The sequence below is a fragment of the Panthera tigris genome, chromosome F2, assembly GCF_018350195.1.
Source record: "Panthera tigris isolate Pti1 chromosome F2, P.tigris_Pti1_mat1.1, whole genome shotgun sequence".
In the NCBI taxonomy this organism is placed as follows: domain Eukaryota; kingdom Metazoa; phylum Chordata; class Mammalia; order Carnivora; family Felidae; genus Panthera; species Panthera tigris.
The window spans coordinates 79,518,268-80,068,963 of record NC_056676.1 but is presented as its reverse complement, the minus strand read 5'-3'; the positions used below and the strand labels follow the sequence as shown (position 1 = coordinate 80,068,963).

General features: G+C 52.9%; 4 protein-coding genes and 1 long non-coding RNA gene across 34 annotated transcripts; 2 read left to right on the top strand and 3 right to left on the bottom strand.

The window, feature by feature from the left end:
• Positions 1-11,610: 11,610 nt before the first annotated feature.
• Positions 11,611-63,411, bottom strand: DENND3 (DENN domain containing 3). 5 transcript variants are annotated; one of them, XM_042973589.1, is made up of 23 exons: positions 63,181-63,411; positions 57,365-57,620; positions 56,363-56,478; positions 55,798-55,940; positions 52,815-52,926; positions 48,675-48,794; positions 48,247-48,465; positions 45,439-45,554; positions 42,267-42,422; positions 40,616-40,712; positions 38,479-38,582; positions 37,822-38,021; positions 35,559-36,080; positions 30,391-30,650; positions 29,589-29,759; positions 28,342-28,471; positions 25,183-25,290; positions 22,162-22,301; positions 19,408-19,562; positions 18,197-18,330; positions 13,686-13,804; positions 13,470-13,604; positions 11,611-13,302 (listed from the first exon to the last, which is right to left on the bottom strand). In XM_042973589.1, the coding sequence occupies exons 1-23, from the start codon at positions 63,280-63,282 to the stop codon at positions 13,102-13,104; spliced, it is 3,816 nt and encodes a 1,271-aa protein (XP_042829523.1). In that variant the 5' UTR covers positions 63,283-63,411; the 3' UTR covers positions 11,611-13,101. The 5 variants fall into 5 exon arrangements, with proteins under 5 accessions (XP_042829523.1, XP_042829522.1, XP_042829526.1 ...); XM_042973588.1 differs by having other exon boundaries at positions 13,470-13,607; positions 63,181-63,410; XM_042973592.1 differs by lacking the exons at positions 52,815-52,926; positions 56,363-56,478; positions 57,365-57,620; positions 63,181-63,411 and having other exon boundaries at positions 13,470-13,607; positions 55,798-55,870.
• Positions 63,412-135,715: 72,304 nt separating this feature from the next.
• On the bottom strand, positions 135,716-138,633 carry LOC122234971. The gene is made up of 3 exons (XR_006212986.1): positions 138,514-138,633; positions 137,051-137,255; positions 135,716-136,964 (listed from the first exon to the last, which is right to left on the bottom strand). It is a non-coding gene; the product is annotated as an uncharacterized LOC122234971 (long non-coding RNA).
• An 8,865-nt stretch (positions 138,634-147,498) lies between these two features.
• Positions 147,499-405,066, top strand: PTK2 (protein tyrosine kinase 2). Of its 16 annotated transcripts, none has more exons than XM_042973397.1 (35): positions 147,499-147,644; positions 173,583-173,679; positions 181,113-181,239; positions 237,373-237,599; positions 247,675-247,841; positions 259,818-259,905; positions 271,602-271,681; positions 273,665-273,727; positions 287,515-287,569; positions 298,815-298,955; positions 299,469-299,546; positions 307,358-307,465; positions 308,992-309,109; positions 314,277-314,307; positions 316,492-316,544; positions 334,347-334,403; positions 335,847-335,867; positions 336,967-337,064; positions 342,455-342,539; positions 343,714-343,814; positions 346,117-346,232; positions 347,099-347,199; positions 350,251-350,340; positions 352,978-353,182; positions 366,837-366,948; positions 374,657-374,743; positions 378,166-378,303; positions 379,086-379,226; positions 391,052-391,114; positions 394,455-394,494; positions 394,816-394,922; positions 397,973-397,981; positions 399,198-399,353; positions 400,449-400,529; positions 403,831-405,066. In XM_042973397.1, exons 4-35 carry the CDS (start codon positions 237,405-237,407, stop codon positions 404,041-404,043), a joined length of 3,198 nt encoding a protein of 1,065 aa, XP_042829331.1. In that variant the 5' UTR covers positions 147,499-147,644; positions 173,583-173,679; positions 181,113-181,239; positions 237,373-237,404; the 3' UTR covers positions 404,044-405,066. The 16 variants fall into 16 exon arrangements, with proteins under 16 accessions (XP_042829331.1, XP_042829328.1, XP_042829332.1 ...); XM_042973406.1 differs by lacking the exons at positions 147,499-147,644; positions 173,583-173,679; positions 181,113-181,239 and adding exons at positions 207,445-207,762; positions 327,242-327,325; positions 328,322-328,339; XM_042973394.1 differs by lacking the exon at positions 181,113-181,239.
• Positions 405,067-427,747: 22,681 nt separating this feature from the next.
• On the top strand, positions 427,748-537,325 carry AGO2 (argonaute RISC catalytic component 2). Of its 9 annotated transcripts, XR_006213124.1 has the most exons (20): positions 463,213-463,511; positions 476,852-477,047; positions 495,126-495,246; positions 502,808-502,989; positions 504,761-504,897; positions 505,703-505,837; positions 506,671-506,758; positions 507,430-507,577; positions 508,269-508,388; positions 508,521-508,643; positions 512,167-512,300; positions 514,039-514,223; positions 515,568-515,727; positions 519,286-519,376; positions 521,575-521,769; positions 523,674-523,808; positions 526,959-527,060; positions 527,617-527,816; positions 528,031-529,611; positions 534,992-537,325. XR_006213124.1 is itself a non-coding variant. In XM_042973411.1 (19 exons), the coding sequence occupies exons 1-19, from the start codon at positions 427,796-427,798 to the stop codon at positions 528,137-528,139; spliced, it is 2,583 nt and encodes an 860-aa protein (XP_042829345.1). In that variant the 5' UTR covers positions 427,748-427,795; the 3' UTR covers positions 528,140-537,325. The 9 variants fall into 9 exon arrangements, 8 of the variants coding, with proteins under 8 accessions (XP_042829345.1, XP_042829343.1, XP_042829348.1 ...); XM_042973411.1 differs by lacking the exon at positions 463,213-463,511 and adding an exon at positions 427,748-427,817 and having other exon boundaries at positions 528,031-537,325; XM_042973409.1 differs by lacking the exon at positions 463,213-463,511 and adding an exon at positions 455,274-455,399 and having other exon boundaries at positions 528,031-537,325.
• Positions 537,326-542,501: 5,176 nt separating this feature from the next.
• Positions 542,502-548,135, bottom strand: CHRAC1 (chromatin accessibility complex subunit 1). 3 transcript variants are annotated; one of them, XR_006213125.1, is made up of 4 exons: positions 547,781-547,999; positions 546,332-546,458; positions 545,240-545,640; positions 542,502-542,596 (listed from the first exon to the last, which is right to left on the bottom strand). XR_006213125.1 is itself a non-coding variant. In XM_042973417.1 (3 exons), exons 1-3 carry the CDS (start codon positions 547,925-547,927, stop codon positions 545,522-545,524), a joined length of 393 nt encoding a protein of 130 aa, XP_042829351.1. In that variant the 5' UTR covers positions 547,928-548,135; the 3' UTR covers positions 544,993-545,521. The 3 variants fall into 3 exon arrangements, 1 of the variants encoding a protein (XP_042829351.1); XR_006213126.1 differs by having other exon boundaries at positions 542,502-542,589; XM_042973417.1 differs by lacking the exon at positions 542,502-542,596 and having other exon boundaries at positions 544,993-545,640; positions 547,781-548,135.
• Between the last annotated feature and the right edge of the window lie 2,561 nt (positions 548,136-550,696).

Genomic DNA, 550,696 nt, shown 5'->3' with positions numbered 1-550,696 from the left:
CGGCAGGCGTTTGGTTTAGCTGCTTGCCGTGTAGTGTAGACGGGCTTGTTGCCTGTAGAAGTCAACTGAGGAAAGGATCTCTCCAGGAAATGACCCACACAACGTGCAGCTGAGGTCTTTACCCTCTGCTGGAGCGCCCCTCCGTCCCTGCTCCACGGGCAGAGGGCCTTTGTGACCTTCCGGGTGGCTGGAGGGCCGAGCGTGCCAGCCGCTGTCCGCTGCCCCTCAGACACCCGCCCTTGAAGGTCCTGGAGCCTCCGGGGGCCACGCTGGGGGAGTGCTGAGACCAGTGTTCCCTGAAGGTGGGCAGGCCAGACGGCCAGGCCCTCATCAGAGGCTCGGAGGCTGCAGGCAGTGCTCAGGTCCCTTTCTTAAAGGTACCAGGGGGTCTCCTGCCCCCAGATCCCCAAAGTGGAAGCTCTCGGAGGGGCCATACAAAGCAGGGCTCTCCCTCCAGCCTCCCCAGGTGACACAGGCCCCGCCTGGCAGCCTGTGATGCTCACGGGGCACGTTTGGAAAGTACTTCGCAAGGTACCAACTGTTCTGTGTCTAATGGTTCACGCAGCAGCTAGGACGGGTGACGCCTGTCACAGACCAAGTTTGTAAAACACACAGCAGGTCACCTTGGGAAAGACACACCCAGACGTCCCTTGCCCCAGGCCGCGGCTTCTCACCGAGCTCCCGTCCACCTTCAGTGAGGCGGGTGCCCTTGCGGCCGGTCCCCCCCCCCCCGTTCGGGAGGCCGCCGCTGTCTTCTTCGTGTTGTATCTGCAGGCGGCTGCTTCTGAGACAGGCCATCCATCTTCCTACCGGCTTCCGGGCTGGGAGGGGCTGCCCCGATGGCCCCCTCCCTGGGCGCTCCTGAGGGGCGGCCAGCGGGGTACTTGGCCCGGCACCCACTGGGAGCGGTCGGCTCGGCACAACCCTGGACACCCGTCACATTACCTCCTCAGGAAGCCAGCTGCCACCTTCCTGGCCCAAACCCCCAGCCTGGCGACGGGGACCTCCTGGAGAGCGGAGTGCCCAACTTGCCCCCCCCCCCCCCCCACCGTCTGCTGAATCCCCTCGCCCTCCATGTGCTGCGAACCGAGACTGTCTCTTGGTGGCGGAAGGACCTGCTTGTCGGAAATGCCTCTTGTTACCAGAGACACTCCCCAGGCATCTCGGAACAAAACTATTTAGTTCCATTGTGAACTGGCCACGGGACAACTTGTTTTTATCAACTTATTAAGTTGGAGCACTGTAACAGCTCTTGCTGATTTAGCAACGACGTCGTGTGTGTGTGTGTGTGTGTGTGTGTTAAACACGTGTTTTATGGGGAAAGGGGATCATAAAGCAGAGTGTAGTGTCGCACGTTAACCTTTCCATCCGGTGGCCAGAGTGGCCTGGTGTGTGTGTGTCTGTGCACAGAGCCTCTGGTTCTGTGCTTGTTTTCAGGTGTATACTCGGCTTGTGTGTTCATTTCTGTTGTGCACATGGTTCTGTTTGTGGAACGCTCTGCCTCCTCCTGGCCTGTGACCAGGGCCCCCCTGTGTCTGTTTTGCTGTCACTCTGTGGTTAAATCGTAATAAACTTTTCCCTACCAGGTGACCATGTGGGTGTGTCTGTGTCACTTACCCAGGGCCCCTCCCTGTGTCTGGGCTGGGGACCCGGGGCTGCCCCTGCCCACCCCCAGCCTGCGTGAGTCCGGTGGGGGGCGGGCAGAGAGCCCCAAGGCTTGCCAGTAAGTGTGGACTGAATATGGGACCCTGAAGTCTCTGGAATCCCAGCCCCCGAGTTCACAAGCCTGGGGGCCCACGTTGGAACCCCAGCAGGGGCCTCATTCAGCACCCCCCCCCCCCCCCGAAGTCCTGCTCCCTCTGCCAGAGCTGAGGAGGTCTCGGCTCTGCCCGCCTCTCCTGGTCCAGGTTGAGGGCTCTGGCCCAGCCTGCCTGGGAGGACGCCCACCCCGTGTGCTGCATGGCTGGTCACGCGTCACTGGCCCTGTCACGGCCCATCCAGTGCTAGGGTCCCCGTCCGGCGTGGCCGCAGGTATGGCAGGCACCTCCGGCCACACAGGTAAGCAGCCAGGCCGCGGGGCTGGGGTGCCTGCACCTCAGGCCGGGTGGGGCCCTGCTTTGCGGAAGCTGCTGCCACCCCTGCTCGGCCCCAGAGGAAATGGGGGGGCGGGGTGGGACTGGCCCAAAGCCGCCTCTGACCCGGGACCACAGGTTGGTTGGTTCAAAGGCTCCACGGCGGGGGCGGGGGCGCTGGGCGGGGCTGGGGGGAGAGGCGCGCAGGGCTCCTGCACGCCCGCAGCCACAGCGCCCCCTGCCGCCCAAAGGCCGCGCCTCCCCCTTCGCACCACCGCAGAATCGGCTGTGTCCACAAAAACGCAGGCACCGCAGGGTTTGCAGTCTGCGTGTTCTGTTTAGCGGGATATTTAATCATCTTGTTAGCACACGTAGGTCTGCGACTTTTATTTTTATTTTAGAGAGCGCGAGCAGGGGTGGGGCAGAGGGGGAGAGAGAATCCCAAGCAGGCTCCAAGCTCAGCGCGGTGCTGTTGCGGGGCTCGATCCCACAAAGCTGGGATCACGACCTGAGCCAAAATCAAGAATTGGATGCTCAACCGACTGAGCCACTCAGGTGCCCCAGCTAGGGGCACTACATCCTTCTAACAGGATAAACGGGGGGTGGGCGGGTGGGGGGGGGGGGGTGTTTGTGAGAAAGTGAAGTTTATCTGTTTACCTGTGTATATCACATCCGTCTTTCTAAAGACACAGCAGTAATGTAATTTTTCTGGGTGGCGCGCTTGAGGATTTTCCTGGGCAGAGTGGGACACCTCAAGTAGGGTGTATGTAGACAAGAACGGTTTGTGAAAAGAGCTCAATTATTCATGAGGTCGCACAGCTGGCTGTTAACTCAGTCTGGAGAACACATCAGCTGTAATTATCAGCTTTTTATTTGCTTCCATTTGCACGGCTCTTTTCATCATTATGGTACTTGGTTCTTCCAACAAATGGAGGGGAGGAGACCGTATTATAATTTTTAGGTCAGGAAACCGCTCTGGGAGATACCGAAAGGTGGACAGTGTCATATTCCAGGCTCTTAGAAGTGAAACGAAACATATACACACATACACTCAGACAAGGGCGGGAGTCCTGGAAGGATGGAAAGCAGACAGAATCCGACTGAACAAGGAGGCGCGATCTGAGGTGCTCGCGGTGCCACGCAGAGGTAGAGGATCCCTGAAGAGGCGGATCCGGAGGCAACGGACACACCCCACCCCGATCTACCTGTTGGAAGGCGGTCCTCCGGGAACAGGCACGGGAGACTCGGGACCTGGCTGGGTCTACACCGTACAGAGTGAGTAGAGATGTGGCGTCACCTTGTCCATGTGACAAGATTTGTGTGTGTGTGTGTGTTAAAAATTAGCTTTATTCAGGTATAATTTACATGCAATAAGATTGACCGGCTTGATTTTTATTTTAAAAAATCATTTTAAGAAATTAAAATTTTTTTAAATCTAGCGAGTGAGCATGCACGTGCAAGTGGTGGAGAGGGAGAGGGAGAGGGAATCCTAAGCAGGTTGTGTGCAGTGTCAGCGTGTGGCCCGACGTGGGGCTCACACTCACAAACTGTGGGATCATGACATGAGCCGAAATCAAGAGTCGGACGCTCGAGCGCCTGAGCCACCCAGGCGTCCCCAAGATTGACCAATACTAAATGCACAACTTGGTACGTTCGGACCAACATAATGGCATCCACCTCTGTAATCGTGATCGATAGTGACTCAAAAGCTTGCACATACGCACAGCTGTGGTACAACCCAGTAGTTTCGAACACGCCAAGGGGTGTGCCCCAGAGAACGTGCAAACACGCGTTCAGGCAAAAACCTCCACACACACGTTCACGGCAACACGTGTTCCCTGTTGTAGGCATGCCTCCTGCCACCTCTCACGTGTAACAACCACGGATCTGCTCTGCGTCACCACCATCGTTGCCTCGAGTTCGTGGACGTGGAATCACACGGCGGGGACGGCTTTTGTGCACAGTTTCTCTCGTTCGGTATAGAATTTTTGAGACCCACGTAATTTCAGTATCATTACCTTGATGAGGGCCCTGGTAAACGAGCATGCCACCCCGTGTGCTTATCCATTCAGCTCACGGACACGGAGACTGTTTGTACGTTGTGGTTATTACGACCGAAACCGCGGTGCACAGCTGAGCACTTTGGGTATTCCCTTCTCTTCCAGAAGTGCCTGAGAGGGATGGCTGGGTCCTGTGGGTGTGTAGATTTTAACTCTATGAAAAGCCGCCCGATGTTTTCCAGTGGGGCTCTGCACGCCCCTGGCAATGACCGAGGGTCCTAGGTGCTTCACCTCGTGGCCGGCTTCTGGCCAGTGCAGCTGAAACCGGCTCGTGTAACACGCGGTCTCGCTCTGGCTGTGGTGAGCACATCCTTGCACGTGAAGCCTCCTTCCCGTGTTTGCCATCTGTGCATCTTCCGGAGTGGAATGTCCAGCTGGACTTTTTGCCTCAGGTCCTTCATCTGGTAAATATTTTTCGAGTATTTTCTCCTAGTCTCCGAGGGAAAGAAGAGTGCCTTGTTCCTGAATCGAGAGGGAGAGGTGGAGTCTTTGGCCGTTAAGTGTAGTGTTTGCTGTGGGGCCGTTGTAGTGGCTCCTGATTGAGCCGACACTCTGTTCCCGGCTCGCAGAGAGCTTTCGTCGTGCGTGGACGCTGCATCATGTCACGTGTGCTTTCTGAGTCTGTTGAGATGAACAGGTGGTTTCTCTTTCTGAGTTTGTTAATAGGGTGAATCCATCAGCCGGTCTCGAATGTTACATACCAGGCTTGCATTCCTGGGATGAATTCCACTTGGTCGTAGGTATTGTCCTTGTTATTTATCGCCAGAATCGAATTTCTAAAATGTTATTAAAGATTTAAGGTTCATGAAACGAAATGGTTCTGTTTGTTCCCTTTGTAATGTCCTGTCTGGCTTTGGTAGCCAGGTAATACTGGGCTCATAATGAGACGGCAAAGTGTTCACTCTTCTTGTTTTTATGAAAAAAAAATTAGCATAGAATTTATATTTATTCCCCGTATGTTTGGGAGAGCTCATCGGCGAATTCTCTGTCAAGTTTTCTTCATGTGAAGGTTTTAAGGGATGGGTTCAATCTCTTGGTTCAATAGAGGGCTCCCCAGGTTCTCTGTTTCTTCTGGAATGAGCTTTGGTTGCTTGTGCCTTTCAAATACTGTTGTCGTTCCAGCCGAGTTGTCAAATTTATTGGCATCCAATTTGAAATATCCACGTATTATCTCTCCCAATAGCTTATAGGATCCATAGTGACTTTTTTTTGTTGTGGTTTTTAATTGAGGTGAACTTACAGCGACGGGCACAGAGGCGTGTGAGAGTGCGAGTTTTGACATATGCACACCCCAGAGTAACTAACGTAAAGTCTGCACAGGACATCCCTTTCACTCCAGAAGGTTCTCCTGATGCCTTCGAATTCAGTCCCACCCTACACTTAGACCGATGACATTAGACGTCAGGAACCACTGCCATGAAATTCAGTCACCGTGCATCGGTTTTGTCTGTTTTGGACTTCATATGAATGGAAACATACAGTTGGTAGCCCTTCTGTCTGGCTGCTTCCGCTCAGCACACTCCTTCGGAGAGTTGTCCACACTGCTGGGTGCGTAGCGGGTCAGTCCCCTTTCACTGATGTAGAGGAAGTATTCCACTGTGAGGACATGCCACATCCATTTTCTGGTTGATGGGGGTTTCCAGTTTAGGGCTGTTACAAATAAAGATGCTGCGGGGCGCCCGGGTGGCTCGGTCGGTTAAGCGTCCGACTTCAGCTCAGGTCGTGATCTTGTAGTCTGTGGGTTCGAGCCCCGTGTCGGGCTCTGTGCTGACAGCTCGGAGTCTGGGGCCTGCTTCCGATTCTGTGTCTCCCTTGCTCTCTGCCCCTCCCCCGCTCATGCTCTCTCTCACTCTCAGAAATGAATAAATGTTAAAAAACAAACAAAGATGCTGTGAATATAGTCTCAAGAGTCTCTTTGTACACCTAGGTTTTCATTCCTCTTGGGTAGGCGAGGTATGGAATTGTGGGCTTGTAGGGTAGGTATGTGCCCATAAGGAACTGGCAGGCAGTTCTCCCAAAGTGGTTATGCTATTTTTGTGCAGCAGTGAGTTACTACTGTTATACACGGTAAGTTCATTTGCTTCATACCCTAATCCATATTTGTGATTGTGCTCTTTAATATTAACCATTCTAATGAGTATCAGGTGGTATTTCACCGGGGTTTAATACGTCTTCTCTAATGACTCATGTTTTTTAAGCATCTTTTCAAATTGGCCATCCATATATCCTCATTGGTAAAGCGTCCTTTGCCCATTTTCAAATTGAGTAGTTTGACTTTTTATTGATTTGTAGAGGCTCTTTATATTTTATGGATCTACGTCTTTGGCAGATATAGCATTGTAAATATTTTCTGTCAGTCTGGTTTTTCTTTTAAATGGTTATTTATTTATTTTGAGAGAGAGACAGGCAGACAGTGAGCAGGGAAGGGGCAGAGAGAGAGAGGGAGAGAGAAACAACAGAATTCGAAGCAGCCTCCGGGCTGACATCACAGAGCCTGACGTGGGGCTTGAACTCATGAACTGCGAGCTCATGACCTGAGCCAAAGTCGGACGCCGAACCGACGGAGCCACCCAGGCGCCCCTTTTTGGGGAAGCTTTAAATCACATAGTGTGAGTCCTTCAGCTTTGATGTTTTTCAAGGTCATCTTGACTATCCACCTTTGCATTTCTGTGTGCACGTGTGTGTGTGCGCACGCTGAGTTGTCAATACATATTTTTAAAAATTGTGTTGGGATTTGGACTGGAATTAAATTGAATCCACTTGGTTTTCTTGGAGAGAACTAACATCTTTCAGTAGTTAGTCTTCTCAGCCATAAATACAGTATGTTTTTTCATTTCTTTAGGCCTTTTCAAACTTCTCAGCGGTGTTTTTGAGCTCTCGGTGTACAGGTCTCGCCCATCTTAAAGTTTATTCCTACTTGATGTGTTTTTTAAAGTAAGTCCTAGTTTTTACATTTTCCGACTTTTTGCTGTTAAAATACAGAAATGCAGTCATTCTGTATTGAATTTGTATCCGTGATCTTGCTAAATTTGCTTGCTCTCGTAGTTTCTTAAAAAATAGATTATGATTAATGTAACCAATAAGGCTGGCTATGAATAGATCGTTTTGTCTTTTTTTTTTTTTAATTTCTCCCAGAGAGAGTGTGTGCATGCATGCGTGTGAGTGGGTGAGGGGTCAGGGGGAGGGAGAGAGAATTCCTTTTTTTTTTTTTTTTTAATACAATTTATTGTCAAGTTGGCTAACATACAGTGCGTAAAGTGTGCTCTTGGTTTTGGGGTAGGTTCCCGTGGTTCATCACTTACATGTAACACCCAGGGCTCATCCTAACAAGCGCCCTCCTCAAAGCCCATCACCCACTCTCCCCTCTCCCCCGCCCCCCCCATCAACGCTCAGTCTGTTCTCTGGATTTAAGAGTCTCATCGTTTGTCTCCCTCCCTCTCTGTTTGTAACTATTTTCCCCCTCCTCCTCCCCATGGTCGTCTTTTCAGTTTCTCAGGATCCCCCTATGAGTGAAAACATGGTATCTGTCTTTCTCCAACTGACTTATTTCACTCAGCATAATACCCTCCGGTTCCATCCACGTTGCTACAAAAGGCCAGATTTCATTCTTTATCATGGCCAAGTAGTATTCCGCTGTGTATATAAACCACAGCTTCTGTATCCATCCGTCAGTTGATGGACATTTAGGCTCTTTCCATAATTTGGCTATTGTTGAAAGTGCTGCTACAAACATTGGGGTTCAAGTGCCCCTATGCATCAGTACTCCTGTATCCCACGGGTAAATTCCTAGCAGTGCTATTGGTGGGTTGTAGGGTAGTTCTTAATTTTTTTTTAATTTTTTGAGGAAGCTCCACAGTTTTCCAGAGCGGCTGCACCAGTTTGCATTCCCACCAGCAGTGCAAGAGGGTTCCCACTGACAGAGAGAATTCCAAGCAGGCTCCACACTGAACTCAGAGCCCAACTCGGGGCTCAATCCCATGACCCTGAGATCATGACCTGAGCAGAAATCAAGAGTCAGACACTCAACTGACTAAGCCCCCCAGGTGCCCTGATAGTTTTGTCCTTCTGGTCCAATCTTCTAATTATTTATTTTTGCCTTCATGCAGTTGGCCAGGACGTGACGTGCGGTGTCAAATGGGGGGTCGAAAGCGTGCGTCCTTATCCTGTCCTCCGTCTTAGAGGGGAGGGGAGTAGCCAGATGGCCCCCATCAGGCATGACGTCTGCGGCAGGTTCCCGAGGGCGCTATCGGTCTGAGGAAGTTCCCTTTCAGTTTGCCAGCATATTTATCGTGAATGGCTATTTTATTGTGTCCGTTTCTTCCGGCATCTGTGGAGATGACGGTTGTGGCTTTTCTCCTTTATTCTGCTAACATGTGGAATTTACAGATGATTTTCAAGTGTTAAATTAACGTTGCATCTCTGGATGCACTTGGTCATGCTGTATTATCCTTCTAAAATGTTGCCGGATTCAGTTCGCTAATATTTTGTTCACAAAGTTTGCATCCATGGTTGAGGGGAACTGATCTGTAATTTTCTTTTTGTCGGATTCTAGTACAGGGTCACACTGGTCTCGTAAGTGAATCAGGAAGTGCTCTCTATCCTGAGACATTTCTGTGGGTTTTCAATATTCCATCCTTAAGAGTTTGTTACATTCACTAACGAAATCCACAAGGCCTGGGGTTTTCTGAGTGGGAAGGATTCTGACTAGTCAATTTCCTTAGTAGATGTAGGACTGTAATTATTATTTCTAAAGGATTATTTTGAGAAAAAGTGCATGGCGGGGGGGCGGGGGGAGAGACAGAGAGAATGAATCCCAGGCAGGCTCCACAGTGTCAGTGCAGAGCTCTGAAAGAGGCTCCATCCCAAAGAACCAGGAGATCATGACCTGAGCTAAAATCGACACACGCAAGCAACTGTGCCCTCGGGGCTCCCAGGACTGTTTTCTATTTTTTTGCGCTGGTTTCATGAAGGTGTTTCTCAAGAAATGTGTATATTGAATCAACTTTATTGCCATAAAGTTGTTCATGGTACCGTTTTGGTGTCTATCAGTGAAATCATCCTTTCATGATGTTGATAATTTGCCCCTTTTTTCGTGGTTGGTTTTACTAGACTTTACCAATTACTTTACAGAACCAACTTTTGGCTTTGTTGATTGTGGTTTTCATTTCATTGATTTTGGTCTTATCTTTGTTATTTCCCTCCTTTACTTATTTTGGATTAAATATGGAGGTTTAATTTTAAACCTTTCTTCTAGTAGAGGCATTTGGGGGCGCCCGGGTGGCTCAGTCGGTTAAGCATCTGACCCTTGGTTTCGGCTCAGGTCGTGATCTCACAGTTCATGGGATCGAGCCCCACATGGGGCTCTGTGCTGAAAGCATGGATCCTGCTTGGGATTGTGCCTCCCTCTCTCTGGCCCTGCCTCGCTCACGTGCGCGCACACACTCTCTCAACGTGAATAAACAAGCTTTAAAGAAAAAGAATAAATGACAAAGCCCTTAAAAAAAAATAGAGGCATTTAAAGCTATAGCTTTTCTAAGCTTAGAACTGCTTTAACTGCACCCCACAAATTTAGTATTTTCTAATTTCCTTTGTGATACTATTGACCCATAGGTTATTTGGAAGTAATTTTTAATTTGCAATATAATTTCAATTTGGGGATTTTTAGGCAATTACTGCTGTTGATTTCCAGTCTAAGTTTTGGTATGGTCTGAGAACATATTCTGTAAGATTTAAATTTTTTCACTTATTTTATGGTCCAGCACATGGTCTAGCTTGAACACTCCATGTGCACCTGAAAAGAAGGGATATTCTGCTATTGTGAGGGGTAATGTGTAATGCCAGGTCTCGCTGGTGGACGGTGGGGAATGTTCTATGTGCTTGTTAATGTTCTGTCCACTGGTTCTGTCGCTTACCGAAGAGAAGGGTGTTAACGTCTCCCGACTACTGTGGACGTGACCATCTCCTCCTATGGTTCCTCCACGTTTCCCTCAAGGGTCTCGAATCTCCGTTAAGTGCTCTCAAGGATTATTACATTGTATGAATTAATAATGGCACCACTATGAACTGAGTCGCCTTTTCAGCACCACGCACACCGTGTCTGTACCTTGAGTTGGAGGCTGTTTTGTCGGACACGCAAAGCTGTGCGCGCCCCACCCCCGCCCACTGCCCCCGGGGCTCTTCTCCCGGGTGTTTGTATATTTAACGTGCGTCTCTTGTAGATGATGTGCCTGGTGGTCTCTTGTGTCTTCTCTTCTTCTGAGGACACCTGTCACTGTATTTAGGGCCCTCCCTAAGCCAGGATGACCTCATCTGGAGATCTCTAGGGCCACCCCCACAGCCTCTGGGGGCAGGGCCTCAGAAAGGGCCGCTGCTCAGCCTCCTTCAGCCACTGTTGCCTCTTTACAAGCTCTTTCTGAATATTTTCACAAGAGCCCGGCAAGCAGCCTGGGTGGATATTCCCTGGGCTGTTCTGGGCCCAGCAGCGGAATGCCCTTCACAGCCACCAAACCAACCCAGCATGAAGGAATGCCCTCCGCTTTATAGGCGGCCGGCCCCGTGGCCTCACCCAGGGCCTCGGGCCCCCGCTCTAGTCCAGGGCACAGAAACCCAGAGCTTTGGAGTCCCTGTGTGCGCTTGGGGTCACGTACAGCTGAGCGGCGGCTCACAGATGAGCCTCTCTGCCTCACCTCCTGGGGGCCCCGTGGCGTTGCTGTAAGAAATACAAACACTTCCAGGCACTGGAGACAGCAGGGCAACTCTGCCTGGCTTTCTATCCACACCCTCCTCAGCCGTGGGGAGAAAGCACCCCTTCGTCTTCCTAAGGAATCTTCTAGGAATGGACAGAAGTCATGCACTTTTAATTCAGACGTTACGATCACATCCGATACCAAGGCTGTCATTTGAGAGCAGCCGGTGAGTTCACATCTTCGGAGAACAAATCACCAAGACCAGTGATCATCTTTAACTTCAGCAGTAAGTTAAAGTGGGGCAAGATTTGGTCGGCGTTGTGGAGCCGTGCCAGCACCCAAAAGCAAGCTTTCTCTCCCGCTGTCTGAAATACAGCTGGAGAGCTGAAGCTGTAATAGATTGGCTTCTAGTACAAGATAAACACTTTTTTGGTACCAACTGAATTCAGGTTCCTGAAGCCAAGGCAAGGAGGGCGTTGTCTGCTGAATGAATTCCAGCTCATTTGGGGCTCTCCTACGACACCTCAGTCATCGTGGACCCTCTTCAGGTCACCGAGGAAATACCGAAGGCATAAAGCACCCTTTCCATTTCAACAAGCCCCACTGGCCACTCTATCACTGTCAAGTAAGATCTTGGAAATGATCACCAAGAATAAAGGAAATGAAACGCCTGCATTAGAACAACTTGACGGGCGCTCGGAATTAACAGCAAATCCAAAGGGGTCCTGTCTTATTTCACAGATCTCTCCCACCGGTTAATGTTGGATAAAGAACGAAAACAAGACCTCAGTCTTTAATAAAGGAATTTACTGTTGACAAGGTGAAAACGCCTGGTCACGTGTGGACGGACATTAAATAATTCATGTGTGTTTCTGACAGGATTTGACTGCAATCTTCCATGTGTTTGCAAAAGCAGAATTCAACCTCCCGCGCTTTGTTTATGGCCGAGTCCTCCTTCTGGAAGTTGGGAGCGCACCCCCTTTGTAAGCATAGTCATGGGGGCATGAGGCCACCTGGCTGTTCTCTGTACCACATTCCCAGAGCACCCCAAAATCTGGGTCAGTGGTCTGGACCTTGCAAAACGCTTAGGTCCTGTAGACCCAGCCCGGGTCCTGGTCAAAGCTTTCGTCTGGAGATCCTGTAGCTGCTACCAGAACTTGGCCAGAGACCCTCTGAGACCTCCCAGGGTGAGTGAGGTCCAGCGCCAGTGTCTGATTCCAAAAACCCAGGGCAGAGTCCAGCAGGCCCCTCCGTGGCTGAGCTCGTGGCGGGTCCACGGGGGACAGGCCACGGGCCCTCACACGGTGAGTCAGGCGGGTGCCCCCTCCACAGCCCAGAACCCTCCCTGCCGGACCCTGAGGGAATGAAATCTCCATGTTATAGTACAAACGTATAAAAAGGTCTTTTTCTGCAAATGTGTAGTTATTTAGAGCTAATGAGATCCTCTTCGGTTAAATAATCAAGCACCTCCTACGGACATGTCTGGCGTGCACTCCACAGGCAGACAGGTGAAACGTACGTTAAGGCAAATGACGGCAACTTCACCGGAAGATGAGGTTGTGTGTGCTATTTTAGACGGAAGTTTTCGTCTGTGATCTTTGGTAGAAAAGTTTCTCTAGGTTTCTTCGTTAAAAGAATTTCGCCTTAGTTAAATCCAGAGCCTGCCTGAGCGAGCCCAACCCCTGTGCACACACCCTTATCGCATTCTGTCCCCTCCCTGTCCCCTCTTGGGTCACCTGCTCTGATGGGGACAGCAAGGGCAGGCACAAATCCGTTCAACCACAAAGCAGTCATTTAAAAAACACCTCCTCTCGTGAACTTTTCTGGCCACAAGAAGCCAACCGAAGGCCGTAGGCCTCCTGTAAGCCTGATGCTTAAAATGTATTCATTGAATGAAGTAGAGAAGGCAGAACCAGAGAAATGAGGTCTGCAGGTCGTATGTGATCTGGCTAAATCCCTTCCGACTGGCTCCGGCACTCGCCCTTGGTCATGGGTTCTGGAACCTTCTAGACAACACTGGGTAACTTCACAGAGGTTATCAGCAAGTTGATGCATCCGCCTGCCTGAGAAGCACCCCAACCCGAAACACTGTTGGCACAGTTTAATCAGGAAAGTGCGAGAGAGAAAGTGCGTTATGCGTCGGGAGGCCGAGGAGCCAAACGGGCACGTGCAAGGGACACAGCGGTGCCCCCACCCCCAGCCACCACCTCCGGAGAGCGCCGGCGAGGGGCGGAAGGCACGCGGCCCTCAGAGCACAGCCCGGCTCGGCACGTTCACCCACGTTTACTCGACTTTCCAGATGGCGATCTTCCCCTCCCCGCTGCCCGACCCGCTCAGCACGTATCTGTCCTCTGCCGAGCACAGGGTCTTTACCGCGTCCGTGTGGGCCACCAGCTCCTTTTCCACCGTCTTCCTCTGGGCGTCGATCACATAGATTTTCCCTTTGTACTTCCCCTGTGACCGGCCTGTGCCGCCTACCCAGATCTGCCAAGGAGAGACGGAGGGGGCGTCGGCCACACGCCGCCGGGCCTGGGCAGGGAGACCCCTGCGCGCCCCCAAATCCAGTCCTCCCCGGACCGGCCTCGACGGCCGGGCAGGAGCCGGGGGCGGCGGGGCGGGGGTGCTCCGGGGAGGCGTGGCCCCGGCCGTACCTGCTTCTTCACCCTGATCATGCAGCTGACCTCGGCGCAGTCCTGCAGGTGGACCCGCTGAGGGGGCCGGGCCAGGTCCCTGAGGCTCCAGATGTAGACGCCGTCCAGCCCGGCACACGCCGCCCACAGCTGCTCCTGCTGAAACGGGAATCACAGTGTGGCGGGTGGCCGCGCCCGCTCCGCTGTGCCGCCGGAGGGCGCTGCCGGGACGGGTACCTCGGGGAGGAGCTGGAAACCCAGGAAGGAGGTGCTCGCGTCCTTAGAGTTCTCCTCCACCTTCAGTTCCTGACGAAGAGATCCACCCGTCGTCACGACCACGATGCCGCTACCTGTGCCTGCGGAGCAGAAGAGCCAGCGTGAGGGAAGGCGGGTGCCCCGGGGCCGCCGGGAAGGTCAAGCAGCTGCCGCCCGGTGCCGGCTCGGGCGCTGGCACGCTGCTCCCGGGACCCCGGTGACCGTCCGCCCCGCGGCCCCTCCTGAGGCTTTGCAAACGCGGACGTCCCGGGTCTCCCCTGTCACTAGAAGGCGCGGCCTGCCCTCACCCTGTCCCTGTCGGCGCTTAGAACTCCAGGGGACAGCGCCACAGGCCACTAAGTGCTTCCGTTTACGGCTCAAGGAAAAGGTCGTCTTGCAAGCCAAGCGTCTGCACGTCCCGAGAGCTACAGGGCACCAGGCTCCAGGCAGCGGGGAACGTGGAGACACCGGCTGCGGGGCAGCCCCGGACACAGGGACAGAAACACCGTGAAGCCCGTCCTTGTCTTCCGTGCTTCCTGCTTGGCCGCCCGCCCCTGGTGCCGCGGCCACCGGGCCAGCCTCGCACACATGGGGGCAGGAGGGCACAGCAGCCCGTGAGGTGAACGTGGGAGCGGCCCCGGGCTGTGCCACTCCGGCTTCCCGTCCCCTGCGAGCGGACCCCAGGACCCCCGGCACTCGGCCTCGACGCAGAGGACCCCTGCCGGCCGTGGCCACCCCAGGACTGGAAGCCCAGCTGAGTTTTCAGTCATGGAAAGTGCGAGGGGCCGTCACATCGCCTTCCTGCTTCTAGGCTCCGTTCGGTGTGGTTTTTCTGAGACCTGATAAGCAAAGCCTCATCCGTGGGGAGCCTGACAGCCAGAAACCCTTACCTACTTGGACTGAGCCGTGAGGCCCCAGGACACCTGCTGCTGGCTGGGAGCGCCTGGGCTCACCCTGTGGAGAGGCACTTCTGTCCCCCTCCCCAGAGCCCTCCTCAGTGCGCTGGACGCGTGGCCCCAGGAAGCGGCCCCGGCAGAATGAGCCCCAGTACGTGAAGCTGGCGTGGACAGAAGAGGCTGCCGTCACCAACGCTCAGCGCACCGAGGACCGTGGCTCTCGAAGGGGAGGGTGGGATTTCTATCTCACTTTTCTTTCCGAAGTTTATTTTATTTTGAGAGGCAGCAAGGGTGAGCACAAGTGGGGGCGGGGCAGAGAGAGAAGGAGAGAGAGACTCCCAGTCGGGCTCTGAGCTGTCAGCAATGAGCCCTTGCGGGGCTCGAACTCACAAATAGCAATCGTGACCTGAGCCGATATCAAGAGCCGAATACTCCACCAACTGAGCCCCCCAGGCACCCCCTCTAGCTCACTTTTCCAATGAAGACACACACTCCAAGAGCCCGTGAGGGACCTGCCCAAAGTGATCAGCTGCCCAGAGACCAAGCCTGGATTTGAACCCGGAAGTGCCTACCTGAAGGCCACGGCCTGAGCCACGGGTGCGCCAGCAACCTCAAGGTGCAGACGTCCACCTGCAGGTGTGGGACTGGGGTCTACTCCCCACCTAGGAGATGACCTGGGCACACGGCGTGGGCTGCTTCCCCTGCAGCCCCGGGGGTAGACACGAAGGTCTCACATGGTGCTACTGGGCTAGAACATTCCAGCCCCTCAGGCTCACAGTCTTCCAGGTTCCGCCTCAGTGCACACAGATGTCCCGAGTTGACACGGACCCGGGCCCGGCACGTGCACTGGTAACACGTGATAAGCGACCCAGATTTCTGCTTGTGACTCTCATTCGGGGACAACACTTTCTAGGCACGTGCTCTCTGTTGCCTCAAGAAAGTCTGCGTTTGTCTTGTACTTTTCTCGTCGTTGTTAAAAAGGAAAACTGCTTACCGCGTTCAGTTAACTTGGAAGGTAAAAGGGATTCTGTCCTTAGAGCAAAGCTATCGGTCCTCACTCTAATCTGTTACCTCCCTCCCTGCATTTAACAGGCACCTTTTAGCCCAAGGTCTGGTCAGCTCTGAGTCCAAAATGCATCCAGGGGTGGGTGGTACACGCGTGCGCACGCACGCGCGCGCGCACACACACACACACACACACACACACACACCAGCCCGTGGAGATCTGCGAGAGCTGAGGCCTACGATCCTCGAAAGAAAAGAAACGCCAGGTTTTCCCTAAAGGTACTTCCCGGTTCTTTGTGGGACGCCGAGGAAAGGCGTTCTGGCGTATGCTGCAGTCCGCCATGGCCGAGGGCACGGCTAGGCTGCCAGTGTGGCCGGAAAGACAGGGAACACCCCCAAATGAGGGAGCCCAAACATCTATGTAAAAATTCTTAGATCCTTGGCCTGGGAAGAGACCTACTTCAATGCTGTAGCTTATCTATCTGGGAAGGCCCAGTGTGTGTGCCTCGGAAATTTCCCTGAGACCCTCAAAGAGCCATGCGTATAAAATAAAGACTACACCAGGACGAAGCGTTATGTACTCTAGGAACAAGCTCAAAACTGCAATATATTGACCAAAGAAAAACCTAAAAGGAAGCCTCTACACAGGCTCAAGATGATCGGCCAGTCATTTAGTGACCTTCCAGGATAAAATAATGCTCTTTAAAGGCGGCTTTAACCCAGAGTCTCTTTGATGTGTCATCAACAACACCCAGGACACAACAAAGTCCCTTTACACCCCAAGCACGAAGGCAGCACTACAAGTCAGTAGAAAAGCCGTGAATGGAAGCAGGCCCACAGATGCCCTGGGACCCGGCAGAGAAGGACTTCTGACTACAAACAAATGTCATAACTTCCAGGAAAGGATAAAGAGGACGCATGGGCACAAAGAATGTAGAAGAGAAATGCAGGTTCTTTAAAAATGTAAAATACATGAACCTCTCGAACTGAAATGAAAAGTTGCCGGACAGGTTCAACAGCAGACAGGACAGAGGAAGCTTTAGGTCTTAACCAAACTAAAGCTGAGAAAAACATGAAAAAAGTACAGCCTGAAACAGGTGGGGTGTTACCGAATGGTCTAATATGTATATTAGAATATACGTCTTATATTCCAATATAATTCTAGAATGAATACACACATGCGTATGTATGTAAACAGAATCCCAGGGGCGCCTGGGTGGCTTATTGGTTAAGCATCCTACTTTGGCTCAGGTCATAATCTCGCGGTTTGTGAGTTTGAGCCCTGCCTCAGGATCTCTGCTGTCAGCCTGGAACCGGCTTTGCATCCTCTCTCTCTCTCTCTCTCTCTCTCTCTCTCTCTCAAAAATAAACATTAAAAAAAAAAAGCTAGGATCCCAGAAGACATGGAGAAAGAGAAGGGATAAAGGAGATACTCGAAGAGATAACGGTTCCAAGTCTCCCCCACTGAACGTAAAGAGCAAGCAAGACAGACACGAAGGGCTCCCGCCTGAGCACAGTGTAGCCCAACTCCCGAAAGCAAAGAGCGGCCCGCAAGCGGCCACAGGCAGGTCGTTTCGGCAGGAGAGCAGCAGCGACGGTGGACTTCTCATCAGGAACAGACAGGGCTACGCAGCACCCGAAAGAGACCGCTCAAGTGTGTGCAGAAGATCAGTCTGTTTACAGCCGACTGCGGCCACGAGAGACACTAAGGGAAATGATGCCAGAGGCAAACCAGGCACGAAGCTCCCCCGAAATGGTGACCGTACAGGCCAACACCGGGGGGTGCGTAAACAAAAACGTTAACGATATTTTCCGAGCTTTATCCCGACGGCGGCATTAAAATACTGCTTTTAGCAGCGACAGCCAAAGGGGCGGGAGGAGGTAAGTGGAACCGATCATACTCGTGTGAGCTGCGTACGTGATACGTGGGGGGGGTCCTGGTGGCTTCGGGCCGGCTGTGACAGGTAAGCCTGCGGGTTGCAATTCTTAGAGCAACCGCCAAAAGGTAAAGCAAAACGCAGAAAATGTGGCGCTAAAAAGAAAAACGGAATGTAAGAAGTTCTCGTTTCCCGCGTCCTTTTCGACGGAGCAACAAAGACGGAAGGGGCAAGCGGGGCACGGAAAGGCACGAAGACGACAGAAGCCTCGTGCGCAAGCCTGCCCACGGCACCGCAGGTGAGCAGACTGACGAGCCCACGTCTCTGCAGGGACGACACGCGTGGCAGACGAGCACGTGGCTGGGAGAGGCAGGCGGCCCCACGAGGGTGGTTACGGTACCAAACGCAACACGTTTTGTGGGGACGCGGAGGGATCACAACTGTCACACACCGCGGGCGGGGACATAACGTGGGGCGGCAGCTTCCGAGGGGAGTCTGACGCTTTCTCCGAGGGGTAAACGTGGGGTCAACCCGAGCCCGTGCGCTGACACACAATGACAGGGCCACAGAGGGCTCCCGGAAGCCGCAGACACGGGAGGGGGCAGGCGGCTGAAGACGCGCGAGGCAGAGCAAACCGGCCGCAGGCCGTCCTGGGGTTCCCTCCCCCCGGAGCAGGCCTCTGGGCCCCTCGTGGGGGCAGAGGCTGAGGACTTACAGCACCACAGACAGCCGTCGTGCAGGCGGATGGACGAAAGCCCGCCGCCCGGCAGCTGGAGCCTGCTGGTCACGCGCAGGGAGCTCACGTTCCAGGCCAGGACCGTCCCGTCCACGCTGCACGAATACACCTTGCTGGGGGTGCGAACACACGGGTGTAAAACACTTGACACGGAAGCCAACGAAGTTACCATTAGATAAAGGTCCACAGCGTGCACGGTGATTCTCGCCCAAGCGAACGCTGCCCGTGTCGCGGGAACGATTAGCAAGGGGCTAACCGATCCCGCAGAGAAGACGGTTTGCTGAGGAGGCCGGTCCTTGCCCGTCGGTGTTTGCTGCCGGCTCCGCAGAACCTAACGTGGCGGCGGAGTAAAATCTAGCCCCTTACGCAGAACGTGCCGTCCCGGCCCCCTCACCTCGTAGCGGCTGAGGTTCCGATTGGCACCTGCTACTCTCTGAGCTGGGCCTGAGGACAGAGGGCGCCCCTGAAACTAAGGGACAGGGCAGCGGGGGAGGGCGGCACGGAGGACGGCAGCAGACAAGCTTCAGGGCCGTGGGCCCCGGGCCCAGGTGGTGAAGCAGGTGACCGGAAATGAGGACCTACTGTGTGCCGGGCCCTGTTCTAGGCACAGGACACGCGGCAAAGAGCAGAACACGGGTGCCTGCCTTCGGGCTGACGTTCTTAGTACGGTAAAGACAGCGAACGAGTGAAGCAAAAATGTTAGGAGTCGGACTGCACCCCCCAACCAAGGGCCACCACGAACCCCCAGGGCCTCAGAACGCGGCACTACTTGAAAACAGGGCCTCTACGGGAGCATTCAAGTGACGGTTAACAGGATGGGCCCCGATCCGCTATGCCGGGCATCCTCATCAGGGAGATTTGGACTCGGAAAACACCGTGTGAAGACAGAGAAACGGGATGCTGTGTCCGCAAGCCAAAGACTTGGGGCAGACCGGCAGCCGCCGAGGACAGGCAAGGAAGTGGCCGCCTGAGCCCCACGCTCACCCCGGAGCTGGCCCACAGCAGAGACCCGCGCCTCTGTACTCAGGGCCCGACACAGACGAGAAGGTCACGCGACTCTGCTCAGGACAGGCCGGCCCGGCGCCGGGAGGCGGTCGCCACGGCGACCGCGGACCCTTCCCCCTAGGGACTCCCGGCCCGCCCCGCCCGGGAGCCAAGCGGCCCCTTCTCCCAGCAGGGCCCGGCCGTACCTGGGTGCCCCGCTCTGGACAGCCAAGCCCGTGACCCCGGAGCGGTGGTCCGTGAGCTGCTTGTTGCAGGACATGCTGTGGACGTTGATGATGTAGACGACGGAGTCCTCTGAGCCGACCCACACCTGGCTCTGCTCCACCATCGCCATGCAGTTCTGACAGCGGGCGGAGAACGCGTCACGGATGCCGGCCCCTCTCGTTACTCCCAGGAGCTCTGTCCTACCCACTCCCCGCAAGCCCCGAACGTCCGCTCCTGGGGGGGACCCGGGGTTCGGTTCCCGCGAGCCCTGGCCACGTTTCTGTCTGCTGATCAGTACGTAAACTTATGTGTTCAAAGTGCTTCTGTCTAAAGACATCTGATTTTTGGGGCGCCTGGGTGGCTCGGTCGGTTAAGCGGCGGACCTCGGCTCAGGCCATGATCTCGCGGTCCGTGAGTTCGAGTCCCGTGTCGGGCTCTGTGCTGACAGCTCAGAGCCTGGAGCCCGTTTCAGATTCTGTGTCTCCCTCTCTCTCTGACCTTCCCCCATTCATGCTCTGTCTCTCTCTGTCTCAAAAATGAATAAACGTTAAAAAAAAAAATTAAAAAAAAAAGACATCTGATTCTTTATCCGCTGCTGACTCATTAACACCGGACTCCTAGCCAAGTACGCTGCAACTCATGCTTGAGCACAGCTCACCTAGTGCCTGACTCTCTCACGAAGGCCCATCACGGCCACCTTGGGCTTAGGGACACCGGACAGCACCCCAGCTCTACACCGGGGGCCGTTTTAAGCAGCAGAAACCACCATTACGACACGAGAATGCAAAACCGTGGCACTAAATAGGCCGCAAAGAGGGCACCTGTGTCCAGCCGGGGCTGAAACAAGACACAGCGTCCGCCGGTTTGACCTCGGCTGGGAACGCGCACCAGCAGCTCCGCACGTGTGCGTCTGCGGATAACCGTGAAAACACTGTATTTGTTTCAGGGTTAAAATAAACTCTAGCAAGCGGGTGAATCTGCAAACATGGAATATGCAAATAATGAGGACTGACTACACTAATCACAAACACAACTGCCCACGGTTTTCCGTTCTGTAGAGAGACAGGGTTCTCTGGGTTTCCTTCCGGCCTAGAAAAGTCAACAACCAATGGTAATTTATAGATGTTTTTGTGTAACTTTGTTTTTTAAGTTTTTTTAAATTTAGTTTTGAGAGAGAGAGAGAGAGAGAGAGACGGTGCAAATGGGGGAGGGGCAGAGCGAGAGGGAGACACAGAACCCGAAGCAGGCTCCAGGCTCCGAGCTGTCAGCACAGAGCCCGACGCGGGGCTCGCACCTGTAAACCGTGAGATCACGACCTGAGCCGAAGTCAGACGCTTAACCGACTGAGCCACCCAGATGCCCCTGTATAACTTATTTAAAAAAATGCTCATTTCTTTTTGAGAGGGGAAGGAGCAGAGAGAGACGGGGACAGAGGATTTGAGAAGTGGGCTCTGTGCTGACAGCAGAGACCAATGTGGGGCTCAAACTCATGAACCTTGAGATCGTGACCTGAGCTGAAGTCGGACGCTGAACCCACCGGGCCACCCGGGTGCCCTGTTTTTGGAGACTTGGAAATTAGAAATTGAGGACCGACACACTGGAGAGATCCACGGGTCGCACAAACACGTGCAACAGAGCTGCGCTCATGCGAGCATCTCAGCCCATCCAACCACGTCACTGAAAGGCGTTCCTGACGCCTTCCTGACTTGCAGTTTCCCGAGCCGCTTCACTTTCCACTTGAGGACGGTCTCTCCTGTGTTCACCCGTGACACGTGCAACCCTCTCCTGGTAACCGAACGCAGACTTCCGAATACAAGTAGGCTTCCGAGTAAACCTGGCATCGTGGTGGGCGGGGTGAGACCAGATCTGATCCCAGGCACAGTGAGTGTGGGCGGTGGTTCACTGCTCCTCCTCTTGAAGTCCGAAGAAAGAGTTTCTAAAAAACTGCTAGCTTTGATTTTGCCAACAAATAGTCCCATAAATTAGAAAAGGAAGCCCGCTTACTAATTTCAGAAATAATCGCTTGGAAAAAGCCCTTTCTTTTGAGGCATCTCCCTGAGAACTGGTATGGCTTTAGTCAAATGTCTTTCTTTCGTGGCCCAAAGATACCTTAGGTGGCCTGCTCTGAACTGCAATGTCCAGAGGTGGGAGCACTTTCTTGAGATAATTACCCAAGTTTCTTTCTGTTCAACAGCAAGGAAAATCTCGGTGAGACGAGGACAGTGTTTTCACGTATGTAACTGGGAGAACTTACTGCTTTACTTGTTACCTGGCCTGACTGGGGACAGCAGAGGTGGCCTCACAAGGCGGCCTTTTGATTTGATTGTAACTAGGATTTTAAGTTATTCTATTCCTTAAAAAGTCTTTAAAACGCACATAACTAAGAATCACAATGAAAAAATTAAACTTAGAATAAAAACGGGGGTTCTCGGGACGCTCGGTTGTGTGTCTGACTCGATTTCGGCTCAGGTCATGATCCCAGGGTCGTGGGATCGAGCCCCGCCCTGGGCTCTGCTGAAGATCCTCTCTTTCTGTCTCCCTCCCTCTGCCCCATCCCCCACTCACACGTGCGTTGTCTCTCTCTCAAAAAAACCTAAAGACCTGCCATTGACAATATGGAGTGATGCTGTGGGATACCCTGTCCCACCTCCGGGCCCAGGTGGACTTCTCTGTCTTCGCAGACTCGCGGCTTCATCTGGCAGAGTGCCGCCCCGCACGGCGCCCTGCTTACTCACCAGCTTAGAAGTGCCCACTCGGAAGCAGTGCTGGTGGATCGTCCAGGAGGAAGCGTCAAACACGATCACTTTGCCCTCACTTAGAGCACACCATAATTTGGGGTGAGCGTCTTCAACTTTTTCTGCCGGGTCTAGGTGCCCTGAAGAAGTAAACAACCCAAAAACGTTTTCAAAGGGAAACCCTTGGATGCACGTGCACGTGACTGGTGCCATCACTCGGGCGCCGGCGCTGCCCGAGAACCTGCTGAGGGCCAGGCCCACGCCGGGTGCCCCGGACAGGAAGAGGGCACGAGCTTTGGAGCCTGAAGTCCCGGGAGGGAGCCGGCTCCGCCCGGGGAGCCGCAGTCGGCAGGGCCAGGGCGGGGCCGTCGCCGAAGAAGGGGGTCCCGGGCAGGGGGCAGAGGAGCAGCAGGGGTGCGCCAGGCGTGGAGAGCGGGAAGGGGGTGCGGCGTGGAGAGCCGGGACAGGAGCCGCTGCCTCCGGCCCCACATCCTCACCGGCACCCGCTGGGGCGGGCCCTCCGATGGCCGTTCCGAGGGCACGAAGCTTTTGGGTTTTTGACTGTCACGTCTTTGCATTTCCCTAACTGCTCACGAGGCTGCGGCCTTTAAGCGGCCACGTGGAGGCTGTCCTCCGTGGTGAGGTATTACCTCTCTCGCCCGTGTTGTAAAGATGTCTGAGAGCGAGGGAGTGAGCAAGCGTGCGTGTATGTAAGCGGGGGAAGGGCAGAGAGCGAGCAGAGCGAGAATCCCAAGCAGGCTTCTTGCTGTCAGAGCAGAGCCTGACGTGGGGCTCGATCCCACGGCCCTGGGATCGTGACCTGAGCTGAAGTCAAGCGTCGGACGCGCAACCGACGGAGCCCCCCCCCCCACCCCCGGCGCCCCAGGTCTTTTGCCTGTCTTTGAGCTGGGTTGTGCTCCTCTCCCGGATGTGCAGCCACTCTGTGCCCGCCCTTGACCCGAGCCCTTGCCGGCGCCCCTCCCACTCTGCGACCACCTGGTTCACTCCCTCCAAAGTGTCTGTTTACAATTCCATCGTCTCAGTAGCGAAATCCACCAGTCTCTTCCTTCACGGCTCGCGTGGACGTACAGTCTCCTTCTCTGCCCCAAGGTCACGAACACGCTCTCCTCTGTTCTCTGCTAGAAGCTGGGTGCTGTCTTCATTTATGTTCGCCAGTGGCTTTCGCGTGTAGGTTTCCATCCACCTGGAACCGACTGGGCGATCTGTGGTCAAGCTTCGTGTTTTCCACGTGATACACGACATCCCTGACGTCACATATGGTAAAAACAGTCCTTCCCTCAAACCCCTGCTCTGTCGTATCACCTCTGTCACATGTCAAGGAGACACGAACGTGTCAGTCTTCCTGGGGTATTCGTTCCACTGGCCCCCTTGGGGAGATACCACGCTACACTGTTCAGTCTCACCAGGGACCGGGATGCTTCGAGGCCGGAGGGCTGGCTCCTTAGCGCGTGGGTAACCGGAGGGGTCCGGAGCCACCGCTAAAGGGCTTACCAGTAGTCCCCTTCTCGACGGGTCCTGACCAGTTTTGTCCCTCCGGCCCCTCGGCACCGGCCACAGCTCTGCTCACTTCCTCGCTTCTGAGATGCCGCCTACAGAACTGCCAGTCGCTCCACAGGAAAAAGGGGCTCCGCCATTCTCCGTGGTCGTTTTGTGCTCTGGCCCTTCTAGATGTTCTGGGAGGGACGGCTGGTCTGAACCAGCTAGCCCATCGTGACAGGAAGCCCACAGTCCAGTCGGTTCTGATTTACAGGAAACCGACTTAACTCTAAAAACACTCATTTCTCCAGACACCACAATAAAAACTGTCTCGGGCGCCTGGGTGGCCCAGTCGGCTGAGCGTCTGACTCTGGCTCCGGTCATGATCTCACGGTTCGTGGGTCCTGCATCAGGCTCTGTGCCGACAGCTCAGAGCCTGGAGCCTGGTTCAGATGCTGTGTCTCCCTCTCTCTCAAAAGTAAAGGAACATTTAAAAAAAAAAAAACAAAAAAACCCGTCCCACTGGTCTGCAGTGTCACAGCCAACACGGAGCCTCGATCGGATGAACCTGGTAAGTCTCCAGGGCCCCGAGGTCCAACCGCGCTCTGTCCTCCTTCGCGCTCAGTGTGTCCCCTTGCTGGGTCTTCAGGACAACCGGTGACGAGATAAACTGTCCTCTCGTGCTGGGAAACTGCTTTGCCGCCGACCTGCCATCCGCCCTCGGGAACCGGGTGGGCCGGGAGACAGCTGTGAAGCCATAACCGCAAAGGGCGAAGGGGACAGGAGGGCACATCCGTGACGCTCCCTGTCGCTCAACTCACGCCCCGACGAGCTGAAGCAAAGCGCCAGACCACAGGTTCTTTTCTGCCCAGAACGAAGTCCTTTGCTCTCCAACACGTTGCGCCCTCAGAGCGGCCCGCCCCACAGCGCTTTCCAAGTCAGACTTAAGCCAAAGCATCTTTGACGGTTTTGCGCCTGTGACACGACGGCGGTCTGTGTTCAGGCTGAGGCCCCTCGCGGCGCTGATTCCCGTCCGTCCTCCGTTGCGCCTCGGCCGGGAGGTCTGCGCCGGACGCAGGGCCACAGCCTCGCCACGTGAAGGGGAACCGTGTTGTCAGGCATCCGGACGGGCAAGGGAAACGCGCCTGCAACCTCTAACGCGAGGTCCTGGGCGCAGTCCCTCGTCACAGTGGAAGCAGGCCCAGGTTAAACGCCCCCGAAAGAAAGGACGTGAGTGGAGGCGCTTTCTAAGCTGTAAAGTGCTGTGCCACGTGAGGCACGGCTAGGTGGGAGCGGAGTCTCCACGGGGCGCTCGCCCCGGTGGGGTCGCCGGGGCTCCCTACGCAGCCGCCCGGCTTCGCCTCGTCGCCCAGGGCCTCACCCGAACAACTAGCCAGACGCCCGCCTGGTCCCCGCTCGCCCTGTCGCGTCCCGTCCCCCCACTTCAGGGCTGACCCCAAACGCAAACCAGGCTCCCCAAAGTGCCGGACACAGAGCAGCCCCGAGCGAGGGCAGGCCTCCTACCGGGCGTGTACAGCAAGACGTCCACGGCGTGCGGCAGGGTCTCTCCCGCCGAAGGGTTTATCTTGTGCTTGAGGGTCTCCGAGGTCGTCTTGGGGACCGCCGTGGGCACTGAAACGCAAGCGCTCGGTTAGTGTCGCGACTCGGTGAGACCGCTGCCGTCCCACCGCCCAGACCCTCGGCGGTCTCTGGACGTCGGTTTGGGGGGAGGGCGTCGTAGGCGGGGAAACGGGCACTAGAGCCTCCGCCTCCGGGCGGCCCCTCGCTCTCGCTCTCGCGCTCATCTGTGTGCCCGCCAGGGGCGGGACGGTGACACAGCTCCCCTCCCAGCCAGGAGGCCGAGCGATCTGGCCTCTGCCCACCCTCAGCCACCACGAGTCACCCAGCAGAGACCAGACCGAAAACATGGCTCGGCGACTGAACGTTCCCAAGACAAAACCAAGCGGCCTCTGGGCCTGGGCGCCGTGGACATCTCGGGCCGCAGCCGTGGCTGCCGCGGGGACCGGCCCGCACACCGCGCGCTCCCCGGCAGCATCGCCGGCCTCACCGGGAGATGCCGGTAGCGCCCCCTCCCAGGGGTGGGGTGCAGGGCGTCGTGACGTGAAATTCCTAGACCCTCCGTCGTGAGGGGACTGCAGGCTCTTAACCAGAGCCCGGGATGGCTGCCTGCGCCTCATCGAGCTTTGCACAAGGGACCCCGAGCCCGGACAACCCGGTCACGGGGGACGGGCTGGCGCCGAGCGAGCTGGCACGTGCTGGGTGCCCCCGTGGCGACGGCGTGCCACCGTCTGTAAAGGAGTCAGAAGGCTTTTGCGGAAACTCTTGACGAAGACTAGGCACGAGGTTGGAGTGACATAAACACCTGAAGTGTAGGGTTTGATTTTGTTCCCAATGAAAAACCACAACGAGCGACCACATCTGCTTCCAGTCCTCCTGCGGCTCTTGTGGGGACCAGAGCACCCCGACTGCTCCCGGGAAAGGGGGTCCGGGTCGCTGAGGGGGTGGGGGCCGGGACACGAGGGGAGGGGGAGAGGGAGGAGGGGGGTTCCGGGACACAGGAGGGGAGGGAGAGGGGGGAGTTTCTGGGACATGAGGGGGGGTTCCGGGGACACAGGGGAGTTGTTTCTGGGACATGGGGGGATTGGGGAGAAGGGGGGACTTTCGGGGACAAGCAGGGGAGGAGAGGGGGGTTTCCAGGACACAAGAGGGGGGAAGAGGGGGTAGTTTCCGGGACACGGTGGGGAGAGGGGGATTTCCTGGGACACGGGGGTGGTTGGGTTGTTTCCGAGATGGAGGAGGGGGAAGGGGGGGCGGTTCTGGGACATGGAGAATTGGTTTCTGGAACCAGGAAGCATCAGAGATCTCACAGTGATGGACATGGCAGAATAAAAGGTGCCAAAGTGAGATCTGTTTTTCCCGGTTTTGCAACATTTAAAAGCAGTCTCGGGACGCCCGGGTGGCTCAGTCGGTTAAGCGTCAGACTCTGGGTTTCAGCTCAGGCCGTGACCTCACAGTTCTGAGACTGAGCCCCGCGTCAGGCTCTGTGCTGACAGCGTGGAGCCTGCTTGGGACCCTCTCTCCCCGTCTCCTCTGCTCAGGCTCTGCCTCTCTCTCTCTCTCTCGTGATAACTTAAACAAATTTTTAAAAAACAAACAAATCCAGAGTCTCCAGCTTGTACCCAGGGGATGGGACCACACGTGCAAACGAAACGTGTACGTGCATGTTCACGACAGCAGCATTTGTAAGAGCCCGATGGTGCAGAAAACCCAGTCGGCTTGATCGCAAATGAACACAGCGGTCCATCCACACAGTGGAATATTATTCGGCCACAAAAAGGAGGCAAGTACTGGCACCCGCTACGTGGATCCCCTCTGAAAACGCTGTGGTAAATGAGAGAAGCCACTCGTGAAAGGACACGTGTATGTGACGTGCCCAGGACAGGCAAATCCAGACAGAAGCACATCAGTGGTGGCCCAGGGGCTGGTGGCTGCTAAATGTTACGGGGCTTCCTTTTGGGGTGCCGAAGGCGTTCTAAAATTCACCGTGCCGATGCTGGACCGTGAATACCGTGAAACCAGAGATGTGCGCTTTAAGTGAGTAAGGTACATAAGGTGCAGGGGTGCCTGGGGGGCTCAGCTGATCGAGTGTCCGACTTTGGCTCCGGTCACGATCTCACGGCTCGTGAGTTCGAGCCTCGCGTCGGGCTCTGTGCTGATGGCACGGAGCCTGCTCGGGATTCTCTCTCCCTCTCTGTCTGCCTCTCCCCTGCTCACTCTCTGTCTCTCTCACCGTAAACTTAAAAACAAAAACAAAAACTGCACACAAACGGGACTAGAGATCATTTAAAAACATCCCTACTTTGTTCATCTGTTTTCATGAATTCTATGCTGTGGCTGACTTGGCCCGCGGCAACTATGCACGTAGTAAAGTGGTCAATTACAGTCTCTCCTTTATACAAATCACGAGACCGTTCTAGGTCATTTAAAAGTTGAAACAAAACAGAAGTAACTCAAACGACAGTCATTCTTACCCACCAGCTGTTTCCTAGACTTGAAAAATCTACTCCCCACCCGTGACCCCCCCAAAATAGTCCACCACCGCACCCTGTATGGCTTCCAGAAAGCGAGAGCCAGATTCACATCTACATACCGGTGATCGGAGACTTCCTGCCTGGAGAAACTCGCCAAATCAAGGGGACTTGGGGGAGCAGATCTGTACTCCTGGGGGCCTCCGGGCACCGGTCAGCAAAAGGGACCACGCGCCGGGGTGCCTACGGCTCCCCGGGGGCGTGTCCCCGACCACAGAGGATTCCGCCAGCCCCAGGAGCCCCTCGAGGGCCTCCTGCTCCGCTCCACCCCGCTCACCCGGCCGGCGCAACTAAGAACCGTGGCGATCCCCAGCCGGTGTCCAGCGGAACCCCGCTCGGGGAGCAAACTGGGAAGAGCCTCCGTGGGTCCCGCTAGGCAAGGAGCTCCCGGGTGAGCTGTTAAGCGACAGCGGGAAAGCAGGAGAACGTGTGGTGCTCAGAAGGAAACTCACAAGTTGCATGAGAGGACAGGGTGAGAAATTAGGGATCGGCCCTAATGTCAAGCAGGTAAGACTACTCAAGGCACGTTCAGGACCCCGGGACCCCAGGACCCCGTCGGACGCGCTAGTCTTACTTTCGTTCCTCATCTTATCGAAGTAAGATAACTTGGAGGCAGCGTAAATGGCACCAGGCGACTGCAGCGTGCCAACCACGGCGTCCATCAGCAAGACGTGGGTCAGCGCCTGCTGGATGTACTGAGGGTCCTGCAGAGAAACACGCTCACGTCAACGGTCACGGAAATCACCGACTTTGTGACGTTACACAAGACGACACTTTTGAAGACGCGTTGTTGTTTCAAGGCGACGGCAACAGTTCGGATTCGGGTCTGACGTCGCACCCCTTTCGGCCTCTCAGTTGCGACAGACACTGCTCGTTTACGCCGGGGGCCGGCAATCGCCTGCCGTGAAGGGCCCGGCCGCTGTGGGCCTTCCAGCCTCTGTCACAACCACTTGGCTCGGTCCTGCAGCTGGAAAGCAGCCACAGGCTGTCGTAAACGAGTGGGTGTGGACGTACGCCCATAAAACCTTCCTCACAGAGACAGCCATGGCCCACGGGCTCCGGTTTGTACTGGTCTGTGCCAAATAAACCAGTGGGCATAAAATCAGACGGCTGGTCCGAAAGTCAGAGTATTACAACCTCGGAACGGACCCGGCCCTCCTTCCTGCCGCAGACGGAAAGACTCCCTCCGTGTTCACGGTCTCGGCCCCCCACCCCCCGGTGCCTGGGAGCTTCTCTCACAGAGGGCAGCGCCCCCCTCGTGGACGGTCTGCTCTAGGGGGGGCGCCCGCAGTCCCCGTGACGACCGTGGGCTGTGCCGCCCCCTGCGGCCCCTCCACTGCCCCGTTCATCTCTGCCCGCTGCGTTGTGGTTTTCCTGTCCTTTCCTGCCATCTACACAGCACAGACCTCTTGTCCCCGTGTGTCCTCCGTCTGTGCCTCTGTCTGTGCTGTTCTTCGTGACCCTGAAGTCCTACCTCGGCGTGAGCAAAGCTACCAGTCTGGCCCAAAGTAAGTGAAAACACGAAACTCCCTGGGCTGTAAAGCTAAGTCTGCGGGGGTTGGGGGGGTTCCACGTGCCCCCTGCCAAGACCCTAGTCCTGAGAAGTGGCGGGGGGAGGGGGTCGTCAGGAGCAAGGCGTGCCCAGAAGACCCGACTCGGACCTACGTCCAGCCCCGGCCCCTCCACGGCGGCCCCTCCACACTGGCCAGTCGCCGGGTCACGCGAACCACAGCATCCGACCCCACCGGTGCTCCCGGGACCGCGCCGGAGCCCCTGGGCGTTAACACGGCCGTGCGCGGAGCAGGCGGCCCATCCACGGACCTTGTGGTCATCGGCCAGCTTCTTCCCGGCCCACATCTCCTTCACCATCAAGTGCCACACGTCACACTCCGTCTTAAGATTAGCTTCAAAGACTTCTTGCTTGGATGCCGTCTTAATCTTCAAAGTGGGTATTCGCAGAAGCAGAAAGGCTACTGTGGTACTTCTGACTTCCTAAGGAGGCAGAAAAAAGAAGAGGCTGGTCAGTGAGATGTCCCCTCCCAGGAACGCTGGGGTCAGGGAGGGGAGCCGGCGGAGCGGACATTACAGAGCGGCGTCCGGAAGGTCCCTGCTGTCCTGTCCCTGCGCTCAGGGCTGAGGGCACCTGCCGGGTGAAGGTCGGCCTGGGGGCGGGGAGGGGGGCAGAGCTGGGACAGGGCAGGAGCGGAGCGGGGAGGCCCTGAGGTGACCGGAGGCTGGCGTCTGAGAGCCCGCGAGCCACAGGCGTGACCTGTCAGCACATCACACGTGCACACGAAGGGACTCGTCTGCAGGTTCACCCGTGGTCCGTTCTGCCTCCCTACGAGCTTCTCATTCCCTGCCATTCCGGGAGGAAGTCTGTGGAGGCAGGCGGCGGCTGGAGGACAGACAGAGGCGGGCCCACGGCCAGCACCCACCACGGCTGCCTCTCCTGGCGCGGGACGGTTCGGGAGCGGGATCAACACGCGTCACGAGCTTCTCGAAAATACACGTGAGACCTCAGATGAGCGCCACTGAGCGTCCCCCGTGGGGGAGGCGACCACCTTTACGACCGAGGGGCACTCACAGCTAGCAAACAGCAGGGGCTGGCGGGCCACGCTCTCACCTCTATGTCCCTGAAGGTGGAGATCTCCACGTAGCCCGGCCTTCCTTCCGTGAGGAGGAACAGGCGCTTCTGGGTCATGGCGATCTTGCCCACGCCGCGATTTGTCTTGACCGAGCTCGACAGCTTGTAGACACACTCGTTCTTATCCAGGTGTTCCATCACCGACGAAGGCAGACTGACCTCCTGGGCCTCCGCCTCGGCCTCCTTCCAGCAGTTGTAGAAATCTTTGAATGTTTCCGGGTCAATCTGTTTCTGGTGACCTTTGGTAAAGAAAAGAGATCTCAGGGCCACTCCGCGAAGGGAAGGCGAGTGCGGCCAGGACTTTGACTTCCCCTTAAGAAGCCGTGCACTACCCGCACCGGGCAGCAGATGGCGCCGGCACGCAGGTCTCCGAGCCCCAGCGCCCTTGCTAAGGCGGCCCATCGCCCTCTCCGGCCCCCCAGCCCAGGGATGGGGCCTGCCAGGTGGTCACAGCAACTCTCGGGATGCCCTTCTTCGGGTGGCAAAGCCCCGGGTCACCACTAGAACTGGCGGCAGCTATCCCGGGGCCTGCGGGGAGCGGGTCCTCAGACGAAACGAACACAAAGAGACCCGGTCCTTGGTGATGCGCCCACACCACAGGATCGAGCCTGGCCTGAAGCCAGCCCCATCTCAGTCACGTGAGCAAATACATTTGATCATTCGTAACCAAGATGAACTCAAGTGACGCAGTAACCTTTCTAAATGTCCACCGTTCGCGGGCTCCGGAGGCAGAGAGAGACCCGAGTCTGGAGCCCAGCTCCGGGGGCTGGTGCCGTGACTCTAAGCTGTCAAAGGAGGGTGCTTGCTTCTCTGCAGGGTGGAAATGGGGCCCCCCACCCCCACCGCGCCCCGGCTGCTAAGAGGCCGGGTCCGTTCTCATCCTGAGGTGTTCCTGGGGCCGTTCCTGCCCCGCTGGGCTCGGCCCCGGCGCCGCATCCTGGACCTGCACGTTCCCCTCTGCCCTCGCGCCCTGCAGAGGCACGAGCTGCCCCCGGCCCTGCCTCCAGAGCTGCCCCCGGCCTCGCGGCCTGCTCCCTGGGCGCCCAGCACGCCCTACAGCGCGAGGAGCAGCTCCGTGCCTCTTGGTCAAACACCGCGGCGTTCCTCGCCTACGCCAGGCCCCAAGTTCCTCCGGGCTTGGGCCCCTCCTCCCCTTCCCGCCCCCACGTTCCCCCAGACAGGCCCTGTCTGCACACACTGCTCCAGGGTGCTCGGAACAGAAAACTCCTACGCGTGCTTCAAGACCCGGCTGAAACGCCTCACGCGCTCCCGTCCCCGAGAAGGCAGTCATTTGGCCGGGCAGCTGCCGGGCCGCACGCCCATCCCCCCACGGCAGGGCCGCGCTTAACGACACTTGCCGTGTCCCACCTCCCGTTTTATCCTTCCAGCCACCTCGGGAGGCAGGCACTGGTCTCGGGCCGTTCACAAATCGGGAAACTGAGGCGTGGGAGGAGAGCCCTGGCTGGCAGAGGTCAGCGTGGGGCCGGGACCCGTGGCCAGGCCGACGCCACCCGGCCTTGTGTGTTGGCCGGCGTGCCTCCTGCCGATGCCCCACTCGGGAGCGCAGGGAACGTGTCCTCCCTGGCCAGCCCCGCCGGGGGCCCGATCTGAAGTGGACAAAAGACGTGGGCAAGCACGAGAGCCCCCGCACAACCACGTCCCTCTCCGGCTCCGTAACAGCGTCAGGGTGACGGTCCCCGGGGAATCTGAGATCACGGTGGACGGGGCGGGGGAGGGGCGGTCCAGGTCCCGGCACACAGAACTGCTGATGTCACCGGAACCGAGACCCGGAACGTCAGACCCTCACGCCTCCGCGAGGTGCGGGCGCCGGAATATGCAGGAGACCAACGCTGCCGGGAGGCAGGGCTCTGCCGGGGCTGACTGTTCTTCCCTTTGCTCATTGCTATTTTCCCATCGGCCCACGAGGGTTGGGACCACTCACGTGTGTGTTCAAAATCTTATAGCCACTGGATCCAGACAACAAGACAGCAGGGATCTGTACGTGCTCGTGTAATTTTCAAAAAAGACATCACTGAAGCAAACGAACCACAAGGTACCCACGTGTCCCCAGGCGGCCGGGGGCCGGAGGTCTCTGCCTGGGCCGTGGCTGCCGACCACGCAAAACTGCCCACGGTCCTGCTTCCGCTGCAGGCTCAGCGCGGCCGCCTCTGGGACACATGGGTCTACACCGCCCGCTGCTTCTGAGCACCGTCATCAGACGCATTTGCTGTTCTCACCGCATGTCAGAAAACATTGAGGCCAAGCAGCTGAGCAAGGAACCCATTACTTTACGAAAGACTCCTGAACCTCGGGAGCCTGGGGCCAAGGGCCCTCTTCCTTCCATCACTCAGGACACATCCTCCTGCTGTCCGGGCCCCAGCCGAGTCGCTGGGCCACGCGGCACAAAGTGCGCGTCACCAGAACCCGGAACGGCTTCCCCTCGCGGACAGACGTGGCGCCAGGGCTCCACGACAGACTCCGGAACCCCGACCGCCGGAGGGCGGAGAGCCCAGGCGGCTCCAACGGGCCTTGGACACCACGCCCTCCAGGGCCGTGGCACCACTGGACGCTCACACCCTGGCTGCCGCGCCCATCTGTGAACTCCACGCGCACCCACCGTGCACACCCCGGCCGCCACGAGCTCCCGTGGCTACTGCACGCGCCCACGCAACAGATCACGCGTTCTCTGTCTGTCTCCAGGTCCGCACAGAAGTGCCTACTGCTCACTCCTGTGCCCTCACCCACACGCGTCTCCGGGTGGAGGCGGCCGCCGGAGCCCAAGCTCCCGCACAGCCGAGCTGAAGGCGGCACACCTCAGCCTCCCTGCCCCGGGCCCCTCAGGAGCAGCTGCCGCGGGGTGGAAGTTACTGGTCTTGCAGTACGAACACCACACTGGGAACGTCCACGAAAGTCGAACGAACGACAAAATAGTGACAATAACCTAAACAAAGTCTCAGATGTATCGTTACACTGCACGAGTTCATTCCAAGACAGCAACATCCAGCTCTGACTTAATAAAGCTTTTCTTTTTTTTTTTGACATTTATTATTTATTTATTTATTTATCTTTTAACGTTTATTTTTGAGACAGAGACAGAACATGAACAGGAGAAGGGCAGAGAGAGAGAGGGAGACACAGAATCGGAAGCAGGCTCCAGGCTCTGAGCCATCAGCCTAGAGCCCGACACGGGGCTCGAACTCACGGACCGCGAGATCGTGACCTGAGCTGAAGTCGGACACTTGCTTAACAGACTGAGCCACCCATGCGCCCCTAATGTTTATTTATTTTTGACAGAGAGAGAGAGAGACAGAGCATGAGCGGGGGAGGGGCAGAGAGAGAAGGAGACACAGAATCCGAAGCAGGCTCCAGGCCCTGAGCTGTCAGCACAGAGCCCGACGCGGGGCTTGAACTCACAGACTGCGAGATCATGACCTGAGCCGAAGTTGGACGCTCAACCGACTGAACCACCCAGGCGCCCCAATAAGCTTTTCTAACGCATGGGTCGTTAAGCAAAAATACACGCTTGGTGCTGCCCCACAGTCCCTCACACATCCCAGAACCAGGACCGTTAAACGGGCTGTTTTGCCACGTGAATGGAACCAAGGTGACAACAGGGCCACCGACACCCCCCATCGGCGTGGCCCACGTCTGCTGACACCCTCCCAGCTGTCCTCTGTATCCCTGCAGCATAAGTCTGGGAACACCGGACGCTGTCCACGCGTCCAGCCACAAAACCATGCTTCCCAGGCGGCTACGTGCAGGGACACGCTGCTGGCCAGAGGCGGTGACAGCTGGGGAGATGGACCCTCTTCCTCCCGCCGGGAGAACAGTGCTGCCCAGGCCATCGCTGTCACGTGCCGTGAAGCAACAAGGCCACGGGCGGCTGCTGCACGGTGACGTCGAGGAGCCGCCGGGCGCTCTGGACGCCTCGCTCCCCGAGAGAAAGAGCCCCCAGTGGCCGCGCGCCCCTGTGTTCAGGCCTGGCAGCTGACCGGGCTGGCCCTGGCGTCCTCGTGACAGCCCCGCAAAGGGAAGGGGCAGGGTGTCCCTGGAGAGGCGCTGAGTCACGGGGGCCCCCGAGCACTGCTGCTCAGGGCTCTCCGCGAGGACCTGTCTCCCCCGGTCACGGCTCACCGCCCCCCACCCCCCGGGCGGTCACCCCGCAGGTGTCTCCCGCGTGCCCAGCGAGATGGCTCCAACGTGCCTGCCCGCGGAGGCCCCCCCACGAGACCAGGAGGAGAAGCTGCCGGGCCTGCGTGGGGGGCGGGGGCCCGAGGTGCTCCCACACCGTGAGGGAACAAGGAGCGCCTGGTACGGAAACAGAGAGGGAGAAAGAAGGCACCGGGATGGCTCCCTAGCGAACGCTCATCTGAGTCTGACCCCGGTGCTGCCCGGGAGGTGGGCGGCGGGGGTCTCGGGGGGTGCGGCCCGGGCTTCTCCACACACCCTGGGGAGACCCGTCCACAGCCACATCGGGAACCAGGCACGGTGACGCTCACCATGTCCGCATTTGGAAAAGTAAAACGACTGGATGCCACCCGACGGCCAGACAGACGAGGGCCCCGCGCTCCATTCCTGCGACACGGCCGCCGGGCGCTCAAGTAACACGCGCACGCCAACACAGGAAAGTTCTGGAAAGACGCTGTGGAGGAGCAGAGTGACTGCAGACTGACACAGCAGGACACAAGTCACCTGTCCTTGAAAACCACACAAAGCCCAGGTCCCGCTTTCAGACACGCGTGTTCCCAGTAAACACGTAAGAACGTGGTCAGACAGGAAGGCTCCGGCTGGGGACAGGTCCCTCTAAGGAGGGAAAGACAGAACGGACAGCTGCGGTCAGCGTGGACAAGGCAGCGCTCCCGGAAGGGGGGACGATGCCACGTCGTCTGCGCCACCGGGCGTGCGTGCAGCGCAGGGTTCCCACTGACGGCAGAATCGCGCACGGTGAGCGGTTCCCCGGGACGGGGGGACCCTGCGGGGGCGGCCGGCTCTCCAGTCGCACTGCCCTACCCCCAAAGATCAGGGACAGGCCAGCCCCTCCTGGTCCTGTAGGTGCCCAGATGGGGAAGAGGCCTCACCCACGGGTCACAGCACTGTTAGCGGACCGTCCTGGCGTGTTTAAATCCAGGCCGCGGCCGTCCTCTTACCTACAGTCAACGCCTCGAACAACCGGTTTATGATGTTGGTGTCCTTCACGATGCCCGACTCCTGGACCCTCTTCACGAAGTCGTCCAGCTGCATGTGCTTCTTCGGCAGCTCGAAGTTTTTCACGCGGTCGTCCGGCTTGGGGGCCTCCCCGGGCTTGTCCACGACCTCGCTGATGAGGCGTCGCAGCTCGGGCACCCGCTCGGCCCGGGCGCGCTCGGGGCCCGACATGGACTCCACCGTCCTCCGGACGAGATCGGCCGGGAAGATCCTTATGTCTGTCTTGTACAGACTCTGGAAATCCAAGAGGGCGTCCAGCAGCTGCCCCTGCATCAGGTGGACGGCCCCCCGGAGGTAGAAGTACCTGGCCAGCAGCACGGAGTTGTCGGGGGCCAGCAGGCTCATGGCCTTGCTCAGCAGGCCCACGCAGTCGGAGTAGTAGGCCTGAACGCACTGGCTCACCAGCGGGAAGTGGATCTCCGGGACCTTGAAGGAACACGTCGCCTTGGGGGTCACGCTCGGAACTAGGGCGGAGAGAGAAGGAGCAGGTCATCAGCAGACCCCGAAACAGTCGTGTCCCTGCCATCCTGTCCGGGTCGTTCCTGGGCCTCGCGTACAACGTAAAGCAAGAACCCTCGTGCCTCTTCCAGAAAGCTCCACGTACCCCCGAGCCGAACGAGGGGCTCCCACTCTGCATCCACGGACCCTGGGAACACGGAACGCTTTCGTCCGCTGAGACTTTAGCGCTAAGTCAAAGCTTTGGTAGACAGTCTTTATCGGAGGGCCCGACTGACAACCTGAGCCAAGACGCACAGCCAGGCAGCACTAGGCCCCGTGCGACTGTTTCCTTTGCCTCGGTGGCAACTCTGTGCGATGGCCACCGTCATCGCCCCCGTCTTACAGACGTGTAAGCCGAGGCTCCCCTTGTTCCAGGCACACAGCTGCTCAACGCCAGAGCCAGGCCTAACCCAGCCGTGTCTCACACCAGTTGCTTCACCGATGTCACCTAAGGGCCTCACAGGTGGCACCGGGGCCACGGCAAGGCCAGTCCTGCAGGGAGGCCGCTCACCCCGGGGAGGTGGGGTCTCGGCCACGAAGCCTGCAGGACGGGGAGGAGCCAGGAAGGGTAGGGGGGCTCCAGGTGAAGGTTCAGAGGCCGGAACGCCTTCCCGCAGCGGAGGGAGCACGGCCAGGGGTGAGAAGCGTCACCGGGCTTTCCGCGGGAGGAACTACGGGGCCCAGAGGGGTGACGTACCCTGCCCGCGGTCGCACAGCCAGGAAGCCGCCGCGAGGGGACTCAGACCAGCAGGCGCCTCCGGAATGCTTCGCTGTCACTGAGGACTTTCCGCTTAAACACACGCCCCCGCCCCCCGACGCCAGCTGGATGTGCGGCACACGCATCGGGAGGGGCCGGCAGGGCCCCCGCGGCTCACGGCGCCTGGCCTCACCCAGCCTCTCCCGGAACCGCGTGGAGAGCGGCCCCGAGCGCGAAGAACCGAGGCGTACGTGGCACCTCCTTACACGGAGTAAGACACGGGCTCGCACACGTGGCCTAGGGCAGCTTACACCCCGCCGAAAGCCCAGCTGACGCCGGGGGCCGTGCACGGCCTGCCTCAGAGACGGAGCCGCGGCCTCTCTCAGCACCGACGGGCTCTCGCTGTCCCTCCGCCCGGAACACGTCACCGGGGCGGCCCGGCCTCGCCAGCCACTCCCGTCTCTGCTGGAACGTGGCTTCCGCACCCGGGCCCCCTTCCCGTCCCCGACGCTGCTCCCTTCGTGCCGTGACAGCACGCGCCCCGATGTTACGCGTTCATCTGTTTTCCCAGGAGCCCCGCGCCACGGGGGTGGGGGCGCCGGGTCCCTCGCGTCCCCCGGATCTAGAGGGGGCGTGGCGCTCACCGGGGCCCGACAGTCGTGACCGTCAGGCGCGCATATGTGTAAACGTGTATTCTGTACGCACACGCGTGTACGCGCGCAGACACGCAGGCGAGCACGTACGTGCAAGTCCCCAACCGTGTGGAACTGCCATGATAGCAGTGCAACTGGGGAGCGGAAGATACAGGCAAGAAACCATCTTCCAGAATGAGTGCGGTTTGCAAAACAAATATTTCCAACAAGTAAACTGCTAAAAAAAAAAAAAAAAACAAAAACCCACCCACAAAACCCATCCCCTGCCACGGGGACAGGCTCCAGCTGTGTGCACAGACCTGCCACATGAGCCCCAGGGACGGGGGACACGTCACCGCGCGCGGGCCGGGTCACCACCTGTGCTGCTGCTCCTGGAGCCCTCGGAGTCCATCTTCCGGAGCGACGAGTTCCGGGCGGGCAGCTCCGGCGCCGCGATGTCCCGCAGGTTGGGCATGCTGACCACCATGCGCCGGTGAGTGACGTGCAGGGACGGTGAGTTTCGGGAGGCCATCTTCTCGATGGTCGGTCTTCGGGGACTCGGCAGCATCCTGCTTAACCTGCGGTTGGGAAAAGCAACCACGCCTTACGGACACGAGCGCGTCCGAAGAGCGGGTCTCCACGCCCGCACATCTGCGGCGCGAGCGCGGCCCCGGCCCGGTATTCCCGCACGCACGTGGGAGGCGGTGGCAGCGTCGGAGTCTCCCCGGTGCAGCGAGAGGCGGGGGGGACGGACGGGACCCCCAGAGAGACACAACACACGCGGTGTCTGCGGGGGGCCAGGAACAGCGTGGGGCGGTGGCGACGCGGACCCCGAGGTGCACACGCGGAGCACACGCGCGTCAGCTGCGCTCGGCGTCCCCCCCCCCCCCAAACAGAAGCGCGTGGGGACGTGCCCTACGGAAGTTTCTAAGTGTGAGATTTTCCGGCCGAATTTATCGTTCATCCACCCAAGTAACTGCACGCTGCTGGAGCGTCGGGCTCCCCGGAGTCGCGCGCCCACACCAGAGACCGCACCTGTCCTCGTCCGACTGCGTGTCGAGGTCCATCTGGGCGAAGGCGTCCATCCTTCTGCTGAGCCGGGCTTTAAGGAAAGAGTGAAACATGTAGGTATCCAGAACCTGAAACAGACCACAGGGGGCCAGTCACCACCGCGATCGCGGCCCCCGCTGTGCCGCCGACGTGCTGGGGCGGCCTGCCCACCTCCCGCCCCCCCACCCCGGCTCCCTGGACACAAGCTCCTGAGCGGGTAGCTTTCTTCACTCGTCCCCACCTGCAAGGCTCACCCTCCAGATCCCCACCGGGCTGCCTGAAAGGGTCGCCACTCTTTATGTTTGAAAAATCACCAGAAGTTCAAAAACCCAACCATCTTCCTCTCACGACAGCCAGAGCCAGCGTCCTCTGGCCGTCGACTCCAGGTCTCCGGGGACCGGGCCCCCTCCCCACAGCAAGTGCACCGTCTGGCACCGGCCCGTGGCTCCCACCACCCGGCTGCTGGTCTCTCACCGGACAAGGTGACCCTCCAGCAGCCAGTCCCTGTCCCCACCCTGCCCCCTGCTGCGGGTGACCGGCCCGCAGGTGACGAGGCCCGGGCCCATCGGCCGCTGCCAGCCCGGCCCAGCAATAGGAGGGCCGCAGGCGCACAGGCCCGTGGGGAAGGTGCCGGAAACCCCACGTGCAAAAAGCCCGCAGGAGAGTGACGGCAGGGAGCGGGCGTGTGGAGGGATGGGAGGTGGCAGTGTGGCTCACGGGGACTCCTGCCGCCCTCTGGGAGCCGACAGGGCGAGGAGGCGATGGCAGAGCGCTGGGCCCGGGCGCCCTGTCACAGCTGTGACCGGCTTTGCTCTGGCCCCACGCGCGTCCCTGGCTTCTCCCTGTGCTCCTCTGTGGCGCCTTTCGCGAAGGAGTCTCATGCGGGCACCATCTTTTTTCTTTTAATTTTTTTTTAAAGTTTATTTAGAGAGACAGAGAGACTGAGAATCCCAAGTAGGCTCCGTGCTGTCACCGCGGAGCCCGACGCGGGGCTCGACCTCACGGTCCTGGACCGGGACCTGAACCGCGATCAAGAGTCAGAAGCTCCACCGACTGAACTGCCCAGGCGCCCCTCGCGTGGGCCGCGTCCTGTGGGCCCCTCAGGCCAGGCTCTGTGTCCCGGGGAGGGTGTGCAGAGGCTGCTGACAGCTGGGGCCCCCGCGGACGGGGGAGCACCGAGCGCGTCCGGCAATCGTCAGAGCAGACACGGAGGGCGCGGGCAGGGCCCAGAGAGAGGCAGAGGCCGCCAGCCGGCCGACGTGAATGGCTACCGCGTGGACCTCGGTCACGAGAAGAGCTGAGGCTCGGTAACCAGGCTCGGGCGTCCCCTCCCGCTGCCACAGGCTGGACGGCGAGCCGCTGAGAGAGGCAGCCTCGCTTCCCGCCTGGGGCTCAGGGCTGAGGCAGCTGGGAATCCCTACGGAGCCCGGAGTGGGGGGCAGCTCTGCAGAGACTTCTGGAAGCCTGCACAGGGGCCCGCCCTGGAGGGCAGAGCACGTGGAATTAGGCAAAGGAGGACCACGGAAGCTGAAGGGCCACGGGAGACCCGTGAGCCTGGAGCAGCCTGAGCGTGGGCCCCTCCGTGGCCAGGGCACCAGCACCTGGTGGGGGAGGGACACCAGCCCCGGGAGAAGGCCGCCCCCCCCCACCTGGAACGCGGGAGAACACCGAGGTCAGCAGCAGTTGTGCCCCCGGCCGCAACGAAGCCCCAGACACGACGCCGCACGATAGGCAAGAACGGAGGCGCCCCCAAAAGCTTAACAGGTGGGCAGAAAAGCCCGGCGCTGCCTCCCACCCCCCACCCCGGCTGCAGCGGCCCCTCGGATCGGAGCCGTCGGGTGACGGGAGAGGTCTTGATCCGGACCGAGGAAGCGGTGTCCAGGCACACGCGTCTGGCGGGATTTATCACCCTCTCTCTACACTTACGCGGGGTGCGTTTCACGACAGGTAAACTGCACTCTAAAAAGCGGATTAAGAGAGTAGGAGATGGCCACAGGGAAACCACGGCAAAGCAAGCTTCCTGTAAAAACTATTAATAAGATACTAACAGACGCTTTTGAGAAAACGTATTTTGAAAACGTTCTGAGTAGAGAGAGGCCCACGAGCCCCACGTGCTCCTCACCTGCTTGTAAAACTGCTGGTCCCCCGGAGCTCTGGTTTTGAGAAACTCCTCGCTGTTGAACACTCTGTGCTCATAATTTAAGTGATTCTTCACCTCCCTGAGAAAGAGAAGGTGGTCTGAGCGTGGAAACGCTTTTAAATGCATGAAAAAGTTATCACCGTTGGGGCGCCTGGGTGGCTCAGTCGCTTAAGCGCCTGACGTCAGCTCAGGTCACGATCTCGAGGTCTGTGAGTTCGAGCCCCACGTCCGGCTCTGTGCCGACGGCTCAGAGGCTGGAGACTCATTCGGATTCTGTGTCTCCCTCTCGCTCTCTGCCCCTCCCCCGCTCACGCTCTGCGTCTCTCTCAAAAATAAACATTAATAAAACTTTTTTTAGGTTATCCCTATGACACAACACACAAAATGACCAGAGATACGTCCTGTGCAAGCTCTGTCCTGTAGAAAGAGGGTCCTGGCCCCCAGAAGGGCCGGGTTTGGGTGTGCCCGCTCCTCCGGCTGCCCATCACTTCCAGCAGGGCTCCTCTCCGCCCGGAGGGACCCTCACTGTTCTCGCCCCCTTGGGGCCCCCTGTTCCCTGTGCAGACGGCACGGCCACCGGTACCTGCCGTGGACCCTGAGGGGGAGGCCCAAGGAGGGCGGGCAGACTCTCTGAGCACGAACACCCACGACCTTCCCCAGCTAAAGTAACCGCCTACACACGGGATCGATGCTCTCACGGGCCGTATTCCGTATGTAGGACACTCAATGTTCTCCTTCCGTTGTGAGGGAAAAGTCACGTAAGAGAAATAAAGTCTGACCGTCCGTATCCAAATTGTCTGTTTTATGAATCCATCAAGATTGTAAAGTGTCAAAAAAAAAAAAAAAAAAAAAAACCTCGCTCATGACATATTTCGTTTTAAAAGAACAAAAGGAGGGGCTCCTGGGGGGCTCAGTCGGTTAAGCATCTCACTTGAACTCAGGTCATAATCTCACAGTTTGTGGGTTCGAGCCCCACATCGGGCTCCGTGCCGACAGAGTGGAACCTGCTTGGGATTCTCTCTCCCTCTCTCTCTGCCCCTCCCTGACTTGTACTTTCTCTCTCAAAAAACTTAAAGAATTTTTTTTAAATCTAGAAAAAATATAAAAGAACAAAAGGAAAATCATGTATCTGTGTGCACACAAATTACACTGCTTTGAGCAGAGATAACACAACCTGTCTACAATACGCTGTCCCGTTTTTCCCTAATGAGTTCTGTGTCTTATGGAAATACACGCATTTGAAGAACACAACCATTAAATAACAATCACAGAGCGCAGTCAAGGCAGCAGGCTGTGGTCTAAACACCTCCCGGGTGGAGGGTCCATCCGGACGCCTCTGCTCCTGCAGGGCTGGGGACAGAGCTGGTGACAGATCCTGAGTGCCTGTGCCCGGGGGTGGGCTTCGTTCCTGCGGTGACCCAAGTGTCCCCACCCTGGGCTGGCCCCGAGCCCTCAGCCAGCACAATCCCGCACGGGCGCTCATGGTCCCCGGGGAAAAAACAGGCCCGCTGACCCTGCCGGGGTGTGATCACACGGCAGGGCCACCGGGCAGGGCCCCATCCTGATTCTGCCGCCTCCCACACGGAGGGAGAGCCGGCGGCGCCCCCCACAGACACGGGAGGGGTCCCACTACCTGAAGATGCTGACGAGCAGCTGCAGGGCCACCTGCTGCAGCTGGCAGTTGAGTCCCTGCTGCCAGGCCCGCCTGCGGGCTCGCCCCTCGTTCAGGTCTGTGCTGGCGCCCAGGTGAGCGAGGTCCAGCTCGTGGTGCAGCTGAAGGCTCTGGACCCTGGGAAGCAGCAGAGGGACGCTGAGCACAGCTCACACTCCTTATGGGCAGGGGTGGGGGGGCACTCAGGAAGGGGGTTTACCCTCCCCCCCAGGTGCATCAACACTCTTCGGATGCTCAGAAGAGCCGGCAGTAACTTCGGGGAGGGATCACTCACCTCTGCACACGAGCAGCTCGTCGTTCAGACCCCGCGGAAGCCCTGACTGTGCACACTGTTACCCGAGCCGGAGCCTCCCCTCCCCCGGCCCCGCCCGCCAGGGGCACCAGCTCCCCAGCCCCGCACCTTCCCCGCGCCCGGCCTGGGGGGATCGGTGCACCAGGGTCCTGGGTGTCACCGCTCTCGGCCCGTGGGCCGTCAGCACATTCACAACCCCGGCCTCCCCAGCACCGTCAAGGCCGCAGCGCTGGAAACCAGCGGGCAAATCTGCGGTTCGCACACAAAATGAACACGCCCAACACACATCCCCACCCCCCCACTTCCTTCCCGAGCGCCTCCTGCACGCCGGGCTGCGTGCTGACCACAGACAAAGCTCCAGGGTGGGGCTGGCATTCGAGTGGGAAGAAACAGAAAAACAGAAGAATGCGCCCCAGATATGAGGTCACGGGAGGTCAGGGAGGTGAGGAGAGGGATCAGGGAACGAAGGCTAGAAAACAGCCCGTTTGGTGGCTGGAGAAGAGCGCTCGAGGACCCCGGACCCGAAAGCTGAAAGGTGAAAAGCCAGACAGGCACGAGCGGCCCTGAACGGGTGGGGAGCACCCAACCCCTGGAGACCCCACGGGAGCCCGTGGGGCTGAGGCAGGGGCGGGGCGGGCTGAGACCAGGTCTGAGCGGTCGGTCAGCAGGGCCGGGGCGGGGCGGGGAGCACCCTGGGTCCGCCCCGAGAGCGATGAGAAGCCGCCGCTGGAGACAGACGTCCCGGCCCCGCAAACCCCGGCTGACCGGTCAGGTAACCACCACCTGGAAGGCGTCGGCACCTTCACACACGTGCCAGCGACCACACGCGACTCAGCCCCCGTTACGAGGCAGTCTCCCCTGGCTGGGGCCACAGGAGACACCGCACCCCACCACTGCGGGGTCTGGCCAAGCAGAAGGCCACCCGTTGCGTGTATTCTAGAATTCTGACACCACCACACGCCACACGGCCGAGGGCGAGAACCCCATCCCGCTGGGGGGTGCTCCACCCCAGCGCACACTGGAGACACGGCACCAGGCCCTGGCGCCCATCCCCGCTAAAATGTCCGACTTGGACGATCAGGCAAAAGTGAACGATTAGAAACGTTCATCAGCACACAAACCTGGCCCAGCGTGGGGCATCCCAGGGGTGCCGAATACCTATCTGCTGGGGGGGGGAGGGAGGGAGGGAGGGAGGGAGGGAAGGAGGGAGGAGGGAAGGAGGGAGGAGGGAAGGAGGGAAGGGAGGAGGAGGGGAGGAGGGAAAGGAGGAGGAGGGAAGGAGGGAAGGGAGGAGGAGGGGAGGAGGGAAAGGAGGAGGAGGGAAGGAGGGAAGGGAGGAGGGGAGGAGGGAAGGAGGGAAGGGAGGAGGGAAGGAGGGAAGGGAGGAGGGAAGGAGGAGGGAAGGGAGGAGGGAAGGAGGGAAGGGAGGAGGGGAGGAGGGAAGGGAGGAGGGGAGGAGGGAAGGGAGGAGGGAGGAGGGGAGGAGGGAGGAGGGGAGGAGGGAGGAGGAAGGAGGGAAGGGAGGAGGAGGGGAGGAGGGAAGGAGGGAAGGGAGGAGGGAAGGAGGGAAGGGAGGAGGGAAGGAGGGAGGAGGGAAGGAGGGAGGAGGAAGGAGGGAAGGAGGGAGGAGGAAGGAGGGAAGGGAGGAGGGAAGGGAGGAGGGGAGGAGGGGAGGGAGGAGGGAAGGAGGGAAGGGAGGAGGGAAGGAGGGAGGAGGAAGGAGGGAGGAGGGAAGGAGGGAGGAGGAAGGAGGGAAGGGAGGAGGAGGGAAGGAGGGAAGGAGGGAAGGGAGGAGGGAAGGAGGGAAGGGAGGAGGGAAGGAGGGAAGGGAGGAGGGAAGGAGGAGGGAAGGGAGGAGGGAAGGAGGGAAGGGAGGAGGGGAGGAGGGAAGGAGGGAAGGGAGGAGGGGAGGAGGGGAGGAGGGAAGGAGGGAAGGGAGGAGGGGAGGAGGGGAGGAGGGAAGGAGGGAAGGGAGGAGGAGGGGAGGAGGGAAGGAAGGAGGAGGGGAGGAGGGAAGGAGGGAAGGAAGGAGAGAAGGGAGGAGGGGAGGAGGGGAGGAGGGAAGGAGGGAAGGGAGGAGGAGGGGAGGAGGGAAGGAAGGAGGAGGGGAGGAGGGAAGGGAGGAGGGAAGGAGGGAAGGGAGGAGGAGGGGAGGAGGGAAGGGAGGAGGAGGGGAGGAGGGAAGGGAGGAGGAGGGGAGGAGGGAAGGAAGGAAGAGGGGAGGAGGGAAGGGAGGAGGAGGGGAGGAGGGAAGGGAGGAGGAGGGGAGGAGGGAAGGGAGGAGGGGAGGAGGGAAGGGAGGAGGAAAGGAGGGAAACAACCTCAAAGGTCACAGGCGCATGACTGGGGCACAGAGAGAGGGTGGGGAGGCTTCCTGGGGGGTGGGACCATCACCTGACTGTGGGGCCACTGGTATTCAGAAAAGATCTGAATAAGGACGAATGACTTCTGTTTTAAAACATTCACAAACAGGGGCATCTGGGCGGCTCAGTCAGTTAGGGTCCAACTCTCGATTCCGGCTCAGGTCATGATCTCATGGTTCATGAGTTTGACCCCCACCTCGCGCTCTGCTCCGAAAGCGCAGAACCTGCTTGGGAGTCTCTCCCTCCGCCCCTCCCCCACGCGTGCTCACTTGCACAGGTGCGCTCTCTCTCTCAAAACAAACAAACTTTAAAGGAAGGAAATAAATACATAGATAAGATATTCACAAACAATTTCCAAACTGTGACGACAAAAAAAACATCGATCTGTAACATAAGACGGAGAAGACACTCAGAACTGGCAAACACAGCTCTGGAACAAAGATGCTTCCAAGCACACGGCGGAAATTCCCACCTTTACCTCTGAATAAACGTCTGTGCCGCCAGGAGAGGGATGTCGGGAACATCGATGTCCTCGTCATTAGAGTAGGTGACGCTCCCGTTGTCGATATTTATCAGAATTAAACCGTCAGCTTCCTGTGAGTGTGTAAAAATTGATGTAAGAATCTGAACTTGTAGATACCTTCAGAAACACAAAAACACATTTGTGTTCACTAAGATAGTGAACTACTTAATTAAATTACCGTATTTAATACGTACACAGAGTCTTACGTCGTCTCCCCCAAAAATGTAGGCCGTGAGTTATGTTAACAAGCTAAATCTGATTAGACAGGCCGCAGTCTGAGTCAAGATTCCACACGTGTCGTTATCAGGCTTTCACCTGCCCTGGTGCAAACACTCTGCGGCCACTTCAGGAGCCTGCAGAGAACATTCCAGAACTCCACCCCTCGTAGGAATGGAGTGTGGGTGGGGTTCCGGGCTCCGTGACCACACACACTTGGACTTTCTGAAACATGTGTCTGAGTTCCTTGTAAAAGCCTCATCTGTGACAAGACTGTACAACCCTGAGTCACGCCCCAGGGTCCCGAATCCCCGAAAGGCGGTGCCGGAGTCTCCGAAGGCCCCGCTCCTCGGGTCGCGTCGGGGCCCAGCCTCCTGATGCCCATGTCGGTGACACGTGAGGCCCGAAGGAAGCTGTCCAGACACGGCCACAGTGCCCTCTGTGAGCATTAATGCAGGTCACAGCACAGATGTGTGACAGGACCGTCACGGGACCGCTTCCAAGACCCCAGCCCCACAGAGGAAAACGTCCAGACACAAGACACGCTCTTCAGGCAAGAGCTGCTGCTCGTCCCGAAACCTTCCAGAGCAAGTAAATGCCTGAATGGGCTTCCTTCACGAATGCTGACTGTGTTAGGTCAACGCGCCAACAAAGTTTCCCTCCGAAGGGTCTGAAACAAGATGGCTTCTCCCCTAATGACTAAAAAAAGAACACATTTCAAACTTCAGAGCGTGGATTTTTTTCTTCCGTCATTTGCAAGGCAGACTGGGTGACGTTTCCCCCCGTTCCTTCCACGAAGGTCCGAATGGTCTTCTCCCAAAGTGTGTTTGTGGCTTGGTGAGTCACTGGCTTTGGCAAGAACGTGGCGAGAACCCGGCTCCTCCCTGGGCTGAACACAGCGCCCACCACCTTCCTGGGATTCACTCCAGAACGTTCCAAGTAAAGCAGGGCAGCGGGGCCCCACCTGACGAGGGCTGGAGATGGGAAGGGACCCGTGGCGTCGCCCTGACCTTTCTCCGTGTCTGCGTACTTAGGAAGCCCCAAAACAGTCACAGGAAAGCAACCCTGAGCAGAGTGCCTGCAAGCACGCGAAAGGTGTGCACGTCATCAGTCACCGGGGAAACGCACGTCCCAGCCAGACGTCGCTTCACGCTCGCCAGGGTGGCTACAAGCACGGGCACGGGGACAGCGGCCGGTGAGGAGGGCGGAAAATCGGAGCCCCTACGTGGCCGCTGCGCACACAGCCTGGGCTCTTCTCGAACGGCCAGTTCGCGTGCGACCCCGCCTTCCCAGCCTACGCGGCGCGTACCCGAGCCGAGTGAGGCGCGCACAGCTGTGCACGGACGTTCACGACAGCCAAGAGGAGAAAGAACACGCGCATCAACCGACGGAGGGGTGAACGGGCTGTCGTGATGTTCACACGAGGGGCCCTGTCCTGCGGCAAGAATAACGTCCGGCTGCCGGCGACAGCGTGGACGAACCTGAAACCGCTGTGCCGGGCGAGGGGAGCCACGAACGGCCTCGTGCGGACATAAAACCAGGCGGAAGGGGACAGACGGCAGGTGGTGGCGGCCAGGGGCAGGCCGAGGACAGCACGGGGGGACGCTGAGGCATCCAGGGCTTCTCCACGGGGGATGAAAAGGTCCAAGATTAGCTGGCACGACTCCGCAAAGCTACTAAAAGCCACTGAATTGTACGCGGTCACCGGGTAAACCTCGTGGTGAATGAATTTTACCTGAATAAAGGCGTTTTACAAAACCGAACCCGCCCTTCCTGCTGACGATACCACGACGTTCATTCCAAACCCGTGAGGTCAGCTCACTTAACGTACGTTATTAAGCACCTGCTGTATGCTGAGTCCTGTTCTATTGACTCCTTTGACCCCGGCCGCAATAACGCGGCCGGCACGCTCAGTGTCGTTTACGACCAGGACACGAAAGGGCGCGACGCTCGGTCACGGCTCAGGTAGAGCGAGTGAACGGCCACAGGATCCAGCAAGGCCCGCCCGCCCGCCGCCGCCGCCGTGAACGACACGCTGCGTGTGCAGGCGTCCACGGCAGGGGGGTCCGCGGCACAACCAACGGGGGACACGGGGCAGTCACGCTGCCGGCTGTGCCGGGCGGGCGCGGGAGGGTCCCGGCTCACAGCCCCGCCCGGGAGGACGTGACCGCCTCAGAGGCGAGGAAACTGAGGTGCGGCAAAGGCTAGCACGTCACCGGATGCCGCAAAACCCAAAAGCGGCCACGGCCAGGCGGGTGCCCGCGCTCTCCTGGCTGGCCGGCGGGAAGCCATCGAGCCCCGGGGATTTAAGCGGCCTCACGAGGGACACGAGGTCCCAGCACCCAGGATACCACGGCCCCTAACGCACCCCGAGGCCCACGAGCGACAGCACGCCGTGCGTGTGGCGCCCAGGGCACACCCCGGGGACGGGGGGGACGGCCACCCCCCCCCGCCCCCGGGGCCGGTGTGTCCGGCCTGCCCCGGGGGCGCTCCCAGAGCCGCCTGTGTGTCCCCGCAGGGGCGACCGGCCGACGGTGGAGGCCTGACCTTGCTGACTTCTTGGAAGTGGTCCAGGTGGCAGCCCATGAGGAAGGACGTGGGCGCCATGACGAAGTCCAGCATCTGGCCCGACAGGATGGGCACGAAAGTGTGCTGCCACTGCAGGGGGTGCAGGTAGGCGAGGAAGCACTGGGCCACCAGGGCCAGCAGAGCCCAGCTGGACGAGAAGAACACGATGCGCTGCTCCGTCAGCAGGCACGTCAGGATCTGCGGGGACCGGCCGCACCGTGAGCACAGCCCCGCCGGGCGCCACGCGCCCCCCGCGACCGGGCCGAGTCGCTTTCCGGCCCCCCCGCCCCCCGGGGCCCCTCTAACTCCGCCCCGTCGGCTTGAAGCGAAAGGACGAGTCTTCCCAGGGCTCTGCGGGACGAGGCCCAAGCAGCGGGGGGGCGCCCTGGGTCCGGAGGGTCGCGTACCTGCAGCACCTGCTCGGGCCTGAAGCACAGCAAGGGCAGGTGAAGGTCCAGGTCGACGACCGGGCTCTCGGGGTCCGCCCGGGAGGGAAACACGATCTGCAGCGGCTTCATGTTGAACACCTGCGGCGACCACGTTCCCCGATTAGTCCAGCGGCCGCTCCCGGCGGAGGCCGAACCCCCCGAAACCCTCCGCTGCGGCTCCGGGCGTGCGCGTTAGGCTACGTTTTGGGGGGGGGGGGGTCACGCTGTCACCTCACGTGTCGCAGAACGACGGAGCCGTCCAGAGACACAGAGCTGCTGCTAAAGGCTCACGGGTGAAGCGAGTACTTGGCGTCTCTTTCAGCCAAGGTTCCCCGAGCGCTCCCGTTACCGAGCACCCCGCCCGTTGGCAGCGACGGGCCGACACCCAGATGGGCCCCCAATGACGGCCCCCCACTCGAGTTCTAAGTCAAGCATGTCCGGGTTAATCTTAGCTAGTACACGTTTTTCTTATCATTCGGGTCACTGCAGATTACAGATTCTCCCAGGATCTTCTATTTAGTTGTCAAAGCTCCTTGAAGACCTGTAATTCAAGAAACTGTTGAGAAAGACTCCATTTTTCCAAATGATACTGTCTTAAAATAACACCTCAGTTCAAATTCCCTACACGCAGACGCCCCTTCTATGTTAACAGGCGTGGTGGACGGAAGGGGAAAGTAGGGGCACCGTAGGGGCCCCTCCGCCAAGGGGCCTTCCTGCCCGAAGACACGTTCGTTCCTGACTGTGGGTGTCAGCCTCGAGGGCGGGTGTCTGGGAGACGCTGGGGCCACCCGTGCCCCCGCAGCCCCCCAAACGCACGGAGAGGCCAGAGTGCAAGCAGTGGTGGGAGGGAACACGGAGAGACGCAGCATCGAATCTGAGGACAGAGAAGCTCCGGCCAGGCCAAGCGTGGAAGGATGAGAAATGGAGCAACGCGGAAGACCAGGTGCGGAGAAGGTTCCAGAACAAATGTCCACAATCCACACCAAGTGAACGCTCGTGTGAGAAACCCGCAGGCGGTGCATCTGCTAGGGCCTCCTGACGACGCCGTCTTGTCACCCTGCCTGCCTTCCTGTCACCGACTGGTCCATGGAAGCCAAATGCGTGACTCGTGTGGACAGGAACACCCTCTTTATTTGAAACAAGTGAAAGCAGAGTTAAGTGCTCCAAGTCGTGGGGGCGCCTGGGTGGCTCAGCTGGTTGAGCATCCGACCCTTGGGTTTCAGCTGAGCTCCTGACCTCATGGTTTGGGGGTTCGAGCCCCACATCAGGCCCCACGCGGCCAGTGCAGAGCCTGCTTGGGACTCCCTCTCTCTCTCTCTCTCTCTCTGTACCTCCCGTCTTGCGCTCTCTCTCTCAAAATAAATAAATAAACTTATTTGTAAAAATGCTCTAAGTCACAATGAACTATTAATAATTGTAAAGTGTATGGGAAAAACCCCCTCAAATATTGCAAACAATAATTGTGTCAGCCAGCTTCCCAGCGACAGAGAACAACTAGATACGAACGCTGGGGATTCTACCAGAGACGTCGCTCAGCCCCCGGGACGTGTCCGCTGCCGTGCCAGTGACCTCACGGCACGTAAGACCCGCACCCGAGCAGCTGGGTGCTGTCACCCCACCCACCTCGCAGGTGAAGAAACAGAGGAAGGAAAGACATCTCAGGAAAAGGCTTGCCAAACTTCAGCGTGACTGGAGCCCCAGAGAAACACCAGGTTCCACGCACGAAGCGACACAGGGAGTGAGTCTGTCAAGTTCAGTGGGAGGAAAAGCCACATCTCACTGCACGTCCAGTAACGCCCGTGATCCGCGAGCCCGTAAAATCAGACCCGCTGGTGGGCGCAGAAGCGGCGGGGGGCCCAGGGACGCGGGGCTCCCGGGGGCCGGGCTGCGCTCGAGCCGGTGGTCCAGGTGCCGTCCGAGGGGGGCACGGACCAGACGTGCCCCAGCCCCAGAGTAACGGGAAACTGCACCGGGCGCCCACACACTCGGCTCAAAACGCAAGATCTACAGCTGAGCACGAGCTGCAGAGCCTCTAAATGGACCTCCGCTCGCAGTGGGTTCTGGAAAATACTGCCGAATCGGCTCCTGGCCTCCACGGACTGCTCGCATTTCCCCAGAACTAGGAACAGTCACGGTGCCTCAACACTCCCTAAGACGGATCAGGGCCACTGGGTCCATGGGAGCCCCAGAGCTATTAGGACTCTTAGGGGAGGGTCACGGCGGCGAGCCTGCCCCAAAGTCGGCTCGTCCCGACGAGTTCGTGAAAATCAAGACCAGATACGAACCCCTGAACCCCCGATGCTTCGCTCAACGGCTGTGGGAGAGGCAGATGCTGGGCGTGGCATCAGCCTTGCACACGCAGCCCCCGGCAGGGCCTCCGTCCTCGTGCAGCTTGGAGTCCAATGGCAGAGATGGACACTGGACAAAACGCACACGTGCACCAGCCCTAACCGCAGCCTGTGCTGAGCTCTGCAGGAAGGGGGCTGGGTGCTGAGAGCGAGACAGGGGTGGGAGGTTACCGAGGGGCTGTTCCGAAGAAACTGAGGGCTGAGCAGGAACTGGAAAACGGACAGCTGCACTTCCAGAAATAGCACGTGCAAGAGTCCTGGGGCAGCACCCGCGAGGGACGGAGGGAGCCCCAGTGTGGCTGGGGAACAGTGAGCAAGGGGGTGAGGACACATGACAGAGCTGGACAGGGACACAGGGGCCAAGATGGAAGGCTGGCTGAAGGCATATAGCAAGAAATCATCGTTGGGTTTTCAGCACAAAAGGAGAGTCCAGTTTACGGATTTTAACAATCTTTGCAGCCACTATGCAGAGGATGAACTTAACGAAGGGTCAGGAAGGGACGTGGCCAGACCGGTGGTTCCTCGAGTCACACGGGTGGAAGAAGCTGGTGGGCCAGAGTGGGGTGGTGGCAGCGGGCGTGGGTGCCTGGGAGCAAATGCCGGGTGCGGGCCGCTCAGGGGTGGATGATGGAGGGCACGCAGGGGTGAAGAGAAGAGACGTGAAGAACGACCCACCGTAAACGTTCTCACCGGGGCGGTAAAAGTGGAAAAACCAAATATGAGACAGCCCAAGATTCTGAGGCACAGAAATTGGTACGGGTACTATCTGTATGCTACTCGTGCTCAAAGGCAGAATACAGTAAGCACAGTTAACCCGCAAACGGTTCTGAACCCGGTTCTGTTCGCTACTTAGCAGGTCCTCAGCGAACACCTGTTGAGTTTATAGAGCAAGAACGTCAACTTCGATGACTTCACTGTCCAATAAAAAATACCAATTATCCACATAATAAAGATGAGTTCCTTGCACAACACAACCCAATAAATGTTCCCTGCAAAGGTTTCTGGGAGTGGAACCAAGGCATTTGGGCGACCGGCTTGGTCTCCAGGCCTGGAACGCATCTGGCGGGGTTCCCCGCCACCCCCCACCCTCTGCTGCCGACCACTGGGCTTAGGTCGATATTAAAAATGCACATTCTGAGTTCATAACCACATTTCCCTAAGTAAAACTGATTTCTCCACTGTGAATAATAATCAAAATGCAGAGAACCAAGATTTGTCTGCATAATCTTCCAGAAGGGACTGAGTGAAACGGAGTCAACATTTATGACCTGCTTCGAGATGCTAACCTGACAGGTGCCTGTTTGAAAACAAGAGGTGCCCTGTGGTTACGTCAGTCTGGAAAATGCTGAGCCAGGCAGGTGTCAGTCATCACGGCTCAGCAGTCTGGCCCATGACTCAGCAAAAGGGGAACGGGGGGGCTGCCTTTCTCCAACCATCCTTGACCTGAAACCCTCGTGTGATAAAACAGCGGACCTCTCAGAACGAGCGTGCCAGGGACCCCAGATCCCAGATCCACAGAGAAAAATGGAAAGTATAAAGCCAGGCACGTTCTTTAACCACTAAAGGGGTTCATCACCAGCTACACGCCCGCTTATCACGGGCCGCTGGGCAAACCACCTTTAGAAATAGCATAATAGAGAATTCTGTAAGAAGTTGAGAAACTGAATTTAAACACGGCGAAACGTAAGCAACAGTTTAAAACATTCAAACCATCTCCATGTTACTTCTTTTACTATTTGCAAAGAAAAGACGTAACTCCAGATTTCATTACCAAATGCAGCGGTCCAGGCGGTGGGCTAGGTATTAAAGATAGCTTTGCAGCAAAATCTTTTATGTGATTGTCAACTTCGAAATCTTTACAGAGCTTCAGATGAATCAATAAACTAAAATTAAAAAAAAAAAAAAATCAAATCACAAAGTGAGTCTGAGCATCCGATGGTCCTCCTTAGCATTTCTAATCCCAGCTGAAGCGTCTGCCAGGGCCGGCAGCTCAGAACTTTCCAGCAACAGGGAGACTAACCTGGATGTCACAGGGCAGGGAGCGGCTGCCCAGGATCCGGGCGTGCCTGGAAGGGGGCACAGGGGAGCTGGGGTGTTTGGGGGGTGGGGGGCTGCCCATGTTCCGTTTCCTGGTGTGGGTGCTGGCTACATGGGTGTGTTCCATGAGCGGAAAGTCACTGGAGTTCGTGCGTTTTTCTATGTGTCATACTTGAGCGGGGAACAAACATGCCAAGGGAAAGTACTTGACACAGCTGGTTTCCCAAATGCATTCTGGCTTTTGAAGTCCAGTACGCCCTTGAACCAGCACCCATCCCCCACGCAGTTGAAAACCCGCGTGTAACTTCTGACTCCCCAAAACTTGACTGCTGATAGCGCACTGCTGACCAGAAGCCTTACCGAGGACATGAATAACTGATTAACAGGTATTTTGTATGTTATGTGCCTTAGCTGCTGTATCCTTACAACAAAGCAAGCTGGAGAAAAAGAAAATGGTTTTAAGAAAACCACAAGGAAGAGAAAATACATTTACAGGACTGTACGGTATTTTTCGGAAAAAAACCCGTGCGTACGTGGACCCCCACGGTTCAAAGGCTCAGACGCATGTGATTTCAACGTAAAACGGACAAGCGGGTGCCGGGGGCAGAGGGGCTGGGAAGTGACCACAGGGCACGAGGGAGCCTTGGGGGGTGGTAAAAATGTTCTGTGTCTTAACTGTGGTGTCTACATCTGGCAAAATTCAGCCAAGGGCTCGGGCCACCCTGCCTCAGTCCCCTGGGGCGGACCCCAGCCCGGCCCACCGCCCGGGCCCACGCGTGCCCAGCAAGCCAAGCGCCACGCTCCTAAGTAACAATAACTCTTCCTGGGGTCCATAGGGGGATTTGGAGATAATTCAATATTCCTCTGGGGGCACTTGGGGGCTCAGTCAGTTAAACATCCAACTTCGGCTCAGGTCATGATCTCATGGCTCATGAGTTCGAGCCCCACACTGGGCTCTGTGCTGACAGCTTGGAGCCTGGAGCCTTCTTCGGATGCTGTGTCTCCCTCTCTCTCTGCCCCTGCCCCACACACTCTCTCTCTCTCTCAAAAATAAATAAAAACATTTAAAAAATTAAAAAAAAATACTCCTCTGTATTTATTGTAAAGAATAAATTAAAAAAAAACAAAACCACTTCCAGCAATGTAATTCCCCGAATACAACTGAGCCTTCTCTCCCAATTCTTGTCCCCACAGAGGCAATTTACATGGTCTCATTATAGCAGAAAAACAGGCTTTAAAAGTACATAAATCCGGGGCACGTGGGTGTCTCGGTCAGCTGAGCGTCCAACTTTGGCTCAGGTCGTGATCTCACGGTTCGTGAGTTCCAGGCCCGCGTCAGGCCCTGTGCTGGCAGCGAGGAGCCTCCTTCAGATCCTCTGACCCGGTCCCTCTCTGCCCCTCCCCAGCCCATTCTCTTTCTCTCTCTCAGCAAATACATTTTTAAAAAATACGTAAATGTGTGTTTAGAAACTGCCTTTCTGGTCCTGTCCTTTGTTTCTCCCTAGCTCTGTTTTCTAGTTGCGGCCGCTTAGCAACGGCCATTGAAAGAGACAGAAAACCCAAGACGCGAGGAAAATGGACACGCTTTTCAGCTTAAACGTCCGCTTCCGTTACTGTCAAGCAGGATGGTGTTTGTTGCCGGCGTGCCAGCTGAGGCGACAAGGGTCCGCCTTCCTTAGAAGGTGGCTGTGGTGTGGCCCTAGCCCGTCCACTCGAGACGGGGCGTGAATAACCCTCCCCGTCTCACCGAAGAGGTGACTGGGGACCAAGTGCTGAAGAAGATCCGTTAATGAATAAAAAGGGACCACGTCCTCATTTATTCTGTCCCTTCCCACGCCCAGGCAAACGTTCATTAATGCGCGTGCTTCCCCTCAAGTCACTCAGCCCTGAAATGAGACCAGGGAGTTCTCTGTTGTACAAGGTATTTTACGTGTGTGGCAATAAAACGCAGGCTAGACCCAAACTATGTCCAAAGACCAGCCACGTTTTCCAAAAAAAAAAAAAAAAAACAACAAAAAAAAAACACCCCCATGAAGGTGCTGGAATTTAAGTTACGAAGGCCGTTAGCTTGATCCAGATGGACTCCTGCTCAGCCCCTGGCCACGGTGTGAGAACCAGAGTCATGGCTTTCCCAGAAATGTGGGATCTGCCCGGGGTGGCTGGTGGGTGTGACGACGGGAGGGGGACCCTCTGTGGACCGCCTTCTGTCTTCAACCAAACCGCCGCCAACTCTAAGACTGTAACTTTGTGAGCGTGAACACGAAGCAGCTGGGGCGCACGTGGCCGGGGGGCGGGCCGTGTCTGTGCCACAGTCACGTGCCACGCGATGCTCTCTGGATTTTTCAAAAATTCTCTATATCCTCAGGCTTTCTCAGTATCGGCACTAAGACGGTTTAAGATTCCACCCCCAAAAAGGTAATTTTTAAAATGTCAGTGAACTCGGCAGAACTAATGGCAGCCTCCTGATTTTCTCAGAGAGCCAGGAACAGAGCTTTTCCTCGTGTACCTTTTTTAAAAAACCAAACATCAAATCCCACTAATTTTACTTCCAACAGCTTGGCTTTATCCTCCCTCATCTGGCAGACCTTCCCCACATGCCAGCATACCCAGAAGCATCTGGAAGCTTCTAGGTGCTCCCGGGGCCCAACTGGGGCCCACCCACCACCCACCAGCGCCAGGAGCGGCCTCACGGACAAGCAGGCGCCCAGGGGGCTCACCAAGACAGGCAGTCCTTAAGGGCGTTGTAATAGGGGAATCTGGAGACCACACACACGGCAAAGGGCACGAAGCAGCCAGCCGCACCCCCAGGTGGCCTGAACGGCTCCCAGTGCATCTTGCCGTTGTAGAAACAGGACTCGTCCTGGAGAGAAAGCCACAGGCACGTGTCACCCCTCGACCCAGCCGGTCCCGGCTTCTATCCTCAGCAGTGTCGGCGTCTGCGGACAGAAGCGAGAAGCTCCCGCGTGGCTGGACCCTGAAAACGACACAGTGAGTGAAAGCAGCCAGGCGCAAAGGCCGCGTGCAGGGCAAGTCCACGGACACGAGGTATCCACAACGGGCACGTCACGTCCCTGGAGGCAGAAAGCAGATGAGTGGTGGCCGGGGGCTGGAGGGGGGCTGGAGGGGGGCTGGGGAGTGACGTCCGGGGGGGTGGGGTGCACAGCACCACGGGCGCACTCGGTGCCACTGTTCCCTGCACGTGCTGCCACGCGCTGTGTGTCCCTGCACAGTAACAAACACTGGGACCCGACTTGGGGGGGGGGGTCCCCCGGAATCACGTACGTGCAGGGGTCGGTAGTACTGGGCAACCACGCCGTACGTCCTGTTCCCACAGACATCGGTCAGCACCAGAAAGTGGACGGAGTCCTCCTTCGGTTCGGAGGCCACACACACGCCCCCTGCGGATGGACAAGAGGAGATCTCATCACGGCTCAGAGCCGGGGCCGTCCGCCGCCTGCTTTCCGCCTCCGGGACTCGCCCCTCCACTATCGCTGTGGGGCTCTGATGCCAAGATGAGCTAACTCTGGGGGTCAGCCCCTCCACGCGCACCCCCTGCTCTGCCACCCTCTGTGCTCTGCAGAATTTAGCAAACAACACGGGGACGACCACAGACAAACACTTCAGGCTGTGCCTGCGGAGCTGACAGCTTTCTAAGCACGGCAGGGGCTGCGGGTGTCCCGGGCTGTAACCCCGGAGACAGCACCCATTTCTCGGTGGACACTCCCAGACGGGACACGGCGGCGCGTTCCTCGTCTGCCTTTTCTAAAACCCCTTGGGCGTTTCTCACCCACCACCGGAAAGAACAAAGGCCACCCACGACCGGGACCGCCAGTTTGGGGAAGGTGTGCAAGCCCGGGCCGCCAGCCCCAGGGGCACAGAAAACAGGCACAGCTGGGGAGCCCGGGGACATGCCGCAGGCCAACTGGAGGGCATTTTGACCAGCCTGCCGGACGTCTGGAAGACGGGACTGTAAGTCCAAGGTGAAAATCCTCGGAAAGCACATCTACAAACCGCGCCACCTGGCAATCCCAACAGCCCCTCTTCTGGGATTCAGTTTTCTAAGACCTGGGGGTGGCACTGGGTGGCCTGGGCACCCTCTATCCCCGAGACCCCTGCACTGAGTGGTCCGTGTATCCTTTAGCTCCGAAACCCCTGAGATTAAGAGAACCCAGTCCTGTGGCTCGACATCAAGGCTCAAGTGGTCACCAGCCCCCCTCTGTCACTCTCTAGAGGTGGCTTCTAGAAAGCACCATCGGTGCAGCTGGAAAGCACGGCAGGGGATACCTGGGAAGCAGAGCTGAGGCAGGGCGAGCAGGTCCACGCCATTGGGGACGCTGATGTCTTCCAGAGGGGGTCCCTTCCAGGGCTCTGTTTTGGGCTTCTCCCTCTTCTTTCTGAAGGAGCGCCTTCTGGTCTTGCTCAGAGCACAGCTGGTGCCAGCCAGCTGTGTGTCCTCCTTACTGACGAAAGGAGGCACAAAGATGGACAGGACCTCCGGGTCGAGAGCAGAGAGGCTGCTGGCCCCCTTCTTCTGGGCCACCTGAAGCGGGCAGAAATACGAACACGTGTGCGCTCTGTCGTGCACCTTCTGAGTGCCCACCGTTGGTTCTGTGCCCTCCACCCTCCACCGGGCACCGGCTCTGTCCCGCAGAGCATGTGCACAGCAAGGGCCGCACGGAAGCTGCTGTAGGGCCTCTCGGGCCACGCGTTCAGGCGAGTCACAGCACCCAGCAGGGCCTGGCTCTTCAGCGGCTACGAGGGGTGGTGACACAAGGTGTCCACTTCAGAGCCCGGTGCCGACAGGCAGACCCGAGATCGGATCCGGCTCTGCTAAGGCCACAGCCAAGCTTCCCTTTCAAGGGGGGGGTTGCAAGTCAAGTGCTCAACCCCCACGCCCCCACACCAGCGCCCCGCGCCCTCACGGGCCGGTGAGGAGGGCCCTGCACACTATCTGACCAGCACAAACGGGGTGCCGACACCGTGTCCCCTGCCAGCCGGGCCATTCCCCCAGCAGTCCCGTCACCATTGACCTGGGGACAGAGACTGAGGGGTGAGAAAACGGACCACTGGCGTCAGAGACAACACCTTCCTCCAGTGACCAAATGGCCCCCCGGGGTCTATACTGGGGGGGGGGGGGTCATCACCCAGCCCGAACACTTTCGAACTTTAACTTGGTACCAGATTTTTAAAAAACCTTCTGTCTTCTCATTCATCCCTGAAATGATATAAAGGCCACAGGCACTACCTTCGATCCCCATCCTGTCTGGCCGGGACGCCTGGCAGAGCTCCCAGAGAAGGCTGGCAGGCTGTGACAGGGCCGTAGGGGCTCAGCCCCCAGCTGGCACACAGAGAAGTCAAAGGCAGGACTCCCTGGGTAGCAAGGATGTGGAAAGGTGGGGGGCGGCTGGGGTGGAGGTGGGCAGTGTGTAATCAAAGGTCTTTGAGAGACCCAGGGCATCAGGAAGGACATCACTGTCACCAGGACACATGGGACTGTCGCGGGCAGGCAGTGTCACGCTTTTGGTAAGAATCGTGGGACCAAAGGGGAACTCTCACCCTTGAGAGGAATCCTACAAGGACAGCATTTGCCCCCAGGAAATACACTCTAAACTCGAAACGCTTATTTTTATGCTGTGTATAATTTAAATTCAGACAATAGTTGCTTTATACTTGGAAAAAAAGTTTAACACCAGTAGCAACAAAGACCAAACATGGGATATCCGTATGATTGGGGAATTTCAAAAGCTTTGTGTATCATGCGTGAAAGGAAGCCGTGTCTTGAGTTATACAAAACCTTTCTAAAACTTTCCTATCAAACTCTGGCAGTTCAGACCCACTTAACTATGAAAGTACGTGTGGTCACTTCTTCCTCCATGAACAGTTACGTCCATGAAGACTGGGCACACATCAGCGAGGGCCCCTTTCCTGCAACCTCTCTGGCCGCCTGCACTCTGCTCTTCTCCTCTGCCCCGACACTCCTGGGCGCTCCCCACCCCCCCCCCCCACACACACCCCCACGCCCCGCCCCACGGTGAGTCCTTGGCCCCAGTCCCTCCTCAAGTGCCTGGCCGGCAATCTCAACACTTACGCAGTGTCCTCACTTGGGGCCAGCGTGCAGGGTCCCGCTGCCAGCTCAGACCTCTTTCCAGGCTCAGACCACACCCAACTGTGCCCGACATACCTGGGTGGGTCCTTCAAACTTATAGTTTCAAAAATTAAGCTCGTGCTGATTTCCCTAAAACCCGAGCTTCCCCCCCATATGCTCCCCTGTGATAAAGACGGTGCCCCTCGGGTCTCCAGAGCTGGCGCTGCGGCCCCTGCCCCTCACTCCCCTCTGCGAACCCACATCATGGGGCCTCTGGCCTCAGAAACGTCTCTAAAAGCAGTCCCACTACGACCCCATGTGCACAGTCCCAAAACAAGCACCCACCCCGCCTGTGGCTCAGAGCAGGTACAGATTCTCCAACAAACGAATCCTGCGAGGTTTCTGCCAGGAGAATGAGGCCGCCTCCTCCCAGCCGGCCCAGGGCGCACCCCCCCCTCCCCCCCCCCCCCCCCGGCACCTCTGTCCGTGCTCACGAAGGGGGGCATCATCCCCTTTCGAAAGGGCACACGTGACACCTGCCCCAAGGGGCGGTGGCTCCTGCACCTGATGCCCACTTTTCACCCCTGCACACCCTTCAAAGGGCCCAAACCAGCCCCACAGACCATCTCCACCCTCTGTATCCATACATCACTGTCATCACCACGCACGTAATCCGTGGATGTATCACCCGTGTGCAGGTGTCACGGGCAGGATGACAACCGGGCTGCTTGTACACCTGAGTGCCGGCCAGCCTGCTTCCAAAGCCAGGGTGCCCCAAACCCGCGCACGACACAACCTCTCAATCCGCAGACACAGCGCCCGTGTCCCAAGGCTGTGCTCCCTGCAGTTATCTGTAGTCGCTTAGAGTGAAATGGCCAAAACCCAGCCAACGGGGCACTCAGTAGTTCATTAAACATCTGTTTTTCCTCTAGCCATATTTCCTTGCTGTCTTTTCCGACTGGATATGCAACAGTCTCATTTTTGTTTTTTTTTAATTTTTTTAATATTTATTTTTGAGAGAGATACAGAGCGCGAGCAGAGGAGGGGCAGAGAGAGAAGGAGACACAGAATCCGAAACAGGCTCCAGGCTCTGAGCTGTCGGCACGGAGCCCGACACGGGGCTCAAACCCACGAACCGCGAGATCATGACCTGAGCCGGAGTCGAACGCTTAGCCAACTAAGCCACCCAGATGCCCCTACAGTCTCATTTGTAAACACTGACAGCAATATAGGAAAAATAAAAGAAATGAGAATAGAAAGGAAGAGCTTTCCCCCTAAATCTGTGAAAGGGTGACTAATATCCTTTGCACAGCATGGAATGCATTCTTCCCACTTCTTACGTGTACATTGTGATTTTTCTCCCCTAGATATGATCATCCTCTTTAAACGGTTCCGTTAGCTTTCTTCCCCCCTTCAGCATACAGTGTGGCTGACTGCCCTGTTGCCACTGTAGAGTGCCACACGGGACGACCCAGTACATATTTGCCCAATCCCCCACTGAGGGACAGTTGGCATGCCCTCAGTTCGTCATGCTGCACCACCTGAGCAAAGGCAGCGGCGAATAATCTCTCCCATGCGTACTTACGCACGTCCAACTGTGTAATCAGAATAAATTCCTGAAGGCACCACCCTGGATCCCAGAGCGTCGTGACTGCCCCTCGCCTACGGGGAAGACAAGGTCCCACTCCCCAGACTTGTGACAGCCAGTTCCTGCTCTCCTCTCGCAGACACTGATTTCCTCACCCCTACCCAGTAACAACCATTTCAGTCCAAACGAGCAGAGCGGATTCAAAAGTAAAACACACAACACCCTAATTCATACCATCACAGATTTACTTCTGTGAGGTTATACCGCAGCACTGATCTTCATACAGGATTGGCCATCATTTGGGAAATAAAACAGAAGACAATAGATTTTTTTTTCTTAATGCTCTAGAACTGTTCTGTGCAACCGTTGCCAAGAGCTGTGTGGCTATTTAAATTGAAATTAATTAAAATGAAATGAGGGGCGCCTGGGTGGCTCAGTCGGTTAAGCGTCCGACTTCAGCTCAGGTCACAATCTCGCCGTCCATGAGTTCAAGCCCCTTGTCGGGCTCTGGGCTGACAGCTCGGAGCCTGGAGCCTGCTTCCGATTCTGTGTCTCCCTCTCTCTCTGCCCCTCCCCCATTCATGCTCTGTCTCTCTCTGTCTCAAAAATAAATAAACGTTAAAAAAATTTTTTTTAATTTAAAAAATTAAATAAATAAATGAAATGAAATGAAATGAAATTTAAAATCCAGTGCCTCAGTGGCACCAGCCACTCTTCAGGCACCCGGAAGCCATGTGTGGCTAGTAGCTGCCGGACTGGATGGCACAGATAAAGAACGCTGGTGTCACCGTTCAGCAAGTTCTGGGAGACAGCCAGGCTCTGTAAATTGAAAGCCAGGATGCTGGTCACTGAAAACTGTTACAATGTTGCCTTCACACCCAAGAATTATGTAAGTGACCTACACAATGGAAAGCGCCCCGCTGACCCGACCAAGTTGCTCCTGGACCCTTTGGAGCCTTTCATGCCCGACGCCTACTCTCCCCAGCAACCAGGGAGCCAAGGGAAATGTAGGCACAGAAACTCACAGGGGACTGAGCTGGATTCTTGGGAGTCTTCGTCACATCCTCACAAAACAAACACCACCCCAACCAAGAAAGGAAATTAAAAGTCAGGACACCTTGCTACCCTATGAGATGTTTCTCGTATCTCGGCTCCTGGGTGCACCTGTCACCAAGCAGCACCTGGCAGCCTCAGTCAGTAGAGCGGGCGACTCTTGATCTCGGGGTTGTGAGTTTGAGCCCCATGCTGGGTAGAGACGTTACTTAAAAATAAATATTTTTTAAAAATATGCAGAGTAGCAAACTGCCCGCTTGTCTGGGAAAGCGCCGCAGCCTGTTTGGGTCAGGAAAGCACCACGGTGCGTATTCCCGCTGATTCATCCTGCTCTCAAGACACGTCCCACATCGGGGCAACTAACAGATGTGTTGTAATCACCCAAGAAGCAACTGAAACCTGGTCATTTCCTACCAGAAGAAAAAGGAGGAAATGCCATTTGGCAATTAGAGGCGGGGACACAACTCCATCGATGAAGGTCAGGGGAGACAGAGATCAAAAGGGGGTGCACACATCATAGGGGCTTGCGGAGTAAGAAAGGAGGAGGGCAATGCAGAAACCACTGAAGCTGGCTCAGTATTAAAGTCACGGAAACTACCAAGACATTGACAGACGTTTGTCCGGTTAATTATAGCGACATCTAGCCTCGCCATGCAGCCCTTCAACTCTGCAGCCCTAAATCCTCAGGTGTCTTCCGGTGCCTCCCACTGATGTCGTCCAGGAGGAGGGGAGGGCCTGTCCAGGTATCTGGCCGGTCGAGCGCTCTGCGCATCACCGCCAGCCAGAGAAAACCGCCGAACACAGAGTCACACGGACATCCGGGGCCACGAGAAAAAGGCCACAGGCCGATGCCAAAGAAAGCCAGGGTTGCAGAATAACAAAAAGTGAGGACACAGGAAAAGACGCTCGGAGAACGAGAATGTCCGAAACTGCTGCCTTCCGAGAAAAGGGTTTGTCACTCGGGCTGCGAGGACACAGACAAGGAGTAAAGGGGGGCGGGGGTCAGCCTTTTCTGCAGGTGAGAACAGCTCGGCGTCCTCACAAAACGACTAAACAGAACGCTTCAAAGCGGCCCTTCCGTCGACGACCTAAAGCCTCACAACGCTGTGCGAGGAACGGCACCCACCGCCGGGGAGGCCCTAAGTCCCGCGATAATGAATGAAGTGCCTCCGCCGGGCTGTGAAACCCGGGCTCGCGGCCGCCCCGCCCCCCAGCCCGCCTTCCCCCGGCCCCGGCGTGCGTCCCGAAGGCGGCCCGGGCGACTCCTCCGCGCCCGGGAGGACAGCAGCCCAGCGCCCCGACCCCACGCCGCAGACCCCCGCCCGTCGCCGCCGCCCGGCAGCGCCCCGTCTCAGTTTCCCCGCCAGCCCTTACCAGCTCGGGGCCGCGGAGGCTGTCCCGGGAGGGCCCCAGCAGCGCGCACAGCTCCAGTAGCCCCGAGGGAAGCGCCAGGGGATGCGGCGTGGCCTCCGCCATGGCTGCTCGGCTGCCGCGGCCCTCTGGGCGCACCCCGCTCGGGCGCCTTGGGCCGCCGGCCTCGACCCCGGCCGCGCCACCGGGAACCGCAACCGCGCGTCCGACTCCTGCCGCCGGGTCCGCGCAGAGAGCCGTCCGCGGGAAGGGGCCTCGCGGGGGCGGGGCATCCAGGGGGCGGGGCCTCTCGGGGGCGGGGCTGGCCAAACTTGAATTGGGCCTCCGGGGGCGGGGCCTCCATGGGGGACGGGGCCGACTGCGCCGGAGGGAGGCCCGACGGGGCGGGACCTCACGGACTGGGAACCGGACCCGCGGCGCCTGAGCTGGGCCCGGCGGGGCGGGGCCTTCGTGGGGGCGGGGCCTCCCGGGTGGGGCGGGGGCAACCTCGGGGGCCAGCGCTTGGTAGTCATTTCCGAACCTGGTGCAGGTCCCGGCGCGTGCGCAGTGTCTGCGCTCAGCCCCCTCCGCCGGCGCCGCCCCGCCCATCCCGGCCGGCAGCCTAGTCCCCAGGGAACTCAGGCAGCGATAGGCGGGGTCCTCAGGTGCAGGCGATGGCGCCAGCACCCGGGGTCGATGGCGTGAAAGTCACCTGCTGCGTCGAGTCCCGTGCCCGCCCTAGAAGGCTTGGAGAGGCGAGGCCGGGCGCGACCCCAGCCCCACCGTCTCCTGGAAGCCCTCCTGCGGGCCAGGGCTGTGGAGTTGGCTGGGCGTGGACAGCAGAAAAGGCCGGCGGGGAAGGGGTGGAAAGAACCGCTCCCGGTTCATAACTCTGCCCGGTTAACCTTACTGGCCTTGTCCAGTAAGAGGTTGAGCAGTATTCAGCTCAGTATTCAGCAGTATTCAGCCGGAAACCCGGCTAGGTGATCCTGGAATGGATGGAGCCCGGGGGCGCAGAGCTGAAGAGGGTCTGACACCTGACAGGGCCCTTACCTGCCAGCTCCAGACCCAGCCTGATCCTGGACCAGCGACCTCCCCCAGCCACAGGCTGGGCCCAGGAGGCTGGCTTTGGTTCCGGGTGGTCGGACGCAGAAGCTGGAGGGGACCTGGGTCCCAGTCCCAGCTCTGCCTGCCGGCTGACCTTGGGCACATGCTTTCCCCTCCCTGGACCCCATCATATGCATCTATAAAACCAAGAGGAAAATGATTCCGAAGGAACTTCTCTAGCTCTAATAATCTATGATTCGTTTTTTTGAGACCTCAAATTCTTAATGGCAATGTCAAACATCAGTCATCAGCCTGAGAAGAAAAGGAACAAAGCAATGTCAAAATCAAAAAGGGGGTGGGCCTGGATCTGGAGACCAAAGGTACTCCTCCCTCCTTTGCAGCCTGCTGAGGCTCCCACTTCCCGCAACCTGCTTCATGGGATCTGCGTTTCACTTGCTAAGTTACCTATTATTGATCATGAGTCATAGCTGGTTCTCACTCACGTCTGGAGGTGCCCGGCATCCCTGGATCTCACTGGTGAGCCGTGACAAGTACTTACCATCACTGCCTTCAAAAAGAGGACAGATTTTGCTCATACTTGTCTGGCCTTCGTAGTGTTTTTCAATTCATTTTTGTGGCCTCGGCACGGGGCAGAGTGGAGTTATCTGTGAATCCCCAGTGCCCGGGAGAGAGGCTCACTGATACCGGTTGGAAGCATGAGTGAGCCACTCCAGGAAGGCGGCAAAGCCCAGGGCTTTCGGTGGCCCGGGCTGGAGTCTGGCTCCTGCGAGAGCTGTGGGACAGCCTCAACTTCCTGACTTCCTGTTTGTTCCAACACTGCTAGGCGTGGTCAGGATTCAGGGAGGTAAACACTTGGCAGCTGTTGCAAAGACCCCCTCGGCTCTGGCGGGAGCAGTGACCCTTTTCCTGCCGAAGGTGAAGGATGAGTTTCAGGAAGAGAAGTCCAGGCAGATAGGAAATGGGTCCAGGCCTGGCTGCGGTTCTGCCGCTCTCACCCTTACCACCCCAGAAGGGCCAGATCGTCCTCCGAGGGGCTCCTAGCTCCTTCCTCACTCTGTGCTTTTCCGGGAGTCCCCAGGCTCCTGCTGCGGAGGCTTGCACAGTGCCGACGGAAACCCTGGCCCCATCCCCGAGAAAGCACTGACGGGACTGGAAACGAAGTGCAGACAACCAGCAATCAAAGTCATAGGTGGAAAAGCCACATACGTAAGGGTCACCTAGAGGCAGACGGCGCAGGTAGGGGGACACAGACGAGAAGGGGGAGCACGTGGAGCCAGGCTAACGAGACCACCAGCACGGGACGCAGCACTGCCCACACTGGAGTCAGGGAAGGGGCAGCTCGGGGCCTCGCTGTGGGTGCCCCCCCTTTCTGATGAACAGCCTTGCTGCTCTGTCTCACTCTCAGGATTACTGTGGAGAGCAAGGGAGGAAATAGATATGAAAATCACTTCTGAGCCATAAGGGACTGAGGCAAAAATAGGGGGGAGCACAGCGCTGTGAATGTGCCAGTGCTAGCTTGTTGACCTCGAAAAGGTTAATTTCATGCTGTGAGATTTCACCTCAATACACTATTTTTTGATGGGGTTTATGAGGACTACAGTCTCCGTCCGCGGTACAGCGATACTCCCTGTGAGTCTCAGCAGTGGTTTAGGTGTTGAAATTCTTTTAAATATAGGGAATGAGGAGGAGGGCCCCATGACATTGGACTTGCCCACGATTCCTTGCATAGGACACAAAAAACACAGGCAATGGAAGAGAAAAATAGATAAACGGACTTCATCAAAATTAAAACCTTTTTGTGCATCAAAGGCCCCGATCAAGAGCGTGAAAAGGCAACCCACAGAGTGGGAGAAATATTTGCCTGTTTCCTTATCTGTAAAATGGGGATGGTGCCCACCTCACAGGCTGTTGAGAAAAGTGAATACACCAGTGGCCGTCGAAAAGCCTCGTTCAGAGAGCAGGGACAATCCAGTCTCTACAAGTCAGACCTCTGGGGCATAGGGGCCCTTCGAAGTCTGGCCCCAGTGGCTCCAGTCCCACCCCTCCCTGTGCCTCTCCTGCACCACCCAGACTGCCCCCAAATGCATGTGTTTTTCCGCCTCCCTGCAGGCTGCCCACGACACACTTCCCCTGCTCTGGCTACACCTGTCTTCTCCCACCTCCTCCCCCAGTGGGAAGGGGTATCTCCCTCTGAACACTACAGCTCTCGACTCTGGGTTACAGCCTCTCCATTCTCAATTGTCTGCTGCAGATCCCGATTCTAATATTTGCTAAGTATTTGACGTTGGGCAAGTTAGTTCATCTCTCTGGGCCTCGGTTTCTCATCAGGAAGATGGGACAATAGTACCTACTTCACAGGGTTATTCTGAGGGTCCAGAATCACATAGGCCATGGTGGATGGACAGGTGCAATCAGCGTTACCTTCGCTCTTGTGGCTTGTAGGAATTGTCTATGGGGCCTGTCCTCCGACGTAATGGTAAGTAGAGACCAGGTCATTTTGACACACGTAACCCTAGAGTACACAGCGTGACCGTGAAGGTGCGGTAGACTTGCAGTCCTACTGTGGGATGGGCTCAGCCATATTTGGATGCACTTTACCATGTTTCAACTGCTTGGTGTTGGGTTTTTTTTTTTTCCATAATAATTGCTGGTTTTATTCCTCTAAGAGATCCAGAGGTAATTTGAGGTTTACATTTTTTTAATATATTTATTTATTTATTTTGAGAGAGAGAGAGAGCATGAGCAAGGAAGGGGCAGAGAGAGAGAGAGAGAGAGAGAGAGAGAGAGAGAATCCCAAGTAGGTTTCTCACCGTCAGCACAGGTCCCGACCTGGGGCTCGAACTCATGAGCCACAAGATCACAACCTGAACCGAAATCAAGAGTCAGATGCTTAACTGACTGAGCCTCCCAGGCACCTCTACATTTGTTTTTATGATTCTTCCGTCAAGAGTTTAGGTGCCCTCACTGCCCTTATAAGCTTGTTGCAAATTATTTGACTCTTACTTATAAAACTTTTGGGTGTGTATGACATGTTCACAGAACACTACGATATAAGCAAAAAGAAAGAAACGCACACGACACAGAGATGAGCAGTGAAGTTTTTGATGTACGTATATGTGTCTGCACACATGCACACACACGTACACAGGCTGGGATTTAATCCTACATATGTGAGCTCGTACTGAATATACTGCTTTGTAACCTGTTATGTCTTACTTTACAACATAGAATGAATCTATTTTCATTCATATGTGGGAAGCCATCCAATTGGGAAACAGACCCGGAGACTGAGTCAAAATACAAAATCCAGCGAGATGCTGGTAACAAGAAAACTACCTAAAACAAAACTTCGCCAGATGATTAAAAGTAAAATGAAGACTGGGGCGCCTGGGTGGCCGAGTCGGTTGGGCGTCTGACCTCGGCTCCGGTTATGATCTCACGGTCCGTGGGTTCGAGCCCCGTGTCTGGCGGGCTCTGTACTGACAGCTCAGAGCCTGGAACTTGCTTCGGATTCTATGTCTCCCTCTCTCTCTGCCCCTCCCCCACTTGCTCTCTGTCTCTCTCTCTCAAAAATAAATAAAACATTTTTTAAAAAGTAAAATGAAGGTCAAGGAGACATCAGGAAATGCTAACAGAGAGAAGGCAGGGGCCAGATTTAACATCAGACAAAAAAAGAATTCAGGGCCCCGAGCGCACGGGATGAGGACGGCTGTGTGAATGTCTTTGCTTCCAATGCATCATCACAAACTTGTTTCTTCCTCTTCTTGAACCTCTCCCCTAAGCCTCTGTGGCTCACCTGCTCTTCTTATCAAGCACCCCGGGGGAAGTGTCCTGTCTAAACCCCTGGCCAGTTGCGTCAGCCCTCCTCCCGGGTTTCCTTCTGCTTCCTGGCTACCCCTTCAGAAGGCTGATGATGGCCTTCTGCCTCCTGTGCATCTTCTGAAGGCCTCCATCGTTGGGGTGTTCTGTGGTTCCTCATTTCCTTCACAAGACGTTTGCATAGAGAATTTTTTTTTAATGTTTATTTTTGAGAGAGACAGAGTATGAGCGGGGGAGGGGCAGAGAGTGAGGGAGACACAGAACCCAAAGCAGGCTCCAGGCTCCGAGCTGTCCGCACAGAGCCCGACGCGGGGCTCGAACCCACGAACCGTGAGATCGTGACCTGAGCTGAAGTCAGACGCTTGACCGACTGAGCCATCCAGGCGCCCTGAGTATTTTTCTGTTATTTCTTTTGAATAAATTAATCCTTCGGGGATTCAGGAGATTTTGCTCCCTCCTTCCTCACTCAATGTGTGTCACACCCGAAATACCGAGAGGCCGGAAAGGATGTGGGGCACTTTTCTCCTTCTCCAGCAGCATGCAGCTGCACTTACGGCTGGCTTTCAAACAGTTAAATTATTAATTTCCTCACGAAAATTCTGAGGTAGGGGCTAGCTGGTTTTCTGTGTGAAAATATAAGCCAAGCTTTGACTTTTCTTGGTGAAGTTTACATGTCTATAAATAAAGAAAACATGAGTCGGAATAAACAGTTTTCTCCAGGAAATAAGGGGACCAACATGTCACGAGAAAATGTTCACTGCATAGAAATCAGACACAAGAGGCGCCTGGGGGGCTCAGTCGGTTAAGCGTCTAAGTTCGGCTCAGGTCATGATCTCTCGGATCGTGGGTTCAAGACCCATGTTGGGCTCTGTGCTGACAGCTCGGAGCCTGAAGCCGGCTTCCGATTCTGTGTCTCCATCTCTCTGCCCCTCCCCTGCTCACACACTCTTTCTCTCTCTCTCAAAAATAAATGAACATTAAAAAAAATTAAAAGAAAAAAAGAAATCAGACATGAATGTTTCCAGATTCAAGCTGTCTGAAGTCACTAGCGAGGAAGTCACTTTACCTCCTGAGCCTCAGTTTCCTCATTTCTGTTGGGATGTTTATTGAGCACCTACTATACGTCTGGGCCCGCTGGGAACACAGAGAATGAAATACAAGACCTGACCTGCCCTACCCCAGGAGCTCCCGGAGCAGCGAATGTGTGCTCAGAGGAGAGAAGAAAGCAGAGGTCCTGTGCCATCAGAGACGTGTTCCAGCGGGAGGCTCAGGCGACAGGATGAACCCCTGCAACCCACCGGAGAGGATAAAGAGGCATTTTCCAGGGAGAAGAGGCCCGGAGGGCACGCAGGCTGGACACAGGGGACAGCACGGCGGGTGCAGAGCCCGACGGACAAGTCCTCGGGTCCTGCAGCCGTGGAGCTGCTGACAGATGTCTGTGCTGCCCACCGCTCTGGCCTGGCCCCGGAACAGGGCCCAGAGCGTAGCGGGGGGCTCCACACACACCTGGGGGAAGGATGAAGACCTCTGGAATTGGGGGCAGGGGCCAGATTGGGAAGGCTCAGGCGCCACGATCAGGAGACCCCATCTGTCCTGGGGATGGTGGCAAATGGCTGGAGACTTTGCCCAGGAAAGAAATGAGTCTAGTTAGGTATTTGAGAAGACTGACTCGGGCTGCAGAGCAGAGGGACGAAACCGGATATGAGTTCTGCGTTCATCAGGCAGGGGAGCGAGGGGTCTGAATGGGCCGTGGGTAGAGTGGGGGGGGGGGGGGGCGGGGGAGCACAGAGTGAGAAACACTCAGGAGGCAGGATTGCCAGGACAGGGAGGGAGCTGGGGGCAAGCGTGGGTCCAGGCTTCTCCTCTGTGGGCCCACAGATGACGGGCACCCATACCACCTCCTAGCATGGACACCACCGTCCTCTAGAGGTGTGTTGGTCCGTCGGCTCCCACGGCAGGGACTGTGGCTGACATGCCCACCACTCTATCCCCGGAGCGGGCACAGAGCCCAGCACAGAGTAGGCCCTCGCTCATAGGAAGATCTCAGGACCCAGGCAGGTGGGGCAGAGGAGACTTGGAGGGACAGGTGACCTTGACAGGCCTGTGGACATCTAAATGGGGCATCCTGCGGGCTGTGTGTGTGTGCACATGTGTGCCTTCATGTGTGTGTGTGTGTGTGTGTGTGTGTGTGTGCGTGAGCGTGAGTGGTTGGCAATGGTTCAGTCTGGGCCTTTTGCCTCCCTCCGCTATGGTGGGGGGGGGGGATGGGAGAACTCTAAGAGGGCCAGAGTTCGGTTCCAAGAGATCTGCAGCCGGCGAAGCCCGAGCCATCATCCAGAGCGATGGTGTCACCACGAAGGGCACAGGTGCTGCTGGACATCACGGAGGCCACGCCTCAAGAGGGCCCCCTTGCCCGGACAGCCTGCTCCTGCCCTAACCAGCTAGAACCCCATTGCCAAAGGCTGTTTTCTCTTTAGAATATTAATAAATAAGAGGAAACCAGGTGTTGGTAAATGCTAACGGCCCGTGTCGCTCGCAGAGCGTGCGATCTCTGTGCAATCTCTCCGGTATCTCCCCAGGAGTCTGAGGGATGCAGAGGTGGCCCTTCCCACCGGCCGCAGATCCAACAAGCGCCCCCCCTCCCCCGCCAGGCCCCACCCCTCGAGGTAGAGGACCAGGTGTCCAGCTGGGCCCGGGCCACTGTGGGCCTGAAGGGATCCTAGACGACTCTCGGGTACGTCCAGGCTTTGCAACCACGGGGTCAATGCTCTATTTTGTCGGTTGCAAAATGGAAGTGACAGTACTTTCTTCGTCTAGATAACGGCATTTCGTTCTGCTCAACAAATGTGTGTGGAGTGCCTACTGTGCCGGCCACCATCGCGCCTGACAGTCCCGGGGCACAGCGCGGCCGAACACATGTGGTTCAAGTGGAATCTGCTCCAAGCTGGACCCAGCCCGGCGCCAGCAGCCCGGGCGACCCCAGGCAGGCCCTCTGCGCTCTGTGCACCCGGTTCCCAGTGCCGAGCCCTATGCCTGGCACAAAGTAACAGGTGCACAGGGAGAATTTGATGAATAAAAGAGCAAGTCCCCCTGTCCATCGGTTAGGGCGCATCTGTGCAGCGGGGTGCCATTCAGCAGTGATTCGCAGGCCTCATATCGAGTAAAAGAGTAAAGTCACCGGAAAAGACACACAGCGGCACCGTTTAACAAAGTCCAGGGGCGCCAGGGTGGCTTAAGTCGGTTAAGTGTCCGACTTCGGCTCTGGGGTTCACGGGTTCGAGCCCTGCATCGGGCTCTGTGCGGACTGCTCCGAGCCTGAGGCTGCTTCGGATTCTGTGTCTCCCTCTCTGCCCCTCCCCCACTCGTTCTCTCTCTCTCTCTCTCTCTCTCTCTCTTAAAAATAAACAAACATTCAAAAAATTAAAGAGAAAAACAACAAAGTCCAAGCGTGGACAGAACGCATGTTGGTAAGAATAGCGGAAGGCAGAGGAACGGTGCTGATGCTGAGCTCAGGACGGGAGCGGTGGCATCTGAGTTTTCAGCAGGGGGTGAGGGGGGCAGGCGTGTCCGTGTTACGATGGTGAGACATGTTCTTTATAAAAATGAAACACTTGGTCCAAAAAAAAGAGAAAGTCAACCGTCTCGTCTATTTCTGGAGCACCATTGTATTTAAATCAACACGATTGTTTTGAAGGTACTTCCCCAACTTCAAATACCATGCACCTGTCCCGCCCCCGTCCCCCCAGACTGCGGGCAGGCCCAGCGAGAATGGATGAGAGGTGACTTCCACAGGAAAGCGGGAAGCCAGCCCCCCCCCCACCACGGGCTGCGCTGGGCCGGCCCTTGACGCCCTGCGGTCCCTGAGAGAGTCCCAGGCAGGGAAGGACAGTAGGAGGGGGAGGGGGCCGGGAGACCCTGGGATCCTTCGGGCCTGACGGCAGGAGCAGCCCCTGTGGGAGCGGCCGGGGAGGCGCCCCGACGAGGCGTGCCAGGGTGGCCACACTCATCCTCCCAGACAGGAAGCTGCGGTCGGCGGCTGGTGCTGTGTGCTCAGGCAAGAGGAGGGGACAGATGTGAGAACTGTCTTAGCCCATCCAGACCAGGAATCAGGATGAATAAAAATAGGCAGCTGACAGTAAATGTATGGGAAAGGGGAAGTCAGGCCCTAACCTGCCCTTGAGGGCCCCGGAGAGAGGCCCAAGGTGACTCAAGGTTATTTTCTCCTGCACCTGCTGTTCCCGGTGCCCTAGAATGCCCTTTCCCGTTTACTCCCTGACAACTCTGGCTCGGATGCCACCTCCTCCAGGAAGCCCCCCGCACCTGCCTCCTTGCTTCCCCCACTCAGGTGGAGGTGACTCCCTGCACCTCGACACGCCTCTCACGTCCTCATCGTGTCCCTCTGACCGCGAGGCCCGTGTCCTCTGTGCCTGCCCTTGAGTTGCCAACCTAGTAGCCAGCCTGACTCTGCACTTTTTCCTGGCTCCAGAGCCTCGGCTCAGCCCCTCTCACACGGCACTTTTCAGTTTCAGAAGACGGGGCGCTGGCAGCTCAGAGGGCGCCAGCGTTGGAGGCGGAAAGGCCCCCTGCAAGCCTGAGCTCCGCCCCTCACCAGCTGCAAGGGGGAGGATGGCCGCGCAGACCCCACGAGGCTGGTGCGAGGGTGAAGGCCAGGGCAGACAGAGGTGAGGGGCTGGCCGTGGTCATGACGTCATGTCTGCTGTCGCTCGTCTGATCCGCACTCAGTGCTTTATGTACACGCAGGCATTCTCTTATGGGTCGTCTCTACAAGGCTGTGACAATGTACCACCCCGTTTGGTAGATGGGGGCCTGAGGCTGAGCCGGGTAAGCCACTTACCCAAGAGCACACAGTGGCCCGTGTGCGGAGGAACACGTGGGTGGGTCTGCCTCCAAAGCCCGGCCCCGGCCCCAAGCGGACCTGCTTCTCTGCATGTGGCCACAGCCTTCCCTGGCTGGGACAGGCCCACCCCACGGGCCCTACAGCCTCACCAAGCCCCACCGCCCCTCTGCCGGGGGGTCAACACTTGCCGGGCGGTCGACAACAGCTCCCTCACTGGAATATTATATTAGAAGGGATTTTCAGACCATTTGGCCAAAGTCGGTCAAGTCTGCACTCCTGCGACTGCTTCCGCAGGCTCGTCTCATGGCGCTTTGTAAATTCAGGTCGGGGCCTGTCTCTGCACACGTAGTACATGTTGGCATAGATGCCGGGGTGGGCTGGTGGCCTCTCTGTCTCCCCATCACCCAGGCCAGGGGTTTCCAGCTGGGTCCCGAACACAGCTCAGACAGGACAGAGCGGGGTCTCAGGGACTCAGAGGGGCGGACGCCTCCAAGGCCAGACTGGAAATGCCACCTTCCCATGGTGAAAACATTCCTGAGAGAGAGGGGGTTAATCCTCTCGAGGCTCTTAAAGGAGCCTGCGGAGGCCAGTCCCAGCAGCCCGGGGAGGGGGTTGGTCCTGCTCCGGCCCACAGAGAAGGGCTCAGAAGGGCTCCCCAGCTGGGAGGTGGGGCTGGGGGCCCGGCCACAACCTGGTCCCTTGGGGCGGCTCAGGTCAGAGCTGCAGCTGGGCTCTCCTGTCCCTCCTCTGTCCCTCTCCACCGGCAAACCCAAAGCGGGCTGACCCCGGGGCCAAGGAGGGGCGGAGGCCCGGAGGCCCCACCGCTGCCCAGCCCCCCGGCTCCTCTCCCAGCTGGCCCCCGACACTTCCAGGCGTGTGCTCATCCGTGAGTTTTCCTGTGCACGTGAGTGAGTGTCTGGGGAAGAGGGAGACTGCGAGCTCTCCGGTGGGCAGTGGCCTGGGGCGGCCCCTGGGACCTGGGTCACCCCCCCATTCACCCCTGACCCCCTGAGGTGTCCTTTTCAAGCACTGGAGCCCTTTCAGGAACTGCACACGCAAGGAAGGAGCCCCTCCCACTTCCCCGAAACGTCTAGGGACACCTCCAGGGAGGGTGGAGGCCACAGGTGCTGAGCAGGGGGCTCTGTGGGAGACAGGTCCCACCCTGCGTGGGAGGGATGGGGACGCTGATGTCAGCCTTAGATGAACCCGGTCGAATGTTCTGGAAGGGCCTGGCAGGGAGCGTCAGCCCTGTGAGTGGGTTCAGGGCGGCTCGGTTTCATGAGCTCTTTCCTGCCGGGAAAGTCCCACTGGGGAGTCTGGCCCTGGACAACGGAGGCAGCCCTCCCCTGCCCAGACTGGGGTCCTCTCCGCTGCCGGGCAGGGGGCTGCAGGCGGGGGGGTGTGTGTGTGTATCTGCCCCCCCTTTCAGACCTTCTTTTGTTGCCCTGACCCCCCAGGATGGGGGACGTGGGAATCCAGGGGTACCCTTGCAACTCACCACCCCCCCCCAGAATCAGCCTTCAGCTAGGGCATTTCAGACCGGCTCTCACCATTCCCCTGCTCCTCTTCTGGCCACGAGTCCCACTGGGCTGGCCACTCCTGGTGCTGACCTGGGCCTTGGTGCCCGACCTCGGGTCAGTGCCACCACCGCGTTCCTCAGACAGGAGAACCGGCTTCCGCCCTCCCAGGCAGCTCCCAGGGCATATGGCATGCGCTCAGGGCCCCCTCTGCCTCATGCCGCCCCTCACCCTGGCACCAGACTGGGGACTGATGAGTCGGGGGCCAGCCCAGCCTCCTGCATGAGCCCTGGGCCCCAGGACATGTCCTCAAGCGCTCTCAGCACCCGGGCCGGCTGCCTCTCCTTCATCCAAACCTGCCCTCACGGAGCAGCCCCCCCAGCCCCCGCCAGAAGCGGCACCCAGTCCTGGGCCTGTGGGTGCCCCTCCTGGACGCCACTCACCTGGCCCACCCACGACGACCCCCAGCCTCTCGTCCCACAGGTCCGTGTGTGCCTCAGCCCCTGAGAAGCAACCCTCGGCCAGGATGACACAGTCAGGACTGCATCGGGGGACAACTGTGAGATAATGTAGGGAAGAGACTCTGAGCCGGACCCTAAAGGGTCCCTCAGAATTCACGTGCCCTGAGCCTCGGAAGGTGACCTTACCTGGCAAGAGCATCTTTGCGGATGTTAAGCTAAGATGAGGTCATCCTGGATTAGGGCACGCGAGGACAGGGGCAGAGATTGGGGTGATGAGGCCACAAGGCAAGGAGCAGTAAGGGTGGTCACCAGCCCGCAGGGACTACGAGAGTCAAGGCGGTGATCTCCCCCAGAGCCTTCGGAGGGAACGCGGCCCTGCCCGTACCTCGATCTCGACTCGCTCCCTTGGTGTGCCCCGCCCTGTGACGGGGGCTCGGCACGCAGTCTGTGCTTCGGTGACGGCACGATGCGTGAATGGACGGAGGAAACAGTGTCATTACTGTGGGAGCAACCGAGTCAGCCAGCAGCGGCAGGGCCCCTGGGGCGGGCCCTGCGCCAGGCCCTGCGACGCAGACGTGAGCAGCCAGGCCCCGGGGAGGGGGCAGGTCCAGGTGCCGGGCCCCACTCGGCCGCGTGTCATCGGGGCTGCAGGCGCGAGAGACGCCTCCTGGTGGTCCCGCAGCCGGGTGCTTCTCTGTCACCTCACGTCCCTCACTCCTCTGTCCCTCTGACCCGCAAGGAGCTACGCCCCCTGTCCTAATGCTGCACCCACACGCTGCCCACCGCCCCCCAGGGCGCCGGCCAGTGGTCCTCCCGCAAAGGAGCAAGGTGTCCCCTCTGCCTTCCTCTTGTCCCCATTCTCCCGGGCCAGCTGCCTGCACACAGGGAGACTGCAGCCTGGTCCCTCGGCCACATTGCAAACACAGCACTTCAGCGCCCCCCGTGCTGGATACTCCCTGAGGACTCCAGCCCCACGTGGCTGCTGGCACTGGACATGGGACGGGACCGATGGGGGCCCTGCCGGGGAGAAAGACTAAAGTATCTCCTTACTGATCTGTACGTTGATTACATGTTGGCATGATCATTTCTCAGGCATACGGATTAAAGAAATGTATCGTTAAGATTACTTCCTCCCGTTTCTTCCCATTTTCTTTGATACGGCTGCCCGTTCTATTTCCCTGGCACCTTGTTGGCCGGTAATCAACGAGTCTCTGAAAAGGGGATCTAAGGACAGATCCTCAGAGGTACCTACAATGACATGAAGTGAGCACCTACCGTGTGTCAGGGATGCAGAGACAAGTCAGCTGGACCCCTGCCCTCCAGGTCCTCCCCAGAGTGTCAGGGCCCTGCTCCAGGCCACGCTCCAGGGTGGTGGGGGGCCAGGACTCGGGCCGGGGTCTGGGGACCCTGCTCTGCATGCTGGTCCCCAAGCGTGCCTCGTGTCGGTCTTTCCTTCCCAGAGAAAAGCTGTCCCGCCGTGTCGGGTGCAGAGGGGCGTAGAGCTTGGAGCACAGGGCCTGGCCCCGGCCACGTCTCTTCTCGCCTGAATGGCCATCTCATGCCACTGCCGCGGGGTGGTCTCCCAGGGTCGACAAGGGGGACCCCAGCTCCATGGCACCCTGTCCCCGACATAGAAACAGAAGGAGGACTATGGGTAGTATATACGGGGGGGCAGGGGGGCGCTGTGGGAGGGTTTCCTACAACCATTCTGAACTTGTCTTGATTAAACCCTTTTTAAAGAGCCATAAAGGAAAGTGCCAAGTCAACCTGTCATTCTGCTCTTTCTTCCGTCGAAAGTTCGTTTATGTAGGGGCGCCTGGGTGGCTCAGTCGGCTGAGCGTCAGGCTCCGGCTGGGGTCATCATCTCGCGGTTTGTGAGTTCGAGCCCCGCGTCGGGCTCCGTGCTGACAGCTCGGAGCCTGGAGCCTGAATCAGATTCTGTCTCCCTCTCTCTCTGCCCCTCCCCGACTTGGACTCTGTCTCTCTCTCAAAAAATAAATAACCACTTAAAAAAATGTTTAAAGCTGCTTTACAAATAAAGGACGGAGCGCTGCTGGGGGGGTCATTCCTGCCACACGCGCCCCTCCCGACAGAGGCAGCACTTAACTGGACCCTGTCCCTGGACTCCCCTCTCGGTACGGCAGCCCCGTGTGGTTCTGGGAAGGTGAAGGCGGCCCTCTGGCCCAGAACTGCGGTGGCGCCCACCCCACCTCCTCTCTGACCTCCCCACCGCCCCCCCTCCCCGGCCCCTCACTCCCCTGCCCCAGCCACCCCGGCCTCAGGCTCTTCCTCGAGCCCACCAGGCGAGCTCCCACCTTGGGACTTTGCACATGCTGTTCCCTGTGCCTAGAACCTGCAAGCCTCCCTCCCTCTCCTCCTCTGTCTTTATTCAAAGTCACCTGCTCAGTGGGGTCCTGCAGGGCCACCCAATCTAAAATTTCAACCTCCTCAGTCACACACAGTTCATCTGCCCCTTCCCGGCCCTGGTTTTCGTCCCCTGCCCTGGAGCTCCCCGGCCACCATCTCATATCTTGTTTGTGGCCTGGCTCCCTGTCCAGAAGCTCCCAGGGCAGGATTCGGGTCCTGTTCACAGCTGGGTCCCCGGCACCCCAGCGCGGGGACCGCACTCCTCCCTCAGGGAGAGTTTTCAGGACGGTGGCTGAAGGCGTCTCCTTGAATCTCAAACTGCCCCGGGGCTGCCCCAGGCGTGTGCCCGGCAGCTGACCGAACCGGGTGCACCAGGACTGAAACGCAGACTTGCTTTGGCCAGAGAAAGTCCTCCGGCAGGGAGACGGTGTGGCGGGGGTGGGGGACCATAGTTGTCGAGGAGACGTGGGCAGGCACGAGACGTCCCCGCCACGTCGTGGCTTCTGCAGAACAGACGAGAGCCGTGCCGGCTGTCACAGCGCGGCCACCTTTGCTCTGCCGCTTTTGACTCCAGGCCACCTGCAGGGGATCGGTCAGGGGCTTTATTCTTCATGGTGCAAAATGTATGCATTTAGAATCAGCCGGTTGGACTCAGTTTCCATGACTCTAATTTTGGCAACATCCAAAGCATCGCAGGCTGGAGCCAGTCGAACACAGGCCTCTCTCTCTCCGTCAGGGCGCCGGCCTTGGCCCTGTGACGTCGCAGGGCATCCTCCCAGCCCGGGCACCCCGACAGGACAGGGCGTGCTCTTCTCTCTTCTTCCCGCGCCCTCCGCGGCCGGGGGGAAAGCAGTGAGGACACAGCGCTCAAGCTCGCTGCTCCTGGGGCTCCCTCCCAAGCACGTCCGGGATGCCGCAGGTGGGTGACACACAGCAGGTGTCTGTGACGCCCTCAGCACCGCCTTCCGGACTTCCCGGCATGTGCTTTGGCGTGGGGGGCAGTGTGGTCCCATCTTGGTGAAAAGAGCGTCATTTAAAAAAATCTATTTGTTTCTGATCGTCAGTTCCTTGTATTTGATTACGGATTACAGTTAATAGAGCACCTTATCAACCATGAGGTTGAAGAGGGTACGTAGGAGACTGCTGGTCTCCCAATATCCATCAACCCCTTCTTCCTTATTAACAGAACCGTCACATTGCTGGGGATGGCGATGCATCCAGCTGAAAAAACGATATTTCCCAGCCTTCCTTGGAAAGAGGAGTGAACGAGGAGCCACGTGTGAGCCTTCTAGGAAAGTCTGAATGCACGACCCTCCTCCTTATTTCTCCTTCCTGTTCCCCGGAGCTAGGATGTGATGGCTGGATCTCTAGCAGCCACTTTATACAAGGTGATAGGAAGGCAGAGAAGAAGATGAGCAGAAAGATCAAACCGTGTAGTTCCAGATTTTTGTAACATGAGAGAGAAACAAATTTTTATCTTGCGTAAACTGCTGTCATTAGAGGTTTTCGGTCATCCGTCGCCTAGTCTTAGTGGCTCTACAGGTATAATCCTAACCTTCATTACATAGAAAGCAGCACTGAGCACCTACCACGGGCTGGTCCCCAAGTTGGGACTTCTACATACACTGCCTCGGGAGTTCTCACGGTGGCTCTGTGAGGCAGGTGTCATTGCCCCTTGCGTCGGGGAGGAGACTGAGATCAGAGAGAGAAAATGACTTGCCAAAATGGATAGCCAAGGCAGAACGGAAGCCGTCCTGACCATGGTGTCCCTCCTGTTCCAGCCTAAACACTTAATGGCGGAGTTGGAGGCATCTGGAAACAATAGTGAGAAAGCTATTTGGGGGTGAGCAGAGTTTCCTGACCCCTCCCTCCCCAACCACTGTATTGAGGGCTTCTCTGTTCACAGTGGTCAGTCATCTGAACCATCGGGGACTGAGTTTCCTCGCCCTTGAGGTGGGCGGGGTAGGGTGGGGCTGGGCTCAGCAATCAAAACCCCTCCCCACTCTCCCCTGTCGGACTTGGACCCGTTTTGTCTGTTTTTGACCCTCCCCGTCCCACAAAGGGGGCAACCCCAGAAGAGCTAACTGAGCCCCTGTCCAGGCTGGGAGGGAACCTTTCCTGTAGTTTGAGAACCTTCCGAATCAGGCGCGAGGGCCGTGGAAGCGAAAGAGGAAGTCCGTCTGTTTACCTCCCTCTGGTGACCTCATGCTTCCTTGCTTTGTGCAGAACTGGGTGTCGGGCGGCCCGCCCATCCCCTGGGAGCTCCTCACTCAGCCCTGCTCAGGAAGGGGCACATCCCGGCCCCCGGCCAGCCCTCCTGCAGACAGGAAACGCTTGTGTGGGGCTGGTCCCTTCAGAGGGTTCTCTTTGCTCTGTAAAGGCGATCTGGCCGCCGCTGGGGAGGACTCGCTCCTTGAGGTCCGTCAGGTCCTGTTGATCCGCGTATCCCAGGGTGGACCTCAGGGCAGTGGGAGGAGCCGGGCTGGAGGGAACCGCAGGTGAGTCTGGGAGGCCCCTCAGGGCTCAGGAACCCCAGAAGGGACAGGTTCTAGCCCCAGCTTCGCACTGAGAAGCCGAATGACCCAGGGCAAGCCACCTGCTTCTAGGAGCTGCGTTTCTCATCAGGAAGGTGGGAATCAGATGGCCCCTGGGCCCTATGTTGGTCCCGGGGCACCACTGGCCGACGACACAGCTTGGAGCAGCTCAAGGCCTTGGTTTCTCCATCTATCAAACGAACAGGTGGAAACGGCTTGGACCGGAGAGAAAACTGGGCAGCACGGACTTCAAGTTCCCGCTAAAACCGAGAGCGTGCTTGCCGAGTCCGTGATAAATAACTACACGTCCACACAGTAGGCGCGAGTCGACGCAGGCATGCCAGGCCACTTTGCAGGGGACACAGCAGCGGAGACGCTAGGCGCCGAGTCGGGCACTCACAGCCTCACCCGCCCACCTCACTACGTGCCAGGCCCGGGCAGGGGCCGGAGTTACGGCCACCAACGAGAGGGGCGCACCCTCCTCTCTTTTGGACCTTGCATTCCGGCAGGTGGAGGCCAAACCTAAAACAAAGGCATCAATGAAATCATCTCAGTTTGCGTCAAAGGCTGGGATGCGGGGGGAAGCGGCCAAGGGAGCTGATTAGAGGGGCGGATTAGCGAAGATCTGGGGAGGGCACTGTGGGAGGACAGACTGCTGGGGCAGAGCCCCTGATGGGACCCGTCGGTCGTGTCCAGTGTGACTGGAGAGTGCGCGGAGCAGGAAGAGAGGAGGCTGTGGGCAGGGCCAGATGAGGCAAGGCCTTCCTCGTCAGGGCGGAGAGGCTGACTTCACTCTGAGTGTAGTCGGCAAAAATGGGAGGTTTCCAACCAGGGAGCAACGTGGGTTGGGACACGGCCTCTGCTGTTCACTAGCTCTGCACCAGGCTCTCCTTACCGTCTCTGTGCCTCAGTGTCCCCTTCTGGAGGACGGGACCCCTACTACTACCTACTTCCCCTGGTTTTGGCGAGCGTCTCCAGGGACGAGGCTGGTTGTACGTTCACACAGTACCAAGCAGGGTACGTGCTCAGGAAATGTCACCGTGAGGGTTTTTCTTTTCTGTTTTGTTTTGTTTTAAGTTTATTTCTTTATTTTTGAGAGAGCAAGCAAGCAGGGGAGGAGCAGAGAGAGAGAGAGAGAGAGAGAGAGAGAGAGAATCCTAAGCAGGCTCCACGTTGCCCATACAGAATCCGCCGCAGGAGCTCGAACCCACGAACCCTGAGATCATGACCAGAGCCAAAAGCAGAAGCTTAACTGACTGAGCCACCCGGGCGCCCCCAACATGGTGGTTTTTATTTATGTATTTATTTTATTTTTTAAGGATTTAAAAAAAATTTTTTTTTAAGGTTTATTTATTTTTCACAGACAGAGAGAGACAGAGCATGAGCAGGGGAGGGTCAGAGACAGAGGGAGACACAGAATCCAAAGCAGGCTCCGGGCTCCGAGCTGTCAGCACAGAGCCCGACGCGGGGCTCGAACTCACGGACCGCGAGATCGTGACCTGAGCCGAAGTCGGACGCCCAACCGACTGAGCCACCCAGGCGCCCCCAACATGGTGGTTTTTAAACATGACTTAAAAGCTTTGACACTCATCCCACAAGAGCAGGGGTCTGTGTCCTGTCCCCGCGAGTCTGTTTGGTGAGTGGGTGACTGTGCAGCAGAGGCCTTGGGGGCTGGGTCACAAAAGCCCGAGTACCTTCTGTCTGGTGCCCGAATAGGGCTGCTCTCCAGATGCTTCCCCCTGGCACGCTCCCTCCCGAAATGTGGGCGCCGTGTGGCGAGGAAGCGAGGTCCCTGGTGAGGCCAGACGACAGACTCCCGTGGCCAGTCTCAGCTGAGCCCCCGCTGGCAGTCGCTCTGGCGTGTGAGTGAAGAAGCCCGCGGGCGACTCCAGCCTCCAGCTGCTGAACTGGCCCCGTCAGGCGAGTCCCCCCAGCTGAGGCCGCAGCTGAGGCCGGAGACAAGCTGAACCCTCCCAGCCCCGTCCAGAGTCTACAAGCACAGCAGCGTGTTGGCAAGTTCTGGGGGTTGGCACACAGCCACAGATAATGGGGACAGTCTGCCACCGTTGTGACGGCGGCCATGCCCACCGCCCTTCTCCTGGTCTACACTGTCCTCACATCTCAGGACACCCTGGGGACTTGTCTTATCTCCAGCATCCAATTTGGGTCTTTAACCGTAGATAATATAGATTTGTGGCTGGAGAACTTGTTTTTTTTTATTTTTTATTTTTATTATCTCTAAAAAATATTTATCTATGTCTTTATTTTTAAAGTTTATTTATTCTGAGAGAGACAGAGCCAGAGCGAGTGGAGGAGGGGGCAGGGAGAGGGAGAGAGAAAGGATCCCGGTCAGGCTCCTTACTGCCAGCGCAGAGCCCCACATGGGGCTCGAACTCGTGAAACTCGTGCAATCGTGACCTGAGCCGAAGCCAAGAGTCGGATGCTTAACCGACTGAACCACCCAGGTGCCCCGAGAACCTGCTTTTTATTTTATTTTATTAATTTTTTTTTTAATTTTTAAAATTTTTTCATGTTTATTTTTGAGAGAGACAGAGACAGAATGCGAGTGGGTTAGGGGCAGAGAGAGAGGGAGACACAGAATCGGAAGCAGGCTCCAGGCTCTGAGCTGTCGGCACAGAGCCCGACGCGGGGCTCGAACTCATGAGCTGTGAGATCATGACCTGAGCTGAAGTCGGACGCTCAACCGACTGAGCCAGCAAGGTGCCCCAATGTTTATTTATTTTTGAGAGAGAGAGACAGAGCGTGAGCAGGGGAGGGGCAGAGAGAGAGGGAGACACAGAATCCGAAGCAGGCTCCAAGCTCTAAGTTGTCAGCACACAGCCTGACATGGGGCTCGAACTCACAGACGGTGAGATCATGACCTGAGCCGAAGTCGGACGCTCAACCGACTGAGCCACCCAGGCGCCCCAGAACCTGCTTTTTAAAAAGGAGAATTCTTTGCTTCAAATGAAAGCTTAGGCAAATGGAAGTGGAATGAGGGTGATGAGCCCAGAGTGACCCTCCCCTGCGGCCCCCCACCTCCTGCCACGGCGGCCCCCGGGGCAGTCCGGGAACTAATGACCAACCAAAGGACTTTCGTGGGACGTAGTAGGGGCATAACAATGATTCAGCAGTCTCATCCTCCGCAGGAATCAGGACACGTGAGCGCTGGTCTGGCTCTGTCCGCCTGGTATACCTCAGTTTCCCCACCAGGGACATGAGGGGCCTGAGCTCGGCGCTCTGAGGCTGCGCAGGCGGGACCTGCTGGAGGTGTGGCGGCCAGGGTCAGGGATGCTACTCTGGCCGGCCTCTGCTTGAGGGTGGAGTCACATGCTCTGACACCAGGGGGGCGTCTGTGACCATCCTGCCTCCTGCCTCTGGCCACAGCCAGGGTCATGGGGCGCCCAGCCACGACTCTGGGCAGGCCTGGAGGAGGAGGAGGAGGAGGGCCCAAGGTCGGGCCGGAAACAGATTCCTGCCGGGTCCGGACCAGTGGCCACTCTGGTCTCTCACAGGCCCAACATCCAAAGAAAGGAGAGGAGGACCTACGAGTAGGGCAATTCTGGGTTTTTATTCATTTCTATTTTGTTATGGTTCTCTAAACCAGTGGTTCCCAACTGGGGAAGTTTTGTCCCCACGGGATATTTGGTAATTTCTGGAAACGTTCTGATGTCACAGCTGCAGAAGGCAGTGCCACCACGGGTGCTGCTGAGGTCCTGACACGTACAGACCAGTCCCCACAACGAAGGATCCTCCACCCCAAATCTCGATAGTGTCAAGGTTGAGAAGCCTCGGTCTTCGCCAAATCCTGTCCACCCCCCACATCTCACCTCCTCCAGGAAGCCTTCCTTGGTCTGCTGTCCTTAATTATTCCTATTGGCCTTTAATCAGGTTTTCCAATGTTCTCAGTAGTAGCAATAGCGACACAACTTTCCCATAAGGGGAACGGCGTCCACCATCTGAAAAATCACCTTTTATTTGTTCACTTTTGTATTGTAAGGTAAAACACACCTACAGAGAAACACACATAGCGTACGCACAGCTCAGTGAAGTGTCATAAACCGAACCCCCTTTGACTATCCTCCAGGCCAAGAAAGAAAACTTTGTTGCCCCTGGAGCCTCTCCAGTTGGCTCGTGACAGTCACGGTCCTACCTGCCCTTCGTCAACCACTGTCCTCTATGGAAACGTCTTCACTGTGGGTTTTGTTTTATAGCTTGGTCTCCCATTAGCCGTCTCTAGACAGGATTGTTTTAAACTTTATTTATTTATCTTGAGAGAGGGAGAGAGAGCGTGAGCAGGGGAGGGGCAGAGACACAGAGAGAGAGCGCGAGAGCGAGAGAGGCAGAGAGAGAATCGATCTCAAGCAGGCTCCACCCTGCCAGGGTGGAGCTCAACACAGGGCTTGAACTCACGAGCCGTGAGATCGCGACCTGAGCCGAGATTAAGAGTCGGACGCTTAACCGACTAGGCGCCCTGGACAAGAGAGTTGGGAGACAGTGAATTGGCCTGAACGTCCCCCTCCACAGGTGACCAATCAGGGGTTTGTTTAATCGCTGCGAACCACGGATGTGGACGTGGTTAAAAGTTTCAATCTGTTGTAAGTACTGTCCTTGTTCAAGCTGGAGTTGCCCACCTCTGGCCAGTGGACAGCTCTGCAAGTTGGATCCAGAGAACTTTCGACGTGACCCTGGTCTGTGACAGCTTTCTTGCCCTCTGGTGGGTCAAGGTATTCCAAGCCCACTGGGTATACTTCCCACCCCAGACCTGGAATCAGCTATTTCTCAGAAAGTCCTGGTTTATTTTGGTAGGAAATTGTATTTCAAGACCACACTGTGGACTCCAGGGATGCTCCTTTCTTTATTTTTCTTTCTTTCTTTCTTTCTTTCTTTCTTTCTTTCTTTCTTTCTTTCTTTTTCTTTCTTTCTTTCTTTTTCTTTCTTTCTTTCTTTTTCTTTCTTTATTTATTTCTTTTTCTTTCTTTCTTTCTTTCTCTTTCTTTCTTTCCTTCTTTCTTTCCTTCTTTCTTTTGATGTTTATTTTTGAGAGAGAGAGAGAGAGAGCATGAGCAGGGGAGGGGCAGAGAGCGAGGGAGACACAGAATCTGAAGCGGGCTCCAGGCTCTGAGCCGTCAGCCCAGAGCCCAATGGGGGACTTGAACTCATGAACCACAAGATCATCAGCTGAGCTGAAGTCAGATGCTAAACCGACTGAGCCCCCCAGGCGCCCCAATACACCAGTATTTCTTAACTATGAAGTGCTTCACGAGTTCAAACTGATACTTCCAATCCCAAATCCAAGCCTACAGTATTTTGACTTTAAAGTCTTGTCTTACACCTGCTACCCCTTTTCTCCCACATCCAGAATTCAGGCTGCAAGGATCCAGGGGATAATAAAATCACAGCATCTCGTGTTACTGCCACAGGCGTGGCCACGGAGACAACCCGCTGTCTCAGGCTCTCTCCCTCTTCGCTCCCGTGTCCGAGTTTCACCTGTGCCTGCTGTCCTTGGTCCTCACAGGCTTCCCTTGCTTAGCCTTGATTCTAGAGCTGACCTTCCTTCATGACTTTGCCTGGTTGCCTGCAGCTCTTTCTCTAGACAATTCTTCGGAACCCTCAGACCCCAGGAGTAACAGTCCCTGACTGCGGCTGGCATGTGCGTCTCCTGCTGGACAGTCTGTTCTGCCGGAGGCTCGGCATTCGGCTCACATCTGCTTCGTCGAGTCACTTAAATGTGCTTCCCCACTTTTCTTCTGCAGAACGCGTTGCCACAGAAAAGTCTGAAGACAATCGAATTATTCCTGTAGGTCCCTTGCTCTTTTTACCTAAATTCCTGGAGGATTTTTTCTTTTTTCTTTTTTTTTTAAAGATTGATGATTTTACTAGAATGTGTCTTAGTGTTGGTTATTCTGGGTCAGTATTCTCAAGGGGCCCCTGGGTGGCTCAGTCGGTTAACCGTCTGACTCTTGATTTCGGCTCAGGTCACGATCCCGAGGTTCGTGAGTTCGAGCCCCGTGCTGGGCTCTGCACCCATGTCACGGAACCTGCTTGGGATTCTCTCTCTGCCCTTCCCCTGCTCGTGCTCTCTTCTCAAATAACCACTAAAAAATACGTATTTTCAAACACATGGTGCTCTCTCTTGACCCCCTTCTTGCAGGGGTGCCTTGTACTCACATGTTGTGTCTTCTCTGTCAGCTGACCTTGGGGCGGTGAGGGTTTAGCCTTCTCTGGTTCTCTGGAACGCTTTTTACCTGTGTCTTTGTTCCTTTTTGATTTTAAGAACGTTCCTCCCGTTCGCCGTTTTATTTCTCATAAGGCTTTATCCGCTGTGCTCTTTCTAGTTTAGACTTTATTTCTGAAATTGCTGTTTTCCTTCGTTTTAAATCTTTCCTGAGTGTTGTCTCCTTGGCTTTCCTATTTCTGCTTGACACTGCTCTGTTCCTGGCTTTTACTGTGTCTTTAACAGCTCACTCTGCGACGAACGGTAGGTTATCTTTGTTCGTTTTCGCTTCCTGTGGGTCACTTCCGGGTCCTGAACACTGGTAGGTCACAACTTGGATCTGGTTTGTGGTTTGTCTTCCTAGAAGGCTTTCATTGTCTACCTGGGGTGTTAGTCTGCCTTTTATTCTCTCTTTTTAAATAATACCTCCGCATGGAATTTTATGTCAGTGTTTTCCTGTTGCTCCTATTTGGGCGCAATGAGTTGGTTTCTGAGCTTTTAGGTGTCGTGGTCCCGGGCGGCTTCTCTAATTCTCCTGGAGCCAGAGATGCACCTGGCTTTTGGATGGCGAGACCCCGCAGGGCCGAGGCTGTGCGTGCTGCCCAGTGCGTTCCTGCGGCCACTTGAGGGCCGTCCTGTTCTCGGGTCCCTCAGCTGCCCGGCTGCACCTTCCTTTCCGCCCCCGTAGGTGTAGACACCTGACGTGCAGGTCTAGGGTCCTTTGGAAAGGCCCGGCCGGCCTGCGCACCTCCGGGCCGAGCCCCACCCTGCAGGTGGGGTGAAGTGATGACCTCCAGGGGGGTTTAGGTAAAACGAGACCAGAGGGGCCTGAGCCCCCTTTCCCGGGTAAAACCTGAAAACGCTAAATGTATCCCCGCCTGCTTCTATGTTGGGGTTCGTGGAGACATCTTTAGCTGGGTCTTGTCGCCAATGCTGTTCTTTGGTTTTGCCCTCTACTTGTTCTGTTTGTAACGTGGGGATCCGGAGATATTTAAAATTAGCTACCCCGAAACTTTACAAGTCCTTCTGTTTCTCTGCCTGTTTCATCGGTTCCTCCCAGTAACCCAGATGCAGGGAGCAGCATCCCACGTGACAGGCCAGAGGGTGAAGCAGCCTGCCCTCCGCCCTCACCTGGCAGGTGGCTGGAGATGACATCATGGGCCATGAGAGCACCTGGCACTGCACCTGACGCCTAGTGAGCCATCAGGCTTCCCTCACTCGCTGAGTACCTACTATGTGCCAGGCTCCTCGTGAGGATGGGGTGGGCACCTCATTCTCTGAGCATCTCGGGCTGGACCCCCCCCCCGCCCCGCACCTGCTGATTCTGCACCCAGACACCTGGCTGACCAGCCACGGCCCCAGGTGGGGCCACACCGCCACTCCCTGGTCGACAAAATATGGTGTGGTCTCTACCTTCTCCCACACCCATCCAATGTCCATACAGCTAGAGCCCTCTGCACGCCTGACAGGACCTGGGCCAGGACGAGCCCCCGATGGGACATTCTGGAGCCTCTGGCCCTTCTTCATCTCTGTCTCTCTGGCCATATCAGAGCAGTTCTGTGTGTGGGCTGATGTTCATGAGATAGTAACCACTTTGGGTTTCCCCTAGACTTCCTGCCACCTGCGGCACGTCCCGGATCCAGCCACAGCCTGGGCGAGTGTTCAGAGCTCCTGGCCCCGGGGACGGGTGATGGAGCGATTCACAGAGCAGGCTCCACACGCCTCCGTGCTCTGCAGGAACACATGGACGGGACGCACCTGCCCGCCACCCCCCAAGTCGGCCTCTAACAGAGGGAGGGCCAGCCCACTTCTGTCCCCAGCTGAGTCCCCTGTGACGGTGGGGTGGGGATGATGAAACCCCAGAAAGTTCAGGGGGAACTGAAGCTCTTTCCTACACCTTGGCTCCAGGCCTGAGGCAGCTCAGAGTGTGACAGAGCAAGGTCTCCGCGGGCACGGCCGTGGGCGGACCCACGGGGCACTCAGCTGTTCTCTGTAGGGACCAACGCCCAGGGTGACAGAAATGAGGTCAGTTCAGCAGTGTCAGGGCGGATCGATGACAGCTCCGAGGGGTAGAGAGCCCACGCCCATTCCCCACAGCCTGGAGCCCGGCACAGAGGGGCAGCCATAGGGGACCAGGCCTAAGGCCAACCCCTGGGAACCAACTGGCCACAAACCACGCTGCATGGAGCCCCGGATCATGTGCAGCGCCTGGCCCTTAGCAGGAGCCGATCCCATTTGTGGAGCCGGAAATCCCGCGGAAACTAACAAGATACTCTGTCTGACAGATCAAGAAGCAGGGTATCGTGGTCCGGTCACCCAGCAAGACTGTGGTGATGCCGGGGTCTGACCTGGGGTTCTCTGAGCCTGGACCCAGACTGCTACCTTTTCTCACGTGCCCCCGAGTGGGCCTCCAGCGCCAGCTCTCAGCTGGTCCAGATGTGGCAACATGGCCTGGACAGGCCACAGGGGCCTCGCGGCCAAGAGAAGGCGCTCCCAGGGAGGCCTGGGCCCTTGCTGGGGCAGGGAGGGGAAGCGAGTCCCAGGTGGGTGCCGCGTGGCTCAGCAACGCAGAGTGTTCTGGAGGGAAGGACCTCCCACCCCGTCCCTGTCCCCCTCTCCCTCATCCCTGTCCCTGGAAGGCCCCTGCCCCTCCACCCCCAACCCGCCCCTGGAAGAGGAAAAGCCTCACAAACCGGTTCCCCAGGGTCTGGCCTGGCCCTGGGCCCCAGCCGTCCCCCTGCCTGGGTTGGGTCTGACTTCCTGATGGTGGGGGTGGGGCTACCTGGGCCCCTCCCACTCTCAATTCAAGCCCCCGCAGACCGCCAGGGGCTGCTCGTTGGTTCACCAAATCCTGACTGTGCACCTGCAAGGCGCAGGCTCTGGTCCGGGTGGGGGTGCGTGTAGGGAGCTGAGGCGCACCCCTGCCTTTGTGGGGCTGAGGTCCGGGGCGGAGACGGCAACGGGCAAGATGAGGCACTAACAGCCGCAGCTGAGTGGCAGGTGCTGTTCGAAGCGGTCTGTTTATTACAAGGCAGGTGACGGGCAGGTGCTCCTGATGTAGGCACATTATTGTCTCTGCAGATGAGTGTCTGAGGCCCGGAAAAGTGTCATAGCTTCCCAGGGTCTCACGGCCAGGACGTGGCTGCCGTGGACCGCATGCTTGTGTCATCCCCAAACCCCCAAACCGTGGCGACACCGTGACCCCCAGGGGGGTCGTGTAAGGAGGTGGGGCGTTGGCAGGTCATCGGGTCACGAGGGCGGAGCATAGAGAGGAGCCTGTGGACCAGGAAGAGGGCCCTCGGCCAGAACCCCACCCTGCTCTCAGACTCCCCGCCTCCAGACCGAGGACAAATGTCTGGTTTAAGTCCCCTCCCGCGGCCCCCCTCTGTCGGTGGCGCTCATTACAGCAGCCCAAGCTGGCCGAGCAGGGGCCTCCCGAACCCCAAGTCCGTGGCAAATACAGAAAATAAATAGTATGTTGGGTGATGGTAAGTGCAGAGCAGAAGAGTCAGCGTCGGTGTGTGCGCGTGTTCCTATCTCTGTGCACGGGGACGTGTATCGCTGTGTGTGTGCGTGTGCACACGCGTGTGGGCCCCAGCGTGTCTGTGTGTGCATGCGTGCGTGTGCGTCTTTGTACCTCAGGGTGCGGGTGTGAGTGTGTCCCCGTGTGCCCTGCGCACGCCCGGGTCTGGGCATGTTGGGGGAGGTTGGCGCCCGTCTCGCGGCCGGCACCGGCCCTCCGTGGAAGCTCCCTCTTGACCCGGCTTGCGCCGCAGCCTTTCCCAGGCACGCGAGGCCACCTCTGTCTCCTCTGTCTTCGCTCCCCTTTCTGTGCCCGGGGCCCGGCTCAGGGCCTCAGCTGGGGAGTCCGGCCCTGGCAGTGAGGAAAGTGGTGAGGAGGAGGCCAGCAGTGGGACTCCCGCTGGGCGCCGTGCCAGGGCCTTCGGGGCACCTCCCCCAATCCTCCCGAACCAGGAAACCTCCTTGTGCCCACGTGACAGACCAGGGGTCTGAGGCCAACGGAAGCAGAGTTACAGGACCAGGGTCCCAGAGAACAGCTTCCCTGCACCCGTGTCCCCTGCCACCAGACCTGGGGGTGGCTTGCCCCAGGGCACACGGACCTGGAAGCCAGTCTCCTCTCTGCTGCAGTGCAGGCAGATGGGCCCATTCGTTCGTTCACCATGCATTCATTCTCTAGATGAGGTGGCAGGTGGTGCCCTGAGCCCAGAGGAGTGGCAACCCCGGGGGCAGGGGCTGCACTTCGCTCCCGGTCTGCTCCTGCACTGAGGGAGGGACAAGAACACCCCCCTTGACAGGGGGCCGTGAGATTAGGGCCAGCCCCTCCGCCTTGAGCACATGCTGCCTCCTTAGATGCCCCTATCCTCCCGCCCTCCATGTCCCCTGGTCTGCAGGGCCAGCCCTCCCCACCCCCACCTGTGGGAGGATGAGGCCACCTGAGCAAGCAGACGGACATCGTCGCTGGAAGACCCCAGGGGTGGAGCCAGGGCCCAATCACCCACACGGCGGACTCACCCTGGCAGCTGGGCCGTGGCTCCCACCAGACGGGGTTGCACCTGGGTGGGCTTGGCAGGGAAATCTGCGATGTGGGAGGCCCTCCCTGCTCGTGTAAATGGCACGCATGGGGAGGTGCCCGGAAGCCTAACGTTTGGAGATACCCCGGTGTAGACAGGCGCGCCATGACTGGCTGTCGGGGCGGGTGAGTAGATGAGAGGTGCTTGGGTACTGAGCCCCTCTACACGCTCACGTGTTTGTGCTGTTCCCGCCCTTGGCACATAGTAGCTGCTCTGTAAGGATATACTAAGCGAGTAAGTAACAAAGGATTTGTTCTGCTTGGTGGCACTGGGATTTCAGGGGTTTCTTCTTTCTTTTACGCCTATGAAAAATTTCTTTTTTGCAACAATTACACAGAATTTTCAACGTGAGAAAAAAAAACCCACAGTGATTTCAAAACTTTGTCGCTGTACATCTGGCCACAGGGACGGGAAGGGGCTTTTGGGCAAAAGCAGCTTGCAAGTCCCGTAGGGTCACAATGACCAATGTGACATCTGCATGTGGCTGAGCTGTGGATCAGCCTGGAAAGAACCGCGCCGTGGGGAGCCGGGAGAGCAGTCCTTCCTTTGCTCGTGTCCGAAGACAGGGCTGTGGGGTGCGAGAGACGTAGGGCTCCAGAGCAGCTCCCTTCACTCCCGGGGCCTCAGTTTTCCCACCCGTGAAATGGGCTGATGGCAGAGCCCTCTGTCTGTGATGAGAAGGGACGGTTGCCATCCCCCCCCCCCCCCCCCCGGCCTGGCCCCTCCCCCTCCCCCGCCCCCGCCGTGTGCTCAGGGTGGTCTCATTTCCTTCCCTTTTCCTGCCCTGCTGCTCAGGCTTCAGCAACACTTTGCTGACACTTATTCCTTTCTGCAAGGTCACAAGCTGTGGCACAGGCACCCAGTTCCCACATCACTGAAGCTGCCCAAGGAGGGGGACAGGGCGGGGAGGGTCCTCGACCGGGAGCAGGGCTGACCCTCAGCCCAGGGCTGGGTCTCCACTCTGCCCCTAGCAGTGGGCACCGCACCCCTCTGTAACGGGCTCTCGAGACGGCTCACTCTTCCCATGGGTGGCTGTGCCCAGGGGACCCTCGAGCCCCGGCCCAACCATGACCGCAGCTCTGCCCACAGCCCCTGTCCCCGCAGCCTGCCCTTCTCCTGCAGGCCCAGCTGGCCCTGAGCAAAGCCAAAGCCCAAGGAAGGAGCTCGGGTCCGGCAGTGGCTGCTTCTCTTCCTTGTTGTTTGGGAGGAAGAGACGCATGTAAGGAGTAACTTAGGAGGCCTGGGGCCCATCTCTGTGTTCACCTCCTACTCTGCCCGTCCTGCTCCTCGTGGCCTGGCCCGTGCGCCTGCGGTGTCCACGGTGAGGCCTGAGCGCCGCGGACCACTGTGTGTGGGGGTTCGGCGGGACTCCAGGGAGCACCAGGGAAGCTGCCCGCTTCTGTGGGCACTGGGGACGGGCACCTGCCCAGGGGGACGCAGCAACCGCGGTCGGTTTGTGCAGTGCTCCGCTCTGCTGGCCGGAACAAAACGCATTTGCATGCACCACGCACGCAATACAAATTGTACAATTCGGGTGAGTCCGCACAGAAGCCGAATACTCGCATTTAAGTTCCACGATAAAAAATGCATGACAAAATTCGACATTTTATCTTATTAGCATTATTAATTTTATCAGTACTCAGTCACCAAATCAATGATGTAAAATTTCAATTTTTAATTTTTTGCTACCGACAATGACATCAGCTAGCAAATTAAAAACACCAGGACAAGTCAGGGGGGTTGAAAGGGACGCGATGCCACCAGGTGCCTCTGGGAGCCCCCCACCCTGACTTCAGGCACCCCCGGGGCGGGGGCAGGTGACCCCGTTCCTGACATCACCCGTTCAGACCATGGCGTCTGTGCTTCCTCCTTCGCAGCTCGTTCATTCACTCAGCAGCAAGCAGGTCCTAGGATGGGGCTGGGAGGAGACAAGGTGGAGGTCAAGGGGGAGGTCGGGGCCACGGAGGGCACTTCGGGAGGCCAGCAGCTGGGAAGGTGTGTGACAAGAGTTTCCGGGCGCTAGCGGGCGGCGCACACCCCTTCCCGTCCCCGTGCCTCAGTTTCCTCACGTGCAAACCAAGTGCGTCCCGCTGCTCTGACAATCCAGGCTCCAGGCGGCACCTTCCGCAAACCGGAAGCCCCGAGCCCTCCCTGCCCTTCCTACCGCGTGGTGTGTGCGCCCCCCAGCGGGAACCGGAACAAAGGGGGCCAGGCCTCCTCTCGGGAGAGCGAAACCGGCTCTGCCCCTTTGTCCCTTCCAGCTTCCCTGGGGCCTTAGCGATCGCAGCCTCCACGGGGGCCACACAGCACCGCTCACGGTACCAAACGCACTACCCTTCGGCCCCGCCACTCGACGTCTAGGAGTTTTCTCTCAACACGTCTACGCACGCGTGTTGGAGGCGGCGAGTTGATCTATGTACCAGGCTCTCCGTGGAATAAATACATGGTGTCAGATAAATACAACGGAAATAACAAATGTGCCGTCACAGGAAGTGGGCACGGTTGCCGGGCGCCTGGGGGGCTCAGTCAGTTAAGCCTCAGACTCTTGGTTTTGGCTCAGGTCATGATCTGGAAGTCTGTGAGTTCGAGTCCCACAACAGGCTCTGTGGTGCGTGTGTGGAGCCTGCTTGGGATTCTCTCTCTCTCCCTCTCTCTCTCTGCTCCTTCCCCACACACGCTGTCTGTCTCTCTCAAACAAATAAATAAACTTACGCAAAAAGAGAAAAGATGTGGGGCACCTGGGTGGCTCAGGTAAGAGGTTAAGTCAGCTCAGGTCATGATCTCACGGTCTGTGGGTTCGAGCCCCGCGTCGGGCTCTGTGCTGACAGCTCGGAGCCTGGAGCCTGCTTCGGATCCCGTCCTCCTCGCTCTCTGCCCCTCCCCCGCTCACGCTCGCTCTCGCTCGCTCTCTCTCTCTCAAAAATAAATGAAAGGGAGTGCGCATGAATTCTCCCAGGAGCCACCGGTCTTCCTCTTCCCATAAGTGGCCTGAGGCGATCTCTGAAAATGGTTCGCTATTCACTTGACCCGGAAAATCCGACAAAATCACGCAAGTCATCAGGGCCAAATCTTCGTGTTCACTTTAAGAACACGCGGGAAACTGCCCAGGCCATCAAGGGTATGCATATCCGAAAAGCCACCAAGTATCTGAACGATGTCACTTTGCAGAAGCAACGTGTGCCATTCCAACACTGCAATGGTGGCGTTGGTAGGTGGGCCCAGGCCAAACAGTGGGGCTGGACATGGGGTCGGTGGGCCAAAAAGAATGCCAAATTTTTCCTGCACGTGCTTAAAAATGCAGAGAGCAATGCTGCACTTAAGGGTTTAGATGTAGATTCTCTGGTCACTGAGCACATCCAGGTGAACAGAGCCCCCAAAACGCGGCGTAGAACTTACAGGGCTCACGGTCGGATTAGCCCATGCAGAGCTCTCCCTGCCACTTTGAGACGATCCCCACGGAAAAAGAACAGGTTGTTCCTAAACCAGAAGAGGAAGTTGCACAGAAGAAAAAGATATCCCAGAAGAAACTGGAGAAGCAAAAACTTAGGTCCCGGGAGTAAATTCTGCATAACATACGTGCAAATAAAAATAAAAACGGAGAAATAAATAAAAAATAAATAAAACATTTACAAACAAAAAAAGTGAGCACGTTCTTCATGAACCCACACGGAGCGAAGGCGCTGAGCTGCCACCTTGTTTGGGTCCCCAGCTGTGCTCCCTAGATGAGGGTGCCAGCAAGAGGGGTGGGTGCTGACCCTGCAGGGCCTCTGGAGGATCAGTTGCATTCCAGCCGTGCCAGGAGAGGGAAGGGAGGCCAGAGCATTCGTTCTCCTGGGACCGCTCTGGGGAGAGGAGGCTCCCCAGCCGCTTCTGAGTCTCTGCGTGTGTAGACGAAACGGACTCTGGTAGCCCAAGGTCAGTCCTTCAGATAAGGACTGCCCACCCTTGGGAGGGAAAGCCCCCCCAAGCCAAACTGAAAGAGGGGTGCCTGCGCACACTCACGAAGTCTGAGGAGCTGTGGGCACAGGAGGGCACCGCGCCGATGCCACCTGCTGTGATCATTAAGGAAAAAAGCAAGGGCAGAGCAGTGTGCACCCACCCTCAATGTGGGCACAGGTCGCAATGGCTGTGCTGAGCGACTGTCACACTGAGCGACAGTGGCAGCTGCCTCTGCGGAGGCTCGCAGAAGCGGGGGGGATACGGCAGATGACTTACTTTTCCTTGTCACCCTTCTGTACTTTTAAAAGAAAATTTTGCACCACGTACAATTTCTACCTGCTCAAAAAATAAAATGATATTAGAAACCAAACTCGCCACGTTGATGACTCAGAACACTTAACATTGTTAAGACAGCAGCACTCTCCAGGTTTGTGTATAAACACTACACAAGCTCTATCAAAATCTTAGACCACATTAGACCTTCGCTTCCTGGAAACTGCTTTGTCTATATGTGCGGGGAGCCAGAAGTAGCTTAGGGACTCGCATCTCCCTAGAGTTACCTTCTGTGTAGAAATGGACAGGCTGACCCCAAAAGTCACATGGAAATTGAAGGGACCCAGAAAAAACCGAAACAATCTTGAAAAAAAAAAAACAACAAAGTTGGAAAACTCACACTCTTCGTTTCAAAAGTTACATGAATTATGGTCATCGGAGGCTGTGTGGCACTAGAATCAGTGGGTGAATCGGTTGATGGAACAGAATTGAAGGTCCAGAAATAAGCCCTCACATTTATGGTCAATTGATGTTTGGTAAGGCTGGAAAGAATAATTGTTTTCAGCAAACGGTACTGGGACAACTGGATGTCCAGATGCAAATGAACGAAATTGGACCCCTACCTCACACCATCCACAAGAAATAGCTCAAAATGAATTGAATATCTAAATGTAAGGGCAAAACTCCGAAATTCCTAGAAGAAAACACAGGGGCTAATCTTCATGATTTTGGATTAGGCAATGGCTTCTTAAACATGACCCCAAAAGCCCAGACAACAGAAGAAAATAACAGGCAAACTGGATTTCATTAAAAGTAAAAACTTTTGGGGACACCCGGGTGGCTCAGTTGGTCAAGTGCCTGACTTTGGCTCAGGTCATGATTTCACAGCTCGTGGGTTTGAGTCCCGCATTGGGCTCTATGCTGACAGCTTGGAGCCTGGAGCCTATTTCAGAGTCTGTGTCTCCCCCTCTCTCTGCCCCTCCCCTGCTGTCTCTCTCTCTCTCTCTCTCTCAAAAATAAACAGTAAAAAAAAAGGTAAAAAAAAAGTAAAAACTTTTGTTCTTCAAAGGACACCATCAAGAAAGTGAAAAGACAATCCTGATAAAGGACTTATATCAAGAACATATGAAGAACCCTTAAACTCAAAAATAAAAAGACAAACAATCCAATTTAACAACAGGCAAAGGTTCTTCAAAGAAACTGTACAAATGGCAACTAGCACATGAAAAGATGCTGAACATCATTAGCCATCAGAGAAGGGCAAGTCAAAACCAAAATGAGACACAACTTGTATCGGTCAGCTCAGCTGCCTAACAAATACCCAGACCGGGGTGGGGGAGCCTAAACAGAAACTTATTTCGCACAGACCTGGAAGCTGGAAGTTCAAGATCAAGACGCTAATAGGGCTGGTTTCTGGTGAACCTTCTCGTCCTGGCGTGGAGATAGCCACTTTCTCACTGTGTCCTCACGTGGCCCTCCCCGTGTGTGTGCACCCACATGTGCCCGCACACATGCACACGCACACAGGTCTGCTCTCTCTCCTCTTATAGGGACATTGCTCCTATGGGGTTAGGGCCCACACTTGTGACCTCGTTTAAACTTAATTACCTCCCTATCTCCAAACACAATTGCACCGGGAGATAGGGCTTCGACATATGAACTTGGGGGGACACAGTTCAGTCCATAACCCCACTCACTCTGGCTTATTCAAAAAGACAGATGATACCAAGTGTTGTAGAACATGTGGAGGGGTGGCTCCATCACTTAAGTGTCCAACTCTTAATTTTGGCTCAAGTCATGATCTCAAGGTCCTGAGATAGAACCCCCGCGTCAGGCTCCATGCTGAGTGCAAAAGCGGCTTAACATTCTCTCTGTCTCTCTCTCTCTCTCTCTCTCTCTCTCTGCCTCTGCCCCTCCCCCCACTCATGCTCTTGCACGCTGTCTCTCAAAAATCAAAATAAAAATTTTTAATGGGGAGGGTTCAGAACCTACGTGCTGCCGGTGTGAGTGCCTCGCTTTGCAGTTGTATGCCTCAGGAAAAGTCAGCATGAGATGAATTTTTGAGGGGCGCCTGGGTGGCTTCGGTTAAGTGTCCGACTTCAGCTCGGGCCACGATCTCTCGGTTCTTGAGTTCAAGTCCCATGTTGGACTTCCTGCTGACAGGTCAGAGCCCGGAGCCTGCTTCGGATTCTGTCTCCATCTCTCTCTCTCTCTCTCTGCCCTTCCCCTGCTCATGCTCTGTCTCTTCCACTTTCTCGAAAATAAATAAACATTAAAAAAATTTTTTTAAAGAGATGAATTTTTGAAAACCGAGGATTCTTTTTTTCTTTACCATTATTGTGATAAAACACACATGACATGAAATTGACTATTTTAGCCATTTTTAAGCACATGGGTTCAACAACGTGACGTAAATTCAAACTGATGTGCAACCGTCAGCACCGTGCACCCCCAGAACTTTTCCATCTCCCCAAACCAGCACTCAGTCCCACGGATACAAATTCCGCCCCGCACTCCCCCCACCCCCACCCCCACCCCCTCCCACACGGGCTCAGCTGCTTGGCGGTCGCCTGTGGAGACCTGGTTCTAACCTCAGCTCAGCACCCGCGCACCCTGAGCCAATGGCATTGCCTTCATGAGCGTTTCCCGTCTGTGACCCGGAGCTGATGACAGCACCCACCGGGGGAGGGGCCGTCCCAAGGGTCAAATCAGATGATGCAAGGGTTGCTAAGCAAGAAGCCTGCGCCTGCGTTGGACCCCAACCCTGGGGCTGCTATGATCCCGCAAGATCTCTCCAGCCTCCCGGCTGCCCCCCTTCGCCCCTGACTCTGACCCCAGGGCGCCCACGCCCCTCTGCATCACCCCACTTACATCGCCAGCATCTTCACTCAACGGCTCTCTCTCCTTGGGCTCCCCCCAGATGGAGCCCCCCTCCCCGCTTCCCAAATGTGAACGAGTCAACTTTACTTGATGTTGTGGGTTGAATCGTGTCCCCCCAAAAGATATGTTCAAGCCCTAATCCCTGGTACCCGTGAATGCAAACTTGTCTGGATATAGGATCTTTGCAGATGGAAGCGAGTTCAGATGACGTCAGACTGGAATGTGGTGGGTCCTAATCCAATGACGGCTGTCCTTACAAGAGGGAGGTTTGGACCCAGACACACAGGAGGAGAATATGTGACCATGGGGGCGAGTTTGGAGGGACGTCCACGAGCCAAGGGGCACCAGCGAGTGCTGGAAACCACCGGAGGCCGGGAAGAGGCGAGAAGGACCCCCTCCCAGAGTCTTCTGAGCCTTCAGACCTCTGGCCTCCAGAAGGGTGGGACGACACATTCCCTTTGTTCCAAGCCGCTACTTTGTGGCACTTTGTTACACGGCCTGAGGTGACTAATACACTCACCCTGTCCCTCCATAGCATCACTCCCCTTTAACATCTCCCCTGGCCCAATGCTCTCCCACCCTTCCAGGTTAGCCTCAAAAGCCTCCTTTTCCTCCAGGAAGCCTTCCCTGAGCATCATTTCCTCCCCGCCCTTTCCTCCCCCGTTGCTTCTGCAAGTATGGGCCCCCATCCCCCAAATCTCATAGCGCTTCGTACCCGTCTGAACACGTACCGCGTTCTGCCCTAAAGTAAATGTGGAAAAGGAAGATGCTTTCTGGAAGAGGTGACCCTGAACAGGGTTTGGAGGATGAGTAACTACGATGTGGCAACTTCGTACCAGTCACTGAGTGCATTACTGAGCCATGTGTTCATCCAACAAGCGCTTATGAAGGGACTCTTGCACTCACTCGTTCCCCAGAATGTGGCCCCAGAGCCAGGACAGCACCTTTTTCTTCTCTGGCTGGGCCCCTCTACTCCCAGGACCTCCTAGCAGCCCTGGGCCAGGCTCAGTTTGAGTTTATGCCCAGGCAAGGTTTGTGACTCGAGGGCATTTTCCACGTGTGGATGGAGCCTTGGGGACGGGAGCGTTTGGCAGAAAGGAGGACAGAAGGCTGCAGAGCCTCCCGGGTTAGTGAAAATAGGACCGCTCTGGGTTAGAAGCACACGGGCTAGGGAGACGGTCCTGGTCCCAAATCCCGGCCCTGCTACTTTCCAGCGGGGTGACCCGGAAACGCTGAGGCTCTGGGTCTTTACCCGTTAAGTGGGGGTACGAGTGCCTGCGGGGTTCAGGGGGGCACCTGCTGGGCTGCGAGCAGCGACGCTGCCTCCTGCAGTAACCAGAACAGGCCAGCAGGGGTCTCCAGAGCGACTCGAAAAGCGGGGCTCTGGCGACCACGCTGGGTGTGCGGAGGCCGGAGGGCCGGCGGGCTGAGGTTCTGTTCACCTTGCGCCCTGCCTACAGGTCCCCCAGCAGATGGGTCCCCCAGCAGAGCTGCGGGGCACAGCGGACAAGCTGGGCTGGGACACTGGGTACTGAGAGGGCCTCAGATTGGGTCCCGGGGACGGAGCTAGGTGAGGCCGGTTTCTACCTCCGGGGGCGTCTCACCGGACCACGAGCGATGCCAGCCCAGGCCATGGGGGGGCGCCACAGGGCTCTGATGGTGGTAAGACCTCGTGCTCGGTGCAGCTGCTTGTGCCCAGACACAGTTAACTCCTGTGATCCTTCCTGCAACCCGTGCTACACAGGAGGAAGGCCAGACACGGAGGGGCTCAGGAGCCTGCCTGAGGTCACACAGCAGGCAAGTGGCAGAGCTGGGACGAGAACCCAGCTGGTGTGGTAACACTCACACTCTGACCGCCCTATGCCCGGTGGAAGCTGCCCCGTTTCCCTCATTAGGTGGGGATGATGGACAAGGACAAATTAACAGAGGAAAAAAAGAGGAAAGGTGTTCCCGCAGAGGGAACTGCATGAACGGAGGCCCAGAGGCAGGAGAGAACAGGCAGAGGGGCAAGTCGTTCAGAGGGGCGTCACAAGAGCAGGGCACAGAAGGACTGCTGTGGAGCCGAGTGCAGGGCATTGGCGAGGTCAGGTGGAGCCTCCCCTGTGGCCGTGGGGTGACGCAGGGCTGGGGGGCCGGTGGGAAAGGCAGCGAAGAGGCCAGCGTCGTCTCCAGGAGGAAGCTGTGGCATGTTTGGGCGTCTCCGTCAGGCCTCTCCTGGTGACCGGAGACAGAAATCATCGGCAAAGGGTGATTTAGCAAGAGGCTCTAGGAGCCCCTCCTCCACGGGCAGCCAGGAGTCGGCCCCTGAAACTGAAGTCAGGGCACGGAAGGCCATCAGGACCCTGTCTGTCTGTCCTGCCTGCTTCTCTCTGCCCCCTGGCTTCCTCCCTCCCTCTCTCCTGCACCTGTTCTTCACGTGGCAGTGAACGTGGCCCCTTCAACTCCCAGTGCAGGCATGAAGTCCTACAGAAGGAAACCACTGGCCCAACACGGGGCAGATGCCCGCCTCAGACAGTTCTGCTGTGGCCGGCGACAGGGTTGTGTGCAAGTGTGGCCGGTCCCTGGGAGCCACGTGGATGAAGCTGGGAGAACTGGAAGGGTGGGAGCACGCCACACCCCTGGGGACAGCAGACCCCTGTCCTGGCCGGTGCTTGGAGATACCTGCTCTCAGAGTCTAAGTCCTTTAGCTTGGGTAAATGTTGTGAGATGGCCCCGCCAGCCGGACGGGTCAGTCCTGGGCACGGCTGCACCAGCGTGAGCACACCTGTCTCCCGGCGTCTCTGTGCCGGAGGGCTGGAAGGCATCAGGAAGATCCAGGTTCAAATCCTGGTGCAGTCACCACAGTGGGTGAACAATGGCCACAAATTCTCTGACATCCTTTCTTTGAGAGGCAGGCCCACAACTGCTTGACCAGCAGGATACGGTGCATCGGACGTGGTTCTTATTTCTGGCTCCGGGCTTCTAGAGGGAGGCGGGTTCTTGTCTCTTGGAGCACTGGCACTTGTCTCTAGGAACCGGGCTCTCAAACTGCAGGGGAGCCCCCGCGACAGACCCTGGGCAGAGCTGGCCCCAGCTTGGTGGCCGGGAGTGCGCCGTCCAAGAGGCAGACCCCCATCCAGCGGCCCTGGCTGACGCCACGGAGCACGGGCCAGCCTTCCTCGCCGAGTCCTGCCCAAATGCAGACCGGGGAACCAGATAACACGGTTGCGAAACCCCGCTGAGTTTCGGGGTGGCTTCTTACCCGGCAACAGATCACTCGAAGTAACCCATCACCTGTGTGGCCTCTGAAACCTGTTTTCCCGTCTGAAGAAGGGAGACAGAGTGTTCGTCGCAGGGTTGGGGGGTTGGGTGAAAACTGAGCATCCAGAACACGGGGTCCGTGCTGCCCTGCTCGCTGCGGTGGCCCAACTCCCAACACGGCGCCGAGGGAGTGACTCCCATCTCACAGGCACGAGTGCTGAGGGCACTTGCCCAAGGTCACGTGCCAGGAGCCGAAGAAGGAGGACTCAACCCAGGTGGGGGGAACGGCGCAGCCCCAGAACTTTCCAGAGACAGCGTTGCCTCTGCAAAGCACACGATCCCAGATGGCCTTCTGGTCCTGCTGAGTTTTCTTCTTTTTCCGGAAACCTCCTTCTTCCTTTTCGAGGAATCCCATTTTCCCAAGAACGACTCAAGCAATGCTCCTGCCCTCAAGTTGAAGGGCGAATGGGCAGATCCTCTGGGCCCAATTCTCTCTCTTTTTTAATGTTTGTTTATTTATTTTGAGAGAGAGAGAGAGAGAGCGGGAGCGAGGAAGGGGCGGAGAGGGGGAGAGAAGCCCACACAGGCTCTACCCTTGGGAGTACAGAGCCTGAAGCGGGGCTCAAACCCATGACCTGAGCCAAGACCAAGATTGGGACGCTCAACCGACCGAGCCGCCCAGGCACCCCAACAGGCGGACCCAGCTGAATTCCAGGCCTCATCGGCACTATTACTAACCCCTTGTACTGATGGAGAAACTGAGGCAATTTGACCAGGGAGCCAGAGGCGGACCCGAGATCTGAACCCGGGTGATGGGGCTTCCCAGGAGAGCTTTCAACTCAGGCTGCGTGGGCCTCAGCGGGGATGAGACAGCATCTAGGACCCGGGCCCTCCCCTGGGTCCCACCCCAGGCCCCGCCTCCCGCCCTCCTGCCCTCACCCTCCTGCCCTTGGGGGCTGGCAGCTACAAGACAAGCCATCCCCTTCCTCCCCTTTCCTGCCAATTTGCAGGCCAGTTGCCCCCCACATAAGGGTGTCCCCTGCCGGGCCCCTGCCCCCAGCCTCACCCCCAGCTCAGCTCAGCCCTGCATGCCCGCAGCTGCAAGTATTTCTGTACTCTGTGGCTGCACTTGACTGTGAACTCCCTCCGGGCAGGGACAGCCCCCGTTTATTTCAGTGACCCCAGCACACAGAGCTCAGACAGGAGACTTGCAAAGATCCCTTTGCATCGGTCCCTTTGGGTCCCCCCACTTCTGATCCCCTCCCATGCCCATCCTCACGCTGGGGGTCCTGGGCCACCGGCTGCCCACTGTCACAACCTGCCCACCTGCGTCTGTCCACTCTGTCCCTGATGGTCGCGCTGCTGCCCGCAGAGCCCCCCCAGGAGCTGATGTCCGCTCTCCCAGGGGTTCGAATGCCCACCAGGCACCTGCACCCCTGTGTCTAACGCACCTCCCACCTGCCTGTCCCTCCCAGACCGGCTTGAGGACCCCAGCTGCAGGCAGAACTTGGGAGGCCGGTGACAAGGTGGGGCTCAGGGCTCGACAAGGTGCCTAAGGCTGTAGGGGAGCCCTGGGGGTGCCGTGCAGGAGCAGGGGCCTCCAGGGGACGAGGGAAGAGGTGTAGAGGGGGGTGTCGGGAGCCGGGTCAGTCAGGACCTGGCTGAAGGTCTACTTCTCATCCAGTTAATGCAGAAAGTCAGTTGGGCGGTTTGCAGACCCTGAATCGATGTTCTTTGCAAGGTCAAAAAAAAGAAAAGTCTGCAAGGAAGGCAGGCGCGCAGAAGCAAAGAATAAATAATGATGCTTCGTATTCTGAGCCATAGACGGGGAGAGAAGGCCCCCCAATACAGCCTGACCCCACCAAGGTCACCAGCCAGGAGGGTTGGGATGCCAGATCCAGATGCCAGATGCCGGAGTAAGGAGATCCCCTTGCTGGGCCCAGGCCGCGGTGGCCCGCTGTGACCTGTTAGTCGTTAGGACAGGGACACAGTGCATTGTAACGGGACCGTGCTCTTTCCGTGGCTATGGCAGGGTCATACACACGGCTGGCAGGGGGCCAGGCAGGCGGCGGGAGGGCAGGGGGCACATTGGTGCCACGGCAGGGCCCCGTCTGTGCTGAGAGCAAGCAGCCACAGGGTGACAGGTCACTTACCCAAAGGTCACTGGGCAGGGACACACGGACCACGGGCAGGGGCAGGTTCCATTTCCAGCTCTGCCCCTTTTCTGCTGTGCGCCCTCGAGGAAGTCACTCACCCTCTCTGTGCTGAGTGGCCTCACCCTTAAAATGGGCCATGACTGCTCCTCACAGGAGTGTGGGGTGATTGTGTGCTCCCTGGTCACCCACCGCCTCACCGTCCTCCCTCTGAGCCCTGCAGGGACTCCTCCAGTGTCTTCTGGACGGGGCCACTGCTCTCTGCGTCTCCTCCCTAAACGGCACCATCGCTGTCCCAGCAGGATGCTCTCCTCACAGCACACGGAGTCCGAGCTGACGTTCCCGCCCCTCGTCGGACACTGAAGCGGTGAGCTGAGACTCCGTGCGCCAAAGGCCTTTCTGGGGGGCCGAGTGCCCACCTGGCCTCTGCACCCCTGGGCCTAACGGCCTCCCCTGGGGGCTGCGGTGAGGAGCACGCCAGGTGGGTGGCCAGGGGCGGCTGTTCATGGTGACGGGCCGGGCGGACACAGCCCAGGGAATACTCAATAGTCGCAGCTGGAGTGAAGGAGCCTGTCCTTCCTGGGGGAAGGGAGACAAGAGAGAAGGCCAGAGGTGGCCCAAGGCGGGGGATGGGGGGGGGGGGGGAGCAGGGATGGTGGGAGTGTCCCTTCCCCGGGGCTGTTGCAACACATTAGTGCACACTTAGGGCCTAAACGCCCGTGGCTGTTCTCTCGCGGTTCCGGAGGCCACGAGTCCGAACTCAGATCCGCTGACCAAAATCAAGGTGTTCCCCGGGCGTGCGCATCAGCGACTCTGAACAGAGTCCCTTCCCTGCCTTTCCAGCTTCTGGAGCTGCCTCCGGGGGCCTCGGGGCCCAGCCTCCAAGTTCAACGCCAGCAGGTAGCACCGCGCCTCCGGTCAGCATCGCCTCTGTCCGCGTCAACGCTCTCGTGAGGGACACTTGGCGATTGCATTCAGGGCCCATCCAGACAATCCAGGGCAGTGCTCCGACTTCAAGATCCTTAATTTAATCACATCGGCAAAGTCTCTTTTGCAAAGAAGGTAGCGTTCACAGGGTTCAGGGATTGGGACCTGGCTGTTCTCGGAGACCTTTATCCAGCCGACCACAGTGCGTTAATGGCTGTGGGGCCACCACGCCCTGTCCGTGGCTGTCGTTTATGATGGGCTTTGCCCACGGAGCCGGCATGAAGCCTCAGAAGCCTTCTTAACCCAGCCCTCAGGCCACCATTACCAAGAGGCTAGGGTTGGTTCACAAGGTGTAACTTAGGTGCCTTCCCACGGTAGGCATTTGAAATCATTTGGTTAACCTGAACCATGAGAGAATTTGCTGGGCAATTTCCCCCCAGTGTTCTCTTTACCATAAGAAATGTTTTAGTATATGGGGCGCCTGGGTGGCGCAGTCGGTTAAGCGTCCGACTTCAGCCAGGTCACTATCTCGCGGTCCGTGAGTTCGAGCCCCGCATCAGGCTCTGGGCTGATGGCTCAGAGCCTGGAGCCTGTTTCCGATTCTGTGTCTCCCTCTCTCTCTGCCCCTCCCCCGCTCATGCTCTGTCTCTCTCTGTCCCAAAAATAAATTAAAAACGTTGAAAGAAATGTTTTAGTATATTCTTTCAGCAAAGAGTTGTGTGAAGAACGCATATCCTTCCAACTCCTGTGAGGAGAATGATCAAACCTGTGTGTCTTAGGGTGATTTGCCAGAACCTGTTCCATAGCAGGGTGGGCGTGGGGGGCTGCGGGCTGCTGGATCAAACTGGTCCTGATGCCAACTCACATCTCCTCTGCCTCACCCGACCCTGGCCACACCGGGATGGCCAGCTCCGTGCAGGCGCCCACTCAGAGGTGGCATCTGCTGGGCCCACCCGGATACCCCCTGCCTCCTCCCCAAGGCTTCTCCCAGGGTGGGAGGCCCTGGGGGCAGCCCCCCAGCCAGCACGCTGGGGCAGACGCTCAGGGGAGTCATGCCTGTGCAGCCACCCCTGACTGCTCGGCCAGGACAGAAGCCAAAGGTTGGATGCTGCCCCTGGCAGACGTCCTGGGGTCACTTCACAAGCTCCTTAGTGGCTGCCGCAGGATAGAACCCGGGTGCCCGCGGCAGTGGCCAACCTGAGACCCGGGCCTCGGTTCCTCCTCCGACCCTGCTCCCTGAGAGCGGCCATCCCTGAACCGGTCCCTCCTGGTTCCTGGGCCTGGAGCCGTCATACTGACCCCTTGGAAATCAGAATGCAGGATGATAGCAGTTCCCCCTTGGGGGCGTCTGCAGGGGGTGGGCCTCACCCTGGAACACTGGTCAGGAACGGCTTTCTCGGAACCAGTGGACCATGGAAGGAAACGGCGTGATCAGAAATGCGTGTGTGTTAGCCGGCTATTGCTCTGTAACAAATTCCCCGACAGCAGCCATTTCTCTCTTGGGTCTGAGGGCCTGGGGTCCGGGAGTGACGTGGCTGGCTGTTTCTGGCCCAGGGTCTCTCACGCCGATGCAGCCCAGGGGGTCAGCTCGGGCCACACCGTCTGAAGGCTTGAGCGGGCCGAGGGACCCTCTGCAGGGCTGTCCTCACCACGCGGGACTCTCCAGGACGCGGGGTCCCTGCAGGTCACCGTGGAGGCCGGCTACTAGCACGTAACGGTGACACTTGCACGACCCGGGTGTCTGAATCAGACAGAGCAGGCTGATTTGTGTGCAACGTTGCATTTTCCTGTTCAGCCACCAGAGCCGAGGCACCTTGGCTTCCTTCCTTCACCTCCTGGTCTGCTGCTTCTCCATCAACATCCCTGGGGAGCCCCCCGGGGCAAGGGGCGAGCGTGTCCAGGATCGACCTCGTGTTCGCTGTCCCCTGGGCTCCCACTGCCTGTCCTCCTCTTGGAAACTCGGTGCATCCTGGAGAGAAAGCCCTGACCGAGAGCAGAGCGGGGTGGGGGTGGGGGTGGGGGTGGGGGTCTCCCGGGGAATATTTTCCTGCTTTGCTTCTGTAAGAACCAGGTAAGTGCAAAATCACTTACTTGTTTCGAAGCCTCATTACTAAACGCTAAATATCATTATTTATGAAATGCTCGTGGTTCATTCTATTTTTAAAAGTGAACATCGGATGTGTGAAGCCTTATGTGTAAGGAACGGAGCTGGACTGGAGTGGAGAGTGGGCGATGGGACAGTACCTTCTGGAGTCTGTGCATACTTTGTCAGAGAGGCACGGTGGCCCTGTGGTCACTCGGACTCAGGCACGTGGTCAGGAAGAGGGGGAGTGGACGTTTGGACTAGGTTGGCCAGAGCCCAAGCCCTTGGCTGGCCCCCACGTCCCCTGGGCCACAGCTGCCCAGGAGGGGGACAATCTGCAAACAATATTGCCTCTGGGTCCCACCCCACATGTTCCACGTGTTGTAGGGCCCCACGCCCCAGCCTCCGGCCACTAAGACTTTTGGGGCCCCTTCCGCCCCCATCCCACTGGGCCTGGGGCTCACGCTCTGCTGGGCTTTGCAGCCTGGCTCTGAGCCACATGCTGTGACCTGGTTTGTCCTTCCCAGAGACTCCGGCCCAGCCCCGGCCATTTGGCCTGAACCAGACGGTCCCCTCCACACGATGGAGTCTGGAGACAGCCTTTGGCCCCACTAGGGCCGGACCCCTCCGGTCTCTAAGCCCTCAGCCCTGTTCCCGACAGGTCCTATTTCTTCACTGAGTGCCTACTCAGATGCTGTGCTGGGTCCTGTGACAAGGGACGCCTCGTTCCTGCTCTCAGTGAGGCTACGGGGACATGCAGAAAAACCCAGTAAGTGGCCGAATACGTTGGGCACATGGTCACGAGTGCCTCCTGGCAGGTCACTGAATTCTGTGAGGGGGCTACGGGAGTGGGGGGGGGGAAGGGCTTTCCAAAGAAGTGACATTTAGGCTGAGATGAGAGGGAAACCCAGGAGTCGGCGAGGCACATAGCAAGGGGAACAGAGCACCAGCGTAGGGAACAGCAGTGCACAGGCCCTGAGGTTGAAAGAGTCGGCACAGTGGGAGGACTGGGAGAGGCCAGCCAGCTGGCTCCTGGACCCCGACCTCACCTCTGAGACCCCAACCCGCCCAGGGTAAACCAGAAGTAACAAACCTGGTGCTCGCAGTGGAGGCGCCCTCTCTAAGAACTCAGAGCCCCGTGTGCTCAGTGACTAGCACCAGTATTAACAACAGTGTAGACAGGCGGTGGGGGCAGCAGGTGCGGTGCCTAAGCGGGAGGCCAGGCGTGGGTCCTGAGGCCGACCCTTCCTTGGCCCGAGACTTGGGGCGAGGCAGGCCCCCCCCCCCGGTTCTGGTTTCCGGGTGTCAGATGAGGCGGTGCACTGGGGAACAACGCCCCCCCCCCCGCCCTGGGCCGAGTGTCTATTTTGTGCCAAGCACGGGCTAAGTATGATGCACACACAGTCCCCGTGTGCCAGGAGAGTGGGGCTCAGGGGTGGGTGCAGGAGCGACCCTGGGTCTGGGCTTCCACACGCCGTTCTCACCCAGGCCACCCCTTGCTGCACAGGAGCAAAGGACCCAGAGGGCGTGCCACCAACACGCAGGACGGTGGGGGGGGGGGCCTGGAGGCTGAATGGAAGACGCTGGTGGGGTGCTGCTGTCCCATGGTCACTGGAGGGGAACGGGGGCCCTGGACCGGGGGTGGGAGGCCTCTGCACAGGAGGAGATGGGTGCCGGGGGGGGGGGGGCGGGTAGGGACACCTGCTTAGAACCTGGGGTTCTCCCCAGTCTCCCTAAATGAACTCGGCCCAGGAAAGGTCTGGAGGTCAAGAGCTGGACACTTGAGGCCCTACTGTGTGCCGGCCTGTGTCTCTGCCCAGCTCCACGCTCAGCTCCGTGGGGCCTCCTTCCTGTTTCCAACTTGGCCTCCTTCTCCTGGTTTCCAAAACTTCCAGGAAAGGGCAGGAGGAGGGAAGCGGTGGGGTGGGTCGGGAACTGCCTGTTCTCCCGAGTTCCACTGGGACAGCCCAGAAACTGGGGCAGGGAGGCCCAGACTGAGAGGGAGAGAAGAGAGGGAGGCATCAGGAGGGGAAGGGAGGGGAAGGAAGGAGAGGGAAGGGGAGATTGCGGGGAGCAGGGGGAGGGACAAGGAGGGGGAGAAGGAGGGGAGGAGGGAGAGGCCTGATGGGAGGGAAGAGGAGGAGGGGAGGGAGGGGAAGGGGGTAAGGAGAGGAGGGAGGGGGAGGGGAGACCTGGGATCCCGGCAAGGCACACTTGCTGGGGGGAGGGTCTGGCGTGAATGGCTGCAAGGAGGGATCTGTGCGTGTGTGTAGCTGCGTGTGTATGAAGAAGTGTGTGCTTGTGAGAGAGGGTGAGCGACGGTGCAGGTGTGAGGGTGCAGGTAGTGACGGCTGGCAGAGACCCACCCAGAGGATGACCTCAACGCAAACCCAGGCTTCCCCAAGGGGCGGGACCCTCGGGGGAGGCCCCTCATCCGGCTCCCCTCTCCTGCCTCATCCCCGTTCCTCCTGGGAAGGCCCAGGGTCACTGGGCAGGACTTTCTGCAGGAGGCTTGGGGGGCAGCAGGACCCCTGGGCCATGGCAGGCAAAACCAGGGGAAATGACCTTGCCCTGCACACATGTGAGAGAGTGTGTGTGTGTGTGTGTGTGTGTGTGTGTGTGTGAGTGTGTGTGGCTGGGTGGGGAGGTGGGGAGGTGGGGAACGGGCACACGGATCTCCTGGCTCAGTCCCACCTTCCTTCTGCTGGTTGTCCCCTAGCACTGACCCACTGTCACCTGAAGCCACACCCCCAGCACACCCTCCGGGACCCTGATCACCACAGGAATGCTCCTTCCCGGGACCCAGGTTTCACACTGGCCAGCTCCCCACCCAGGCGGCCCAAACAGGTTGTAGTGGGTTGACGTGTCCCCCCAAAATCCATGATGACCCAGAATCTCAGAATGTGACCTTATTTGGGAAAAACGTCTTTGCAGATGTCATTAGTTAGGATGAGGTCATGCTGGAGCAGGGCGGTCCCTGTATCCACTGAGATGTCCCTATGTCCTTGTAAGAAGGGGGGGGGGACTTACAGAGACACGGGAAGAGGCCACATGCAGACTGAGGCACAGACTGAGTGATGAGGCCACAAGCCAGGGAGGACTGGGGCCCTCAAAGCTGGGAGAGGCAGGAAACGTCCTCCCCCAGAGCCTTGGAGGGAGCCCGGCCTTGTCAACACCTTGATTTCAAAGGCCGGCCTCCAGACGGTGGGAGGGTGTTTCCTGTTGTTTAAGCCAGTTTGTGGTCATTTGGTGCAGCACCCCAAAGGGCACAGACACAAGGCTGTCCCCTCCCTCCCCCCACCCGCCCCCAGTACTTTGGCAGGGGAGGGTGTGTGCAGTGGGGCGGCCGCAAGACCTCCACTCAGAACTCCAGCTACACGTGGCTGTCCAGGGCCCTGGCTCCCTGCTCAGGGTACAGCCGGGTATCCCCTGGGTGCTCCCAGGCCGTCACTGGGCGAGGGGAGGTGCACCGCCTCTGATGGGGGCTCAGGACTCCCCCGGCCTTGCCAAGCTTCCAGGATGTTCCCCAGCTCCCTCCCTAACCTCACAGACTTCCCCCTGCCAACCCTGCCTGGACACCTGCTCCCCTCGGGGGCCTGGGCTGCTGGGGCAGGGAAGCAACACTGAATCACTCTCCCCACGCTGCAGATGCCAAAACTGAGGCTCAGAGCAGAGAGGCCTCTCCCTGGGCGGGCGGGCCCTGAGTGGGAGCCAGAGGTCTGTGCCCCAGCCCACTCCCTCAGCTAAGCGGCTAGCTCGCTCTCTCTCTCCCTCTCTCTCTCTCTCCCTCCCTCTCAGGCAGCTCCCCCCAGCTGCAGGCCTGGTTGCCATGGTGTTGGAGGAGGAGAATGAGGAGTGGATTCCTGAGCCGAATCCAAAAATACACACACACACCACTCGCCCCTCCTTCCTCACTCCCTTTCTCCAACGTCAAAGCCTCCCTTTGTGCAGCTGAGGCCAGTGCTGCTTTCATGCAGACGGCCCGGAGCAAAGGAGGTCAAAGAGGCACAGGGTCCAGGAAGTGAGTCAGGGGACCCCAGCCCAGCCGGCCGACCTCCTAAACCAAGATGCTCCAGACCCTGCCTCCCCACAATGAGGGTCTGCCAGCGGTTCCCAGGCAGGTGCTTCCTGCCACTGTGCCTTCCCAGGCGCCGTTCCCTCCACCTGGAAAGCCCTTCCTCATCCTTCACGTCCAGCCCTCCTGGGAAACCTCCCCTGAGTCTCTCGAGGGTCCCCCTGCATTCTGCACCTGCCCCCACCACCGCCATTTTCTTGTTGTGTTCTTGTGGGAGGTCTTGGGACGGGAACTTCCTGCTACCTGGTGTCCCCAGTGCCTCATATGGGCACTTGCTCAGTAAATGCAGATGAAGGAAGAAAGGAAGGTGGGAGGAAGGAGGGAGGGAGGGAAAGGGGGAGGGAAGGAAGGAGGAAAGAAGGGTGGGAGGGAGGGAAGGAGGGAGGGAGGGGAGGAGGAAGGAAGGAAGAAGGGAGGGAGGGAGTGGGGGAGAAAAGGAGGGAAGGAGGAAGGACCGAAGGAAGGACGGATGGAAGGAAGGACGGACGGAGGGAGGAACAGCCCCCCTGGCTGGGTTCCTGATGGCCTATAGAAGTGCACACCCGTCACACCCTCCGGGCCGGGGCTCTGTCAGCAGTGCTCCTAAGCCAGTCCCGGGGAGGAGGCAGAGGGAACGAAGGATGCGAGTGTCAAGGTCTCAGGCAGCCCCCAGGACCGCGCGGGCAGCTAGGTGGGGGGTTGCAGGTGAAGAGATGGTCAGGGGGGTGCGCTCACCGGCCGCAGGCAGACTGTGGGGCGTGGAGCCAGCAGGACGGGCACCGGCCGCCCGGAGCGGGTCTCACTCAGAAGCCCTCGGGTGTGGGGCCGGCTGACGACACCGGAGGGATCCAGCCGCGTGTCCCCTTGAGGGAGCCCCCGCAAGCTGGGCCCCAGGTCAGGGTGGGAAGAAACCAGGCAGCCCCCTCCCCGGGCGCCCAGACTTCCCACTGGAAAGAAGTACCCTGGCAGGTCTCGTCTCTGCCGCGCTGGGTAGGGAGGACCGCTGTGCCAACGGCTTACTGTGTACAATACCGTGTATTTTTTACCAAGAGCGTATATTATACACATATTAAGAAATTTTTTTAATGTCTGTTTTTCAGAGAGACAGAGACAGAGCGTGAGCGGGGGAGGGGCAGAGAGAGAGGGAGACACAGAATCCGAAGCAGGCTCCAGGCTCCGAGCTGTCGGCACAGAGCCCGACGCGGGGCTCGAACCGCAAAGATCATGACCTGAACCAAAGTGGAACGCTTAACCGACTGAGCTACCCAGGTGCCCCTATAAACATATTTTTTTAATGAAAAGAAAATGAATATCCGATGGCCCCAAGGTCCCTGACTTCCCTAGAACCTTCTACACCGCTGGGCAGTTGTGACAAAGCCCAGAAACTCTGTCTTCCACCAGCCCTCAACCCACCTTGGGAGGTGTCTCACAAGCTAGGCCTCTACCCAGAGGTGGCCTAATCTGCTCATTCATTCTTCACACTCTGTGTCAGGTCTGTGCCCCCAGGAAGCTGCCAGTCTAATAGGGAGACAGGCACGCCCACCATACCACCGAGGAAGAACGTGGTGTAGAGGTGTGGCTGTGGGAGCAGTCAGGGAGGGCTTCACAGAGGAGGTGACCTTCGAATGGGGCCTTGGAGAGCGAGTAGGAGTTTGTTGGAAGGAAAGTGGGTAAAGGCAGATGGTTCTGGGCAGCGGGAAGAAGGTGAGCCCCAATGTGGATGTGACCCAGATGCCAGGAGGGGTCTGGGGTGAATGAAATATGGGTGGGGCTGGGGGGTTAGCAAGAGATCAGGCTGGATGGGGGTGGAGACCCAAATCACCCAGTGGCTGGAAGCTGGGCAAGCAGCTTGCAGGTTTTCCTTTGGGCCGATGACTTTGGACTCGCTCACCGAGGGCACAGCTTTGGGCTCTTGGTTCTGATCCACAGGCCCAGGGTTGGAAAGTTCCCAGCTGGTTCTGACGGACCACGGTATTCACGGCTACAGCTGGAGGTCATTGAAGATATGAGAGTGACGGGGTCCGGCTGAGCCCAGTGTCAAGGGAAGGGGTGGACGATGAGGGCAATTCGCTGCGGGAGGACGGTGATGGGCCTGAGGCCACAGGGCTTAAGGGCAGAGCCGGGTCTCCAACCCAGGTCACTGTGACTTCAAGACCACCCCTGCCCTGTGGCCTCTGTTAGCATGGGTTGGGGGCCCCAGTCCCTGGCCCTGCTGCACTCAGGGACACGGAGGCTCTGAGTCACGTTTCGGGGGGTTCGTCTCCAAACGGTAGCGCGAAGGTGTACGCTGAGCCCCCGGCACCCAGGACCCTCCTGGGGCGCCTCCTGACTTTCTTTTCCTGTCCGCACAGGATGGGGTGTCCTGAGAGGCTAGGCGGAAAGAGCGAGGACTTTGAGACCTGAGTTCACGTGCAGGCGGCACCCACCGACTTGCAGGAGGGTCTCAGGCCAGCACGTGCTCCTCCAAGCCTCAGTTCCCTCATCTGTAAGGCGGGGCTGCGAAGAGAAACCACCGTCGCGGGATCGGGGAAGATTCTGGGCATGAGAGCCTGGGCACAGGGCCGGGTGCGGAGCCGAGCCTGAGCAGAGCTCGCTCCCTTCCTGCCGCCCCGGGGAGCCTGGTCTCATCCCATCTGGAGCCACTCACGGGGGAGTTGCCACACGGAAGGGCTGTGCCTGCTGCCCGTTAGGGTGCAAGGGAATTACACGCGGGGGGCAGCCGTGTTCTTGGACTGCTTAGTGACCACGCGAGCTCAGACAGAGCGGCCTCCGTTCTCGGAGGCTGCGGACGCCGAAGCTGCGAGGGCCTGGGCCCTGAGCCTGGGCAGGGCTTTCAACCCCCTTGGATGCGGAACTCTTCCTGGAGGCGGCCCGGGATGCGCAAGATAAAAGTTGAGCTCCTCCGCTTGAAGCAGGGGTGTTGAAGGCGGTCCGGAGAAGAGTCCAGAGTCCCATTTGCCCTGTGGCCCTGGCTCCTGGGGAGACGGAGGTCGGGGTGGGTCCTGGCGGCAGAATCAGGGGGAGCAGGACACAGGGAGAGGGCCGTGGACGGGGTCCAGCAGCCGATGCGGACCGGCTGGTACGGGAGGACTTCCATACGCTCAAAGCTGCCCGTTCACGCCAGTGTGATCGGGCCAATTAACTCATGTTTCCCAGCAAGAAGTCAGTCTGTACGACAGAAATGACACTATGTCTTTGGAAAAAATCGTGACGACTTCAACCTTTTAATGCCCCCATGATTTCTTTTCTTAAACCTGGAGGGATATTTTATTTTATTTTATTTTTAAATGTTTATTTATTTATTTATTTATTTATTTAAATGTTTATTTATTTCTAAGAGAGACAGAGAGACAGAGCATGAGCGGGGAGGGGCAGAGAGAGAGAGGGAGACACAGAATCCGAAGCAGCTCCAGGCTCAGCTGTCAGCACAGAGCCCGACGTGGGGCTGAATCCCACAAACTGCGAGATCCTGACCTGAGCAGAAGTCAGATGCTTAATGGATGGAACCACCCGGGTGCCCCTTAAATGTTTATTTTTGAGAGAGAGAGAGAGAGAGAGAGAGAGAGAGAGAGAGAGACAGAGGATCTGAAGCGACACCGGGCTCAAACTCACAAACTGTGAGATAATGACCTGAGCCAAAGTCAGATGCTTAACCGATCAAGCCCCCCAGACGCCCCTGAAGGGATATTTTACTGAAAGTATCTCCTGTATAGAAGAAATATTTATATGAATTCAGCAACTCCATTAGCTTCCCTTTCTTTTTCTTTTGTTAAATTCAAGTAAAATTAAATCAAATATAGTGTCCAAAATAGGATTCTTCTGGTTTTATAAAAGCCTTTCCACCCACCTGTTCCTCACCCATCCTTCTGTTTGTGTATTTGCATTGAAGTCGCCCAAAATGGTGCTCACCTGATGCTAATGGTTATTTCTGGCTGCTGAGATTGGGGTTGTTTCTTTACTTCCATCTTGGAGATTTTCAGCATGTTTTTTGAATTCTTTATAATGAGTCGGTATCCATTTTTTTCATGTGATTTTTTTTTCTTAAAAAGTAAGATGGAAAGAAAGCATTAAGGTTGTTAACCAGAATTAATTCTGGAACCTGAGTACTGAAGCCACAGATGACTACTATTTTTCTTTCTCATTTCTTTCTTTCTCTTTTTTTTTTGAGAGAGAGAGAGCATGAATGGGGGAAGAGCAGAGAGGGAGACACAGAATCCAAAGCAGGCTCCAGGCTCCAAGCTGTCGGCACAGAGCCCGGCATGGGGCTCGAACTCACGAACTGTGAGATCATGACCTGAACCAAAGTCAGACGCTTAACTGACTGAGCCACCCAGTGCCCCTCTTTCTAATTTCTAAAAGTAAGGGAAAAAGGGGAAATAATTTTACTTTTAAGATGAAGGGAGGGGTGGTGAGTGGCTTAGTTAAGCTCCGACTCTTGATTTCAGCTCAGGTCATGATCTCACAGTTTGTGGGTTAGACCCCTATATGGGGCTCTGTGCTGACAGTGCAGAACCTGCTTGGGATTCTCTCTCCCTCTCTCTCTCTCCGCCCCTCCCCTGCTTGTGCATGTTTACACTCTCTGTCCAAAATAAATAAATAGAGGCACCTGGGTGGCTCATTTGGTTAAGCGTCTGACTCTGGCTCATGTCATGATCACACGGTTCATGGGTTCGAGCCCTGCGCTGGGCTCTGTGCTGACAGCTCAGAGCCTGGAGCTGCTTCAGATTCTGTGTCTCCCTCTTTTTCTGCCCCTCCCTGCTCATGCTCTGTCTTTCTCTGTCTCTCAAAAATGAATAAGCATTAGAAAAATTATTTTAATAAAGTAAATACATAAACATTAAAACAATAAAATGAAGGGAAAAAGAAATCATGGAGGTTGTGAATCAAAAGCAGCTGACAGAACAGCTCAACAAATATTTCTTCAGCAACTTGAGGCCAGGGTCCAATGTTTACTGTCATCTTATATCGTTAGGTTTTCAGTCACTACATTTTCTCTTACACTGTCCCTGTAATTGTTATATACTGCCACTAGGTGGCAGTAGACACACCAGTATTCTGGGCTGGGCACACTCTGCCCAAGTCTGAGATAAGACCGGTTCAAGCCACCCATTACAGATTTGTAAGTTCTCATTAACGACATTTTTTGTTATATATATCTATACGCATATATCTTTATATACGTGTATATATTCATCTGTATCTATATCTAGATAGATAGTATGTATGTATGAGTGTGTATGTTCACATATATATGCATTTTAGGATTGGCACTATTACAATCAAGGGTCTCTATTATTTGTCTTCCTCAAATAAAAACTTCAGACACAAGTCAAAGAAGAGCCTAAAGCAAACCAGCGTATCATGACTCTGCACATGAGACAGGGTGGCCTAGAGGCAAAGTACCCCAGCTTTGGAAGCAAACAGATATGATTCCAAATCCTGGATTCATCACTCATTTGCTTCATCATCTTAAATACTTGAGTTTTTTTTGGCCTTAGTATCCTTTCCTATATGGTGGAGATCTAATGGAATATGAATCAGGATTGTTGTAAGAATTGAGTGAAATGGGGTAAAGAAATGAGGATATAGCAATTATTCTTGCTGCTGCCATTTCTACCTAGAAAAATCCTACTCATCCCTGAAGACCCAGATCAAAGGTCTCCTCTTCAGTGAGACCCCTGCTAACTTTCTAGCAGCAATTAGTTGCTTGCTCCTCTGTCCTATATTCTAGTCCTTAACCCATTAGGTGGCCAAGTTTTGCTTTATAGCTTTTGAGGCTGTTTTCCAGTGAAGGAAAATTTAGGATATCATATCTCACTGTTGGAATGACTCTTTTATTATTTTGAAATGTCCCTTTTTAACTCCTAAGGCCAATATTAATAACATAATGAAGGCTGCTCCACTTTTTGTCTGATATTAGCTTAACTGCGCCACCTTTGTTCCTTCCTTTTTTCTGTGTTGTGTTTGTTTTAATGCCCTGTTTTTTCTATCCTTTTACTTCCAGTCTTGCTGTGTCTTTAAATTTACAATGTGTCTCTTAAAAATAGCGTATAGTTGTTGTGTTTTTTTTTTTCAATCCAATCTGGCAATTGTCTTTTCATTGGAGTATTTAATCCATTTACATTTAGTGCAACTACTGATCTATTTGAGTTTAAATTTACCATATTACTGTTTATTTTCTATTTGTCCTATCTGTTCTTTGTTCTCTTTTTCTCCTTTCTTGCCTTTTGACTTGATTATACAAATATCTTAACTATTTCCCTTTCCTTCTTATAGGTTGTTAATTATGCATTCTATTATTTATCTTTTAATAGTTACTCCAGGAATTACAGCATGCATCCTTGACTTTTTAGACTTACCATACTTTTTCACTTGTCACTTCCTGGATCTTTTTTTTTTTTATTTTTTAAATGTTTCTTTTTTTTTAATGTTTATTTATTTTTGAGAGGGAGAGAAAGAGCGTGAAAGAGAGGGAGGGTCAGAGAGAGGAGGACAGAAGATCCAAACTGAGCTCTGTGCTGACAGCAGACAGCCTGATGCAGGGCTCAAAATCACGAGCTGTGAGATCAAGACCTGAGCTGAAGTCGGACACTCAACTGACTGAACCACCCAGGCACTCTGGATCTTATATTTTTTTTTTAATTTTTTTTTAACGTTTATTTATTTTTGAGACAGAGAGAGACAGAGCATGAATGGGAGAGGGTCAGAGAGAGGGAGACACAGAATCCGAAACAGGCTCCAGGCTCCGAGCTGTCAGCACAGAGCCCGACGCGGGGCTCGAACTCATGGACCGCGAGATCATGACCTGAGCCGAAGTCGGCCGCCCAACTGACTGAGCCACCTAGGCGCCCCCTCCAGTGTTTTTTTAATGTGGGTCTGTTGGCGACAAATTCTGACAGCTTTTATTGACCTGAAAACATCTCTATTTCCTGTTCATTTTTGGAGTTTATTTAGCCTACTATGATAAGATTTTCTCTTTGAGTTTGTTTTTTGCTACTTGGACAATGATGGGCCCAGATGTGATCTTCTTTTCATGCTTCTTGATTGGGATTCTTAGAGTTTCTGATCTGTGGCTTGATGTCTTTTGTCAATTTGGAAATACTCAGCTATTGTCTCAAGTGTTCCTTCTGGCTTATCCTGCACTCTCACTCTCTCCCTTCATCCGGCTCCCTGCTATACCCCCACCACTCATCACCTGCTGGCTGGGGGGACGCAGACTGCTCAACGCCCTCTCCACAGCCTCCCTCCCCTCTGCCCATGTGTTGTCCCAGGAGGCTGTCAGGTTCTCTCTGGGAAGTGCTGACTCTGTTAACCTGCTTTGTGATCTTCATCCTCCCTTTCTTCCTTCCTGGTCTGCAAGCCCAAAGCCTAGAGACGGAGCCACCCTGTAAAGGTGGTAAAGCAGGAAGCTAGAAGGTGCCTCTTTCGGGACCACCTTCCCAAGTGGCTGCTGTAGCCCTGGGCCGGCTCCCCCAGGCTTCTTGTTTTGTGAGAAAGATTCCCCCCCCACCACCCCCGGTTAAGCCACTGTGGTTGGTTGCTGGTACATATAGTGACAGAAATCCTAATCAGCACAAACAGCAGTTCAAGGGACACCTCCTCCAGCAAGCCTGCCTGGATTCCCCTGGCAGATGCAGTCCCGGGCTCTGTGTGCTCACACGGGTCAGGCTTTCACACACACCGCGCGTATACCCACAGGCACCCACACACTCGGAGGCATGAAGGTTTGTCTCCAGCCGAAGCAACTCGCGCTTCCCCTGGAAGCCACCCAAACCAACCTTAACCACAAGACAGCTCATGCGGGATGACCGTGGTGCTGATTTGGGAACTAGCCGGGCTCCTCTGGGTGGTTGCCTTTGGCTCAAACATGGTGTCATCACATTATATATTAGCCTGTGGATCCCTGCTTCCTCCCCTGAGGCACAGGGGAGGCCTTCCTGGGGCCTAACGAGCAAGGGAGCTGGGGACCGGAGGGCCCCCCGGACCAGGCTGACTGACACAGGCTCTGGGGAAGGACATGCCTGCCCCCCGCCCGCAGCCCAGGGCAGGCAGGCGACCGTCCTCCATGTCTCAGATGGTCTCAGCCGACAGGCAGTCTGTCTGTCTCTCCCGTCTCTCTGTGTCCCCACCCGCCTTGTCTCTCTCTGTCTCTCTGTCTCCCCACCCACCTTGTCTCTTCATCTCTCTGTCTCCCCACCTGACTCGTGTCTCCGTCTGTCTCCCCATGCGCTTCATCTCTCCGTCTCTCTGTCTCCCCACGTGCCTCATCTCTCTCTTTCTGTCTCCCCACCCGCCTCTGTCTCTCCCCATCTCTCTGTGCCTCCCTACCTGCCTCATCGCTCCCTGTCTGTTTGTCTCCCCTCTGTCCGCCTCATGTCTGTTTCTCTTTGCGTGTGTGTGTGTCTGTCTGTCTCCCTGTCTCTGTGACTCACTGGGTCGGCTTCTGTCTCTCCACTTCTCTGCACCTTTGCCTCTGTGTCTGTGTCTCCCTCTCATCCGGCAGTGGCCCTTCTGGGTATTTACTCTGAAGAACTGAAAGCGGGGTCTGGAAGAGACAAGTTCACACCCGTGTTCGCGGCAGGAGGAAGGAGCAGCGCCCGGGCATCTGCAGACAGACCGAGGTTCAAGAGCGGCTCGTCGGTACGGTAGGCTATCCCTCAGCCCTAACGAGGAAGGAAGTTCTGGCCCCTGCTAACATGCGGACGAGCCTCGGGGCGCCGGGTGGCTTCGTCGGTCGAGCATCCGACTCGGATTTTGGCTCGGGTCGTGATCTCACGCTTCGTGGGACGCGGCCCCGCGTCCGGCTCTGTGCTGACAACGTGGAGGCTGCTTGGGATGCTCTCTCTCCCTCTCTCTCTGCCCCGCCCCCTGGTGCACAGTGCTCCCTCCAAATAAATAAATAAACTTAAACGCAAACATGGATGAGCCTCGGGGACACTGTGCCAGTGAGGTGGCCCGTCACAGAAGGAACACGACTGCCGGACCGCACTCCCACGAGGGCCCCGGAGTCCTCGCGCTCAGAGGGACGGAGCGGGCCGTGGGGCCGGCGGCGGGGAGAGGGGCGTCCCTGTGTCGTGGGGCAGAGTGTCAGTTTGGGGAGAGGAGAAAGTTCGGGAGGCGGGCGGAGGTGATGGTGGCACAACACAGAATGTGCTCCGTGCGTGGGGCCGCGGGCCGGGAAGGGGTTAGGACGGGACGTTGTACGCTGTTTGTATTCAATCACGATGAAAACAAGAGCTACCGTGTTATTATCTTTCGGTCTCTGTGGGTGTGGAGTTCAGGGAGGGCTGGCTGGATGGTTCCGGGTGGTTCTCAGGGGTCTGGCCTGGGGTCTCTCGTCACACCCTTATCTCCTTGAGGGCAGGAACCCAGTCATAGTTATCTCGGGGCCCCCAGCAGATGTTTGTTGACTGACTAACTGCCAGCTGCTTCCTCAACGCAGTCCCAGCCCAGGGCCCCTGGGAGACACGGGACCCTGGGCAGCCGGGCATGCCGAAGGAAGGCCAGGAACCCGGAGCGGCTCTGGGGCCTCGGCCCAATGCCAAGAAGGAAGTGCCAAACAATAGCCCCTGAGACGCTGTCCCTCTCACAGCCAGATTTGCATTTCCGTGGGCAAAGGAGGTTTCCTCTGCAGGAAGCGATACCTGAGGGAGGGCTTCCTGCAGAGCAAGCGGGAGAGGGGCTGGGGAGGATGAGGAGAGAGGGAGGCCGCCCTGCACCACCCCTGCCCCTGGGGACCCAAGGCCACTGCAGGTGGCCACCTCCCCGCCTCTAAGGACTCACTTTCCTGCACGAAGCACTGACTCCCCCTGAGGCCAGCTCCCCGTTTACTGCTCTGTGACCCTGAGTTCCTGCCACAGGCTTCCCTCTCTGTAAAAGAGGGACATACGAGATTCAGACCACTGTGCACGTCATTGCAAATGACCCTGACCCGGAACTGTCCTCACTGCCTCCTTGCTGTCCAGGGGAAAACAAACAGAAGTGAATATACAAGAGTGACCGTGTGGGGAGTTCAGGACGGTGCGGAATCTTGCCCCTCTCCCCCAGCGTAAGAAGCCGAGAGGAGGCAGCTGAGGACCAAACACCGGCTCCATTGCTGGAAAGTAGAAACGAGAGAATGATGGAGAAGCTCTGAGGCAGAAACAGATGGGCCCTCGTTCCTCCTGCCACTTTCAGTGTAACCACCCCAGGAAGGAGAGAACTGGCCTGGGAGCCAGCCAGCAGGAGCCACGGGCAGGCTAGGTCAGAAGGTATCAGGGAGTGCAGGGGGACAGGGAGGGGAGGAGAGAATGTGGAGGGGAAAGGGAGCCTAAGATTGCAAGGGACTCGTCCCGGGGGAGGGGGGGGGAGGCAGAGAGGAGAGCAGGAAGCAGAGTGGAGGAGTGGCCCGAGTTCCTGCACATCTGCTATGTGGGGGCGCTGAGCTGGGCTCAAGACGCAGCCCCGAGCTTGTGCTGCGTAGACAGAAGAAAGGGGAGGCAGGGAGCTCTCTGGGGGCAGGCAGTCGGTGGGCCCCCTGGGCGGGTGCCCCTTGTGGGGGCTGCTGCTATGGGGACCCCGGGGCCCCCTGCCCCCAGCCCCTCTGCTTCACTCTCTTGCTTCTTCTCGGCCACGCTGGGTCCCCACGTGCGGTGGGCAGCACGCTGTCCCCAAGAAGGCACGTGCAAGTCCCAACCCCAGGTCCTGTGACTGTGACCTTATTTGGAAAAATTCTTGGCAGAGGTAAGTGAAGGATCTTGAGATGAGGTCATCATATTCGGGTTCAGACTTACATCCAATGGCAGGTGTCCCTATGAGAAGAGTGAGGACACAGGGAAGGGCCACACGGCGACGGAGGCCGAGCCTGGAGGGGTGCAGCCACACGCCAAGGACCGCCAGGAGCCCCCAGACTCTGGGAGACAGGAAAGATCCTCCCCCAGCGCCTCTGGAGGAAACCCTGTCCGCACCTTGACGTTGGATGTCTGGCCCCCAGGACCATGGGAGAATACGTTCCTGCTGTCTCAAGCCGCCCAACTGGTGGCCCTTGTTCCTCCGGGACAGCAAGGCCCGCTCCACAGTCCGGACAGACAAGCCGTCAAGGGACCGAGTCGCTCGGTCTCCCTGCCTCCTTCCCTCCACGTGTCGCTGCCTCTGGAGAAGTCACCGGAGCCTGGGAGCCAGGGAGCAGGGTTTGGGAGGTACAGAGGAGGCGACCAGCAGAAGCCCAACACTGCGCTAGGCCTGGCGAACCAGGGCTCTTCTGGGCCACCGCCTTCCGACCTGCTGTCTCAAGGGGAAGCAATCTCTGTGAAAGTGCGGTCTGCGGTCAGCGGTCAGCGCAGGGAGGAAGTGGGGAAGCACGGCAGCCGCCAAGCGCCTGTGACCCGGGGCGCCGGTGCCCTCTGGGGCGTGCCCCTTTGCACCTAAGCCACAACTCACAGCCATGATGTCACTGCAGCCTCGGGGTCCCCTCGCTCCACGGCACAGGCCGCTTCTAAAGCCCCGCACCTGTCTTTGTACTCCTTTTCTTACAGGGGATCCCTTCCCAAATCATAAAGGCGTCGGGGTCCCACGAGGCCTGGAGCCCTCCCAGCTAACACCGGGGTGGGGCACAGAGCACGCGGCTCACGTACAGCCAGTTGTGTCGAAGTTGCCCTGGGTTTCCTGTCAACTGACCAGCTGACCGGCCAGCTGTCCACGCATTTAACCACCCGACATCGCTGTGTCCCGGCCACGGGCTGTAATCCTTGCTCTCAATGCTCATGCTTAGCAGTGGGGGAGCAGGATACATGGAAAGACAGGAAGCACTCATACCAGCGGGAGCAAGAGGAATGGGCAGACACAGCGCGGAGAATGGCTGACCCCAGAGACAGCCCTGACTCACAGTGGCTCAAGTTACGACGGTTCGACTTTATGACGGCGTGAAAGCTGTATACGTTTGGTAGAAACGGTACTTGGAGTTTTGAACCTGAGTCTTTTCCAGGGCTAGGGGCGTGGGGTATGGTCCTCTCCCCGATCCTATCCGGTGACGCCGAGTAGTGGTCATGGCCGGGGCCCTATCAGCCAGCGATCATGAGGGCCCACAACCAACCCACCAGCAGCCGTTGTGCCCCCACACAGCCTTTCTGTCACTTTCAACACAGTATTCGATGAATTCCGTAAGACAGTCAACACTCAATATCAAACAGGCTTTGCGTCGGATGGTTTTGCCCACCGGTAGGCTCACAGGAGTGTTGTGAGCACGTGTAAGGCGGGCTCAGCTGTGGTGGGCGGTGGGTTGGGTGTGTTACATGCGTTTTTGACTCACGATGGTTTCGCCTTAGGTGAGTTTATCGGGACATAACCCTCTCGTGAGCTGAGGAAGGTCTGTGCCTGGAAATCAGCACAGCCCCACCGAGGAGATGACTTCTGGTCTGGGTTTTCTAAGGACGAGCAGGAGGTTGCCAGCGGACAAGGGGAGGGGAGCTTAGGCAGAGGGAACAGCATGGGCGTAGGTGTTGGACAGTCAGGTCACCTGGCCACTCACAGGTGACGGCCCGCCTGGCCTGCAGGGCTGCTGGGCGAGAAGAGAGAGGGAAGGGCCTGGCCCGGGCGATGGGGAGGGGTGGGCACGGGAGGAAACAGGTGTATGGACCCTCCGGGGGTGTGTCAGCTTCCCGGGGCCGACATAACAAAGCACCGTGAACCTGGAGGCTTCGAACAGCAGGAATGTATTGCCTCACAGTTTTGGAGGCCAGGAGTCTGAAAAGCAGGTGTGGGCAGGGTCACGCTGCCTCGAAAGGCTCTGGACAACAGTACCTCCTGGCCTCCTCCAGCGTCTGGCTGGGGTGGTGATACTCGGGGCCCGTTGGCGTGCAGCTGCGTGTCCCAGTCTCTGCCCCGATGCCTCATGGAGCTCTCCTGTGTGTCAGCGTCCCTTCTCCCCCTCTTCTAAGCACTCCAAGAGTACTAGATGAGGGTCCACCCAGATGAAATAACCTGGCAACACCTGCAGACACTATTTCCAAGTAAGGTCTCATCCACAGGTAGCTGGGGTCAGGGTTTCAACAAACCTTTCTGGGGGCACCATTCACACGCCAGGACTCGCCACTGATTCGATGGGTGACACAGACTGAATCCTTCTCCAAATTCATACATTGAAATCCTAACCCCTGCCATGGGACTGTGTTGGAGACAGAGCCCTTAAGGAGGTCGTAAGGGTCCTGACCCCATAGAAACAGATGTCCTTATGGGGTGCCTGGGTGGCTCAGTCGGCTAAGCGTCCGACTTTGGCTCAGGTCATGATCTCACGGTTCGTGGGTTTGAGACTTGCGTCGGGCTCTGTGCGGATAATGCAGAGCCTGGAGCCTGCTTTGGATTCTCTTTCTCCCTCTCTCTTTGCCCCTCCCCTGCTGGTGCGCGCTCTCTCTCTCTCTCTCTCTCTGTTTCTCTCTCTCTCAAAAATAAATAAACGTTAAACAAAAAAATTAAAAAAAAAGAAAAAAGGAACATGTGTCCTTACAAGGAGAGGAAGAGACACCAGAGCTCTCTCTCTCTCTCTCCCACATGAGGACACGGCAGGAAGGTAGCTCTCTGCAAGCCAGAAAAAGGCTCCCATCGGTCCTGAACACCATCAGCCTTGGTCTTGGATTTTCCAGCCTCCAGAACTGAGAAATGAATTTCTGCTGTTTAAGACAATGGGGCTGGGGCTGGGTAAACAGGAAGCAGGGAGGAGCTGAGGACCCTCCGGGTCTGGAGGAAATAGAGGTAATGCTAACCCACACGTGCTGTGGCTGAATGGCCTGGCCAGAGACCGAGGTTCCAGAGACGTACTGGGCACAGCTCAGGGCCTCCAGGAGCTTGGGGTCAGGCAGGGAGGCAGGAAGGAGCCCCAGGCCGGCCGGGTAGTCATGAGCATGTCTTGGAGACGTGGAGCTAGGACTAGGAAGCTGCTGGAAGGGGCAGGGCTGGCCGCCAAGCTATGCCCTTGCAACAGAGCAAGAACGCCTGTTATCACCTGACCGGCAGCCCCCAGCTGTGCTCCCCCAGCCAGACCTCTCTCCCGAGCTCCCGGCCCCCGCAAAGGGCCAGGAGTCAGTCCCCTCTGCCACCCCCTAACTACACATTCTCAGCCAGATTCACTAGGCTCGTTCTCCAAACAGCTCTTCCTGCCCCGTCCCTGGCTCTTCTAACAGTCCCTGTCCTCCCCCTGTCCCCTTTTAGAGCAGCCTCCCATCACCTCGTCCTGAGACGATCTTTCCCTTGCTCCCAGGGTCCTCTCAAAGCCTGGGTGGGTTTAGGCAGCAGGTGAAAGAAAATTCATCTCCCTCCCTCCCACCTCCAGAAGCTCTATGATTCCTACACGTCCTGACCCCTGGGTTTCACCTTGGCCTCGGTTTCCTCGCGGTTCTGGCTCGCTGCCCTGCCCACTCTTGGCGCCCAAGAGTGGTCCCCACTGGACTCTCTTCTGGCTCCACACCTCTCCTGACCCTCGCCCCAGGCCCTGGTCAGATTCTGGGTAGGGAGGGGTGGCCTAGGTGGGGTACTCAGATGCTTCCGGGCCTTTGGGGTGATTCTCATTTCCCTGCTCCAAAACTCAATGTCCCATCAGCTTCCAGGAACTGTTGATTGGTCCTCGAACATGCTCCTTACATTTGGGTCTTTCCTACTCTGGGGGGGCCCCTTTCCCCGTGGGTGGGATCACAGTGCATTCGGTGGGAATGTGGCTGCCTCACTGATGGTCTCTCACAGACGACGCAAACTGGTCCCCGGAGCCTGCACCTTCCTTCCACCCTCGTCTCCTCTCACTCTGGCAGCTGGTGGCAGGGCTCGGGCTTGGAGAAAGGCGAAGGGAGAGGCCCCTGCACGGGATCCTACACCCGGCCCTGGGCCAAGGGCTCTGGCAGCGCTGTGTGCGAAACGGCAGGCGGGCACAGGAGCTGGAGGCACCGTGTTGGAGCAGACGGCCGCTGCTGTGAATTATGCCATCACCGCGTCCCCACCGGCGCTCACGCACAGCACACCTGCTCTAGCCCATTACAGCGTGTGCCACGGCCCTGTGGTCAGCGAGGCTGGACTTCAGCCCTCTAAGACTGCCGGAGCCCGTCCACGGTGCCTGGTGCGAGGGCTCCTCGGGACTCATGCCAAACAGCCAGTGTTTGAACCATTGCATCGGTCGGGCTGCCCTGACTCCTTAGTGGAGGTCGAGAGTTCATGCTCTGACCCCCTAGTGGGCCCCCTGCTCTGGAGCAGGACTGACGTGTTTCAGTTCCCTCTTTCTCCGCCTAGTAGTGGGGTGACCCCGGGCACTGAACATCTCTTGGCATCTTCTCTCAGCCTTGTAGAGGATAATTGTGGTGCCTTCTGGGGTTGCTGCAGGGTGAGGGAGATAAAATGCAGGGAGGGCTCAGCATGGCCACCAGCTGCTGTTAGGTCCCAGTAGGAAGCCATTGCTGTCACCATCACAAGCTCCAAAGGCTCAAATCCATTGGGGCCTTTGACTCAAACGTACACAGACGTTTGCCTCTGCGGAAAGTGGCCTTTCTCACAGATTGAGGGGCTTGGAAGTGGCATCACGGGCGGAAACCAGCCCTAGGGGGAATCCCTCTGCTCACTGATGGCCTGAATTTCCCATCCCTGAGTCTACCTTGCCGGCTCGCTCGAGCCCGTCTCTCTTGCCTCCTGCTCTCAGTCACTTTGCACAGGAAAATGCACACATTAAAGGGACCTCGTGTGCTCCCACTGTCGATTCGTACTCTGCTCAAACGTCACCTCTGCTCTGTGCAAAGCTGGGCGGAGACGAGCACCTCGAGAAGGTGACATTTGGAGGGTTTGGCCCCGCAGATGGTTGGCTCTCTGGGCTGGCAAGCTCCAGTCCGCCTTCCGTGGCTCTTGTCGTGCAGCTGCGGTTGCCATGGCGTTTGTGTGCGCGGGGACCAGGCTCATGCGTCTCCTCGGCATCGGAAGCTCATCCGGAGCCTGGGAGTCAGGTGGTGGGAAGACGGCCTGGGAAGGATGGAGGAGGCTGCAGGACGTGGGAGGCACTCAATCTGGCTAATGGAGGCCGGGGGAGGGGCCGTTGCCCGGGCTGCGTCTAAACCGGGACACGTGGATTGAGGCACAGGGGGGATTTGGGCAGGGGTGGCCGCGCCGTGCCGAGACCTCAGCAGCCCCGGCCAGTGGAGCCGGGAGTCGGACAGAGAGCCTCGCACCCGGCCTGCAGGCTCACGCCTGCACCTCCCATCAGCCAGCCCCCCAGACAGCAGTCCAGGTTGTATTTTTATTTTTATTTATTTTTTATTTATTTTTTTTACATTTATTTATTTTTGATAGAGAGAGACGGAGCACAAGTGGGGGAGGGGCCGAGAGAGAGGGAGACACAGAATCCGAAGCAGGCTCTAGGCTCCAAGCTGTCAGCACAGAGCCCAACGCGGGGCTCGAACCCACGAACCGCGAGATCATGACCTGAGCCGAAGTCGGACATCTTCGCTTAACTGACTGAGCCACCCAGGTGCCCCATAGGTTGTATTTTTAAAACAGAAATGGCATGACGTACGTCCTCCATTCAGTGACCTCTTTGGTGGCCTCCGGTTACCTTCAAAATAGAATCCACACTCCCTCCCACGGCCACAGACAGCAGGCGAGGCTTATAAATGCAGCATCTGCAAAACTATGACCTGCACAATCCTGTCCCAGCACTGTGGCATGGCCAGAAAGCCGGGGTCCAGCATTCGAGGGCAGTTCCAATCCCATAAAGCCCTTTACCTGTAACCGTCATGTACCAGAAAGGTGACACGGAGATCGTGGACGTGCTTCCAGAAACCCCTGTTTCCCCCTCATTCCCTGTCCTCACCCTCAGCAGCTGCCACAGCACCTGTGCTCAGCCTCCCCCCATGCATCCCTGCTTCTCCCCTTCCTGCCTGCTTTCACCTGACTCTGGAAAGCCTTAGAGAATCCATCTGGTCAGAGGAGGCCTGACTCAAAGGGTGGGGAAGAAGAACAGAGAACGGCCTGGGAGCCTTCTCCTCAGAGGGTAGAGGGCCACTGGCTAGGAGCCCTCAGCCGTCAGTGAGTTTGGTCCTGCTGCTCGTACCTTATAGGTGACCCCACAGTGTGAACATTCTCCAGCCGCTTCCTGCAACTGTCCCGAGGTCAATGCAGGTTTAACTGCTGCTGATTTAACACCGTGCCTTTAATGAATAAGCGAGTGTATATTTAACGGCCTGCCCGCGTTGCTGTCTTCACAGGGTTGTACACGCCTGGCTCATTCTCATCCTTCTGGTTTTTGCCCCAAAGCTGTCTTTTCAGAGAGGCCTTTCCTGGCCCCTGTCTTTCCCAGCAGAGTTCCTGGGCACCACACGGCCCTATTCTGTAGGGTCTGGAACGATCCGCATTAAGCTCCAGCCGTCCTGGTCTAGCGTGTGTGTCTTGCTGTTCAGGTCATTGCAGGCACTGGTAATACTGGGCAAATCAACTGGGGAGGTGGTATGTTCTTAAATGACGGAAGGGCTTCAGAGCACGTCAGCCGGAGAGAGATTTGTCCACTGCTGTGTGACGGTGCTTGGAGTCCTGGGCTGTAAACTGGTAGGTACCCATGCAAGGCGGCCCTGAAGCGTCCACGGAGGCCGCCGGACAGAACTCACCCAGACGTTCCTGCTTACTGGGGAAAGCCGGTCAGCGGGGTCCCTGCGAGGCTCGACTCTGGGGCCACCGCTGACAGTTCCCGGGGCGGAGGAGGGTCTGGAGCCAGAGGGGCGGGCCAAGAGATTGTAAGGGTCATGGGACGCAGCTGGGGAGGAATCGGGGCTGGGACGTGAGCTGTCCTCTTCCTGGCCTGCCCTCCCTCTGCGGCTCTGCTTAGTGGGTCCTCAGGTTGCCAGGACCAGGATCTTCCTCTGGCCTCCCCAGGGACCGGGGCCAGGCTGGGAAGCAGGGGGCCAGGAGACTCAGGGAGGGGCGGAAACCATGGAGAGCCTTGGGGCCTGGCTTGTCCGGAGCCGTCTCCCCTCACGGGCTGCAGGCCTTCAACCGTCACCCGCCTCGAGGGCACTCGGCGTCTGCTGTCTCCTCTCAGGGCTCCTGCGGCCACCGGCAGCTCCAGGGATCTCTCTGGATGAGCTGTGCAGCCTGCCCTGCTCTCACCGGCTGGGGCACCTGTGACGGGGTCCCGGGAAGGGAAGGGTGTGGAGACACCATGACGGACGTGCCTGTACATCTCCTCTACTTGCCTGACGCTCCAGCCACACCCCCCCCCCCAACACCTCTGCTTGTGCTGCCTTCTGCCTGTGATGCCCCCCCGCCTGCCTGCTGTCTCAGCTCAAACACCACCTCCTCGATGGGGTCCTCCCAGGTCACCACAGCCAAAGGTCACCTCTCTGTTTCTGCACCACTAAATCCCGTTGTCCCGCTTTGATACTTTGACTTTTTATAATTATGAGTGTGCTGGACAGAATAATGGGGCCACATCCTAATCTCTGGGCCCTGTGAACATGTGACCTTACATGGCAAAAGGGATTTTGCTGATGTGGTGATGTAAAGGACGCTGAGAGGGGCAGATCTTCCTGGATTACCTCGTGGGCCCAGTGTAATCACAAGGGTGCTTCTAAGAGGGGGCAAGAGGGTCCGGGTCAGGAAAGGAGATGTGACAACCGAGATACATTTGAAACCGGAAGTGGGGCCACAGGCCAAGGAGTGTGGGGGCCTCTAGCTGCTGAAAAGCCAAAGACACAGTGTTTCCTGGAGCCTCCAGAAGGGACCAGCTCTGCCTGCTGGTTTCGGCCCACGGGATCCACATAAGGCTTCAGACAGCCAGACCTGTAAGAGAATAAGTTTGCATCGTTTCGGGCCACAAGGTTCATGGCAGCCCCGGGAAACTAACACAGTCGGCCCATGTGGGATGGTTCCTTGGCTACCATAGGAGATTTTTAGGGGTGGACTGTACCTTGCACAGCTTTGCACATCTGCGTACATATTTTAAAACATCTTTTTATGACTGCACTGCTGTTATCAGGGTTTTTTTTTTAATTTTTTAATGTTTATTTATTTTTGAGAGGGAGAGAGAGACAGAGCGTGAGCAGTGGAGGGGCAGAGAGGGAGGGAAACACGCAATCCGAAGCAGGCTCCAGGCTCCGAGCTGACAGCACAGAGCCCGACATGGGGCTCGAACTCATGAACCGGGAGATCATGACCTGAGCCAAAGTCGGACGCGTAACCAGCTGGGCCCCCAGATGCCCCTGATCTATCCGTTCTTTAGTGAGCAATCAATCATATGTCAGCCTCCCTCAACCTCCTCTGAGCTTTTGCCCCTGGACCAGCCCTGGGAGGACGTATTTCCTGGAGAAAAGGAGGATTTTTTCTCCCTGGAATAGGAATTGCACCTCTCAATGGATGTCTTCTGTGATATTTTCATAAAATGATTCTCTTATGCAACACCATTCACATGTATTGTAAGGAAAAGATATGAAACTTGCAGGAAATGTCTTGTTTCGGTAAAGCCACTTTGGCCTCTACCGCCGGCCACTGGTACAGTTTGGAAACTGGCCCACAAGGTAGAATTCACATTTCTGTGGCTCTCATTCAAGGCCACCTGGTCCGGCCTGTCCTCCTCCAGCCCTTACCGAGCGCCATGCCTCCAACCTGGGCCTGCACGATGCCGGGTTCCCTGAACATCAGGACGGTTCCAAGTTTCTGACTCTTAACAATGGTTTGCTCCCCCAGCCTGGAGCGCCCTGCCCCGTCGGACCCAGCCCTGCTCTTCCCAGAAGAGTCAACTCAATTGCCATGCCCTCTAGAGAATGCCCTTCTGCACGTGGAGATCAGGGGACTGAAGTTCCAATCAGAGGCTGAGAATTTTGTGGGATGAGTCATGTGGTCTCCACGCCAGGCAGTTGCCCTGAGGGGAGGCAAAGCGTCCTGGGGGAGATGTCCCCTCTTGCTGGAACTTTGAAGCTCACGGTTTCTCTGTGTTGCCTCAGCCACAAAGGCCAGCTATATGATTTGTGAGCCCGGTGCAGAATGAAAACGTGGCCACTCTGGCCAGAGGCAGGAAGTCTGTCTCCCCTTCCAGTAGGCCATCACCTCAACCATACTGGAGAACAACCCCCAAAGGATGCATCTGTGGTACCACCAGCCAAGGGTGGGGGTAGCCACTCCTGTGCCCCACACCAGCAGCCCTGGGGTGGGTGTGGGAAGGGTGAGGCTGGACGGGACTGAGGATCCAGGAGGCATAGAGGCCGGGAGGTGACGGGGGTAGGGCCAAGCGTGAGCCAAGGCTCCAAGCCCCCCACCCAGACCGCTTCATTGTCTCTGGACTTTACCTACAAAACTCAAAGGTAGAATTATTAAGAATTTCAAGATGGTAACAGCAGGGCATCGAACCCCAATCATAGGACCCCCCTCCGAGCACAGGGCCCTCTGTGCCTCACTGGTCACCTACCCAGGAAGTCGGCTATCCAGCCGGTCTCCTGCCCGGACAGGGTGAGCCTGGGCGTGGCCGCCTGCCTCCTGTGACTGTGGTCCTGCCCATCCATCAGGGCGGCAGCTGTAGGCCGGGGGCCGGTCACCAGAGGTGCACACAGCAGTCTCTGTGACGACTTGTCCAGCACATTGAGTGGCCACACTGGCCGCAGGAGGACACTGGGGAACCCACGGCCTTGAAGGAAATATTTCTCCTGTCCCCGCCCCAGGCTGACCGGATTCCATTCCAGCCAACCCGCTGGCTCCTATGGGCTGTACCCCACGTGCCCAAAGGAACAGCTTGTGGCCACAATGGCAGCCAATCTTTAACATTTTTTTAATGTTTTTTTTTTTTAATTTATTGTTGAAGGAGAGAGAGAGACAGAGCATGAGCAGGGGAGGAGCAGAGAGAGGGAGACACGGAATCCAAAGCAGGCTCTGGGCTCCGAGCTGTCAGCACAGAGCCCGACGCGGGGCTCGAACTCACGAACCGTGAGATCATGACCTGAGCCGAAGCCGGACGCTCAACCGGCTGAGCCACCCAGGCGCCCCAATGACAGCCAGTCTCGACGAGGGCCCCTTCAGCAGGCCCTTCGCCCCAGAGGGAGAAATTGGGGTTTGGAGGTTCGGGGCCACACGCTGGTGAGAGATGAAGCTGGGCCAGCCCTGACCCTGCAGACCCGCAAAGCTGCGCCCCCACCAGCACCCTCGGGGCCTCCCCGCTGGGCGCACAGCCTTCTTCCTGCTGTGCTCCCCTTGCCATATGCACCGCTCGCTAAACTTAATTAATCATTCAAGAGAAAAGGAGCATGTGCTTCTGAATAGCTCATCTGTTTCCGGGTGCGGGAGGACTTCCACATGCGCTTTCCTTCCAGGCAGCCGCGGCCCCCGGGTCCCGCTGGCTTGGACTTGCCTGCCTGTCCTTGGTCTGTAGCGACCTCTTTCCCCCCTTTCCTCTTTCCGTATGTGTCCACGCGTTTATTAAATGCGCTCACGGGGCTGGCGTGTTTTGATATCCGGTTAGTCATTTCTGCCTGCAGGCACGCAGGGAAGGGAAGCCACCGCCACCCGCTCCGCTGACCCCTCGGGGGCCTTGCCGGGCTACAGCTCGGTCACCCTGCTCCGCGCCGATGGGAGGGTCTGCGGGACCCACGGCTCCAGGAAGCACAAATTCCTTATCTATTTCCTCCCAGCCACCGCTTTGTCTTAAAATAGGACTCCAAGCCTGACATATTTTGCAGGCCACGATGCTTTGTGGATTGAATGAAAGTACAGGGTCACCGGCAGAGGTTACCGACACCCCCCGGCATTCAGAGCAGGGTCTCGGGGGGCGGGCCGGCCTGAGCTCAAACCCTCCCCCCCCCCCCACTCAGCCTCTCATTAGCTGCGGGCTGTGGGCCAATGTCTCTGCGGAGCTCGGGGTCACCTGTGACATGGGGTGCGTGGTACTAACGACCTCCTAGAGCTGTTACGAGGTTTAAATGGGTCGAGATGGGTGAAGCTCTTAGAATCAGGCCTGGCACGTGAGTGCCGTTTGAATATTTGCTACATAAATGACACTTCCCTCTTTCCCTCCTGAGTCCTAGACCAAGGAGAAGGACCCCAGAGACCCAGGTGGCAGCTTTGTCATGGGTGAGACTGAACTTGCCCAACTTGCCCAAGTTAGAGTGCAACCTGCCTCTGCTCCTGGCCTGCCAGGGCCTGTCCTCCGAGCTCCCTGTGTCCTGAGGCTGCGGCCAGAGGGCAGGACAGGCCAGCCAGGGAGGGAAGGAGGGGCGGAACCGGGCCCAGGCTCCCCACGCCCCAGTCAGACGGGAGAGGTGCAGAGAGGCCGGGGCCGTCCTGCCCCTTCCTTCAAACACCCGCACGGAGGGCGGGGGGACAACTCATGTGACATCTCATGTGTGTTAGCTCGCTCCCTCCTCACAACTGTCTGACAAGGAAGTATCACTGTCACTCCTTTCTCAGGCAAAGCAACCGGGGCTCGAAAACGTTAGGGGAGTTGTCCAGGGGTCACCGGGCTAGAAAGCCGCCAAGCTGCGATGAGAAGCCCAGCTATTTGGGGTTCTGGGCTCGTGTCCTTTCTCCTTCACGGTCCGGCTGTGGTTCCACCGGACCAACTGGGAAGAGCTGGCTAGCCGTGGCTCTGGGAAGAGTCGGCTGAGTTTGCTAACGGGTAGCCATCCTTTTCTTTGCCTTTCTTTTTTTTTTACTTTCTTTTTTTTTTTTTTACTTTCTTTTTTTTTGAAAGAGAGAGAGACCGCGCACACGCAGGTACACACGCCCAAGCAAGCAGGGGAGGGGCAGAGGGAGACGGAGACAGACAGAATCTGTCTGCCAGCACAGAGCCCGAGGCAGGGCTCGAACCCACGAATCGTGAGACTGTGAGCTGAGCTGAAACCAAGAGCCGGGTGCTCAGACCACTGAGCCCCCCCAGGCGCCCCTCCAGCCCTTTTCTTTGGAAGGGAACACGCTTCGGCGCCGACGCTTGGTCAAGGATCCAGACACGATGGGTTCAGATGACAGCGTGTACCTGCCGCCTCCTGTCTTAGGCGTGTCGGGGTCCAGGCTGGGGAGGGGCGTCCTTGCAAGGCCCTGCCACTTGTGTCCCTGAGGAAAGCAGCCAGGAGCTGAGGGAGGCAGTGCCCACCACTGAGCCCACTGGGCCCAGACCTGGACACAGCGTGACTGTCACTGTCTTGAGGGGAGTTGACAGAAGAGTGGGGACAAACCGTAGGACAGCTCTGTGCTGACAGCTCGGAGCCCGGAGCCTGCTTTGGATTCTGGGTCTGCCTCTCTCTCTTTTTTTCCCCTCCCCCGCTCACGCTCTGCTCTCTCTCTCTCTCTCTTTCAAAAATAAATAACTATTAAAAATTTTTTTTAATTAAAAAAAAAGAAATGGACTTTGGCACAAAAGAAATGTATTGAATGGATATAGATTAGCCCTCACAGTCTGGGGAAGACACAGTGACCCAGGCCTGGGCAAGCTAGGAATCGGGGCAGCCCTGGGGGTCCAGGTGGGCGCCCCAGAGGGATGGGAACAACAGGACGGATTAGAAAAGACCTGGCCTGCGAAAGCAGCAGAAAGCGGTAACGGGTTGGGTGGACGGGACAGGGCAGCCAGGGAGGGGGCGAGGAGGAGGCTATGAAGAGTCCCCGGGCTCCAGGAGCAAGGACAGCCTGCTGGGAGGGGACCGCTTCCATCTGGGGAACAGTGAGTTCAATGTGCCTGTTGGGCCCCAGGCTCTAGCTCTGGGCAGAGGCCTGGCCCGAGGTCCAGATTTGGGGACCATCGGCTCACGGTACTTGTGAAAGGGCGAAGGTCTGCCGGGACAGCAGGGGCCACGCCACGAGGGGAGAGGAGCCCAGGAGCAGCCCCCTCCACCCTCTCCGCCCTTCCTCTCCCCGGGGGGCACACCCGCAGTCTGCACGGGCCTCGGCTCCGCGGGCGCCTGCTAATGTTCTGCGGGCAGTCAGATCCCGGGCCACTTCCGCCGGTCTGCCCCGCCATGGCACAGGCCTGGTGCCTCCCACACAATAGGCACCCCGTGAATACTTGTAGCTTGATTTATCGATTGGAAGGAGACAGCTGGATGCAGAAGGTGACCCCATGTGTCAGGCCTCAAGGACGGGGGTCAATTCTAAGTCCCAGTTTCTACCTCCTGACCCTTGAAGGCAAACAACCGTGTCCATCTGCACATGAGTCCTCGACTCGGCGTATCAGCGGAGAGAAAAGAAACACAGGGTGACACATCTCTCCCGCTCCCAAATGCTATGTTCTCCAGAGAAATACAGACAAATCCACACATTTAAATACAGGCCACCCACTTGCATCGAAAGGAGTGGATTCCAGGGTGACAGGTACAGTCTTTTCCCCAAATCTCTCTCGCGCGGACACCCTGTCCTGCCACCGTCCTAACTCGGCACCTTTGTTCTGACGCCCTTGTCCCCTCGACGTCTGCACGCAGACTCGGGGCTCTGCTCTGCTCCACACAAACCCTCAGCTGGTTCGTAACACCAAGGGCCTCGTGATTCGTTTGTCCTCGGAATCTGGCTGCTGCCACACGTCAGTCTGTCGGAGGTGGGGGATCTTTCCTCCAGTATGGTTTTAAAGCAGGAAAAATGATTTATTTATTGAGCATGCACTGCTGGCTTTGCAATTTGTGTGAGAGCAAGGCTTCGTCCTTGCCCTCCGAGAGCTCCTGGTGGGGACTGCCGATGGCCTGTCACAGACGAAATGTCACCCTTTTGTGAATTCACAGGACTTCAGAGCTCAAGGGGCTACCTGGGAGCTCACCTAAGGGCCACGAGGCTGTGCGGGACCGAGTGACAGACGAGGCGGCTTTTGGTCCCCAGCTGTGTGGTCTTTCCTGAGAGGCAAGTGAGAGGCCACACCGGGTTCCCCCCCCCCCCCCCGGGAACCGGACAGCAGCCTCCCTTCGGAGCTGGCCAAGGTCCCAGCTCCTTTCCTGTCCCTGCGGCACTGGTGGCATTTCCACCCAGCTGAGTCACGGGGTTTTTTCCAGGTGGAGACGGTAATTACCAAACAGAGTTCCTTCGTGGCTCATGGAGGCGGCTCTGGGCTGCCAATTTAGGAACGAGCCTCTCTACATAGATACGTGTCCTCGAAGCCCATTTATAGAACACGCAGGGTCCTGGCCACTCTACGTGACACATGAGATGAGTTACAAACTACAAACATCGGAGGGGTGGGGGGAGGGTGGGCGGGGCTCAGTCGGTTGAGCGGCTGACTCTGGATTTCAGCTCAGGTCGTGATCCCAGGGTTGTGGGATCGAGCCCCACGTCGGGCTCTGCACTGAGTGTGGAGCCTGCTTGGGACTCTCTCTCTCTCCCTCTGCCCCTCTCCCCTGCTCACGCGCTCCCTCTCTAAAATAAAACCAGCAACAACAAAACAAACTACAGACGTATACTAAGAATGGTGGCCGCTCCTGTACCTGATGGACGGGCACACTCAGTGCCCCCATGAGATGAGCATCTGTGGGAGACACACACCATGAACGAGACGCCAGCTCTTTCCTATGCAGGTGCTGCTCGTTGCTCGTAACAGCCCTGTGAGGCTGTGACGGTGATCCCGATTTTAAAGACGAAGGAACTCGACTTTAGGGAGCTCGAGATACTTTCCTCCGTATCCTAAGGAGTTTACCATGCAGGAACGTCAAGAAAATATAAAACAAAGCCAGAAAGTCAAAGCTAACACACCGTACATAAGCACGGAGAGTACTGAGTACTTAGAGAAACCTTCACTCAGTCACTCAAGAAACACTGGCTTTCGCGTGAGGTCATCCCCGCTCCTGGTTGGGTTCTTCCCGGAACTCCTGTGTCCAACACGCCTCTGGCGCTAATTTGCTGATGCCCTGGGTGAGTCACTTCCTTGCCAGGGCTCCGTTTCCCCCTCAGGGAGACCACACTGGCTGCCCACGCACACTGTTGACGAGGATGCTGGAGAAGAAGATGCCAGCTGTGGGGTGCGGGTTCCCAGGGGAGGGGGTGCAGGCCTTTCCCCCTGCAATTTATCTCTAGCCCTTGTGCTGGCAAACGCGTCCTGTTCCTGCTGCTGAAGTGTGTGCAATGCCTGTGTGTTGTCACACGCATTAATTATCCGGTGAAGGTTATAAACTAGCACTTGCCTGGGCTAGGTAACTGTAAAGAAAAGGGCTTTATCACCGTCACGGCTAAATGCGATGGCATAAAGCTGGAGAGGACGGAAAGGAAAATAGCTCGAGCCAAAGAATAAATGACATTTCAGAAAAAGCAGAAGTGGATGAGAAGATCGCTTGCAATTTAAAGTCACAACACATCCGATGACGTCATTGCTGGCATCTGGGTTATTTCAGGCTGGAAAGGGGCAGGTACACCCTGAGCCAGACAAGAGGCCCTGTGGCAGGGAGCAAAAGGTTTGATCCTGGGCAGTCTCTCAACCCTTCTGTGCCTCAGTTTTCTCATTCGTGAAATGGGACCATAATCACATTTCACTTGAAAGTGGCAGTAACAGAAGATGAATTCATATGCCTGGCTTCTAACGGAGGCTCAAAAAATCATAGCTACATCATTAAGGGTCACAGCGGGGGAAGCGAAACGTGGGTACGGAATTAATAGGTGCTTAGAATTAATTTCACTTTCTTGGACTAACATGAAGCTCTGTTTTACATGTCCCCGTCTCGTTTGTTTCCGGACTCTATGTCATCGCCTCGTGCAGCACGTAGACAGACCGTGTTCTGCTGGTAAATATACCAGGTTCCTGGGGCGGGGGAGAGCCCTGGTTGGTGGCGCTTGCCAGTTTCCATGGTGCGCGTGTTCCCACCACGGCCGATTTCAAGCTGCCAACGTGATGTCACCGAATGCAGGTCAGGAAGAGATGTCAGCGGCTCCTCAGTTCCTTTCCGTGGATTTCCGCTGCAAGGACACAACAGACAAGAGCCCAGATGATGGCAGTATGTGGTAGAGCCCTCAGAGAATGATGAGTTTGGGATCCTTACTACCTTTGTTTTTGACGTAATTTCATTTTCATCGATGGCTGCGTTTGACCATCGGCTCGCACAATCCTAACACTTCACCTCTGGCAGAGCATCTGGCGTTGAGTCTCGTGTTCAGTAAGCGCTCAATATGTGGTCATCTCTTCTCTCCAGCTCTGACGTTGTCTTGTTAACGATTCCCGCCTCAGTGGAAGTGAGAGTATGGAAAAGTCTAGAAAGGGAAGAAGAAAGAGGTGGCAGAAGAGAACGCAGGAGAAGCTAATGGAAGACGGAGCATTGGCTGGACCTGGAGGCTCTGGCCCTTCTGAGATGGGGAGCTTCTCCAGGAGGAATCAAAGTGTGGGTCCACGGGGCTGTCTTCTGTGGCTGTGCCAACCACCCCCCTCCCCACAGCACGAGGCTCCCAGCCAGTGGCCCGGACGACTCCTACCACCAGAGGAAATGGTGATTCCCCTCCTCCCCACTGGCAGAGCTCAGTCACGTGATGCACACTGGCCCTCTGGATGCACCTGTCTGGGAGTGTGAATCTTGAGCAAGCGGTGGGGAGATAAGATCGCCGTAAGACAGATTTCTGGTGGTGAACGGCAGAGTAGCACCGTCCTTCCTGGTCACTTCTCCTGCCTGGTTCCAGAAAGCCCCTGCCCCCTGCCCAGTGTTTATCCTGCCTCTCTAGATTTGCTTTGGCTCACTGAGCCCCCTGGTATGTTTTCGTGGCAGATTCTCTGGGTGACCTCCTCAATTTTTTTTTTTTTAGACTTGTAATTTGCTGGCTAAATGATATCATTTCTCAGCCTCTCTCCAAGCTGGTGTGGCCATGAGTGGGTCCCTGCCAGGGGATGGATGCACAAGTATTGGGTGGGACTTCCAGGACAGGGTGCCATTTGGTCCTCCCTCCCTTTTCTTTCCTGTTGCTTGGCACGTGGAAGCAATGGCTGGAGTTCTAGCAGCCATTCTAGGCCATGGGATAATCTGAGAATGGAAGTCATAGACAGTGGAGCGGAAACAGAAAGCCTGGGCCTCTGATGAATTCAGGGGGTCTCCACATCAGCTCTCTTTCTCTTTTGTTTACGTGACAGAACAAGGTCTGTAGGTTACTGCTATTGCGGTAGGGTCTCCGCTAAACACAGCTGAAACTATTCCTCCAAGTATCCCTTCCAGTAAAACTCCTTTGGCTGGCGACCCACCAGGGTTAGTTTCTATTATGGTAGCTTCACAGCAGAGTCCTGACTCACGGCCCATTTGTCCTCCCTCCCACAATCTCAAACCCCACATTCTGGCCCCCAAAGCTTGTCTGCCTTGTCAGTGACCCAGCAGAGCCTGGTTCCTTCCCAAGGGACGGGTCCTCTTACACTCTGCCCATACTGTGCCTTCCCCAAGGATGTCCTTCCCTGACCTTGACTGCTTTTAAGATCCAGCACAAACACCACCTCTGTGACAGCATCGCTTGGATGGCTCTGAGTCATAATTACCTGTTTACCTGTCTGTTCCCAGCAGACCACAGCAACCTGGTGTTTAGCAAGCTGTGTGGTACGTCCCGGGGGCTCAGCACCAGTGGTCTGAATGAGGGAATGGACATCACAGACATGGGAGGTGGGTCACAGCTTTATCACAAGACCCATCAACCTCTTCCCACACGCCTGCTGGCTACCTGGCTCTGTTCATGCACGGAGATTTCCGTGTGTCATCTGCGCTGATTTCCTGCAGCTCTGACCCATGCCAAACACGAGCCTGATTTTGAATGGATGATGTCAGGCGTGAAGGTATTTTGGATGTTAACAACATCCCCGGGAACAACAAAATAAATAAAGTGGTAGTGGCTTATTATAGCCCGAAGTAAAAAAATAAATATCCACATGTCCTTACTGATATCAATGATTGAATAAATTAACAAATGGGGGAGAAGAGACAAATCTCCCAAGAGAAGAACTCCAAATAATTTATGCAGACCCTCTGCCTTCAAGGAGGGTGAGCGTAACTCCCTGCTCTTTAGGCGTGGGCTATACACACTGAGTTTCTTCCAAAGCGTGCAGCCTGGAAGGGAGGGTGAGGAGAGTAGCTTTCCAGGGAAGAAGGCTGACAGACCTCAGCCAGGTGGTCAAGGCCAGGACCAACAGTCCTACATCACGTTGATGGTATGAGCTCTGGATGTGAGGACAATGGCTCTCTACCTCTGGGGTCTTCCTCCCAATAAATCACAGCCCCGTTCTAATCAGGAGAAAGACATCAGACAAATTCCAGTGGTGGCTCCTCCGAATAAATACCCACCCAGCACTGCTCAAAACTGTCCAAGTCAGCAAACACGAGGAAAGTCTGAGAAACAGTCATGGCCACAGCGGAACCCCAGGAGACACGAACTAAAGGCAACGTGAAGTCCTGGATGGGGTCCTGGGGTAGAAGAGGGAGGTGAGGTTAAAACAAAGGAGGTCTGGGGGCGCCTGGGTGGCTCAGTCGGTTGAGTGACAAAATCAAGAATACTTGGTTTGGGCTCGTGATCTCACAGTTCATGAGCTTGAGCCCCGTGTCGGGCTCTGTGTGGAGTGCGGAGCCTGCTTGGGATTCTCTCTCTCCCCATCTCTCTGCCCCTTCCTCGCTTGTGCACACACACACTCTCTCTTTCCCTCCAAATATCTAAACTTTAAAAAAAATTTTTAAAAAAAACACACAAAGGAAAGCTGAATGAACTATGGACCTCAGTAACAGGGCATCGGTATTGGTTAATTCATTGTAACAAATGTATCATGCTAATGTAAGACGCTAATAATAATTTCAAAAATTGGGTGCAGGGTACATGGGAACTCTATACTATTGTCTCCATTTTCCGTCAATGTAAAACTGTTCTAAAAATTAAGTCCTACTAAAAAGAAAGATCATGTTCCCAAGACTTGGGGAGACAATAATACTGTGTAGTATTCACTGATATTATTATGTGTCCATATGTCCCCTGCTCGCCCTGGCTGACTTGGGGGAAGCCGGGATGGGGAGGGCGCAGCCCGGCCCCGGGGAACTGACAGAACGGCAGCCAGGTCAGTCCTGAATGTCCTCTGACGGGGAGCCACGTGCTCTCCTGTCGCACCAGCCCGGCTCTGACCGCTGCTTCTCTCTGTGATGCTGCATTAGCGCTGGGACCTGGCCAACTGCCCGGGGAGGTGGGCACCCCGGGGCCCCAAGAAACGCGTGCAGGGGGAGAAGGGCGTCCTGGGACAGAGGAAGGGGAGGCGGGCGCATCTGGTATTCTGGCTCTCCACCCCCACCCCTCCCTTCGCACCAGCACATGCTCTCTCTGCCCCGGTGTGTTTGGATGAGGCTGGGTCGGCCCCCTGGTGCCTGGCAGGCGGGGGGCCTAAGCTTGGCTGGCCAGAGCCAGGAGACTGTGGACACTCGGAAAACGGGAAGCGGCTCCCCAGGGGCTGTCGAGGGGAGGGGATGGGGCCCCTTCGCCATCACAGGCAGAGACCGGTGTGAGACTGGACTCCGGCGAGCGTTCTCCGGAGATAGGCTCAGCCAGCCCGACTCGAGGTGCCGGGAGTCGAGTCCTTGTTTTTTTTTTTTAATAAAAAAGTACAATTCCATGATTTTTAGGATTTTCAGAGCTAGCGCAGCCATCGCGGTGACCTTGGTCAGCGTGGCGTTCAGAGTAATTACACGTGGCAGGTGGAGAGTATTTTGGGACACGCGGTCCCAGCGACCCTGCTGCCTGTGTGCACACGTGCAGAGGCTGTGCACGACGTTCGCGTGGAGAAGCACCCACGTGAACGGCGACGCATACTGGCGACTGCAAGAATACTGGCTACTAGGGGCACCTGGCGGGCTCCGTCGGTAAAGCCCGTGAGTTTTGATCTCGGGGTGGGGAGTTCGAGCCCCAGGTTGGGTGTAGAGATTACTTAAAACTAAAATCTAAAAAGAACAAAGAATACAAGAATGCATGTATTTGTCATACCATTGTGATGCGTTAATGACAACTTTAGGACATGACGTTAAAAACAGTTCAGGGGCGCCTGGGTGGCTCAGTCGGTTAAGCGGCCGACTTCGGCTCAGGTCATGATCTCGCGGTCCGTGAGTTCAAGCCCCGCGTGGGGCTCTGGGCTGATAGCTCAGAGCCTGGAGCCTGTTTCAGATTCTGTGTCTCCCTCTCTCTGACCCTCCCCTGTTCATGCTCTGTCTCTCCCTGTCTCAAAAATAAATAAAACGTTAAAAAAAAAAATTAAAAAAAAAAAAAACAGTTCAGGGGCTCCCGGGTGGCTCAGTTGGTTGAACGCCACATTCTGGCTCAAGTCATAATGTTGTGGTTCAGGAGTTTGGGCCCCGCATCGGGCTCACGGCTGTCAGCGCAGAGCCCGCTTCAGATTCTCCGTGTCCCCCCCACCCCCCGCTAGTGCTCTCTCCCTCAAAAATAAAAACAAAATAAATAACATTAGAAAATATTTGAATCTTATTTTTGATATAAAGTTTTGATCTTCATTAATTAACTTTCCATTCGGTTCAACATTTGAGATAGAGGTCCCACAACAAAGTGTTACATAAATATATGAAAATGTTATTAGTTTTTTATTGTTTGCATTGCCTCTAACGTGTACTTTGGTGAAAGCACATTCAAATGTGTGACTTTGGATGCAGTCACATCTTATTTCTAACCTCCTTCCACCCTGTGCTGCTGATGGTGGTGCTAGTCTGTGCACCTGTTACTGGTCCACGGGGAGATAGGCCAGGGAATTAAGAGTCTAGAAACTTTTGCAGCAATTTGACGGCTGCTTTATGTCCTTTAAATCTAAAGACAACAAAATCAGGGCTTGTATTTTGTACGTCTCTGCCTTTTTAAAAATCTCATTTATTTCTGAAAGTTAATTTTTATTGCATTTTACCAAGGTATTAGTCCAGGATGGAAGTGGAAGAAAAAAGAGTAGGTCCGTCACTTTATGCAGTTGGGGAACCCTGCCCTAGGTCACTGAGAATTGCTACAAGCTAAGGTCGTGATGGACACAGAAGCTTTGAAATTGCAACTTGGGAGAGAAAAAACAAAGGTGAGAAGATGAGAGAAACGGGAAAACTTCAAGGGCCGTCTGCTTACCCTGCAGACGCTGGAAAGCAGGCAGCCCTCTGTGCTGAGCATGATTCCCACAGAATTTGCAGGGAAGTGTGTGTGGGGCCCAGACCTGGGAGCAGTACCCCTGGGAGAGTCCCATCTGTGAGGTCCTGTGTCTGCTGCTATGGGCACACAGCCCCCAGGGCTGAGCCTCTGGAAGGGCCCGGAAGAGGTTCAACAAATTCTCCCTGTATCAGAGACACCTGGCATGTCACGGTGGGGCAGGGAGCGGGGACATCTGTGTGAGCGGCTGTGGCTGGGGCACCCCAACACCAGCTGAGGGTGTACGCACACCTGGGGTAAATCGTTCACACCCCTGGGGGCATGACCCTTCCTCCCCACCCTCAGAGGTGTTGATAGTCCCACATTCCTACATCCCTGCATTAAACTCCCATAGAAAGTGAAATCTCTTTCTCTCGTCCTTTTTAAACGTTTATGTATTAACTTTTGAGACAGAGAGAGAGAGAACGCACACACATGCGTGTAGGTGCACAAGCGGGGTGAGGGGCAGAGAGAGGGGGAGACACAGAATCCGAAGCGGGCTCCAGGCTCTGAGCCGTCAGCACAGAGCCCCACTAGGGGCTCGAACTCACGGACTGTGAGATCGTGATCTGAGCCAAAGTCGGATGCTCAACCGACTAAGCCACCCAGGCACCCTGGAATGTGAAATTTCAAACATACAGTAAAACCTGCATAAACGTCCTAGTCATCCTGTAAGTCCAGAATGTTCTCTCCTGGGCAAGGTACACGTGGTGGTTGTGGCCCACCTCACCTTGACTTTACCTACACATGTTAAAGGAGGGAATCTGGCTTCCGGTCCCACACACTGTTCTTCCTCTGCCCTGCTTCCCCTTTGAGCATCTTCCCTAGGGACACCCCATACCCCCTTCCCTTCTGCTCTTGCAGTCTGCCCCCTCCCTCTCCCGATTTTACAGATGAGGAAGTGGAGGTCAGAGAGGTGGAGTGGCTGTCATGTGGCGGACTGGGGTTTGAACCAGGTCTGTTGGACTCCTTTCTCTGTTCTGCTGCTGTGTGTCCCTCCTCCTGACCGGTCTCCTGATCCTTAACACCCGAGGGCCAGCGGCACACCCGTGTCTCCCAGGGTCACATCTTACTGGATCTACAAGTGTCCCGGACACCAGTCTCCTGGGTCCCACTTATTCTCATCCCAGTTTCTCCATGCGGACCAGCAGGCTGGTCAGTGCCATGATGTGGGAGATAACTTGGGCTTTAGTGTCTTCTTGGTGACATCAGCTTCTTACTGTGCCTCCTCCTTACTGCCTCTACCCCCAGCCTTAAAGTGTATTTCTGCTTCCACTCTGAGCAAGTCCCTGCTAGGGACAAGCCCTCACCAGACCAGGGAGGTGGGGGGTTGCTTTTCAAGGGGGAAGTGCTCCCAGGGTCCCTGAAGCTGCTTTGCCAATGCACAGGAAGCCCTTCCTGAATGCTTCTCACATAAGGTCAGTGCCTAGCCTGTCTGGCACAGTGCAGGAAGGGGAGAAGCTACGTGGTCTGTGCGTTTCGTTTTTTGTATGGAGTGTGAGTGCAGCAGGGGCTTCGCAAAGCTGTGGCTTTGAGTTCCAGCCCCGCTGTCTGTCCCATTGCTTCCTTTCTCGTCATGGTTTTCACATCAGTAAAATGAGGGTGGTGTTAATCGTGTTTGTGATGCAGGATTGCTGTGAGGTTTGGAGACCGTGGACACAGCATCTGACCCACAGAGCCGAGTAAAATCAGCTTTTCCAGTGCTCATCCCAACAAGTGCCCTCCTCAATGTCCATCACCCATTTAGCCCATCCACCGCCCCCCCATCAACCCTCAGTTTGTTCTCAGTATTTAAGAGTCTCTTATGGTTTGCCTCCCTCCCTCTCTGTAACTTTCTTTTTTCCCGTTCCCCTCCCCCATAGTCTTCTGTTAAGTTTCTCAAGATCCACGAATGAGTGAAAACCTATGGTATCTTTCTCTGCCTGACTTATTTCACTCAGCATAATACCCTCCAGTTCCATCCACGTTGGTACAAATGGCCAGGTTTCATTCTTTCTCATTGCCAAGTAGTATTCCATCGTATATATAAACCACATCTTCTGTATCCATTCATCAGTTGATGGACATCTAGGCTCTTTCCATAATTTGGCTATCGTCGAAAGTGCTGCTGTAAACATTGGGGTACAAGTGCCCCTATGCATCAGCACTCCTGTATCCCTTGGGTAAATTCCTAGCAGTGCTGTTGCTGAGTCATAGGGTAGTTCTATTTTTAATGAAATCAGCTTTTGTTAACATTATACTCTGGGTGGTCTTTTGAACCCCCCCCCCCTCAAAGACCATCAAGATTCATAGTGACCTGTACAGAAATGCTATTGCAATCAATAACACTCATTGAGGGTCTATTATGCCAAGCGCTCTGCTGGCCATTTTACAAGAAGGGTTCATTTTCTCCCCACGACAACCTGACGTATGGAGTTTTCTCCATAAACTCCACTGACAGATAAGGAATGATGTCATGTGGACAGCCCAGCATCAGATGCTGGCACACAGTTGAACTTGAGCCTGAGTCTGCTCCATTGTTCTTGAACTCCTGAACCTGAGCTCTCAGGCGCCACAGAGTGTGCTCAGGGGGTAAGGAGGGTCTGCTGGGCTACCTGCTGCTCCTTTTCTGTCTACTTTTTCTCCTCTTTGTACCTGTTTGCACCCCCTTTTCCTCTTTTATTAAGTAGAAGAGTAATCAACGCTGCCCTTCAAGAGCGTCAGTTTCAAGTGCTCCAGGATAACCTTGAGGAAACTGAACGCATCAGTTACCTATGGCCGTGGGACTATGCCCAAGTCTAGAGGCATAAAACCACAGGTATTTTATTTGCTCACGGTCCTCTGGTTGGCCAGGGTGGGCTGGGTGAGTCCACGGTTCTGCTGGCCTCTCTGGGTCTCCGGTGGCTGCAGCTGGCTGAATGCTTGACTAGAGCCGGGTGGTCGGCTTCCACATGGCCTCCTCCCTCCCTGCCAGACCCTCTGACTGGTTTAGAAGGTGAAAAGCAAGCCACACCACCTCCTGCAGCTTTGGCTCAGAAGTCACACAATATCACTTGTGACACATCTTGGTCAAGCAAGTCGGGAGATCCATCCAGAGTCAAGGAGGGAACGACCAGGTTCTATGTCTTGTTGGGAACAGTTGTCAACAAGTCGGTGTCCATTGAAGCCGCAACCCCTCCGGCCCGCTCTGCACCCCGCAAAGATATCCTTGCAAAGATATCCTTGCTGTAATCCACTGTGTCCCTCCACTCCCCTCCCTGACTCCCACTTTCTTCTACTTTTCGTTTTAAAGCTTATTTATTTATTTTGAGAGAGAAAGGGGGGAGGGGCAGAGAGAGATAGAGAGAGGGGGGAGGGGCATAGAGAGAGGGAGAGAAAGAATCTCAAGCAGGTTCTGCACTGTCAGCACAGAGCCTGATGCGGGGCCCGAACTCACAAACTGTGAGATCATAACCTAAGCTGAAACCAAAAGCCGGACACTTAACCAACTGAGCCACATAGGTGTCCTTTGTCTTGTACGTTTTAATTTTAAAAAATGTTTATTTTTGAGAGAGAGAGGAGAGAGAGAGAGGGAGTGAGAGCAGGGGAGGGACAGAGAGAGGGAAACACAGAATCTGAAGCAGGCTCCAGGCTCTGAGCTGGCTACACGGAGCCTGAGGCAGGGCTTCGAACCCATAAACTGCGAGACTATGACCGGAGTTGAAGTCCGATGCTTAACTGACCGAGCCGTCCAGGCGCCCCTCTTACACTTTTAATAACAGATTCTCACTTCCCGTCACCCAAAGCTGCAGTCACTCCACAAGTGTCTCATTATGTGCCAGGGACCCATAAGTGAACAAAGTCCTTGCTTTAATGAATCTAATGCTCTGGGACAGGGACATACAATCAAGAAATAAACAACTACACAGTGTAGGGCTGTGGAGGACAATAGATGCTTTGGAGAACAACAGAGCTGAGTCAGGGGGCTGTGTGTGTGTGTGAGAAACCATGGAGGGTAGTGGGTGGTTCCTATTATACACAGAGTGGTCAGTTGGCATCTAATGAGGTGACATGTAAGCCTGAGAAAGTGAGGGAGGAAGAAGTTCCAAGCAGAGGGAAGAGAATTCCAGGTGGACCAAACACCGGGTATAAAAGCCCCGGGGCTGACACACTTCCTTGCAATCTTTAATGTAGGTTAAAAAAAAAAAAACACACACCAAAGAAACCGTAATACATTTCATTAAAGAACAGTAAACATATTTAAACGCAGTAAAGCTCTTTGTAAGCAAAATTGCTTTATTTCACCTGCTTCTGTTGTAACCAGAGTCGAATCGTTGCCGAGAGCAGAATGGGGGGTTACCTTTCTCAGCTTCAGGGAGTTCACCTTTAAAACGAGTAAGTGTCTAACTTGCCTCCTGGCTTGTGGATCAAAGTGACACGGTAAAAATGAAAGTTGCTCTGCTTCTGGTTTCATTTCCTACCGCAAGGTTGTCATCTTTTTTTTTTTTAAAGAACACAAATCAGATATTACTTCCTGCTTAAAACCCTCCAAAGGCTCCCTGCTGCCTAGAGAATAAAGATGCCTTAAGAAGCCCCTGGAAGGCTGCATTTTTACCCCCCCGCCCAGGCTCCAGTCATTGGTAATCAGCTCCCCTCGGACATGGCTCTCTTCTCAGCTGCCCTCTGCCTGGTGACTCCCAAGTGCCGGGGGTCCTACTCCTCTTTCTCGAGGTTCAAGACCTGGGAGACCAGCGCCCAGGCCGCAGATCGGGGCTCAGCGGGCGCTTGAGTGGAGATCCAGTCTTGGCAGGGCCCAGCATTAGCGGTGATGCCAGTCAACACATCCCTGAGCCTCACTCACTTTGCCTCTGTGCAGAGGGGCCCAGGATACCCAACTCGTCTCGGTAGGCGCGCCCCGCGGGGGTGTGGGCCCTGGGGTCGGGCTGCAGGGCGGCCGGTGATGAAGGCCCCGCGGAGGGGCCGCGTCCGGGCCTTGCGGGCGGGCAGGGGGCAGAGGGCTTCCCCGAAGTCGGTCCCCTCCCCGCCCGCCCAGAGTGCTATCGGGGGAGAGGGGGACCCCGGCTCTGCCGGCCTCCCGCGTCTCCCCCAACCCCCGCGGCCACGCCCGCGCGCAGCCCCTGGCCGTCCCGAAGGCCCGGCGCGGCTCTCCGGCGCGATCTCGGGAACGGAGCCTCGTCGCGTGCTGGGCATGCGCGGGCCGCGGGACGCATGCCCGGTCCTCCCGGGAGGCGGAAGCTCGGCGCGGGGACGCGGCCGGGCGCGCGCAGTGGCGGGGTCGCGCGCCTCAGCCGGTCGCCGCGCACGCGCGGCCCGCGCCGACGCAGCACGGCCCCGAGGGCGCAAGCCCGCCGCCGCCGCCGCCGCCACCGCCACCGCCGCTGCCGGGCCGGGACCGCTGTGCGCCCGCGGCGTGAGGCGTGGGAGGGAGCGCGGTCCCGGCGTTCGCGGCGCCGCCTGGCAGTCGTCTGCCCTCGCCTCCCGGCGCCCAGCGCCGCCCGAGTGAGTGCGGGGCCGGGGCGGGGGCCGGGGCGCGGGCGGGCGGGCGGGCCGACTCCCGGAGCTGGGGCTTGGCAGGGCCGCGGCCCGCGGGCGGAGGGCCGCGAGGGGCGAGCAGCCGGTCCGGGCGGCGGATGCGGCCGAGACGGGCCCCTCCCGCGCGCGGCTCGGAGGCCGGGGATGTGGGGAGGACGAGGGAGGGGCCCCGGGAGGACGACGCTGTGGGGAGGCTCGAGATGTGGGGCGGACGGGGGGTTCCGGGGGGCTCGGAGAGGCCAGGGACCGGGGAGGACGAGGGGGCGGGTTCTGGGAGGACGGCGATGGGTGGAGGACGGAGATGTGGGGAGGCCAGGAAACGTGGGGAGGCCGACGGGCTCGGGCAGGCCGGGGGGCTCGGGTAGACGGGGGGGGGGCGTTTGAGGGAACTGAGAAGGCCGGGGGGCTCCTGGAAGGTGGGGAGGGAGGTGCATTCGGGGGCCTCGGAGAGGCGGAGGGTCTGGAGGCCGGGGTGGGGGGGTGGTGGGCGGCTTGGGGAGGCCAGCCGCCGGGCTCCTTGGGAGCGGGCCGATTGCCTCAAAAACAAAAGGGGGGAGAGAGGAAGGAGGAGGAAGAGGGAAATCCTTGGGGACCCTGGGGGCATCACCCGGACCCGGAATGCAGACTCCCTGGCCCTCGGGCAGGGAAGGGCGGGCCTCGAACCCGGATCGCGGTCGGCTCCTTCCCCGCTGCTGGCGCTCAACTTGCCGAGGCCCTGTGGTTTTCTGGGCGATAGCCCTGGACCTCTTGATTCATTGTGCCTCCAAGTTTCCTCCTCTGCCCACCCCAGCCCCCAGCTCTGCTGCCGGGGTAGGTGGAAGAACGACTCGCTGTTTCTCCCTGGCTTCCTTTTCTTTCTCAGGAGGAGGCTGTGTGTGTGTGTGTGTGTGTGTGTGTGTGTGTGTGTGTGTGTGGTTCCTTGGTTTTATTAATTGCAGGATTTAGCTTAACGCACTAAGAGTAAAAAGAAATTTTTCTTGAGTCATTTCAACAGTGTCTCATTCTTGCATAGTTAGCCTGCAGCTGGGTTTTTGGCAGTGAGACTAAGATAATAGTAATATTGTAGTAATTATGGGAATTGGTTGAAATACGTTCAAGCTGAAGGCGGTGTAAGAGTTTGGAGATCTGTGCTTAAGACGACCGTGGTTGGGATTCTTAGGTAGAATGTAAACATTTTCGTGGTTGGAAAAATAGGCCGTCGCTATTTGAAATGAAATACCAGAGCCTCACCCCTAATATTTTATTTGTATAATGGGTAAAGAAAATAGTCTTGTCCTGCAAATGGCACAGCCGAGAACGCTGGTCGGTTGTTTGATCTCTGAAAATCTGAAAAGCATGGATGAAGTGATTGGAAGATACATGGTGAATTAGCATTCACCTTTTGTTGAGGTACAGTCTAGGCAATATTTTCAGGCAGCTGCACTTTCTAGATAACTTTTGACACCTCGCAATATTTAGACACATGAAACTTTTAAAGGAAGTTTGTGTTTCAGCGTCTTTAGACGTATATTGTTTTATATTTGTGTCTGTCCTTGGAGGGGGAGTACCACCTGAGCTGCCAGTAGTCTTCTGAATACTTTTGTGGCACTAAATGTTGAAGAAGCAGCAAGATCAAGTAGTTTAGGCGGTTATGAAATAATCCAATTCAACATTGAAAACCGGGAAAAGATTGTTTAAAATACATGAGTGTCTTTAAAACATTCCAATCAGTGGAAGACGTTAGGTTATGCACTGAATAGAGAGACCTACACATTATTCAGAGGTGATGCATCAAAAAGCAAGTCCTCGGTTGGGGCGCCTGGGTGGCGGTGGCTCAGTCAGTGAAGTGTCTGACTTCAGCTCAGGTCACGATCTCACGGTTCGGTTCGTGTGTTCGAGCCCTTTGTTGGGCTTTGTGCTGACAGCTCAGAGCCCAGAGGCTGTTTCTGATTGTGTCTCCCTCTCTTTGCCCCTCCCCTCCTCACGCTCTGTTTCTCTCCGTCTCTCAACAATAAATAAATGTAAAAAAAATTAAAAAAAAATAAAAAAAAAAAAAGCAAGTCCTTGGATAAATAAAGACATTGAATCCAAAACCTAGTATTTAAGGTTTGGGGCAAAGAATACTGGAGCAGAGGCCTAGAGGACGCATGACTTGAGCCTCTTTTCAGGCGGGCAGTGCACTGAAGGTGAATTGTGTCAGGTTAGGGGTGAGGTTCCGTGAGGGAAGCGGCAAAGCGGCGTCTGGGGAAGCTGGAAGTTGGGAGCCGCAGTGAGTACTTTCTAACTAAAGGAGTTTCTCTAACACTCCATGCTCATTGTTGGAAATTACAGAACTTAATGTCCTAGTTCTTCAAATTGGGTTCTTCAGCAAGTCAGATAACTTTTCTTGCCAGGAAGTTGGAGAAGTTGTCTAAATAACAAAATTGTATTGTTAAAAATAGCCCCTTTAAAAAATGCGGATTTGGGGCGCCTGGGTGGCTCAGTCGGTTCAGCGTCCAACTTCGGCTCAGGTCATGATCTCGCAGTTTGTGAGTTCGAGCCCCGTGTCGGGCTCTGTGCTGACAGCTCGGAGCCTGGAGCCTGCTTCGGATTCTGTGTCTCTCTCTCTCTCTGCCCCTCCCCTGCTCACACTCTGTCTCTCTCAAGAATGAATAATTAAAAATGGTCTTAAAAGTAGCACAACAAAAGATGAGATTCAGAGTCTTAATTCAATATATAAATCTTGTACCTCTAAAATTAAACATTTTCAGTTTAGACAGAGTTTTAGCTAAAATCTTATTTTAAATCTCAATATAATTAAAAGTTCTATTATTTTTGTCATTTGTGAATGAGGGATTTTTTTGCTTGTAAATCAGTAAAGTTTAGTTTCTGTAGTAATTTACTTTGCCTTAAAGCTCTAGCTTAAGAACTTATTTTCATTACTGTATCTTCCCTTATTAAAATCCCTTAAATAGCAAAAAATTGCTATGTGGGTCTTTGAGAATTTTTACTGATATGTATATAAATTATTTAAAATGCAAATTTTAAAAACTTGGGCAAAGTAAATGACCTTATTTGAGTCGATAGTAATAACTCCAGGAAGTTTGTGAATGCAGTAAGCACTCAAACATGAAGCTGCTTCTCTGTCCTTAGAAGGGTCCTCGGTGGGACAGGATGAGGGCAGTTCCAGGTCGTCTTTGGCTGTACCTGTGTGTCACTGCCTCAACCAGCTACATTAAGAAGTTGTTTTTTTACTTCCCTTCTGTAAAGCATGTGTAGTAATGGATTATTTGAACCCTTGATGTCTTTTTCTCTGTACTAACATTTTGGCAAAGTTTTTTTTTTTTTTTTTTTTTCCTTTTTCTTCCATGTCATGACTCCCAAAAGGCAGCCTGGTGCAGGAGAAATGAAATTCCTGTCTGCCACTTTCTGGCATTAATTTCTAGGAATTGTGCCAAATCTTACCATTCAGAACCGCATAAATGTGTTTCTGATTATAAAGTAGCAGAAGAAGGCTCTCTGTTCCTATCTATAACAATTGCATTGTTTTTCCTTTTTTTTTTTTTTTTTGCTAGGCTCTGTGATGGAAATAAAATTCAGATAAGCATATGTAATTCAACTTTCAGTTTAGATGGAATTTTTAGCACATGTTGTTAATTATAGTCTGATTTGCGTAAGCACTAATGAAATGGTTTTTAGATGAAAGTATGAAATAAATATTTTCACCTGGTTGGCACTATTCCCACTTTTAAGCAATTGAAAGCCTTTGAGAAGAAAACTAGTAGTATCCTCACAAAGCTTACCTGTTTTCAGGACATGAAGGCGTTCACTTAGAAGCTTTGTATTTAAAATAATCCTGCCTAGATCTTACTGATATACGTTGCCATTTACTGTTAACTCATTTTTGAGAACAAGAAAAGTGACAAAAGTCATCCATTTCAATATTAGCCCCTGACAGGAGAGGACACGTAATGTTGCTGGGCACCCGTGTGGGTACAGTGTGGTATTGTAGGGGTCACTACCCTTTTGCAGAGGAATCAACTCTGGGAGATGGGACCTGAGCCGATTGCTTTTGTGCTGTATCTCCTGCTCATTTTACAGACGAAACACTGGAAGTCTGGAGGCAGAGTAGCCTGCCGTGGGTCTCTTGGCCCACAGGTGGCAGATCCTGGCTGGCGAGGCCTGCTGGCCTTTCTGTGCAGCCTCTGACTAGTAAGGAGCACTGGTCTTACAGATCCCAATCCAGCCTTCTGAAGTGGGAGTGAACAGTGTGCAAGGGCACAGGAAAGTTTAAGTAGTTACATTTCCTGTTTCAATCTGACCGTTTCATATGGTGAAGTTATGATCTGGCCAACATAGTGTAGGTAAACGTTTTAACGCACATACCAACATTGTTTAATTATGTTAAATTAATTTAGAGTTTGTTAAATGAAAATGTGTAACGTATGGTGCAGTGATTGATGCTTCTTATTTGTTAAAGGATATGCTTTCGTAATTTCCACATTTATACAGTTTTTTCATCAGTGACTTTTTCGGGGGGTGTCAGTGACTTTTTCCGGGGGGGTTGTTTATGAATATGGTTTTGTGGGAAGCAAGGAGTAACGTAAGGGAAAAGTAAATGGCACGTTTCTCGTGCAGGTTTAATCCCCTTGGAGTAAATCCTAGCATTTATAATCTCTAACACACTGGTGCTCTAGAAATGTTTCTGCAATGAATGTGCTCATTCTCACCGATTTAGAATTTTCCATCCTGCTTTTAACAGTTGACTTACTCTGTACTCCTTTATTTGGGGCCAGTGGACTAAAACCAAGCTCAGAAGAATCTGGAAAGTTGTATCTTCGGGCTTTCTGTGCCTAGGATCTCCCTTCTGCCTCCATACTCTACCTTAAAAGTTCTGCCATTTGGTGCTTTCGATTCTGTGAGTGGTAGGTGCTTGTTGGGTCTACTTGTGACCAAAGCACCATGTGTTTGTCTTTGAGGGACCGAAGGCAGACTGGTGTGGTTTTATACCTTCTGTATTTGTAGTGCCTTGTGTGTCTTACAGAATTTAAGCCCCAAGAGGGCAGAAACTTTGTTTCCTACACTATGGCATGCCCAACGTCCGGCACAATAATACTTGTTGAAGGAGAGAACTCGTACTGTGTCAGCTGTCCACTGTGTTGTTTGCCTTGGTAAAGAACCTTACCTAAGAACCAAGTAGGACTTGATATGAGGGGACATCGTGGATTATCCGTGTTTCTGCTTTTGTCTGCCTTATTCTAGATTATATATATTATTAAACTTGAGCCAGGAGAAAGACAGTTCTCTGTCCTTTTACAATTTTCAAGTGTATTTTTTTTCCTAGAAAAAATGATTTTGTTGGAATTGATCATAGGTTCCTTGGGACTCATTCTATGTTCTGAAGACAGAAAATTGCTCAAGGTGACACGAAATGAATGGGGTTTAGAAAAGATCCTTGATTCCCGGTCTCTAGAAGCTCTGATGTATCTTTTGCTAATCGGTTGGACCCATCAGATACTTCACAAGGGTTTACATTATGCCCTGAAACCATTTTAAAAGAGGGGTTTCACCTTCCTAACGCTGTAACGCGAGTTCTGCACTCCAGCTCTCCCTTGACCTGACGAGTCTTTTATGCTGTTATTCAGAGAAAACATTTTGAGTGACGGGTCACCTGCCTCCACTCAGGTAAGGAAAGTCAATATTTGGGTAAAAAGAGTAGCTTGTTCTTCCTCAGCAGGTTCCTCCTAGTCTTGCTGTGTTGCGTGGGGAAGTGCGCGTGCGCATGGTCTCCAGCAAACTCTAGGTTGTTGGCAGAGGCTCTCCCGGTGTGGCCGCCTCGCCTCGCTGTCCCCGGGACCTGGATAGAAATGCGCACGCTCCTGCCCCACCTCTGACCTCCTGAATCAGACTGGGGGTGGGGCCAGCCGACTGCTTTAACACTGGGTCCAGGAGCTTTTGTTTCCTGCTGATGTCAGTGAACCTCTACTTGAGAGTGTTTTAAAAGAGATGCAGCTCACAGCAGGCAGAATCTGTGGTCAAGAGCAGGGTTGGGTGTATCCCCTGCCCACTTAGGCTGGCCAGGGAGATTGCCTGCCCCTCGGGACTCTGAGATCTGTTTCTCAGGATTTTCAGGGTCTTGGGAAGACCTCACGACTAATTTTGTTCAGGGATATTGAATGTTTTATGCTGAGATCATTTAAGTCTTCTGAATCTTGGTTTGGATTTTAAATGAATAATTTTGCATTAGGATAGCAGTTTAGATGGCCCCTGGGCTTGTGGCTTTTGGCAAATAGCAGGAGAGTGTGTACATGTGGGTGCGTAGGGTGCACGTTCCCCTGGACGTTTTGTTTTGGTGCTGAGAAATTGGCTCACTTATGCTAGCGTCAGGAGGGTCTCCAAGTCCTGGGGCGACTCCTAAGCAGCTTTGTGCGAATGGACTCTGTGCCTAGCGTCAAAGTCCTATCCAAACTTAATACATTTTGTTTTCCTTTTGTCTCTATTTCCTAAGAAAAGGGCTAGATAAAAGTTAGTATACAAACATAGGAGTGGTGATGTGCCTCCTGTCGGTCGTGTCCTATGCAGAGTTAGACGCACCTGTTGGCAAATACAATATCGTTAAGCTCAGGGACGAGGACTCGGTATTATCCTGTACGTGTCTGTGGGTCCTTCACAGCTTGCTCGGACTGCTGTAGTAGGTTGGCCCTCGGTAGTTTGTTTAATGATGGAAGAAGAGTCTGTCCTCCTGCTGGGGGGACCTCGTGGTCTTTAAGTATGTGAAAGTTGTCACAAAGGTGGACAAGACAAATTAGGGATAGACAGGTAGAGTTAAGTGTACTGTAATCTCAAAACGAAGTACAAAGGATGTTTCCACATACCTCCTCTGGCCCCCATCAAACTTTGGTGGTACAGCTTTGTGACAGAGAAAATAAATGAGCTGGTGGGAAGACACAGTCTGGAACAATTGCTTTCTCCTTAAATTGGTCAAGTGAAGTTGAAGTTCTAGTTCACGGTCAGTTGTAGACCCTGACCCCCTTAAAGGTACTTCTGCACACCTGGCCCACAGCAGCTTCTCGGTATACGGAACGGAGGCTCCATCCATTGTCCGTCTTCTCTCTGATTACTCCTTCAGCCCCTCTCTCTGGTCTCCCTGCCGTCTCCCCTCCCTGCCCCTTCTGGTGGTTTCTGGTGTGTTGCCGCCTTGTGGTTTTAAATAACCTTTTCCTGGTTGCAGTGAGGTTGCATATCCTTTTATGTGTTTACTGGCCGTTCGGATTCACTGTTTTGCAAAGTGCCCATTTTTTCTATTAGGTTAGTTTTAAATTGATTTGTAGACTTTATACGTTCAAGACACATTCTTTGTTGGGTGCGTATTTTGCCACTGTCTCTTCCCACTTAGTCATACGCAGTTTCACTAATTCTGTGGTTTTGTTTTGTTTTGTTTTTGATGAATAGAAGTTCTTAAATTTAGTTAGTGCCATTTATGTCTTTTCCTTTGTAGTTGATGCTTTTTGTTTCCCTACCCTGAGGTCACGAACTAATTCCCCTTTACTTTCTAAATGCCTTTTTGTACTTTCGCTTTTACCCTTTAACTTTATAATCTCGTGGAACTGGTTTTGGTGTATAGTGTGAAGAAGGGACGCAACTTCATCAGTATGGGGACATTTAGTTGTCCTAACTCCATTTACCAAAAAGATGGTCTTTAGGGGCACGTGGGTGACTTAGTCGGTTAAGCATCCAACTCTTGATTCGGCTCCAATTGTGATCTTGTGGTTTGTGCGTTTGAGCCCCATGCTGGGCTCCACAGTGACAGCACGGAACCTGTTTGGGATTCTCTCTCTCCCTCTCTTTCTGCCCCTCTCTCTTGCACTGAAAATAATAAATAAACATTAAAGAAAAAAAAAGGTCATCTTCTCCCCAGTGCTCTTCAGTGCCACCACTGTTGTAAATGAAAGGTCCATGTGTATGTGCCTCAGTTTCTGGACTCTCTGATTCCATTGGTACAGCCCACTTTAAGCTGTCTGAATCTCTGCAGGTCTGTAACAAGTCTTATCGTGGAGCTCTTCCCACCTGGGTTCCTCTTCAGGCTTACCTTGGCCATCCTTGACCCCTTGTAGATCTGTATCTGTTTTAGAATCACTTCTTAACTTCCAAAAAAATTTCTCCCTGACGTTGCTTGGGATGGTATTGAATATGGTCAATGTGTAGAGAGTTGTTTCTAGTTTTGAGTTGTTACAGATAAAGCCTATGAATAATTTTGTCCAAGTCTTCATGTGGACATAGGCTTTCATTTCTCCTGGAATGGCTGGCTCTAGGACTGTCATGGCTGGACCATATGGTAGGTGTATGCTTGACTTTTTAAGAAGGTGCCACACTCTGTTCTGGATGGATGGGCCATTTTCCATTCCTCCCAGCCTTGTGGGAGAGTTCCAGTTGCTCTGGATTGTTGGGGCAACACTCGGTGTGGCCAGTCTTCTAGCTTTGGCCATTCCGATAGGTGTGTCATGGTCTTTTTTTGTGGGTTCCCTTGTTTCCCAAATGCCTAATGATGTTGAGTATCTTTTCGTAGGTTTTTTGCCACTCATATACCTTCTTTGGTATTCAAATCTTTTGCCTATTGATTTTTTTTCTTATTGGTGGGTTCTTTATATATTCTGGACATAAGTCTTTATTAGATCATGCTGTGCCTGTCTCTCATGCTGCAGCTTGTTTTTACACTCTCTTAACAGGGTCCTGAGGACAGAAGGTATGAATTTTGATGATGTCTCGTGTATCAACTTGTTGCTTTATGGACTGTGCTTTTCTAGTGTCATAGTTATGAAATTGTTGCCTAATCCTGGGTCACAAAAGTTTTCTCCTGTGTCCTCCCCTCCCCCCTCCCCTCTAGAAGAGTTTCGGGTTTTACATTTAAGTCTGTGATTCATTTTGAGATCCTTTTTATTTATGGTGTGGGATATTACTTGTAGGATTCTTCATGTAATCCTCATTATTTGTAGGACTCTTTTGAGGCATAGAATAAAGATGTAGCCCCTCGAGAGAGTATATTATTTTCTTTTTTGCTTCAGCCAGTTTGGGATCACCTTAAAGCAAGTGCGGACCTGGACCACCTGATGCTGGAGTTTTCCTGGACAGATGATTCACTGCTGGTTTCTCTTACTTTGAGCTGTTAGCCTTTAGGGTCATGCTCATGGAGGTAGGGGTTTTGGTAGACATGTTGGGGGATCTGGCCTTTAATTCCTGTTTCCCTGTTGTAAAAATGAAGGTTGAAAACGTTCAGAATTGGCAGGTGACTTCAGGGCAAAGGTGGTTTCTGTGCTCGTTTATCTCTTTGGGTTCCTGAGTTCAGTTTAATTTTGGCCCGGTATTTCCTTGTTGTCAGTTTCCGGTTGCTTTTAAGATTTTTAAAGTATTCTCTCCATGTTTTTTATAGTCTTTTTCAGGGTAAGGGTTGGAGCCAGTAACCTGGCCTGTAGCTGAGGAGCCAAGGAAAATTCTTTATCATTTTCCTGCAGTGTTTGCAGTCTATCCTTGGATCTGTGTCGCCTGCTGTGGTTGCTAGCCACGTGTGGCTATTTAAATTAAAATCAAGTAAAAGTTCTGTTTCACAGTCACACTAGCCCCAGTTCGAGTGCTCGGCATCCACATGTGGCTAGTGGCTACCCCACTGGACACTGCTGAGTTGGAACATTTTCATCATCATGGGACATTCTCTTCGACGGTGCCGGCCGGGCTCTTGAGAACCTCATCAGGGATTTGCAATGGTACGTGGGTCTGCCCTGGAGAACCTCCGATACGGGTATCCTTGCTGCTGCAAGGTTGACTTTTTCTGGAATCTGTCTGCAGCTACAAGAGCTGGACAGATGGTCGAGCCCCTTTCAAAGGCTTGTCATGGAGCCTTTCCGTAGGTGCACTTTGGGTTCTCGGGGTGGTGGAGGTGGGATAACGGGAAGATGTGGTGCGTTGAGTAGGAAACCATGAAGTACTGATACTTACACATATCTGCCTTGTGGTTACTGTGGGCATCTGATTCAGTTTTGTTTATAAAAAGTAGCATTAACTTGAAAATTATCAAAATTAACTAATGGGTCGAAATTACCTTTTATCCCTCCCCTCAAGTCTCCGGTATTAGTGAGTGAACATTCTAGGTGTTGTAGTTTGTGTAAGGAGGCAGGTCTCCTTAATGGAAAGAGCGTTTTATTTAGGAAACAGAAGGTCTGGGTTCACACGTTGGGGCTTTGCCTTTAGTCATGTGACTTCTGACACTGTCCTTATCTATAAAGTCTAGTGTCTGTAATCTCAGCCTTTGAGGCTCTGCGTGCAGTTACTGTGTAAAATGCTGTACAGATGTGACGTGCTGGCCCAGCTGACCCTTGTACAGTGCAGGGGTTTAGGGCACCGACACCCGTATAATGAAAATTCGCAGTTAGCGTGTATTGTGTTAATTTTTTAAATGTTTATTTTTGAGAGAGAGAGAGGGACAGTGCAAGCAGGGTAGGAGCAGAGAGAGAGGGAGACACAGAATCCGAAGCAGGCTCCAGGCTCCGAGCTGTCAGCACAGAGCCCTACACGCGGGGCTCGAACCCATAAACCACAGGATCATGACCTGAGCCGAAGTCGGACACTTAACTGACTGAGACACCCAGGCGCCCTTTCTTAAAAAAACCATTTTTTTTAATGTTTGACGAATATTTTGTGTGTGTGTGATATGCTATATTCTCATAATAAAGGAAGCTAGAGAAAAGAGGATGTGAAGAAAATTATAAGAAAATACATTTATTGTGTAGTATTTATTGAAAACAATCTGTGCAGGGGCGCCTGGGTGGCTCAGTCGGTTGGGCATCCGACTTCAGCTCAGGTCATGATCTTGCGGTCCGTGAGTTTGAGCTCCGCGTCGGGCTCTGTGCTGACAGCTCAGAGCCTGGAGCCTGTTTCAGATTCTGTGTCTCCCTCTCTCTCTGACCTTCCCCCATTCATGCTGTGTCTCTCTCTGTCTCAAAAATGAATAAACGTTAAAAAAAAAAATTAAAAAAAAAAAAAAAGAAAATCTGTGCAAAAGTGGACCCAGTGGTTCAAGAGTCAACAGTGTTAAGGGCCTGTCTTGTGCATGGTGTAGTGCCCGTGGGGGCACAGACAGCAGGGCAGAAGGGGAACGATACAGTCCACATGGAGCGGGACACCCACAGTGGGAGTGCCATAGTGGAGTGCTCTGCGGACCTGGAGGGCAGGTCCCCAGTCATGGTCAAGCTCAGAGGCCGGCAAACTTTCTCTCTTTAAGGCCAGACCGTAAATGTTTCAGGCTTTGTGGGCTACATTGGGCCTGTCACAGATCTGTGTGTGTGTGTGTGTGTGTGTGTGTGTGTGTGTGTGTGTGTGAACAACCCGTTAAAAAGGTAAAAATCTTTCTTAGTCAAGAAACCACACAAAATCTGGCTGTGGGCCAAATGCTGTGACCTCCGCAGGTCTGGCTGTCTGCGGGAGTCATAGAAATACCGAGGACAGGACGATGGGAAGCAGGTGGGGCCTCCCGGAGGACACACCCCGTGGAAGGGTGCGGAAGTGGGAGGATGGGGTTTGTGGAACCGAATGCTGGCGCTGGTGTTTGGGCGTACAGGGTGGGCTGGGTAGAGGAGGAGGTGAGGTTGATACTGTCTGCAGGATCAAAGCAGTGTGCGCCTGACTCTGACGGGAGCCGACTTCTACAGCAGGAGGATGGTTGCACCGAGGACAAGGGTCGGGCAGGGAGGTGTCGCCAGGGTGCACTTCAGAAGGCAGAGGGGCCAGACCCTTGTCATTAAGGAAGTGGCTGCCTGGTGTCGCTCAGCTAGTAAAGTGATGGGCAAAGTTCAGATGGTCTGATTTAACAGCCTGTGTTCTTTTAATTATACAATTACGTTGTACACACAAGTGAAGAAGGCCTTAATTAAGGGCACGACTGAGGAACTGTAGAGAGGGCTGATTTGAAGCCTGTTTCTGAGTCTGTCTCCCAGGCTCTGACCAGGGAAATGCGGAGGTAGGGCCGAGAGAGGGGGTGTCCAGGGCAGTTCCAGGATGGCTCTCGGATTTCTCGCTCGGTAAAAAGTCTACAGAGACCTTTTTGCTTTTATGTGCCGCCTGGTCGGACTCTTGCTTGAAGAGACAGTGCTCTCTCCTAGGTCCGTGAACCGCAGGGACGGAAATCAGAAGTGTGTGTGCACACACACCAGTTGTTGTCCCTGGGAGGGTTCGCCCGGGCTTTTGTCAGAGTATCAACAGCGAGCCCCGCCCCAAGGGGGGACCCCTCCTGTTGTTAGGTTGTAGGCCTCTGACAGCCTCTGTGCAGGTGTGAGGCTGTAAGGGAAGGCTCAGCATCCGGATCCCAGGACTCTTACCTTAAATGTCGTACATCCCGGACTGCTGCATAAAACACAAGCACAAGCAGCTGTCTCCTGAGCCGAACCGGCAATTAAGACTTTTCCCCTGGCCTCCCCTCCCCCCTCCAAAAGAGGAAACAAGGCACAGTTTTGGTCCACAGAAGGCCAGCCGGGTGTTTGGCACTTTGATTGCCATGGATGTTTCGACATGCTGCCGTGTGTTAGGTAAAGCTGAAGTTTATAAACTGTTAGGCATATCTTAATAGTCACATGGCTATGAGAGCTGGACCAGTGTCACTTTTAGTGGGCTCTGTTAACTCCAAAACGAGTGAGTTTTTCCATCCACTGAGAAGTGTGTTAATAGTTAATGGTTGTAAGACAGTCCTGAACTCATGTTGTTATGGTTAGCTCTTAACGTCACCGGAATGCAGGAGGAGCTGGGAAGCTGGTGGTTAATGTTTGAAATAGCACCAGGTGGGTTAATCTGGTGTCCTGGGGTCTAAACTGGATTGGTTCACATCTGATGTCAACATTATTATATGCAGTTTAGAATTACAGATTTCAGATTATGGTAATCCCTACAGAGATTTGCTGTATTGGGTGATATACGGCTGCTCTATAGGAGATGAATCTTAGAGGGGAGAGTTTGCAAATGGGTGTACGTCTGGGAAAGTTTCCCTTTTCCTATTAAGAAAAATTGTGACCTCCATTAAGGGCCAAGTGTCCTGAATGGCAGAGATGTAAGACATGCTGGAATTTGGTGATGGTGTAGAAGTTAAAAGTGAAAAACCTTAGGCTCTTTAAGGTATCACCCTTAAGAGTTCATGCTGGGGATCACTGTGATTCCAGTGTAGGCAGAACATTGGAATCTCCTTGGCTGTGTCATGGCAAAAAAAAAAAAAAAGCTTGCTTTCTGCTCTGGACAAAATACACGAGTTGTATCCCAAGGTGTTGCCATGATAGAACAGGTGGCAGGAGTAACTGAGTTTAAGTGCCAGTTGTCTACGGAAGCGTTAGTTTGACAGGTCACGACTGAGTGTTTGGTGGGGGAAGACTTGATGTTTGATTTTCATCCATCCTTTGAATCTGTCCTTTCAGCCATTTCATTGGAAATTGTAAACTTTTCCATGGGGTGTCTGCCCCCTGTTTTATATAGTCTAGGATTTTAGAAGTGGATCTAAATTTAGGGATCATCTAGTCCAGAGTTCTCACTTGAGAGTTGAAGAAATAACCCAGAGAGGGTACCTGGCTCTTTGATGTGAAGGAGGGGACTCTCGAGAGACTCTTAGCTCTCTTGACTTTCAGCTCACTGGTGATGTTTTCAGTGGGTGAGGAGGGTGTGAAGGCAGCTTATGAAACTCAAGTTTCCTGTTAATTGTCAGGAGATTGAAAAAAAATGGATGTAATTGACAGGTGCGTAAGAAGTGGAGATCATTGGATCTGTCGCCCAAACTGTGTCCAAGTGGTGTGTGGTTTGCATCCACATGATCTTGGATATCGGAGCAATGACAAAACAAGTCTTACACGTTCGTATGTTCTGGGTTGTAAAGGCTAATAGTGCCCATTCTTCTCACTCATCTATTGAAACGTTTTCACGAGGCACTCTTGAGCATCTGCCCTGATGGGGATTCGTTCAAAAGAAGAGTCTTGGGCGCCTGGCTGGCTCGGTGCGTAGAGCATGTGGCTCTTGATCTCAGAGTCGTCGGTTCGAGCCCCCCGTTGGGTGTAGAGATTACTTCAATAAGTAAATTTAAGAAAAAAGAAAGAAAGAAAACAGTCACTGCCTGAACGTAGTGTGCTTAAGAATCACTGAGGAGGGGCGCCTGGGTGGCGCAGTTGGTTAAGCGTCCGACTTCAGCCAGGTCACGATCTCGCGGTCCGTGAGTTCGAGCCCCGCGTCGGGCTCTGGGCTGATGGCTCGGAGCCTGGAGCCTGTTTCTGATTCTGTGTCTCCCTCTCTCTCTGCCCCTCCCCCGTTCATGCTCTGTCTCTCTCTGTCCCAAAAATAAATAAAAACGTTGGAAAAAAAAAAAAAAAAAAAAAAAAAAGAATCACTGAGGAGAGTGGGTTAGAAATGCAGATGCCTGGTGTTGTCCCCCGGAGGTGTTGAGTTATCACTCCTGACGTGCAAGCTGGTCACGTGCATTTTAAACTAGCATCCCCACATGCGGAGAAACACTGCTGTAGTGTTGGTGAAAATACACCGTAAATCATCAAGATCTGGAGTTTGGGAGGCCCTAAGACTGCCTGCAGGTTCCATGGTTCACTAGAAGGACTGACAGAACCCAGAAAAGCCATTGTACAGTTTGTTACGGTGGTTTATTACGGTGCAGGGACTCAGGCAACAGTCAGCAAAGGAAAGGTGCACGGGGCCGAGTCCAGGGAGGACCACGCGTGAGCTTCTGGGTGTGCTTCTCCCTGGGCAGCCGTGCCGATTTCTCTTGGCACCCGTGCTGCCAACCGGGGAAGCTCACCTGAGCTCGGTGTCCAGGGTATTTCTTGGCGGTCAGTCGCATAGGCACTGCCCTGCGTGGTTGAGTTTTACCCTCCAGTCGCTCCAGAGATCGAGCTGGTGTTGTGTGTCCCAAGCCTCACTGGAAATCACATTGTTAGCGTAGACTAACCTTGGGTGTGACCCAAGGCCCCCAGCTAAGCAAAGACAGCCTAGTCAGACAGGAGGTTCAGAGGGCTTACAGGTGACGTCCCGGGAACTGGGCAACGGCCGAATCTTTCTTCGGGCAAGGTTAATCTTTTATCGTATGAAGCCTAAGAAAGTGCATTATTATTTATTTCTGTCATTACCGGAGAGTTCAAGAAATTACTGCTTTTAGGCGGAAGATATGTTACAACCACATGTGTATCATTTAGCGCACAACTAAAATACCAGAATTTCTGCACACGGGTGAAGATGTCTCCAGAAGCGTGTTCTACTTGACGCCTGTCGTAATGTTTTCATCAGGAATTCGAATACAGATCAGGAGGTAATGCTGGGAGACTGTTCATTTTTAGAGTCGGGATTTTAAAATATTTCGACAGGTTGCAACGGAGTGCTGAAATCAACGAGGTAAAACGTATCAGGAATAAAAGTAAGATGGCAGACCTACGTTGAAAAGAAAAACCAGCCGAGAAGCTAAAGATATGCGAACCATGCCTTAGCTGTACCTGTGCGCAGAAGATATGGGGAAGCTGGCTGAAAGGGATTGGCAGGCTTCTCTGTAAAGGGGCAGATGGTAGGCATTTTAGGTTTTGCAGACTAATAGGCAAAATGAAGGATATTATGTAAGGACTTATGTAACAAGAGAACACAAATTTCTACAACATTTTTACTGACAGGATTCCAAATAATAATTGAGTGTGTGCGTGTGTGTGTATGTATATGTATGTATTTTATAATACAGGCCTACTAAGAAGAATGGAATTCTTTTTCAGGGGGAGGGTTGGATAATACTTTTCTTAATTGCAGTTCAAACTTAGTGTTCCCTATCATCAGAATCAGTTACAAATGTTCATGTCTTAATGCTGATCTGCAAGGGAACTTTTAGACACTTCATCTTTAAAAATGTCTTCACACTGATAGGTGTGCTCAGATACTGATATCAGGTTGGAAGTATATCATTTTAATTCAGCATATTCGTTGTTTGGCAGACACAGAATTCCATTGGATTCTTTTTGATATTTGGCTTTTAGCGTGTCATTACGTTGCAGATTAATCTCTTCTAACTGACGGTTAGATGGAAGGACCTCAGTTCCATAGTGAATGAAGAGGGTTTGGAAATACGTAAATTTTCATTGTATTTGCATCAGGGCTTGAAAAATGCTGCTGGAACTGTAGTTTGAATTCAGAGAATCTATCTGCTGCAAATCTGTGTGGGGTTGGAAATCCTGCCTCTCTTTTTAGCTTTTTTTTTTTTTAAGATTTGATTTTTAAGGAATCTCTATACCCAATGTGGAACTTGAACTCACTACCCCGAGATCGAGGGTCGTGTTGACTTCAGACTCAGCCAGCCAGGCACCTGTCTCTTTTTAACTTTTGATGGCATGGGAAGTGTGTTATTCCATGGGACGTTACTTGTGATTGAGATGTTTGTGGTCGCTGAAATGACTTCACTATGGAAGTCCCTTGTGTAAGCGCTGTTGTGCCTTGTAAATTTAGGTTGAGTTCATTGAGAAATGTTAACAAGTGTGAGCAAAAGCTGATTTCCAAAGCTGTGGTAATAACTGAAGGAGGGTCTTTTTGTTCAGAAAGATTGCATCTTGGCTCTGACGTAAGTAAAGCTCTCCCACAAATCATCGAACTGCTGTCTGTAGGACACGTCAGGATATTGTGATGAAGTTTGCTATTGATACTACTGGTTCAGCGACACGTGGTAGATGAAAATACTTTCCACAAAGCACCTGCTGGTGAATAATACATTGAAGAACGATAGTTTAAGTAAGCGTGTTTAAATGCTTTAAGCAACTTATGTTTTCATACTCTTTGTAGATTTTCCAGGTAAACCTTTTGTTCTACATGGATTTTTACCATCATCACTTGTAACACATCTTGGCAGATTCCTCTTCAGGTTGTATGAAATTGGTGTTTTCTCAATCTCTCTGAAAATATTCTCACCAGCAGCTCCACACAGACTATTCTTAGAGGCCAATTCTTCAGTCACGTTGACTCCTTGAATGAACAGCCGGGCAATATGGGTAACACCTGTTGACTCAGCAGCGACCAAGGGAATCAGCTCAGTCATGTGCCTCGTTCCTTAACTGTCCGTGTTACTCTGATGTCCTCATGTCTGAGCAACTGTTGTTCTGGAAGGCTAGTAGTTGTAAACAAGTTTACTTTTCCTCAACACATTTCCTCCACTGTTCAGCCAAACGTGATTTAACGAACTCCTTGTCATCCATGTAAACAGAGAGACCGTTTAGGGTTTTGAGCAGGGAAGTGACGCCATCTGAGTTAGATTTGGAATCGGCCCGCCGCGTTGAGCGTATGCACTAGGGTGGCAAAGTGGGGAGCAAGGAGGCCTGTCCTGTGGTGCTGTAGTCGTTGGAGTGGGTGATGATGGTGGCTCACGTCTGAATGGTGTTGGTGAGCCTGATGGCAAGGGGACAGTGTCCGGGCCAGTTTTGTGGGAAGAGCCAGCATGATTTGCTGAGCAGACTGGATGCCGAATGTGGGAGGAAGAGAAGAGATGGGGATGACATCCTTTGTTTGCAGCCTCAGCAGTTGGAAGGAGGGCGTTGTGAACAGAGAAGACTGTGTAAGAAGGTTTGTAGAGGGGGAAGGTCAGTCAGCACCTGAGCTTTGGGGTGTTGGACGTTCTATTCAGTTCTCTCTGGTGGTGTTCCGCTTCTCCAAGTGACCTAGAAGCTGGTCCCAGCATAGGCTGTACCTGCAGGGTTTGGTCACGAAAACACAAGCCACTCTAGATGTTTCTTTTTCTTTTCTTTCTTTCTTTCTTTCACATTTATTTATTTTGAGAGAGAGAGAGAGAGAGCAAGTGAGTGGGGAAGGGGCAGAGAGAGAGAGAGAGAGAGAGAGAGAGAATCTCAAGCAGGCTCCGCACTGCCAGCGCAGAGCCTGATGTGGGGCTTGATCTCACAACTGTGAGATCATGACCAGAGCCGAAATCAAGAGTTGGGCGCTCCACTGACTCAGCCACCCAGGCACCCTGCTAGATATTTCTCAATACAGGGAATCGGAATCCATCACTACTGGTGGGAGTGCTGGCAGAGAGTAAATTTTTTTTTTCATTTTGCCAATCTTGCCTCTTACTATTTAACTCCGACCCTGAGTTGTATCAGGCAGGGGTTTAGGGAAATGTAGCTCTGCCCTCTCCTCACTGATGCACAGAAGGCAGAGGTGGTGTCCATGATGTGGTGTTGGCAACAGTCGGTCCAGCACAACAGTGGGACAGCTGGTCTGAGCTAGAGATACAAGTTTTAAGGTTGTTAGCATAGAAACAGCATTTGAAATGAGCTTACCAGGGAGGTAAGCATGGCTAAGAGGAGAAAGGACGGAGCCTTGGGACAGTCTGGAATCACCTGGTTTGAAGATGAGGGGAGAGCATCTGTGAGGTAAGAGGAAAATCACGAGACGGGGAGTGGGAGATCAGTTCTTGCCAGTTGCTGCCGAAAGGTCGAGACCTGAATAGTAGTGATTGGGTTGAGCAGTGCAGTGGTTATTGGTAGTCTCGGACGGAGAACTTTCCATGGAGTGGTGGGGGCCAAAGTCAGTGGGTTTAAGAGATAGAAGGAAAAGAAGATTTTGTGATTTTGTGATATCATGTATGTTATGTGTGCTTGTTTGTAGACTTATTGGTACAGTAGCTGTTTTCAAGTCCTTATGGGCTATTCTGACATTTGTTTCATCGTGGTATTGGCTTGTCTTGATTTTCTTTTCCCATGGGAATTGTTTTCCTGGCTCTTTGGGGTGTGTCCTCCACATTTAGGGTATCCTGTTAGGAGACTCTACGTCATATTTAAATCTGCTGGTTTGAGTTCCAGCCTAGCCTGCCTTCCTGCTACAGTTCACTTTTCAGAGTCATCAGGTGGTTTCTCCAGTTACTCTGTCCAGGGTTTCTGGTTGCTCCCTCGCTCTTCCTTCCCTAGATCTGGGACCCTTTGCTTTGCAGACCGTTCCCATCACACAGGTAACGATCTCCAGTTTCAGCTGGATTCTGTCAGATGCCCAGAGGACTGCCTCTCGTGATCAGCCACCACTCCCAGGCCCTGCAGCAGATTTCCTTCTAAGTACTTCTTGAATTTGGCTCACGGTCCGTAGCTGTTGGTTCTTGTGAGTATGAAGGGTTGCCTTGTTTTGAATATATTAACTGTGCCTGTTAATTAATTTGAGTAGAATGGTGATTTCTTTTCATATGTTTAAGCTTTTGTACAGTAGGATTTCTGGGGACATCACGTGTAGTGTAGACTAGAAGGCTGGTTAAGAATGGGTGCTGGACAGGTGTTCTTTGAATTTCAGGTTGGGTGCTCGTTTCCTGCGTGTTCACCCAGTTACTCAAGCCCTGAATCTCTTTGTTAGGTAGAGATTATCGTAACTCTTTTATAAATGTGATGTACCGTGGCTCTTGGTATCTGGCCAGTCCTAGTAATAATCGCTTTTTAGGGAAGAATCAGCCCAAGGTTCAGCAAATACCGTTCCTAACAATGTAGCTGTTTCTGCTGTGGGAATTTAAAAGCCGATCTTAATCGTTCCCTCCTGAGTTTGTCCAGCGTGTCTAAGAAGCGGAAGCAGTTTCTATTCAGCGTTTACTCTGCGTGTACGACAGGCAGTGGTTGTTGCTCTGGCTAATACTGGCTTTTCAGAAAGGAGTAACCTTGCCTCTTCTCTTCCCTTAACGTATTCGCGTTGTCAGTAGCTTACGACCTCTTGGATGGCAGACCCCGTCCCACGCACTGGCACAGAGATGAAGGGGATGTGGTGACCTATGACCTATGACCTTTGAGCTGCTCCACAGTCTCGTAGTAGAATGTGTTTGGCTAGAAAATTATTTTGAGGCAAAAAGAAGCTTTTGTCTGCCCTGATCATTCTCATAATCGTGTTCACGTTCTTTATAGGTCTTTGGTTTTCCAGAAAGTTACTTCTGACCTGTGTCCTTTCAGAACACAGGTTACAGCTTGTCAGAGTGCAGAAGCTGTCGCTAGACTGAACTTAGAGGAAGGGACACCTGTGTGAAGTGGTTGTATAGCTTGTAAGTTAGAGACCTTCACAAATGATTTAAATTGTTAGGATGTTACACATTAAGAAATAGTGGACTTGGGCTTTATTTGGCAGCTAGCATCACAGACCATTCCTTTGCCAGGGGCTCAGCCTACATGCTTGCTTTAAACCAGATATCTAATAATTTGTCAATAGGCCATGTTGAATGTTACTCAACTTTACTTTACAACTTTCCTGTCGTGTTTGGTTTGGAAAGCCCAAACCGCGTCCAGTGATAATAACAGTGATAATATCTGGTTAACTTGGGAAGCCAGAGCAGCATCAAGATTTTTTTGGGGGGGAGTGGAGAGCAAGTGGGGAAGGGGCAGTGGGGGTAGGGAGGAGAGAGAGAATCTTAAGAGAGAGAGAATCTGACATGGCGCTCTGTCCCATGACCATGAGATCATGACCTAAGCCGAAATCAAGAGTCGGATGCTTAACCAGCTGACCACCCCCCCCACCTCGTCCCTAGCATCATGGTCCTAAGAGTGCTAATAAGCAGGTATTTGAATGCCTGGTCTCTCCCTTGTTTGCTGTGTGACCTTGGAAAACTTCTTAACTTTTTTTGGAGTTTGTTTTCTCGTACGTAAAATGGGAAAAGAGTAGTAACCCGTGAGGGCCGTGAGGATCAAGGAGCTGGTGCTTATGGGGCGCCTGGGTGGCTCAGTCGGTTGAGCATCAGATTTTAGCTCGGGTCATGATCTCACGGTTTGTGGGTTTGAGCCCCGCGTCGGGCTCTGTGCGGACAGCTCAGAGCCTGGAGCCTGCTTCCGATTCTGTGTCTCCCTCTCTCTGCCCCTCCCTTGCTTGCACTCGGTCTCTCTCTCAAAAATAAATAAACGTTAAAAAATAAAGAAAGGAGCTGGTGCTTGTGAAGCACTTGGCAGAGAGCCGTGACCCCACCCGCTCCACAGACGCCGCCGTCCCTGTTGTCAGGGCGAGTGAGAGGCGGCCTCAGGGACTGTCCAGGTTGGACTGCGCACCGAAATGAAAGCACTGTAAGCGGGTGTCGATGGGAAGTCTGATACGTGCTAAGGAAGCGCAGAGTCAGAGTGTGCTGCGGCTGGTGGGAATCTTAGTTTGCATGTTAGAAGGGAAGAGAGTTCAGACCAGCCCAGGCATCTCTGAGCAATCCGGGCGCCCCCCAGGCATCTCTGTAGAGGTATCTTAAATGTACCCACTCAGGCCAAAAAGGTAGAGACTATCCATCTTAGAAATATCATCAAGGAGCTGACAATATGTTTCATTGTATAATGAGCCAAGTTTAATTTTTCTGTGCCTGGGGCAAGAGAATTTAAGCATTTTAAGTATACTAGTTTGGGAAATATCTAGTTTTCTGCCCTGTCGGAACAATTTCACGTTTTTATGCTTATGTTTTATCAGTTCCGTAGTTAAAAAGCATAGATGCAAATTCTCAACAAAGACCAAGTTGTGCAGTACGTAGGAGTGCTGGATGTGGCCCTGCCGTCAGGTCCCGCCCGCTGCGCAGGTAGCAGGCAGGCAGGAGGCCGAGTGCTGATGAAGTGCAGTGTGGCTGTTTGCTTGAATTCTCCTAAAATACAACAGGAAGCAAAAGGCAACTAGAAGGCACTGCAAGCCAGCGTATATGTCCAGTTATTCATCATTAGGCCTTCGTGCATCAAGTATATGTTTACTGCTTCTGCAGACACGATTGGGTGTTTGGTCCAGTCTACGCTGTTACTTGTACGGGAGGATGTGGGAGGAATCGGGCCGTCCTGCCTTTGTACTTAGCAAGGAGAAGAAAGCCAGCTCCAGCTGACTTGCAAGATTTCCGTGAATGACATTTTTAGGATTATAGTCCTAACAGCAAAGAGGCCCCCCCCCCCCAAAAAAAAGAAAAAGGCAATAAAAAAAGGGCTTTAGTCTAAAAAGCGAATGTTACTTAACCTGCTGCAGCCACTGGGGCTTTCTTGACCCTCACTTTGCTGTATTTAATAGTGCTTAAATTATTTATCTGAGATGCATGTCCTCAGGCTGCAGAGCTAAAAAAGGCTGTCATCGTGCCCAGAATCTTGCTGTTTGGGTGGAGGAAGACTCTGACAGGTGAGATTTAACATCCGCTCTACTGTGTTGAACAGGAAGCTGCACCACGGGAGTCCTTCGAGGCAGGGTCGTGTCTCTTGTGCATTGCCATGTCACCCAGCACTCGGTGTAGTGTGTGACATGTGTCAGTCACTCCGCAGATGCCCGTGTCCCACGAAGGAGTGCTGAGGGGGTGCAGGAGAGAGGCATCTCACCTGGGGGCGGGGCACGGCTTGGGCCAGGGTGAGCCAGGGGAGGAGGATCGGGTAGAGGGGGGTGAAGGGGCCCGGTGGAAGTGTGAGAGAGGCCACAGGTGGTTCTGTAAATTGCGAATGGCTTAACTTTATGGGATTCATGGGAGATCAAGTGAGAGACTGGGCTTGATCAGTCAGGGACCGACAGGTCATATCAAGGAGTTGGGATTTTCCCTTGTTTAAAAAGTAAGAATTCTAAAGTTCCAGAAACCAGGTGTCCTAATGTCTGGGCTGGCACTGTTTTCACATCACACGGCGCATGTAATGTCAGAAAAGTACCCTCGGGTCTTGGGTTCCATTGGGGATAGCTGGACTGTTAAGTTCATTCAGGGCTTACAAAACTTTTTCATCTTTTGGGAAGAATGCAGGTATAGGATAAATGTTTGTTTTCTCGGGGGGCAGGGCGGAGTTGAAACTCTAAAGGTTAGCAAAGGCCGTATGTCTTTGATTTCTAGAGCTAGAAATCAAAGAAATCTCTAGAAGGGTAGCAGGTATGCATGGAAGACGCTCAGTATGTGATAAGTGCTGTTGTGTGTACTCTTACAGCAGGCATCGTGTTGGGCTCTGAAAAGCAACAGCCAGATGAGAAGTGGTCCTCTCCGGAAGGTCTTTCCAGCCGAGGGAGGGGAGACAAGTCAGTCGGTGCTGGTGGTACCGTGGGTCAGCCCCGTCTGTGACAGAGGTGTGCGCGGGGTGGTATGGTGCCCGTCTGTCTTTGTTCAGCTGCCCACATTCTTAAGCCTTTGATGCCCTGTTGCTTATTTTCCCCATACTTCCCAGTAGCTTCTTAGTAGTGTTTCCACATTGTCCTATAGACCCAGATTTTGTTCACGTCTTATTTCTGGGAGACGACGTCCTAGAGAGCTCGCTCTCTTCTCTTCTGAGCTGGTTTCTCCTTAGGCCTTTTCTTGTGTTGTCCCTGGTTCCTTTGTTCTCATCTTTAGGCTTTTCTCCAAACTTGGATTTTATGTTTGTGGCAACTGTTGCTTTGTCCTTCTTCACTGACTTCCTCATTTGGGTAGAGTATGTCATCTAGGAGTCAACCACTTGATGTATTTATTTTTTAGTTTATTTATTTTGAGAGAGAGAGACAGCATGAGCAGGGGAGAGGTAGAAACAGAGGGGGAGAGAGAGAGAGAGAGAGAGAGAGAATGAATGAATGAATCCCAAGCAGGCTCCGCACATCAGCCCAGAGCCTGATGTGGGTGGGGCTCGAACTCATGAAACCATGAGATCTTGACCCCAGCTGAAATCGAGAGTCAGACATTTAACTGACTGAGCCACCCAGGCACCCGTAGGTGTTAATCACTTTAAAAAGATGGTACCGTTGGGGCAACTGGGTGGCTCAGTCGGTTAAGTGTCTGACTTCGGCTCAGGTCGTGGTCTTGCGGTTCATGGGTTTGAGCCCCACGTTGGGCTGTGTGCTGACAGCTTGGAGCCTGGAGCTGCTTCGGATTCTGTGTCTCCCTCTCTCTCTGCTCTTTCCCCACTTGCACTCTGTCTCTCTCTCTCCAAAATAAATGAACGTTACAAAAAATTACATGTAAAAAGATGGTGCAGTGTCCTTGGGCAAGGTGAAGACAGCCTTCAGCGTTCCCTCCTTTTGAGCAGCACTATACCAACCTGGACTTGCTTCCCCCTCTCCCTCACCATTCTGGAATCTCCCCTCATCGTCATCCTGGGGGCTCCCTTTCCCCTTCTTCATGGAAGCTCATGCCCTCCTCACTTTTTGTTGAAGCTCCCATTTTGCTGGAAGACTGTCTTCAGTGGCTTTCTGACACAGGATGCTTAGGAGATCGACTGTGTGGGACCTTGTGTGATTGAAACTTGACTGAGAGTCTGGCTGGGTGTAGAGTTCTGTAGTGGCGTTCATTTTTGCTCATAAATTCAAAGATTGCCCCCTTGCCTTCTTGTTTCCATGTTACTGTTTTTGAATTCAGAAGCTGTTCTCATTTATTCTTTGTATGTAATGTTTTTCCCCTCCCATCTTTAGAAGCTCGTAGGAGTTTTAAAATTTGTCCAAGTGTTTTGAAATGTCATGATGGTATACTTTGTGTGGGTCCGTTTTCATCTACTGTTCTGCATATTCAGCGAGTCCCTTCATTCTGGCAACTGGTATTCAGTTCTGGGAAGACTTTTTGGCATTATTGTGCTGAGGTTTTCCTCCCTTTTGTTTTCTTATTTTGTCTTTCTGGAAGTCTTATTATCCAGAAGTTGGCTCTTCTGGACAAAGGTTGTGATTTTCTTAATACCTTTTTCTCATTATTTATTTCCTTCCTTTGCTTCTCCTCTCTCTCTTTCTCTCTCTGTCTTTTTACTCTCTTTTTAGGGAGATGATTTCAATTTGACTTAACCTTTTTTTTAGTTTATTATTTCTGGTTTCAGAAAGATTCCTTAGATTTCCAAGGGCTCTTTTCCTGTTCTTTTAAAAGAGCATCCCGTTTTTGTTTATTGATTGCAGTGTCGTCTTACCCCTAGATTGTTGATAGTTCGTGTAGTCTCTGTTTCTTTCAGTTGTTTCCTTCCCTCTCCTGTCTGACAAGGGACAAAGGTGGGGCCCTTTGACTTCAGGATATTGCTGAAGTGGGCCATTTGTTAGGGGTCCCCAGTGGTAGTATCTTCAGACCTATCTTCTCGGGCTGATCAGATTCCACAGAAATCTTCTCCAGTGTCTTTCTTGCGGAATTCTCACTTGGGAATCTGGGAGCCAAGTGTGAGCCTGCACGTGCGTGCTGTGGCAGGGCAGCCGGAGAAGTCACCACTGACTGTGCGCGTGCGCCGCGATTAACTCCACCTCTGTTTAGTGCAGCCGCGCAGGGTGACTTCGGTCCACGGACGCCCTGCTTTTTCCAGGGAATGACCCCCGTCTTCTGTCGGAGGGAGAGCCACGTGGTGCCTGGCGTCGAGATTGCAGCTTCAGCGGCCTTCCGCGAGTCCTCTGCGTTTGGGGCCGTGCCTTCTTCCTTCCCCCCGCTCTGCCCGCGCTGGTGCTGCTAGGCCCGAGTTCTAGGCTCCTGCTGTGTAGAGGGACTCGGTTCTCCCTGTGTCCGCTGCTGAAGGAGGATCTGGCTCCCTCGGGCCTGCTGGCGCATTTACCACACTTCTCGTCTTTTATAGTTTCTGTTTCTTCCAGGTTTCTTCTTTATTCTGTTTTTTGGGTCTCGGGCTTCCATGTTAGAAGATTTTCTCAGAGCCTCCAATAGTTCGGCCTCTTTCTCCTTTTAGTTCTCCCCGTGCTGTGGAAAACATTTTTAAAAGTATGTTTTCAGTACGATTTTAGTAGGAGGGGTGAAATGGATGTGTATGCTGTCGTTATACCCTCTGCACTCACCAGCTAACTGTACACGCTGTTAATTTATGGTTTTGACACGTATTAGCAATTTTCAGCTGCTTCGCGTGTGTTTCCTTAACTAGAAGGTAGGTTTGGAGACAGGGACCTGGTGCCGTTTTTACCCCTCGTGCCAGGCCTCGCCCGGTGCAGGGTGGGGGGGCTAGGGGGTGGTGTGGGGAACTGGCTGGGCTGGTGAGCTCAGCGGAGCTTTGAAAAAGTGAAAGAAGGGTGGTTTTCTATACGTGTGTTGTCTCTCCTTGTCAGGTTCTCTGACGACTATGGAAAGAGGAAGGAGAAACTAGGAGATTTTCTTTAAATCGCTGATTGACTTCTTCACAGACTTACCGTGGCCTTCAGAACTGTGAGTATAATTCTCTTGTTGGGTCTTGGTTTTTTGTCCTGATTTTTCTTCCACCTGTCTCAGGGTTTCTTTGGCATACACTAGAAACAAATAAAAGCGAGTTGATTTTGCAGAGTGTGTGACGTGAGGGAAGAAGTGGAAGTTGTTCTGTGCTGTTCTGTGCGGAGAGAGGCAGGCAGGGCCGCCGTGCTGTCAGCGGTGATGGGAACGACAGTAGCAACGGCCGAGACGCTCTGAGCTCCACCTACTGAGCGGGTCTCCCCACAGCCCCGTGAGCGAGGCCACCCGTCGCCCCTGTTTCACGTTTGCCTAACCGGAACAGGTCAGGGGTTACTTTAGTAAACCAGCAAGGCCGGGAGGCGGACTCGGCCCGACTTCGGAGCACGTGCTGTTCAGTCGCGTCTTATTCTCATGGGCTCTGGGTTCCTGCCGACTCTTGGCTAAGCACCGAGACCCAGCTTTCTTGTCTCCGCTCACTCTTCCTGACTGCCTGCACCTTGCTCTCGCCGACAAAGGGACCTCTCTCCCGGGGTTGTGGCAGACACGCTGTAAGAAATGTGTAATGTGCTCCGCAGTCACACATGTCAGCGATTCATATTTATTTGGTGGTGTTTCCCCCGCAGGAGTGAGAGGAAAACAGCCCCAGAAATTGGGCTGTTTGTCATTTGTAGCCTTGGTGCTTGTTGTGCGCTCTGTCCGTAGTTGGGAAGTTGCAGGGTTGAGATTCTGTCCCCGTTTGTCTTATGTTCTGGTCGGTCCAGTGGTGGAGCGAGGACAGACAGGTGGTAAAGAGTCGTAAATCTCTCATGAGCATTTTGTTTTACTGACATGTTGCCTTGGTAAAAGCCTCCTGAACGCAGACTTCACGGATTCAGAATCCATGATGATTTCTAACTATGTTGAACTTGACTTTGGACAGTATCTTTGTCTTCGATGGTTCAGGGCCGGGCCCTGGATCATTTTTCCATTTCCTCCTGGGGGTCAGTTCGCTTTCCTTCTTTGTTCCCGTTTCTCCTCCAGACTCACTTTTGTCTCTGGGAGGATTAGGTGTTTCGGGAGGGAAATGAGGTCATGCAGTTTCAGTTTCCAAGTAAGGCCTTCCTACCCTTTTTTCTTGGCTGCGAGAGGTGCTTGCTCTGTGTGCCGGTGCCCTTAGGGGACAGTGTGGGGAGGGCCACGCCCGGCTCCTTACATCTGCCGTTGGCCCCCCAGCCCCCTCCATAGTCTGTGTTTCTTCCTATGACGGTGCGTTTATATTTATTTGGGTGCGAGTCTGTGTTTCTGAGTCTTTAAGGGCAAAGATTTTGTTATTTCATCTGGCATCTTTTCTGCTTAACAACCCACACATGGTTTTCACTAAATGCTGGATGAAGGAATATTTAATGCTTGCCACATAATAAGTTCGCTTTTCCTACTAGATTTAAGTAAGAGAGAGAATATCAGGTTCATTAGCTGTTAAAAATATTTCGTTGTGGGGGCGCCTGGGTGGCGCAGTCGGTTAAGCCTCCGACTTCAGCCAGGTCACGATCTCGCGGTCCGTGAGTTCGAGCCCCGCGTCGGGCTCTGGGCTGATGGCTCAGAGCCTGGAGCCTGTTTCCGATTCTGTGTCTCCCTCTCTCTCTGCCCCTCCCCCTTTCATGCTCTGTCTCTCTCTGTCCCAAAAATAAATAAAAAACATTGAAAAAAAAAAAAAATATTTCGTTGTGGTAGAGCACGGGACCGTTTCATGGGGAGGCACTATTTTGGACAAACGACACGAAACTTCGCTCCTTAATGTGATGTGCAGTGACAGGGGAGGGGGAGGCAACGAACCAGGAGCCAGTTCATGGCTCACTGGACCTTGGGCCTCAGGACGTAATCTGCTGCTTCTGGTTTGGTGCTCTCCTCCCCCTGTTTGAAAATATGCAAATCCGGGAAAATTACCTTCTAACCAGTCTTCCTATAGTTGTTTCCCCCAATTCTGGACAAATGGTGAGGCCGCACGAGTAAGCCTGGCTTTGCACGGCGTAAACTTCACGATGTGCTGAGATGCGGGTCCCTCGATTTACCTGAGTGCCGTGGTCCCCTGGAGCCCCTGTAGGATGGATCGGGTTCTCGGTTCTTGCGTCGTTGTCGGCTGTTGTGTTAGGAGGCACACACTTGGGTTGGAGGTGTTTTCCAATCGGAACTCTAGGAAAGCCAGGACAGGTTTTCAGAGGAGTGGAATTGCCGGTTGTGTGTATGGACGTTATGTTCAGGGTTAATGGGGTGTGGGGAGGCGGTTGATGGAAAGGAAGGCCGCCCAGAGAGCACAGACCCATTCTGCAAACCCCCATTCTGTGAATAAAGACAGCTCTTGTAGCATCAGGACAGCTGAGAACAATCGACACAGATTGAACCCTGAGGTTCTGTGGCCGTTTATCCAACAGAGCGTCCGTAGCATCAGGCAGTGCCGGTGGTGGGCTGTGGAGGGCAGCTGTCAGTCGGTGTGCAGCCTGGAGATGCGACCGAGGTTTGAAAAGCCGGCGTGTTGGGAGTAGACACGGGGAGGCGGGGTGGGGGGGCCGAGCCGAGGAGAGCCAGAGGCTGTGGAGGGAACCGGGTGCGGAGGCTTGGACCGGGGTAGGGAGACCGGGGGTGGTGAGAAGCAGTCGGGCCCCGGGTGGATCTTGAAGGTAGAACCGGCAGGATCTGCCGACAGATTGGATGAGGGGTGTGAGGAGCGAGGGAGGAGTTGAGTCGGCTCCAAGGCTCTGGGCCGCCACGGGCGGAACTCGGTTTAGAGGGGCAGAGGCGGACCGGCTCGTGGGCACTCTGGGTTTGCGGCCCGCAGGGATCCCGGGAGGGCTGTCACGGGGGCAGTTGTGAGTGGGCATCCGAGCCGGGAGTGGCGCTCTGGTCGCGGAGCGGGTGAGCACAGGGAGGAGGGGGCGGCGGGAGGGCTGAGCCCAGGACCGGGGGGAGCCGTGGTGGGCTCCGAGCGGGTGTCAGGAAAACCGGAAGCGCTGGCGCCGTGGGAAGAGGGGAAGCGAACGTTCCGGGACAGGATGTGATCACCTCTGTGAAGTGTCGGGAAAGGTCCAGATGAGGGTTGGGGCTTGACCTTTGGGTTTGGTGACTTGGGGGCTCTCCGGCGGCGCCCAGAGCGGTTAGGGGGAGTGGTGAGACGGAATGCCTGCCAGGATGGTGGTTTGAAGCTGGAGAGAGTAGCGAGACGGATTGCGTGCGGGTGACTGAGGTCCAGGGTGCACGGTCACCCTCACGCTTACCCACCTGTCTGGGTGCCGAGCAGCCCAGCCCGGACACGTCCTCGAGGGACGTGGTGGTGTTCTCAGGTCAGGTGCAGAGCTGACAGCAGCTTTCTCCACGCTTGTGGCCGGTGGGCGTGGCGCCAGGTGTCAGGCCACGTGCGCCGCCCTCGCCGCCCTGCCTCTTGGGGGCGTGGGGACCGGCACTCGCAGTGTCCCAAGAGACTGTTCAAGGGGGAACAGAGTAGTGGTTTAAAAGTTCTAGGAAAACACTTGTCCTGCCTGAAATGCTTCCATTAGAGATTGTTTCCTTTCCTTAACTAGAAATTCCGCTTTGTCCAAGGGTGGCACGTGCGTGTGTCCAGAGCAGTGTTGAAGGTGAACGCAGACCCCAGGGCCCTGCCCCGCCCTCCACGTCCGCCTCCCACGGGTGCGTGTAATTGTGCCTCGCTGCTGCTTCGGGTGTTTACACCCCCGATCCTCAGCCTCGTGTGTGCAGGTCAGGCGCCACCGTGCGTCGGCTTTAGAAAAACTTACATTTTGGACTCCTTTCTTCCTTCCCCTCAGAGTTCTGTCACAATGTTTGTTTAGATCCACATTTTGGTTAATTGTTTTGACTTTGTTAATGTTGCTCACTACTGAGCCAATTAATGTAACATGATTCCATTTCCTTTTTGTTCGGCTTTGGTTTTCCGTTTTCTTGAACTTAGAGTTGCCACTTTTTTTTTTTCCTGTTTGCTTGACATTCTTAAGAGTTCTCACTCTGACAGCTTTATAAGGAAGCCAGAGCTCTTAATAACATTTTCCATGTACTCAAGCATATTACTTCTGTCTTCACCCCCAGGGACATCTGCTTCCTTCCGTGAGGGACAGGTCACTCTCTTGGCCTGCTAGAAATGGTACCAGGGTTGAGGACACAGGGCAGATCTGGCAGGAATGGATGCGACCGGGTAGAAAATGGTGATTCGGGGGCGCCTGGGTGGCTCAGTTGTTTAAGCGTCCAACTCTTTTTTTTTTTCTTTAACATTTATTTATTTTTGAGAGACAGAGATGGAGTGCAGGTGGGGAGGGGCAGAGAGAGAGGGAGACACAGAATCTGATGCAGGCTCCGAGCTGTCAGCACAGAGCCCGACACAGGGCTCAGACCCACAAACCGTGAGATCGTGACCTGAGCCGAAGTCAGACGCTCAACCAGCTGAGCCACCCAGGTGCCCTAAGCTCTGATGCTTGATCTTAGCTCAGGTCATGATCTCACAGTTCGTGGGTTCAAGCCCTGCTGTCAGCTCAGAGCCTGCTCGGAATTGTCTCTCCCTCTCCCTCCTCTCCCTCCTCTCCCTCCTCTCCCTCCTCTCTCTCCTCTCCCTCCTCTCCCTCCTCTCCCTCCTCTCCCTCCTCTCCCTCCTCTCCCTCTCCGTCTCCGTCTCCCTGCCTCTACCACACTTGTGCTTTCTCTCCTTCTCTCAAAATAAATAAATAAACTTAAAGAAATTTAAAAAAATAAGAAAATGCTAATTGGGAAGACAGTGATGGGAAGCCGGGAGGGAGGGCACCATGTCTTCCTGAGGGAGCAGGGGTGAGAAGGGTTGGCAGTAGTTGGGGAAGGACATTCTTGGTGGAGAGAGTGGGAATAAGCAGAGCTGGATGAGATTTGTTAACTTAAAAAGCCTGTGTTGTGGCGCCTTGCTAGGTCAGTTGTATTATAGACTCTTCCTCGAAGAATTTTAAAGAGGTTTTCTTGGGAAATGGGACATTCAGATTGTTCAGCATCTGTCATGAATGTTTCATTTCTTATTTTTTTTTTAAAGATTATATTTTTTGAGTAGTTTCTACACCCAGTGTGGGGCTCAAACTCACAACCCCAAGATCAAGAGTCATGTGCTCCAGCAACCAAGCCAGCCAGGTGCTCCTGTCATAAATTTTCTTTTTTATTTAAAAAAAGGTTTTTTTAATTAAAAATTTTTTAACATTTATTTATTTTTTGAGAGACAGAGACAGAGCATGAGCAGGGGAGGGGCAGAGAGAGAGGGAGACACAGAATCTGAAGCAGGCTCCAGGCACCGAGCTGTCAGCACAGATCCTGATGCGGAGCTCAGACCCACAAACCATGAGATCATGACCCGAGCTGAAGTTGGACGCTTAACCGACTGAGCCACCCAGGTGCCCCTAAAAAAAAAAAAAAAATTTTTTTTTAACATTTATTTATTTTTGAGAGAGAGAGTGTGAGCAGGGGAAGGGCAGAGGGAGAGGGAGTCACAGAATCCGAAGTAGGCGGTAGGCTCTGAGCCGTCAGCACACAGCCCGATCAGGGGCTCGAACTCAAAGACTGTGAGATCATGACCTGAGCCGAAGTCATATGCTTAACCGACAGAGCCACCCATGTGCCCCTCCTGTCATAAATTTTTAATGTCTTAAAACCTGAGTGTAGGATATAGCAGGACACTTGAATCCAAGAGATAGTCTCTTTTTTTTAGTGTTTATTTATTTTTGAGAGAGAGAGCATGCAAGCTGGCGAGGGGCTGAGAGAGAGGGAGACAAGATATGAAGCAGCCTCCAGGCTCCGAGCTGTCAGCACAGAGCCTAATGTGGGGCTCAGACCCACAAACCACGAGATCATGACCTGAGCCAAAGTTGGATGCTTAACCAACTGAGCCACCCAAGGGCCCCCAAGAGATAACCTTAAACTGTTGATTTCATGAAATGGTTCATGGAAAATTGTTTATTGAATATCTGTCACAAAGGCAGCCAGCCACTGGTCATGCAGGACTGAATACTATGCGAGCAGGATGAGTGACCACAGGACATTGAAGGGGTGGCCGCTGTGTGTCTAGCTGGACTGGTGGGAGGGTTGGGAGGTATCCTTGAGACGTGCCAGCACAGCCCTCACTGTTTGGCGTAGTTCTGGAAGCCTGTGGGGAAATGAGCCATCGGCAGTGAGATAGTGCAGGACCAAGAGTGATTGGATTGGCTTCGTTTGAAAAGAAGCGTCGCTCAGTTTGCAATGCTGAGGCAGAATTGTAAGGAAGAAAGTCCGTAAATACCTTTCATGACTGTCATCTCCAGGGCACCTTTTATGTAAATGTGCTACCACACCTTTTCTGTCGATGCCTGGCCGGCTCACGGATGGTCAGGACCCTGCGTGTGCAGTGGGTCTGCCGTGTCTCAAGTTCAGCCTTTTACCCAGAGCTTTGTGAAGTGCATCCTTCATCTTGCCAGTCTGGGTACGTTTCTGATTCAGGAATTATACGTCATAGTCGTGATATTTACCATTTATGTGTCAGTTATTGTGTGTTTGAATCGTATTTAGTTTTTTTTTAAAATTTTTTTAACATTTATTTATTTTTAAGAGATAGAGAGCATGAGCAGGGGAGGGGCAGAAAGAGAGGGAGACACAGAATCCGAAGCAGGCTCCAGGCTCCAAGCTATCAGCGCAGAGCCTGATGTGGGGCTCGAACTCACAAACCGTGAGATCATGACCTGAGCTGAAGTCGGGTGCTTTAACCGGCTGGGCCACCCAGGTGCCCCATGAATCCTATTCAGTTTTTTGTAGTAACTTGGCAAGGTAGTGATTTCTGTCCCGGTGTCCTAGAGCAGAGGCTGGAGCTAGCTTCTGAGGAGTCCGCCCCAGGCTCCACACGGTGGCGGCAGGCTCTCCCGGTCCCTTACAGTCCTGTGTGCGGGCCCTGGATGTAAGAGTGGGGAGTGCTGCCCCCTACTGAATGGCCCGCAGACTGTCCTCAGGAGCGGACTTCCTTTTTGTCGTGCGTCAACCACATATCCATGTGGGAATGCATTGGCGTTGTCTCTGCAGACCATGGCACGTGGTCCTCATTCATCGGTGTTCCTGGCTCACACTGAGGAAACGATGTGCTTTCATCACACACTTGTGAAAATAGGGACACAGGCAACTTTTCCAGGGATTTGTACATCCTGAGTAAGGGACAGAGGGGATGTTTTTTTCTTTCTACCTGCCTTAGCATATCATAGACATTTGGAGGGGCACAGGTAGGGTATTGGGAGTGGGGATGGCAAGAAAGCAGTTTAGATTCTTGTCTACTAATGAATTCTAAGTGACTTAACAAAATAGACAAACTTTCCTGCATTTCTTCTTTGATAAACTGTCTACTAAAAAGGTAGGTGTTTTAGCAAAAAATTCACTTGAAAAAATGGCCAAAAGATTTGAGTAGACATTTCGTCCCTTTTCTGTAGGTCACAATAAGCACAGAAGATGCTCACCATCGTTAGTCATCAGGGACGCGCACACGACAGCCACAGCGAGGTAGCATTGCAGTCCCGCTAGAATGCCTCACATTTGCACGAAACAAGACAATAAAAGGTGACAGTGCCCGCTTGCAAGGATGTGGAATAGCTACAACTGTATCATGCTTTGCTGGTGGGAGAGCAGAGGGTTGTAACTATAACGCTTTGGAAAAGAGCTTGGCAGTTTCTTATAAAATTGAACGTCCGCTTCTCATACAACCCAGGAATTCTACCCCGAGGTCTTTACCCAAGAGAAATGAAAATTGGTGTCTGCGCAAAGGCCTGTATATGAACGTGTGTAGCAGCTCTATTCATACTTGCTTAAAATGGAAAACAGCTCAGATGTCCATCAAGTGGTAAATGGTTGGGGTTCACCCACACAGTGGAATCCTGGTCAGCAACAGAAAGGTGCTAAAGTACTGACATCTTCAAGACAAAGGGTGAGAATCTGCACAGCATCTATGACGTGAAGGCACAGAGCTCTATGCAACTGTGATTCCACCCTGATAACGTTTGGGGAAAGCCAAAACCATGAGACCGCATCAGATCACTGGCTGCTTTGGGCTGAGACAAGGGGAAGAGAGGATTGAGCACAAAAGGGCATGAGGGCACTTGGTAGGTGATGGAAATAGGCCATAGCTTCCCTTCCGGGGGCGGTTATACCCCGAATGTGTTAGTCAGAACCCATCTAACTGAATGTTTTACTGCATGTACATTTTTCCTCAGTAAGCCAAGCTTAAAGAAAAAATAGGTGACTTATGTATATACACACGTAGATCTTATACACACACACACACACACACACACAGGCGTACTCACCTATACACACACTTGAGCTCGCTTTTTCTTTCCAGTGGATTAAATTTTATTTTTCTGGATTAGGTATCCTAGAAGTTTAAGTAAAATAGATTTTAGCACAGACACTGTTTCTGAAAACGTATAATCTTGGAGTCTTTGATTGATTTTTATATTTTTTCATGACCTAAAGGGTTTATAACGTGGTTTTTGTGTAAGACGATTATATATTATAGATATAAATAAAAACATAAGAGACTTTTTAAAGTTTAATTATTTTAGGATTCCTTCCATAGCGTTCAAGCTCTTGTAGCTTTGGAGAAAAATAGTTTTACCAGCTTTAAAAATTAATAAAAGATGTTTTCTCTGATTCACGACAAACTTAATTATATAGTCTTCAGCTCTGTCTTTAGTCAGCTCTAATTGTAGGGTACAATTATATTTTAAACTGCTAGAAATAAGAATGTACACAGAAGATAATTCAGGGTGGCTTCACTAAACTTAAGGCTTCCTTGTGATTGTAAGTCAAGTCTCTTCACAGTTTGCAAGAGGATTGCTCATTATTCCTTACTATGTGGTGCTTTTTGATGTCCTGCAGAGCCGTTATTTAGCATTTTTTCCTAATAAACCCTTTTTAGGCAAGCCGCAACAGTGGGCAGGCAGGGGGATTAAAGTGGAAAACTGTGTGTATGTTTAATTGTCATTTAAAAATCAAAATTTGTTTGACTTCAGAGCATAAGAAGGCCATTAATTCAAATGTTGAGGTCTTCATATGATTTTACGATCAGAGGGTGGGTATTGGAGTGTTTGCTAATAATAGAATCAGTGGTTGTAAGAGTTGTGATAGGACCTTCCTGAGCTGCTTTTTTGTTTCTTTATTGCGTGTGCTGTCTGTGTTCTTGAGGCTCGCCGTGCTGTCTCTGGTGACGTAAGTGTGCCCGGTGACATCGGTGTGCCCAGACGTGTTCGTTGCAGCCTCTGCATGGTGCCCTTTAGACGGTGATTGCACAGCAAATACGTAGCCTCCTTGACAGTCGCATTTGGGAACAGGGGAGAGAGAATCGTTCTCCCTCACGTGTTTTATTGTCTGACTCCGTCCCCGGGTTTTGCTGCGGGAATCTCTGCGCTAACAACCCTCGTTTTTTTTTTTTTTTTTTTTTTCAAATTTTTTTTTTCAACGTTTTTTATTTATTTTTGGGACAGAGAGAGACAGAGCATGAACGGGGGAGGGGCAGAGAGAGAGGGAGACACAGAATCGGAAACAGGCTCCAGGCTCCGAGCCATCAGCCCAGAGCCCGACGCGGGGCTCGAACTCACAGACCGCGAGATCGTGACCTGGCTGAAGTCGGATGCTTAACCGACTGCGCCACCCAGGCGCCCCACAACCCTCGTTTTGAAGGGTTGGACCTGTGCTGGAACACTTCTTACGGCTGGTGACATTTCCAGCTGCTGCCAGCCAGGTGGCAGCCCTGGTGCAGGTGTCACGGCGTAGCCGCAGGGACGTGGGATGGCACTTCGTGCCGTGTCGGTTCCAGCGCGAACGGTCTGCCGCCGCCATACCACGCACGGTGTCCGCGCCACACAGAATGCCTCCTGGTAGGTTACAGCGTGACTCACTGGTCGTGTGAAAAGTGGTACGTGCAGAAGAGAACCAAAATAGGTGTGGAGCGTGAAGGTTTAAGAATACTCAGCCACGCTCGTTTTCTTGTGTGTTCCGAAAGGGCACTTAATCCAAAAGGGTCTTCGTGAGCGAAATGTACTGAAAGACGTGAAAGTCCGTTTCAGCTTCTCTAGATGACTGGGGAGCGTCAGTGTGAGCGCCTGTCATTCCCCGTGTGCCGTGGCACCACTTCCGCCTTCGTGCTCAGCGTCGGGCTGTGTGGGTGGCTGCCTCTGGAGGCCCTCCCACCACCACCTTTTCTGTTTTGCTGTTCCTTGGCTTTTTGTTCACTGAAACCTTGTTTTCTTCTAGGGGGAAGTCGTGAGAAGTGGTGTAGTCCGCTTTCAAATACCCTTCACCTAGATCCACCAGTGCCCCCCTCCCTCCTTCCTCCTCTCTGTCTCTGGATAGGTACAGACGCACAGGGGTGAGCACACGCACGCGCGCACACACACACACACACACACACACACACACACACACATTTAGTTTTTACTGAACCCTTTGAGAGTAAGTTGCAGACATAATGCCCTTTCACCCTTACGTACTTGAGTATTTACTAAGAACAAGGACTTTTTACATAACCACAGTATAATCAGTATAACATTTAATGTTGCCATTTTATCTCCTGTACAATCCATGTTCACGGTTTTCCAGTTGCTCTGTTGTTTCTAGCAGTTTTCACCCCGACAGAGGATCCAGTCTAGAATTACAGGTATGATTTGTTTATTTAAAAACTTTTTAAAGTTTATTTATTTTGAGAGAGAGAATGTGCAGGAAGGGCAGAGAGAGTGAGAGAGAGACAGAGAATCCCGAGCAGGCTCTGCACCATCAATGCAGAGCCTGATGCAGGGCTGGATCTCACAAATTGTGAGATCGTGACCTGGGCGGAAATCAAGACTTGGATGCTCAACCGAGCAAGCCACCCAGGCGTCCACGTGTCTTAGTTACTGATGTCTTTGTAGTCCTTTTAGTCTGGGTATGGTTTTATGACATTGACAGTTTTAAAGAATGTAAACTAATTGTTTCGTAGGGTTCCTTTTGAGTTCCTTTGATGTCTTCTCATATTAAATTCAGATTATGCATTTTGGGGGTCAGACTGTTGTGGAAAGTGATGTTGTCCCTTTCTCAGGGCCATATCCTCTCTCATAGCCATCATGTCCATCTCAGAATGGCACATGGTGCCAGTTCGTTCTGTGATTGGTGACGTTAACGCCCAGCAATTTGTTAGGCCTGATGAGTCTTGGACGCTGCTCCTGACCTGCTGAGTCAGAAACTTAGGGTCTGAGGCTGTGTTTTCAACAAACCCTGAAAATGATTTTGATGTATTCTGAAACTTGAGAATTACCGATCTTAGGCGATTGGGTGAGGATTGCATCTGCCTACTGTCTCTACTCTAAAATGAGCATTTATCCTCTGTGGTTAATGAGTAATCTGTAGGGACATATTTGAGGCTGTGGGACCTTTCGAACTTTCAAACCGATAGTTCGGTCACCCACTGGTGGTTCTTGCTTGAAACAGTTCTTGCGAGCTGGTTGTGCAGCCGTGGTTCTCTCACGCCGCTGCCCCTTCTTGTTTATCAGCTGGTGTCCAGCTGCCAGGACGAGTTTCCTCTCCTCTGTTCGCTCACTCACTCATGTCATCCGTCAGAACTTCACGGATGCTCGTTTGACTCAGTGGCTTATAATCCTTGACTCATTATTCATTTCGATGCTAGACTTCTCCCTGGTTTGGCCTTCTCCAGGATCATCTCCTGTATTTTTTGACACGTCCCTATTAATTTTTGAGCTTTTTCTTCCTTTTGGTACAATGGCATTTCTTGTAGTTTCTCTGTCGCGTCATGGAATCAGCCGTTTCTCCAAGTATCCCTGGTTCCTTTTAGTGGGAAATGGGATTTAGAGGTGAAGGTCTACGTGACAGGCATGTTCACGTGCTACCAGGTGGTACTGCTTCCCAGCGCTGTCTGTGTATGCTCGCACGCATGCACACCTGTGCTCAGGGTGCAGAAGGCTTGCTTGTTTTATTCTGATGAGCTGATGAGGTCTCTGATCACTTTTATTGGCTTCCAGTGCGTTCATTGCTTGCTTTCTTGCTTCTCCCCTCCCCTCCCCTCCCCTCCCCATTCCTCCCCTCCCCTCCCCTCCCCATTCCTCCCCTCCCCTCCCCTCCCCATTCCTCCCCTCCCCTCCCCTCCCCATTCCTCCCCTCCCCTCCCCTCCCCATTCCTCCCCTCCCCTCCCCTCCCCATTCCTCCCCTCCCCTCCCCTCCCCATTCCTCCCCTCCCCTCCCCTCCCCATTCCTCCCCTCCCCTCCCCTCCCCATTCCTCCCCTCCCCTCCCCTCCCCTCCCCTCCCCTCCCCTCCCCTCCCCTCCCCTCCCCCCTTCTCTTTTTTTTTTTTTTTTTTTAATTTTTTTTTAACGTTTATTTATTTTTGAGACAGAGACAGAGAATGAACGGAGGAGGGTCAGAGAGAGAAGGAGACACAGAGACTGAAACAAGCTCCAGGCTCTGAGCGATCAGCACAGAGCCCAATGCGGGGCTCGAACTCACGGACAGTGAGATCATGACCTGAGCCGAAGTCAGACACTTAACCGACTGAGCCACCCAGGCGCCCCCCCCCCTTCTCTTTTCTATTAAGTTTGGGCCTCTGTGTGTGTTGGGGGGGGGGTCTCACATGTACCTTTATATTTTGGTGGTCAGTCAAAGGTTGGGGTAGAATTTATTCTCAGATTTGGGGTTTTATCTTGGGGTTCCCTTGCTTCCAGCATCCGTCCTCTAAATTTCCATTGGTCCACCAGCCCCCATTTCTTCTGAGACCTCATGCCAGGAAGACTTTTCTTTCTGCCACCAGAGCTCGCCCTGGGTTGGGAGACACATTTAGTCAGAGGAGCAGCAGGCTGGCTCTGGTGCGTGCCTCTGGGCCTCCTGGGTTCTCCTGCGCGTGCCTGCCTAGTCCCACTGTCTGCCGGGGCTTTGGGCAGTGTTTATTTATATTCACATTTGGAGCTCAGCATTTTGCAGCCTTCCCGTTTCCAAAATTTCCCCCTTAGATTTACAGCCACCGTCCTGCTACATTGTCATGGTACAGTAAGGCTGCAGTCCTGTCCTGCCAGAGCTGGGGCTCACGGGCTTACCAGGCAGGAAAGTCGCAAACACTCAGTTTGGACCAGAGGCAGGCGCAGTTTTGAGAGTAATTTCTTCTCCTGTTGTTGCCTGCGTGGTCATCTTCTGGTCCCTTCAGAGAGTTGTTCTGGATGAATTTGTCTGTTTTTTATAACTGTCTGCGCCCCATCATCTTCACGTAACCGTATGGGAGGCCCATGCTCCCTTTCGTCTTTTATTTTTTCCCTCTGAAATCTAGATTAATCTTTATTTTTGTATACAACATTTCATTATGATAATTTTCAAACAAACGACAAAGTTGCAGGAATTTATAGCTAGCACCCGTCTACTCATAGACCCCCTAGATTCTACCTGTAATGTGTTGCTGTTCTTGCTTTATCACATAAGTCACCAGTTATCCATCCCTCGATACAGTAACCCGTTTTATTTTCTAGGGTGCATTTCCGAGTGAACTGCAGATACCAACTGCAGATACTTCACCCTGTGTATTTCAGCATGCGTATTGTTTACTAGAGTTCATTTTTCATTCAGGGGATTTTTCTTTTAGTGTAAAATTGATACGCCAGCGGCATATAACTCAGGTGCACATTCACCGAGTTGTCACAAATGCACCTTTGCATGCAATGTCATCTTGGCAACCCCACCACTTATCAAAATCTAGACCACTGTAATTTTCCCCTAAGGTTCCCTCACACCCATCTGTGCTCACATTCCTGCCCTAGTCCCTGCTGCCGTCCTCACCCCGACCCCTGACAACTGCTGTTTTATTTTCCTACTTCGGATCGGTCTTGCCTGTCCTGGGATTTCCTGTCAACAGAATCATATTGTATGCATGGTTGTGTAAGGCTTTTTTTTTTTTTTTTTTTTTTTTTTTAGCACATTATTGTTGAGATTCACCCATGTTATGCATGTCTCTAATCTGTTCCTTGTAATTGCTGAGTTGTATTTCGTTGTATGAGGCTATCACGTCTTGATTATCTGTTCTTTTCTTGATAAGCATCTTTAATTTTGAAAGAAACTTTTGCTGGGTGTGTAGATTTTTAGGTTGACAGTTGTTTCTTTCAGCAGGCTAAACGTGCGTTTCCATATCTTCTGGTCTTTGTGCAGGTTTCTGAAACTCGTTTTCTATAACTTTCCACCTCTGATTCTCTGCCTTGCAAATTTCAGCCGCTCCGCTTCCCCAGACTGGAAATTTCCTCTCCTCAGCCGAGGTTGCGGTCCTCTACTTGGATTCCCTTCCCGCGCTGTGGGCCGTGGTTGCTCCCAGCTGGACAGAGCGGGGTGCTGAGGCTCGCGGGCCTGCACTGCACATTGTCTCAAGATCTGAAGAAAGTGTTTTCACGGATTTTGTCCACTCTTCTGTTTGTTTACCATGGAGGGCTGTTTTCCGTTCTAGTTCCTCCCTCATGGCTGAAGTGGATGTCCCGAAGTCCATGCAGTTCATATACTGTATTTCTCGGTTTTCCGGAAAATGAAATGGCAGAAATTGACTTGTTTCGATACTAGTTTAGCCACTGATTTTACTATCTGGAAAATCGCAAGTAATTTCCATTTGACAGAGGGCAATCTATATTTCGGCAAAGCTTTCATTTTAGTTATTTTGTTATTAAACTGGCCTAAGATAAGTGGTGCATTCGGCTGCATTATAGTTACCGGAAAGTAGCATTGCTTGCCTAGGCTACCAGGTGCTGGGCTGTTGGTCACCAACAAAACGCTCAGTCCCACCTCCAGGCAGAGGCTTATTTGTTCCAGGGCCTTACCCGCCCCCACCCTGCTGGTGCTGCCTTAGCGGATGTGAGCGGGAAGCCTAGCCAGGCCCGGTTATGCGTGAACGTGAATAGGAGGAAATGTGGGAGGATTTGTTCATTCATTGAGCACATAGTTGAGTTCCTGCAGTGACCCAGGCTCTGTACTGTTCATTTTTTCCTCTGTGATCTTTTCAAACGATTGGACAGAGATTTGGAATTGTTTCTGGCTCTTCTAGTTTTTGACATAAATTTTAGTAACTAAATCTGTCCCTTTCAAAATACCTTTGTTAACTTGCGAATTTGAGATTATCATCGATAGCTAATGCTAGGACAGTACACGCATTGCTCAAAATAAATGAGTGTGTACGTACTGCATAGTTTTTATCTACTGGTGATGGCTGCTTTGAAATAAAAAGCCCAGGAGAATAATGGTGTTTGGGTATGTGTATGACATTTGTTCATAACCTTGGTACGACCTAGGTTAGGACATACTCTAGAGTGAGGGGCTGCCTGGGATTTCTGGGCCCTATGGCTAGATTGGTACTTAAAACTTAATGGGGGAGGGGTGCCTGGGTGGCTCAGTCGGTTAAGCGTCCGACTTCAGCTCAGGTCACGATCTCGCGGTCCGTGAGTTCGAGCCCCGCGTCGGGCTCTGGGCTGCCGGCTCGGAGCCTGGAGCCTGTTTCAGATTCTATGTCTCCCTCTCTCTCTGCCCCTCCCCCATTCATGCTCTGTCTCTCTCTGTCTCAAAAATAAATAAACGTTAAAAAAAAAATTAAAAAAAATAATAAAACTTAACGGGGGAGGATTCGGGCACCCTCTTCTTGACCTGCGGTGTTGGCGGAGGCTACCTGTTGCATTTATGTGGAAACTCTTGATCCTGAGTTTACCGTCTTTGGTGGACTGAGGGCAGATGAGACTTGATCAGGCCTCGAGTTGAACTTTACATATGTCAGCAGCAGTTAGGTATTCGGGCAAACCTTAATCACACTTGTGTGCTTCCTTTTGTCGTGAATTCTGTTACAAGTTTCTTGAAAATTTTGAATTAGTGAATATATAAGATGTTTTAATAAAAATTCATTGGCGTTTTTGAATTTGACTTTTAATCTGTAGTGTAAATCTTTAGCTTTGAAGATTAGGATATACTTTTATTTATTAGGCAGTAAAGATCATTTTCTGTTAGTGTGTACATCTGGAAGATTGTTCAGACAGTTGAAGAAAACGTATCCTCCTTTCTAGGTTTGCCCTTAACCCCTCCCCTCCCCCTCGCCTTTTTCTCCACCTTACTTTTATTCAGGTAGTTATTCAGGGAAGGCAATGTGTTCCTTTTTATGGAAAAAAAAAAAAAAAAAAAAGGACTTAGTTCCCAAGTGGGTTTTGTCAAGAAGAGGGTGAAAAGCACGGTGAGATTTTTGCATGGTGTCAACACAGCAATCACGATGGGATGGCTCTTTTCCTCTTGGGACGTCCTGCCGCTGCTGCCAGGAGGTCACCCAGATGGCAGGGCAGAGCTGTTTCCTGGCTGCAGTTTGTGGACTTGGTGACCAGTGGCCTCTGTTTGCAATGTGTGTATGGGGAGATTGCGATAGATGTGCACGGGGCGGGGGGGGGGGGGGGGGGGGGGGCGGGGGGAGAGTGTGTTGTCTTCGGTAACTAGCCAGATGAGGTTGAGGTCAGCCAGGTTTAAGGATAGAAGAATGAGATTGCACGGAGTATAGTTTGCAGCCGCGGGAGACATTTCTGTCAACTGCTGCATGGAAAGGTTATGTTGTACTAAGTGTGGATTGTACCTTCGAGGTCACATGCAAACAGCTGTCTCAGTGTTCTTCATAGGTTTTGGGGCTAGGAATGTGTAGTTACGTTTTACAGTTATTTTTGTGTTCTCTTACTCTTGTTAGATTAATTCACATTTCTGTTATTTACTTAAAGATAGTATTTGATTTCCATAAAAGCTTGGGAAATATGTATTGGGAAATTCCTGTACTCAAAGGTGGTTCCTGTACTCAAAGGTGGTTCACGATGCCAAGGAAAGGAGTGTGCGTTAAGCCCCCTGTAAACATAGTCAGATTTCGTATGTACTGGGAGTAAAAAACAGAAATAATTTAAATGCACTTTATGTAGAAAAATTCATTCATAGCTTTATTTTTAGCAAAATGAGGTGTGGAAATACTTAAAACCATAGCGAAACTAAATGACAGTTTCTGCAGGAAGTAAATACAGAAGTGTGCAATAATGATTATAAGAAGGAGATTTAAATACTTCTAAAATATTTTTGCAGTTCCTTGGCTTTTCTTCTCCCTTCCAGTCGCTTAATGGGAAATAAAATAGATTTTTTTAAATGTACAAGTTAGGTGTATATATGTTTGTAAGTAACTCCTGTGTCCTAGGAGATCCGCGTTCCTCTGTGTTATAATTAGGTCTTCTGGATCCCCCAGGGTCAGAATTTGAATGTGTTCCGTTGTTGCTGTTAATTATCTTTCCATCTGTTTCTGATGTTTAGTTTTCCTGTCTTTAATGAACAATCTTATTTTTTATAAGATGCCTGGAAAGAGTGCATCCCAGAAGAGTAGTAGTCTGTATTATAATGGCTTTATTTAATTAACTGAAAGTTTTTTTTCCTAAAAGATTATCTTTCTAGGAAGTTAAAAAAAAAATGCTCTCCAGAATACCGTCTATAGTGGAGTAAAGGCTGCAGGTACAGGTGATGTTTTAGATTTCAACTTTTTGTGGGACTTAAGTTGAAAATGTTATGTATAATGTTTTGACATAATTTTGTCTACTTAAAAATTTTTTTTATTAAAAAAAATTTTTTTAATGTTTATTTTTGAGAGAGAGAGAGAGCATGAGCGGGGGAGAGGCAGAGAGAGAGGGAGAGACACAGAATTCAAAGCAGGCTCCAGGCTCTGAGCTGTCAGCACAGAGCCCGACGTGGGGCTCGAACCCACGAACCACAAGATCATGACCCGAGCCGAAGTCGGGCAGGACCAGCTGAGCCACACAGGTGTGTGGTAGTGTACTCCTTTTAAAATGTAGAACACTAAAGGGCGTGGACTGTGGGACTGACCTGTTTTTTTGTTTTGTTTTGTTTTTCTATGTTTATTTATTTTAGTGGGGGGAGGGATAGAGAGAGAGAGGGAGAGAATCCCAAGCAGGCTCCGTGCGGTTAGGGCAGAGCCTCACATGGGGCTGGAACTGTGGGATCATGACCTGAGCCCAAATCAAGAGTTGGATGCTTAACTGACTGAGCCCCCTGGGTGCTCCAAAGGACGGATAAACTTTGAGTTGCTCGTTTACATTTGCTCTTGGAGGTGTGCAGAGACTAAGCAGCTTCAGTTTGGGGATTAGGTACAGACAGGCTTTGAGGCGAATCAAGCTTTGATGTGTTCCTCAGGTCAGTTGAGGTCCCTGGAATGTGACAACAGGCAGGGGTCCCCACAGTTGGCATTGCAGCCGAAATGGGTGCCAACCAATTGCCCCTTTGTCTTGTTGGGGCGTCTTTCACAGTGGGGCTCCCTCTACACTCCCCAGGCTTACCTTTTAGCCATTTGTAGACTTTGTGACTGCTCTGTGCACTTATCTGTAAATGTTAATTTATCTGTACGAGTCTTCTGTTGATCTCTTCAGGGGATTTGGATTCGTAAAAATTAGAATGTCCATTGCTTCTCCTCCCGGTTAGCCCGCAGTTGATTGTACAAAAAGACGCGTTTAGGGGCACCTGGGTGGGGTGGCTCAGTCGGTTAAGCGTCCGACTCTTGGTTTCTGCTCAGGTCATGATCTTGTGGTTCACGGGATCAAGCCCTGCATTGGCCCCGTACTGGCCGCGCAGAGCCTGCTTGGGATTCTCTGTCTCTCTGCCCCTCCCCGCTATGTGCGTGCACGAGCACACACTCTCTCTAAATAAATAGACTTAAAAAAAAAAAAAAGACTTGAATTCAAAAAGGTTTTGGCCTCCTCTTGAAGGAGAAGGACACACTGAGAATTAAGATTACATTGATGGTCAGCGTGTTGAAAACAACATAATTCCCCTTTTTTGGTTTCAAATAATAGAGTGAATCTGAGATACGGCTTCAGAAGCCAGTTGAGGACTGGATCTTGGCTTTGACTCCCTGGCTGTCAGCCCTGACTCCAGTATGAGATAACCCTGTTTATAAGCAGGTGAGGTGACTTTCTTCTGGGAGGACTTATCCAGTCAGTGGAGCCTGCAGCCAGAGTGTCACAGATGCATTTGAACCTGCGTGTTATTAACGCTAAGAATCCACTAGGATAAATTTTGATGGGACATGTATGCTGTACCTTTGGCGAACTGTAATATTGATTCTGGGTCCCTCCTTGAGTAGTTAATGTGAACATTTTTTTCCTGTTTTCCAGTGTAGCCTGTGCTATAATGTATATAATAAGGCAATCTCCTGGAACACTGCACGGGTGGGAAATGTTGGTGTTTTTTTCCCCATTTTGATTCTCTCAGTTGTGGTTGGCTTGTCTAAGATACACAGTAAACATGTATATACTGCTTATGTTGTTCTGGCTTCCCCTTTCCTGATTTAAAACTCTTGGTTCGAATTGGCTCTACATGTTGAACATACTATCTTCTGAGTGTGGACTTGAGGTATGTGTTAGAACGTTGTATTTACAGTGCTGCTTCACTTGGCTGTTAGTGAGTCTGTGTGGTAGGTTTCCTTTAGTTCTTTTTTTTTTTTTAATTTTTTTAATTTTTTTTTCTTTTAATTTATTATTAAGAGACAGAGACAGAGCATGAGCATGGGAGGGGCAGAGAGAGGGAGAGACATAGAATGTGAAACAGGCTCCAGGCTCTGAGCTGTCAGCACAGAGCCTGACGTGGGGCTTGAACCCACGGACCGTGAGATCATGACCTGAGCCGAAGTCGGATGCTCAACCGACTGAGCCACCCAGGTGCCCCCTTTCTTCAGTTCTTTTTAAAAACTTTTTATTTTAGAAAATTTGAAGTATACATAAAAGTAGAATTGGATAATGAACCCTGTGTCACCATTGTGGCCTTATTTATCCTGTTTCCTCTTCCCCAGACTTTTTTTTTTTTTTTTTTTTTTTTTTGCTGGAGTATTTTAGAGCTAATCCCAGGCATCATAGGCATCATATAATAATGAAGTTTCACCCATAAAAGTTCAGTATGTGTCCCTAACAGGTATGAAATATAACCATAATACCTTTACCATGTCTCACATAATTAAAAGTAATTTAAAATCTTTAAGGGATACCTGGGTGGCTCAGTCGGTTAAGCGTCGGACTTTGGCACAGGTCTTGATCTCCTGGTTCGTGGGTCGGAGCCCCGCGTCGGGCTCTGTGCTGACAGCTCAGAGCCTGGAGCCTGCTTCGGATTCTGGGTCTCCCTCTCTCTCTGCCCCTCCCCTGCTTGCACCCTATCTCTCAAAAATGAATAAATGTTTAAAAAAATAAAATAAAATCTTTAATAAAGCTGGGTAATGTTTGATTTTCTCAGTTTTTTTTTTAAGCCTTTTACCTGTTGGTTGGCAGATCTCTAACGCTTGCTTTACGCTATTTCAGTTTTGTTTTTGAATTACAGCTTTTGTTGATGCTCTTGAAGAAATTGTTATTTCTCTTATAGAATTTCCCACATTCTGAATTTGGCTGATCGTATCACGTGATGTCATTTAATTTGTAAGTTTTGAAACTAGTTGCTAGAAGTCAGCTAGACTGAGGTTCAACTTTGGGGGCAAGAATACTTGCTGTTGGTATGTCCTCCCCCCTAAGGGACAGCCACATTCATCATTTGTCCAAATGCTGTGGCGATCCTTCCATCTAGTGGCTTTTGCAGGCATTGATGGTGGCTGCCTGGGGATTTTGTATCAGAGCTGCAGAAACTGTGTTCTGATGTTGTCATGCCTTGTGCGCTTGTTTGCTGGAGGGTTTTTGTTGGCCTTTTTTTTTTTTTAAAACTGTTTAGGTATCCTGGAATGTAGCCCATACAGAAAAGGTAGGATACATGCATAATCTTTTATTTACTAGTTTCAGAATGAGTTTGTTGGTGTCCTCGCAGTATCCAATGGTGACTGATTCAAGTGAGAATTATTTTTAGTATCCTAAATGCATACATTTTAAGATGACCTCTCTGTTTATATATGTACACATAGGTGTATGTTAATTTACCATAGTCATTCTTTTGGATGGTCAGATTGCTGTTTGTAGATGTCTCTTCTGTGTCCTTAGGAAGTGACTCCACTGACTTTTTTTGTAGTTTTCTGTTCACAGGCACTACAAAGCGTTCCAGGCTCAATTCGTACCTTTCTTGCCTCAGACTTGAAATCAGCCACCTCTCTAAGGAGCCTTGATTCCTTTAGTGGGAAATGGTATTTAAGGACTATAGTGTGGATACTATGGTAGTTAATTATGGGATGTTACTGCTTCTGGGCTTTCTTAGAGAACAGAGGTAGGACGTGTGTATTTTTTAGAAAGAGAAAAATAAGTCATGAGTTTATCCTGAAACTTCCAACTTAAATTTAAGACAAAAATGGTTTCCTGCTTTGATTTTGTTTGTATCTCCTTTCTCTTTTGCTTAAAATCTTGCGGGTTTTTTTTTTAAGATTTTATCTTTAATCTCTGCACACAATGTGGGGCTCGAATATACAACCCTGAGATCAAGAGTTGCACGCTCCACTGAGCCAGCCAGGCGCCCCAAAATCTTGGTGCTTAACACTAGCACGCTTATGTAGTTGCTTCATTATTCGTGCATATGAAACTTGTGTGCCATTTCAGAATCACAGTGCCACTGTCACCACTAACGACCTCTGGATGCATCTGAACGCGCCTTTGCTCCTTCATCTTGTTTTCATTTGTATTCTTGTTAAAACAGCATTAGCTTCCCTTACAGCTCTCGTACTCTGCAGGACGTGTCACACCTGGGGTGTGCAGTGAGACGACAGCCCCTCTCTGCAACTGCACCAGCACCTCGGAAGTTAGGCTTGTTTGTTTCACGTTTGCTTCTGACGGTTGGGGGCAGTGGGGACCCTCACACACGAGAACGACGGGAGGGCCACTTTGTTCGTCCGCTTCGGACCGTCGTTTGGTAGCGCTGACTCCGCTGGAGCGTGCACCTTGACCTGGTGGTTCCGTTCCGGGTGGGCACACAGCAGAAATGCGTGCACGCGTGTGCCAAGAAACCTGTACAAGACCGGCCGTCACAGAGTAATCGTAATAGCCCCAAACAGGAATTAGCCCACTGTTGGTCAAGGGTGGACTGGGTAAAGAATTGCGGTACATTCACACAGTGAAGTACTATCCAGAAGTGGCTGTGAGGCTCCGTGCCCCAAAGAGTACATACTGTGTGATTTTCTTGTAAATTGGAAAAAAAAAAAGTATGTTTTTGAATCTCCGTATTCTAATGCATATGCGTGTGTATCTCGCCGTGTGGCTCACCTTGACCACTTCATTTGATGCTGGAACCTGCGTTGTTCCCTTATGTGCACACTTCCTCTGCCTCATACCCTGCTGCACTTAGTAATTTTTAAAATAACACTAATCACTTGATAGCATACTGCACAATTTAGTTATTTATGATGTTACTGTTGTCTGTCTCCTCTAACAGAACGTAAACTCCACGAGGGCAGAAGAAGTGTGTGGGGGGAGGGGGGACGGAGAGACGGTTGACACCACATTGGTAGCTCAAGACCAGATATGGTGGATGTATTTATGCCGCAGAAATCTGCCAGCGCCACAGATCGGGGCTTCTCCCCCGGCCTCTTCACAGAGCCCGTTGTTAAGCGCCCAGCAGCACATCCCGGTGTGTATCTCTATCCTTGCACACACTGAGGCATTCGTGGCATCTGAGCAGTGCCTGGTGTGCAGTAGGTGCTCGCTAAACTCTTGGATGAGTGAATGGAAAGCTGGACCCTTTTAGGATGGGTTAGGACTCAGGTTTATGAATTTTATTATTGGAAAAATTTTGAGGTGCAAATGGCAGAAACCTATCTGATACTAGCTAAAGTGAAAAAAAAAAAGGAATATATCCTGTGATCTAATTTGGAACGGTTGGTATCCAATGGAATGGTTGGAAATAAGTGTCTAGAAAGCCAAGAAAAAAAAGTACCAATAAACCCTAAAGGAACTGTAACTACTTTGGAAAATAAATGATGAGTCTAATACTTCCTTGATCCAGCCTTGTTTAAAATGACAAGAAATTAAAAATAAGCCCCTAGTCCTCCCCACCCCCCTTCCAAACCTCACACCATCACCTCATCCCTCTTCACCCCCAGCCCTAGGCAACCACATCTTTCCAACGGACAGACTTGACTATTCTGGACGTTTTATATCATTGGAATCATACATACAGTAGGTGGTCCTTTATGTCCAGCTTCTCACTCAGCATGTTTTTTTTAAGTTTATTTATTTATTTGACAGAGACCGCGTGAGCGAGCGGGGAAGGGACAGAGAGAGAGGGAGACAGAATCCCAAGCAGATGCGGTGTTTGAACTCACGAAACCTGGAGATCATGACCTGAGCCGAAACCCAAGAGTCAGACGCCTAACCGACTGAGCCCCCAGGCGCCCCCGGCATAATGATTTTAGTGCGGCAGCTGCCGGTGCCATCGCTGTTCGGTGCTGAGCGACGTCCGGCAGTCACCACGCCGTGCTTGCTTCTCGGTGTCCAGCCCGCCAGAGCCGGGCCTGGTGCTCCGGCCGGTCGTGGCAGTTCTGTGTGTGCAGAGCCTCCCCTTGTTCCCCAAGGCGACCGATAAATACAGAGGTGAAAGCCGTGGCCCGTGGGCCTGGCTTCCTGCCCTTCGCCCCCTGAAGGTCTCCCAGCCTCGGCGGGCGGCTCGCCGACCGGGGCGTTTTCTGCACTTTTCACGTTGTCCTGCTGCCGGCTGTTGCACCGTCTCGAATTGAGAAATCTCGAGTGGACGTTTGTCGTTACAGTTTTCATTACAGTTGATTTAAAAGGAGGAAGGAGGAATCTTGTAACAAGTCAGCCATTTACAGACTCTCTTTTGTGCCTCTCTTGCCCTGCGAGGTTCAGTGTGGCTTGTGGATTTGAGGCGCTGCTGCTGTTAGGCCCTTTGCACAGAGTCAGAAGGAAAGAATTTCTGATTTCCGCCACATCGTAGTAGGCGTGGCCATCTGTAATCAAAGACTGATGTCGCTAACAGATTTTTAGGGCCTGCCTCCTGTATTTAAATTCAGGCATTTATAAACGGAGGAGTTTGCTGGCCCAGAGTAAAACATTCGCTACCGTTGCAAGTCAGGCAGATAAGGCTTTGACAGTTGAGTTACTGTGGTTCTGGTCCTTGAAGAAGAAGCGTTAAATACCCTTTTTGTTCTCACAAGAGAACTTTTAAAATGCAGTGATTGTATTTAACATGCTCTGGGTAGAAATGTTTCTAGTTTTGCAAACCCCTTAGGTGATAAGGGCCGGGTGTGGGGCTGTGGGCGTAGGTGTGTAGGGTTGTGTGGGTGGCGAGAACGGGACTCAAAGGGCATCAGTGGGGCCGATGAAAACCTCAGGAATCAAGATAAGTAAACGTTTAATGCAGGGTTATAAAAAGATAAACATTAACACAAAACATCCATGAGGGACAAGATGCCAAAATTTTAAAAATAGGATCAGTATTCCTCATTTCTCCTTTTGCCCCATGTGCTAATAATGTACAGCACTGTTACTTACTCTATATTTCAATTTAGAGTTTAATTTGCTCTTAGTTCTCAAGGTAAAAACATAGACAATTGATGTTTTTACCTTTTAAATGTAAGCACTTGAAGTTCTAAATGCCCTTGTAAATACTCTTAACTGCGTTCTTAAGATTTTGATGTTGTGTTTTTATTATCACACTGTTCTGAACATTTTCTGATTTTTTCTTTCTTTCTTTCTTTCGATATTTGACCCATGTATTACTTAGAAAGGATTACTTTCTTGGGAAATATTGAGGACCTCACTAGAGATTTTTTCTTTAAAATAGTTTCTATGTTCACTTGTTATTTTGAACAGAAATACACATGGCACAAAATTCAAATGGGTAGGCAGGAAATGCTAAATCTCTGCCTCTTTGACGCGATTTTCCTTCTGCCGAATCCTCTGGAAGAGTCAGTCTTTCTAAGTTGCAAATGTCTCTAGGTGGGTCTGTGATACACGAGGAAGCAAATGTGTGCATGTGTCTTTTTCCTTTACAATGAAATAACCACAGCCGACATATTCTTCTGTATCTTTTTTATTACTTGAAGTCCGTGTCTTTAAAATCTTTGCATCTTAAGACTGTGCGTATTGCGCTACTCTTTTTATGCGGTGTGGACTTTTTGCATTCACGGGTGTTTCCAGTGTCAGTGAAACATTTTCCGCAAATACCTTTTTCAAACTGTTATTTACTCATTTCTGTCGCCATGCAGGCTGTTCCTAGTTTTTCGGTATTGCACACAAACTTACGAATCATTTAAGCCTCAACTGCCTTAAACCTCAAAGGGGTTATTGGAGGTTTCTCAGCCCGATCCACCAGGAGCGACCGAGTGCCTGCCTTCTCTTGGGCTGTGACCTCTGTCCCGATCATTTTGGGGTCCCTAGTGCTTAATTCACTGAATCAACACGGAAGATGCAGAAGAGCGTCCTGGTAGTGATGCACTTTCATTACTGTTTCTGTTTGTAATACTTAATTCTCCTGACAGTTATGGGAAGTAGGTGCTGCTTTTTAACTTAACTGATGAGAAAACCACATTCTAGAGAGAAGTTGTTTAAAAGGTGCCCAAAGTCCTGTATGTGGTATGGCACCAGGTTGGGATTCAGGGAGGACTTGACATAAGCCGAAGGGACAGCGGTGGGCTTGCAGGTTGAGGCTGGTAGAAAGCGGAAACGACCTGGGCCTCGGAGTCTCATGCGGCTCTGACTTTACAGAGTCTGATCTCACCCCAAGACCTTTACCTCTTTCAGCCTCAGCTCTCTCTTGAAAATGGTCTTACTAACCTCACAGATAAAACTGCGGGTCATTCCATTAGCAGAGATGGGTTTATTTGGGAAGAGCAGGGACCTGCAAACCCAGGCAGGCAAGCTGGGGTAGGACTGCGGGCAGAAGGGAGGTGAGGACCGTTCTTTTGTAGGGGAAGGCGGGGAGGTTGGGAGGGAGGAGGTGCCGCTCTGCAGCAGGGATGGCGTCCACCCGCGAGGTGCCTCTCTCCTGGCCAGACCTGCCATCAGGGAGGGGCGATCGGGGGTGAGAGCAGCCCGTGCTGGCCTCCCAGCTCCGTTCCAAGCGACCTTTCCTTTTAGTAATCTTCCCAGTGGGTGTCGGTAATTATCTCAGAGTCGATTATGGGGCTAACTCATTACGGGGGGCACGCGAAGCTCCCTTGTAGTGTTGGATTAGTATCATGTCCTCCCTCAAGGACTGCTGATCGTCTCTCCCTTGTCCTGCCTCTTGGGCTTTGGGCATGTTCCTGCCATCTCAGGGCTTTTCCCCTCACCCGCAAAGGTGGACGTAATCGTATTCGCCACTTTGTTGTAAAGTAAACACGAGACACTCCTCTAAAGTGGTTTTCACACTCTGATAAGCTTTTTTTGGCTGATCACATCTTGGCGTCCTCACCATTTTTAACTGTACAGTTCCGTACTGTTAAAACGTTCACGTTGCGGGGAAACGGATCTCCAGAACTTTCCATCTCGCACATCTGAAACTCTGTCCCCTTGGTCTTCTGAGGCGCTGGCACCGTGGCTCACACCGTTCCGTGTCCCCACCAGTGGCGCACAGGGCGGCCGCTGCTTCACATCCTGGCCAACGCATGTTGTTTCCTGTTTCCCAGTGTTTAGAAATAGTAGTCATCCGAATAGGTGTGAAGGTGGTTTTAACTTTTCTTAATTGTGAAAATTTTAGGGAGCATTGGAAAAATGGCTGTAAATTTCTTGCTGAATTGGAATAGTGTCTGTTGGTATCGATGTGACAAAAGCAAAAGCATGGAGGAGGGCCGTTGACCGAGGAATCCACCAGCCACTGGGTAGCCGCGTTTGGGAAGAGAAGCCACCTTCGTCCCGGCTCCACTTAGGATACCGCTGGGGGAAGGCTGGGGGGAGGAACGGAGCGTCCCGTAGATGCTGCCACCGCTGCTTCCTGACAACCGGGGTGTAGGTGGCGGAAGAGGTTCACGCTCACCGCCAGGGGGCCTTTCTTTCTGCACAGCCCCATCTCCCATGGGCGGCCCCGCAGGGGGTCTCATATGCAGACTGCCTTTTTTTTTTTTTTTTATAAAAAGTTTATTTATTTATTTTGAAGGAAAGAGACAGAGTATGAGCTGGGGAGGGAAAGCGAGAGAATCCTAAGCAGACTGTGCATTGTCAGCGTGGAGCCGATGCAGGGCTTGAACTGACAAACCGTGAGAACATGACCTGAGCCGAAACCGAGTCGCACGCTTAACTGACTGAGCCACCCGAGGCGCCCCGCCCCTCAGCTGCATGCTTGAAACGGGGCACTTTGCTGTCCGCTCAGTAAGGTGACTGATCACCCTCTGGGTAAATCGGATTTACAGGGTAAAAAACATACGGTGGGGACATGATTGAGTTGGCCGTGTGGAGGCATGTTCAGTAAAAGCTTCAAGGTTCATTTGGAGGGCGTTAACGTTAAAATAAATAACTACTTGATTATCCTTTGATATTTGTTACTTGGCCAATATAAGCAAAAACCCCCACTGTGTTTTATAATGTAGATCATTAGGTTGACCATTTTGGTGAGTTGCTTGTCCTGTTCTGTGTTAGCTGGCCTCCACTAGCATATTTGAAAAACTAAAGTGGCATCTTCTTATAGATTTCAGGAGCCTTTTTTTTCTCTGTTTTTATTTTAACCTTGATGACAAAGGGGTGCTTGAGTGACTCAGTTGGTTAAGTGTCTGATTTCGGCTCAGGTCATGTTCTCAGGGTTGTGGGATTGAGCCCCAAGTCAAGCTCTGTGCTGAGCGTAGAGCCAGCTTGGGATTCATTCTCTCTCTCTCTCTCTCTCTCTCTCTCTCTCTCTCTCTCTCTCTTTCTCTCTGCCACTCTCCCATGCTCTCCTGTGTGTGTGCTCTCCCTCTCTCTCTCTCTCTCTCTCAAAATAAATAAATAAACTTACAAAAAAAAGCCACCTGATAACGAGTAACCTCCCCACAGGTCTAAATCTAGAATTTGCTTTCATCTCCTTAAGAAATGGCCATTAGTGTCTGGGAAGATATTCTAGTTCACTATTGTCTGAATTTGTAGTAAGTTTAGAATGTTCTGCCTCATGAGGAATGGCAGTCGTCCTCCCATTTCATAGATCTTCGGTCGCCTAATTCATTGTGATGTTATTTCCTGGTGATTTTGAGGTCTGTCTCGGGTAACAGCTACACGTGCAGCATGTACCGTGATGGCGTTCATCTGCAATCGGGGCGGGATTGCTGACTCCGGGGGACTGTCACAGGAGCCGCGGAATTTGGTGAATTGGAGTGTGGCCTAGGGATGGGAGCAGTTTGTGTCTCATATTCTTTCTGTGGGCACATTTCTTCTCTTCCTCTCTTTGTCCCTGTGGCCCTCACAGTCGTTCATTCATCCTTTGTGGGCCTAGCGGGGCCTGTTTTCCTGAGTCTCTGGAAAGCTTTGCAGCCTCCGGAGGTGCAAGTGTGCATGCTGGCAGGCGTCCGAGTGCGGGTACGTGTGTACGCAGACCGGCGGGCTGTGATGTCAGGTCATGTCACTTGATGTCTCTGTTCCTCAGTTTGTTTACATGTCACAACGTGGCTTGTTAACATCCTCTGTCTTGCTGGTTGTTGGAATCATTAATTGAAACAAATAGGTGAAGTTCCGCCACAGAGGAGTGAGGAGCACAGACTGGATGGAGCCTGACTGCCTGAGTGTGATTTCCAGCCTTGCTACTGAGGAGTTCTGTGACCTTGAACAAGCAACCTATCTCTGCGTGCCTCGGTTTTGTCATCTGTTAAATGGGGGTGATAGAACCTCTCTCCTGAAGGTGGTTATTAATAACTGGGGCAGTAGTTTAAAAGTGTTTAGAATGGGGTTTGGCACAGGGTAAGCATTAACTTGGGCTCCCCATTGTGCCGTTCTCGTTACATTTTTGTTGTTGGTCTTGCTATTGTGCTGTTTTGTGACTAGCACACGGTCACTGCTCAGGCGATAGGTGTTGTCATTGTCCTTGTTTTACGGATGAACAAACTGAAGTTTCAGACAGTGAAATGAGTCTTCCTTTGCCTCACGGATAGAACTGGGGCTCCTTTGTGTCTCCCAGTTGCAAATGCAGTGCCTCCCTCAGCGTCCCCAGAGTTCTTCGGAGGAGCAGAAGGGAGGAGGTATAGTAATTGTTAGAAAGTTTGCAAGGACAGCGAATGACACCATCACCTTTTGGACTATGTTATGTTTTGACACCTATTTACCTATTTATCTTCAGAACGTGATTATATCCTTTCTTAGGACTAGATTTGTTTAGTCAGTATCAAGTCTTAATTTTTGTTGATTAAAATTATTTCTGTTTTGTGGTGGAGACATTGAGGCACAATGACATAGAAGTTTTAATTCTGTGAGTCTTAATAGAATTAAGTTTAGGATAGGATAGCCAACTTTCAAGAGTTAGGGTGTGTTGTAATGATCAGCTTCTAATTGGAGGTACTCAGTTATAATAGTAACTGTGACAGTAAATCTGTAACTCTTGATAATGCAAACATAGAAGAAGTAAGAGAGATTTTGAATTATGTGTGTATAATATAGATTACCGTTCTTCCACATTCCTTTTATTAGCTGACTTGAAAGTGTTTACCACGACTACTCTTGTAAGAAATACTGACCTGAAGTATTACATAAGGCCAGCAAATAAAACCATGTAAGTACAGGAGTGTGTGAGAGTCAGACTTGGCATTTGTGTGATTTGCTTTTGGTGACATTTATAAGCAGCTTGCTTTTATTCATTCATTCATTCATTCATTCATTCATTCAAGGGGGTTGGGCAGAGAGAGAGAGAGAGAGAGAGAGAGAATCCCAAGCAGGCTCCACACTGGGGTTTGAACCCATGAACTGTGCGATCATGACTTGAGCCAAAATCAAGAGCCGGACGCTTAACCGACTGAGCTACCAGGTGCCCCAAGCAGCGTCTTTCTTAATAGCTCTTTCTAGTACTTTCTCACTTAAGGTTTCTGTAGGGAAGCCATGTGGAACAGCACTGCACAGTATATGCAAGGGTTTAGAACTCCCTTCTTTGCTTCCTGATCTTGCTATCTAATCTCACACACTATTTTCATTTTTGTTCTACTGCAAGTTGCAATGAAGTTCTCATAGGAGTATCGGAGTACTACAGTTGTGTGACTTATTTTTAATGTGGGGTGGGGAGAGGCAGTCCGCCCGGTTTTCCTAGGTTTTATGTCAGTTTTGCTTTTTTCCACTTTTTTTATATTCTTGAAAGAGCAATGTTTTTCTATTGTTTACTTTGCTTATTCAGTGACTACTTCTCAAGCCCCTGAGCTGAGAGAGGTCTCGGAGGCAAAGCTGTGCCCAGGGTCAAGGCAGTCCGTGCCATTACTGAGCTTGGTGTCGGGTCTTGACGTGTAGAATATCTCGATATGGTTTCTGTGGACATGGCCTCTGAAAGAGAATAGCAGGTCCCTCTGCCATCTCCTCGTTACCTGTCGGTGATAGAAGGATGTGTGGGGTGTGGCCTGTGCCTCTTACCGTTTCAGTAGCAAGGCCCGGAAGACGGTATGTGCGGAACAGACAGAATTCCTTCCTGCCGTGGAGACCGGGTCGTCGTGAGGGCAGCCGGACAATAAACGTACCGTAGAATTGTGTGGAATCAGTTGCGTGATATTTGAGAAGGGGACGGGGCTGTGGGAAAGTGAAGCAGGCCGAGCGCATGGCACAGGCGGTGTAAAGGCGGGCACATACCTGGTATGGGCACAGGACGGCGAGGAGGTCGGGGTGTTGAAGCCCGGGAAGTGGGAGCCAAGAGACGGCGAGCCAGAGGGTGTGGGTGGGAGGGGGCCTCGCGGACCACGCTGAGTGCGCAAGCACCCGTGCCGGCAGACTCGGGCAAGCGTTGGTGAGTTTTAGCGGAGGAGGGAAACGGTGCGACGGCCGATCGGAGGGGTTTGGTGCGGTCGCGGGCTGGGAGCTGAGTGTGGGGCGGAGAGCTGCGGCGGGGGCCCGGGCGCGCAGACGCCGTTTGGATTCGTTTGAGAGGCCAGGTATTGGGCTTTGCCGATGGGTTGCTTTGAGGAAGGAGACCGGAGTCCGGGATGCCTAGGGTCTGCGGCGCGACCGAATACTAGTGTCTTTCGTACAGATTTTAATGAAATGTTTACCTGTCAAGTAGGACCTACCAGAGTTGCTTTTAACTGTACTGGTACTACAAAGGCTTTTTTAAAAGAAATTACAGAACTTTTTAATGACCGATGGCCTTTACGTTAGTATGTGGAATTTCCTAAATCAGAGAGCATAAAGGGACTGCTCACTTTTTTCACTCCTGTTACCATTAACTGTGGGCCTTTCTCGTTCTTTCCAAGCTGTCACTGGATTGGAGATCTAAAAGCATAACTTGTCTTTAATATTTAGCAAGGGGAACGTAGGAGTGATGCTCTCACAGAGTAGCAGGTCCTCATGTAATTTTTCAGCCCTTTGGCCTTCAGCCAGTGCCGCAGCCTCCAGACCCACAGCGTCCTCTTCTGTAAACACTGGGAGTGAGCCGCTCTGTGAGTTGTGTGACGGGTGAGACCCCGCGGCGTTCCGTGCGGGCGTCTCGAGCAGGGCCGCTTCTCTGTGCGCCCGGGCGCCTTCCTCCGTGCTCGCCCTCACCACCTGTCTGCTCTTCTCGGCGACCCCGTGACTTCCAGCTCTTTCCCCGCTGGGCTCTGTTTGCTGGCCTGGAGGGATCCTTGCTTCTTTGGTCTTGTCGTCTTTTGTGCCCCTGGGACTTTGCTCCCCAGCAGGTACTGCTTGGATATCGAGATGAGATACACATTAGCTTGGTGGGCGGAGAGAAAGCTGCCAGGCTCTGGTTACCGTGCAGCCAGAGACTCCGCTTCTCCTCTCCCTCGCTGCCCACACTCGACTTTCTTTGTCCTCGAGAGCTCCCGGGTCTGTGCTCTTGTCTCCTCCTCTGCGCTGTGCAGGCTCCGGCTGCCACCACCACCTGCACCGACCCCTCTCTTTTCCCTGTGGCTGGTGCTGTGGGGTCTCTTCAGTCTGGCTCAGAAACTCCTTCTGGGGTGTGTGTGTGTGTGTGTGTGTGTGTGTGAGAGAGAGAGAGAGAGAGAGAGAGACAGAGAGACAGAGAGACAGACAGAGAGAGACAGAGAGAGAGATGGGGAGGAAAGACCCCTGGCTTCTTGGATGACAGGTGGGCCCAGTGAAGCTGTGTCTTTCCATAGCTGGAGGGCTCCATCTTTGCTCATCTTTAAAGGATGTGACAGCCCTGATTTTGCTTGGGAGTTGTGAAAATTGGGTGTGATTGGTATTTGGTGTGTAGGATATCTTTGGCAGCTAGTAAAGGTAGCTTTTATTTTTTAACTTTTGAGTCATAAGTTGCAAGAGAGACTCAGTTTGCTTGAGTTGTTGGTACAGTCTGTTACTTGATGGTTGAGATTAAACCCCTGGCCGCTCTCAGGGGTCTGAGCCAGCTACCAGACGTGCTCCTGGGTGTGCTTAGATCCTTCCTATGAAGGCAGCAGGCCTTTAATGTCCCGAGCTGTCCTCAGTGATCTGTGTGCTTGTTTCTTCCGTTCTTTTCCTGGCTTGCCTGCCTGTGTTTTTCTGAAACCCCTTTTCTTCCCAGTGTTGCCTGGGGTCAGAGTTCACTCTGGTGAGTGATCTGTTTTCACTGGGGCATCCGAGAGGTCATTTGAGCTCTGACTGCTATTAGGAGGCGGAGGGTATGGCCTGGAGACAAAGCCATCATCAAGAGGAGTGTGTTAGGAATGCAGCTAGCTGTCCTGGGACATCCCTGGACACAGGCCTCTTGTTCTCCTGAGCCTTTTTCAGCTCTTGTTTTCACAAGTTAGTGAATTTGTAAAGCCTCGGTCCTGTTCACAGTTAAGCAGAAGACTCGATTTTGTCCTAGTTTATGGGATTTACTAGTGACAGAACTACCCTTGTGCTAGGAGAGCTACCCCGTGTAGCGCCTGAGTGTGTGGTACGGGTGCTCAGACCAGACAACAAAGCCTCCAGGAGCCCAGTTACGTATTGTCTTACTGCTAAAGCGGAATGTGTTTAAGGAGCTGAATTTTAGAGACGACCGGACTGTCTCCCAGTTTGAATGGAAATAGCGTAAGTAGTTTGCATTTTTTAAGAAATGTTACTAGTACAGATTGTCACTTTTCTGTCCTCTTTCTCCAGTATGGGTTTAGTACTCACTTACATTTTGAAATTAAGAAAAGAAATCAGATCATGCCTCTTGGATTCCTCAGTATTCCCTCAGCTAATTTTAAAAGAATCTATTCACTTCAAATTCTGGTTTCTATGTGTTTTCTAAGTGCAGTTTTGTAAATTTGCTAACTTACTGTGAAAGTGTCAATCAGAAAAAAGACTTTTCCTCAGAAATATCTGGGTTCCTATAGACATATGCTTTACAGACTTGTTTTTAATGTTGAACAAGATTTTTCCCCCTGGTATTATTCTTTTTTCATCAAGATAAGTATCTTAAGTCTTAAGGTCAGAATTAGGCATGACTTTGAAAACAGAAATAGTTGCAGGAGCCATCTACAGACACGATCTGGGTCACTCTTGATTTGCAGCTTCCTCAAGTTTAGGATCGCCTGTTGGTTTTGTGAGCAGAAGTCTGCCAGATGAATTGAACCGAAGGGTGGGATTAGCATATTAATCAGGCCCTGGCTGCCGGCCGCCCTTTCCTCCTCCCTCTGCCCCCCCCTCCCTCTCTCCTTCCCTGAATGAATCTCGGAACCCAGGCCCGAGGTGGGGTCACATTACTAGCCGGTTTCTTTCTGCTCAGGAGCTTAATCTGGCCAGGATGGTCTGTGTTTCAGATTGCGGAAGCGGGAGAAGATTCTGTAACTGAGAGGCATTCTTCAAGCTGCTGGAAAATATTACAGAAGGAACACCTCCCAAATGTTGCCTCAAGCTCTGAGAAAAGGAGCACCCGGGGGAAACTTAGTGTGGCTGTGCATCGAAGCGAACCCTGTGGGAGCCATGAACGGGGACTTGGTGCGCGGACGCCTGGCCTGATCTTGAGAGGCCTGAGTTTATGTTGGTGGAACTGGCGGGCCGAGAGGCCCTGAGACCAGCAGGTGCCGTCTGTATGGAGAAGAGCGGCTGTGGTCCATTTCCAATGTGTTGGGCTAAAGGTATACGTAACTTAAAAATCTGTTTGGTTTAAATTTAATTCGGATTCATGCTTTTGCACTAAAAAGGTGGATGAGAGGTTTTCAGAATTTATTTCAAATAGATTTACAATTAAATTTAAGGAAAAATGGAAATTGATGTGGTATAAGTTTGCAGCTCTTGCCATAAGACCAGCTGGATAGTTTTTAAAATAGTAAATAAAAATATTTCTATGGAAGTGCATTTTCAGTAAGTTATCTTTCTGGTGCTTGTCCTGTGTCTCTTATAGTTGCATGTTTTATTGTGTGTGTGTGTGTGTGTGTGTGTGTAAGTTTTTATTTATTCATTTAAGTGATCTCTACACCCAACATGGGGCTTGAGCTCAGGACCCCGAGATCAAGAGCCATAGGCTCTTCCAACCGAGCCCGCCCGGTGCCCCTATTTTGTGTTTTAATTAAGACACCCATGTCCGTTCTATGATGTGGAAGTTTCTAAAGAGTAAAGAGACTGATTTTAACTTAAATAGGACTGGAGGAAAAAAGAGAGACATGGTTTTTCTTATTTCAAAAATTGGTTATCTTTACTCACTGTAAAGATTGTGTATTTGGAACTCCATATTATCATAAGGTGGGCTTATCACTAAGGGTCAGTAATACTGTGAGTTAACATTTTCCAGTTTAATGTTGTTAAGGTTTTTATTTGTATAAAAATAAAAATGTAAAAGCATCTTCATTGTAAACATTCAAGACAGTATTTGGAAGCATGTTGAGAAGTTAAAAATGCCAGGTAATCCATGTATGAATAAGACCAAAACATTCTGCTGCTTCTCTTAACATACTAGTGAATATTAACCCTGGGAGATGAGGTCCTGAACAAGGAATTTAAGAAAAATCTTTATTATTATTTTAAAGAATATATTCAAGTATCATGTTCATGTCCTCAGGAAAGACTTTTAAAAGGAAGAAACCTGGGCTGGGAAGGGACCTGCAGACTGATTCAATTTAGTGTTTAGCTTAAAACTTTCAGCGTCACCAGGATGTTGATGTGCTAATGCCAGACCATAGCTTTGCTGTTAGATTGCTTTTCATTTACCGCGTTGTCAGCACCATCCGAAATTCTTATCTAGCCTTCTTAACATTTTTCTTCCTTTTTTTTCTCTTCTCTTCTCCTTTCTTCTCTTTTTTCTTTTCTTTTCCTTTTCCTTTTCTTTCAAAGATTTTATTCTTAGGTAATCTCTACACCCAGCGTGGGGCTCAAACTCGCAACCCTGAGATCCAGCCAGGCGTGACTTTTAAACATTTCTAAAACGTGGTATTAGGACTCTTTTAATGTGATGCTCTCTGAACAAAGCACCTGCCACCAATTATTGCCAAATTAGGTATTTCGAGTAAAGATTTTGCGGAGTTAACTTCAAACTTTGAATTTTAAAGGGTGTTGGGTATGGGAACTTTTTAAAAGCTATGGTTTCCACCTCAGGATTACATAGTATAATTGAGCATGACCAGTGACCAGTGCACAGAAGTAGAGAGTTCTGTACTGTGCTTGTAGAAGGTTTTGGTCTTTCTCGGACTTGCTGGGACCCGTATGCACAATGCCACGTCCATGGTGTGCCAGCCCGTGGTTAGCACCGAGCCTTAGCAATAAGTCTCTGATTTCAGTAGTCTAGGCTAAATTAAAGTCTGTGAATCCAGTACCAATGGGACATTCAATAATTGGTGACTTGGTTTTTAAGAAATTCAAAGTGACTTTAGAAATATGAACTTGGGAAGAGAAAAAAGACTGGGTGGTCTTTTTTTTTTTTTTGGCCCATCTCATCCCAAAGCAATTGATGGAGGCATCTTACTTTCCCATTACATTTGCTGACGGGCAGAGCAGATGAATAGAGGCGTCTGTAACTGAAGTAGCATTCTGATAGAGGTCATGGTTGGGTAGGAGAGCAGAACCACAGGTGTGGAAGAGGGGGGAGAGGGAGGGATGGCATCAGAGTCCGAATCAGTCTGTTTATAGGGTTGAAGCAGGCCATCACCTCTGAGGAATGGTTTTCCTTCTGGATCGTTCAGGAGGAAGTTTCTGATGACACTAAGGAGCTTGTCACCCTGTCCCCTTCTCAGGGCTGAGCTCACGGCCTGCCCCAGGAGCACACCGTGTGCGGGCTTCTCTGTACACTTCTCTGGACCAGGCCAGGGAGGCAGGAAACCTTAGGTTTTATTCCGGTTAGTTTTTGCTTTGTGATAAAGACAAAGATGTTGGTGTGTAGGAATTGGCTGAATCGGTTATTTTCAAGTATAAAAGTTACTACTTTTAGATAAAGACAAAATAAAAAGCTCAAGTCCAAAGACTACAAATCTCTGTTTGCAGTCAGACATTCGAAACCTCACATTTGATTTTATCGGTCACATTAACCTCAAAAAACATCGGTGTCCCAATTTAAGAAGACACAAAATACTTAGTAGAACAGGCTAAAAATACTAGAACAGAGCTATATTTGTATAGTTTGAACTGAAACCTTGAAGGTACCCTCAACGACGGCCTGTGGTTGTCTCTGTAATGTGGCTCGGTGAGGTGGCTGTGAAGAAGCCGCCCGAGATCCCTCCCACAGAGGAGAATATTTGAACAGATTTGAGAGGGCTTTGGTATACCACGTGTTCAACCCTGTCATGATGTCCTAGGCTTAGGGGCCGTTGGAATCCAGCGTGTCGACGTCCAGCGGGTTCGCAGTGCCGTGTTGGGTTGCACGGTCACTGAATGCGGAAAGGTCCGCTGGGAAGGCTGTTGGATGGCATTAGCCCGCGTTTGATCTGCTTCATGTCTCTAGGAGACTGGGAAGGATTGAAGAGGTGGCAGGGGCTGCGGTTGTCAGGGATGAGCGTGCGTGCTGACTTTTTCCAAACTCTTTCAGTGGCAGGTTGAGCTCGAGTATAGTAGCAATATTTCACTTGTGTGATTCTGGATCCTGTGATTGAAGTCATGCTTTTTCTGGATCAGTATTTTATTTTCATTTTCTTATGATTATTAAAAAAAATTTTTTTTAATGTTTGTTTATTTTTGAGAGACAGAGAGAGACAGAGCATGAGTGGGGGAGGGGCGGAGAGAGACACAGACTCCGAAGCAGGCTCCAGGCTCCGAGCTGTCAGCACAGAGCCCGACGCGGGGCTCGAACTCACAAGCCGTGAGATGGTGACCTGAGCCGAAGTCGGATGCCCAACCGACTGAGCCACCCAGGTGCCCCCGTAATAATTTTTTTACAGTTTAGTTATTTTGAGAGAGAGACAGAACGAGTGTGCAGGAGGGGCAGAGAGAGAGGGGGAGAGAGAGAATCCCAAGCAGGCTCTGCACTGAGCACAGAGCCCCACGCGGGGCTCGATCCCACGAACCGTGAGATCACAGCCTGAGCCGAAATCGAGTCACACGCTCAACTGACTGAGCCCCCCGGCGCCCCCCGTATCAGTGTTTAGACTCCCTCTTTCCTTCCCTCCACCCACGTGTCCACCCACGTGTCCAGCCACGTGGCTCTGTGTGCGGTGCGTCTTCTGTGTCTCACCTGCCGGCGGTCAACGGCCTCTTGTGATCCTCGTCCACGTTTGTTTTCTTCATAAACTTCTGATACTTAGGAGCCTCTTAGCTGTTGCCCTGAAATCTGTTCCTCCACACGTCCCCGCAGTCTTCGCGAACGCGCCAGACCCCCTTGCACTTAGTGCTCCTGCCGCAGACCCGGACGCCTCTCTGACACGCCTGCCGTGTGCGGCAAGCTCCTCCTCTTACCTTCGTTCTGTCTCCAGAACGTGTTTTGAGCTCCTCACCCTTTCTCCCTTTCGGCGGCATCCCCTCTGCACCGTGCGACCCTCATCCCTCCCTGGGCTGTGGGAGCTGCTTCCTGTTGGATCTTCCTGTTTCCCCACACGTTCGTCCTTCACACGGTGGCCAGAGTGAGTTTATAAAAACGAACGCCCAATGTTATCGTCCCTAAAGCTCTCCGGTGGCTTCCTACCGGATAAGCCGCAGATCCGTCGCGTGGCCTGCGTGGCCTCCCCTGACCTGGCTCCCCCACAGTCTCCAGCTTTGGGCCCTTGGTCTCTTGCCCACCAGTGCTGCCGTTTTGACCTGGGAGCACCTCACACACCCACAGCTCTTCCCTGTCAGGCCGTTGGCCCTGTGCTCGCCCCTCCATCCTCTGCCTTCCCTGCTCCTCCCGACCCCTCGGGTCTGAGCCCGAAGGACCTCTCAGCCCGGTCAGCCTAACCACCTTCTGCCTGATGCTCCCTCCCCGAGCCTCGTCTTATGGTCTCGCACAGCACTTCCCGTGACGGATCATCACACCTGTACTGGCTTGCGTTGTGTCTTGCTTGCTAGAAAGAAACCTCGACGCAGGGATTGGGTCAGGCTTTCTTCTGCTTGTCAAGGTATTGGCACAAAGGAAGATTACCCTAATGAATGAGTAAATTCTTCATAGGCTTAGCTAATCCACGTGCCTTAAAAACAGTTTGGTGAGAGGAGTAGATTGGTGTTTGAGTTTCTTCCTGGAGCACACACGCTGCGTTCTAGTCCTCTCAACAGATGGGCCTTGGTCGGCTCCCAGGGCCTGAGAGCTTCCCTGGGGATTGTCTCCCTGGGCCTCTGCCTCTCCTCTGGGATTCTGGCCATCCGGTCTGACAGCTTGAGTTGCTAATTGACTCGTGGGGAAGACAGATTAAAAATATATGTACTATATATGATTACATTTATGTAAATATGTAGACCTCTATACATTTACATTAAAAGGTGCTAAACGCTTTCCAGAAGAGTGACTAAGTTGTATGCGTGCCCAGCATGAGGGAACAACGTGCAGTGCCTGGCACGTAGTAGGCCCTCAGTAGGAAGGAATGCTGAGCTGAGTTCCAGTCTATTCTCTGCTCACCCTGATGCCAGCGATGTTACGGGAGACTGCGCCCTCTCCACTGGCCTCGCCCTCCGGCTCTGCCTCGGCAGACTCTCGCCATCGCACTGCCTGGGCTTAGTTTTCAGACAGGACCCTGCCTGGGTGTGGCCCCTTGTGCCTCCGTGTGCTTGCACGGCTCCTTCTGCTTGGAACATTTGTTCTTTCTAAACAGGAAACTTTCAGGGCCCTGCCCTAGGGCATGGCCCTGTGTGTGTGTGTGTGTGTGTGTGTGTGTGTGTGTGTGTGTCTGTCTCTCACCCACCTGAACCACCGGGCTGGGCTCTGGTGCCTGCCTTAGCTCGGCACACATAGGCGCACCTGGTGACTCATTCAGCTGTTTATTTGCTGGTCTCCTGTTCCTTGGCTGGAAACTTCTTGTGGGCCGGGTTCACATCTACCTACTTTCTGAATCCATCTGGCCTGATGTATTATCAGCACTCGGTAATTGTTGAGTGAAAAAAAAACCCCTGAATTGGCCAGATGCAGGGCATTTTTCTAAAGGAGGTGCTGTTTGATGCCGGTGGGGAAGGTACTGCATGCTGTAGGAGTTCCAGGGAAGGCACTGAGAAAGAACTTGTTCGGAGTGTTTAGGGAACCCCGGGCCTTTCTCCTGGCCACAGCTGGAGGCTGCATTAAGGCTCCTGGAGAGAGGGCAGTAGGGAAGGCGTGTGCCGCCACCCCGTTTCTCTGAGGGGTGCGAGCGGGGCTCTTGAACGTCTTCACCCTGCCTGCTGGCTGGCGCTGTTCTCTCTTTCCCCGGGAGCCTCTGCCCGCCACCGGGCTTCACACACCTCGTCTGCCTCTGTGCCTTGCTGCTCGGCCGCCGGTGCCGTCCCTCCACCTCGGGGCCCCCTGGAAGCCGCCAGGCCATTCTAGCGTAGATCCCTTGATCATTTTCTCTCATGGCGCTCGTCTCCTGCTTGGTTTCGGCGCAGTGCTGTTGAGTGTTCGTGAGATGTGGGACGTGTTCGCGTCCCCAGCACGTGGGAGCTGTAGGAGCAGGTGAGCGCGGGATGCGCGGGCATCTCTGGCGCCACCTAGAGGGAAGAGGGGGAGGGAACCGGCACCTGGTGCAGGGGTGAAGAACAGCGAGCGGCCAGGCGGTGCTTGAACAGAGACCCGGGAGAGCAGCTGGCAGTGTGTTCTCTGTGCAGGGCCCACCCGTGCTTCTGAAGTCCTAACCCGGAGAACACAGCCCCTCCTTGGGTATTGTCACCGTCCCCGCCCTGGCTCACAGAGCTAATACTGTGGGTGTGGTCGCTTCTTTGTCTCTGATTCTTTCACCTTCCTCGTTGTATTTGGGCAAGAGGCACCTGCTGTCCCAGCTTCCCCTTGTGGGCGCGCTCAGACCTTTCACCTTGCGGGAAGGCGCGTGCGCCAGTCGTGGCCCTGCCCCGCCTGCCCCTGCTGGAGTCATGGAGGGTCCTTTTTGACTGCCTTCCTGCCGGCACCGCTGTCCCCACCTGTCCCTGGCGCCCGCTCCTGCCCGCCCTGCTCACCGGCCGCCATTCCCGGGGGGCTTGCCGTCCTGCGGGGAGACGCCCCTGGAGGCACCCCTGACCTCACTCCTACCAGACCCCAGGAGCGATGAAGTCAGTCATCTGGTCTGCTTGCAGCGACAGGGGTCCACATCCCTAGAGGCACATGAGAAGGGCAATGGAGGTTTTTGTGACAATTTAAAAACTTCTGGTGTCTCAGTGGTTAGTGACACTGGTTATTTTATTTATTTATTTTTTAAATTTTTTTTTTAATGTTTATTTATTTTTGAGACAGGGAGAGACAGAGCATGAACAGGGGAGGGTCAGAGAGAGGGAGACACAGAATATGAAGCAGGCTCCAGGCTCCGAGCTGTCAGCACAGAGCCCGACGCGGGGCTAGAACTCACGGACCGTGAGATCATGACCTGAGCCGAAGTCGGCCGCCTAACCGACTGAGCCACCCAGGCGCCCCTATTTTATTTTTTTAAATGTTTATTTAGTTAGAGTGCAAGCGCACAGGGCAGGGGCAGAGAGAGGGAGAGAATCCCAAGCAGGCTCTGCACTGTCAGTGCGTAGCCTGATGCGGGGCTTGAACTCACAGACTGTGAGATCGTGACCTGAGCTGAAATCAAGAGTCCCGCGCTTAACTGACTGAGCCACCCAGACGCCCTGACACAGATTTTTTAAAAATAGTGTTCACAGATCTTTGATTTCAGATTCACCAGTAATTGTTCACACTATTAGGAATTTATTGTAAATCCAACAGTTTTCTGTATTTTGTAATTTTATCAGTTTTCAGCTAAAGAGAAAAATGTAACTTTTTTAAAACAATTAGCACGGAGTAGTTTTGTTTTGCCTGTAGGTGACGTTTGTGTAAGTTTTACAGTGTTGTTGACTTGAGCTCACAGAACGCGGGTTTCTGCTCACGTGTCTAGTGCCTAACCGCTTCAGATGATCTGTTTGCATCTTTATACCTTTCCTCCTGAAAAGTTGTACAGAGTGAGTCCTGTTGTGCATTTCGGCGTTTGAGGTCGAAAACAGACCAGCGGTGGTATTTCTTCTCTGAGTAGGAGGACAAGCACACCGTCGGCCCCGTGCTGTGCCCGGACGCTCTGGTGTGCGTGCTTTCGTCCTGCCCGTGGTGCGTGGACTTCAGCGGAGCGTGCAGGCTCGCACGGGGGTGCCGCGCCCCTTACGTTACAGCGGCTTCCGGAGCTGCCAGACTCGTGGTCCCTTCGGTTTGGACTGGGGCTGTGTGGAATCTGCGCATCGGTTTGGGAGAACCGGCCCGTGAACGGTGCTGTGACTTTGGGTAGGCCTGTCCGGCTAGCTAGGCGCGCCGGCTCTCTTGGCCTCACGCAGTAGATCTTTGCGTGGGGACTCCATGCTTTTTTGATGCTATTGTAAAGGACAGTTTTTGGCTTTTAGGTTTAATTGTCCAGTTCTTGGCTTAGTATGTAGAGTAGATTATCTCGTTAGTTTATCTTGTGCCTTTACTATAAATTCACTTATTGGATAGAAGTCTATAGTCATGTAGTCTGAAAACAAACCCTTTTTCTCTCCAGTCTTCATGTCTTTTATTTCTCTGTCTTGCCCTGTTGCCATGGCTGGCACCTTCACTACAGTGTTCTTGTCATGTTCTGTGAAGTAGGATTTAGTTCTAGTTTGTCTTGTTTTTGAAGATACCCTCTTTCGAATAAAATTCTCCTTGTAACCCCTGGTTTTCTGAGAGTTGCTTTTTCTTTTTCCTTTCTTCTTCTTTTTTTTTTTTTTAATTTTTTTTTTAACGTTTATTTTTTTTTATTTTTGAGACAGAGAGAGAGACAGAGCATGAACGGGGGAGGGGCAGAGAGAGAGGGAGACACAGAATCGGAAGCAGGCTCCAGGCTCCGAGCCATCAGCCCAGAGCCCGACGCGGGGCTCGAACTCATGGACCATGAGATCGTGACCTGAGCTGAAGTCAGACGCTTAACCGACTGAGCCACCCAGGCGCCCCTCTTCTTCTTTTTTAATCATGAGAGGATGTTGAATTTTGTCAGGTGCTTTTTCTGTCTTTATTAATCATAGAAACTTTCTGTTTTTTAAAATAATGGATGAATTACGTTTTGATTGTTGAATCAACCTTGCATTCCTGAGGTAAATCCTACTTGATCACGATGTATTATCTGGTTTATATATTGTTAGATTCGATGTGCAGTATGTTGCTTAGGAGATCTGTGTCTTTTGTATAGGGAGGTATCAATCTGTAATTTTTTCTCCTTTTGTGACACTTTGATATCAAGTAGTGTCGTCCTAGTGAAACAAGTTGGGAGCTGTCCCCTTGATATTTCCACCTACGCGACCGGTGTATGTAAAGTTAGGAGACACTAGTCTCTAGTGGCAGTGCTGGAAGTCACAGTCCCATACGATGGGGAGCTGCTGGTGGAAGTGTGTTCTGTTCTTTGTGAGTTGTAGTCCCAACACGTGTGTGTGTGCGTGTGCGTGTGTGCGCGTGGTTATATAGAAAGCCTAGAAAGCCACGGAACTGTTCACTCCAGATTGCTGCGTCTCACGTTAGGCTTCAGAGTCCAGAACTAGCAGAATCGGGCTGTGAACACACCTCCCACACGTGGCAGTTCTGGAAGCCTGGTATTGTTCTGTACGGAGAGGGAGGGTCCTGCACATGAACACAGTACCTTAAACCAGGCTGCTGACACCTTACAGCCCAGGAAGAAGACTCTATGTAAATAAAATACAAGACGTAGGACTTCAGATGCTTAAAATACCGTTTTTTGATTACCAGACAGTATGGTTAACAGTTGTTTGTAGGTGGAAAACGTGCGCTCTGTTCCCTAATATTACATGTATAATGGAGCAGTACCGAGTTAAAGGAATTAGTTAGAAAAAATGCAGATCAAAACTTATATCAAAAAAGACGACAGTTTCCTACAGCCAAGTGGAGAGGAGAGTTGAGGCCTGAACACTGAGGAAGGAGGCTGGGAGTGCCGGAGCAGAGGGTTTGGTGATGAAGGGCAGTGCGTGCGGAGTCGCAGTGGAGAAGTCCCGCGTGGGCACGGTCCTTTTGTGTGGCTCTGCCTCCAGGAGGGTCTGATGGGGTTCCCTCGGTGGCTGATGCTTCAGGTGGAAACATTTCAAACTGGAGCTTTGTTCACACCCCCATTGCTTATGTTCTTTTTGGTTTTTTAATGTTTACTTTTATTGTTGAGAGAGAGAGAGAGAGGGAGGGAGGGAGGGAGGATGAGTGGGGGAGGGGCAGAGAGAGGTAGAGAGAGAATCCCAAGCAGGCTCCGCGTTGTCAGCACAGAGCCCAAGGTGGGCCTTGATCCCACGAACCGTGAGATGACCTGAGCCGAAATCAAGAGTGAAATGCTTAACTACCTGAGGCCCCTGGTGCCCCTCTGTTGCTTATATTCTAAATGTCTGTGTGGTGTGGTGTGTAAGAAGTGTCACAGGGCTCATGGAGGAGAGACCTCTGTCGTGGTCTCTTCCACAGATAGGGTTCCTCTGATTTTCACACACCTTGCTTTCCAGACTTACAGGTGATCTCAGTGTCCTACAGACTTTATTTGGATTGCAGCTTGAGACTTTTTCATACATACATATGTTTAATGTTATGAATTGAGTTTAGGGGATGCGAATATAAATTTTCCTTATAATTACATTGGCCAGAAAATGTTATATTGAAAGGTGTGTGTGTGTGTGTGTGTGTGTGTGTGTGTGTGTGTGTGTCTTATATTAAAAACAAACGAGGAAAAAACTCAGGACTTTGTTAACCAGGATGAGGCCAGTATGTTGTATCTCTCCCAAGGTCTATTTTGTTAACTTAAAAATTTTTTTTAAGAAAAACAAAATACTTCTAGAATATCATATATTAATATTAATACTACTATTTTTTTTTTTTACTGTGAAAATCTTAGCCATTTTGTGAAGTTGACGGAATCATTGAGGCGGTAACAATCCCACACCGTCAGGTTTTCTTTTTGTTTTAACTTTTATGTAAGGTCGTGATGGAACGCTATACTGCTGGGATATTTGCGGTTTAGAAAAATGCATATTGTTTTTTTTATAGGGCAACGTTTAGGGGAAGTTCTCAGAAACACTTGTGCTTCATTTGGTCGTTGGATTTCCTTACCTATTCCAAACCTACCACATGCTATCATAGTAGGAATGATGGTCTGTTGTTTCCTTTTTTGACAAGGATTCATAAAGCTCTGAAGTGTGACTTGTTAGGGCTATGATAGCACTGATGAAGTACAGTTAAATGTTGGGGGGTCTTCAAGGATTTCCATGTAGAGAACAATCTTAGAACTCTTAGCATTCCCCTTTAATCCGCCTGGAGAATTCAGGTTACCTGTCTTGACTACTGCTGTCACCTAGCGGATGTCAACTTTGTTTCTAATCTGTCTTGCTAATAAGCACTTCACATTTACGATCTCAGCTAACAGAGTAGGTATTACTGCTACTTCTTTATAGACACGAAAGCTCTAGTAACTTAAGGGTCACACAGCTACGAGTGGGGGAGGCCAGCACAGTTTTCAACATTATTAGGCAATATGCACTGCTTCTCAATCAAGGCCTCGCTCAGAAGTCATTGCCTGTGAAGTCTTTGCCGAGACATGTCTTCTGTAGACTCTCCAGCCTTCTTCACTTAGAGGTTCAGGGTTGTATTGGGCTCGTTCTTTCAGAAGTTTATTTGTGTGATTTAGGTGAAGTTTTAGCTGTCCTGTAATCTCTAGGGTGTCTTGCCTGTAGAAAGAAAATGAATGGCTCAAGCAGAGGTAATTTCGTCTTGGTTTTCTGAGGGATGTGCCTAACCCGTGAAAGTCTTCAAAGCCGTAACAGTTGAAATTCTCTTGCAATAAATTATTGTCCCCATTGTGGGTTGTCTGCATATATAGTTTTAGCAACTTTACTACGGACATCGCATTCTTGCACTCAGAATTGCGATTAAGAAGTTAGGCATGCTTTCTTTCTCTTTGGTTCCTAGAGTCCTGTCAGGAGGCTTTCGCCCAACCCTGGCAGGAGATGGAAACATTCTTTTCTAAGGAGACTGGTCCAAGAGAAAAGACAGATTCTAACATTCTAACACTCTAGCCAAGTGGCTGACTCTGCCATGGGTCATCGGGTCACCCGCGTGTACAGGGCCCCTTGTCACCCGCGTGTACAGGGCTCCTTGACGACCAGGTGTTTAAAGACAGCCCCTGCAACAAAGCAGAAACAGGCCAGTGGGACTCCATCAAACTAAACAGCTTCCGCACAGCAAAGGACGCCATCGACCAAACAAAAGGGCAACCTGTGGAATGGGAGAACATATTTGCAAATCATATTTCTGATAAAGGGCTAATATTGAAAATCTGTAAACATCTCATACAACTCAATACCAAAAGAAAAAAAAATCTCGTGAAAAGAAGGGCAGAGGATCTGAGTAGACATTTTCCCAAAGAAGACATCCAGATGCCCCACAGGCACATGAAAATGTGGTCACCGTCACTCATCATCAGGGAAATGCTAGTCAAACCACAGTGAGCTATCACCTCACACCTCCTGTCAGACTGACTGTTCTCGAAAAGACAGGAAATAACAAGTGTTACTGAGGACGTGGAGGAAAGGGAACCCTCATGTACTGTCGGTGGGAATGTGAATGGTACAGCCGCTGTGGAAAACAGTGTAGCGGTGCCTCAGAAAATGAAAAGTAGAATTAACCATACGACCCAGCAATTTCACTACTAGATATTTATCCAAAGAAAGCAAGAACACTCATTTGAAAAGATACATGTATACTGTAGCATTCTTTCCAATAGCCAAGATGTGGAAACAACCTAAGTGTCCATTAACTAACGAATTGATGGACAAGATGCGGTGTGTGTGTATGTGTCTGTATAATATACACATACACACCCGTGTACATACGTACGTTGGAATATTCTTTGGCCACAAAAGTGAAATCTTTCCGTTTGCAGCAACGTGAATGGATCCTGAGGGTATTATGCTATGTGAAGGAGTTCAGAGGAAGACAGATACTGTATGGTCTCACTTATGTGTGGAACCTAAAAAACAAACAAATGGACAAGACAAAACTAGGTCAAAGAGCAGGATGGTGGTTGCTAGAGGGGAGGGGGTACGGGGTGGGGGAAGGGGCTCAGGAGTCACAGTATCCCAGTTATAAGTAAGTTGCGGGGCTGTCATGTACAGCATTGTTACTATGGTCCATAATAACATGGTACTGAACACCTGCAAGTTGCCAAGAGAGTAAATCCTGAAAGTTCTCATCACGGGAAAAAAATGGTTTTATAACTTGGTGTGGTGACGGTTGGTGACTAGACTTAGTGTGGCGATCATTTCCGTAGTGTGCACAAATATCGGATCGTTACATTGTACTCCCAACACTGCTATGTTATGTGCCAATTATATTTCAATAAAAAAATCAACAAAGACAGGCTTTGCTTTCAAAATGTGAAGCCCAAACACAGAGAGAGAGAAGAGGTTTGAGCTCAAAGATGAAACAACAAGCAGAAGGAAAGAACAAGATAAAACATTTAAATCTCAGTAGAGGATCTCCAGAGAGCTAAGGGAAGATACTGTATTCATGACAGATCAGCAGAATTCTTTTTTTTTTTTTTTTTGAGACAGAGATTGACAGTGCGAGTGGGACAGGAGCAGAGAGAGAGGGAGATTCCCAAGCAGGCTCTGTGCTGACAGCACGGAGCCCGATGTGAAGCTTGAACTCTCCAACCGTGAGATCGTGACCTGGGCCGAAGTTGGACGCTCAACCAACTGAGCCACCCAGGCGCCCCCAGAATTCTTTTTAAAAGTACATTCAAAGTCAGAAAAATTATAAGTACCAAAGCAGACAGAAACTCCATAAAAGCAGTGGTAAATAATGTGGAAGATATCTTGCAGAACATGTATGGGAAAGAAAAATGAGGGCGAAAAGAAAGAAAGTAGAATGATGAACTCTGAAGGTCCAATATCCAAGTAACAAGAGTTGTAGAAAGAGACAAGAGGATTAAACCACCAGAGACATGATGCAAGGACATTTTCTGGAGGCAAAGGGTAAGAGTTTCCAGATTGCAGGTTCCCAGACCCTGAGGCCCCACGCTGCCTCTCGGGCCTCTCCTCCTCCCTCCTCCCTCCTTCTTGCAGCCCTGCGGCACCTGTGCAGCCGTGATGTGGTAACGGAAGGAGTGAGGGCTCCTCCTTTACAACTCTCACTACTGTTGCCACGTTTTCATAGTACTTACTACAGTTGTAAGTAAGTGATCACGTGTGTGCGTATCTCTCTTAACCGGGCTGGAAGCTCTCCGGGCAGGGATTGTACGCATATGCACACCTCTGTCCCAGTGCCGAGCCTCGTATGTGGTGAAATCCGTAGTTTCAGACTGAATTAACCTAAGGGCGGTGTGACACGTCCATTTGCCTGCGGGGACAGGCACGAGTGAATGAGGCCATGAAGCAGCGAGCCCGTGGAAAAGCATGCGGTAGCGATCACCAGTCCGGCTGGCCCTTCGCCGATGGCGGCGGGGTGTGGTAACAACACGACGGGCCGGTACCGTGCTGCCACCCTGCTGTATGTCGCCGTGAGAGAGTGAGGCCCGATAGCGACAGGGTTTTCACGTGAAGTTGCACGCCCAGCAGACCCAGCAGCAGCAGGGTTTGGTGAGCAAGTTCACGGTCTCGAGGTAGACTGGCTTTGAGTCTTTGCACTGGGCCTTGTGGCTTTGGGCAGGTCACGTGTCTCTGTCCCCCATCTGGAAAGTGGGGACAAATAAGGTGAAAGTGAGGATTAAATTATTTCATTTTTAAGTGCTTAGAACAGTCCTGGCGTGGTAAGTGCTGCATAAATAATTACTTAACTCTGGAAGCGCCGCCCCTCCCCCCCCCCCCCCCCCATACAGACCTTCCTGTCTCAGGAGCAGCTTTTACCTTAACAAAGTCCAAATCAGTCTCTGCACATGAGGGAAGTCACTCTTTTATCATGCGCAGCACTTTGACTCCATGGCAGTGGGGGGGGGGGTGCGGGGGCTTTGCCACTATGCTGTTTTGCTTTGGCAGAGTGCTCCCCAGAGAGAGTACCCGTGGAAACTTTTTCCCAGAGGTAAATTTGTGTCTCTTTCTCAGTTACAAAGAGTCGGTTATGGCTATGAAATGATAGGGTTTTTAAAAAGACTTCAGAGAGTCCCAGCCAGAATATCAGCTGCTTCCCCCCACCCAAGCCTGAGAGCGGATGGGGCCCGCCAAGCTTTACTCGCCTTCCCGGAGTAGTCTCCCAGACGCCCAGCCCCCTCCTCCCCCGTCCTGACCTCCAGGCACCACGCAGCTCCACTCCCATGAGTTCAGGCGTTTAGGCCTGCGTTGTACCCAGTATCACATACCAGACTGAATTAACGGTTCTATTTCTTGCTCATCCCCCTTCGTCAGACAAGCGGTATCTGCCCCTCTTGTGTTCTGTATCTCCACAGGCTGGTGGCTCTTTGCTGCTCAGTGATCTGAGCAAGAAAAATGGTTGCTGACTTTCCTTTAATCTTCTTTTTTTTTTTATTTTTAAAATATTTATTGATTTTTGAGAGAGAAAGGATTGTGAGCGGGGGAGAGAGAGAGAGAGAGGGAGACACAGAATCCGAAGCAGGCTCCAGACTCTGAGCTCTCAGCACAGAGCCCAATGCGGGGCTCAAACCCATGAACCGCAAGATCATGACCTGAGCCCCCCGGGCGCCCCTGCCTTTCCTTTAATCTTATGCATGCAAGTTAGTCCAACCCCTACGCTTTTGACTTTTCTGCGGCTCTCAAATGTTTCCACTTCTCGGGCCATAGTTAATGTTGCCCGGGTTGTAACAAAAGCTTTCTGATTGGTCTGCACGGACTTACTTGCTGCCCGGGTGCATATCCTGACACCAGCCAGGCTCCCACCTGCCTCTGGAGCTGGCCTTGTCCGAATTCCCTTCCGTTTGAATTAAAGCCACGTTAGCCTTTGCATTGACCCCCTGGGTCGTTGACCTCTCCCGGCAGACACGTCTTCTGTTGGGTTTGACGTACCTATTCTCCAGATCCCAGCTTGGGCCGAGTCCTATTCTGTAGGAACTTGACCATGCCCCGAGTCTGGGTGATGCTGTTTTCCCAGCATCTCCCTCAGCACCATGTTCTTCGCGTATTTGTCTGCGATGGTCTTTCTAATGAGGGCCGTGGGGGCAGGGACTGCGTGCTGTGTACTGTTCTGTCCTGGTGGTCGGTCTGTCTCTCTGTTCTGTCCTGATGTCCAGGAAAGCACCTTATACGTAGTCTGCTGTAATACTTTGGTCGGGGGTGGGGATGAACTGGTAAATCATAATGTAACTTGACAGTTTTGATACACGTGTCCCGGTGCTGTGTTTCCCAGACAAAACTTGCACAGGGGTCACGTGGTGATTTTGAAGCCCAGATCCTTGCGAAGTAGGTTTGCGGTGGGACTCTTACCAACTCTGGATGCTGCCTGTGCTGCCAGTCCGTGGACCGGGCTCGGAGGAGCAAGTGTCTGGTGTGGAGACGAGAGCAGGCTGTGGTGCCGGCACGCGTAGCCGTGTGATGCTGGGCCCGTCGCTTAGCCTCTCGGAGCCTCGGGGTCCGGGCTCACAGTCGGAGCTACCGTACGGGGCGGGCGTGTGGATCAGACGGACCAAGTGAATTACCAGAGCGGCCCTGCCGCGTGGTGGCTGGTGTGCAGGTGTTTGCTGCTGAATTGTTGGCATCATCTTCCTCGTCATACACACGACGCACTCTGGGTCGCGTAGACTTTGTCCATGTGTTTCTATTTAATCCTTGTGACGTCCTGTGAAATCAGTGCCGTCGCCACACTGCAGTTCAAAAAATAGGTCAAATGACCTGTTGACATACTAACAGTGTGTATTTGTGGAGCAGGACTTAAAGCCAACCCGGAGTCCTAGCTCAGCATCGTGATGCCTTAGCTACTCCTAACGTAACTTGTCACGCAAAGTTCTGAATGAGATAATACACACGACAAAACTGCTTAGGTACCTGACGCATTGGCAATCTTCAGTAAAAGGCTTCTTGTGTTTTTACCTTGTAATACTGGACTCAGTTTTGTCTTTTTTTTTTTTTTTTTTCTTTAAGTAAGCTCTACTCCCAGCGTGGTCCTTGAACTCACAACCCTGAGATCGAGTCACATGCTCTACTGACTGAGCCCGCCAGGCGCTGCAGTTTTGTCTTACTGAATAGAGGCTTAGCGTATACTGTTTTCGAGGAAAGTGGGGTTTTCGTTAAGTAGTTGCTGAACATCTGCCAGGTCGCCTGGCCTGGTTTCCAGTCAGCGTGTTTGTTGTGTGGCCTTCACGTGCCACCCGGCGGGGCCGGCAGGAGCACCCCGCATTCTCTTCAGGTGGGCCCCCACGTCTTTGTCCCCCTGGCAGCAGAATGCCGAGAGTTCCTTACGTTTCCTGCGCGCACCTCCTTTCTTCACACGCTCTCCGGATGCTCTCACCAGGCCGTTCTCCCCCCGTCACCACATCGCCGGCTCAGGGCGCAGCGGCTCTTCCTTTGACCGGCTTCCTTGACTTGGTCTCTAAGCCGTGCCTCTAGGATTCCCTCCCAGCCCACCGGCTGCAGCGTCTTCATTTCCTCTGCTAGGTACTCTTTCTTCTGTCTCTAAACATCACAGACACGACGCTTCACTGTCTGTGACGCTCTCAGGGCTCAGGGACCCAGTACAGGGCACAGCGCCTAGCAGGGCTCATTGCAGGGGACCGAAGAGCCAACTTTGAAGGGACACTAAGAACAGGAGGTACCAAGGAAGTGTGGGGAGCGTGGCAGCTCGGTTAAGTCAGACTGCCGAAGGAGACGGGCGCTTGAAGCCGGTGCATGCCGTGTGCTCACGTGTACAGAGAAGAGGTTCATTTCTTCTCGGCTGGATTGGTAACTGTGGCTCAGGCAACAATTTTGGCCAGTGCTCTTTAGTATCGCACGTTGCTTTGGGTCAGTTATTGCAGAAGAGCCTTCTGGCAGAACCTTTTGTTCTCATTTTGTAAATAAAGGCGTATAATCGAAGTAAAGCACACGTACTATGAAGCGACTCACGTATGTATCCTGGTGATAGATTTTACTGGTCCCTCCCCTGTCAGTGTTTACGGCGTTACCAGCCCCCACAGCCTGGCTCCTTTCAGTCGGTGCCCCTGGGAAGCTAGCCGACATCGATTTCTACCACCGTGACGCAGTTTTGCCAATTTTTGGAGTTTATATTCTCTTTGTCCAGTCGTAACATCTGGGAGATGGATCCGCGTTGCCGTGTGTAGCACTCACTCGTCTCTCGTTGCCGTGTGGCCTTCCGTTTAAGAGCACAGCACAGTTTGTTTTATTCTTGATGGATGTTTGGGTGGTTCCCGGTCTTGAACTGCATGCGTGGTGCTGCTCTGAATGCTGCGTGTGTCTTCTGGTGAACACGTGCCTGTGTTTCTCTCTGGCACACGCTTGAGGGAGAGACGGCCGGCCAGGGTGTGTGGAGCTCTTCGGCTAGCGCGGAAACCGTGTCCCACACGCCTGTGTCACATTGCGGCCCGGCCGGCGGGCTGTGAAAGCTCTGGCTGCTCCGCGCCTTTGCCGTACTTGGCGTTGTCGGTTTTTAAAGTTTTGGAGCGATAGAAAAATTATACTTAAAAAACATTTTTTTTAATTGAGGTAAAATTTACGTAACAGTTTCACATAACATGACACTGTCCTTTTTGGAGTGTACCATTCCGTGGTTTTAAGTACACACACAAGCTTGTACATCCGGCACCACCGTCCAGCTCCGTTGCCGGTCGACCCCCAACCCCCCCAGGCCTCTGGCGAGCGCTCATCTGCCGTTGGTCTCTCTGGACTTTCCTGTCCCGGAACTTTCGTATAAATGGACCATGCAGTGTATGGCCTTTTCTCTGGCTTCTTTTATTTGCCAGGATGTTGTCAAGGTTTGTCCACGTCGTAGAGGTGTCGGTACTTCATTCCTCTTTATGGCTGAACACTCTGCTGCTCCGCCGTAGGCTAGGCCAGTTCGTTCATCCACTCGTGTTCCTAAACGTCACCGTTCTGTTAGAGTAGAGAAGATGGAGATTATGAAGCAGCACCTTTACATTTGTGTCCTTGAAATTTTTTTTTAATGTTTATTTATTCTTGAGAGAGAGAGAGAGAGGGAGAGACAGAGCATGAGTGGGGGATGGGACAGAGGGAGAGGGAGACACAGAATCGGAAGTAGCTCCAGGCTCTGAGCTGTCCACACAGAGCCTGACGTGGGGCTCAAACTCGCAAACTGTGAGATCATGACCCGAGCCTAAGTCGGACACTTAACCGACTGAGCCACTCGGGAGCCCCTATATTTGTGTGTCGAAAAGACCTCTGGTTGACTGGCTGCAGTTATCGAAGTTGGCCTTGAGCACGTGGATGGCCGTCTGGGAAGACAGCTTCAGTTACTTGGAGGTGCTCCTGGAGGTGCTCCTAGAAATGGTGGAGTGTGTGTGACATGTTTGTCTGTTGTGTGACTGGCTGGTGCCCTCTTGGAAGCCCCTCTTCTTTAGGCCACTTCTGGGCCATTTTCCTCATCATGGTTTCCCCAAACTCCCTTTTTGTCCATTTCAGTCCCTTGTGTTGCTCTAGTTTTAATTGGATCTTACTTAGCTCAGCACAGTGCCTTTGTTATAATATTTAAATACCTAGCTCTCCACCAGCAGAGGAAGTTGGTAACACAACAGTTGCAAGAAACTGTGAGGTTGAAGAAACAGCCTTGTTACGGCTGGTTTTCTAGTTGGCTTAGGCCTGAGAGAAAAAGTCCCTTGGAACACGTTGGTCCCTCTTGGATTCCAAAGTGGACCTTTTTGGGGGGTGATCCCTCCGTTATTTCACTTTTCCTAAATTATTTGGCCAGGATCCCTATCGTAGCGTTCCACCTTGGCATCCAGTAAATAGTCGAGAGGAACTAGAACATCTAAGACTATGAGTCAGTGAACTTCTTGCCGGCGAGTTGAGCCTTTAGAGCGCACACTGGTTTGGTTGGTACGTGTGCCATAGCTACCTGTGACGTATGGATCCCGCGCTCTAGATTGGGAACTCCCAGCCAGCATAGAGATCCTCATACGTACATACTGGTGACCCTTCCCAGCAAAATTTCACACCGGACTATTAATAGAATGCAAGTAACTGGAGAGTTCATTTTGATCTGGTATGCAAGGGACGTTCCTCTGACTTCACAGAGAGTCGTTAATTCTGTGGTTCCGTTTTGAGGGGATACAAATACATTGCACGTGATGACTGGTTTTTAACAATTAGTCTGTACTTAAGTTGGTCTGGGTGGGGAATACAAACACCCTGAGAGAAATAAAGAGATCATGTACTGGTGTCTGTGGCTCTGTGAGGAGGGATGGTTGGCCCAGACTGCTGATCTCTAGGCTCATAGTTTTTCCTGTTCCTCATGTTCCCTGAGCTCTCTTGGGGCTCAAGGAGCTATCAGTATCATTGGCTAGTTATGGGGCCCAGAGCCTAGTTAGGTGTCTTGGGGTTAATAATATTCTGGTACTGCGGATAAAAGGAGATGTGATTCTCAGTTTTGGGGTGAAATGCAGCACCATTTGGGTTCATAGGTTTAGTTCAAAGGTTCTTGCCAGAAAGTTTTAGAGATAGGGGTGTCTGGGGGGCTCAGACGGTTAAATGTCCACTTCTTGATTTCGGCTCAGGTCATGATCTCAGTGTTCGAGGCTGACAGCTCAGAGCCTGCTTGGGATTCTCTCTCTGCCCCTCCTCCCCCGCTTGTTCGTTTTTTTTCTTTCTCTCTCTCCTTCCCTACCCCCCATCTTCTTTCTCTCTCTCTTTCCTCAAAATAAGTAAATAAACATTTAAAACAGAAAAAGAAAGCTTTAGGGAGAGAGAATCAAATAGGCAGTTGGACAGATTGTTGGCTAATGTGCCTGTTCTGGAAAAACAGGGAACGGGAAAGTTAGGAGGGCAGAGAGGACTGGAGCGGCTGTTGAACGGTTGAGTAGACTGAACCAACAAGAGAAAGATGTCTACTGTCATTCGCTTTTGTTGGGGCCAGTTGGGTTATCTGATTTAAGTCCTTCTGGATTCATTAAGTCGAGCTGGGCAGCGGTCTTCATGAGACGGGAAATACTAGAAGCCGTAGTATGGCCTCCGGGATGCTCCGTTTACCCTCACGGGTGTTAGTGTAGGCTTCACACATAATCGGTGTGGTTGAAGACACTGTCTCAAGTCATTATTTCCTGTCCCATTTTTAATTAGAGGTGTCTTCAGAGAAAACCCCTTTGTTTTCATTGCATGCCAAAATCGTAAACAACCTTGAAGGCCTATCTCCCCTTGCTGTCGATTTTTAACTTTTAAGCCTTCAATGGGAGGGCAGGTGCCCATAGGGGCCGTCAGCACGGCCACCTGAGCACACGGAGGTGGCTTCTACAGCAGAGCAGTCAGCTTAGGAAATCCAGCACAGAGTGTACCTTGATCACTTTTAACATTGTAACATTTGCTTTAGGAGTTGAGCTACTTAGATATATGGAAAAGATTTTTTCCAATTATTTCTAGGTTTTCCTCCTTTTATAAGATAAGGGAAGAGATCATGGTTGTTGTCCAGTGGCTCCAGTGGCCGTTTGACTGCCACGGGCTAGCTGGTGTGGATCAGGTCCTTTGAACTTACTTTTCTTTCTAGCATTCATAACCTTTCCTTGTTTAGTAATTTTAATATACCTCTATCTTTCTGAGTTTAAATATGAGCAAGGAGGTTATGATGCACTTAACACGTTTAACTTTCAGTTTAAAACCTATTCATCTTACCAGCACTTGTTAAGTGGGCTTTATGAATAACAGATATGTTTATTTACTTATTAAATGTTTATTGATTTGAGAGAGGGAGAAAGAACAAGCAAGCAGGAAAGAGACAGAGAGGGAGGGAGGGAGGGAGGGAGAGAGGGAGAGAGAGAGAGAGAGAGAGAGAGAGAGAGAGAGAGAGAGAGAATATCTTAAGCAGGCTCCACGCTGGCAGCACAGAACCTGGGAGGCTCAATTCCACGAACCCTGAGATCGTGACCTGAGCCGAAATCAAGAGTCAGGTGCTCAACCAACGGGGCCATGCAGGTGCCCCAGTAACAGATATGTTTAAATAGGTAAAATGTAAGTAAGACTGTATGTAACTCAGCACAAATGGTATTCTTTGTATTTTGCCATTCCTCATTTCCTTAGGATTTTTTTTTAAGTCTCCAAAAATCATTCACCAATTACTTTCCAGGTCTCAATATTAATGATCTTAGAGATTAATTTAAAGTTTATATGAAAAATGAATGTCGAGTATTATCAGAAATATAGTAAAATTTTTACAGTGATACCTCAAATAAAGTAAATGATGTATTTAGTTTGCCATATTATCTGAAATTCAGAAAACAATCTTTAAGTTTATTTATTTTGAGAGAGAGAGAGAAAGCGAGTTTGAGTGGAGGAGGGGTTGAGAGAGAGAGAGAGAGAGAGAGAGAGAGAGAGAGAGAGAATCCCAAGCAGGCTCCGCACTGTGAGTGAGAAGCCTGATGTAGGGTGTGAACTCACGAATCGTGAGATCATGACCTGAGCTGAAATCAAGAGTTGGACGCTTAACCGACCCAGCCACCCAAGAGCCCCCCCAAAACAATTTTTTAAATAAAGACATTAGTTGAATTATACAGGCAGCCCATGCTTGGCATGGTTCTAGAATGCACAAATATCCATTTCTGTGGCTTAGTTAAATGATACTAATCCTCAATAGAACGGTTCAAATCCAGTTTAACACATATATCGACTGTGAGTAAATGTGTAAAGTACAAACTCAGTCTGCAGATCACTACGTACATAAGAGATGTGAATTGTGATCAGTGGCCAGTCACGCTACCTCTGTCACAGTCTGTTCGTGACTGGCCACTGTGCATCTGCTGCTCAGTTTATACACAGCGAAGTGTGTGGTTGCGTTGCCTTCTTCTTCGCCAGTGACGAACCCCTGTGACATTTTATAAAAATGGATCATCAAAGGGAGGAATTGACCGACAAAGATGAAATGAAGAATTGAAACAAGAAGTGGTAACACCGGAAGAGATGTTGTGCTTACATGTGAAGGTGAAGGGCCCCTGGGTGGCTCAGTCGGTTGAGCGTCCGACTTCAGCTCAGGTCACGATCTCATGGTTCGTGAGTTCGAGCCCCGCGTCGGGCTCCATGCTGACAGCTCAGAGCCTGGAGCCTGCTTCAGAGTCCGTGTCTCCCTCTCTCTCTCCGCCCCTCCCCTACTCACGCTCTGTCTCTGTCTCTCAAAACTGAATAAACGTTAACAATTTTTTTTTAAAAAGAAAGAAGATGTGAAATTGGTGACTGTGTAGTAAGAATGGGAGAGGCCTTGTTTTGCATGAAGCCGCCACAGGGACCCGTAGACACAGTTTCATTAACTTGGCCAGTGGATCAGGGAGTTATTTCAACTTTTAAAGCCTGTGTGGGGAGTTTGGACAGGCTGTAATGCGACAAGTGGAGATCGTGCCGATGCAGGAACCCGGCAGCTGGCGGGAAGTGAAGACTAGCGGGTGTGCAGGTGCAGTGGGGCAGATACACCGTGCAGACAGCTTTGCAGGGTCCCAGCTGAAACCGAATTACAGAAAAAAAATAGCAGACTGTAGGAACGTTGACTTTGCTGTTGATTCAGACTGTCTAGTTAATGTGGTCACATGGGCTTGGAAAATAAAGGGGGACTTGCTGACATAAATAAACAGTTGTGACAAAAAAGAGCATGCCCCCGAGGGCTTCACCGTAGAGGGGTTTTCAGGGATGCACTGAGCGTACCAGGGACGAGATGTTAGATGCTGGCCCAAAACTTAGAAAGGAGTGTGACAGTTTGCCGAGGCAACGGAAAGACTCTTGCTCTGTACCTTCTGTTCTAGAACGAGGTGAAGGAGAGGCAGCTGTGGTTTAGACCACTTCTGTCAGGTCATCTGACGGTTCTGCGCCCCTGTGCACAGCGAGAAACCACCTGTACTTACTGTAGTTCGAATCCATGTTCTGTCAGTTACCTGTTGCTGATCATAAGTCATCCCAACACTTAATGTCCTGAAATGACAAGAATTACTTACTTTGTTCTGACCTGCAGTCTGGGCAGGGCTCAACAGGGACAGCTTGTCTCTTTCCCCCAGGCGGTCGCGAGGCTGGCCCAGCTGGGGGTTCACTGTCAGGGGGTCCACTGTCAGGGTGGCGCTGCCTCGCGGCCGGGAAGTTGATGTTGGCTGTCAGCCCGACGCTCAACTCAGGCTTTGGTTCACGGAGCTCCGTTCTTGGGCCGCTTGCGCTTCTGGATAGCATGGCGGTCCCGTTTCATGAACGAGCATCCCAAGAGAACCAAGGGGACCTGGTTTGCCTCTTAATACCTAGCATAGGATGTTTCTTAGCCTAGTCAGAGGCTCCCCCAGATTTGAGGGGAAGGAAGGAACAGAGACTCCACCTGTTGAAGAGAGATCCAGAGTCACCTTGGAAGAACAGGGTTGGGCATGGGAGGTATCGGTACAGCTACCCTTGGAAAATAGAAGCTGCCACTTACTGATATATATATTTAAGCAACATTAGCTTCTCTGTTAAGTAAAATCAGTGTAGGAAATTTAGGGTGTTCAGGTTAGGTTTTTTATGAGCAAAGAAACCCAGATCTTGTGTGAAAGAACAAAATTTGGGAGAAGAAAGTTTTTATACCACTCTAGTTTGTTTAAGGGTTTACTTTAACTAGGATCACCACCAACTTCTTAAAAATTCTCCAGACTTGTTTATGTCTTAACTTTTTTTTAATTTAGTTGTATCGGTTTGCATTCTTTGCAGCTTCTCTCAAGTTCTGGCAAGCTTCTCAAGTTTTATTGAAGGGCCAGCATATTTCAGGTGTAATCAGTTTGCTGTCTTGGTGGGGTCTCACCATGCAAGTTCCCGGGTGAATTCCCGAGTGAGTACCATCTCAGGAACTCTTGTTCTCTCTCTTTTGCATGTGCTGTTTTATGGGACGTTTGTATCAGACCGTGGGGGTGGAGGTGGTGCTCAGAGCGAACTCCAGCATTTCCCAATACCTTGTTTCCTGACACCCTGACTTGGGATTGTCCTTATTCCTCCAAGAGAAGAAAAAGGTAGGCCCCAGGACTTCTTGGGGTGTCTCCTGTGTTAAAGAGAGCGCTGAGGCTCTGCTGGTCAGCAGCGAGGTCAACACTCCCTTTACAGGAGGCCCTGGACCCCCATGCGGTGTGCCAAGTCAGAGCCCTCTGATGCCTCAGTGGGGGCGCAGCAAAGCGTGCACGGCAGGCTGGCCTCAGTGCTGGAATTTCACCATTTACGACAAAATTGGGGTAGAACTTGGTGTAACCATCTGGCTAGAAACTTTCATAGTGATTTGGGAGTAATTTTATGTTAAAAAATTTTTTTAACGTTTATTTATTATTGAAAGACAGAGAGAGACAGAGCGTGAGCAGGGGAGGGGCAGCGGGAGAGGGAGACACAGAATCTGAGGCAGGCTCCAGGCTCCGAGCTGTCTGCACAGAGCCCGACCTGGGGCTCGAACCCACAAACCACGAGATCATGACCCGAGCCGAAGTCGGATGCTCAACTGACTGAGCCACCCAGGCGCCCCAGTAATTTTATGTTAAGTGACGCTGATGATAGAAATTTTGTGCTTTTGTCTTTTATTTTTAAATTTCATTTTCCTAGAAGTTCCTTCTCATTGCATCTTACGTAAGTATTGATCTGTGACAGGCTGGAAATCGGAACTGGTCCTTTGCCACAGGTGGTCCGAGACCCTTTCACGTGGGTCTGTGCCGTGGGCAGCTCGTCTCAGTTTGTACAGTTTTTTCATTTCCTCTTCTTTGACAGGTGTTTGGAAAAGATCATTGGTAGCGTGTACAGGGAGCAGCAGATGCCTGTGACCGATTGATTAGCCTTGAAAAGTTCTAGAAGATAGAACTGGCCACAGTTCACAGAGGGCTGTGGTTGCCGAACCCCGCAGGGTGTGCGTCTCTGTGCTGACTTGGTGAGGGCTTTTTTCATTTAGAGACGCAGAGACCGGCAGCCCCGGCTGTACAGCTTTAGCCGCGGGTGAGAAACAAAACAGATACGGGAGCACAGACAACACAGGGAATTGTCAGTTGTGGGAAACAGAATAGTCAGTGTCGCCAAAAGCCTCTCTTGGGACTTCTCATTCCACGGTGGAGACCATCCCTCACGCTGACTAAACCAAAGTCTTGTGACTTTTTGTGGTTTTGTGACCGCCAGAGAGGTGGCCTCGATGCCAAGATCTCAGAATCCTCAAGACCCACAAAAAGACAAACATGAATGCCACCAGTAGGGGAGGTGGGTGGTGGTTCACACAGTCTGATACAGAACTGTCTAGAAGAGTCATGGAAGGCTCGATGGTGGAAGTATTGCCAATTTGAGACTTTACAGCACAAATAGGATTTTTGACAAACAGATGAAAGAACTAAACTGTAAAACAAAATCACATTGTCATGAAGTGCTTTGCTCAGGTCATAGAGCAATGGTTTCTCTTTTTAAAAATGTTTTGGCCGACTCCTTAAGGACTTATGAAGGATTTTGCTATTGATTTGGGGCCATAGGAGTATATTTGTGTAGTGTTTTTGGTGTGGCTTCTTCTCCCTTGACACACTGAGTATTAGGAGTAGTGATTTTCATCGCTAGAATGTCAGCTCTTCTGAGCACTCTGGAGATGTAGTGTTTCCTCCCAGGAATCAGTTGGTACTGTGTTTAGTCATCCTTACTGTCTAGTTTGGGGAGCAAAAGACATTGCTCTAGCAATCCGAAGTGTAGTTGATTTTGTTGGATTGTCCAGCAACCTTGCTGTATTCATTCATTAATTCCAGTAGTTTCTCTGTATGTTCTTACAGATTTTTTTTCATACATAATCATGCAGTCTGTGAATAGTGATACTTTTATTCCTTGCTTCTCACCCGGTGTTTAACTTCCCTTTTTGCCCATGGAACCTGGCTAATAGGACTTCCAGAATGATGTCAGTCAGAAGCGGTGTGGTGGGCGGCCGTGGCCTTACTCTATTTGTGGAGGCCCGGTAGGGGGCTCTTTCCCGCCAGTATTTCATTTTTTAATGCAGATACTCTCCATCAGATCAAGGAAGTTTCTTTCTTTTCTTACTTTGCTAAGAGTTTTTATCACGAGTGGTTTTTATCATGAGTAAACTTTCCAGATGTTTTTTTCTGCATATGTTAAGACAACTATGGTTCTTCTCATTTCTGAAATATGATGAATTAATTGATTGCCTTTTTAAAAAATTAAGACCGTTTTTTAAGAGGAGTTTTAGGTCTGCGACAGAGTCGAGGGGAAGGTACAGAGAGTTCCCGTGTGCCCCTTGCCCTGGTACGTGCATAGCTTCCCACGTTACCACCATCCCCCCCCCCCCACCCCCAGAGTGGTACATGTGTTACAGTGGACAAGCCTACACGGACGCATCAGGATCACCCAGAGTCCATAATTTACCTTAGGGTTTCCTCTTGGTGGCGTAATGATGTGAGTTTGGACAGGTGTGTCATGACAAGTATCGGTCAGTATACAGTCATACTCTTCTCCCTGCCCTGAAAATTGTCTGTGTTCTGCCTGTTCATCCCTGTCCCCCCCCAGCTCTGCATCCACTGACCATTTTACTGTCTCTGTGGTTGGCATGTAGTTGGAATCGTACAGTATGATCGGCTTCTGTCACTGGTAATATGCATTTAAGGTCCCTCCAAGTCTTTTCATGGTTTGGTAGCTCACTTCTCTTTAGCCCTGAATAACACTCCATTGTCTGGCTGGACCACAGATTGTCTGTCCGCTTCCAGCTTTTGCTGTTGTTAACAATGAATATTAAACCACCTTTGTATCCCTTTAATGAATCCCTTTGGGTCATAATATGCTATGTTTAAATATGGAATGCTTAAATTTGCTAATATTTTGTTAAGATTTTTGCACCTGTGTTTATAAGTGAGACTGAGTTGTGCCCTTTCCCTTATTGTCCTTGTCTGGTTTTCTATCACTGTTTTGCTGGTCTCATAAAATAGCTTGGGATATGTTCCCTATTTGTTCAGTGGAAGAAGTTGTGTAAGATTAATATTCTTCTTCCTTAACTTGTTGGAAGAATTCAAGTATTCCTTTGTGGGAAGAATTTTAATCACAGGTTGACCATTTTTAACGGAATAGGTCTATTTAGACTTTGTATTTCTGTTTTGGGGTTTGTACCGCAGCCCTTTCTACGGCTTGAGCTGCACTTTGCAAAGAGCTGTGCGTGCGTCTCGACTCTCGTATTCCATGGCATGAAGTCGTTCACGGTACTCTCTTCCTAATACCTCGTACTGTGTTATTACCTCTTACTCTCGACCTCCTCCTTCTGTTGTGCTTCATCATCAGTATTGTTAGTTTTCTCCTTCTCTCCTTCCCTTGATCAGGCTTGTTGGATGCTGTCAGTTGCGTTATTTATTTATTTATTTTCAAAACAACCTTGATTTTGTTTGACTTCTAAATTGTATTGTGAGATATGGATTTAAGTACTTAATTTCCAGTCTTCATTTCTGATATATGCATTTAAAAGTATAGGTTTTAGGGGTGCCTGAGTGGCTCAATTGGTAGAGCATATGACTCTTGATCTCAGGGTTGTGAGTTCAAGCCCCATATTGGGTGTAGAGATTACTGAAAAATAAAACTCTTAAAAAGAAAAAGAAAAAGTGTAGATTTTAATCTAAGCACAGCTCTGTCCACACGTAGTGTTGATCTTTCTTTTAATTGTAGCCTCGAATTCAAAATACTTTGATTCCTCTTTGGCTAATGGGTTACTTGAAATACATTGCTTCATTTCCAGTCAATCGGGGATTTTATAGTTATTTTGTTGTTGTCGAGCTTAATGCTAGCCACGGAATATACTCTGAATAATTTAGTCCTTTGGTATTTCTTGAACCTTACTCTTTCACCTGGCATGGGGTCAGTTTTAGCGCATGCCTCACGTGCGTATTTAGTGGGTACTCCCCGTGCAGAGGTGAGCTGTGCTGGGGCGTAGTGCTTTCTGCTGGTTAGACTGACGTTACTGGTCACGCTGGTCATGTCCTCTGTACCGGACCGAGGTTGGGAGGGGATAACTGGGTAGACTCCTGGCCCCTGCTGCCGACCTTCAGCTTCGCTCAGCTGCTGCCAGCTCCCTCTGGGCTTAGTTTCGGGACTGGTGACTGTCTTAGGGGACAACTAGCAAAGTGTGTGACTCAGTTCTCCACTCTGTCCTGCTCACCAGAGTCCTGGGGGCCCCGTGCTCATAACTGGGTCTCTCACTGTCAAAAGCCCGGCTGGTTTCTCCCATCCGTGGCTCTTTGTTGATCTTCACGCTCTTGAAGGCCCAGAATTGGCATATGCCCTTTGATAAAAGTCATCTCTTCATGTCTCCATCTGTGTCCCCTGCTGTCCTGGTTGCCTCACAGTGTCTCAGACTCCCAGCTATTGTTTGGGCTGGTTTTTAATGTGACTTATCTGAGTTTTCTCAGTGGGAGTGTTAGTCTTGGCCAAGCTATTCCCTCACATTCAAATGGAAGTCCTCCTGTCACACCAGCAGACGTTTATTTGTTTACTTTCTGGTTTAGTTTTGTTCTCAGTTGTGACCTGTCTGACTCTCCTGCTGCGGGACTGGCTAACACGGGACAACCTGGCTTTGCCCGAGGGGTTTTCATCACCAGTGCCTAGTACATGTAGTGACTTCTTGTTGAATTTTTATCGTATGAAGAAAGAACTTGTATCTCACGTAAAAGATTTCAAAAGTAGGCAGTAAAATTAACATATTTGGCTTTCTTATGAGATTTTCCCACAGATTTAAAGGCTGTGATTTAAAAAGATGATACATTTACAAATGTGTTATCTGTAAGCAGGGTAACTTAACCGTTATAGGTAGAAACTTAACCTGTTTATAGATAACACAGTGAATTTTTGACAGAGCTGAACTAGGACCCCTGGCCTTTTAATCTGTTAATACAAATTTAACAGATATTTGTTCTGCCACTGTGAATTAGGTAGTGCCCTGGGTGTGGGCGAATACAGTGATTATTTTGGTAGACCAGGCCTCCGTTCTCCTGACGCTCACCTCGGGCATATAACACACCACAGGGGAAGAACGGAGAACGGTGTTGTTAACGTAAGGATCAGCATATCACGTTTTCATTGATTGTAACCACATTTTACTAGGTCTCAAGAATTGTACGCTGATGATTCTTTTTCTCTTGCAGATTATGACAGATACATAGCACCAGGCAAAATAATGGCAGCTGCTTACCTTGACCCAAACTTGAATCACACCCCGAATTCGAGTACCAAGACCCATCTGGGTACCGGAGTGGAACGTTCCCCCGGGGCAATGGAGCGAGTGTTGAAGGTCTTTCATTATTTTGAGAACAGCAGTGAGCCAGCCACTTGGGCCAGTATTATCAGGCACGGAGATGCTACTGATGTCAGGGTAAGTGCGTCTTCCTAGAACACATCCTCCGTGTAAATGGCAGGTTAGATAGGCACAGGCGTTAACGGCACATACCAAAAAAAAAGATAAAAAATTTTTTTCTCACATTACAGAGATGTTACCTTTTTCTTTATAATATTTATGCAGTTAATATGTGACCAGAGTTTTAATTGTAAAATTTCGTAGGAACGTAATAACTGAACCATATATTATTCATATAATGCCATTGACGTGGCATTTTTCTCTATTTTTTTTTTTCTTAACTCGTCAGGATATAAGAGAACAAAGCAATGAAAATAAACTCTAATACTTAGGAAATAAATTATTTCCTAGAAGGTGAATCTTGAAGGTATCTGCATGACTCAAAATAGGATAGACTCTTTGAAAACTGATAGGTTCTACAGACTGGACCCTTGTCACAGCTCTGGGATCGAAAGGGCCCCTGCTTTTACAGCTTACATCCTACTGGGGAGACACCCACGGCCTCGGTTGCTGTCCCGTGTGGGGTGCACTTCCCAGGGCCCCTAGGGCGAGGAAGCCTGTGTGTAGCTGAGCGTAGGAGGTAGCGTGGGCGTCAGTGAGCAGAGCACCGTGGGCGAGAACAGGGAGAGGCGCCTTCAGAGGCAAAGGGTGCCGACAGGGAGGACCGAGAGGGTAGCACTGTGATTGCAGAACACTGAGTCCAGGACGTCGATTTTCAGGAAGTGCTCGCTTGGGCCAAGTGTTACAGAACCCTTCTCCTCCTTCCTTCCCCTCAACTCTACTCCCTGTCCGTCGTTAAGGGGGACGGTGTCCAGGGCCAGGATGAACAGATAGACCTTTTTTCTCCCCTATCTTTTCGTAATAATGAAGCCAATTAATTTTCTACTCTTTAACTTACATGCATGAACTATTTTTAAGCAAGTTAAAGGAATTGGTAGAATTTAGATTTAAGGGTATAGTACTACATTTGAATTCTATGTAATTTTCTGTTACCTCTGTAACATTGCAATACTGACTATTCAAATGGACTAATTATTCAGAGGAGAAGAATTCGTTCAGTATTTAAATATGTATTAACATCTATTCATGTGCGATAATTGAACTAAAATAGTCTCTTGTTAACAAACTTCTTATGAAGCTTGATGGCTTTTTCTAGTTTTCCTATAGTTTTGTTTTACATTTAAGCTTGTAAACGCAGTCACTTGGTAGGAAGTCTGGCAGCCAGTGTTCTACCTTAATAGCACTATTCATACTGGAGAGAAAGCACACAAATGTAACTTTTATGAGAAGGCTCTTAGTAGGCGTTCTAGTCTTTGTGAATTTCAGTTATGGTGAATGAGGACGTTTCTTAAAGCATTCCATCAGCCTTATTAGTAAACTTCACAGCATTTGTACAGGAGGGGAGCCTTTCAGAGATGTGAATTTGACCAGACATTTAGCAAATGTTCAAGATGGGTTATATCTGAAAATGTACCTTGGAAGGGCTCCATGACAGAGGTATTTTAGTATCAAATGTACTGCACACAAGAGGATTAAGATCAAGGAGAGAACCAGTGATCACTGGGCACATGTCAAGCCTTTAGCCAATGTTACAAATTTACCAGAAATCAAAACGTTTATATTGTGAAGAAAAATTTAAACCAGAGTCACATACCTAAGTTATGAGAACATATTTGTTGAACTTTTATGAAGATCAGTGCAGGCAAATCCATGTGGCTGAAAACCAGGTTGTTTTATTTCTTAGTAGGTGATAAATGTTTTGAAATTTAATGAGGCGAAGAAATCTCAACTGGCATTGGTTCACTGCAGCTTTTCCTGTGATGGAAGGTGGCTATTATTCATAACCCACTTTTATTTAAGGCTGTAACGTTTGAAAATGCAGAGCTATTAGTTGATTGGTGGATTTGCACAAGCGAAGAACATAGTGCTGCGGAACGTGCCTATGGCATCTTTCTCCCCGAGAAGCACCAGACGGAGGACCGTTATAAAGGGACCGGCATATATTGCTAGGCAGGAGTGCAGTGGAAGGAACGTGGCAGCATTTGAAGCCTGATGACCGACAACAGAAATGCGGTGGGGGAGTGAGTTAGGAGTGGAAGTGTAGGCACTTGGCAGAAGCCAAGAGACCATTTAGTGATGGTAGCAAAGAGGAAGCCAGACCATCCATTTTCTGAAAAGACAGCTCACTGTGGTCCGAAGTAACCGAATAATTAGCTTCAGACCCTCTGTTGCTGCACTGCCTGATACACTAGACGTCTACGGCAATCGAACACTTGAATGTAGCTAGTCTGAGCTGGTGTTCTGGAAGTAGAAACTGCAAGATTGCAAAGATTTAGTATGAAAAAAGAATGTAAAGTATCTCATCAGTAATCTGTTATGACTGCCTGTTGAAAGGATAATGTTCTTGACCCAGTAGGTTCAATAAAATACAAATAGTAAAATTGCAACAACCCATCTCTTTTACCTTTTTTTTTAAACATTGAAAAATAACTTAGGGAGCTTGCATTGTATTTCTGCTAGACGGTTGTGCTCTGTAGGAAGTGATTATCAGACAGACTGCTTGACTCAGAAGAACACCACCTTTGGAGGAGTTGAAAGATTTATTTTTACCAGGAAAATCCTGGATTCTTATCAAAAGTCATTATTTCTCATGCTGCAGTTAATACATTTTACTCCTTTTACATGTATGTGCTAATTACACTTTAATTAGTTTACATGTTTGGTTGTTGACAGGACCCGTAGGAGCCCATCAAGTTATAGGCAGAGTACAGAGCAGCAACAGTAGAGGCTCCTTTTTGGAGGCACTTGCAGGCCTCGGGGGCAGGCCTCGGGGCCTGAGACACAACCAGGCCGTCCCCAGCCCCTGTGGCAGCACCTGAGTGTGAGGAGGCCAGAGCCTCCTTGTGGGGAGTCTGTGAGACGGGCATGTGGGCGCGCTCTGTCTGCATCATCAGCCTCAGGCACCACCAAAGTCAAGTGCCAGTCATAGCCCAGTCATGGTCACTGAACGGTGGTGCTGGCAGGCTGATGCATCCCGCCCCCGCATAACCAGCAGCCCACGGGTGCAGACGTCGCTTACCTTGGCCGTAGTTTGGGCTCTGTGCCAAGAGCATGTTCCAGGCGACTCTGGAGCTCAGTGTGGGGTCAGCCCAGAAGAGTCAAGGTTAATCCATGCTGGCCTGTATTGAATAAGATTGGTCATCTAGAAACATTGTAGTGGTATGTCAGGATGATAAGGGTGTGTAGAAAATTCCATATCCTACCAGAGGAGTCCCCTACTTGGAGAAAAGAATGACACTTAACAGCAGACTTTTCATCAGCAATGCTGGGTGCAGGACGGCACTGGAACAGCATCTTCTGAGGGCGCAGGGAGGGGACTCGTACCTCGGAAGTTTTCCGGACGAAGCACCGATCGTGAAGACGTGGAATGAAGGGAGCGTTGATACCACAGGCTGTCTTTGAGGAGACAGTCAGGAGACATAACGGGGCATGAAGACCCGTGAGCCCGGGAAAAAGTGCTGCAGGGACGTGGGCGGCGGCCTGCACGCCGCCCCCTTGCTCCTCCCCTGCGTTTTCATGGTCTCTTCAGGCCTTGACCAGGGTTTAACCAGCTCTGCCTTTCCCACCCCCATGCCCCGTTCTGACTGCTCTCCCTCTGACCTTAGGACCTGAGTGCCACCCGGCTGCGTGTGCCCCTGTCCTCCATCTTCATGCTTCTGACGCCAAGAGAACCATCCATGAGTCCGTCTAGGGGCTCCCCTTCCTTCAGTGACTTGGGTCCCTTGGAATCATCTGTTATTCCTCCTTTGCTTACACCTGACGTCCAGAATGTTAGCTACTTCTGTCCACACGTTTTCCCAAAGACACCCAGGATCCGCCCAGTTCCTATGGCGTCTACTGCACGTCTTCTTAGAGCCACCACTGTTTCCATGTGTGTCGCCACGTGGCCTCCCGACACCCCGCCGTCCCCTGGGGCCCCCTCAGTCTGTTCATGAGCCAGCAGCCAGGTGATCCCATTGAAATGAAAGCCAGAGCACGTCAGTCCTGCACGGAACCTTCCCTGGGCTTCCTGTCTCATTTAGGGTGAACGTTCAGGTCCTTTAAAAGCCTCTGACTCTTCCCTCTCCCTGTTCTGCCCCATGGCCTTCTGTCCTCCAGCTCATTCCCTTTGACTTTCTGCTTCCTGGACTGTTTCTCTAACAGGCCTGTCTTCTAATCAGTAATTTGCTCAAAACCTCCAGCAGCTCCCCATTTCTCTCAGAGGAAGGCCAGATTCCTTCAGTGTAGGCCATACAAGGGCCTACGGGATCTGGCTCCTTGTTACCCGTTCTTACCTTACTTCCAGTGACTGTCCTCACTCTGTCTCCCAGCTCAAGAAGCTCCCTCTCCTCCACCTTTTCCATTGCCCGTCACCTGTTTTGTTGTTTTCTTCACATGCTTTCTCCTTACTGAGATTGTCTTGTTTCTTGATTTGTTTGCTCTCTTATTCTCTGTTTTCTTCCCCTAGACTGTAAGCCCGGGGTCTTACTGCTCCGTGGTCTCATCACCTGTGTCTTCAGCAGGGCCTAGTGGGCACACAGCAGGTACTTGATGGATTCCTTTTTGAATGACTACATGAAACCCTAGGTGAAATGGGTACTTCTGACAGAAATAAAGTTAGGAAAACTGGTGGCAGGAGTAGAAAGTAGTGGACCAGTAACCATGAAAGAAACTGAGAGATTACACCCATCCAAAACCATACCTCGCCTTACTGATACCTCTAGCAGACCTTCATTCCTACCTTATTACTATTTTCTTTAAATCACAGGGCCTGCAACAATGCATTTTGTACCCAGACACCAAATCTAGGCAAGTACAGATTAAGTAGCGGCTGAGTTGTTGGACAATATTGTTGTTATGTGCAGAGTGTCTTAAAGTTGACTAAAGGGCTCAGTGCACTTTTCTAGCTACCTAGCACACTCTGAGGTCCCAGTACTCGTCCTGAGCCACTCAGTTACCTGAGTCTGCAAGAGTAAACAAACGCAATAAACTCAGTCCTGTACTTTGCTAAATGCGGAATATCCTTGGTCGGAGTAGGACTAATTATTGTAACCACACTGGTAGTGGGAAGAATAACGGTAGAAAGAAATATTCTGATCAGTTTTTTTTAACGCTTATTTATTTTTGAGAGAGAGAAAGAGAGAGACAGAGCCTGAGTGGGGGAGGGGCAGAGAGAGAAGGAGACACAGAATCAGAAGCAGGCTCCAGGCTCCGAGCCATCAGCACAGAGCCCGACGCGGGGCTTGAACCCACGAACCGCGAGATCGTGACCTGAGCCGAAGTTGGATGCTCGACCGACTGAGCCACCCAGGCGCCCCCATTCTGATCAATTTAAAATCAGCTTTCTGATCGGAGTGGAAAGCACAGGGACGGTTTGGGATTCTGTGAGTCGGCAGCAGTTACGAGCTCTGTGAGCCACTGCGCTGTGCTCAGAACTCCAGCGGCTGTGGGGAAGGCGCCCTGTAGGCCGTCTTCCCTGAGCTCAGGCACAGATGGTTGCCGGAAGGGCTCTGTGTGCAGTAGTCTTGTGGTCTCCAGTGTTTATTGTCAAGTGTCGTCACTGATGCTTCGTGTGTGTCTCAAATGTCAACTTTCTCTGATAGAGGATCAGGTGAATATGTATTTAAAACGTGAACATTTCTTTAATGGAATAGTATCATCTAGGAAGAAACTAGAAAGAAAAACCATAAGAAAGAAACAGAGTCAGAAGCAACGTAAAGAAGAGTATGAGACGGCAAGAGCACGAGAAAGAATTCTCTGTCACGGAACCTTAGAGATGGTGATTGTGGTGGGCAGAATAATAGCCCCAAAAGGTATCCATGTCCTAATCCCCAGAACCTGGGCATATGGGACCTTCCATGGCAGAATGGACTTGGAAGATGTGACCCACACTAAGGACCTTGAGATGCGGAGATTATGAGCTGCAGACCTTTTTTGGCTGTGGTCAGAGGGAGGGGGCTGCAGTAAAAGGGTTGGACGCAACGCTGCTGGCTTTGAACATGCACAGAGGGGCCTCTAGCAGCTGGACGAGGCCAGCCTGGAGCTTCCAGAAAGCAGTGCATCCCTGCTGACACCTTGATTTTAGCCCAGGGATTCCCATTTCGGACTTAGGATTTTACAGGACTGAGAAGCTAGCATTTGTGCTATCTTAAGCTCGGAAGTTTGTGGTTGTTGTTATGGCAGTAGTAGGGAACAGATGGGCACAGGTGTGCTTTGTCTCGGGGGACTTTGGGGCCGACTTCTGGGTGAGCGCTGAACCGACAGGAGGAAGGCAGTGCTGTTGGAGAGCAGGATTCGGATCTCCGCACCTTGTTTGCGGTAACTGAGTGACAGTGAGGCTCCTCCCGTGCGGGTGGGATCAGAGGACAGAGCACAGCGAACAGTTGGTTTCCTTGAGGTAAAGAGCGTCTGAAAGAGAGACACAGAAAAATAACTGCATTGTAACAAACAAATCAGCAGTGATGGTTGCACTTGGTGACTCCTGGCAGGAAGTGAAGAGAAGTGTGCTGTTAAGAACAGTGTGTGTGGCTTTAGATCTCTCCTCTCGTGATAGAGGCCTTGCAAGTGACAGTGGGGAGACAGCTAGACACATAGACAGTTCCCCGCACACTGGACAGGCCACTCTCACGCGTGTGTCCGGCACCTCCCTCCTAGACTACGGCTCTGGAGGCAAGGGTTCTGTCGTATCCATCGTTGTAGTGCTGCTGCCACGCGGACTAGGTGCACATGCTCACTGACCCAGGGAGGGAACGAACATTCATGAGCGAATGAACACGAAGGAAAGGTCTGCAGGACTTCTTTCGACCAGTGGAAAGGTCATTGCTTCTTTCCAGAACACTGTCCAAAAGATAGGTAGGTGACCAAGTTGAACCCGGCAAAATCGTAAAAAGAACTTTTAGAAACGAAACCACAGACTCATCTCACTAGTGTGTAATCAAGGACAACAGTGAAATGTCCCCCACCTCTTGTGGTCCATCACACTGATAAACACTCAAGATTGATTTCATCCAGCATTGGCATGAGGTGAAGGACAGTCTCTAATGTCATGTGCCAATTGATATAGTTTCACTGGTTGACGGTTTGGCCGTACTTACCAGATGTCACACGTTTCGTAGCTTTTGACCCAGGGCGTCTGTTTCTGGGCGTTGTTTCTGCACGTGTGTGATGCCAGCTTCAAGCACGTTCACAGCAGTATTGTTTGCATGTCCAGTCCCCCTGGCCCCCCAGAGCTGGGGAACCGACAAGAACTACCCACCAGGAGTAGGATGGCTCTGTCTGCTGAGTGCTGTATGTTCCTGATAAGATAGAAACACAATACAGACACTGGCTTCTTTTATTTTCATCCTTAAGAAGAATTCTTTTCCTGTGAATATCTAATGTGAGAATTAATCAGGAACATTACGTATTTCCAAGTTCTGGGATAGGATACCGATGAGCCAACGGCCTTTTCAAAGTAGTGAAGTGTGGATAGGATTGTCGTGGGACATCAAAGTCAGGATGAGGAATTTAAATTTAATTCAGCTGCCGTTAGGGGTATATTATAAATCCTTGTCCTGTTTTCTCCCTTGAGACAGTCACTTTTCTAAATACACGTTTTCCAGAAATAATATATGCCTACATTTCCATATGGTAGCAGGGTAGGTTTTTCTGACTGTGCATTCCTTACTAAATGCTTAGTTCTAAAAGTTGTTTTTCAGTTATCCAGAACCAGATGTTTGGTTCTCAAAATTATCTAAGTTACTGAGTGTAGGTACTGAGCATCAAATGTGTAAGTCCTTTTATATTCCTAACCTTGGCTGCCATTCAGACTGAGTCCGCAATGAGATTTACAGGAGTTCTAGAGAAATAGGATAGAATACAATATGGGAGCATAATAAAAAAGCAAAACATGAAATAGAAGTGTCTGTGTGTTTATTGCTTTTAATTTTCTTAGTGGAAAGTGAAGGCTACAACTTGTTTAGGGTGGGAGCTCCCTACGGGATGGGAGCTCCTCGTTACACAGAAGCAAACCGGAAGTCATTCTGGGTGTCTTCAGGTAGTGTGATCGAGTGAATGGGCTGAAATTGCGTCTGTGCCGTAAAACTCCAGATTGGGAGCCGGCTTGTGCCCTGGGCTCCACGGTTCTGGACTAGGTGTGTCCACGCTGGCCTCTCTGCAGGTGGGTGCCTGGGTGCCCTGTTCCCTGATAAGTCGCCAGGGTAACCTTTGCTGGGGCTCATCAGGGAAGGCACCCAGGGAGGGCGGGATCTCTCCCCGGGGTTGATGGCACAAACAGCGGTAGGAACCGGCGTGTGTCTGGAGGGGAAGGATAGACCTGCCAAGACAGATGGTTGGGAACAGAGAGGGACCTGCACCAGGGCCCTGACAGGAGAGCAGTGGCTCTGGAATCTGGTAGCAGCGAGCTGCCGCGGACTAACGAGAGGACGTGCTAAACCTGAGCCTTAGAGGAGGGCAGCTGGTGTCGCTGTGCCCTTGGTAGCAGATGGGCAGAGTCGGGACCGGGGCACAGAGCACCTTTGTGGGAATTTGAAAGAGGCGCCAGCTCCCGTCCTGTGCAGCAGGGACTTGCGTGTCGGCAAGGGGAAGCTGAAGAAGTTGCCTCTGAGAGAACTACTGGAAGCCGATGTCCCACCCCTGAGCGCAAGATGTGCCGACTAGAGGGCCGGCTGGATTTCGGCTCCTGCTGCCCCCTTGGCTGGGCGCCCCTGGCAGCACAGGCGGCAGCGTCCTTCACGGTGGCCCCATCACAAACCCCAGGCCTTGAATCCGAAAGCCAAGAAGGACATTTATGCCCCTTGCAGTTTTGCCCAGAGTTCTTTAGGCTGCACCCGGTCTTCCTGTCCCCAGAGAGCGTGTCTTCTTTATGGAGCGACCTCCAGCCCAGGCCTCTGTCCATGCTTTCTCCCCGATGACACGTTTCCTCCTCCCTACCATTCTCCCGTGCCTGATACACAACCTTCTCCCGGGAGCCTGGCCACGGACAGGTGCCACCTGTTGCCTTTAGTGTGGACGCACTGCGTCCTTGATGGGTTTTGCATATAGTGTGTGTTAATTGTCTTCTCGTGAGTAGGGATAGGAACATCCTTATTTGTATTGTCAACAGCATCGTGCTTTAATATAGAAACGCTTAGTGTGTGTAGGAACTTTGAAGATGTGTCTCATGTTGTAAGTAATGTGATACCTTCCGTTAATTGCTAGTCTTTAAAAACCATGCTGATTTTCTCGACCGGTGATTTTCACGTTAATGTCAGCATCATTCAACATTAACTGTGAGTGGCCTGGAGCACTGAGAGGATTGCAATGGGCTGTGATTAGCACACCCTCGTGTGGGGGCAGCACATGGCCTCTGTTACGTTCCCACGCGTGCCGTCCGTGTTCAAACGTGTACACGTGGACTTCCACACTGTGCGGGTACAGGGCAAGACTCGGGCTGCCCCCTCCCTTTCCCTAGTTTAGGATAAGCTTCATCTTTGGGCAGCCTTCCTGTCTGAAGTCATGGAGTGTTAGGTTTCAGGGGCTCTTTGAGAGGTTGGTAGCAGATTGGGTAGGCCCAATTTTGAATAACTTCACAGATATCATCGGTATTGTCAGAACTGTGGCCTTCATCATATGTCCTTAAATGTGTTTCTTAAGAAATGACATTAGGTTGCATCAGGTCTAGAGCAGTATGCCGTCCTGGGCTCAGAAAGTGGAACCCGTCCTCGGGCCTAGTTATCAGCAGTCACACCCAGAGGGTGGCTGGGACACATTGTCAGGTTTGGGGGCGGGGGGGCAGAGCTAGAGCTGCAGAAATGTATTTTAAGTTTCCATGCCTTGTTTATCACTGAAGAAAACGGAAGAGTCTCTTTTTGTGTTTTTTCAAAACTTTCCTTGTTCATAAAAATACTATTTGAGAAACAAGATTCCTAAGAAAAATTAAATGACTTATTTAACTTGATACTCTTTTACCAAAGATTTCTGATAACTAACTAAAACAAATGAACATTGCATTAATTTTTAGCCTACAGTTTTTTTTTTGTTTATAACAGTCGTTTTTGTGGGGGGTATGTTTTAGGGCATCATTCAGAAGATAGTGGACAGTCACAAAGTAAAGCACGTGGCCTGCTATGGATTTCGCCTCAGTCACCTGCGGTCAGAGGAGGTTCACTGGCTCCATTTGGATATGGGTGTCTCCAATGTGAGGGAGAAGTATGAACTTGCACACCCACCAGAGGAGTGGAAGTAAGATCGCGTCCCTACTTTGGTGTGACTCACGCTTGATTTGTTTTGCATATTAAATCACACACGAGAGGGTGAATGTCTTTGCTTAATTTTCATACTGCTTGTAATCACGACTCCTGTCGAAATAAAACTGGCTGGTAATAATTAACCAGCGACCTCTCCTAGATCTCTGTTCAGTCTGTCTTTGTGGCACTATGGACTTTGGGCTCTGTGGGGACGGCCTGGGGCCGGTCACGCTTCTCCCGTCGGGGACTGTTTTGGGTCGGCCTCAGCTCTGAGAACTCCGCCCCCTGTTCTTTTCCTTTCCGTCCTGTCCGCATCCTCTCGTACAGCAGGACTTCGTGTGCACCTGATCACCTCCCTGGTGGGCGGCACGGCTTGCTCCACGGGGCCCGGTAACCCACAAGCTCCCCCAAAAAGAGTGGGTGCACGTTTGATGTTCGTGACTCGGACGGACCTGAGCGAAACGGACGTGATTCAAAGTGAATTAAAGAGTTCTCTGTGTTCTCTCCTAGTAATTTTTTCCACTGTTACGCAAAGCAGCTTGTTAGTAGGACATTGTACATGTAATACACTTTATTTGAGAGAAGTATAACTTGCAAAGATGGGCTCCTTCCACAGGCGCCTTCGTTTTGTGGATGCTGCTGTGGGAGTAAAGGCGGTTATGGATCGGGGGGTGGGGGAAGGGGGGAGCTTCAGGGCCGGTCACTTTCAGTCCGACAACCTGAGTTGTTTGGAGGAGACGTTTTAAACGAAAAACAAATATGTTTAGGTTAATAATCTCTAGTCGAAAAAATCTAATCCTAGCTACAGTTTACCAAAGAAATATCCTTGTGTTTTCATGTTTTTCAAATAGCCGGAACCGACCGAGCTAACAAGATACCCCACGATAATGCAGTTTGATGGGGTTACATCGATGGCTAGCAAAGATCTGACCTCCATTATTCAGCCAGTCAGTCCAATAAGTGTGTAAAAGCTATGAATACCTAAAAGTTAGGTATCCCTGCAGGTATTTTTATTGAACATAATTCCGTCGCCTTCCTGTACCAACACGTCGGAGGCGTACTTCATCATCATGATGTCCCTAGTGCTCGGTCAAATGTTGTGTCGAATGCAAGCATCTGAATTGACAAGCTCTGTTTCTGTTCTTTTAAGCCAGTTTACTTGGCCTAATTTCAAGTAAAGTTGAGTGGGCACTACTCTGTTCCGTGGAGCCTGAACCCTCAAAGACTGGGCGAGGTAGAACTTCACCGAACACAGTGAGTGCTGAACCTGATGCTGATGGGAGTGGCTGCCGCAGCCTGGCACCGGGCCCACCGTGTGCTCTTTATAGTCTGTACATTTGCAGTTCGTAAAATGTTTATTTCTCATAGCTCTCCACAGACCTTAGGAGGTAAAGACAGGGGAGATAGGTAACAGACTCGATTTAAGTTCCACCTGCAGAGAGAGCTCCGGATACAGCTTTGAGTTGAATTTAGCTGACTTCCCAGTGCAGGCTTTTAAAGTGAACCTAGCCTTAACTGTAACCTTAACTCTGAGTGGTAGCGAGGCCACTAAGATCGGTGAAGGTGCGTGGACGGCGGCGGGGAGGAGAGGAGACAAGGAGATGGGTTGGAGGCACAGGTGATGCCTGTGGGTGTGTCGGGAGAGCCAGGCTTCCTGCCGCCTGTCGGTGCTCACGTCAGAGGAGGCAGGACTTAGGGCGTCAGTAAGGAACGGGAGCCTATTACGGAGAACCAAGTAGATTTGAAAAAGAACCAAACTCGAGTTCTGGAAACCACTGGATGGTTTAAATAGCAAGGTAGATGTAGGTGAAAAATTGGTCAACAGAAACACGGATCTGAGAAAATCTGCCCAAAAGATAGCACGGGGAGATGCACAGGTAGAGAATATGAAAGGAAATGGCACGGCACGAAAACTGAGGAGGCAGACCCATTTCTGACAGGGGCTCCAGGAGGAGATAAAAAGACTGAGGAGGAGGAAATACTCCCAAAGAGATTATGGCTGAGAATTTTCTGGAATTGGCAAATAACATGAGTCCTCAGAACCAGGATTAATGCAAAACCCCAAACACGGTTAAAAAAAATAGATCTACACTTTGGTGGATTATAGTCAAGTCGTGTACAAAGGAAAACAAAGAGATATGCTAAAGCAACCAGGGACACATTCACAGTTCTCCACAGCAGTGATCTGTGCAAAGTGGGGAGAAGAAGTCACCGGCAACCTGTATTTTTTGTCAGATTCAGTGACCATTCAAGAGCAGGATGACAGCGATGTTTTCCACGGAGACTATACCAGCAAAGGAACCTCCTATAAATACACTCGGGAGAAAGGAAAATGGTCTCTGAAGGAGGGTTTCGGTTGGAAGAAGGAGTGCTAGGAAAAAAATCGGGTAGATACAGATAAGCATTGGCTCTGAAAACACATGAAGTGGTAAAAGCTGATTTTTTATATGAAAAAAGTAAAACCCAGATAGTCAAACCCAGTATGTCAGAAGAGAGGTGATCGGAATTAAGGCTCTGTCAGCCGGGTTTTAAAATTATATATAAAAATGTTAAAAATAAAATTGTATATTAGGGCAACCATAAAACATTAGAAGTAGATTGTGTAACGTAACAGGTAGGTGGGTGAGTAGGTATTGAGAAACTCCATAATCGAAAGGAGGCAAGAAAAGGGGAGGAAGAAAGGGAAGTAGGGTGAAGGGAAATCACAGACTAGACTTCAGAAGGTCAAGTAGACTAGGAGTGAGTGGTCAGAACCTGTTAGGGTGTGATTACAAATACAGTCCAGCTCTCTGCTCTTTATGACACACCTAACACAGTGACATTCAAGACATTTTCATGGGACTTACAGGAAGAAACATTTTACCTTAAGATGCAGCACAAACACGTGTGTGTGTCTCAGAACCACGTACATGTAGGTCTACGTACGTGCTTCACAAAATCATACCCGACCTCACTAGTACGCCGAGGTCTCAGATTTTCATCCAGTGCCGTTCTGTTCTCTTCAACCTCATTTAGATGGATGGGTGGGTGGGTGGGTGGGTGGATGGGTAGAAAAGAAGAGAAGAGAAGAAAAGAGAAGAGAAGAGAAGAGAAGAGAAAAGAAAAGAATTTCCCTTCCTGCTAACTAGGTGGGAGAAGGGGGGCAAGGGGATTGGTATTGTTTTATTAATATCCTATGAAAAAAGTTTGAAGACAGAAAAGCATTAATAGGGATGTGGAGGGCAACTACATAATAATAAAAGGCTTGTTCTACAAGAATCACTACAGAAACAGATGGGCCCCTGAAGATACTTCTCAGAATGTGTAAAGCAAAAACAGTCTGTCCTCTGCCCAGCATTTAAATTTTGGACTGCTCCAGTGACCTCTTTTCCTCTTCCTTCTCTCTGTAGACCTGCCTTTGGCATCAAATTCACACGTTAATAGGAGAGACACAGGGAACCCATAAGCCGGTTATTGCCGTAGCCCAGGCAAAAATCCTAAAAGCAGGTGGCCTGGGGGAGTAGTGATGGAGTGAGAAGCGGTTGTAGGGCGATTTTTTTTAAGGTAGAGCTTACGGGGTTTGCTCAAGAGTCTTTAAAAACACAAGCATCCAGTGGAGTATGAAACTCACTCCCGCAGAAGCTTCCAGTAGCACCTCGTCACACCTGGAGCCAACTCCACAGTTCCCGATCATCTCTCAGCCCCATCTCCTCTCGCTCTCGTTCCCTTCGTCCGCTCAAGCGGCCGCACGTTTCAGTGTCGTCTCTTCCTCGCTGCCTGGTCGGGGTCTCATTGGATCCTCTCTGCCGCCAGCTTCCTGGCCTGCTGAATAGCACCGGCCTCGGCCCACCTTTCCTTTGTCTTGGAGAACTTTCCGCTCGCTCTGCCGCAGCCCCACGGCTCCTTCTGGTTCTCGAATGAGACTTTGTGCTTCGTGTGACTCTGCTGAACGTGCTCCCCTGTCGTTTCCGTCACCGCGTGGGCCTCCCATCGTTCAGACCGGTGTCCACTGTCCGCTCTCGGCCTGTGTCTTCCCCGACCGTTCTGTCTTTAGGGCCTGCCCACCTGATGACCTTTCTCTCCCTCAGGGACTTTGTCTCACCTGCTGCTCTATTCCTAGTTTCTAGTTGGTCGTGCCTGGTATATAGGAGGCGCCTCATAAACACTTCAAGTGAGAATGGAATTAGTGGTAGTGGAAATGTAAAATAAACCTAGAGGCAGAGCACTTTGATGGGACAGTAAGTTGTGTTCATCTAGGGATGAACAGTTGTAGGTTGTGTGAATAACCGTGTTTTCACAGTAACACACATTGCTTACAATGTGGTGGACATTGTGCTAAGCGCCTGGCTTACTTTCCCCAAGTTCGTTCTTCCTATGGTAGTCTTTTCAGGTGGGTACTCACCTTTTGCCATGTTACTGGTGAGACAGCTGTGGTTCAGAGAGGCTGAAAAAACTTCCTTGAGATCATACGGCAGAGTAGGCAATTGAGTCCGTGTGCTCAGCTCTTTCTTCTCTGCTCCTGTTAAGGTATGTAAGCACCAGAGACAGAACATTTTTGATCACCTTTCCCCCTTGCCAGCAGGGACCTTCTCTCAGTTCGTAGGTGGCTTTGTGAGGACAGCTGCACTCCTGGCTTTAGTTCTGAGAAGGAAGATGTTCTTCGAATGAAAGTGCTAGGACTCCCCGGAATAATTGGGCGTCAGTTTCCATTCTTGGGAAGTTTTTGAACATCGATTTGTTTTCATGCTATCTGCCGTAGGATCTGTTCCTCCTGTTCAGTAACCCTGAGACACAAGCTTGCTCACCCGGGTCCTGAGGTCTTTCAACACAAGCCAGCTTGTGGCACGCTGTGTGGGTGTAGCTGTGTCAGGCAGGGGGACCTTCCAGTGGTGCCGTGGCTGGCCGCTGGGGACAGGAAGGGCTGGTGGGATACGTGGCTGTCCTGGTGGGAAGAATAACCACAAAATAGATCCTGCCTCAAGCAACACACAGGGACCCACTGAAGACGGACCAGGGGAGAAAAAAGCTTAATGAAAAATACGAATGTACTGCTGGTCCTGGAGGAGGAAGATTTAATAACCCCAAAGACGTTCTCTGGAAAAGGAAAGAGTAGCAAATTTAACTTCGTTGAGATGAAGAGCCTCTGTGTATTAAAAGGTGTATTTGTAAAAGTGCAGAAGCAAGTTGCAGCTGAGAGGAGGTATTTGTCACGTTTGTAATTTACAAAGGATGATGCTCTTCTGATTAGTATGAGAGTTGCAGGCAACTCAGTCCACGGGCAAGGGACGTGAAGGCGTTGTCGTAAAGGAGAAAACAAGTTTGGCCAGTGATCGGGGGGTGGCGATCAGGGGGGTGGGGACCTAGCCCACAAGGTCCACACTGGTTGGCAGAAAGTGAGTTGTGGACAGTGTCAGTAGCGGGAGAGGTGGTGGCTCCAACAGGGTGTTTGCCTGTGCTGCTGGTGAGAGAAGGTAAACGGGTAAATCCGTTTGGGCCGCAGCTGGAAGACGGGCAGCACACACTCTGCAGGGCTGCAGTTCCCCTGCAGATTTTGTCCCTGAGAGACTCCAGGTTTCCGTGCTGGGCCGCAGACGTAGGATGTCACGCAGGTCAAAATGAATGAACTGTAGGGACGTGTAGCCTTGTGGGTGAATCTTAGCCGTGTAGCCTCGTGTGGCAGAGTCGAGTCTCCCGTGACACTGTTGTGAGTGCACTAAGTGCCACTGAACTGTATGCGTTAAAAAGGTTAATTTTTTTGTCATGTGTATTTTACCTCAATTAAAAAAAAAAAAAAAGGAAGTCCCAGAAAATGACATAACAGCCTGATAATTATAATGTGAAAAGAAAAGAAAACCCTAAAGGAATATCGTTGGGGATCTCATCGGTTGGGTAAGATAAAGGACCAGAGGGCAATAGTGCAGAGCCTCCCCGAGGGGAGTGTCCTGCCCCCCTCCCCCCGGTCTCCTGAAGGCCCCATCGGGACTCGTGCTGACCCATCGGGTTCTGAGGCAGGGCTCGAAAAGTCAGCCCCTTAGAAGACTCGGGTTCCTACCTGCCTTGCTTCCTGCCCAGTCTGTCCAGGAGGAAGCAGGAGCTGGCTCCCCTGTCCCTAGGAGGCCTGGAGGTCCCTGTCGAGGGAGGTCCCAGTGGAGCAGGTAATATCTGTTAGGATCTGGAGTCTGCCAAAAAAAACGCTTCCGTGGCGGTTGTCGTACTAGCATATACTGTGGCAAACGGTGTCCTGCAGTTTTGAGAGATTTCAGCTTGAAAGTTCTGTCCCTAGATCATTCTAGTTAATCACATTTTGGTAACTAAACTTCACTTATCTGGAGCCACCTGTGTAGGGTGGCTGTTGGGCATCCGAGTGGGCTAATCGGATACAAATAGCCTGTCAGGGCACCCGGGGGGGTGGGGAACAGCCCAATCCTTCTGATGTTGAATCCAAGTCTAAGAGACGGCCCGCTTGGCATTTGAGGAAGTATTTGGGGCTTTGTCAAGTGAGTGAGGAGGAACATTCTCGTCATTGTTAGTGAGCCGAGGTTGCTGCCCTCCTGCTTAGCAGCCTGCTTAGCGCTGTCCTGTTCGCTGCTGCGCAAGCCACTCACTCTGCAGGAGAGAGGAGAGGCATCATTTTCCAAAGAAGACCAATGAAAATGAATAATGATAGTTTAGGAAGCTTTAGATTGTATTCGGTAGTTTTCTATGTTGTCTTGAAATAACACCGCCCCTGCATACGCCTTCTTTTAAGAAGCCAGTCTTTCGTTGTAATCCTGCATTCAGCAAGAGTTCTTAGGAGGGTTTAAAGCAGAAAGACAGTAAGTACAGGAGCACTCTGACAGGTTTGGAAGTGACACCTTTAAAACACGGATGCGCTTCCAATTTGCTGCTCTGTTAATTAGACACTTACCGGATGCTTCTGCACCGAACACGGGCAGCTGGAAGATAGTTTCCAGTGGGTCTGCGGCTGCCGGCTGACACTGGCCAGGCTGCTTGGAGAGAGGTTCTGGTGGGTTATCGCCGTGGTTACGGAACAGTTAGTCTGCGCCTGTGGAATTTCTTTTATTCTCCATACGTATCCAAAGTTGCAAGAATAGTTAAGGCCTGTGTGCCTTCACCTAGCTTCCCTAAATGTCGGAACTTTCGTGAACATAGTACAGTAGTTGACATTGAAGCCAGGAAATAAACATTGATAGAATCTTACTAACGAATCTACACATGTCACCCAAATTTCGCGGTTGTCCCACATAACATCCCTTTTCTGGTCCAGGAACCACGTTGCTGTTCTGACTCCTCGAGTCTCCTCTAATCTGGGACAGTTCCTCAGTCTCTCTATGTCCTTCCTGACCCTGACACTTTTGAAGAATCCTGGCTGGTTATTTGTACCGTGTCCTTCAATTGAGGTTCATCTAGGGCTTTTTTCATGGTTGTATTGAGGTTATGTGTTTTGGGCCAGAATTCTAAGCTTTTGTACCCGTCCCACTGCATCCTGTCAGGATGTGACTGCTTTTTACAGGTGCTTTTAACTGGGATCATTTGGTTTAAGGTAGTGGCCAGGTTTCCCCACTGTAAAGTTGCTGTTTTTTCCTCTGAAATTAAGAAATACTCTTCTGGGGAGATAGATTGAGACTGTGTGGATACTGTTTCTCATTGTATTTTTACCCTGTATTCTCGATATCGTTGATGATTCTTTCTCACAGCTATTACTGCTATAATTTTTGTCTAAGGATGAATTTCTGTTCCTGTCCTTCCTTTGAGAATTTTTTTAAGCATTGTTTTTAATGTTTATTTATTTTTGAGAGAGAGAGAGAGAGAGAGAGAGAGAGAGCACAAGTGGAAGAGGGGAGGGAGAGAGGGACACCCAGAATCTGAAGCAGGCTCCAGGCTCTGAGCTGTCAGCACAGAGCCCGACGCGGGGCTCAAACTTGTCAATTGCAAGATCATGACCTGAGCCAAAGTCAGACGCTCAACCGACCGAGCCACCCACGTGCCCCTCCTTTGAGGATTTTTAAATTGGAAGTGTGTTGTAAGAAAGAGCTTACGATATCTGTGTTGTTTCTGGAAATTGTACTTTGTGTCACTACGCACAGACAGGCTAACCTTTCTCAGTATCAAGCTTAACAGATTCTTTCTCCAAACACTTCCCACTCCTCCTCACCATTACTTGGTTAGCTTGTGGGTATCTTGGTGCTCATTGTTGGTGGTAAGACTGAGGGGAGGTTAGTGTCAGTGGCCTTCATAGGAAATTATTACTTAGGAGAAGCGGAAAAAAGATGATTTTATTTGGGGCGTGTTATATTTAGCTGCTCTTCAGAAGTCCATGGAGTGGCACATAGCAGAATAATGGACATGCGTCTCGGGATGCAGCCAGTCTCTTAAAATAGTGGCAGAAGGTTCGAGAAAGAGGTGAGTTTCACAGAAGAGATGGGAGTAGGGATGTCCGAACTCGTGGGCCAGTCGGCTGTGGGTGTTGGGCCCTGTGGTTTAAGGACAGAGGCGGAGTGAAGGGATGCCATTACATCAGGAGACCTCGGGCAGTCTCAGCAGGGCCGTGGGGCAGGTGTGCTGGCCTGCGTGTAGTCAGGGCCGTGGGGCAGGTGTGCTGGGCTGCACGTAGTCAGGACCCTGGGCTAGGTGTGCTGGGCTGTGCGTCGTCAGCAGGGCCGTGGGGCGGGTGTGCTGGGTGGGCGCAGTAAAGCAGTGGTCAGAATCCGCTTGACAACCTGATGAGCTTGCTGGCCTCCGCAGAGTAAGAGCAGTGGGCGTCTCTGTGGTTTCGGAGCCGCGAGTGCCTTCTATCAGTTTCGTTCTGCTTTGGGGCATTCCTGCATGGACTGCTGTACAGGGATCCCCGTCTGCTTCTTCATAGCCCTGGGACCTCGGCCCGTTACCCGAGTCCCTGAAACTCTTTCCCCACCGGTGAAAACAGAAGGCCCTTCCTTTTCAGCCAGAGTGCTGCACTCGCCTCCGGGCCTCCTGCTTCTTCCCCCGGGTCCCCTGGCCGGTCCTACACACTGTCTGTCGCCTGTCTGGTCAGAGAAATAGACGTCCTGTGACTCAACTGCTGTGCTCACAGTGCTCCGAGCCCCACAAGCACGACGTGCAGGGTCCTCTGTGATCTGCCACCTCCCGGTCCTGCTCTTCTACTCACTGCTTGCGCCCAGCGGGCCCAGCTGTGTCTGCCTTCCCACACATCCTCCAGCCTCAGGGCCTTCGTGCACCCCCTTGCATCGTATTAGAACTCCTGTCCCTGCACGTGATTGCATGACTCCCTTCCTCCCTTCAGATCTTCATTAAGATGTCTCTGGATCTGAGTGTCCTTTGCTGGTCACCCTTTGCAAAATAATACTTTATCACGTGTCATTCCCCTCACCGTGCCTATTTGTCTGTGTCACTTTTACTGCCATCTTGTAGATACCTGTGTATTTGCTGTCTGAATTTGAGCATATATTGCATATAAACTTTCTGAGGGCTGGTGAGGACACCGAGGTGTGGGAGGGCCGTGGCGGTCAGCAGTGGGCCACGGAGCCAGACGCCCAGCCCAGGCAGCCCCAGTGCAGAGCCCACGTTCTCTGCTCCTCTCAGGGCTGGTGCTGACTGAAAGAAGCCTGTGGGTCAAATGCTTATCGCAATTTCTGTCAGATCCTGAGTGGCCCTTGTCCGTTAGACATCGTCAGCATCAGCATCGGGATGCTGGACGTTAACAGCATGAATATGCAGCCAGGCTGCCCAGCGTTTGACCTGGGGTCCGTTTCCTCTCTGTTAGAATGGGAGGCACTAACAGCAGAAGCCTCCGGTGTCGGAGCCTGTTGCTTCCTCCCACGGAGCGTCACCTGCCTAGATCATGACACTTCTGTTCTCCGAATGTCGTGTGCATTAAGAGAAATAGCGCATGTAAAGCACCTGCTAAGTCCTGAGTTAAAAATAAATGGAATCTGTTGCGTTTCCACGAACAGTTGCCCCTTATAGAATATCTGTAGTAAATGATTGACCTCTTTCCGAGAGTAGAAGTCGACGTGAACCTGATCGTTTGGCGATTGTGTATTTTAATAAGATGGACACTTAAAACTTTTAGCAGAACTTGTGTATGTGTATCATGCATTTTTTCCACCCTTAACTGAACCAAAATCATCGTATTTATTACTTTGTGTGTTTTCCTTGTGAGCCTGTTACATTTTTTAAAGATCGATTACTAAAACTTTAGGGAAAAAGCCCCAGATCTTTCTATAACCTTTGGGTAGGCAAATATCTTATAAACAAAACACTTAAAGAATTTACTAAAAAGGAAAAGAATAAATAGGGCTGCATAAAAATTATGAACTTTGTTCCTCAAAAGATAGCATTAAAATGAAAACATTTTAAAAATAATTTTTAGGTGTGCCTGGGTGGCTCAGTCGGTTAAGCGTTGACTCTTGATTTTGGCTCAGGTCATGATCTCACGGTTCCTGAGATCAGGCCCCACCCGCGTTGGGCTCTGCACTGATGGCACAGATCCTGCTTGGGATTCATTCTCTCTCTCTCTCTCTCTCTCTCTCTCTCTCTCTCTCTCTCTCTCCCCCCCTCTCTCTCTCCCCCTCTCTCTCTCCCCCCCCCACTCCCTCTCTCTTTGCCTGTCCCCTACGTGCATGCTTTCTCAAAATAAATAAATATCAAAAAGGTAATTTTTAAAAGATAACCGTCAGGAGAGTGAAAGGCAGCTGTGGAGTGGCAGAACATACTGGGCGGTCTAACGGTGGTCTCCCACTCTGAATACCTGAAGAATGCCCACAGGTCAGCTGGGGGTCAGGGAGGGGAGGCCCACAACCCTTTAGACAAAACAGACGTTTCACAAAAGGTCTCCAGAATGGCCCGTCATCGGATGAGGGTGTGCCCCATCTCATCATCCATCGGGATGTGCCGGTCCGGTCCACACTGTACCTCCCTCCCGCAGAAGGTGTCCCGGACTAAAATGCAGGTACCAGGCAGAGGTGAGGGTGTGGGGAAACAGAGTGCCCATGCTGCTGGTAGGACGGTGTGGCTTCTTCAGCTCCCTGACGGGCGGCATCTGTGGACACAGATGTGTGTGTGTTGTGATCGAGGGGCTCTGCTCCTGGTCCCCCCCCCCCCTTTCCCAGCAGAGGTGTGTCCGTATGTTCACCAGAAGACACGAGTGAGAGAGCATTCTGGTGAAGTTCGTTTGTTTCGACCATTCTTGAAGCTTGGCTTCCTGAGCGACTAAATCATTTTATGTTTAATTTTTTTTAATGTTTATTTATTATTGAGAGAGAGAGAGAGAGACAGAGCATGAATGGGGGAGGGGCAGAGAGAGAGGGAGACACAGAATCTGAAGCAGGCTCCAGGCTCTGAGCTGTCAGCACAGAGCCCGACGTGGGGCTCGAACTCATGGACTGCGAGATCATGACCTGAGTTGAAGTCGGACGCTTAACCGACTGAGCCACCCAGGTGCCCCATCATTTTATGTTTAGAGGAGGAAAAAAAAGAGTGTTTATAGCAGTTTCCTCATCATGGCCACAAAGTAGGAATAACTCTGATGGCCTTTTGCGGTGATACGGGCTGTCACACAGGGCAGCAGTGACCGGCCCTCAGCTGCTAGCTAGGCTCCACATCACAAGCATTTGCCGCGAGTGAGAAAAAACCAGGCATAGAAGAATGCATTCTGTGTGAGTCCGTGCACACCAGGGCAGCCGTCGAGAGGAGGTGTGAGGGGGTGCCGCCCGGCCCAGTGGGGGACAGTGACTGCTGGCCCTGTGCCTTCTGGATGTCTTTCCTGTCCTGTCTCCTTGTGGGATCACTGAGCTTCAGACACAGACGTGCATGTTCTTGTGCTGAAAGGTTTAAAACCGTATGCTTAAAAACTGATTGTTTTTTACCTTATTTTAAAAATAATACTTCGAGTAATTGGTTATGTCATACTCACAATAATACTGTAATTACAGACTATGAGTTGAGAAAATTACTTCTTTCTAATTGTTCTATTTTCTGAATTATTTTTTAGATATGAATTGAGAATTCGTTATTTGCCAAAAGGATTTCTAAACCAGTTTACTGAAGACAAGCCAACTCTGAATTTCTTCTATCAACAGGTATAGGAGGGTACTTTAATACACCTTTTTCTTTGTTTCTTTGAATCCTACGTACTACATGGTTTTATCTTAGAATTAGATTAAATCTAATGTTTGGGAAAATAATAAATTTGGCACAGTATGGCAGTGAGAGTCTTTTAACCAGTGGGAAATTTTGAATTTTTGACACTTTGTGAATTCTTGTATGCTTAGGCAAGTCTTAAAAGACACTTCTTTTATGTGGAGACTGTAAGTCCTAAGTGACTCAACCACTGGCTTGTCTTTGTTTCAAGTATAATGGTCATGCCTGAATATCAACAGATTTGTCGGGTGTAGAATTTATTGTCAGAGCCAGCTACATTGACACAATCTCAAGAACAATTTGCACAGTAAAGCCAGAATGGACTTTTTTTACATTGAGTAACTTGCTTTTTACCCCTTAAAATATTAGGCAATAAATACCTGTGGCATAAATGAACCAACACAATTTTATGACCAAATACTTGTTAGTTTTAGTGATGAGCATGGGGGGAAAAAAGGTCTGAATAATATCCCAACATTTGCACACCATTTTGCAGGTAAATGCACTTGGTAATGTTTTGTTTTAATAAAAATATGTATTAAATGTCTGCTGTGGGTCAAGAACACAGATGAAATAAGTGAATTGCACATTAAATTCGATTGAAGGTGCAGTGGGTGAGGATCTCCTGTACACGGTACTTTGCGTTCAGTCCTCTACTGTTGGTGGTCACGGGCCACGTGGCCGTACACAGGAGGGTCTGCTAACCCAGTGGGTGGAGTCCAGGGGGTCTGGAAAGTGTCACTGAGTCCCCAGCTTTGTAGATGAGGAAGAGCTGTACTTTAGGAAACCTGGTGCATTTAAAGCCGAGCTCAGAAGTTCTGAGAAGTGGGTGAGGGAGATACAGCCCACATCATAAAAAGGGAAGGTTCTAGGTTTCCTCCTGCAGAATAAAGGGAGCTATTTAAAGAATTTAAGTAGTGAGTGGCTTGACGAGAATTTTCGTTGTTAAATAAGATCACACTGATGTGATGGCAGCGTCCGTCGTGCATTGGATGGGTCTTAAGGCTGCAGGCAAGTTAGGAGGCTCTTCGGCCATTTAGGCAAGAAATGGGGGAGAGAAAGGTCTAGCTGTGAGTGTAGGCAACTTTAGTGGATGGATTTGATAGGACCGGGAGGATGCTCCAAATGGAGCACGAAAGTAAAGAAGAAAGAGGTTGATTGTGTCCGTCCAGGTGCCTGGTGTCAGGAAAGAGGCAAGGTTCAGTTACATTCAGAAGTAAGGTGGTAGGACGGTAGGGTGATGTACTTCCCAATGTGAGAAAACTGGGTGTCCCGCCTTCTCAGATCTAGGCTGTGAGAACAGGAGGCTGAGGTCGCTGTTTCTCGGTATTGGGTCTGTTTTCCTGTCCGTGGGGTGGAAGTGCCATTGGAAATGGCCAGTGAAATGCCAGTGGAAATGTGGGGTACCAGACTTGACGGGAGCCTGGGAAGGTTTACCACGATACGGAGATGCACGGGAAGAGCGAGTTTGCGTTTGGCGAAGAGGAAAGAGCGAAGCCCTCTTTAGATTCCACCTGAGGTTGCTGGAGGCCCGTTTGTACTGCAAAAATGATTTCTAGATCACAAACCGCTCCTCGTCTGTGTTTCCACAGCTCACCCTTAGCAATCTGGTGAGCTTTGAGTCGAAGTGAAGGAGGTGACAGGAGAGCTTAGTTAGCTGATAGGTTTGCATCGTGTGTTTCTCTCTTGTAGATGATATTTATCACTGTTGGCATAATTTCCTTGAAAAAACCCACCCCCTGAGGAAATCTGTGACTACTTCAGGGACATGGATTTCTGGAATTCATCAAACAGGCCTCATTAGCTCACGGCCGCTACAGGCCGACCTCGCAGTTGGTGGCGTTCTTGTTCCTTCCACACTATTGCTAGGTGTCCCAGTTGTTCCCCGTAGGAGGCCTCGCTTGTATCTCTGATGACAAGCACTTCACATGCTGGTGTGGCCCCAGTTTTCTCTTACTCATAGGACGTGTCTCGCAGCGGCCTGCGTTGTTCGGTTGAACGGCCTTTATGAAAAAACCCAGGAGGTAGTGAGCGTGCACACGGTAGTGGCCCACTGTGCGTTTAACGGCTCCGTGAGTCTCCGCGTGCTTACCTGTCTCACCCGCTCAAATACCGATGAGGTGAGGTAGGATTGTCTGCCACACAAGTGCCCAGTCATGGTTTGAATGGCAGTCCACAGGCGGCGCCAGACCTCTGAGCACTTGGCATTTACCATTTACCTGTCCCGACGCGAGTGGGGCTGCACGTTCCGGGATGGCGCGTGTCTCTTGCCTTCCTGTGTGCTCTCCACATGAGCTCCCGGCCCCTTCACCCCCGCTCTGCTTCCTCCTGTTCCTACACTTTCTCTTCTTCAGCCTGCCCTCTTTTTAACCTTCTGCACTTAGTTATACAGTTTTAGACAGTCCCGAAAATATTCTAAAGCATCACTTAAAGTATCTCTCCCCTAATAATTACTTTCATTTCGCATATAATTTTGTAATATTCTCCCAAGTACCTGTATTTTAAAAGAAATACAAGTGTAGCTGTAATCCCACCCCTTCCCCGTGTCGATGGCTCATCCAAGCCGGTGTCTTCAGGCCTAAGTGACAGGAAACAGAGGGAGGTAAAGGCGGCACTCAGACTACAGGGGAGGAGGACAGAGGGGCGGAGGAGAATGCTGTTAGTTGTCACAGCTCCTGATCGGCAGGTACGGGAGGGGCCACGAGCATGGCCCTGTCCTTCCGGTTGGGATGTGGCACCGCTGGCAGCTTTATAAGTAAAAACAGTCGAATACTGGCAATTTGATATTCAAACCAATAATTCTCCTTCCAGGGGCTTATTCTAAAGAGGTGAGATTCACACACGTGTAGGTACAGGACGCTCCTTGGAGCGTGGCAGTAACAAGACGGAAAGTGGAACCGTGGCAGAGGTCTGTCGGGAAAAGCTTGGTTAATACACTCCTCCGGGTTTCCAATGTTCGCATCCACCCTGAGGAGGGAAGCACAGCTCTGCTCACGGAGGGGGAGGCTCGCCTGTCAAATGCTGGCGCGTAGCGCAGGCTGTGCGTAAAATACGTAAAACATGTAATGTTATCCACTTATGGGAAAAAATGGATGTATTTGTACTTCCATTTGTTTTGGAAATAGTATGATTTTTGCCCTGCTGCTTCAGTAAGTACTTGTCTATTCATTTGACTTCCTGTGGTCACTTCGAGTGCAGCATCTGTCCTGTTGCGCGTGTGGACATTCCGGGGCTGTTCCAGGTAATCCGCGTGTTCTCCTGCGCGGGCAGCACCCACCTTGGGAGCAGCCTTCGTTGCGCTGTTGCAAAATCAGTTAGGAATTCAGAACGTTCTCCTGCTTAATCGTGCACGCGCCTGCACACACACAGTGAATGCAATCTTGGCCCTTCAGCTATTTATAGCCAAGGTCTATTCAACTGAGAATGGAATTGAAATATTTTGTAAGAACTTGAGTGTGGAAATTGTCACTGAGTTCTGAGATAAATTATCTTATACAGGCCTCAGAGCCATATGACACCCATTCTGTAATTTCTAAAATCTTTAATACTTGATTCAAATAAATAAGATGTATACATATGTGCATACTTATATTTTCACTGAGTTCCAAGCTAAATGAGTCCATTTTAAGGACCCATTTAAGGGGTTCAGAATTTGATAACATTGATTCTTTTTTTTTTTAATTTTTAAAAATGTTTGTTTGTTTTTGAGAGAGAGAGAGAGGGAGGGAGCGAGGGAGGGGAAGAGAGAGGGAGACAGAGAATTGAAAGCAGGCTCCAGGCCCCGAGATGTCAGCACAGAGCCTGTCACAGGGCTTGAACTCATGAACTGTGAGATCATGACTTGATCACTGAATTTGGATGCTCAACCAACTGAGCCATCCAGGCGCCCTGATTCTTTCTTTTTTTTTAAATGTTTATTTATTTTGAGAGAGAGTGCGAGCAGAGAGAAGGGGAGAGAGAATCCCCAGCAGGCTGCACGCTCAGTGCAGAGCCCAACGTGGGACTCGATCTCACAAACCGCAAGATCATGACCTGAGTTGAAATCAAGTGTAAGATGCTCAACCGACTGAGCCCCCCCCAGGTGCCCCGATTCTTTTTAATTGTTTAGCTCGGTAACATCTGATACATGTATCCTTTGTAAGTTATGATGCTTAGTAAAAAAAATGAGTACCTGTGATCCTACTCCCCAAGAGAAAAGAGCACAGCTGATGTTTCCCGGTCTGTGTCCCTGTCACATCCCCCCACCCCTGCTCCTCTACTCCATGCAGGTAACTGTGGTCCTGGGTGTCCATTGTCCTTTGGCTTGCTTTTCTTTGCTGGTTGTGACACTGTACAGTGTGTGTGTGTGTGTGTGTGTGTGTGTGTGTGTGTGTGTGTGTGTGGTTCCGGCCTAGGGTGTAACAGCTGACCTGACATCTCCCTGCCCTCTCTGCATCCCAGCATCGGCCGGACCAGGACTTTGGTGTGGTTTTGTTTGTTTGTCACCCAGCCATAGAAGCCTTCCAGAAGATGTTTAAAAAATGTTTTATTCAGCATTTTTAGTTGTTTTCAGTGAGCAGACTGTTGGAAACATTCGGTCCACTGTCTTGGTAGAAATATATATGATCATAAGGCGATTTAAAAATGTATTCCATTTGGTTCATTTCTCAAATAATTCTGAATTGTGGTTGGAGGGTTCATTTGATACTAGTTGTCTAGTCGTTCAGACTCTGTTTTGACTTGTTTCATCACCCGGCACAGGCTGAGATTTTGTCAAGATTCCGGTTTTGCTTGAGGAGAATGCCTCTTGGATTGTTGAGCACCGAGTGTGATGAAAACCCATGAATTCAAGGTTGTTAACAGTGTCGTTCAGACCTCCTGTGTGGCTCATAGTCTTTTTCTTGCTTGAACAGACGTGTTGCTGGGTACAGGGCAGGGCAGGAAGTGCTCTCTCACAGAGCTTTGATGTTTATTACTGCTGTTGAGAGGTTGACTCTCATCCTGTCTTTCTTTGAATGTGATCTGTCCTTTCTCTCTGGGCAGCTTTGAGACCTTTTCTCTGTCTTCTGTGTTTCGCAGTTTTATTACGGACTAGGTGTGGATTTCCAGTCATTTTTTTCCTGCTTGATCTGTGATGTGCACCCTCTACCTGTGGGCTCGTGTCTTTTTATCAGTTCTTGAAATGCCTTTTGATAACCACTCAGACCTTGCCTTTTCTCCCTTCTTTGTTACTCCGCCTGCGTTCTCCCTGCGGGACTATGTTAGAACCTCTCAGGCTACACTCCCTGTGCAGCCACTTCCTTCTCCCGTTTCGGCTCTTTGCCCCCCGGGAATCTGTGATTCGGATCAATCTGTCAGAACACCAGCTCTTCTCCCCCGCAAACACTGGGATGTGTAATGCATTTGCTGAGTTTTTATTAAAGTTTTGTGTTCCTTCCCCCGTAAGAAAATCTGCCAGGCCATCCACTATGGCCCTTACTATTTTCTGATTTTTCTGCCTTTTATTTCTTTTTTATTTCACGTAGAGTTAATGTCTCTTCTGAATCTGAACTTCTTGGGCTTTGCATCTGTTCTGTCGGTGGTGGCTGACACTGACTCTTACTCAGTGATACGTTTCCTTGTGTGTTTCTTATGAGCTATTATTTTGCTGAATTTCCCATGTGGGAATCTGTAGGATCTAGCTTGGGGATTAGTGAACACTTCTGAGTGTTACCTGTTGTTATTTCTATTGTAGAAGAATAAGTATTTTTATTATTTTGGCCCTTTTATCAAGGTAGATACAAAAGTATTATGTTCAGTTCCTCTCTACCACCATTTCAATTCCATGAAAGAGAGAACACTTATAATAATCTATTTTAATTTAATTTAACTCCTTATTTTGAAATTCCATCTATGCCCAACTGTTCTCTATACCCCTTATTTTGCATGGTGTCATGAAGGAAGCATGTCGGTGCACTGTGCTGAGTGTTGGGTTACTAGTCGGGGATTATTTTGCAGATGCCGTTTTGTTTAAAGATGTCCTAAACGTGACTACCACCCTGAGATACTACAAGTGATTCACTTAAGTGTTTTTGACCTATTTTAGAATAGTTTGAAAGCTATTAATCAGCACACTCTAGAAATAAACTAGAATCTTGTTATAACCCTATTCACTGTAGAGCAGAAGTTTATGAAAGTAAGTTTTGATGCGAAAGCTAACGTCTCATTATAAACCAAGGGAAGTGTGTCTTACCCTGATACAAATTTGTCCTTTGCCATATAACCTTTTATTCTTTATCACTCTGAAATTTCATTTGTTAAAGGTGTATTTGATTGGCACCGTTTTGCAGATAGTAGTGGCTATTAGTTGAAAGAACCATGTCCATGTTTAGTCAAGAAATTGTCATATTGACTAAATCTGTATTGATGCAGAACTTGTATAGAAATCGTTTGGCACTGGTGAAATTTTTGGCACTGGTGAGATTTTCAGTGCTTAAGATGCATCGGTCAGACATGGGGCTGTCATTTTTTTCTCTTAAAGATAGCTTAAGATTAAAACGAGTACAGGGGTGCCTGGGTGGTTCAGCCGGTTGAGCATCTGGCTTCACCTCAGGTCATGATCTCATGGCTCATGAGTTCGAGCCCCGCATCGGTCTCTGTGCCGACAGCTCAGAGCCTGGAGCCTGCTTCGGATTCTGTGTCTCCCTCTCTCTCTGCCCCTAACCCACTCGCATTCTGTCTCTGTCTCTCTCAAAAATAAACAAACATTAAAAAAAAAACGAGTACAGTTGACCCTTGAACAAGGCAGAGGTGAGGGGCGCTGACCCCCTGCACAGTCGTAAATGCATGTACAACTTCTGACTCCCCCATAACTTAACTATTAGTAGCCTAGTGTTGATCAGAATGAAGCTTTACAGATAATAGGAACAGTTAACGTGTATTTTGTACGTTCTATTTGTATTATATACGATGTTCTTACAGAAAAGTAAGCTAAGTTAGAGACAAAAAGTGATATTCAGAAAATAAGAGAAAATATATTTACAGTACTTAATGTATTTACCCAAAAATCCACATGTAGGTGGATCTGGGTGGTTCAAACACGTGTTCCTGTGTCAACTGTATATCCATCCATTTTGTCCTAAAAACACTGTGACATAATGGTGACTTCTGTGGCAAAAGGAGCACCAGCAGGAACCTGAGAGAAGATCCAAAGGGCAGGGCTGTAACTGAACTCCGTGGCACAGAGTCTGGACTTGGCTGTGGAGACACGTGAGGCTCAGCCTGCCTGTTCCTTGTACTCCCATTTTGTTTTTACTACTTTTTATTCAGATAATTGTGTTATCACAAACTGATTTCTCTATCTGTATTTTCTTGGCTGTAAAGCTTTCTGTAAGTTAAACATCTGGAGATAGCAGCTCCAAGAGGGAGATTCTAGTTTAATACCTGACATTTTCAACTCGAGAATGATCAGCTGTCCTTTTCCAGAAAGAAGGCAAAATAAATGTAAGTCTAACGTGACTTATTGGACGGTATATTTTCTGTACTTATTTAATAGATTTAGTAATGTACATTCCTCCCTTTGTCCACTCCCATATGTTTTTATTGATTCAAGAAGCACTCATGTTATTGAGGGCGTAGGTAAACCTGCATATTTATACTGGTCAGCCCACATTCTTGATCACCCTTCTGTATGAAAGACTTTAGAAGTGCGAGGGCACTGGAAATTTGCCTTCAGTCCACCGTGGGGCCTTTGACAGACCCCACATTGGTAGGAAGACCCTGGTCGTGGAGTCCCCAAAACGACCCTCAAGCTCAGTCACTCGCTAGGACGATGTACAGAACTTGGGTTGTTTGAAAAAACTCACGGCTATAAATATGGTTCTTGCCACAGAAGGAAGTCCAAATGCACCCTATCTCTTGAAGCAGGAAATTGACATTGTCATGTACACAGATTAATTTAAAAAGCCAAACACCAGTTTTCAGGGGTCTTTTCTTTGAAGACTCTTGCGGATGTGCTGGACTTGAGATCAGCACGACGACAGTGGTCAGGAGAAGCAGGCGGTATGTGGGAAGCCGCTACATAGGCCCCTGCAGGCAACAGGCTGACGGGGTGGGGCTGTGTTCCCCACCTGCCCCTGGTCTCCTTCCCCGTGACAGAGCTCAGAGACGGTGTGTGCACACGCTGAAGCCTGACTTACAGGGGTTGGCAGGTCTGGTGTGTGAGTCCTCACTCTTAGAACACTTGCTGTGTGACCTTGGGTAAATTAAGTTTTCTGACCTTTATGTGTAAAGTGGGACTATTGACCTTGAAGAGTTACCATAAAGATTGTAAGTGACATGTGATGGGTGCCTGGGTGGCTGTCGGTTAAGCATCTGACTCTTGGTTTCAGCTCAGGTCACAATCCTACGGTTCCTGGGTTCGAGCCCTGTGTTGGGCTCTGCGCTGACAGTGCGGAGCCTGCTTGGGATTATCTCTCTCCCTCTTTCTCCCTCTTTCTCTGCCCCTCCCTTGAGTGCACGCGTGCTCTCTCTGTCTCTCTCAAAATAAATAAACATTAAAAAAAAACACAAGAAGAAACGTGTGGAGCACCTGGCTCGGTACCTGGGCCCTGGTAAGTGTCCCTCGAATCATAGGGAGCTCTGCTGTTACCACCTTTCTTGTTAGGCTCGTGCCGAGACTTCGCACGGGGCGATGGTGGTGCCCCACTCACGATGATGCTACCACAAGGGTGTCGTAAGGCATCACACAGAAGTCGGCCTGCCAGCGTGCGCCGTGCATTTACTGGAAGCAAGTTTGTACTCATACACACACCTACGTGCTCAGTAAAGGACATCCGTATCACAAACGAAAGCCATGAATTCCACTGGGAGTTAGTAGGAGGTGAAAGGTAGTTAGGAAATGTCTTAGAAATGAACACTGAGTGTATATAACCCAGAGTCCAGAAGTAAAATCAGGATGCGAGCATGCTCGGTGGTTCCAGAGGACACCATGTCTGGAGGGACCCTCAGGGAACGTTAGTGGGCTCTCTGTCAGTGCTCCTACAGAGGGAGGCGGCCACAGGGCTTGTGGTAAGGCTGCGGGGAGCTGAGGGTCTGTTGCGATGGCCTGTTCACGCGGGTCACTCTGCAGGACACATCAGTCACCCCAGGCCAGGGGCACACAGCTCCGAGAGCCAAGGGCAGTAGACTGTGTCTCGAGGAAAACAGCTCTCAGAGCTTTTAAGTCACGTTCAGAGAGGGATCTTCTACAGAGATTGTTCAATTAGGATTTTCCCTTTTTGCGTTTCTGCAACTAACGTGAATTTGGTTTTGATGAATGAAATAAAGCACGTGTTGTATTTTTCCACCTGTGAAAACTGTTTAGAAATTGTTAAGCTTTAAGATAAGTTTGTTATGACGACTTTTACTCCTCATGTTACCGATGCTCTGCTGTGGTTTCTTTGAAGTCCACACCAGACCATAAACCGAGATCAACAGTTTCAGTCAGAACAACCGTGCTATTTCTCTCACTCCTGTAAACACATGTCTGGATTTATCTCTTGTGCCTTTATTTCTTGTTCAATGATAAACCTACTTCTGACGCAAAAAGTTAGTTTTTAAATTTGGGTTTTGTTTTTTTTTTTTTTTTTTATGTAGGAGAAAGGACCAATTGAAGTAGAAACAAAGTGATTGTAGAATTAAAACTTTTTACTTCATTTCGTGGACTGAGTAGATCAGTCCCACTGACTCAGTCTTCAGCGCCCACCACTGCCAACTATAGAAGTTACTGTCGCTTCCTTACATGGAAAATAGTATTTACACACGGAGGTACCCAAACCCCACCTTGAGCCCTTTATTAATTGATTCATTTGCCCGCTCACTCGTCAGGAGATATTATTGACCAGCTCGCTCTAGGTGCTAGTGCAGAACATGAGGCAGAGGTTTTGAGAGGAAACGGTGTTCAGATCAGAAGTGCCAGATGGCTGGCCACTGCTGGGCGAGTGGCCGTCGCTCCTCCCCTGCGAGAGAGGAGTGAGTAGGTGAGCACCGTTCACACCGGGTTCTAGAGTCTCAGTACGCTGACGAGGATGTTCCCGTCCGAAGACTCTTCTCTTCCCTGTAAGAAAGACTGTGGCGAATCGGCTGGAGGAAGTGGGAATCCGTGTGTCAACGCACTTCCTAGGCAGACGCTGCCGAGCTCCCGGGCAGTCTCCGCTCCCCGTGCGAGGTTCGCCGTCCTGGACTGAGGCCGAGCGTACGCTGTCGTGTGGTTTCTCCTGTTGGTCAGCAGTAGGCACGGACAAGGACGCGGTGGTTGGTTCCTACGTGTCGGTTTTGCCAGGCAGGCAGAATAAAGGGTTGATGACAGACCGAGAAGTTGAGGTTCTTTGTGAGGGAAAGTCGTGATGACAAAATCTCTAATGCAGAGGAGACAGAGTGACGAACCGGGGCGTAGAAATCCTTTGAGCGGGTGAACCGACAGGCTAGGAGGTAATAGTTGAAGAGCAGGATCTTTGGAATCTGTTTCAAGGGCCAAGGTCAACACACTTTTTCTGTAGAGGGCCCAAGTGTAAATATTTTAGCGTTGAGCCAAGAGGCAAAACCAAGGCTTTTGGAAATACTTCTCTAATAAGACACGAGATGGATTTCCACAGAAGTCTGCCTGGGCCAAGTTCATAATAATCGAGTGCAGTTTTTTGTAATACAGGCCTGCTAATGAGAATAATGCAGTTCCTTTTAGGGGCGTGGTAACACCTCACTAACCGAGGCTCAGAATAGTGCTCCCCATCACCGAGTCGGTTGCAGGTGTCGATCTCTTAATGCTAATCTATGAGGAGATTTTACATATTTTGTCTTGGGAGGTGTCTTCACACTGACAGGTGCTCTCAGAGCTGCCGTCAGTCCCTCAGTTACTTTAGTTGAGCGTAATCATTACGCAGAAGATGCCTGTGGAATTGTTTTTAGATTCTGCTCCTTGTCGTAGATTTTCCACACGTTAAGACTTTGTGGATTAGTCACTTACACATGGTAGCGAGGTGGAGGCCTGTCAGTCGCGGGGCTAAATGGATTTTGAAACATGTGCATTTTCTGGGGCACCTGGGTGGCTCAGTCGGTTGAGCGTCCGACTTCGGCTCAGGTCATGATCTCACGGCTTGTGGGTTCGAGCCCCGTGTCGGGCTCTGTGCTGACAGCTTGGAGCCTGGAGCCTCTTCAGATTCTGTGTCTCCCTCCCTCTCTGCCCCTCCCCTGCTCAGGCTCTGTCAAAAATAAACAAACGTTAAAAAAAAAAAAAAAAAAGAAATATGTGAATTTTTTGTCCTTGCCATTTGGGTCCAAAGAATGCTGCTGGGACCGTAGTTTGAGTTCAGGAAATACATCCACTGCAAGTTTGCGGGGAAATGGAGATCCCTTCTGGTTTTCGTTCAAATGATGTGAGTTGCTTCTTAAGTTGAAGTGCTCGTGGAGTATATGGGTTCTTAGTAAGAGCCCGTTTTATTTCTTTAACCACTTTTTGGCATTACTCATTTTCATATCCAGCCTCTACCGTGATTATTGACACAGTGGGTGTAAAGGACCTAAAAGGCACTCTAAAAGACAGATCACGGATCTACAAGATCTAAAAGACAGTCACGGAGCGAGTACCTCTGCGGCGTGCTCTTTAAAACGGCCTTGTTTCCCCGATCCCTTCCCACTGCAGGTGAAAAGTGACTACATGTCGGAGATAGCTGACCGGGTGGACCAGGACATCGCTTTGAAGCTGGGCTGCCTAGAAATACGGTAAGGTGGCAACTGTGCATGGAGGGCTTTGCTCATCATCTTCGTTAGTTTTGGAAATTATCCAGCTATCTCCATTTTTCTCATAAAGATTATTAATCAAATACTGACTAAAATCTGAGATTTTGAATTAGGTTGTCTGCTTATTTCAGGAATCTTCGGGTCTTTTAAAGAGATGTTTCATTGTAATTAGAATGGCGTGATTCGTACCATTGCACACGGGTGAGCAGGTGTGAGAGCGCACCGCAGTGATTTCCTGTGGTGACAGGTGTGCGATGTCCCAGTTGCCAGCCGCTAGCCAGTGGGTGCTGAGTGGTGCCGTGTGCGAGTGCACATCACGTAAATTGAGACATAAAGAGCCACATATGGCCAGTGGCCACCGTGTTGCAGGTTTAAGGGAAGCGGAAATCTGAGAATATGTTTCTTATTTCTGAGAACGTGTGTCACCATTTGTCATACGTTATCTCCTATGCTACCATTTTAAGATTTGAAAAAAAGAATATTTTACGGTTTTCAGGTATGCTTTCAATTAAAATTTCCTCTGGGCTGCTAGTTTAAGATGAGTTGGTTAAACTAGCCACAATTTAATCACATGTCCCCAAAACAGTGATAATTCCCCCTCCCATCACCATTTTTTATATTGCGTAAGGCTGTTAGATAACATTTTCTACGAGGACCCCAAGATGGTTAAGCGTGGCTCTCAACTCCTCCTGAAAATGTGTCTTCGACTGTAACCGTATATCCGAGTGACAGAGGCCGTCCGTCACTAGTGTCCACGCTCCTGCTCCACTCCCGGCCCTTCCCGGTGTTACTTAGAGGTGTCCTTGGGCACGCTTTTCTTACTACACGGTCGTGCCGTGTGTTGTCTGCAGCAGGGCTCAGGAGGCGTCAGCTTGCACGTGAGCGGTCCAGGTACTGCTCCGGCTTCTACACAGCTCTCTCCCTCCCTCCCACTCTGGCCTCCCACTCTGGCCTCCCACGGCACGTTCATCCGTCTCCTCTGCGTCCTGCTCGGTACCAGTGGCTTTATTATGAAATACGATGCTGAAGAAAAAGCTTGACAAATTAGCCACTCCACTAACCACCCTTCCTTCAACCCCCCCTCCCCACCCCCCGCCATGGACAGAAAGCAAGAGAACAAATTATGTGACCCAGTTGGGGCCCTTTTTAATTTTTCGTCTCAATCTAGTACTTTCCATCTTAAATAGGCCAAAGAGAAGCCAATTTAAAAAACAAAGCCAGTATTTCTATTATTACAGACAGGTTTGAAACAGAGTCTTGTTCTATGAAATTACTTGAGGGGATGTGCAGTGTCCATGTCTCCCAAAGCGTCTCCCACAGCAGCTCCAGCCGGGGCTTATGCTTTTGTGTCGAGGGAACCCCCCCGCCCCCCAACTCAGGGCAGGTTTTGTAGAGACAGGACTTGGTTCCAGCAAGACCCGAAACTGCTTGAACGTGCAGTTTGGGGTAAGAAGATAGAATTCAGACTGTGAACATTCAGAGTGGTGGACGGCACTTACCCAAGAGGAGCCCGGCCCCTCTGTCCCGCCAGAGTATCTGTCCCGTTACTGCCCGTGCGGTTGGCCTTCGTGGCCCACGTGCGTCTGCAGCAGCGGGCGTGACGCTCGCCTGGCCGCAGCAGGAGTCCACTGTCCCTTAGCTGTCTTGCTCGTAGGTGCAGTCTCTGGAGAAGGGACGAGGACAGCAGGCAGCGGACCTGGACTCTCGTGTCTCCTCTTTACCAAGAGTCCAACCTGCTTCATGTCAGAAGAGAAAGTCAGATTGTCCAATAGGGACGAAGTCTGTGTTAACTGACCTCGGCCTCACTGGGGCACGGGAATGATGCTGGAGGTCAGATCCGGTCTCTATCACATAGTTTATCCGGGCGTTTGCGGCTGAGCCACAAAGTGGTTACTGTTTAGCAACATGGAGATTCCTCGTAGTAATTCCTCATTTGTGTGTAAATGTGTGTCTTCCCCATTTTAGGCGCTCGTATTGGGAGATGCGAGGCAACGCGCTAGAGAAGAAGTCCAACTATGAGGTGTTAGAGTGAGTACCCCGTGCCGCGAGCACCTTCAGACCCCGGGCTTGCTGTTTACTTCAAGTTCACTTCAGAACCTGAAATACTACTGCTTCTAAAACCATTAGATCTGGAAGAAGGAAAGTTTTTCTAAGGAAAGCATTCTTCATAACAGCAATTGTGTGAACTGACAGTTTAATTTTTTGACAGATGTCGTCAGGCCATTGTATCTCTGTAGATTGAATCACACTGGGGTGAAGTTTCACTTGTAGTTCGCTTCGAATTCAGAATTACCGATTCAGCCTTTATTTATGTTCTCCAGATACATTTACAAAGGGATTTTTCCAAAACAGTGAGATGTGTGAGTTCCTTTTTGCTCATGTATCAGAATATTTAGAATAACTGGAAAATTTTCTGATAATGGAGTTAACTTATGTCTTAGACTGTTGTATTAGTTTGTATTAAATGCATGTGAGCCATGCTGGAGCCTGTGTCTGGGGAGGCTGGAATTCTGTTCTTCATCTTTTTGATAATTAGTGCGGCAAAAGAGAGTTGATGTTTATTATGTCCCGGTAAAGGCCGCTGTTAGCTTGATTAGCAGTGGTGCCACGTGTGGCCAACACTAACTTTTTCTGGCTCTGTTATTACTGAACTAACTCCTTGTGGTATTTGGGAGACGTGGCAAAATAAAGTAAAAGGTTGTCCGTCACTACCCTGCTGTGATAGCAACTTGAACTGACTCCGCATGTTGCTTGGACTCTCTTGGAGCCCGACCCCTGCCACACAGGGGAGGACCCCTGCCATTTTGACAGCAAGATTTTGCAGGGGAGGTGGTCATTTACATATAAAAGTAGAAAATAAACATTTTTGGGACTTAGTTACAGAGCAGGTACAACCATTTGAGGTAATAACTGGTTGTAGTAGATGCGATGGTTATTTTTTATAATTAACATGAGCCTCCTTTCTGCCAGGCTGTGAGGGCTGAATGAGTACCACCTGGGCCGTCTGTCCTGTTTGAGGCTCTGAGAGCCAGTTCACGGCCTGATTTCTGAATGCGGTGTGTCCGCCTGGGGTCCGTGACCGTGTGCAGCACAGAGGACACTTCCCAAGTGCTCTGCCTGTGTTTATCTGAACACCATCTATACATATGTTGTGCCCCTTAACCGACAGGGTAGGGTGAACAGCAGTTGGTTGGAGATGAGTGAAAGAGTTGAGATCAGCTAGGATGTCTTAGCAGGCAGAATTATTTTAGGTAGAATTTTTCCTGACGTTTAGTAGACGGCGTAGAAGCCGTGATGCCATTAATAACCTAAAAAGAGAGCAACTAACATTCACTATGGTTTCGATTTTTGTTTACAATTGCCACATTCTTCAGCCTTCCAGACTCTTGGTGCTTAAAATACAGGTGACCAGAATCGGAGGAATCACTGAGGATCTTGTCTTAGACGATACTGGGCTTGTCCTCAATTCGAGTGGAGGTTCAGGAAAAGCAGGAATAGTTTTACCTATTTGGTTATTTGATTATTTGGTTGGTTGTTCCTTTGTCCGTTTAGCTTTTACTCGTTAGTTCACTTAACAGACGTCACCAGGCACCTGCCGAGCCATTGGCCGCCGAGTGCTGGAGACTCAGAGATGAATCATGCAAACTGTCTGCCCTCAGGAGGCTCGCGGCTAGAGGCTGGGCTCCGACAAGTAAGCAGGATCGTGGAGTAGTGTGCTAGAAGCCGAACTAGCAGTACTTGGAGGACGCGTGGGGGGCCTGGTACTTGATGTCTGACGTGGTGTCACAGCAGGTGTGGTCACCCCGTCTCGGAGAAGGAATGTGGGCAGGTGCGATGAGCCTTTGTGAAGGCGCACAAACAGGAACAATCAGACAGCAGCTAGAAAACCCTCAGTTCACTGTGAGGGGGCGGGTCCTTCTTCACAAGGGCTTGGTCCTTGACATCGGCGGCCGGCTGCTGAGCCCTCTTAGGCGGGACAGTGGTTCGAGGAGGTTTGTGATTCAGAGCTCTGTATTTGCGGGATTGGAATTTTATTAATGAAAATTAAAAATAGAAGCAAAGAACCAAGACACCTCGCATCCCCCCTGTCCACTTGAGAAGGAGCGAGGCTGTGTCGTGGGCGTAGCGGCCCCAGCAGTCAGGAGGGCGGTGGCCAGAGCTGGAGTCTGTGTGCCTGGCTGGCTGGTCGACTTGGGTAAGGAGCCTAAGGAGGGATCCCAGGGCTCTCCTGGTTTCTGTCCTGGGCCACCAGGGATACTGGTCACAGGAAGAGGTTCTGTTTGTGGAGGACCTAGTTCTGAGGGAACCTGCATGCTTTTTAATGTTTTTAATGTTTATTTATTTTTGAGATAAAGAGACAGAGCGTGAGCAGGGGAGGGGCAGAGAGAGGGAGACACAGAATCCGAAGCAGGCTCTGAGCTTTTCAGACACAGTGTCCGACGCGGGGCTCAAACTCACGAACCGCGAGATCGTGACCTGAGCCGAAGTTGGATGCTTAACCAGCTGAGCCACCCAGGCGCTCCAGGAAACATGCAGGTTTTTTAAATGAAAAGGAAAGAGAAATGTGGGCTTAGGGCTAGAGGGGTGAAAAGCCAGCGGGTAGGTAGATATGACGATCTGAAGAGGTCTGGCCCATGGTGGATAGTGCCATGAAGTCTGAGAAGGTCCCGGATTATAAATCACCTGGCCGTTAGTGACAGGGTACAGAAGCCACCTGTGCACGTCCTTGGGGTCACCACGGAAGCCCGTCTTGTTGCAGTGACTGGGAACAGATGGTGTGAGCCGTATCCGCCCTGTGTCTGCGAGGCCACAGCAGGAACTGTGATGTCACAGGATGAAGGGAGCCAGGCATACTGTAAAAGGGACACGGAGCACAGGACATCAGGGGCCCAAGTGAAACCTCCACGGACTGGGCATTGACGCATCTGTAGCAGCGAGGACAGATAGTTGGAAGAAGGAAAATGAAGAAGCAGGTATCCGTCAAGGCGGGCTGGTGGCTGCTCTTATTTGCAGACAGGAGTTTTCAGTTCAAGGTCTGTTTGAAATGGAAGTCAAAGATCGCACTAGAGTTGGAAAAAGTTGGCTTATTTGTAAAGATGACAGAAATTGAGGTGACAGGAGCAGAGGGCCCGGGTGGGGCCCCGATGGGTGGGCCCGGGAAGTGGGGACTGTGGGGCACTTACTGTCCAGGCAGGGGCCTGTGCTCCTGTTACGGGAGAAATGGGCACAGCACGGTTTCGGGATCACGCGCCTTGTTAGAGCGTGTGGGGGAAAAGCGGAGTCAGCCGTTACGACGAGGGGAATGTTGCGTGCTCTTACGCAGGTCTGCTGTTTACGTAGAGCAGACACGCTAGGTAAGGAAGAGCGGGGCGGATGTGGGGGCTGGAGTTCGGGGTGTGACCGTGCTGCTCCCTGCGTTGCTGTGGTCAGCCTCCCTCTGGTGGGCCCGCGAAGTCGTGTCACTTGTGTGGCCGCCCTCTCTCTGGGCGACGGGCCGGCCGAGACGCTCCTGCGGCCGAGTATCTGGGCCCAGGTCCCGCTTGCACACGGACTGTCCTCACTGTGTGCTCCGGGGTCCTCGTGCGGACTTGTGCCGGCCCCGACTTCATGTATGCCCGTCCTTCCCGCTCCGGGATCACGGTCCGGCCGGAGCTCGCCAGGCGGCATGAACACCATACTGTGTACGGTCACTGCAGAGTTTTAGTAAGAAGAAAGCACATAAAGGAATTTCAGGGTGCATCTGTTAACTTAGCTTTGAGCCTTTGGAAGTAAATAGTTTTTACGTGTGTACAGAGATAGTAATACATTCCAGCCGGAGAACATCGGAACCACCCCGTCACCTAACGTAAAAGTGTGAGGATCCCAGCAGTTAGTGTCAGCCACCTTCGCGGTCTCAGTCTTCACGAATATTCTTAGCGCATGCAGCACGTGGTTTAACAGACGAGCAGCCTGGAGACACGTTTTCAGTGACTGCACATCAGCGCCTCCGTCCACCAGACGGGTGAGGCGCACGAGGCGATGTTCGTTTGGCCTGTTGGACAACAAATAATAGCTTGTTTTATGTACTTCAGGCCGATTACTGTTGAACACCTTCCCATACGTGGGCCACTTCATATTCCTTTTTTTTTTAATTGGCTGTATTTCTTACCAGTTTTTCCAGTATATTTATGTTTTTTTCTTAAGAGGTTTTTGTCATATTAACTGTGTTTATAGTATTCTGTATGTTCTTCCCAAATTGTCTTTGTCCGTCAACTGCGATCAGACGGCTTTCATCACACAGGACTTGTTCTTATTTTGTGTTTTATTTTTTGTGGGTTTTTTTGAGAGAGAGAGAGAGAGAGAGAGAGAGAGAGAGAGCGCGCACATGTGCCAGGGAGAGGGGCAGACAGAGAATCTCAGGCTCCAGGCTCCGCAAGGAGCCCAATACAGGGCTTGATCCCATGACCCTGGAGTCATGACCTGAGCTGAAATCAGGAGTCATTGACTCCACTAACTGAGCCATCCAGTTGCCCCTTTTTTTCTTTGTTTTTTTTAGTGTAGTAAAATGTGCCAGCATTTTCATTTCGGTTTTGAATTTCAAGACTTGATGTTTATTCTGGTTTGTCTTAATTTTTTCTTAATGTTTGTTTATTTTTGAGAGACAGAGAGAGACAGAGCACGAGCAGGGGAGGGGCAGAGAGAGGGAGACACAGAATCCTAAGGAGGTTCCAGGCTCTGAGTTGTCCGCACAGAGCCCGACGTGGGGCTTGAACCCACGGACCTGAGATCATGACCTGAGCCGAAGTCGGACGCTTAACCAACTGGGCCACCCAGGCGCCCTAGACCTGATGTTTATTCTAAAACTTTTGTGGATTTATTTCGATCTTCACATTTGCAAATGTGCAGCTAATTTTTTTAAGGAGTTCTTTTTAAGGGTCTGTGTGGTAACAGCTTCTTTGACTTTTGTAGAGACTGTCTTTGTAGGCTGGTGTAAGGTCATTTCCTTCCAGTCACTTACTACGAAAAAATTCAGACACACAGCAAGTTGAAAGGCCTGAGCAGCATGCACATGCCTGTCCGCCGCCCAGACTCTACTGTTAACCTTCTGCTGTATGTGTACAGCACAGGATGTTGTAGTGTGCTTTTAAAAATGCATTTTCTGTTCAAGCTTGTGAGTGTCTGTCTTTCCTGGTATTTTGTCTGCCGACCTGTCGGCGACTGAGAAGGCGTGTTTCTCTGTGTGACGGGAGCTCTGCCGATTTCAGTCCATGTTTGCTTTATGTTTGTGCTTTTTTATTGGAACACACAGAGTGTTTATCTTCCCGAATCTCGTGTCCTTGTTCAGTTGCTCTTGGTGTGCCTAATCGTGCTTTCTTGTTCCGGGGGGCTTTCCCCCTAAAGTCTGTTTGGTCTTCTTTAGGTTAGCACTGGCCTGGTTTCCATTTCCTTTTCTTATATATTACTGCCCACTTTTTCACATCCTTATACTTTCAGGCATGTCTCTTGTAAGCTTCATAGAGCGGGATTTCTCAAATCCAGTTTGCTAATTAATAAATCTTTTCTTTTAACTGATGGGTTTAATATATTTGTGTTTATTAGTATGACTGATGCATTTGGACTGGCTTGTGTTGTCTTTATTTCTGTTGTCTTTATTTTTTTTTTAACTTTGTCTTTTGTGGAGGGGATTTGTGTGTGTACATGTAAGTGTGTGGCTTTTTCTTTTTGATGTCTATTTCTTAATTGGTTTTCTTATTCCAAACTTTCGTCTCTAATGATTCGGAAATTTATAAACCATTTCTGTTCTTTCATTAGTTACCCTTAGGTTTTAGCCTTCTATGTTAACTTAACCACATCTAGATTTAAAATTATCTTGGGTGCCCGGGTGGCTCAGTCGGTTGAGTATCTGACTTCAGCTCCGGTCATGATCTCACAGCTTGTGAGTTCGAGCCCCACGTCAGGCTGTGTGCTCACAGCTCAGAGCCTGGGGTCTGCTCTGGATTCTGTGTCTCCCTCTCTCTCTGCCCTTCCCCTTCTTGCACACACTTTCTCTCTCTTAAAAATAAACATAAAAAATTATAAGTAAATAAAATTATCTTAATCCTCTCTTCTGGAGCACAAGGACCTTGGGACATCCTGACTCTCTGTGGCTCCTTCCAGCTCGCGCGCCGCTTCCCTTATGTTAGTTCTGCCTCTGCTGAAAGCCCACGTGTTAGATGTTATGATTTCAGGCGGATGTTGTTGACTTGGCTGCATGCTTCCCACTGTGTCTCTTAAACGTTCTTGTGTTTACCTCGGCCCACTCTTCCGGTGTCCCCCTTGACGCGTGTTCCTTGTCCACGCTCAAGGGGTGACAGTCCAGGATGGCTGCTGACACGTCTGCCGCCATTTCTCTCTGGCTGCTCCTCCAGCCTCGCCCCTGCCTTGAGCTTGCGTTCGTCTCCTCGCCCAGCTGGGAATGGGACCGACTGCTTGGCTCTGTGGATTTGCATCTCTCATCCGGGAGGTGATGCCGTGAGCTCTGGAACTGTCAGCTGGGACATTTGGACCTTGGCAGCTCTGAACCATTTCCCATCTCTGTTTCTGTCTGTGTCATGAGTGTGTCCCGTCCTCGGATCTGTCCTTGGGAAGCCATCCGTCTTTCTGTCATACCTCGTCAGCTCATGTTTCGTTTCCCCGTTGATACTTTTCAGTTCTAGAAGTTCTTTCCTTGGGATGCGATCTGCTCTTTGTCCAGGAACCTCTTGCTGCACGTGCGTGCATATGATGGTGCCAGGACTGTGTCAGTCCTCTGTGACTCTGACTCACTCAAGCCTCCTAGTGCCTTGAATCAGAGCCCGGTGGTCCGAGCTTGGGCAGGCGGGGCTCCAGGGGGCTTCTTGGAGAGCCAGGCATGACAGGCTCAGCTGCACCGCCCTCGGGTCCGGGCCCCACACGGGTGCACGCGGCCGGCGGTCCCGGCACTCCTCACCCCTGGCACGGAGGGCCTGCCGGGCGAGGTCTGTGCACCCACCTGCCTGTACGCTCTCTGCTCTAGCTCAGCCGGCCTTCTGGCGTCGGTTTCCCTTTTTCGTAAAGTATATTATTTAGAAAATCTTTTACATGTATCTTTGGTGGTAAAGTTCTGTTTCTGTCATCTTGAAAGGTGAATAATTCTAGGTACTTTCTCAATACTTTAAAAATGTGTACGGCGGTCCCCTCCGTTGTCTTCCCGCACAGCTGCCGGGAAGGCTGGGGCCAGGGCTTTAGGTGCAGTGCCGGCTGAGGGTGGCCCGGCTCTGAGCAGACTCTGGCCGTCCTGCCCCAGGGACCTGGCCACCCCAGGCCTGCAGGGCCTTGGCTTTTCTCTTTCCTCCTGAGTGCTGCTGGAACCACTTAGGAAGGTGTATGTTTTGTCAAAGAGAACGCAGAATATCACATTTCCTATTAGTCTGTTTAAGGGTCCTCTCTTTCCTTGCCAGTAAGGAGAAAAATTGTGCAATCGTCCACATGTTGCTTAGTTTCTGTCAGGAGATTTAAAGACAATCTCCTTTGTTCACAGCCTAGTGGAGAAGCCCCCTCCAACTTTACCGCCCTTCTAAATAGCTGTGTTGGATCGCACTGAAGGCCACTGGCCGGTTTCTAGCACTTTGTAGGGACTTCTCTGGTTTTCCTTCAAACAACCAAAGAGTAAGTCTTTCTTTCCAGGCCTTTGCAACCTTGGCAGAACCAGAGTGCCCTGTCTGCAGGCAAAGGAGAGACATGTGGCAGTGACCCTCCTGGCCTGGGATCGTGCCCTCCTGCAGACGCACGCTTTCAGGGCACGGGGCGTGTGCAGGGATGAGACTCCATTTACGCCTTTATGAGCACAGGTGGGGGCGGGAGAGGAAGGCGCTGCCACGGGAGGTCAGAGCGGAGATTTGAAGAAACATGTTTTGTTCTCAAGGTTAACAACTGCATCATGACAATGACAGATTAACCAGAATAAGCTAATACAACTGGGTTTAAATTACCTTTCTGACTGTGATATTGTTGAAGAAATAATTTTACATACCAGGGATTCTTGTCAAAAACTACAGAATTGCGAAAAAATTATCTTAAATGAACTATTTAGCTTCTCACTTCTGCTCATTTCCTTCTTAAGTGGTTTGCCTTTTTAAGAAATGTGTTCTCAGTCGTCTTTGCATGTAATGTATCTCTCTGCAATTGTGGGTGTCCTTGTCTCTGTCCTCTGCTAATTGTCAGCTGCATGGATGGGGGCCCTCCTGCCGCCCCAGCACCTAGCGGTGTCTGACGTTTATAGGTGTTCCATCCATTGGCATTTCTTTTTTTTTTTTTTTAATTATTTTAAGTTTGTTTATTTTTAGAGAGAGAGTATGCGCATGCACAAGTAGGGGAGGGGCAGAGAGAAGGAGAGACCGAATCCCAAGCAGGCGCTGTGCCATCAGTACAGAGCCCGACTAGGGGCTCGAACTCGCGAACAGTGAGATAATGACCTGAGCCGAGATCAAGAGTCGGATGCCTAACTGACTACACCACCCAGGTGCCCCCCAGTATTTCTTGAATGAAAACAAATTCATGATTTAAAATTAACTGAAGCAAATTATAATTTTGCACTGTTTTCGTTGTCTTTTTTCTTAATAGCAATCTAGTGCTTTTTTAGCTGCCTATGTAATCAGAGAAGAAGCCGCTGACAGATTTGGCATGAATCGACAGTTCTTGACTAAGACAGAAGGTCATCTCTCTTTCATACAGAACAGGCCTAGGTGGTCAGCGCTCGTCACCAGGGTGCCAGGCCTCTTTAATCTGGCCATCCCAGCATCCGTGGCCTACCACCCCGTGACCCAGTCACATTTGTACTTCAGCCCCACAGAGGAGGAAGAGGCGGGCATTCTCTCTGTCTCCCTTCCCTGCAAGGACACGGGTATGTACAGAGTACTGTCCCTTGGAGGGACGGCGGCTGAGTCTCAGTCACATGGCCACACCTGGCTGCAAGGGAGGAGCACAGTACTGGACCCGGCCAAAAGACAGCCGTCTCTACTGCAATTAGAGAATTTTTGTATTTATCAGTTTTTAAGAGGCCTAAGGTATTTTAGAGGTTAGATATCTCAGTAGTATTTTTATATTAAAGATACTCAGTTCTGAGAGTTTTGGGGCAAGGATGAAAGAGATACTATATGAAAATGCACACTTTAGTTATATTTTTAACATCAGTTTTGGTTGCTTTTTTTTCCCGGGCTTTACATCTTTGAGGAATTATGTCCACAGAGTATTAGTTAACCAAGGTCTCAGTGTTCTCAGAAGTAGTGCCAAAGGGGAAATAAATTCATCTTTGACGGAAGAACTTCTTGAGAGTGAAGCTAATTCTGTACTCAGGTCTCCAAAAGCCTGCTGTGTTGTGGGTCTGGAGACTTGGAGACACGTGTGCAGGTCAGGGCCGCTGGCTGGGAGTGTCTAGGCAGGACCCGGTGCGCCCTGGAGAGTTCTTCTTGGTGCGTGGTAGACCCAGGGGTCAAGAAGGCGCTGAGGGAGGGGAGGACTGCTGGAGCAGGTGCCTCTGCACCTGCCGGAGGGAGGGGTGTGGGCAGCACTGGGACGCAGGTCGTTGGCCCTGAGACGTGGGAAGGCACAGCTTTGTTTGAAGTTGAGCAAAAGGGAAGGAGAAGGAAGTCCTGTCCATCAGTAGTGGTTTAAGTATTTCCTGTGAAGGACAGAGGTAAATTCAACATTCATCAAGAGGATTCTGGTTTAAAATTCATCACAAATACAGTTTTGAGTCCCAGGAACCCTAAATCTCAACCAGTATATTTACTGGTTTGGGAACCTTGCTGTCTGACGGCACCTTCCGTGCGGTTGGCTGTTTACACTGGGTCTCACTTGGGAAGAGGGAGCGTGTGGTTCTTCTGCCCGTTATCTGATGTGGCGCCCGGTATGAGCAAGAAAACGAGCACAGCCTTGGTTTCCTGGAAGCTTCAGGGAAAAAGAATTTGCATCTTAGAGACTAAATGGCTAGAAAGCTGCCATTCCTGAGAGCAAAGTGGGAAGAACATGGCTCACGTGGACAGGCGGTCCCAGCTCCCTCCCGGAAGAGCTGCGGGGCACCCTGCTCCTTGTTTCAGGGCTTCGGGAGGTTCGAGCCCCGCGTGGATGTCCCACAGTGGCCATGCGGCTGTACCCGGCATCACCCCTGCCCTTCCTGAGGAGACCTCGGCCCGCGGCCCCGGGCCCAGGACGGTCAGGGTGCCTCCAGTCCTGGACCCAGCGCAGCGGCCTACGGTGGTGGAAGTGTCTGTGTGCCCAGCCGGCCCCGTGAGGCCACCGAGCCCCTGAGATGTCACCCCAGCGACAGGGAACTAGATTTTTATTTTGTTGGTTTACTTGTATTTAAGTTTTAGTTAGTTAATATATAACTTCAGGAGTAGAATTCAGTTGAGTCCTCACTTCTGCCCACCACCCAGGGCTCATCAAGACAGGTGCCCTCCTTGGTCCCCATCGCCCGGCTAGCCCATGCCCCACCCCCTCCCGCCATCAACCCTGTTTGTCCTCTGTTGTTGAGAGTCTCTTGTGGTTTGGGAAACTGGATTTTTAGATTAATTTTAACTCATTTAAATTGCTTCACATGGCTACTGTAGTGAACAGTATGGCTCTCACCGAATGTTACTATCTTGTCAGCTGTCTGTAGGTTAGGAAGGTTCCTTTGAACTCGTGTGGAAATTGAAAACCTTGTGCCTGAGTTTGGGAATTGGGGTTTGGCAGGAATCTAAAAGGTCCTTGTAGATAATTTTTTGTCAAATGAATTTATGTGAATTTAGGATCCGCCCTTTGACAATCATTTATGTAGTAAGGAACTACCTCACAACAAAGGTCTTATAACCAAGTTGTATTGTGTTTAAGATGTAGAAGTAGGATCTGTTCGATTCACGTCGTCCGACAGTTGTGGAGCTTGGGTTCCGGTGAGTTCTACGGCGCCAGAAGCCAAGCTCGAGCCTGCAGATGAGCGGGCACGTCGTGACCAGAGCCGGGCGCATGGCTTGCAGAGGCGGCCTCGTATTGAAAGTGGGACAGGCTGCCTGTTCCTGCGGGGGGTCCTAAGAGAGGGTCTAAATTTAGATGTCTGTAATAGGCCCTCCCTCAAACCTAGAACGCCTGAGGCGCTGCTGGGGTTTCTGGCGTCCCCACCACGAAGCCCAAAGCAGACTGGCTTCCTGATTACATGAATGGAAATGTGTTGTTGAATTTTTTCACTGGCTTTGCTTACTTGAGCCTCATTTTTATTTTCTCCTTGCCAGGTGTCACATTTAAAAGACCTCTAGCACGTGGACGAAAGTTACAGAGCCATTGCTCGAAGTAGTTGGAAAAGCTATACTTGTTAGCATTAGTTGGTCTTAGCTTCGCACCCCCCCTCCCCCGAGATGGAGTTGTCTTCATCTTGGAAGTAAAAGTAATGCCTAGGAATCGCCTTCATTTTCACAAAGTATCCCTCTCTCATTTTTCACAAAACATACGGCCCTCTTGGTCCCTGTTTAATGTTCCCATCTGTGACAGAAACGAGTATGATAAATCCTTTGCTCTCCACTTGACTCCACGAAAAGTGGATGCATCACGCGGTTGAGTTGTGGCAGTTCTGGTCTCACAGTCGGGAGGAGGACAGTCCCGCCCTGGGCCTCCCCTCACCCCAGCACTTTGGTGGCCTACTGCCTCCTCGAAACCCCCACCAGGAGGTACACCTTGCTTGCACCCGCCGTGTCTGAAACAGACCTGCCCCCCGCCCCCCCTTCTCGGGGCGAGGGGTCCTCTCACATGTGTCCAGTCATTGGGCACTAACAGCCTTGTGTCCGGAAGACCCGAATCTCTTCGCCTGTCACTTCCTCTGCTGCCCACCCCACCCCAGCCCCTTCCCTGGGCACCTGCCGGCCTTCCTCCCACCTGCTCTTCCGGCTGTCCTCCCCCTCCCCCACCGTGTGTTCTGCTTATGGCAGAAAAGGGTCACACCTTGCTCTGCTCAGACAACAGGGAGTCAGGCATGTGGGCCGAACTCTGACCAGACAGGAGGGGCATCGGTGGTCTTTCTGGAGGAAAGGAAAGTGCCCCCTTGGAGTCATAGGGACTTGACACGTTCCTGCTGCATTCTCGGCACCACTGTTTGCCGCAGGAAGCAGCGTTCCCATTTTACGAACAGGTAACCTTGGGTTTCTAGGTGTTTAGTAACAGCCACATCTGTCCTGTGGCGAGGCGAGGATTCCCGTCCAGATCTCTCTGTATGGAAAGTGCTTTCTATGAGGGAGCAGTTGCCCTGAAAGGAGAATAGGGGAGGAAACGCTGGGGAATAGTGCCTCGGGACTCTAGGCTGCTTCTCTCTATGTGCTTGTCCTGCTACTTCCCTGGTGATTAGCACCCAAGCCCTTAATGCAAAATTCCTGTCTGTTTGTGCAGCGAGGAAGGGAAGGCCCTGGGGGGGGACACTGTCCCTCTTTTACAGCCTCTCAGCACAGATTTCAGCGGAGCTGAAAGGATCAGCCAGGGGAGTTACAAAGGGAGGTGGTTAGAAAAATAAATGGAAAGTATAGTAAATGAAAAATGTAATAAAAGATAGTAAATGAATACATGAAAAATATAATAAGTGAAAATATAATAAAAACAAGTGGGTTGTATGAATTAACTGAGTAAGTGGAACCAGGAAACGGTATGTTGAGAGAGAGTTTTTATTAGGATGCAGTGAACGTAATAACAGTAACAGTGAAAAGAATGGGGACCGAAGCCAGTTTTGGGTTTAGCAAGGAGTTTGTTGGTTTAGGTGCTAAGTAGTAGTCAGATTATAGAATAGGGGATTGAAATGTTTGGATAGGGGATCAGCCACGTAAATGCTGCATGATTCTGTAGTTTTGTTGATAATGACAGCTAACTTAAAATTACGGAGAAAGAAGTCACCCCTTTCGTATCATCTTTTAATATTTTCCATTTAGCTTTCCTTATGTAATTCTGAAAAGATACCACCGTGCCAGTGTTTTCCTTCTTGATCCTTTTATACCCTCTACCTGTCTCCCGACAGGCAGTAAGGTCTGCAGAGGCGCGATTTTGTGTGGCACATGAGGGCCATCTAGTGGCCAAAGATCCCGGTGCCCTTGGCACCAAAGGGACTGTGGAAACGGAGAGTGATCAAGTCTTTCTGGTCTGTTTTCTCGGCCAGAGCGCTTTGAGGCTCTCGATAGGCGATAGTAATGACCAGTTCTGCAGCCTGATCTACAGAAAGTCACGGGGCCTTCTAGCATTTCCACACATTTAGCCTTCTGACATTCGACAGATCCCCTGATTTCTTGAGTTCGGTTTCCTGTGTGGAACACAGGTGATAAAATGTGGTTAGCCAAACGAGTCCCTTCATCAGAAATGGTTTACTTAAACAAACTAGTCGCCTTTTAGGATTACTTCAAGAAATGTTTTTTAAACTTCCATGGTTTATCCCAGACCTTTTCCTACTCTGGCCAGTCGGCTTTCTCTGCAACTCTGTCCCCCAGTTGAAACTGGCGTTTGCGAGGCTGACCCTTCCGGCGGCGTGTTCCTACACCGTGCTCGCCGAGAGGCGCTGTGTGTACAAGGCTCGTCAGCAGTGAGGGGTAAAAGGGAAAGAGACGTTCTGCTGAAACCAACTTGTACTGGTATTTTCTACTCACGTCCAGAGAATGATTTGTCCCACCCCTTCCATGACTGTGCTGGTAAATGGGAGCTTTGTTCTATTTCCTTCCTTCTTGAATGCTATATGGAAGGACAAAGAATTTAAATTGCTTTTATGTTCTTGCAACAATGTCATTATATTAATTGATTTGGTGGTGTTGTTTGTTAATACGCTTCTTTTTATATTTCAGAAAAGATGTTGGTTTGAAGCGATTTTTTCCTAGGAGTTTACTGGATTCTGTCAAGGTAATTGGAATCTGTTTTATTGTAATCGGATGACCATGTTATATAAATACCTCCCCCGTGGTGTATGGTTTTCTCCCCTGGGTGTAAAAGTTACAACGTAAAAAAGCTAATCGGTATTTTGCTTATATTAATGGCAAGTAGATTTTTGTAGGCACAGCTTTCTCCCACAAAGCCACTGTTTCACTTCTTGATTATGTGTGACACTCAGCTAAGTACAAGACTAAGAAAGATGCACGCACGGTAGGCTTTGTCACCTCGGCCTGTGTGGTCTCGGGTGCCATGGCACACGAGAGCCAAGAAGCGGTGTGTAGAAGAACCACAGCGGTAGCTGAATGCTGTGTGTCTGCGCACGCCGTGCCCACGTAAGTGCCCTGTGGAGCCCCGTCCTCTCTTGTTTTGACCCCGTGGACACCCCTCCTCATTAGTAACTTCTGCACAGCGCCACCTTCTCTCCCTCCCTGCTGTGGGAACGTCAGGGGAGGGACACCTGGGGCCCGTGAGGTGTGGTTTCCCGCCAATCCAGAGCGTGTGCCGGGCCGGTCAAGTGCGGGGGCCGGACTTTGGGTCAGAACAGAGTCCCGCCTGTGGGAGCTGTGCCATTTACAAGGCCCGTGGTCTTGGGCCTGTTTCTTATTTCCTCGATGAAGAAAATAGTCTTTTGGGGGGGGTGTGTGAATATGTAATAGGTTCATGTATGGATGTTACCACCGTACCCGTAACGAGGCCGTGTATCAAGGTGGCTGTTCGTGCTCTTTCTATCACAGAGGTGGTGTTCTGTACCAGAATAGTCACGCGGAAGACCACACGAGCAGGATAAGACGTGTGCTATAGGAGAAGGTAGCACACTGGTCCAGAAACCTGGCTGTGCAGCCAAACTGCCCTGGTGAAAATTCTGACTTCATCACCGTGAATTGCACGGGATGTTGGCCACGTTACTTAACCTTACTGTGTTTCCGTTTCCACATCTATAAAGTGGGGACCAAACCACTTTCTAACACATGGGCTTCGTACGAGGATGAATGGATTCATAAGTATAAAGTCTGAGAACAGTGAACACAGAGCTCACTAGGTGTTCTCTGGTGTGAGGAGGGAAGGAGCACGGAGCCTCTCACTCATGCCGATAAAATGCCGAGTCAGCAGTCTATTGCATTAATCGTTTCTGCCCAAGGGTTTCTTGGCCCTTGTGCTGTTACTGTCTGTTCTTTATATATAGTCGACCATGTCCCGTTGCCTGTCATTGGGTCATGGTGTTGGTGCAATTTACCAAATGCAGTCTGTGACGAAGGCCCTGTGTCCAGGCATCCAGGTTCTGCTTGTTCTTGGTCTCATCGAGAACAGGACTACAGGCACTAGTTCTCGGTCTCCCTGAGTCTGTCTGCTCAGCCTCACGTGGGAGGTGGTCATGTCCCCCCCCACCCCGCCATCACACAGCTTCTGGAGAATCTTACGGGAAGCAGATACAGAGGTGTTATTTTTAAAGTATAAGGTACTTGATACGAATGTAACGAGACACAGTTGAGAGGGGGAAGTATACTCTTCTGTAACGTCTCAGCCTCTCTGGTTTCTAGTGTTGCCGTCCTGCTCTTTCATTTGCATTCCCATTTCCTGATCTACTCCCCACACGCTGGAGTGAATTGTCGGGGTACCAGCTCTCTCAGCATACTCCGAGCAGGTGATAAGGGCCAGGTACAGAGATGGGCGGGACAGGCAGCTCGCAGACCTGGCATGAGCTAGGTGGCTGTTGTGGGGAGGGGTGCGGTCCGAGACGAAGAGCTTTAAGGAAGTCCGGCATAGTGGGAGGGGTTGGAGGCGAGATCCGGGGTGTTTGGAGGTACCCGAGAGCGACAGGGTTGTGTCCTTCTGGAGGGTTTTGAGGTGCGGGCCGTCCGTACTCCTGGGGTTGCGGGACGGTGTGACCTGGAGAGTCACGCCGTGGCTCCAAGAAGGCCTTGGACGATCGAGTGGAAGGGATGCCTCTGTGCGTGGATCTGCAGTTTGTGGGTGGGGTGGGGAGGAGGCGTTCACACGAGTAAAAGGCACGATTCTGTAGTGAGTTCACGTCACTGAACGGACAAGCATAGTAGCCACTGTGAATGGAAAAGCAGGAAAATATGTGAAAGTAGCTGGACCGCGGCCACGGTGTCCTGAGTGGCGCTCAGGTGTGAGCCCCGTGGCGGCCTCAGAGTCACTGCAGTCTTTTCCGTGCTTCGTCACGAGAGGTATGACTGCTGTTGTGTGGGAATCCAAGAAGGTACCCTGGGGCAAGCGTAGCCGAGTGGACCCGTGGTGCCCCCTGCCCCCTCCCCCGCCCCGGCCCCGCGGCCGGCTCTCCCAGACCGGGCCTTCTGCGCCCTGTCGTGGTCTCCTCGCACCACAGGTACAGGCCGGGGACCGCTCTCCTCTCTCAGGACCCTGCTCAGCACCCTGGTCTTTACTTTCTCAGGCCCACATTCACGGGGATTTCCTTGTCCACGTTGGGTCGGCCTGCCTCCGCTGTATTTCAGATCCACCAGGGCATGGATAGCGCCTGCTGCGTCCCCAGCGCTGTGTTTGCAGTCGTGCCCGGCGATCGGTGACGTAGATGACGCCGTGGACAGCATCAAGAGCGGCTGACGGGGGGAGAGTTAGCGGGGAGCCCTCTGGAGGGGGCACCGTGGAAGGAAGGCATGTGGCTGGGGGTCAGGCCTGCTCAGGAGAGCAGCCCCGGGAGCCCGCTCCCCTGACAGCACTCGCCCCTCCAGGCCTCTTCCAGGTCGTCCCCCGGGTCCGTGCCGACCGGCCTCCCTGTCCTGACACTGCTGCCGACTCGGGTGGGCTTTTCTGGCCACCCCGAGCTCCCCCAGATGGCAAGCGGCCACCTGTGTGGGGCGGGGTGGGGCGCAGCAGCTTTCGGGGGGCTGCGGGCTTGATGGCTGTGCAGAGTGCAGAATGGGAGCCCGGACAACAGGGTGGAAGCAGGCAGAGGTGGGGCGGGTGAGGGCCTGCCACGCGAGCAGAAAGGGAGGCACTGACCTTGGGGAACACGAGAAAACCTTCCCTGGGCAGCTGTGATTTGAGAAGCTCAGTTGCTGCTGCTTTTACTGCAAGTAGGGGACAATAGGATTTGTACCTACTGCTTGGTGTCAGTGTAGATTCATCTAGAGGGTCTCCCCTGAGTTCTAGTGAGAGAACCGAAGTACTTTTGTAAAACAGGTAAAGTCTGTTTGGTTTCTTAAGTAGCTAAATCGGTAGTTCATTCCCATAGGCCAGCACTTCTTTACCCCGTGCGTGAGTCTGTCCAGCCGTGCCCTGCTTGCTGCCCGAGTCCGCGGAGCCACTCTCGGCACAGGCCTGGGTGGCGGTGACAGCTGTAGGACAGAGCGCGCTGTGTTCAGACCGTTCCTCCTTCAAAACCGTTGCCAGTGAAACTTCGGCTAACGAGAGACTCATAGCCGCTTCTCGCTTCTCCCAGAACGGCCCTGCGGAAGGGCCGGGTTCGTTCATGCTTGCTTCCTGGAAGTAGGCTAGGTCAGTCCATTTGCTTCTCCGAAGGCCGTTGCAGAGGCTGGTGTGCAAGGGCGGAGAGGCTGCCTTGTTGGGTTTGGTGGAGCTTAAATGAGCTGTGACAGGAGAGAGGAGGGGAGGTCTGCGCCTCGGTTCCCAAGAATAATTGACAAGGTACTGTAAGTCTCGGTCTCTTCGATCCTAGTCGTGCCAGAGACACGTCTCTAAAAACACTGCACCGGGAAAATGAACAGGCAAACGCAGCCTGAGGAACGGTCTGCCAGGGTCTGATGATTACCCTTCAGAAGTGGCGAGAAGCTGTCACGGCTGGGGGACACTGAGGAGACACGAGTAAACGCAGTGTGAGGCTCAGGAACAGTGAGAGGCTGTTGGCGGGCAGCCCGGTGAGATCCAGGCAGGGTCTGAGGTTGAGAAAGTGGTGCCGGTGGGTGTCGTGTGACACGTCGACCCCGGGGGGCCGGGGGCCGTCTTTGCAGCCCTCGTGTAGATCTGAAATCCGGTAGCAGGTAGAATAGCCAAGTTCTGTTGATTTGCATACAACCCCCAGTAGAAATCTCATTTCAGAAGGAGAAGAGCTGAGAGGCCAGTAGTTCAGTCCTCCGAAGCAGCTGTATGCTTCCCGAGGGATCAAGAGCTTTCTGGGGTACTGTCAGCAACACGGAGCTTCATCCTGAGCGAAAATGGTCCTTGCCCGCATTCCTGCGATTAGCAGGTGGCCACTGCAGGCTTAGCACCTTTGTGAATCGCGGGAATGCCCAGCTTGGCGGTCATTCGGCTGTCATTCCTGGCGCCCGCAGGTCAGAAGGGGCAGGCGCACCGGGGAGAGCAGACTGACGGACGGGCGGACGGCCAAGACATGGCATATCACCCAGCCATAAGAAAGAAGGGAAGCTTGCCGTTCGCAACAACACGGATGGACTTCAGGGCATCACGCCACGTGAAATAAGTCAGAAAATGACAAACACTGTCTGATTTCACTTACGTGTGGAATCTAGAGGCAAACAAAACACTGAGCCCGTAGATCCAGAGGGCACATCGATGGCTGCCAGGGGAGGGGTGAAGGGGGTCAAAGACACGGCCTCCTGCTTATAAATAAGCTGTGGGGGTGTCGTGCACAGGTCACCATGGTTAACAGTACCGTAGCGCACGCGTGGAAGTTGCCAAGAGCGTGAGTCTTAAAGGTTCTCATCACAAGAGAGCAAAATTGGGAATTGTGTGAGGAGACGGGCGTTCGCTAGACTTACTGAGACGATCCTCTCACGGTGTGAACGAACACCAGATCACGGTGTTGTGCACCTGAGACCAACAGGGTGTTGTATGTCAGTTATCTCTCACTTTAAAAATATGCTCTGTGCACCGTGAGTACATCTGTATTTAGCACTTGGCCGGTGGATGGATGAGATTATTCCTCAGTCAGTGTATTTTCCGCCTGTTATTCTTTTATTGCAAGACTTCTGTAGCATCATGTTACGACCTTTCCATCGGGGATGCCCTGCAGGTTCATTGCCGCTAGCAGCACCTGATAACTAGTAGGCTGACGGAAGTAAGATTGCTTTGGTAGTTCACAGCGGCTGAATAGCAGTGGTTTCTGACCATCCGACCTAATAATACTGCTGCATCCTGAGGAAGTATCACCTTCTGGGTACTTTTCTCTCTGGAGATGGACAGACAGACGCCTCGTTTCCTAAATCCAGGCAAACACGGGGGGGGGGGGTTGGGGTTTGGAACTCTAAGTGGGTTTATGGAACGTGGTGCCCAACAGTCTTGCTTGTTCGACCGGTTCCGGAAGTGTCTTAACACCAGGAGAGTCCGGGAAGTGAGACCTGGTGGAGCTGTTTCCTTGCTGAAAAGTGGGAAAGCAGTGGTGCTTGCTGTGAGGTCCTTCTCCTCAAAATGGATCTGGGGCTCCTCTCGGACAGCACGGTTTTCTGGTTCTTTCCGGCACCGGACACCGTAGGTTCCGAGCAGCGCGGACTGTGGGGAAGCGTGGGCACCCCCCTCCCGGCCAGGCGTCCCAAGTGGATGCCGCCGTCTGCTTGCTGCTGCAGCTGCTGTCCTCCCCTGACTTCCGCTTCCGAGTGTGAGGCCTCTGATGCGTTTCCGCAGGTTCAGATGCAGGGAGGGGGAAACCTGTGACTCAGGCTGCCCTCTGCATAGTTAGAACTCGCTGGTGTCTTCCCAGGCCCATGGCTGAGTGTTGGGGATGGAGCAGGAGCACAGGGCTGGTGGCTTCAGTCCCCTCGCAGAAGAGCACGTGCTCATCAGGACACACGTCATCCTCCGTCATCGTCATTGTCATTGTCATCTGGGGGGGGGGGTTGCTGAGTGCAAGGTCAGAAGGCAGGGCTGTGTGCCTGATGTGGAAGGACGGAGAAGGGACAGGGCCCGGCCTTGCTTCTCCTCCTCCCTGATGCTGGCGGTCGAGGGACAAGCAGGATTGGGAGGGCTTGTATCAGGGGATCAGTGAGACACTCAGGATCCACAGCGGCTGGGATTTGCCTGTTACATGCGGATTACTTTTTTATGACCAGCTTTGTGATGTTAAACAAACAAAAAAGGCTGCAAACCAGAGGGGTTGGGTTTGCTGGGACAGCCAGCCACACTGAGGCTCGTGAGCACCCGTGTCCTCCCCTCCCCCCAGCTTTTCAGTCTCTCTTCTGCCAAAGCTTTTGCCTGCAATTCTCAGTGCTGCATAGAAACTGAAGGATAACAGGATGGGACGGTGTCCTCATGCTTTCTTGCACCTGCCCGTCCCTTTAAAACACCTGTTGGGCACCCAGCATGTGCCGCATGCCGCGTACTGACTCTTGCTTTCCCGGCAGCGTGCAGAGGCCGGGGCGGCCGCGGGTCCCACCCAGAGCCCTGTCCTCGCGCCCCCACCCCCGCTGCCCGGCCCGGACGGCCTCTGCGAGGGGCGGCGACGTCCTCAACGGGACGCACTCGTGCCAGGCTGCCTGGGCTTCAGCCCTGGCTCTGCCGTGCAGCTCTTTGTTGCGTCTGTGCCTCCGTTTCCTCATTTGTAAGATGAGGGCGCTGCAGAGACACAGGGAGGCTCGACCCCAGAGAGCAGCTGCGTCCCCCCTGAGCCTCCCTGAGTGGCCCCTGGTGACACGACCCCCGACGGCCGCCGCCCCGCGAGCTGAACCTGCTCTGCCCGCCCACTGTGCTCTTCCCCTCGGACCCCTGGGCCGAGAGGCCTTGCAGCCTCCGTACTTGCGTGGTTCGATGATGCAGCGTCCTGGAGGCCCCAGGGTTGAAGGTGCAGCGTGAGGTAATCCAGTCCGTGTTTTCAAAAGAGCGCGTGGCGATGTGTGTAGGTGCCCACGGGAGGCGAGAGTGGGGCTCCTGTGCCGGAGAGGATTAGAGAACTCGATACGGTTTCCAGAAAAGCGCTGTGGGACTTGGGGGTGTAGTGGATTTGAGGGGTTAGGGAAAAGAGGTCACGGCTGCCACCTAGGGCTTTGTCTCGAAGCATCTGGGAGACCGGCCTGGGGTGCAGTAAGGTCCTGAGTTCTCTTAGTGGCCGTCAGCTTGCAGGTGTCTGGGACGTCCAGCGGGGGCCTCGGGTGGGCCGGGGGTGTGGGTGAGTCTGATGCTCAGGAGGAGACTTCGGTGGCTGGTTTTTTTCTTTTTCTTTTTCTTTTTGTTTTTCTTTTGTATTTTTCTTAGAGTGGATGTGTGCAAGTAGGGGAGGGTCAGAGAGAGAATCTTAAGCAGGCGCTCAGCACAGAGCCTGACGCAGGGCTTGATCTCACAACTCTGAGGTCATGATCTGAACAGAAATTAAGGCTCCGAGGCTCAACCGAGTGAACCACCGAGGCTCCAGCATTTGCTCGCTTTAAAGAGCGACTTCTGTGTCTGCTGCTTCAGAGAGGGACACCATTTGGGTGATGCGTTTTTGAAAGCATCACACGAATGACCAGGTGGAAACGTAGAGTGTCGTCCGTCGTTTATAAACTCGTGGTTTGTTGGGAACTGCCTACAAGGCACGGAAATGCCCTCTTTTCCGGGCCTCTTTGACGCGGTTTTAGTCACCGCACGTCATTACTTGTCTGAGTGCAAGTATTCCTCTTAGAGGTGCGAATGACTAGATCGGCTTTTTGTTAATGTTAATAAAAATGAGTTGTCCCTGCTTGTGGTCCCCATGCTCTTTGGACAGCCGTCCTTTGCAGCAGCCACCGTGTCCTAGATTGGCGTGCACTTGCGGGAAGAGTTGGGAAGCTTTCTGGGGCTTTCTGTGCACTGGTTTCCTCCTTCGACGGGCACATGGACGCACTGAAGCAGCCCGCCCTCCCCAGGCCGTTGAAATCTCCCGCTTACGTGCCGGGGAGTGAAGTGTCCTCAGTTTACGAGACAGACCAGAATTGATTTCTGTCTCATCTGTGTGAGGGTTGTGACGCCAGAGTCGTGCCCTCACTCGTTCTGAGGCACATAATTGGGTTTCGCTGTGGGCCGCACTCCTTCCTCCATACTCTTCGAGAATGACGAGGCCACTCGGGCCCGCTTCTCGCTCACGAAGATCTTACCCAATTCCCACGTTTGAAAGTAAATTCAAAGTGAGGTGGGACCCAGTGCACATGGTGCTGGCTCCTCCCTGCTGCCGCCTCGTGGTGTCTCCGAGGACGAGGTGCGTGAGCCCGCCTCACAGCCCCATCCACCTCCACCGTGTCACCTGCCTGACTTCCCTCACCTCCAGAGAGTAGCTGCTTGGCAGGGCCACCGGGCAGACTCGGGGTCCGTTTGCACGGCCAGGTCTGGTACCATTTCTGTTGACCGGCACCTGACAGCCCTGTGCCCCTAGCACCCCACTCGTGCTGGCGTGGATGGAGATCAGAACGCTTTTCTTCTCCCGCTGAACGCCGAGTTTCTCGAGGGCAAGGCATCCGTGCCAACTCTTCAGTGCTTCCCAAGTGCCAAGCACAGAATAGAATTTACTTAGTGGATTCGTTCTGGGTCCAGAGCAGAGCGGACCTCCTTGTCAGGGACTGGCTTGCTTTCAGGAAACTCGCAGGACGCTGTGTTGCTCATTTATAACGAGGAAAATGCCTTGCGAGTGGGTGCAGACAGTACCCAGGTCTCCTTGGCCAGTGTACTCGCTCCTGGGGGACAGTTGGACCTAATAGACCACGAGAACGTTTGCAAAGCCTGAGTCAGAACAACTATTAAATGCTATCTTAGCCCATGATAAGAGTGGCCTTTTCAGCCCCTTGGCCCGCGGCCGGTACTTAGATGGGCGTTCCCAAAGACGCGCTTCCCAGACCCCTCTCGACCAAGCACCCGAGGCTAACCGGTCGGTCATTTTCTGTGTGAACACCTGATGGCCCGTTTTACTTCTCTCGAGTTTAGATTATGTGATCTAAGTTACAGTCAGCTGTTGGCCCACCCTGGCTGCAGCCTCCGCTCGGTCTGTGGGAGCCGCCCGTACATACGTCAGCTGGAGACTCTGACCGTGCTGTCCCCAGCCCTGCCCTCTCCTGAGCGCCAAATCTGTATCCAGCTGTCTGCTTGATGGTTCTGGTCCAAAGACTGAAGGATCACACACACGTCCCGAATTGGCGTGACTTTATTTTCACCACACCTGCCCCTTCTGCTTGTCCATCTGTCCCGTCCACAAACCTTGTCATGCTCGATTGCCTGTCCCTCCCGGCCCACCGAGGTCGTCCGAGCGTCCCAAAGGTGCCCCACCCTCTCCTTTAGCACCACCTCAGGGTCTGTGTCACTGGTGTTTCTGGGGTGGCCTGTTCCGGGAACCTGGCTGGTCTTTCTGCTTCTCACAGCCTCCCCCAAGCCTCCTGTGCCAGAGCTGAGCGAGCCTTTACAATGAAGGCCATGTGCCATAGGTCATCGTCCAGCACCCGCTCCTCTGGTTCTCGGCACCTGTCCTCTGCCTGCCTGGGTCTCCCACGCTGCCGTCTTCATCCCGTAACCTCAGCCGCTGTGACTGTGTCTTACTCTTTGACCGCAGCTGTCACTGTCCCCTCGCTCTCTGCAGGTGCAGTAACCCTTTGAGCACACGGGGACCTTCAAGCCGCTGCAGGCAGGCTGTCACCTGTGTGTGTCACTCCCTGGCGGTCCACCTCCTAGCAGCCCCCGACGTGCTGAGGGGGGGACACGCTGAAGTCTGCGGCCCTTCACTCCCCTCCGCCCCCGCCCCGGCCTTCTCCGCCTGCTGGCTCTGCTTCCTGTCTGAGCGCGGCTTTCGGCTGGGCTCCTGCTCCCCTCCCAGACCCCCACCTGCCAGCCTGCTTCTCCCACAGGCTCACCGTCTCAGTTCGTGGGAACTCTTGTCTCTTAGTGCACCTTGTTGGTTCCGATTTTCGGGATAAATCTACTTCACCCCCTTCCTGCTGCCGCCCTTGTGTCCACTCTGCCAGCCTCTTGCCTAGATGGCTTGGAGCATCCTGCCTCGTCTCTCCTGCTTCTTCCTTCGTGCTGTTCACAGCACAGCAGCACCTGCGTCAGATCACATCGGTCTGCTTGGCGCGTCCAAGGACCCTGTCTGTCCCCACGGTGAAAGCCGAGCACTCGCCGTGGCGGTCTTCTCCTAGCCGTCGTCCTCAGACCTTACCGTGTCTCCTTTGCCCACTGGCCTCCCCGGGCTTCCTCCGACACCACGGACGGTGGGCTTGCTGCCCGGAGGGCCCTTCCTGCCATTGTCCAGCTGCTCATGGTGCATAAGTAGAAGAGTGAGATGTGCGAAGTCTCAAAGGTCAGCTGTGGTCCCGCCACACAGAGAAGGGCGTATGTGGTCTGTCTTCTCTGTGCTGGTATGTGTGCGCCTGTGCTCACACATGACTGCGTCCCATCCCCAATGCTCCCCTTTAAAAGGCCTCTGTCCCTGACATACAGATCATTTTGCCATATTATCTCGTGTAACACCGTGATACGGATTTTAACATCAGTAAATTAGTTTTGCACAATAGTCTTTTTTTTTTTTTTTTTAATGTTTGTTTTTGAGAGAAGAGAGACAGAGCATGAGCAGGAGAGGGACAGAGAGAGAATTCGAAGCAGGCTCCAGGCTCTGAGCCGTCAGCACAGAACTCGACACGGGGCTTAAACTTGCTGACCACGAGATCTTGACCTGAGGTGAAGTTGGACACTTAACCAGCTGAGCCACCCAGGCGCCCCTGCACAACAGCCCTCAGGGCTGCATACAGCGTGGACAGACACGTGCAGACACGTGTAACCCACCTGTTACTAGGCACACTTGCGCACCGAGCTTTCTTGTTGCTGAATCTTTGTGTAGTTCTTGAATCGTTTCTTAAGAGCCGTGCCTTGGAATTTTAATTTCTGGATCCGGAGTTGGGTGTCTTTTTTTAAGGTATTTGTGCTGCGAAATTGCCCTTCACCAGCCTTGTATCGACATACCCTCCTAACAGTGGGGCGTGTGAGTCCTTTATACCTAATCCTTGGCCAGCTTCCTTCCCTTCGTGTACGTAGATAGTATGCACCTATCCTGCCTAACTTTTTACCACATGTTCTAGTAAGCAAATTATCGCTTTACAGATTTCTGTTGAAGAAATAAGACTTGGAACCCCTGAACCGTGTGCTTAAAAAGGGTTAGGATGCTATATCCTACACGACCTGTACTTTATTGCAGCTAGTTAAAAAAAAATGAAGCTTTGACAAGTGATGATGTCTCCTAGTAATGCGAACACAGGTGGTCGTGGGTGGTGGGAGGAAAGATCTGTGCTGTTAGTTCTTACTGCTCTAAGATGATTCTTGTAATTGTATCATACAGGCCAAAACACTAAGAAAACTGATCCAGCAGACATTTAGACAGTTCGCCAACCTGAACAGAGAAGAGAGCATTCTGAAATTCTTTGAGATCCTCTCCCCAGTGTACCGATTTGATAAAGAGTGCTTCAAGTGTGCCCTCGGTGTGAGTATGGGGACGTGGGGGGTGTGAGTGCGGGGCAGAGGATAGTGGACGAGGTGTGGGTTCTCCTGCTGTTTCTTATCCACGGGCATCTAAATTTCTGATTGAAATCTGAAATGTCACATTTTTTACACCACGAGAATATTTGTCATTTTCAGTGAGAAAAATGCAAAAAGAAAATATATCAATGTAAAAATGAAATCCTCTTTTTAAAAAGCGTGCCTGTGTTGATAATTAGAATTTTTTATTCCAGCCCAGGGATTGGTTAACTGTTGTCTAGAGGCGAGTTTACTATTCAAATAATCTTTCCAAAGAAACCAGTAGCTTCCCCCGCATCTGACGCTGGGTTGGGGAAGTTACAGACGTTTTGTACTGCCTGGTTGGACAGACGAATCACAAGCTGAGGTGCTCCCCACAGCCCCCGCTTTGGTCCTTTTAATGTGTCCACAGCCTTTCATCTGAAATCTCTCTTTTTTCTTCTGGTACCTTTGTCACCACCGGTTTCGCCTCCAAAAGTCAAGCTGGATTATTTCAGTGGAACTGGCGATCGGCCCAGAAGAAGGAATCAGTTACCTCACGGACAAGGGCTGCAGTGTAAGTCTGGGCTGGCGCGTCCTGGCATGCCGTGTGCACGCACGCACTGCTCGCGTGGGACCTCACTGAGCTCTCTGCTCCCACACCCCCAGAGGGGCCTCTGTCCTGAGTTCTGCCTCAGTGGTTAAGTATTCAGTAAGTGCTGCTGGGTCAGCCAGATACTCACAGACAAAAAGCAGTGAACTCTGACCCCTGTCGGCACACCATAGCAAAACCCATTCCGGATGGAGTATGGATCTACACGTGGAAGAGAAACGATAAAAATATTAGAAGAAAACATTGGGAATTTCTGTAAACCTGGGGTAGGCAGAGTTCCTTAAACAGGACTTAAAAAGTGCTAACTCTAAAAGACAATTTTCATAAAATAGACATCGAAATCAAGAACTTCTTTTCATCAAAAGATAGTAGAAAGGCAAGCCAAACATTAGCGTTAATACATTTGGCCATGGACCCTTAAATCCAAGGGAATGGTTGACAGTAAATCATTAAGTAAAGGGCAGATGACCCAAGAGGACACCCCCGTGGTCAGGGGATTAAATGGAAAGGTGTTGAGCCTTCTGGTCATCACGTCCATGCATGTGGGACCACAGGTCTCTTCTAGGGTGGCTCACATGAGGAAGAGCCATAATCACAAGTGTTGACAAAGTGTGGGCCCCTGGAGCTTTCCCACGCTGATAGCAATTGACGGATGGCAGGAGCACATTGGTGTGGCCCCTTCAGGATGGTCTGTGGCATTATCCGTTGGGGTTTTTTTAATGTTTATTTATTTTTGAGAGAGAGACAGACCCATAGAATTCAAAGCAGGCTCCAGACTCCGAGCTATCAGCACAGAGCCCGATGCAGGGTGAGAACCCACAAACTGTGAGATCACGACCTGAGCTGAAGTCAGACACTTAACTGAGCCATACATGTGCCCCAGCATTATCTGTTTTTATTACTCACGGATTGTTTTAGTTGTAGCCTTTAGATTTGACTGGTGGTCTCCTGTGTTTTCTTGACTATTTTCTTTGTCCTTTTTACATGTAAGTCTTCCTGTGGAATCCACAGGCGAGGTCACAGGTGGGGCCCCTAGTGTGGTCAAGGGGGCAGGCTGTGGAGGACATGGCCACGGTCCCCACGTTGACTCGCTCTCACGCCAGCCTCGTGGCTTTGGGGTCCTGCGCCATCGACTTGTGTCTCCTTGGTAGTAAAATGGCCATAATCATTTCAACCGCATAATAGGGTCAGCAAGAGAATTAAATACTTACATGGATTTGGAGTGTTTAGGTCATGGCCTCGTACCGCGAAATCCCTTAGAAATTTGGGTGTTGTCACTGGCAGGTGGCTGGTTATTGCTGGCCCTGGTGCAGGCAGCAGCTGGCGGTGTCCTTGCGGTTTATCGGGTCGTGTCATCTGGTACCTCTTGCAGTGCCCCCCGGGCACCTCCGTCCCGCACCACTGGTCAGTCGTCTCCTTCTGGATTGACTCCACACGGTTCCAGGTGCCCCAGCCCAGGGTTTCCTTTTTCCCCCACATCTTCTCTGTGTGTCACTCCTCGCTTGTACATTTGTCTGGCTCTTCCTGGTTACTTAGTCTTTCAAAACCAAATCTATAAAATTCACAGAAAGTGCTGTTGGGATTCCAGCTTGTATGTTAATTTTGTGAAATTTTGTGGAAGTAGATATTTTTTGATACGAATTTTCTGTCCAAGAATATGGCATGTCTTTGTATCTGGTCAGGATTGCTTTATATCCTTCAGGAGGATTTTGTAGTCTTTTTCACATGCGTCTTTCCTGCTAAACCAGTTCATGAGTATTTTACTGGTTTTGGCCTATTTTTGAATGGGTTTTTATGGACTATTTCTAATTCAAAATGCATACTGCAAGCATAGCCGAATATGCTCGATTGTTGTTTATGATGATGCTGTATTCAACAAGCTTATCATTCATTTACTAAGTCATTTTCATTAGAATCTTACCCTCTGTAGGTATATAATCATCTAATTGGCAAAACAAGAATTTTTCTCCCTTCTTCCCTAGTCTGTACAGTTTTTTCCTTTCCTTGTATTCCAAGGCTCCTTCAAGGTCATGTTTAATGATGGGTGGCAGAAGAGATCCCCGGGTCATTCTGGATTGTATCAATTGAAAGTGTGTCTTTATTTGGGGTAATGCTTGTTGTTAGGTTTCAGTAATGCGTGTCTTTGGTGTTCTTGTTTATTTATGTATTTAAATTATGCCCTTTTGTGCTTAGAATTTTTATCAGGAGGGCTGCTATATGTAATTAAAGGTCTTTTCAGCCTTTACTGATATGATCTTGGTTTTTCTCCCTTAATTTATTGTTTTATATTGTATTGATGGTGTGTCGGTATTGAGCTGTTCAGTGACTCCTACTTGGTTGTGCTGTATTGTTGTTTTGAAATCTTGATTTATTATATTTGCTGATATGTGGAATTTTTGCAACTATTCATAAGTGAGATTAATGAAAATTTTCCTTGTTTTGAATGTTTATTTTTGAGAGAGAGAGAGAGCGAGCATGAGTAGAGGCGGGGCAGAGAGTGAGGGGGACACAGCGTCTGAAGCAGACTCCAGGCTCTGAGCCATCAGCACAGAGCCTGACACAGGGCTCGAGCTCAGGAACTAGGAACAGTGAGATCGTGACCTGAGCTGAAGTTGGATGCTTAAATGACTGAGCCACCCAGGCACCCCCATTCTAATCTTTTTTATATTAGCTTTATAAGGGCATGATGTTAAAAATTACACTAAGTTCATCAGGTAAATTGGGGTCTTTCTATGATTTTATGGCCTGAAGTATTTTAAGCCAGAATTGGAATTGCGATTTTGTACAGGTGAGGTAGGTTTGGTCTGTGTGACCCCTGCCATCCTCCCGGGGACAGGTGTGTGAGTGCCTCTCTGGCTCCTTCTACACCAGCACAGCTGGTCAGGTTGTGCACTTCTGGCGTTGGCTTTGGTAACTTACATTTTGTTAGTATGTGCTCTGCTTCCCCACAGGTTCAGGCAGTTGCCATGGAGCTGTGCCTCGTGACTTCCAGTAACTTCAGGCCTGTGTCTGGTCTCACGCCCAAGCTGTCTGCGGAGGCTGGCCCTTGGGGCCTGTGGAGGGCTCGTCTGTTGTAGGTGTCTTTCCAGGACAGGCTCAGAGATCAGGGTCTCAGCATTTCCATTCATTTTCAGTAATGGCAGCGTTTACCTTTAGGCAGATCCCCTTTCCTGGTCTTGTTTGATTGTTTTTATCGTTTTTTTCCTGCTGTTCCCTTTGGATATTTCTCTAAAACTTATTCTCACTTCCTTTTTCCGATACCGCTTTTACTGTCTGACCAGGTTTGGTGTGTGATCGTCTTCCTTTGCAGTTTGAACTTTCAGTTTTGTTTCTCTTATTGTAGCATTATTTAAGGGGATGGTAGTTTTCAAGTAGCTCAGGGGGTTTGGGTCTCACCTTTATTATTTCTAATGCTCCTGGCTGACGAGCAGAGCACATGTTGTTTACATGCTAGTTATTTTGAATGTGTTCCAGTCTTCATTGTAGCCAGGCACGTGGTTGATTTTTATAAATGTTCTACGGAAGAAACATACGTTTTCTCTTTGGTGCTACAAGGATCAGTGTGCTCGGAAGTGTGAGTGACTGGTTACATAAAGAAGGAGGAGTGGGCCGGGGCAGTCAGGATAGAGCCCCGCGAGTTCCTGTGGAAGCTGCCGTGCTGCGTTTCCACCTGCCACACTGCCCTCCCCCGTCCCGTGCCTTCCACGGTGAGCCCCCACGCTTCTGGAAGGCCGCCTCTGGCCGTGTAACGGCCCCTCTGTCTCCTCTGCTCTCGCTCCTGCACCAGTAAATGCCTCCGCTGTCTGGGCCCTTCTTGTTAGTGTAGAAAATGTGTAGTTTCTCTCTTCCTGAAACCCGGATCCCTTGCCCTCTCCCTCCCAGGCACCTCACGTGTTTCCTCTTTCCTTTATTGCAAAAGTTCTTGGCGCGTGTGGCCGTCGAGAGCCTGGCGATGCGTGGCTGCCCCGGGCCGGGCTGGCCTGAGCACGTCGCCTGTCTTGGGCCCGCTGCACTCGGGCTGCCCTGCCTCCCCTGCCGCCCCAGCACCCGCCCAGCCGCCTCGGCCGGGGGCGCCAGTGACCCTCGTGCAGCTAAGCCCCCTCCGTCCTTCTGAGTCCTCATCTACTTCACTGGACTCCTGGGTCACCGCGTTCTCCGGCACCATTCGATACAAGTATGATACCAGCAGCAGATAGAATTTTAAGTGTTGTAGTAACCACATCTTAAAAGGTAAAAAGGAATCGTGTCTTACCCCAGAATATCCAAGACACCATCATTTCAAGGGATCACCCATATAAAAGTTCTGGAGATGTCTTCTCTGCTTTTTATCATGCTGAGTCTTTGAAGTCGGCACGCTTCCCGCGCTCCCGTCACGCCTCTGTTTGGACGAGCCGCACACCGCCAGGTGCTCCCCAGCCGCGTGTGGCTTCCCGCTACCGTACGGGACGGGGCGGCTCCTGGTCTCCTCTGCACCCCCTTTCCCTCCCTTTGGGCTGCCGGTGACTCCTGCTGGGCCTCGTCTGAATGGCGGATCGGCCGGCTTGCACGTGTGTCTGTGTGGCCGCTCGGAGCCGGCGCCCAGCGCAGAGTGAGGTCCGCACGGTCCCGCCTTCACGGAGCCCAAGTGCCATTCTCGTTCCCAGCGAGACTCGTTCCGAGACCCTCGCCTTTCCGCCTGCCCCTCGCCCCCAAACAGACGCGGTAGTTTTGTGCGGTGCCCTCGGTTGCTTTGTTGCGGTCCTTCTCACAGTTGTGACCAGATGCTGACTCGGGCGATGGCTTATGCCCGGAGTCACGTCAGCCTTGTTCGCTGCTGTACTCCTGGTGCCTGGAACGGAGCCCCGCACCCCGTAAGTCTTCCGAGTCCGTTCCTTCACCCCCTCACACACCAAGCGCGGCCCTCCTTCCCTGCGGTGCAGCGGCGGGCGGGACGGGCCTCCACCCCTCTGTCACCCTCACGGGCCGTTCGGTCCGGCTGTGGGATCGGGTAGGAGAAAGAAGACCAGCAACGAAAAAACAAACATAATCCGATTGTGAAAGAGGTGGCGTGAGCGTGTGTGTGTCCGGTTGAGAGAGGGCGGTCAGCGTCGGCCCCTCCCACCCTGCCTCCTTGACAACAGATCTTGCTTAGGAGCCTCTTCTAACCTGAAGTAAACCGCGGAGCGTGCTGCACACATGTAACCTCAACCACTCTCCTTCAGTGTGTCGGCGCACAGCCAAACGATTGGCAGACGTAACAGAATATTCCGATACTTAGTAATGAACGTTTTCATCTGAGGGAGGGTGACCAGAAGCCCTCCCTTACAAGTAGTACAGGAGAGCGATGAGGGAGTTTTGTGGCCGACCCTGGGGGATAATGTCAGAATGAGGGAGGAAAACAGTAGGTTAACAAGAAAAGGAATCTAATTTTCATGACTTAAATTTCTCATTGTGCTTTAGAGAAAACTTTTTCATTATGAGTACTTTTATGTAATCACTTAGTGAAACTAGTTGAGATGTCCCTCGTTTCATGTGTCAGCACCAGCTTAATGACATTGGATTCCTGCTCTGTTGGAAGGAGCCTCATCTCCTCCTTTACGGATGTGTGTGTGCGGGGCCAGCAGGTCAGATACCAAACAAAATTTCTCCCCATAATGTCATTTTCCCAAATGGTGAGCACTCATAATACAGTTCCAAAGATAGCAAAGTACAGTATTTTCTAAATTACACATAAATTGTATTCCTAGAAAATTCACTGTGGAGCATACTTTGTGTTTTAAAATAGACTTGGGTTCAGGGTGCCTGGGTGGCTCAGTCGATTAAGCAGCCGACTGTTGATTTCAGCTCAGGTTGTGATCTCACGGTCCGTGAGATCAAGCCTCACGTCGGGCTCTGTGCTGACGGTGCAGAGCCTGCTTGGGATTCTCCGCCTGCCTCTCTGTCTCTCTCTCTCTCTCTCTCAAAATAAATAAACATTAAACAATTTTTTTTTAATAGACTTGGGTTCTAGAGTCCGATTTTTCACCAACATGAACATGCCACCAGGACACTTGAAAGCCATTAAGGACACAGGACAGTCTTCATCGTGAGGGAATTTCCTATGCATTGTATGACGTCCCACAGCCCCAGTCCCCATTTGTAGCCCGCATTCTTAGCCAACCAAAACCAACTCTCTGGGACACGGTTCTGCCCCAGTAAGACTAGAGTGCGGCCGGCGACGGTGAGCTCGTGATGAGAAGTTAGGTCCAAGAGGCAGGCGGAGGGCAGACCGGGTGGGCGTCCGCTTCCTGTTGCTGGCGTTGTACCTGTTTGAGCCTGACTTACACTTCGAAGTACCTCCCTGGCTTCCGGGTGGGGTGGTCCGTGAGGGGCCAGGCACAGACCAGGGGAACAGCCGTGGGGCTGATGCTCTAAGCACGATACCGAACGGTGACTGCACTAGAGTGGCAGCCGGGAGGGCGGAAGGAAAACGCGGGGGCTCCAGGCGTGCAGCTCGGCCGGGTGTGGGTGAGGGAAGGAGGAGCCAGTGAGGAGCGGCAGGAGGAGCCCGCTGGTTGGCTCTGGAGCAGGGTTGAGCGGTGATGCTTGTTGCCATGCCGGGGAGGACTGGAGGAGAAGCAGGTGTTGAGCACGGATCCCGTGGCCGTGCTGTTCACAGTCGGTCCCCTGCATCCGTGTGGGGGTGCGAGGCGGCCGGACACGCGTCCCGGTTCGGGGCTGGAGGGGGTACTCGCACCACGGGGCCGGCTGGGGCTGCTGGGGCGCCACAGCTCCGGGGCCCTCGATGGTTTACAGAAGGAGCAGAGGAGAAGCGGGAAGGCCGAGGAGGGGGGCGGGGTCCCCCGAGGGCAGGCGGCAGGAGGCTGGGAGAAGAGAGCTGCCCGCTGCCCTGCTCGAGGCCTGGAATGGGAGACCAGGAGGGCCGCCCCGGCCCGGTCCGTCGGGAGGCCTCACGGAGCACACCCCGGCCTTCACAGCAATGCTGTGAAGATGTTCTGCCGTGAAGGGAGCTCACTCCAAGTCACTGCTGGGCCGTAATCCCAACTCAGTCCCAGGGGCAGAATTTGGGCCAAGGGGGGCGCTTGGTGGCAGGGGCCAATCCCCACGCACTCCAAGAGAAGGAGGCTGGAATCAGGCTAGTTGCTGTAAATGAATGTGCAGGGATCGTCACGGCAACATGGGCATTGTCAAGAAATGCTAGAAGCGGCAGACGGGCATTTGTTTTGTCTTAAGAAGAAAAGGGTTTGTTCTGTTTGGAAAAATGAAGTCTCTTTGGGCTCGTCTTCCTGGAAAGGGTCTTTGGACCCCTGCCATGTGTCTAGCACCATTACAGTCAGAGACTTGTAGCTGAGGGTGCGCTCGGGGGGGGGGGGGTGCACAGGCCCCTCCCTCTCTGGGAAGGGAAGGGAGTTTCACACGTGGTTCCCCCACCCTACACCTCTACACCTGGGCCGGCGAGTGAGTCAAGTCAGGGACTTTCTCCTTCCTTCTCTGGTAGCTGTGATTCAGTCTCCCAGCTCTGGGAGAGGGAGCGCTCCTGGTCGGCGTTCGGGAGCACGGGGCACAGGCACATCCCTCACCTTGAGGTGCAAAGACGGTTCCCAGAGGTTCTAGGACTGCTCCTCGGGAGGAGAAAACCCCACTGGGGGCCGCATGCGCGAGCGGCCTCTCCCCAGACGCAGTCTTCGGGAGGAGGTCCCGGGGAGAGTGGGATGGGGTGGGGACCGTGACAGTGTCACAGAACACCTGCCAGCAGTCCTTACCTGGGGTCCAAAGTGTTTGCCTTTTCTCCCAAGCCCACACATCTGGCCGACTTCAATCAAGTGCAGACCATTCAGTATTCCAACAGCGAAGACAAGGACAGGAAAGGAACGCTGCAGCTGAAAATCGCAGGCGCCCCCGAGGTAAGGGCAGAGTTCTTGCGGACCGCCAGACTCCCAGCTTTCTCCTGTGTGGGGGGGTGTTCCTTCCCAAGTAGTGACGAGGACGGCAGGTGACAGCTGGCAGAGTCAGGAGCAGCGTTGTCGGGATGGCTGAAGGTTACCGTGAACTACCAAGGAAATCGGCTTCTTAGGATTACATACAAATACCTTGGTCGAGCGGCATCATTTCCCAGACCGTGTATGTGACGCTCTCTGCCGGGGTCACCGAGACCGCGCAGCAGCCGCTCTCCTGCCGGGGGCGGGGGTTGGGGGGGACCCCACTGCCCTGACGCTTAGCCCAGAAGCCAGGAGCGACCCGGGTCGTTCTCAGACCTTAGCGAGAGAAGCGGTTTGGGATACTTTGTCCCCGTTTCCACGGCTGAGGAAGCCGAGCACGGGCGGCGGAGCTGGGGTTCGTCCCGGAGCCCCTGGTCTTAGCCCGCGTGCCGCGTGGCGCAGTGGAGACGGGTGTCGTTCGGCAAACGCGGCATCAGGTGGCCCCCGGACGAGCGAGAACGCTCGCGTATGAAGGAGTCTGGGCGACCGTTGGCACAGACAGCTGTGCTTGTGCACACAGCCCGGCCTGGACCTGTGTCGTCTGCTCCGTGCGGCTCCCGGGCCCCTTGGGCGGCGGCAGCCTTTTCTCACACGGGTTTCTTGGCCACGCTCCTCGCTTGTGCTTCCTGCCTGGGATCGGTGGCATTTCTGGGGCTCTAGGAAATGCCTTTATTCTCAGACATAAACCGATGAGACCCTAAGATCTCGAGGCTTTATTACAGATTGAAGTTTCCTGACGGTAGCTCGGTAGTGTCATTTGTCGGCACTGTTTTCAGACCTCCCCCCACCCCCACCCACCCATGACATTCAGCTGAGCGTAGGGAAGGTCTGCGGCCCCCGGGGCAGCTGGTGACAAATGCCCGGGTCAGGGCATCCTCCGAGCTCTGACCGTCTCCTGGACGATCTTTAATGGCAGGTCTTCAGGAGGTTTGGCAAAATTGCAGGTTTGGTACTGAAAAGAGTGATTTCTAACCTCAGGCAGAATGTGCTGTGCGTGCTAGAGATAGTGACATTTTTCTAGTTTTCATAAGTATTAGAAAAATTATGATGGATAATTGATAACAATCGACTCCACGTTAGTTTAGTTCCTAAAATAAGCCATACTTGAAATACGCTGATTCTCTAAATCCTTCCCTTAGTTACTCTGCGCCAGAGGGGCCAGACATTCTGAGGGAAATTTTTTTTTTTTTTGCCTCCTTTAGTTCTAGAAAGTGAATCGCAGTTTAAGTGACTTTTCTCTTTTTGTCTGGGTGGCCTTCCGTCACATATTCTAGGAATAACGTCCCTAAATATCAAACTTCCTTTTTCACGCCAACCTTACGACAAATCTGTGCTGCTGTCACTCTTCTCTGTTTCCAAGCGCATCTAGGGGTGTGATGTCATAGCACAGCTGCCCCTTTGGTTACTGGGAAGAACAATAACCCCTCTTTCCTGGTCTTTTCCCCTTTGAGCCTCTGACAGTGACAGCACCGTCCCTGACCATCGCCGAGAATATGGCTGACCTGATAGATGGGTACTGCCGGCTGGTGAACGGAGCCACGCAGTCCTTTATCATCAGGCCCCAGAAAGGTGAGGTCCCGCTTCCGCTTGAGCGTCCCCTGAGCTGCTGGCAGGCTCACCCCAGCAGCCTGCGCTCCTTCTCGTGGATCAGCCTGTGCGTGTGACGAGAACACAGGGACTCAGCCCAGCGAATCGTATGCCGCTTTTTCTGGGGAAGGAGGGCGACGCACAGCCTGGGTTTGAACGGAGCTCCGGGGAGACAGCGTTGGCGTTCAGGCTGTTGGGTTCGAGCAACACACTGGAGCGCTTTCTAGGCCACTGTCGGTGTAAAGACACTTGTAGGATCATGTTCCGGGTCTGTTTGCTTTCAGGGATCCTTTGTAACGCGTGTTAAATAAAGCATCTTTCCCGTTTTTTCTCATAGAGCTCAAAAGCTTAGAGAAAAGAACAAAATCCATTCTCAGTCATGATGTATAAAGTCGATGATTGGAATGAATAACTGGCCTGGAAACAAGGCTCTCTCACCTCAAAAGCGATGTGGGGTTTTTACAAGGCAGTGATAATGGCTGTTTGAGAAGATTTGGATTTCTGAAATAATCAAACGAAATGTTCCCAGCAGGATAATAGCATAGTGGTAGCAAGACAAATTTGGGCTGTAGAATTCTATCAACTTGTGGGTTCGAATCACGAGTCCTCTGTGCTGCCGTCTGTAAATTGCCTAACCTCTCTGTGCCTCGGTGCTCTTGCTGTAAAATACAAGACACAGAGTGGCACCTGTCTTTTATGGTTTAGGGAGGATTAATGACCTCATAAAAGGCTGGGAGCCGTGTCCACCACATACTGTGGCACGTAAGTCTTAGGATTGTTCCCATCACACTGCTAGCTGCAGTGGGACCCTGACACATTGTGGGAACCTTGACTTTGACCGTCCTCACGGCGTGGTAGGTGGGTCCACAGTGGTGCCCACAGAGCAGCCAGCACTGTGGCAGGTGGCGCGGGGCCCTTGCAGCTCTCACCTCCCTGACCAGGATGGTCACAGAGAAGGAGTCCCGCAGGGCTGCGTGCCCTGTACGGGGGGAGACAGGAAAGCACCAGGAAGGCAGATGGGGAAGGTCCGAACTCCCGTCGAGCCGCAGCAGAAAGCCCAGCCCGCCCGGCAGCCGAGTACCCCGTGTTGACAGCAGTTAGAGGGAGCAGTGGGGGCATGTGAGGCAGGGGAATCATTGGAACCTTTGTGTAAAAGTTAGTGTCCTCATGTGCTCTGGAAACAATAGCGAAAGCCACAGCCAGGAAGCCACAGCCAGGAAGCCACAGCCAGAAAGCCACAGCCAGAAAGCCGGTAAGGACACAGCTAATCAGCAAAAATGTTTGTGACACCATGATCAGACCAAGAAAACCTAGTCATTGTTCTTTTTTCTGAAATATAGTATATGTTCATAGTAGCTTTCTTTGTATGAAACACAGTTGCTTTTAGGAATGTCTAAAGGCCACTGTTTGTCAGAACTCGTGCAGACACAGACTCTTGGCTTTACATTTCGTGCTTTATTTAAGCAGGGATATGTACCTTGCAAATATGATTTAAATGTTTTAGGGAAATTCCTTTCCGTGAAATTAGTATTTTATGAAAGTATTCAGTGTGACATATTGCCTGTCTCCTTTTTAGTGAATAATTTAAAAAATTTTATGCTGATTTCCCTAATATTCTTTATCAGTTTGTCGGTACACACAGAAATAACATTCAGACGTTAAGTATTAAATAAGCCGGCCATTCCATGTTTGAAACGTCAGCATCTTCCTGTGTTGGTGTTTCATTGGCTTTTTTTTCTCCTTGGGGTAAACGTTTTGATATCAGATCTTGTGAGCTGTGATGCATTAAGTTCCTCATGTGTATGACAAGAGCATAAGTGAAAATATTTCTCATAAAAACCTAGTAGGACACTGGCTGTTAGCAATTTTATGTTGTCTTTACAGAGTGAGATGTTAGACTTGGTAACTTACTCACCTGATTCTCAATCCCAGCATATTCATTTATTACACAGCTGTTTTATAATAGATGCCTAAAGTGAAGATACATTGCCTAACGGAAATAACTGTAAATCAAACATTTAAAAAAGTTTTTTTTAATGTTTATTCATTTTTTGAGAGACAGAGAGAGAGCGTGAGTGGGGGAGGAGCAGAGAGAAAGAGGGACCGACTAAGCCCCGTGAGCGCCCCAAAAGAAACATTTCTAAAGCTGCGATATGGGGAGGAAGATGTCTGTGACACAGACACCAGAGCATTAAAATCTCTTCTTTCTCACACGTTCTCCCAGCTCACGAAGACAAGCCAGGATGGAAATAGGCTCTTCACAGAAGGGGGACACACAAATGTCCAGTAAGCACTGGACACAAACGAGCCAGATCGCATTTTGTGTTACTAGTTTGGTAAAGTGAGGCATCGTGGAAGATGTGCCCTTGCACTTTGTTGGCCAGCTGTTGGGGCTCGTTGTCCACCTCCTGGAAATCCTCCTGCAAAGTTAGACACGGGATGTTCCCTCTGCGCTGTTCGTAATCACTCAAAACCGGAAACAGCGTGAGCGTCCACACTGTGGGAATTAACCGCTGGATGAGGGAGCACACGCCCCCGATGCAGCTCCATAGCTGCAAACAGTGATGAGATGGTGCTGATTTTGTGCTAAAAGCCTACAGCACGTGAGTGAGTGTGCGAGTGTGTGTGTGTGTGTGTGTGTGTGTAGTGAAACCTTTGTGTGTTTATTTACAAGAATAAAGGAGTCCGGATATCTGGACGAGCTAAGTGACCGACTGTGGACAGTCAGCACTCCCGGGGAGGGGGCAGGGGCAGGTGTGTGTGAAGCAAAGGGGGTGGGGCTACTGCCTTTCCACGTTACGTACCTTTATGATTTAGATTTGCTACGGTGTGTCTGTACTGTTTAACTTTAAAAAACAGCTAAAAACTTTTATTCGAGAATTAAAAGTCACATGTAGGTTCATAGGAAGATCCATCCTTCTTCCTAAAGAATTTATTCAGACAAATAACATACCCCCCCCCCCCCCCACGAACGACTCGAGAAGTCCTACGTGTGCGTTCAGCTTTGTGAATTTAAAGGAATGTCCGAAATTAACCCCTGGAACCGGGTGTTTCAGGCGGTGAGTTCTGAGTGTTGAGAATGCTGCCGCCGATGTTGTGTGTTGCCGCTTTTCTCAGAGGTCTGTTACTTTCAGATCGTTTCCTTCCGGAAGGTGCTCTGTTAAGACCCTCCACTCGTCAGTCGGCTCATTTACAGCCTGCCTTCTGCTCCTGCCCGCCTGCTTAGGAAGCGTCTGTGTGCCACGTGTTTATTAACTGGTCTCTTTCTCTCTCCAAGGAAGCAGGCGTTCCAACAGGGGGTGCAGACGGCTAGAGGCCACGCTGACGAGTCACTTGGAAGGCCGTTATTAACGGGCGGTGGTGGATGTGGGCGACATGCGCTGGTAGCAGCCACGGGTGTTCTGATAGGAAGTTCCAGGAAGTCCACTTGGGCCTCCATGCTGTAACTTGGTTATGTTGCTTGAAACTTGAGGCCAGGAAGTCGGAGTGAGGAAGCTTGCGTGGAATCGCCGTAGCGCCCCGGGCGCCACGCAGAAGCCGCGTGCGCTCTGTGTCACTCATGCCGCACAAGCGTCCGTGCGAGTTGGTCTGGTTTCTGTTTTCTCGGTAAATAGACAGTTGTTCAGGAGGAGTCACTCGGGGCCCGAGGCTGATTCAGTTCTTGGTTAACCGAGTGGTGGTCTGAGAGCCGTCTGAGCACAGGGTACCCTGCTGAGTGTCCCGAGACACCCGTGGGCAGGTTCGGTGTAACCTTCAAGCGGTTCTGATGCGTGGGAAGTGCCCTGTAATGAGGCCAAAGCCCCAGCACGGCCGCCCGAAGCCGCCTGGGGTGTTGCAGGAAGGGCTCCTTTGAGCTCAGATCGCACTCGGGTTGAGCTTCAAGAAATTGAGGAATTTGGTGTTTCTACCAAATGAGGAATTCTTGGTATCTCTACCAAGAAGGAAGAGCTTCTTCCGAGGGTTGGAGTGTGTGAAGGCAGCACGCTGTGTTCAGGGAGATACGATATGCAGCCACAGAGAGCAGGGAACAGCGGAGAATGGAACAGGAGAGGCGGGCGACGGAGCTGCTGGGGCTGGCTTGTAGGGCAAGTGCAAGGGCAGCGAGTGCTAGAGGGGCCCTGGGAAGGCGGCAGAGAGATGGGGCATAGGTGGGCGGACACCCCAGAGAGGGAGACAGGGAGGTGTTGTGTGTCCCAGCAGAAAAAACAGTGCTTCGTGGGACACGCAGATGTGCTTAAGTTTCATCTTAAAAGCCATCGAGAGGGGTGCCCAACGGGCTCAGTCAGCAGAGTGTAGCTCTCGATCTCGGGGTCGGGAGTTCGAACCCCACGTTGCATGTAGAGATTGCTTAAAAATTAAATCGTAAAAAAACCCCAAAAACGAGACACTACAGTTTTAAGCAGAGGAATGACTTGATGAGTTTGTACTTAGGGAAGATTATTGTGGTAGCGACTTAGGTCAGGGATGGAGTAGGAGACAGGATTAGTTCAGTGCCTGTCAGATTTGTCCACATAAAAGACGTTAAACTGGGGACTGCGTGTGCTTCCTACTTCACAGAAGGAGGGTGAGGGGAGAGGGTCTCCCCCAGCCACCAGACGTAGCCCTTTGCCTCGCTGTGATGACCACCAGGAACGAGTCACAGTGCCTGGAGCCGCGAGGCTCCAGGCATTGATGGGAGGTGACCCCCAGTAGAGGGCCCAGGTCGGGGGCTCAGGTTCCTGGGCTCTGGTGCATCAGCCCCTCTGCCTCTGCACAGCCCGAGGATTTGTCTTCCTTTTATTTGTGCTTCCCGTACAGATTTTGGTGTTGCGACTGGTGAGCGTTTTTATCGAAGTACAAAATGTCCTTTGGTGTAAGTCACATTGACTTTGACCGGAAGACTGTCTTCATCTTTTAGAGCTTCCTGGGAGGGATGTCTTTCCACCTCTGCTTTGTTTTGATTAGGCGGTACCTTTTAAACCATATGCACCCCCGGTTGGTTTGTGTGTGTTATAAATATTGAAAATAGACCATGAAAACAGCATAATGACCTCCTTAATAAAGGGTTATTGCTAAATTCTGGAGGAAGACTTCTTCTCTGATTTCTGCACATAGTCTTTTCAAAAGAAATAGAAGGAACCTCATCTCTCTCTCTCTTTTTTTTCTCCAGAAGGTGAACGGGCTTTGCCATCAATACCAAAGTAAGTGCCCTTTGTGCATTTTGTCACTTAGTCGTGTTAGAGACCGTGTGGGTTCCATGCTTGATTTTCCATTTGCCTGAATAACCACATTTCTAGGTGTGCGACTAGGGAAGTAGAAAACCAGTATTTCCAGAAAGAAGTCAAATCAGCTGTCAGTCTTGCTTACAAGGGATGTGTCCTTGGGCCGGCGAGCGGGACCCTGACCGCTCTCTTCTGCCGGCCACGCTAGGCTTGCTTCACCACTGCCCACACTGTTCTAAAGCTGTGTTGAAGTTTTCTTAGTTACTGGAGTAGACTGTCCTCTCTCTACCTCTAGGCCATCGTAAGTGCTCTTCTCCCTCATGGTCCACTCTCCCTCCAGCCTCCTTGACCCCGCTCCACCCCTGCTCATCTTTCCGGGCTCATCCTGCATCGCTCTCTCTAGAAACCCCCCACGATCCCCCAGTCCTGGAGAGCGTCCCCGTGTGCGTGCCCATAACACTTTCTGCCTTGCTGTAGTACTTATCCCACTTTAAACATACTATCTTTTTGCTTATCCACGCCCCGTGGTCTTGTGGACGGCCAGGGTCACGTGGCCTTGTAGACCTGGCCCTGGAAAGTATGTGGCACGCAGGAGCCACGCAGGAGCCGTGCGGGTGAGTGGGGGGATGGCCGAGAGCAGCTTTGGGCTTCCAGGCAGTGTCTTCACAAACTCAGTGATATTTAACAGATACACACTGATGCCCCACATTAAGCCACAAACCAGTGCCCGGAATATCTTCAGACGTGGAAAGTCTGTTGAGATGACTTTGAGGGTTAAGATATGCAGAATCGTAAACGTAGATATAAAAGCGGGTGAAGAAGGTAGTAGGTCAGAAGTGGTAACAGATGCTGTAGACACCAAACAAATAAAGCAAACCTGGGAAGAGCGGAATCGCCACGAGTCACAGAGCAGCAGACGCTGTGACTGCTGGTGCTCCGGGGGCGGCGGAATCCGTGCACTTGTGGCAAAGCTGATTCGCGGCAGCACCCGGAAACGCGGCGTGGCCGAGGAAGCCCCCACCCCCCCCCTCCCGCTGCTTTGGCAACAGCACGTGGAGGCCGACAGTGAACCTGCTCTCGGGAGCACACGCACCCTTCCCTGCCGGGCGTGGGGTTCAGAGAGGGTTTTCCTGAGTCACGTAGCTGCAGTGGAAGAGAAACGGCTGATGTGTTGCACAGAAACTCTGATTCCACTTAGAGGATCGTTAGGTCTCAGCTACGTCGAGCATTCAGTCAAAGGAGCCCAGTCCCGTGGCTTTAGGCTATGATTGCTGATCATAGAGGCCACACAGCTGCCTGCGGGACCTTTCCCGTTCCCCAAAGGGATCGCCTCAGTCCCCATGCTTCCTAGTGTAGATTCTACGTACAAGACGCGTCTTCTGTTCAGTGCTTCTGTACCGCACGCTTGCGTATCTGGAGAAAGTCGTCTTCTGGAAAAACAGCAGTTACTTTGGCATCTGAAGAGTCTGGGTTCCTTTTCTTTCTCTGTGCTTTGTGTTTTCCAAAATTTTTAAATGACCTACCCTTGTATTTTTTAAGTGTTGCTAAAACGTGTGGCCAAAATTTTATTTTATGTGTGTAAACATGCAAAACGCAAGTGTTGGTGAGCCATTTCACGAAACAAGCAAGCAGATGTTAAGCTTCCTTTTTTTTTCAGGCTGTACATAAAAATATATATTCATGTACTATCTGCTTTCTTACACGCACTAAATTTAAGAAGGACCAGTTATACTCCAGTTTTTCAGATGACGTTTAGGAGTGCAGATTTCTTTCCCAGGTGTTTTTTCTCCTGGAGAAACCCTATAAATGTGGGGCGGTCCCTTGCAGTCTGGCATTTAAGCGTGAAATTTTACGCAGCCTGCTAACCACTGGCCAGCGAACGGTGGTGGTGTGCCAAAGCCACCGTCGGGAGTGGCTTTCTCAGCGCGGCTCAGCGTTCCTTCAGTTGTCGATCTTAATTCCTGCCTTGTAGACCAGTAAAGCAGTCTGACTCCTTTAAATGCCTCAGGTAGTGCAATTTAATCTTCTAAAAATCAGCCTTGAAATGTCTGGTCTCCATGGGAAGCGGCAGCGTCCTTATTACAGGCGCTCCCTGTCTGTCGGCTCGGCGGGGGCTCGGCCTGGAGGGCGCGGCACTCACGGCTTTGCACCTCTCTGTTACAGGCTGGCCAACAGCGAGAAGCAAGGCGTGCGGACACACGCGGTCTCCGTGTCAGGTGAGAGGCTCCACCCGGAAAGCCCCAGACAGCGGCTGCCCCACAGAGCCTTGTGCAGACGTAGGAGCAGCCTCGTCTTCACTGCGGTCGGTCTTGCTAGAGCAGCTTAGAAAACCGAACGGTCTGACTACCCAGAGCTCCGTAACTTTACCATCATTGAGTAGGTTTAAATGTGGCTCGCAAGTTTTCTTCCGATGAGACGCTTATGGATAATGTCAGATTACTTCCAAGACTGTATAGAATTCCAGGTTATTCTTCAGTTGTGATGTCGTGTTCGTTGTGTTTAGAGTGAATATTTTTAATTTTGAACTTGCCGTTATAATTTTTCTTTGCAATTCAGAATGTAACAGAATATACTTTGTGTATTTATTGTTTTTTTGAGTTCAGGAAACGTGAAGTGTTTTTAAGTGGTTTTTGTCTTTCACAGTTAACATAAAGTGGTGTTTGAATATTGCTTTTCTGAAAGATATAGTTAAGATACTGGCACAATCAGTATGTTAACTATTTGCTGGTGTCATGAGTATGGTGTGCTTTCCTTGGTATGTTTTCTAAACATATGTGCCTTTTTTCCCCATTTAAAAATGTGGAAAAGAGAGGAAAGTGAGGGCAGGAAGCATCTCCTGTGGACCCACGTTTGCTGTCTTAAAATACATACACGATGGATACATACATCTGTGTGCACGTACGTGTACACGTGCCTGGGCACACATCTAGTCCGTTCTTGGCTCTGCGTTACATCTCTAAAATGGTAGCTTCCTAATAACTCCGGTGTCTGATGATCTGATTTAGAAGAAACTTAATTCCTATTAGTTTACTTTCCCTTGGGTTAATCTTCCTGAAATTTAGTTTTGTGCTTTTGCCCAGTCGATGACTGTATTCTTTTTTTCATGTTCCAGCTTACAAATACAATTGCTTACTTTTGATCGTGCACAAACACCCCACAAGCCCTCTGTCAAGAAGCGTTTGTGCCCCCGCCTTTATACACTTGGCCAAGATCCTCTAGTGATGAGCTGTGCAACAGATGTGTGTCAGAGCTCTGCTGTTTAAGAAATCACGGACCGCTTCCCGACGAGGGGGAGGGCGTTTTGAGTATAGAGCTTGTACCCCGGGCCTGCGTCAGAAGCTGGTGGGCTGCAGGGCTGCCGGAATGTTCTAACACCGCAGCCGAGTGTGCTTGCATGCTGCCTTCCCCGGTGCTCTCTCCTGGCCTGGCAGTGGCGCTGGGGCGCTCAGGGGTGCTCAGCATTTGCACCTGTGGGCCCATCCTCGTCCAGGCCGTGGTGGGCGGCAGAGAGGGGGCAGACGTAAACCAGGCCCTCAGGGAGTCTGTACTCTGGTCGGAGGGACAAAAGCCCGCCCGGTGCAAGGTGGTGAGCGTGGCGAAGCAGTCCGTCTGTGAGCAGCCCTGGATCCGGGAGAGCCAGCGAGCCGGGCGGCCCCGGATGTCGTGCAGGGTGTTGTGTGGAGCAGGTGAGGGCGGGCGGGGCGGGCCCTGTGTGCCTCAGCGCCACCCTCCGTCATCCTGCCGGCCCACGGCCCTTCCCGCTGAAGGCAGAGCAGAGGTGCCCCGTTAGGCGCGTCAGGACTGCACAGCCCAAGTGACATAAAGTAGGGCCTCGCAGAACCTCCACGTCTTCTTTCACGTCTTGTTCCTTCTCCTGTTTTCCTGACCCCTTTTAATCAGGGTCCTCACTTGAGGCTTTGAACCTCGGTTGTTAGTGGCTGATCATCCTCGAACGCCCGGGTCTTACCTCCCCCTGCCCCCCGCCCTTGATCGTTCTGCCTTCACACTTCCCTGTAGCTGTCCCGCGGCCCCGGGTCTGGCCCGGGTCTTCACGGTTCCCTCCTAGCTGTCCCACGGGCTTGGGTCTCTACCTCAGTCTCTTCTCCATGTTGATTGATTGCACTGCTGTCACATGTGTTTCATTGAAATTGGCAGCTCGCCGCTCAGGAACTTGAGTTGTAATTTACAGTCAGTCAGAGTTTAGACTCGTTAGCTCAGCCCTCAGTGGCCTCCCCCCCCCCCACCCGACATGTTGTTTTCCAGAAAGTGGGGGCCTGCGCCCCTCCCTACCTCCTCACGGCTGTTTTCAGCCCACCTGTGCGGTCCCCTGGCCCGGACACTGTTTTCATCGTCCCGTGTCAGTCTTTCTGGTCCTCAGAGTCGGTGGTCCTGTTTCCTACGTGGCTGTCACTTTGGGCATTTATAGCTACAGGTGAAGAACAGTCCTCGCTGTCCAGGGATATTTAGCGACAGCACCGATGGCTTCGGGTTTCTGTTGACCCTCGGTCATTCCTCCTGCTGCTCGCCCACGTCGGTGGGATTGGCGTGTTCGTATCTTCCACAGAGGCCGAGGGGCCTGCCTCACACTTAATCCAGAAGCTGTTTCTCCGATACCTAGAAAACCAGTACTGTTTGTCCACCCCGAGGGTGCTTCTTTCCCTGGCAGCCTGGAAGCCCTACGGCACCCGAGGGAGAGATCCAGCCGCCCCGGCTCCTGCACAGGCCTGCGCCTGCTGCCCCCACGGCGAGCCCGCTCTGCCTCCAGGCTCCCGGGTGAGGCTGCGGTCCAGCAGAATGCCAGCCATGGCACGTGCTTTTGTGTCCTGCCGTATCTCATTTAACCCGTGGCACACCCTGGCAGATGGGTGTTGTTCCGGTCGTACATTTCCCACTTACGGTAATTTAGTCAGCGAATAGTTCCAGACGCTGGGGTCTGATGGTGAAAACGAGGCCAGCCCTCTTCCCTTATGAGTTGACGGTCTACGGAGGAGACAGGCCAGACATGCTGGATTGAAATCAAGCAGTTAAACCGAGAGCAGTGAGGGAGAGGCTATTTAAAATTCTGGCCGAGGGGCTCCTGGCAGGGTCAGTGAGAGGAGTGGGCAACTCTTGATCTCACGGTTGTGAGTTTGAGCCCCATGTTGGGTATAGAGATTACTTAAATGAAAAACATTTTTAAAAAATAATAAAACCGGTAAAGAAAAGTATCTCTGAGCAGGTGATGCGTGGGCAGGTAACTGAATGAAGGGAGAGACAGAGCCGTGCAGACAGGGAGACGCGGTGCACTGGGCCCCGGAGCAGGAGTGTGGAGCACAGAGAACAGGGGAGGGCCAGATGATGCTGCAGGTGCCCAGACTCGGGAGCTTGGCCAAGGTCACACATGGCCAGCAGGCGACAGGACTCTCTTTACCAAACGTTCACTATAGTCTGCACGGCATTAAACCTTCACGTGCCTTATTGTTCAACCCCTGCGACAGCTTTACGGGGTCTTGTTCATCCCCCCATTTCACAGATACAAGGAAGGAACAGTGAGAAAGTAAACAAACTTGTTCAGGGTCACGCTGCTTGAAATTGGTGGACCTGGGATTGGAACTCGGGTCGTCACTGCCCTCGAGGCCGTACTGCCTTTCAGTGCTCGTTTAGGGGAGTTTCCCTGCTAGATGATCTTCGTTAAGATCACAGTTGTAATCGATGTTGAGTATATGGAGAATTCATCTTTGAAATTTGGACAAAATTTCCTTATGAAAATGAACTTAATGTCGCCAAATGTGAAGATTAACCAGATTCTGAGGGCCTGAAGTAATTTTTTAGCCCAGTTATTAAGTTTTTAGGAAACACGTGCATGTTATAGAGCTGAGTTAGGACTCAGACCTGAGAGGCCCGTCCGTGCACGAAGGGGTCTGCGAGTACCGCAGGGAGGGGTGCGGCCTGCATCTGTGACAGGGCTTGAGCTGTGTGCGTGTGTGTGCAGATTCTCCAGGAATACAGATATTTCCAAGGAAGGGCAGTGAATACAGCTGATTTTGAAATGTGTTTGAAGGCATAAACTCTGGTTTTCTTTGGATGGTTTTTATATTTTAGGGGCGGTTTGTTTTTTAATAACCAAGCCCTTCATCAAGCCATAAAACCTTATATGACCAGAAGTAGAGGGTCACATGTGGTGATGATGCCACCACATTATGAACAGGCTCCCGTTGGATGTTTAGATTACTTATAATTGGACCAGAGATTGTAAAACAATTTTTCTCTTTTGTATCTCTGCCATGAAAACCAATGTGTAGTGACCCTTTTTCTGTCTGTGGAAATGTTCGGTGTCATTGTTTCTGCTGAGACCTATGTGATGATATTTTTTTCAGTATTTATTGCAACTTAAAAAAATTTTTTAATGTTTTATTTATTTTGAGAGAGAGACAGCACAAATGGGGGAGGGGCAGAGAGGAGCGGGACACAGACTCCCAAGCAGGCTCCAGGCTCTGAGCTGTCAGCACAGAGCCTGACAGGGGGCTCGAACTCATGAACCATGAAATCTGACCTGACCTGAGCTGAAGTCGGACACTTAACCGGCTGAGCCACCCAGGCGCCCCTTATTGCAATTTTTAAAAATTTTGACTTTGTAACAGGTTCTTTTAGTTTAGTTGTTAATCATGCATCAACGTTTCCTTTATTACTTTTAGGGTTTTCGAGTCTGTGACTAAAAGTTACTCTAAACTAAAATATATTTAACAAGTAGATGTTGTTTGCTTTCAGCTGCTTCCTTATAGATTCTACAATCCATTTTATAAAATATGCAAAAGTAGCTTGTAAACTGTAAAGTTGTATAAATTGTGAGGTGGTGTGTATATAATCCGTAATAATTATCGTACTTTCTCTTTTCCTGTGGTCTCTGAAATACTAGGTCTGTCATTTATTCGTTGCTCTGTTCCAGCTCCGTAAATAGTACTTATTTATATACGAATGAGGCCCAGAGATGATGCCTGGTGCATCTGCGTGCATTATCTCATTGAAACCTCAGGGCCATGTTCCTCGTGCTGTCTCCACCTTACGGAGGGGACATTGAGACTCAGGGCTGAGGTGGCTTGGCCTGGTTCACACAGTAAGCAACAGCCTGATTGAAGCCCACGTCTTGGACCCCAAAACCCATTGTCTTCACATGAGATCACACTGAATCACTCAGAACTTAGTCATTTTCGTCTGTGGAAGGGACGGCTGTTTTGGGAGAGTTTGAGTGCAATTGCGTTTTAGCCTGTCCCCGCCCCCCCCCCCCCCCGCCACCTCCTTTGGCAACAGTAGTGTGGTGCTGACCCCTCCCTGACACTCTTCTGTTAAAGTTCACACCTGCCCTGTCTTCAAGTTTGAAAGCATTTCTTTTGTCTGGTTTACACGCTAACTCCTATGCTGATAATGCCGTGCTTTACGGGTAGTCTCTGTCTATCGCTGAACCTTGACTTTTAACACTAGCTTTTAGGCATTTTTAAAAAGTGCCCTAATTTAAGAGTCTTAGTGCCTAGTACACACAGAGTTAATTTTTGTACCTTAAATGCTCTGTGACATAATCTGATCCAACTGATGCTCCCGATTACTTTTATGTGCACAAAGCGGTTAAGTGTTGGATGGTATACCTGGCTTACTGGAAATTCTTGAGGTTTCAGCGGTCCTGAGTAAGGATCTATGATCAGTGTCGTGTTAGGAGAGACTTTTAGCCACTGAGAGGTTCACAGCTGTGTCTCCCTGGGGTGGTCGGGACGGCTGATGGTGCCGTACGTGGATGATCGAAACACCCCACTGCGCTGGCTTCCCTGCACCACCACCATGAGGTCACTTGAACTCCCTTTGCCTCTGCTGAGATTGGGGCTGCTAGATCACCTGGCTGTCCTTTCTGTCTTCTAACGGAATTGAGAAAAATACTCTGGAGTCACACAGGTACGGAAACATCCACGATACACATAAGAAGTAGTATCCAGAGCCAAACTGGCTTCCCAGTCCTGACCCTTGAGTTGGCCTTGACCCCTGGCTATAGGCATGTAGAGGGACATGTGTAGGCTCCCTGGAGGCAGCAGCCTGACATGCTTCAAATTGCAAACAAGCCCGCATGAAAGGCAGAGCAATAATGACTATGGCAACAGTTTAAACGGCATATTCACAGGGCGCCTGGGTGGCTCCGTCACATAAGCCTCCAACTTCAGCTCAGGTCATGATGTCACAGTCCGTGAGATTGAGCCCCGTGTCGGGCTCTGTGCTGTCAGTTCAGAGCCTGGAGCCTGCTTCAGATTCTGTGTCTCTCCCTCTCTTTGCCCCTCCCTCACTCACACTGTCTCTCAAGAGTAGTGTAGGTAGGTAGGTAGGTAGGTAGGTACGTAGAAAGAGAAAGAAAGAAAAGAAAAGAAGAGAAAAGAAAAGAGAGAAGAGAAAAGAAAAGAAAAGAAGCAGGATATTCACTTTTCCACACTCTTTGCAGGCCACACACATCTGTTCCCTTAGCCCTGTGTACTTGATTCCAAAATGGAGAGTGTGCCTGCCTTGTCCCTAGTCACCTCCACATAATAAGGGGTCTGCAGTACCTCATGAGAGACTTTGAATGAGAGTGTTTATACTACCGTTTGCTTCGCAGTTTGGCCGTGTTTGAGTGTAGCTGGTTCCTGAACCTTCTTAAATCTTCTGGGTGGGCTTATTAACATAATAATTAAAAATCTTTAATCTTAAAAAAAATCATTACTAAAATGCAAGAATCCCATGTATCATCTTGCCAAATAGAAAAACAAATACTGCTAATGTCCAAAGGCCCTGTTATATTTTTTCTTCACAGAGAAACATTTTAAAAGAAGGCTTGAAACTTTTAAAATATAAATTCTATAACTTGACCTCCAAGCTTTCCCTCTGAGTTTTTAGCATGATGTAGCTGCATAATAATTGTGGAACTTGTTAAAACCCAACCACGTGGTTCGGGACAACACATTTGAACACATTTGGTTCCTACTAGAAAGGCCAGAAAACTGCCTTCTTCTTTCCCTTTATTTTCCAGTTTGTGAAACAAGGACTCTTGCCTTCCAAGTCAGATCCTGTTCTGTGTTTTCTTTTTGGAGCCTCATTACGAATCTGTGGATCTTTAGCATCGTCAGGGGTAGGGGGCCCCCGTGACCGCCCAGGTTGGATGGTCGCCGGAGTTTGCCCACCCACTCTATCTGCCCTCAAGGTCCGGCCGCTTTCCCTGTGCCAGCCCCTCGAGAAGCCCCATGTCGCCCACATCCCCATCACACACGCCCGTGGTGTGCCCTCTCCCGCTCTTCTCTGCACCTCTGGTCACCCTCCCTGACCTGCGTGACCCTGTCCTGTGGGCGCCGCTGCCCTGCTGCCCTCCTAGCCACAGCCACGGTCTTCTCTCCGAGCTGTTGCTGCACGGGGACTGGAGGGGAGCTCAGTGTCTGAATCCTGGCTCACCGCCCCCCGGCGCCCCCTCCAAGCCCCCGGGTGATTTCTGTGTTGGTGCTAGGCAATTCTTCCAACCCCTGGCCCCTCTGTGTGGGGCTCCGGCCCTCCTCTCGCCTCCCCCACCCCCTGCGACAGAGCTCGGCACGGGAGGTGCTGCCGTTCCCCCAGATGCTTCTGGAAATCATCCTCCCCTGACTCCCCTCCTGCCTGCCTCACCACTGCCACCCCACCCTCCACGCTTGAGGACCCCGGCTCCCTGTCTTGGGGCCTCTTCTCTGCCGCCAGAGTTGCCACCTCCGGGATCTTACTGTATTTCATGCCTTCGTTATGCTGGTTACTCCCGAAGTGCCATCCCAACCCCGGAAGCTTCCCTGAGCCCTGGACTCTTGGGCCGACTGCTCTCTGGGGCCTCATGAGCCTCTTGTACTTCATGTGCTCAGAAGGGAGCCCTGACCTCCCCACTGAGCATACACCTCTCAGCCTCCCCTTAGTGGCAGCTCCTTCTGGCTGACTGGACCAGTCTTTGGGGTGCTTTGGGGTGCTTTGCTTCTTTCTCCTTTATAATCGGTCAAGTGGCACATCCTAACTGGCTCAGCGCTCAGAGTGTATCCAGTTCAGCTTTCTGTGCAGCTGCCCTTGTTCACATGCACCCACTCTGTGCCTGGATGGTTGCGGTAGCCTGGCAGTTATCGCACCCTTTGAAAGCTTCGCGGGAAGTCTTTGACAGTGAAGGCCGATCACCTCACTTCCTTTCTTACAGGCATCTACCCTGACGTCACTCACAGCGCAGCCAGAGCCCTGACGTGGGCTTCTAGGTCTGTGCCATCACTGGGAGCATTGGCCACCTCTCCCTCACCCCTCACTCTTTTGTCACCCTGCCCAACCTCATTGCTCCTCGGTAAGTGGCCCAGGCTCACCTCTGCAGAGCCGGGCCTGCCCTGCTGCTGTTTGCTCTGTCCACATGTGTATACGACCCTTTCCCTCTGCTCCCGAAGGCTTTTTGCAAATGGCTCCTTCCGTGTTTAAAGTTGCAGCCTCACTAGAAAGTAAGTACGCCCAGCCCCCTTCTGTTCTGTTTGTCCCTGTAGCACGTATGTGTTGACATACCAGGTAATTTACCTTTTTGGTTTTTGTCTTTTCCCCGAATGAGAACACAAGTTAAGTAAGGTAGGAGTTGGGAGGCTAGCGTCTACATGGTGGGCCCAGCGCATGGCAGGTGTTTAACAAATGTAACTATCTTGAATAACATAATGTATCTCAAATAAAGTAATTAGAAGGGTCCTAACGATATTTTTTTTTAGTTTGTTGTATTTATTTTTTTGAGAGAGAATGTGAGCAGGCCAGGGCAGAGAGAGGGGGACAGAGGATCCGAAGCAGGCTCTGTGCTGACAGCAGAGAGCCTGACACGGGGCTCGAACCCGCGAACCATCAGATCGTGACCTGAGCTGAAGTCGGACGCTTAACCGACTGAGCCACCCAGGAGCCCCAACATTTTTAATGATGTGGGATGATCTTGGTATCACTGAAGAAAAGGTATACAGTAAAACCTTGGTTTGCATGCATAATTCGTTCCAGAAACATGCTTGTAACCCAGAGCGCTTGTATATCAGAGCAAATTTCAAGAACCATTGGCTCAGTTGTGATCATGTGATGTACGACTCGTATTTCAAGACACCGCTTGTTTATCAAGTTAAAATTTATTAGAAATGTTTGCTCGTCTTGTGGAACACTCGTGGAACAAGTTACTTACAATCCAAGGTTTTCCTGTGCTTCCATTTTTAAAAAGCTACTTGCCTTTTAAGTCAATGTAAAGAATTCTCAGCTCAGTTTAGAAACAAGCAATGGAAACATGGGAACAGCTAGCACTTCCATGGTGGCGGCCTCGTGCGTGTGGCCTGGGGAGTCCCCCGGGACCCTCTCCACAGCTCTTCCCTGGGAGAAGCCTCTGCTCCTGCCTCGTTTCACAAATAAAACACAAACAAGTTTGGTAAGATTTTCAAGGTCAAGGAGTGAATAGTGGGGCCAGCATCTCAGTTCACATACACGTTCTTTGTATTTTCTATGTTTCCATAATTTCACACTTGGAGAATGGTTGTGTAAGAGCAGTAAAATGAAGTCTCGTCTATTCCTTATTCAAATTCACTGTGTTTGTACTTTGGCCCACTTTATCCTTCACCCAGTTTTCTTCCTTTGAACCATTTGAAAGCCCTTGTGGACAGGGTGTGTCTTTCTGCCTATAAACTTTCCAACGTGTGTTTCCTAAGACCAAGGACATCATCTTAAACAATCACAGCGTAACTATCAAAATCAGAAAACCTAATAGTGATAGACTGCTGTTACCTTATCCACAGCCCGTGTTCCTGTCTCACCGGGTACCATCCCATAGAGCTCTTAGGCCGGCCCCTTCTCCTCACCCCCGGGCCCGAGCTCCCGCCCGCCTGACAGAGGGCACTCAGGCTTCACACTGGGCCCCGTTCTTCACCGAGACACCGCGGGGAGCGGCACTCACGCTGCCGGGGGTGGGAGGTGAGATGCTTGGTAATGAGGTTGGGGTCGCAGGGTACCCCATCCGGTCTGGAATATCATATCATATGTTTCAGTTCCTCTCACTTGTATCCGCTAACACGGTGACGCTGTCTGCAAGCTGTTGGCCATCAGTTGGTCCCCTGGCCTTTCTTGAGGGGCCCCTGTGGCTGTGCAGTTAAGTTTTACATGTCTCCTTTGTCTTTTCTGTCACGCGTTATCACCGCTGCATCTCAGAGACCGTATGTCCTTTGTTTTGACCTTCGCTTTGACAGAAGCCCGCTGGTTCTCCGCTCTCCTGTGCTGTGTGCTCCTGGAGGGCTAGGATGGGTGACGTGGGCCCAGCCGGTGTCTGGTGCAGAGAGGACGGTCACACGAGTTTAAAGTACATGAAAGAGGCAGGCAGTCCCTAGGTAGGCGCTTTGCAGCCCGTGTGTCCAAACCTCCTTGCTGGTTTTTACGTTAAGGCAGTTTATTCACAGTGTGCACTTAAGGTCTGTGAGTCTGTGTCTTTGCTGAGGATTTGGGAAAAATCGCTCATAAAACTCTCACAAATCCGGATCTCCTAGTTTCTGGCAGTTTTTCTGTATGGCTGAATGTCCACAAGGTTCTTGAATTGTTTATCCGTCTGTTTTTTGTCTAGTCTCATTTTGTTTTAGTTTTGTTATTTGTACAAATATCTATACCTTCACCTGGCTGGCTCGGCAGAGCTGGGAGACTCCTATGTCTGTCCAAAAGTTTCTGTATCTGGTAGTAATCTTTGCTAAAAGACGAACTTGCACTTTAAAATGTTAATACGTTTTTTAAAACTCAAGCATAGTTAAAGTGTGCCAGTAGTGAAATAAAAGCGTTGCCATTTTGTTTCTGCTTTTATACATCTGCCTTAAAATGTAACCGAAGTTTCCTTTTGTACTGAATAATGTGTTTCTGTTTTTCTCTTCCTTCCTCTCGCCTCTTTGTAAAGGAGTCAGTCCCCGCCAGCCTAAAGTTAAGAAAGCTAGGCGCTTTCTCCCTTTGGTCTTCTGTTCCCACGAGCCTTCTCCTACGGGTACTGCACTAGCTTGCGCCAGCTCCCACTCGCCCGTGCCGGCAGCGGACCTAACCCCACGCTCGTAGACCGTCCCGAGCAGAGTGGCCTGTGCTGGGTGTCCGTGCTCGGTAGCCGTATGGGGGGGCGACGGTTCGCGGTGACCGTCTCTGGGCTGCTGTCCAAGAGAAGACTTTTTGTTTGCCTGTTTGCCGGGTTTCCCACGCATGACAGGGCGAGGCGTAGCTTCCTGGTTTCCTTACGGGGCTTGGTGTTCTGCCTCGGGGGCCGTGCGCTGCGGGCCAACTGAGTTAGCGAAGTAGAGCGGTGGGGCTGAGCCCCGGACGTCTGCTCCTGCTTTGCTGGCAGGCGCTCTGGGGTGCCGCGGGGCAGAGGCAGCCAGGCCACTTGGATAGTGTTCTGGAAAGCAGAGATCGTTTGTTGTAAGTAGAACAGGAATTTCTCCAAACAACACTGCATAAATTTAAATGGAAACTGGACATGTGGTACAGCTTATGTGCTGGGCCTGGCCTGTGGCCCCCCCGTGTCCTGGGACCCCCATGGCTCGCTGGGGGAGGCCCTCCTGGAGGAGGCGTGCTGAGGGCTGGGCCCCTGGCTAGCCTTTACCAGACTCATTAATGACTGGTTATTTTCACTTTTATCTGAGCGGATGCACATTCCCTTTGAGGGAGGTAAAGGCCATTTTTAGCATTTAACTGCGAGAGCGTATAGGATTAATTTTGCTCAGTGTGGTAGAAAGCAGCTTTGCTGAACCGCTGTGTAACTTTGTGTAATGTGTTGACAGCTTCAAACTCGCCATAATGTCCTTAAACGGAGTAAACACACTTTCTGCTGCAGTCGCTCTTTTATCTTTCGAATGAGACCTGGGGGGTGAGTTTTTGTTTTCCTTGCACTTTGATTTACTTGTCATGTTAATAGTGTGTCTCCCTCTCTCCCCTCTCCCCTGCCCCTCTCCTCCCCACCCTCCCTTTCTTTGCATGCTACCTGGATCTACAGATGAAATTAGTGGGGACGGTAATATTTATTTTCACATTTGTGTTCCTAATATCAGAATTATTTATTCGTAAATATGGTTCAGTATTTAATGAAAGGCAGAATGTGGTTTTGACTCAGCAAAACAAGTGTGAAAAAATGATGCTGTGAACAAATGATCTCCTAAAAATCGTTGAGGGCTTTGCACTTTCTCTGTCACGTGTCAGTGGTAAATTGGAGTTGTATATACACACAGTGAATTCTCTAGGTTTCCTTGTTAACTTTGGGTTTCAAGAAAGATGGTCACGATGGTACCACTCACGAGATTAGTCTCAGTGGAAAACTGTAAATGATAGAGATCCCCACGGGATTTCCCAAATACAGCGTATACACATAACGATTTCAGTCTGGGAGTGGGTAGCAGAAAGGAAGGAGCAAAGCGAGATCTTTAAGAACCACACAAACTAGCGAGAGAGATACCAGCAACAGCGTCACGATTGTTCTTCAAGCAGTTGAGGGTAACACTTAATGAGCGGGAAGTTTGAAAGTCACATTTCGTGACTCAGGTTCCCCACTTCCTGTCTGCCTACATGAACCTTTAACTCTTCACATGAAATTCAAATCAGGGGGGAATGGCATTTTTCCTCGTGATGGAATGAGAGAATGCTTTCCCTGAAGGTTTCGTCTGGGTCATTTTCATGGCGGGATGGAGCACTTGAGCGGTGAAAGGTCTTAACCACGTGACTCTGGGAAAGTGCGTCTGCTCCGTGGGGCTGACAGCATGGAGGGCCCCTCCTCGGTAGAAGCAGTCATCAGTGGCCGCTGCTGGCGTGGGGCCCCGTGTGCAGGTGCTAGACTGCGCGGCTCTGGGTGGGGTGTCGGGTGTTGTCGTGGCCGTGAGCCCGAGGGGGACCCCCGAGGCCACGGCTGCCGCAGGATGCGTGGCAGGAAGGAGGCTCCAGCCTCACGCTTCCCCCCACCCCCCACCCCATCCTGTCACCAGCGGCCTCCCTCAACGGGCCTGCGCAGATTGCTTTACGTCTTCATCCACAAAGGTCTCAGTGGTTGTTGTGGGAATTACTGTGCAAACGTGAAAATTTGACCACGTGTTCATGAACACGTGGTTTTTCCCACATCGTCTATGTAAAGAACCCGTTCCCCCCCACACTTGACCTTCCCAGTGCTGTGGGCCAGACGGGGCAAGTGTTACTGTTCCCGTCCTGCAGACGAACAAGCCGGGCCTTGAGGCTTTCGTCACTTGGGGGCGCACGCGCTGAGGCCCGTGTGGCCCAAACCCAGCCCACCTCTTGTTCTTCCCCGGAGCTGAGGATGATTATTACTGTTTTTACTGAGTGGGGAAAAAACAATAGTATTTGTGGCATCAGAACCACGTCAAATTCCCATCTCAGCGACCGCAAGTAAGAGCTTCTTAGAGCACGGCCGCCCCCATCTGCTCCCGCGGCTGCCGACGGTCACTTAACAGCGGGGTCGAGCAGTTGCAGCAGAGTCTAAAATGCACACCGTCCAACCCTTCCCGGAAAAGAGCTGCCGAGCCTGGCCTGGGCCATGCAGCTGGTTGATATTAAGGAGCACGGTTGGGCCCTTCCTGGCTTCCTAGAAAAGAACTCTTCCCCTGCTCCCCAGTGCCTCTCGGCTAATGGCACGTCTCCGTCCCCCGGGTCAGATAAAAAGCTGTGACACTGCTCAGTCCCACCGAATGGCCCAAGTAATCTTGTCCCCATCAAGGCGTTGCTCTGTGGGGCTGATGCCATGTTCCAGCTCCCTGAGGGCAGGACGGAAACCAGTCAGGGGAACAGGCTGTCAGAATTGCAGGGGTCCAAGCCAAGGCACGAGCGCCACAGGGGAACAGGGGACACCGCTGTTGGCCAGGCCGGTAGAGGAGGTCTGCCCCTCCCCCATCAGAGGTTGAGCAGGTTGCCCGCGTTTGAGAAGTTCGTGAGCCTGAGGGCTTCTGTGCGGCTTCTTTTATTGACAGCCACAGGGTGGTAGCCGTTGTCCACTGACACGCGCTCCCCCGATTCCAGGCGGAGCCCCCTTCGCAGCGACCCCAGAGGCGTCAGGCTCTCTCGGTGACAGAGCACGAGACATCGTGCAGCCGTATCGTTTTCGACAGCAGCCTCACCTCTTGGTACCCTGCTCTAAGATGAGGAATTGGTTCTTTTCTCTCCTGATTGCTGAGCTGTCAGTTTCTGTCCCTTTAACGTGTCTCCCTGTCACTTTTATTTTACCACCTACCATGATACCCAACCTTTCAGATTATAATGTACCAGGTTTGGGAGTCTCCATTTTTAAAAAGGTTTATTTTGAAACATTTAATTCAGGGCCAGGTACCCTGAGACCGTCTCCCCAAAACACAGGTCCCATTCTTGTGAACATCTGAACAGAGCTGTGCCGGTGTTGGGGTGGGGGGGGGGTAGGTGGGAGTGTCCCTAAATGTCCCTAGAGGAGTAGTCCATAGTTTTGGAGCCTAAAGTCCCCAGGGACACTCGGCTGGCTCAGTCAGTGGGACATGCGACTCTTGATCTCAGGGCTGTGAGTTCGAGTCCCACGATTTAAAAATAAAATCTTTAAAAAAGCAACCAAAGTGCCCGTAAGCATTGTGGAAGATCCTAGTGAGGTGGGCACTCTGCCCGAGTGCCGCTCCGCATACCAGCCCACCACTGATTGGCACCGGGACCCGGGGGACCCTCACGTGCCCTGGGGGGTCTCAGGTTCCTGTCTGCGGAGGGGGGGGCGATGGTCGCAGTACTGCCTGGCCGGATAAGCGGAACAGTTTCTGTCCGTGTCGGCCACGGGCTGCCAGCATCGTCCGTAAGTGAGGAATGTGGATCTGGCTTCCCTGATCTGTGCCCAGATCTTGAACCTGCTTCCCGTTTTTGTGTTTGTTCTCCTTGTATCATGCCATTGTTTTTGGGGGGAGGGGGGGCGCGGACAGTTTCAAGCTGGCCTGCAGTTTCTCAGGGGCCCTTGAGTGTGTAAAAATACCTCTCATATCGGTATCATATCATCCCATAATCTTAAGACCAGAAACGAAACAGAGAGCAGAATCCAGGTCAAGCGTTCCTGGAGAAGTATGCCCGGCGTCACAGCTGAAGGCTGCTGTGTGGACGGCCACAAGCAGAGTCTTGTAGGCCTGTGCGCCTTCAACGGCGTCGACTCTGCTCCACAGGAACCACCTCATGGAGGACACAGACACTGCAGTAAAGTCTGTTCCCTTACACCACAGGGCACAGGTGCCGTCCTGAGTGATGCCCAGATCGCTCTGATAGCCCCCGGGTTTCACATAGAATCCACAGAGCATCGAGAGGAAAAAATTACAGGCTCTTACTTGTGGTTTTGTGAATTCATTAAAGGATCTGCAACTTGATTTTTCCCAGATCAGTTTTGTACACTGGCATTTTATTTTTATGGCCTCCAGTGAGACTTTTATAAAAAGAGGCAGTCCCAGAAGCCACTATAGTCCCACCGGGAAGGCCGACCGGGAGTCTCAGCAGGCAGGCCCCCCTCAGCTGCCAGACCCCTTCCACAGAGCCCTCAGAAGAAGTACCCCAAGGGGCTCCCATTTTGTGACACGCCTCTACGTGGCTCATTCTCCTGACGACCCTGCCGGTGGACGTGTCCCCACCCTACACGCGAGGGCACAGCTAGGGCACAGCCAGGCGAGCTGCCCCTGCAGGATCGGCAGGCCGAGCACCAGCGCCACCCCCCACGGTCTGCAGCCTTGCACCGGCCACATAGCTCCTTTGCCCCAGCTTTGCGGGGTGTGTGGTCCCTTCACCACCTGAGGCCCCCTCACCACCCCTCTCTGCCTGGCCTGTATATGCCTGGCCCCTTCTCCGTGCCGGGCACCGTGCCAGATGCCGAAAATACAGCGGTCAAACACACACCTGGGCTCCGCTCCCCTGGGCTCTCCGTCTGGAGGGGGACAGACAGTTGACGGGGGACCAGAGGACTGCCGGATCGTTGATCCTGATAGATGCCGAGGGAAGTAAACCAGGCAGCATGGTTAAGAGTGAGGGGGGTAGAGGGCAGGTTCGTTTGAGGCAGGGTCTCTGGCTTGGTGACACTTGGGCCGAAGCCAGAATCGGCCGAGCCAACACGAGCCCCAGCCCCGTGCTGAGTGCCGGGTCGGAGGCCTGCTGTGACGTCACCGCGCGCCATGCCCTTCTCCATCAGGCAGGCGGTGTCCCCACAGCCACATAAGGACTCAGTGCCCGTGGTGGTGATTGATCCATGACGTCCCCCCGTGGAGCTCAGAGCCAAGTGCAAGGACCGCCGAAGCGCTCTGGTGACAGGGCGGCGGAGGAAGGCGTGTGGAGGCCGGGCGCCCGGCAGCTGTCCCCGCCAGGATCCTGCTGCCCCAGGGTCACCTCTAAAGGCGTGTGCTTCGTAGAGAAGAGGAGTAAGGGTAGCGCCTGTTTGTGGAAATTCTGCCTCAGCTTCCTGAGGGGAGGGCGTACAGTCGAGCTGGGCAAATTTTGGAGTAAAGGGAAAAGACGGATCCACAAATGGCATGCGTGTGACGTGTTGCCTCAGCTGTCCTAGCTGTTAGTGCAGAGTCCCCCTCCGCTCGGTCCTTTTTCTTAAAGTGCCCTAGTCACTCCCTTCTGTGCCCAGAGAGCATCTCAGCGTCCTTCATTAAGCCCGCTCACACAAAAGCAAAGCTGTGGGCCGAGGACATGCCAGTCACCGAGAACAGGGTAAGAGGGAGAGGCAGAGAAATTAGAGAACGTGAGGTTTGGGTAGAGTAATCCGCAAGTGGTGTTACTTATGACACGTAAGAGTGATACAGATCACCCACCTTCCTTTCACACAGGACTTAGCAGTGGTTGACATTTACTAGATGGCTCAAGGAGAACTGATCCGTTGACTTTGTTCTGCCAGTTCAGCCAAGAAATGAATTCTTCCAGGTACTCTTAGCGTTGGGCTCCGTCATTACCATGGCAACGTGGAACAATTGACGTCCCAAAGAATGTAGACTATATATATTCTCTCTTTCCTGTAATTTTAGTGTCTGAGTGAAGTAGTAATGGCATGAAGGAAAGAGCTTTCAGCTCGTAGTTTCTCTGGGGCCAGAGGTGGTGCCTGGTCAGGTCTTCTCCCGGAAGAGCTCCCTTAAGACGACCAGCGAGGAAGCACAGCCCTCCTTTCCTGGCCCAGCAGCGGCAGTCCTTCTGCCTGGAGCGGCTAAAGGTTTCCCTCTTGACAGAAGGAGAAAACAGACAAGGCTTAAGTCCGCGTACGTGTCACTCAGGTGAGGGTTTTCTCCAAATGAGCTTCCCCCCATTGACGTGGCATCGGATTTCTAAGTCACCGTATTACCAAAAGGAGTGAGTGGAAGCACGGGAACGCCTTGACATCGCCTCAGAAAAGAACTCATTTTAAGACGCTCTTTCTTCTCATTTCATTCTTCCTCTTAGATCTTTTACCCTTTTGACGTTAATGCGTAGTCTTCAAATATCTGAGTGAAAAGCGACAAGAGAGAAATCCCTGCGTTTCTTCCACCCTGAACAGATGAAATGCATGACCCGTGTCCTCAAACGTCAGGCCGCCACTTTTGCCTTCTAAAGGAGAGCATTGAGCTCATGCTGTAGAGTCTAATTATGAATGATGTCAGGTTCCCTGTTTTTGAGATACTCGTCTTGTTTGGAGAAATCCCGGGAGACAGCAGTGGGGCCCAAACGTGCCTTTGCTGTAGATGAGAGAGAGTTGTGCAGTCAGTGCAGATGGGCGGCCTCAGATCGTGCGCATAGTTGCCCCGCATCTTTCTGTCATTCGCAAGGGCTCTCTGTGCGAGCTCTGTTTGCTCCCTGAGAAACAAGTCTGTGTGTTATAACAGATTGCACCATGACGTCACTTTTATTTCCATAAATGACTCATGTGTGAGCAAAAATTGAGTAATCGTGTTTTAGGAATGTGTCGGCATAACAGGGGACTTAGGCAGATCGTTTTGCCTTTTCAAATTATGTTAAAGGCCGGGAGGTCAAATAGTTCACATCTTCCAACGTGTCTGTTTCCTTCCCTGCAGAAACCGACGACTATGCTGAGATTATAGACGAAGAAGATACCTACACCATGCCCTCAAGTAAGTAGGCTTTGGATTTTGTTCTTGTTCAGATCTGACAGATACTTAACTTTTAGGTATCTTCCGTTCAAAAGTTGTAGATATTTATTGGTTTCTTTTAGAACTGTCTTTAATACCTCACATTGAGTGTGCATAACAGAAATATTCTTTTCAGTCTTTAGAAACCTGTTTTGTATTTGACCAGTCTGAGGTCAGGAGCCTAAAGCTCAAATATCTATAGTAAGTCAGCTTAGTTACAGGCTTTTTGGAATCTCATCTCGTGGCTCTATCATAATACAGCCTTTATTGATTATAGAATCTCCTCTCTGTGGACTATTATATTATTTAAAGTTACTTGTCTATACACGTTTCTATATTCAGTTTTTTCAACTTGCATATTCAGTTAATTGCATTTCCCCTTTGAAACTCTGTTGCTTGCTGCCCTTGACTGACCAGGTACAAAGAGCTTCCCTCATCCGTTGCTTCCAGTCCGCACAGCTTGGGCGGGGCGGGGGGGGGGGGGGGCGGGGAGGGGCTTCAGTTACGACTTTCCTGCAGCCTAGAAACACCAGCTTCTTCTCTCTGTTTTGTGCTGCTTCTTGATTGAAGAGAATCCGGAAGCCCCAGGTCTCGTGTTGGAAGATAGAGTCCCAGACCTTGAATTGGAGACACACTTGAAATTTCCTTCACATAAAAAAAAAAAAAGTTTACTGGCTCAGTCAGTAGAAGATGCAACTCTTGATGTTAGTCACGGGTTCGAGCCCCACGTGTGGCACAGAGTTTACTTAAAAAAAATTTTTTTTAATTTAAAAAATTCAGCATCGGATGTCCTGATTTCCATAGAGCCACACGTATTTGTAAAATAAGTGTTTCAGGCACTTTATTTACCCTGTTGTGTAACTATTGTAAAAGATGCTCTCATTTCCATGAACTCTACACATGCAAGAGGCATTACCAGCGTCAGGCCTGCATTGTCCTGGGTGCCCCCCAAATCCCTCACAAGGGTTCCTTGTGTTAGAGAGTGGTCCAAAACAGAGGGAAGAGCGGAAGCTTACTTGTGTGCATTCTGACTTGTGTGCGCCGGCACCACAGAAAATGTTTAAACTGACACTTAAATTTTGTACGTTTCCACAGAGAATCCAAATTTGCACTTGTACGTTTATTATTCGGTGTTGAGTAGTACGTGTCCAATGTGGCTGACGTTTATCCAAACCCCACGAAGACGTTACTGTGTAGGAATTGGGAGATGGAAACTGGAAAGCGTCGTGTCCCTCACATCGAGTTCATTTGAGGAGATTTAGGTTTTGCCTATGTCTGGTCTTCTTCCTACTGATGTTTGTGGTTAAAATATTTCACATAGTAAATATTGAAACGTACTCTCGGAGTTTGTTGTTGTTAACCTGATTGCTATCAGTTATTTCTAAGCAAGGTCTTCAATTTTTTTCTCCCTTAATTGCAATACAGAAAGCTATGGAATAGACGAAGGTAACACGATTCCTTTAAAATAACTGCATTTGCTTGCAATTGCAGCCTGCGGAGTGGTGTGGGACGTTTCAGTTCGCAGTTAACTGTTATCCTTAAACCACTTGTCATTGGTTTATCCGTGCTATTAAACCAATGGAACTACCAGCTAAAGTGATTTTAAAGAGGAAAAGAACCACCTCAAATTTGAGTCGGATTTTCTGTATGGCTTCTCATTTGATAAACCAGGAAGAGTTTTGAAACATTTGGCTGTTGTTTTATTCCATTGGCGACTTCACTAATGGAGTCCGTGCAGCGTGGATCGTGCAGACAGGTTTCCTGGCCGGAGAACATCAAAATCCGCAGCAGTTAATTGGATTAGAATTCATGGTGTAGGTTGCTAGTGGGTATTTTATTTCCATGTGCCTCAACGGCCTGCTAAACAGTCAGTTTGGTATAAATCGCAAGAAATTAATATGTTGATTTGAGGCAAACGCTCTCAAAAATATAAAACACTCATCATTTGTAGTGCAATATGTTCAACCTTGATTCCAAGTCATCTAATTTTGAAATTAGTTTTTAGAAATGGCCTCTTTAAACTCTTTAGCTCCATGAATAATATAGATAGGATCGTAAGAAAGTGGAAAACTCTTAAACTTTTAAAACAGAGTCACTCGTGACACGGTTTTCCCGTTGTCTCCGTATTTTCAGACTTCAGTTATTTGTAAAATAATTGCTTTAAATAACTGTGTTTTTTAGACTTTCGTATATTAATACCTAAACTAATAGCATTGATTTCTTAAGCATATAATTTACTACTTGGAAAAACTATTTAGAAAACGATCAGACAGATACAAACTAAATCGAATTAAAAACATGAAAAAAATCTGCCTTTAATAGAACTCACATCGTTTTGTGGTTCAACCAATGCCGTTAACAGTTTGTGTAACTCCTTTCACAATACCGTTTAAGAGAATTCCACTCTGTTTAAAGCATTTTCATAGAGTGATGTGCCACCAGTGAGAGTTGTACTCGTGGATGATAAGGAAATGCGTTGAGTGTAGTGTCTGCATTTGGAATACCGCACCTACCTAATTTTTGACGTACGGATCGTGCTTTGCAGCCAGGGACTACGAGATTCAAAGAGAAAGAATCGAGCTTGGACGGTGCATCGGGGAAGGCCAGTTTGGGGACGTCCACCAAGGCGTCTACATGAGTCCAGTAAGTCCTCCCTGGCGACCAGAAAAACGCGCTGCTTTTGACTGTCGCCTCTTCTTTGTCTTCTCGAGTCCCTGGCTCTCCTTTGCAGAGGTCTTTCACAGAGCCCGTCACACACGTCAACCTGCTCGGAGTATTCGGGAGCAGAGAAATGGCACCCTTAGCTCCTAGAGGGCTGGGTCTGTCTTTTGTTCATTTTGATCTTTCAGCCTCTCTCATCAGGAACAGATCCCACAAGGAGTGTTCCATTGGATGGAACAGATTATGACTTTAATAATCGCTTTATTGAGGTATAAATCACATACTATAAAACGTACTTTCTAAAAACATACAGTTCAGTGGTTTCTTAGTATATTGATAGAGTTGTACAAACGACAGCACGGTGCATTTTCCAGCACCTTCTTTACCCCAGAAAGAAGCCTCACCCGCTAGCGGTTACTCCCGTCCCGCCCTCCCCCAGCCCCTGGCAGCCAGTCGTCTGCTCCCTGTCCTCTAGATTTGCCTCTTCTGGATGCTTCACGTACACGGACTCGTGCGACATGTGGCCTTCCGTGATCGGTTCTTTTAGTTAGCATGTTCTCAAGGGTCATCCACACTCTAGCGTGAAGCGGTACTTAGTGTCCTTTTTTGCCAGGCAACATTCGATTGTGTGGGTAGACCGTTTGTGTTTGTCCGTTCTCCAGCTGACAGGAATTTGGGCTGTGACCGCTTCTTAGCTGTTAGGAATGACGCCTCTGTGACGGTCACTGCACAGGTCTGCGTGTGAGTAGTTAGTTCTCAGTTCTCTCGCATAGATGGCAGAGAGTGGAATGGCCGGGTCACGTGGTATCTGTTCCGCCCTTTGACCCGGAGCTGTCTCCGGTTATGGTACGTGTGCCGGTTAGATCAGCAGTAGTGAGACACCAGCAGGAACTCACTCAAGAAACTTTTTTTAGCTGGAAGAACGGGTGTACACGGATGACACAAATAAGGGATCACAGACCGTCCCCAGCTTATAGTGGTTCGACTTACTCTTTCTTGATCTTACGATGTTGCAAAAGCGATCTTCATGCAGTAGAAATCACACTTAGAATTTTGAATTCAGATCTTTTCCCAGGCTAGGGATATGTGCGTCCTCTTCCCCTGCAGGGTGGTGGCCACAGCTTCCAGTCAGCCCACAGCGGACGCACTGATGGCCGTTGCGCAGCCACGCAGCGATCCTGTCACTCTCAGTAGAGGATTTAGTGAATTACAGGGATAGCAACACTTCGGTGTAAAATACGCTTTGTAGGGGGCGCCTGGGTGGCTCAGGCAGTTGAGCATCCAACTCTTGATTTTGGCTCGGGTCATGATGCCAGGGTGGTGGGATCGAGCTCCGTGCTGGACGTGGAGCCTTGCTTGGGATTTGCTGCCTCTATCCCTCTGCCCCTCCCCGCCGTGTGCGTGCCCTCGCGTTTTCTCTCTCTCTCAAAAAGCAAATAAAATAATGCTCTGTGTCCACTGGTTTTGCCCAACTATAGGCCATTGTGAGTGTTTGTGAGCACACATGAGGCGGGTGTGGCCCAGCTGTGATATTTGGTAGGTTAGGTATTTACGCGCATTTTGACTCAGGGTATGTTCAACTTACGATGGGTGTGTTGGGACGTAACTGCATCTCAGGTCAGGGAAGAGCTGTGGTAACACAGACGATTGACATTTTTTGTTACCCCTGCTTTGGAAGCTGCAAATGGTGTTTTCCCAGTAGTTCCATACCTGTCAGGTTTTCTAGAGCTGAAAGGGTTTTCTTGTTTTGTTTTCTTTGGGTCACAGGAGCAGCAGACAATTGCCACCGCGTCACTAAACAAATCAGAGATTCCATTTTTTTTTTTACATTTCAGCTTTGAAAGTCTCTACCTTGTTCTTACACGTAATTCTGTCATTTATTATGTATTTTTAGCTGCTAACTTTTCTTCTAGTTGTTTTTTTTGTTTGTTTTTTTTGTTTGTTTTTTTTTAACTATATCTGTTATTATCTTCCTAATTCTCTTACCTCTGTTCTTTGAAGCAAAAAGCAGTACAGAGAGCCCTGGGTCCAAATTTACTCAAAAGGCCTGCTAACTTTTAGACTGGCTCTACCCAACTGAGATAAAAGGCAGGTGAGGCTTCTTGACCCGAAATAATTACAGTTGAATTACAGTCTCTGTTAGGTCTCTGGGCTTGCTGTTAGGAAGGCAGTTGGGGAGCGAGTGCATGAGCCTAGCCATAACAGGCACTGGCAGGGAAAGTTCCAGACGCATGCTGTGGACAGGGAGGGCGTGTCTCACTTCCGGATTGTTGGACCTGTGGAAGATGAGGGAAACTGAGGAATCCAAAGTGGCTACTTGAGCATCGGTATGAATTCTGCTTGTTGAGTGAGGCGGAGAAGGCTAAGAGGGAAGCACGTTGGATAGTGGGCGCATTAGTAAGGGTTCCCCGGGGAGACAGAAGCAGGCGGGTGTGGGTGCTTTCAAACGAGATCTGTTAGGGATTGGCTCACGTGATTATGGAAGCTGACTGATGTCCCCTCAGATCTTCAGGTGGCCTGCTGGAGACCCAGGAGAGCTGATGGCTTCTTACTGCCAGGCTGTATCTGAAGGCCCGAGACCCAACATAGCCAGTGTGGTTGTAGTCCAGAGGGTCAAGGAAGAATAATGTCCCAGCACAAAGCAATTCAGCAGGAGGAATTTCCTCTTGTTCAGGAGACCAGCTTTGTGTTCTGTTCAGGCCTTCAGCTGATCAGACGAGGCCCACCACATTAGGGAGGGCAACCTGCTTCACTCAGTCTATCAATTTACATGTTAAATCCATTCAGAAACACTCTGAATAATGTCTGACCAAATAATCTCTGGGCACCCCGTGGCCCAGGCCAGTGGACACATGCAGTTAACCACCACAGTGGGATATCAGGAGGTTTGTTTTGCTCAGTTCAAGTTTAAAATAACTTCACAGCATCCTCGTCAAGACAGGGCACAGGTGGGTTGGATATGTGGGTCTGAGCTGAAAGGCAAAGTGAGGGCTACAGAGAGGAATTAGGAGGTCGGCATGGAGGTGGGTCTTGGGGCTCAGTGAGGCTGCTTCTCGTCGGGCTGGCCGTGGATTGCGCCCTGGGATTTCCCAACACTGACAAGACAGGAAGCGGTGTCCTGCCTTCCACTCTCCCCCTGTGCCAGTCTTTCCTGCCTGAGGCTGGCGTCTACGGGGACAGCGGCTCACGCTCCCGTAGCTTGGCAGATTGAGGTGTCGTCAGCACTCAGAATCTAGTGTGGCCACCATTTCAGAGCTAAGTCTGTGACAAAGCCGCTGCCGCTCCCTGTCGCCTGTCACATGCACACGCTGCCCCGGTCATTCCTGAGATAAAGCCCTGTTGCAGAAGGGGCAGGCCACTTCCAGCAGGGTGATTGCGGGCAAACCGCGAAACCTGTCAGCCTCTGCCGACCCGGTCGTCTGTAAAAGGGGTGGCCCGGACCCTTGTGTACCTTGTCAGGCTACCTCACAGATCACTTGGAGGCTCAGTGAGATGATGTACAAAAAGGACAGAAATGCCCAAAGCCTGTCGAGAAAACTGAAGACTGCGAGACTATGCAGCCCCCATCTGGGATCTCATGGCTAAGTGCTCCTCGCTCCTGTGCGAGGGCGCCTGCGTCTGGCCACCCCCGGGGACGAAAGGAGGGGTCCAAGACAGCAGCCCCCCGAGGCCTCCTCTCTTCACTCCGGAGCTGCTGTCTCTCGGCTGTGTGACCTCGTCCCCTCTCCAGATCCTCTGGCGAGGACGGGACCCCGAGGCAGGGTAGGAGTCGGGGCACGGCAGCCGTGGCAGAGACCTGAGGCAGTGCTTCTTAAACCTTCGTCCGTTCACCGGGCTGTCCCTGCTGCTTTCTCCCCTCCTGTCCTCACCTTTTCTGCCTACTTGACAGAATGTGAGGTACCTTGGGAAAATATCCAGTATGAACAGTACGTGGTTCTACCAAGGACAGTGGAAAGCCCAGGATAGGATAAGCCCTTAAGTTGCTACTTAAAACCATCCACGGGGGCACCTGGGTGGCTCAGTCGGTTGAGCGTCTGACTCTTGATTTCAGCCCAGGTCACGATCTCACAGTCCAGCAGGATCGAGCCCTGAGTCAGGCTTTGCACTGAGCGTGGAGCCTGCTTGGGATTCTCTCTCCCTCTCCCTCCCTCCTTCTCTCTCTCTCTCTCTCTCTCTCTCTCTCTCTCTCTCTCATGCTTTCTCTCTCTCTAAAAATAAAGTATAATGAAGTAAATGAAAACCATCCATGGTATTCCATTGAGGCTTGGGATGGCCTCATTTGTCTTGTTCAAGCTCTGTCTTTTGAATTCGTTCGAGAAAATATCAGCTTCTTCGGGAGGCAGATCGACACGCCTTCTTGGTTTCTCTCCACCTTGGTGGTCCCCCTCTGTGTCTGCCTTGTGTCTCCCCCTCTCCCTGACCTCCCACACGGCTGGGCGGCCGGGTGCTGTGCTCGTGCCCCAGCCCGCGAGGATCTCCTGCGGATCCGACCCTGAACTCCGCCGGATCCTCCTGCCGCTGCCCTGGGTGCCACGCTATCTCCCCGCCATCTCACGCCCCTCACGTCCTGGTCCTGCTCGAACTGCTGCTTCCCTCTCTCTCACCAAACACCTGAAGTCTCCTTACCAGCATCGCACCTCACCCTGCGTCACCTGCACTGCCCACACTTGCCCCAGCCGCCACCCCACCGCTGCGCCTCCCCCCCCCCCCGCCCCCATCAGCTCCCGGAGCAGGTGCTCCTTCTCAGCCGGAGGTCAGCCATGGCACTGCCCTCCCCGGGGCGCCTTTCTTTTGGTCCATAGGGCCCCGCTCGGGCTGCCTGTCCCAGCGCACCGCCTCGGCCCTGCCCCCACCACTGCCCCAGCCGCAGCACTGTGACCCTGGCTGTGCCCGCCTGCCAGTCCCTCCCTCCCTCCTTCCATTTTTTCGCCCTTGTCTCTGCCTCGCACATCCTGACACGCTCCTTCCTGGTCCACACCACTGTTCCGCGCGAACGTGCTCTGTGATGAGCTCGCTCCTTGTGTTCGTTGTCTGCCCTTTGCCGGAACGGAAGTCTGAGTAGAGCAGGGAACGCTGCTGCCTTTAGCCCAGGGTGCGTCCTGAGCGCCCGGAAGGCTGCCTGGCACGCAGCAGAAAGTGTTCGTGGGACGACGAACGAATGAATGACCTCCAGCATTTTAACACCGTGTCCGTTTCTTCTGGGGTCTTGCTGAGTATTTGAAGTGTTCTTCTCCTGAGGTTTTCAGTTCTGATCCTACCTGGTCCACAGTCCACATAGTTGCAGAACAAACAGCTCTTCGTGAACGTGCCCGTTGATTCATGTAGAGAACCTCTTTTTGCATGTGTGTGATTCTGAAATTTCCCTGACGCAGGAGAATCCGGCTTTGGCGGTCGCAATTAAAACATGTAAAAACTGTACTTCGGACAGCGTGCGAGAGAAATTCCTTCAAGAAGCCTGTAAGTTTCTAGAAATTTCTGTGGAGCTCCATTTGACGTTTTGTCTATGTAAAATACAAGCCATCTCTAAGAAGTAAGAAAAAGAATATTCTGACTTCTATGTGACAGCTGCATTTACTGTCTTGCCTTGCAAATTACTACCTGTATCTGTAGAGGCGCCTGTGTCCACATCGTCCAGGTAAGCCCTGATGTTTGGGTGTAAAGGTCGACAGATTTACCGTCCCTGTGTCCTTTGGTACCTGCACCGTTCAGCATCCTGGCCCTGGAATTGGGCAGGTGTAGAAATGAGTCCAGCCCAGGTGCCACCAGACCCTAGAGTTGGGGGTGAGCAGGACAGACGCGGTCCCCACCCTGAGGGAGCTCACAGACTGGGCAAAGAGCCGGGACCATGGCCAGGGCCCTGCTGCTACAGTGCCCACCCCTCAGCTCTCTGTTCACATGTCCAGGGATGAAATTGCTGGGAGGGTCTCGCGTGGGTGGGTGTTCTCTGCAGAGTACAGACTCATGGAGAGCTAGTAGCTTGTCCTGTCCGTCTGCACGTGTCTGGCTCTTCCCAGCTGCCTTCGGCCTGGGATGCCCTTCCTACCCTCCCATGGCTTGTCCCGTCTCATCTGACCGCGTGATGAAAATAGTTTCCCCTCAGGAGGCTGTGTCACAGGACCACACTCTCACCTTCCTCAGTATTTGTAACTAGGTAAACATTGCCTGAAAGTTATTATTCCGTTTCTCTAGGCTCTAAGCTCCATGGGGACTCGGGCCGTGTCTGCTCTGCTCACTGCTTAGACACAGCGCCCCGCTGTGAAAGGCACTCAGTAGACATTGGTCATGTGAATGACTCCCTGTGTCCTTCATTACATGTACATCGATTGAAGGCCTTCTACCTTCCATTTCAGTAAATATTTACCACCTGACAGTCCAATAGATTAATAAGTCACAGAGTAAATCATACTGACTTCATCAATACATTATAACTCCTCAAAATCATACTGTAACTTTATCAGGAAAAAGTCTAAGTCTGTCTTTAATCCTGTTCCTGTGTCTTAAGTACAAGACAAAGCCCGTCTCAGCTCGCTTGTTTCTGCAGAGCACCTAGGCCAAGAACACACAGGGCACAGCAGCCCCCTTACCTAACGCTCTACCAGAAGAGTGACCTTGGACACCTGTCTCTCCCTAGTAACGATGCGCCAGTTTGACCACCCCCACATCGTGAAGCTGGTCGGTGTCATCACGGAGAACCCCGTCTGGATAATCATGGAGTTGTGCACGCTTGGAGAGGTAACCTGGCCCTCAGACCCGGCCCGTCTGCCGGCCTGCCGTCACTGTGATTAAATAGCAGCCCCGTGATTGGGACTCGCCCAGCCTGCGCTGGCTGTTTGGTGTCCTTTGTTTAAAAAGGGGGAGTACGTTACAGATGCCGTCGTCCTTTGGGTTCGGGGAACAGAACATCTTCATCGGTGAACCCCCAGGGGATGCCCTAACTCAGCACTGGCAGCAGTGGGGACCGGGCGGTCCCTCCTTCCTCCCTGGTGCTGCTGCCTCGTGCCAGCCCCGGGCTTTGAGGATGGAAGAACCAGTCTTCGTGCAGTTGTGCTGCCTTAGCGCTGCATGTAGGTGAACCTGCAGTTCCTTGTTCCTCTGAGAACTCATTTCACGGTGTGTCTCCGACCGACTGCGGTTAGTCACAGTTTCTGTTGAAAATGGGAGGAACACACATAGACAGATCTCCTTATTTGACTTTCTCCCAAACACAGAAACTCTCCACTTAGTGTGTCACCATCCCCTGGAAGCGTGTCAGAGGCCAGCCCCAGGCTGCTGAATCAGACTTGTTCCCACCTCCAGGCCGCTCTGTAGCCTGCCTGCGTGGGGATGAACACAGCCCCGTTTTCCAGATGCCGACCCTTGACCTTCTGGTGCTAACAGTCGGTACTTCCACCTTCCGAAGCACTGTACGCGCTCCTTGTCTTTGAAAGAACACCGAACGCGGTTTTGCTTTTCATGGCAATTAGGGGTTCCGGGGCCCAGCTGTCAGAGAGCAGTCTGGATTCTTCCTCCTCTTTGTGACCGCGTCAGCGGTCCTCCCTCCCCGGAAGGGCCTGCCTGGTGGCTCCCCTCTGTACTTGATAACCTAGTTTGCTGGATGAAATAACTAAGGCCTCCACAGGATCTCTTCGTCCTCTGCCCTACCTTTCCAAAGGAAACTGTTCTGACATACGTATTTTGTTCGCAATATCTTTCTGGTTTTGCTTTTGGAGAATTGGGTAATTTTTCTGGCTTAAACTGTCACTAAATCTTTCTCCTTTATGTATTGATTTTGTAGAGTTAGAGTTAAATTCATCTGCCTTCCGTTGCCATGGTGGCCTTTAGCTGAATTGATTATGACAGTAGTAATAAGGACCAGTGGCATGACTGCCCAGCACCCTCTGCAGCCAGAACTTCCTGGAGGGTGGGTAGGAGACCTGCACCTGGCTTCCCCTTCCTCCTCATCACCTTATCCTCAGGTCTGGCCTGGGACACAGCAAGGTGTGGGGCCGCGGGTGCGTCGGCCAGGCTACGTGCCAGGCTCGCTCGGTATCTAGTTCTGTGTGTCCTCCAACTATTATTATCTAGCAGTATTTCATACTGCCATTTTATTCATTTCCTTGTAGAATCTTTCTGTATTTTTTTCCAGAAATTTGTGGCGTGTCTGGGTGGCTCAGTCGGTTAAGCATCCGGCTTTGGCCCCCGTCATGATCTCACGGTTTGTGAGTTCAAGCCCTGCGTCGGGCTTTCTGCTGTCCGTGCAGAGCCTGCCTTGGACCCTGTCTCTCTCTCTCTGTCTCTCTGTCTCTGCCCCTCCCCTACTCGTATGCACACTCCCTCTTTCTCTCTCAAAAACAAATAAACGTTTAAAAAAAAAAAGAGAGAGAGTGCCTGTGTGGCTCAGTTGGTTAAGTGACCAACTCTGGCTCAGGTCATGATCTCATGGTTTGTGAGTTCAAGCCCCACATTGGGTTCTCTGCTGTTAGCACGGAGCCTGCTTCAGATCCTCTGTTCCCCTCTCTCTCTGCCCCTCCCCCTGCTTGTGCTCTCTTTCTCTCTCTCAAAAATAAACATTAAAAAAAATTGTCTACAATCATGAAGATTTCAGTGTTTTTTTAAGTTTTTTTGTTTTTTGTTTTTTTTTTTTGAGAGAGGGAGAGTGAGCAAGCAGGGGAGGGGTGGAGAGAGAGAGGGAGACAGAGAGAGAGAGGGAGAATCCCAAGAAGCTCCATGCCATCAGCAAGGAGCTAGACATAGGGCTGGATCCCACAAACCATGAGATCATGACCTGAGCTGAAATTAAGAATCAGATGCTTAACCGACTGAGCCACCCAGGCACCCCAAAGATTCCAATCTTAAATAGGATTCCAAATAAAGAATGATTAACCATAATTTCTGAGCCATATGGCTCATTCGTTACACCTTATTTTGGAAGAATTGAAGCCATTCTTCTACAAGTGTGTGTGCGATTGGGCACCGTTGTTGAACATAGCTCTTCAGCTCTTGATTTCTGTTCTCGGTCACTAATTCTTTTTCATCTCGGTCACTGTTCCCAAAGCTGAGGTCGTTTCTGCAAGTGAGGAAGTACAGTTTGGATCTCGCGTCTCTGATCCTGTATGCCTATCAGCTTAGTACAGCTCTGGCGTATCTGGAGAGCAAAAGATTCGTGCACAGGTAAGATCCAGGCTAAAGCTGGTGAGCTGCCCTGCGGCGGGGGCAGGGGTGGGAGGTGGGAGCGGAGAGACCTCCGCAGGGGGGGAGGAGGAAGAGGTACTCGGTGTGCCCTGCGATCCCGCGTGCCACCGGCCTCCCGTAGGCGGGCAGTATCGGAACGTCGCGCTGCCCTTGTCCTGGCCGAGAGAGGAGCCATAGTCACATCCGGAGGGCTTTCCTCACGTGAAGCCTGAAACCTTTGCTTGCCTTCGGGAAGCAAATACTGTTGAGAGCTTGTACGTGCCCTAGAGCAGTAAGCATGTGGACCTAAAACAGTCACTGTCCTGGGGCTTCCTGGGACCCCCCCGAAGGGTCACGAGTGACATCTGCTGGCGTTCGGTGGAATTTCTGCTTCTCATCTGGGTCCCTTCTTTGAATGCAAGAGAAAGCCCTCAGTTTGTTTCCTGGGACTTTGTTACCCAGCACTGAAACAGATGGCATCAGCAAAATCGTTCACAGGCGTTTAGATGACAACTTTTATTTTATGGAACGAGGTCTCTTAGTAGCAGCAGGGTTGAGACCCCACTCGTGCGTCGCTGTCTGTCAGTGTTCAAAAAGTGGTAAGCGGTTTCGTTACGGGAGAGTGTACTCCGCAGCCGTTCAAAATACTAGTCATTGTGTTAATGAGTAAACAGCTGCCTAAAGGATCGTCTTTGAAGTAAAATTGTAAAATTGTCTCTTTTTCAGTGTGTAACAAATCTCCTGTTTGCATTGTCTATAAACTGTCTTTCAGAGTACCTGCCGGTATGTCTTTATATAATATAGAGGAGTTTGTAGGTTTGTTTTCCTTATATTAAAATCCATTACCCGGAATTCTTCCTCTTCAGGGACATTGCTGCTCGGAATGTTCTGGTGTCCTCAAATGATTGCGTAAAATTAGGAGACTTTGGATTATCCCGGTATATGGAAGACAGTACTTACTACAAAGGTAAGGAATCCAAGCAAGCAAGAGGCGGTAGGCTCAGAATCCTTAATGATTCTTACGTCTTCAGAAGGTGTGCCCTCATCCGCTCGGCTGAAGTGTGACAGGGGTGTGACACCAGTTCACAGCCTTCTCCACGCCTCCTGCAGCAGCCGGACTTCCACGGACGACACCTCACATCAGCCTTGCCTTACTGCCCATTAACTCACAGTGGGTCAGGGACTTCATTCCAAAACATAAAGCTGGAGAGCTTTTTTGAAAAACGTAGGAGTAAATCTTTGGGATCGAGGGCTGGACAAAGGGTCCTTAGGCTTGACACCAAAAACAGGGTCCATAAAGGGAAACGCCTGACAGAAGGGACCTCATCCAAATGAGAACTTTTCGTTCTGCAAAAGACCCTGCGAAGAGGGTGAAAAGGCAAGGTGCAGACCGGGAGAGGGTACTGGCCAACCACAGTGCCCTCCTGCAACCACGGGCCATTCAGCAAAGGGCCAGTGTCCCCAGTGTGGGGTGAGCCCTGAGAATTCAGCAGGGAAAACAAATACAGACTACGACACCGACAGCAGGTGGGGACGGAAGCCGCACTGGAGAGGATACGAGGAGGGCAACGAAGCCTGTGCAGAGGCCTTCGCGATCCCTAGCCCTGGGGAGATGCGGGTTCAGACTGTGAGGAGGTATCTTTGCACACCTGTCGGAATGGCTACAGTCTAAAAATAGTGATAACACCAAATGCTGGCAAAGATGCAGAGAAACTAAATTGCTCACAACTTGCTTGTGAGAATGTAAAACGGTACATTTTAAACCCTGGAAGAGTTTTGCAGAGTCTTAAAAAGTTAAATATGCACCTGTCATACAATCCAGCAGTTACAATGCTGGGTACTTCTCTCAGAGAAACGAAAACTGACATTCACACAAAACCTGAGTTGAGATGTTCGTTGCCACTTTAGTTCCAGTAGCCAAAACGCGGAATCCCCTCCGATGTCCTCCAGCTGGTGAACCCAGTCCGACCCGCACAGCAAGGGGGGCTGGGCCCGCTGGCTCGCCGAGAGCAGTCAGACGGAGAGATCTCCAGTCTGTTCGCGCCGTAGGCATCAATGCGTTTGTTTTAGAGCGGAGATTTAGCTCGTGTGCTTTTCCCTTTAGTTTTGTCAATTTTGGAATCAGATTGACTTGGTTCCTCGCATTATTGAACAAGTCTTTTTAGTAATAAATTTTCATGTTCCTAGTACTTGAGCTAAGGTTTCAATTATAAATCCGTACTATGCTCCTAGTATATATTCTAAGGATTACTACTGTTTTAGAAAGGCTAGTTTCTTTACTACTTAAATTTTTATGTTGTGGCAAAATGAGCCCAGGTTTTTACATACAAAATGAGTTTCCTTCATTTTACACCATGGCTCATGGCTCTTCCCTTTCCGTGTGCCTGCTGTGTGCTGCAGCCTGGAAGGGTTTCAGTAGTGGCTCTGGGTTATGTGAAAAGAAAATTCTTCAGCTGTTTATTCATTTTAGTTAGTCATTTAACTTAAAAATGGCCAAGTCGGTTTTCTGCTGTTTTAAAGTACCTCTCGTACCCTGCCCGAGCCCTGACGAGCCCAGGCACGGGACTCCCAGTGAAGGCTGAGCCCCGAGCAGGGTGGTGGCCGAGGCCCCGCAGCACGTGGGTGGCATCTGTAGTGAGCAGCTGACAGGTGCGTGTGCTTGCTGCCGGCTCAGGTCCCTACGTGCACAGTCCGTCGGGTTCCAGGAGAGCACTCCTAGGGGTCAGCGGCCCTTCGTTCGGAACACAGGTGCCGAGTCGCTGGTTTGGAAGGCGCCGCACAGAGGATTTGACCTCCGTGGCCGTGAAGGTGCTTCGAGTGGGAATAAATCCATGAAGCACCACGAAGCACAGAGCCGTCTCCTGAGAGTGCTGAGGGGCACTGGGCGCTGGCAGAAGGAGGTCCGGACCCTGTGGCCCAGGGCTCCTGCCCCGCCCCCGCCAGCTCCACGCCCTGCCGGTGCCGTCCTGACCCACCGCTCGCTCCTCGGCCACCTCTGCTTCCGGAGCACGTGGCCTTGACCCGGCGTCTGTGCTGTGCCCCCCACCGTGTACGAGTAGACTCTGCTTCCACCTCTTAGGATTAGAACTCCTCGAGAAGGGGGACCCAGGGCTGCCCACGTGGTAACCGCACGGCCGAAGGAACGTTCAGTGGGGCGCTGAGTCCTTTCCTTTGTGGCACAGAAGGAAGGTTTGTGTGGCCTCGAAAGCACGATGCTTCAGGCTGTCCTGAGGACTGTACTTTCTCATTCCATCGTCCGTCCTGCTCTTCACGTACTGGTGACAGCGTCGTCGCCAGTCCTCCCTGCGTAACCCGAGTTGGCGCATTCAGCCAGTCGCTGACGTCTGTAACTCGCAGTCCTGTGGTGCTTTCGTAGGAGCAGCGGGCATCTGGAGCCTGTCTCCGCTGGGGCGTGGGGACGGGTGGGGGCGGTGCCGGACGACCTGAGCCCCTCTGGCTCTGGGCCAGGGCCTGGCCTTGAACCCCAGCTCTGGCACCTGGCGGTGGGGCGGCCTCCGGCGAGTCACGTAACGTGTCTGAACCTCGTTTTCTGAAGAAGAGAGAGCCTACCAGGACAAGTTGTTTTCGGGGCTTAGGTTGGAATCGATGTGAGACGTTGTATGTGTACGTACGTGTTTCCTTAGAAACACCGGTTCCCTACTGGGAACGAGAGCCGACCACGTGTCCTTAGCAGAGGCTGCAGCCTGTGGACGAGGAGCTGTCGGGGAAACCGCCCGGCTCCGCGTGACTGGGCGCGGGGCTCCCTCTCCCTCGTTCCCCGCCTCTCTGCGGAGGGAAGGACCTCAGTGTTTTATCTCCCTCCCGCGGCCTCAGCAGCTACTCCCAATGACCTGACAGAAAGGCAGGAAACAGAAAGTAGCTCTCCCAGATAAGCAGAGTCCAAGGGGTCAGATGCTTAAAGCTTTTTATCTTGGAAGTAGAAGTCTCTGCTAGCTGTAGCTGTTAGATCCTTGAGCGGATAACAAGGAAGATTCACTTTCTAAAATTAATCTTCTAGCTTCCAAAGGAAAGTTGCCTATTAAATGGATGGCTCCAGAGTCCATCAACTTTCGACGTTTTACCTCAGCCAGTGACGTGTGGATGTTTGGTGAGTATCGCGAAGTTTCGTGTTGTCACGCTGTGCTTCGTGTATGCTCACAACGCACGTGGCGTCACCTCTTTTCACGGCGTGGGCTGACGTGCCTTCCCTTGTCTGACCGCTCCTTAGCCTGGCACGGGGCGCCAACCGAGCGCCGGCGTTGTGTGTGACTTCTGGGAGGCCCCGCTCTCGCTCTCGCCTCCTCCCCCTTCTGTCTCGCTCTGCCGTCTCTGCATCCCTCCTGGGGGAGATCTTTCCCTTCCCTCCCGTCTCTCTCTGCCATCTCGTCCGTTCCTTCCGTGTGACTGACCGTACATGGTTGACCTGTCCCTCTGGTTCTGTGACCGCGTGCTTCACGGGTCTGGGGGTCCCGTCCCGTCCTGGGGTCTGACCTCCTCCTGACTTGTCTCACGGCCTCACGGTTTGCTCCTGGGTCCTCTGTGGCTTCTGCCCCAACGCCTACCCCGTGCCTGGCCACCTGCTCCAGGTCGGGCGCCATCCTCCTGCTCTGTGGGCCGTCGTGGACCCTCCTGAGTGGCGCGACGGTGGCCCTTGTTCCGTCACATTTGAGACCAGTCTCCCTTTTTGATATGCACGACACTCCTTCCCCACCCCACTCTTCTGGCGTAACTCCGTCTGCCTGGAGTACATCCTAAGCCCGTCTCCTCTGGGTGAGATTCTGTCCGACTGTCGGGGCCACCTCAAGCATCCCCTCTTCTGCAAAGCCTCCTGTGGCGGGTGCGTCCTACAGATGGAACCTGCCCGTCTCCGTGCTCCCTGCGCTTTCTCTCTTGGCCACGACGCTCAGCATTCATCTTGTGAGCAGTCTGTGTGTGTGTTTGCTCTGCTAGATTTTAAACTATCTCAGAGGAGATGTCTTCGTAACGTTATGTACCTTTTTTCCCTGTATTTAGAAATAACTTTACGTACATCGAGTCTGTGTTCATATTTTTTCTTCCGTGTACTGATTGTTGGTTTCATCCAGCGCCCTAAGTAATAACAGGTGAAGGAAGGAGCTTTTTAGCAGAGTAGAAAATCGCGTGGCACAATTTAGAAAGGGCCCTGGGGTCTGACGGACACGGCTCTGTGTCCCAGAGCCCCGCTCATCGGCAGTGTGACCCAGACAGCAAGTTGAAGGTTGCTGTGAAGGGAATTGCGGTTTGCACAGAGTCCACGGTGCCTGTGTTTTCCCATTTTAACTTCTCTGCAACTGGGGTGTGTCATAAGTCAGCAGCGTGTCACGGTCGGTGTCACTGGGGGGGGGTGTGGCACGTGGTGCCCTGCCTGCACTCGTACGGCAGCTGCCGTTGCCTCCTCGTCTGCGTGGGTTTGAAAGCACTCTTTGGTAGGACGGAAAGAATTCTTAGAGGTTTTCTTAGAGGATTGTGTCACATCCCCCCCTTTTTTGGTCGCATAAAATAGTGGTGTATATTCTAGCCAGTGGCATCTTAGATTGATTTGATAGGATGCGGCATTTAAAGAAACGTGAGGTGTAACAATTCAGGACAACATGTAAATTTCAAAGCGCCAGAAACATTTTAAGGTCTCAAGAAATGACGACCTGCGTTGTCGTTACCAATAACGTTGTCATGATTTCTGGTGAAAAACGCAGAGCTAAGGTGGTTTTTTGGTCACGCACTCTTCACTTTGAAATGCCTGGAATTTGGATCCCGTCGAGACATAATTCACACTGGTACGATGCCGTGCCCTGCTTCCCCGGAGGCACACCCCACGTTAGGTACTGCGGACACCCCAAGTGCGTCTCCTCCCTTCAAGCACGTTACACGCACACGGGTAGGACGGAGACCCGTGAGGCTTTCCCAGGGGGAGTCCGTGGGGAGAGAGCCGAAGGGGCCCTAAGTGTGGCGAAGTTAACACCAGAAAGGCGCGTGCGTGTGGTGCGTTTGGGGGGGGTGTGGAGTCCCCCGCTGTCGCGGCCAGTCTGCCCTCTCGGTTCCCCGACCGGAGCTTCGTGTGGTTGTCATTCTCCGCCTTAGGCTCCGTTCGTCTTTAAACACGGGCGCTCAAGCGTTGTTCAGAGGAGCCCGAGAACGCGTGTGGTCCGCGAGGATGCAGGGGAGTGAGGAGGCTGTGGGCAGGGCCGCCCCGGCCCAGGGAGTCCGGAGCACGCGTAAGCTGGTGACGGTGCCGATGAGCACCCTAGCCACGCACGGCCAGCCTCGCGAAAGGAGTCCGGGTGTCCTTAGACGCGAGGCTTCGATTTCAGCATTTTCTTCGCTAGGCCTCGGGTCGGCTGCCGCGGTCACCGGCAGGTCGGACCGCAGCGGGGGGAAGGCAGGATTCATTCAGCTTGTTTTGAACTGGTTCGTGAAACCATGAGGGATCACTGTCCCCGGTGGGCCATTTTCTAACACGGGATGTTTAGAGGAGTAAACCTCTTTGAAAAGCCGTGGGCTGTTCGGGTCATCGTTTACTCTTTCGCTGTTCACATCAGACGAAGTTAATGGTGCCGCGCTCGTTCGCCGCACAGTTCACGGAGCGCTGCCTTATCTGGCCGCTCGGGCCGCAGTCCCACAGCTGGTCCCCTGGCGCCAGCGGTGAAGCCTCCCTCCCCCGACCCCCCCGACTCCTGGGCCTCCCCCGCTTCCTGCGAAGTTCACGGTCTGTTTTCATCCCGCTTCACAGGTGTGTGTATGTGGGAGATACTGATGCATGGTGTGAAGCCGTTTCAAGGAGTGAAGAACAATGATGTGATCGGTCGAATCGAGAACGGGGAGAGATTACCAATGCCTCCAAATTGCCCTCCCACCCTCTACAGCCTTATGACGAAATGCTGGGCCTATGACCCCAGCAGGCGGCCCCGGTTCACTGAGCTCAAAGCTCAGCTCAGGTAGGAGTGGGGGAGCGAGGGCCGGGGCTGGGGCAGGCTCACGCGGCTTCACCCACCTCGCAGTCCTTGCGCCGCGAGGTCCTTCCGTCCGCACGTCTAAGGCTAACTTATTCGCGGGCGAACACGCTGACTTTCTTAATGGGTTTGCTTTTATTTATACCTTGCTAGACTCCTCAGGAGATTAGGCCTTAAGATCTTAATAAGCTTCCAGTTATGACCGAATCTCTCCTCCCCAACTTCTGACGGACTTAGCACAGCCGACAAGACCCACAGGAATATCGTCCCCGGCTGCCTGTCGGTCCCGTCCCCAGCCCTCCTCCCATCGCCGCACGCTCCTAACCGCTTGCGCTTCTCCCGGCACAGCCCGCCATCTGCGTGCTCCTCCTCTCCCGACACACGACCACCTGTTCGGTGTCCAGAATCCTGCTCAGGTGTCACCCCTTCGGGGGGCTTCCCTAATCAGCCCTGCCCCCAGAGAGATGGCCACCCTCTGGAACCTTTTCGGTACTTCTTCTGTTAGAGTTTAAACACACCCCTGCCTGTTGCGCGGCCGTCTGGCGGCTCGTGCTTGGTGCCACGTGCGGTCAGACCCAGACTTTCGGTAGCTCCCGGGCCCCCGGAGGGAGCACACGGGGACTTGGCGGCCTGCGGGGCCCCTCAGGGTGTCTGCCCACAGCGGACCCTGCCACCTGGCCTGAGGATTCCGCATCTGCGTGTCTGGTCCCTGGCCGGGCTCCGTGCTCTCGACGGGCATCACCGCGTCGTGCTCGTTTCTGCGGCCCCGGCACAGGGGTCTGATACGTGCTCAGTGAACGGTTGCCGAATTGAAGTCTAGACTGAAACTTAGCACTGTAAGCAGTAAAATATCGTCACGTGATACATACCCACGGGAGCCTCATCGTGTAACCAACGCCGTGGTTGAACGTGTGCTGTTTCACCGGTTTCACGCTTCCTCTATTTTGTGTGCGAACTTTAAAATTTTGGTGTATTTTAGGTTTTTTTCATAAAAATTACCGAGTGTCAGGATCCAGGAGGTCCTGGTAGTGCCTCCGGCCCATCCTTACCCCCCAGTGCCTGAAGCCCCACCCCGTCTTCAGGCGAGTCCGCTCGCCAGACAAGTCTCCATGGGAGGAGCGTGCTTCAGGGAGGAATTAGTAAGGCTGCTGGCAGAGACGTAAGACATTCGTCCAGTCAGGAATTCTTGGCTAAGCGCCTCCTTCGTTGTCAGTGAGGTTCTGGGGATTCAGCGGTGAGCACAGCACAAGCCGCCCCCAGGGTTCACAGCCCAGGGGACCAGACGGGCCAGCAGGTCCCGTACAGCGAGAAGCACGCTCTGCGAGGGGCTCCTCCTGGGGCCCCGTGACGCTCCCCTGCGGGCCTGGGCCCATCCTGTCGGGCCCCATGGAACAACTCAGCTCTGCCTTCCACGTGACAGTCCTTCAAGTGTTTCCAGACGCCTCTCTTCAGGCTAGAAGTCGCCAGTTTCTTGCCTGTCCTGCAGCTAATGATTCGTGCTCTCACTGCTAGAGCTGGATTTTGAATGTGCTTTGTTTCATGTTTCGCTCATACTTTTTTTTGTTCCTCCTTGATCTTTCCTCGAATTTGACAGATTCTGTCCTCAGAATTCCTCCCCTCTGTGACACCGGTCCCTCCCCCTGCCTCCCAGACTCCTCCTCTGTCTCACCACCCTGCTGCTTTTCCACGACGCTATGAGTTCCGAGCACATGTCCGTCCTGGGCCGCCCTCCTTTCTCAGTGCACTTCCTGGGCCGTCTTAACTCTCGCCTCTGTGTCTGCAGCTTCCGTCCCACCGTTTCTCTCGAGTCCCAAAGCCGCCTTTTAGTTGGCTGCTGGGCCCCCGTTCATCCTACAGCTAGCCAGTCACCTTGCCTCCCGGGCAGCCCCTGGCCCTCGCCTTCTGTAGGTTACAAAGGTACCTTTCCTCGTCTCCATCTTGGAGTGAGCGCTGATCCCTCACTGTCCCCCAGCTGCGCAGCTGGGGAGACTCGACACAGTGTCTTCAGACCCCTCCCCTCCCCCAGACCTGCCCTCCGTCTGTCCGGCAGAGCTCCTTAGCGGATCTTAGGAATCATCACTGCAGACAAGCAGCTCCCTCACTGGAACGGCCCTCAGTGGGTTTCTGTTACCCCCACCGCCCACCCCCCGTCCCATGTGAGGTGGAGGCTTCCAGAATAGACTGAGGATTCCTTCCATCCTGCCCCTTTCTCACACGGTGGCCTCACTAACCCCCTCGGCCTGGGATGCCCTCTTCTCCACCTGGTGGAATCCTGCCCATCTTTCTCGCCTTCTTTCGCACAGCGGCTCCACAGCTGACGAGCCTCCCCCGCGGAGTCTCCGGAGCACTCTGTTCTTGTCGTGCTCCCCCTGTGCTGCCACAGACGGCTGCGCCCGCGTTCAGCCCGTTCCACAAACACCGTGGGCGCCACGAGGGCTGAGCCTGGGGCCCGGTCTCTGGGGCAGGAGGACTACACCTTTCCTGCCCTCGAGGAGCTCACAGTCTAGTATGTCCCAGCCCTACTAGACTGAGGCTCCTTGAGGGCAGGGATCGTCATACTCGCCTCGGTGCTGCCCGCACCCGCAGGCCAGGGGCCTGCGCACAGTAGGGCCCACACAACGCTCCAATCATGGCCTTGCGCATGAAAGCTCACATCAGCGTTCACTGAAGGACTGCTGCATTAGGAAAAGTAGTTCCCCAAACTCTGCAAGGTGAATTTGTAGAACTAAATATAATGATTTCCTACACACACACACAAAATACATACTGTGCCTGGACTATGACTTCTGGCTCTCTTGCGCCCAGTTAACACGGGTTGTTGAGCGTTAATTCTGTTTGTTTCTGTTTAGTCAGAAGTGGAGTTTAACTTTGCATCTTGAACGTGTGTAATATGGCTCCCAAAGAGGCCAAAAAACGTAAACTTTATAATAGCTCTTGGACACTTACAGGTCACAGTACGTCACAATGATTAAATAGATTCTTTTATCGAGTTTTACGCAGTTTTTATCGTATCAAAGATTTTGACGAAGTAGTAAATCTCGGGAGTCTTTACTCCAGGTCAGTTAAAAGTGTTTCCCGAATCCCATTCTCCGTGACCTTAAAAGAAAAGACCTCGAATGAACTCCAATTACCGTGGACTGCATGCATTTTGGGGCCATGTGTTTGTTGTTCACTGTGTGTTGAGAAAAGGCTCTCCGGGATGAGCCTCGCCCCGCCGAGTCAGACAGTCCCGGGCCACACTTCCACGGGTGGATCCCCAGGACTCCCACGTCTGTCCTCCGTACATCCTGCGTTCTTGTTCACGGATGTGAACCCCCAGAGAAGCACAGGGACGGGAACCTGCGGGTGGCCTGTCAACGAGTGGGAGCACTCCCGGGGACCTGCAGTGAACGTGACCCCAGTGTGCACCGAGCCACGCATGTCCTGACTGACAGGCTGTAAGGGTGCACGGAGCAGTTTTTGAATGAAAGCACCACTTAATCCCTGGGTAGCTCAGTTAGTTCTTCAGTAGCCCACATGCCGAGGAAACTGCAGTCCCAGCCTCAGTATCTGCCCTCCCGGAGCTCACGCTTCCCCCGGCACCCGGCCTGGCCCAGGGCTTTGTGCCGCCACACAGCAAGGTCGCCTGTTGGCAGCTGAGTCTGGGGAGGCATGTGAGGTTCATGTGGACTTTCTTAAGTCCTTTCTTGGCAAATGAGGGCAATACACCAATAAAATTCCAGTGTAAACTTCCACACCGTGATTTTTGTATCTTTTAAACTTTTTATTGCCATGCAAAGATGTGAACGTATAAACATGCCAGGAAGTAAACAGCTCTTTGGTTTGTCACAAGTCAGGCACACCCACGCAGCCAACATGCAGAATAAGAAAACAGCCCTTTCCGACGACAGTTCACCCTCCGAGGGTGACCGCTAACCGTGGATTGGCTCTGCCTGCCTTTGAGCTTTATGTCAGTGGTATCACTCAGTGTGTGCTTTTTTGTTCGTTGCTTATTTCGTTCAGCAGTTAGTTGGAGACCATCCCCGTTATTCAGGCAGTTGCCCCTCTTTCTCCTCGCTCTGTGGTGTTCCGGTTTATCCCTCCTCCTGTTGGGAATGTACATGCTTTCCAGCCGGGCTGCCCAGAGCACTCTTGTGTCTTTTTGGTGAGCGTAGGGACAGGAATGCCAGCTGGGCGTGTCTCTGAATGTCAGCGGGCGTGCACAGGTGTAGGGTCAGTAGGTCCTGCTGGTTTTCCGGAGCCGATACAACGTGCTGCCCCCAGCGGTGAACGAGCACTCCAGTCGCCCCAGACATAATGGTTTTTTAAACCTTTGGAAACGACTCCATGTTTCTATGCTCACTGTTTTCACATATGAAGTTTAGGCAAAAGAATATAAGTGGGAGGGGCGGCTGGGTGGCTCAGTCAGTCGAGCCTCTGACTTCGCCTCAGGTCGTGACCTCACCATTTGTGAGTTGGAGCCCCACGTCGGACTCTGTGCTGGCATCTCGGAGCTCGGAGCCTGCTTCAGATTCTGTCTCCCTCTCTCTCTCTGCCCCTGTCCTGCTTGCACTCTGTCTCTCTCTCAAAAATAAATAAACGTTAAAAAAAAAAAAAAAGAATATAAGTGGTAAAAGAACATAACCATTTCCCTGAAAGAACGCTGACCCAATACGTATCACTGGGGAAGGCGCTCCGTGCTTTGAGTTGGTCTCCATCGCTGTGGTCTTCAGGAAGACCTCTTAAAGCAAACCATGTTCCTTGATGGCCGGTCTCTGCCCTCTACAGTCAGCTTCCATAGTGGTGCCATCGGGAACCAGCAGCTACTAAGTGCTTTCCGTTGCCAGGTCTTGTGCCCTGAACTCTCACACGTTAGGTCATCTTAGTCCTCACGGTCCTTGGAGACGTAGGTGACGTCACCACCGCCCGTTCACAAATAAGGAGGCTGGAGGGCCGAGCTTGGGCAGTGAGCCCGCTGAGTCCCGGGCGCGCCAGGCCTTGACCCGAGACGCGGCTAGATATCCGTATGTGCACTGTCGCGCTCTGCCTTGGGACCGCGACTGTGGGCACGTGGTCAGTGCTTAGTTAAAAAGGGGAAAGAAGAAAAGAAAGAACCACAGTGTTCGAAGGAATCCTGCTCCTGTGATTCTCTTATTTGTTTTCAGTCGGAACCAGAGAAATTCCCCAGAGGGAGAGGCAGCACCTGGCGTGTGCGGGCCCACCACCCGCACGGCCGCCGGGCGCTGGCATCGAATCTTTGTCCCGTCACCTCCCGAGTGTGCGGCACGTGCCGCGTGGGCCTCTGGGGCCCCAGATACGGCGCGGAGCGGCGGTGGAAGTCGCACACGAGGCCCCGCAGGGGTGACTGGAGGCCGTCTGCAGCGCGGGCCTTGGGGGCAGGGGAGGGCGGGCTGTCAGGTTGAGAATGTGGTCGTGTTTGCTTTTGAACTTTGTCAAGCAAAGCTGGCCTGTGAGAGATGTGTCCGGTTAGGAAGTAACAGCTTGGAGCGGCTGCGGCCGCGGATTTATTACATGTTTTTCGGACCACGTCTGACCATCGACTCCAGTGAAGTTGCAGGCTGCCCCCTCCCCCACCCCAACCCGGACACGAACCGTGCGTCCGGTGCTCGGGGAGGTAGAACCTGCACGGGTGCGGGCACAGACGGGAGCTCACCCTGCTGTTCAGAGTGGTGAGTGTTGTGTTAGGAAGGTCAGAGCCGAAGAAGGGATTTGAGAAGGCTGCGTGATCTTGGGCAAGTGACCCTGCCTCCCTGGAGGAGCAGGGTCCCACGTCCCACCCAGCTTGGTTTTCAGGGTCACGAGAAACTGTCTGAAATGCTTCGGGCTGTGTGAGGCTCGGGGTGGGCGCACGCCCTGTCACCGCTGCTCTGGTCACACCAGAGCGGCTCCCGAAGATCTGGAAGGGACCTGGGCATCTCAGCGCACAGAGGAGCGACCAGGTACTTCAGAGAGAAGTCTGGTCACCTGGATTTAAGAGCGTTAGCTGTCGTGATCCACATACCGAATATGACGACATTTCACAGATGTGTCATAGAGATGTGGACCTTCCACCTTTAACCCGTGAACGGTGTCTTATACAAGCCTTTTTAATCCTTTTTTAAACTCTAAATTAAGAGCTCTGGGTCTGATTGATGATTCAAGGTATTTGTGCCACTTCTCTGTGTATTTTCTTAAGTGGTTTTGTATTTGCTTCCAAAATTCCTTTCAAAGGTGGTGTCTGAATCTCTCCTTAGTCATCATATCTGTATCCTTCCCTCGCCAGCCTGTTGGGTCTAGATATTATCTAGAAGAGTAATCAGTTTCTCAGGTCGTCCTACACACATCTTCAAATGTTCACGGCATCTGAACTTCAGGGGTTTTTTTGTTTGTTGGGTTTTCTTTTTTTCATCCTTAGGCTTACCAGTAATTTAAAAAGTCAAGAGTAAATTGCAATTTAGTAGGAATTGATACGACATTGACCTTTTTTGCGCTAAGTGTGTCTTAACTGCTTCCGTGAGGCTCCTCGTGACCCGTCCTTGGCTCCTGCCCACACGAGGGTGTATCGTTACACCTCCGCAGCTTGGTTTTGTGTGAGCAGATTTCCAGTGAGGTGTAAATGTGCATTTCATAAAAATTAGTCTTTTGTACTTACACGGCTGCAGAGGTCGTTTTCATGCCTATTTCCTTCTTTGACTTCAGAGCAGTTCTTTTTACTTTCATTTTTGATTTTAGAGAGCGAATGAGCACGAGTGAGAAAGAGAATCTTAAGCAGGCTCCACGCGCAGCATGGAACCTGACGCGGGGCTCGATCCCACGACCTTGGGATCGTGACCTGAGCCGAAGTCAAGAGTCAGACGCTCATCTGACTGAGCCATCCAGGCGCCCCTGACTTCACAGCGGTTCTTAAGAACGAGTAGCGATTTCCCTTTTCGCTTAGGAGCCCGAGGCTCAGGAAGTCCTGTGACTTGCCCTGGATTGTGCGACTCACGAGGGGCAGACCTCAGACTGGGCCCCTTTGTCCTGCCTCCAAGACCAGGGCTCTTTCTTGCCCATCGGCCACAGTGTGCCCTCCTGCCTGACCGGGTCGCTGACTGCTCCCAGCCTCCTGGATTTCCCCACGCGCTGTGGTCTTCCCTCACCTGTGTGACCTGTAAGGAGAGGCCTCCGACCAGATGAGGCGTTATGTGTCAGTCCTGCACACAGTGACTCCGTCCGGTCGGAGTGCTGCCCTCCCAGCCCACATGGAAACCCTTGCCCTCAGTCCTGTTTCTGTTGCCAGTTTTGCCTCCTCTGCAGCCGTTTTTCATTCTTCTTCACTGAATTTTGTCTCCGGGGTCATTATCCCTAAGAACGTGAGGGGACAGCAGAGCGGCCACGAAGGTCTCCCTTTCTGTCTAGGTGGCGGACGGAGGAGTGCAGGAAGCAGATGGAGAAACCCTGGCTTTGTGCCGGGTACAGATTGACACGCGGCTAAAGCCCAGCCCGGAGGGAAGCAAAAGTGCCCTGTGCTCGGTCCATTTGTCCTTGGCTGAGGGTTCGGCACCTGGAGGACAACGGCCTCTCTCCCACATCTCTCTCTCTAAGCCCCACACCTGCATTTCAGCAGTACCTTCCGCGCTTAATTGTAGTGATCGCTCCGGAGATGGCAACATGCACGTTTCACTTTCCCCACCTCCTTCGAGTTGACTCAGCAACTGGACTGTGCTTACTGGGGTCGAGTCCTGGCAGCCGAGAAGACCCGTTTGCCACCACCTCGCTCCTTCGTGCTCTAGATGCCATAGGTTTCATGTGTGAATGTTAGTGACCTCAGAATGAGATTGTGTGTATATGTGTGTGTGTGTGTGTGTTAGCTAGTATTTTAAGCAAAGAAACAGCCTTTCATACCTAACTCTGCACAGTGCACTTCATTCTTTCCCAGCAAGGCGTCTTCCGTTCAGTTTCCCACTCACCCGAAGAACTTGAGCGTTTCCCGTGTACGTCTGTTGGTGGTGAATTCCGTTAGTTTTGGGGTTCTTAGCTGAAAACGAATTGAACTTCATCTCACTGGAATGGAGCTCCGACTTGACAGCGCGTTACAGCTGTTCTTGCGCTGCCTCCTGACGTCTGTTCTTTCTAGTAAGAAGTCAGGGGACTTCCTTGGGAAAGAAACCATCCCTCTGTCCGTGCTCTGTCGTTCTGTACTGGCCGCTTCCACGCTTCTGCAGTTTAACGAGGATGCACCGGGTGTGGTTTTCTCTGTGTGGATCATACGTTGGCTTCCCTGACACTCCTGAATCTGTAAGTGTATGACTTTCACAACTACTCGTGCGGGTATTTTCTGCTTCAGTTTCTTCTAAAATTCCCATTGCGTGTTTGTTACTCCTCGTGATAGCATCCTTCACGTCCCAGGGTGTTGTTTTTCTCCCCCACCCCCGCCCCCACCAACCCCGGTCTTTTTTCTCCAAGTCCTTCAGATTGGATCGTTTGAATTGATTTATCTTCAGGCCGCCTAACTGTTCTGTCATCTCCACCCTACCAGTCATTCGATCCTGCAGCGATCTCGTTCCAGATACTGTGTTTTTCATTGTAGAGTTTTCATTTGGCTCTTTCTTACAGTTTCTATTTCCTTGCTGACATTTCTGATCTTTGCATTAATTACGAACAGATTTTCCTTTATATCCTTGAATGCAGTAGCTCTTCAAAGTCCCTGCCTGCTAATTCCAACCTTGAGTTGTCTTTGGAGTTGCGTCTTTTACACTGTTTTTTCCTCATGAGAATGGATCACACTTTCATGTTTATTTGTATGTTGAGTATTTTTGAGTTTATTTGTATATAGAGATTGTGCACCGGACATTGTGAGTGATAGATTGCAGAAACTCTGGAATCAGTTATATTCCTCTGGAGAATGGTTTGTGTGTTTTAGCAGGCAATTAGCTAGGCTGGTCTCGGATCGCAGATTCTCTCCCCATGCTGTGGGCAGTAGCCTATGTCTCAGTTCAGTTCTCTTAGCCTTAGCGGGGCTGCTCAGAGCCTGTCCTGTGTGCGTGGTTCCAGGTTCAGCTAGAGATTTGGGCAGAATCTATAAGACTAGGGCCTGCTTTCTGGCGAATGGCCCCCATGGTGCCAGCCCCCTCAGAGTCTGGCTGCTGTGGGCTGCTCTCCTGTGCTGTCCTAGGTCCATAGCCCATAGTCACTGTCCGCATGAGTGTTGGTCCAATAGGAGCTGGGCAGACTTGCCAGAAACAGAAAGAGGTCACGATTTTTAAAGAAAGACTTTTTTTTTAATGTTTGTTTATCTGAGAGAGAGAGAGCATGAACAGGGGAGGGGACAGAGAGAGAGGGAGACACAGAATCCAAAGCAGGCTTCAGGCTCTGAGCCGTCAGCACAGAGCCCGACGAGGGACTCGAACCCACAAACCATGAGATCATGACCCGAGCCGAAGTCGGAGGCTTAACTGACTGAGCCACCCAGGTGCCCCAAGAAAGATTTCAGTAGAAATCCCTTCTATGAAAAGCATTTTGAGATGAGCAGTGCCACAAGCAAACAAAAGTGCGCTATTTCCTGCAGTTTGGGAAACACGAAGAGAAACGCAGTCTTGGTGCCTTCGTGAAACCAGACGTCCAGGCTCCTCTGCCGTTTGTAAGAGACGAAGAGCCCAGGCAGGCGCTGTACCACTGCAGGTTTTGCATTTAGCTCCCCAGTCAGCCACTTACAGATACACAATTCAGTTTCATCTAAAGTCTCCAGACTTGTTTTCTGCAAAGATATCAGCCGGGTTTTTGTTGTTGTTGTTAAAAGGTCAATTCCATTCCTTTGTGGTGAGGCAGTGTTGGGTAATTAAAGGAGATCATGTTTCAAAACTGGTATTCCTGAGAACTTGCCAGAACGAGCTCTTTCCCTCTTGGCTTTTTTTCCTTTCAGTCTGGATGTTTTCCAGATTCGCCTAAGTAGCCTATAAACCCAGACTGATTTTGTGTTTAGGTGATCAAAGCCCAATCTTGAAAATAACGTTATTCAAGCAAAGGGTATTTCCTATACTTAAAAGAAGAAATGTTGTGTAGCTTCAGAGGAGAGAACGGTAGTGCCTCCACTCACACGAGAAACGCCGCAGAAACGAAACAGAAAATCTCCTTTCTTTCCTAGTAGCAGAAGGTCAGGTGAAAAAGTGCGGAGCTGACTGACATCTACTTAAAAGTTTTACTGATTTCCCCCCGCATGCTTTGTTTCCCCACCCTAACGATGGGTGGGACAGACACTACTAGTCTCATTTAGGAATAAGCAGACACGCTGAAAAAGACGAGGCCACCTGCAGCCACACGGGCCAGCAGAGGCGCAGCCCACAGCTTGTGGCCCTCGCTCTCTGCTTGGACAGCCTGGACGGCTCGGCCATCAGCTGTGCAGGACCGATGGCCCTTCTCCACTCCGAACCCAGTCTGGGTTGAAGATTTGTTTCTGTGTCTTAGCTCAGTCCTGGAAGGAGAGGAACCCATTGGACCACTCCTTTCCTCTCCATGAAAATGCCTCAGAAGTGAAATCACATTGTGTTGCTCCAGAATGGAAATGTAATCAGACCTCGCCGTACTTGCTCACGGAGGGCGCAAGACCACGAGAGCACAGTCGGCAGCCCCCCCACGCTCTCTGTCCTCGGAATCGGACTCGATTCCTTTGAGGACCATTTCTGTTGTTGGGAGGGAAGTGGAAAAATAAAAGAAACATCACATACAGCACTTCCTTCTCCTTTCACACCTGTCTCACGAAGCGGGGCTGGTCGATGGGCACGCGTTCAGATGTCTGTAAAGGAAGAGCCCAAGCCCTCACTCGTTCATCCGCTTGCAAGTTTGAGACCTAGAGACTGGCGTCCCAGGGGAGACCGTGGGGCTCCCTGCCAGCTCACAGCAGGCGGCCCGACTCTTTCACATGGAATGTATTGCTACTAAAGATATTTGCAGTTTGGGAAAATATGTTTAAATTTGACCTCCTTGACCCTCTGCGCTTTCTAGCCTGTTGCTCGGGCTTGTGCCGCAGCTTTGGAGAGAACGGCCCAGAAATGTCTCCGTGTGCACGCCTACTCCGTCTATGGACTAGCCTTCCCACTGTAAAAACAGATCTTTTATGAGTTATTTATACTCTTGACTACTCTGAGCAACAAGTGACGGTTTCTCAGAAGCATCTGACATGTGATTTTCGGGATGAGAACCAAATACCGGGATCCAAGGACTCTTCCCCGTTACCGCTGCCCTACAAGGGACGTGACTAGCGGGTTCGGTTAAAGAGATACCGCACTGCCTGCCATGTGCACCTGCTGTAAATGGACAGGACAGCGGTGGGACACACACAGTCCAGATCCCACGGAGCAGTGAAATCGCATACGTGGTTATGTGGTCAAAGGGCTACGGTGAAGGATTCGGAGAGAGTGGGGGAGAGCGGATGTGGATGGAAGAACCAGGGTGGACGGAGCCTGAGAGGGTCTCCCATGGCAAGGGACCTCACGTGACCTTCTGGAAGTTTTTGTGGGGGAACGGTGACCTTAAGATCAGGGTGGCCCATATCACAAAACAAGCCTTATGAAATAAACTGCCTCAGCGGGGCCTACTTAAAATGCAGTTCCCGTGGCATTAAAGAACATGTCCTGCTTGGCCACCTCAGAGCTTGCCCGTATTTTAATTATTTGAAGAAGTTGGGGAAAAAAAAAAAAAGATGATTTTTCCTTGACTTTTATGGGTTTTTCAGTCGTTAAAAACTGTGAAATGTTTGGAAATTCTGATTCGGGGTCTGTTACTTATTTTGAGGGCCCTGGATGAGAGCAGGGTGCAAACTAACCCGGGGGAGCTCCTCTCTCGGGCCACTGGCCCCAGGCTGGACTCTGGTTCCCAGTGGCCATCTGAAAGAAGGTGGCCTGCACTCCTTCCCTGTGGACAGTACGGGGCTGGAAACTTGTTGACCGCTCAGCAAGTTGACTCTACTGGTTGTGGCTTCACTCACCCACTCACCTCTCATTGTTTTCAGTATTTTGAGAGAGAGGTAAAGAGACAGAGTACAAATGAGGGAGGAGCGGAGAGGGAGAGAGAAGGGGAGGGGAGGGGTAGAGAGAGGGAGAGAGAATCCCAAGCAGGCTCTGCGCTGGGGCTTGAACCCACGAACTGTGAGATCGTGACCTCACCCTCCAGACCGGCAAGGGGTGTGCCGAGCCAGCACTGCTAGGAATCCGGCCGGACATCGAGAGTCGGACGCTTAACGGACTGACTCCCCCGGGCGCCCTGTGCCTCGTCGTCGTTCGTGCGCACAGCGATGCTCCACGTCTACGCTGATTCTGGACGCAAGACAATGGGCTGTCAGGTCGCAGCTCTCAGCCCAGTGGGAGCAGGAGGCGAGCGGACGCATGCTGGCGGTGCATCGTGACCAGGGTTCTGGCCTCCTTCAGCCCCAGGGCCGGCCTCCTGGCAGTGCCGGCTCGGCACGCCCCTTGCCAGCCTGGAGGGTGACGCTAACTCTTAAGTGCTCTTCGGGTTCCGTGCTCCTCTCTAAGCCGTGATCGTCTGGCTGGAGCACGAAGGAAACCACACTCATGTTTTCAAGAGGGAGTGGAATCTTGGGACCGAAAGCTTTTACTCTAACGCACTAATGTCATCAGTGAGGAAAACATTCCCATGCCTTTAAAAGAAAAAAAAAAAGCCCTCACGTCTGTAGTAATGGTTTGCTGACTCAGAGCAATTATGAAATGAATTTCTGTGCTTTCCTGACTTTAAGGTGATCGCATGAGTTAGCTTGTGTGAGAAACAGCCCGCTCCAGCCTCCCATCAGGCAGGAATGTCTTTTTGAAACAGTTGAGCAGATTCCCAGATTGGAAAGGGTCTGTGCAGCTGACCTCACTCTTTCATGAGTAATTCTGGGTGGTTATTGACTGCGCTCTGCCAGAAGGCTCGAAACCGTGAATGAGCGTCATTCTTAGCAGCCGGGGGCCGCAGGCGTGCGTGAGGGAGCCGCAGCCCGGTGAGGACCGAGGGTTCGGGGACCTGCTGCCCACCGAGCCCCGGGGGCGGGGGGGGGAGGGGGCGGGCGCTGCGGACCGGGGAGCTGGTGAGGCTCGCGGCGGCTGCTCCGGGCGGCGTGCGGGCTGGCGGCCACGGCTCAGGAGCCGCGGCGGCCCGTGGGGATGGGGGCCGGGGCCAGGCGGGGCGGCAGGTGGCCTCGGCGTGGCAGGCGGCGGCACCGGCGGCCCGTGGCCTCGTTTTCCCGACGAGATAAAGCTGAGAGTTGGGGAGGTTACTGGCCGGATTGTGGATTGTCCCCCGGCGCGCTGGGGTGGGGGCCTGTGTGCGTGTGAGGAGCCCGTCCCGAGGCGTGGCCGTGCCCGAGCAAGTGCTGCTCGGGGTGTCTCGGGGCCGTGCCGTTCTGCTCACAGACCTCCCCTCCTGGCGCTCCTCTGGGTTTCCACGAGCTCTCCGGTCTCTCCGGTCTCACCCGCTGCCCTTCTCTCCCCTGCGGCTGTGCTGAAAGCGGGCTCGCCGTCGGGACCGGGGCTCCTCTAGCCTTAGAGACCGGATCGGCTCTCCCTTTCGTCCTCGTTGCCCTCTCGTCGGCCGGCCGGCGCCCCTTACATCAGCCCGGGGGTGGGGGGCCTGGTGTGTGCCCGCTCGCTCCGGCTGTCAGCTCCCCTTGAACCGTGTGTTGTCTCTCTAGCACCATCCTGGAGGAGGAGAAGGTTCAGCAAGAAGAACGAATGAGGATGGAATCCCGAAGACAGGTCACAGTGTCCTGGGACTCCGGAGGGTCCGACGAAGCGCCACCCAAGGTAGCAGGGGCCCCTCCCCCAACTCTGGCATCGCTCCCGCTAACTCTCGAGGCTGCCGGTGCAGGCAGCTGCTGTCTGTGGGAGGCACCCGGGCGTCAGGGTGTCCCAGGAGCCGCCAGTGTCACGCCTCTCCCCTCGCCTGCCTCCCTGCTCCCTGCGTGTTACCCTCACCGCACTCGTTCCCTGGTTTGCATTTCGGCTGGAGGCCCTGTGTGAGGTTAGACGCGGTCTTCAGAGGCTCCTCCTCGGCTCGCCCCACCCCCACCCCCACCCCCACCCCCAGACTGCAGTGAGCACGCCAGGCGTGGAGGAGGGCTTCCCCTGGTCAGGGAGCATGCGAAGGATGGAGCCGGGATGCAGACCTCAGATGGACCGAAGCCAGGCCCCTGAACGCTCCACGCTTCGCCCTGCCGTAAACTGAGTCCCGTGGTCCCTAATTCCCTTCCTCTGGGGCTGGGTTTGGTTGCGAGCCTTGTGCACACGCGCCGCCTACCTGCCCTCTGCGGCCGCCTTCCTGGCCGGGAGCCGGAGGCGTCGCATTTGCAGGTCAGGATCTGCTGGCTGCACCCCCGGGCCTCGCCTGTCCCCCTCCCCCAAGCCCTGCGGCCCTGCGAGGTCACCGAGGCACCCCCACCCCCCACCCCCGTGCTCAGCCAAACGGTGGTGGCCAGGCTCTGCTCATAGTTGGCCGTTAAAGCCTCTCACGCGGTTGAGAATTCTTCAGATACCTTTTGCTTTTGAAAGAAAGGTATTTTCGCACAGTGGCTTACTTGCCATGAATAATCCAGTTCAGAACGTCTTCTGGAATTTAAATAGATGGTAGGCTTTACCTTCTGTTCGATGAGCTAAAAGCATACGCAGATACTGGCAATTATTTCATTTTCTTTTTGAAAAACGTTCAGAAATCTGATAGCGCAAAGTACTATTTAAATATTCTACCAACTTTTAACGATGCCTGAAAGCTTCTGTTTTCTTGGTCAGTATTTTCAACTGTGTAATAGTAAACATCACACATTTAAGGGGACTATGGGTATTGACACAGTTCTTCAGAAGTTTTGAGGTGGAGGGTTCCCTGGTCCAGCCTCCTGAACAAGTAGAAAAACCGAGGCCCAGAGGAGGAGGGCCAACGCCACCTTCGACTGGTGTTCCTTTGAGTGAGAGCGAAACCAGTGCACCTCCGTGTCTCCTGATTTAACGATAGATCTGCTGTCACCCACAGAAGAACTGAGAGCCCCTCATCCCAGCATGTAAGGCCCTCCCGCTTTGCATATACACTGAGCCACAGCACAGTGGTCCGGGCCTGGGAGGCACGAGAGTCTGGAAGCTAGTTCCTCAGGCCGAAGGGCCAAGTGGATCTCTTCACATGGGGCTCTGATGACTGGGCATTCCGCCTCCCCGTTCCCAGCCTCACCATCCTCTCTGTGAAGCGAGGGTCTTAGCATCCCTCGCCCTCAGGGATGCGGTGAAGGCTGCCCGAGGTCCCGCCTCCGCGGCCCTGATGGAGTCACGGAGGCGTCAGGTGCTGTGCGAACCTGGCGGTGAGCCCCAGATCTCGTAGCGCTCCCCCAAAACTCCACAGAATGAAGAAACTTTGTCCGTCTCAACGTTTTCCTGTAGCTCAGTCTGTAGAATGTTGGTTTAATAATGCTCGTGTGGCTGAATTTTGGAAGGTGTAGTCTGAGGTTAGGCTTTTTCTGTTTTAGAGTACAAAGGCCTTTCTTTCTGGTTTCGAGACATTTTCAGAGTGCCTATTTTGAGGCTCTTCTCTCTGATCGGAGATCGGGTCAGCACCTCGTAACCCACTGCCTGTTGTTGTCGCTGGAGTTTGACTGGAATGAGCTGCATGCTTCACTGGTGTGCTGTCCCTGGCTGGTTTCAGCCTGCAGCCCCATCACTGTGGCTGCACAGGTTGATACATTCGCTCTTTGACACTTTGAGGAAAAGGTTGGCAAGCCCTGGATTAAACGTTTTCATGGCTAGAAACTCGCCAACGCTAGTATAAACCTACAGACGCTCAATGAACATGAACAGACACACTCATTACCCGGCTCCCTTGCCAGCCAGAATCAGGTCTGGGCACAGTTTTCCCTTCTCCACAGTGATCCGTGGAATCGAACTCTGCTTTATGGCCCCTGCATTTGACAGGCGTGCAGCTGAGTCCCTTGTCTCCGAGAGGCCAGCCCGCTAGCCCAGCGTCACCTCCTGTCCCTCCACCCGGTTTAGCGGGAAGTCTGGAGCCTCATCAGTTGTTATAGTTCTGCCTGTGCTGTTTTCGGACAATAAATTCCACTTAAACCTCTTCAGTTCATGTAGGATCTCGGGCTTTTGTAGATGAACATTGTGTACTAATAACATTTGTCACGTAGCCTAATTAGTTTTTTAAAGGGAAACATTTTTCTCTCCCACGTTCCAGATTCAAAATCGAAAGCTTAATTGTACTTAATGGCAAAGGCACCGTAACCACAAAGCTGATTATCAAAAATTGTTATCAGTTTCTTCATCAATATTTAATACCAATGTTTGGACACAAAATAATCTTCAGAGAAGTTTGCCCGTGAGGAATGCAGCCCGGGGAGCCCCGCTCCGGGTTCATTTCATTTCGGTGATTTGTCCTGCACATCCCCGTCAGTTCATGGGAAAGCCTCCGGCTAAAAATATCTTTCTCTGCGGTTTTAAAAATGTATTTCTTGGATCTGCGGGTCCAAGACTGTTTCAGAGGGCCGTGGGAGCAACACCCATTTCGTAGTAATGCTCACGTGTCCCTGGCCTCGTCCACTCCGCCGGCATTGGCAGTCCTGCTGCAGACGTAACTGCGGACCAAGCGGCCGTCCCCGCGACGCACGCCAGGGCGGCAGTGCCAGACCGAGCTGGTCATCACCGGTTCTTCGCCACCTGTGCCAGAGCGACGCCGGGGTGCCGCGGAACGACCCCGGCGAAGCGGTCACGCGTCCTCCGAGGGAGGAAACGGAAAGTACCGGAAGACTCTTGCTGTGCGGCTGGCCTGCGGAACTGACCGCTTTCCCCGTGGAAGACCAGTGTTTCTTGAAAAAGGAGTGGGCAGACGCTGTGGTTGGTCAGAGTCATGCATTCGGTAGGTGCTTTCTCAAGGAGCGAAGCAAGACTGTGTCATCAAGAACAAATGATAGTGTTGAGTCTTCGAGCAAAAATTAGAATTTTGAGAAACTTACCCCCATCACCGTGACCTGAGAGCGTCGGAATTCTGAGGCTTTTGGGATGAGCTCAGAGCGGTATGAACAAACACGACTTTCTCCGTACGTATGCTGAAGTGGGTCGGCACCGCACAGGTCCGCGGGACTCGGGGCCTCCCGGCTTCCAGGTGACCGCTGCAGGGTATCACAGGATCACACGTGGGCAGGCGGACGATGCGTTCGCAGTACAGGACGGAGCGATGGATTCCAACAGACGATACGTTTCAGAGTCCACGTCGCAAAAGTCACTCTTAAGAAACTGCCGCTTGTTGTTTGGGGGCAACACCGACAAACAGTACCCACAGCTGTGCTAAGAAACTGTTAGCACACTTGTCTCCTCTCCAGCTCTACTGCTGCGTGAGGCTGGGCGTTCCCTGTGTGCTATGGTCAGCGAAACAGCACAGCACACAGAGCAGAGACGCTTCCTTCTGTGAAGCCGAACGTTGAAGGAATTTGTCTACATACGTGTAACAGGTGCCCCTCTGCTCCCTGATTTTTTTTTTTAGTTTTGAAAAAATAGATACTTTTTTAACATGTAATTAGTTTGTTGTTGTCGTTTCTTGAGAGAGAGAGAGAGAGAATGAGGGAGAGAGCAAGCAGGGCAGCGGCAAAGAGGGGGAGACAGATGATCCGAAGCAGGTTTCGTGCTATCAGCACAGAGCCTGACTCGGTGCTCACGAACCATGAGATCATGACCCGACCCGAAGTCGGACGTTTACCTGACTGAGCCACCCAGGTGCCCCGGTTTGTTGTTATTTTTAAGTGTGTGTTTTCATCTCTCCTGGTGTAAATATTAGTAGATACATTCCAGATGAAGAAGAGCTCTTGGAGTCCTTGGTAATCTTTGAAAATATAAAGGGGTCCTGAAGAGAGTGTTTGAGAGTGGCTGTCTCAGCAGCGTTTCTCAGCCCGAACAGGACGCAGCAAGCACTCCGCTTACATAAGAAGCATTTTGGGATGCCCTACTGCTAACCCTGAGGTGGGATACGTGGGTAATAAAACGCCTTCCTAATTGCAACACGCCGGTTCTTCCGGGAGACTGCTAACTATAGAAGGAAACTACAACGTCATGCACACGCCTGTAGGAGACACTCAGGAGCGGTGAGACGGTCAAGCGCTTGCCTGTGTGGGCACACCACGGGTACAGACAGCCGCTAGGCCTGCAGAGCCCACGGCCCCAACCACGCGTGAACGCGCTGGTCGTGGCGATGCGATTTTCTGAAGGGCGAAAAATCCTGGTACTAGTTCAACCAAAACAAAATGGCGCGTCAGCGTGCACAGTAGCCGCTGTTCCAGTAGGTTCAGTGTGTGGGAAGCTGTGCCCCGTGTTGTTTGGGTTCAGATAGCAGGACCGTTGCTGTTGACCTATGTAAGGCCGAGCGAGGTGCCTGAAAGGAGAGCGGGTCCTGTCGTTCTGACCCCCGGTGCCGTCGGGCTCAGCCCGGCGCCCTCGCGGGTGCCCTGGACGCCTGCAGGAACACTGCCACCCGACTGAGAACCGCCGGTTTAGGGTGTGTTGGCTTTTCCTCTTCCGCCTCACGTGGCCAGACTTGAGCAGCATCTCCTTCAGCTCCACGGTTTGCTTTTCTAAAAACCTTAAAATCCGAGTGTGTGTCTTAGAGAAGGAGACAGAGTAACCTGCCGAATCGTAGTTCCCAGGCGCTCGCGCGGAAGCCGTCCTCCAAGAACTGGACGTCAGTCCCCACGACGGCCCCGCCCCCGTGACCCCGTCGGGAACGTGGCGGCGCAGAGGTGAACGGCCCTGACCACAGCCCGCACCCCCGCCCCCCGCCATGCTGGCGTCCTGCTCATAGGGAACACGAACAGCAGTCTGACGGGACACGCGCTCTCCATGTCGCGGGTTCGCGGAATTCGGTTTCACGATCGTCTTGTCTTCCATAAAGCCCGTTTTCATCCTTTTCCCTGTTGTTTTATTTTGAAATGGAACCTTGCAAGTGCTCTCTTTTGTTACCCACTCAGGTATTTGAGTCCCTGTGGGACGTTGTGTGGTGACTTTGCCGGCCCCTCATCAGTTCCTTCTGTATTTTCCGTTTTATTTGTCGAGCCCAAGCACACTTGCCACAGGGCGGCGTCACCGCACAGCGGATTTGGGGGTCGAGCAGGTCTGCCCACGTGGACGGTGCAGCCTCTTCACGTTGACGGAGTTGTCTGAGCCGCGGCTTTATCCTCTGAAAAAGGGTGAAAATACCGCCGGTGACATTGCCCCTCCAACTGTCAACTCGTATGGAAAGCACGTCAGCTCGGTGCACACGGCCACACTGAGGAAAAGTTGTTATTTTTGCCTGTTACTTACATGCGACCTCCAGGACTCAAGCCACGGGACACAACTGTACGACCATCAGAGAGCCGCTTACTGTCCTGATTCTGCCTCCTCCCGCGCTTGGACTCCAGGAGTCCACACCGCCATGGCGGTGCATACATGTTAACACATACCTTTGAAATGAGTGTTGCGGGCGCCTGCGTGGCTCAGTCGGTGAAGCCATGGCTCGGGTCGTGGTCTCGTGGTTCGTGGGTTCGAGCCCCACACCAGGCTCCGCACGGACAGTACAGATCCTGCTTGGGAATCTCTCCCCCCCCCCCCCCCTCTCTGCCCCTCTCCACTTGTGCTTTCTCTCTCTCAAAAATAAACTTAAAAAAAAAAAAATGAGTGTTGCCGGTCCAATGTTCTAGAACAGAGATAATGGAACTGTTTTCTTTTTACCTCTCCTTCACTACTTGTTCAAATGAAATCTTTAAAAATATAAATCTGAAGAGTAGTCCCTCAGGCGTCATGGAACACAGAAAATGCCACTGTAGAACACAGAGTAAAGCCTGTGACACCCCCTTGATGTCCCTTGCCTGCTTCCGGGGATCTCAGGGATCCATCCTCCTATTCGGTTAAGTTTGGGGTAAACTGCATCTGGGCCACTGAAATGCAGGCTCATGGGCTAAGGGAGCATTTCCACCCGCAGAGATTTTTTTTTTTTTTAATCTTTATTTTTGAGAGAGAGACAGAGACAGAGCGTGAGTGGGGGAGGGGCGAAGAGAGAGGGACACACAGAATCCGAAGCAGGCTCCAGGCTCCGAGCTGTCAGCACAGAGCCCCACGCGGGGCTTGAACTCACAAGCTACAAGATTGTGACCTGAGCCGAAGTCGGACTCTTAACCGACTGAGCCACCCAGGCACCCCCACCCGCAGAGGTTTCACAGCCCCACAGTAGCAGGGCTTGGGCAGGTACAGAGGTAGCCGCAATCCCAGTCAGGATTTGAATCGCGTGACGGAGGAGAGCCGAGGACTGAGATGTCACGTCTGTGGGAGAAATCAGGAGGTTGCACGGAATCACCGTGGAAGACTCAAGTTGGGGTGGAGCTTCCCAGGCTGAGGCAGCAGGCATCCGGGCAGTGGGCCGTGTGAGCAGAGCTGTGGGGTGATGAGAGGGTCCTAGACACCCAGAAGCCAAGCAAAGCGTGTGCTCCTGCAGGAGCACGTGCGTCCTCGGGAGGAGACGCAGACTCCGAGGCGTTTCTTTCCTCCCCTGGGCTTTGCTGGTACCTGAGTCCACCTGCTTTTATTCTGGTCTTCATTTGGCTGGAGAGCAGCGGGTTTGTCCTCCGTTCAGTCCCTCAGGGTTGGAAGATTTCATGGGCTTATCTTCTATTTCAGGCTAAACCACTTTTGCTATGAACTTTGAATTCATGTATGCCACAGACAGACTGAGAATTCTAGAGCTGGGAGTGACTTCACCGTCCCTCTAGCTGGATTCCTGTTCGATAGATGCAGAAGCCAGTGGGCTCCCTCACCCGCCCACAGTCACGCAGCCGGGAAGCAGCAGCGCGGAAGGAGCACGGGCTCGGCTCCTGCTCGGAGAGCCTCCTGACGTGCGTCTCCTGGGTGCCGGGTCTTCCTGGCCACCGGTGGATCTCCCTGGGGCCTCTCGCCCTTTGCCCATGTTCAGCCAGATAGTCGTTTCATCGTTGAGTTACAAGCGTTCTTTGTGTTTGCTGGGTCTGTCTCCTAAGTGATCAGCCAGTATTTTCTTAGACTCCGTGGGCTCTCTTTCTCTATCTCGACGGGCTCACTTGCAACACGAGAGCTTTTAATTCTGGCGAAGCGCGGGTTATCTTTCTTCACTCTCGATTGAGCTTCTGGTGTCGTATCGAGGGAACGGTTGCCTCCCCCAGGTCACAGAGATGCCTGTTCTCCCCTGAGTGTTGCAGTTTTGCCGCTTCCGTGTAGATCCACGATCGGTTTTGAGCTCATCTTTGTGTGTGTCGTGAGGAAGGGGTGCGGCTTTGTTGTGTCACGTGGCGGTATCCTGTGCCCCAGACGTCGCTGGGACAGGCTGCTTCCCCCGCGGAAGTGCCTTGACACCCTTGATCATTCTTTCCAATGGAAGCGTTTTGGAGAAACACCTTTTTCTGTTCTTTTCAGTGAAACATAGACATAACAGAATTATCAAAACACTCATTCATACGACACTCTCTTGATTTGTTCACAGCCCAGCAGACCTGGTTACCCCAGTCCGCGGTCCAGCGAAGGATTTTATCCCAGTCCCCAGCACATGGTACAGACCAATCATTACCAGGTATGATTTGCCAGTCGTGACAGATGTGAGATGCATTCTTCTTCACGTTTGGGGTGGGGAGGTGCGTCACACGTATTCATTTTTTCATTTCTGTACTTACGAGTGATTTGGCACGCAGAGAACTGAGAAAGTACTCTGACTAGTAGCTGTAAGTGGATGGCGTGTTGACGCCCAGAGGGTGGCCTTCACACAGCTGGGCGGCTGTCCCGTGCCACGTCCTCAGCCCCATCGCCTTCCTCTGTTCGGGGAGGCGCAGGCGAACCCAGCGGCTCCTACTGCGCAGAGGTAGTGATGACCTGGGCGGTTTTTCTGGAAGGCAAAAACAACATTCGATTGTACCTTGCGAACTGGACAGATGCCATATGGACAGGTGTGGAAAGCTTGTCAGACTTCCAGGCTAATAAGTAGCTTACGCAAATTGGGAAAGAGTGTCCTCGAAAGGAAAGGACCAGAAGCAAAGTCAGTAATGTTTCTGTTTCTGAGGGAAGGGTATTTGCCCTGTGGAGGTATACTCGACCCAGTTCTGACCGAAGTGGACACCGTGCTCCCCGCGCCACACCGGCTGGAGAAAGCTTCTGTAAGCCTGGAGGGTCCCCTCCCCTTCCCCGTGTCGCCCGCTGCCCGGTGCAGCCACCCTCTGACTGTGAGGAGAGGTTGGCGTGGCGTGTCCTTGGCTTTCAGATAAACGATCAGACAGGGTGTGCTCGTCCCCCGTGCTCAGCTGCTCTGACTGGGTGTGATGTCTGTGCGTTGACGTCCTGCTGAGGGTGTCGCTAATTCACTCCTTTGTAGTGCTGGGGACTATTCCACAGATTGTTTACCCGTAGTGATGTTATTTGGGTAGCGGGCCAAATCGCTTCTGGGAAATAAAACCCCCTCTTATAATTGGTATCAGCTATGGCTTTGCCGTTGCCGCGCCTCTGAGGCGACTGCATAGCTGGGTGGCTGGGTGAGCCGTGACACCCGGCCTCTAACAGAAAGTGCTTGACCGGAGAAGGACTCAGACGCTAAACAAACAGCGGGTGGTCCTCGAGTGTCTGTCTGGGGAGGGAGAACTTCCCTTAACTGCCGTCTCCCCTGAGTTACCCGTGTGTCAGGGAGCAAACAGAAGCCCGCTTACTGTGCCTCCTTCACTCAGATGAAAGCACTTTTATTCCTTTACGTGCCTCTCAACTCTATTTAAAGCCAGGCCTCTTGGGTCAGTATGGACAACACAACACTCTTCCCTGTGCGGTGCTGGGCTGCCGGGTGAGTGCAGGCCATTCTGAGCTAGAAGGATGTTGCTAGACAGAACGCGAAAAGTGGACACGCGGCGGCCCTTTGCCTGGCTGACTGCCTCCGGACCCCCGCATACTAATTCTGAAGGGGGCCCGGCAGTATTCCATCATGACCAGGCACCCCCAGGAGCTCTGGTACAGGACTGGCAGCCCTGTTTTGGGAGACCCTGTCCTGAGACCCCCACTTGCCAGGGGAGGGTGAACCATCGGGTCCTCCGGGGCAGCTCCTCATTCCGCAGGCTGGCGGTGACTGACTGTCCCCGTGCCCTACGCCCTCGAGGGAGGCGCTCCTGGGCCCCTCGGTCGCCGGAAGCGTGGGTTACAGCTTGCCTGGCCGTGACTCGTCACGGCTGAAGAGCCGGAGCCCGGACCTAGGGCAGTGCTCAGAGCAGCCGGAGGGGTGTGGGTGGCCCAAGGAGGGAAGCCGGGCCCCGGGCAGGCACCGGACCCCAGGCTTCTTGAGAGAAAACGCGGCCACATCCGCTGACGAGACCGAGAGAGCGTGCGGTCAGGGCACCGGTCTGTGCAGCTTTCACGACCTGGGGCTCTGGTGCCCGTTGGTCAGTGGCTGCCGCCCCGTGGAGTGGAAGCCCGTGAGGACGGAGACTTGCCTCCACTTGAAGTGCCTACAGGCGTGTATAGAACACAGGAAGGATTCGGCAGAGAAATTAAAATACTCCTATTTCACTGAAGAAATGAACGATTCACCTCCCCCAGGCGCCAGGTTTCTTTATCCTGCAAATGGGAACAGCAGCAGGCCATTGCCTGCCGCTGTCTCACGTTCCTTCTTGGCCTAAAATGTTCACTGGATCCTGTCACTCCGCTGTGTGGCTGCCACAGAACACTTGAAATCTGTGCAAATTCCTGAAAGTTCTCTGTCAGTAGTATGTCCCTTCTGACCAAAAATAGCGATAGGACACTTTATTTTAGTGGAATTTTTTTGTTAAAATATTTTCATTCAAGGGGGAGCCCGGGGTGGGGGGCTCAGTCGGTTGAGTGTCCAACTTTGGCTCAGGTCATGATCTCGCAGTTCATGAGTTCAGGCCCCGCGTTGGGCTCCATGCTGTCGGGCAGATCTTCTGTCCCCCCTCGCTCTGCCCCTCTCCTGCTCACTCTCTCTCTCTCTTAAAAAACAAATGTGTAAAAAAATATTTTCCTTTAAGTAAACTATGAGAACTATCCATACACCTTATTTGAAAGTTTATTGTCAGTATGCAATTTGGGGATAAATCCATGCCTGGAGACCTAACCGATGCACGAAATCTTTGTTCAAGAACGTGTTGATGTTTGGAAATACGGGTTTGGCTGTGCTTTATCTCATTGAAGAATTAACTGACGACTCTGGCCACACAGTACTCGCCTAGTGAGTTATGGAAACAAATGCTGCTTCCGTCCCCTCTTTTTCTCGTGACTGAGGGAGGGAACCACATAAACAACCCTCTCGTTTTCCTTCTGCCCTGAACTCTTTCTGCACATGCACCTGAGTGCCTTGTCTCTACCATGGCCACCGCTGCGGGGACACGGGGCCGGGCTTAGCTCACCGCCAGCTCTAGCTCATTAGAGAAGAGCGTTCGGGAGCAGTGCCACAGAGCCGTGACCGTGGTCCCTGTTACTTTGGCATCGAGGCTGCAGAATGGCATGGGAAATAATTTCCGACTTGCTGGTGTGTTCGCTTTAGCTCTTGATGCGGCCTTCGTGGATTGCCTTTTTGGGGCTTTAGTTGAGATTCCATTGCCTTGCCTTGACCAGCTTCCGGAGGTCCCCTGCTTCACTTGGCCAGTGAGCCCTTCCCCAGCCTTCAGAACCGGCCCTGCCGTACCTCTCTGAGCACGTTTCAGTAGCCACATCTCCCCTTCTCTCTCCTTCGGCCCCCCTTGGCCCTTGTCAGGAACCTGCTTCTCCCGTTAGGTCCGCTCGGATAATCCAGGGTGACCGCCGCGTCTCAAGTCTCCTCATTTACAATCCCGTGTGTGAAGTCCCTTTGCCACGTGAGGGGGCACAGCCCCATGTTCCGGGGATCCGGACGTGGATGTCTCGGGCACCACTGTTGGGTTTCCATGGTGTTCTTTGTCATCTTAGCCGCTGGCCTGCGTGTGGAGGGCACAGCTGTGCAGGAGTGTGACCCCCGCTGCTTCCCATTTGCAGGTGTCTGGCTATCCTGGTTCACATGGGGTCACAGCCACGGCTGGCAGCATCTACCCGGGTCAGGCATCTCTTTTGGACCAGACAGACTCATGGAATCACAGACCACAGGAGATATCGATGTGGCAGCCCAACGTGGAGGTAAGCTGGATGTTCGTGTGTTAGCATGAAGCTTTGCCCAAAGTACCTTCTATTTCTGAATCCTGAGAGTTGTTGATTTCGGTGACCTCATTCGAACACCAAGGTGCTCCATGTGCCCCAGTGCTTCCTAGCTCTGTGAGTCCTTTTCACTGAAACCAAGAGACGCCGCCACCATCAGCCCGCCCGTCTGAAAGGCGGCGCGCCAGCCTGAGCGTAATGAGCGTGTGCGGGAGGCATGTCCCCGGAAGGAGCAGGGCAGGGCGACAGAGCCTGCCGCTCTGTGGGCCATGGTAACTTTCACCAGATTTGCCTGGTAAACCGAGAACCGCTCCTGTGATAGTAAATGTTGTTTCTTGGACTCCCAGAACGCCTGTGGTCACTGCCCGTGCCCTCGTCCTTGGAGTGAGCGTGTTTAACAATTGCTCGGTTCGCCGCAGCGTGTGCACGGAGTTTAACCCTCCTTCTGGTCCACCTCCAGACTGTTTTCACTCCTTCACCGTAACCAGTGATGTATTCTCTGTACGTTCCTTGGATTGTTTCTCTAGAATAAATCCCTGCAGGTGGAGCTGTGGGCTGAACGACCTTGTACTTGGCAAAGATGCTCGGTAGGAGGTGACGAGCCGCCTCTGGGAAAGTCGCTCCCGTGAGCGGAGTGTGAGAGGCCCTCTTTCCACCGCCCTTGCCGTTCTGCTTCATTTCCTTTGGAAAGACACAGAAAACAGCAAAACTATCCTCAGTAGGCCCCTGAGAGTGGATGCGCTGTTGTATTTCCCTCCCGCCAGGACTCTGCGGCCCTGGACCTGCGCGGGATCGGGCAGGTGCTGCCCACCCAGCTGGTGGAAGAGCGGCTGATCCGGCAGCAGCAGGAAATGGAGGAGGACCAGCGCTGGCTCGAGAAAGAGGAGAGATTCCTGGTCATCCTGGTAATTGGAACCCCCTCCGCTTGTGACGCGCTGGCACGGCCTGCTGTGCTGCAGACGATCGGAAAGGTTCATCCTTTTCAAAACCAGAGAGTTTGTCTCACATCTGGCCCCTAACACCAGCAACAGTGGGTCATTTCCTCTTCTTGGATTCCCTTTTCCACCAGGTTTCTGAGATGTTGCCGGTGGCATTGTGGGCTCGGAGGTGTTAGCATCCCTGTGGTTTTCGCAGAAGCAGCTCCCCCTTAAGTGTCAGCTCGCACGTAAGAGCCTGCATTTTGCTGCTGCAGGACGTGTGACCGGACAGCCGAGGACCCGGGCCTTGCCTGCCCCGTTCCTCTCCTCTCGTGCTCCGACACATACCGACCGCCCCCCCCCCCCCATGTGTCTGGACAGCCCGAGTGACAGCCACCTCAGATTCTCCTGGGGCAGAGAGGAAGTGGAAAGGCAGAGCGGTGTCTGTGTGTCCCTTGACACAAGGGCCCTTCGGACTCGGGGCCCCATGCCACGCACTCCTGTGCCCTCAGCCTCAGAGCCCACTCCCCCGTCCCCTGCACGGCTGGTTCCGTCTTCCTGGAGTGGCCTGAAAAGGATGGCTGAGCAGAGCCAGGACTGCGGGCACAGATTCTCGACTCCGTACGTCTCCTGGGCAGGGCACAGCCGGTCCCTCGTGCTTTGATCAAGTAAACGCTCCCTGAAGCCAAGACGCTGTTCGACTGTAGGCCGAGAGACCAGACACCAACAAGGGGCGGGGTGGTGGGAGGTGCGGTTCTCACATCACTTCCTGTCTTCCAGGCACTGACGCTTTTAATCGCCGAGTAACGGTGTCATGAGACAGTGACCTTAGTCTGTGTTGCGCAGCGTTCATCGACATCGTTTCTACGTGGCTTTCGTTTCTTTGAACCCGTAGTTCACAGTTAGAGCAGCCCGCACACTCAGGTTCAGGGAAGCCCGTTTTCACTGCCGGAGCGGCCAGTGCCCTGAGCACAGGACGTACTGGGGCTGCCCTCAGCACGCCTGCCGCCTCGGAGAGCCCGGGGGGCCTGGAGACGTCACGCGCGCTCCACGCTCCGCCGCTGCCGGTCGGGACGAAGGCGGTGTCCCTCAGCACGCACCGTTGGCACAGTCGGGCCCCTCAGGTTGTACGCGACGTCTCCCACGTGCTGCCGCCACCCGACGCATTTCTCGTGTGGGGAGTCCAGTCTGGCCAGCCCCCCCCCCCCCCCCCCCCCCCCCCCCCCGCCCCGAGGAGGAGAGGGGTCCGGAATCCTTTAATCGAAATTCTGGAAGGTTTTGTGTTTTTCAGAATCCAGTATTGTTGCACCAGAGAAAGCTAATGTGGTGTGGTGCACGTGCCGTGGGTTTATGTAGTGTTCCAGGAGCATCCCAGGGGTGAACAGCAAAACACGGATGTTCATGTTAACAGCAATAGGTACAGAGTTCACGTCCATTCAGGTCACGTTGTGCCATGAAATTCGCTTGCTTCAAATGCAAAAGAAAAAAAAATTACCAGTTTTCAGTGCTTGTTAGATTTTGGAACCGAGGATAAAGGAAGTGAACCCTCCCTGTGACACCCCCGTTTTACGGGATTTCCCGAGGTCACCCAGCTAACGTGTGGCTGAGCCTGGATTCAGTCCAGAACCCTGCTGCAGGGTCGGTCCAGCTGCTTTGTCGTGTGGCCTCAGCGCATGCGAGGGCGCGTCGTGCTGGGGGGAGTTTTAACACTACACTTGCCGGGCGCTCTTCTGTACGTACATTTACAGCGAGCTATAGGAAACATGGATAGGTAAGGTGACGCGTTTACTTTTGAACAGAAGTTTCGTGCTGTCAAAAATCTAAATTATTTAAGTTCAAGCATATCTTGATAAGAGGCAAGCTGTAGACAGTGGAGATTGTTTAGTGCGGAAATCTGGATATGGAGTGGGCTCCAAGAACGGCCGTTCCCTAGCCCATCTTATACTTTTGCCCAGACAGAATATTTTCTTGCATTGATTTGTATTTTAAAAAGTCACCGTTGGGGCTCCTGGGTGGCTCGGTGGGTTGAGCGTCCGACTTCAGCTCAGGTCATGATCTCACATTCCGTGAATTCGAGCCCCACGTCAGGCTCTCTGTGCTGACAGCTCGGAGCCTGGAGCCTGTTTCCGATTCTGTGTCTCCCTTTCTCTCTGCCCCTCCTCTGCTCATGCTCTGTCTCTGTCTGTCTCAAAAATAAATAAAAATAAATATAAATAAATAAATAAAAAGTCACTATTACAGATTCTCCGAACTAGAGCTGCTGAATGTAAATACCACCGGCTCATGCACGACTGACCGCAAGTGAGCAAAGGTTTGCTCAGGGTTGCAGAGTGCCGGCCCGTGCTGCTCTGCTGGGGTGCGGCGGGGGAGCACCAGGAGCCCATGGGTGCTTGGAGGGGTCAGGAAAAGTGCCAGAGCCCGGATGTGTTGAGCCAAGGTGAAAGATCCGTTGGAATTTGCAAGGCAGACAAGCTCAGGAAATCCCTTCCAGGCAGAGGGAAGGAGCATGAGTGTAACAACACCAGTCAGGAGACTGTTCTCAGAAGCCCCCCACCCACGCTGGATGTGACCAAAGCTCAGGGAGTGGGAAGCAGCTAACGGGTTCACCACTCAGTCTTCTGAGCGGTTTCACGTGTTTATATACGAGGCTCAGGACCCGGCTGGTGAGTTGTGGGCTTTTTCTCGGCATTGAGACCATGCACGTACAATGAGCAGACCTCGAGCGTGCAGCCGGCCGAGCTCTGTTAAGTGTGTGAGTCCGTGTAACCCACACCCACGCGTCGGACATCTCAGACCCCACATGGCTCCCAGATTCCGTTCAGAGCCCATCTCTGAGGCTGTACGAGATGCCCCCCGGGGTCCTGGTCCGCACTGCGCCTCGCCTGCCCAACGGCCTGGGTTCTAGGACGTCTCTGCTCAGTTGGGGCCTCCCTGCCACCTGTTCCCCCTGCCCTTTATTTCTCCCGTGCCGCTTTGATGACTTAATTTTGTGTCTCGCGTCCCTTACTGACTTACTGCCCATCCACTCAGAGCCCCTGCCACTGCTCTAATGGTGTTTCATTTTCCCCGAATTTGTTGGGTCTGTATTTTCTGTGTGCATATGCAGTTCATTTTTAGATACTTACCTTGTGTTTTCCAGTATTGATCACATGAACTCTGATTTCCTTGGGTTTTCTGCATGCACAGCTGTCTCTTTTTCCCCCATTTTTTGAGGCATAATTGACACACGTCACTTGTTGAAAGCATCTTCTTTCTCCATTTTCAGTGTTTGTTACATACGTCAATTTCTTTTGAAGCATCCCTTGCCAATTTTTATATTAACTAGGTCCCTGCCTGTTTTTATTCTTAAAGATGTTGTCTATAATAGTTTTTCTATTAAGTATACTGTTGGCTCTGTATTTTAAATACATTATTTTTCTAAAAACTTGTAAGGAGTGTAACGTGATGCACAATGTGGGACATTTTGCTTGGGTTTGAGCTAGCCCTGTATTCCAGAGTTAAATCCCTACTTAAGGCATAACTGATCATTCTTCTTTTCTATTTATTTATTTTGAGACAGAGAGCATGAGCGGGGAGGGGCAGAGGGAGAGAAAACCAGGCAGGCTCCATGCTGTCGGTGCAAAGCCCAACAGGGGGCTCGAACTCACAAACCATGAGATCGTGACCTGAGCGGCAGTCGAGTGTCAGACGCTTAACCGACTGAGCCCCCCAGGTGCCCCGAGCCGTAACTGACCATTCTTGCAGTATCTGGCATCCTTCGTTAGTGTTCTGGTAGGATTTAGTATTGCCGTCCATGAGTGAGAATGTCTTACTGTTGTCACTGTTGGCTACGGGGTCCAAGCAGTGCTGGTATCACAGGTGAGTTGGATATTCCCTACCCCATCTTTGATTGGGGTGTTTGTCAGGTGGGCATTGTAGGTGGTAGGGGTGAGGGGAAGCGCGTGGCCAGGACTGGGGCCTCTTCCAACGGGAGTGGCAGGCGGAGACACGTAAGCAAGGAGATGGGGGTGACATAAATGTCAGCGTCCCCGTTCCCTGCCTCAGCCACAGCCGTATTTCTAAAATCTGACCCTCTCATTCTCACACTTAAAATCAGCCAGTGGCTACCACAGGATGACTGCCCAGGATGACTGACTGGTCCGTCAGACTGTGAGCTGTCCCTGCATTCGTCTTGTCCTCAAGGTCCAGCCTCCTCACTCAGCCGCTGTGACAGAGAGGACGGCACAGGAGGGGAGGGCCAGCGTGGGGACACATGGGAAGAACATTCCAGGGAGAGAGCGTACCAAGTGCAAGGTCCCGAGGCGAGGCGGGAGGGGCCAAGTATGTCTGAGCACAGAAAGACCACCGCAGTGGCCAGAGCGCATCGGGTGAGGGGGACAGACAGCGCAGGGCCCTTAGGCCATGGCAGGCTAGCGGGACCCCGGGGCCAGGGGCACGGGCAGTGGCAGGAAAACAGAGCACGCTGCACATTAGAACTGAAAATGGTCTTTCCTGTACTTGACTGTCCTTTTCAAGAAGGCAATACTAGAAAGAATCTAGACCCTGGAGTCAGCCACATGAGAATTAAAAATCCTGGTTATTATGACCCTATATAAATTGTTCACCCTCTCTGCTTTAATTCATTTATCTGTACAATAAGTATAATATGCTCTATCAAGTGTGGGTAATACTTTTCTCCCAGGGCTGGCTTGAAGACTAAACATGTAGCACGTATCCAGTGGGAGGAGCAGGGGGTACACATGAATTCCTCAGAGGGCTTCTCACTCTCACGCAGGGCGTGCTCCGTGGCAGCTGAGAGCCTCTGAAATCCCAGACCGTATCCCTCAGCCCACACCAGGCTCCCGAGGACGGTCCCAGAACACCTTCTGGCCTCTCCTGACCCAACACTAAGAGAATAGGTCGAGTGGGAGATTTGAGCCACTTGTGGGGGTTCTGCAAAGGAGCACTGCAGCCGTCACCTGGGAGTGGAACGTGCTTTTATTGGCTTTGCTTGTTGTTACAAATAAAGCCTTGATTCCTTTTTGCTGTTGGCAGAGCGCCCACAAGTGGACTATTTTTAGCAGATGGCTAACAAGGCCCGCGTGTTCCTCTCAGAATGTGGGGCCCTGGGCAGGAGGCAGCCCACTGCAGGCTTCTCCAGTGGTCAGGGACGGAGGGTCTGTTTGGGGGCTTTTTCCTAAACCGTTGTAGGCCTGATACCCTTGTAAAATAAAATAAAAACAAGTACTAGAAAAGACAAAACAGGTTCTTTTAATATGCAGAACATGAGCCAAGTTTGTTTATGTGAGCCCCCACAGACCTAAAAATTACTATTTTAGATAGCTCTGGAATTTTTTAAAGATACTTGCCTTCTGTTTCTGTCTCATCGTGACCTGGTGACAAATCCCCAACCCTCACAGGTCCTTGGGCCATGCGAGGCACAGCACCCCTACTCCCTTCTGTGGGGCCAGCTTGTGCCCCTGGGTAAGGAGCTGTATTCTTGTTTGAAAGATTGACTCCCAAGTTGCTTTGCCAGTAATCTCGCCCAAACGTTTTCTAATAGATGAGAATCAACAGGTGTCGACTGGAATCTTCCGTTCTTAGGACTGACACCATTGAGGGCGGTCACTGCCGTTAAATACGGCTGCTGCCTTTCCTTGCATACTCCAGGGGGGTCAGGGCTCCGTCACCTTATCCCGCTTGCCCCTGGCCGCCCAGCCCTGACCTAAGGCACTCGCTCCTGGCAGTGGGCCCTCTCCCCATCCAGCCCGCGACCTCCCGGGGCGCCCCTTTGCCTGCAGGAGCCCTCACAGGCTGGCCGGAGAGAGCCCACAGCCTCGTCAGCCTGCTCAGAGGGCTTTCTTTCCTACTGGGCATGGCTTAAAGACAGGCTGACTGTGTCACCGTCTCGAATTCCTTACAGCGGGCACAGTACTCCTCTAATGCGGTGCCGCGCTAAAGATAGGAGTTTAATTTTAAAGCGAGAATGGCCTGTCTCTATAAAGCCGACTTTGTCTTCCGAAAAAGGAAATGAATGTCTGAGCTGTTTGTCCCCCTCATACAGACCCAGGCAGTCTACGCATGAGGAGCGCCAAGCGGGGGTTCGGGGTGGGGGGGGGCAAGGACACGCCGCGAGACCCCCTCTGGCCCTTTTCTGCTGGGCCAGGCCACACCCCTCCTGTGTTCTTGTATTGGCTGCATTCCAGAGGTGATGACAGTGCAGTGACAGCACACGAAAGAAGAGACCGCGGTGTGGCTGGTGGTTGCTGCGTCCCCAGAGCCTAAAACCGTGCCTTCAGCCCTCACCTGCTGCCTGTGAGGACACAGCGCCCGGGGCCATAGGGGACAGAATGTTCACACCAGTGTCCTTTTTGGTACCAGCAAAGGGAAGTAACCCACCTGCCCCTTCCTGCAGAACAGATGGGGTCACACAGTGGGACGCTGCACAAGGGTCGCGGTGGGCGAGACCCCTCGTCACGCCCACAGGGACGGGTCTCACAGAGATCACGTCCATGACCCCGACACAGGGGAGGCACTGTGCAGAACGTGAGTTCTCTGGCTGCAGGTCAGAAGATCGGTCCCCTCTGCGAGGCGGAGGCCGGCCTCAACTGGAGCCTGCTGGGTGTCCACAGTGTCTTGATCTGGGTACTGGGTTAGGTGGGGGCACACGTTTGTAAAAACGCACTGGGCTTGTGTATAATGTGTATAAGTTATACCTAAAGAGAGAGAGAAGGCATACCTGATGGGGAAAATAACCAGATAACCAGCCCCAAACATGGTTTATGTGTGTGACCTATTTCTGTAAGATTTCAAATATAAATTTCTTCTTTTTGTATTACCGTCTTCAAATCTAGAATGTTCTGCACGCACCTCACCCAGGAGCAGAGGCACGAACGGCCGCTTCTCTCTGACGGCCGGTGTTGGCTCTCTCAAGTCCCCCATGCTGGCACCCGCCTCTGAGACAGGCTGTTGGCTGCGTGGAGAAGCTTACATACCTCTGTTCGTGGAACACAAGTGCGCGTTATAGAGCTAGGTTTTCTCGGCTGAAACCGAAACGCTGTGTTGGGGAAAGTGTAATGTGAGGGGATTCCTGTGTGTCAGGAATAAGTCGTTTCATGTGGTTCGTTTGGAGATCCAAATGCCCACGTAACACATGGGACACAGCACCTAACTGTGCAAGCACACAAGAAACAGAAGTTGCTTTTGTTTAAGTAAAAAAGTAAATGTTTCCTACAGTCAGGGGCTCCTGGTGGGCTCAGCCGGAAGAGCATGCGGCTCTTGGTCTTGGGGTCGTGGGTTCGAGGCCCAGGCTGGGTACAGAGATGACCTAAATAAGTCAACTTTTTAAAAGATACATTTGCTCCGGTTAAAACAAACCACGTATTTGTCGCCTGATTGCACGCACCTCGTGTTGCTTCAGGCAGCTCGGGGCGTTCGTCATCCTGTCGCATCTTCTTCACGTATGGAAGGCGAACACGCGACCCCGCGTCCAGCAAGTCAGTTGGTGCCATTTTCCCGGCAGCATTAGCTCACCTCGTGTCTGGGTCACGTTTTGGTAATTCTCACGGCAGTTCAGACTTCTGTGGCGGTGACCTGCCATCAGTATCTTTGAAGTTACGACTGTAATCGTTCTGGGGCCCCACGGACCACGCCGTCCTCGAGCAGCCCTGTTCCCTGAGACACGACACTCACATCAGGCCGGTTAATATCCCTGCAGTGAGTGGCCGCTGGGTGTCCCCGTGGGGGAAAAGGTCACATGTGTTTCACTTTAAATCAAAAGCTGGAAGTGATTAAGCTCAGTGAGAAGGCGTCAAAGCCCGAGACAGGCTGAAAGCGAGGCCTCTTGCACCAAAGGGTTCGCCCAGTTGTGAGCGCAAAGGAGCCACTCTTGAAGGAAAGTACAGGTGCTTCTCCCGTGAACGCGCGGATGTTAAGGAAGGAAAACAGCCTCGTTGCCGATGCGGAGAAAGTCGGGTGGTCGGATGGGAGATCAGATCAGACACGACATTGTCTTAAGCCAAGGCCTGGCCCGGAGCAGGGCCCTCCCTCTCGTCCGTTCCACGACGGCTGGGGGAGGCGAGGGAGCCGAGGGAGGAGAGCTGTAAGCCAGCAGAGGCTGGTTCCGGAGGGTTCAGGAAAGAAGCCGTCTCCACAACCTACAAGTGCGGGACGAAGCAGCCAGTTTTCCAGAAGATCGAGCTCAGATAGTCAGCGAAGGCGGCTGCACTAAGCAGCAGGTTTTCGGTGTGGATGAGACGGCCCGGTCCTGGAGGGAGACGCCGGCCCGGACCTCCGCAGCCAAGAGAAGTCGGCGCCTGCCTTGACAGCCCCGGAGCACGGGCTGGCTCTCTTGGGAGGGCCCGACGCGGCTGGTGACTTCAAGAGGGAGCCGGTGCCCAGTGACCGTGCTGGAATGAGGGCCCGAGGAGTGGTGCTAGGTGTCCTCCGTCTGTGCCCCGGCGGTGGGACCACAGAGCCCGGCTGGCGGGCGTCTGTCCACGACACGCTTGACTGGGTATTCGAAGCCCACCCTCGAGGCCTTCTCAGAAAACAAAGATTCCTTTCAAAGTCCTGCTGCTCCTGACAAGGCGCCTGGTCACCCCAGAGCCCCGCGAGGGATGGACGCGGGGATTTGTGTGGTGTTCGTGCTGCTAGCACAGCATCCGTTCTGCGGCCCACGAATCAGGAGTTAACTTTTGACTTGCGAGTCTTCTTACTTAGGAAATACGTTTTGTAAGGATACAGCTTCGGGGCACCTGGGGGGCTCAGTCAGTTGCGTGTCCGACTTTGGCTCGGGTCGTGACCTCGCGGTTGGTGATTTCAAGCCCCACGTCGGCTCCCCACATCTGCCAGCACAGAGCCTGCCGCAGATCCTCTGTCCCCCTCGCTCTGACCCTCCCCCGCTTGCGCTGTCCCAAAAAATAAATACGTATGTTGTTTAAAAAAAACATTTAATTAAAAAAAAAAAAAGGATATAGCTTCCATAGACAGGGAGTCCTCGGACGGATCCGCGCAAAGTTGACAACCTTCTGGAAAGCAGTCACTGTTCTAGATGCCACGAAGGACCCCTGTGATTTCGTGGGAAGAGGTTGAAACGTTAACACCGACAGCAGTTTGGAAGAAGTGGCTCCGACCCTCGTGGAGGACTTTGAGGGGCTCAGGACGGCCGCGGAGGACGGCCCCGCGGAGGCGGTGGGGACCAGAGGGCCGGGATCAGAAGCGGAGTCTGAAGACGGGACCGAACTGCTGTCATCTCAGGATAAAGCTGACGGGCGAGGAGGTGCTGCTCGGGGAGGAACAGATAACGTGCTTTCTGGGGATGGAAGCTCCTCCTGGCGAGGATGCCGTGGAGATTGTTGGAAGGACAACAGAGGATTTAGAATATTCCAGAACCCTAGTTGGTAAGGCGGCGGCAGGGCTTGGAGGACGGTCCCCACTTGGGAAGGAAGTTCTGTGGGTAAAATGCTGTCAGACAGCGTCACCTGCTCCAGAGAAATCGTTCGTGAAAGGAAGCGTCAGTAGATGTGGTTAGCATGTTTTAGCAATAAAATATTTTTTTTAAAGTGTATTTGATAGCGAGTGGGGGAGGGGCACAGAATCCCAAGCAGGCTCCGCGCTGTCAGTGCAGAGCCCGTCATGGGGCTCGAACCCACAAACCGTGAGTTGATGACCTGTGCCGAAACCAAGAGTCAGCGCTTAACTAACTGAGCCACTCAGGTGCCCCAGCAATAGAATAGTTTTTAATTCAAGCGTTTTAAACATAACGCTATTTATTGCATGCCTTACAGTGTAGTATAAACGTAACTTTTATAGCCACTAGGGAACCAAAAATTCATTTGACTCACTTTATTGTGATTTTTGCTTTGTTGCGGCGATCTGGAACAAACCTGCAGTATCTCTGAGGTACGCCTATAATTCTGCCTTCTAAGCTTCAGGTTCCTCGTCTGTACAAGCTTCTTTCTACCTTGCATTTTCAGTGGAGCTTTCCTGCAGCAGGTATTTCCTGAATGTCTAATGGTGCCCGTTACTGTTCCAAGCACGTATGTAATCCTTGTATTCACCATGGGAGGTGGGTATTAGTCTACCGCTTTTCCAGCCAAGGAGTGGGTCTCGGGAGGCTAAATGCTTTGTCCCAGGGGCGTGGACACTGTTCACAGGGCAGTTGTGTGGATGCTTCATTTCCCCCACCTGTGTGTCCTGCCTTCTACCAAGTCCTGGAGACCCCACGGGAAGCACACAGCTGTGGCCTCTGTCCTTCACGGAGCCTGGCGTCCAGTGAGAAGAGGCAGGGATTTCTAATGTTTAGGACAGGAGGGCAGATTGATACAGTATTCTGTTGATTGAATTGGCTCCGTTTTAAATGGCAGTCATTAGTGGCAGGGCACAGAGAGTGCCTGCTGGCAAGGGACATCCAGACCGCCCAGCACTTGGGCAGCTGATACCCAGGACCGTTCAAATGTTTAAACCCTCTGACTCGGTAGTTTTTTTTTTTGGAACTCTGTCCAGGGAAATAATCAGGGATTTCGTCCAATGTTTGTATACAGAGGTGTTTATCAACAACTGTTTATACCACTGAAATTTGAAGATTGCCCCACCACGTAACAGAACTCTTCATCTTACTTGACACTTTTGTGCTACTGACTTAATGCTTTGCCAGTAGTAATTGAATTAGTCCTCCCATCATGCCTGGGCAGTGGGCACTATTACTGCCCCGTTTTGGAGCTGAAGAAATTGAGGTCCAGGCCACACGGCTCAAAAGGGTTGGAGCCTGATCCGAACCCAGGGAACCAGATGCCAGAGCCCGTGTGCCTCACTGTCACGTGTTTATGACTGCCTTCATGCTGGGGGATGCTGTGCAGCCTTTTAACGTGGTTTTTACCAGTTTCCACTATATAACGTCGTACGGAGGCTACAAAATTTTATGGCATGGTTCATTTTTGTAAACATAGGTTTATAAGAAGGGAGAGACAGAGCTCATTTCTTCCTCGCCCCACACCCCACAAGTGCTTATGGGTTGTGTCCTCGGTGCTGGGTCCTTGCAGATGCAGGGTGTACAGACACACAAATGACACATCGAGACGTTCTCTTTCGAATGAGGGAAGTCATTGCCGCACGATCCCTGCCAAATAGAGGGTATCTGTAGACCAAGAACTGAGCAGTCCTGTCGGGGGAAGCCAAAGGTGACGACCCCGAGAAGGGGTATGTGGCCAGAGCGCGCGGACAGAGGGAGGCAGGGTAGAGGCCACTGCACAGACTGCTCTTCGTGGGGAACAAACCTTCTGCCGAGCTCAGCCAGGATGGCACGAAACCTACTCTGTTTAGTGTGGGATTCACGAGATTTGCGTACTCTTACGTATACTAAATCCAGATTAATCCATTTGGTTTCTGTATCATGTATGTGTTGGGTGGGGGGAAGGGAGTGACGTGTGACTGGACTGTTTGCTGCTTTGGAGGTACAGCCAAGTACACGTAAACCTTGCTCTGCCAGGACACAGGAAGGGGTTCTTGTTCTTTTCCACTCTGGGCTGGAGTTCTCTCTGCCGGGAAGAAAACTCTGTGCTGCTGGGAAGAGAGGGGAATTGCGGACTTCACCGTGCTGCGCGGGGCTCCTGCACACTCCTGTGTGCTGTGCACATGTGGAGAGAGGGGCTTTGCCGGGGCAACGGACCTGGGTTTGTCATCACCGGGTTTGAGGATTTTCCTGAAACTGGGGAACTTTCGACTCTTCTCATTCAGACAACAACGTGTCATAAGAGAAAGGGACTTAATACAGAATACGTCCGTGATTTTCAAAGCAAGGATGAAACTGTCCGATTTTGTTTCCTTTGCCATAGAAACCCGACGTGCGACTCTCTCGAGGCAGCATCGACAGGGAGGACGGGAGTCTTCAGGGCCCGGTAAGCAGCTGCTGGGTTTTTGCCAGGAAAACTCGGGAGATATGCATGCTGTCGCTGCACATGAGCTGTCGTTCGCTAGTTCTGCCCTCTTGGTGCATGGTTCTAGTTTCCACAGCAAGGCTGTTTTCTTGTGTGTGCTTTGAGGGGCAATGCCTAAATTCTCTTTAAAGAGCTGGTTTATGATTACCCCAAATGTACTTAAAGCCTGCTGGAAATATTCCCCTGATCTTTTAGGGAGAACAGGTCAAATGGTTTTATTTCCATCAGCAGGTGTCTGAGCAAAATAAAAGCAGATTTCTTTAAACAGTCAAAGAAGTTCCCAGTACAACAGAGAAACCTGTGCCTGCCGGGTGACAGACCTATGGATATGCACCCTAATAAGGCTTCTCCAACCTGTGCCGTGAGATCCAGCTGCCCCTGACACTTGGCCCCTACAGGATGCGCTCAGTCACCAGCGTGGGAAGGTTGGGCCTTTCCCGTCAGAATGTGCTGGTACAGCGGGCTCTGTGGGCAGAATATTGGACGTTGCTGATTCACGAGCAGCAAGTCACACGACCGGTTACTCGGCACACAGGTCTCTCCTTCCGTAGAGGGGAAAGCTTAACGAGTGACAGGCAGTCTGTCTTAAGGTGGTAAGGCTGAGGATCAGCACGCACGTCAACCCCTTTCAAGGAAGCGGCTATTGAGAACACCACTAATAGGAAATTTTGCTAGAAAAGGGAACTGTGTGTGTTCCAGCACAGGGCACGTAGCAGGCCCCCAGACGGTGCGTGGAGTGGGCACATAAGGGAGGGAGCTGCGCCTGGATCTTAGAAGGGTTCTCCAGAAACACCCTGTGGAATGGACGGTGTGGGACAGGTCCACTGGCGGTCCCGGAGCATTTGCTGGGCCCGGGGGCTTAGTACCGATGAGAAGGAGCTGTGCCGAGTGCCGTCCTCAGGCCCCCTCCCTGAGGCCTCAGCTCTCCTGTAGTCAGGACTGGTGCCATGCACCCCACAGAGGAGTAAACCGAGGCTCCTAGAAAACCAGGCCACGGTCACCTGTCGCGGTGCCAGATGCCAGACTGCGCACTTGCCAACATGACGGCTCACTTCAAGCGGTGCAGTTCAGGTCGTGGTCGCTTCCCGCGGGGGTGCTGAGAACACCCCGCGACCATGGCGGTGTTCCGTCTCCCGTCAGCCCTTCGCTGGAGACGACAATCTGGTTTGGCCCACCTCTTGAAACGCTCCAACCTAAGACTTTGGAAAATGCACCACGGCTTCAGGGAGAACTCTTCGGCTGGAAGACTGAGATTGTAAGGAGGAATGAGACAGTGAACCAACACTGATAACTGGCCAGTGGAAATCGACCCCATCAGTGTGCATAGAAAGTAGAAAGTGTTTGGCTTTTCAAAATAATACACAGGCTGACAGCATGTTCCTTTTGTGACAACTCTGTGTTAGGTAAATGTTACCAGCCTCAGTTAACAAACCGGAAACGCAAAGCCCCAGACAGTTGAATGACTCCTCCGAGGCCCAGGGCCCGTGGCTGGATACACGGCACAGCCAGAGCACAGCCTGGCCACGGGCTCGTCCATAGGACTTGCGAAGGCAGAGACTTTGCTGAGCCTCCCCTCCCAGAGCCAACCTGCGGGATTGCCTAGCACAGTGCATTGTACATAGATTTGTTGAATTAACCCAGAATGTTCTTAGAATAGAATTTTCTAGTTAATTGGACTTTCCTTGCTACCTGAGTATCAACCAGAAAATTCTGTGTTTTAACTCTTTTTAAGTATGTGTATTTTACTGCCTGGATCGGGAAACACAACACAACTCACAGACTGTGTCCACTTTTAGAGTTTTGGCCACGTTCCCTGCATTTTTCCGCCATCACTCATCCTCTGGCTCCCTTGGCTGCCTCGTTCTTCACGTGCTGTTTGCCCCTGCCGGGGGATCCCCTGTCTCTGGGCCACGCCCCTCCCAGAGTTCTTCACGGCTTCCCCCACCCCAAGTCTGTGCTCACAGGTCACATTCTCAGAAGGCCTGATCTTCCTGCTGAAACCTGCGGTGTCCTTCCCGCCCCCGTCCTCCTCTCCCTTTTCCACCGGGCTTGGCAATGTGCTGTCATGTGCACCTGCTGTTACTGTCTTGCTCCCTGGGTTACATTTACACTGTCTGCTTCACAAGGGGGTGGGGGGGGCTCGTTTTGTGCCTGGAGCAGAGCCGTTCAGTAACTGTCAAGTAAATGATAGGTTAGAGGTGCCTGGGTGGCTCAGTCGTTTGAGCATCTGACACAGCTTCAGCTCAGGTCATGCTCTCACGGTTCGTGAGTTCGAGCCCCTGCACCGGGCTCTGTGCTGACAGCAAGGCGCCTGTTTAGGGCCCCCCCCCCGCCCCTCCCCCACTTGTGCCTGCTCTCTCTCAAAATAAATACACATTTAAAAATAAATAGGTTAGCTGCACAGTGCTACACTGAACGGGTTGTCAGGGAGCCCTCATTCTTCACACCACACAGGTGTGTGAGTGTCTACGACCAGGGGTGTGGAAGTGCGTGTGGCTCCGGGAGGCCAGTTTTAATTGTGTGCCCCACTTGCTAGTCTTTGTATCTTAAAGAGGTAGATCCCTTCACGTTACAGAGTGAAGCACCTTAAAACATGTGTATTTGGCAACTAGTTTACTATCTTAAATTGAGCAAGGTAAGTCTCTGTCTCCAGAGGTAGAGTGTAGGCGTAAAAAGACCGTTTTCATTTCGTCCCGGGGTAGGTTGTGTCCGGGGGACCGCAGGTGTGACAGTGCACAGCAGGCCTGGCCTTGAGCGGAACAGTCTTCGATGGTGTCCCTGGGCGGGACTTCGGTTGTGCTTTGGCTTCTCGTCTGGGCCGGGAGCCCGGTGGGGACCCAATGGCTCTGTAGCAGCAGGCCCTGGGTGACAGTGACACCCCAGCGCCACGGTGTCCTCCCACTGTCACTGTTCCTGATCACACCCCTGCTTGTGAGGAGGACCGGCGGGAGGGAGGGAGGGGGCTTCCTGAGCAACGGACCCGACGCTGGGGAGGCCTGGATCTGTGCTTCTGAAAGGTGGGGACTGGAGGCATCCAGAGACGTAGTTTTTCTGAAGGAAATTTTAAGTTGTCCGTGACCGCTCCCGTCCACGCTCCTGTGTATCCCACACCCTGCTGGCAGCTTTGCTTTTTCCTGATCCCCACCCACCTAGGCCTTGAAGGCAGCCCCCCACCCCACCCCCGTCTCGCTGGTCTCAGAGCCCAGCGCTTAGCACAGATGTTCAAGGGGAGGAAGGGGAGGGAAGGCCATCGCCCCATGGTGCCCACTGGCACAGTGACCGACCTTTTCTCTTCCCACAGACGGGAAACCAACACATCTATCAGCCTGTGGGTAAACCAGGTAAGTGAAGACGTGACATCTGTCAAGTTTTTATAATGTGGAGGGGAGTGGGTTTTACCTGGATATCGTTTCTTGGCTTTGGAGTATCTCATGACTTTGTGACCCTTTTTCCTCTGTGTTCCAAAGCAAGTATGGTGTTTACCAAACTCAGCCCCTGCCTAGCATATCGGAAAACAGACCTTCCCGCCGATGCGTCAGAAACGCCTCCATGGGGTGCCCTCCAAGATTAGTGTGTGTGACAGAAGCACGAACCCGTGTTCAGTGTCTATCTGGGCCGTGTGTTACTGTACGTCACTTACGGGGACACCTTCCCTTTCCCAGATCCCGCAGCTCCGCCAAAGAAACCGCCGCGGCCTGGAGCCCCCGGTCACCTGGGCAGCCTCGCCAGCCTCAGCAGCCCCGGGGACAGTTACAACGAGGGCGTCAAGGTGAGCGTCCGAGCCTCTCGCTCCGGGTCGGTGACCTGTGACACGAAGCAGAGTCAGTGCCGAGGACGGGACGAGCAGAGTGGCACCGCCATGGGCCCCAGGCGTCCGTCTGGTGTGGCTCTGAACCCGTCCAGGAGGCGGGAACAAGCTTGACGGGAGCTTGTCTTTTCTGTTTTTCTCTCACGTGGTAGATTCTAGGGCCTCAGTCAGAGCTCAGCTTCCTAGGTAGTTTCCCTCTGATCAGGCAGAGTGGTTCTTTGGAATAAAGCGCCAGGATGGTTTCTGGTTTTAAAAAGTAATTAAACCAGGATGCCTCTGGGGGAGACCTTCCGCAGGCCCCTCTGTCTCCAAGTGGTGGAAAACTGCCACCGTTTTCCAGATGGAGGCGGGGCCACACGTGTAAAAGCGCGTGTGCTGCGTGGACCCAGCCCCAGGCAAGGCAGCGTGCGGCTCAGGCGCCCTCACGCGCCACCTGCCGTGCCGGCTGGGACTGGGGCCGTCGGGGTTCCCGAATCCCCCACCCCGGCTCCAGCCAGCCCCGCAGCGTCGGGCCCCAGGTCTCCCGCCAGCAGCCGTCCTCTCCCAGAGAAGCAAAGGCAAGGGTTCTCTGCCATTCCATGAGAGGGTCTTCCTCTCAAAATGTATCCTGTTTCCCAAGTCTGCCACACCTTGTTTTCACGTTTTAATACCTCTGTGGTCAGGTGATGTGCTGGCCCAACTGGCAACTTTGCTTTCCCTAGAGGAACATACAAAAGTGCCTCCTGCAGAGGGTGGCATCTTAGTGTCGGGAACTGTGTTCTCCGTCGAAAGACGCTGTCTCACCAATACCCAGCATCACCGGGTGCCCTACCTGCATGCACGCTGTGCCGGGACCTGCCCTCACGCCAGCCTCCCTCAGGATCAGTGCTCTGATTATCGTTTCCACTTTTCACACGAGACCGCAAGCTTCACAGAGGTTAAAGGGTGTGTTCAAGGTTACAGGCTCCCCAGCCGAGCCAGCCTTTAGCCAACGTGCTGATTTCCAGAGAGAACAGGTATGTTGCCATATTGGGGTCAGGAGGTAGCTGTAGGGAGAGGAGATGCCACCTGCAGACACAGGGCAGGGACCGGGGAGTGAAACCAGCCAGACCAGCCTCCCCTCTGCGGGACGCAGCACAGGTACCGCTGGGCCCAGGGCGCCCCTGGCGGTCAGTGCTGCTCCTGGTTCGGGGCCCAGGGGCTTGGCATCTGCGGTTTCCCCAGCTGGTGCTGGGGGCACCTCCCACGACTCTTCCAGCGCCAGTACCCCACAGGGTGTTCTGATATACCAAGCAGGTGGAAATCTTCACGGAAATAGTATGCTCACTTACAATGTATTAAGCAAAGATTTTTTAAATAAAGAGTATGAAGTATTATCTTCCTTATCCACCTGTTTGGTGGGGGTTACTGAATCCAGCCTCAAAGAGCAATACCGTTTTAACACAAAAGCACTCCTCTTTAGATGTAGTTCATCCAGATAACATTTAGCCAGACATCAGTGTCTCTTTGGTGGCTTTGTTTTGATTCTGGCTTCTCTGAGGCTTTAAGCTCCCACCTGAGCCATCGGAACTGTTGATGTCTCTACAGGGTGGCACTTTATCCTAAGTACCCGCCAGGGGTCTCCAAGTTGTCAGGCTCCAGAAAATAGGAACCCAGGAACAGACGCCTGTCCAAACGAAGCTGTTGCTTCGGGAATGTCACTGCGCATGGTCCCTGGAGGCGCTGAGACCGTGCTTCTGTGACCCGCCTTGGGCGAAGGGCAAATACAGAACAGAAGCTCTGGATGGGTTAGCATAAAGCAGCCTTTGCCTCCGAGAGTCCAGAATGGTGGCGGTTCTTCCTGACGGAGCCCTGCCTGTGGCTGCTCTTCAGGAAACTGTGCCTTTATGTTGGTGTGGTCCGGGCATGGCCTACGTCACAGGGCTGCACATGACTTGGCACAGGAAGTAAGAGACGAGATGTCTTTGAAGTGATGCAGTTAGGAACAACCTCCCTCTTTCTAATGCAGGGGAAACGCTGTGGAGGGTTGTACCTGGAAGTTTAAGATTCTGCCTAACTCTTATACCAAAGGGTACACTTGTTCTAGATGATTCTAAGGAAGAAGCAAGATAGCTACCTTTCCCCAGTTAGGTTGATCTTTTAAGTTACAATAGGATAGCCTTGGTGTAAGCTGTAGAAGAAAAAGCATTAAAGCAAAGTTGTGACTTTCAAATAAGGGAGCCTTAAACCGTAAGAATCGGCTAAAAGAAGGGTTTGTTTTGTTTTCTTTAAAATTTTTTTTATTTACTTTTAATCTTTTTTTTTTTTTTTGAGAGAGAGAGAGAGAGAGAGAGAAAGCAGGATGGAGGGGACAGTGGGCAGAGAGAGGAGACACAGAATCCGAAGCCGCCTCCAGGCTCTGAGCTGTCAGCACAGAGCCCAGTGCAGGGCTCGAACTCACAAACTGAGATCATGACCTGAACTGAAGTCGGACACTTAACAAACTGAGCCACCCAGGCACCCGTTTTGGTTTTTAAAATAAGCTTCTGATGTCTCTACACGCAGCCCCAAGCCAGGGGTCTTTATTCTGGTGCTAGGGCTGACGACAGAGCCTGTTTTCGAGGGCGCCGGGGGCCGGACTTGGGGAGCGAGGTTGACAGCCTCTCCCGATGGCCCAGAAGCCCGGCGGGCGGTTCTCGGTGACAGCGAGCATATTCCGGTGCCTTTCTCTCTGAAGTCCCTAGTGCTTTGCTTCTCGCACGGCTGCCAGATTGTCCCTCTCAGGCTTTGCGTGTTTTTCTCACTCACTCCGTGCAGACCGGCCTGGTGTGTGGCGGGCCTCGTGACTGAGTGTGCGGGCACCTGGCCGGCCCGCTGCTGTGCTTGGACAACCGGCAGCGAGGGCCGCAGGCAGGCTGCAGACTCGCTCCTTCCAGTTCTGCTCGTGTGTTTTTGTGGGGGTTTTGTCTGCTGCCTTTATTAATACTGTTTTTCTTTTTTCCCTTTCTCTGATAAATTTCTCTAACTTTTCCTCACCTCCCGTTCAACAATAGCCATGGAGGGTAAGCACATCATGTCTGTGTGTCTGTCCCACTCCTTCACACCTAGCGCTCCGCATGTGACTGTAGCAGAGATCAGGAAGCCGGGGGGGGGGGGGGGGCGCACTTTTGCCGGGCTCCTCACCAAAAACAGCCTTTTACCTGCCAGAGACTGGGGCATGAGCATCTTTGCAGTGACTGACTATTCCTGTCCACGTCTGTCCCATGTCCCAAAACTTATTTATTTTTTGAGAGAGAGAGAGCCCAAGGCACGGAGGGGCAGAGAGAGAGAATCCCAAACTCGGAACAGCCAGGTCCCAGGCTCCTCGGACAGAGTCAGCCCGAGGGGGCAGAGTGGCCCCTAGAGGTGTGGACCGAGCGCCGGCCGCAGACCCAGCGGCAAACAGCTGCTGTCACCTGCTGCGGTTCAGGCTCCTTAAACACACAGGCTGCCGTTCTGTGCCCTGCTCTTGCCGACTTGGGCCATTAAATGCCGCTGGGGACTTTCCGCAGACCCTGCGCTCGCCCGCCTTCGGTCGGAGTCCGGCTTATCCTGGGTCCCATTCGTGGTGTCTCTGTGCCCGGGCCCTGGGGTGGGCGCCTGCACGTGAGCCCCTTTATGTCACCGTCACCACGCGGCCAGGTGAGGAGCCGAGGCCCCACCACCCTCGAGGGCAGCGCTGGGCTCCCGGCGGCAACACCTGCCAGCATGTGGTGTCGCTTCACAGACTCGCACCTGCCGGCTCCTACCAGTCGTGCAGGGAACACGCACGTTCCGAAGTTAGGGGGGTGGAGACAGCCACGCTGAGCCCTAGTTCTTCCTTCCTGCAGGAGCCCCCTGCCGTAGAACGCTCGACCAGCTTCCTCTGAAATCCTCAGAGAGATGCCAAATACGTGAATTCTTTCTTGGCGAATGGTTGTGGAGGGGCCTTGAATCACTTCTCTGGAAGAATCTGGGGCTTTTAGTATAATGTGTGTGATGCCGTCTCCTTCCCTTTAACTGAGTTCAAAGTCATAAAAAAATTATTGCCTCGGACCCTTGTCACACATGGATGGATTACTTTCCTGTCATCCTCTGAGTGAGCCGTAGCCTGGTCAGACCCAAAAACTCGGTGTGATCTGCTTTGATCTCTTTTAAAAACCACCCCCCCCCGTCCCCCCCCCCCGCCCCCGCCCAGCTGCAGGGATGTGCTGCCACCTAGTGGGGGCTGGCGAGGTGACGGCAGCTTCTGTGTTGCAGCTTCAGCCCCAGGAAATCAGCCCCCCGCCCACTGCCAACCTGGACAGGTCCAACGACAGGGTGTACGAGAATGTGACGGGCCTGGTGAAGGCTGTCATCGAAATGTCCAGCAAGATCCAGCCAGCCCCCCCGGAGGAGTACGTTCCCATGGTGAAGGTAAACCCCACTTGCGTGCCCACTCCCGCGGAAGGCGCGGGGACCCTCGGGAGTCAGACCTGGCGCTTCGGGAGCCGTGTGTGAGGGTCCCGCACAGCGACCGTGCTGAGTCAGGATGAACCCTTGGTCCCTAGTAGCTGCTGCTCACACGTACGGACCAGCCTGTAGCGTGAAGCGTGAAAGCACGCGGGCCAGCGCTGTGCGCGCCTTCGGGACACGCGGCTCTGCCGTGGGAGCACCAGCTCGCGCACGCGGGAGCCCGGTTGTCCTTCAGACGCTGTCCGGCGAAGGGGCCGTCGTGGAGAGGGACGTCGAGGGCTCTGGCCGTGCGGTTTCCTTCAGCTCTCTGAAGTGTGGCTGCTCTCTGAGCCTTTTCTAACGAGGGTCAGACAGAAATGAAAACGTCCTGCCGCTAGCCTAGCCCAGCCTTTCCAAGCTGTGTTCCGGGGCGTGGTGTCCCGGAAGAGAGTGCCAGAGGCTCTGAAAAGCGATGCCAGGCCCCCACGGAGCAGGGCACTGGGCAGGCTCAGGGGTGTCCGCGGTGCAAGGAGCGCCGTAAAGCTTGGCTCTAAGCCTGGATTTCCAAAACGTGCGCTTGAAAAGACGCTTCTTTTAAAATTGCGGCAAAACACGTAAAACACAAAATCTGCCGTCCCAGCCACCGCGAGGTCTGCACTGGTGTTAGGTTCGTTCACACCGTTAGACAGCTGGCCTCCAAGACTCTCCTCGCCTTGCAAAGCTGGCGGCGTCCCCGTGCACGTGGCGGGGACTGGTGCCCCATCTCCCCTTTCGGGGCGGGCTTATGTCACTGAGCACCGCGCTGCACAGGCTCGCCCACGCCTTGGTGGGCGTCAGGATGTCCTTCCTCTTCGAGGCTGGCTGATCATCCCGCCAGGGACCACATCCTGAGAGTTCAGAGATCTGAGTGTTAGAAATTCCTGATGACTTCGGATCGGGCTCAGTACCGAGGAAGAGAAATACGGAAATGTTCATGCAGTGTTAGAAAGGAAACAAGGCCTGTCACCGAGGGGAGGGGCGCTGCTGGCGTGAGAGTCCTTGCGTGTGCTCTGACACGGGTGTGGTCTTGTCTGCTAGGAAGTCGGCCTGGCCCTGCGGACATTACTGGCCACCGTGGACGAGACCCTTCCAGTCCTGCCAGCCAGCACTCACCGAGAGGTAGGACACAGCGCCCCCTTCCTGCGCTGGCAGTGCGGGCAGGACGCGCTCTGAGGTCGTGACCTTCCACCAGCGAGGCCCGTGGGCTGTGGCTTGCCTGCCAGGACGTGGCCGTTCACCGTGGAGGCAGCGTGGGCCGGCACCCACCGGGCTCGGTCACGTCCCGCTCCACTGCTGCTCCACAGCCGCTGAGGCGGGGCCCAAAAGACAGGCGGCGCGTAGGGGACGGTGGGGAGCACGGGTGCAGGGCTGGGTGAGGGCCACATCCTCCAGCGCCAGCTCGGGGAGAGGCCAGAGGACAACGGAAACGAGCCGGGAGAGGCAGCCCACCCTCCTCCCTTGAATTCTCCTGAAAAAATTAGACTTTGCACACGGTGCCGGTTTTCCACGTAGAGTGGTGATACCGAAAAGTGCCTTTTGAGTGAAAACATGTGTTTTAAAATTTTTTTAAGGAATCAAAATTCACCTAAAGCCCGGTCTCTCGGCAGTAATCCTCATTTTTGCCGTTTTTGGCCATTGTGCATCATGTGTTGACTGACAAGTGAGCAGACACAGCTGCATTGTTTTAATAAAGCACCCAGCTGTGCCGGCCTCCAGGGGTGTGCGCTGTCCTCCAGAGGGGCCCCCGGTCTCCTCCTGAGGTGGATGCCGCCCGGGCCACACGCACATGTGGCTCTGTCCCCCAGAGTCTGAGGCTGCCCCAGCCTTGCTCCCCCTTCTTACTCTGTCCCCACGCCTCCCAGCTCCTGCACCTACCTTCCCACCGTCCCTAACCCTGCAGCCCAGCAGGCTCTGTTCTCATTTGTTTTCTTAGTTTCTATTTGAAATGATGTCAAACTTAAAGAAAAGTGGTAGGAATAGTGCAGAGAATTCCCGAACATTCTCCACCTAGTCTCGCTGCCTTTTAACATTGTCCCACAGCTGTGTCCTCGGTCTCTGGTTATCACCACACGGTCTCCTTCCTGTGAACCGTTTGACCCTCAGTGTTTCCATCTGTATCTCCAGTCGGGAGGCGGTTCTCACACGCCGTAGGGTTCCAGCAGCCTGGGCCGCCAGCGCCCCGCATTGTCCCAGTGCGTGGTCACACCCGGGAGCCTCACCGTCTAGTCCACAGCCAGCAGAGCTCTGACGTGACGCCCGCGACAGTCTGTTAGCCCGCTTCCTCCTGGAGTAGGTCCTCAGACTCCGTCTTTCTGCCATCAGCGTCTTGGAAGGCTGTAGGCCAGTTACCTTGGAGAGTGTTTATTCCCAGAGAGGAGCTGAGGGGTTTTGTGCGAAGACTGACGTTCCCTCCTGATGAGATCGAGGTCGAGTTCTTCTCGGGACAGTGTGTCCGAGGGTCCTGGTGTCCAGGTGACGCCCGTCTTGAACTGGCACAGCCCGTATCCATGCTTCCCTTGCAAAGGGCCTCAGGTCGCCTGAGCGGTGTACCTGTGTATTCCTAGCCGGTTGGGCGCTAGCTGGCTCGTCTACCTCGTTGGGACTTTAATCGGTCTGTTCCACAACGAGCGAGAGTTTTGCCAAAAGGGGGAAAGTTCCAGTGCCAGAGGCCAGAAAGTGGTATCCTGACATGAGTGTTTTGCCGGAGCCATTTCTAACTTCTTACTTCGGCCGATAAAGCCTGAAATTGCCTCTCCGTCTGCCCTGAGGCTTCTGCACCACTTGCTCTCGCATACACATTTTTTGTTGATTATTGCTTTTTAAAAGAAGGAGAGAAGCTTTATTTGATCTTGCTTCCGCCTTCCTCGGTCCCTCTGTCCCCTCGTGCTTCCCGAGAGAGCGGCCGGTCCTCCTGGGCCAGATTGTCCCCATTCCTTCCCTGCAGCTGCCTGGGGCCACCGGCGACCGTGCCCCCCGAACCCCTATCCTGGCTCGTCTGCGAGGCCCCCGCGGGCTTCAGAGCCACCCTCCCTCACGTGTCTCGGGTCCACATCCTGCTCTGGTTCCTCTTCTTGGCTGCCCCGAGCGTGGCCGTCCCCAAAGGTGCCGCACACCCCTGTCTTACAGAACGCTTTTTCTCCTTGGCGGCTCTCTGCCCCTTACATGGATGCAAGTATCTGATGCCTCCGGTGGGACCTCTGCCTGAGCTGTTGGATGTCTGCCTTCAGCAGGACATTCTGCTCCTGGTTTTGCTCCCAGTTGCTGGGGGCCACCATGCTCTTGCCACCCCTGCCTCCGGGAACCCCCTTCCCCCCCCCCCCCCCACACACACACAAGCAGCCGCTCACCTGTCGGCATCACGCCGCAGGCTGGGCCTGTCCGTCCTCCCTTCCGCCGCCCCCCTCCCCTCAGTTCCCACAACAGCCTCTGAGCTGCCTCCTCTGCCTGTGGCTCTCCCGCCCCTCCCTCCCACTGCCACACGGCCACCAGGGCCCTGTTGCCAGAATTCCTCTCCGGACGATGGCATTCCCCTCGCTAAAAATCCCCTAGGCCTCCCATTGTCCCAGCGGGATGGAGGTAATTTGTCACGGCTTGTGAGGGAGCCAGCCTCCTTCTACGGTCATTCTCCTCTGTGAAGTCTCCTGACCCTCCCAGAACGAATGGATTGTGTCTTTCCGTTGTGGATTCATCCCAGCGTATTGGAGGTAGTTGTGCGCAGGCTTCTCCGCACCAGACTGCACACAAGTGTGTCCGTTTCCTTCCTTGATCCACACCACCAAGTGCCTCGTACGGGTGTGCGCAGTAATCAGTAAAGGACCGAGCAGTAAACCGTCACCGGCTGAATAAGCAGACGGGGAGGGAGAGACACCCGAGCAGAGCATCCCGATCCCCGAGGCGGCTTCTTCCGCCACTGCTGCCCCCGCTCCAGCCTCTCATCAGTTTGGGAGGGCCGCGGTGGGACCGGGGTGTCCTTCTCGCACAGCAGAGGCAGGTCCTGAGCCATGGTTGGTCTTGTAGGAAGAGCACTAGACTGCGAGTCCAGACCCAGGTTTCTGTCTGGAACCGGAAGCCAGGCAGCTGGGCAACCTCAGCGCGTCTCCTTGTGTCTCGGCGCCAGGCTGGGGGCCTCCGAGGTTCCGTCAGAACCTGTGATTCCTTTAAGAAGCCAGAGTCCTGCCAGTCACTGAGATTCGTGGTCGCTGAGGGCTTTGGTGGAAAGAGGCTGCTGGTGCACACGGGCGCATGCATACTCTGTCGGCCAGTTTCCTAGAGGAAACGCTGATCTTACCCCGTCTACCTCGGGCAGGTTTGTTTACGGGGAAGAGCGTTTCTTCTCCGGAGGCGCCCAAGGCAGGTGCATAAGGGTTGCCTGAGCGGAGCGCGGAACGTGCCCGTCCTGACGCCTCTCTTGTGCTTCCAGATCGAGATGGCCCAGAAGCTGTTGAACTCCGACCTGGGCGAGCTCATCAACAAGATGAAGCTGGCCCAGCGGTGCGCCATGACCAGCCTACAGCAGGACCACAAGAAGCAGATGCTGACCGCCGCCCACGCCCTGGCCGTGGACGCCAAGAACTTACTCGACGTCATCGACCAGGCCAGACTGAGGGCACTCGGACACGCGAGGCCGCGCTGAGGGGCCCCCCGGGCCTCGGGGAGGACGCGCCCCGGCGCCCCGCCAGCAGCGAGGGGCTCCCCCCGTGCCCGGGGCTGTGACTGACGGCCGGTTCAGAACCTCTCTCGGACAAATTTAACCGCATTTGATTTGAGTTCGTTGTTTGGTTTTGTTTTTCTTTAATCATGGTGTTCGGAAAAGTCCAGGATCCAAAATGTGGCATTTTTCTGAGAATGAAAATTGTTCGTGAGAAGCTTTCAAGAATCACCAAGAACAGATGACCGTCCCATGAGGGCGTGTTTCCGTGGAAACGGCCCAGTGCGGGGCCTGAGCCAGCTCAGCTGCGCACAGGCAGAGGAGACCGGGCGGAGAATTCCGGGAAACCCGAGGGGCTGAGAACTCTTCTGCGTGTGCAGAGTGGCCAGCCAGACCGGAGTTTCTGCTGTGAGGACGCCCTTCCGTCGCAATATGCAAACGGCACTCTAAGAGAACATCAGAGCTATATTTTGAAGACTTGGGTCATTTCAGAAACAAACAGAACAACAGCCACCCTTCTGTCTTTCCCGCCTTTTACTTTCCTGTTGGATATGTGAAGATTCGGTTGGAAGCTAGCTGTAGACCACACTAAAAACTTTTGTCTTTTTTCACCAGAATAATGTGCCAGTTTTTTGTAGCAATGTTATTTCTCTTGGAAGCGGAAATGCTTTGCACCAGAGCACCTCCAAACTGCATTGAGAAGAAGTTCTGGAACCATCCCTGTTTTCCATTTTTATATAATTTATAAAGAAAGACGAAAGCCATGTTGACTATCTTGCAGCCACTAGAGCTGACTAACCCTTCCTTGTGTCTGTCTTCCCAGGAGGCGAGTAAGCAAAGCAGAGAGAGTTGGTTTTCTTTTGATGTCCAGTTACACCATCCATTCTGTTAAGTAATTTTGAAGAGTATACCCTCCCTTTAGTTTGTCGGGGGATATAAATTATTCTCAGGAAGAATATAATGAACTGTACAGTTACTTTGACCTATTAAAAAGGTGTTACCAGTAAAGTTGTCGGTGTAGTAGCCTTTCTTTGGGTTCCTTCAGACCCTTTAAAAGTTTTCAGGCGACTTGTCAGATAACATACAGGAAAGCTCTCGACAATTACTGGTCCTTCTTTCCCTGTCTTCTAGATAGGTCAAGGATTTTAGCACAGGAGGATGGCCGCACACAAATCAGGCCTTTCTTTCCATCTCTGCCTATCACGTGCAAAGTCGAGAGAGGAATGATGTCCATCTGGGAGCCGTTGCCTCTGTGGCCTTGATGTCCTCATGGGCGTCGCGGCCTCGAGGACACAGCTGTGATCGGCTCTGTCACTAGGGAAACGGTCAGCATGCGGTCCCCCAGACCCGCCCCAGTCTTGCCAGAACCTCTGAGCCGGAGCAAACAGCACTGGGCTCTGCAGACGGGAAAGAGCCAGGAGCCGAGCTCCCGAGTGGAGGGATTGAGGGGATGTTCCCAGGTACATACATATTCCCATGGCTGCGGCGGCCGCTCCTTCTCTGGGCCCAGGACACCGACTTCCTGGGAGGAAAAGGCCAGGGGGTGTTACCCTGAGTTTCCCTCACTGTCCCACTTCCTCCTCGCTGCAGTGGTGGCCGTGAGGTCGATGCCCCCACATACGTCACAGGGGGGCCTGCCATCGGGCCAGTGTCCCCGGGGAAGGGGGCCCAGTCGCCACGAGAAGCACTGCCTCACAGCGAGAGTCGCTTGAAATCGTACCCTTTTCCTCCCGGTGTGTCTCGTCCTCTGGCGCGAACAACTGAGGTAGGTCTCGCGCATCCTGTGAGGCAAAGAAAGAAACGCATTTTGGTCGCGGGAACGGGCGAACACGGGCCGGACGGCGTGGTGTCCGCACGGGAGCTGGCCTGTGGTGTGCTGGCGCAGGGGACCGAGGGACTGTCACAGGGACGCTCGGGGACTCAGCTGTGTCACCCTGCGGGGGACCCCGACCTGACGTGAAAGCCGGTCCGCGTCGGGCAGGAGGAGCACGACAGACGGTGAACGTCCCCCGCTCACAACCTCACGTCTGGGTTCCTCCAGCTGGTTTGTACCTAACAGGAGCTTAGTTAGGGAGTACTTCACATAGAGAGAGGGCACACACACGGTGCTCGCTGAACTTGTCACGAAGCAGCAGTCTTGTAACTGACGCCCGATTCAGACACAGCGTAGCGCTTACGGCACCCCGGTCCCCGCTTCGCAGGAAGGTGGCAGCCGCCCGATCGTCCTCTGTCCGTCCAGACGGCGGGAACCTGTGCGGGAGACCGTTGGGGGGCCTTCTTCTCCGGGTCTGCACAGAGTAGGGGACACGCTGCCATCCCTCGGGAGGCCCCCTCTCCACTTGGCCGCCAGTCCCCATCCTGCCCCGGGCGGTGGCCCCACCTCCAGCACTAACCCTCCACCCGCTTCTAGGAAGCCGCCGTCTGCACTCTGGCTCTTCACTCGGTGACATCTCGGACTGCCCGTGCTGCGTGCGCATCCCGTGCGGCCCGCGTTCCGGCCGCCGCAGCCCGTTCACCTGTGCACCTGCTGCATCGTTACCGACACTGCCGCGGGCGTGTACGTGCACGTAACACATTCCCGTTTCTCGTGACAAACAGCCGTGGGTGCTGTTTCTGGAACTTACGGTAAGTGTATGTTCGACTTCCTCAGAGACCGCCAAACCATCTTCGCATGTGGTTGTGCCGCGTCGCACCTTGACCAGCAGTGTCTGAGCCTCCCCGGTGCCCATTCCCGTTGGTCCTGTCATTTCAGACTTGGTGGCAGTTTGCATCTCTGATGTTAAGCATCTTTCTCTATGCTAAGCGTTCCTTACCTCTTCTGTGAAGTGTCTGCACAAATATGTTGCTTTTTTTGCAACGGGACTGGTGAGCATTTATTTATGAGTGCTAGAGCCTCCTTATGTGTCCCGGGTGCTCGTCTCGTCACATTCCCACTCCGGAGGGGAGCCGTTCACCCTCGTACGTCGATTCTCCCTCAGAGTCTCCAGGCATCTTCCCACACCTTGATTTCAGACTTCCGGCCTCCAGAACTGGGGGAGAGGAAGTTTCTGTTGCTTTAAGCCTCCGATTAGCAGCCCCGGGACACTAGTCCTGCCTCCAAGTGCTTCAGCGTGCGTCTCCTGAGAGCAAGGACACTTACACGCACGACACGGCCTCACACTCCGAAGACTTCACGTTGTCTAATGTACGAGCCGCCAGTAACGTGCTTTACATCCTTTTCCCCCAAATCCAAAACCCAGTCCCGGGTCGTGCCTTCATTTGGTTGTGCTGGTGTTTTGGCGGTGCTGGTTTCCAGGAATTTTGCAAGCTCTTTGTCAAACACCGCCGTTATTAGAAATTAAGTTATATACACCTATAACTAATTAAATTATATTGGAAACTAAGGTAACAAGCGCACAGAACTCAGCGCTTCCTCATTACTACATCGTGCTGTCACCTAAGCTCTCGGGCTGTGTGTCGATTGTAGCTGTTTGACTACACGCTGTGTGACCGTGTGTTCTGTGCGTCCCTGCCCACGTCTGCGTTCGGTGACCTCACCTCGGCAGCTTGAAATTAGCCAGGGCGGGAGTATCTCTACCGTGGAAATCGGCAGACACTACAACTCTTCCTCTGGGAACCTGTTGTCCACTGTTCGTGGCACACGGCTACCCTTTAGTTCCTTTTGTCTTTCATGACTGTATTTTTTAAGAATGCAGGCCAGTTGGGGACAGTGACCCTGTTTCGGCTTGCCTGAAGGCTCCGCGTTACGAGATTCAGGCCGGCCAGCATGTTCCGTACCTGGTGACGTGAGCCCCGTGGTTCCGCTTACTCGTTCTTTCTCCCAGCTTTGGGGGTGACGTGGCCCGCGGTGGTGCTGAGTGGACCGAAAAGCTTGACTGGTGCCAACACCCTGTGCTTCTGAATGTGCTCTGGAGACGACAAGGCAGCCCAGTGGGGATCCAGCCGGACTTGCTTTCTATCTGTCACTAAGGCAGTGACTTTGCAGAAGGGAATCCCCCCCCACACACACACACACCCTCACAGCCGCCAGGACTCTGTGAATGTTTATATGGATCTGGAGTAAAAAAGGCGGGGCGGGGGGACGCCTGGGGGTCAGTCGGTTAAGTGTCCCACTCTTGATTGCCACTCGGGCCACGATCTCATGATTTGTGAGATCGAGCCCCGCGTCGGCTCCGTGCTGACAGTGCGGAGCCTGCTTGGGATTCTCTGCCTCCCTCTCCGCCCCTCCCCTCCCTCTCAAAATAAAGAAATAAACTGAAAAAATAAAATGGACCGGATAGCGGCTGGCTTTCAGTTTTGCCCTGCGTTACACATTTTCCTGGGTGACCTGGGGCCGGGCACCTGGGTGGTTTTCTCGTGGGCGTTTCTGTAACTCGGCGTTGCTCCCCCACCCCCCAGATGGTGTGGGCACTCACGGCCACCGCACAGCCTCACAGGTGCGCCCCGACTTACCTGGGTGTGGGGCACCCTCGTCATTGTTGGACACGGGCCTCTGGAGACACTGCCAGGACACAGGTCAAGGTCAGGGCCCAGGTGCCAGAGAAGGCCCAGCGCCTGCGAGTCCACAGAAACGGACCAAGAACTACAGCTCATCCCCACGCAAGCAGCCCGTGACCACTGTCACCGTGGGACTTCAGTACCCACGTGGGATCGGCACAAAATTTAACTGACTTTCTGGAAAACGGGGGTGCGCATCGGGGTGAGGGAAAATCCTGCTTTCCAGGCAGAGTCTGCAGGAGGCAGGGGGCTGCACACCCTCCTATGGTGAACCCCATTGTGTCGGCCTCTCTGTCCCCTCCTCTGTGACACACAGCCATGTGTGAACCTCCCTGCGTCCTGACAAGGGCCCACGTATTCGACGTTTTTTATTTATTTTTGGGACAGAGAGAGACAGAGCATGAACGGGGGAGGGGCAGAGAGAGAGGGAGACACAGAATCGGAAACAGGCTCCAGGCTCCGAGCCATCAGCCCAGAGCCTGACGCGGGGCTGGAACTCACGGACCACGAGATCGTGACCTGGCTGAAGTCAGACGCTTAACCGACTGCGCCACCCAGGCGCCCCAAGGGCCCACGTATTCGTGCACGTGCGTGTAGTTACAGAAGCAGGCCTAAAGGGCCGTGTTATCTAACGCTTTCATTTGGTTCTTTTTTTAAAAAATATTTTTAACATTTATTTATCTTTTAAGGAGAGAGAGAAGCAGAAAGAGGTAAACAGAAGATCTGAAGCGGGCTCCATGCTGTGAGCACAGAGCCCGATGTGAGGCTTGAGCCAGTGAACCGTGACGTGAGGTCATGACCTGAGCCGAAATCAAGAGTCAGCCGCTTAACCGACTGAGCCCCCCAGGCGCCCCTGACGCTTTCATTCTGAAATGTAATCAACCTTATCAAGTATAAGAGGCTGTTTAAATCCATTGGTTTTACTATATTAATTTCGGCACCTTGACAAATGTGTTTATCTGCAGAGAAAACGGGAAGAAGCATGTGTGGAATTGTGTGACAAACACCTACTCTTTCTGTCTCTGTGAATTTCAATTTCTTTACAGGTTTTCAGGCAAACAACTTAGTATTAACCCAAGACTCAAAGTCAATTAGGAATTTTAAAAGTTGTGTTTAGATTGGGAAGAAAGAATAATGAAATCGCTGGTGGTATTAAAATTTGCAGCAGATGCAAAAGACATGACTAGACGCTTCTCCAAAGAAGACATCCAGATGGCCAACTGACATGAAACGACGCTCAACGTCACTCATCACCGAATCAAATACAAATGCAGATCAAAACCACACCGAGATACCCTCACGCCGGTCAGAGCGGCTACAATGAGCAACTCAGGAAACAACAGATGCTGGCGAGGACATGGAGAAGCGGGAACCCTCTTGCACTGTTGGTGGGAATGCAAACTGGTGCAGTTGCTCTGGGAAACAGTGTGGAGGTTCCTCAAAAAACTCAAAATAGAACTACCCTACGACCCAGGGTGGTATGTATCCACGGGATACGGGTGTGCTGTTTCGAAGGGACACATGCACGCCAGTGTTTCTAGCAGCCCTATCGACAATAGCCAGCGTATGGAAAGAGCCCAAATGTCCATCGATGGATGAATGGATAAAGAAGATGTGGTGTATATATATATACAATGGATATATATATATATATACTCAGCAATCAAAAAGAGTGAAATCTCGCCATTTGCAACAACGTGGATGGAACTAGAGGGTATTATGCTAAGCGAAATTAACCAGCCAGAGAAAGACAAATATCATATGACTTCACTCATATGAGCAATTTAAGATACAAAACAGATGAACATAAGGGAAGGGAAATAAAAATAATATAAAAACCGGGAGGGGGACAAACATAAGAGGCTCTTAGATATAGAGAACAAGCAGAGGGCTGCTGCAGGGGTTGTGGGAGGGGGCATGGGCTAACGATAAGGGGCACTAAGGAGGACACTTGTTGGGATGAACACTGGATCCCACACCTGAAATCATTGCACTAGATGCTAACTAACTTGGATGTAAATTTAGTAATAACACTTGCCCAGATAAACAAGACATTTGATTTTATTTTTATTCCCAAGTCAGTACAGCTTTGATTGCATTTTTAAAATATCACCAACATTGGGGCACCCGGGTGGCTCAGGCGGTTAAGCGTCTGACTCTTGGTCTCAGCCCAGGTCATTGTCTCGTGGTTCCTGGGATCCACTCTGGCCGTGCAGAGCCTGCTTGGGATTTTCTCTCCCTCTGTCTCTACCCTTCCCCTGCTCGCTCGCTCTCTCTCTCTCTCTCTTTCTCAAAATAAATAAAACCTTTAAAAACAAATAAACAAAATAAGATATCACCAATAAACCTGAAAAATCATCAGCGTCTTGCTGTTTCTGTGGCTGGACAACTTACATCTACTCATCAGCCTGCTGAACTGTTCCTTTTTCAGAAACAGAGACCATCCAACATGTTCTGACATCCTTGTTTTCAATTCTCGTGGCTTGCCGAATCAAAGCAGCTGAGTTTGATGCAAGTTCAGTGTCCCTCCCTTCAAGAATTAACTCATCTTTCTGGGCTTGAGATACTGCACAAGCAAGACCTGGCCTCGTCCGAATCCTGTGGGTGTTTTCTCACCCAAGAAATGTTGGCTTCCTAGAAGAGAACCATTCTCCCGAGTAACAACGCTGATGGGGGAGCGCGCGTGCCCGGCCCTCCCCCTGTAACGGAAGCCAGAGTAATGCCCTCGATCACGTTCTGTGCGGGGCTGCAGGTGGCGCGGCCAGCGGTCAGTTCTCTTCTCTTCCCCTCCGTTGCAGCCGGGAACCTCTTCTTTCCCCAAGGAGACTGACTTCTCCGTCGATGTGACGGAAGTCCCTCCGCAGGGTTCCTCGGGGGTGCATCCCTTCAGGGTGACATCCACATTTTCTGGAATGTCGACAGTCGGCTGACACTGGTGTCCACCCCCGAGGTAGATGCGGCAAAGAGCAAACACGGCACTTTCTGCCAGAGGGAAGGAGCTGCGGCCGGCCACAAAACCTACGGTGTGCGCGGAGTTCGCGAGACCCGCCTACTTCCGCCAAGATGCTGGTGGCGGTGGTCCTGGCTCGCTTTGCACGATGACACCAAGAGTCTTCAGTATGTCCCTCAGGTGAGGATAGCCCACCTCCCCTAGGACGGCGCACAAGTTAGGGACCCTCATTCAATGACCTGCTTGCTTGTACTGTTTCATTTGTATTAGGTGCGTGAAGGAAAATAAATTCCACATAGTGGGTTGGCAATATGTTTTCACACATGAAACAAGAGAAAACATAATAGCTTGGCTCTTAAGCAAAGATTCACCAAATAATTTTGTGCGTGATCAGATTATCCAGTAGCTTTGGGTTTTTTTTTTTCTGCAACTCTTTTCTTTTCCCTCTTGAGCCCTGTTAGATCTCCACCGTCAGTGCAGAGGGCTCCCCGAGAGTGTGGACAGACACTGACTGCCAGTCTGGGCCTGGGTGACCCGGCAGCAGGGACTTGACGGCCGTCACGCCCACATCGCCTCCCGCATAGGGAGAGGGAGGGTCCGTGTTTGAAAGCATTTCAGGGCGCCTGGGTGCCTCCGTTGGTTCGGGCTGACTCTCGGTTTCGGCTCAGGTCACGACCTTGCAGTTTCGTGGGTTCGAGCCCCGCACCGGGCTCTGCACTGACAGGGTGGAGCCTGCTTGGGATTCTCTCTCTGTCTCTCTCTGCTCCTCCCCCACTCGTGCTGTCTCTCTCAAAGTTAAACTTAAAAAAATTTTTTTTAATAAAATGGAAACATTTCGAGGGGCACCTAGGTGGCTCAGTTATCACCTGGGCCAACTTCAGCTCAGGTCGTGATCTCGCGGTCCGTGAGTTTGAGCCCCGCGTCGGGCTCTGTGCTGACAGCTCGGAGCCTGGAGCCTGCTTCCGATTCTGTGTCTCTTTCTCTCTGCCCCTCCCCTGCTTGTGCTCTGTCTCTGTCTCTCTCAAAAATAAATAACATCAAAAATAAGCATTTTTAGAAAACCGGAGTGGTCTCGGGGAAGGGCCTAGGTCTTTGTCTAGAACGCGTCTCAGGTGATGTGTGTGTCTGGCAGGTGACATAAGATGACACAAATCTGGGGGCCCACCCCGGTGATGCTGCTCCTGACCCTGGCCACAGGGTCACAACCACTGCTCGGCTGCATTTCCCATTTAGACGAGCAAGTGATCTGTGGGGGTCACGCTGACGTTGGAGGGACTGCGCCCTCGGTGCCACCAAACACCTGGGACGTGGTGGCTCATCCTCCCGGTCACCGAGCCACCCAGAATGCACCTGTAAGTTCCTCACGGGGTTTCCAGCCCCTGTCACTGGCTGTCCTGACTCTCGAAAATAAAGCAGCACTAGCTGTAGGTCAGAGACTAGAAGTTACCCTTTCGGGATGAGATAAGGAGACTTGAGGTGGAGCATCCGCGACGATGACGCAGACCATCCCTCTTCCTTCCACGAGCCCGGGGCCAGGAGTGTGCAAGACACCATCAGGGTGTCCCGGGCACAACCTCAGAAAGGCGTTACCGGATTATATTTAAGCTGAGATTACTATTCTCGAAGGAGGCACAGGGGCTCCGAGGGCGTCCTTCCTGGAATGAAGCATGGTCCTGGCAGCTGACCCCGGAGGAGGGCGTGACGTGTGACAAACGGCTCCTGGGACAGACAGCTGTCCACGGTGGCTGCACGGGAGTCCAGCGGACGTGTGGACGGGGCCAGGTCCCACCTGCTCGGCACGGTCCCCTCCTTCTAGACCCAGTCGTAAAAGTCTCTCCACTTCCCGGAAGCGCCCCCTGCCCCCCGCCACCCGTCGTTCTTTCAACCAAGAAGCATCAATGTCCCCGAAGACACGCGGGGGTCAGTAAGCGTTCTCGATAAAAAGCCAGATAGTAACAGTTTCAGGAATTGCGGACTGTGTATGGTCCCTGTACGTGGTTTTTTTTTTTTTTTTTTTAACAACCTTTTAAGAATGTAAAATCCCTACTTCCCTCACTGGCCAATAGAGTGTGTTGATCTTTTCAAATTATGATCAGAATATGCGATGCCCTTTCTCGTCACCTCTCAAGGCTTCCCAGCACACTTAGAATAAAATATGAAAATTCACCCTCCTCCCCAGGGCCCAGCACAACCTGGGACCTGCCAACTCCCTACCACATCTCTGTCACCCCCGACCTTGGCCACGTGGGCCTAGAACATTCCCGCTCGTAGGGGCCTGTCGGCCTTTGTTCTAGCCACCATCTTGGAGCGCTCTCAGCAGCCATCACCACGGCTGATTCTAGAACGCTGCCTTGCTTCCGCAAACAACTCTGTATCCTTGACCATCTCCCACCACCCGGCCTCTGGCAATCACGAATCTACTTTCTGGCTCTTCTGGATCTCTCACGTGAATGGAACCGCACAACACGTGGTCCTTTTGTCTGACTTACTTGCTTACCATCATGTTTTCAAAGTCTGTCTGCGTTCTAACACACGAGTACTTCTTTCCTTTCCGTCACCAAATAATATTCCATCGTGTGGATAGACCGAGACTGGGCATCCATTCAGGCTGTTTCTACCTGTTTGGTTATCATGTGTGAATAATGCCACGGACGTTTATATACGAGTTTTTGTATATACCCAGGAATGTCGTATGACAGTTCTGTATTTCGCCATCTGAGAAACTGCCGGACGATTTTCTAGCGTGGCCGCGTCGTTTCACGTTCTCACCAGCCCTGTGTGGGAGCTCCTGTCCCCTCCACAGCCTTGTCAACACTGGTGAGAGCTCATTTTTCTGACCACCTAGTGCTGGCTACGTGGTTTTGATTTCTATTTCTCTGAGGCCTAACGGCGTTGAGTGTCCTTCACGTGCATATTGGCTGTTCATGGGTCTTCTTTGCAGACACGTCCCCTCAGATCCTTTCTCAGTGACGTCTATGCTCACAGGTCCCCTGCTCAGAGCTTCCTCGCTCACGGGTGTGACATGCTCTCTGTCTCACCCACACCTGTTCCAGTGCTTGTAAACAGTGGTTTCCTAGCCCCTTGTTAGGGCCTGACATTTCCACCAGCTTCTGGAGCCGAAACGTCCTTGAATAAGTGAATTCATGAGCTCGTTTCGGTAATTGCTTAAATCAGGAGGTCAAACTTCACATATGAGGTCGGCTTGTTGAATCAGACCCTTGGATCCTTGCCTTTGTATCCTTAGATGAAGGCCATGCACCTCCATCCAGTTTAATTACATTTGTTTTAGTTTTGAGAGAGAGCGTGAACTGGGGGGGGGGGGGGGGGGGGGCGCAGAGAGAGAGGAAGACAGAGAATCCCGAGCAGGCTCTGCACTGTCAGCGCAGAGCCCGACTTGGCGCTTGAACTCATCACCATGAGATCGTGACCTGAGCCGAAATCAAGAGTCAGATGCTCAACCGACTGAGCCACCCGGGTGCCCCTCCATCCAGTTTATTGAAAGAGCCAGATACCATAGCATCTAAGCAAAAAACCAACTTTGTTTTCCGACTGTCCCTTGCAACCCCTGATCTGAATCATTGTCCGTCCGGGCTCTGCGTGGGGCTCTGCGTCCCCCACTCTGCGTGTGTCCGACTTACTCCGCGTAGGCCCATCAGGTGGGCACCATACGCCAAGCACTTTCCTAAGCCCAGGAGTGAACACCGTGCGTAAGAACTCAGCGGCCCCTCTGTTTTGACATTGAAAGTCAAGGACAGACTAAGATGGGCCTGACTCGAGTTCATGCTAGGTAGTAAAATTCAACTCGAGGTTACTTCCCCTCCCCGGTCGGGCCGGACACGGAGGTGGGGGTGGGAGCTGGGAGCCGGGCTGCCCTCACAGCGAGGCATCTGGAGGCGGCGTAACATCCCCAAAGCAACGGAAGAACAAGTAAACAGAAAACTCAGTGGGTTTTTGACCTTAAAGGACCAAAAGAAAGGAAGACCTGGGACTTGGTATTACAGTAGAACGTTCAGTGGGAAAAGCTCAAACACAATATAACAAAGCAAACTATTTAGGTACAACCAACAACTAGGACGTCCTTAAAGCTGGTGTGCGGGCGCTGCCTGGTGGGGTTCCAGGAAACGAGTGTGTGTGTTTGGGGGGATCTCCCTGTCATCTGTCCCCTGACAGCAAGTTGCAGGGAGTTCCTGGAAATACTGATGAGCAGGGGTCCCGGGATCAATTCACTCCCCATATTGAGCTGCAGTGTAGCCAGTATCCTAGAGAAAAGCCCGGAGGCAGGGGGAGGTCCCTCTTGGGGACTGCGCCCCGTGGAGAGGCAGGGGGTCTGCAGAGGCCCTGACTGGGGCGGGACAGTTTGCCCCAGCATTTTGCCCCCAGCCCCGGGGTGCTGCCCTTGGCCTTGCTGGAGGGGAGGGCCGGAGAGGCGGAGTCCTGGGCGAGCGATGGGGTGAGGGACCCTGGGGCGCTAGGACCAACCTTAGCTCCGTCCCCCGAGAGACTTGGAAACCAGCCATCGGCGGGGGGTTACAGGCCCCTCAAGATGTAGGGGATCAAAATGACGCTAAGTGTAAGACACAAGGCCACGTGGCATATGACTCCCTTTGTGGGAAACGGTCAGAACAGACAAGTCCGTGGGGAGAGACAGCAGAGCGGCAGCTGCTGCGGCTGGAGGGGGGGGTTTGGGGGCTCGCTGCCGATGGGCGTGGGGTTCTGCAGGGGGTGATGCAAAAATTCTGGGACTAGACAGAGGCAACTGATGCCACTGAAGGTACCAAAGCCACGGAGCCGTGTGTTGAATGTTTCATCTCGGGAAAAAAAGGGGACAAAGTAGGATCAGTGCTAACTATCCTTGGGGTCCCTTAGTCATTCGTGAGGGAAGTGGTCCAGCGAAGCAGCCCAGAGCCCGCCCCCCGCCCAGCGTGCCGCTGTCCCCTCCACCTCCCGCCCTCCGGGGTGACGCTGTAGACGGAGACTTACCAGAGAAATCTCCAGAGATGGCCAATCTTCTGACACCCGGGGGACTACTGAGCAGACCCAAGGGCCCCTTTTAGATCTTGTCTGAAAGACATCGGTCATGTTCCCTTTCAGCAGTGGCACAAAACTAGATGTGGAACCTGCATCTCTCTTACGTGGCTCCCGTGTCCTGACATTCAGCGTCTCAAGGCGGTCGGCGTGGCCCAGGTCGCAGGGCCGTGGAGAGCACGGTCTCTGAGCCGGGAAGGTGCCCCTGGGACCCCAACTCATCAGGGAGCTCGGACGGCTCTGAACGATCGGGTTCTGTAGATGTTTCTCTCTGTGAGGAACAAGGGCCTCCTCCCTGGTCCCACATCTTACTCTGGTGCCTGGACCTGAGCTCGGGAGGGCGCTCACAGCCAGGCCAGGCCCATGGGCCGCCGGGGGGCCCGGACCCTGGGGATTGGCCGTCGGGACACTCTGCATCCGGGGAGGTATGACCTGGATTATGCCCCTTGTGTCCCCAACACGCGCCAAAGGACAGAGCGGCCTTGAGGGAGAAGCTCGCGATAGCAAAGACATCGATCAGAAGTAGCAAATGCCCAAGACGCCTTACCAAGTGTATACGCGCAACTCTCTCCTTGGGCCGATCTCGGGACTCCTCCTGGTTGGCAGGTTACCAGGTGGGAAGGGAAAGCCACTCGCAGCAGCGGAACACTGACACCGACGACCGCAGCTCCGTGGGACCCAGCCGGAGCGTTTCCGGAGACGAGCACTTTTCTCGAGATACGTTGGAGGAAACCTGTGCCCTCTCTCTCTCCTAGCGGACGGGCCTGAACCAGTGGGGTAGTTAAGTCCCACCCTTTTGAAACGTTTCAAGAAGTGTTCTAATTGCGGTCAATCCAGCCTCCTCTTAGTTCGTATTTTCAAATGCTTGCTATTTCTGCCCCAACAGCAAAAAGTAAATATGATATGTGAGCTGCCAGAGTGACTGTTTTTGGTTTTTTTAATTAAAAAAATTGTTTTAATGTTTATTTATTTTTGAGAGAGAGAGAGAATGAGAAGGGGAGGAGCAGGGAGGGAGACACAGAATCCGAAGCAGGTTGCAAGCTCTGAGCTGTCAGCACAGAGCCCGACGCGGGGCTCGAACCCACCAACCGCGAGATCGTGACCTGAGCCGAAGTCGGACGCTTAACCGACTGAGCCCCCCAGGCGCCCCAGGAGTGACTGTTTTTAAGTATATCCTTCCCCTTCCTCTAAATTCATGAGACAATCCAGGGGCACCTGGGGGGCTCGAGCGGTCAGTTAAGGGTCCGGCTTCGGCTGGGGTCATCAGGCTTTGTGCTGACAGCCCGGAGCCCGGAGCCTGCTTCGGATTCTGTGTCTCCCCCTCTCTCTCTGCCCCTCTCCTCCTCGTGCTCCCACTCTCGAAAATAAATAAATAAAATTTTTAAAAAAGAATATAATGCTGTTTTCTGGCTCTTGTAAAATATTATAAAATAGATACATTAATTACATTAGACTTTAATCTTTTTTTTTTTTTAATTTTTTTTTTTAACGTTTATTTATTTTTGAGACAGAGAGAGACAGAGCATGAATGGGGGAGGGTCAGAGAGAGGGAGACACAGAATCTGAAATAGGCTCCGGGCTCTGAGCTGTCAGCACAGGGGCCCGATGCGGGGCTCGAACTCACGGACCGCGAGATCGTGACCTGAGCCGAAGTCGGCGCTCAACCGACTGAGCCACCCAGGCGCCCCTAGACTTTAATCTTTATCGAATGTAATCTTGACTATCTTTAGTAATCTGTCGTACAGGATGCATTCTTTCATTTAATTCTCGGTAGATTCTGTAATATTCCTGGAAATGTTTGTTAGCATTCACATCGTAAAATGAAGTCACTTTTTGGCTGACACGTTTGACGAGTAGGATTATATGCATACTTTTTCCATAAATTGAATGAACTAAGTTTGCAGCTCTAAGGGTTTGACAAAAATTTAAGAAGGAGTTAAAGCCATTTAACTTTTAAGACACTTCATTGGGAAAGGTATACAGGGAGTGACGACACCGTGATGTCCCCCAGCCCTGTGTGAACCCATGTCCCCCATGTCCCAGGTGGCCAAGGAGCAGGGACTTTGCAGACCTGCCTCAACTGGCAGCGCGGCCTCAACTGGCAGCGCGAGTCCCACCTAATTTTAGTCTTCGGTTTTCAAGGTATTTTCCTTTCGGCTCCTCTAACTCATTGGCAGTTACGTAGAACCAGTTTGCCAATGGCCATGTTTTTAAAACGCCCCCCGGGGTTTTGAATCAGTTGCTTTTGCTGTAACAACACGGGGATTTCACCGTGAGCCTTAGCCCCCTGGTGCCCTTGGCCGGGAGGCTCCCTGTGCGCGCTGGGGCCGGGCGAGCGGGCTGAGTGCCTCTGGCTGACCCAGGCGAACTGTGGGGAGAGGCCAAGGCTGCGGTCGAACCACACAACCACACAACCCCACTAAAGTCTCCTGGGGCCACTGCGAACATTGAGTCAGCATCAGTGGAGTGAGAAACGACTGGGGGACAGGAATCCGGCCTGCCACACCTTTCTCGCAGACACGCAGACTCTCCTGGGGCCGTAAAAGATCCTCGGGAAAGCCGGGTGATTTCCAGCGCTCAGCTTCCCCCCCCCAAAACGGAGCGAATTGGATTGAACTGTCAGCTGTAAATCATGACACCGTTAACCGTTGGCAGGAGATCACCTCGCGATTTTCGCAGGCGGCGCGGAAGGGGCTCAGACACCCCCACGGCCACAGCAAAATTTCCCATCTACTATTTGTAGGAACACAGCTCGCAGCCCTGACGGCTACAGAAATGGGAAACGAGAACAGAATCATGTCAGTTCAGTAATGAGTCAGTCATTCCCGGACCCGCGAAGTCGTGGGGAAAGAAAGCCCCACGCTTTTCTTTACGAGGTGCGACTCCAACAAAATTGTTCTTTTCGTGGCCAGTAATTATTCCGAGTTTATAATATATGTGTATTTGTTAAGCAGTTGTGAGCTGATCATTATGCAAAATGACTCCAGAGGAATTTTTCCAACAGTGAGAGGCTTGCGGGAAGTAAAACAAATTATAAAATTTCAACGTATAGATACAATGTATAGGAACATGTAGAGTGATCAGTAAGACTTTGAGATGTAAAAATATTAACTTGGGATAAATGTGTGCCGAAGAATTTAAATAGGAATACGAGCTCTGGGAGTAACAGATCAAGTATCCAAAAGAAGAGATTGATCAGGTTCCGTTTTTTAATGGATCAGGTTGGATCCAATCAATGTATTTATTTTCCATCTGGTTACATTTTAAAAAGTGATAGGACACTTTTGTTTTTAAGTGTCAGTATTTACAACATGCCAGGAACTGTATTCTTTGTAACTATTTAAACTTACGAGATACGCTAGGTGTCAGCTTAGTGTGTGAGGGGGATCGAAATCCTGAGTTATTTCAGGGGGTAGGCGAACAGAGCTGGAGACGATGTTGCCATACGCACCAGTGAGCCTCACAGAGAGACTGAGACACCGACCGCACAGGCGCACCTGTCGGGGTGGCCATGCCGCTCGGGTTCAAAGCCCGGCTGTGCCTCTTACTGGCCGTGCGGTCCCTCCGCCTCAATGTCCCCATCGGTAGCACCAGGGGAGCCCTCCGAGGATGGAACGAACGACGGCGCCCGTGTGATGCTGAGAACGGGGTTGGGCCAGAAGCAGCACAGAACGCCAGTGTTTATTTAACCGTGATGGAAATCCTTTCTGGGATTTTGGGGGGTGCGCGACCCCATGGGACGGTGGAAAGCTCTTCCTGTCTCGGGGCCACATGCTCAGTTCTGCTTTTGCAAGAAACACAGAACAAGACGCTTCCCTTTGCGCCGGTGGGAGCCCAACCAGAGGCCTGAAGCAGCACCCCCACCCCCGATGGACGGGCACCCTCCTCTGCTGTGACCAACACGGCCTCTAGATGTGTCTCAATTCTGGTGGCTTCCTCCGAGTGGGGAAACACGGTTTTGAAACAGAGGACTTCGGGTGAGTCTGGGCCACCACTCCCAGAGTAACCACGAGTGTGCCAGGCCCTGCAGCAAGGACGAGGCATGTGTCCCCTCGCTCCTGACCATGGCTGGCCTGTGGGTCCCGGTGAGGACACCGTGCGAACCCAGCAGGGGTGCAGGACGCGAGACCAATCCCAGAGCTGTGGGACTTCGCCCCCTGCCCCTTTGGAGAAACGAGGCCATCTAGCCTCCGCGAGCTGCCGTTCACGGCACGGAAACCCAGCACTACGTAAACGCTAGGCGTTCTTCTTGCGTTCCTCAGTGTTCCTCGCGTGGAACTCTCCAGAGCGGAGGTGATGTTCTAGATGTGGGCCGGCCAAGGAGACCTCGGCGTCCTGGGGCCCCCTCCGGCGCGAAAAGCTAGATGTCCACAGCCTACTTCTGGGCTAGCTTCTCAGCCGTAGGCTCAGGGTGTCGTGAGGGCAAGTGAGGAAGGGGGGCAGGACAGCCGGCACCGAGGTGGGGAGGGGGCAGGGACCATCCCGAGGAGTGGGCCACACTAGGGCGTGTCTTCACCCCCATAAGCAGCAGGACGCAGGAAAAGTTGGACCAGCAGGGACGCGGTCCAGCAGACTTCAGAGAGCCCGGAGAGTGGCCTGGAGGGGTGCGGAGAGGGGGTAGGAGTGGACTGCATCAGGTGGGGCCGGAGGCGGCGCGGTGGACGAGCCAAGATGACGGGGAGGTGGCATCACAATGGTGCCGATGGGCTGGGGGCGGCGGAGAGGGAACTTCGGGTAAAAGACACTTGATGATCCCCCTGCCAGCTCAGAACAGACCCCAGTGTCCCCCTCCTGCCCTTCCAGAGCCCCTGATCCGGTGCGTCTGTGGTGGTCTCGCCTTGGGACTTTAATATCCTTCGCCCTGATCACCGAGGCGAGTGCCCTTTTCACGCCGCTACTGGCCTCCTGCGCTTCTCTTTTTGAGGCGTCTGTCTGTTTTGCCAATTTTCTACTGGGTTGTGTTTCTTTAGAAATTTTTTAAGTCCCTTATGGCTTCTGGGTCTTTTGCTGGTTGACGGCCATATGTGGCTCAAAGTCTCCTCCCACTCTCTGGGCTTTTCCACACTTTATGATGCCCTTCTTGGACTTTTTATTACGGAAATCCTCAAATATGTGCAAACATTGAAGAGCGTAGTGACCCCCTATGCCCATCGCTTGCCTTCCTCCGTCTCTAGTCCCTACTGGGCAACTTGGAAGCAAAGTCCAGCAGTGGCCCCTTCATGCTGGGGAGTGCTTCGATTTAATGCTCTAGAAAACAAGCACTCCTGGGTTTTTTTGTTTGTTTGTTTTGTTTTTACTGACATAATCAACAACCATCATCCCAGCTCAAAATGCTAATAATTATCCCTCGATATCACCAAACAGCCTATCAGAATTCAAATCTCCCTAATAGTCTCATGGTTTATTCCCAGTAAAAAATAAATAAATCCAAAAAGAGGGCTCGCTTAAAATGCCTTTTGATGAGCAGTTTTGTTTTTTTTTAATTTTTGAAAAGTTTAAAATTTAGTTTTGAGACAGACAGTGACAGAGCACAAACGGGGGAGGGGCAGAGAGAGAGAGGGAGACACAGAATCTGAAGCAGGCTCCAGGCTCCGAGCCGTCAGCACAGAGCCCGACGCGGGGCTCGAACTCACAAGTCACGAGATCATGACCTGAGTGTAAGTCAGACGCTCAACTGACTGAGCCACCCAGGCGCCCCTTTGTTTTAAATTAACCTTTTGACTTTGAGATAATTGCGGATTTACACGTAGTCGTAAGACACGGGATGGAGAGACCCCACTGCCCTTTCTAGTTTCCCCAATGGTAGTATCTTGCAAAACCACAGGCCAATATTACAACCAGGTATTAGCATCCATAGGAATCAAGACACACAGCTTCTCTACCACCGTGGGAACCCTCCTGCTGTCTCTGCCAGCGACAGCCTCAGCCTCGTCATCCTTCTCTCCGCCCCTTCTCCGCCCCTCCAGACCACCAATCTCCTCTCCATCCCCATAGTTTTGTCCTTTCAAGCATGGCGTATAGATGGAGTCGAATACGTAACTTTCTTCCACTCTGCATTTTTCTCTTCAGGTTCACGCGAGTGGCTGTATGTGTCAATAGTCTGTTCCCTTCGACTGGTGAGGAACGTTCCATGTGCGGATGGGCCACAGTTTGTTTGACTGCTCACCAACTAACGACCTTTGGGTTGTTTCCAAGTTCTGGTTACGCAAATAAAGCCGCTATAAATATTCACGTGCGGGCTTACGTGTAAACACGAGGTGCCGTTTTTCTGGGACAAATACCCAGGAGCCCAATTGCCGGGCCGTGCGGCGGTTGGATGTTTCGTGTTTTGAGAAGCCGCCAAACTCCTTTCCCCGGGGGCTGTACCGCTGGGCATTTGCACGGCAAGGCGGAGCCATCCAGTTTCTCCACCGCGTCCTCAGCTTGGTTGTTGTCACTGTTTTTTACTTCAGCCACTGTGATGGGCGTACACGGCCGTCTTATTGTGGTCTGAAGGTGCACCACTCTGATGGTCCGCGGTGGTCCATTTGCCATCAGTAGCTCCTCTTTGATGGGGTGTCTCTCCCTGTCTTTTGCCCATGCTCCAAATCGACTGGGTTTTGTTTCGTTAAGAAAAATTGTTTTTTGAAGTTTATTCAGTTTTGAGAGAGAGAGACAGATAATGAGCAGGGGAGGGGCAGAGAGAAGAGGGAGAGACAGAATCCGAAGCGGGGCTCAAACTCACGAACCACAAGATCGTGACCTGAGCCGGAGTCGGACGCTTAACCGACTGAGCCGCCCAGGCGCCCTGACGATTTGCTTTCTTTCCCGTTGAATTTTGAGAGTTCTGCATATAGTTTAGATTCCAATCGCCCGTCAGATATTTGGTGTGCAAATACTTTCTCCTGCTCGAAGCCGGTCCGGTCCTCTGACCTTTTTAAGGCAGCCTCTCCCTGAGCAAAACTTTGAACTCTGATCAAGTCCCGTAGGTTCCTCCCTTCATGGGTTGCGCTCTGGGGCCCACGTCTAAGAATTGTTTGCTCGGCCCCAGGTCCCCCAAATTTTCTCTTTACGTTTTATGTTGACGTCGCAACCTGTCATCCGTTTTGAGTTGATTTCTCCGTGTCTGTGTGTTGGTGGCGTGTCGGCTGCCTTTCCTTTTTAGACAGAGGAACGTGTCCGAGAGCAAAAGGAGTGTCTCCTGGGTGTATACAGGCTGCAGCCGCTCCTACACTCCTGTCGCTTCTGTTCCCGTGAGTGACGCCCTCTGCAGCACAGGGGGGTCAGCGCCCCCCCCCCATTGCTTGCACGCTCAGGATTTTTAGCCTCTGTTGGGTGCGCAAGAGGACCAAGTGATTTATGTATTCAAACTAAGTGGTTTCCATCGAACGTTGGGTTCAGTGTGTAGAAATTGCTTAGACGCGTATTTCGTTGCTACTACGGTACCAGTATTTGTTGGCTCACAACCGCACTCTTGAGGTTTTCATTCAGGAAACAGCCAGCAGTTTCACTCAAAGGATCTGGAAGGGGTCACAGGAAGAGCGCTGCCTCAGTGTTTCCCAAAGTGCGCTCCACGGAACCTGGCGGTACCCTGCGACCAAAGAGTTGTGTGGCCGCGTAGATGTGGGACTGCCTCCTGTCTGTTCCCCTCCTTCCTCTTTGTAGAATCATGATTCTTAACGCTTTGTTAAAGGTTTTGAGAAGGTCTGCGATCGCTAAGTCTGTTTAGTGTTAACCCAGTGCTTCCCATTTATTTGACCTCTTGGCCTTGCTTTTATCACGTGCAGAACATGTTTCTGGAACTGATTTATTCCAGCGTCTACATTTTAGACTTGTGGAAACTAAGGGCCCCAATGTTGAGGGCTTTGTGGGTCCCACGGTGTAGGAGCGCACCGCGTGTTCCCGCCTAAGCACTCCCCTCTCCTGCAGCTCCTGCTGGGGCGGGTGGGTGCACCCCGCGCGCAGGCCCACCAGCGTCCCTGTCCCAGGCCGTGACGACAGCCCTGCAGTCTTAGCGCAGCACGGGGACCCCCAAATACCGAGCAGCGGATTGCACAGGGAGAAAGACGGGGCACCAGAAGACCCCTGAGCCGGCCCCCTGTGGCCAGCACCCCGGTATTGGATGAAAACAGGGAGAAGCAGAGCAGCGGGGGGTGGGGGGGGGGGAGACGACTCTAGAGGCATTTTGCAGCAAGAGTTGGGGACCCAATTAAATGGGGTCATATGTGCGTCCACTGGCTGCAAGAGACGGAGGCAGCGGGGGCCCGGCTTTTTCTGCTGGAGGATGAGCCCTCCGGCCGCGCTGGGGAACACGGGGAAAGAGCCGGCGGGGAGGGAAGACGGGGGACAGGAGATGCGCGGGACCTGGCGTTGCAGGCCCCGAGCTCGAGCTCGAGGGGGCAAGCGTCGCCGGGAGGCGCGGGGAGCGAGGGCCCCGGGCGGGAGACGGCGCCCCCTCGCCAGCAGGGGGCGCGCGCGCGCGCGGTCCCCGCCGAGAGGCGACACAGCGAGGCGCTGGGGAGACCCGGGGTGGCCTGACCTTCCGCACAGGAGCTCTTGCTCCGAAGTTACCCGAGGCGAGCGTGCGTGCGCTCCCAGGAGCGGGCGCCGGGCGCGCGGACTGCGCCTTCCGGGCGTTTCTGGGGCCCAGACCGGACAGCAGAGAGCCCCGCAGGGAGGCCCCGGAATCGGCGATTTCGGGCAGAAAATAGCGGGGGGGGGGGGGGGGGGGGGAGAGGCAGGTCCGGAGCGGGCCCGTGGGAGTGGCGGGCTCACCCACAGCGGAGCCGTCACGCTCATGGTCATCGTTTTCAATCTTATTTATCGTGAGATGCGCCGGGGGGGGGGCGCGGAAAATGTATATAAAACGCAAGTGTGCGGCTTGAGACTCGCGACTGAGCGCAGAACCGCCGGAAGGAGCATCCCGCGCCCCTCCCCGGCCCCCCCACCCCCACGCGCAGGGCCCCGCGCTTCGGCTCCCGGCCACCACCTTCTGGCTTCCCTTCGGCCTGTCACGACGTAATTATGCCCCCGATTCTGTCACTTGCAGAGATGTGACCCTGCGGTGCTGGTCGCCCGTCGGGGGGGGGGGATCCACCCACATCGAAGCGTCTCCTCCTCGCTGCGCTCCCGGCGGGCTGGCGGCTGTTGGGGTGGCACCTGTGCGTCTCCGCCCGCCACCCCCACCCCGCCCCGCGCTTCCCAGACACACTTGCCAGCTGCTCGGCGACCCGGGGCCGTGGGTCAGCCTCTCCCGGCACCGCCAAGCACCTTCTTCCAAAGTGCTGGTTCACACCCGGACGATTAACACTCTCGAGAAAACGAAGCTGTGCCTCCGAGGAGCCTGACGAGGGGTGACGTTACAGGTTCTGACCCGCCAGGGGCTGTGTCACACACCGAGTTACCGATTGGGGACCCCACGCAGATGGAAATGGGGAGCCAGTGAAGGCTGTTGAGCACGGGAGGCACAAAGTCAGATGTGTGATCACACGAACGACGACCGTGGGTGGAGAGCCAGGGCTTTCCACGGGGTCCAGGCCACCTTGAGGGCTGGGGGTGCTCAGCAGAGGATGGGAGAGGGATCCACGGGCAACTGGGAGGCTGATGCCACGGCACGGACCCCGTTTCTGTCAACGGCTTGGTGAAGATCGATGTCCTTTTAAGTTTCTCTCTGGAGGAAATCAAGGTTTTCTGGCGCTTATTTAGGGATGTGCTTGAGGATTGCAAAGAGCTAGCAAACCCCTCCCCCCCCCCCCAAAACCTATTTAGGATGCTACGCCCCTTGCGGGCAGGACGCTTGGTAGATTTTGCACCACCCTGGGCAGGAAGAACACTCCGTTCCTTGCACCCAATATGCAGATGACACGTTTGCAGGACGAAGTATGTTAAAACGACGAGCAAAACTGGATTGTGTTTCACCTTCGGACTTGTCATCACCCACCAATTAGGAGAGAAGGGAGACGGCTCCCGCACGGCTTCCCTGGAAAAGCCCCGAAAACAGCGGGACCCAGGGGTTTAGAAGGATGGGCGAGGATTTGGGGAGGAGGGAGAACCTTCCTAAGAACTCGGGAGGTGAGTACGGACGCCCGCAGGAGCACGGTGGGGAGGAAAGGCCCCGCGACAACAATCTGGGGAGGCGCCTGAGCGCTGGAAGGGGCCGTGGGGTTTGGCGTCCCGGCTGCTGGCCCCTAACGTCTCCTGAAAACTTACTGTTCACGGCTTTGTACGTGCATTTTCTGGGTTCCTGGCCGGGAGGTGGCGGTGTGGTCGTGTGCGAGGGCCAGCAGGCGTTCAAGTTCAAGCTCCGGGCTGGGAGCTAGCTTCCCGACATTCATGTTTCCGTAATAACTTAAAAAAAGCCAGGCTGGGGCGCTGGGGCGCCGGGGCGCCCGGACTCCAACAGCTCGGCCGCACTGTGCCCCCCCCCACCCCGTTCCCCCCGGCCGAGGCAGGGGTCGGGGGGTGGGAAAGGGCCGTGCGCCCCCCACCCAGCACCCGTCTCCCGCCCCCCGCGGGCAGCCAGAATGCGCTCCCCCACGCGCGCGGGGGCGGCGGGGACAAGGGGGTGTTTTCTTTCTCCCGGCCTCAGGGGCGATGCCAGGCCGGCCCGCCCCGCCCAGTCGGCGACCACGTCGCTGCTCTGAGTGGCTGCGAGGGGTCCCCCGCCCCACGTCCGCCCCCGCGGCGGGGGCCCCAGCGCCCCACGGGCCCGCGCAGCCCCCGCCCCCGCCCCCACTTGCCCGCGCGTCGCGTTCCCGCCCCCCCCGCCCCCGCCAGGCTCCCGGCCACCAGCGCGCCGACCCCGCCCCTCCTCCTGCCTGCACCCTCCTCCTCCCTCCTCCTCGCCCCTCCCTCCTCCACCTCCTCCCTTCCCTCCTCCCCTCTCCTACGTCCCTCCCTCCCCCCGTTCCTCCCCCTCCCTTTCGCCCCTCCCTCTCCTTCCCGCCTCCCCCTCCTTCGCCCCTCCCCCTCTCCCTCGCCCCTCCCCGTCCCTCCCCTCCCTCGCCCCTCCCTCCTCCCCTCCCTCTCTCTCGCCCCTCCCTCTCCCTCTCCTCCCCCCTCCCTCCTCCCCTCCCTCTCTCTATCGCCCCTCCCTCCTTCCCCCCCCCCGCCCCCCCGCCCGCCGCCTCCGCCCGCCGCCCCGGCCGCGTCGGGTAAACCTGTTTGGCGAGGCGGCCGCGCCGGGGCGGATCGTGCGGCCGGCGGCTCCCTCGCGGCTCGCGGCGTCGGGGCCCGTGGCGCGCGCGCGGCCGCCCCTCGGCCCCGGAGCCCCTCGGCGGCGCCACCATGTACTCGGGAGCCGGCCCCGGTGAGTCCTGGCGCGGGGGGCGCCGGCCCGGCCGCTCGCGCTCGTGCCCGCGGCGCCGGCGGCGGTTGGCGGGCTGGCGGGGGGCGCGGGGGGGCGCGGGCCGGGGCGGCGGGCGGGGGGCGGGGGCGCGGGCCGGGGGTCCAGCGCGAGGCGCTGGGCGGGGGGGGGGGGGGCGCGGGCGGCCGGGAGACGGCGGCCGGGGGAGGGGGTGGCGGCGGCGGCGGCGGCGGGGCCGGGCCGGGCCGCCGGCCGTTGGCTCGGCCTCCTCGGGCCCCCGGTCGTCGGGGCGCCCCGCGCGGCCTGGGCCCCTTCCCGCGCCCCCGCCGCCCCCCGCGGGTGGAGCCGGAGGCCGGGGCCCGCGTGTAGGCCCGAGGCCCGCGCCCCGCGCCCGCCTCGCCCGCCGCCCCGGCGCGGGTCCCCCGCTGCGCCCCGCGGGGCCGGGCCCTGAGCGCCGGCGGGGGGTTCGGGCCCGGGGGCGGCGCCGAGCTCGGGGCGTGCGGACGGCGGGGGGCCGGGGCCGCGCGGCCCCCGGCGCCAGACCGAGCCCGGCGGGCCTGGAGCGCACTCGGTTTCGTTTTTCTCTTTCCCAGCACTTGTGCGGCCCCTGCTCCGGGGGAAAGTCTGGAAACGCTGAATTTGGGCCAATCCCCGGTGGTAGTTCTAGGGCCGCGGGCCGGGAGGGTGCAGGGCGGCCCCTCGAGACCCTGAAGCTGCGTGCGGCTGGTTCTCATTCCAGACACGCCGGCTCCTTATTCAAGTGCTAATTGCCTTTTACAGTTTACTAGAAGACGGCGAGGAGAGGTGTTGACTCCCTTCGCACCCCTGTCTACCGGTCCGCGCTCTTTCTTTGGAAAAGTTCTGAAGAACTTCAGGGAGTAACCCGTCGCCCCCCTTGTTTTAAGTGCACAGCGGAGGGGCCGCGGAGTTGCTGGGCCAAGAGAGCGGTCAAGTGTTGTAAAGCCTTTTTCCTTCTCCCGCCAGGCACGTGGCTCCCAAATTTCCCGGCTGGCCCTGCCCCTTGCACAGGGCATCGCCTGTCCCCTTTGTCCGCCAGGCTCCGGCAGGCTGCAGGCCGGCCCCGGTGCTAGGTGCGCTCCCGGTCCCCCACCGCCGCGTGCTGGCCGGGCCCTGGCCCCACCTGCTCGGGGTCAGGGGTCTGGAAGCCCCTCTTGAACCGCTCAGTTCCCTAGACGCGGTCCCTGGCTGCTGTGGCTGTTCACCAACGGCCCTGTGCCTCGTGAATTCTGACGGTCTTCTTTCTGATGTCACTTAATTTGAAAGCTTTTCCGAGACTGAGCCCTACCAACTTTTAAGCCCTACCGGCCTCTCAGCAATTTGATTGAAGAATGGTTTTAATCCTACACCTGGGAGGTTCCTCAGGTCTGCCAGGGTGGACCCTGTTGGCGCACTCCTGGGGGCAGATTTGACTTCTTGACACCCTGGGCGGGCGGGCTTCCCTCCTCTTCCCTCCCCGCCCCCCTCCATGAAAGGGCAGGGTAGCCTCTCAGCTGGCTGAGTGAGGGTCCCCCCGTAATGCCCCTAAAGGAACCCAGCAAGGGGTAGTCACTACACCGTAGAATTTTTCAGATTTTCAGTTTGCAAGTTGAAGGCCCGGAAAAAGTAAAGAACCTTGAGGAAGGTGAAGCTTTTGTGCTGCGTCTCGCGCTAACTAACCCATAGGATGGCTTGCTAAATTGGTGATGTTCACTTTGAAGGTGGACTGCAGAGGCTCGGATAGGTTAAGGACCCTGCCAAGGTCATATTGTCTGATTCCAAGCCGACTCTGGACACTCTCCTCAAAGAAGTGGCTTTCAGTCCTTTTGACCTTGACCCACAGTCAGAAATACCTGTTACCTCTAGGCTGGACTGCTGTGCGCATGCGTTCAGGTATAATTGAACCGAGAGCTTCAGGGAGCGCCGCTCACCCTGAACCGTAGGCCCCGCACGGGGGTATTTTCTCACCTCTCGTTTCCAAAGACCTGTCGTCCTCCGGGTCTCCAGGCTCATTTCTGGTCACTGACAGCTTCTGGAAGAATCTTGCTCTGCCGTGGGCCTCTGCACTGTGGCGTGCCGGGGAGAGGGCCCCGTGGTTCTCAGATAAACCTGAAACTGGACAGCTTTGGTTGGAAAAACAAATAGGTCTGTCGGATGGTTGTTAGCTAATGGCAGGATGGGAACGAGCCCAAATTTCAGGCTGTGCGAGTGCACTGTAATTCTAAGGCGGGGTGCACCTCTCGTATTCTACACACAGGGGCTTTTAAGTTGGCCTAGAAGGAACTTCTGGAAGAGTTTCTTCAATGAAACTTTTTTGGATGTTGTATTTCCTAATTTAGGATCATGAAAAGACAGTCGACCTGGATTGTGGAACAATTACACATAGGTTTGCTATTTTCAGTTTTACTGTACTTGGGAAGCAACTTAGTAATAAACGAATTTGAAAGGTAGAGTTCACAGTAGGTAAAAGTTATGCCCGTTATAAATGCTGTTATAATATGGGAATTAATGTTTGGACTCTGAAGACGTTACTGCTTATCAGTTTTTTAGCTCTTCAGAAGAGTTAGTGGTTCACGATGGTGGGCTCCCCAGTGACCCTGAACTTTGGGAGATGATCTGGCTCCTTGGTTTTCGATTTTGTTTTGGGTTTTTTTTTTTTTGGTCTGCGTGTTTGTGTTTGACAACTTAAAGATCTTAAAGTGTGTCTGAGGGAGCCCAGGGGATTGTTTCTTTTGCTTTTGTGGTGCCCCAGCCCCTGTGTGTTTAACCCCTCTCAGCGTTGCAACAAAGTAACTATTGTGACACATGAGTCTTATTTGAGAGTCCTCTAAAGGGATCCTGACTTTGGGAATAACCGGCTTTCAGGGTGGTTTCTAGTGCCATTGAACTGTTCCTGCACCCCATTCCTGCGCTCCCCAGCCCAGTTGCCAGTGAAGGTATGCCCTGCTCTCCCGGCGATGGTGCACGTTGGCCATAGAGCAGATGGTCCCTCTCTGCCCCTCTAGAAACTGCTGCAGGCAGGGAGGCATGGACCTATGACAAGCCTTTTTTTTTTTTTTTTTTTAAGTTTATTTATTTTGAAAGAGAGAGAGAACATGGGCAGGGGAGGGGCAGAGAGAGAGAGAGAGAGAGAGAGAGAGAGAGAGAATCCCAGGCAGGCTCTCACACCATCCACACAGAGCCTGACATGGGGCTCAAACTTTCGGGCCATGAGATCACCACCTGAGCTGAAGTCGGACGCTTAATACTGAACGACCCAGGGGCCCTTCTGTTTCAAACCTCGAAGAAATGTTTAAATAAGCGTGTAGGAAAGCAAAATATAAAAGCTTCGAGTCCTAAGACCTACCTGGTTTTGAAAAGCAGAATATTAGTTCCTGGCAACTCCTAGTTTCAGTGTCAGAACTTCCAATGATACCAGTCTGGTTTATTCTTTGTAATGACTGTTAGGATACTACTCTAGCGTGCTAGCCTGATAAAGTATGTTTTTGTTTCCTGAATTGTTACTGTGGGTGTTCAAAATGTAACACTTGATTTTTTTTTAACAGTTTGTGTTGTGAAAGAGTTTAAAGTACACAAAAGTAGAGTGACTCGCACAGTACTCCCCCATTTTTCCATCACCAAGCCTCAACAATTATCAAGATCATCTGCCTTGGCCTCAGATGTGCCCCTCCCCCCTTTTTCGGGTGGAAATACTCTAACGCCCCTTCCAGACTTGTCCTTTCACCCCTGACACTTAAGAACGGTGTCTAAGAAATAGGGACGTTTTAATCTCCGCGCCATTTCCACACTTAACAGTCCATAATCAGTTTCTCGTGTGTGCTTACAGTGGGTCGTTTGGGATCGTGGATTTTAATAAAAGTTCACACGTAAATTTGGTTTTATTTCTTTTGGGGCTCTTTAGTCTGGACTCTAAAGCTAGCACCCCTCCCCCTGCACAGCCCCCTGCTGTGGACTTGCTGGGACACTTAGTCTTGAAGATCGCTTTTCTTTAGAGTATGTATGTGCACCCCCCCCCCATTTTCTAAAAAGGACCCCATTGTTCAGGATACCTCCGTTTTGTTGAGTAAGGCCGGTTGGAGACCCAGTTGCTGTGATTTAATTACGACACATTTATCTTTAGTGTTTGTACGCAGACCCCTTTGCATCTGGAATTTTCCATCGCAGAAGAATCTTGTTTGTTTGTGGTGCTCTGAGCAGAAGGGACATTTACGACATACAGAAAACGCGGGCGTACTTGTGACTCTGGCATCACGGATGGTGGAGACCGCTCTTCCCCAGGTGTGGGTGGGGCTCTGCGGGTGAGGTGGGGAGATGGGGCTCTCTCCTCAGTCACTTCCATCCGTGTCTGTTCCTGGCCATTTCTCTAGACTTGATGGCTTCACCCCGCATTTTGTGACCCGCCGGCACCCACGTCTCCCGAGCCCCAAGCGAGGTGCCCTGCCCGTGGGCACTCTAGACGGTTGAACCATCACTAAGCTGCACTATGATTTTTTCCCTGCTTTTTTCTCTCCAGCTTTAAAAACTGAAAGCCACTGATTGGTCTCAGGGTCTTTACTTTTCATGACCAAACAACCGTGCCTTTCTACTTTATCTTTCGATAGAGCTGTACCCTGGGTGACCAGACAGTTTGTCATCTACACTGGAAACTTTGGCAAGTGATGGGGGGCTGGGGGTGGTTCTTGGTTATGTCCCTGAGACATAAGGCAGCCCCATGACCTGGACAAATCGGGACGGATATCTCCCCGACTCCAAGCAGTTCCTACATCCTAGGCTCGTGGTAGATCTGTTCGAAAATAAAGGGCTCAAACGTTTCATTTCGTTTACTTATTTTTGAAGATTTTATTTTTAAGTAAACTCTTGCACCCAGCGTGGGGCCCGAACTTACAACCCTGAGAGTTGCCTGTGCCACCAACCGAGCCAGCCAGGCGCCCCGGGGCTTAAACATTTAAAAAAAATTTTTAACGTTTGTTTATTTTTGAAGGAGGGAGAGACAGAGTGTGAGTGGAGGTGGGGGGGAGGGAGACACAGAATCCGAGGCGGGCTCCAGGCTCCGAGCTGTCAGCACAGAGCCCAACGCGGGGCTCGAACCCGTGAACTGCGAGATCGTGACCTGAGCCCAAGCTCAACCAACTGAGCCACCCAGGCGCCTCCCCCCCTCCACCCCCCCCCCCAGGGCTTAAACGTTTAAAACTTGTTTCGCCCTTCGGTGGCTTTGCTCTTACTAAATTAAATTCCTCATCAGGTCTGGAGGATGTGAGCGTGGTCTTTGAGAGATTGCCGCGGATTTGTACCAACAGGGCTCCGCACCTCGCTCCCTCCGTTGCCGGCTGGAGGCAGGGGCTCCTTGAACTCGAAGCCCACCTTTCAGTCCTCGTCCTTTCCTTGAGGTCACAGCTCAAGCAGTGGAGACAGGCGGGGAGTCACAGCATCACCGCCGGCTCTGTATGTGTCCTGGGCCTCGGTTTCCTCACCTGAAAGCAGGGAGTTGGGCCTGGCCGGCTTAGGTCCCCTCGTGTCTACGTCCTGAGGTGCCTTTACTCCTCTGCTGACTTGCCATGGTGGCTGGGGCTGAGGAAGGAGCCGGTGATCCCTGGGAACCCCGTCTCCGACTGTGAGTGCCCAGGGGCCGCGTGCAGGTGGTAGGGAAGGTGGGGCAGCCCGCTAGAGGCCCCGTCTGCTCTGCTGGGGTGCCGAGTGCCGACTTGTTCTAGAAAGGTGACTCTGGCAGTGCTACAGGCACGCTAGGGGCCAGCGTGGGGCGGGGAGACTGTAGGTGGTGGCCTGGGCCTGAGACAGCAGGACCCTCCCCCCGCCCCCCGGGGGATGGCTGTGGGTGGAGTGATAGGGCCCCCGCGGGTCCCATCCACGCAGAAGCTTGGGCCCAGGTTTGGATCCTGTACTTAACTCTAGCACCCCTCGCTGGCTTGGGTCCTCTGGCCAGGGATGTAATTTTTCTGAGCCTCAGTTTCCATACCTGGAAAATGACGGTAACAGCCCTGACCTCAGGGTTGTTGAGGTGAGATGTGCTGGGTGGTGCTGGCCTGGGTCCTCACCCTCGAGGGGCCTGACCCTGCCCTCCCCCAGGCGAGTTCGTGAAGCTTGAAGGAGTACCCGGCATGGGGCCCACCGGAGGAAGCAAGCCGCAGACGGTGGTGGGGAGCCGGCCGTATCCTCGTCTCCGTGACCGCATTTGTTGAATGTGGCAGGTGGTGACGATGTTAACAAACATAAGACACGGTGGAGACTGGCAGGCTTGGGGGGCAGGATCGCGTGTGGCATTTGGACATGTTGGGTCTGAGGCGGGCTCTGGAGAAGGGGCTGGAAGGCCACCGGGAGACGGAGGACGGGGCAGGGGCCGCGTGGGAGCTGGGGCCCCGGGGGAGCGAGCCCACTTCCTTGGCCTAGCCAACGTCGTTAAGAACCTGCAGCCTTAAAACCAGCGGGTCTAAGAATCCCCTGAAGACCCTAGAAGTTAAATTTTGCCAGTGTCCCCGGTGATTGCCTTGTGCTGCGGGTGTGAGAGCCAGTGGTGAGGAGTGGGCGTGGGAGGGGAGTAGACGGTGCACCTGACATTCCTGCGGGAGAAGGGGGGGGGGGGGTTGCCGGCCCTGGGGCCCCGTTCCTGGGAGGTGAGAGTGTGGTGCCCAACATGGCTTTTTGACACGTCAGGTTCCCTTTTCTGCTCGGCTCCCGGGTCTGGTTGGTGGCGGCCCCTCCTCCCTGCCCCCGGGTCAGGGTTCCCTGTTGCTGTGAACGCAGCCTGTCACCTCCGGGTAGAACTGGGGCAGAGGACTGGGGCAGAGGACGGAAGGGCTACCTCTGGGAGCTGCAGCGCCTTCCCCAGGAAAACGGCCAACGTCGTCGTTAAGAACCCGTAGCCTTAAAACCAGCCAGACTCGGGAATCAGGGTGGTTCCTCCCCGAATCTCTGTCGCTGTAACTTAAGCCCATCTCTTCTAGTTATTTCTGGGTGCTTGGGCTCCGAGCTCTGCCACTGTAGAAAGTGCATGCACACGAGAGCAGAATACTGACTGAAGTTCACGGGTCAGAGCCATTTGAGAGGCTTGTCATTGTTGAGTCAAGTGACACAATATGACCATTGGGCGTTTTTCTGGACAAGGTCTCTCTCCGTTGCTGGTAGGGAGCTTGAGCCCAGCAGGCCTGTGCCCGTGTTGGGGACTGAGCGGGTGGTGCTCCGCGAACCGGGTAGTGGGAGCCCCTGCAGGTGGGTTTTTGCTCACCACACTCCCAGGCCCCGCGGTCGGTCTTGCTGTGCCCGAGCTTGTGCAGGACACAAAGGCGGCAGGGCATTTGACGGGACTGGGCAGGTGCCTCTGAATCCCACGGGCGGTGAGGGTCCCGTCCACACGCAGTGGGCACAACACAGCCCAGGCTCCAGGAGGGGTGACGCCCCGGGGTTCAGCGGCAACATTTGTTTGTTTGTGGAAACAAAATAAATGGTGGGGAAATACCAGTAAACGGTGGGGAGAAGGCACAGGAAGGTGCAGAGGCCGGGTGCCAAGGCGCCTGCAGCCCCTGAGAGCTGAGAGCTGTTGGGTGTCACCATGGCATTGTGGTCCCCCCCCCCCCCACATGACACAAACCCAGGGCACAGGCTCCGGGTCGGGCTGACCTCACTTGAATCCTGGCTTCACGACTGGGCGTGAGCCTCTCTGAACTTCGGTCTCCTCCTCACAGGGAGAATGAGCGGATCAGAGGAGATAATGCAGGCACGCCGTTCGCCACGGCACTCGGTGGGCGGGAGGCACCTGCTGCCTGCCACTGTTTCTGCCGTGGCGAGCATCCTTGTTCATTCTGCACGGGAGCCCTTTGGGGTGTGCACTCGGGCTCCCGGCCTGCCCCTCCTCCTTGTTGACCTCTGGGTCTTTGCAGGCAGTGAGAGATAAAAAAAACACTTAGAAACCGTTGTCCCCAGTAAACAACCTCTGCCAGGTGCCTTGTGTGTACGGCCGCCTTGTAAGGCTCGACACCAGGGACCTGAAGGCTTGGCCTCGGCGTTCAGAGCCACTGTTCCCGTGAGCATCCCTCAGAAGGGACCGGAGGCTAGTACACTGTCGCGATAGGACCCGCCCACGTAGGACTCACAGTAGTTGGGGACCCACCTTGCACGGTCACGTGGCCAGGAGTGCTGTGACAGAGCACCAGGGTGTGTCCCCACACGATGAGCCCGGTCCCAACCGGGTGGGACCGAGTCACAATTTTCTGCTTATAGTTTCTACCTGGTGACCCTAGAGTGGCCCTGCCGGTGACTTGGCGGGGGGGGGGGGGGCGGCCACTGTGGGGGTGCTTTGTTCCTAACGGGTGCTGCCACTTCGAGAATTACACACTTTGCTAAATGTCAAAGCACGTGGCTCCCTATGAGGACATCAGATCGCACTTGGAAGGGGCCTTGCGCGTCTGAGACTCGTAATTACAACTTAACCTTGAGCTGTGGGCTGTGAAGGCTCTCGGGGACAAACAGCCTGGAACGTGTGTGATGGGAGGCAGACAGTCAAAAGAAGACACACACCAGTCAGGAGGTTCCGAAGCATGTCTGGGGTACCTGCCAAAGACCAGGGGCCGGTGAGCAGGGTGGGGGGGAAGCAGGCGGCCCCGTTGCATGGACGGTGCAGGCGCCTGAGAAGGTGAGCTTGGGCCAACAACCGGAAGAGGAGGGAGGGAGGCAGGTGCAGGTGGGTGGGGAAGTCAGGGTCGGGTTGGAGTCCGCGAAGGACTTTGTGCCCAGGAGGGGAGGAGGGGTCTGCTGGCCCTGTGGCTGCTGTGTGGAAAACAGACTGGAGGCGTGGCGGCCGGTCAGCGATTCCGCCCACGGGACGTCGCCTACGGGGCGAGCCCGGGTCAGGTGGAAGATGGGGAGGAGTGGAAGCATGTGTGACGCCCCCAGAGATCCCTGGTTCGCCTGGAGGCCTCTTTGCCATCCCTGCCCCTTGTTCTGGTGCGGACCCCAGGCATGCTGTTTTACTGACAATTCTTCAGGAGCGGGCTCTGCAAGGTGAGGGTGTCTTTGCCTGCTACCCCCCCCCCCAGTACTCCTCAGGGGGCCCCTAGTTACCGGTTTAGAGACAGCTTCTCTGCCCATCCACCCAGTTACACACATGATGTAGATTCTAACAGGTGACCGAGTCAGGATCCAGGTGAGGCCCACATTGTGATCGGTTGATGTGTCCTCTCAGTACCTCTTAAAAATGACAGCTTGATTGGGGCGCCGGGGGGTTAAGCGTCCGACTTCAGCTCAGCTCATGATCTCGCGGTTCGTGAGTTCTGGCCCCGAGCTGGGCTCCTTACTGATGGTGCGGAGCCTGCTTGGGATGCCCTCTCTGTCTGCCTCTCCCTCGTTTGCATGGGCTCGTGCTCTCCCCACCCCGCTCAAAGTAAATGAACAAGCTTAAAAAAAAATGACAGCTTGATTGGCGTGTCGCTCGCACACCGTGCAGTTTGCCATTCAAAGTAAGACTCAGTACGTTTACGGTTGTGCACGGCCGCTCCCACCATCTCTGGACACTTCTGCCTCCGGAGAAGCCCTGTGCCCATGTCGCTGTGACCCCCGCCTCCGCAGCCCCAAACAGCCGCGTCCCGTGTCCTCATCTGTAGCCTTCTCCCCGCCTCCTCCTTGCTGCTTCTTGGTGGAAGAAGCTGGTTTGTGTATGTGGGTTTCCCACGGTCTGGACCGGGCCGGTGACCTCTTGGCGTCATCCAGCATGTGCCTCCGTCCTGTGTGGATTTCCCGCAAATAGGTGGTCAGACCCAAAGGCTTGATCTGATGCGTGTTGTGCTTGCTTGGGTTCGAGGACTTTGGGGCCCCGAGGCTCAGACTCTAGGCCGGTCTGCTGCTTTTCCTACCACTGTCGCCGTGGGGTGTCGATCCCTAGGTTCCAGGAATTCCTTAGGGTTTGTGAGACGCTGACGTTCGGCTTCTGCAATAAAAACTCCCCCCGTCCCCTGTTTGGTTACGGGTATGTCTTGAAGGCAGAGGAACGTCAGGGACCAGCCTGAAGGCCGGACGGCCGGTTGAGAAGAGAGACAGGTCTGGGTAGTGTCCAGAGCCGTAGGCCGCTCGGGCCTGGAGGCCGTGGAGGCCGCGGGCACCGGAGGGGCCGCTTTGTTCTCCAGGTGGCAGGGACGCCCCCTCCCCCGGGGGTGTTTGGCAGCTGTGTGACACACAGGGTGGGAGTCTCCATCCACCTACGGTGGGGAGCAGGGCAGGGCAGAGGGTGTGGACGGGCGCCTGCCTGTGGGGCAGGAAGCATCGATGACTGTGGTGAGGAAGCAGCAGCAGGGCTAACTTTTCTGTTTTACTGACGGGCTCCATTTAAGGCAGTTCTAGGAAATCCAGGAGAAAAAAATCCATAGCATTCCCTTGGCACGTGTATGGCACCCAGCGCGTTTTGCCTGGAGGTCTGTCTGTCTCCTTCATCGCTGGTCAACTGTTTGCTCTGAATCATCTTGGTCTGCTTCCAGTGTCCACCGTGGTGTTTCCTTTTTTTACTAAGTGTTTGTTGCATTTAATTGCTTCTTGTTTTCATCTACTGACTTGAAGCTTGTGTCCACTTTTGAAAAGCCACACGCCCCAGCCGCCCCCCCCCCCCGTGCTTTTTCGGGTGGTGGCGCTCCCGTGCCCCCATGGTTCTGTGGTTCTCTGTGGCCGTGGTCTCTCGCGCCTCTGTTTGGAGTGGAGCGTGGCATCGTACATCAGGGATGACGAATGTTGAGCAGCTGGAGGGAAGAGGACCGTGGGGGCCACTTAGGAAGTGATTTACTTACGTAGGTAATGGACACACACGGGAAGAGTGAAATCATAACCCGTCACGGGGCAGACAGCGGGACGTCTTCTGTCCCCACCAACTCCCGGCTCCCCTCCTGCGGGTACGTCCGTTCTAGGTGCTGGTGGGTGCGGTGCGTGCCCCACGGGTTGGCCCCGCTGAGCCCGACTGTTGATCTCGCCGGTGGGGGTGGAGCGAGGGGGGCCGACTGCCTCCCTCTGTGCTTCCATCAGTCTTGTCCAAAGCCGCGCCCTCGGGAGGTAGGCCTGGAGGTGGCCGGGCGCGGCCGCACGCCCAGCTCGAAGCTTCCTGGGTGTGGGAATCGGCCCCTTCCCCTCTGGGCGGTGGAGCCCCGAGTGCTCCCGAGCCGGTGAGCCGGTTTGTGGCTCTGGGATGAGGGGGTGACCCCCCCACCTGCCTTCCTGCGGGAGTCACGTGCGTTAACCACGTCTGTGCTCCGAGCACCGGCCCGTTGGGAGTGCCGGAATGTGACCCGGGGCTGCCTTTCAGTCACGGAATATTCTAGAGGTGAATTAAGGACAAAATGTCTTGGGTGAAAATTCTCTGAAAGAGAAAAGGCTCTGACCTTTTCTGGAAGAGATGGTAAGAAATTTGGTTGTAAAGCTGTGGGGTTCCGTGTGGCCTTGTTGTTTTAGTTTGTTTTTTGGTCTTCAGCAAAGCCCTAGGTTGACTTTTTGAGGGATTTAACCTTCATTCCATCAGGGAATCCTCTCCCTCGGAAGAGCGTCGACCAGCTGCCTGGAGCCGTGTGCCCCCCGCCCGTCGGAGGGGGCTGCCCCGGTGGGTTAGGTGGGTTATCGCTGCCGCCCCGTCGGGGTGGCGAGGAAGGGGCGCTGTGGGCCAGGGTCGGGGGTGCCATCCGCCCAGGTCCAGCGAGGGTGAAACACCAGTCACGGTTTGCAGGAGATACTCTGCTAAGCTTCCCGGTGGTAGCCGGTGTCATTCCCACAAGCGGCTCTTTGAAGCGTGGCTTGTCATCTACTTCTGCGTGCTTTTATTGAAATAACGTACTTTTAAGTGCGCGTTGTGGAGTGAGGGCTGTGAAAGAATCTTGCCAAGTCTTGGGGGGGGGGGGATCATTCCCAGCCTGACGCTGTGTTTCCCTCGTCCTAGACAACTCCCGCCTCCCTGGCTGCCCTTCCCAGCGTCAGCGTGCACCCCTGGGGGCCCCACGGCCCTCCCCCCTGCTGTCGATCCTGTTGGTGTGGGCTTTTCCAAGCGTGTCTGCCTCGTTAACAAAGGCAGAAGAAGCTACTCGATTTTTCAAAGATAGGAAATTCTTTCAAAATGTCATAGCCTTTTTATAAATTGAGGTGAAATTCACTTAACAAGGGATTTCGTTTTTTATTTTTTTTCTTGGAAGATTTTATGTTTGTTTATATATATATAGAGAGAGAGAGAGCGTGTGCGTAGGGGAGGGGCAGAGAGGGGGCGGGAGTTGGGGAGGGGGGGGAGAGAATCCCAAGCAGGCTCCACGCCCAGCTGGAAGCCATGCTGGGCTCCCTATTGCCACCGTGAGATCGAGACCTGAGCCACAATCAAGAGGGGGACACTTAACCGACTGAGCCCGCCAGGCGCCCCGTCACTAGACATTGTAAAGCATACACTTGAGTGGCATTTAAGCACATTCACGGGGCAGTGTGCCCATTACGTCTCACAAGTTCCAAAACATTTTCATCACCCCAAAAAGAGGCCCTTACCCGTCAGCCCTGCACCATTGCCCCTACCCCTGCCAACACCATTCTGCGTTCCGTCTCAGTGAGTTGCCTAATCTGTATCTTTCGTGTAAATGGAATCCGATTCTACAGAACCTTTTACGCCCGCGGCTGTTTGGACCGAGCACGGTGTTTCCAAGGCTCGTGCGGCCCATGTTGGCACCGCCTCCCTCCTTAGGCTCAAGGGCGCTGTTGTATGGATGTCGCACCGTTTGTTTGTGTTCATCTCTTGGTGGACATGGGGGTTGTTTCTACCTTCCGACTGCTGTGCATCACGTGCCAGGCGGTGTGTGGACATAATCCGTAGTCGCTGGGTTGTACTCCCTAACTGAGGGGACGGTCACACTGGTTTCCGCGGGGGCCGCACCGTCCTACGTTCCCACCAACCCTGTTATCACTGCCTTTTAGAGAATGAAGTTCTCTACGTAATAAGCCATTTTGCCATCCCTTATCATTTACTGAAGTGCAAACAAATACTAGGTTTAAGCATGTTTTGCCCAGATCTACTTAATACCCGTAAGATACATCCGTTTATTCATGCCGGGATTTATTTTTAGTTATTATTTTTTAATGTTTATTTCTGAGAGAGAGAGAGTGAGCATGAGTGGGGGAGGGGCAGAGAAAGAGGGAGACACAGAATCCGAAGCGGGCTCCAGACTCCGAGCTGTCAGCACAGAGCCTAGTGTGGGGCTCGAACTCACGGACTGTGAGATCGTGACCTGGGCCGAAGTTGGACGCTTAACCGACTGAGCCGCCCAGGCGCCCCAGACGTCTCTTGCACTTTGTGTAATCTGTGACAGTCCCTCAGTCTTTGTCTTTTGTGACCCTGATGTGGAGCCCTTTCCAGGTGGGTGCCTCGGTCCCTTCAACGCACCCCCATCATTTTTTTACTGTTTCCCTTCCGGACCTACAGGCTGGTCCAGGCTCACCTGTGCTGGGTTTTTTTCTGCCGCAGCCCATTTCCTTTTGGTGGAGAGTGGCGTGAGAAGACCTGGGCACGGGGGGTGTGTGCTTTGCTTGTTGGGGTGTCCTTGTGGTAGACACGGCTAGGCAAGCTATGTGTTTGTTCTCACACACACGCGCGTGCACATCTATATTTATCCGTCCTTGTGTATTTATATATGAAAAACCGTGAGTTCCTGCCGATACTTCTGATTCTGGTCCAATACCACCAGGTTTATTCTGGCTTTCCTCTTTCCTCATTTATGACGTCTTGTGAGATAGCGAGAAGTCTGTGTCTCGTTCAGACCTACTACACGGAAAGCGGTGGCAAAACTGCTAACCGGCGTCCTTGGGAGAGACAGATGTACCGACTGGAGAACTGGGGTGTGTGCGCGAGTGGGGCTCGTTTTGTGGGTAGCCAGACAACACGCGGTCGGAACCTTGTGCTTCAGAGGGCCTCCCCGGTGCCTCTGTCCTCTGCTCCCTTCTCTCTGACACCCCCCGCCTGTGCACCCCGGCATCACTGTGGGAGGTCTCGGGTCCTCGCTTCTCGTTCTGGTGCCTGACGCATTCCGTTACGTGTCCGCGGAGGGTAGTAAGTAGTCCCGACTGGAAAATGACGTTGTTCTTCGTGCTGCAGGTGGGACTGAAGCAGACGCAGGAGGGCCAGAGCCCCAGCTCCTGCGTGGACTTGCTGTAGGCGTTGCTCAGGTGCACGCTGGCCTTGCTACAGAGTGTGCACCAGAGCCCGGATGGGACTTGGAACAGCTGCTAGCGGAAGGCCCCGAGACGCCGCTGGCTGCGTGTACATGTCGGGGGCGCGCATGGTTAGCGGCCCAGGCAGCTCAGCCCCGCAGCCTCTCCCCCCTCTGCATCCCTCCCCCTCCCACCCCCCCCCCGCAGCCCTCCCCTGCAGCCTCTCCCCACTCTGCATCCCTCCCCACTCCCGTGCAGCCCTCCCTCTCTCTCTCCCCCCCCGTAGCCCTCCCCCTCAGCCTCTCCCTGCTCCCCTGCATCCCTCCCCCCTCCCCCTCAGCCTCTCCCTCATCCCCCCCCACGCAGTCCCTCTTCCTCTCCCCTGCAGCCCTCCCCCGTATCCCTCCCCCCTCCCTGTACCCCCTCCCCTTCATCCCTCCCCCCGTAGCCCCTCCCCCCAGCCTTCCCTCCCCTCCCCCATGCAACCCCTCTCCCTCGCACCCCTCCCCTGATGGGGGTCTCCTGCGAAACGCTGTGGCTGTGTAGACTCCCACTGTAGACAGCATTGTCTCCTGGTCCTAGTGTTTAAAAAATTACTCTTCCCTTCACGGTGAAAAGAATACATCTCATTTCAAAGAATTTAGGAGATAGTGAAATAAAGAGAAAAGAGTCACCCCTAATAATCCTCAGGAGACATAGTTAATATGTATGAGTTTATTTCTAGATATTTTTTCCCTTTTTTCACCTTCTCAACCTTTTATTACTTTCATGACAGTGCACTTTCAGCATAACGGGGGGGGGGGGGGGCGGGCAGGTGACCTGCAAAGTAGGCAGGTCACCTCAGGGGCCAGGGGCGACCTTTACCCGCGGTGTCACCCGAGTTGCTGTTCCTTCCTCCTCAGTCCCCTGTGTGGAGATAGTCGGGTCACCTGCACACATAACTGATGTTACACCTGTTCCCTCCGCCCCCCCCCCCCCCCCACGATCGTGGGCGTTGATAAGTGCTGGGCATCCGGGGGCGCAGGGCCCCGTCTACAACATGCTTACCGTGGGAAGGCGGCCCCCACGGACCCGGGCCGTGACCGCAGGCAGCTGTGGCCCGACTCCCGGCTCCTGTGCCTCCGTGGCCTCATGCGGTGGAGCTGGCGTGGACAGTCCCGACCATCGTGAGGATTCGGTGGCTTTATGAACCGGCTGCCTGGCCCGCAGCGAGCGCCCCATCACCTGCTGGTGTCATTATCCTTGTTCCGTGCCCTCTTAACACACCCTCCTTCCCCTCAGAGGTATTTTCTGTCCCTGATGGAGTGTTGGGGGGGTTGGGGCCTGAGGGCAGGACTGCACAGCTCGTAGCTGAGAATAGGTCATCACGATCTGTCTGGTGGAGGCAGGGTGTGTGTGAGGGGAATAATCTGCTTCATAAAACCACACAGGCACTGAGATACAAACAATTAATGCCAAAACATGTCTTCCCTAAGGGATTAATCCCAGACACCCCCTTGCCCTAAGCTGACTTCATTCATTGGCGGGGGGGGGGGGGGGGCTCCAGGACACCTGCTGGGCACCCACAGTGTGGCCACCTGTATCCCAAGGCCGAGTGGAGAGAGGAAGGCGGTTTCCGGGGCTCTGCAGCCGCGTGCCCGGGTTCACCTCCTGGCCTCATCACGTTAGCTTCCGGTGCCTGTTTCCTCATCTGTGAAACAAGGGTGAAGATAATGACCGTACCAATTTTGTTATTACGACTAATAATGGTTAATATAAAATTGTTCCTAGAATTATCAGGGTAATTAACATTGTATATTTTATACGTAACGTGCAGGGATATTTAGTGATAGCAGAGAACTGTTGATATACTTATTTGTCTTAATTATTGTCATGATTGTTAATTACGTAATGTTAATTATTCTAACAATTGTAATTAACAGTCATTACCGTGAAAAAGTGAGTTCCTACACAGAAAGCGCCCCCTGGTGCCTAGGATGTGCTCAATGCAAATTACTTATTATATCAGCGATTCTCTTAGCGGGTAGAAGAAAGGTCGCACGCAGCTCCTTTGGGGAGTATGCCCTTCTCTGGGAACTTGAAAATTATGCTTCGCGGTAAGTTTGTGCCAGCGTGGCCTGTTGTCTGTGGTCAGTGAGGGCCGCTGTGGCGGTGGGGGGGGGGCCTCGGCAAGCCTTCTCTCCCGCCTGGGTGATGGGGTGTAGAAACTGCGCGGATCTGGGTTACAGGGTGTGCATGCGAGGGTGTGGGCGCCTCGGTGTACACGCTGTATAGTCGCCCAGAGGTGTCCCTCTGAGCCCTGCAGGACAGCAGGTCTCTCCACGGAACTTTCCGTCACGCTCCTGGAAGACACGTCTGCTGGCTGAGGCCCTTCGATTCTGAGACTCCCCATGAGAGACTACAAACCCATACAGACGAGTGTGGCACGTGTTTCTCGTGAAACACCCTTCTTTGAACCGGAACAGATTTTTCTGATTCTTCTAAGTGACTGTTTCCCGTACTTGGTCCGAGTTGTTTGCGTGAACGCTGTCAGAGCTGTTTTCTAAACAAAGCCCCAGAAGGAGCAAAGCAGGCACATTGGTGCTGTAACTCAATAGTGTGTCTTAATTGGAAACAGGCCTCGGTGTGGATGGGGTCTGTGGTGGGCGGAAGGGGCACATCTCCGCACGGAACACGGTAGAGTTGCGGGCAACCACCTGCAGGAGGCTCGTCTAGATTTTAACAACAAGGCAGAGAACCCAAACCCGCCGTGAACCTGCGAGGACTTCATTTAACCAGTTTCCGTCCGTGTCCCCCAACACGCTGCAGTCCACAGAAATGACTTCCCACGTGATGTGGTATCTTTTTATTGTTCCCCGAAGTATCGGCTGTTGGTCTGGTAGTGGAGGGGTTCCCTTTTCATTTTGGGACCTTGGCTTAGAGCCGGCCGCTGCTCACGCGGCGTTTCAGTGTCGTGAAAGCCGTGCCAGCCAGTGTGACGCGAGAGCAGCCCCCTTGTGGGCCGGGGGACTGAGGGCGGGTGCAGACGGTGGGTGGCCGCTGACCCCTGGTCGGCTGCCTCCGGGCATCGGGACCTGAATCCCGCGTGGGCCCCTGTCACCCTCCACTTTGTTTCCTTCTTGTTTGTTTTACGGGTGGACCGTCGTAAATGCTTGCGTTGGGCAAATCAGTATCTTTAGCCTTAAGACCTCAAGTGCTATTTACAGCGTGACTACGGGACTTAGGAGACCGTAGGGGAAGTGTGCAGAAGGTAGTGAGTAGGTGTGTGGCAGGGACCCACGTGGATGGCCGCAGGAGTGTGTGATGAAGACGGAAGGAGAATCACGAGGCTCCGGAAGTGACTTCTGCTGCAGAGTGAGGACCGGGTTGGGGGGGGGGGGGGGCCGTTCAGCTCAGGTGTTCTGTACCTGTGCGGTGCTTCAGGTGTGCTGACACGGCCCTAGTCAGTACTGCCAGTGAGGAAACTGAGGCACAGCAGGCCGTGCTGGAGCCCAGACATGGAGCTGCCTACAGGGTCCAGGACCTTGACCCCCATCGGCGGCATCTGGATATCGGGAGGACCTGGCACACACCAGTGGGCCCGCTCCCGTGGTTGAACGCCAGGAGAGTAGCTCTTTGCTTTGCCACCATTATGCAAGTGTAGAGGATCCTTTAAGAGAAATCTTTGTAGCAGCAGAAACTAAAGACCGATCAGTTGAAACGTTTTTTAGAATGCTCTTCTGAATTAATGAATACTGACTTGGGTTCTGCTTTGGCTTTCTTATTTTTTTTTTTTTATTAAAAAATAATTTTTTTAACGCTTACTTGTTTTTGAGAGAGACAGAGCACGAGCAGGGGAGGAGCAGAGAGAGAGGGAGACACAGAACCCGAAGCAGGCTCCAGGCTCCGAGCCATCAGCACAGAGCCCGACGCGGGGCTGGAACCCACGAACCGCAAGATCATGACCTGAGCCGAAGTCGGACGCTTAGCCGACTGAGCCACCCCGGGGCCCCTGCTTGCTTTTTTTAAGCCGTGGGTCTGTGATGCCCTCTGGTATACTTTGTGACGCTGACCCTGCAGAACTCGACACTTGGGGGGATTTCCACTAACCACACCTTTGTTAATATCTGAGGCATTTTCTGAAGCTGCCCCTGCCGCTTACCGATGTCTGAGACCACTTCAGACTTTTGTGAAGGATGACGACCAGGATTGGGTGATAGGGTGAAGGCCCAGCTGCTGGACCCGTAGGTCACTTTACATCAGAAGGAAATGCCTGCACTGAGGGTGGGGCCTGGTGAGCCATGGTGGCCGGGGTGCCGCTGGCTCTCTGCCTCGTGTCGCTCACCGTGGTTTGTGCGCCGACCTTCACCTAGCCGGTATGATCGTGGCGCGTGCCCATGTTGAGATCACTTCCCTGGTGGGCCGGTGTCCTTGCTGTCCCTGTGTGCAGTTGGCACGTTAGTGCAGGGGGACAGGGGGGCCTAAATTCAGTGGCGGGTTGTTGTTTTAAGATTGAGCTAAAAAATAGAGGAGGAGGAGGGCAGACTGGCATTTCCAAGCCAGTCTGCAGATGCTCTCCTCTCCCCTCTTGGTAGGATCACCTCCGACTGAGCCCCCGGGGCTGGTGAGGGGCCGTCATCAGGCCCGTAATTCTCCAGCATAGTAGCTGGGCAAGAAAGCTGTTTGCTCAAATCTTTTCCCTGGTGAGAGTTTATGTATTTTGAAGTGAATGATGTTTGCTGCCTTTGAGTTGAGCGCTTGATAAATAGTTGTTTAAACTGGAGTGGCTGAATGAACTCGGAAGTGATTTGATGATTTGCCAAAACCTCCCCCACCTCCAAAAAAGAAAACAAAAGTATTGGAAACGCGCACTGGTCTCTGTTCCTGGATTCCGAAAGTTCGCTGCTGGTACAGACTCTGTGTACTTGCCTCCCTCTCCGTCCTGGGTTGTTTCTGTTGGAGGAGAATGCTAAGTGGGTTAATCCAAAGACGTTTGTAAATTAACTTAATCCACTGAGGTCTACCGTGGATCATTGCACTAACTTTGGAACAAGCAGGGACTGTTTATTAATGATTAACTCTGTGTTTGTTCTGTTGACATTTTGTGTGTGTCCATTTCCTTTTTTTGGTTGGCAGTTTCCTAGAGAGAGGGGACCATCTGGGGCCGTCTGTCCTTCTCACGTCCCATGTCCGCGAGACTCGGCACCGCTGATGAGCACGTCTGAGCTGCACTGCCCAGAGCCCAGCTGCCTGGGGCGGGGCGGGCCCTCCCAGCTAGCCCGCGGGGTTGCTAGACCACGAACCTCTGTGGGGCCCCAACAGTTGGAGTTTCCTGTGTGTCCCCAGTGGCCGCAGGTGGGGCCATTATTCCCGGAGAAGCCTGTGGCAGAGCCGCAGTGTTTTCAGAAGATAGTCTGGATGACAGTCCCCACCCACAAAACGAGCAGTTCAGACAGTGGCTCTGACAGCTTTCTGCATCAGGACCTGTGTAAGGTCTCAAATGATCAAGGACCCCAAAGACCCTTGTTTCCGTGGGTTTTATGTATTAATAATTACCGTGTTAGAAATTAAACCCAAGGAGCCTACAGAATAATGCATACATAGTAAAGAGAGCGTATGTTAATAGATGTCAATTAATAGATCGCACACGTTAGGAGATGTGTGTTAATAGATCGGTTTTTTTTTTTTTTAATGAAAGGTAACTTTTTTAAAAACAAAAAAAATGTAGTGAGAAGAGTGATACTGTTTCACACTTTTTGTAAATCGCCTTAAGGTTTGGCCTAATGCAAGCGGCTGCCTTCCACATCGAGTCTATGGGGATGTGTTGTTTTTGTTGAAGTGCAAGGAAGAAGTCTGGCCTCACACAGATAAACAGCTGAAAGGGGGGAGGAGTGTTTGTTTTGAGAGTGAGAGAGCACACTAGAGAGCATGAGTAGGGGAGGGGTGGGGGGAGAGAGAGAATCCCAAGCAGGCTCCGTGCTCTGTGCTGAGCCACCGTGGAGCTCGATCTCAGGACCTCAGGACCTCAGGACCTGAGATCATGATCCTGAGCTGAGATCAAGAGTCTGAACCACCAGGCGCCCAGGAGGAGTATTTAAGTAGCCTTTTCGGATGGTTGTGGCTGCTCCTCTTTGCTACCACCCCCAAACTCAGCCAATAGCAGTTTCTTAAAAGCTGGTTGCAGCGGGATCGGTACTTAGCTGGGTGTGATGTCACACGGCAGGTGTTGGGCAATATTGGCTCACTGACTTGCACGGGTTTTCCAAACATCGGCACATGTCACTGCACACGGTCACACAGCGTATTCGTGGATGTCGCCACACGTCTTACCAGAAAGAAGTCTCTGTTAAGCTCGTGGGGGTGAGTACGCGTTTTCCACAATTCGGATTTTGGCGGCAAAGCTTGCCTCGTATCCTTGCAGCAGATCCCGGTGGCTCTTCTGGAGTGGCAGGCCCACTAGGTTCAGGGCCGGGGACGCGTCTGTCCACCACCCAAGGCCGTTTCCCACCCCCCCCCCCCCCCCCCCCCCAGGAAAAGAACGCTCAGCTCGTGGCCTGACACTCAGGCTGGTACTTTTCCTCTAGACGAGGAGACAGCCGCCGCGTTTCGGGAGACGCACACTTCCTGTTTCCTCACACAGACAGAAAAGGCTGAAGGGTCAGTGTTTCGTGAGACGAATCCTTCGCGCGGGGCACTTCTGGGGAGCCCGGCCTCCCCGCCCCGCGCAGGTCCAGTGCTGAGCCGCCGCCCAGCCGGGTACCGGCACCTGCAGTCTCACCGGCCGTTGACCCTTCCGTGTACACAGAGGGTAAATAATGTCTCGGTGTCGTGCCGAAAATACTTGTGACCTCGGGAAACGCCCTCAAAGGCTCCTGGGGACCCCTCTTCCCCCACCCCCCCCCAGGAATTCCTGGGACCCCTCTTCGAGAATTGCTGCGTTAGGAGAATCCTAAGTTCTGTTCTCTCTGTGGAATGATGGGTGTGTGACTGTCTGATGGCAGAGAGTGTTAGAGAGTCCACGCTAATGAAAGTGCAGCGAGCCTTACGAACATGTTTTAATGAAACCGCCAAGGAGGGAGTCAGGTTTGGAGTCTGGGTTCTCGTGTGTGTGGCGTGGCCTGGCCGTGACCGCGTGAGGGGCTCGGGGGCTGTGCTTGCGTCCTCCGGGCGGGCCGGCTCCTTGGCGCGGGTGGGGGTGGGTAGGAAGTGGGGCCCAGCCTGCTGGCTCCGTGTTTCGGGTTGTCGGCAAGGGGTCTTGTGTTCTTTCTGGAAATAGGCAGCTTCGCTGAGTGGCGTCTTCACTTTGGTGAATTCCGTTTGTGCTTTTTGTGGAAGTGTTTGTAAAGGTCGTTCTGTTAACAGAGCCTCTGTCTTCGCCAGCCGATACGGATGAGTTTTCGTCCTTGTTTCGGTACTTCTTGAGTTGGGGGCTTCGTCTGAGAGAGCCTGGCAGTCTGCAAGTGACCTCCATTCCTGGCTTGTGTCCAGAATGAGTTTAAGACACTTTTCTTGGGGCACGGGGAGTGACCCCCTTCCCCACCGCCTGTCCTGCTGGCTCCTTGTTGCCACTGGATTTAAACCCAGAGTGTCTTACCCCGCCCACCCCCCCAGGAACAGCCAGAAGCCCGCTTGGGGATTTGTTGGTGGGTGTGCTCAGGTAAAGCGTGGTCTCTGCGGCTGCTGTTCAGGATGGTGTGTGTGCTTTCGCTGGTAGCTTCTGACCTGCTCTAGAAACAGATGAGTGAATGGTGTGACCCACATAGAGAAAAGTGTTCTAATTGATTCTTAACCAGCAGGCGTCCACCTCCGAGCGTTTGAAAACTTTCGAAGAGTGTGCTGATGCGCTGCCTTGTCCCGGCCCTGGCCCGGGGACAGGGCAGAGACCTTGCCGTCTCGCCCGGACTGGTGCGGGGCCCTCCCCTCCTTGTTCCCTGTGCTCCTCACCTGTGTCTCTGCAGTCTGGCACCGTGCCTTCCTCCCTCAGTGTGTGGGAGCACCTGCCGTGGGCTGAGCCGTGTGCAGGCTGCTGAGGTGATGCAGACCCAGGGGGTTCCTGCTCTCGGGGAGCTTATGACCTGGGGGAGCAGACACAGTGTGTCTACTGAGACGGTGGGGAGGGGGGCGTCGTCGGACAGCGGAGCTGGGGGACGGGGGGCAACATCCGTGGGCCCGAGGGAGGGGTGCGGGACAGGCGAATGCTCAAACCCTGCCGTGGCCGGAACCGAGGCCAGAGGGCAGGGGGCAGGGGGCCGCCGTGGCCTGCTGTGATCACACTGCCTGCTTGGCCGGTCGCAGAGGTTGCCAGCTATTTATAGAACACACTGTGAGCCCTGGAGCCTGGCATCACGACCCAGTGTGACCTCGCCGGGCCCACACCAGCCTCTCCCCCTTCTGCCCTCGTGCCCTTGAGGCGTCTGGTCCCTGGTCGTGGTTCTGGTCCTGCCCACCCATTTCCTGCTGATGGACGTTCCTTGCCTCCAGGGTCTGCTCAGAGTGGGCATCTCGGGAAGCCTTGCCAAATAGCTAAGTAAGAACGCCTTGGTCTTTTGTCCAGTCAGAGGCTTGTTTTGTTCCCCCCCAGCAGCCTGATCCCACCTCCCCGATCCCTACGCTGCTGTGGCCCGCGGAGCGAAGCCAGCAGTGGCTCGGGTCCCTGGGAGACAATGTTAGCAGGTCCCACCCCGGTGGGTGTGCAGCGAGGGGTGCCAGTGGGAAGGAGGGGCACTGGATACTGTGGATGGACAGATGGACAGACGGACAACGGCTTCACGGTCGGCTCCTCTGCTCAGCTGTGCTAGCCCTGCGTGGGATCCCACCCTGACCACCCGTGGGACCATTTGGACGTCCTGAATCTGCTCTGTGACCCAGCAGGTGACCCTGGTATCACTCTTGGAAGCCACTAGAAAGTAAGAAGTCTGCAGGGACTTCTTTTTACTGCTTTCGTCTGGCTCCCTCAGCATGTAGGGCTTCTGGGTGTTTCGGGGAGGGTAGATCAGTGGCCTCAAACCACAGACGCTCTGCTGGCCGAGCGTAGGACTCAGTGGTTTTCCTGGAGCCCGTGGCCACGAGCGAGCAGCTCTGGGCGAGGTCGCCGAACACTTGCCGTGACCTTCTCTCAGCCCACGCCCGCTCCTTGGGGTTTCGGTGAGTGCTGTCTGCTCGGGCCCTCCGCTGTGTTCCCCTCTGTGGGCACCTGCTGGGCCTCCTCTGATGACTGGGAAGCAGAGTGCAGGCCACACGGGCTGCTCAGGACTGGCGTTCTGCCCCTGGAGCGTGGCTGGGGGCCCGGAGTATGCACTGAGTGGCACAAGGGAGGTGTGCTAGAGGGGACGGGGGGGTGTGGGGGGACCATGCTGAGATCCACGTTGGGATGCTTAGCCCTCTCTGGTATAACACTAACACTCGAGAAAACAACAGCTTTATTTTTTCAAGATATAGCTCACAAAGCCCCAAATTACCACTGTATTTTTTATGTGTTGTGGTTAAAGATCTGAAGGATGAGTTATAGTGCCGATAACCGGGTCCAGCAGGCGGGCTCCGTGCCTCAGCAGGCAGAGGAAGGCCCGTTCCTCTCCACGAGCGTGAAGGGGCCCAGGGCTGAGAGCACAGGATGGTCACACGTTCCCTGTGGGTGTGTAAGATACGCATAATGTAAAGTTCTCCATTTGAGAGCGTACCATTCAGTGGCCTCACGCGCACTCACAGTCTGGGGACCACCACCTCTCTCCCAGTTCCAGAATTCTGTCACCACCCCCCCCCCCACGCCGAGCAGGAACCCTGTACCCACTGGCCACCACTCTTAGTATAGGAGGTACCAAAGTCCGCATGTCACACGGTTCTGCTTGTAGGAGCGTCCAGAATGGTACCTCTTGTGTCACCTGAGAGTATCTTCAGGGTTCACGGCACTGCAGTGGGTGATAGTGTTTCATTCCTTTCTACGGCTGGAGAACATTCCGTCGCGGGGACATCCCGCATTCTGTTTTATCCCTTCCCTGGACAGTAGACCTTCGGAGTTGTTTCCAGTTAAGATATTTTTAAATTATAGAATTCTTACTTTTCTGTGCCTTAAAGCTTTGCCAAAATTACAAATATGTGTGACTTTTTAAAAAAAATTTTTTTTTGACCTTTATTTATTATCGAAAGACAGAGACAGAGCATGAGCAGGAGAGGGGCAGAGAGACAGGGAGACACAAAATCTGAAGCAGGCTCCAGGCTCCGAGCTGTCCGCACAGAGCCCGACGTGGGGCTCAAACTCACAAACTGCAAGATCATGGCCTGAGCTGAAGTTGGATGCTTAACGGACTGAGCCACCGAGGTGCCCCGTGTGTGACATTTTTATCAGGGGATACACAGGACGGTTTGCTATGTTTTCCATGCTGCACTGAGAGCATTGGCTTTTGGATGATGTCACCGTTGTTCCCTGTTTGCCTTGTGGGAAGAGAGCACAGCGTGGGGGAGCCCCGGGTGCCTCTGTGTGAGCGCACGGGTGTTGGGAGCCCTGCTGAGGAGTCTCCCTGAGGCCCTGTTGAGAGTTTGGAACCTGCCTGCTGACTTTAGGCAAATCGAGATGTAGTTGACGTTTGAAAAGACGTTGCGCACTGGTGGTTTTTTTTCTCTGTGTCTGTAAGCATGGGAGAATCTTACGTATTTTTAGTAAGCCCTCCTGAGTTGTAAATTTTTAGCGCGAGCCTATCAATTTATAATCATAAAAAACACCATTCTGCCTCAATTGTCGTATTGGCCGTGTCTAATGTATTTCACAACTCGAAGGCATGAGATGTCAATAGCAGAGTGGGGCAAACAGTTATGTTTGACTCTGTTTCACCTCACGGGAGTTCGTCGGCCTGTCCCTTCCCCGAGGACCCCGGTAAGCCTGCTGGTCCCCCCACACGAGAGCCGTGAGGTTCCCCGGCTGCCGTGGAGGCCCTGAGCAGGCTCGAAGCTTCCCCCTTTCTCTAAGGGTCCGTCTCATAGAGCTTCCTCAGCCATGTGTCTCATCACTCGTGTTCCTGTCCGGTCCACGGTCGGGGGGAAGTGGCCAGAGGAGGGGATCGCTGGGCCTTGGCCCCAGGCGGCGTGGCGGTAACCCCCGCACCGCGGGCGGCCCCAGCCACGGGGGACCGACCGGGCCCCTCGTGTGCCGTTCCGTCTGTCAGTCGGCACACTTCCAGGCGCATTTCTTACTCCCGAGCGTGTGTAAGCGGACAGTCTGATGGTCCCCAGAGCACCCCTCCCTCGGCCTCCAGGAGTCCTAACACGTGGCCGGTTTGGGTTCCTTTCTGGAACAATTCGAAGGCAGTCCTACACGTCGTCATTCGTCCACACATACTTCCATGTGTGTCTCTAACGACGAGGGCACTTGAAACGTGGGGCCACGTACCAGGACTCCCAAGCGATGGCTGGTCCCTAACGGCAGAGGGACGGTCAGGGCTCAGGTTCCCCCGTGGCCTCAAGGTTGCCTTTTTATCGCTGGTGTGTTGGCGTCGGTGTTTGTACGCACAGTCAGCCGTGAATTCCGGCACACCTGAACAGTTTTGCTCACGTAATTTTCAGGCTCGTGGAGGTTAACTCCTGGCCGGAGGCCGTTGCCCGGTGACTTCCTGACTTTGCCCACAGTGCAGAGCTTGCGTTGGCCACTCACGTGGTTTTAGGGACACGTGCTGTCCATTGCATCATTTACCGAGTGCCCCCGGAACTCCGTCTTCAAACGACGTCTGCTCCGGGCCCGTGGGTTGTGCACCTGGGCCGCCGTGGGCCGGCGAGGGAGGCAGTTCTGCCATTAAGGCCGGGTGCTCTGGCGGCCTGGACGGCTGGGCTCCCTCGGTGCTGCTGCACTCAGCCTCGTTGCCCCCCCCCCCCCAGGAACCTGGGTGCAAACACCGGCTTCTTCCGAAAGCCTCGGACGGTCGTGGCTACTCCACACAGTTCGTTGGCCAGGGCGGGCCGTGCACCTGAGTCTGCGGCCAGCCACCTGCCACGTCTGTGCGCCCGGGAGCCGGTGCCAGGAACGTGCTCCTCACGGAGAGTCTGTGAAAACTGCAGCGTAGGTGAACCTGGAAAGCGTTGTGTTCGGTGAAAGCAGCCAGGCGTGTGAGTCTGTGTCCATGAGGTGCCCAGAGCAAGGAAATCCAGAGACAGGAGAACAGATGACTGACTGGTCACCAGGGGGGGAGGGGGAGGGTAGGAGTGACTCCTTGCGGGGTGTGTGGTTTCTTTCTGGGGCGGTGAAGATGTCCCGAAACCAGACGATGCTGATGGATCTGCTAAAGCCCCTGCATCATACACTGTAAAACGCTTAAGGGGGTACCTTTTATGTCGTGTGAATTCTAATATGGTTACGAAAAACAAAAACAAAACAAAAAACCCCCCAAAACTGGCCCCGGATCATTCTATGCGTGCCCCTTCCTGAACCCAGATTTCCAGGCTCAGCTTTGGGCTCGAAGGTGCCCGCAGACTTCCGTTTGGAGGTGTGCACTTTTGGTTGGTTCATGAGCGGCAGACGTGACCCTGGGGTCCCACCTGATGCTAAGTGGGGTCCACTAGGACCCAGGAGACCTAGTCTCCGGGCTTCACCAAGCTGCAGAGGGTGCTGGGGAAAGTGCCCCCTCGCCGCCCTTACTCCGTGTCAAGATGGACGCGATCCAGCCAGGGACTGGAGCCTGACGTGAATGGGAAAAGGCCGCAATTGTGTCGTTTAAAGACGGAAGCATCCTGCACCCGGCAGGGTCCATAATCTGAGATGTGTGTAGGTGTCCGAATTTCTTTCCAGCCCTTTAAAGAACACCGAGCACATTCCTATTTAGTTAAGTTGTGGGCTTGTCTCTCTTACGGAAAAATTGAGTAAAGAGGGTTAACAGTCCTGGGCATTCTACCTGCTGGATTTTCAAGAAATCCTAATTAATTATCCTGACACAAAACAAAATAAAGACAAAAACTTGTACCTCTATGGGATGTCGGTATTTAGAAGTGACATCTCAGATGTTCAGCTGCACCAATTGAGGGAATTTTCTGGTGTCTGTCTTTTGGTTAAACTTGCTTTTCAGTGTCCCCTCAGGGAGCTGTATTCATTCCAAGTGAGGGGACTCCGGTCGAGTTGGAGTGAACCTCAGGTGTCTGCGGCAGGAGACTTGCTGAAGAGAGCAGGGAAATTACTCAAAGCCGAAGCTCGTGTTACTTAGTCTTTTCAGATGCTTTTCTTGGTGCAAGGGGCATTCTGGGATTTGTTTGTTTATTTTTGGTAATCGTACCATGATATGTGCTGATGAACGTGTGCCTTGTTTTCCTTAAAATAACATTACTTTTCACAACATACAGGGATTGTAATTTAAAATAAACACGGGAGCATCCTTACAATAACGTCTGAGATGAAACGCTTGATTGCTGAATATATTGCTGAGGAGAGGAAGTGTGTTTCTTTCCTTTCACCGCGGCCGCGTTGCAAACCGGACCCTGCAGGTGCCCAGGCTGGGAGTGTTTTCATGTGTAACGAGAATCCGTGTTGATCACAAAAGAAAGATATAAACAGAAGCTGCAGCTTTTCCTTCGTAATATCTATTTGCAGCCTCTCTTATGCTCTGTTTAAAACGGGACTCTGAAGCGTTCCTTGTAGAAAAGAGTGACTACAGAGAGACGCGGTTGTCCAGGTGCAGGAAGCTCTTAAGGCAGACTCAGAACCGCTCTCGCAGGAACCGAGAAGTTTCTGTTTCCCGTGCGTCTCTCCAGGGCCGTGTGGGCTGGGTGCCCGGCCCGGTGCAGCCGCCGTGGGCGACGGCCGAGCACCCCCTCGCCCACAGGAAGCGGCGTGTGCGTCTCCCCGGGTCTCACCGGCACAGGGGCGGTGTGGGGTGGCCCGGCCGTGGCAGGCCGAGAGGGCCGGAGCCTAGAGCAGGAGGGGCCGGGCGATGCCACGTGTGACAAGGAGGTGTCCCTGAGAAGGTGGCTCCTGAACACAGGCCTGAAAACAAGTGCGCGGGCCACAGGCCTCTGAGGAGGAGTGTTTGGGTGGAGGGAAGGCAGGGCGGAAGCCACGGGCGGAGCGGGGAGCAAGAGCTGGCAGGGTGGCCGAGCCGGGGCCTCTGACGGAGACAGGGTGCTGCGGGGGAGGGGGGGGGCGGATGGGGGGGGCACAGAGTGACACAGTTTGCCTGCCAGCTTCTGACCGCTGTGTGGACATGGAGGGGGGGGGGACCACTTAGGAATTGCGGAGTAGTCCTGCGGGTTCGCACCGTGTGCTCACGGGAGGCGGAGGGGGGACCTGGCAGACCCCGGGTCCACGGGGGGGCATCATGAAGGTGGAGGCAGGGAGGTTTTGTCACAGGCTGGGTGTGAGGGGTGACAGCATCGTGGTGGCCTGAGCGGTGGCCTCATGATTGAGACGAAGACCCCGTCGGGGGTGGGGGGGGGCGTAATGCGGGGTCTTGGTGACTCTGTCAGGTGGGTTTGGAGGGGTGGGGGGATCCTCCTGACTTGGGGAGGGGCAGTGGTGCTGGGAGGAAGGGACTGGGAGGCTCCCAGTGTGGCCAACTCAGAGGGGCCGGGAGAGGGGAGGGCCGGCGAGCGGGCCAGCAGGCGTGAGGGAGGGCGGGAGTTGACGTGGGACACATTTGAGTCAGCGCGGTGTGCTGGACGGGCAGCTGGAGCCCTGAGAGGTGCCCGGGGGCATGTGGACCGGAGAGGCCTCCAGCGGTGCTCAGGGTGTAGAGGGTGCTGGTGGATGAAGGGGCAGAGCTGGGGAGCGGGGGTCCAGGGCTGAGAGGCAAGGAGTCACGAGGAGCTGGCCCGCTCGTTGTCAGGTGCGGCCGACGGCACTGCCGGGCCGAGGTTTGACCGTGTGACGCGCCGACCCTGGGAGAGCGCTTCGTGCGCGTGGTGGGGGCCCCGCCCGGCTGCAGAGCTTGGGGAGAGTTAGGAGTCAACGCAACCAGTGGCTCGACGGCTGGGGGGCGGACAGTGGGGTCCAAAGACCGCTCCGGCCTGGAGTCTGGCGGGGCTCGCTTTTTACCCGTGAACGACTTTGTGTTAGTTCCTTACAGTGTCTTCCCGCTCGCACTCGTGGGTTCAGAGTTGCTTGTTTGGGTGCTTCGGGATGTTACTTCTCTTTCTTGGGGACGCCTCACCCTTGGCGTTCGCTTCTGTCTAATCAGAGCTGCTTTATAGCTGATGTGCGATTTCCTCTCCAGGGTCTTAGAAGGTCTTTTCTCTGTCTCTGTCTCGTTTTGTTGAAGATGGGAACAGCCTGACTGAGAAGGGAGAGTCACAGCAGAGAGGGGGAGGGGTGGCTGGAGCCTTGTCCCCGATTCCACCCTGGTCTGCAGGCAGAGGGCTGGGCCCGGCGAGGACACCATAGTTCTTCGCCCCCGACAGATGCTCCCGGAGGTGTGGGCCTGGGACAGCTCTATTCTTTTCTTTTCTCTTTTCTCTTCTCTTCTCTTCTCTTCTCTTCTCTTCTCTTCTCTTCTCTTCTCTTCTCTTTTCTCTTTCCTTTTCACTTTCCTTTCCTTTTTTTTCCTCTTCTCTTTTTTCTTTAATGCTTATTTATTTTGAGAGAGAGAGAGAGAAAACACAAGGGAAGGGCAGAGAGAGCTAGGGAGAGAGAGTTCCAAGCAGACTCCACACGGTCAGCACAGAGCCTGATGTGGGGCTGAATCCCCTGAACAGCAAGATCATGACCTGAGCCGAAGTCAAGAGTCAGAGGCCCAACCTGCTGAGTCCCCCAGGTGCCCAGGACCCTCTTCTGATGGCTGTTACACCCTCCCTCCATGAAGCCAGTGAGTCCGAAGCTGAGGGAGGGGGCGGGAGGGACGTGCTGGACATTTGGCCACGGCCGGGCAGGCTGCCGGAACACCCGGAGGGTCACGGGAGGCCGGCAGCCTCTAAGGCAACATGGGACCAATCAGCAGCATGGTGTTTTTGTCATACTTGGGGCCCGGGTTCAGACCGGCCTTGCATCAACCCTGGATCCCAGGGGAACCGCTTGTGCTCAGCTCACCGACCAACATCTCCTTTTGTTTTCTTTCTGCCCTTAGACATGTTCCCTTCCTGTGAGCCCCGCAGGGCATCAGAAAGCCCATTTCTTCTGGGGGCTTCGCAGCCACATGCCCCTTCCGTGTGCTGAGCTGTCTGCTAGTTTCCTCCACATCCTTGAGTGGGGACATGATTGCCAGAAGACTCCCCAGTGAGCCTTCCTCCACAACATACGTATTTAAGGTGTCCTCGTGCAGCCTTCTTTCTTTACTTTATTTTTTATTTTTTTCATTGCTTTATTTATTTTTGAGGGAGAGAGAATGAGAGAGCAAGCAGGGGAGGGGCAGAGAGAGGGAGGCTCCACACCGACAGCAGCAAGCAGGGTGCAGCGCTTGAACTTCTGAACTGAGCCGTGAGATCGTGACCTGAGCCCAAGTCGTCGGAGGCTCAACCGACTGAGCCACCCAGGCGCTCCTGTCCTGTGGCCTTCTTTATCGTAACAGGACTGGCTGGCAGCTGGACATCTGAACAGTCCGTACTGAATTGGGGGCCCTCGTAGGGAACAGCACTGGGACCAGGAAGATCTGGTCGGTGGGCCTGTAAAACATGTGGTGTTTGCTCTGGTTGCTGTGGGAAGAGCCCCCCCAGACCGAGTGGTGCAAAGCCGCAGCTGTTGTGCTCATGGATTCTCTGGGTCAGAAATTGGCACCGGGCCCAGGGGCGGTGTGCTTTCTCTGCCCCGTCAAGCCTCATCCGGGAGGCAGCGGAGTGGCTCAGGGCTGGGACCATCTGGACACCTCTCCACTCGCAGGTCTGGCACCCGGGCTGGGTTGACACCAAGGCTGGTTTCAGCAGAGCCTGCTGGCCAGGGCGCCCACATGGCCTTTCTGTGTGGCTCGGGCTGAGTTCTTCGAGGAAGTATCTGGAAATCAGACATTCCCAGGGAGCAGAGCGGTTGCTGCGTGGCCTCTTCTTATCCAGCCTCACAAATCCCCGGCATCATTTCCCTTTCTCCCCTGCTCTGCGGGTCGAAGCTGTCACCAGTCTGCCCAGACTCAAGGGGAGGGGATGTGGCCCCCAGCTCTCGATGTCAAAAGGAATTGGGTTGCTTTAAGACTGCCTCCGTGTTGTCCTTCCAAAACAGTTAGGACCTATTTCGGGTTGAGAAGCAGAGTCTGACGACCGGCTCTGTGGTTCAGGACGGCCATCAGGTGCCCGGTTGTCGTTCGTGACCGTGCTCTTGCATGAGGGCTATCAGCTAACTGCCGTCACACGTTATGGCAGCTGGGAGCTCCTGGCCCTTCCAGATCCTTCCAAACCATCCTGATCCAGCCAGAGAGCCAGAGGAGGCATGGAGGCTTCCCAGGAAGAGTCCAGACTTTGGAAACAGAGACGCCGGAGTCCGGGTCCCAGCTCTGCGACTGTGCGACCTCAGGCAAGTCAGTTCACCTTGTCCGTCTCTGTCTCTTCTGCAAGATGGCGACACTCCCTACCTTAGCAGAAGTGTTTTGAACCTCACGAAAGGTGAGGTGCCATTTGTCTGGGCACCTGGCACTCAGATTATAGTAACCGGAAGGCGTTGCAGGGAATGGCCTTAGTAGTTCAGCGATATCATTAATGAGAGTCACACGTCGCACCTTCTCGTAGGATCCTGATAGGGAATAACCACCCAGAATCTGGCTCCCTTTTTTCGTGAACAGTGCACATTTCTTGGATCTTTAAGCCCCCCGTGATGCTGACTTATCAGCGTGCTGCAGGGGTTTGAAGAGAGAACATGCGTTAACATGAGGCCAGATGGCTGAGCCTATCACTGAGTGCAAGACTAATTACTTGAAGTATCTTTCAAGCAGATCCTAGCCTGGTCCCTCCTTTGTACCTGCGGTTTTTGTTGTTTCTAAATGGCATCTTTGTAAAAGTCATTTTCCTAATCAGGAGCTGCTCAGGTAGAAGGAGGCAGTGGATATTTAGAATCTTGTTTTCAGCAAGCTTGACGAATTCTTTCAGTTCTCACGGTTGTCTGTGGTTCCGCCGTAGTTTGATGTAGGTGACTGTGCCTCCACGTGGCACTTTCGCGGTTTTGTTTCCAGTCGTGTTGGTTGTTTCTTTTTCTTTTGTTTCTGCACTTGGTAAAACCTGTCGAAGTGGTGATTTCAGGCCTCGTTGTTTGGTTCTGACCTCAGGAGACACCCTTCTGATACTTCTTTTGCGGGAGTGAGTGATGTTTTCAGGAGGTTTTCATTGGGTAACTTACTAGGTCCAAGAAGTCCCTTCTGAGTGGCCACGGGCTTTTGCCTGTCTTGTTTGTTTTTGCTTTGTGAATCACGAGAAGGTCCTGATTTCCGGACGACGTAAGGGACGTGTGTATGTGTGCCACACGACCAGTGCCAAAATGGGTTTAGACGCGCGGGGCGCTCCGAGGCGTGCGTGCGTGCATTAACTGTCTCGGCTAGAGGGCCACCGGGACCTCAGAGGTAGTGTGAAGTCAGGTCCCTGTGAGGGCCGGGCCGTCTCTCCAGGTGTTGAGAGCAGATGCACCGCCCTGGCCGGCCACACGGCTTCACGAGGGGGGTGGGGGGGGGGCGACGCGAGTGAGACTTGGGGTGTGTGGGAGGACACGCGTGACCCCCAAACCCCTGAAGTCCCGGGTAGATCGGGCGTTGGCATCGGCAGGCTGCACGCGTGACAGAGGTGTGACAAAGCGGGCGTAAGTTGGAGAACGTGGCGAGTTACTATGTTGCTGTAGTTGGACGCACTGAACAGGAGCAGCCGGACAGAGACGCAGTCAGTGGGTCCTGTGAACCTGCGGCATCTGAAAGAGTGTGCTGTCGGGTGGCAGGGGCTCTGGGTGGCTCTGGGCACCGCAGGGTCTCCAGGAGAGAGACGTCTGCTGTGGCTGGTTTCCAGGGGCCAAGACGAGGAGCGGGACGGGCTGGGGAGGGAGTGGGCGTGCGGAAGCCAGGTCAGGGACGCCCTGTGGCTCACGGAGTGGCCCGTGCGCAGAGGGCACAGGGTCGCTGAGGGTCGTGCCGCACGGTGGGCACTCATCCGAGCGGGGAGATGGAGTGTTCTCCTGGGGCGGCTGTCAGGCCTGGCAGGGAATGGGGAGGGAGCCGGGACTGTCATGGATAGAATTTAGCAAAGCGATTGGCTTCAACAGAAAGAAATGTAAGCTCATGCCTGCTCGCTCAGGATTGAAGTCATTTGGACTTCTAGGTTGGCAGCGGCTTAGAAAGAGCCCTTCTCCAGTAACTGAGCCCAAACCAGCGGGTCCCGCTGCGTCCTGCTGGCCTGGTCTAAGACACCTCCTCCTCTTCCTCCTCCTTTCACTTATTTGAGAGAGAGAGCAAGAAGGAGAGGGAGAGAGAGAGTCTCAAATAGACTCCTTGCTGTCAGTACGGAGCCCGATGCGGAGCTCGAACGCATGAACCTTGAAATCACGACCTGAGCCGAAATGAAGGGCCAGGCGCTCGGCCGACTGAGCCCCCCAGGGTCCCCATCTAAGATACTTCTTTTGGGTGTGATGGCTTCAAAATGCCTGACAAAGCCCCTGACTCTGTCCTCCGTAAGGGCCATGGGGACTGTTGTGTGTGTGTCCCCTTCCCGCCTGTGTTGCCACATTAAGCGGCCGAGCTGCTTTGTGGGGCCGTCAGCCCTCCGGGGCATCTGGCCTCAGTCCCGCTCGTCCTTTTCCGTCTGTGTTGGACCACGTAGAGTAACTGATACGGCAGTGGACAGCCACCTTGCAGCCTGGGCACCCAGGGTCACCCGTCAGTTCCCCAGTCGGGCCGATGACGCAGAGCCTTGGTTCTGAGTGACACGGGTTGTGTGTTAGCCGAGGAGGGAGAGATGATGGGTTTCGCCGCCTAGCCGGTAAAAATAGACACTTATTCTTTCCACGGCAGGCGGAAAGCGAAGACTTCACTCAGTAGCCCCGTGGGACAGAACTGAAATTGTGGTTTCTTTCGTTTTTGATACCATTCTTCTCTTCCTGACTCCTTGTCTGTTAAAATTCATCAGGCCTCACGAGCTGATGGTGATGGATCAGGACCCGTGGATTCGCGTTAGCTACACACCCGCCTGCGCGTTGTGCTTCGTCCGTTACCCAGGTTAGGGCTTGAAGTCAGGAGCGCGTCCCGCGGAAAGAGCCTTGGCTCACGCAGCTGGTGGGTGGCCGTGCCTTCCTTCCAGAAGGGACGGGAGGCAGCCAGACCTGTTCCCGGCCGCCCCCAGTGAGAAGGTCACGTTGCAGCACCCCCAGTCCACGACTGCCACGTGAACGGCACGTCTGCAGAAGGTGCTTGCCCTCAGGCGAGATGTGCTCCCAATGCGTATGTTTTCTTTTCCATTAAAAAGTGAATAAAACGTTGGTGGCTACCTGCACTTGGCGGTCACGGCTCTAGCTGGACTGCGGGGCTGTCGGTGCGGGCAGCACCCCTGCACGCGTGCAGATGCCACGCTCCCCGAACCGGGCTGTGGCATCGGAAGGGGCCGTGTGTGCTCGGCATTGGGACCCCCGCTTGTGCCTGCTGCAAAGGGTGGACGTGAGCGAGATGGTTTCTTGCCACCTCAGAAACTCACTCAACCCTGTAACCTGAAGGGAGGAAGGAGGAGGAGGGGGGAGGCGTGTGGGGCACGGTTATAAATGGGCAGAAATCGGTCCCCTACTTTTTTTCCCTTGGGTGCACTTTCAGTATGAGTTCGCTTTATCTGGGATATAGAACCCAAATTGTGGCTTTAATCTTGGACTTGAAATAGGGACGTGCGGGCTTACCTCCGTGTGGCAGGTCCCCGGGCACTGGCAGGTGCCAGGGGGCTCCCCGGGACAACCTCGTGGCTGCGCGTGGGGGGCCCTGCGGGTGGCCTGGTGGCCGCCCATCTTCTAGATGACGGGGCGTCTCCTCCAAGCTGGGCCCCTCCTGTCTACATCTGTGTGGCTGTGGATGAGGGGCCTCAGATATACGTGGGAATCCTAACACACCCACCTCATATCCTGGATTGGGCAACTTTTTTTTTTTAAATTTTTTTTTTAACGTTGATTCATTTTTGAGAGACAGAGAGAGACAGAGCATGAGCGGGGAAGGGACAGAGGGAGGGAGACACAGAATCCAAAGCAGGCTCCGGGGCTCTGAGCTGTCAGCACAGAGCCCCACGTGGGGCTCGAACCCACGAACTGCGAGATCATGACCTGAGCTGAAGTCGGAGGCTCGACCGACCGAGCCACCCAGGCGCCCCCTGGATTGGGCAACTTTTTAAAAAGATGTCTCTTAGGCGGAGTACTGGCTGTGCTTGCCACCTCTTAGTTTTTGTTGAACTTTGGAAATTGTCAGAGAAAAATAGAGTAAACACCCATTTATTCTCCTGCCAAAATTTGTTCAAAGTTGGTTTTGTAGGTGTTTAAAAAATAGCTTTCTTACTGTTTTTCTAAGAGTAAATAGTCCACTTAAAAGAATCGAGGCAGAAAGCGCAGAAAGACAACTTATCACATGACCTCCCAGAAGCCACCGCTCGTGTTCACGAGCCTTCCTACCCCACACGTGTGCGTGTGTAGACACGTGACAAATGGGACTGCCTCCAGCGCCGTTGTGGAACTCCTCCCGCTTCCCGGTATGCGGAGTAGTTGTTTGTGTGCGGTGTAAGCAGGTTACCGCAGCAGCTTATTTAACAGACTTTGTGCTGACGAAGTCCTCATCAGTCATGTGTTGGGTGGGCGTTGATGCGTTCCGGGGCGGGGATGTCTTGCTGTTGTGTGTAGGTGTTGTGTGTGCTTGAGGATAAATGCCTGCCTCCTGAGTTACTTCATCAAAGGGCACAGGATTTTAACCGATTTCTGTAACATACCTTCAAGACCAGCCAGCTTAGATGTAATCACACTGATCATTTTCCCCGGCTCTTCTAAATGCCAGGTAGGCAAAAAAAGTTGTTTACGATTTCAATTTGCATTTTTTGAATGAGGGCTGAATATGTTTTCTGTTTGTCGGCTACTGGTGTTGCCCGTGCGCACTCTCCATGTTTTCCCGTTGGAGTTTCAAATCCTTATTAATCTATATAGACCGTCTACCCAGGTTTAAGTTTTTAGGTTTGTGAAGTTATTATGTCACAACATTTTCCGAATTTCTTGGGCAACCAGAGAAGCTTTAAAAATCCCGTGTAGTCAGACTCGTCTCTTGTGACCTGCATTTTGGTTCCAAGACAGAGAACATTCCGACTCCCGAATTATAAAGGACTAATTTAATTTAATTTTAATTTTAATTTTTTTAAGACTATTCAATTTTAAAGTAGTTCTTTGGATGTCTTTGTTTCAGTTAGACATGTTGCCTATTTACAATCTGTGTCCATTTGGAGTTTGTTTTGTAATAAGACGTGAGGGAGCTCATCTTAACTTTTCCCTCAAATGTTCAGTGTTCCACCTGTCCCTTCTCTCCTGTCTCACGGTTGAAATGTCACCTTAGCCTGCCCTGAACTGTCCTCACGGTTGCTCCTGACGTGATTCTCTGCCCGCTCTCTGCTGAAGTGAGTCCCCCGGGGACAGGGACACAGCAGGTGCTCAGGGAGCGTATGGGACACGTAGCCTGAGGCTGGGCACACAGTCAGACCTCAGTTTAGTGGCAGCTGTTCCTGGGCTCTCCTGTGCCAACGGAACGAACTTGGGGGGCCTACTTTATGCACCGTTAGCCCACCCATTTCTTTTGGAAAATGTGTTTGGCTTAAACATATCCACTGTCTCAAAAGGACTTGAGGCACCTTGGCCTGGTGGCAGAACTCATGGGCTCTCATAGCAGCAGGACCTGAGCTGAGCCCAGCTTGGTCTGTCCTTACCTTCCCGGTGTCCCAGCAGCAAGCTGGGGGTCACACGTGCCTGGCCCACGGTGAGGACTAACTGGGACAGCACACGTGGTTCTTCCCAAGGAATTGCGGGAGAGCTTAAAGTAATACACACGCTAGAAGGGGTAGTTAGTCGTTTTCTGTTGGTGTGGAGAGATGTCCTTGGTAACCAGGGTGGATTCATTACTGTCACAGAGCACACAGTCGTGAACTTTCTGCTTAAGAGGATGGGAACAGAAGACGGGAGGTGAGATTCTTGTATGTTTGGGGTGATAGAAGGATTTAGGTTCTAAAACCTCGCTGGCCTGGCATTGAGTCACCCTCGGGGTGCCCTGGTTTGTGAAGTGTGGACAACTTGTGTCCGAGAGGGGGGAATGTGAGGACAGACAAGGAGGTACCTGGAGTCGCGCCCAGAGCGTAGTAGATGCTTGATAAACACAGCTTCCTTGGTTGAGATGGTGGAGACAGCTTGTGGAAGACGGAGTCATAGTCTCCACGTGGATGCTCCGTGTTTTTGCCGTAAAACACCGGCGTCGAGTTACAGATCGGTGGAGGGGTTTCTACGAAGACTGAGTGTTGACACTGAGCTATTGTTGTATTCATCTGTTCGTTCCTTCCTTCCACGGTTGCACAGAAGCCGACACAAGCCCTGCCCTGCCGATGCTCACGAGCTGGTGGGAGGGCCAGTGGCTGGCCAGAGAATCACAAAATAAGTACAGAGTCACAGCTGGTAAGCGTTACAGGGAAGCATGAGAGAGAGACACGCGGGGGGTGGTTTTCGTGTGTCCTCAGGGCTTTCGTAAAGCGCTCAGGTCGCGTGGCCGAATGTCTTGACAAGCTCTTGAAAGAACCACACGTCCACGGAGCAGGACGGCAGTGGACAGTGGCCATACCAGCCATTCGGGGGACACCTCAGCGGAAGGGGGGTGGCGATTTACGTTTGTCAAGGATTTCCTAAATTCCTGCTTGTACTTTTTACAGTATGTGTAATATTATTGGCTAAAGACAGATGGCGGGTCAGAGGGGACATCTTTGATGCAGGGGGGAAAAGTTTATTAAAACAACTTTTATGGGGAAGTTTTCTTTTTACAGATCACGGGGGTGGCCTGGGGACCATTTCTCAAAGAAATAGTGTTTGAAATGATGGTTGGATTTTCACAAAAGTCTATTTAAAAATCTTTTGTGGGTGAAGTTCTGGGAGTTTGCAGTGAAGATAGAGAATAACCTTGTTAGTCACTGGCATGAGGGTGGTTGGATGTTTGTTTTGTGCTTCGTCCTGAAGCTACGTGTGTGACATGTATCCTGTACGTGCTGTATTGTTCGCTAAAACGAGGTTAAAGTATTTTTAGACTGGTACTCGTTCAACCACAAAAGTCGAGCGAGGCGTTCTGGTGGCAGTCCTCCTGCCGACTCCCCTCGCCTTGCGCGCGGCCCTGGGCACCGGCCAGGACCCCACCGTCACCCAGGAACACCTGCCGTGCCCAGGGCCGAGTCCCCTCGCCCCCACAGCGACTGGCCCCTCCCTCTCGGGGTTGCCTCTCAGGGCCACTTCTTCGTGCGTGGCCAAGAACCGGGCGACAGATTGGAATTTCCCAGAGGGTTTTTACCACGAGGGGAAGAAATGAAGAGTTACAGGAACTGTAGCCGCGTGAAGGTGACACATTTCTAGAGAAGGGCTCTGTGACTCCACGGTTGGCTGCTCTCCTCGCAGGGCCGTCCTTCCGCCACCTTGTCTGCGAGCCTGCCCGGGGTTTCGTCTGGGTTCTCCTCCCCTCATCCTCGTTCAGGGCGGGAGGCGCTGGGCACACATGCCCAAGGGAGAGGAGCGGACGGGAGCGCCTCCCTAGGGTGTGGACACATCTTCCTGCTGGAGAAAGGGAGGGCGTCACTTCCCAGGCCGGGACTCGCGGTCAGGGTCGGCGCCGGCCTTGGGGTGTCCTCTGAGCCCGCTGCCCTCTGGGCTGACGGTCACTGTCACGCCTAAGCGCCCCGGTGGGGCCAGCGGAGCCCTGAGCACGGACGCCCGGCTCCAGTGTGCCGAGAGTGCAGCCCCCCTACACAGTGACCGGCACCCCTGCTAGGCTCCGCCCACCTCAGGGGCGTGCCCAGCCTCGCAGGTCTGGGGGCCGAGGGGAGCACCAGGGCCCGTACAGGGTGTCTGCGCGTCCCAGCTGGGCTCTTCTCGGCCGCGGTGCCTGAACCGGATGTCAGGGCACAAGCACCTTGTCTGGGCGTCTGGCCAGATAAAAACACATCCCTCCGGGAACTTGGGCGAGGTCTGGTTTTTTTTTTTGTATTTGATCGCAGCTGGCTCCTTGGCCGCCCGGGGTCTCGCACTGCAGTTCTGCAGAGCGTGTGTCCTCTTAACTTGCTCTCCAGCTGACAGGAGCAGATGTTCCTTTCTGCATTCTTGGTGCTCCGTTCTGAGAATGCCTCCGTTCGTTTCACCGGAAAGGCTGCCGTGACTGTGTGTAATGCAGCTCCATCGGCTTGGGCGGCCGTAAGCGAGACCCGCCTGTGTAGGCAACAGGTGAATTCGCCAAGTGGCAGCCGTGCGTGCTGGGTGCAGCAGGAGGGGGCTGGTCTGACAGCATCCGCGTTGCGGTCTGTGTCCCGGCCGGTGTCAGAACCCGTCCTTTTCTAGCCTGTGGGGAAAGCAAGGTGTGCGGGAGACCCCCCCGGCCCTGGGTGGTGGTGTGGCCCTTCTCGGCCACCGCCTGGCTGGGACCCTGACAAGTCCCTCTTCCCTCCTCAAGAGATGTCCAAAAGCGTGAGGGAGCTGATGTCCGTGCCCGGCTTGGCCCACGTTGTGGCACGGACGGGCTGGATGGCCTTGAGCTATTTTTGTCACTTTCTTTTGCCTTCATGGTTTCTGGCCGATGCCCATACCACGCACACAGAATTCTAAAAGGAAAATAGAGGCTATGGGACGCTGATACTCATGCTCACTTCGAGGTTCTGGGAAGAGCTATACGGTAGCCTTATGGCATTTGGTGGCAAATCTTCAAATACCCCAGTCCCACTGAGACCCGGGTGCTGGGCGGCCGGGCTCCCTCCAGTGCCCTGTGCCAGCCCCGTGGCAAGTACAGATGGAGGTACAGTGGTTCGCTTGCCAGCAACCAAAGCTGCTTAATTGAAGAGCCAGACTCCGCATTTATTTAGCGATTCTGTAATGTAGATTTTTCTTGAGGAACATGTAAGTCACCCAGGAGCCAAGGGTCACATAGGTCTTTTTGTTTCTGAACGTCCTGGACTCCTAATAAGATGTAGTGGAGGGAACGCCGCCTGCGGGGGGGCGGGGGGGGGGCAGGAAGTCTCAGCCCCCCTCTCAGTGTTCTTTCTCCCCCCCCCACCCCCAGGCAGAGCCCCCAGACCCGCCTGGAGCCTGGCTCAAGGTCCGTGACTCAGAGCAGGTTGGGGAAGGAAGGGTGACTGACTCTCCTTGGTTTCCACGGTGACTCCTGGCCCCAAATTCTGCTATTTATTATGTGTCATCTGTGGTCGGGGCTGTTGCTCTTGGCCTGATGGCTTGAGCTGGTGCCCCACTGCAGGCAGGAGGTGGGGGTGGGGGTGCAGCCGCGTGGGCCCGCGTGTGCCCGTGTGTGCCCGCGTGTGCCCAGGCCTAATGGGTCACGCAGGGATTTTGAAAATTCCGTTCCACCTGCTTAGGGATTTAGAAAACAGCAGAAACGAAGGGCTTCTCCGAACAGCCATGCCTGTCTGCTGCTTGCCTTCCGTGCTGGTCACCAGACGGACTTGCCGGGGACAGCGGCCTCCCCCGAGCTGACTCCTGAGCCCGCGTGTAGCTTGGGCCTTGGGACACAGATTGGCCTCACGTCGTAAACACGAGGCTGTGCCGCGAGGCCGCAGCGGGACGTGTGCCTTCCGAGGCCCGACTCCGAGCCCCTGCCTGGTAGGCGGCCTGCGTGACGGGCCTGGGGAGCCGGCATGGCAGCCAGTGAGCCGTGAGCCCACGTCCCGTCAGGGACAGACGCTCTGGGGCGGCCTCGAGACAGCCCCGTTCTGAGGCCTGCAGGGCGTGGTGCTGTCCGCAGACCCACCCGCCCTCCGCAGGGCCACAGACACGGGGAGGAACTGAGACATCGGTTCCTCTGCTTCCAGATGAGGCTGTGCCGTCCCCTGACAGCGGGCGGTTCTCAGGCATGCGGGGTCACGAACCCCTTTGTCAGTCTGGTGAAGGCGATGGGCGGATCCCTTACCAGAATCCTGTTTTTCAAGGCACAGAACAAAATGTGTAGGATGACCAGGAAAGCCGGTCATGTCAGGATACAGTCATCAGAATATGACAGCAAATGTTACCACGTTTTGTAACCGGTCCACCAGCGGGCCTCATAAATCTCATGATTTTGAAGTAGCCGTGAATTCAGACATGCTCTGTGGTGTCTGTAGCAGCCGCCACATGACGTGAGGGTCCCGGTGTCTCCACGTGTCCATGTTCATAATGGAAAGAAGCGCTACGTGTCACTTGCTCCGTCCCCGTTCACAGACCCTCTGAGCTGGCTGCGTGGATCCCTGGCTGGGAGCTCCTGGCGATGTGTCCTGGAAGGGCCCTCGGCATGGTGGGGAGCCCAGGACGCCCCCAAGGCCTGGTTTGCTGTGTGCGGGCTCAGGAGGCACACGTCCCCAGCTGAGCCTTGAAGTGATGGCGTGCCAGTGGTCAGGGGGCCTCTGACCTGCTGGGCAGGGTAGCAGGGAGGGTGGAGATGAGGGACGGCAGCAGGTGGCAGGGTGGGGCTCCGCAGCAGCACTGGGAGGGGAGCACTGCAGGCTCGCGTCCTATAGATCTTGAGGCCCAGAATCTGGGCTTAGGCCCTGGTTCTGTTCTGTCTCTGCCTGCCTGTCTGTCTGTCTGTCTGTCTCTCCCCCCCGCCTCCGGGTTGCTGCCTGCAGCCTAGGGTCAGATTGAGGAGATGAATTGGTCAGCGAGTCCATTGTTCTCGAGGCTGGGAGCCTGGAGGGGTGAAGGTGGGCTGTGTTTTCAGTGTGTAGGGAGAAGGGTGGGCCAGGAGGGTGCAGGGAGAAGGCGGATGCGGTGGGAGCCACATGGCTCAAGCTGTGGAGGGTGGCCCGCCTGTGCACTGAGCCCTCCCGCTGGCCCCTGCTTCCTCTCGAGGATGTAGGGAGAGATGTTTCTACGTGGGTCGTCAGCACAGCATTTCATTTTTAAAGTGAAAATTTGGAAACCACTGAAATGCATCCGCAGGAGATGGCTCAGTGAGTAATGTGGTCATTAAAGATTCATCTTGGAGAATTGCATAATATGATGTTAAATGAAAGAAGCCGGTACAAGTCTGCATGATTCCGTGTTAGCACGGGTGCACATGTTGTGTCATATGGGTATGTAGAAGACTGACATTTTAACAGGACCGTCTCCGGTGGCCTTTTATTTTCTCCGTGTTTTTCTGTATCTTCTGTTATAAAAACTACAGTAAATGAAAGCAGTCACCCAGTCTGTGTCTACCATTGCAGGCAAAGACACATTGGTTCAGGGGGCCGTCACCTGCAGGTGCTGCTTTAGAAGGTGCTCCGTGAGGGGCGCCTGGGTAGCTCAGTCGGTTGGGCATCTGACTTCGGCTCGGGTCGTGATCTCATGGTTCGCGGGTTCGAGCCCCGTGTCGGGCTCTGTGCTGACAGCTCGGAGCCTGGAGCCTGCTTTGGACTCTGTGTCTCCCTCTCTCTCTGCTCCTCCCCCACTCATGTTCTCTCTCTCTCTCTCTGTCTCTCTCTCTCAAAAACAAATAAACATTAAAAAAAAAATTTAGAAGGTGCTCCATGATCTCTAGCCAGGTGAAGAAGACAGGTGAGGGGTGGGGTATCCTGGGTGCCTGTCCCCCCCCCCCCCCCAACAAGCTCTCAGTTATCTGGTCCATCCTTCATGAGGTAAGATGCGTGTGAGATTTTCTGGAAGGGAGCCACCTTCTTCCTCTCGGAGGGGCTCCTAGCTGTGCGTGAAGTTGTGCTGTGGCGCCCCGCTGGTGTGGCCGGCCGTGTCTCCTCTCCCCCAGGAGACTGAAACCTGTACCCTGCTCCTGCCACAGTGCTCATCATATAGCAAAGGGGTCAGAGTGTCTCTGGATCCTCGGTTCTGCGACCTCCCAATTCCAGGTAGGAGAGAGGAAAGGTGATTGCGTGGGTTGAAGCCTGAGCCACGGGCCTCTCGGTGGGGTTAGGGCATCACTCTCTCAGGGGCCTGAAAGATCTCCACAGCAGGCCCTGCCCCAGCCTGCCCGGAGCCCATCTGCAACACCTCCTTCTGGGCACGGCGGGCACTGGTGCCCTCCTGGCCCCTCCCCTGCGCCTGCCCGGTGCCTGGAGGTGTCGCCCCAGCCCCTGCGCTGTGAGCTGTGAGCCCAGAGCCGCTGCCCTCCTCCACCTGCCTGCTGGGAGTGCTTAGGTGGCCGCAGGCAGGGGAACCTCCCAACATTGCCCACTTGCTCCTTGAGGACCCACCTGTGACCTGGCTCCCCCCCAGGTGCTCTGTGCCCCACTTGCCTGCCTTTACTGCAGGGCTGAGAGTCTGTTACCCCTGCCACACCGAAGGTAGTGAGTTGGATATGAGCAGAGCCCTGAGAGAAAGTTCTTAGCAGTGTCGCTGCTGGTGGTTTGTCCTCACGGAGGCCTGCGCCGATAGGCCCTGAGCTGCTGGGGCGCCTCCCACCCCCACCCAGGGCACCCACCCGTTGAGGACGTCCAGCAGACCTTCACTTGTCTCCTCTGGTCACCCCAGTTCCTTGTCCCTCGTTTCCGTCCCGTACGGAGGCGGAGGGTGGGACCAGAGCTCCACCCTGCCGAGGGGGCTGCTGGGGCCAGGGTCCCACAGCCTGATCTGGGACCCTCCTCTGACAAGTTGGTGACAGTCTGGACCCCGTGGGGCGGGTTTCTTTAGGACCACGCCGCCCCGCAGAAGCCTCGCTTCAAACGCAAGGACAAGCCAGCCTTCCATGGCTTCTGGAAAAAACACCCAAACTTCCTGGTTGCTGCGGCCCAGTTACTCATACAGGAAGTCGATTACTCATTCACTGTGCTTCCCTTTCACTGATTGAGATGTGGCTCTAAGAATGGATCTTTTAAACACACGTGCTGACTTATGGGTAGCAGCTCCTCACACACTCGTGGCCCGCGTTCCCTGACGCCTTCAGGCTCTCCGGCTCCCTGCCCCCAGGACCTGCCCCGTCGGGAGTGGGGGCTGGCGGAGGAGTCGGTGACGGCCGGCAGTCGCCCTCCCCCTCAACTGGGTCTCTTCCAGCTGTGACCATCCGGGGCTCCTGGGTGAGAAGGGAGGGGCTGCCCTCCCGTCCCCCCCCCGGATCCTGCCCCCCAGTGCGGAGGGAGCGCCGACGGTTCCCAGCAGAACTGTCTGGAGCCACGGGCGGGGGGCGCGGGCCTGGGCGTCGCCGCACAGCTTTCACGGGAAGCTGGAAGCCGGATTTCTCGGTGAAGGATGGAGAAGGATGGGGAGGGGGAGAACCTGGAAGGTCGGGAGGATGGCCTGGCCTGGCACGGGCTGGCCGGCTTGGCCCCAGCTGGGGTGGAGGTGGGGTCTTCCTGCAGGGCCGGGTTGGGGGCCAGGTCTCTGCTGAGCGGACCCTCGGAGCCATGGCCACGCTGTGGTGGCTCCCAGATCTTCCTCCTCCTCCTCCTCCTCCTCCTCCTCCTCCTCCTCCTCCTCCTCCTCCTCGGGCTCTCACTCACTCAGTGGATGTTGACGGTGGCCGTGGCTGCGGAGGCCGCGACAGGCACCGCGCCTCTCCGGAGCCCCTGCTCGCCAGTACCCGGCCCGGTGGGCTCGGGGTCCCCCTGGTCCCCCTGGTCCCCCTGCCCCCGCTGCTCCGCGCTGTGGCGTATGTGCAGTCAGACTCTGTTCCTGCTGCAGAACCGGCGAGGGGAAGTGGGCCGCGGGCCGGGTGTGCTTGGACAGTTCATCTCTAGGCGATACTGGAATTAATTTTCAGAGTCAGTCTGTGTCAACTGTGGTGAAGGTGCGTGTGCTGTGCAGCATTTGGCTTCCGGCAGCTTTTGGTTTTCACGCTGGAACGTCATCCACCTGTTGGGGCCAAGAGCCGACCGTCCCGCGAGAGTGACCTTACCCCCGTGTGCCGTCCCGCCCCTTCCTCACGCACGGGCGCTTCTGGGCAGCGTCGCCAGCGCTGGGTCCTCTCTGGCGTTTGGTTCGTGAGTCCCGCTTGTCTTGGCGCTCCACGCTCGAGGCCGACTCTCTGTAAAGTACAAAAACGGATCTGAGATCTCTCCTAGGATTGAGGCTGGGCAGGGAGGCATAAGACTGCTGGGGCCTCGGGGCACCTGGGTGGCTCAGTCGGTTAATCGCCACACTCTGGGTTTTGGCTCAGGTCATGATCTGGCAGTTCATGGGTTCGAGCCCCACGTCAGGCTCTGCGCTGACAGCATGGGGCCTGCCTGGGATTCTCTCTCTTCCTTTCTCTGCTCCTCCCCTGCTGTGCTCGCTTTCTCTGAAAATAAATAAACAGACAAAAAAATAAAGCTGCTGGGGCCTCGCCCTACTCTGCTTTGAAAACTGTTAGAGCTTTCACTTGTCATTGTATACTCCATAGTCTTCCCATGAGCTCTCAGTATTTTCATTATTAAAAGCTAGAAGCGGGGTGCCTGGGTGGCTCAGTCGGTTGAGCATCTGACTTCGGCTCAGGTCATGATCTCGTGGTTTATGGGTTCGGGCCCCACTTCGGGCTCTGTGCTGACAGCTCGGAGCCTGGAGCCTGATTCCGATTCTGTGTCTACCTCTCGGCTCCTCCCCCAGTCGTGCTCTCTCTCAAAAATAAACAAACATGAAAAAAAATTTTAAAAGCTAGAAGCAAGGAAGAAATATCTTGTGAAGTTATATATTTCATGAATGTGTTACCATCGCGTTTTTTTCTGCTGCTTGCATCAATACGAGTCAGTAACGCAGACCAGTGGACAGTTTTCCATGTTTTCCATGGCACACGTGTGAGGAATTCGTGCTTTGCAGGTGGGGGAAATAGGTCCAAGCAGAGAACTGGGCTCCAGGCATCTCTGTGCCAGCGGTTAGATATGAGGCAAGTAAAATCACCCGCGTCTGCCGGGCCGGATGGCTGCTCGTGGCAGGAGGAAGTCTTGGCTCAGAGTTGGGCACCACCACTCTGTTGCCGTCTGAGCCTCGGACGGCTTGACTTTTCAAAGGGAGCGCCTTCGCTCCGTGACTGTGACACACAGTTAAGTATGTGAAAGCCCCTCGTAAACTGGAGAGCCCTTCAGTGCAGATACGACTCTGCTTCCTGGAATGGACCCTGGGCACCAGATGCCTCTGGCTCTGTGGCTGGACATTTCCTGGGGCACAGATGTCACTTCTGTGGTTTAACTGCGCTCCTGTATTCACAAGGTTCCCCTCACTGGCTAGGCGTCCCCTGAGAGCGGGGACCGTGTGCTAGTGGGCTCTCCTCAGGGGACAGAGCTGGGCGAGAGTGGAGCCCACCCCCGGACGCGGTCAGGGTCTGTAGTGCAAAGGATCGCGTGTGAGCTGCGCTTACGAGCAGTAAACACGCCTGATCTGTCAGATGACACCCAGACACTGTCCTGGGAGGCGACACGTGGGTTATATCTGTCTCCCCGGTCCCAGGCGCATTACCCAGCCCCTAGGTACATGCGAGCGTGCTGTGGCAGGGACGGCGTGTCGTGTGCAGGTCTGTAGGTACCATTCTCTAGGGTCGTAGGTGCTCAGAAAGACCTGCAGGTTTCCGGATGGTGTAACTCAGGGAGATTAATAACCTTGAAGCATGTTCATTTTCTCATCGAAAACAAGACAGAAAACAATTCGAGAACTCTGGGTTTTTCTAGGTCATAAATGCAGTAAAAACAGCTTATTTTTAGTAGCCTTCATTTGTTTCTAGTAAATGTCAGTAGGCATTGAAGTACGTGGATTTTTTTTTTTTTAATAAAGAGGATTTAAAAAAAATGAAAACGTGAGCAAAAATTAAGAGTATTCTGTTATTGGAAAAATTTTTAATTGGTTTTTTTCTAAGCGGCCGTTTGAACTTTACTAACAGAATTGCTGAAAATTTGAATTGGGATGAAGTTTCTTTCTACTGTCTGTGGGAGGGTTGGGGGCAGGAGGGAACGTTCCTTGATTAAATCAATGGCTTAAATAGGAATGAAGGAGGGACACCACCTTGATGACTTTCGTCCCTTTAATTACATATGGGTAGTGCCCTGTTGGCATTGTCTCCTTTTCTGATAATTAACGTTGCCCCGTCTTTCTAGTCTCTCGTATGCAAAGAAGGAACATCAGTATACACAGCAAATACACAGTGAGTTACTACAGCGCTTTAGAAAAAAAATTTTTTAATGTTTGTTTATTTTTGAGAGAGAGAGCATGAGTGGGGGAGGGGCAGAGAGAGAAGGAGACACAGAATCTGAAGCAGGCTCCAGGCTCTGAGCTCTCAGCACAGAGCCCGACGCGGGGCTTGAACCCATGAACCGTGAGATCATGACCTGAGCCGAAGTCAGGCACTTAACCGATGGAGCCACCCAGGCGCCCCAGCTCTTCTTTTTTTTCTTTTTTCTTTTCTTTTTTTTTTCTTTTTTTTTTTTTTTTTCTTTTTTGAGAGAGAGAGAGCATGAGCAGGGGAGAGGAGCAGAGGGAGAGAGAGAATCTGAAGCAAGGTCCACATTCAGCTTGGAGTCCGATTTGGGGCTCGATCCCACAATCCTGGGATCATGAGCTAAGCTGACATCAAGAGCTGGCCGCTCAACCGACTGAGCCACCCGGGCGCCCCTCCAGTGCATTTTAAGTAAAGAATTGGTTTGTGTTGAGACCCCCTCCTTTGTGGAAATGTGGCATTGGTCTGTTGCAGAGAAGGGGTGAGCTGTGGTTTCCAGGGGCGGGAGAGATCGCGCGGAAAGTGGAGTCCTCGTGTCGACCCGAACACAGCCGTCCGTCCGAAGCCGCTGGAATACCTGCTGCCACGTGGGGAGTGGTGCTTGGGGCCACGTGTGGCCGGGTGCGTGCACGCGTGTTGATGTCAGGAAGGCTCGGCTTTCTTGTCTCTCGAGGTCCTAAACATCCTCCTTCCTACTTCGGTGGTCCATTGTAAGGACGCTTTCTGAGTGACTTTGGCATCCCTCCCCTTACCTGTCTGAACCCCAGCTTCCGGAGCTTGACCAGGTGTTTCTGGCCTCTTCTTGCGCACCAGGTGCTTTCAGGCCCTCGGGGAGGCAGACCGTCCTCAAGTCGCTCAGGTCCAGCTGGAGAGGCGGCTGGGATTCCCGCTCAGCGTAGCAGATTTATCCTGGAGATGTGAACAAGGCAGGCTAGAGACAGGAGAAGTAGGGAGCTGTGAAGAGTGAGGCTGGTCCTCAGGGTCGAGGCCGTCTTGGGTTGAGCGGCCAGAGACCAGGCTGAGGCCAGACCTCGCAGACGTGAGGGCTCCTGGTTGCAGCTGGGCGGCCGTGGAGGTGCTTGGACCCGTGGAGATCGGACCCTCTGGCCTGGAGGGCGGAAAGTGGTGGGGGGTTGCCTGGATGCCGAGACCCCGTTAGCAGGCTTCCCTGACTGCCCGTGGGGTGAAACGGGGCCCCGAGCAGGGGCAGAGAGGGATGGATAGGAACGGATGGATTCCAGAGGAAGCAGGTAAAATGAGGACGGTTGTGTGTTCGGCTGTGCGTGCAGATCGTGTGGGAAAGGTCGTGGTAGGGGGTGGGCCACGGCCTCACTGATGGAGGCACGATCCGTGGTTTAATTGTGGATGCAGTGTCAACCGTCTGTGAGCCTATATGAGAGATGACGGGGGCTGGGGAGAGAAAACCCAACGTTCCAAGGATCCGGGCAGCGCAAGGGAGCAACAGCCTGGAAAGGGAGGACCATGGCTCGAAGGGCAGAGGGTCCCTGGAGCCTGGCAGTTAGGGCGAGGGCCAGGGGCACGAGAGTCAGGGTTCCCAGGAAACGGGTGGACACGAGGCAGGAGGAGGCGAGGATGAGCGTATGGGGGGCACATGGGACAGCGGGGGTCCTCAAGGGCTGGGAGGGGCGGGTCACTCACAGGAGGGGCTCGCGAGCGCTCTGGGACAGCGGGTGTTTCTCTGTGTAACGGGCGTTCTCTTGGCCGTTCCAGTGCTCGCGCCTCCTGCGCCGCCACCGCCACCCATCCAAGGATATGCCTTCAAGCCTCCACCCAGACCCGACTTCGGGACCTCCGGGAGAACAATCAAGTTACAGGCCAACTTCTTTGAAATGGACATTCCAAAAATTGACATCTACCATTATGAATTGGATATCAAGCCGGAGAAATGCCCGAGGAGAGTCAACAGGTATTCCGTCCTCTCATCCCTCATCGGTCTCGACCGGCCGACGCGGGTCCCGGCGTTAAAGTAATCGACCCTTCCGTTCCGGCAGCTCCTTCCCCGGAGGTGTCCCTTGGCGTTTCCTTTTTGAAAAATGTTTTGTGTGTTTCCTTGTGTCTGGATACAGTTGTCAAGCGTGCTGATCAGTGAGCTTTGACGAACGTGTGCGCGTGCCCGTTGCCTCCTGCCCTCTCCATCGATCCCAGCGCTAAGTAAGGCCAGTGCTCCGCGTCCCTTTGTGCTGTCCCTTTCTGCCCTGTGAGATCGTCTCGCCCCACCTGCTCCCTAGACTCGGCCTGGTGTTTGTGGGACTGACCCGCACTGCCGTGTGTTAATAGCTTCTTATTTTTATCGCCGAGGAATATTGCGTGATTTCTTTATTCATTCTCCTGTCGGACGCTCGGGCTGTCTGGGCTTTGCCATGATGAACGTTGTTCTTCCAGTCTTTTGGGGACGTGCATTTTCGTTTCTCTGAGATGAATACCCGGGAGGGAAATTGCTGGATCCCAGCGTGGGTGTAGGCTGAGCTGCACGAGAGGCCGCCAGAGTGGTCGCACCGCCTCATTCTCCCGCGGGTGGCGTGGGGCCTGCGCGCCCCGTCCCGCTCAGCACGGGGGACGGCCAGGCTCCTGGAGTTTCGCGTTTCAGTCTCATGGTTTCTTTGGGGGTTTTAATTTCCATTTCCTGGTAACTAGTGAGTTGAGCACCTTTTCATGTGCCTATAACCATAATTACATTATGTTTACACGTTATATAGTGTCACGTAGTGTTTCTAATAAAGTGTCTGTCGAAGCCTCTTCCCTGGCTTGTCTCTTTGTTCCTGATTTGTAGGAGTTTTTACTATATTTAAGGTCCAGGTCTGTATCGGGAGTGTTTTCCCCTGGTTTGTGGCTTGTCATTTCACTTTTTTTTTTTTTTTTTAAATATTTATTTTTGAGAGAGAACAGGAGAGAGAGAGAGCGAAGGAATAAGCAGGGGAGGGACAGAGAGAGACACACACACACAGAATCCTGGAGCAGGCTCCAGGCTCCAAGATGTCAGCACAGGGCCCAGCGTGGGGCTCAAACCCACAATGCATGAGATCATGACCTGAGCCAAAGTTGGGCACTTAACTGACCGAGCCCCCCGGGCGCCCCTGCTGATTCACTTTCTAAATGGTGTCTTTCAATGAGCAGAATTTTGTAAGTTTGTTGACATCCAATCTATAAAATTTTGAAAATGGTTACCATATTATGTGTTCTCTCCAAAAAATCTTTGCCTATCTGAAGGGTACAGGTACTCTTTATTTTTTTTATTTTTTTTTTTAAGCAGACAATTTGGGCTTGTTTTTTTATTTAGGCCTGTGATCCATCTTGGATTAATTTTTGTCTGTGGTGGGAGGTAAGGGTCTGTTGAGAAGACTTTTCTTTCACCATCGATTTACCTGGGCCCCCTTGAGGGGGAGGGTAAATCAATTGATTTTCAGTTGCTACCAGAAAGTTCCCTGGAATTTTTTTATCATGATCGCTTTGAAACTGTAGATAAATTTGGGGAAAGTGGATACTGTTGAATCTTCTGGTCCACACACATGGCTGTGTTTTCCATTCTTTAGGTTTACTTTAATTTCTTGCAGAACTTACTCATACTTTTCATCATAGAGGTCTTCTGTTTTGTTTATTCTAAGTGTGCTGTGTTCTTTGATGTTACTACAAATTGTATTTTAAAATTGCATTGTCCACGAGGGAAGTTTCTCAGGAGGGAGTGACTGCTGACAAGTACGGGGTTTTCTTTTTGGAGTCATGACAAATGTTCAAAACCTAGATTGTGGTGCTCTAAGGGAGACAAAAACCCTGTGAATATACTAAAACCATTTAATTGTGCACTTTCAAGATGTTAAAAAAAGTTTTTTTGTTACTTTTGAACAAAGATGGTTTTACTTTTTTCCAGTTTCTAAAGCATTTTATTTTTTACTTTATTGCGGTGGCTAAGAAATCCACTATAAATAATGATGAATGGATGTGGTGAAAACAGACATCCTTGCCTTGTTTCCACTCTTAAGGGGGAATCATTCATTCTCTCACCTGTAGTGTATTCTATTAGTCGCAGGATTTTCTTAGAGACCCTTTATCAGACCGAGGGAGTTCCCTCCCTGATTTGCTGAGAAGTATTCTCATCATTGGGTGTTGAATTCTGTCAAATGCTTTGTCTGCATCTCTTGGGATGATCATATAGTTTTTCTTCCTTTTTTCCTACCTCCTATTAATGAGGTGTATTAATTACATTGACTTTTTTTTTTTATGTTAGAGTGGCTGGATTTTCTCAGAGTTAAGATGTATTATTTTATATACATCGTTAGTCATGACTTATTATTTTTATATACTGCAGTACTTTGTTAGCATTTCGTTGTGAATTTTTGTGCCTCTGCTCCTGAGAGACATGTGTGTACTTTTCTTGTTAGGTTTGATAGCACGGGTATGTGGCATTGTGAAAAGCTGGGACATGTTCCCTCCTCCTCCCAAAACTCCCAAGACGAAAGATAGATTGGTATAATTTCCTTCTTAAATGTTCCACTGACTTTGTCATTGAAATCGTTTGGACCTGGAGTTTTCCTCGTACGGTTTAATTTCTTTATTAGGTACCAGGCTGTGCAGAATTTTCTCTGTGTGTCTGTTTTGGCAGTTTGCGTCTTTCAAGGCATCTGTCCATTTTCTGTAAGTTGTTGAATTTCCTGGTGCAACATGGTGCCTGTGTTCCTTTAATGTCTGTAGGACGTGTGGTGAGAGTCTTGTTCATTCCTGATATTTTATTTTTTTAACGTTTATTTTTGAGAGAGAGCATGCACGCGTGCGCACACACACACGCACACACACAAGTAGGGGAGGGGCAGATAGAGAGGACGCAGGCTCCCGGCTCTGAGCTGTCAGCACAGAGCCCGACGCAGGGTTCAAACCCACGAAGTGCGAGATCATGACCTGAGCTGGTCAGACGCTTAACCGACTGAGCCACCCAGGCGCGCCTCATTCCTGATACTTTAAATTTGTCTTTTTTCTCTTTTACCTTGATCAACTTTGCTAGGGTTTGTCAATGATATTGATGTTTTCACAGAAACAGCTTTTTTACTTTGTTGATTTTTCTCTTTTGTTGAATCCACCCGTCTCTCCGTTTTCTTTCCTCTGATATTTATTATCCTTCTATTCATTTTGAGGTTAGATCATCAAATTTAAACCTTCCTTCTTTTCCAATCCATTTGTTTAAAGCTGTAAATGTCCCTCTGAGCCTGATTTTAGCTATAGCCCACGCGTTTTGATACATTGTAATTTTAATTCAAAATATTTTCCATTTTCTTGTGAATTCTCTAATCTGTGGGGTTTTGTTGTTTTTAGAGATGTGTTCAAATTTTAACTCTTTGGTGTTTTGTTTTGTTTTGTTTTGTTTTGTTTTTGGTACCTGTTGATATTGATTGCTAATTTAATTCCACAAACCATAACCATAAAGTTTAGAGGACATACTCTGTAAGATTTCAGCCTTTTGAACTCTGTTGGGACTTATTTTATGGCTAAGTATGCGATTTATCTTGGTAAGTGTTACTCATCCGGTTGAAGAGAATGTGTGTCCTGTGGTTGGCGGGTGTGGGGATTTGAGTAGTAGGTGGCGTTGGTCTGTAGCGTCACGACAGTTCTTTATCTCCGTCCTCGTCGTGTTGTCCGAGTGTGGTGTGGGTTTTGTCTGTTTCTCCCTTTAGTACTGTTTTTGTTTGCTGTGTTTCAAAGCTCTGTTATTAGGGGTACACATTTTTATGATTTTTTGTCTCCTGTGATAAACTGAACCCTTTATCACTAGGAAGAGTTCTCTGTATTTTGTAATTCTGATTATTAATACAATCTCATGGCCATTCTTAAGCTTGCCGTTTAGCTGATGTACAACTTTGTACAAGCTTTTACACCCTCGGCCTGCGTGTGTACGTACTCCAAGCGTGTCCCCTGTAGATATCATATAATGGGGACTTCCTTTATTTCTTGATTTTATCGGGTATGTTACGTTTGTTTACATGTAACATAAATTTAAATTTAATTTTTTGTGGTTGCTATTTTTTTAAATTTCTATATCTGTGTTTTTTATGCTTTTATTTTAAATGTCTATTTATTTTGAGTGAGACTGGGGCAGGAGGGCAGAGAGAGAGAGAGCGAGCGAGTGCGAATGCCAGTCAGGCTCCACGTTGTCAGCATAAAGCGCCACGTGGAGCTCAACCTCCCAAATCGTGAGATCTTGACCTGAGCTGAAATCAAGAGTCGGACGCTTAACTGCCTGAGCCACCCAGATGACTCCCCTGTGAGAATTTTATAGTAATATAATTCTACTTACTCCTCTGGCCTTTTGCTATTGTTGTCACGCATTTTACTTGTCTATCCATTATGAATTCCGTGGTGCAATGCTGCTCTTTTAAAGAAATTGGGAAAATGGTCTGTTCAGCCACAAATGAGCCTTACTTGGCTCTCTGTGGATCCGGGTTCTCACCTGGCGTCGTTCCCTTCCAGCCTGAAGAATGCCCTTTAGCCCTTCCTGTTGTGCAGGTGGGCCCGTGATGAATTCTTCCAGCACCTTTTTGAGATCTACAAATGTGTTTATTTCCTCATCTTTGAAGGATATTTTGCTGGAGGATATTGAATTCCAAATTGACATTCTTTTCCCCTAATACCTTAAAGTTGTCATCTTCGTTAAAGTTTTAATCTTCATTACTTCAGATGAAGTTTCAGTTTACTTTTCTTCTTGTACTTCTCCTGTACGTAATTTGTCATTTTTCCTCTGAATATTTTGTTTTAATTTTGCTTTTCAGCAGTTTGAGGTGCCTAATTGTGATTTTCTTTTTCTTTTTCCTTCTTGGTGTTTTCTGGATTTGAATGCTGATATCTTTCATGAAATTTGGGTGAAATGCTATCATTTCTTCAAATACTTTTTCTGCCCCATTTTCTTCTCTATAGGATTGCAGTTATGTGTATTCTAGGCCATTTTTATGTTGTCTCCCGATCATTGAGCCTGTGATTTAAAAAAAAAAAAAAATCTTTTCCTCCTCTTTCTTCAATTCAGGTAACTTTATTGATGTCTTCAAGATCACTTTACCTCCCCCGCCCCTTTTGTAGCATCCAGTCTTCTGTATAATCGTCTAATGATAGTTTTTCAATTAGATAGTGTGCTTTTCAGTTTCAGCTTTTGCATTTGGTTCTTTTTCATAGTTTATATCCTTTGCTAAGTTTCCCCATCTGTTCACTCATTGTTCCCACCTTTTTCTTCATGACTTCTTGAATGTCCTTACAGTAATAGCATACGTATGAGCAGTCCTTGTCTGCTAATTACAACATATGGGTCATTTCGGGATCTGTTTCTGTTGACGGGTTTTACCTTAGATTACATATCACCTTTTTTGCTTATTTACACTCATAGTACGTTTTTGTTGCTGTTGAACATTACGTGTGTTACATTGAGGGAATCTGGCTTTTGCTCTCTTCTCTGGTACCCTGCCCACAAATCCCGACTTCTTCTGCAGTCCTAGACTGTCCTCCCTGTCTCCTCGGTGCAACAAGATTGTCCTCTCTGCTGCACCTTCCTCCCGTGTTGTGGTTTGTAAACCGCTCGCAGGCGGAGTGGATGTGTGGCTTACCTCACGTGTTTCCCTTCCCTCAATAATCACAGTCTCAAACTGCCTCTTTTTCAATGCCGGAAATAGCCGTCTTGTTTTTCTCTAGTTCTGTAGTTGTTGAGGGTAGAAGGATAAGTTCAATACCAATTACTTTGTCAGGATCAGAGATCAGATTCTCAGCTGCAGTTTAAGAACTTAAATTGGCTTCCCAGTTTGTGATAGTGCCCTCTAAAGTGCTCTTTGCTGTAATGTTTTTTTTTTTTTTCCCCTGATTACAAACTTTGTAAGAGAAAGAATATTTGGGGGTTCAGTTCCCTTATCTATAAAACCAAACAGTCGGATTTGCTCACTGTGACCGATACACATTGGTCCAGGCTCTTTAGAGGGTTATTGGGTGTGAATATTAGAATAAAAATAGTATATACCTTCTGACCCACCAATTCTACTTCTAAGTATTTATCCCAAGAAGGTATGGCTCCAAAGAGACGGTACTCGACGGTCATCTAAGATCCTTTAAAATATGTGCTTACTAAAAAACGTGTTTCCGAACAAAAACATTGGGCACGGCTGGCTTAAACACCTTTTTTTTTTTTTTTTGCTGGAAGTGTCTTCTGTGCTCTGAGACTCTCCCTGAGTGGGTTTGTGCGTCGTTGACTTTCCTGGAGACAAACACGTGTGTGGATCAGTGATGTGAACGCACTCTGGGAGGTGGAACACGGAGGCGTGAGCAACCACGCACATTTCTGGGCTTTTTATTCATGTGGTGGCGTTTGGGCTCTTAGGTGATGAACCGCATTGTACAGGACGTTTCCTTTCATGAAGGAGGCATGACTAAGACGTTGTCATCTGGCAGCAGGAAAAGGCTGCTGGTGATTGAAACGCGATGTCTTTGACTGCACTGCTACGTTCTTGGAGTTACGTCCACAAGGTTCTAAAGTTACCCAGTATTTGGAAATTCCCTCGAGTCACACAAGTAGGTAATAAAGGTGGGGCGCGGACTGCATTTTCGTGGCCAAGGCCAGCCCACTTACCGGCATGCCTTGCTTCCCCCTGGCTTGGGGGCCAGCCTGAGCCTCGCTGCCTACTTAAATGTGTGAGCCTTCAGAATTCTCTATTTCGCTCTTCCTTCTGGTGGACTGTGGCTAAGGTCCAATCCCAAGATTGTTATCAACCAGAATCGCACAGGAAGAAGTTGGGTGTAAAGTTCTGGTTCTGCCAAAACCCACGTGCTGACACCTTCACTTAATCCGTCCTTCTCCCAGCCTTGCTTCCAGCATGACCAGCCAGCATTTATGAAGCCTCCAGTCGTGAGGCAGGTACTGTGGCACCGGGAGTGCGGGGTGGGCAGGCTAGACCCCGTCCGTGTCCCTCGTGGGGAAGAGTCCAGCCGGCGGCCTCTAGGACCCCAGGCGTGCGCTGCCGGAGGGAAGCTCGGGGCGGAGCAGGAAGGCGGCAGACGAGCGCGGAGCTCGGCCTGTGGTCTGACTGTGAAGACGGTCTTCACAGCCTGTTCTTCCTTCCACACGGCTGTCTCTGGGCAGCAGGGACCAGGTCTTAACTCTGAGTTCTTAAAACTCCGTGTAGTGCATGTGGTAGATGTTTAGGAGGTTCAGCCCGGAGCCCTGTGCGAGGCTGAGTGAAACGTGCCGTCCGTCTGTGTTGCGATGAGTCACAGTGAGTCCTGGCCTCGTGTGCCCTCCGTGTCTGGCCATCCCATCCCCCGCTGTTCACTGAGTGGCTGCTGTAGGAGGGATTGAGTATAAGGCAAGGTACCTCTTCCCCAGAGGCTTCCGGTATCATTGTGGGTACAGAGATGGTCACCCAGGATGGTCGGAGCGCGGCGCTGGTCTGGGTTGTGTGGGCCTTGCTGCCTGGAAGCCTTCCCAGGGGGTCAAAATCGGCAGCATTCTGCTCAGTAGCCCAGGACGGACTACAGAAAGAAGGTGTGTTCCTTGTCTTCTGACTGTCCTTTCCTTCTGTTTCCCTTGGGCTCTGTTATGTGGCCCTGGGAGGACACTGCAGAAGTGATCACTCTGTGGGGCGTGTGTGTGTGTGCGTGCGCGCGCGCCCGTACGCACGCAAGTGGTGGGAGGGTGGGGCGGTGCAGCATGACTGTGTCATTTGCAGCCTGCTGTTTGCTTCGGGCACTGTCCACTGGAGGGGCTGAAGGTTGGTCCAGACTTTTTGGAATGTGGTTTGGTGTATATGTTAAAATAGTATGTATATTCTCTACTACTTTTTCTTTTTCTTTTTTTTTAAGTTTATTTATTTTGAGAGAGAGCACAAGTGGGAGAGGGGTAGAGAGAAAGGGAGAGAGAGGGAATCCCAAGTAGGCTCCACGCTGTTAGTGCAGAGCCTGATGTGGGGCTCAAACTCATGAACTGAAACCAAGAGTCAGATGCTTAACCAACTGAGCCACCCAGGCCCCCCTGTATACCCTTCACTTCTAAGTATTTATCCCAAAGAGAGGTGTACAAGGATGTCTAATATTGTGATGGAAAAAAAAACCAAACCATCTACATGTCAGTAGGGATGGAACCATGGACACGTCAGTAGGGATGGAACCATGGACACGTCAGTCAGTAGTGATGCTTAAGTAAACATCCTGTGCGGTTCAGTGCAACTGTGGACAACAGTGCAATGGAGTTTCACGTGTGAACGTGCAGTCTGGAAACATAGACAACTAGGTCATAAGTGGCTTGTTAATGTGACTTTATGTTATGAGACACGGTAACGTCTCTATTTCTAGACTTGATGGCCACTTTGTATGTAGTGACAAGGCAAGGTCTCAAAGGCACCTAGTGGGAAGACAGCAAACTCCAGAAGGGTCTGTTTGATGCCATATGTTTGAAAAATAATGATACACTGTATTTCTTTTTATGTACCTACATATTTATGTAAATGCATGGGTTTGAAAAAGGATAAAGTCGCTCCGGAGAGGAGGATTGGGATGCGGAGGTAGTCTGGGCAGACTTCCAGCATGATCCATATTCGAAATTGGCAGTGCTGACGTGGTCATGCAAAACTTGTGTCGCTCGAGATGAACAAAGGAACGCATTGTTTTTTTAAAGAGAAAACTTGCCCATGGGGCACCTGGGTGGCTCAGTTGGTTAAGCATCCAACTTCTGCTCGGGCCACGATCTCACAGTTCATGAGGTCGAGCCCCGCGTCGGGCTCTCTGCTGTCAGTCAGCCCAGAACCTGCCTCAGATCCCCTGCCCCCTCCCCTGCTTGTTCTCTCTCTCTCTCTCTCTCTCTCTCTCTCTCTCACACACACACACACACACAGAATAAATAAATTTAAAAAGAGAGAGAGAGAAAAAATTTGCCCAGAATTATGGCAAAAGGGCACTCCAAGAAAACAGGAGTGTGCCAGCCTGTCTGGATCAGCAAACAGCTTCAAACCTTGCTGTTGCCAGCTGGCAGCATGTGGCTTTGTGCCTCTGTGTCCTGTGCGTGAGAGGAGAGGACGGTGCTGACCTCCGAGGCTGCTGTGGGGGCTGAGCGAGTTGTACGTGTGAAGGGCCTGCTGGAGGCTAAGCGCTGGCATCTTTATGCCCAGTGTGTGGACCCTCCGTGCGGTTCGAGCCTGTGGAACGAGCACAGAGAGCCTTCGGGGGCTGCGGCCTTTTGAGCTTACGTTCGGCGAAGGTGTTTGTCCAGGGAGCCAAAGGCCCGTAGTCCAGGAACTTTGCTTTCAGTGAGACTTGGCGGAAAGGAGGAGCTAAACACGGGGACCCGACAGGTCACACGCCCCTCAGCAGTTCAGCCGTTGCTGAGGAGCCTCGAGTCAGGTGTAGTCCCCAGGGCTCGATGGAGGGGTGCGGCGGGGAGAGTGGGGAAGGGGTGCGGGCCTTCCCCTGAGGAATAAGAAGTTCTGGAGACGCAAGGTGGTGACGGTTGGACAGCGGCATGAGTGTACCTGGCGCCACTGAAACGTACGTGTAAAAATGATGGAAAGGGCGAATTTTATGTCGCTGTGTTTCGCCACCATTAAAACAGAGAGAGACCAAGAAACAGGGAGGAAGGAAGGTCAGTCAGTCACCGGCCAGTCCCCGGGCGTCGGTCAGTGTTCATGAAGGGAAGGGACCTCGTGTTTTACGGTCAGTGGCCGGGCTGTCATAAAAATTACGGGGGGGGATTCCTTGGGTTTGGCACCAGATGATGCGAGGTGACGGCACCTCCTTTCCCAAGAGAGTCAGCGTCTGAGGCCTGGGAGCAGAACGTGGGTGGTATCGGGTGCCTTCTCTCGGCCCCTGCGGTGGCCAGGGTTCCGTAGGACCGGTCACCCGAGCCGGGTCGCTTTGTAGCACCTTGGGGTGATCCCGACTCGTGATGACCGAGCCCCAGCGGTGTGCCGAGTTCTGCCAGGGGCTGGATGCTGCTGGGAGCGTGGGATGTGACTCCTGGCACCGAAGAGCCCACTGTGTGGTACCTGAGTGGAATCGTCGTGGCGACGATTGGGTTGGGTTCAGCCTCGGGCAGCAAGCGTTGGTAGAGACCAACGTTTCAAGGGCCAAGGGCGCGGCTTCGCTGCTCTCAACACTACACACCTGGTCGCCTCAGCACAGGTGTCTGAGGAGCGTGCCCTGTTCTCTTTTCTGCCGCTTCTGTCGTAGGAGAAACGTCTGCGTGCCCACGCGTCTTTTTTCTGAGCTCCTCACGCTGTTCCGGGGTCTGCTTGCCCTTCCTTCACCATAGCACCGTCCCCGTCGCTGTAACCCTCACGCGTCCACCTCGTTCCTGCTCAGAGTGTACTAGCTGGCCTCTGTGCCCGCACTCCCAAGTCCATGTGAGACATTAGTCAGGGGCACCTGGGTGGCTCAATCGGTCGAGTGTCGGACTTTGGCTCGGGTCACGATCTCGCGGTTCGTGCGTTTGAGCCCCACGTCCCGCCTGCTGCTGTCACCCTGTCGGCACAGAGCCCGCTTTGAATCTTCTGTTCCCCTCTCTCTCTGCACCCCCCCCCTTATGCATGCTCTTTCTCAAAGAAATAAATAAAACATTTAAAAAGAAATTAGCCAATCAAATTCCATCAAATAAATCCCTCTGGATTTTTCTTGGGATTGAAGGAGTGGTTTTGTTTGGAGAGAATCGAATATTCCAGTCCATGATAATGGTATGTTAGTTGATTTATTTTGTTTTGTTTTGTTTAAACACTTCTGGTATTTCCAGTTCCCAAATAGAAGATTTGTGTGTGCCACTTGGAACTAGTTGTCCCCTGTACCTCATTCCGCTCACCCTGTGGGTAAATCCATCCCTCGTTGGGACATAAGTGACCACACCACAGCCCCACATGCTCTTGTCCCATCTCAGTGCAGAGAGGGACAGCAGGGGTGGTACTTTCCTTGTGGAAGGGGGGAAAAGGGGAAGGGGGAGGCTGATAGGCAGGGTGGCCACTGATTCTGGAAACATGCATGAGTACATAGCAAACGATGTCTTCATATCATGTGGCATTATACGGCACGATCATTTAAATCTGTGTTTCCAAACATGACCATCCTGTGTAGCCGAGTAACTCAGGAGGTCCTCTGCTGTCACAGAAACTCATAGGAGAAGAAAAAGTGTAACTCCATAAATGCAGTTGCCAGAAACCAAAGCTTTGTGGCACATCTGTGTTTTATAGAGAGGTCGAGAGGGTGGGGCAGCAGATACACCTGTGTGTGGGGGTTCGTACCCCTTCCCCTCATGACACTCATGCGTGAGACTGGGCTTCCTGGTCTCTTTGACGATTGATTTTGCCCACAAGCTCCTCCCCTCCGTCCCCACTCCCCCCTGAGAGGATGGACAAATGAACGAGTGAGTGAGTGAACAAATAAAGACTTAGTAATAAGTCAGTCAGAAAAGGACAGCATGTTTTTGTTCATATGTGGAATTTGAGAAACTTAACAGCAGACCATGGAGGAAGGGAAGGAAAAATAAGTTACAGAGAGGGAGGCAAACCATAAGAGACTCTTGGATGCTGAGAACAAACTGAGGGTTGATGGGGGGACAGGGGAGAGCTGGTGATGGGCATTGAGGAGGTTGGGATGAGCGCTGGGTGTTGTGTGTAAGCGATGAACCATGGGAATCTACCCCAAAACCAAGAATACACTGTATGTTAGCCAACTTGACAATAAATTATTTAAAAAACAAAAGAAGCCTTCGTACCAGGGGAATGTGTGCATTTGTGTGCATTTCTGGGGAATCTGCTATGTGCTGGGCCCTGGACACAGATAAAAGGGCAAGGACTCTTTGTGAAGCATACAGTGTTTTTCTGCAGGTTCGTCTGGATTTTCAACAAATACAGCCCTAATGTCCACCAATAATGGCAGTTTTTTTCATCTTTACAATCCTTCTCCCTTTCTTACCCTACATGGTGACCGTGGCCTACAGCCCAGCACTGAGCAGAAGCGGCCAAAGCAACATCTTTGTTTTATTGTGAATCCCAGAAGGAGATCTCTCCCCAATGAAGGACATTTCCATCTGTTCCCTGGTTTGCTAATTTAAAAAAAAAAAAAAAATTGTGAATGGGTGTTGAATTTTAGTAAATGCTTTCTCCTACATCTTTGAGATAATCCTAATTTAAATTTTTTTTTACATTTGATTTTTAAAATATAAGTTTATTGAGATATAATTATGTACAACAAAATGCATCCATTTTTAGTTAATGAGCTTTAAAAAAACATACATCCACATAACAAGGACCTCAGTAGAGGTGTGGGACATCCTGACTGCCCCAGAGCTCTTTCCTGCTCCTTCACAGCTAGTCCCCTGTCCCCTGCCCCCGGACAGCCTCTGAAGTGCCTTCTGCTAATGCGGATTCCTTTTTGCCTGTTAGAGAGTCTCATGTGAATGGAATCATACAGCATACACTGTTTTGTGCCTGGCCTCTGTCCTGAGCATGTTTCTAAGACGCGGCTGTCATGTTGCGGGTACTAGTAATCCACACAGTGGGATAAGTGCCCCGTTAGAAATTTGTGCCCTTATATGTCTGGTCACCCAGTTGACAGACATAGTTCTTTCCAGTTCAGGACTGTTCTAAACCTTTGCGTGCAAGCATTGATGTGTCATTACTGGGTATTATTAGACGACGTGGTAAATACACACTGACATTTATAAGAACCTCCCCACCTCCTCCCCCCACCCCCCCCTACCCCCGCCCCCGGAACTGTACTTTCCCAGCAGCTGTGTGTGAGACTGTCACCCTTCCTCCGCCTGGTCCTGCTCAGTCATCATTTTAGCCCTAGCTGTTGGGTATGTGGTGGTGTCTCTTTGTGGGTTTGTTGGCATTTTCCTCCTGACTAATGAGGAGCACCCTTTCCTGTGCTTATTGGCCGTTTGAGTAGCTCCTTTGCCAGTGTGTCTGTTCTTGTCTTTTACCCATTGTTTAAAGTTGGCCTCTTTGTCTTACGGAGTTAAGAGAATTTTTAAAATATATCATGCATGCATGTCCTCTGTCAGATACGTGTTTGTATTTCTCAAATATTTACTCCCATCCCCGTGTCTTGCCTTTTCCTTTTCATAATGGTATCTTTTAAAGAGTAAAAGTTTTAATTTTTTTAAAATATTTATTTTTGAGAGAGAGAGAGTAGGGGAGGGGCAGAGAGAGAGGGAGACACAGAATCTGAAGGAGGCTCCACGCTCTGAGCTGTCATCACAGAGCTGGACATGGGGTTTGTGACCTGAGCCAAAATCGAACGCTCAACCGACTGATCCACCCAGGCGTCCCAAAGGTTTTTAATTTTGATGATGTTTTTCAATTTATTAATTTTTATTTTGGTGTTCATACTGTTCGTGTTCTAAGAAATCCTTCTCTTTTCTAAGGTTCATTAAAGATTTTTCTCTTATGTTTTCTTCCAGAAGTTTTACAGCTGTAAATTCTACTTGATGTCTATAATATGTTTTGTGTTGGTTACTTTTGTCAGATTAAATCCAACCTTTCATTCCTGGTATCTGGCCAATGTTGACACAGTGTCTTTTTTTTTTTTTTTTAATATATATATATATATATATATATATATATATATATATATATATATATATACTTTTTTAATTTATTTTTTTAATTTAAATCCAAGTTAGAAATCATAGTGTAACAATGATTTCAGGAATAGAGTTTAGTGATTCATCACTTACATATGACACCCAGTGCTCATCCCAACAAGTGCCCTCCTTAATGCCCATCACTCATTTAGCCCATCCCCCCACCCAACACCCTGCCCACAACCCTCAGTTTGTTCTCTGTATTTAAGAGTCTTTTATGGTTTGTCTTCCTCTGTTTTTATCTTAGTTTTGCTTCCTTTCCCCTATGTTCATCTGTTTTGTTTTGTAAATTCCACATATGACTGAAATCATATTGTATTTGTCTTTCTCTGACTTATTTCGCTTAGCATAATGCACCCTAGTTCCACCCATGTTGTTGCAGATGGAAAGAATTCATCCTTTTTTAATCGAGGAGTGGTATTCCATTGTGTATATGTACCATATCTTCTTTATCAGCTCATCAGCTGGTGGACATTGGGGCTCTTCCCATAATTTGGCTGTTGTCCATAGTGCAGCTACAAACGTGGGGGTGCATGTGCCCCTTCGAAACAGCACCCCTGTATCCCCTGGATAATACCTAGTAGTGCCATTGCTGGGTCGTAGGGTGGTTCTATTTTTAATTTTGTGAGGAACCTCCATACTGTTTTCCAGAGTGGCTGCACCAGTTTGCACTCCCACCAGCAGTGCAAAATGGTTCCACTGTCTCCACATCCTCACCAACACCTGTTGTTTCCTGAGTTGTTAATGTTACCATTCTGACAGGTGTGAGGTGGTATCTCATTGTGGGTTTGGTTTGTGTTTCCCTGATGATGAGTGATGGTTGAGCATTTTTTTCACGTGTCTGTTAGCCAGCTGGAGGTCTTCTTTGGAGATGTGTCTGTTCGTGTCTTTTGCCCATTTCTTCACTGGATTATTTGTTTTTTGGGGTGTTGAGTTTGATAAGTTCTTTAAATAGATTTTAAATACTAATCCTTTATCTGATATGCCATTTGCAAATATCTTCTCCCATTCCATGGGTTGCCTTTTAAAAGTTTTGCTGATTGCTTCCTTGGCTGTGCAGAAGCTTTTTATCTTGATGAGGTCCCAATAGTTCATTTTTGCTTTTGTTTCCCTTGCCTCTGGAGACATGACGAGTAAGAAGTTGCTGCAGCTGAGGGGCGCCTGGGTGGCTCAGTCGGTTAAGCGTCCCACTTCGGCTCAGGTCATGATCTCGCGCCTCATAGGTTCGAGTGCCGCATTGGGGTCTGTGCTGTCAGCTCATAGCTTGGAGCCTGCTTTGGATTCTGTCCCTCTCTCTCTCTGCCCCTCCCCCACTTGCTCGTTTTCTCTCTCTCTCTCTCTCAAAAATAAAAATAAACCTTAAAAAAAAAAAAAAGTTGCTGCACCAAGGCCAAAGAGGTTGTTGCCTGTTTTCTACGATTTTGATGGCTTCTGTCTTATGTTTAGTCTTTCATCGCTTTTGAGGTTATTTTTGTGTCTGGTGTAAGAAAGTGGTCCAGGCTCATTCTTCTGCATGTCGCTGTCCGGTTTTCCCAGCACCATTTGCTGAAGAGACTGTCTTTTTTCCGTGGAATATTCTTAACCTGCTTTGTTGAAGATTAGTTGGCCATACGTTTGTGGGTTCCTTTCTGGGTTCTCTATTCTGTTCCATTGATCTATGTATCTGTTTTTGTGCCAGTACCGGACTATCTTGAGGATTACAGCTTTGTAATACAGCTTGAAGTCTGGAATTATGATGCCTCCAGCTTTGGTTTTCCACGATGTCTTATTTTTAATGTGTTGCTGGACTCAGTTTGTTAATACAGTTGGCCCTTGCACAACACAGTTTGAACTGCACATATCCACTTATATGTGAATTTTTTTCAATAAAGACAGTTCTGAAAGTAAATATGTTTTCTTTTCCTCATGATTTTCTTAATAACATTTTCTTTTCCTTAGCTTACTTTATTGTAAGAATATAGTATGTAATACATATAACATACAAATTTGTGTTTATCAACTCTGATACCAGTTAAGCATCGGTCAGTAGTAGTCTATTAGGAGTTACATTTTGCAGGGCACCTCGGTGGCTCAGTCGGTTAAGCGTCCGACTTCGGCCCAGGTCATGATCTCACGGTTCGTGAGTTCGAGCCCCGCGTCGGGTTCTGTGCTGACAGGTCAGAGCCCGGACCCTGCTGAGTTACATCTTGGGAGTGTCTAAAGTTTTGTGGGGGGGGTGGAGTTTGACTGGAGGTGTGTGCACCCCTAACCCTTGTGTGGGTCAAGGGTCAACTGTGCTTCTTCATCCATGTTTATAAGTGAGATGGGCTGTTGATCACCTTGTTGGGTTTTGAGGTAAACGTTTTGCCAGCCTCATAGAATGAGTTGGGAGCCTGTGTCCTCTTAATTCTGTTCACGATAATTTTGAATTCAGTTGGGTGATTTGTTCTTTGGATGTGGGTGGAACTGCCCTGGGGAGCCATCTAGACCTTGAGTGGGCAGTGACATCTTGACCAAGAAGATGAGGATTTTGACGCTTGGAGAGCGGTGGTCTGGAGACGGCCTGTCTCCGGGGGCCCAGAGCAGAGTGTGGAGACCCAGGAGAGACCGTGCCCTGGCTGCTGGTCAGGAACGGCAGACTTGGAGGTCAGAGGCGCCCTGGTTGTTGCCGGGGCCTTGCACCTGCCCGGGCTGTGATCTCCCTCTGTGTCAGAGGCCTGGTGATTCTCTGTGGGGCCATCAAACGAGATGTTGCCCAGAGGCTCTGTTTGCGCCGAAACCCCCCCCCGTCCCACCCTGGGCAGTGGGTATTTGGGCAGGATCGGCTGGATCCCTAGAGACTTCTCTGCCATGATCAGCACAGCTGAAGGTCAACTGGGCAAAGCCAGTTTGAATAAGGCAAGTCTTCTTAGGCCAGCTGTCCTCATTTTCTGGAAAAGGAATGGAATGAATTTCTGATTCTTGCTTCCTGAAGGATGACCAAGGCTTTGCCCCAGAGAAGCACCCTTAGAACCAAGCAGAGCTCAGCTCTCCCTTGCCGGGGGCAGTCTCTAAAATGTCCTCTCCCTCCCCTCTTGCCACAGTGCATCTCTCCCTGTCTGCCACATCCCATGAGCTGCTATTTCCTGACAATGACTGAGATTTGGAGCATGCTTCCCTTACGAGGACCTTCGGGAGCCAGGCAGGCATCAGGGCCTTTCCTATCTGTACTTTATTAGGCATGGTGTGTGAGAAAAATCCAGTATTTGGTGAGCTGAATTGAAATGCTGACCGATGGCTCAGTCGGTCGAGCGGCCGACTTCAGCTCAGGCCATGATCTCATGGCTAGTGAGTTCGAGCCCCGCGTCGGGCTCTGTGCTGACAGCTCGGAGCCTGGAGGCTGCTTCGGAATCTGTGTCTGCCTCGCTCTCTGCCCCTCCCCTGCTCACGTTCTGTCTCTTTCTCTCAAAAATAAATAAACGTTTAAAAAAACAATGCTAGTCGAGAGGTGCTGAGTGGGGCTCTCTTGAACAAACACGCGGAGAGGGTGGGCGGGCACTGCTTTGCCTGAGTCTTGAGCCAGCGGGATGGCTCGGCTGTCTCTGGCCGTCCAGAGTGTTTCTGCACACCTCTCGTCCAGTAGCGCAGTGAGGAGGGAGGGCCACGGGACCACTCGGCGCTTACGGAGCACTGCCACGGGACGGTCTCTCTGTGTCCGCTGGGATTCTGGTGCCGTCATGCCGGGGAACATGCGGCAGCAGCATCTGAGGGGCTTAAAACAACACACATCCTGTTTGATGCTCATGGCCCTTCAGGTCATTTGTCCCTGCTGGGTTAGGTTAGACTTTGGCTTTGAGTCGAACGTAGGGTCTTCGTTGTGGACCCCGGACTGAAGGGGCATCAGCAGGGGTGCATACTTACAGCAGATCACGGGAGCGCGTGAGGCCGAGCCAATCACACAGACCCCCCTGGAAGCCTGTGCTTGGAGCAGACCCTTTGCCTCTCCGGTGACCAAAGCAAGGTCACGGCCAGGCCAGCACCCAGTGTCAGCCGGGCCGGGGTCATGCCGTGCTCTGGGGGGAGGCCTGCAGAGTCCTGCAGTGACACGCATGGTGTCCGATCCTACAGCTTTGGGAACAGGAATCCCATCCATGCTGGTCCTGTCTTCAGCGCCTCCAGGAGGTTCTGGATGTGTCTGTTGTCTGCTCTGTGTTGCGTGCACAGTGCCTGGCATGGAGAGAGTTCTCCCGTGTTTGAGTGGCCAAACGAATGAGCAGAAACCCAGTGAAGGTTCTGGTTTGATTGTTTATGGAAGAAAGCTGAAAGTCGTATTACTAGAAGGAGCCATAGGTTGTACAAAATCGCTTATAAACCAGTGTTAGAAGAATGTCGTCTTTCCATTCATTTCTCAGATTTTATTGACCTTTTGCTTGAATTGTCTTGTTTCAGGGAAATAGTGGAACATATGGTCCAGCACTTTAAAACACAGATCTTTGGGGATCGGAAACCAGTGTTTGATGGAAGAAAGAATCTCTACACAGCGATGCCCCTCCCAATCGGGAGGGATAAGGTGAGCGCACAGGGGTGCGTTGGGGTCAAGCAGGGTGCAGTGAAGGCAAAGGCAAACCTGTCGTCATGTGCTAAGTCACCCAGGAGAGAAAGCTGCGGTCGGCTCTACGCTTCGTCCTGCGGCCACAAAGGCCGCTTTCCGTGTGTTGTGCCTTCAGTGTTAGAGGGCTCAGTTGGCTCGGGTCAGAGACAGGAGCTCAGAGCTTCTTGGAACGAGCCTTTTAAATGTAAAACACACATGCCACAGACCGTCAGACAGGAGCCCGGGTAGTAAAAGCCCTTTGGAAAAGTATGTTTGCAGAGGTGAAGGCGCGTGTGACGGTGGCCGTGAGGCACAGCCGATTTCTGGCTGAAATAATGATCGTCGACTAATTAACCAACCCTGGTTGTTTCAAACTGTCGCCTTTGATGATTGCTTTTGTCCTTATCATGGCTTTGCTTCAAGAGGGCTACAGCTTCTGCCTAGATGTTGTCACTTCTTGGCATTTCTTCCAACAGATGGGCTGATCCGGGATGGTAACGGGTCCTGTTTATTAGAAGAGCAAAGACTCAGCTCAGGAATAATCTTCACATGAACCTTAAAGACAAAAAAAAGCACAACAAAGAAACTAGTAACTTAACAGCTGGTCTAGTGCGTGCAGTAAACTCAATTCCCATCGAGAATGACCTGACCAGTTAGCTTCGTGAGCCCCGGGGCCCCGGGAGGAAGGCAGCTCGGTGCCTACGGAGTCTCACGCTGCTGGCCACCGAGCTGCACGTTCTCCAAAGGCATCAAGTGTTCTCGCTTTTGTGTTTTTTGATCGTCTCAACGTGACTAAGCTCCTTGCGCTGGTCTCAGTTGCCAGGAGACCGGGTGGTCTCAGCTCCCAGCAGCGTGGCTCCGAGTTGCGGTGCTCTGATAACGGTAGAGGACGTTGTGGCCAAGGGAAGGCTGGGTGCTGATAAGAGCTCCGTACCCACTGGTCTCCAGGGGGCCCCGAGATAACGGCGGTGCCCGGCGGGACATTGCAGGGCTGGGCGCAGGGCGATTGACACGGGCGTTCTGAATTTGAGGGAGTCCCGGGGCCGAATGCCTGTGCCCCGAGTGGGATCGCGCCTTACAGATAAGCATGCTGGCGCATACGCTGTGTATTGATTGTGAAGTGTTATGTTGAATGTGCGTGTTTGGTTTTGTGTAAAGTTGTACAGGAAAAAAGCATAAGGACTTTGTTCGCAGTTTATCTGTGCATATTTCTAAGTAGACGCTAGGCGGGGCATAGGAATAGTTTTCCTTGGGAAGGGGTGAGGGGAGTTGATCCAGTGTTCCCATGCGAAGCTTGTCTGTTGTGGAAGTTAACAGGCTGTCTGGGGTGGAAACAGATCTGAGCCGAGTCCTTGCCGTGCCCTCTGCTGCGGTGTGGGACCTTGGGTAAGCCGGCCCACCTGGCCAGGCCCCAGGTGCTTCCATAAAGGGGGGAGGTGTAGAAGCCACCTCCCGGGGTCCTGGTGACAGCCGAAGGGATCCACCCTGAAGAGTGCGTCCCCTGGTGGCCTGCTGCCTGTGCCCCGGACGCAGTTTCGGGGGGCAGGAGCGCGTCTGCATTTCTAAGGAGCACTTCTAGGTCCCAGATCCTACTTCGAGCTGTCCTGTTTGAACGTACGAAATCGCGGCGCCTGGGACGTGGCACACGCCTGGCAGACGTGGACGGCTGTGGTTGGTGGTCTCAGAGGTCTGCGTGGCCCCCCACCCCGTGCACACTGTCCCCCCCCACCCCCCCACCCCCCAGCCACCCCTTCCAGCCGTTAGGTTTCTATCAAGTGGTCGCGATATGCAGACTTTCATCTCTTCTGTTGGGGAGCCGACACGATGTGGCCGCTTTTCTGCTCCCCTGTCCTTTCACCTTGTGTAGCAAAGCGTCTCTTGTTTTCTCTTACATCTGCTTTTTTCTGCGAAATGCCTTCCTTGTGTCGTGGGCACCTGTGTAGTAAGAGAGAGGATCCCGTGTCTGCCAGCGGCTGGACGGGGCCGGCGGGCGGCTCTCGTCCCCCTCCGCACACACTACGTGGCCCGTGGCCCTTCCTCGGGAAGGCTGCTCTCGTCACTTACCCTTCCTCCGTCCTGCCGAAGAGCCCGCCCTCCTCACCCTCGGCCCTGTGTGGAAGGGGAGGCGCCCTGACCGGGGCCCAGAGGCCCTGTGCCCTGGGCCAGGCCCTCACGTTTCACAGCAGGTGGCAGAGCTCAGAGGACTTGCATTTAACTCCTGGGCTCTCTCTGCGAGATCAGAACATGCGTCGTGTTGGGTTCCTGGCGCTGGGCCCGGCCTTGGGTCCTCTCTTTGGGTCTTCAGCCTCTTGTAGCGACAGGGTCTGTCTGTTCAGGGACGGCACTGGCGCCTCTTTCCTGGAAGCAAGTGTCCTGTCAGGCCAGGGGTACAACTTGAAAGGGACGCAGACCCTGCACAAAATGCCTGGCGCTCCTGCCTCATCATCCCTGTGCCCGGGCAAGCCCGGGCCGTGAGCTGCTGACCTGGCCTGACAGGAAAAGGTGTTGGGGGTTCCCGGCGGGGCAGCGAAGCTTCCGGTCAGCAGGCTTGCGGGAGGCCGGGGGGTGGGGAGCCGTCCTTCAGGGCCCTTCCTAGGGCAGCACATGGGGGAGGGATCCCCTTGGCCTCGTCTGCTCTTTGGGGCGACTCCGCTGCCTCTCGGCACCGAGGGACCCTCCAGTAGAGACACAGCACGTGTCACAGGGCCTTGAACCCAGCTGGCCTGGCTCAGACCTGATACCTGACAGACCAGCCACTTACACCTGCTGGTCCCACCCGAGGACGGTGACTGAATTCCCAACCGCCCTCGTGCATGTTAGGAAGGACTGTGGGTTTTGTCCAAAGTAATTTGGAGGGACGACAGTTTGCCTTTTGAGAAGATGGGTTGCTGTACATTCGCAGGAGGCCCCTGGACGCATCTAACACGAGATGGGACCCGCCTGTCCCCTTCTGGGAGGAGCGGTTGCAGCTCTGAGGAGGGAGTTGAGCGTGTGCCTTTGCCCTGTCTGGAGACCCTGAGTTTCACAGCTGGCTCCCCACCCCCAGGCCTGGGTTGTGCCCCTCTGCTGCTGCTTCAGGTGTCGGTGCTCAGAAGACGGTGGTAGCGTTCCAACAGTTGTAGCTGTGTCACAGGCAGCTTTTTACAGGCGCTGTCGCTAGTGCCCTGGGAGGCAGGTGGGCTCGTGGCCCGTGTGCGCAGCCGGGGAGCCTGACAGAGCCCTGCGTCCCGCACAACTCGCATCGGTAGCCACGGGCTGCTGCGTCGTCGGGACTGAGGGTGGTGGGTCCTGGCGCGTGGCCCAGACCGACAGGAAGGTGTCCTCAGGTCGTGTCACAGCCGCAGCCTCGCGCTGCCCTGCCCTGCCCTGCCCGCGATGGGGCATTTCCGCCGAGGTCTCCTCTGGCCCTGAGCCTCTCGAGGCGCCGCGCTGGGTGGAGGCTGCCGTCGGGCCTGGAGCACGTGCGGCTCCCTGCGTGTGGGCCAAGGGGAGGCCGCAGTCCACTTACAGATTTCCAGAAGCATCTTGTGCTGAGGAAAATACAGCCCCCTGAGAACCGCCCCCCCCCCCCCCCCCCAGTGCTCGGAGGCATTTTCCCCAGCTGTAGTGAGGTGTAATTGACAGATAAAATTGCACATTTGTAAAGCGTATGTGACGATTTGACGTTCATATACGTTGCGAGATGATCCCCATCGTTAATTAACACATCATTACCTCATGTGATTACCACTCTTTCGGTTGTTTTCACTTTGTCTTAATCGACCTGGCAAGATTACGGCATCGCGATGCTTTTCCTGCAAAGAAAAGTTTGGTACGTTTATCTGAGTGCCTCATTACTTCATAAAAACAGCGTTTGTGCTGGAGGCCAGACCATGACCTCCCGCCTCGGCCCCAGGCGGCCCTGCACACCTGTTCACGCGGGACACAGCACCCCTTCCGCCCGGGGCTCCAGAGACCGTGGCTGGGGGGGGGGGGGGCATGTTCAAACTTTTATTTTCTTACCAGAGTGTAGTTGACACACTGCACTGTATCCCGTGCGTTCCCAGCATTCGACGTGGCGACAGCAGTCCCGTACGTTATGCAGTTCTCCCCGTGATGAGTGTGGTCATCGTCTGTCACCACAAAGTTAGGACAGTGTTCTGGACTCTCTTCCGTCTGGTGTCCTTGTCATCCCCATGACTCGTAACTGGAAGTTTGTGCCCCTTCACGTGATTCACCGTCCCCGCCTCCCCTCTGGTGACCCCTAGTCCTCAGTATTGAGGAGTCTCTTTCTGGCTTTCCATCTGTTCCTTTAGTCTTTTAAGCTCCAGATACAAATGAAGTCATACGGTATTTGTCTTTCTCTGTTTCACTTGGTGCGACATCCTCTGGATCCATCCGCGTGGTTGCCAGTGGCAAGAGCCCATTCTTTCGTGTGGCTGACGTTCCAGCGTGTCCAGTCTTCAGTCCGTGGGCGCCCGGGCTGCTTCCGTGGCAGCGGTCATGCGGGTGCACGTGTTTCTTCAAATTAGTATTTTCATCTTCTTCAGCTAAATACCCAATAGTGGAATTACCGGATCACGTGATACTTCTGTTTTTAACTCCTTTTTTTTTTTTTAATGTTTGTTTATTTTGAGAGAGAGTGCACGCACACGTGAGAGTGTGCAAGGGGCAGCGGGGGAGAGAGAGAGAGAAAGAGAGGGAGGGAGGGAGGGAGAACCCAAGCAGGCTCCGCACTGTCAGCACAGAGCCCAACAAGGGCCTCGAGCTCAGGAACTGTGAGATCATGACCTGAGCCGGATTCCAGAGTCAGACGCTTCCCTTACTGAACCACCCAGCGCCCCACTTCTGCTCTTAACTTTTTGAGAACCCTCCACGCTGTTCTCCAGAGCGGCTGCGCCAGTCTGCGTCCCCACCAACAGTGCACGAGGGTCCCTCTTCTTCACGTGCCCGCCAACTGTGGTTAACTGTTCGTGGTTTTGATTCTAGCCGTCCTGACAGGCGAGAGGTGACACCTCACTGCGGTGTCGGCCCTGGTTTTAGCAGCCGTGTGTGTGTCTGTCACATACAGTGTTTCCTTCTGGAAGGGGCCCTACCGTCGTGCCCTTCTGTGGCTGGGCTGCGGCCACTTGCTGGTCAGGTCCACGCGCCTGGAAGGGTCCTCTCTGTCACGGCTGTCTCCTCGGCTGGGCCTCCGGCCACATCCGGTCGGTGGCTGTCAGGCGTGACGGCACGCGGTGCTGCTGGTGACTCCAGTGCGGCCTGCCTGCTTCTCTGGTGACGTCTGGACGTGGCGCGGTGAGTGCGCGAGGGGGGATGTTCCCCAGGGGTTGAGAGTGCCCGCTGGGAGCCGACATCAGGCCTGTCGAATGAGTGACGAGCAAGGGGTGAGTGACGGGCGAGGGGTGAGTGACAGGCGAGGGGTGAGTGACGGGCGAGGGGTGAGTGACGGGCGAGGGGTGACGGGTGAGTGACGAGTGAGCCGGTGCGGCCCGAATGCTCCACCTGGCACGTGACCGCTGGCCGGGGGCCATGCCAGGCAGGTGGGGCAGAGGCAGCGGTGTGGAACCCCCTTCCCTCTGGGACTTGGAGGCCTGGGAGCCTGGATGGGGGGAGGTAGGCTGGGCGCACGGGCGGTGGCTGCACATGTGTGTGTCGTGTTGCCCTGAGAGCGACGGCCTCCAGTCGGCACGTGGGAAGTGGAAGGGCCCCGCCTGGCCCCCAGCCCGGCCTCTGCCCTTTCACGGATGTGCGGCCTTGGGCTGGACCTTCCGTCTGATCTGTGTTTTCATGTGTAAAAATTACCGGGGGCACCTGGGGGGCCCAGTGTGAAGCGTCTGACTCCTGATTTTAGCTCAGGTCAGGAAATCACAGTTTGAGAGTTCGAGCCCCATGTCGGGCTCGACGCTGACAGCTCAGAGCCTGCTTGGGATCCTCTAGCCCCCCCGTCTCTGCTTGCTCTCGTGCTGTGTCTCAAAATAGAGAAAATGAACGTTAAGAAAGAAAATAGTGAACAAAGTCTCAGTTACTGGGATCTTTGGTTATTTAAGGATAAAATGTACGTAATCTATGATCTGTCAAAGTAGACATTCCATGACGATCGGGAAGTATTGTTGACAAATACCGAAATTGCTTCAGTCACCGAGTGTTGCGCGTGCCCTGTGTTCAGGATGACGTCATCAATTACCAAATAATTAACTGCAGGATTTTACGTGGTGAAGCGAAGTGATGGGGGTGAAGGAGATCCAGGCATCACGTGGAGCGGGGTGAGGGGGCGAGGGGCGCTTCAGAGATGGGAGAGAGACAGAGACGACTCGGTGTCTGCTTCAGGGACTGAACCTCTGACCACTGTCCAGGACGCCAGCCACTGGCCGTGCGGGGCTGTGTAAATGTGCGTTGGCTAAAAGTTAACAAAGCTGAAAATTCAGTCCCTCGGCCACACCCTCCACATGTCAAGTGCTCAGTGGCCCGACGCGGCCCGTGGCTGTCATCCTGGGCAGCACAAGAAGAGACCGTTTCCATTATCACAGAAAGTTCTATTGGACGGAGCCGTTGTGGACCATTGAGCAACTGTTGTGGCAAATATTCTGAGGTTTTGCTGAGAATTTTAATTTCTTGCCAGGAGATCCTCCTGGGTCTTGTAGTTGAGGCTTTTCTTCTCTGCTTATCTTGTGCCCGGAGATGCTGGCACCATTGGGGCACAGACAGTCCCCTAGGACAGCTTCTGGAAGTGGTGGGGGAAGAGCCCCGTGCGTGTCCCCACCACCGCATCCTCTATTCAGACAGTCCTCTCCCCACATTCCATCGTGAACCTGCTGCATCAGAGAGGAAAGCTGAAGGCATTGTAGGGGTGCACACACAGTCTAGAATCCACAGTTAGCATTTGTTTCACCACGTGTCTGTTCGGAGGACCCAGAAAGTGGGAACCCCCAGACCCACTGCAGCTTTTCAGTTGCATTGGGACATAGCTCTCCAGGACCCCCAGCTGGCTCCCAGGCCCCCTTCCTATGTCCCAGAAGCCGCCTCAGCCTGTGTCGCACTCCCTGCCCCCACCCCCACCCCCACCCCCGTCTGGACCCCCAGGCCAAGAAGCTGCTATATAGCATCAGCCCCGTTCTAGTGATGCGTCCTTAGGATAGCGTCTCCGGGTGCTTGCCTCTCCTGAGCGCCCCTGTGTGCAGGACCAGGCAGAAGTCCCAGGGGTTACGCCGGGGGGGGGGGGGGTGTGCACGTGCCCGTGTGTGAGCAGTTGTCTGAGGGACTGGCTCCATTTCCCTAGCCAGGAGTGTTCTGAGAGCTGACCTACCGCCTTTGGCCTCCCAGTAGCTTCTTAAGAGGCCAAGTGTGAGGGGCAGGTGGGTGGCTCCGGCAGTTGGGCATCTGACTTTCAATCTCAGCTCCCATCTTGATCTCAGGGTCGTGAGTTCAAGTCCTGTGTTGACCTCCACGCCCAGGGTGGAGTCTACTTAAAAAGGGCGGGGGGGGGGGGGGGGGGGGGGGAGGGGGGAGAAAACAAGACGAGGCAGGTGCGAATGACCTTGTGCTCTGGATGTCCTCACAGGTGGAGCTGGAGGTCACGCTGCCGGGAGAAGGGAAGGACCGCATCTTCAAGGTGTCCATCAAGTGGGTGTCCTGTGTGAGCTTGCAGGCGTTACACGATGCACTTTCGGGGCGGCTGCCCAGCGTCCCCTTTGAGACGATCCAGGCCCTGGACGTGGTCATGCGGCATTTGCCATCCATGAGGTGAGGACCAGGGAAGCGGGAGTGTCGGCTGCTCGCCTTGAGGGCCGCCTGGCGAGTACGAAACCTCTGTCCGAGGAGGAGTGGAGTTTTGGAATCGGGGTGGTGACGGTCCTGGGTTTTGTGATGAAAATTATGGCGATACTAACGTGGAAAATCTTTAACGTAAAAATAAATCACCTGGGGTGCCGGGCTGGCTCAGTCAATAGAGCACGTGACCCTTGGTCTCGGGGTTGTGGGTTCGGGGCCCGTGTTGGGCAGAGAGAAGGCCTGCCCGTCTTTGTGCCCACCGGCCGTCACGTTCTCGCTCGGCTAGCCTTGTGAGCTGTGTTGTGTTGCTCTGTGGCCTTCCCTCGTGGGACTGGTGGTAGCAGGAGGGCATCCCCAGCCCCGTACGTGGCTGAGCACCCACCACCCGGCCGGCTCTGAGACGGCAGGAGACACGGTGCGTGTTCAGATCGCCACGCTTGAACTTGACGGGACAGAGGGTGGGTGGACCCTTGAATGGCTCACAACTAACCGGGTGGTGGGGCTGCGCTAATTCCTGTGTGAGGCCAGTTTGCTGCCCCCGGACCCCGGGTTTCTGACCCGGGAAGCCTGCTGCTTCCAGGTGTGTGGCACACGGTAGGGCCTTGGGGACTGTTTGAATGAACCAGGGACAGAAGGAGAAACGAGCCCCCTTGCTGACCTCTCCCGAGTATTGACCGAAGCTCTGAGGTTTGAGGGGAGGGTGGGGCCTCTTCTGTCCCTTTGTAGGTGTGAGAGCAGGTGCACTGAAGTGCCTGTGAGGTTTCGAAAGGGACCCTGGTGTTCTCAGTCTCCAGATTGGGTGGGGTGACCAGATACGTGGCAGGCTGTACCTCCTGGCAGGGACCCCCCCCCCGCCCCCGGCCCGCAGGGTGCAGTTGAAAAAAAAAAAATCTGGACAGGCAGTTGCCAAAACGTCGAATGACTTTTTTTAATGGTTGGCAGGAATTACTGTGAATTCTGAAGTTTTGCTTTCTGTGTTCTTTTGAATTAATTATGATGTTACTTTTATAATCAGGAGGAAAGCCGACTTTTCTTGTGGAAAAATAACAGAAAAAGTGGCAGGACGAGCCTGTCCGAGGGGGAGGGCAGGGGCCGCCCGCACAGTCCCGTGGACGGGGCCCCCCGTAGAGGGGAATGCGGCCTCCACACAGCGCGTCTTCCCTTTGGATGCTTAGCGACGACACGGCCCCGGGTGACCGGACGCCGTGGGTGCTGCTGTGCTGCGGACATGTCCGCTTCGCTCCGGGGGCCCCTGCCCTCCGCGCTGTCAGCAGCCGGCCCCCAGAAGGCGTGTGAGTCTCCTCGGGCCCGACCTTTCTGTCCCGCCGCCTCCTCCCCATACGGGCGGGGGAGGGCGTCCCTCCGGCCCCCCAGGGCCCGGGGCTGGCCCGGTTCCGCCACCTCGGCACACCCGACACGGCCTGTTTCTAGAAAGGTCTGAGCGCAGCCGCGTCAAGGGGGGCGGGGCTGTCGTGCACAGCCATGGCCTGTGTCTGGGGTCCGGCAGCCGTGGGCGCCGAGCCGGAGCACCTGAGGACGCTGCTCTCCCTGCCCTGTGGCAAGGCCACGCGTCCCCAGGGGTGCGTCTTCAGCAGCGTAGCTCAGTGACAGCACCCCCGTGCGGAGAAGACAGCGGGATTGTTGGTGACCGTGAGCGTTCGCCTGCACGAGTGACGTGCGACCCGCAAGCCTGGAGTCAGCTTGGAGGAAGCTCGCCTGATCGGACGGGGGTCTCTCGTTGCAGGTACACCCCCGTGGGCCGCTCCTTCTTCACGGCGTCCGAGGGCTGCTCCAACCCCCTCGGGGGGGGCCGGGAAGTGTGGTTTGGCTTCCATCAGTCCGTCCGACCTTCTCTTTGGAAAATGATGTTAAACATTGATGGTAAGCAAAGCCCCGGTCTTTGTGGCGGGGGAGGGGTGGGGGGGGGGGGCGCCTGTGCGGGCCAGTTCCACACGTGGCCTCTGTCAAAGCCAGAGCCGCTCTTGCCCCTGGCCTTTGTCCTCTGCTCTGAGGTTTGGGCAGTGGCTCTCAGACCCCACCAGAGCCGCCCGCAGGGCTCACTCTAGACAGCGGGGATCAGGGTGCTGAGGCGGGCCCAGGGGTCTGCGTCTCTGACAGGCTGCTGCTGGCATCCACCGGCAGGGTCAGCTTTTCTTGGGAGGGGCGGGGAGGTGAAGGGACCCCTCACTGCTCGGGCCACCCTTCATGTCACCTTGTCATTTTCAGCCTGGTTGATATGAGCACAGGGGGGCTGACTAAGGGCCAGCCTGCTGTGTTGCCTTCGCGCTGGTCTCCAGGTTCAGGGCGGCCTGGTGCCCCCCCCCCCCCGCAGGGAGCCTCTCACGGTTGGATCACACAAAGCAACAGTAAACTTCAGAGACATCTACACCCAGAGCCACTCAGAAAACCCAGACTTGTGGTTGTCGTGATCTGCTGGGGTTTTCGTTTAATCCTGATTTTATTCTCAGAGAGTGACTTTGTCTTTGGGCTGTACCAACCGCTTCCTGTCAGCCCTGACCGGAGGGATATAGGGCGGCCCCCTCTGGCTCTGTCCCACCTACAAGGCCCGAAGGTGGCCTCCAGGGATCAGGCGGACAGAGCCCAGGTGGCCAGCATGGAAGGGGCACCACCGGGCACATCCCACGTCACGCTTTTGCTTTTTTTTGCTGTTTTTTCCCACCTGTAGTCTCAGCAACTGCGTTTTATAAGGCACAGCCAGTAATCGAGTTTGTTTGTGAAGTTTTGGATTTTAAAAGTATTGAAGAACAACAAAAACCTCTGACAGATTCCCAAAGGGTAAAGTTTACCAAAGAAATCAAAGGTGGGTAACTGCCTCGCGCATCGGGCCAGGGTCCTGCTCCCCAGTGCGTTTCCTTAAGTCCTGACAGGGATGTGGGGGGGGGGCGGGGGGGCGGGGGGGCGGGGGAGGGCAAGAGAGGTTAGCCATCAGATGAATTAGCACAGAGATGAATTAAACCCCTTTCACAGAGCAGGAATGATGATGTTCTAAATAAATGGCTTTCCGTGTAGGGTGAGGAGCAGGTCAGTGACCGGTGGCATCCAGGTCATTGGCTGTTGGGACCAGAGAGCCTCAGTGTGGTTATAGTCAGTGCCTCTTGCTGTTCTGGGGTGGGGCGCATGCTCTCGTGCCTGGTCAGGTGGTCCTCACAATGGTGGCATCCGCACCCACTGAGTCAGGGTTCCACCCCGGAAGACACAGCCCGAGTGCGGTGACCTGGCTTGGGCCCAGCCTCGGAAAGCTGGCTGGCACCTGTCGCCCACACCCCCCCCCACACACACACAGGCCATCCCCCCCCCCCCAGCCGCCCCCCGGGCACCTGTCCTTTCCCGATGGCTTTCTAAAGGCCGTCGCAAGTACCCGTTGCTAAAAATAATCCTAGAGGAAGTGCGGAGTCTCAACTGAGCCAACGTGGTCTCTTTCTTCTTTAAGAACAGTGTCCAGCCTCTGGCCTTGGCATTTCTGGGGCCGAAGGCATCCCCGTGGCTGAGATGGGCCCAGCCCGACAGTCCCCCTCCCTCTCAGGGCGAGGGCAGCCTCTGCGCCAGCTGGCGCTCGGGAAGCGGGGGCCCGAGCCCCAGGCCCCAGGCCCCAGGGCGGGTCTTGACCCTGAAGCTCGGCTGCTCTGTTGTCAGGTCTGAAGGTGGAGATCACGCACTGTGGGCAGATGAAGAGGAAGTACCGCGTCTGCAACGTGACCCGGCGGCCCGCCAGCCACCAAACGTAAGTGGCCTCGCTGTCCCGCCCACACCGGCTGTGGCTCTCCCCGTCACTGCGGCGACCAGTCTAGAGCGGTGACCCTTCCGGAAAGGGTTATCTCATTCTAGCTAAAAATTCTAGCCCTGTGTCTTTGGCTCAGTGGGGCCAAAAACTTCGCCAAATGAAATAAAATAAAGGAATAGCTCTTGCACAGGGTGGGGACAGGTTGGCGGCTCCCTGTCGACTTTTCTTCTGGAATTTTCAGGCGCGAGAGGGTCGTTTTTGTTTGTTTTCCAGTCGTCAGTGCTGAGCCGGTGCTGGGAAGGGTCGGGGGTCCGGAGGCCCTGCCCCGGATCGCAGGGGCAGCCGGCTCCTGCCCCCGTGCCCTGGCCCAGCCTTGGCCGGAACGTGCACAGACCTTTCTGGATTTGTCCTCATTTGTCCGTCCCGAGTTTGTCCCGAATTGCTTGCATGTACTGTAGACATCTGTGGTCTGTGATTCCCAACTCCAGAGAGGGCAGGGAAGTTTAGGAACTACTTACCCAGAGGGCATGGCTTGGGTTTGAGCCCTCGAAGGTCCCTGATCAGGTGCCCCACACGTCTCACCCTACGCCCCCTTCAGCCCCCAGCAAGCAGCTCTGGGTGGGCGTGGCCACGTGCAGGGCTCCGGCCTGACCCCTTCTTTGTCCTCCTAGATTCCCGCTTCAGCAGGAGAGCGGGCAGACGGTGGAGTGCACGGTGGCCCAGTACTTCAAGGACAGGCACAAGCTGGTTCTGCGCTACCCCCACCTGCCATGTTTACAAGTCGGACAGGAGCAGAAACACACCTACCTTCCCCTCGAGGCAAGTCTGATCTCTGCGGCTCAGCTCGGGTGGGGCCGTGCACCCTAGACAGACACCAGCGGGAGGGCCCCACCTCTGGTCCTGCCTGCCTACGGCCCTGGGCTGGTGACGGCGACACGCCTGTCACATCTGTTTCCCTGTGAATGAAATGGTGTGTGGGGACTCTCCCCCGTCCATCGTCCATCGAGGACGAGCCCCGTGTGCCTAGCAGGTCCGTCCCACAGGGTAGAAGATGTTCAGAAAAGCTAGTTTCTTCACTTCTCGTCTAAGATTCCCTTCCTGCTGGGAAGATCCTGGAAAGATTAAACGCTAAAACTGAGGCCCCGATTTTAACTCTTTCCTGTCAGTGCCTTAAATTCTCTGTCCTTGTCCGGTTACTCAAGCATCCGGCTGGTTTTCCTGCACCCTGGTCCAGAAGGCCAGCCTCGTTCCCGTCAGCAGGCAGCTTCAAGCTCCCACCTGGGGAGGGTCCCACCTCCTGCTGGTGCCAGGCTGGGCTCACCGAGGAGGATTTCTGGTGCCTGCCACAGGGCCCCTGAGCGGCCCCTGCAAGTGTGCCGTTCCTGGTGGGTTCCGGGAGAAGAGACACGTGTAGGACAGGCAGAGCCGGGCCACCAGCCCCGTGCTCAGCCTCAGACCCCCACCCGGCCCTCCTGCGCTGGTGCCGACGCCCCGGGTCTCTCCTTTGTAGGTCTGTAACATAGTAGCAGGACAGAGATGTATCAAAAAGCTGACCGACAATCAGACCTCAACCATGATCAGAGCGACTGCCAGGTCGGCGCCCGATCGGCAAGAAGAGATTAGCAAGCTGGTGAGTGCCTGGCTCCCGGGGCCAGCCCTGGGGTGGGGACGCCCAGGGGAGCGCGGTATGTGGCGCCCAGGGCAGGGGAGCCCCCGATGCTTCTTCGGACGGACACGGCTTCTTTCTTTTTTCCTTTTCAAGATGCGAAGCGCAAGTTTTAATACAGATCCGTATGTTCGTGAATTTGGAATCATGGTCAAAGACGAGATGACAGATGTGACCGGACGGGTCCTCCAGCCGCCCTCCATCCTCTACGGGGGCAGGGTACGTGCGTGGCCAGGGTGGGGCAGGGGGGCGCCGATGGGTGCCTGTCGCTCGGTGGTGAACAGCAGCTTTTGAGCCCACTGAGGCCGGACCCATCACCAGAGGCGTAGACCGTGGTCCGGGTAAGGGATTCTTCCCACACTGGGTGAAGCCGGCCCACGTTAGGGAGCCTCAGGAAGGACGGAGTTGTCTTGGTCGTATTGGAAGTTTTTCAGAATTACCCTTTATCTTTCCAACAGGTAATTTTTATTAGCCCATCAGCATCTGAGAAGCGTTATTCTTTGCGTGATGGGTACTCTGCCAGCAACGAATTATTTTCCAGAAGCTTATACTGCTCTTCTGGGTTTTTAACTTCTGTTTCAGAGGGATTTGTTGGCAAACAGAGCCACCAGTCACTCATGTTTTTGCTCGTGTGTTGTTGCCCATGAAATGCCTGGCTTTTATCAGTGCACGATAGGGTGTCCTGTCCATGGAGCCCTGACAGAGTTCACGAGAGGGGTCGTCGTCACCTCCTTGGGGCCTGAGGCCTTAGCCTCACAGGCCACGGGCTCTCACGGAAGCATTCTCTAGCTGACTCTACCATTTACGCTGGTCCTCCAGACCAGTGGCAAGGCCTAGTTTTGTTTGTAGGGTTTTCCCTTTCTTGTAAAACGTAGGCTCTGCTTTTTCAAGTGTTCCAAAGTTCAGAGGCGCCTGGGCAGCTCAGCCAGCTGAGCGTCCAACTCTTGATTTCTGCTCAGGTCTTGATCCCAGGGTCGTGGGATCGAGCCCTGAGTCGGGCTCTGTGCTGACAGCGCTTGGGATTCTCTCCCTCTTTCAAAAAATAAGTAAAATAAAATATGGGGAACATGGGTGGCTCAGTCAGTTAAGCATCTGACTTTAGCTCCGGTCATGATCTCACTGTTGATGAGTTCGAGCCCCGTGTCAGGCTCTGTACTGACAGCTCAGAGCCTGGAGCCTGCTTCATATTCTGTTTCCATCTCTCTGGCCCTCCCCAGCTCATGCTTTGTCTCTCTGTCTCTCAAATATAAATAAAAAACATTAAAAAATAAAATAAATAAGATAAAATAAAATGAAGTGTTCCAAAGTTCAAATAGTACACAGGGGTGCCTGAGTGGCTCAGTCGGTTAAGCGTCCGACTTCGGCTTGGGTCATGATCTCACGGTTCATGAGTTTGAGCCCCATGTCAGGCTCTGTGCTGACAGCTCAGAGCTGTTTGGAACCTGCTTCGGATTCTGTGTCTCCCTCTCTCTCTCTGCCCCTTCCTCGCTCTCAGTCTGTCTCTCTCTCTCTCTTAAAAATAAAGAAACATTTTAAAAAATTAAAAAAAAAAAAAAAGTGCACAGAACTTCACAGGAAGGGGGTGTCTGGCCGGCTCAGTCAGAAGAGCACACGACTCTTAATCCCAGGGTCGTGACTTTGAACCTCACGTTGAGCATGGAGCCTACTTAAAAAACAAAACAAAACAAAGAATTACAGGAAGAAATCTCTTTCCCTCTGTCCTGGTTGCTTCCCCAGGAAGTGACTGGTGTCTCTCTGCCCTTTATAAAACTGCCCAGGGGTTAGTCACAATTTTTTTTCCACCCCTTCCAGTGCAAATAGTGATGCATTAAATACACTTCTTTTTACTTAAAGCTTTCTCTTAGAGGCCGTAGAGGTCTTGGAGATGCTTCCACGCATGCGTGAGGCCTGGCGTGTTCGTTCTGAGTCTTACTGCGTGGTGTTCCTTCTGTGTGGGGGTCCCCGTCCTGGTCCCCATCCTCTGAAAGAGGTTTTCCCAGCAAAGGCCCACTTGTGAACCTATGTCCAGACACAGCGCAAACGTAGCACCTTTTTGAACCCTTGTCACAACCGTAGGAGGAAGAGTGTCTGGTTCTGTTTCACAGGTAGGTGCCTAGAAAGGCCCTTATTACATGGTAACACCAAGATCACAAATCCGGAGTTTTTCTTCACTGCCCGAGCCCGCGTCTGTTTCAACATTCTGTCTCTTAGTAAACACAGGAATGGTCTGGAAAATAAATTTGTTCTTGTAATCTTATCTCGCAAAAACACGAGGATTGTAGGGATTGAAAGTTTATAATGCTTCTTTAAAAAAAATTTTCTTTTTAATGTTTGTTAATTTGTTTTGAGACAGTGCACGCAAGCAGGAGAGGGGCAGAGGGAGGGAGAGGGGAGAGAATCCCAAGCAGGCTCTGGGCTCACAGAGCCCAGTGCAGGGCTCGATCTCACGAACTGTGAGATCGTGACCCGAGCCGAGGTTAAGGGGTGGGCTCCCCATCGCCTATCTGGCTTGTTGTCCGTTGTCAGAGCGAAACATTAAATGCCCCCCAAGGGACATTTGGCAGTGTCTGGAGGCTGGCGTCTGGTGACAGAGACTTCCGACATCCTACGGTGCGTAGGGTCGTCCAGGTGTCAGCAGTGCTGAGGTTGAGAAGCGCGGGTGTCGTCCGAGCCCACGTCTGCCGAGCGGGTGTGTGTTCGCTAAGCCTGGAGCGCCACACTGGCAGTTGGAGCCCATGTCTTACAGACGGAGCCAGTGGGGCCACGGCAGTCGTTACCAAAATACAGGAAAGAAAAGCGTTTCTTTCCGTAACGTTTGATTTGTGCAATAGGCCGGTGTTACTTCTGTGAATTAAAAACGTTTTCTGCTAAAAACGCCTCTGCAACTGAATGACAGGGACCCAGATGCGGCCCTGCCCGTTGGTGGTGCCCGCGGGCCTGAACAGCGCCGTCCTCCTCCCCGTGGCCGTTCCCTGTTGTCCTTGTCCTCCAGAGTCACTTCAGGGAACTCAGAGATTGCTCGGGTGGCGACGCCGAGGCCCGGTCCTTTCTGGTTGAGACTTGACAAAACCAGGTGGACACGTCGCTTGCTCTTTCTTCGCAAGCGGGGGTAGCTTCCGGTCCTGGAACGACCGCAGGCAGCGGCGCGTGGAGGGGAGCGGAGGGCTCCTAGCTGGCCGCTCTGCTCCCCGGCCCGGGGCCTCCCCTTCCCTGGCTGCCTCCGTGATCACAGAGGAGATAAAACGAAGGAGAGCACGTTCTGAACCAGGAAGCCTTCCTGTAGCATCACAGGGCACTTCCGTCCTTCCAGGCTACCCTTGAGGTTGGGGGCAGCTCTGGGCCTCTCTGCAGCCCTTGGCCTGCGTCCCCTCATCCCTCGTGCGCCCTTCCATTCTCTGTTTACCCATCCAGCCGTCCACCCATCCAGCCGTCCTTCCTCCTCTGTCCCCGCACCCACCCCTCCATCCATTCTCCGCCTTCCCATCCCTCCCTCCTCCCATCCCTCATCTCCCATCCACCTCTTCGTCCGTCCGTCCGTCCGTCCGTCCGTCCATCCTGCAGATACCTCTGGCCCACTTGCAGCGCTGGGCAGGTCAGGGGTGGGACACCACACCGAGGCTCAGTTCTCAGCCTCAGGAGCACCTGGTCGGGGGATCGGCAGAAGCAGGGAAAGTAGCACCACCCAAGGTCAGGAGGTTTCGTTTCCCATTTTCCCTCACTCTGAACGTCTTGCCATTTGCAGAATAAAGCGATCGCCACCCCTGTCCAGGGCGTCTGGGACATGAGGAACAAGCAGTTTCACACGGGCATTGAGATCAAGGTGTGGGCCATCGCGTGCTTCGCCCCCCAGCGCCAGTGCACGGAGGTCCACCTGAAGTAAGGCTGCTGGCGGTGCTGCTGAGGGGACACGCGGGGCCGGGGGCGGGGCGGGGCCGGGGCGGGGCGGGGCCGGGGCAGCTCGGTGGCCGTGGCAGGAGTTGGTGACCTTTCCAGGCCAGCGGACATGTGCCCGGGATGGGGGCCCGGCCAGGAAACGTGAGCCGCCTCGAGGCCGCTTTCACTTCTCAGACTCACTAGCGGAGAGAGTGTGGAGAGAGAGTGCAGGTTATATAAGAAATAAAACCGAAAGTGAACGAGAAGTTTGAAAATTAGATGCAAAAGAGAAAATTATCTTCAGTGAACTCAAGTTCCCTTAAAAAAACCCTCCAGCTTCATATTTCTGTAGCCCCCCGCCCCGGCCTGGCCCAGGCTGTGGACCCTTAGAGAGTCAGCACCATAACCACGCAGCTTTGGGGCGCCGGGGTCTCTTGTTCCCACCTTAGGTCTTAATCTCAGGGCCGTGAGTTCAAGCCCCGCACCGGGCGTGAAGCCTGCTTAATAATTAAAAAATAAAAACAAAACCCTCAGAGCTTTGTTACTCGTGCTCTTGCGCCAAACAAACCTAACAGGGAAGAGAAAGCCTTTGCTTTCCGCCTGTCTTGGGTGGAAGCAGGAGGAAACTCGAAGCCTGAGAAGGTAGCCAAGGGTGGTTCTGAAAAGCCACGGCTCAGAAAGTTCTCGAGAGCTGACGTCAAGGAGACAGGCTGTCTGTCGGAGGCGTCTTCCGTGCCGCCAGCAGAATTCGCTGGAAGCACAGAGCAGCTTAGCTAAGAAACAGAGTAGGTTAGCACCGGAACACCGGGTGCCTCTCTTCCCCGCACCCTGACCTTGGCTCCTTCATTGCACGTTGCCTGGAGCCGGATGGCCCCGCAGGGAATCCACCTGTAGATGTAAGTGCGGACACAGAACTGCACTCACGTACGGGAGGTTGAGCCCTGGCCCCGTTGGATCACAGTGTCCTTACCGTTACTGTAGAAGGCGACGTTATTTTTATTCCTAAGTTTAAAATAGCAGCTGCTGATCTGTCTGTGCCCCCCCCCATCCCCCCACCAGGCTTCACCCGGCCTGTTGGCAGTCGCCGCTGGTGCCACTCTAGCTGTGGTCTGTTTTGTTCCCTCCCACAACTGTGTCACCCCAGTGAAGTTGTACACACAAGAATAGCGGGGGAAGTCCCAGGGGACGGGCCGTTCGCAGTTTTCCTCTCTCTGACATTGTTGGCCATCCACGGAGTCCTGTGTTCCGTGCCAGAACCTGGGAGCTGGCCGGGCCTGCCGAGTGGCGGCAGCTGCCCCGTGCGTTGCTGTAAAAGGACAGCACTGTCACTGCTCCCTGGGGGTGTCACAGGGTGAGGCACATGGGCCCTTGAGGTTGGAAATCTTCTGTGTTATCAAGGCAAAATAGCCACAGGAGACTTTTCCATACCCCACGTGTATACTCGGCACACCCCACACGTGTACTTACCATACCTCGTGTGTGGACCCACCATATCCTACACGAGTACTCAGCACACCCCCTGTGTGTACCCACCGTACCCCCGTGTGTACTCAGCATATCCAAGAGTTTTCCAAGAGTTAGCACGTTGTCGGCTGTGTCCGGGTCTTGAACCAAGATGCTGATGTCGGTGAAAACGGTTTGGGGTTGTCTGTTAAAGTCGTGCCCTTTACTTGGGGCCTCTGGCTGGTCTGGATTCTTTGGCGCTCCTGTGCGGTCAAGTCTAACGACGCTTCTCCTTCAGATCCTTCACGGAGCAGCTCAGAAAGATCTCGAGGGACGCTGGGATGCCGATCCAGGGCCAGCCGTGCTTCTGCAAGTACGCCCAGGGGGCGGATAGCGTGGAGCCCATGTTCAGGCACCTGAAGAACACGTACGCTGGCCTTCAGCTGGTGGTGGTCATCCTGCCTGGCAAAACCCCCGTTTACGGTAGGCCTTGGCGGTTTGGCTGGCTTTGCTCGCGACCTCCGTGGGTGTTGGGCGCAGCCAGAGCCCTTTGCGCTTTTGCCACACCGGGGAGTGCTCGTTTCTGGCTCGTCTGTAATCCAGGAAAGACGAGGGGGTCTCCGACGGCTGCTGCCTGCGCTGGTCTCGCCTGAGGCCACAGTTCCCAGAGGCCAGCACACGCTGCCTCATCGTGTCACCATCCGACGTGACGGTGGCTGGACGGAGGAAGGTCCATTCAGTGCACACACGGTGGTGGCCGGGGCCACCGTCCGTCGTCCTCCATGTGACGTTTGTGGGCCCGCCTCAGAGCTCTCTGGAAGCTCGTCAGAGTCCTTCGTGCCACAAGGGCAGTTGCACGTCCATTCAGCCGACACTCCCCAGCTACCTCTGATGATGCCCCAGGCCTAGAGAGTTCAGAGAGACAAGACCCAGCCCCCCCATCAGGCAGCGCCGGGGCAGTGGCGGGTATAGACTGCTGACTCCAGGGCAGGCGATGGGGGGGTGGCTAAAAAAGAAAGAAAGAAAGAAAGAAAGAAAGAAAGAAAAAGAAAGCCCTGTGGGAGCCCAGAGGCGCCCAGTGGAGGAGGTGTTGGAACAAGAACCTGGGGGTGTGTGGGGTGCAGTGAGGCTCGCCAGCTGCATTCCCAGTTAGACGGTGACAGAATCAGATGCATAAAAGCCACGTTTCTCCCTCCCCTCTGAGCTACGTACGCAAAGAGCAAAGAGAACGCCATCGGTGTTTCCATCCAGAAGTCACCTGTTTCCACGGGGCTGCCCAGGGAGTAGCTGACAGTTGCTTCATGAAGGAATCCAGAACCCAGGGCCGTGGGCCTAGATAGCTCTTTGACGTCAGGCTTGCATTTGCTGCGGGTTTCGGGGATGCCAGAGTCTTTATTCGAACCACCCTGAGCACCGTGACAGGGGTGGGCGTGCCGTGCCCTCCTCCCCTCCAGCCTGGCTGTGCCCAAAACGCCCCGCAGCCCTGGAAGCTGCTGAAATGGACTTCCTTCCTGCCGTGAGACTTGTCCTACTCCCCGGCCTCCCTGACCGAGGTGACCCTGGCCTGGGCCATGCCGGAGCCAGAACTCCAGCCCCGGGGCCTGACTTCCCTGTGCCGGCGGCCAGTCACCCGCTTCCGTGGGCGCAGCCACAGCCACAGCCACAGCCACAGCCACAGCCACAGATGGGGTTGGGCCACGTAGCCGGACGTGGCTGCTGGGGTCGCACATCTGGGCCCCTGTGGCGTTGGGGAGCGGGGGGGGGGGGCACGCTAAGGAAGAGGTGCCGGCCAGAGCTGCCGGTGAGCGTATCTTTGGTGCTCCGCAGCCGAGGTCAAGCGCGTGGGAGACACGGTGCTGGGGATGGCCACGCAGTGTGTGCAGATGAAGAACGTGCAGAGGACCACGCCCCAGACCCTGTCCAACCTCTGCTTGAAGATCAACGTCAAGCTGGGAGGCGTGAACAACATCCTGCTGCCCCAGGGGAGGTAAGGACGCCCCCGCCCCACCGCACCCACCACGTGGGGCAGAGTCGGGCCTGATTCCCGGCGGGGTGGGGAAGCGCACACAGGTCAGGCCACGTGTGAGCGCGTGTGCCAGCCGCCGTCCTGGACGCGACGCGACACGCCAGGAAGCAAGGCGCAGTTTCGGCTGCCTTGGCCAGGTTCCCTGAGTGAGGGGAGGGCAGAGAGGGGCCCGGGGGTGCTCAGACGTGGGGTGCGGCGGCTGTGCCGTGAAGGGAGTTGGCAGGGCGGAGCCGGAGCTCAGCCTGAACGGCTGGGGCGCCAGCCTCCTGAGCTGAAGCGCGCCTCTAGAGCAGGGAGCCTTAGCTGCCGTGTAGGCGGGAGCCGCCCTTGCGTCTCCCGAGCCAGGCAGGGGACGGAGGCCACCTGATGGCGGTCAGTGCTGGCAACGCAGCCGTTGGGATGGAAAAGCTCCACAGAAGAGCACACTGTTGGCAGATCCCAGGTCGGGGTCGGGGTCGGGGCCTGGCAGGGGAGGGGTGGGGTGGGGTGGGGCTGCGGGGCCCCCCGGTACCCCCTGGCCTGGCACGGGGCCCTGGGCGCTCGAGGAGAGGGCCAGGGTCAGCTTTTGTCCCTCCTGAGGGTTGGCCAGCCTCTGCCGCGGCAGAGAGGGGTTTCCGTGATGACGGACGTTACCGAGGAGGTCTCGTCCCCGAAGAATCTTGGCAGTCGGGTTAGCATCTGAACGAGAAGCGTGGGTAAAAGCAGGTTACTGGACACACCCTCCAGTGAATCGCACTGCCCTTGGGTAGAAGTGCTCTCGTGAGGACAGCAGCGGCCATCGCCACTTCTGTGTGTCTGGGGGAGAGACGCTAGGAGGCACCAGCTGTGTGCGGAGCCCCCAGCCTGGCCTCGGGCTGCCCGTGACGGCCCACCTGGGCGAGTTTCTGAACTACCTGCGGGCCTTGTTAAACCACGGAGGTTCTGACCAGCACCTCTGGATCGGGACCCAAGTGCTGACACTCCCGGCAAGCCCACAAGTGATGCTCTGTGGTCCGGGGACCACACCCCAAGAAGACTGAGCTACGCTGTTAAGCGGCTTTTTAGTAGGTTGCCGCCGTGTGGGAAGGCGGAAAGAACCTGAAGTTAGAGCCTCCCAGACTTGAACTTGGGAGACTGGCTCAGCGAGGTGAGGTCGATCCACTCGGGTTGTGGGAAGGAGTGAGGGCCTGTCAAGAGCAGGTGGTGAGCCCAGCGCCCCGTTCGCTCAGTGAACAGGTTCTGTCGATGGAGCTCCGGCCACAGCAGTGAGTACAGGAGGCAGAGTCCCAGCCCTCTCGTGGGAGGACCCAGCACAAGGGACTTGACGGGAGCACCAGTGACGTCATGGGAGGGACGGGGCCAGGAGGGTGAGGAGCTGGGTTTCTGTGGCCAGTCTGCTGGAGAAGGCGGCACTGAGCCGATGGTAGCAAAGGACCAGGGGGCCCAAGGCGCCCCTCCCCCGCCCCGGGCAAGACGCAGCCCCTGGAGGGTCCCATTCTAGAAGGCTGCTCCAGCTCTGGGCGGAACGGGACCAGGTGGCACCTGCACCGTCTCGGGAGGGGTGCTGGCAGTGTGGGGTGGGGGGGTGCCCAGAGACGGTGTGTTCGGAAGATGGCGCTGCTGTGAGCGAGACAGGAGAGGTGTGCTGGAGCGGGGCTCAGGGTGGGGGGGGCGGGCGGGGCGGAAACAGGGATCTGGACTCGGGGATGTGTGTTTAGGGGAACCCAGCAGAGAGGCGGTGTTAAAGCCACAAGGCTGGTGAGATCCCAGATCCCCCAGGGCAGGGTGTAGACAGGATGGATGCCAAGCCTACTACCCTGGAGAGTTGAGGGTTAAAAGGTTGTGGAGACAGGGAGCCAGCAGTAGAGCCCCCCCCCCCCCCACCACCAAAAGGAGAGCCAGGCGGCTCCCGGAACACTAGGGCAACGCTTCCTGTGTCATTTGTCACGTGGTGCCACCAAGGAGCCTCGTGTGATGAGGTCTCAGGCTCTGCCGTGTGGGGGCGGGGACCTGAGGAAGACTGTCTTGTTGCCACGGCAGCAGGAAGCCTGGTGGGCGGGGCCTGCAGCTGGTTGGGAGGTGGTGAATGGGTCCGTCTAATTAGGAGCTTGGCCACGCAGCAAGCTGGCAGGCTAGGGAGCGGAGGGAGCCTGGCAGGAGTGGAGTTCATGGGCAGGTGTGGTCTTCCTTGTTGAAGGTGAGAGTCCAAACAGCTGTGGAGCCGGGAGGAGGGCTGCAGCGCCTCGTCCGTGCCCGGTGTCTTTGTGCTGGGGAGAGCGAGGCGGGGGCCCGGCCCCAGAGGCTCACGGAGAGGGGTTGGGGGGCCGCGGTCCAGGTCAGGGCCCGGAGGCAGGCCGGTCAGCCAGGCCACGGGCAGTATCTTCCCCGAGCCCGGCCCTTCCATGTGACGTCACAGTGCCTGCCTGTGCCCCGCTTCGATGTCCCGGGGACCCCAGGGGGAAGAACCCCCTTGGTGTGCTTGCAAGCACTGAAGGGGGAAACCTTGTCCACGTTGTGTGGAAACTCACATGGCATACACACTCGAAGCCCTTTCCCCCACCTCTCGGCTCTGGGCGGCAGAGCTCTGTCCCACGGGAGCCCCGCCGGGGTCATCTCCCCATGACACGGTGCTTCTGGTCACTGGGCGGGAAGGACACTAATGTCAGCAGCCCGCTGAAAACACTGACCTCAACAACCATGGGAGGGAAGTATTCACGTTGTGTCCATTTTCCAGAAGAGAAAAGTAAGCCCTAGAGAGAGTGAACTTCAGAACGCAAAGCTAGCGAGTGACCCCACGCTCCCAGGTGCCATGCACACGGCCTTTTCAGGAAGGTGCTAGAACACGGCGTTGGAAAGAGGCGGGGAAGCTGTTGGCGTGCTACTCACCTGGGGCGGTTTTGACCCCCAGGAAACACGTGATGTCTGGAGACATTTCTGGGCGTTGAGACTGGGGGAGTGCTCCTGGCCTCTCGTGGGCAGGGGACAGGGAAGCTGGTGAACACCGAGCAGAGGGTGACCCGGCCCCGTGCTGCGGCTGGGCCTGGGGAGACCCGGGAAGAGCGGGGCTGGGGTCCAGGCTGTAGCAAAGCGCGGGACCTTTATACACGCGCAATCTGGCATGTGGCGTTACTGTCTTCTAGACGTGATTTTAGTATCATTTCAGCACGTACGATCACTGCGGAGACAGTCAGGTGTTTACAGATGCAGACCCCCCCCCCCCCCCGCCACCCCGGCCTCACTAGCTGTCCGCCCGAGTGTCGTTCGTCTCCCCTCCCCTCCCCGCCCCCCCCCCCCCGGCCCCGGACCAGCGTTGTTAGTCCACACTCCCCCACACCCCCTCCCATCCCCCCGGGTCCCACCCTGGGTTATTCAGAAACAGCTCTCAGACCCCGTGTCACTTTATGAGTGAGGTCTTTGGTATGGACCGTTAAAAGATAAGACCGTTTTTAAAAACAGCCGCGGTGCCTGTGCCCCGCGAGTGACGCTGGCACCAGTGTCCTCAGCGGTCCAAGCCTCAGATGCTCCCGCTTCCCTCCGCAGGCCACCCGTGTTCCAGCAGCCCGTCATCTTTCTGGGGGCCGATGTCACCCACCCACCCGCTGGGGACGGGAAGAAGCCTTCCATTGCCGCCGTGAGTATCCGCGCGTCCCGCCCGACCCTCTGTTGGTGGCGTCCTGCCGCCTGTGGGACCCACGCCTTGGCCGAGCTGCCTGAGGGGGGCACGCGGTCCCCTTGCGGGGTGTGGCCAGAGCATCTTCCTGAACACCACTGTGCTCTCCTGGGCAGTTGCAGACAGAGTGTCCTGGGAAACAGGCATTTGGAGGGCACGCGGCACGTGGCTACCCACGTGTGACAGCAGTGAGTCCGCCCGCCCAGGCCCGGGCCAGACGGCACGGATCTGGCAGCAGAAAGGCCAAGGGCACGGTGGCTCCCGTCCTGCCGGGTCCCGCCCGCGGCTCAGGCCCGCAGTGGCTCTCTGCCCACTGGGCCAGATGCTGCAACGAGGGTTTTTTTAACGTTGTGCCTCTTTGTGAACATTTTCTGTTTTTATTACGAAACACCAAGTGTGAAGTAATTACACCGTCCGGAGTTCAACGTAGCCCTTCCCTCGTTCCGCCGGTGAGTTCCATCGGGGCGTCGGGGGAGCTTCGCTCCACAGGCCCTGAGCCCCCGAGCTGCCCACGTGCTAGCTGGCCGTGTCCAGCCCCCAGGGGCCGCGCGAGGCGCCCGCTCTGTGCGCACAGCTGACTGATCTCGGGAGGGTCAGCCCAATGGCTTTGGTTCAAGAGGACCAGACAAGCACACGCTCAGGGTAGCGTGGACTTGGCCTGTGGAGCACAGAGCCCAGGGAGGTACCTCTGAGTTGTCTGGCGGGACCTCCCGGCGGCCTGCAGCCAGGGCAGCCGAGTGGAGGGAAGGAAGCCTGGGGCTCAAGGCTTGTGTCCCCAGCATGTCCAGCGGGGACCGCTGCAGCGACTTCTGGGCCGGGTGCATAATTACACTGAGTCCTAATCTTGTGGGTCAGTATTAGTTTTCTCGTTTTACACACGCAGTCCGGAAAAGCCAAACTCAGTTGCTCGAGAGAAGCTGCAGAAAACCCAGCTCAAGACCCCCTGAGGCTCAGGTTGCGGTCTGAGCAGTGCCCTCAGGTGCCTCGTGGAGGGGCTTGGAGTCACCCGTCCTAGCTTTCGCAGCAGCAGCCGCAGATGCGGGTCTCTAACGTGTGGCACACGTGTGGACGGGGCCTGCCTCCCGCAGCCCAGTGCTTCTCTCCGAGGCACGTCTGATCCCGAGGGGTGGCTGATCCCCAGTCGGGAGGAAGGCCAGGACCCCCGGGAAGTGCAGGCTTCCCCGGGGACTGTTGTGGGCCCCCAGCAGGTGTGTCTGAAGTTACTCAGGGGCCCTGTTCCTTTATCAGGTTAGCATCAGGTCACCTGATTCCTCCTGCAGATATCTCCTCTTCCTACCTGGACTGCAGCTCTGACCTTGTTAGACAATTTTCAGCCCGCCCTTGTTTGATTAGCAAAGGGCACAGCAGACCCCAGGGTGGAGGTGGGCCTTGTTCTCCGGGCTCCTCCTGGTCGGCACCTTCAGGCAACTGCTTACGTGCCAGTGTGCCTTTGGGATGGCCTGCCGTTTCTGGGGTTCAGAATCTTGGGATGTGCACTGATACGCAGATGGCTTCCCCTGGTGAGCAGTGTGCTTTGAAAAAACTAGGGAATCTGATACAAGTTGCTTTCTTGGGGCTGATGTAATTCAGCCCCATGTGATCACAAGCGGAGTAAAGGTTCGGAATAATTGCCTATTTTTTATTAGATATTTTCAGCAAACTTTTTTTAAAAATTTTTAATGTTTGTTTATTTTTGAGAGAGAGACTGCGTGAGCAGGGGAGGGGCGGAGAGAGAGGGAGAGAGAGAGAGAGAGACAGAGTACAAGCAGGGGAGAGGCAGAGAGAGGGAGACACAGAATCTGAAGAAGGCTCCAGGCTCCGAGCTGTCAGCACAGAGCCCGACGCGGGGCCCGAACCCACAAACCATGAGATCGTGACCTGAGCCGAAGTCGGACCCTTAACCGACTGAGCCACCCAGACACCCCCACTTTAAGCAAGTTTTTATTCTTTGCAGTCTATTGACGAACACTGTTGCCCACATACTAAAAAGAAACATAAAGGCAGCAGGTTCACAACTGACCAGCCGCTGTCCCTTCACCGTGATGTCAAGTTGAGGGCAGAGGCAAGTCTGTCCATCCCCAGTCCCTCCTCCAGCGCACACCCAGAGTAGGGGGCTTCCGGGAAGTCCCCCCAACGCTCCCCTGCACCTGTCGCGACAGGTCGTGGGCAGCATGGACGCCCACCCCAACCGCTACTGTGCCACCGTGCGGGTTCAGCAGCACCGGCAGGAGATCATCCAGGACCTGGCCACCATGGTCCGCGAGCTCCTCATCCAGTTCTACAAGTCCACGCGCTTCAAGCCGACCCGCATCATCTTCTACCGCGACGGCGTCTCGGAGGGGCAGTTTCAGCAGGTAGGCCGCCTCGTGATTTCCCTCTCTGTGGTCTCAGGACACCTTAGGGTCGCCCGTTTGTCCCGTACGATAGCTTGTCCGGTTCTCTGGCGAAAACGGTGATGTGGTTTCTATCCGGCCAGAGCGTGGAAGGCGGGCCAGGGAAGCGGATGCCCGGCCAGCGGTGCTGAGCCGGGACGGGAGGGACGAGGGGCTCGGCTCGGGCTCGAGGCCTCAAGGGCTGTGCGGGGAGCTTGGGTCTAGGTCAGCACGCGGCCCTTCCAGAGGCTTGGCCGGGGAGAGTCTGTGGGCTGGAGACAACAGTTTTGTCTGGGGGTCACCGTGTGCAGTGTGAAAGGCAGACGGCAGGGGGCCCCGGAGCGGGGCTGGGCGGGGGCCCCTTTGGAAGGAGGGTTAAACACAGGGTTCACAGCCACCATCTGGACGTGGAGGGAACGGCGGGGTCTCGGGTGACCTGTGGATCCCGGGCCCGGCTGGCTGCCATCAGACGCGAGGAGTAGTGGAGGAGAGGCGAGGGAGCGGGTACAGGGAGACTGTGCTCTGCTCCCGGGCACCTGCCTTACCTCCCTGTGAAGGTGACCAGTGGTCGGCCTTGAACCCAGAGCTCGGGAGCTTGGTGCCCGGATGTGTCTCCACATCCGTCCGAGCTAATTCCAGCTCGGCACCCACCCCATCCCAACACGTGCCTCCAGGGAGATGTTGGCAGGGGAGACAGAAGATACAGGGCCCGTGTCCGGTCCTGTGGGAGAAGGGACCCCAGAGGGGAGGGGATTCCGGGAGCCGCGCCGGAGTGTTCCAGAGGCCCCCAGGCTGCCTTGACAAACAGGCTGGATAGCACCTGACGAGGCGTGAGCAGGGCAGCCTGGACCTTCCTGGTCCAGAGTAGAAGCAGCTCATCCCCCTGAGGCCCACGGTTGGCGGGAAGAACAGAATCGACACTTGAGGCCGGGGCCCCTCGGAGCGTGGGCGGAGGGGTGGGGGGCCGCTCCTGTGCCGTCCCCGCCAGCGTGTGCCAGCCGACCTTGAAGGCACCTCCTGTGCAGAACCTCTCGGGTTCCCTCGGTTGGAGATGTTCGCCTCCCTCCTGCGCCCCCAGCCCCCTCACCCTCTGCCGCAGCCGGCCCTGCCGGGGAGGGGTCCGCGCCTTCTGTTCTCATCGCTGGGAACTTGCTCGGGGTCTTACGGCGTGACCACAGCTGGCGTTTGTGAAACATCATCATGACCTGTAACTAGGACAGGGGTTAGAAACGTAAGGTGTGTGGTGCCTAGAGCGGCCTTCACCCCCGTGAGAGGACTTCTGCCCGCTTACCTGAGACGGGCGGTGGGAACAGCGTCTTCCTCTTCGTGGCCTGGCGCCACTTTAGCCTTCGCAGCAAGCCTGCGGGACGTAGGCTGTTCCCGTCTTAAAAGTGAAAACAAACGGCCATCAGAGAGGGTCCGTGGCTTTCCCCGAGCCACACAGCCGCCTGGTGGTAGGGCTCGGGTTTGACCTCGGGCCCGGCTCCTAGGTCCTTGTGTTCTGCGAGGTTCTCTCCCTCCTCTCCAGCACAGAAAACCAGTTGTTTGGACGGATTCGTTCACGCGTATGTCTCCCACGGTGCCTCGTTACTCCCGTGTATGGTGGGTGCTAGTCACTGAGAACATTCCAGAAAACAGCGTGAGCGACGTAACGCATCCTCTCATTTAAACCACCGAACCACGAGACCTGGGTCTCGTTTGCTCAGTTACGTAAACGAAACAGCACCTGCGGGGAGGCAGAGGCTCGCAGCTGCTAACAGGCCGCCGGAGTATCGTTTCCGAGCTGCAGCGTTCGTCGGCCAGCACGTGTTCCGGACGGCGTAGTTTGAGGTAGAAAGAGGCGGTCGGTGAAAGCAGGGTAAGGCGTGTGTTGTGTTCCCCCCCAGGTTCTCCACCACGAGTTACTGGCCATTCGCGAGGCGTGTATTAAGCTGGAAAAGGACTACCAGCCAGGGATCACGTTCATAGTGGTGCAGAAAAGGCACCACACGCGGCTCTTCTGCACCGACAAGAACGAGAGGGTGAGGCTCTGGCCACAGGGAGGGCCTGGGATGCGGGGCCGCGAGGGACGCGGGTCTGTGCTCAGCCCTCGGCCTGAGCCGCACTGCAGGGGGCTGGTGCCGCCCCCACCGTTCCAGGTGTCTCGGGACACCCCGTCCTGGGCGAGTTCCGTGGGGACCTAGCCTCAGGCGCCAGCGAAGGGCTCTCCTCAGTCTGGTGGGACGTTCGGACCTGCAAACCCCACGGGCCTGGGACAGGTCCGGGCAGGAGACGGCATTTGTCCAGTAAAGAAATTAGCAGGGATCTGGCTCTGAAAAAGGTCCGGTTAGTAACCACGGCGGTGGACAGAGTAGCTGGAACACGGCAAACTGGGGACCCTCACGGGAGGTTGGAGGCGGCTCTGGGGAGCCGGTCCAGGGGTATGTCTCCGGCCGTCCCGGAGCAAGGGGTGTCAGCGAGAAGCAAGATTCGTAGATGTAACTGCTCAGAATTCTCCACAGTTGAGGAAAGGCGGGAATCCTGAGGTTAAAAGTATTTTCCGTGTTTCCAACAGGATAAATAAAAATAAATCTACACGTGGACGTACTGTCCTCAACTTCACATTATCAGGTACCTGCCTGAGAAAAGGGACCCCCCCCCCCCCAGAAGGGAGAGACACTACACTGAAAGCCTGTAGCCGTCCACTTGGTCGGTACCCACAGCACCAAGCCAGAGGACAAATTGTTAGCAACAGAAAGGGACACTTTGTCACAGTCACAGGGATGAACTACCCAGAAGAGAGAACAACTGAGTTTGGACGTAACGCTGTGACCTAAAAAATATGGAAAGGGGGGTAAAAACCAGTGTAGCAAAAAAGTGACAGAATTCCAAGGAGGAACGGACAGATCCACCAGCAAAGAGGTACATTTTAACGCCCTGCTATCAGAAACTGAAACGGGCACAAATGAGTCAAAGCTGGAAATGGGAAGTATGAAGAGACCACGCCAGATCTTACGGTTAGTTAGAACCCAGCCATTGACAGTTGAGTTCACGTGGAAGGCTCGTGAAAGTTGCCTTATACCGGGTCACAGAGGCAATCTCGGGAGATTTCCAAACCTCAGTATTGGGCAAACCACAATTTTTTTTTTTTTATCAGACATTAAATTTTAAAGGAAGAGTAGAACTAAAAAGACATTTTAACAAGGCCTGAAATTTTAACTTCTCTTCTAAGTAGTACATGCATTAAACACATAAAGAGAATAAAAATACAAAGTAATCAGAACTGACTAAAAACGAGCATTTCACATCAGACTTCATGCAGTGCTTGGATAGAAGTGTACAGACTTAGATACATTTGTTGGAAAATAAGAAAGAACCATCAAAGAAGCCCGAAGGTACAGGAAGGACAGAAGTGAGATGTCTGTCTGGGCGTGGAAGGAAAAGCTGAGGAGCCGGTGTGCTTGGGTCCCCTCATTCCTTGGCCTGCAAACTTGACTCCTGCAAGGAGTCAAGAGGGCTCAAAGTCTGCTTGTTGCTATACCACCCCCCTCCAAATGGAAGATAATGAAGGAGAGAGTGAGGACAGAGCAGATTAACACGAACAAAACCTTCTTTGAAGATAGGTAAACCTAGCAATACTCAATGAGGCAAAAAGAGGAAACTCTAACAATCTTAAGTAGCAAATAGAGAACTATGTATGATCTCAGGAAGGGGTGTGTGTTACCTTAAATCATCATGGGATAGTAATGGCGTTATGCTGGTAGATACCTTAGAAAACTTAGAAATAGATACAAACAGTTGTTTGTGCAATTACATAAATCACTGAAGTCAGCTCAGGGGGATAATCCACTCATCATTTCCAAAAGGCATCAGGCCCAGAGAGTTTTACAGGCAAGCTTTACCAAACCTTCAAGATTTGATGATTTTAAAGTGTGGCAGAGGATAGGAAAAAAGCGGAAACTACTTAGTTTCTTTTATGAAGTTTATCCAGATTTTTTATAGGCAAGTTTTACCAAACCTTCAAAGAATAATCTTACACAAAATATTTTAGAGAATAGGAAAAGTCGGGGGGACTCGTAAAGTTACCCTGATGATAGCAAGTGTTGGCGACGGTATGAGTGCTGTGCCGGGGTCAGGAGCACGGGGTCTGGAGCCAGGCAGCCTGGCTCTAGTCTGCCCCTCAGCATCTGGACTGCCCACAGGGGTCAGCCTCCCTGTACCACCTTCCTCAGGATGTCGGGAGGGTTAGCAGAGCTAACACACTAAGCACTTAGCATAGTCCTTGATACAAGTAAACGCGTCATTAGACCCCCACGCTTCTGATGGGAGTGCAGACTGATAGCCAACTTGGGTGCAGTCGGGTAATTCTAAAGGTCTGCCCTGGAGAAACCCACCTGCCTGTGTATAAGGAGACACGTGTAAGAGTGTTTATCGCAGTATTGTCTCTGATGTTCATATACTGTCATACTGTGCAGTAACGAATATGAATAAACTCTGCGTATCACATGAACACGTCTCAAAATGGTACAAATTGGGCAGAAACAGTAAGTTGCAGAATATGTATGATGTAGGTATGCAATTTAAAAACCTGTGAAGTAACACGGTGTGGTGCTGATGGAGACTTAAATATGTAGCAAAAAAGTGATAGAGTCTAAATCCGAGTGAGACTGCAACATAGAAGGGAAGCAAGAGGGGGGCGCCATAGAGAGAGAGCGCGTGCACAAGGGGGGGCGGGGTTCACAGAGAGGGGGAGAGAGAGAGAGAATCCCAAGCAGGGCTCGAACTCAGGAACCACGAGATCATGACCTGAGTCACCCAGTCGCCCCCTGCCTTGGATATCACGTGTGCGTGGACGAGGACCTGTCCAGTGTCCATCGTGCACAGTTTTACATTCAACAATAACCGAAGAGCCTTCGAGCATTACACGCAGATTTTTCAGCAAAGGGAAGACACCGCCTCTCCCACCCGGGCCTCCTAAAGGCCCCAGCCTGCCTAGAACAGGAGCTTCCTTACTTCTGGTGGCTAGAATTTATTAAATTTTACTTTAATACCGTAGCCAATTTAAAGACTTCAAAATGGGGCAGCCCGTGGTCGGGAAGGCCCAGCACCAGACGGCAGTGTGGGCGAGGCTGGCTGGCTTGCTTTGCTCTGTTGCCCCTGGACGTGTCTAACGGGTTCCTGTATTGCCAAAGGTTGGGAAAAGTGGAAACATTCCGGCAGGCACGACCGTGGACACGAAAATCACCCACCCGACCGAGTTTGACTTCTACCTGTGTAGTCACGCCGGCATCCAGGTGAGGACACAGTCTCTGTGACACGGTCTGCGTGTTCAGCAAACACCGGAGGAGCACAGACCTCACGCCGAGCGCTCCCGTGGGCTCCGGGGACGTGGTGCGGAAGGCAGGGCTGGGGCCCGAGCCCGTCCCCGGGGAGGTGGGGCAGTTAGCCGGCGAACAGGTGAGTCGGGACCATGGGTGCTGGGGAGGAAGGACCCACTGGCGTGCTGCGGCCAGGGTCCCCGTTTTAGATGAGGTGAGGTCAGACAGGCGGAGTAGTGGGTGCGAGGCCAGGGGCGCTGGCGAGGCCCGAGGGGCGTCCTGCGTGCCTGGGGCCGACTCCGGGCCAACTCATTCCCACGTGGTGGGCTTCACCCTTGTCCCCCGCCACGCGTTTGCAGGCCGCACAGGGACGCTCTGTCAGTGCAGGGACCCGCGGTTTTTGTCATCAGACGTTCGGCGCCGCGTCCTCGGTGAGGCGTCGCGTGGACGGGTCTCGGCAGCACCCCGGTGTGGGTGAGTTCTGGATGCCTCGCTCACGTGCTCACGCCCTGACCCTCTGGTCCGCTTTTAGGGAACAAGCAGGCCTTCCCACTACCACGTGCTTTGGGACGACAATCGTTTCTCTTCCGACGAGCTGCAGATCCTCACCTACCAGCTGTGTCACACCTACGTGCGCTGCACACGCTCCGTGTCCATCCCGGCGCCGGCATACTACGCTCACCTGGTGGCCTTCCGCGCCAGGTACCACCTGGTGGACAAAGAACATGACAGGTAAGCGGCGTGCCTCTGCTGGCCGGGGTCGCGTCGGCAGCTGCGTTTCCCGAACGGGAAGCGGCCGGGCCCTGGCGGCCGGAGCCGTCAGGCGCCCACCTGCCGGCGTCTTCCTCCCCCCCCCCCCGCGCCCGGCGGCTGCGTGGGCGCCTCCCCGGGTACCCGGTGCACTGAAGGCCGCGCTCTCTCTCTGTCTGTCCCCCCGCGCCCGCAGTGCCGAAGGAAGCCATACCTCCGGGCAGAGTAACGGGCGAGACCACCAAGCCTTGGCAAAGGCGGTCCAGGTTCATCAGGACACGCTGCGCACCATGTACTTTGCTTGACGTGTCATAGTGTTTACGATGGTATACGGAGTTGGATTCACATGAGACCAGCTACACTCAGACCAACAGATGCCCAGCCCTTCCGTGACAGCCAGCATCGAACATGAGACGTCATCGGTTTTAGTAGATCCTCCATCTTCCAGAATGCCTTCCGTCCCGGATTTCAGACCTGGATTTTGAACTGCAGACCTGTATGAGACCCCATTGTCGTAGGAAGTATGGTTTGCCAAAATCTAGAAGCTGCTTCTTAAAATAGAGTCCCGTGTTTCCTAAAAATCTCCTAAAACCAGTCTATGAACTCAGGGCTTTAAAACATTTTTAATTTATTTGGTCATTCAATTTACTTGTTTTTAATACATGATTCTCTATGAAATTGATGGGCTCAAACTAGCTGTGAACGTTCTCAGAGAGTGGAAGCAAAACACAGAGCACGGCAGTGGTTTTAAAGCCTTGAGCGTTGTGAGGTGGTCGCTGACGTCTACACCAGAGTGACCCTAGTGCGCTCCTGACAGGGCTCACACAAGCTCTTCGGGGCCGAGGGCAGGTGGCCCGCCGAGGCGCCCACGGGCGTCTCGCTCTGTCACCACCCGCCTCTCACTCAGCTTGAAATAAGGAGCGGGGGCAGAAGACGGGCCATGTGTGTTTACAACATTTATAGGTCCAGAGAGATTGGCAGACAAGTGCCATTTTAATAAAAATTTATTTAAAAAAAAAAAAAAGAAAAAAGACAATATGCCGACAGTCTAATCGTAAGATTTGTCCTATAGGACTGTGACATTTATTTTCCAAAGTTTCTAAAGAATACGGGTCTGTGGTGATAAATACAGTACAATCCTTTTTCACTGTTATGTCTTTAATGTAAGAGAAAAAAATATATATATCTGGTTTGCAGTATTAATGTGATAGGTAGATGCTGTTTTTCATTTTATTGACTATGGGGTGCTTATTGTGATCTGTTTAGCATATCAGGAGTGTTTTGGAGCCTGGAGACTGGACCGCCTCGTGTGGTTCTCGCGCTTACGTACAGGAGTATGCAATTGACTCAATGTGACCGCGACCCGCCTTCCCCGCGTAGATTGCGTAGCCTGTACCTCGGGGGGCACCGAGCGCGCACGGCAGCCGCTCGCCGCCACCCCACCTCCCGCCCCCGTGTGTTGCTCAGCCGGTTAAGCACAGATGGAATGTACTTCTTCTTCCATTCCCGGAACAGGTCCACGTGTCGGAGCGCACTTCTCTCTGCGTCTGGTTCTCTGTTAGACGAGTCTCGTAGGATCTATGCACTGAAACGCGCAGAGAGCCGTCGGCGGTGGCTCCCCGTTGGGCGCGAGGCCAGCGGCCCGCGACGGAGCCTGCCCGCGGAGGTGGCGGACTGCAAAGCCCGCAGAAGAGATTTGCATTCTGGGCCCCAGACGCGGGTTTGCCAATCTAGAAACCGTCGCACTAAGCGTGATACCACGGACAACTCCGGAAGGGTAACAGCAGACGACTCTGTGCTAAGTGGGCTGTTTGTCCTCGTAGACAGTTTTTAAAACAAATCAAATCCACGTTCAGTGTAGAGATTCGGGGAAGGAGACGAGCCCTTCCCCCCCCCCCCCAAGTGCTGCTTTGTGCTCTGTAGGCTTACCCCTCCCTGCCGGCGGCCCTCCCCGGACCCAGTCCCCGACACTGACCTCTGGCCCTGCGGTGGGGCGGGGTTCCCGATGGGCTGGCTGCCTCTTGCTGGAGACAGCACCCCCACCTCCATCCTTGTCTGCTGGCTCGGAGGGGGGAGGGGCGACCGCAGGCGGGGCTGTGACAGACACTTGGCCTAGATTTTGGCGGCGATGACAAAGGGGCGACTATTGTTTGTGAAGATATATACTCAGAGTGGTGCGTGCGTGTCTGTGTGTGCATGTGGGTGTCTTAGTAATGGCATTAGCCTTTTCTTGCTGTATCTTTTTTGTTTTGGGGGTTTTTTTGTTTTTTGGGTTGGTTGGGTTTTTTTGTTGTTATTTTGTTGGGTTTTTTTTTCTTTTTTTTTTTTTGTTATTTTGGTCTTTTTAAACGAACAGAAGCCTCTGCTCTAAGAAATGTTGCAATTCCCTGTCCTTTTATTGGCAAGTGGCACTTTCTCCTATTTTCAGAAGGATACCAATACACTCTTGGCTTAAATTACCAGGAGCATCCAAGCTAAGGAGGGAATCTCTTCACTAATACACCTTCGAAATCTGAAATTAGGTTAGTTTTCAGCCATGTTTAGGGTCATCTGGAATCGTGTGTCTCAAAGGCTTGTTTCTGCGACCTGCCACAGGGTCCTGGCGGTCAGGGCAGTGGCGGTGCTTGGTAAAAATGCAGACCCCTGAATCAGATTCTCCAGAGCTGGGCTGGGCGTCTGTATTTTGTACCTTCAGCCGGGATTCCGGGGCTGCCTGAAGTCTGAGAACCCGTGATGGAGAACTTTCTGAAGAGTAATCTCCCTCGAGCACCAAGGGCCCAGCCCTTTGGCAGTGCGGGCAGGTGCCTTCTAAGCTAACGCCTAGGAAAGATCACAGGCTGACAGAAAATGAGACCTTTTTTTTCTTTAATCATTTGAAGGCAAGGTGTTCCTTTTCGTGGGCCATAGTACTTGAGAAAGGTACTTTGTACAGCCCTATGCTAGTTTTACAAAACCTTTCATACTAAAAGCATTAACAGACCAAACGTCTCCAGCTGGGTTAGCTGCATACCTTTGTACACATCTGATGATTCAGAATTCAAATGGCTGTAGTTACAGTTTCTCAGGTAAATAATTGTTTTCCCAAATTTCTACCAATCCCCCCGTTATTAGGATCAGTTTTGAGACAGCGTAAAACCTCAAAGTGCAGTAGACTAAGTCTGAGCCCTGTTCATGTGGAAGCCAAAAGGGGCCCTCGCCCGTCTCTGACTGTGCTTGCACCCCCCGCCCCTGGGCTACCTCGGCCCTCGTGGCCCCAGATTCCCAGGGGAGCCCCGTCCTCCGCGTGCGTGTGGTCACCGGAGGCTCGGGGCCCATGTGGACTCGAGTGGCGTCCGCTCGCTGGCTTTGCCCCGCCCCACTGTTAAGTAAGGTGTGCCTTGCTTTAAGCAAACTGAATGTGAAAATTATGATGTAGAAATCTGGATTCATTAAAGAGGAAAACTAGGATTTATCTCGTCTCTTTCAAAGAGGTCTCCCAATGAGATTCTTATACTGGTACTCTTCCTAGTAGATTTTAAAATGTTCGCTTTAAGAGAAATGACAGTACCCACCTCCCTTCCCCACTGTTCTGCTCGCCCCGCTCTCGCCCTAGTGACAAAGCAATGAAGGAAACCCCGGGGGAGCCGAGGGCGGCCGCTGCTTTGTGCCCGTGCCCCTTGGGGACGCTGAGATTCCAGCCTGTTTGTGTGCTACAAGCTCAGAATTTCCTAGTGCGGATACGTTATTGTAAAACTGGGCATACCTGTACTTTTAGAAAGGGACTGTTTGGTTTGGGAGTTGAGAAATCTTCACACACACACTTTTGATACGTTATAGGGTCTGCTTTTACTTTTTTAACGTGATGTCGCTTTCTGGTGGTGTTCTCACACTCCCGTGGATGAATGTTTGCACTCTAGAACCACAGGCGGCCCCTGGCCCTCGGTGGGTGCGGGGCGGGGTGGGGGGGGGGGGGGCTTGCCCGAGAGGGACGTGGTGGCAACGGAGTGATTTCCCTGCTCTTTTGAGGTTGGCCGGGGTCCCTGCTCTGACTGATGTTCACCCTGGCTGCGAGGTGCTCATTGGAAAAGACCGTGTAGTTCAGTTCCTGCAGCGGGGTGTGGGGTAGTTTTACTGATGTCATATTATATGTTATTTTTATTGTTGGTAAATGCAAATGTTGCTATTTATTTTTTTTCTTTCTGCTCTGGTTCGATTTGGCCGATGTGGATATCCCAGTGCATGTGGTACCTGATGGATATGCTAGCAGTTTCTTTCCCCAACTTTTATAAATTGCCTAATGTTTACCTGCAAGTTTGCCGGATGATTTTATTTTTGAAAGCCACAAATGTAATTTTTCTGGATGAATTGTTTTTCTTATATATGCAGCAATGTAATTTTACATTGATCTGCAGGGTGATTTAAATTTTATTTTTACAGGGCAGTTTTTCAGTCAAATTATATATTTGATACAATATGTTAAGGGTAGACCAGCCAAGCGTCCTGCAGTTGGGACACCAGACTGTCTCTGGGGGGCCTGGGGGGCTGGGACGGCTTCTCTTGGTTGCTTGGCATCATGGAAGCACTTGGCTTGGTTCGTGGAGCCGTCAGGATCTGGATGTACTCCTTCAACGGGACTTTGATCTGTTGGACAGTTAAAAGGATTTTTCATGGGCATTTTCCTACACCTAAGGCAGTTCCATTAGGAGGAGCTTTAGAAGTTGACATAATCCAGACAGTGGACAATCCCAGTGGCCCAGACAAGCCATAGAAATTTCCCTGTGACCTCTCTTTGACTCATCTCTCACGCTCATGAGAAAAGGAATGTACAATAAATAGAAACTTCCTCAGTGTTCGTACGCCTCACTTTCAGAATGCAAATAGTTTATTTATATTTTAAGCCCTTCCCCAAAGTAACCAAGAATCTTCTCCCTCGAGCTGCCCTGCCTGCGGGTTTCGGCTGCGGTGACGTTCTCTTCAGTGTGGACACGGTGCACGTGTGACTTTGTAATGGGGCTGTCTGTGTTACACACACGCGCTGACTCTTTTGTAAGGAAGATTTTCAACTCAGAATAATTGCACTGATTTTTTGACAACTTCCTTTTTATTATGTCCAACTTTGCATCTGCTGTACTTGTTTGAAACGATTGTAAATAGATGTAGGGCCGCAAACGTGATAGGAACGCGACGCGTCGCTTTGTTGTAGGGTACTGGCACGTTTTCAGTATTATGTGTTAGAGTCGCGTGGACTTCACTGCCTCTTTAGCCTTGTGTCTGCTGACCATTCATGAAGGACAAATTAGCCTCGTTTTCTTGTTTTCCAGAAAGGAAGTTTGCAGTTTATTGAAAGGAGAGTATGCTCTCCCCTTGAGGTCTGAAGATTTAACTTTAAGAGGGTTAACTATAAATCCTTTGAGCGCTCTCTTTGGTCTCATTCCTGGTTGTTTTTCATGGCTCCTTAAAGCATTTTCTTCCAGTTCCATCCAGCATCTGACAGTTCGGATCAGAAGCATCTGTGTGGCCAATGTTGCTAGACGGTGAGGGCCTCCCTCACTTCTCTTTGGTCAGCCATCATTTTAAAGCCATGAGATCACTGTTGTGTCAAAACCGTCATTTGTGGCTTAGCCCATCGATGCTGGAGAGACCTGAGATCCAGCGCTGTTCCTGTATGCCTTGTGACGTTGCTAGATGAGAAGTATGTGCTCCAGCCCACAGCCCACAGCGTGTAATCGTTTGCGGTCAGGCTACCCAGTGAGACACACACGGAGCTTCTAGACCCAAACCAGTCACGAATGTGTGTCAACGTAGCGTCGATGCCATCGTGGTGCCCTCCGTAATGCTTTTTTGGTTATGTTTTGCCATTTTATTGTCTAAAGTGAATGTATTGGCCTAGCCAAATCACTACAGAAGGTGGTTTCTGAATACCTTTTAGTTTAAAAAAAAGTAAATAAATGCAGATAAAGGCTACCTCTGAATTCTCGGTAGATTAGTGTTTGCTCTTAAGCGTAGCTATCCACACTGAAAATAGCCAAAACGTTGCCTGAATAAACTGAATTGTGAACATCTCTCTCTCCAGTTCTGGCTTGAAAATGTGTGTGCCATACTGTGACCCGTGGGCAGTCCCCTCCTCCCCCTCGGAGGTAAGAGAGGCGGGCCGGGACTCCTCGGGGCTGCCCGGCTCCGTTTTAGGACTCTAAGCAGCCAGCACAAGGAAGAGCCTCCCGCACCGTCCTCCCAGGCTGGCGGGAGCGCCTCCGTGCGGGGCTGCGTGCAGCGAGACCCTGAAGCGGCCTGTGGTCCTGGCCTTGTGCGCTTCCCTGTTTGCTGTGAGAAAGCACTCTCTTCTCTGCTTCACTTGTGAATGGGTTGAAAATGGCTCCCTCTGCGCTCTCCTCCCTTTTTATACGCTCTGTAAAATCACAAAGGTGCTTAAACACCAACTCTTGTGCAAAAATAATCCATCTAAAGTGGCCGTGTGGTCGCAGGAGACAGTGCGGTCGTGATCGGCCTTTGACCTTGGAACCTTGAGTTACTGTCACTCCCTACTTAAAAATGATCTACGGTTTAAAAGCAAAATGTTCTGTCCGAGTCCAAGGCCCTTTGTTTGACCGGACATAAGGGCCCACAGCCAGCATCTTGAAGTCGGAGTTCCCAGGGCCCCCTGGGTCATCTGACGCTAACTCGCTAACTCGCAGGCAGTCAGTCCTGAGAGTCTGTCACCTACCGCTCTGAATAGCCCTCCCTGTGATTAACCACTTTGCTGCCAGAACGTCCTTTGCCCACACGCTGCCGTGGGTCAGTCGGGGTCGCCCTCTGCCCTCTTCACCTCTTGTCTTTAGGCTCGTTACGTTCTCTCATCTTTGGAAGGTCCGCATTAGCTGCGAGACCCCTCCGTTGGTTTGCTCTTAAATTCTTGAGGGACAGGCGGGCGGTTTTGCGGGAACGGACGTCTGGGGGCGTGGAGGTTGCTCTGCTCGCCCACCGGACCCTCATCAGATGCTGACTTTGGCGCAGAGAGGTTACGCGCGTAACGTGACCTGGCAGTTTTTGCCTTTAGCACGGTCGTTTTGGGTTTTGATGCTTTTCTCGCTGCGCGGCGTGCTTTAATCCTGAAAGAGCTAAGTGTCCTTTGCGGTCTTTCTACGAATGTTTTATAATGGCGCGACTACACTGTTTTGTAGACACAGCCCTCCCCAAGATGCGTGGGCGCTCAGCGCGGGCACCCTCAGTGTCTGCTGACCTGCTGCTTCTGGAACTTCTCCGGCGCTCTGGGTTGGCCTTCTCTTCGACCAGAATCCCATTCAGGGCGTTTTCAGGGGACACCGCACGGCAGCCCACTCTGATTCAGTAATGTGAACTGTTGAACTCAGATCTGCCCATGAGCTCTGTGCATAAATGTCTCCAGAATCCCGGGGTGAGCCTCTCCCGCCATTTTCACGTTCATGAAAAATTATTTTAAAAGAGGGAGCTGAAGACTACTGGTGCTTTTGTTATTAACACTTTTCTCTTACTGGTTGATGTGAAAGAGTTAAAGCTAAAACACCAAATATTAACTCTTCCTCCTCAAGTGTCTCCAGGAACTAGATGTTGAGGCCACCCTCGTTAAGCACCTTCTGAATCAAGGTCCTTCAAACCGTGAGTCGATCCCAAGACCAGCCTACGCCATGAGGCCAGGGGTGCGGTGCAGGCCAACTGCGTGGCCCCTTGGCACCACTTGGCAGACCTCGGTGCTTGTGTTGGGGAGCCGAGGCTCCTTTGAACTCTAGAGACTGTGGGGACAATCTGGGGGAGGGGGGCGCGGGAGAGGGCAGGTCCCTCTGACCCAGGAAGCGGGTGGCACCAGGCCTTCCTCTGGTCTCCCTCGGTACCAGACTGAGCATGTTCTGGAAGACCCAGTCTCAGCCTCTGTGCCTTTAAAAGTCCGGTCCTCAGTGTCCTTTTGGAATCGCGTTGGGGCTGCGTTTTCATTGGGAAGTAAGCCTGGATCATTCCACAAGTCAATCATTGACCTTCTGCCTTTGAAGCTGCGTTTGCTCCTCAGCTCCTGACTTTGTAAACTGTGATGCCCGTGCATACTGTCTCACGTCGGAAAACGTTAGGTTCTTGTAGCCGCAGGATTTCCTTTCCAAGTCCACGTCCGCGGCGGGGATTCCGGGAAACGCGCGCAAGATCCATCTCTTTTAGTCAGGCATCGACCATAACCGTCAGCAAGACCTGGTGGCTTCGTCCCCTTAGTCGCTTGACAAGACTATTTAGTGTCACGGAACTAGATTTTTAGAAAAGGAATTGGAATCGTGTCTCTGGTAAATTGCGTGTGAAGTCCTCAGACGTAAGGTGCTATTCAGTCCTACTGTCCTTCTCTTGGGACGCTTTTCGTTAGCGTTGCTGTTTTGTGTGGTGTGTGGGGAAGCTGCTGACTGGGGTGAGCCGTGCATATAGGACTCCCGATTCTGACATGCCTAAAATGCAGTCTTTATCTCTAACTCATCTAAGCCAGGTTTTGAGCAGTTTCTTGGCTGATGGTCTAATGACAAAACACCTTACCCTGTCCAGGATGATTTTATTGCTTTCAAGCGGGGGAAAGAACCCGATGTTATTTATTTTCAAAATGCATAGAAATCCATCCTTACTGGCTCCTCTTGGCCCTCCCTCCTCCCAATCTCTCCTTTCTGAAAGGCAGTGAGTGGTCTTTCCCTCGGCAGAGGTGCTGGCTGCAGAGGGGAGGGCACATTCAGAATTTCGGATCTTCTTCCAAGGCAAATACACGCGTGACTAAAATCCTGAGAGTATATAGTGTAGCACTAAATGGAAATTTGAGTCCTGAGTTTGATAGTGGATTTTAATGTAGTGGCTGAAGGTATGAATTCATGTTTTGTAACTATAGAGGCAAGTGAGTTTTTACTTTTTAAAAAGTTTTAAGAGAATAATTGTTAAGTTTCTGTGCAGCAAAGTGGCTAATTACTCATTAAATACAAGAAAAGAATGTAGTGTCTAAATCCAGATTTTTCTTACCTCTGATACACTTCAGATTACTTACCTAATATGTATTGAGGGGTTTTAACCCTGAGTTTTATCAACTTTTCTAGTTTTATTTTATTTTTATAAAATAATTGAAAAAGAACCAAAAATGAATTCAGAAGTTCCATAGGTAGATCTTGCCCCTTCTTAATTTTCCCCCCACAATAAAACATTTTAGAAGATATTTTGAATCAAAATGTATTGTGACCATTGAAAGTTTACTATTTTCTAAGAAGCTGAGCAGCTACAAGGGCCTCGTTTCAGGCGGTACTCTGCGTATTGTCCACGGACTGTTGATACCTGTGCGGTGGGTCTATGTGACGACGTCTTGTGCTTGCAATAGAGAAACCGTGCAGTGCTGTTTTGTAAAACTGAAAGTTCCTGTACAAACTAGTATTTATATACATTGGCCTCTCTGTATAATTTCTCATTTGCTACATGAATTGTAAAATTAATTATAAAATTATAGTACCTGCTAAATACAATTCGGAGGCTTACGTCCTTGTCTTTTGTTCACTACCATTCCGTGTGTTTTGAGGATGTCCGATGCCTGCATGACGCGAGGTGGTAATGCCACTTTAAATCAAGCCTTAATCAGATGTTAAAATTGTAAGTTTCAGAGTATGCAAAAATATTAGGCAGGGTGGGTTTAAACTGTTCAGATCAAGATGCTATATCCTAAATCAACCAGTCTCTTCTCTGGAGTTACAAAGGGAAACTTTCGGTGATCCAGATCCCTGTCTCGCTCTGTCTGGTCTGGCGTGGCCGTTGCCACTGCTCGATGAAAACGGACCATTGTGCATTTCTGTGGCAGTCAAAATGACCTATTCTGAAAGTCTAGAGACTTTTTCAGGGTTACTTTTAAATGTTTGTTTTTTTTCCCTCCAGTCTGAGATTTATTTATGGCAAATGGAGAGTGTGATTTGGGCATGAATCTTACTGAACCTGCTCACGTTCTAAGCTTTCTTCAGGTAGTGCCACCTGCCATCGCTTCCGCATAGGATTATCTGGATTTTTGTTTTTGTAAAAGCATCTTAAACTTAGACATAAAATGGAGGGGACCCAGCTTTCTTTACAATGTGGATCTACCTCAGTTAAACAGTTGGGTGCTATTTACTAAGTCTGTCAAATCAAATTGGAAAAAGTAACCAAACAGCAAGATATAACTCCACACAAAGCTTGAAATCATAATTTCCGTTTATTTAATAATCTTTTTATTTATTTTGTGCCTTTTGTGTTGAATCCTAATGCATTGAAAAAATCAGTATGAAATTAAAATTCTTACATTGCAGGTGGGGAGAAAAGCCCAATTGGTCATGGAATTTGATAGGTTGCCCCCAGCCAACAAGTAAGGTAGAACTGAAATCCCAACTGCCCTCTTGTGAAAAGAAAAGAAAAAAAAAAAAAAATTATGTCCAAGAGCAAATTAACATTTTACAAACAAATTCCAAACTCTTCTATGCATGTACTTAAAGCTCTCTCTTCATTTTCTGTGCCAATGAAGGGGCAGCCAAAACAACTCCCACGTACTTAACTGTTTTGGGTTTTGCCATCTGTGCCCCTCCCCCCCCCCCCCCCCCCCGCCACCTCTGGCGTATTTTATACATTTATTTCATAAGCAGCAAATGGACTGTTGTCGATTTCGTCTCTCCTGGTGGAGGTGTTGGTGGCCAGGGGGGAGCCGGAGGAAGAGGGGGGCGCGGGAGCCACTGAAGTGTGGGGTGGGCCGTGGTGGGGTGGGGGGAGGCCTGCATTCAGCAACAGCCCCGGGGTCGCCCTGAGTTAGGCAAGCTTTCTGGCAGGTGAGAAAGTAAGGTAGGAGATCGATGACTTTCCATGCTTTTATATTTGGCAGTTTACAATTCTAGACTTTTCCTACTGTGATGATCTTTTTTAACTTAATTGTTTGGAGGTAACACAATATTTTGGAGTCTTAAGAATTTGATTTTATACCAATAAGAAATAAAAATTAGGGATCTTTCCTGTAGTGTATAGTTTTACTATTTTAAAGAGATCTCTGAATTTTACAAGAGAACCAACATTCCTTAGTGGCAAAACTCTGAAAGTTGATTTGGGAGGCTTTTTGCTGCAGGATCTCCAAAAAATGGGACGATTCTAGTTAAATGTTCTCCTTGTTGAGCGTCCACCGGGTCAGTACTTGAGCTCTATCTTATAGAGTCGCTCATCCTTCGGTATGCTGCATATACAGATCGGCGCCGTTGCACTTTCTCAGTGGTGAGAAACGCCCCGCAATTGGCTCACCAGTAAGCATTCTGTTCTTTCACCTAACAAGAGTACTTTGGGGCAGGTGATTAAATTTATATAGGTACCTCAAGAAAAAGAACCTGAATATGCTGCATTTTGTTTCTTTAGCTTTTATATGTAGCATTTTGTTTTGCTCTTATCATTTTGTTTAGATCTACGCTTTTTGGACCCCAATAGACTGTTGGACGGGATTTTAAAGTGACTCTTGTCGGGATACAGGATCCTTTGTTTTTGTCTTTTCAACTTCAGTATCTGGTTCAAAGGTCGCCCACCATTAGTGCTACTTCACCCAAATGCACCTGCGAAAAAGGATACCGTGTGTGTAGGCAGACAATAATGTTCCCAGTCCTTTCTGTTCATGCTGCTTCCTTAATTCTTTTCTCCGTGTCATCAAGAGGTTGGATGACTTGTTTCTAAGGTCAGACTCAAACATCTTGGCATCTTAATGGCTTCAACACAGACCTCACAAAATTGCCATTGAGTAAGTAGCATGATCCTAAAGGAAGCGCTGGCATCAGGCAGCCGGATGGATCTGGTCTCGGAAGAGCCAGTCTCCGCGTCTCTCCATCCCCAGCCCTCACCCTCACCCGGCAGGTGGGGAGTGGTCTTGATGGACGAAAGACAAACTGGTGAAGAATGCCAAAGGCTGAGACACTGAGCATCTATTGTCACGTTCAAGCTTAGCTGGGTCCTTTCGAGTTTGTTTTACAGCTTACTAGGTTAAGTAGTTTGCACTATTTTTGCAATAAATTCATGGAAAACCTAACAGTTACTTGTTTTGTTTCTTACTGTGTGTATATAAACTAATACTAAAAGTTTGGCATAGTGTTTTTTCACCTCCTTACATAACCCTTAACATGCACAGAATGCTGTAAATCTGATAAAATATGATGTGAATGATATTTTATAAAGTTATTTTGTATGGTGTCAATTTTGTTTTGCCTCATAGTATGTCAGCAAAAAATAAAATAAAATTCCTCATATTTACAGCTGCCTCTCCCAAAGATTTTCAATTACTCACAGATTTTATTTGGGCACTATCTTCGGTACGGTGTAAGATTCCAGGTTTCCAAGGTGGGAGCACGCCTCCAGTGATGGACGTCCGGAGGCCTAGTCTGCAAGTATTGGACCAATTCCTTGAACAACGTATCCAGAAACTCAAAAGGGCTAAGCATCAGTCCCTGAGAATTCGGGTTTGGGGATGAGAGCCACAGGAACGAACTAGAAAAACAAATGCGGTATCTAGGGGGACTGGGGTGTTTCTACTCTAAATGCCATGAGAAAGGATGAGGTCAAAAGCCGCAGAACTAAGCCCCAGGCAAACGCAAGCCCTGAGATCCACATTGTGTGGGAACCGGAACTGACCACATCCAGGTGTCTCATCCTGGTGCGTCACAACCCCCTCCACCAGGCTAGGGTTACACATACTGCTGCAGCTCTGAAGGCCCTGGTGGCCTTGCTGTGGGCTGTTTGTGACTCCCACTATCTGTACCCTCAAGAATATATGCTGTTGGGAAAGGAGGGCTGGACTTAAAGCCAAACAATGGCTGAAAACCCTAGGATACACGTACCTCGGTGCTAAAGCAGGCCAAGGTTTCGTTCTTGTTATTTTCTGATTTTTAAGACTGTATTAATTACAGAGAATGTAAAAATTCAGATGAACATAAAGATGAAAATTTTAAATTATTTATAATCACAACACGGATAGGGATTCTTAAAACTTCTGGTGTATTTTGTCCCAGTCTTTTTTTTTTTTTCCTTCCCCTTTCCTGACAAAATCAAGATGAAGTTCTTCCCACTACCTCCTGCCTAACATATCCAGGACCCTGTACTTCTCACTGACTTACTATCTAAAACCACCTAGCACTTTTGTGCCCACTGGCCCCAGGGCATCTAGCTGCTACTGGAAGAATGTAAGAAAATGATGAGAGCTCTATAATCTCTTAATCGATACGGGCTTACCTTATTACAGTCTTGCTGTTTAAGTCTCACTTTATTGAGTGGCCAGAAGCATTATAGTCACGAACTGACTACAAAAACCTAAGGATTAAAACTGTAATGATGGGGCGCCTGGGAGGCTCCATCGGTTAAGCATCCAATCCTTGATTTTGGCTCAGGTCGTGACCTCCCTTGCTTATGAGATCAAGCCCAGAGTCAGGCTCCCCACTAACAGTGCAGAGCCTGCTTGGGATTCTCTGTCTCTGTCTCTCCCCCTCTCCCCTCTCCCATTTACATGCTTTCTCTCTAAAGAAGTAAAATTTTAAAAACCTATGATGGTGAGTGTTACATGAATTAGGAAATAATTTCAGAAAAGCAAGCTGCTTGATCAGGGTGTTTCTGCTCCACAGAGGACGGGGAGCCCACATCAAGAAGAATGGAAGGTTAAGGTAGGAAAACTACAGCATCTACAGCAGAGTAAGATCAGTGTTTGGGGCCTCGAATGCCAAGAATGTACACCACATAGGCGGGGAGAGACGATCCTTTCTAAGCTGCATGGTCCAGTAAAGAAAGTAGTCTGGGATTTGAATCCCATGCCCACCACCTCCTAGGTATGTCCTGCACTAGTGCCTTAACCTGACCACCCATTCCCTTTGTGAAACACGGACACTATACAGTTTATGGGAGGATTCGATGAAATGTACACAGTATTAGAAGAGGCTTGGGTCCCGACAGCTACTTGAACATTTCTGACCAGGAAAAGAAAAATCTTCACAAATCTGTTTTGATAATCTGTTACCAGTATGGAAGAGGACGAGGAAGGAGGCTGTAGAGATGAGGAAACCAGTGAGGAGGAGGCTCCTGGCTCAGACTGGCACACGACCCGAGGAGGAGAGCTCCCTGAACTGGGTCGGAAATGCTTAGATGAGTTAAGAATGCTCAGCTGGTTAAACACAAACCAGTGAGTGTTTTTCTGGGGGATTTCTTAAACAGCATCGTGTCCCGAAGGCACAGATACTAGTGGCCGTGCACGGCACTTAAAGAGATACTCAGACATCTTTGTGACTTCGGGTTTGATGACAAGTCTTCAGATATGATCAGAAAAGCATGATCCCCAGAGAAAAAACATAAACTGGACTTCCTCAAAATTAAGAACTTCTCATAGAGATATCATTATTTCTGCTCTTTGAAAGATGCTGTCAAGACAAGGAAAAGACAAGCTACACATTGGGAGAAAATATTTGCAAATCACATAATGTAGCAAAGGGCTTGTTTTCAGAATATATAACATTCTCAAAACACAACCAAAAGAAAACCCAATAAAAAGATGGGCAATTTGGACACTTTACCCAAGAAAATACGGTAAATAAGCAAATACTAAGATGCTCAACATTAGTTATTAGTGAAATGCAAATTAAAACCTATACCCATTAAAGGGGCTGAAATTAAAAACAAAAACAACCTACCAAGTTTTGCAGAGGACGCAGAGCAAGTGAAACTCCTTTACTACTGATGGGAATCCAAAATGGTACAGGCACTTCACAAGTTTGGCAGTTTCCTATGAACTTAAATACACAATTTCACTCCCAAGTGTATACTCAAGCAAAGGGACATCTTCTGTTCACATAAAACCTGCACACAAATGTTTCTAGGGCTTTATTTGTAATCATGCTGGAAACAACCCAAATTGGGAATTATGTGTTGGCCTGGGGAATGGAGAAACTACTATATATCCCTAGCGGGGGTGGGGGGCTACACAGCAATAAGGAGTGGGACCAGCAATAACATGAACCCTGTGCATTACGCTTAACAGGGCAGAGCTGGGTTCACAGGCTCTGTACTCTAGAATTCTGTTTCTGTGGCATGGGAAAGACCGGTCAGCAAACCATGGTCTGTGAACCAAAGCCAGCCCACTGTGTTTCTGTATGGCCCATAAGCTAAGAATGGTTTTTACATTTTTAATGTTTCAAGAAGACCAAAATAATACTTCATGACCCATGAAAACTATACAAGATTCAAATTTCAGAGTCCAGAAATGGAGTCCCACTGAAATATGGCCATACTCATTACTTTATGTATTATATATGGTTGCCTATATTACAATAGCCTAGTTCAACAGTGGTAACGAGATTATATAGCCCACAAAGCTGAAAATGTTTTGGTTTTGTTTTTGAGAGAGTGCAGGGCTGGGGGGCAGGCAGAGAGGGAGGGTGAGAATCCCAAGCAGACCTGACACAGGGCTGAATCCCACGACCCTGGGATCATGACCTGAGTATAAATCAAGAGTTGGACGCACAACCAACTGAGCCCCCCAGGCGCCCCTAAAATACTTTCTATATGGCCCTTTCCAGAGTAAATTTGCTGTCTCCTCTGGGTAAAAAGGATAGCTCAAGGGGTTGCCAAGGTAAAGGGCTGGAATGAATCTGACCATGAGGGAATTTGCAGGATGACAGAACTGTTATGTCTTGTGATTACACAACCCTGAGTTTGTCAAAGCTCAGAACGGTACACCAAAATGTGGGTTTCTAAAAATGTTTAAATAGGGGCGCCTGGGTGGCTCAGTCGGTTGAGCGTCTGACTTCGGCTCAGGTCACGATCTCGCAGTCTTTGAGTTCGAGCCCCGTGTTGGGCTCTGTGCTGACAGCTTGGAGCCTGGAGCCTGCTTCAGATTCTGTGTCTCCCTCTCTGTCTCTGCCCCTCCCCCACTCGTGCTGTCTCTCTCTCTCTCTGTCAAAAACAAACATTAAAAAAAAAAATTTTTTTTTTTTAAATTGAGCCACCCAGTTGCCCCTATCGGTTAAGCGTCTGACTTCGGCTCAAGTCAAGATCTCATGGTTTGTGAGTTCAGCCCCGCATCAGGCTCTGTGCTGACAGTTCAGAGCCTGGAGCCTGCTTCGGATTCTGTGTCTCCCTCTCTCTACCCCTCCCCACCTCATGCTATCTGTCTCTCTCAAAAATAATAAACATTAAAAAAAATTTTTTTTTAATTTTAAACCAATTTTAAAAACAAGAGGAACAGAAAACATCAGTAGTTACCGGAGGGTAAGTGAACGGGGCTCTGAGCGTACAGAAGAATATTTGGGGGGATAGAACTGTCCTACATATTGATTACTTACATAACCAACACATCAGATGTTAAAGGATGACTTTACTGGATGTAAACTTTAACTCAATTCTTTAAAAAAGAGAGACAAGAGACAGCCAAAAATTTACCCTACTGTCAAAAAAAAAACAAATAGAGCTTATGGTTTTCTCATGAACAATAAAAACAATTACTTTGTGTGTAATGAACAATAAAAGGAGAGTTTTCTTTTTTTTAAGATTTTCAATATACACAGTATTTTAAAATGTTTTTAGGAAATGGGGCGCCTGTGTGGCTCAGTCAGTTAAGCGTCCGACATCAGCTCAGGTCATGATCTCACAGTCTGAGTTCGAGCCCCACGTCGGGCTCTGTGCTGACAGCTCAGGGCTTGGAGCCTGTTTCAGGTTCTGCATCTCCCTCTCTCTGTGTCCCCTACCCCCGGCCTCTCAAAAATAAATAAATATTAAAAAATTTTTAAATGCCTTTGCAGAGATAATTAAATCAAATACAAACAATATTAACGAGATTTTTTTTCTCTGGGAATAAAAGTGTTAGAAATGCTTTTGATTTATTTTTTAAAGTTTATTTATTTCGGGAGAGAGAACATGTGCACAAGTGGGGGAGGAGCAGAGAGAGAGGGGGAGAGAGGGAATCCCAAGCAGGCTCTGCACTGCCAGTGTGTGCCACACGCGGGGCTGAAACCCACAAACCATGAGATCATGACCTGAGCTGAAGTTGGACACCCAACCAACTGAGCCACGCAGGCATCCCAGAAATGCTTCTTTTTAAATTTTGCATACGTCTCAGGTAACAAGCAAGGCATGAGAACAACAGAGGGCTCTAAATCTAGTTCCACAAAGCATTTACTATTAAACTATGTACAGCTTCTAATAAAGAAATTTATTTTTCAGTTAATAAAAATGCAGTATTTAAGACAAATCGTCAAGTTTTCAAACGCAACATACTACCCATAAACTATATTTTTAGCTCAAACTACAGCTAGTTGTTTACAAGAACTAATTTCCAAATAGTCATCTATGAATTTACACAACTGATATTTAGAAGCTCTTTAAAATCTCTCTGTAAATTAAAAAGTTAAGCCAACTTGTCTGCCTCTACAGCTTACCCGCAGCAGATGAACCAGGCGTGCCCGACTGCATAGGCAGCTTTCTTGGTACGCCCTGCCCCAGGCCTGCAGCGTGCGCCCCTCAGGGAAAGGCTGCTGTCTGGGTTCCTTTCCTGTTGGCCATCTATGGCGTGGGCACATCAGGTGCCCTGAGGCAGCCAGGAGGGCATACAATGTACTTGAAGTCTCTGACAACTGAAGAGTCTAAAGTCACGTGGTGCTGTGCTTACTCCAAAGCAATGGTGCTAATCCAGGAGGGCGCTCCGCAGGCTGACTTTGGGTTTAGGACTCTGCTTCGTCCGCATTACTTCCATCATCCGTGTCATTCTCCTCGTCCTCTTCCCTCTTCTCTTTAAGCATTTTCAGATATTTACTAGCTAAAATCTTCTTTGGTAATATATCTTAAAAATATAAAGCTAACATCAGCAATTGGTTTTGGCAGACCATGAACACAGCAATGCAAATTTCAAAATGTGCAAGTCCCTGCTTTGAACTCTAGAACAGGTTCCAAAACACGACAGAATTCCGACCCTGCCTCTGGGTGACAGCGCAGGAAACCAGCACTGCCTCCTGACTAACGCCAGAGACCTGTTTCCTCTCCACGGACTGCAAACCATGGGCTCCTGTGTGCTGGTAACGACCGGGAGCAACCCTGTCCTACCCACCTGAGACAGGCCGGCGGGCCCCGGGGGGATAGATTAAAGCTCTTTTTTTAGCTGTGGCCCACACAGCTTGTTCCGCAACAACAACTACGAGTTTCTCTGTTTCTGGGGCCGAGCAGACCAGCCCAGAGTCCTCCCTTCAGTGGTAAGGAGTCAGCCAGGCTCCCCCAGCCACCCAGCCAGCCAAACATCCTTGTGCAGGTTGTTGACTTCACTAGCATTCTAGGTGAACCACATTACAAACATACTCTGACAAAACTAATAATGTCTTCCTGTGCCAGGTCATGGTAAACTTTGGCACCTGGAGAAAGCAGCAAAAAAAAAAAAAAAAAAAAAAAAAAAAAAAAAGTCTATTTCAGTGAAAGCAGGGGGAAAAAAAGCTGTAAATTACTACATCTGTTTTAACCAGAATGTTTCAAAAGCTAAGTACCTGCAAGAAACTGAAAAGTTTCCGATTCCTCTGCAGTATTTGATAAATCACTGTAAGTGAGTGCTTTCCTTTCTTTTCCATTGCCATGTCTGTAGGAATAGGTGGCTAGATACTGAACAAAGAGTTCCTAAAACAAAATGAAAAAGTGAAATGAAAAGTATGCCCTGAAAATTTACCGCAGAACTTAATTTTTAAAATTACATTGTTTAGATGACTGCGGATTACCTGGGTTTCTCAAATTACAGAAAACTACTGGGGAAAGGAGAAATGGGTCAGAAAGAAGGCAAAGGTGTATCAAAGTTGGCGGGGAAGCAGGCATTTCCCTAAAGTTATTTTAGATTTCTAACTCAGGGAAATTTTTTTTAATTCAACGATGGATTATAATTATGTGAAAACTATGGGCTGGTTTAAGGAGCAAAGGACCATTCAAAAATTCTCTTTGACTCAGGAACACATTTTTAAAATACAGCGTCTAAGGTGGTGGCGTACGACTATAATAGTCAAACAGCCGGAAGCTGAGAGTTGACCACCTTTCCCATTTTGCCCAAACACCTTCCCCAAATCAACAACCTGGACGGAGCCTCTCTCTTCCCCTCCCTCTAGGTTGGTGGGTAAGGAATGAGAGTGCACAGGGCATCTAAGTATCCCAGCACCACGTGCTGATCGGACGACTACCCCCCTGGGCTCCGGGATCAGGCGGGCAGAAGGTCTCAGCTCTGCCCCAGCACCCTGCAGGGACACCGCACTGAGACCCGAGGGGCTGCGCGGTCCAAGGCAGGCTTCAGCACGGCCCAGTGCAGTAACACAAAGGGTGCTGGGGCGCTACTGTCCACACCAAATCCAAAGAGACCCTGAGCCACCTGCACCTAGAACGGCGCTGGCACCACGGGCTGGGAACGGAGGCTGGTTGTGGCCGGGGGAGGTCCAGCCTCGCTGCGCGGACAAGGTGCGTGCGTCGTCGGGCTGTACCTCCAGAACCCTCTCACTGCACCCTGAGGAACCGGGGCCCGAAAACCACGAACAGGGCGGAAGCGGAAGAACGGAAGGTTTGGGGGCCCGGAGTGCGGTGATGCGCGTGGAGAAGACGCCACAGGAGGCACGCGTCAGGTCGCGTCAGCCAGCGCCACCACCCGGGGCCTCGCGCAGGGGAAGTCGGGAGCGGCGCGCGGGGAACGGCGGGAGTCGCGCGGTAGGCGAAAGGCACGCGAGGCAGGACGGGAGCGGCGCGGTGGGCGGGGCGGTGGGCGCGAGGGCGCCGGGCGCTGGGGCGCGCGCTGCGAGGGAGGGGACAGGGCGCGACGCCGAGGGCGCGCGCGCCGCGAGCCCGCGAGGGGCGGGGGGGGGGGGGGGGCGGCACCGGCAGCGCCGCGGGGCGGGGCCCGACGGTTCCGGTCGCCCCCCCCACCCCCCACTCCAGCCGCTCCCTCCTCCCCGCGCGGCCCGCCTCACCGTGGCTTTGGCCGTGAGCACCAGCGCCTCCTGGTTGATGCTGGACACCTCGGGCGAGCTCTTCATGATGACCCGGATGCGGGACAGCGGCAGCGACACGAGCCGCTGCTCCCCGCACCTGTCCCTGCCCGCGACCGCGTCCGCCATCTTCGCGCCCCTCCCCGCGGCGGCCGCCGGACCCGCCGCGAGCGAGGCAGGCGGCCTGCCGGCCTGGCGGGTGCGGGAGCGGAGGCCCGCTGCCCCGTGGGAGTTGTAGTGTCGGGGAGGCGCGGCCTCGGGGGCCGGCAGCCGCCCTTCCGGGGCAGAACTACAAACCCCGAGATGCCGCGCGGAGCGGGCGGAAAGGCAGCCGGCGGGGCCGTGCCGCCCAGGGCCGCGAGCGGGGCTTCCCGCCAGTTGCCCGCGCGGTGCGGACCTGGGGGCGCGGCGGACGGGGACGGCCAGGGAGCTCGGCGCGGCTGGTGGCCGCAGCGGCCCTCGGAGACACGGGGACGGGGTACCGTCTTCAGAGCTGGGGAGAGAGCGCACCTTCCTGGGAGGAGGAACAACACACGTGGAGGCCCCGAGGCCGGAGCCGGTCGGGGAAGCTCAGAGGGGCCGATGTGCTGCAGTTGGACTGAGCGGGCAGCCAGGGGCTTTTATTCCAGCAAAAAATGGGAAGGGGGTGAAAGGTGTCAGAGGGGTGATGGGATAAGTCTCAAGTGTTAACAGGATCCCTCTGGCTGCGGACTGTTGACTAGCCCAGGAGTAGTTGGTTGTACGGGCGGAAGCAAAGAGACCAAGTAGAAGGTGATTGGAGGTGATGAATAAGGTGCCAGTGTGGCTGAGGTGAAGTGAGCTGAGAAAAGAATAGCAGGAGGCAACCCCGGGGCCAGATCGGGCAGGGCTTTGTAGATCATGGAATTCTGTCCACCTGAACGAATCCGGAGGCCCTGGGAAGAGTTAGGAGGTCCCCCTTAATTTTACGAAGAACAGGACAGAAGTAGGAAGGCTGCTGCTGGGACAAAGACCATGGTGGGTTGGACTAGAGTGAGGTGGTGGCAAGGAGTAGGTTTGGGATCTAATATGAAGACAGCCAGCAGGACCTGCCAGTGAGATGTGGAGCCAAAGAATGGTGATGCCATGTTCCAGAACGGGGAACACTGCCAGAGGAGCAACTTTGGCCAAGAGGTTTGCTTTGGAGCAAGTTAAAGTTCCAGTTGCCTGTGAAACACTCGTGGCGGTGTTGAGCGGATAATTCGACTTTGAAGCCTGGAGTTGAGGCCGGAGCAGTTAACTTAGAAACCAGCACTGTCTGGGTGGTAGTTAAAACCGTGAACTTGAATGAACATATTTAGGAGGAGGGCGTACATAGAGTGGAAGGATCTAAGGACTCCAGCCTAGGGTGCTCCCAACATTTCAACATGGAGGAAAGAAGGAAAATCCAGCAAAGCAGACTGGAAAAAAGTGGCCATTAAATAGGAGAAAACCCAAGAGATTGGGTGTCCAGAAAGCCAGTTCAGAGGGTGCCTGGGTGGCTCAGTCGGTTCACCATCAACTCTGGACTTCAGCTCAGGTCACGATCGCACAGTTCATGAGTTCAAGCCCTACGTCAGGCTCTGCGCTGACAGCACAGAGCCTGCTTGGGATACTCTCTGCCCCTCCCCACTCATGCTCGCGTGCGTGCTCTTTCTCTCAAAATAAATAAACTAAAAGAAAAGGCGTTTCTGAAAGGAGAAACTGGTCAACTGGGTAGAAAACGGCTGGGAAGTCGAATAGGATGAGTGTCTTACCACTCACTAGCAGTGTGACCCCACTGCTGAACCACGGGGTCCGTGGAAGCGCCTGGCGTTAAGTTCCGCGCCCTGACAGTGATATTCCACCCGGCACCACCTCCCTCTCGGGTCAGCCCTGAGCAGCAAAGGGGATGGAATGAGAAAGGCCGTTGTGAACTAGAAAGCATCCTCCAAAAGTCTAAATTACCGTGTAAGGTTTCAGTGTTCCTGCTGCGAGGCCTTTTCACCCCAAACCAACTTTGATTTCAAAGTTCATATAAAAAGGAGCGCGTGGCTGGCTCGGTTGCGGAGGATGTGGCTCTTGGTCTCGGGGTTGTGAGTTGAGGCCTCACGTGAGGCTGGGCGTGGAGCCTACTTTTAAAAAAGTTCACCTACAAACAAACAGTCTAGGAAATTCAAAGCACATGTTGTTTCACCTTTCTTACTTCAAGGCTGTTCATCACTTAGGTAATGATCACGAAATATAAAACTTACAGCATGTTTCTACGAGTTTAGTAAATTTTGAAAACTGCTCTTTGTCCTTCCCGTAGAGGGGACCCAAGACCAGGTATCACAGATGTTCCAGATTACTGATCTTAGTGGTATTAGGAAAGTTTTCGCATCTGCCTTCAGCCATAATGACCCAGTAATTTCAGCACCTGCTATGTGCTACGGACTTAGAAGGTGAAGGTCGAGGATACAAGGATGTTGTCTTCACCACTGTCACCTCAGGTCTTGGTCCAAATACATGCCAGGCACTGCTAGACACGGAGGGGCAGCCAGTGAGCAGACAGCTCTGGTCCCGGCTCTCCCAGAGCTTGCTTTCAAATACAAAGGAGACAGAAAAAAAAGATAGGAACCTCTCCTATGGTAAGTGCTCTGGAGAAACCCGTGTGAGTGGCAGGTAGCCTTTCAGAAGCGAGTCTCTGCTCCGTGTGAAGAGAAGGGAACAGCCAGCAGTGCAGAAGGGCTGGGGCAAAATGAGCCCCCCCCAACAGGACAGCCTGCGGGAAGGACACCCGAGGAGGAAGATCCCTTGGCAAAATGGAGGAACTGAAAGGCCAGTGTGGTTGGAGCTTAGTGAGCGAGACGGTGTGGGAGACGTGGGACCCGCTCAGGCAGGCAGGTGAGACCTGTGGCTCTCATTCTGGAAGCCCTGAGA

Coding starts and splice junctions, on each gene's coding strand:
- PTK2 (XM_042973406.1), top strand. CDS start 207,663: ATGTTGGTGGAACTGGCGGGCCGAGAGGCCCTGAGACCAGCAGGTGCC. Junction 378,304..379,085: donor TGTGGCAGCCCAACGTGGAG/GTAAGCTGGATG, acceptor CCCTCCCGCCAG/GACTCTGCGGCCCTGGACCT. Junction 400,530..403,830: donor CAGCCAGCACTCACCGAGAG/GTAGGACACAGC, acceptor TTGTGCTTCCAG/ATCGAGATGGCCCAGAAGCT.
- AGO2 (XM_042973408.1), top strand. CDS start 463,391: ATGACCTCCCAGAAGCCACCGCTCGTGTTCACGAGCCTTCCTACCCCA. Junction 505,838..506,670: donor GTTTACCAAAGAAATCAAAG/GTGGGTAACTGC, acceptor CTCTGTTGTCAG/GTCTGAAGGTGGAGATCACG. Junction 508,644..512,166: donor CCATCCTCTACGGGGGCAGG/GTACGTGCGTGG, acceptor TGCCATTTGCAG/AATAAAGCGATCGCCACCCC.
- DENND3 (XM_042973588.1), bottom strand. CDS start 63,282: ATGGCGGAGGCCACGCCGCATCCCCTGGCGCTTCCCTCGGGGCTACTG. Junction 18,331..19,407: donor GTCCAGAGCGGGGCACCCAG/GTACGGCCGGGC, acceptor TCGCACCCCCAG/CAAGGTGTATTCGTGCAGCG. Junction 13,805..18,196: donor CGACGGCTGTCTGTGGTGCT/GTAAGTCCTCAG, acceptor TCTGCTCCGCAG/GCACAGGTAGCGGCATCGTG.
- CHRAC1 (XM_042973417.1), bottom strand. CDS start 547,927: ATGGCGGACGCGGTCGCGGGCAGGGACAGGTGCGGGGAGCAGCGGCTC. Junction 546,459..547,780: donor TGCTCACGGCCAAAGCCACG/GTGAGGCGGGCC, acceptor ATTTTGTTTTAG/GAACTCTTTGTTCAGTATCT. Junction 545,641..546,331: donor AACTTTTCAGTTTCTTGCAG/GTACTTAGCTTT, acceptor TATATTTTTAAG/ATATATTACCAAAGAAGATT.